Below are 427,158 nucleotides of genomic sequence, written 5' to 3'. Positions count from 1 at the left end.
ACTCTGGAAGAAAGGAGAAACAGGGGTGATATGATACAGACGTTCAAATATTTGAAAAGTATTAATCCGCAAACGAACCTTTTCCGGAGGTGCGAAGGCGGTAGAACGAGAGGACATGAAATGAGATTGAAGGGGGGCAGACTCAAGAAAAATGTCAGGAAGTATTTTTTCACGGAGAGAGTAGTGGATGCTTGGAATGCCCTCCCGCGGGAGGTGGTGGAAATGAAAACGGTAACAGAATTCAAACGCGTGGGATAAACATAAAGGAATCTTGTTCAGAAGGAATGGATCCTAAGGAGCTTAGCCGAGATTGGGTGGCAGAGCCGGTGGCAGGAGGCGGGGATATAGTGCTGGGCAGACTTATATGGTCTGTGCCAGAGCCGGTGATGGGAGGCGGGGCTGGTGGTTGGGAGGCGGGGATAGTGCTGGGCAGACTTTTACACGGTCTGTGCCCTGAAAAGGACAGGTACAAATCAAGGTAAGGTATACACAAAAAGTAGTGCATATGAGTTTATCTTGTAGGGCAGACTGGATGGACCATGTAGGTCTTTTTCTGCCGTCATTTACTATGTTACTATGTCTGCCTGACAACTTTCATTCTAAGCTACATACAACTGAGAGTAACACAGGAGCACCAATTAAGCATGCATGGTCATTCTTATTTGACACATTTTTTTTCTGGATCAGCTACTGTGCCAGCAGCTGTAAGACATGAGTGCAAGACAAACCATGCCAACTCAGAATGCTAGGCTGTACAGACCCTTGCCCATCTTCAACATTGGTTATTCCAGATCATGAGCCCCAGGGAGATCCCACAAAGTAAACCAGTTTCTGATAGCTCCTTTCCAAGAATAAACGATGGCTGCAGACTAGTCCAGAACCTGTGGATTATGTCCAGCCAGCCAGTGGAGACACAAAATAGTTCCATGTGATTCATCCCTTAAGGGCACTGTACAAATTCAGATACTCAAGCTCTCTCTGTCTCCAGTGATTGATGAAGGATGGACCATGCAGCTCCTGGATTGTTTTCTGGAACAGCTTCTGACTTAGTTGGACAACTGGATATCAGTAAAGCAGAGAGTTATCTACTTAAGAATTTGAGCTCCACACAAAAAAAAAAGTCCTTTGCAGCTGGGAATAACTTGGAGGACTCTTGTTTCCTCTTCCCCAATGTTTATCTCTAAAGGAGTGGCCTAGTGGTTAGGGTGGTGGACTTTGGTCCTGGGGAACTGAGGAACTGAGTTCAATTCCCACTTCAGGCACAGGCAGCTCCTTGTGACTCTGGGCAAGTCACTTAACCATCCATTGTCCCATGTAAGCTGCTTTGAGCCTGCCATGAGTGGGAAAGCGCGGGGTACAAATGTAAAAAAAAAAAATAATCAAAAATATACCAGCACCAGGTGAGATACTATGTGTATGCACTCTGACGACTGAAGAATATGGCTACTCCAAGTGATCTTCAGAGTTTTTAGCCGCACATCTTTGTCATTGGGGAGTATCTTCCAAAAAGTCCCATAGTACAAACAGCGGACTTAGGGGCTGATGCAGAAAGCAGCCATAGGTTGTACTGCTCTGAACAATGCAGAGAGGAATTGTGCACGGGTGTTAGCTTGCACAGGAAGACATAACCACAGGTTCTATTAAATGTATGCTAACAAGCTAATTAAGATAGTCCATGCAATGCAAAGAGTATACTGCCCACTTTTGATGCGTGCACAATACAAGAATATTTTCATCAGGTCCGGGGCTCTGTGAAGGTTTTGCAGAGAGAATTTCTTATCAATTTTTCACATTTAAGTGTTGGTCCTGGCTTGTTTTGCAAGCAGAAGTAAGCCTATGCAGGTTTTAAAGGCAGATGGCAAATAACAACCGTGCACGTTCGAACAAAAAGTGAAAACACACATCAGCACCTGTTCTTCTGCGCCTAAATATGAGCCTCACAAAAATTTCATGTGAACAGTTTTTGCAAGGTTCAATAGGTGCAGAACAAGTGCCGATCTATGCTGACTCTCAGTTTTGGTTTGGACATGCACATAAGAAGCTGTGCTTCCTTTAAAACCTTGTGCATGTGCATCTGGCATACTCCCCCCCCCCCTCCCCTCCCCTCCCCTCCCCACACACACACACACATTTGCTGTAGGTTTTCCACACATAAAATTTGTGTATAATTTACTGCATTCCACAGTATTACACTTACTGTAGAAGCCATGTTCTCCGACATCTGTGCATGGCTCTACCATGAGCCTTTCTGCATCAGGCCCTCAGTGTGTCTTGTCCTGAGAGATCTCAGGCTTCAAGCCACACATAGTTGCTGGACAAGGTTACACCAGAATATCTATCTTGAATCTTTGCTTTCAGCAATTATTCTGCTGGATGATTGTTCTTCTTAAAGGAAGCATTTGGGTGATATTAAGCATTACTGTGAATTCTGAAGAGCCCATTATACATAAATGTCTTTCTTGTTTCCCAATTGGGTAGCCATTGAAGTTGTGGAGTTTTCTGAAATATCTGAATACCCTAATCGTGTTGGCAGACTAATTTTGGTTCCTGTCCTAAATAGCTAAATATGTGTGAGCATGATACCTCTCTACCTTACCTCTTCAAGTGAAGGCTTCTTGTTATTCCTTCGTATCTTGAGAGAAGAGCAGTCTTAGGGGGCACAGTACTTCTTTCTTGCAAGTGTCTGCCTTCTAGCCTGGTCCCAAAGAAGTTCAGGTGTTCAGGCATATGCTTTAGTGGAGACAGTATCTTCAGAGGCATTAAGGCGAAAACACCAACCTCTTTTCTCTCTTCAAGGCAGTCTAAGGGCATAACAATGCCAGTATATGCCTCATGCTTTTTTTGTACTGTCTTCAGTTTTGAAAACAAGTCCCGTGTTGTTGTTATTATTAGCATTTGTATAGCGCTACCAGATGCACACAGCACTTACTGGTCTTGCATTTAAAAAAAAATAATAATAATGGATTTTTGCTTAACTTCCTCAGGGAGCCTGATCTGGCTTCTTTCTGTGGGATCTTGATTAAAGTATATGGCTTTGTACAGGTCCTTTTGAAAGATAGCTGTATGTCATCCTAAAGGTCACAGGTTGAAGTCTGGTCTGGGCAGACTGTCCTTGGGGCAAGACTATTTCTTCAGAATTTCCATTTTTCTAATGCAAATATCCTTTGGGGAAAAAAGGCAGTAAATATTCCCTGGTCTCTTGGTTACTATTTCCCTGTAAATAGTGGATGAGTGGCCTAATGGTTAGGGCAGTGGGCTTTGATCCTGGCAACCTGGGTTCAAGTCCCACTGCAGCTCCTTGTGACCTCAGGCAAGTCACTTAATCCTCCATTGCCCTAGTTACACAAATTTAGATTGAGTCCTCTAGGGACAGAAAAAGTACCTGCATATAATATGTACAGCACTGTATATGTCTAGTATAATGCTATAGAAATGATGATTAGTAGTTGTAGTAAATAATGTCATACTTTTCCATCTAATTCCTGGTGCCTGCGATGAAGTAGGGTTACCACAGGAAGTTATTTTCCTTTTCTCTTACCGATTACTCCTGCTCCTCTGTGTTCTGCCCTCGCTTTACTCTCTCTTTTCATTCTACAGTAATCTTGGATGACTTGTAGCAGCTGTGAAACCTAGTTTAGTTGCCTCTAGAGCGTTTACTGCATGTTTCCTTGGCCCATGGCTTAATGAGTTAGATTAGCATGCATGATCTCACAGAGCTATCTGCAGATGCTACTTTGGGGCACATGGATATTTCAAGTTAACATTCAGCAATAATGGATAAGAATGTCAGCCTCTTTGGAAGTAATTTGCTTCCTATTATAACCTAAGGTCTTGTCAGCATGTTTTGTTTTTTCTCCAATTTGGGTCATCTTGTATGTAAGTTCATCCCACTTGTGTGGGTTCTGCATCAGAAGCAGACCTGTTTAGTCTTCATGCATGCTTTTTTTTTAACCAGTTCTCACAGTTTGTCCCTTGTGGTCACAACCTGAGCTGAGTTAGCCAAATTAATTCCTAACCAGTGGTTGTGGAAAAAGTAGAGCTACCCTTCCATTAAGCATTAAAAAGATACAGGCTGGGAGAAAAGACAATTTTAGGGAATACTTGGAGTCCTAGTTGCTTCCTCGCTCCTCATCCGTTACCTAGTGCGATTCTGGGGTTGAGGTGCCTTAACTCATCAAATGAAAATTGTCCAAGTATTGCAGTACAAAGTCTGACCCTGAGAAATACCGAATACTGTCCCCTACAGTTCTATGAACAAATTGCTGGTGTTCTAGACAGCAAGGTTTATGGTTGTCTGCTTTTAAGTCTGCTCTTTTAACTGCTTTAAAAAAAAAAAAAAAAAAAAAAAAAGCCTATTACAAAGGCAATGGTTCCCAAACATGGTCCTGAAGGGCTCCCCAGCCAGTCAGGTTTTCAGGATATCCACAATGAATATTCATAAGAGATTTGCATACACTGCCTCCACTTCATGCAACTCTTTCATGAATATTCATGGTAGATATCCTGAAAATCTGACTGGCTGGGGAGCCTCTAGGACCAGGTTTGGGAACCACTGCACTAAGGTGTGTGTTAGAGCTGCACATTTAATATAATTTTTAATGCGATAACATAAAATTTTAACTTACATTAACCATTTTAACACAATCGCATTCTGCCTCCCCCTTCTGTCCCTCTGAAGTTGCATGTAGAGACAGCAGCGCTAAGCACATGCTGCTTCTCTCTAGTGTCCTGCCTCCTCTGGTGAAACTTCATAATTTTTGTGGGCAGGACGCTAGAGAGGTAGGTCTCCAGCAAGAGAAGCAGCATGTGCTTAGTGCTGTTCTCTGTACAGGTAATTTTTTAAGTGTTGCAGGGGGGGGAGGGGGGAGAATGAGATGTCAGCAACTGCAGGGGCAGCAGAAGGAAAAAAGATGCCAGGAGCGCACTGTAGCTTATTCACACAGAGGCCATCCTTTTGCTATACAGAGAGTGTTAAACGGAAACGGTAACAGAATTCAAGCATGCGTGGGTCGGGATAAACATAAAGGAATCCTCAGAAGGAAGGGCTTCCCAGAAGCTTAGCTGGTGGTGGGAGGCAGGGCTGGTGGTTGGGAGGTGGGGATAGTGCTGGGCAGACTTATACGGTCTGTGCCAGAGCCAGTGGTTGGGAGGTGGGGATAGTGCTGGGCAGACTTATACGGTCTGTGCCCTGAAAAAGACAGGTACAAATCAAGGTAAGGTATACACAAAAAATGGCACATGTGAGTTTATCTTGTTGGGCAGACTGGGTGGACCGTGCAGGTCTTTTTCTGCCATCATCTACTATGTTACTATGTTAAATGGTTCCATGTATTTCCAGCCTGTCACTATTTGTATAGTGGTTGAATATACACAGATAGTAGAGTTGTATGTTTTCTAGCTGCCAGGTTTTTTTTTGGGGGGGGGGGGGGGGGGGGGGGGGGGACATAAGGTCATTGGAAAATTACTTTGTCTCCCCCAATTCCCCCCCCCCCCAAAAAAAAAAAGCCTCTATCAGAATTCTCATGCTCCACTTGACATATCCAAAAAATCTGGTAATGGCTAGGACTTCAAACACCCTTTCCTATTAGAAAGAGTCATCGGAAACTAGCCAGAAAGATAGACTCTCTTTTTGAGTTGTTTTTAAATTGAATAGTAGGACAAGGTTCCAGAGTCTGTATATTGGAGCCATCGTGAAGCAAAGGATCCCGCCGTTCAAGCAAGGCAAAGAGAGACCACAGTTTCTACAGATAAGCGTACCAACAATATTGGAAAAGAAAGAAAGGACACTGACACAGTGGTGACTTACCTGATAGGGAAGACCCTGATTTGTAGAGGTCTGAAAGACAAAAATTGCACACAAAGAGTCATTTCTTAGAAGGACACATTTTCTGTTGGATTTAAAGTTAGCAGTAAAAGTTAAACCAATTGAATAATAATATTTGATATTTTGGTTCTTTATCCTGCTGTTGGTGGAAAGATCTAGTTGTTCCTGTAAAAGAATAAAGGTTAAAAAGTGTTAACTGTTGAAAGTGAAACTGTTTAAAGCAATTAACAATTAATTTAATTGTTAAATTCCCCAGGCTGGTTAATAATCACCAATTAATATTGTAACATCTGACTGGTTATTGACTTATAATCCTTTTATTTTTTTTCCTTCTTTTGGTTTAGAACTAAAAGAACGTGGTTAGTCTAAATTAAGACCAGTCTTCTTCCCCACCCCACCCCACCCCACCCCACCCCCGCAATTGTGAAGATGTTGTCAGTAGGTGGAGCTCTTCTCTTTGAAAAAAGGTTTCCTAACCAGGAAAGATTAGTTTCTCCTCTCACAGGCTGATGCTCAGAACTCTCTGACCTCATGTGCACCATTCTTTAAATTAGTCACCTTATTTTCTAACTCCTCTTACTCTCTTACCTAGACATATGTTCCATCTTTGTTTATAACCTTCACTGTCAATTAAAATGTTCTATTACACTGTAAGTAGTATATACTATGCCATACTTTGTATTGTTATTGGAATATTTTTACTGCTGTAATTGTCTATTGCTCATGTTTGATTTATTCTTACAGTACACCACCTTGAGTGAATTCCTTCAAAAAGGCAGTAAATAAATCCGAATAGAAAATAATAAATAAATAGCTTAAAGCTAAAGTGCAGAACCCTTACTGCCAGAACATTGCAGAAAACTAGGTCACCAATGCTCAAAGGAAATGGTATTCAAATTATATGTGCTGTAAAAGTAAAAGCAAGGGGGTACGTGTTTGGTGCACGCATAGATTAGTTTTGTGGTAAGCTCAGCTCTTGTGCATATGCGCCAGGCAAATCCGAAAGCAAAGCTCACATTAGTGCCTGTTTTCTGCACCTTTAAATATAAGCTTTAAAAAATTTTTTTTTTTTTTTTTTTTTTTTACTTGGAAGGCTTGTTATTTAAGTACAGGAGACAACAGGCGCCAATGTGTACTTTCACTTTTGAGTTTGCTCAAACTCGTACACATTTTATTTCTTAGTACCACTACTTACAAGGTTACCCCTCTACTGAGTAAAGCCTATTCAGGCAAGGATATATCTAAAGGTCTGTTCAGTCATATTTAAAATATCATTGCTTTGCTCCTCAGTACATGCTGTCTTTGATCATCATTCCCTGTCGGGTTACTAACATGCAATTACGGAATTCCTTGCTTCTTCATTTTCCATCTCCAAAATCGATGATGTATAAAAGAATTTTTCAATCCTTTTTCTTTTGTAGGGGCTAAATTTTGGAATGATCTCCTTACTATTAGATTATCTGATGGCCTTTTTTGCTTTAGAAAGGTGTTGAAGACTTGGTTATTTGAAAAGTTCTTGCATTGCTAATATAGATTTCTATTTCTGATAACCTAAAATTTTATTTTATGTAATTGTGATAGTTTTTCATAATTAATGCATACCTTAGAATAAGTTAGTATTGTTAGTTATAGTCTTTGACATAGGATCATTTTATTGTATCATCCTCAGGTATGCCTGTTGCTTTCTTTATGTAAACTGCATAGAACTGATATGGTCAGTGTGGTATAGAAACATAGTTTAGGCTTGCACAGGCTTTCTTCCACTTCCAAAAGAAATCACAACTGGCAGATTTTAAAGAAAGAATTGTGAAAAATCCTCTCTTTAAACACCCTAATGCCTGCTCAGAGCTGGCATTAGGTTTTCAGGCTGGCTTTGTTTTGTGTGCTGCTGTCGGAGCAGTGGGAGACAGTGGCATAGCTACGGGGGGCCAGAGGGGCCTGGGTCCCCCTAAAACTGGATCTGTGCCCCTGGTTTGGCTGGCAGGGGTCCCCAACCCCTGCCAGCTGAAGCGTTTTTTTCCAATGCTGGTCTCCTGCGCCACTGCATTTCCTGCCCTATTCTCTCTTCCCCTCACATCCAGCATGTGCGTTTTAGTGAAACTGAGCAGGTGCGCGGTGGGGGTGGTGGGAAGGGTGACCAAAATGTGCCCCCTCACTTTGGGCTTCGGTCCCCTTCCACTTCGAGGTTTGGCTACACCCTTGGTGGGAGAGAATAAGAAATGGCCTCGATAACATCTGTTTGAGTACATTTGCATGCTATTTGCGTTAATCTTTTGAGACACACTTTGTCTCTGCGCTAGAACCCTCTGAGCATTTCTGGGCTCACTAACACTGGTGCTAGGCCAGCGCTAATCGCCTCTAGTGCTGGCATTCTGTTGTGAGCATCAGCCTGACAGAGACCAGCCAGCTGCCTATTTTGCCCTCTTTTTGTTTCTTGTTTTAGTGAAGAAGGGCTGTACTTTGTGCATAATTGTGGAATCCTAAAAAAGAAGAGAGAAAAAATAAAAATGGTTGCTATCTTTGCTAAATATTTCATTGCAGCAAATATGTAAATGGATTTTAGTTAATGAACACACATCAAACAGCGACTGACTTACAGTACAGCAGTAGACACTCTGCTTTTCAAAAACTTCTGGCTTTGAGTTTGCGTCTGAGCCCAAGTGTACTTATCAGAAGAATGGATATCCCTCACCAACTTTGGCTGGCTTCTGAGATACTTGTGAATGTCTTTAAGCATATGCCATGCAAAGTTGTGCTGCAGGAGCAAATTCCTTTGACAGATGGAAACAGAGAGTAGATCATCAATGTCTTTCTCTCTCTTTAGCACCCCTGAGTGTCCAGACTGACTAATAGGCCAGAGATGGTTTCTCTCATTATATGGGTAGGTGTATTGGTCGTAGGCATAACAGCAAAAGGATATTTTCCTAAAAATTAAAAAACCTGGAAAACATATCTGAAGACGTCCGAAAGGAGGACATATGGTAAACTTACTCTGGCCTCAAGTTCGAAGATTATGCAGGCTAAGATTTTGAAGCAAGCTTTTTCTAAGCTCACTGATAGAAGGCCATGATATGGATTCCTTGATTCGTTCTACTTTGTTGGGTGCACTGTCCTATTCTCAGTATTATTGCTATTGGACAGGACTGGCTCTTCCACTAGGTGGCAGCCCAATACACATGGTTGCATTCTGATCCACCTGCCTCCTTGCTTCTCACCTCATGCTGCTCCCAGCTCACCAAAGGAGCAGCAGAAGTCAGTTTCTCCACTTCCAGTGCTCTGCCCACTGAACAGGTGGGGTGGGGAAACCAGGGCCTCCAGCCACTGTACCACTGTAACAGAGCCACAATACTAAAATAGAAAGCATTCAGGACCTCTGAACCTTGAGGGGCCTTCATGTCTTGCTGCATCCCACTACCTCATTAATAGGAAAGGGTTGAATATTGCAAGACCTTAAGTATGTGCATGATGCTTCCTATTGTAGCCACATGGTGGAGCTGAGGGAAACCCAGAGACAGCTACACACAGATCATACTTAAAAAACACTAGGGAAGGCTGGTAGACTTTTGTATTAACCCCCCCCCCCCCCAAAAAAAAAAACAAAAAAAAAAACAAACCTTTATTGGGTCATCATCAGGTGAACAAAAATGTATACGTAAGGTCAATGAAACAATAAAGCTTACAGTCCATAAAAAAGGTAAGATGATGGTAAAAAGGATCAAATTTGATATGCCCATTCTCCATCGCTGTATGCTGTCACTCCTGTTCTGTATTTCTTGGATTACACTCTCCTTTGAATGGGTTAGGAACCTTCTGATTCTCTCTCTCTTCTCTAAGAGCCTCTCAGTTGGTAAGGACTTCTAGCAGGCTCTGTCATTCTCCATCCTTTTAAAGTATAGGCTTCCCCTGCCCCTCCAAAAAATGGACATCTGCCTACATCCTTGGCATGAGATATGCCTTCACTACCCCTCTTGCCCTTTCTCCTCCTTTTTCTGTGAAGTCTGTCTACTCCAGGTGAATCCCTTCTCCCTTGGATTCATCATTCCTTTCAGTTCAGACATGCATGATCTTATTGGACTAAGGCAAACAGGATGCACCCAGGACTTGGGTCCTACATCCTCTCACACCAAGTCTCCTGCTGTCCACCAGGGAAGCAGAGAGGGGAAGGAGGAGGGTTGTAACTGGGACCTGAGTTGTTTGAAAAGTTATGGGAAGGTAAGGTCTGACAGCCTACAGAAAGAGGGAAGGAAGTGAGAAAGGGGTCAGATTGGAGGGATGAGAAAGGGTTCTGAATAGAGGACAGGAGGGTGTAACAAGAGTGTCATTGTGAAGATAAGGAAGGTTGAAGATGAATCAGATTGGAAGGAGGAAGAGAGAGGGAAGGAGGGGTGGGGTGAGGCTCAGTTTGGGGAAAGAGGGTTTGAGAAGGGCTTAGAGTGGATAGAATGTGGGATGAGCAGTAGGAAGAGAGTGAGAAGGGACTCGGACTGGAGGAAGAATATAAGAAAGGTGGTCAGGCAAGGATGAGAAGGGAGAAGAGTGGGGGGGAGGGAAAGAAGAAGAGCATCAAAGTGACAAGAGAAAAGAGTTATGAAGGGAAATAATATCTGGAGGGAGGAGGCAGTGTAAAGAAAGAGAGGACTGTGGAAGGAGTGAGAGAGAGAGCCAATAACAATGTCCCTTGGTCTCCTTCACAATGTGCTGTCACTCCTTTTCTCCTCCATCTCTTAGTTTACACTCTCCTTTGAATGAGTTTAGAACCTTCCGATTCTCTCTCTCTTCTGCAGGTGTCTCTCAGTTGGTAGGGAGTCCTCCTCATCAGATTCTCTGTACTTTCAAAGTGTAGGACATGAGATACACTGACCACCTCTTCTGCTCTTTCTCCCCTTTCTTTCTGTGCAATGTGTCCACACTAGGTGAATCCCTTCTCCCTTTTTCTGGGACTCATCTCTTTGCTCTGTTCACCACATGCACGATCTCACTGGGCTAAGGTAAGCAGGATGGACCCAGAGCTTGAATCCTATCTCCTCTCACACCAGGTCATCTACATGTGCTTGCACTCCTCCTGGATTCCAATTCTTCTCACCATGTTGGATGTGGAAATGAAGGGAAGGGGAGAGGAGAAATGCTAGAGAGAGGCGTGAGGTGGGAAGGTACTGATGGAGAGGGGGAGCAGATGAGATGCTGTTTGGGGAAAAGAGAGAGGGAAATTGCTAGATGGCAAGAGAATATAGAAAGGCTGATATTTAGTGAAAGACTAGACTATGAGGCTGGAGGAGGAGAGAAAAATGGAGAACTGGGGGTGTGAAAGGAGATGCAAAGCTAATAGCTAGGTGCAGAAACACAAAAGGGAATTGAGAACTAGATGGTGAGGAGGAGTGAAATCTGAGTGCATAGAGAATAAGAAAAATACATGAAAAAAAGCTGATCAGGAAAAGATGTTTTAGAGATAGATACAGTGGGGGAAATAAGTATTTGATCCCTTGCTGATTTTGTAAGTTTGCCCACTGACAAAGACATGAGCAGCCCATAATTGAAGGGTAGGTTATTGGTAACAGTGAGAGATAGCACATCACAAATTAAATCCGGAAAATCACATTGTGGAAAGTATATGAATTTATTTGCATTCTGCAGAGGGAAATAAGTATTTAATCCCTCTGGCAAACAAGACCTAATACTTGGTGGCAAAACCCTTGTTGGCAAGCACAGCGGTCAGACGTCTTCTGTAGTTGATGATGAGGTTTGCACACATGTCAGGAGGAATTTTGGTCCACTCCTCTTTGCAGATCATCTCTAAATCATTAAGAGTTCTGGGCTGTCGCTTGGCAACTCGCATCTTCAGCTCCCTCCATAAGTTTTCAATGGGATTAAGGTCTGGTGACTGGCTAGGCCACTCCATGACCCTAATGTGCTTCTTCCTGAGCCACTCCTTTGTTGCCTTGGCTGTATGTTTTGGGTCATTGTCGTGCTGGAAGACCCAGCCACGACCCATTTTTAAGGCCCTGGCGGAGGGAAGGAGGTTGTCACTCAGAATTGTACGGTACATGGCCCCATCCATTCTCCCATTGATGTGGTAAAGTAGTCCTGTGCCCTTAGCAGAGAAACACCCCCAAAACATAACATTTCCACCTCCATGCTTGACAGTGGGGACGGTGTTCTTTGGGTCATAGGCAGCATTTCTCTTCCTCCAAACACGGCGAGTTGAGTTCATGCCAAAGAGCTCAATTTTTGTCTCATCTGACCACATCACCTTCTCCTAATCACTCTCGGCATCATCCAGGTGTTCACTGGCAAACTTCAGACGGGCCGTCACATGTGCCTTCCGGAGCAGGGGGACCTTGCGGGCAGTGCAGGATTGCAATCCGTTATGTCGTAATGTGTTACCAATGGTTTTCGTGGTGACAGTGGTCCCAGCTGCCTTGAGATCATTGACAAGTTCCCCCCTTGTAGTTGTAGGCTGATTTCTAACCTTCCTCATGATCAAGGATACCCCACGAGGTGAGATTTTGCGTGGAGCCCCAGATCTTTGTCGATTGACAGTCATTTTGTACTTCTTCCATTTTCTTACTATGGCACCAACAGTTGTCTCCTTCTCGCCCAGCGTCTTACTGATGGTTTTGTAGCCCATTCCAGCCTTGTGCAGGTGTATGATCTTGTCCCTGACATCCTTAGACAGCTCCTTGCTCTTGGCCATTTTGTAGAGGTTAGAGTCTGACTGATTCACTGAGTCTGTGGACAGGTGTCTTTCATACAGGTGACCATTGCCGACAGCTGTCTGTCATGCAGGTAACGAGTTGATTTGGAGCATCTACCTGGTCTGTAGGGGCCAGATCTCTTACTGGTTGGTGGGGGATCAAATACTTATTTCCCTCTGCAGAATGCAAATAAATTCATATACTTTCCACAATGTGATTTTCCGGATTTAATTTGTGATGTGCTATCTCTCACTGTTACCAATAACCTACCCTTCAATTATGGGCTGCTCATGTCTTTGTCAGTGGGCAAACTTACAAAATCAGCAAGGGATCAAATACTTATTTCCCCCACTGTAGATAGGACTGTACCGAGCTGTAGTTGCAGCTTATGCACCTTGCCCAGTGGTATCCCTCACCTCAAATGCTTCACCACCAACAAAAAAAAGGAGATGGTGGGCTGGGAGAACGTTTCCATACTTGCACCCTGTGTGACAGCATTGCTCACAAAGCCCTTGGTGTGGTGCAGGATGCAGGTCAGGAAAGAAGTAAAGAAGACAGGAGGCCTAGAGCTCACTAAACTATTAACTCTTTGGTGAGGTCTAGGCCAACAAGCATGTTGACCCCCCCAATCATAATATAAATACATTCTAAAGTTCCCACAAACAGGGCCCCACATGGTTCTGACTGCAGAGGAAAACTGGCACAAGATGAAGCAACAGAAGAACTGCTTGCCAACTCCTCCTGTGATAGCAACAGAAAATCTGTTAGGAAGGTCTTGATAGTAAGAGAGGCCAAAGAGACCTCTGGAATCAGCATTTTTTTCTGTTTGTATTATGTACTAGACTGCTGGCTCCCAAGCCTGGTCCTGGAGGCACCCCAGCCAGTCAAGTTTTCAGGATATCCCCAGTGAATATTCACGAGAGAGATTTGTAGATATCCTGAAACACTGACTGGCTGGGATGCCTTCAGGACCAGGTTTGGGAACCACTGTACTAAACTCTGATTCTGGAAGAAGTAATTTTTTTTTAACTTGTTCAATTTTACATTTCACCTCAGTAAATTTTCATTGGATCAATGGAGAGTTTTATTGTCTGAACTGTTATCCTGAAGACCTGCTGAGGCTGTAGCTGCATTTACGATTAAAAGCCCTGCTATTTTTTTTAACATGAGCCTGTTAGATCACTTTAGATAATGGCCAGGGCCGTGCCTAGGGTCTCTGGCGCCCCCCTGCAGACTATCAATTGGCGCCCCCCCCCCCCCCCCGTGAAAATGATCACGCCCCCCCCCCCCCCATGAAAATGATCGCTCACCACTTGCCACACTGAAAGGAATTGTCAGCAATATTCTTAGAAACAAATTGGTATACATTGCAAAATAAGATAGCAGATGTAAATTCTCAAAGTGGACATATTCCAAATGCTAAAATGAAAATAAAATGATTTTTTTCTACCTTTGTTGTCTGGTGACTTTCTTTTTTCAATCATGCTGGTCCAGTATCTGATTCTGCTGCTATCTGTCCTCTTAACTCCATTTCCAGGGCTTCCTTTCCATTTATTTCTTTACTTTTCTCCTTTCTTCTTCATTTCTTGCTCTATATCCATTTCCAGCAATTTCTCCTCTCTCCCTGGGTCCTGCCCTCCCATCCATGTCCATTCTTGTCCCTCTCTGCCCTTCCCTCCTCCATCCATAGCCAGCAATCCTCCTCTCTCCCCTCCCCTCCATTTCCAGCAATTTGTCCTCTCCCTGGGCCCCCATGTCCATCCTTGTCCCTCTCTGCCCTTCCCTCCTCCATCCATAGCCAGCAATCCTCTCTCCCCTCCCCTTCCAGCAATTTGTCCTCTCCCTGGGCCCTGCCCTCCCATCGATGCCTCTCTGCCCTCCCATCCATGCCTCTCTGCCCTTCCCTCTGCGCCCTGGGGCCTTTAAATCTTTTACTTCTGGTCGCAGCAGCGTCAGTGAAAGCGGAGCGCTGCCGACATCTCCCTTCCCTTTGCGCTCTTGGTTCCATCAGTGTCCGCCTTCTTCTGACGTCAGAAGAAGGCGGGACACTGAGGGAACCAACGAGTGCAAGGGAAGGGAGACGTCGGCAGCAGTGGCGTAGCTAGGGTAGTTGACACCCGGGGCCGGTCATTTTTTTAACACCCCCCCCCCCCCCCCCCCAAATCCAGTACTAGGCATACCGAGAATACAAAACACGACCTATAGAGCAATTTTACCATACCATAAGCAGTCGTTTCTATGAGTCACACAAGGAAAAGGAAAGCATCTTAAGCACTACAGTGAGCACTAGAACATCAATTCACCTATTGTAAAACGAAACCAGACAGAATAGTACAGATCGTCGATCCTGCACAGTCAATGCCAACTGAAAGCCATGTCTTTTTCACAAACACAGATACACCCTAATCCACTATAGAATAAGTAATCATAAACTTTCTATTTAGACAAAAATTAAACTGAACCCCCAATGCCAGACTCTGCATACAATGCAACGCCACAGAAACAGAAAATGTCTCCTAGTACTGTGCAAAATATAAAGACAGCAGATGTAAATTTGAAAAAACTAACAAATACCAATCACCACTTTACAAATTAACAAATAGAAATAAAACAAATACAGAAAATAAAATAATACCATTTTATTGGACTAATACATTTAACTTCCAGAGGCCAAAATCTCCTTCCTCAGGTCAATACAGTATAGTGCTGTTACAGTATCCTATCCTGATCTGAGGAAGGGGGTTTTGTTCTCTGAAAGTTAAGTCAAAATGTATTAAAATTAGTCCAATAAAAAGATTACCTTATTTACATGTTCTATTTATAACATTTATTAACACAGCTAAAATACTATATCCTAAAGCAAAATAATAAAAATATATATTTACAGTTTGTTGTCTTTGGTTTCTGCTTTCCTCATCTTCTTTTCACCGTCTTCCTTCCATCCAGCATCTGTCTTCGCTCTCTCTCTGCCATCCAGTGTCTGCCCTCTCTAATGTGCCTTCCATCCACATCTGCCCTCTATTTCTGCTCCTTCCATCCACCATCTGCCCCAGTCTGCCATCTCTCTCTCCCCCTTCCATCCACCATCTGCCCTCTCTCTCTCCTTTCCCTCCAGCATTTGCCCTCTATCTCTGCCCCTTCCATCCACTGTCTGCTCTTTCACTCCCTTCTATCCACTGTCTGCCCTTTCTCTCTGCTCCTTCGATTCACCATTTGCCCTCTCTCTTTCCCCCTCCCATCCATTCAGGGTCTGCCCTCCCTCTCACTCCCCATTCCATCCAGGATCTATCCCCCCTCTCTCAATGCCCCCTCTTTTCGGCTCCCAGTTCCCACCTGCGGCTGCCCCTAGTTCCAGATCCATTGATTCTCCCATCCACCTCTGCCCCAGGCATGACCCCATTCTCCCTCCTGCTCACTTTTCAGACCCCAGTTCCAGATCCATGCCCCTTCTCCCATCTGTCTCCCACCCAGTCCCTTCTGCCCATCCAAGTCCCCCTCACCCCATCTGTCTCCCACCCAGTCCCTTCTGCCCATCCGAGTCCCCCTCACCCCATCTGTCTCCCACCCAGTCCCTTCTGCCCATCTGAGTCCCCCTCACCCCATCTGTCTCCCACCCAGTCCCTTCTGCTATCCAAGTGCCCCCACCCTCACCCCATCTGTCTCCCACCCAGTCCCTTCTGCCCATCCGAGTCCCCCTCACCCCATCTGTCTCCCACCCAGTCCCTTCTGCTATCCAAGTGCCCCCACCCTCACCCCATTTGTCTCCCACCCAGTCCCTTCTGCTATCCATGTGCCCCCCCACCCTCACCCCCACCCCATCTGTCTCCCACCCAGTCCCTTCTGCCCATCCGAGTCCCCCTCACCCCATCTGGCTCCCACCCAGTCCCTTCTGCTATCCAAGTGCCCCCCACCCTCACCCTGTCTCCCACCCAGTCCCTTCTGCCCATCCGAGTCCCCCTCACCCCATCTGGCTCCCACCCAGTCCCTTCTGCTATCCAAGTGCCCCCCACCCTCACCCCATCTGTCTCCCACCCAGTCCCTTCTGCCCATCCGAGTCCCCCTCACCCCATCTGTCTCCCACCCAGTCCCTTCTGCTATCCGAGTCCCCCCCACCTTCACCCCATCTGTCCCCCACCCTCACCCTGCCTCGTCTTCTCCCTGCCACCCGGTCTTTAAAAATAAATTGCTGACGCGATAGGGAGCGCAGCACCTCGTGTGCAAGTAAAAGAAGCGGATCCGATCATCTCATTGGGCCTTCCTTCACTGTCCCGCCCTAGAGGAAATAGGAAGTTGCGTCAGAGGAGGGCGGGACAGTGAGGGAAGGCCCAATGAGATGATCGGATCCGCTTCTTTTACTTGCACACGAGGTGCTGCGCTCGCTATTCGCGTCGGCAATTTATTTTTAAAGGGCTGGTGCGGGGGAGGGGCTGCCAGGAAGAAGAGCAGCGGGCGCGGCGGCACCCCCCTTTTTTATGACACTCGGGGCGGACCGCCCCCACCGCCCTGCCCTTGCTGGTCGGCAGCGCTTTCACTGACGCTGCTGCGACCCAGGTGAAATATTTAAAGGCCTTTGCGGCGCGGGGCGAGGGTAAGCACCGCGGCGGCGCCCTCCAGAGGTGGGCGCCCCCCTGCGGCGCTTACCTCGCTTACCGCATCGGCACGGCCCTGATAATGGCACTTGGATGCTTTACTGTTCCTTCTGGTGTCGTCAGCAGCTTGTCCGGTATAGAATCACACATGTAATTTAGAAATTCTGTCTTCTAACTGGCCTGTGAATGGTAGATGGTAAGTCAATGTGCCATTGATTATTCTATCCAGGATTTGCCTCTGGAAATGTGCTCTCCATACAGTGCCTAACACATCCCCTGGCCCTGTCTTATGCATATGTCACTGCTGTACAATCGCATAGCACCAGAGATATTCATATCTTTTTTGTTTTGTTTTTTTCACACATAAGTACACTGTAGTTGAAAGATGAACCCATTCATGTAACCAGGGTTGATGCAAAGGTACTGGGCACCCTAGGCAAACCTTCAGCCGTATACCTTCCCTCTTGAATACTTAACGGGCTCCTACATCTTCCCCACCACCACATTAGATTTTGATAATTAAACATAACAATCATAATCATCTCAACAGCCCTTCTCCCACAACACTTCTGTAAAATCGGGATAGCATACTTTAAATCAGTGCTACTCAACCCAGTCCTCAGAGCACACCCAGCCAGTCAGGCTTTCAGGATATTCATGATGAATATGCATGACATACATTTGCATGCACTATCTTCTTGGCATGGAGATCTATCTTGTGCATATTCATTATTGATATCCTGAAAATCTGACTGGCTTGCTAAGGATGTAAAAGGAATTGAAGCAGTGCAAAGAAAAGCTACGAGAATGGTATGGGATTTGCATTACAAGACGTATGAGGAGAGACTTGCTGACCTGAACATGTATACCCTGGAGGAAAGGAGAAACAGGGGTGATATGATACAGACGTTCAAATATTTGAAAGGTATTAATCTGCAAATGAACCTTTTCCGTAGATGGGAAGGCGGTAGAACTAGAGGACATGATATGAGATTGAAGGGGGACAGACTCAAGAAAAATGTCAGGAAGTATTTTTTTCATGGAGAGAGTGGTAGATACTTGGAATGCCCTCCCGCGGGAGGTGGTTGAGATGAAAACGGTAGCAGAATTCAAGCATGCATGGGATAAACATAAAGGAATCCTGTTCAGAAGGAATGGATCCTCAGAAGCTTAGCTGAGATTGGGAGGCGGGGCTAGTGCTGGACAAGATGTCTACGGTCTGTGCCCTGAAAATGCAGATACAAATCAAGGTAAGGTATACACAAGAAGTAGCACATATGAGTTTATCTTGTTGGGCAGACTAGATGGACCATGCAGGTCTTTTTCTGCCGTCATCTACTATGTTACTATGTATGTTACTTCATAAAATAAATAATTCTTAAAACCTAATTTAAACTTCTTATAATTTGGTTCCATTCTGAGATATAAGGGTAGGGATTCCATAATGCTGATGAATGTACTCAAGCCAGGGGAGGGACTAACTAACCGATGTGCCTGAGAATGTAAAGACTGGATTGGAATTTAAAAGATTTTATAAATAAGTCAACGCATACTAAAAGCTTAGGGGTCTGCAATTAGTATTTAAATTTAACGCCTTAAAGTATTGGTAACCAATGAGCCTCTTTCAACAATGGGACAATATGATCATATTTTTGGGAGTGTTTCAGAAGTTTGATAGCTGTATTTTGAACGTTGCAAATGGTGTAGTAGGGATAAGGACATCCTGTTGTACAGGGAATTATAGTAATCTATGTAACTGACCAATAAAGCAAAGATCAGAGTGAAAAGAGCTGGTTTGTCTAGAACTGGTCAAAATTCCCTCAGATTTCAAAGAACTAGGATACATCATTTCGCTACAGATAATGAAAACTTCTGGTGTGGAGCTGGCCACCAGGATGGCCACAGCTTGAAGAGCTCTGTGAAGCCTCCACTGACTTCAACTCTGGACTGGACTCCCAGCACAAAAAAAGTTCAGGTGTTCGGTCTCAAGAGGACAGGGTGAAGTGTTGGAAGCAATTCTGAGTTGACAGTGATGTGCACATGCCACCTGAACTGAAGGTGAGGGGTGGCCTGGGGCTGAGGACCACACTTCTAGTAGAATGCTAGTGGCAGCAGGTATGGGGATGAGGAGTTCCCTGCTCTTTCCTCCACCTTAATACCCTCTCCTGCCCAGACAGGCACAGTGATCCAGAGCTTGGAGATGACCAATTGCAGCTCAGGAGTCCTTATTCTGCCACATGGATTTGGCAGACATCAGCATCTGAGAGTGGTGCTGAAAAGGAAAGACAATAGTGCCTTGTTGGTGGCATGGATGGACAGGACACTGGAGTAGTTCTTACTTTAGGAGTTGGCCTGAGTGCAAGGAATGTGGTGCCAGGTATAAAGGCAGTGGTGGGGGTCACGTGATGCCTGCTACCTGAGAGGCAGCAAGAGAGAGCGGCTCCTCCAATACCCGCCAAAATCTGCTTAAAAACCAAGATTTGCTGGGACTGCAGACTCCCAGAGGATAAGATCCACACTCATCTGCCCTTAAAGTCCCCCTTGTGAAGTTTGCAGGGCTCGGGTGAGCGAGGCATGCCCACATGGGCACAAAGAAGTTTGAAGACCCCGCGTAAGTCAGGCCCTTGCAAGATGGCGGAGCCTCAGCTAAGTCAGAATCAGAACCCGAATATGTTACAGCCAGCGGAATGGGCACAAGAGATATCCAGATCAGTATCAGCAGCGCTGGAGGATCGTTTTATTAAACTTCAATCATCAGCTATGGATGAGATCAGAGAAAAATTTGATACGCACTCGTGGAGGCTTACAGAAGTGGAACAACGGGTCTCAGCCAGAGAGGATGAAGCACATGACATGGCGTCTCAGATAGCTGCGCTGCAGAAGGAGGCAGGGGAACTACACGAATGCATTGAAGAACAGGAAAATCAAAGTAGGAGATATAATTTAAGAGTGGTTGGCTGCCAGACAATCTGGGCCTTGAGGGGGGAAGGAGCATTTTCTGTTGTGATCGGGCTCACCGCATTGGGGCCAAAGGAGTGCCATTGCCCGTTTCATCAATTGGATGGCAAAAGAATGAGTTCTGAAGGCGTTTTGTGCTAAGGATGTTCTGGAATATGATGGCCACTGATTGCTCCTTTTCAACGATTACTCAGCGAGGGTCGCCGTGCAGCGAAGAGCTATGGCACCCATGTGCATGGCACTTCACAAAAAGGGAGTGTGATTTGCTTTACTATACCCTGCAAGATTGCACATTTGGCAGGGGGGAAAATCGGTGATTGTTCAAGATGCTACGGAGGCTAAAGCTTTCCTGCTGAAGTTAAAAAAGGTGTGAGCAAAATCTAAAATAAACAATAATGAACACGGGGTTCAGTTGAGTGATGCCCCATGAACTGAAATTTGTGTTGTACAGGACTTTCAATTATGCAAGGGCGACGCTTCCAAAGTGGACTTTCTGTTTGTACTTGTTATTCATATTATCTTTACTATATCTGCATCCTGTCCTGGATAAGGGACTTTGTGTTGAAGTGAGTTTGCAGTAATGGAAGGAGGTTCCGGACTCATGCAGAAGGAGATACGGGTTGCTTTGGAGAGACACTTTAACTTTCTCTTTATTATGCACGTTATGGGAGTTTCACTGATAATATTGAAGATTTTTGCATCTTTCTGTAAGCAGTACAGGAATCTTGATATTTAGGTTGGGGGGGAAGGTGGGTTTGGAGGGCAAGCTCTTGGTTGGTCTTTGGTAGGAGAAGGATTTGAAATGTTCTGGGCAGAGGGGAAGGGAGGAGAGGGTGGGGGAGGGGAGGGGGAAAAGAGTTTGTGGTGGATGGTATGTATGAAGGTGCAGTGTTTGTGGATTTGGGTGTACTTGGAGAGAGGGGTCGGGGGTTTTATAGGGGAAGGTAGAGGAATGTTAGACGATATCTGGGCCTGGGCAGGGCATCGGGGTGGAAAAAAGCTGGTGGAAGGGTGGCGATTTTTATTATCAGGCAGGTTGGTACATACGTTAACGTTGCGGGCAATGGTCCCTAACGGGTTGCGCTGGGAGACCTGGGGGGCTTCGTTCAATTATATACCCTATGTGATTTCTGTTTACACTAGTATAGATGGTTAATTTAAAAATATTGTCTCTTAATGTTGATGGTATACACTCACCCATTAAACGAACTAAACTTCTATCTCGGCTAAAGAAGGGGGGGGGGGGGGCGGATATAGCATATCTACAGGAAACTCACTTATCTCAAACGGAACATCAGAAACTGAAAAGGGGATGCGTAGGGGAGGTGGCATACTCCTCATTTAACACCAGACAGAGAGGAGTGGCTATACTACTACTACTTAACATTTCTAGAGCGCTACTAGGGTTACGCAGCGCTGTACAGTTTAACAAAGAAGGACAGTCCCTGCTCAAAGGAGCTTACAATCTAAAGGACGAAATGTCAAGTTGGGGCGACAGTGAAGAGGTGGGCTTTGAGCAAGGATTTCAAGATGGGCAGGGAGGGGGCCTGGCTTATGGGCTCAGGGAGCTTATTCCAAGCATGGGGTGAGGCGAGGCAGAAAGGGCGGAGCCTGGAGTTGGCGGTGGTGGAGAAGGGTACTGAAAGGAGGGATTTGTCTTGAGAGCGGAGGTTACGGGTAGGAACGTAGGGGGAGATGAGGGTAGAGAGGTAGGGAGGGGCTGCAGATCGAGTGCATACTAATGCACAAACTGCCATTTCATATACATAAATTTATACAAGATAAAGAAGGCAGATTTATAATTCTATTAGGAGAACTCTGGGGTCGACTCCTCCTCTTTTGTAATATTTGTGGACCGAATGTTTATTCACACAAATTCTTTTCTGAATTAGTGGCTAAAGTGGCACCCTACTCTAACTATCAGATGGTTTTGGGTGGTGACTGTAACATGCTAGCAGACCCCTTGGTGGATTGCAAACCTCCTAAACCCCGCATGGGGAATACAGATACACGGGGAGTTAGCGTCCTGTTTTCCAGGTTGGGAGTAATAGACGTATGGAGGATTTTTCACCCTCATGATAGGGAGTTTACATTTTTCTCCCACCCCCATAATGTATACACGAGACTGGACTACTTGCTATTAGCACAACCTTTAATTTCGCAGGCTACGGTAGCTAAACGTTTAGATGCTTCTTTCTCTGACCACTCTGCAGTGACGGTTACTATTTCCATTACTGAGGATACAAAAGACAGGGTGTGGAAATTTTCCCCATCCCTGTATAATGACAAGGTTTTTCACACTTTTCTGAGAGAGAAGTGGTTGGAATATCAGGCTTTTAATCACATGACAGGTGCAGGCCCTGTCACCAATTGGGAGGCATCAAAAGCAGTCATGAGAGGCCACATAATAGCATACACCACATCTCAAAGGAAGAAGAGAGAAGCAGAGCTCCTGAGCCTGTCACAGGAGTATCAGCAGATTTGTACGCAGCACATGTTGAGAATGAGTGACGAAGTTAAAAGTCATATGATGCAGCTCAGGAGGCAAATTGATACACATTTGGATCAGAGTGCAGAAAGGGACATTTATTTTCAGCGTTTTTTAAAATTGTTTAAATGGGGCAGCAAGGCAGGAAAGTTATTATCTAACTTAGTGAGACCGTCACGTAAGAAACAGGTTGTCACTTCCATAAAAGATGATAGTGGGAAGGTATATACATCAGAGTCACAAATCAGGGATCAATCTGTAAAATTCTATAGCTCCCTATACCAAGCACAGGACTTTCAGTCAGAGGACTGTGATGCCTTTTTTCAGGATATAATAGTACCGACCCTCACAGATGACCAGAGAGAGGTCTTAAACTCACCCATAACCGGACAGGAGATTAGAGCAGGCATTAAGGCTTTGAAACTAACAAAGGCCCCAGGACCAGATGGGTTTGGCCCAGAATATTACCGCATATTATCAGATTTAATTGGGGGACCTCTGGAAGTCATGTTTAATGGGATGGTGCAGGAGGGAGTGGGTTTATACCAAAATCTAGCTCACATTGTATTAATACCAAAGCCCTGATCATTTACCTACACATTCCCTGGTACTCTAGACAATGGAGCAGGACTGGTCCCCCACCCCTTTGGTAACATCCTGAATTTCAACTGATGGATCTGGTCCCCTAGTGGTAGTCTTGCAGTATTACAGCTAAGGGACAATCTGCCACATAAGGCCAATTGTTCCTTATATGACAGATTGACCTCTAGTGATTTTACTGTGAGAATACTGCTAGGGATCAGATCTGCCATTTTGAACCCAGAACCCATCTAGGGCTGGAATAGAGGGGGAATCACAACTGCCCCGTACAGTAGATTACCAGGAAATGCATGAGTAAGTGATGGGGGAGGGGGCAAGGGGTTGAGTTTGCATTTTGGCGAATCACTGCCTACAGAAAATGGGGCTTACCAATGGGTAATAGCTTGGAAAGGGAGAGGGTTTATATTGGTGAGATTGTGGGTCAGGGGAAAATCATCCTCAGAGGGAGATAGGAACTTGGAGTGGGGTTATGATTGGGGTGGGGGTGGTCAGGGGTGCCTGATCATTGTGAGGTAGTAATTGGGGGTGTTGTGATCAGAGGAGGGGTTTGACTGGGATGAAGATGCTTGGTCAGAGGGGCACTTGATTGCAGTGTGGGGGGGGGGGTGATCGGGGGAGTATCAGGAGTTATCCTTCTCAGGGATATGGCTGAGCTACTGGGCTGCCAGTAGTGTGGCTGCATTTAATGTCATCTCCTGAAGTGGTATTAAGTGCATCCATGGTATGATATTGACAGCTGTAACAGCTGGCATATGGCACTGACTCATGTACTAGCTATCACAGCTGGTCACACCCTTTCTCAGCCCATTGAATGCCCATATGACCTACCCCTACCCAGGTTAAGCAGCTAAGATGGGGATTTGTTACTGCTCTATGTGGTTTTTGTGGCTGGTAGTCATTAGTGTAAGCTCACATTAACAACTAGTTCACAGTAAAACTTGTGCTAGTTGTTTAATGCAGCTTAGTAAAAACCCAGTCTAAATGCTCTAGCAAGTCAATACTTATGGACGAGAAGTAGGGAGGTTCATGCATCTAGTCACCCCAAAATATGTTTGCATACCACCCACATTTTTTTTTTAATGTCATGCCAGAGCCAGTGTTGGCACACCCTTTTCTCTTCTGACAGTATGTGGGATCTGATGGATTACAGAGCATTTGTAGAATGGATCTTGTCATTCCTTTCATCAGCTTCACTCATCCACATCTCTCTCTCTCTCTTTCTCTCTCCGTCAAAACTATGGGGTCCTTTTACAAAGGTGCACTGAAAAATGGCTTCCAGTAGTGTAGACGCGGGTTTTGGGCGTGCCTGTAAATTGCCACGTGTCCATTTTGGGTCTGAGACCTTACCGCCAGCCATTGACCTAGCGGTAAAGACTCACGCGGTAACCAGGCGGTAATGACCTATGCGCCAAATGCCACTTGGTGCGCATCCATTACATGCGCCTGAAAATAAAAACTATTTTTCAGACACACACGTATCGGACATGCGCCAAAAATGAAATTACCGCAAAAGCCACGTGGTAGTCGGGTGGTAGCTCCATCTTGGCGTGCATTGGGTGCGCATAGACGCTTATGTGGCTTAGTAAAAGGGCCCTTGTCATCCTTCCTTTCTATCAGGTGCCAGGCAGCTGCAACCACAAGGACCTGCAGTAGGAGAAGCATTTCATTGGCTGTCATATTCTGCTACTGCACAGTCTGGCAATGCGAGCTGTTAGACTTTGCAATGCACATATGAAATTGGTCCTAGGGCAGGCAGAAGATGAGGACTGATTTAATTCTGACTTCCTTTTTTTTTTAGGGGAGGAGGGATCAGAAAAAAATCCAGGGAAACAAGACATCAGATTGAGCAGGGGTTTGGGTTACCCTGGGCCCAAACTGATACTGAAACTGAGGTGGCAAGCGCTATTTTTAGGTGGCACTTAAGTTGCACCACATAGCAGTGCCTAGGAGAAGAAGGCAAGCATTCATGCACTGAAGACCGAAAGAATTTAGGGGGTGATTCTGTACAGGTTGCCTAAACTATGTGTGCTGTGAGTTCTATAATGACAATCACACATGTAATAGTGTCATTAGACCGCTAGGATAAGTCTGCATTCATGCACAAAAGTTTAGACTCAACCACTTAGGCCATGTCAAAGGCCTGGTGCAAATGCGTGCACGTTACTGACAGTATTCTTTTAGTTTAATTTCTTTTATTGATTTTCGATACAAATATAAGCAAGAGCTCACAACTCAACAACAAGTAACATTTTACAAAGTATGGCAATACCGGAGCTCACAGGTAAGAAGTAGCTATCCATATCTAGATTTAAATTAAGTTAAGAAAAGAGAGAGGTAGAAAAGGGGAAAAAAAGAGGGAGGGGGGGCTGGAGGGTACAAATCAAAATATAAAGCATGCATAGACCATAAAATACATCTAATTTAGTGCTTATCGCTGTACAGTGCCAAAATAAAATACATGTGATAGCATTTCTCCGTATATACAGCAAAGCAAGAAGATCTCTTTGCAAGATGTGATTCGTATTTGTAGATTTGGAGCAATAAATTCCACCATTCCTGGTAGGTGGCTTGGTGTAAGGACTTCCAATGTGAGACAGTATTCTAAAAGCTTAGCATGGAATGCTTGGCACACCCCTTCCCACCCAAGCCCCTCACATATCCATGCCCTGCTTGCAGATACACCTATAGAATTTCTTGTAACTGCAAATTAGTGGTAATTAACTCCAATTATCGATAATTGATTGACAGTAGCAATTTGCAGCTTCTTAACTAATGCGCATCATTGACAGTATTCTGCACAGTGTCTGGAAAAAAAACAAGACCCCTTACATAGTTTCAAAATACTTCGCAATTGTTTAAACATTTAGCATGACCTTTGAAAATACATTCGTATGATGTTTTTTTTTCCTTAGTTAATTCATAATTTGTGTTCAAAGTGTCCTCCTTCAACCTTGACACATTCACAAAGTCTTTGATGCCACTGAGCTGTTAGGCTCAATGAATTCTGGGGCTTCATTAATTAAGAGCTCAGCTGATGTGTGAGCTTGATGCACTGGAGCTCCATCCTGTTGAAAAATAAAGTACTCAGAAATGTCTCGCATTCCAGGCAGAGGTTTCTGCTACAGTAGGACATTTTTGGGCTGCGGGTCTCTTTCTTTCTGGACACCACATAAAATCTATGCATACCAAATTTGCACGCTAACCCTTGGATTTTAAATATGGTGACTAAAGTTGCATATGCAAATCAACACGCATAGCCAGTTTGCGCACACAACTTAATTGATTAATTGGCATTCGTCAATTGTGTGCGCAAACTGGCTATGAGTGCTGATTTGCATATGCAACTTTAGTTGCCATTAATTGGCCTTAATTAGGAGTTATGTGTACATCATATTCTATAATGATTTGCACGTAACTTTTATAGCGCGCAATTTCAAGGGGACATGTTTAGGGGTGTTTTGAGGGTGTTCTTGTAAATTATGCACATTTTTATAGAATATGCCTGATCCGTGTCTAATGTAGGTATCGGCATTTACACCTGGTTTCAGCAGGTATAAAATGCAGGCACTTTAAACTAGGTGCGGATTAGGTGCTTAGGTGATATTCTATAAAATATGGATACCTTTACAGAATAGCACTCAATGCATAATTTTTGTCCATGCCAATTCTTCGGCATGATTTACTAAATCTAGTCCCCAAATTGAAAATGTGCACACAAGATTATAGTATTAGAGGGCAAATAACCTTTTTGGTTCTGTTTTGTTAAAGAAGGGGAAACTCTCAAATCATAGCTGGAAACTGACTGTCTCACTTCCCTAGAAACATTATTTAGCTATTTGTTGTGAAAAACATTACATTTGCTTTTTTCCACCAGCTATGCTGGCAAGTCCTTCTTTCTGCATCTTGTTAGTTCAGGCACTGTTCTTCTGCTAGACCCTCTTCCATGCTGTGTGAAAATCACTCAAGGGCTGATGCTCAAAGCCAGGCGCAAAAACCCATAGTGCAACAACAATGCAAAAAAAAAAAATATATAGCAAAGCGGTGCTCAAAAGAAAGCATATGCAAATGATATGTGTGATTAATTAGTGCTAACAAACTGAAAGCAAGGGGAGGAAAGCGCCTGGCAAATCTGCACAAAGGTTTCATGGCAAGCACGACTCTTGTGCGCATGTCCAGATAAAAACCAGAAGTGCAAGCACACATCAGTGCTCTTTTTTTGCACTTTTATGAGTCTTTCAAAAATTGGTGCACTTTAATTTTTGAAAGGTGCATATTTAAGTGCAGAAAAACCTTTTGGCTTTGCTCAAACTCGCACACGTATTTGTTTCTATCAGCACTTAAAATTTGTAAGGGCTTCCTTCTGCTTGCAAAAGAAGACAAACCCCACAGTTCAAGCTGCCCCTGACTTGCTGAAAAGTTTTAGGTGTTATAGGCCATCATTTCCGTCTGAGCATTGCAACGCTTCCTTCTTAACATTGTGAAGGAACGCTTACAGGACTCATTAACATCCATCAAAATATATTTCAATGCAATTTGCAAATATCTTTAGTGCACACGTTAATAACTGTGCTACAGCCCTTTGTGCATTCAGCGTACAGTAACGTGAACGCAAATCCAGCGCTAACTCTGTTCCAGAAACTCTTTGATCTGTGGGCAGCAGCACCTCTATTGGTCGTCCATAAAGAAGACCTTCTGTTGCCCAAGCAGCAGTGTAGAAATGACGATTTTCCCTCTAGCTGCAGTTTTCTCTTATACCACCAAAGGGAGCTCATTAAACTCAAACTAAAAAGACATCAGAGGATGGAAGGATTTATTTGTTTATTTTTGTAACATCTTTTTAAAAATCCCCTTGGCTTTTCTCTTTTTTTTCTTCCAGTCACTGCAGGTCAGGGAGTTAACACCCAAGCAGTGTCCTGCATTCTGCAGAAACATCTGGTTTTTATCATTCATTTATTTTATACTTTTGCCATCTTTTGCTCTGTTTTGACCTTGTGCCAATAGCTAGAAGCAAAGGCAGATATGGAATGCCTGGTTTATAAAAGGTAATATATGTGCCTTTACGAAAAAACTTCCCGAAAGCTTCTGCATGAAGGGGTGCCAGCAAGAACCAAAAACCAGGAATGATCCCCCTGATATTGAAAAGCATTTAACTGGAAAGGATCGGCACCTGGCTGGTTAAATGTCCCATAACCAGTTATCTGCGAACTTTCAGCGGGAGATGGCCGGCCATGACCCACTGAAAATTCACAATTAGTGGCTAGCCGGTTATATTCGCTAATGTTCACTCCACCACTGGCTAAGTTTGGGGGCCATATTTGGCAGCGGGAATACCAGGCCTATCTTTGGAATGTTCAAACTTAACTGGCCAGCGCTGAATATCGGTTTAACTGGTTAAGTTTGAACCAGCCAAAAGTAAACTAGATATTCAATGTCGCTCACCGGAAATGGCCTGGCATTGAATACCTGAGCTCAGTGCCGCCTGTGGGAGTCAGCCGGGCTAATCCCTGTGGTCTGAATATCGAGCCCAGTGTAATTTATACAATGTAAACATATGTGCTAATCCTTCCCCTAGGAGCACCTATGCATGAATTATATAGAACTAGGTACTATGGTGCCAATGCTCAAAGCAACCACGAGCATAAGGGTGTGGGTAACGTTTGGTGTGCACACAAGTTATTGTACGCTGAATGCTCAGAAGACTTGAGCGCGAGTCTTAACATGCATAAATTATATTGAAATGTATTAAAATGGATCTTAAAGAGGCCAGTAAATATTCCTTTGCATTGCACAGACGGAAGTGAGGGCCTACAATGCCAAAACTTTATCACCAGGTCAGGGGCAGTGTGGAAGGTTTTCAGGACAGCATTTCTTGTCAGTTTGTCACATTGAGCTACCAGTTTTGTCTTTTTTTTACAAGCGGAAGAAGGTTCCTGCAAGTTTTAAAGACACATGAATTACAAAAAAGGATAAATACTTTCATTAATCAAGTCCATGCCACTACATTTAGGGACCCTTTTACCATAATGTGGTAAAAAGTGGCTTTGCACGTGCTTTGCAGGTCATTCCCATGCGCTAAGGCCATTTTTACCACAGGGGTAAAATGGCTGAATTTCAGCTTTTTTTCTATTAACGGCCATGTGCTAATTTTCCCATTAGCGTGTGAGCCACTTATGTAGGCAGTAAGGGCTCATGCACAGCACAGAGAGGGTCCAAAGTACAGAACAAAGTCCAAGAAACAAAAAGAAGCACCCAGAGCCTTCAAAATTGGGACACAGTTCCTTTAATTATTTGACTTGAAAATCAGTCTTCCATCAATGACTCAACACGGGCCCTGTTTCGGTGCACAGCGCCTGCATCAGGGGTCTGTACAAGTACTCCGTGCAATGGGTACAGCATATATAATCCACCTCCAACCAGATAACATTTTGTGTGATAGTCCTGCTTCCAATCCCCCCTTTGCCGGGCCTTGAGCACGGCCATGGCCTAGGGAATCACAGCCTACAGTCACTTCTGTCTTTCTGATAACCCCCTCTGATAACCAATTAGCATAGAACACATCTACTTTCTGCCCCATGACCCACCCTCAGCGATAAAAAATAGAATCAAGTTTTTAGCGCATGGGAAGTATGTGCTGATACCAAAATAACCGAGGGATGGGTCCACATGGTTTTATGCCATGCTAGATGGCAGCTTACGATAGTTCCATAATTCTTTACATGAATGTATTTGTGACCCGCTGAAAGTAAAGGTAGCAAAAGTGAGGTATTTGTCTTATTTATACCACAAGATAGAGGGGACCCAATATTCAGACTGCAGGAGGCAGCCAGGCTGCCTCCTGCGGTCAGCGCTGGTCCCGGATAATCAATGGACACCAAACGAAGCAGATACGTATGTGGAAAACAATAATTGATATGGATCAATAAAAAATTAACATATCAATTAAATATTGTTTTCCACATACGTATCTGCTTCGTTTGGTGTCCATCTTGGAGTTTGCAGATCGATTACCCTGCTGTTTTCTTGGACCATCCCGGATAATCAATGCCAGGCTGTTTCCAGTGACCGGCATTGAACACCTGGTTTATCTTTGGCTGCTAAGAGCATAGCCGGCCAAGTTAAGAACATAAGTGTTGCCATACTGGGACAGACGAAGGCCCATCAAGCCCAACATCCTGCTTCCAACAGTGGCCAATCCAGGTCACAATTACCTGGCAACATCCCAAAACAGTACATTTTATGCAGCTTATCCTAGAAATATTGGCTGGCCAAAGATAGACTTGCTATTGACATAGCCAGATTTGTCTGCAAAACTTAGCCAGAGATGTGCTAAAAATTGGTGGATAGCTGGTCATATCGTGTGATATAACCAGCTATCCACTAAGCACTAACTAGGGATATTCAGCCAGGTAGGTGGCTAAGTACCATTTAACTGGCCAGGTGCCAATCCTGGCCGGTTAAATGGTTTTGAATATCGGCCGGATAGATATCAACTGCACAATCCTGCAAAGTTTCAGCCTCAGGTATGGACTAATTACATCTTCAACATATGAGAAGTGTCTATCAATTAAAAAAAGTACATTTTTTTGGAAAAACAGCAAACTTGTAAAGATCGATATTCAAAGCGTTTTAATCAGCCAGAAATGGCTCCTAGCCAGTTAAATCGCCTGTTCAAGGCTAACCACTAATTTTCAGCTGCTCTTAACTGGTTAGCACTGCTGAAAGTAGCCGGTTAGCGCCATACTGGCTGTTTTGAGGGTGTTCCAGGATGCTGATATTTAGCATCCAACCAGTCAGCTTAACCACATAAATAGGATCGCATAAAAGTCAGTCCTGTCTTTATGCAGCAACCCATAGCCACTTAGGGGTCTTTTTACCCAGCTGCAGGGGCTGTTTTTGCCGTGTGCTGAGGCCCTTCTTAACACAGCAGGTAAAAAGGCTAAAAACCCCCCGACATGTCCGTGCCGTAGGATTGCTCTTACCGCTTGGCCATGTGGGGGGGGGGGGGGCACTTACTGCCACCCATTGAGGTAGTGGTAAGGGCTCCCGTGCTAATCCGGTGGTATCTGGGTAGCCCAATTACTACCAGGTTAGCGCCACAGTAAAAAAAATACAGGCCGATTTTCCGTAGAGCAGGAAATGGCACTTGCTGGAGTTGGGCCAGCAGTAACTCCAGATTAGTGTGTGGTAATCTCGCATTGGGCTTGCCACTTTGTAAAACGGCCCCAAGTGCTGAATATTTGCCAAACTGTGGTAAAAAGTGGCCTTAGTGCGCTGCGTGCTCACATGTGCAATTCCTGTGCACTAGGGCCATTTTTCTGCATGGGTAAAATGGCCGAACTTCTGAGTTTTTCTCTTAATGGCCACACACTAATTTTTTTCAGTACCATTTGAGCTTGTACTGCCACTGATTTTGTAGGCAGTAAGGGCCAGGGGCGTAGCTAGACTTCGGTGGGAGGGGGAGGTCCAAAGCCCGAGATGAGGGGGCACATTTTAGACTCTCTAGGCGCTGCCGACCCCTCCCACCATTGCTGACCCCCCCCCCCCGCCGCCACTGCCACCACCAACAAAAACGTTGACCCCCCCCCCCCCGCAAGGCTTCATTCTGTTTCTGCGAGTCTGACATCCTGCACGTACAACGTGCAGGACATCAGACTCAGAAACAGAACGAAGGAAGAAGAGGACCTTGGCTGGTGGGGGTTGGGGTCTCCCGCCAGCAAAGGTAGGCGACGGTGGGGGAGGGTTGACGGTGGGAGGGGGGGTCGAGAGGGTCGTCAGCAGGCGGGTCCAGGGCCAAATCTACGGGGGCCCATGCCCCCATGGCCCCACATAGCTACGCCACTGGTAAGGACTCACGTGCTAGTCGATTAGCATATGGCCATGTAGCTGAGCTAACTCATTCGCACATAACATGCCTACTCAAAATTAGCTAAATGCAATATGGGGTGGTGGTGGAAGTAGCTATTTAATCACATATACTGGCATTCACAACTTCCACTGCTTCGTTAAAAGGGATGGTATGTACTTACACAGTGTAATCACACATTATATATCATTTATGACTGAAAGCCCACCTCTTTAACATTGCTTTTGATTCGTAACCACTTGTAACACTCACCTCCACCTACCCTCCTCTCCTCCTTCCTGTACACATTAAATGATTTGATTTGCTTACTTTATTTTTTGTCTATTAGATTGTAAGCTCTTTGAGCAGGGACTGTCTTTCTTCTATGTTTGTGCAGCGCTGCGTACGCCTTGTAGCACTATAGAAATGCTAAATAGTAGTAGTAGTAGGAGGAGGAGGAGGAGGAGGAGGAGGGGAAGTCTCAAGGTGCCTGGATCAAAATGATCTCACAAGCAACAGTTGATCCATCGCTTGGTCTTAAGAGGATCCGCTCCTCATCATGGGCAAAACACCCCAAACAACTGTTGCTTGTGAGATCGTTTTGATCCAGGCACCTTGAGGCTTTTCCCCCCATTAGTCATAAATGATATATAATGTGTGATTACGTGTAAGTGCATACCATCCCTTTTTACGAAGCAGGGGGAGTTGTGAATGCCAGTAAATGTCAAAATTAGCACAGGGTGCCTGAACATACTCCGCAGTAAGTCATTTTAAGCTGTGGTAAGTTCCCATTAGTGTTTACTGCAGCTTGGTAAAAGGACCCCTTAACTGGTTATCCGTTAGCTGGAAATTCAGTGCCAGTGTCTGGCCATGGCTCGGCATTGAATTTCTTGGTTCAATGCCAGTGACAGTCAGTAAAACGTCGATCACCACCCCTTGAATATTGTTGCTGCAGTTCTTGGGCTGTAGACAATGAAAAACATCAAGGCTGTGAAAAAGTTACCTAGTCCCTTTGCACAAAACTCTCAAAAATTGAAAGTTGCCCAAATTTACCCGTCCAAACATTTATAGCTTTTATCTCTGTTATTTGTGAAGTACCTTTTCGCTCATAAAATAACACATTGGAAAACGAGCCCCACTCATCTCTGTGATGTTATTCCCCGGAAACTCAAAACAGAAAGAAATCGCATCCTGAAGCATTAGCTGGCTATAAAGCAGGGATGTATTTTTCAGTGAAAGAAATAAATTATAAACAAAGTTGCAGCTGGCCTCATTGAGCAACTGAGCAAAAAAAAAAAAATTGTGTCTGCCGATGATCCACCTCTGCTGAAGAAATAAAAAGAAACTTGCTGCTCGCCTCTGTAAAATTAGGAGCCAAAGAATGTGGTTTTTTTTTTTTTACACCAGGGTCGCCCCTCACCCCCCCCCCCCAACCTATTACATTACAAGCTCTCTTCTCTGTGCCCGAGCTCTGGCTGTTGTAAGGCTGCATGCTGCCCCATAGGGAGGGGGAGGGAAAGGGAGGGTCCAGGGGCTGTGACAGCAAAGAGAGGAGAGCCCGAGAGAGGGAGAGAAACAGCCGGGCAGTAGAAGGACTTAGGAGCAGGACGGGAGGAGAGGGCAGCAGGGGATGGGGGCAAGCGGAGAGCCCTTTGCTGCAGCCGTACAGCTTGGGAAATGCTTGTGCTTTCTATGGTTGTTCAGCTTTTCCCCGCTGCCCAACGTGGGAGCCAGCGGACAAGGTAAGAGACCCCTGAGCGAAGCCGGCTTAGTTTAGCCGCGCTCCTTAGCGGCCAAGGCTTAGTTTAGCCGCGCTCTTTCACGGGAGAGCAGGTTTAGCTTAGCTGCGCCTCCCGCCGCGTTTCGGGACAGCGCCCGGACCTGGAGAGAGCTGCAACGGTTTAGCACGATGTCATTGACTGACTGCCTGATTCTTACTATAGATTACGGGTTCTGCCTTTGCTGCCTCTGTTTGCTCTGTGACTGGAGCTTATTGGTTGAGTAATAAAGTAATTTAAAAAATGTTTTTCTAGAGTTTAGATGGTCGTTTCTGAACTGTTTTGAGAAGCGAAATAAAGGTTTCTCAAGCCCACAGCCTGGGTTCTTTTAATTTTCCTTCAGTTTAAGGCTGTCTTAGTGGAAAATTAACCAAGGCATGTACAATCCAAGGGCCCTGTTTACTAAGCTGCGCTGTAGGCACGCAAACCTTTTAGCGCATGCTAATGATAGAGACACCCAGAACAATTCTTTCATGATGGCTGTATGTGGGGCCCTTTTACTAAGCCGCGTATGTGTGTCCTACATGTGTCAGTTTGAACTACTGCCTGGATACCGTGGTGGCCCGGGCGGTAATGTAATCTTTTATGCGCATCCACTAAGTGCGCTGGACATTCCTCCCAGGGCGCGGCACTAACTGGGCAGTAATCGGTATTGTATGCGCGTAGACCATTACCGCTCGGTTAACACATGAGACTTTATCGCTAGGTCAATGGGTGGTGGTAAGGTCTCAGGCCCAAAACGGACGCGCACCAATTTAAATTTTGCTGCACGTCCATTTTTGGCCAAACAAAGGCCTTTTTTTGCAGGCGCGCATCCAATACATACATCTGCGCCAGTGCAGGCCATTTTTTCAGCGCACCTTAGTAAAAGGACCTCTGTATTTCTTAAGTATCTATTCTAGAATTTCTCTAATTTGTTACTTTTCCCTATTTTTATAGTCTACTGCGATTCTTTTGATGTGGCTTATAAGACAATAAGAGAGTGAAATGTAAAATATCCCAAAAAAGGTCACCTAGGAGTGGAGGAGTGGCCTAGTGGTTAGAGCACCACTCTTGCAATCCAGAGGTGGCCGGTTGAAATCCTGCTGCTGCTCCTTGTGATCTTGGGCAAGTCACTTAACCCTCCATTGCCTCAGATACAAACTTAGATTGTGAGCCCTCCTGGGACAGAGAAATATCCAGTGTACCTGAATGTAACTCACCTTGAGCTACTACTGAAAAAGGTGTGAGCAAAATCCAAATAAATAAATACTACTATATAGTCAATGTGGAGGGGCATAATCAAACAGCACCAGCCGGCTCCACGACAGGGCGGAGCCAAGTGTATTTTTAAAATACGCTTGGTGCTGGCCAAATCGTACGCTGGGTTTAGAACAGGATCGCCGCGTTTATATGAGATGGCTGGCTTCATTTTTCAGCCATAATGGAAACCGGGCCTGGCCATCTCAAACCTGGCAAAATGCAAGGCATTTGGGCATGGGAGGAGCCAGCATTTGTAGTGCACTGGCCCCCCTCACATGCCAGGACACCAACCGGGCACCCTAGGGGGCACTTAAAAAAATAGCTTCCAGGTGCATAGCACCCTTACCTTGGGTGCTGAGCCCCCCAAATCCCCCCCAAAACCCACTCCGCACAACTCTGGTCAGTTGGGGCACTTTTTTCAGACTTGGTCCTAAAAATAAATGGACCAAGTCCGGCCGGTGAAATGCTTGTTCGAGCCAGCCATTTTTTTTTCATTATAAGGTGAAGCCGGCCATCCCGTACCCACATTCCCGCCCCGCCCTCGCTACCCTACAACACGCCCCCTTGAAGGTTGGCCGGCGCCACAACGAAAAAGCAGTTGGGGCCTTCTAAAATCGGCTTTCGATAATACCGATTTAGCCAGGATCAGGAGATCACCGGCGATCTCCCGATTTGTGTCGGAAGATCACCAGCAATCCCTTTCGAAAATGAGCCTGATAGGCACTTACAGTGGGGGAAATAAGTATTTGATCCCTTGCTGATTTTGTAAGTTTGCCCACTGACAAAGACATGAGCAGCCCATAATTGAAGGGTAGGTTATTGGTAACAGTGAGAGATAGCACATCACAAATTAAATCCGGAAAATCACATTGTGGAAAGTATATGAATTTATTTGCATTCTGCAGAGGGAAATAAGTATTTGATCCCCCACCAACCAGTAAGAGATCTGGCCCCTACAGACCAGGTAGATGCTCCAAATCAACTCGTTACCTGCATGACAGACAGCTGTCGGCAATGGTCACCTGTATGAAAGACACCTGTCCACAGACTCAGTGAATCAGTCAGACTCTAACCTCTACAAAATGGCCAAGAGCAAGGAGCTGTCTAAGGATGTCAGGGACAAGATCATACACCTGCACAAGGCTGGAATGGGCTACAAAACCATCAGTAAGACGCTGGGCGAGAAGGAGACAACTGTTGGTGCCATAGTAAGAAAATGGAAGAAGTACAAAATGACTGTCAATCGACAAAGATCTGGGGCTCCACGCAAAATCTCACCTCGTGGGGTATCCTTGATCATGAGGAAGGTTAGAAATCAGCCTACAACTACAAGGGGGGAACTTGTCAATGATCTCAAGGCAGCTGGGACCACTGTCACCACGAAAACCATTGGTAACACATTACGACATAACGGATTGCAATCCTGCAGTGCCCGCAAGGTCCCCCTGCTCCGGAAGGCACATGTGACGGCCCGTCTGAAGTTTGCCAGTGAACACCTGGATGATGCCGAGAGTGATTGGGAGAAGGTGCTGTGGTCAGATGAGACAAAAATTGAGCTCTTTGGCATGAACTCAACTCGCCGTGTTTGGAGGAAGAGAAATGCTGCCTATGACCCAAAGAACACCGTCCCCACTGTCAAGCATGGAGGTGGAAATGTTATGTTTTGGGGGTGTTTCTCTGCTAAGGGCACAGGACTACTTCACCGCATCAATGGGAGAATGGATGGGGCCATGTACCGTACAATTCTGAGTGACAACCTCCTTCCCTCCGCCAGGGCCTTAAAAATGGGTCGTGGCTAGGTCTTCCAGCACGACAATGACCCAAAACATACAGCCAAGGCAACAAAGGAGTGGCTCAGGAAGAAGCACATTAGGGTCATGGAGTGGCCTAGCCAGTCACCAGACCTTAATCCCATTGAAAACTTATGGAGGGAGCTGAAGCTGCGAGTTGCCAAGCGACAGCCCAGAACTCTTAATGATTTAGAGATGATCTGCAAAGAGGAATGGACCAAAATTCCTCCTGACATGTGTGCAAACCTCATCATCAACTACAGAAGACGTCTGACCGCTGTGCTTGCCAACAAGGGTTTTGCCACCAAGTATTAGGTCTTGTTTGCCAGAGGGATTAAATACTTATTTCCCTCTGCAGAATGCAAATAAATTCATATACTTTCCACAATGTGATTTTCCGGATTTAATTTGTGATGTGCTATCTCTCACTGTTATCAATAACCTACCCTTCAATTATGGGCTGCTCATGTCTTTGTCAGTGGGCAAACTTACAAAATCAGCAAGGGATCAAATACTTATTTCCCCCACTGTATAACCCATGCATTAGCCCTCCCGCACCTTTGTAAAAAAGCCCCATAATATTACACCTGTTTATTCTTCTCATAAAACAGATCTGAATAACAATGATTTCTTTCTGTTCTTAACAGTGGTAGAAACAGTGGCGTCGCGAGGGCAGTTGACACCCGGGGCGGGTCACCGCTGCGCACCCCCCCCCAGGTGCAGCGCGACGCACCCTCCCCCCTCCGTAGCGCAACACCCCCCCGCCCCGCCCGCGAGAACATACCTGGAAGGCGGTGAGGGGCGGGAGGGAGGGCCAATCCGCCGAGAGCACGCCGCTGGGGGGGTGTCGGCGCCTCGCTGGTTCCTTGCTCTCTCTCTGCCCCGGAACAGGAAGTAACCTGTTCTGGGGCAGAGAGAGCAAGGAACCAGCGAGGCGCCGACACCCCCCAGCGGCGTGCACCCGGGGCGGACCGCCCCACCGCCCCCCCCTTCCTACGCCACTGGGTAGAAACCTCTGCCATTCAAATGAGGCCCAGCCCCCGGTTGTCCAGGCCCTTGATATTGCTAATCTAGCAAATCTAACAGAGGAGATTTTTAATAGCACATCATTTTCCGACCGTAGGGCTCTAAAGGAGAATAAACCTGCATCCACTTACCCAGATATTTCAGGCCTTGTCCTCAAATGATTTTGGGGTCCTTTTACTAAACTGTGGTAAGCCCCAACGAATGCTTACCGCAGCAAAAAAGGGCTTACTGCGGGACATTCCCAGGTGTCTCCTGGTCATTTTTTCATGTGTGCATGCTACTCACATGCTAAAAAATAAGATATTAATTTTTTAGCGCTGGGGGTGGGTTGGGGACAGAGAACAGGCGTGTTCTGCACTAAGGTCCAGATTCTATATATGGCACTTCAAAAATCCATGCAGAAAATATTTCCGCCTAAGCGTATTCTATAAGCAGCAACTAGATTTAGACGTGGTATATAGAATACACTTAGTCGATATTCTATGCACATCCATTTACACCAACAAAACCATAGAATAAATCCTGGCATGTAGGTTTAGGCGCAGAGGGCCATAATCTATAATAACACGTGTAAATTTTGGAACACCCACAGAACGCCCATTTCTCCGCCTATAGCCATGCCCCCTTTTGCCTGCATGCATTAAAATTTAGGCGCAGTGCGTTACAGAATATTCTTAGGGAGTTGTGCATGTAAATTCTAACTATTGCCAATTACTGCTCATTAATGCTTGTTAAGTACTGTTAACAATGCTGATTGGCTTGTTAAACCAATTAAGTTACACGCGTTGTAACAGAATATGCTTGGATTTGGGCGCAAAATGGGGGTAATCAGTTAGTGTAGCTACATCACCACACACTAACTTTATCTGCCAAACTGACCAGGCACCAGTCTGAAAATCGGCCTGTGCCCAGCTAACTTCTGGCTGACTTCATGTACATGGTTATTCAGTGCTGGAAGCCTGCATATGGCCTGACATTGTAAGCAGCCGTGGGCTGAATATCTACCCTTATGCAGTAACCAGTGTGGTTTGCATAAGAAGGGGGTGGGGGGGGGGGGGCTGTCCCAGTTTTTAGCATTAAAAATGAGTTTTGATGCTATATTTTGAATTAATTGTAGTCAAGCATTCTGTTAAATTCCATAATCTCAAACAGATTAGATTGCAATAGCCTGCATAATCTGCCTTAGGCTATCCTCCAAGAGAAACTGCCCAAATTTGATGGATTAATCACAGCCTTAAAAAAGACATACCACAGAAGCTATATGACTTTCCTGTGTTAATGTTGAATCCATAATTCCTAAGCTTCTGATATTGGTTTCTAAAAGGAATAGTTTTTTTTAATCAAGGTAGGCCCCAACCCTGCTGAGTATCCTCTACCCATAATACCTTTGTTTTCTCTGGATTCTACATTGACTTTCTACCATCCAGCTCAATAGATCATAAGCTTCCTCAACTGATTCTAAAATTGGGATTATCAGTTGAATATGAGCCACGTAAGAAAAATGTAGTATTCTCAATCTATCCAGCATATGACACAATGGCTGCAAATATATGAGTAAGTTAAAAAGAATGGGTGAGATTGGGGAACTCTGTAGAATACCACATTCTGGGTTCCACTGTCTAGAAATACTCTCCCAAACGTTCACTCTACATTTTCTACCACTCAAAAAAATCTAAAAAGCTTCTTTGGAGATGCCCTGATATACCATTCTCTGCCAGTCTAAACAATAGTATTGCATGATCAACCAAATCCGACACAGTTGATAAATCCAACTGGGCAAGGAGTCCTGAGCCTTCCCCATGGGTCAGAACCAGTAACTCCTGCAGCATAGACACAAAGTACCATTTCAGTACTATAATTTGACCTGAATCCTTTTTGAGGGGGAAGTAATATGCCAAAATCATGCAGATGCTTATAATCCTTCACATGGGGTAATAACCTAAAGGCAATGCTGAATTAACAAATTGTTCAAGCCAAACTGTCACATTTTCTGGCATAGATTTCATTTTTCTTTTCTTTACTTTTTAGTTCCTATGTCTTCATTAACTTTTCCAACCATTATAAAACAGCCGACAATAAAAGAACGAAACAGTCTCTCTAGGTTATGACATCAATTATGTTCTAAATAATTTTATCTGACAATCAAAAAATATCCCAGCATCTTATAGCTCTTAAGAAATTCTTTATTTTCCAAACGCTTGAAAATGTTTACATATAAAATGCTTCATTAGCTTTATAAAATCAGTATAAGGACCGTTGGCCGACATGCGGCATGTTTTGCTATTGCTGCATCAGGGTTCAGTCCACTACGAAGTACACAAACAACATCCAATTTGAAATATCCTCGTACAAATTATTCTTTGAAAACCAAACATATCATAAAATAATCACTTATCGCGTTGAATGCCATCCACACATACGTTTTCAACATGGCGACAACGCCGGCGTATACTTGCTACGTTTATAATACGATCCCCCAATGAGAACCAGGAGTGCTCTGGCCAATCACTGGCTGATACATCACAACAGAGAACTCCAATCTAATTGGTTGTTTAAACCCCTAGGATATAGAGTATCTAAGGTAAATATCCACCGTTGTTCCTCATAGTTCAACAATTTTTGAATATCCCCCACCCTCCCTACCCATAATTACTGTATCAATAATTCTCCAGAGTATATCAGTTATATCATGAGCTTTTTCAATCCAATGTTGTACCATAGCAGCTGATATAGCCTTAGTGTTAATAAAAGATTTATGTTCTGCCAATCTATTTTTAATAGGGCGCGATGAGCGTCCAACATAAATCAAGTCACAAGGACAAATTATTACATATACAATATTACTAGTATCACAACTAGAAGTAGCATGAGAACAAATGATCTTATTTGTGCCAGGAGGCGTCCATGCTGCTCCTACAACTGTGAAAGAGCACCACTGACAATGAGTACAAGCAGTATTTTATTTATTTATTTGTTACATTTGTATCCCACATTTTCCCACCTATTTGCAGGCTCAATGTGGTTGACATGGTTCCGTAGAGGCGTTCGCCAACTCCGGCAGAGAAAACAAATACATAGAGTTATTGTGGTTGGATAAAGTTATAAAGGTTCATGTGTTATAGACACATTGGGGAATCATAGAGAGGTAGAGTTTGGGTTAAAAGGTTCATGTGTTCTAGACACATTGGGGAATCGTAGAGAGGAAGAGTTTTGCAGTGTCCGTTCCGGCTTTGTTTAGTTATGTGGCAAGGTTTAGGCATTTAGGTTGGGTCGATGGGATATGCCCTTTTGAACAGGTTGGTTTTTAGTGATTTCCGGAAGTTTAGGCCGTTGTACGTTGTTTTCATGGCTTTTGGTAGTGCGTTCCAAAGTTGTGCACTGATGTAGGAGAAGCTGGATGCATATGTTGATGTGTATTTGAGTCCTTTGTGTCACGTCTGTGGTCGTGACCCCTCTCAGGCTTACCTTATTATTTCTGGCAGTCAACTTCTAAGCTGGCTTCTGTCTGGTCTTTCTAAGTTAGCTCTGTCTGTGTGCTGGCTGCTTCCAGCATGGCTCTGATTGCTCCTCTGTGCGGCAACTGTGTATGCTGAGCCTCTCTATGCTTCAGTATGCTTTCTGCCTGCTTCTTGGTGTGTGCTCCCCTCGCCCTCTGGTGGCCAGAACCGGTGGCTGCCATAGACTGTCTTGCTATTCCTTCCCGTTCCAGACTTCAGCCCAGTCCAGTCCGGATCTTCCGGCCTGCCAGACTTGCTTGTCTTGTTTGAGCCTGCACAGCACCCATAGCTGCCTGGTGATTGCGGCAACTGAATCTCAGCTGCTGCTGGGCTTATTAGCCATTTGGAAACTCTGCTTTGCCTTTGCATCGCCTAAGGCCCTGGTATGTTGGGGTGCTGGTGCACTTCTGCCTAGTCCAGTTTCTAGTCTGTAATTCTTGCCTGATTCTAGTTTAGTCTTTGTGTAGCTTCGTGTTCTGTATTGCTTGTTTCCCATTCTTGTTTCTTGTTTGTATGTCTTTGTCTAGTTCTTGGTTGCCTGTGTTTCTTATTCAGTGGCTGCCTGGCAGCTTTCAGTTCTGTCTCTTGTCTACCAGTGTTTGTTCCCTATTTCAGTGGCTGCTTGCAGCTTTCAGTTCTGTCTCTTGTCTGTCTGAGAGTCCTAGTCTAGTATTCTGCCTAGCCTCCCTGTGCATTCTAGTCCCTGTGTGTATCCTGTTGGTATCCAGTTCCGGCCCTGCACCCAGGGGCTCAACTCCTGAGGAATGGTGGTCAATTGCAGGTGAAGTCTAGCTGGCCCTGTCAGAGTTCTGCCTTATCCCTGTGTGGGGTGGATTTGCCTGCCACTGCCGCTCCTCGGCAGTGGCCAAGTGGCTCACAATCCTAGTTCCTGCGTTTTGGAAAGCCTAACACTTTGAAGTTTGGGTAATGGAGATTTAGGTATGTTTGTGCTGATCTGGTTGTGTTTCTTGCAGGTAGTAAGTCTATGAGGTCTGTCATGTAATCCGGGTCTTCTCCGTAGATAATTTTATGGACCAGGGTGCAGATTTTGAAAGCAATAAGTTCTTTGATTGGTAGCCAGTGTAGTTTTTCCCGGAGGGGTTTGGCACTTTCGAATCATGTTTTTTTCTAAATATAAGTCTGGCTGCTCTGTTTTGAGCGGTTTGTAGTTTCTTTATGAGTTGTTCTTTGCATCCCGCATAAATTCCGTTGCAGTAGTCATCATGGCTTAGTACCATTGATTGTATCAAGTTACAAAATGTGTTTCTCGGGAAGAATGGTTTCACACGTTTGAGTTTCCACATTGAGTGGAACATTTTCTTTATTGTGGTGTTAACTTGGCCCTCAAGTTTAAGGTTACGATCGATAATGACGCCGAGGATTTTCAGGCTATCTGAGATAGGGAGGTTGAAGTAAGGGGTGTTTATTTTCATGGGTTTTAGTTGAAATGCATTTGCCCATGAGTCCATGATGTTTAGGCTGAGCTTGATTTTATTGGAGATTTCTGTCGGGTCGCGTTTGTAAGGTATGTATATCATGACGTCGTCTGCATAGATGAAAGGGTTGAGGACTTGGTTACTGTATATAAGGATTTGGCTAGTGGTGTCATCGTTATATTGAAGAGGATCGGTGATAGTGGTGATCCTTGTGGTACTCCTCATTTGGCTCTTCATACAACCCAGATGATAATTTATAATCTAATTGTCTGTAAGACAAAAGTTCTCCAATAGTCTTACCCCATCGGTATGCTATTATAGGTTGCTCCTGGAAACAAGAATGGATGGATAGCACTTTCCAATATTTATATAATAAAGAAGTGACAAAATTGGATCCAGAATTATAAGGTAAAACTGCTACCAATCTATCCTCAGTTTCTTTGGATTTATATTGAAGCAGCAAATCACGGAGTAGAGGTGTGTGGAGAAAGGTGAATGACGTGGGAGGGATGTGTTAACAGAGAAAACTCCCACAATAACTATCACTAAAATATTTGACTAATAATAGCGGCAATAAATATTAAAGTTCCAGGGTTGAACACAGTGAGAGATATGAGAACCTGAGAAGGAAATAAAATGGTCCCAATTCTTTATATCTGTAAAATGAGTAGCAAAAGAGCTTCATCTGAACATTCCCGTAGAGCTTCTTTGATCCAGATAACTTGGAGCTCGGAGGGCGACTCAAACAATTTTGTGACATTATGTAAAGTTACAGTCATCTTCGCTGGGTATTGCAAGCCGTGCGTGCTCCAAGATCATAAATCGGAATATGGACGTCCATCTCCCAGGTATGTCCAAATCAGTATAATCGAAACCCGATTTTGGACATCTCCAACTGCAGTCCGTCGCAAGGACATCCAAATTTCAAGGAGATGTGGTAAAGGCGGGACTTGGGCGTGCCTAACATTTGGGCGTCTTTGACCCATAATCGAAAAAAGCAGGGACGTCCATGACGAACACTTGGACGTTTTCACCCGGACATGTTTTTTTATGAATAAGGCACAAAAAGGTGCCTGAAATGACCAGATGACCACCAAAGGGAATCGTGGATGACCTCCCGTTACTCCCCCAGTAGTCACTAACCCCCTCCCACCCTCAAAAAACATCTTTAAAAATATTTTGTGCCAGCCTCAGATGTCATACTCAGGTCCATGACAGCGCATGCAGGTCCCTGGAGCAGTTTTAGTGGGTGCAGTGCACTTCAGACAGGTGGACCCAGGCCCATACCCCCCTACCTGTTACATTTGTGGAGGAAACAGCGAGCCCTCCAAAACCCACCACAAACCCACTGTACCCACATCTAGGTGCCCCCCGTCACCCGTAAGGGCTATGGTAGTGGTGTACAGTTGGGGGTAGTGGTTTTTTTTGGGGGGGGGGAGGTTGGGGGGGGTTGGGGGCTCAGCACACACAGAGCTATATACATGGGAGCAATTTATGAAGTCCATTGCAGTGCCCGGTTGGTGTCCTGGCATGTCCTGGCATGTCAGGGGGACCAGTGCACTAGAAATGCTGGCTCCTCCCACATCCAAATGAATCACATTTGGACGTTTTAGACATGGACATCTTTGGTTTCGAAAATCGCCGAAAGTCAAATACGTCCATGTCTAGGGACATCCAAATCCAAGGACGTCCTTGGTATTTTCGAAATGAAAGATGGACGTCCATCTTTTTTCAAAAATATGGTGTTTCCCGCCCTCGGATTTGGAAGTTTTACAAAGACGTCCAAATCCCAACTTGGACATTTCTTTCGAAAATGCCCCTCTATATGTAACTTTGTAAGTCTAAGTGCTTTGAAAATACGCCTCACAGTCTCATTCCAAAATGTGATTATTTGGTCATTAGTCATTGACTGTAAATTTTCAAATTGTGAAGCAATTGAACATGTAATCTGGCCTACATAGAATTCCTCTCTAACATGTTTCATCCTAAAATGTTATCTTTTTATGTCCTCGAATAGAAAATGTCATCAGATAATGATGGTCAGACCAGTGTAACAGAGTAACAGACCAATCAAAAATATCCAACTTTTTAAATTCTTCCCTGGTGTAAAAATTGCTACTGCTTGATGCGTTGGTCCCATACTAAGCCACTCAGGGCTAACCATACATATGGTATTCAGAAAGGAGGTGGCCTGATTTTCTGCCACATGCTCCAGATGCAGTCAGCGTATCTAAGTTTAAAAAAGGTTTGGGCAAGTTGGAAAAGTCCATAGTCTGTTATTGAGACAGACATTGGAGAAGCCACTGCTTGCTCCGGAATTGGTAGCAGGAACTTGTGACCAGGATTGGTCACTTCTGGAAACAGGATACTGGGCTAGATGGACCATTGTTTATTCTTATGTTCCAAATTTTGGTGTCCAACTTTGGGTGACCTATATAAAATCCAGGGGAATGTCCTTACAAAATTATGCCCTTTAGAACAGAACACAGTACTTGATATGAAATCTTCTCAGTGACCTATATGAGGGCAATATTACATCCTTTTCCTGCTGGCAATATCTCTTATATGCCCAGCCATACCGTAGGCTTTCCCTACTGCTTTATTATATTTACTGGAAATCTTCAGATCAGTGGGGTAGCCAAGGGTGGGCCCGGGTGGGCCCAGGCCCACTCACTTTGGGCTTAGGCCCACCTAGTAGCAGCACACCTATGATGTGGCTGGCAGGGATCCCTAAGCCCCACCAGCCGAAAACTCTCAACTATCCCTCCTGCATACCTTGTAAATAGCAGATCTTCGCCTGAACGAGCAGCAACTGATACATACTGCTCACACCGGCCCCACAGCCTTCCTTCTGATGTATTCCCACCTATGCGGAAACAGGAAGTTGCATCAGAGGGAAGGCTGTGGGGCCAACATGAGCAGTGTGTATTAGTTGCTGCTCGCTGCCGGTGAAAGTCTGCTATTTAAAAGGTTAGGGGGATGTCTGAGAGACCATATGGTATTAAGGCGAGAGAGAGAGAGAAAGACCAAAGTACTTGTGGGATAGGGCAGAGTTCTTCTGCCAGGCCCACCCAAAATTGGGTGTCTGGCTACGCCCCTGCTTCAGATCTTCTGAGATGATTCATTTGAGGCTTAGGTGCTAGCTCTATGTGTGCAGTGGCTGTTGAGCATCCCTAATATTGAGCAAGCTCCTTTATAGGGAGGTGTAATTTTTGCTGTGCTTAGTACCCCCAACCCCCCCCCCCCTCCTGTGTTTAGCACCAATTCTAAAAAGTTGGTGCCTATGATTCTAGGTCCATTTCCTTTTCAGCAATTCCCAGCTCTTGCCTTTCCAAATGACGAATTAACTGCTGAATATTTGCATCCCCAAATGCATGTTTGTACACATTTCCTGAATTCAGGCACCTTTCTAAACCTTCCACAATTGTAGGTTTTTCAGGTCGCTTTTCATTTTTTTTTACACTTTCTGGTATAGATTTTTATAAATATGCATATTTTCCCTTAAATTCCTCTGCAATATTATAAAAAAAGATGTTGAAAAAAGTTGGTCCTAATCTACCTTACTGTTCACTACCTTTCCCAGTGGACTCCATTGACAGTCACTGTCAGAGTTCTGTTATTTTATTAGTTCCTCACCAAGTTAACAACCCTGCTTATTTTCATTCTGACATATTAGGTATTTACTTGGCTGGTGTAAGGTTCAACAGGGATCAAACCCATGAGCACTGAGATACTGGAGACTTGTAGCTGATCAAAAAAGTGCCATACAAAGTGTGAAGGTACCACACAGAGTGTGGAGGTGCACTTAATCCCCATGAAACAAGTAGAGGGAAAACAAAGGGGGGTGGGGAAGATAGGTTCTTTCCAAACAATGGAGAAGATGTATGATTTTAAGTAAAGAATAATGTTTATTACAACAAGTTGACTCAACACAGCCGTGTTTCGGCGCCGTAGCACCTTCTTCAGGAGTCTATGAAAACAAATATAAAACATGAATAGTGCAAACAAAAGGTAATCAATAATAAATATTAAAAACATGTTTTTAGTATTTATTATTGATTACCTTTTGTTTGCCTCGGGAACCCTGCCAGCCAAGGTATTTCCTGTTGCGGCAGTGATGGGGAGGGGGGCGGCAGCAATCGGGTGGAGGAGGGGCAGCAGCAGCCAATGATTGGGGGGGGGGGGGGGCGGCAGCGGCCCTGCCCCGGGCCTGATTCAGTCTCTCAGTGACCCTGACAGAAAGTAGTATCTTGCTATCAAATTTTCCTGGGCAAATTTGTCTGTGGATACACTCAAATACCTCTTCGTCCACCCATAAGAACATAAGAATAGCCATACTGGGTCAGACTAATGGTCCATCTAGCCAGGTATCCTGTTTCCAACAGTGGCCAATCCAGGTAACAAGTACCTGGCAGAAACCCAATTAGTAGCAACATTCTATGCTACCAATCCCAGGGCAAGCAGTGGCTTCCCCATGTCTATCTCAAAATATTTCTTCTATTTGTTTTAAAAGTATTTCCATGTAATTTAATTGAGTGTCCCCTGGTCTTTGTACTTTTAAAAAAAGTGAAAAATCAATTCACTTTTATCCATTCTACACCACTCAGGATTTTGTAGACTTCAATCATATCCGACCTCACCCCTCAAATGAGCTCATTTCCCAACAAAACTCTGACTGTAACCTTCTTGGTGTTTCTTTGCCCTCATCGTGAGGATTTGAGGTCTTCATATTAATGGTGATGTTTCTGTACCCCTGGTCTTTATTCCAGTGTTAATGCTGGTTTGCCCTCTCCTTATGCCCTGGAATATACCTGGCAATGTTTAAGTTACTTTGGGGTTTGGATGGGTTTGGAGTCTTCTAGCCTCCTCTGGTGCCCTTTGCTCCTCTTTTGGTGCCATTAGATATTCATGTCACTCTTGAAGTCTTGTAGTGCTGTTGCCTCTCTGGTGGACGCCTGCAAGCAGAGTTTCAAGCAAGCTTCTCTGACAATGGATGGAAACCCCCACTGTTAGAATGCAAAATTGCTTAGTCCAATGACTTTAATGAAAACGATTTGGATCTGAAAAGAAACCGAATGGGTAACTGATCCAAACATGAACTGGACCAAAATGTTTTCCCATGCTCATCCCTACTTACTGAAGTTCAGATAAGCGACATGCCTGCATCTCCCCGGTGTACTTCTTGGTCACCTCCTTGCAGAATTCAACCAGGTTTGTTTCACAAGATCTCCCATGGAAACCTGACCCTATGTGAGTCTGTAGAGACCCTGAGAGAGGGGGGATGTTGGTGGTAAATATCCAAACATATGAACAGTTCCCCTAATTGTATCCTTATTTTGTCCTTCTGAGAAAAAGCAGTGCTATAGAAACACATCTATTAATAAAACACCATTTCTCAGTAGTGTTGCGATGTCCATTAGCAGAGCATTTCCTTGAAGACCTGGGACAGTTATCGTATGAGGGCGGAGCTTGGGCTTGTTGTGCAGTTGCTGTGGCACTCTCTCATCCACCCCCCACCCCTATCTGCTGAAAGGACAGGGCTGCTCGTTTCATGGATCCTCAATGCTTATTTTGAGAATGGCAGGAAATCCATAAAAATAATGTAACCCTCAGTTCCCTCTTTAGTTGTGAAATGCTCAGTATTAGTGTTCGTTTCCACAGTATATTTCTGAGATCCGCCCAGAACCAACAAAATAACAGTATGTGTAATGACAGATTTCAGTGTGTGTTATGTGCTTTCAGTGAAAAATATGAGAAGGTTACATTGAATGGTTTAAATATTATACTAGTAAAGGTCCAAAAATAAAAACCTAAATTGTAACATTTAAAGAAAAGAAATGACAAGGAACTAAGGGGTCGATATTCAGCTAGAGGTGGTGTTTTTTTTTTTTTTTATCCATTGCCGGCAGTATTCCCTGATATTCGATTCCAGGCCATGTCGGGGCATCAACATTGAATATCCAAGTTTCTGTGTCCGGCTATCTCTTACGTGGTTAAGTGTGATATTCAGCACTTAACTGTCTTCATGACACTGCATAAAGGTAGGACTGACTTTGTGTGTGGTCCGATATAGCTGCTAAACATAGGCAGTTAGACACTGAATATCGATGCTTAACCACATAAATGCCGACTCCATCACCGAAGTGCCCACAAAATAGCCGGCTTTGAGTTTAGCAGTCAGTGGTTATATTCTGTGGCATTAACCGGTTAAGTGTCTCTGAATAACAGTGGATAGCCACACACCGATTTAACCGACCAGAAGCCATTTCTGGACGGTTAAATAGCTTTGAATATCAACCCCTAAGTGCTTAACAGTGTAGAGCTCAAGGAGCAGAGTTGAAATCCTGTAAGCTGGTGGGCTTAGTTTAGGTTCAGGGGTTAAAACAAACGTAGCAGTGGAGTGGAGTGTAGACCTGGGGGACCTGGGTTCAATTTCCGCTGCTGCCTGATGGTCAGCAGTGGGTTGAGATCCTGAGGAACCAGGTTCAATTCTCTCTGCAGCTCTGTGTTACCCTGGGAAAGTCACTTAACCCTCCATTGCCCCAAGTACAATGTATTATTTAGATTGTGAACCCACTAGGGCAGACCCAGTACCTGTAAAATGAAACTGTAAACCGCTTAGGTCTAAGCGGTATATAAATACTTGAATGAATGAAAAGTGTTCCCATCATGGACCTTGTCAGATTCTACAAATCTATGACTTCTGTGGCACATCTCATCAGTGGCTTGTGACGAGCCCGCAAGGAGAGTAGACTGATTATTATGTGTAATTTATTCCGCAAGATAATGTTTAAAAGAAAACTGGAATCCCAATAAAAGAGATATCTTGTATTTCTCTTCTTTCTTGTCTGCGAGGAAAGATAGATCAGGGGCATTGGTACAAATGGCCGCCAGTGGTGGTAGGATGATACTGGTGGGCTTCCTTGCCCACTGTCATTGTATTTGGTTCTGTGTTCTGTCTGTTATCTGATCAGACTGATCTATCCATCTTTCCAAGATATTTTTTAGATCCATGTCTATCAGATGTTCAGTGGAGTACTGTAACAGTGAGCAGACCTGGAAATGTTAAAAGCATCTTTCTCTCTAATGATGTGGTGGTCAAGCAAATTAATTTCTAACCAGCCCCAAATAATTTCTTTATATTTTGTGTTTTGTTTCTATTTATTTATTTGGATTTATTTACCACCTTTTGAAGGAATTCACTCAAGGCATTTCTTATGATTATTTGCTTTGTTTTTAAAGTTTTACCGCTAGAGTTCAAGCTCTCAAACAAGACTGCTGCTAGGGGTTACCCGGTGCCATTTTGAACCCAGCACCTGACTGGGGATCACTCCAATCTACCACTAGATCCCAGGGAGACCCACAGGGAGAGAGGTTGGGGTGGGGGTGGTCATGAGAAGGTTTTGCCATTGTTGGGGGGTACATGAGGGGTTTGAGAAATGACTCTTGATGTTAGAGGTCTGCCTTTCGGAGGGGGGGGGGGGGGGTTAGGTGGATCAATACTGTCGGGAGCAGCTAATTTAAAATGCTACAGATGTAGAAATTTAGGTAGAGCAGGACACACTTTTTTTCACACATGCAGGTTTTTATAGTCACTGTCCCTGCTGGATGTATCAGCAAATACACATGTACTCTTGTATGTCCTTATGGTATTTTACAAAAAGCTCCCTGTTTGGCAAAGCCTTTTGTAAAACACTGGGAGGATTGTGAATGTCCCGATCTGGATGTCTCAATTCCCATTTCAGCAATCTATGTACAGTCAGCCTTAATGTGTATCAATATAATTGTCCCAGATGAGAGTTATCTCTTTGAATTAACAGAAATACAAAATGACTTTTGACAGGACGACAAGCAAAACATACTTTCCGTATGAGATATACTACTTATATGGCATAATAGGGTCCCACAGTTGCGATAAGCACTCCATATAACATTTATATATAATGTACTATGGAATCACTCAGTGTGTCACCACTAACACGAGCAACCATATCAGCAAAATAGAGCTCAACAAGCTACTTTTGCCATGGTGCCTGTGTTCACACATCCATTGTGAACATACATTTTTAATGAATAAAAAATGTTTTTTTTTTAAATTTTAGTAGTGATAGGAACCTCAACATAAAGTATATCTTGTGTTTCAAAAGTGCCCCAAAACATCCAAATATAACATTGGGCTCATTTTCAAAGCACTTAGGGCCCTGTTTACTAAGCAGCGTTATAAGCGCGTTAACATTTTTAACATGCGTTAACCATGTATGTATGTTAACCATGTACTTGCTTACAATATCCCTATAGGTACCTACATGGTTAGCACGCGCGCTAAATATAGGCATGCTAAAAACACTAACACGTCTGTTCACGTTTTCCAAAAATACTAGGACTAGAGAGCATGCGATGAAGCTACAATGTAGTAAATTTAAAACGAATCGGAGAAAATTCTTCTTCACTCAACGTGTAATTAAACTCTGGAATTCGTTGCCAGAGAATGTGGTAAAGGCGGTTAGCTTAGCGGGGTTTAAAAAAGGTTTGGACGGCTTCCTAAAGGAAAAGTCCATAGACCGTTATTAAATGGACTTGGGGAAAATCCACTATTTCTGGGATAAGCAGTATAAAATGTTTTGTACTTTTTTGGGATCTTGCCAGGTATTTATGACCTGGATTGGCCACTGTTGGAAACAGGATGCTGGGCCTGATGGACCTTTGGTCTTTCCCAGTATGGCAATACTTATGTACTTATATGTACTTATGCACCATAGTAAACAGGGCCCTTAGACTTACAAAGTTTCATAGGGGGCTATGAGTGGGCATGTTCAGTGCTAATCGGTTAGTGCAGCTACATTGCCATGCCCTGGGATTGGTAGCATGGAATGGTGCTACTAATTGGGTTTCTACCAGGTACTTGTGATCTGGTTTGGCCACTATTGGAAGCAGGATACTGGGCTAGATGAACCATTGGTCTGACCCAGTATGGCTATTCTTTTGTTCTAATGTATGTAAAGGGTGGCAGTAGGGGGCTCATGCACTAATGGGAAAATTAAAGCATGGCCATTAATGGGGAACATAGGAAAATCAGTCATTTTACCCTAGTGGTAAAAACGGCCTTAGTGCGCAGGGATAAATAGTGTAAAAGCACGCTAAGGCCACTTTTTACTGCAGTTTAGTGAAAGGACCCCTATATCTATTAGTTGGCAAAATATTTGTGAGACGGAATCCCCCTTCTTGTTTTGGCCTAACAACCCCCCACCAGAGAACGGGTCTTATGAATTGCTAGTTCTTGGTTGCCTTTCAGAAAGTTAAAGGGACACTCTCAAGGAAGGAAAATGGAGATTTTGAATTTCTCAAAAAGAAAGTGTTTAGTGTCATTTAGGGAGTCTTTTACTAAGGTGCACTCATAGGAGCCAACTTTTCAAAATGATTGGGGGTACTGAATTCTTTTTTTTTTTTTAACAGGTGGTGCATTCCCCCTCCCCCTGGCCCCCCCTCGACTCCCCCTTGTCCCCCTCCCCCTCTCCCCCTCCCCTGTCGCCCCATCTTATTACTTAACTTGCTGCTTCACTGGAAGCCTTTCCAGGGGAAGCCAAGTTTTGTAAAACATAGCGGTGGACAAGAGTGAAGCAGCAAATTAAGTAATATAGCGTATCTAGTAGAGAACGTTAAGAGCTAAGTTCACGTTATGAATTAATTTTGAGCACTGTTTTAGAGGCTATAGCACACAAAATAAGAGTGACCCGATGAAAGAAATGCTAGACCACTAGGCATTGAAAATATACTGCCTTTAATAGTGGTTTTTTGACTAAGGGCACTCTGAAATTGAAGCAATAACAAAGTATAAAAAAGATACAAGAAAAATATTGACATAACTAATTGTGAGTAGCCTCACTTATATTTTGACATTTCTAGTCTTGGTTTTAGTAGTTTACATAAGAATACATTGGCATCTCTAGCATTTAGCACGCACCTATTTTTAGCACCTTAGTAAACGAACCCCTTATTTAGGTACAATTGATGGCTTTTGTGTAAACCATTTGAATGAAAATTTGAATGACTCAGGGTTTCTTAGTGTCATACCACTGATGGCTTGGTCTTTGTTTATAACTGTGGTACCAGAACTGTGGACTGTGGGATCTATGAGATCTCAAAAGCTCCTGAAATAGAATATATATATGTATTTTTTCCCCAGTATATGCTCAAATATGGTATGGTGGAATTCCTCACATAACACATTTATTTGGTTTGGAACAGGGCTGGCACCGATAAATGCCAAGCGACTGTAGGCAAGTACACCACACATGCTGCACCCTTCACTCAGTCAGACCACTTCAATACTGCTGTTTCAAGCCAATGAATGTACTTAACAGTCTTTTTGGCAACTAACTGGGACAGTAACAACAGCAGAGACAGTTACTTTGGCAGAGACAGTAAATAGGCAGTACTTATAAAGTCTCTTTCTCTCTGTTCTATCCTTCACTTTTTATTGTGAGAATATTTTATTTATATTTATTTATATATGACATTTATATCCTGCATTAGCCCAAGTAGGACTCAGGTTCAATGCGGCTTACATAACAATTAGAAAAGATATCGAACATGAACAGAAAGTAAAATGCATCATATAGGGGGTCATTTACAAAAGCATGGTAGCATTTTTAATGCGCGCTAAGTTTTGGCACGTGATAAACTCTAGAGACACCCATCTATTCCTATGAGTGTCTCTAGCATTTAGCACGTGCTCATTTTTAGCGCACGCTAGAAACGCTAGCATGCCTTAGTAAAAGGACCCCATAATGTTATGACAACAATGTTATAACTTGATTTTGAACAGATTTAATTGGAAGAAGGTAGTGCTTTGAGATTTAAGCTAGGTATTTCAATTTTAGTGGGAAAATGAGGTGAAGCACTTGGATTAACTAAGATAGAATGGAATAGTGGGAAGTAGGATAAGGTAAAAATTAGTACCATGAGTAGGTTTTATTTGAGTAGAGTACTTGTTTCCTTAAAGGCTAGGCTGAAAAAATGAGTTTTCAATAGATTTTGGAATGACAAATAATCATCAGTGCATTTGATAGTTTTAGGTGAAGAGTTCCAAATTTTAGTGCCTTGATATGAAAAGTTAGTAGTATGAATTGTTTTATAGGTTACTTTCTTGCAATTTGGGAAATGTAGGATAAGATATTCTCTAGATGATATAGAGGCATTGCATGAGGATAATTCTCTGAGGTTGTTCATGTATAGTGGGGCCAAACCATACAGAATTTGGTGAATGAATATGCATAGCATGAACAATATTCTGTCTTTTATTGGCAACCAATGCAGATCGCACAGAAGAGGAGGTGATCTGGTGAAACGTGGTAATCTAAATATGAGACGTGCAGCAGTATTTTGAGCAGTTTGTAGTTTTTTTTTGAGGAGATCTCCCTTTAAGTCCTGCATAGATAGAGCTGCAGTAATCAAATTTTGTTAAGACTAGGGATTGAACTAAGATACGAAAGACCGATTTAGCGAAAAGTGTTCTTAATCTCTTCAACTTCCATAATGAATTGAAGACACTTGAGATCACTTTGGAAACTTGGTTTCCAAGAGTAAGGAACTGCTCAGTTGTAACTCCTAAGATTTTCTTAGTTGAGTCAAGGGGATAAGTGATGAAAATGCTCAGGACTACTTCTGATAGAGCAGTTTTGGGCACACCGAGCCAGTTGGGTTTTCGGGATAGTCACAATGAAGATGCATGAGAGAGATTTTCATACAATGACTCCTTGGTATATAGACATCTCATACATCTTCATTATTATTATTATTATTAGCATTTGTATAGCGCTACCAGATGCACGCAGCGCTGAACACCTGACATAAAGAGACAGTCTCTGCTCAAAAGAAATTACAATCTAAATAATACAGACAGACAAGACAGTTACTGGTGAGGGAAGTAATGGGTGAGAAGGAAGGAAGGGACAAGGGGAGGGTAATTGAGTATTGGCTAGGAGCTAAAGGCAGCAGTGAAAAGGTGGGTTTTAAGCATAGATTTGAAAACAGGTAGAGATGGAGCTAGACGTATAGGTTCAGGAAGTTTATTCCAGGCATAAGGTGCCGCGAGAGAAAAGGAGCGAAGCCTGGAGTTAGCAGTAGATATCCCAAAAACCCAACTGGCTGGGGGTGCCCCAAGGACTGGGTTGAGAAGCACTGCGGTAGAATCACCACACAAACAAAAACCCATCTACTTTAAACAAAGTATCTGGCAGTGGAAGGAGTGTGTGCTGTTCCCGTGTTGATTGGCATAATTTGAATATTTGTTAAGTGGCCAGTTGTAAGGGAGTAGCTTCATTGCTGGGGAATATGGAGCTTGTGATACAGGAACTGGAGCATCAAGGTTTATATTGAGATTCTGACCAGTCCTGCAGAGAATCCAAATTTCACGCCCACATAGAAGAATTTGTCAAATGGTGCTATCAATTATATAATGATGGTTTTACTGGGTAGTTTAAACAGGCTGGAGGGGGAAGAGTTGCTTTTGTGTATAGAAGATTGCTAATTTAAAAATGGAGGATGGAAGGGGGTTATGTATGGAATTGTCGCTTTGACGCCCCACCCCCCACCATATACCTAGCTTGCCCCCTGTTACCACCCCAAATATTTATGTCTAGAGATGCCATTAAACACAGGGTTTCATGCCCCTGGGAAGTTCTCTCCAAAACTAATCTCCTCCCCTCATTATAATCCTGACACTGTGGAAGCTCTTTCTCTCTAGCAACCAGTGATGTAGTGGAGAAGCCTAACGGTCAGTGAAGTGGTCTAGGCTGAGAGCCAGAGGAACTGGGTTTAGTTCCCACTTCAGTTCCTTGTGATTCTGGCGATTGCTGCAGGCACTAAATAAGTACCTGTGTATAATATGTGAACTGCTTTGATTGTAACCACAGAAATCCCATCAACTTTCCCTTATGTTTTCGCCTGCCTCTTTGGAATCATCTTTTTGTCCTTTGCCGCCCTGTATCCTTTTGTTGTCCTTACTTGTATCTGACTCTTCTGTCCTTTTGACAAGATAGTTCTGTTTCCTATTTGCTTGTATTATTTTTGAATTGTAAACCATTTTGTTGCGCTTGCAAAAGCTGGTATAGTAATAAACCATAAACCCTAAATGCTACTGCTATTAATCATTTCTATAGCACTACTAGATGTATGCAGCACTGTACACATTATCCCCTCGATTCTATAAAGTCACCAAAAATTGCACACACAAATTTATTCGTGTTCCCGACATACACATGCAATTTAATAGAATAATGAGCCAATTAGTGCCAATGATTGGCTTTTTAACAAGCAATTATTGGCACTAATTAGATTTCATTGGGACCTATACGTGTAAATTTAGGCATGGGATAGTAACATAGTAGATGACGGCAGAAAAAGACCTGCATGGTCCATCCAGTCTGCCCAACAAGATAAACTCACATGTGCCATTTTTTGTGTATACCTTACCTTGATTTGTACCTGTCTTTTTCAGGGCACAGACCGTATAAGTCTTCCCAGCAGTATCCCTACATTTTATACATAGCCCAAAAAAGAGGGCATGGAAATGAGAGGGTCATGAGCATTTCGGGGTGGATCAGGGGCGTGGTTTTGAGTTATATGCGTAATTATAGAGCAATGGTGCTCCCCGCATTTTCGTTGGTGCAAATAGTGGGGCCTAATTTTACACATGACCTCTCCACTTAAGCATTAATTTGGTGCGGTTTAGAGAAAATTGCTTAAGAGGAGGGGGGGTGTTGGGGTTGGCTCTAATTTTTTAGGTACCATATATAGAATCTAGCTCTATATACAGGTACTTTCTCATGTCGTGGTAAAATTAAGGGGCACTGTTTTTCCTTAGGAGAGCTAATGGGTGTCACTGTGGATATTCTTAAAGTAGGACCTCATGGTCTCCGCACTGCAGTGGCATACCAAGGAGGGGGCGGTCCGCCCCGGGTGCACGCCACTGGGGGGGGTGCTGCGTGCCTGTTGGCTCTTCGTTTTCATGCTCCCTTTGCCCTGGAACAGGTTACTTCCTGTTCCGGGGCAGAGGGAGCATGAAAACGAAGAGCCAGCAGGCGTGTGGCACCCCCCCCCCAGCGGCGTGCACCCGGGGGGTTCTTTCGCCAGGGGATCGTGGGTTCTTTCACCGGGGGGGGGGGGGCGTTGCGCTGTTCCGGGGGGGCACTGCACCCGGGGGCGGGGTGCATCGGCGATCTGCCCCGGGTGTCAGCCCCCCTAGGAATGCCACTGCCGCACTGTGTCAATACATTAATGTGCACATTGCTATTTAGTTCACATTATCAGGAAATGGGCCCCACTGAGAATAATGAGGCCTGCATTAAAGTGCTGGAACACATGTTAATGCTTTAACACAGATTGATAAATCTATCCCTGAGACAGATGCTTTGAATAGTGTTGGCTCAGTTGCCCAATCAGTGTTAGTACTGGGAGCTGGGGGCTTCCTTTGGTGGCCTCTTTGTATATAAACAGCAATCTCATTTGCAGTTGGAGCTCAGTGTGACTGAGGATACAGCTCAGTCCTGTCTCGAAAAAGTGAACAGAGGAGAGAGAGAGAGAGAGAGAGAGAGAGAGAGAGAGAGAGAGAGAGAGAGAGAGAGAGAGAGAGAGAGAGAGAGCCCTGAGTGTGTGTTCACATTTTCTGCTATCTGGACACTATTTCCTCCCATCCTGTCCCTCACCCATTTCCTTTCTCTCTTAGAGCCTATGATTATTTATTTATTTTACACATTTCTACTCTGCCTAAGAACTAAGCAGAGTACAAAATTACATACACAAATACACTAAAAATAAACCACATCTGACAAGTAGAACGAGTGCCCATCAATGTACTGTAGTATCATCGTCCCAAGAACCTGATGGTTATATCACTCCTCAGTAGAATACTGTTCCACACACACATTATGCATGGAAATCTGCTTCTTATTATTGCTACTTATCACCAATAATTCAATTATCCCTGTTTTGATGTTTTTGGAACATTTTTTGTATAGAAGTTTCCAGAAATACATTCCTTCCCTTTTTTCTTTTGGCTCCACTCTTCTTACTCTTACTCGACCCCATTTCCCTCCCATTATAGCTCCTTCCAAACCTGCAACCCACTGTCTCTTTCTTTGACATTTTTTTTTATCTCTCATTTCCCCTCTGTTTTCCCTACAGCTGTTAAACTTCAGTACTTTCTCCCTCTCAAGGTCAACCTGTCACTGTCATCTTACACAGCGTCTCTTCTCTGCATTTTGATTTACCTCCTTCTTTTCTTAGCTGTGGATATTAACCAAATCATGGACCCTCAAAAACAACATTATATATATTCACCTACCCATCAATCCTTCAACCTTATGCAAATTATTCTTTTTCCATCCTCTTCTCTGACATTTATTTATTTTGTTACATTTGTACCCCGCACTTTCCTACTCAAGGGAGGCTCAATGCAGCTTACAGGTACTTATTTGTACCTGGGGCAATGGAGGGTTAAGTGACTTGCCTAGAGTCACAAGGAGCTGCCTGTGCCTAAAGTGGGAATCGAACTCAGTTCCCCAGGACCAAAGTCCACCACCCTAACCACTAGGCCACTTTTCCACTCTCCACATTCTCATGTTCTCTATGGAATTCCTGCCCATTTGCTACGTTCATGACCTGGTTTTACCTTGACAATGTTGCCTTTCATTGCCGTCTCTGTGTACATACACCTCATTCTGTTAGTCATGATTGCAATTTTGGCCTCTTCTTCTACCCTTCCTTCAAATCACATACACAGACTCCTGAGGCAGGCACTCTAGCCAAAACACGGTGTCTTGTTGAGTCATCATTTAATTGATGAAATAAAGTGTGTATGACATCTTTCGTCTCCTTGGTATCTTTGGTGGAGTCCTGTTGATCACGCTACTTCTGCTTTTGACCTGGAAAAATGTGTTTTGCCATTTTTCTGGGTAAATTTAAAGAGTTTATTCTGGTGCACAGAGGATAATGTTTAATGGCCTATGTTTACTTTCATTCTATCTCTCTTCTGGCCACCATTTAAAAAAAAAGGTTTTCCCCCAGCCACAGTCCTCATTGCTCTCTCTCAATCTCCATTTCATCCTTTTTAGTCATTATCCCCCCGATATTCAGCCGGTGGCAAGTAGCGCAGTTAGCTACCACCAACGACACTGACCCCGGATATTCAATGCTGGGCCATTTCTGGTGACTGGCATTGAATATCTGAGTTTTTTTTTTTTTTGGCTGGCTCTAACTTAACTGGCTATCCAGCTTATTTTCGAAGGAGATCGCCGGCCATCTTCTGACACAAATCGGGAGATGGCCGGTGATCTCCTGAACCCGGCCAAATTGGTATAATGGAAAGCCGATTTTGGCTGGTGCCACCTGCTTTCCGTCGAGGAGCTGGCCAAACTTAAAGGCAGGATACAGAAGGTGGGACGGGGGTGGGATGGGGGCGTGGTTACTAGATGGCCGGCTTCACCCGATAATGGAAAAAAGATGGCTGGCTCTGACGAGCATTTTGCCGGCTTCACTTGGTCCATTTATTTTTAGGACCAAGTCTCAAAAAAGTGCCCCAATTGACCAGATGACCACCGGAGGGAATCAGGGATCACATCCCCTTACTCCCCCAGTGGTCACCAACCCCCTCCCACCCTAAAAAAATAAAAACAAAAGTTTTTTTGCCAGCCTCTATGCCATCCTCAAATGTCATACCTAGCTCCTTGACAGCAGTATGCAGGTCCCTGGAGCAGAATTTAGTGGGTGGAGTGCACTTCAGGCAGGTGGACCCAAGCCCATCCCCCCTACCTGTTACACTTGTGGTGGTAAATGTTGAGCCCTCCAAAAAACCCCAAAACCCACTGTACCCACATCTACTACTACTATTACTTAACATTTCTAGAGTGCTACTAGGGTTACGCAGCGCTGTACAGTTTAACAAAGAAGGACAGTCCCTGCTCGAAGGAGCTTACAATCTAGGTACCCCCTTCACCCCTTAGGGTTATGGTAGTGGTGTACAGTTGTGGGGAGTGGGTTTTGGGGGGGCTCAGCACACAAGGTATGGGAGGTATGCACCTGGGAGCAATTATTGAAGTCCACTGCAGTGCACCCTAGGGTGCCCGGTTGGTGTCCTGGCATGTCAGGGGGGCCAGTGCACTACAAATGCTGGCTCCTCCCATGACTAAATGCCTTGCATTTGGCAGGGTTTGAGATTGCCGGCATTAGTTTCCATTATTGCCGGAAACCGATGCCGGCCATCTCTAAAGCCGGCCCAAATGCTGACATTTGGCCGGCTCCAACCCTATTATCGAAACAAAAGATAACCGGCTATCTTTTTCGATAATACGGTTCTGCCGCTGCTTTATGGCGCCAGCCATCTATCTGGCCGCCGCCATTCGATTATGCCCCTCCACGTGAATATTCAGTTCTGGCCGGTTAAGTTATTGGCGGGCAAAGATAGGACTGCTATTTAGGCAATCTGATTTGCCTGCTAAACCTAGCTGGCTAGTGCTTGAATATTCATGGATAATTGGTTAGCCGCTGTGGGTCAGATTCTATATATGACACCTAAAAAATCCACGCGGTAAACATTTCCAGCTAGATTTAGGTGGGGTATATAGAATACGCCCAGTTGATATGCCAGCACCTAAAGCTATGCATGTCCATTTCCACCGATGAAAATGTGGTATAAATCCCAGTGCATAGATTTACGTGCACTGGGCCATATTATATAACAGGACGCATAAATTTTGGAACGCCCACAAAATGCCCATTTCCCTGCCCATAGCCACGCCTCTTTTGAACTGCGCACATTTTAATTTAGGCACAGTTCATTACAGGATATGCTTAGCGAGTTGTGCACGTAAATTCTAGTTATTGCCAATTAGTGCTCATTATTGCTTGTTAAGTGCTGTTAACAATGCTGATTAGCTTGCTAAGCCAATTTACGCATGGTGTTCTAGAATACGCCTGGAATTTGGTGCAGATCTCTAGGCACACTATATAGAATCTGGCAGTATGCACTAAGCTTTGATATTCAGCGGAGATAACCGGCTATCTCATGCTGAATATTTGCATGTAGCCGAGTAAGCGCTATTTAACCAGCCATGAGCTATTCCTGTCTGGTTAAATAATGCTGAATTTCGGGGCCTATATCCCTATCCTCTGTTCCCAAATTCAGCTGCCTGACTTATCTTCCTCCAGTGTTTCTCTACATGGGATCTCACATTTAGTACAAACTACTCAGCAGAATTCACTCTGCATTCGATGCAGAAAGCCACGTGGTAGAACCGTGCGCTGATGGCTGAGTGTGAGGTTTCTACTGTGAGATTAGCAAGAAAATATTCCACAGCAATGCAGTAAGATGCTAAAAATTCAAATCACACAGAATTTGTGCTTTAATCAGTAAAAATCTGCTGGACACGTGCACAAAGGTTCTGCGGTATGAATGGCTTCACTTTGTGCATGTCTGAAGAAAATGAAACCGACAGCACACATCTGCTCTTGAACCAGAATATTAACCTCACAAAACTTTCTTGCATATAAGCTTTTTGCGAGGCTAATATTTAAGTGCAGAACAGCATGGGCAGATGTGTGCTGGTACTTTTATGTTCGTTGGAAACGCACCTAGTGAAGCCACTGTTACCTCTGCACACAGCTGTTACTTCTGTTCTGTCTTTTAAAGTTGCAGGTACTTGCTATGGTCACAGAAAAAAAAAAAGAAAAGAAAAAACTGGCCAGAAATCCCCCAACTGGCATTAAATCCCCTCAACGAATCCTTCAGGGGCCCTTTTACTAAGCCGCAGCAAAAAGTGGCCTGTGGCAGTGTGAGTGCGTCTTTTGAGCGCACGCTGGACCAGTTTTTGCCGCATCCTGGAAAAATAGCCTTTTTTAAGGGGCCTGAAAATGGATGTGCGGCAAAATAAAAACCAACGTGCAACCATTTTCGGCCTCAGACTTACCGGTAAGGTCTCACATGCGCTACCTGGGCGGGAGACATGCAGTGCACGTCCACTGCTGTTTACTGCTGGATAAGTGCCACACAGTATCTACCGTGTGTTTTTGGTGTGCACCAAATTCAGAATTACTGCCCAGGGCACGGGGTAGTCAGGTGGTAATACTGATTTGGTGCACGCTGGACACACATAGGCCCTTACCCACCTTTGTAAAAGGGCCCTCGATGCTGCCACAGATCTTGAGCAGGTACTGTCCTTCTATGTTAAATTGTACAGTGCTGCGTAACCCTAGTAGCGCTTTAGAAATGTTAAATAGTAGTAGTAGTAGTGGTGAACAAAATCCCCTGTTTGTTCTGTGCATTGCCTTATTACCATTTATGTTAATATTCTGTGCACCATGTGTATCATGTGAGTTAACTGCTGTGGTGAACCCTGTTCTGCATTGTGTGGCCAGTAACGTGCACACAGAATGCTTTTTAACTGCACACCTCTGCCTTGGATAGCTTTCTGCATCGGCCCCTCTGTACCTCTGTGATACCTCTCCCCTTATCTCTGCCATGCCCTCCATTCAGAACTCTGCTGCACATCTTATCTTCCGCCTGGACCGATATACTCATATCACCCCTCTCCTCAAGTCACTTCACTGGCTTCCGATTAGGTACCGCATACAGTTCAAGCTTCTCCTACTAACCTACAAATGCACTCGATCTGCAGCCCCTCCCTACCTCTCTACCCTCATCTCCCCCTACGTTCCTACCCGTAACCTCCGCTCTCAAGACAAATCCCTCCTTTCAGTGCCCTTCTCCAACACCGCCAACTCCAGGCTCCGCCCTTTCTGCCTCGCCTCACCCCATGCTTGGAATAAACTCCCTGAGCCCATTCGCCAGGCCCCCTCCCTGCCCATCTTGAAATCCTTGCTCAAAGCCCACCTCTTCAATGTCACCTTCAGCACCTAACCACCTACCTCTATTCAGGAAATCTAGACTGCCCCAACTTGATATTTCGTCCTTTAGATTGTAAGCTCCTTTGAGCAGGGACTGTCCTTCATTGTTAAACTGTACAGCGCTGCGTAACCCTAGTAGAGCTCTAGAAATGTTAAGTAGTAGTAGTAGTAGTACTTATGACCTGTGTTCATTAGACAAGCTGCTGCTATCTGTGCTCATCTACACCATCGCTATCTCCAGCTTCTGCGCTTGCTGTCTTGCTGTGCCAAGATATACCTGGAATGGCCATCCTGAGTTTTGAGATTGCTTTTAAATCCAGACGCCTTTTCCTGATCCCAACCCTCTTGCTTAAGTACTTACTAGAAATTATTTGTCTCTTCTGTGCCTCATCTAGATTGCAAGCTCCATGGGAAAAGGGTTATCTCCATATAGTCCTGCATACGTTTAGAAATATTTAATACTGATGGTAGATGAAGCAGCAACCCCTCTTCTTTTGTTACCCTTTCCTAGGTTTCTCCACCTGCCCTGCTAGTTCCTAACATTGAAATCATATGTTATGGATAGACAGACAAACTGATACCACAAGTGCATTTTTTTCATAAGGAATGTTATAAATATTGCACAAGGCTGACCCTGATGCACTCTACAAATGACCTTCCTTTCCTTTGGGTAAACTACATAAGTACATAAGTATTGCCATACTGGGACAGACCAAAGGTCCATCGAGCCCAGCATCCTGTTTCCAACAGTGGCCAATCCAGGTCACAAATACCTGGCAAGATCCCCAAAAAGTACAAAACATTTTATACTGCTTATCCAAGAAATAGTGGATTTTCCCTAAGTCCATTTAATAATGGTCTATGGACTTTTCCTTTAGGAAGCCGTCCAAACCTTTTTGAAACTCCGCTAAGCTAACAGCCTTTACCACATTTTCTGGCAACGAATTCCAGAGTTTAATTACACGTTGAGTGAAGAAAAACTCTCTCCGATTCGTTTTAAATGTACTACGTTGTAGTTTCATCGCATGCCCCCTAGTCCTAGTATTTTTGGAAAGCGTAAACAGATGCGTCACATCTACCTGTCCAACTCCATTGGACTTTGCTGACTCAAGTCATTTTTTTTAAATTTTCTGATTAATATTTTATCCATCAGTTTTACAATATGGATATAGGTTGCTCATTTAACATGATACTCATGGGTGTATTTAACCAAATATATGAACAAACTTTAATGGTACAATGAAATTCAGAAAAACTGTAGTGCTATGTATTTCAACACCCTTCAGTAACAGGAAAGGCATAGGTGTAGGTAAAACCAAATAAAAAGAGACAATATGATAACAAAAAAAACTGTACCATAATCAGCATAGCTCCTATACTATTTCAGTCCCCTCTCTATTCACCTGCATAGTATTCCAGTCACTAATTTTGCTATTCACCATCATCCCATCAGACCCAAACAAACTACAGATCTTGTTAAATTCGTAGAAGCCCTGCAAGGCTCTCACCCCACATTCCACAGGATAAACATGCGTTGGTTGGTTAGGAGGTTTGCTTCCAGATGCTCAGAATAACTCCAGGAGCTGAAAATAACAGCGGTGCAGCAGAACTTCCGAGCTCTGGAGAGAGTCCAATTCTGAAAGCCCAACCCAAATAACACGAGCAGAGAGGCGAGCAACAAGGAAACCAGAGTGCACGTTCTTATTATATCCTGCACTTCAGACCAGAGCAGCTGGAGCTTAGGACATGCCCATAACTTGCGTCTTATACTTGCCTAGAACCTCTCTGGCTTATTAGGATATCTCTCCACTTCATCCTATGTGGATTCCAGGGTGGCATTAACAAAGATTTGTTTGCAATGGGTCACAAGGGCTTGAGGATACTTCTTTCCAAGGTAAACCTCACTCCCGTTCTGTGCTTAATCCACTTCTCTTCTCAGGGCAGCTAGGTCCCCATAGTCTTCAAATAAGCCCACAGCACATAGGGGTTTTATACTGAACAATAGTGAACTGGTTACAGCTTCCTCAGAGAAAATGCAGAATAAATATATACACAGGGTTTAGAAAATAGTTAGCTACAGTCTCCTTTTTTCTAGATATTAATATCTCCACTTCATATATACTGTATGAATTCCACTCCTCATCTTTTCCTACAATGGGGTTACCATTGTTCCCTACCCACCACTGTATTAGCTGCCAATGGGTCGGATGGGGTTTCAGTTCCATGCTACTGCTCTCCTCACTGAGCTTGATGAGAGGAATTTATCCCGGGGAAATCTTCCCTTCTTCCTGGTCCTTATGTTCAAGGCTCTACTTGCTCAACAAAGTCTCCTCAACATACTTCTCATCCTCTGGAGTCTGCTTGGGGTCCAGCTAGGTTCTAGCTCCTGGTTCCTTCCCTCTGCCAATGTAGCAAGGAGTAGGGCACCCTCTCCACAGTCACTGCAACTCAGGCTGCTTCTGGTGTGGAATACAGGCTTGGGCATTCTTGACTCCAAGAGGTGACTCTTCTTTCCTTTGCTGTAAGATGGGGGGGGGGGGGGGGGGGGGGGAGGGGGCAGGTATTCATGCCTCGCTGTGCATGCCTTCCTGATTGCTCAAAGCTGGTAGAAAAGAGAACCAGAAAAAACAATTTTCTCTCTAAATCTAAGGCCTTAAATAACCAAAGGAAGCCCACTTGGTTTATCCATCTTGAGTACCCAGCTAGAAAACTCTAGAGGCTTCTGTATTCCTGCTGCTTACAAAGCTGATAGTTCATTTGCTGTGATATGTATTCATGTAATGAGTCTATAGTGCATATTTTACTACCTCGTGCTGAAGAATCCCCATGACTACAGGAGAAATCAGAACTTCAAAGCCACCCACTCCTGTATCATAAAGGATTCATTTCTTTTATCTGTGTCATGTTATTGCCAGTCGGTAAATGTCAGCAAATGTTAGGGAACCCTTGTATTTCATTGTTCAGTGTTTCTGTCAGACACCTGATAATGCATGATATCCCTTCCTTTGTTAGATAATTTAAGAGTTGCCCATAAACAAAGCAGGTATTCTCTGAGTTCCCACAGTGTTCCATCATATCATTGGGGAGTTTCTGCACCCAACATGCTTACACTACAGCAGGCCTACCTCTGTTTACCTTTCCTTACATTCACAGGAGAGAACAAGGTTCTTAGGAGGGGTGGAATTGCATTCTTATCCAGCTCATCTTATTCAAGGCTTTATACCAGGCCTGTAATGCTGAGTTTATTAGTGAATGTTGTTTGTAATCAGGGTCCAAGGCAGGGGTGCAGCCAGACCTTGAGGTGGGAGAGGGCCAGAACCCAAGGTGAAGGGGGCACATTTTGGTCGCCGCCTCGCTGCCCCGCCACCCACTGCCGCCGCTGTACATCTTGGATGGCGGGGGTCCCCAACCCCACCAGCTGAAGCACTGCTGCTGCAAATACTTTGGTTGGGGGTTGGGGACCCGCCGCATTGCCTGCCCTGCTCTCTCTTCCCCTCATGTCCGGCAAGCTCCTTTTAGTGAAACTGAACATGCTCAGAGAGAGCATGAAAACGAAGAGCCGACAGGCGCGCGGCACCCCCCCAGCGGCTTGCACCCGGGGTGGACCGCCCCCACCACCCCCCCTTGGTACGCCACTGCCCCTGTCTTGGTTGGTGTTTGCGCTTTTAGTTTAACTTCTTATCCCTTCAGTTCAAGATCTTTCCACCTTGTCATTTCTCTGTGATATGTCTCCATCTTAAGAAAAGTAACAAAGAGGCTGGAGGCACTTAGACTAACCAATTTATTAAGGCATAAGCTTTCGAGGATACATTTGAGAAGTGGGCTCTAAGCCATCAGAAAAAAAACCCAGATTTGAGATAAAGAGCAGAGTTCTCAGCAGCGTCTCACCAACAACTTGACTGTACCCCCTCCCCACCTAAGGCTCTTTTGAGGAACCCAGGATCATGATTTAATTGGAGTAGGATTGTGATCACTACTACTACTACGCTACTAGGGCAATGAAATAAATCACAGATGTGCAAGTTCATGGATTCAAATCTCTATCATTTGGCTACCCTCTGGTTTTCAGTGAAAATAATTTAAAAATCTGGTTTCAGTTTTCAGCCAAAAGATATCCAGTTAAAGATAATGGGATAATTCATCCAGTTATTTTTATATGGCTATTTAAACAGATATCCCAATAAACTGGTGCCACCAAATGGAGCTTGTTAAGGATATATGGATATCAGCCCTGCCATATCAACAGCCAGCTTCAGCAGCAGTTTGCTTTCAATGGCACTGGAAAATGTAAATGCACACAAATCATTTGTATGCACGTATATCTATGAATTAATATGCAATGAAATTTCTTGCACACCTACAGGGGTAGATTCTAGAAATGGCGCCTATAATATCGGCGCTGACAGAACGCTTAAGCAGTATTCTATAAGCCACGCCTAAAGTTTGATGTGGTTTATAGAATACACGCTTAAGCAGACAGTCGTGCATAAATGTAGGTGTAGACATTCACACCAGCAAAAAAGTAGTGCAAATGGCTGTGCCTGAATTTACGTGTGGAGCACCATTACTCTGTAATTACACACATAACTTGAAGCCATGCCCCCGTTCCACCCCAAAATGCCCATGACCTCCCATGTTTGCGCCCCCTTTTTTGGACCACATGTAAATTTTAGGTATGGATTCCACGCCTAACTTTATATGCATTGGTCCCAATTAAGTCTAATTAGTGCCAATAATTGCTGGTTAAAAAAACCAATTATTGACACTAATTGGCTTGTTATTCAATTAAATTGCATGCACCAAATTGAGAAAATGCCTAAATTTGCGTGCACAAGTTTTGGTGACCTTTATGGAATCAGGGGGACAATGTATGCAAAAAACCACAAATGTGTGAACCCCCCCCCCCCCCCCCCCCCCCCATGAAACAAAACCCTACACAAAATCACAAAAACATAGTTTAAAATAAAAAACTAATCAAACCTTTATTTTTTGGACATAGACACCCCCCCCCCCCCTACCAGATAAACTGGAACTGGAAAACAGCCACAGTTTAAGTCCACTCCTGCCACTCCCCTGACTATAATTTTAAACAGATAGCTTTTGGCCAGATATTGTCTGTTTAGAAGCCCAGGAAATTTAAAAGCAAACATTTATTCAGTTAATTCTCCAAGTTGACTGGATATGTGCAATTAAATATTAAATTCATTGTTCTTCCAGAGTATTAATGTCGGTGTCTGGTGTTGGCTGTTAACAAGCTGTCTGTGCACGATCTAGATTGACCTTCACCTGCCCTTCTCTTTTCTCTCTAACCTGCCCTCCTTTCCCTGAGCTCCTAAATCTTGTCAATTGAAGACCTTATTTCTGCTACATTTTATTGCAGGAAAATTTACTGTGGGCTCTTCAGTTGGGAATATTCCCAGCTACAGTGACACAAAGATGGTGTCGTTTTGAAATGATGAGTTGGCTGTTTCCAGGCTGCTTTTTTTACCAGTGCAGTTTGATTTATTTGCTTCCCTATGTTTTAAAGCATTATATACACCTCTCTTTGCTTTTAGACAGTTTGAATGTGACCCCTGAGGCAGGCGGTTTATTCCGCCGAAACACATACCGTGTCGGATCACTGTACTGGTGCTATGAATAAAGTGTGTTTAAGCAACATTTCCTGTGGTGGATCATCCTTTGGTCAACCTCTACTTTCTCATGTTTCTGCTGCTTTGTCCTAGAGGTTCTTCCTGTTTGCTGTGCCTGCTGTAGGTATATAATGCATGCTATTGACAATTAACATGCAGTGCTTGAAACGTGTGAAGAATCTTTATTTCTCTTCCAGCATCTACTGCCCTAATGTACAGCATAAACACTGCGCTCACTGCAGCAAAACAAACTAACTGTTCCTTCCTTCCGTGAAATAGCGCATGTTACCACCGGGTGCCCTGTTTTTTCAGTCTGGGGTCCAGAACTCTGGAATGCTCTGCAAACCCACCTTCGGCTCCAGACCTTCAAGGCAACCTGAAAAACCATTTGTTCAATGATGCCTACTCCTAGGCTGGCCCCCTTTACCACGAGTCAGGATTACGCAGCTACCCTTATGAGTTTCCCTGACCCTCCCTCCACCTTTTCTTTCGGCATTGTAGCTCTCCCCCCCCCCCCCCCCCATTTTGTTTCTTTTGGTTTTGGTAGTCTTCTTCTTTCATGCGTTCTATTTTAGGGGTCCTTTTACTAAAGGGTTGCCATGCGGCAACTTGGAACATGGCCGCCGGTGGTAGTTCCACCCCCAGCACATAACATTTCCTGCGTGACTGGAAATTTTTGTTAACTTTTACCACAGGGGGTTACCCGGTGATAATCGGGCCGTGCCACCTGGTTACCACCGAGTTAGTGAGGGAACTCTTACCGCCACCTCAATGGGTGACAGTAAGGGCTCCCTCCAAAATGGTCGCATGGCAAGTGCGTACTTACCGCACAGCCATTTTATTTTTCTTCATTTTTACCCGCTGCAGTAAAAGGGGCCTCAGCGTGTGGCAAATCCAGGCACTGCCACTACCGCAGGGCTCCTTTTACCGCAACTTAGATTGCAATCTGCCCAGACATCTTTTTGATGTGCCGCATATTAACTTTTTAGCGTGGCAGAAAACAGGCGTTATTGTCATAAAGCAGCTTAGAAAATGGACCTGGAAGTTTGCACTTGAAGCTGTGAGCAAGAAGTGGCTTGCCTGTGGTCATGAGGAGTGTCATTCATTGAGGAAAGTGGTGTTCAAAGGTTGGCTGCCTGGTTCTGAACCTGCAGCTGTAGTCACCAGGTTGCTACTCCATATATACATTTTAGTTTATAGAGAACAGATGCTTTAATGAGTGCTTTTCTCTGGGAACTCATTTCCTTCACTACATTTCACTAGGGACTTTTAATTGTTTAAAGAGATCACCGTTAACTTTCCCTTCACTTGTAAAGCATGAATGGCTCCATAAATTGCAAGTAAGTGATCTGAAAATCCACTCTGTCTGGGGATAGATGATCTATCATTGCTAGCAAGAACCACCTTGTTTAGGGGTGTAAAAAAGCTGATAATGATCTGAACATTGTTTGAGGGCTTATGCTGTCCTCTGGGACATCCAGACATCCTAATTAGACAATGTAGCTGTAAGTATTTAATGCATTTTGTCACTGGGGGCAGCTAGACTGACTTAAGCTGCCAGTACTATGTCTCATCAGCCAGAAGCTTTGTCCTTGAATGCACTCGGATGCAAATTGGAAGTCTTAGTACCAGCCTGCAATCATCAGCTATTTCCTATGTTTATTTGTCTAGTCCCCTACTGTATGCAGTGTGTTCAAAAAAGAAAGGTCCCCTTTGGTAAAAGAGCAACTAGATATTTGAAGCAGGCAGTTTCTTCTTTCTCCTCCTGTTTCATTGTTAAAGAGGATAAAATCAAGTTTATTTAAATGTTTTTTTTTTTTTTTTTGCCTGGAATGCATTTGATTGTACCCCTTACAGCTTGGGCAGGATTCGTAAACTTTTAAATTATGAACTAGGAAACCTGGTGTGAAAAGGATAACCAATGGGACACTGTGATACTGGGGATCAAAGTGTATCAAAGTGACAGAGCAAATAAAAGTGATGGTGCTGGGGTACTGTCAGGGTAATTCTAAAATAGGTGCTCACATTTATGTGCCACTGGAGTGTGTAAATATACAGAATACTGTCACTATTGTGGATGAGTGCACATTTATGCACTCAAGTAGCAGTGAAACACCCAAGCACTACTGTTCCCTCTAAGCTGAGTGGGAGTCCGCCACACACAGTCTGCCAGTGGGGGTGCTGTTTCACTATCACATTTCCCATAGTGAAGAACAGACAAGCTGTGCAAGACTCCAGCGAACCTGCCTGTCTCTAGTGATTGAAAACACAATATTGAAGCAGCACTCCCCACTGGCAGCAATCAGCCAGACCTCAAGGTGGGAGATACGTTTTGTTCCCCACCACTGCATCTCCTCCGCCACCGCCTCCCCTCTGTTACCCACTGCCGCCGCTGTACATCTTGGCTGACGTGGGTCCCCAATCTCCGTCAGCTGAAGCGCCACCACCACAAATACCTTGGCTGGCGGGGGTCCCCAACCGTTGCCAGCTGAAGACTTCATCCAGCGCTGGTCTCTGGTGCCACTGCATTGCCTGCCCTACTCTCTCTTCCCCTCACGTCCAGCACGCTCCTTTTACTGAAACTGAGTATGCTCAATTTCACTAAAAGGAGTGTGCCCGGAGTGAGGGGAACAGATAGTAGGGCAGGCAATGCAGTGGTGCCCTCGCCAGCCAACCAGAGGCCCAGAGCGAATTTGGGGGGCCCAGGCCCCCATGGCCCCACCTAGCTATGCCACTGGCTGCAATGCAGGTGGAGGATCCCCCCTCAGTTAAAAGGGAACACTGCTAAGCACTAAGGGCTTGCATAAGTGACATACTCCCAGATTCTATATATGGGGCCAAAAAATGTGCACTGAAATTTGCGTGCAGAGTGAAGATGCACTGACAAATTAGCCAACAAACCATTAACTTGCAATCAATTGATGTCAACAAGTAATTATTGCAGCTAATTGGCAGTAACTGGAATTTATGCATGTATCTTCTTGCACACAATTCTATAACATTTGGCACTCAAATCCAGTAGTGTGCAACTCAAAAGAGGGTGTGGCCAGGAGTGAGGCAGAGGCAGTCTCAAAAATTGCACATGTTGATATAGAGTAATGCCAGGTTAGGACATTCTTTACTCCAACAGGATTATAGACATGGATCTGCTGACTCAGCAGCTTCCATGTGGAACCGATGGCATTAGCACATGGAAGTGACAGTTTCTCAGCTTCCATGTATAGAAATTAAGTAGTCAGGCTGCAATTTTTATTTTCCATTATTTGGAGGCGGAAATAAACAACATGGGATTAAAGATGACTCCCTTAAGGGCTCATTTTCAAAGCATTTAGACTTCCAAAGTTCCATAGGTTATTATGGGGCTCATTTTCGAGAAAGAACAACGTCCAAAAAGTGTCATAAAGCAGCATTTGGACAAATGTCTTCTCAAAACATCCAAATCGGTATTTTTGAAACTATTTTGCAGACGTTTATCTATGCAATTCATCTGCAGTGCATCCAAATCACAAGGGGGTATGTTGGGGGCATTTCAAAGTTGGGATTAGGTGTGCCTAACACTTGGACGCTTTACGCCCATAATGGAACAAAAACAAAATGTCTAGGGTAAAAACTTCAATATTTTGGTCTAGACCTGTTTTTCTAATGAATAAGACACTAAAAGGTGCCCTAAATGACCAGATGACCACTGGAGAGAATCAGGGATGACCTCCCCTTACTTCCCCAGTGGTCACTGACCCCTCCCACCCTCCAAAAAAAGTGAATAAAAATAGTACTGACCAGCCTCCAATGTTATATTCAGGTCCATTAGAGCAGTATACACGTTCCCGGAGTAGTGTAGTGGTGGGTGCAGTGCACTGTAGACAGGTAGACCCAGACATATACCTCCCCCTACCTTTTATACTTGTGGTGGAAACTGTGAGCCCTCCAAAACTCACTAAAAACCCACTGTACCCACATATAGGTGCCCCCTTTACCCATAAGGGCTATTGTAGTGGCCAGGGGCGTAGCCAGACCTCGGTGGGAGGGGGGTCCAGAGCCTGAGGTGAGGGGGCACATTTTAGCACCCCCCCCGGCGCCGCCAACCCCCCTGCCATTGCCGACCTCCCCCCACCCCCGCTGCCGCCACCACCACCACCAACAACTTTGACCTCCCCCGCCAACGACCCCCTCGACCCCCCTCCCACCGCCAACCCTCCCCCGCTGCCGCCATCGCCTACCTTTGCTGGTGGGGGACCCCAACTCCCACCAGCTGAGGTCTGCTTCTTCCATCGCAAGGCTTCGTTCGGTTTCTGAGACTGACGTCCTTCACGTTGTATGACGGGTTGGCAGTGGGAGGGGGGGTTGAGAGGGTTGGCTGCAGGGGGGTCCAGGGCCAAATCTACGGGGCCCAGGCTCCCATGGCCCCACGTAGCTACACCACTGGTAGTGGCTCTAGCATACGGTCTGCCCCGGGTGCCAGCAGCAAGGTGGTGTGTGGAGCAGGTGTGTGCTGTCAGCTCTGCCAGTCCCCTGCCCCCCCAGATGTCAAATTCCTTTTCCAAGGCAGGGGACTGACAGAGCCAAGAGCATGTGCCTGCTTCGCGCACTCCCTTGCTAGGAGGAGGTGGATGTGCGCTGCCCGTGGGAGCATGCACGCTTCACCCCAGGTGCCATATAATGCCGCAATGTAGTGGTGTACAGTTGGGAGTATTAGGTTTGGGGTGGGTTTTGGAGGCCTCAGCAGACAAGGTAAGGGAGAAACAGTGAGATGTGTACCTGGGAGCATTTATATGAAGTCCACAGCAGTGCACCCCTAGGATGCCCCATTGCTCTCCTGGGATGTCTGGGGGACCAATCAGCTAAAAATGCTGGCTCCTCCTACATCCCAAAGGCTTGATTTTGTGCATTTTTTTCAAAAATGGTCTAAAAGATAAACGCACAAAGCACAAAACTTTTTTCGAAATGGTATTTTTGAAAAAAAAGATGATGTTTTTCTTTTTTTGAAAATGGTTACATTTGCTATTCGGATTTGGGTCATTTAGTGTAAAACGTCCAAAGTCTGACTTAGACATCATATCAAAATACCCCACCACGTAAATTTGTATGTCTACGGGGCCAATGCACAAAACTTACTGGGGCAGTAACGTGCGATTTCAACCGGTTCTACCTGGTTTAGTATGTAAGGTAGAGTAATGCACAAAGTGTCACAGTCTGTCTCGGTCAACCACTTAAATATCGGACACAGACCCAGGAGGTGAGCCCTTCTGCCGATCCCAGGGCAGAGAACCAGGCCCGAAGGTGAAGAATCGGTCCTAGAACAGGCAGTCGGATAGGCCCAGTCTTTACCTGCGGTGACTGCCGTTCCCCAGAGGTTGAGCCCCTAGGTTCGGGCAGCCGGCAGGACTTTGAGGAAAAAGGGGCTGGGCCAGGAGAGATTACCCAGGAAGAACTGGGTTCAGGCTGATGTCTAGGCAGGCGGCAATCCAAAAGACAGCATCAGGTTCAGGCACAGGTCAAGGCAGGTGAAGTCAGCAGGAAGGAATGCACCAGCTCAATTCAACATGGTAGTAGCTGAGGCAAAGAGGCAGTGAAAGGTTCCTGGTTTTAAGCTGAATGCATCTGACGTCACTGTAGGCGCGTCTGCAGGTACGCCCCCAGACTGTAGGCACACTGGAATGACACATCCAGACTGTAGTCATGCTCGGCTGTAGGCGTGCCCAGACTGTAGATGCACTCAGACAGTAGGCACGCCCAGACTGTAGACGCACCAGAATGTAGGCACCCTGGAGCGTCTGGATCAACAGCGTCGTGGGCACGTCCGCATGTAACACTCCAGGTTTGTGACACAAAGGCCTTTTGTGTTTGCTGTAGCAGACAATGTGAAGCATATTCTAAAATATTACAGTGAACTAATCAGTATGTAAATGTGCATTCCGAGGGATGCACAGCCATTTCCAAGCGATGCACAGAAAGACCGGCCTACCTTTAGTGAGAAAACTTCAACAGGAGCAGCTGTAGCATGATGGGTGGCTGGATCTCACCTCTGCACTCCCTTCTGTTGGTGATTGGTGTGTGCGAGAGGTCCTGATCAGCTGTAGCATGGATGTTGTGGAACAAAAAAATAGGCTGCAGCACATTCTGGAGCACTCCAGTCAGTGGATTGGAGCCGTTTTGAACCCCCAGGAGATAGGAGCTGTAGCGAGGGTGGCTGCCGGCAGAGCAGTGTTTAGTGAAATGGAGCGTTCTCCTCAGGCCCAATGCACTGTATCAGTCAGCCAGAGTGATACCATCTCCCCCTAGGCAGAGCTGAGACTCTATGATCCAACCCAGCTCTTCAATCACCAACCCGCAGATCCTGGCCTGGAAGAGGCATGGGATGAGTTTCCATGTTCCCAGACAGCTTGTTTTCATATGATTCCTTTTTGGCTGGGGCAGGCATTTCCATAGCTTTCATACATGCACAGCATGGGGACGGGCTGTCTTTTCTCCCTACGATCAGAGCATGCGCAGAACAGCCACACTTACCAATTGGTTATTCTATGCATGCCTTGGAACTCTCCCTACCAAGCTGCACAGTAAAAGTCCATTCAGTTTATTTGCATGCAGTTTGTTTTGAAAATCGCTCACCATTTTTGCCGTGGTGGAAATAGCAAGCGGATGTTACTGGGGATTTGGTGCATCAGCCCCTAAGTGCTTTGAAATATGCCTCGAAATCTTTCATATAATGCTCTGACTAAAATGAATACTTTTAAAAAAGCATGCATGCCTCTGGGCTGGTGTAAATTCCAATGAGGAAATTGTTTTCCTAAAAAACATACTGTTTAGAGTTATTGATGCTAGCCCATAAGGTTCTCTACGATCGTGTTCCATCATGTTTGGCCTCTGTGATGGTTCCCTACATTCCTGGGAGATCCTTGTGATCTGGGAATGATCACCGTATAGCCTTTTCACCAGTTACAATGGCGCATTGGGAGATTACCCATGGGGGTACAAACTTTGGGTGTGGAACAATCTTCCAAGTTTAATCCAAAAGGAGTGCTCCCAAACTAATTTACGAAATCGTTAAATACTTATTTCTTCAACCAGGTTCTTGATGTGCCACTGCTTGAGGCTGATCTTTGACTTCATTCTGCAAGGTATTTTAAAAAGTAGGTTATTATGGCATTGGGTGATGTGTTTGTTATCTTGATTTCTATTACACTTTTTTACCCTCTTATCTCCATGCATATCTCCCTGTCCCTCATCCACCCAGCTCTCCCTGTCTCTCACCTAATCCACCCTCATCCTGTTAGACTGTCAGTGAAATGCTTTGATGTTTCACTTATATATACTGTCATCTATCAACATTTGCTTATTTCCGATCTGACGAAGAAGGGTTACCTTCGAAAGCTAATCAAAAAATGTATTAAGTTATGTCCAATAAAAAAGGTATCATCTTATTTTCTTTTCCATGTTTTATTTTGTCTTATTTCTATTGATTACCTTTAAAAGTTGACTAACATGGCTACCATATCTCTTTATTACGTTTTGGAATTCCTTTTCAATTTTATTTCATTTTTAAAAATGTGTACACTGCTGTAACCTTATATAAGTCTAGCGGTATAGATAAACAATACATGTCCTGCCCAAAACACACTGCCTTGAAATCTCTGCATGGTGTGGATATCTGTGTGTAAATACCAGCTTTCTAAAATCGCCATCTACATGTGTATGCAATCTATACATGTAAAGGCTGCTATTAACATGTGGAAATGTTTCTAAAATCAAGGACTTATCAATGTGGACTACCGTTAAGATGTGTTATCTTACTGTTAACCCCAGCCCAGTTATTAGTAGCAACGTCTCATTGCATAAAATGGGACCTGTGCTAAAATAGCACAAGTTACTGGTAAAATAAAATGTCTTATATGTAGCTCACATGGATAACTAAAATGCTTTATATTTAAATTTTTTTATTGGGGCGTAGCCAGACTTCAGTGGGAGGGGGGTCCAGAGGCCGAGGTGAGGGGGCATATTTTAGCCCCCCCCCGGCGCCGCCAACCCCCCCCCCGCCATTGCCGAACCCTCCCCCGCCACCAACTTTGACCCCCCCTGCCGATGACCCTCTCGACCCCCCTCCTGCCGCCAACCTGCTGTTGCCTACCTTTGCTGGCGGGGGACCCCAACCCCCGCCAGCCGAGCCAAGGTCCTCTTCTTCCCAATCCCGTGCAAGGCTTCATTCTAGTCTGACGTCCTGCAGGTCAGACTTGCAGAAACAGAACGAAGCCTTGCAAGGCTTCGTTCTGTTTCTGTGAGCCTGATCGTGCAGGACGTCAGACTAGAACGAAGCCTTGCACGGGATTGGGAAGAAGAGGACCTTGGCTCGGCTGGCGGGGGTTGGGGTCCCCCGCCAGCAAAGATAGGCAACGGCGGGTTGGCGACGGCGGATTGGCAGCGGGAGGGGGGTCGAGAGGGTCGACGGCAGGGGGGTCCAGGGGCAAATCTACGGGGGCCCAGGCCCCCGGTCCCCATACTGGCTATGCCCCTGATTGAAAATCAACATGTACAACATGTAAACATCACAATCCAGGTCAAGCATATAGGAACATATGGGGATCTTTTACTAAAGTGTATTAAGTGTATAGAACTAAATTCTATATATCACATCTAAAAAAATCGGTGCCAAAAATAATACATCTGGGTGTATTCTATAAAGTACGCCTAAATTTAGGTGTACTTTGTAGCATCCATCTGCACAACTAAATTCAGTCACAGGCAATTACACTAAATAAAACTTAGTGTAATTGCCAGCACTTAAATTAGGCAGACTGGGTGAATTCTATAACAAAGCACGCAGATTTTAGAAATGTCCATGGCTCACCCCTTCTATGCCTGTGGCCATGCCCCTTTTTCAACTATCCTGCTTATAATCGAAAGAGAAAAACGCCTATATTGCGACCCAAATCGGGAGATGGGCGTCTTTCTCCCGTGGGCGCCAAAATCAATATAATCGAAAGCCGATTTTGGGCGTTTCCAACTGCAATCCGTCACGGAAACGGGTAAAGTTGACGGGAGCGTGTCGGAGTTGTGGTGAAGGCTGAACTGGGGCGTGGTTATTGGCTGAGTAGAGATGGGCGTCTTTAGCTGATAATCGAAAAAAAAAAGGCGATTTTGGGTCACTTTCTTTGGACCCTTTTTTTTCACGAACAAGTCCCAAAAAAGTGCCCCAACTGACCAGATGACCACTGGAGGGAATCGGGGATGACCTCCCCGGACTCCCCCAGTGGTCACTAACCCCCTCCCACCAAAAAACCCCACTTTAAAAACTTTTTTCCCAGCCTCTATGCCAGCCTCAAATGCTGTACCCACCTCCATGACAGCAGAATGTGTTCTGTCCTCTGACAGCCTTTCCCTGGTTCTGATGTGGCTCTCGGGTGAGTGTGACACCTTTTCTGTTATGCACACTGCAGAGTCACATCAGCAATGCATTGTGGTGGGTGTAGAGTATTGGGCTCCATGTTTCCACTAGCTTGTGGCAAATGCTCACGATGTTGGTAGTGGTAGGCTCTACTCCCATGGTGCTTTTCCCCCTGCTTACTGGGTCAGAGTGTGCTCTGTTTTGTTTCCGGTAGTCCATGAGGTAGTGGCCATTTTTGTAAGCCAGTTTTAGATCCCTTTCACGTGTTAGCCAACATTACAGAACTTAGTTCTTCCCAGGGGCGTAGCTACGGGTGGGCCTGGATGGGCCCAGGCCCACCCAGTTTAGCTTCAGGCCCGCCCAGAAGCAGATCCTTACCTCTCCCGACTCCCACCCCTGCCGCAGCACTTCATTTAATTCTGTGGGCGCTGCTGTTGCACAGTCTCCCACCCCGGCGCTTACACTTTGCTATTGCGCTGACATCGACTCTACAGATGCGGAGCCAACGTCCTGCTCCGGGGCCTTCCCTGTGCCGCGCTGATGTAACTTTCTGTTTATGGAGGCGGGACGTGGAAGGCCCCGGAGCAGGACGTCGGACGTCGGTGCCGCATCTGTAGAGTTGCTCTCAGCACCGTAGCAAACTGTAAGCGCCGCCGCGGGGAGTGGGAGACTGTGCATTTACAGCAGCGCCAACAGAATTAAATGAAGCGCTGCGGCAGGGGTGGGAGAGGGTGAGGAAGTCAGTGGGGTGCTGGCCCAGTAAGGGGAGGCTGGGAAGGGAACAGAAGGGTGCTGGACTTGCCAGGGGCAGAGAGTTGGAGGGAAGGGGAGAGGTTTGGGATTTGCAGAGGGAAGGGGAGAAGTTTGGGATTTGCAGAGGGAAGGGGAGAGGTTTGGGATTTGCAGAGGGGAGGTTGGAAGGAAGGGGAGAGGTTTGGGATTTGCAGAGGGGAGGTTGGAAGGAAAGGGAGAGGTTTGGGATTTGCAGAGGGGAGGCTGGAAGGAAGGGGAGAGGGTTTGGATTTGCAGAGGGGAGGTTGGAGGGAAGGGGAGAGGTTTGGGATTTGCAGAGGGGAGGTCGGAGGGAAGGGGAGAGGTTTTGGATTTGCAGAGGGGAGGTCGGAGGGAAGGGGAGAGGTTTTGGATTTGCAGAGGGAAGGTTGGAGGGAAGGGGAGAGGTGCATGGAAAAAGAGCCAGATGCATAAGGGGAAGGAAAGAGCGGAAGAGAAGCTGGTTGGGGGGTGGGATCAGAGAGGAGAGGGACACATTGGTGTGGAGGAGGGAGAAAGGGGACATAGGTAAGTATACAGAAGGGAGATGATGGGCATTAGGTGGGAGCATGGGGACAGGGACACAAATGTGAGATGCTGTGTGGGGATGGCACATGGGCACAGAGGGGTAATGCCTGACAAGGGGGGGGGGGGAATGGGGATATGGAATAGAGATAAAATGCTGGCCACTGGAGAGGGGGGTATATGGACACAGAGGGGGGGGGGGAGAGATACCAGACAAGGGGGAGAATAGGAACACAGAAGGGATATGCTAGGCATGGGGTGCATAGGTGCACAGAGGAATGATGATGGATGAGGGGATATGAACACAGGGGAGATACTGGACAAGGAAATATAGGAAAACAGAGATGGGAGATGGATGATGGACATGGAGAAAGAAGAAATGTCAAATAGGAGACCCTGGCAAGTGAGTTAAGAGAAGAAAGAGGGAAGCAGAAACCAGAGACTGGGACCAATATGATTTAAGAAAAAATGACCAGACAACAAAAAGGTATAAAAAAATTATTTTATTTTCAATGTTGTGAATATAATATGTTGGATTTGGAATGTACATCTTGCCAAAGTTGATGATAAACATGGCTGGGGTCCAGGACAGAAATCTAGGAAAGGACCCCAAAGTCCATTACCAGGCTGCGCCTTCAGCTTCCAGCATACAGGCTTTCTCTGGCCAAGGAACCAAGCACAATTGCCCTAGTTCCATCCCCTAACACCATCCCTGGCATGCGCCATCTTTATATTTTGCACAGGAGCAAATGCCTTTCTTTCTTGTTTCTCTAGTGTTGTACTACATGCAAGGTCTAGTTTCTTGGGATTTCCGTTTCATTTATATTTCTAGAGTTTGTGGTCACTTATTCTGTATTGGCATTTGTGTCTTGTGTGTGTGACTGAGGTATTCTGTTAGCATGAAGTTTCCATGTAGCATTCTGTAGTAATTTGGCTTGTTCAGCTTTCCTGATAAATGTATTTGTATTTTTGGGCCCTACTATAATATTTAAGGCACTTCTTTTTCATAGGTAGGATCATTGTTTTTGGAAGTTAGTGTTGGCATGGTAGATTTGCTCTAGGTTCTGAGTGACTTTTGTTTTATAGATTTTTTATTTATTATTTTTATTTTTTTTTTATTCATGAGTTTCAAAATATACATTCATATAAAAATAAATGTCAGAAAATCAGGAAATACAATAAAAAGAAAAATTAACATACTCCTTCACTATCATTTACATAGTCAAGGGTAAATAGCAATGTCATTGTTACTTAGACCACAATATTGATCAAGATACAAGGAAATTGATTGTGGAAAAATAAGAGAGAAAAAAAATCTCTAAATACAATGAGAGAGTAAGTTCTGGATCTCTGCCAGTGGTTTTAGCTAACTTCGGTTGCTCTCGAGGCAGATTCGCCACCGCTTTCCTTTGCTATTATAAACTGTTTCAACTTTTCTGGGTCAAAGAATACATAATAAGCCATTCTTAAAGAAATAAGACATCTACATGCAAATTTTAACTTAAAAGTTCCACCTAATGCAAGAATCCGGGGCTTAAGTCCCAGAAATTCTCTCCTTCTTCTCTGAGTAGATTTACTGATGTCATGAAAAAACTTGTATCCTTGATCCAAAAAACTGAAGCGACATAAATCTGAAGTATAACCTAAGTATTTATTTATTTATTTATTTATTTTATTGCATTTGTATCCCACATTTTCCCACCTTTTTGCGGGCTCAGTGTGGCTTACAATATGAAATATGAATTGTTTCTATCAGTTTCGAAGGCAAAGGATGCAAGTGTTACAAGAAATGATTTATCTTGGGGGAAAGAGCTCTAGAGCACTCGCTACTGTTTATAATTTAAGAGCAGGTGCTGTATTTATAAGTTTTAGGAAATTAATTTCTCCACCAATCACCAAAGGTGATAATTGCAATAAGTTAAATAAATTAAGTATATATAAAAAATACCATATACTCAGAACACAAAGAGACTGTATTTTTAGCTTCAAAAAGGTTGATTTAATATACAATTGCACACGAGAGGTAGGTCTTTAAAAGGATCTTAGAACAGAGAATTTGTGCATAAATAGAACAAAGTAGCAGGTAGGTTAACTTACAAGTCCTTGTTACAAGCATGCTGTGGTCCAGCTGATTGATGAGCACATGGTTAGGACAGGAACAGGGCTTCTGCAGTGAGTGGATCATCTGAGTTGCTTGCAGCTGAAGAGAATCTGAATCTTGGGGAAGCAGCTTTTGCTTTTATATCTTGCAAGCTGCAGGAGGATATGCCATGTGGATCTTTGTCCTGGTTTCCTGGTTTCCACACGACCCTTGGGCATTTGCAAAGCATTGTGGTATCTTGGTCTCATGTCTGCACACGACCCCTGAGTCTTGGTCTCATGTCTTATGACATCACGAGACTTGCTGTCTGGATTTTGCTGGCAAATGGTCTTTTGATGTACAGGGCTTCCTGCTCAGTCTCTGGAGCAGATACACATTACAAGTCCTTCCTTTCTGCACATGTCTGAAAGCTGATGGGAGGGGCAGGTATACCTTTGACAAGCAAATGTCTTGTTTATGATTTCCCCTCTGAAGTCTTTGTTTTCAATGGGGTATTCACACCTTTCCCACCTGCTTGTCTCCTTGCCTCTACTGGTTAGGTCCAATCTTTGTTGTGTTGATCAGAGGAATAGAGTCAATTTAAAACTTTAAAGCAGTCTTAAGTCTTTTGTTTAAGGAATGAGAAAAGGCAAGGTGAGGTCCCTGCTATCAGAAGTTCCCAGAAAAAGGGATGGGGAGAGAGGGGCTTGAAATGAAACTATTCTCTCTGCTGCAGTGTCAAATATATAAAAGCTGCACAAATATATTGGTGTATATATATAATCCAGCAAATATGCTACATATTTCAGTAATAAACTGATACCATTACACAAGGAATTGTGTTAAGTTTGCTGGAGCCTCCACAGATGAAGTTTTGGCTCCTGCAATATAATACGCCTTTACAATTGAAGGTATAGCTTCCTTTGGAATTCCTAGTATATCAGTAAAATACTTTTTTAACATTTCCATTGGAGGTGTCAAGGGACTCTTAGGAAAGTTCAAAAATCTTAGGTTATTACGCCTAAGTTGGTTATCAAAATATTCAATTTTTCTTTGAACATTATCTCTATCAGTCACTAAATTACCAACAATTGTTTGCATTTTCTTAATCTCAAGTGAATTTGACTCACTCTTGTCTTCTTGCTCTTTAACCCTCAATTCCATGGTATGTTGTTGTTGTTTAAGATCCTTTACTTCAGAATTGAAAGAAGTTGAAGCCTGAAGCAGGGACGAATTCAATGCCTGGATAGCGTCCCAAAGGGCCTCTAAGGTAACGACTGCCGGTCTTGTAGTAGCGCCGATACCCACAGGTGGTGGAGCCATGATGGGGGAGGGCGAGGGTTCAATACCTCCCGCCCTCTTGTCTGATGTATTTCCATCTGGTGTCAAAAAAACAACAGGGCCACTTGCAGCCTCAGAGAACACCAACTCCGGCTCTCCCATCGATCTCAAACCACCACCCGGTCACGGCGGGGCCGTCTGCAGGGGCGGACTTAATGACGCCACTTCGACGCTAAGATCCCCCGGATGTTCTGGGGATCCAACCAAGGCAGAGATCGGAGCACCACGCGCCTGAAGTCCAAACGCCTCCAAGGTCGGTTGTCGGAGAGTTAAGGTGGAAGCGGGGCTAGAAGTGGCTTTAGCCCCACTTTTCCCCTTTCTTTTCCCCATTAACTGGGTCCCGGAAAGACAAACGCTCCGAAACTCGGCTTGAGGTTCAGGAGCTCTCAGGAAGCGCTTCCTCTCACGGACGCCATCTTGATCTGCTCTTGTTTTATAGATTTTTTTAAAAGTTAATTTATAATATGTCTGTAATTGAGATTACACTAGAAAGCAACATTTCTTTGTATGATGAGTTTTATGGAGAATTGTCCTTGCTGTGCTCTGTATCCATTGTTGGTGGAGGGCCAGGAGGTTCTCTTGATGCAGAATGTGTTTGGCTTCAATACCATATATGTGTTGGAGGACCATGGCTCAATGGGGCTGAATAGTGCAGTCTATTGTACTTCCCTTAGCTCTCAATTGGCCTGCAGCCACTGAAGCCTGCCCTGCAACCCTCATTGAAGTTATGGGGAGTGGGGTAGGGATAGAGCATGGGTGCATCAGGTTGCTGTTTTTTCTCTTTCAAAAAAGTTGGCAACTCTAGTGCCCACCCATCCAACCTGTTGGCCCACCCAAAAATTGCCTTCTGGCTACGCCACTGGTTCTTCCCTTGAATGTGGCTGAAAGAGGGCATTGTACAGCATTCTGCCAGCTCTGACCTATTGCTAATCTCAGTACCAGGGAGACTCGTTGCCAGTGGGGCACAACCTCTGATCTGCAGTTAACTGTGAGTAAGCGTGCTTATTCCAGTAAAGGACGTTTTCGGAGAGATTAGTCTTCAGGTGTCAACTGGTGTGCCAATGTTATATAGCAGCAACAAGTCCTAGAGGCCTGCATGTATGCAGGTCCCTGGAGCACTTTTAGTGGGTACACCAGTGCACTTCAGCCAGGTGGACCCAGGCCCATCCCCCCCACCCGTAACACTTGTGGTAAATGGGAGGCCTCCAAAACCCACTGTACCCACATGTAGGTGTCCCCTTCACCCCTAAGAGCTATGGTAGCGTTGTACATTTGTGGGTAGTGGGTTTTGGGGGAGGGAGGTTGGGTGCTCAGCACCCGTGGTAAGGGAGTTATGCATGTGGGAGCGTTGTCTGAAGTCCACCGCACTGACCTCTAGGGTGCCCAGTTGGTGTCCTGTTGGTGCCCCTCCCATGACCAAATGGCTCGGATTAGGACATTTTTAGTTTCCATTATCGCTAAAAAAACAAACGCCCAGCTGAAAAACGTCCATTTTTTCGAAAATACGGTCTGACCTGCCTCTTCACATACCCGTTTTCGGGCATAGACGTCCATGGAGATAGGCGCTCACGTTCGATTATGCCCCTCCACGTGACTTAGAGTTTACACATATCATGCTACAGAATATGTTTAGGGATAGGTAATCCACCGAGGTGGATGAACAGCAAAATCCCACAAATCGAAAAGACAAAAAAACAGGAGAGGGAAATAGACCAATGACTCCAGAGTCTGGGACAGGAAGATAAAATGAGAAAACCTTTATTACAGACTCGACACAAATCTGTGTTTCGGCCACAGGCTCTTTTACTGGGCTGCCACCATGCTGGCCCCCCCACCCCCATGCCCCCCCCACCATGCACATGCTTGATTTAGTGAAGCTGAGAATGCACCAAGGAGAACTGCCCCCCCCCTCCCCGTGCATGGCTAAAAACTGAACAGGCACAGGAGACAGGTCATTCCTGAAAGCCATATTACACCTCTGTGGTTCTTTATAAGCTATGCAGTAATTGAATCTCATGGGAATTTCCTGTATTTAATTAGATTGTAAGCTCTGTCGAGCAGGGACTGTCTCTTCTTTTTCAAGTGTACAGCGCTGCGTACGTCTAATAGCGCTTTAGAAATGATAAGTAGTAGTAGTAGTATTGTAGTCTTTGTATTGGTTTGGAGTGGGGAGGTGTGTTTAAAGGCTAATCAAAAGAAAATATAATGAATGGCTTGACCTTCCCACATTCATTCAGTGTTAAAGGTTAATTATGCATTGAATACACATATTAAACAATGGTTTATTTAAAATCCTGTTTCCTGTGAGCACACTATGGACGGAGAAAGGACCTGCAGATAAGTTGTTAACCGCTTTGGTTGTATCACAGAAAGGCGCTGTATCAAATGCATTACTTTTACCTCATTTCACACTTTTAACAACATTAATCTTTTCTGTCTAATTCTTTTCATCAATGTCTTGCACTTTCCTAAGGTGATCAGGACTGGTCTGCCTGCTCTGTGATTTTATTTTGAGCCTGCCCGAGGCAGTATCTGTAGGAACACCAGATTAGTTTTTGCAGAAAGAAAAAAAAAAATGGTTAAGGATTTGAACCCTTCTCAGTCGTTCTTTATTCCCAGGGCTGCCGAGAGACTAGGCCGGGCCCGGGGCAAGGCTGCCCCGCCTCCGCCCCCTGTCACTCCCCCCGCCGCTGCTGCCCCCCCCTTTTGCTGCAGTCCCCGTTCTCACCTGCCTGCCTCCAAGGCTCCAGGGCCCCTCCATTCAAAGCGGCAGTCACAGATCACCTCTCTTCTGGCCTTCCCTCCCTGTGTCCCGCTTTCGTCTCATGTAACCTCCGGTTTCTGTGAGGGCAGGACTCAGGGAGCGAAGGCCCGAAGGGAGGCAATCTGTGACTGCCGCTTCGAATTCAGGGGACCCGGAGCCGAGGAGGCAGGCAGGTGAGACCGGGTACTGCAGCGCCGGCGGCCTGACCCCGGCGCCAGGCCCCGCTTGGAGGCCCAGGCCCGGGAATTTTGTCCCCCCTGCCCCCCTCTCAGCGGCCCTGTTTATTCCCACCCCATTATGTAAAACTCTAGGGTCTATTTTCAGCTGTGTCAGCAGTTGATATTCAAAGTGATTAAGCAGTCAGGAGAGGCTCCTGGTCATGTAATTCGCCTGTGCAGGGCTATTCAAGCAATATCAGCACTAACCGCTAAACAAAGCTGCCTATTTTGTGGGTGGTCTGGGGGTGGTCGGCACTTAGGTGGTTAAGCGTCAATATTCAGCACTTAACCACCTTAGTGGCCAAATCGGATTACATAAAACACAGAACTATCTTTATGTGGTGCTGCTTAGGCAGTTAAGTACTGAATTTCACACTAAGCCCAGATAGTTGGCCATATAAACCTGGATAATCAATGCCACTGCCTGGACATGACCTGGAATTGAATATCCAGGGATAATGCTGGTGCTGGCCGAATATCTACCCCTATATCATTATAAATCCTGGTGACAGCATTTAAAATAATATATGTCCATCATCACTGCTAAATAGATAGAAGTGATGCTGAATATACATATACCACCTTACAACTTGGTGCCTAAATTTAAGTGCCATTTGCACACTTAAATTCATAGAATACTAACACTTAAATTTATACTGGCTGATATTTAAAACTATTTAACCCTCTAGGAACAGCTCCTGGCCAGTTAAATAGCCTAAAGCCCGGAAAAGCCACCAGTGGCGTAGCCAGACCTCGCGGTGGGAGTGGACCAGAGCCCAAGGTTGGGCGGGCACATTTTAGTCTGCCGCCTCGCCCCCCCCACCGCCTCACTGCTCCCCCACACCTCCTCGTTGCTCCCCCTCACCTCAATGCTTCCCCTCACCACCTCGTTGCTCCCCCCCCCCCAAAAAAAAACAAATACCTTTGCTGGCATGGGTCCCCAACCCCCACCAGCTGAAGCATTCTTCAGCTCCGGTCTCCGGCGCAGCCACATTCGCTGCCCTGCTCTTTCTTCTTGCTGACGTCCTGTGCACGCTCCTTTACTTGAAACTGAGCATGCTCAGTTTCACTTAAAGGAACGTGCAGGATGTCAGGAGGAAGAAAGAGCACAGGGCAGCGAACGCAGAGCGACGGAGACCGGCGCTGAAGAAGGCTTCGGCTGGTGGGGGTTGTGGACCCCCGCCAGCAAACCCAGGGGCCCGGACAAAATTTGCGGAGGCCCAGGCTCCCGTGGCCCCACCTAGCTATGTCCATGAGCCCTACCATTAGGCAGGAGCCTCAGGCAGCACTCTCCAGGGAGTGGCACTCTCCCCTTCCCTCCTCAACCCTCTTCCCCATGTTTACATTATTTTTTTGTTTTCCAAAAGGCAGCAGTGGCAGCAGCAGCAATTCCCGTAGGCTGCCCTGCCACCGGCACTGGCCTCTTCTCCACACTGCGGCCTGGCCTGCTTCTTGATGGAACTTCCTGTTTCCTCAGATGTGGGACACAGTAGACCGGCACTGTGGCAGGGCAGCTTATGGGAATCGCTGCTGCTGCTGCTGCCTTTTGGAAAAGAAAAAATAAGATAAACACAGAGGGAAGAGGGTTGAGGATGGAAAGGGGGAGATGCCAGACTGGGCGGGGGTGGGGGCAGGGACACAGGCAGCATCTCATCCCTGCCTTGGGTCACACCTGGGCTAAGAACTAATATTCAGCACTAGATAGCCGGCTATCTCAGCTGAATATTACCGCTTAGGGGGAGATTCTATTAATGACGCCTAAAAATTGACTAATTGTATTCTATATTTAGGTGCCAATTATAGCATACGCTTAGTTGATATTTCAGCACCTAAATCTATGGGCATTCATTTACACCAGTGAAAACATGGCGTATATCTCAGCACGTAGATTTAGGCGCACTGGGCCATATTCTATAACTAGGCACCTAAATTTCAGAACACCCATAAAACGCCCATTTCCCCGCCATAACCACGCCCATTTTTGTCTGTACGCATTAGAAGTTCAGTGCACATCATTACAGAATACGGTTAGCGAGTTGTGTGCCTAAATTCTAATCAGTGCCAATTAGTGCTCATTAGCTTGTTAAGCTTGTTAAATTGTGCGCTTCGTTATAGAATCTGCACTGATTTTGGTGCGGATTTCTAGGTACACTATATAGAATGCAGGGTTTAGCGGCTAGCCTGGTCACTGGCTATGTCATGTGACATACCGTGTTTCCCCGAAAATAAGACACTGTCTTATATTAATTTTTGCCCCCCAAAATGCGCTAGGTCTTATTTTCAGGGGCTGTCTTATTTTTCGTGGAAACATCGGGGTTGGCCCGCCCGCCCTCCGTCGCTCCCGGAACTAACCTTAAACGCCTCCTTTCACCTTCACAGCAAGCAGCAGCAGGGCAGGCCACTCCTTCCTTCCGTGTCCCGCCCTCGCCTGACGTAACATCCATGAGGGCGGGGCACGGAAGGAAGCAGAGGTCTGCCCTGCTGCTGCTTGCTGCAAAAGTGAAAGGAGGCATTTAAGGTTAGTTCCGGGAGCGACGGAGGGTGGGTGGAGGGGGGGCCCGGTGACCTCGGGTGGGGGGGGGCGGCCCGGGGGCGGCCTTGTCCGGCTCTCGGCGGCCCTACTTTCAAACAAAAATTTGCTAGGTCTTACTTTCGAGGGAGGCCTTATATCTACCAATTCAGGAAAACCTCTACTAGGTCTTATTTTCAGGGGCTGTCTTACTTTTGGGGAAACAGGGTAGGTGGTTAGCACCCATTTTCATTGGCTGACTGGCAAAGTTTAGCAGCCAGATAGACCTGCGCAAATATCAGGTCTATCTTTGACCGCTATTACTTAGCTCAGTGGTTCCCAAACCTGATCCTGGAGACACCTCAGCCAGTCAGGTTTCAGGATTTCCACAATGAATATTCATGAGAGAGATTTGTATGCAGTGGAGGCAGCGCATGCAAATCTCTTTCATGAATATTCATTGTGGGTATCCTGAAAACCTGACTGGCTGGGGTGTCTCCAGGATCAGGTTTGGGAACCACTGACTTAGCCGGTCAGCCAATTAATATCAGCTTAACTGATTATGTTTTAGTGTTTGTCTGCATTTACCCAGCTAAGTGCCAGCAGAATGCCTAAGCACTGTTCTGCAATGGCACATCGCCAGAAAGGAAGGGGTGGGTACACATGGGTGGAGCATGGGTGGGGGCTCCTGGTTTACACACGTAGGAGGAAATGTTATAAATGATGCCAAAACTTGGGTGCCAAAAACAAAATTCAGCACTGCTATTCTATAAAGGGTGCATGCCTTATATAGTATAGTGTTTGGCGTAGATCCTGCGCCTTATGTCTTATGGACTTACGTCTGCTAAAAGCTGGTGTAAATGCTGGCACTCAAGTTACAACAAAATAGAACCAAGACTATTAACTGCTGGTAAAACACATCTATTAATACTAGAAGCCCAAACAATGAGCTCAAAATTGTGTCTCTGTTTTCAAAATATTGTTTCTCAAGGGTTTATTTGTGATTTTTAATTTTTTGAGAGTACCCTCAGCAATAACCACTGTTTTTTAGGCAATACTGTTTTATTAACAACAAACAGTACTCCTGTTCTATATAAATTACCAAATTTTATTAGTGAAAACAAACCAGTGCATTAAAGAATTACCAAATAGTATCCCTGCAACTCACTCACACTGCCATCCACACCAGACTTATACCCTGATCACATATGTAAATCCCACGAAGAACATTAAACATAAACCCTAAATTGCAGTTTCTTCAGTCTCTGTGTATCATCAGAGCACAATCTCAATAAAGATCAATCAGTGAGCCCTAAAAAAACACACAAGGGCACACAAAACACAAGGGCACACAAAACCCAGTTGTTAATAATTGTAGGAGATATTGAACATTGCTGATCTTTGTATCCAACAAGTTCTCAAGTGAAGAAAGAAAAAAAACTCCACTGCAATATAAAGCCACTGTTCTTATCCCTGTGATAAAAACACCACAGAGAAACACTGGGAATTGCAGAGTCACACAAATCTTCTGTGATCCTCCTGCACACAGTCAAACCTTTAAATTAAAGGCAGCCAAAGAATGCTTCAGGTAAGTGGGAGGCTTCCAGGGATAGGTAAATTAAACCCACATAGTTGGTATACTCCAAAGTTCCCCAATGCGAGACCACATTTCGTAGCTCTTCCTCAGGGGGAACCACCCCTTATCACCTATAACATATCAACGGGATTAAAGTCCAGGCAGGGAATCCCAGCCCCACCTCCAAGCTTCCAGCTTTTTTTTTTTCTTTCTTCACTTGAGAACTTGTTGGATACAAAGATCAGCAATGTTCAATATCTGCTACAATTATTAAGAACTGGGTTTTGTGTGCCCTTGTGTGTTTTTTTAGGGCTCACTGACTGATCTTTATTGAGATTGTGCTCTGATGATACACAGAGACTGAAGAAACTGCAATTTAGGGTTTATGTTTAATGTTCTTTGTGGGATTTACATATGTGATCAGGGTATAAGTCTGGTGTGGATGGCAGTGTGAGTGAGTTGCAGGGATACTATTTGGTAATTCTTTTAATGCACTGGTTTGTTTTCACTAATAAAGATTTTGTAATTTATATAGAACAGGAGTACTGTTTGTTGTTAATGTTTTAGGTACCTCCTATTATATATATATATACCCTATTAGGATTAAGAATACTGTTTTATTGCCAAGTGGCATAGCACCTCTTTCATCGGGCTACTCTCATATTTTTTCAAACGTGCTATACTTGATGTGCTTAGTGCTACTACTCAATTAACTAGAATAAAAAATGCAAAACTTATCTGAAAAACATCATTGACAACTGTCTTCACACTCATTTAAACATAAATGAGACCGATTGGCCAGCTTCCCCTGGGAACACACTCAAGTTAGGCACTGTAAGGCAGTATTCTGTAATTCTGCGTGCAACTTTTCAGAACGCCCCTGACATACCCTTGACACTCGTGAGACTGCCGCTGGAAGTCTTGGCAGCCATTTTTTCAACACGGCAGCGCTGCCCGTGGCTCAGAAGAGCAAACAAGAAACGGAGTAGCAGCAGTGGGCAGGAAAGAGTGAGTTTCTTTCCTGCCCCTGCAGCCGCAGAGGCCACTACACCACCAGGGCGGACCCTGGCCTTCAAGGTAGGTCTTTGGAGGGCTGTAGTATGCGGTGGCAGTGGCCAGTAGAGCACAGCACAGCAAGTATGCCTGGCAGTTTCTGGCACCCTCCGAATGTTGGCGCCCCCCTGCCGTGCATACTCTGCTTGCCTCATTCCACCGGTCCTGTCCATATGAAGGGGAATTCTATAGCAGGGTGGCACATGGTAGGAGCTTTCTCTAAAACAAAGTAGGCATCTTGTTTCCATTATACAAGTGGAGGAGTGGCCTAGTGGTTAGAGCACTGGTCTTGCCATCCAGAGGTGGCTGGTTCAAATCCCACTGCTGCTCCTTTTGATCTTGGGCAAGTCATTTAACCCTCCATTGCCTCAGGTACAAACTTAGATTGTGAGCCCTCCTGGGACAGAGAAACACCCAGTGTACCTGAATGTAACTCACCTTGAGCTACTACTGAAAATCTAAATAAAAATACTAGTGTAATTGACTATATGCACACAAAGACACTTGAGTGTAAGCACTTATACCATCCGTGGAGCTTGTATAATGATAGCGCCTAAGTGCTTAAGATACCCATATAACCCAGGATTCTATATATAGTGCCTTAAGTTCCATGTGGAAATCAAAGTACATTCTATAACAGTGTAAGTAACTTAATTGGTTAACTAGCTAATCAGTATTGTTACTAGGATGTTAAGCAATTATCAACATTAATTGGCATTAATTAAGATTTAAATGCACAACTCTCTAAGTGTATTCTGTAATGTGGCGCATGTAAATTCTAAGTTGCATAGTAGAAAAAGAGGTGTGGCCATGGGTGGGGCATTGGCATTTCTAAAATCTATACGTGCTGTTTAGAATACACTCGCTCTGCGCCTAATTTATGCGCCGGGATTTCCGCCAAGTAAAGCATGGCATAAATGGCCGTGACTAAATTTGGTTATGTGGAGAGGCGCTCAACGTATTCTATATACCGCACAGAAATTTAAGCCTATTCTATAAAATGTAGGCGTAGTTTAGAGAATATTCCTAGGCGTATTTTTTTCCTGCGCAGAATTTTCAGGCACCATACATAGAATCCAGTGCATTACGTACATTGTACTGGAAGTTATCCCCTAGATTCTAAATAATTGTGCGCTGATATGTGGGCGCTGATTTAAGTTGTGAACCCAATTAAATAGCTAATGAGCCAATTAGTCCAAATAATTTAGTGCTAATTGGCACCAATTTGAATTTGGGAGGTGCATTGGTGAGTCAGGGGTATCCCTAAAATTTGCATGCAGTGTTATAGAATATTGGGGATGATTGTCCAAATTGTGTGCCAGGAATTACACCTGGTTTCAGCAGTCATAAATCCTGGCACCCAAATTTGGGCGCTGAAATCAGCATTTGATGCTATTCAATAATAGACGCTCATCTTTGTCTGCCCATTATAGAATAACATTGAGTGCCATTTACTGAATCTAATCTTATCTGTATTAGCCCCACCCATGTGTACTTCCCCTTGGAAATATACACTGGAAGTTAAGCAAATATTTATAGAATAACTCTTAGGCAGAACGCCATAAATGCCATCATTTTAAACAAGCATACTGGTCATGTAAATATGTTATTGTATCTCCCCTTAAATTGCTTTTAAAATCTGCATATAGAGGGCTTACACGCTTACCGACAGCCAGTAAATGGACGACTCCTTTGGAAAACTGGCCTTATGTACTTCCCCCCTAAGAAAATGTTTTAACAAAAGTGATTCTGTGCCAAATTGTGCAGGTGCACAAGTGTAGGGCAGCTAGAGGTCTTGTTTATAAACCGGTACAATAAGCACAATTATCCTGTCTCAGGAAAGAGGAACAAGAGATTTATGTTAACAACTGGCGGCAGGTGGTATATTACTTAAAGAATATTTGGAATATTAACTTCCCTGCTTGGCTCTGTTGCTTTCTTTTTGAGCCTTGTTCTTCGGTGTCTATCCTTTTTCTATTCTACTATGTTTTATTCACTCTTCTGCCATCTGGGGATGGTGCGGGGGAGAGTGGGGTCGAAGGGACTGAAGACAAAAATAGTAAAAGTAAGATAAAAATAAGGACATATGGGGTCCTGTTTGACTAAAGAATCTGGTTTTTCAGGCTGCCAGTTTTGGAAGCTGCTCCCTAACAGGTTTTTGTCTACTATTTTGTATGTAAATTGTTCTCCACTGAGAATTTTTAGATAACATGGACTATAAATAAATTTTTAAACATTAATATTATATTGGCCCAGATTCTATATATGGCGACTAAAGTTGCGTGCACAAATTTCGCAATGTGGCCGCATTATGCATGCAACTTAATTGATTAACAAACCAATTGACACCAATAATTGTCAATAACAAGCAATTATCGGCACTAATTTGCACTAATTTGAATTTACACATGCAACTTTCTAAGCGTTTTCTGTAAAGTGGTGAAGTAAATTCTATTGTGCAGATCTCAAAAGGGGCGTGGCCATGGCAGGGGCAGGGTGTGTCATGGGCAGTGCACTGTTACAGAATAAGCCCGATCCGCGCCTAAGTCAGGCATGGGCATTTTAGTCGGCACAGCTGGTCGCGCCTAAATTTTAGTCCTGGGGACAGGTGCTACGTGTATTCTATAAACCTTTCCTAAACTTAGGCGAGGTTTATAGAATAGCGCTTTCTTTGTGCCGATTTTTTCAGCGTCATATATGGAATCTGGCCTTTGTCTTCTTATTATTGTATTGATTGTTTAATGTTTCTATGTATTACATAGTAACATGCATAGTAAATGATGGCAGACAAAGACCTGTATGGTCCATCCAGTCTGCCCAACAAGATAAACCCATTTTACATGGTATGTGATACTTTAATTATATATAGTATAATTATGTATGTTTTTGTACTCTGCCTTGGATAAAAGTGGAATATAAGTACTAAACCATAAACCATAAATAAAGGGGGCATTTTTAATCACATGTATGTGTGTGACTTCAAATTTCATCCTATGTTGCTATAGTGTGCCATATAGAACTGTACCTGGACCTTTGTGGCTTACTTGAGGGAAAACCCATTTCCACTGTTTCTTATCACATTTGATTGTTATATTGGGATTTGCTTCTCTTTTGACCAGGGGTGTAACTATGGGGGGCCTGGGCCCCCACAAATTTTGTCCGGGCCCCTGGTTTGGCTGGAGGGGGTCCCCAACCCCCACCAGCTGAAGCCTTCTTCAGCGCGGTCTCTGGCACAGCCACATTCGCAGCCTGCCCCTGCTCTTCTTTCTTCTTGTTCCTCCTGTGCACGCTGATGCTGAGCGGTTTCCGGCGCAGCCACATTCGCAGCCTGCCCCCTGCTCTTCTTTCTTCTTGTTCCTCCTGTGCATGCTGATGCTGAGCGGTTTCCGGCGCAGCCGCTTTCGCTGGCTGCCCCCTGCTCTTCTTTCTTCTTGCTCCTCCTGTGCACACTGATGCTGAGCGGTTTCCGGTGCAACCACATTCGCAGCCTGCCCCCTGCTCTTCTTTCTTCTTGCTCCTCCTGTGCACGCTGATGCTGAGCGGTTTCCGGCACAGCCACATTCACAGCCTGCCCCCTGCTCTTCTTTCTTCTTGCTCCTCCAGGAGCAAGAAGAAAGAAGAGCAGGGGGCAGGCAGCGAACGTGGCTGCGCCACAGACCGCGCTGAAGAAGGCTTTGGTTGGTGGGGGTTGAGGACCCCCGCCACCAAAGGTATTTATTAGTGAGGGGGTGAGGCGAGGTTGGGGGGGGCAAGGAGGTGAGGGGATGCGAGGCGTGGTGGTGGGGGCGCAGCAGGGCAGCACTCAAAATGTGCCCCCAACTTCGGGCTCCTGCCCCCTCCCACCGTGAGGTCTGGCTACGCCCCTGCTTTTGACATACAGTAATTAGCAAGGAGGGGGCAGAAGAAAGGGTAGGAGAGCACCAGGTAATACCAGGGAAAAGAATTTTGGCCTTTTACTGCATTCTCTCATGTCTGTTTCTTCTGTTTTGGACACAGGGTCCCCGCAGGGAGAAGTCATCATTCCCCAATGGCTCCTGAGAGGACGAGGCAAGCGTGAAGTCAGCACCCTGGAAAAGGTCAGTGTGGGATACAGACCCATGCAGTGGAAACAGTCTCTCTCTCTCTTTTTTTTTTTGTCTGCCTTTATTTAGCGCATGGAAGAGTAGCGTTACCAGTTACAGAGTTAGCGATAAACCCATCCTCACTTCTGTACTCCATTCAATCCCTGCCCAGAACTCCAGAAAGGCTCCCTTTCCTTCAGGATTTGACTGCCCTTTGTAGTTCATGAAACAATGAGGTTTTGTTTTAAATGCCGATTTCTCTAACAGCTGCTGGCCGGACTCCGTATCAGCTATACGGATTGGCCCGATGCGGCGTTCAGACTTCCAGTTTCTCCAGTGTAGGGTGCCCAGGTGACATCATGGACCATAGCACATTCTCCTCTGGTCCTGTGTTTTGATGTCGTTATACATGTGTACATATATTCCCCCTCTCTTTATATTCCCCCCCCCCCCCCCCCCCCCCCCCCCCGTATATTAGCTGTTCTGTGAAATTTACAGAAGTATGAAAACGTATACCTAGCAGCATATCTCTGTGGAGCAGAAAAGAAAATCCCCCCAGCTGGTGCAGATTAACAGTGCAGCATGAGAAAAATTCCATTCGTGTGACTCAGGCCGGGCTTTTACAGACGAGGGGGCATAATAATAAGACTGGGAGTTAAAACCAAAACTAGCATCAAGGATTGAAACACCAGGCTACGGACATTAAAAGGAAAATTCTATAATGGTTTGCCTGCATTTACCTGCCCCTTTCACATGTGAATGCACAGAATACTAGTACTTACCCATGAAAATGCCAAGACAGTTTGAAAATACTCAACGTCACACTTGACCGCAACCTTACTCTCGAGAGCCAAGTAAACTCTGTAACAAAGAAAATGTTCTATTTAATGTGGAAGCTCAAACAATTAAAACCTTTCTTCCCAAGAGCAACCTTTCGATATCTAATACAATCAATGGACCTAAGCCATGCAGATTATTGCAATGGAATCTACGCGGGTTGCAAAGAACAACTCATAAAAAAAACTCCAGACCGCCCAAAATACAGCAGCCAGGCTGATATTCAGCAAAACACGCTTCGAAAGTGCCAACCCCCTTCAAGAAAAGTTGCATTGGCTCCCAATCAAAGAACGGATCACCTTCAAAATCTGCACCTTAGTCCACAAAATCATATACGGTGTAGTCCCAGGATACATAACAGCCCTTATAGATCTGCCAATAAGAAACAAAGTCAGATTGTCAAGATCCTACCTAAACCTACACTACCCAAATTGCAAAGGACTGAAATACAAAACATCTTACGCATCCGGCTTTTCCTACATAAGCGCAAAACTATGGAATGGTCTCCCAAAAGCTGTAAAAACAATCCACGACCACCTGAACTTCAGGAAATCACTAAAAACCAACCAGAATGGCCTACCCCAACGACCCCATGTAAACCTCTTCGCCCAGCAACACAGCATGACTAAAATCGTACTGGACAACACGCAATCTTCATCCCTTCTGACCCTCCACTCATACCTCATACGATCAGTATACAACCTTGTATTTGTTATCAACCGACTGGGCAAATACCTTTGACGGTACTATGTAAGCCACATTGAGCCTGCAAATAGGTGGGAAAATGTAGGGTACAAATGCAACAAATAAATAAATAAGCGGCATTTTAGAATAGCATGCGTAAGTGACATACCCCCGGATTCTATATTAGAGAGTTGCACGGGGACAGAAATCCTACCCATCCCCGCCCGACCCTGCTGGAATCTTACCCGTTCCCACCCGTCCCCACTGGAATCTTACCCATCCCCACCCATCCCCGCAAAAATTTAACCCATCCCAACCCGTCCCCACCTGTCCCCGCAAGAATTTAATCCATCCCCACCCATCCCCGTAAGAATTTAATGGTACATAAAAGAAAATTCCAGTCAGCTCCCTCAGTCTCTCTCTGGATTTGAGCCACAGCACTGTAGGCAAGGAAGGAATGGAAGTTGGAACACTCTGGTGCGCACATGTAAGACTTGTCTCCAATTCACTTGCACTGTATGCTGAGAGGTCGCCACATGCACGCGCCAGTAGGTCAGGTGACATCTGATTCTCGTGCCTGTGTCAGAACTGAGGTCTGTGCACCAGCCTGGTAGCAAAGAGGATTAATAGTAACATAGTAAGTGACAGCAAATAGACCTGAACGGTCCATCCACTCTGCCAATAGTCACACTCATGATCAAGTCATCATTAAATCAACGAGTGTGATATTATATACTTGATTATGGTGTTTCTTTCGTGTTTCTGGAACAAAGACCACAGAAGTCTATCTGGCCCTATCCTTATGTTCCAACTACTGGAGTTGCCGTTGAAGCCCACTCCAGTCTATTTGTCTTCTCATTTGTGGGACACAGACCGTAAAAGTCTGTCCAGCACTGTCCTCATGTTCCAGCCACTGAAGTTGCTGTCTAAGCCCTTTCCAGCCCATCCTACACCAGATTGCCATGTATGAGACACAGACCATACAAGTCTGCCAGGTATCAGCCCTAGTTCATCACAGCCAGAGTCGCCATCTAAGCGTCACTTGATACATCCACACACATGCAGCCATTTAAGGTTAGGTTTTATATAACTTCCATTTTCTAATTAGAGATCCTCTGTGTTCATCCCACGCCTTTTTGAATTCCGTCATCATTTGTGACTCTACCACCTCCTTAATGGAAGACTTTCCACATTTGTGCTGTTAAATCAAGGAAGAAGAAGAGGAGGAGAAGACAGCACTCAAAGAAATTGGTATTCGGTAGATGAGAGGCTGGTGCAGGTGCAGCTTACACTTCTACAAGAAGACCGCAGAACTGCTTCCATCCCCGCGGGAACCCCGCAGGAACTGCCTCCATCCCCGCGGGAACCCTGCAGAGCTGCTTCCATCCCCGCGGGAACCCCGCAGGAACTGCCCCCGTCCCTGCGGGAATCCTGCGGGTTCCGCGGGATTCCCGCGAACCCCGTTTCTGTGCAACTCTCTATTCTATATGGAACACCTAGAGATCCGAACCAATTCTATAACAATGCACATAACTTAACAAGCTTAACAATCTAATGAGAACTGATAACAGCACTTAACAGGCAATAATGAGCACTAATTGGAACTGATTAGAATTTAGGCGCACAAGTCGCTAAGCATATTCTGTAATGATGTGTACATTGTTAAGGGCAGGGAAATGAGCATTGCGTAGTATTCTAAAATTTACGTGCCTAGTTCTACGCACTGAGATTTACGCCACATTTTAATTGGTATAAATGGATACACGTAGATTTAGGTTCTGAAATATCAACTAAGCATATTCTATAATCGGCACCTAAATCTAGGCACAGATTATAGAAAACACTTAGTCGGCACTGATTCAGCGCCGATTTTTTAGGCGCCATATCTAGAATCTCCCCCATAGTGTGTAAATGCGTTGGCGGGACTCTCACGTAAGCATATAACTTACAGCAGTGTTTCCCAAGTCCAGTCCTAGAGTACTCTCTTGCCAGTCAGGTTTCCAGGATATCCACAGTGAATATGCATGAACTTGATTTGCATACACTGCCTCCATTATATGCAAATCTTTTTCATGCATATTCATTGTGGATATCCTGAAACCCTGGCTGGCAAGGGGTACTCCAGGACCGACTTGGGAAACACTGACTTACAGATACTGCCAGTTTCCCCATGTCCCTACCACATTTACATGATCACAGTTATGCCAGGTCTATGGCTGGTGTATCTGTGGTTAAATGTAAGTCACACTGATACCAGTTTGCGTTAATATTCCATAATGGAATATCGGTCCTTAGGAGCGACCTTCTTGCTCTGTTTTCTTGTTAAATGTATAGTAAAATTTGAGACACATACATATGTTTTCTGGGATCCAAAACACTTAGGGGTGAATTCTATATATGGCGCCAAAAAAATCGGCACTGAAAAAGCGCTGTTCTATAAGCCGCACTTAAAGTTAGGCGCAGTTTATAGAATAATGCTTACACTGCTGGCTGAATATCAGGCCCTATGTGCCCATTACCTGTGTAATGTTTAGAATAATGGCATATGTGTACATATATATTCACATAGGCATATAAATGCTGAATTTCCACCTAAGTGCTACTCTGTAAATATATACATAACTTACATGGGGAAAATTCTGTATATGGCTCCTTAAAAATCGGTACTGTAAAAATCACGCAGGTTTTTTGTTGTTGTTTTTGCATTGCCATACTGAGACAGACCGGAGGTCCATGAAGCCCAGCATCCTGTTTCTAACAGTGGTCAATCCAGGTTGCAAATACCTGGCAAGATCCCAGAACAGTACACTACATTTTATGCTGCTTATCCTGATGTACAACGGCTGATACAGATAAGCGATGTGTAGCCATCAGGATTGTTAAGCTCGTCCCAGAGAGTGTTAAGTCAGTGTTACAAGAGACACAAGTAGCACAGAATTGATAGTAAGGAGGAGGAAGGCGAGTCCATGATTATAAGCACATACACAAGCTAAGATTCACCATGTGGTGAAGTAATATCAGCTATGTAGACTTATGAGACTTCCCCTCCATTATTAGTTAATATAAGAACGATCACTGCAGAGGCGCGCATTACTCTAATTACTCCCTCTACTTCAGTCTATTTTGAATTGTATCCTAGAAATAAGCATTGAATTTTTCCTAAGTCCATCTTAATAATGGCTTATGGACTTTTATTTTAAGAAGTTATCCAGACTTTTAAAACCCTGCTAAGCTAACTTCTTTTACCACATTCTCTGGCAACGAATTCCAGAATTTAATTACACATTGAGTGAAGAAATATTTTCTCCCATTTGTTTTGAATTTACTACTTTGTAGCTTTATTGCGTGTCCCCTAGCCCTAGTATTTTTGGAAAGAGTAAAGAAGCAATTCACGTCTACCTCTATCATATCTCCCCTCAGCTGTCTTTTCTCCAAGCTGAAGAGCCCTAACCACTTTAGCCTTTCCTCATAGGGAAGTTGTCCCATCCCCTTTATCATTTTTGTCACCATTCTGGGTACCTTTTCTAATTCCACGCGGTTAGTGTGATTCTATAATCTACGCCTAAAGTTACACATTGTTTATAGAATACACTCACACGCTGTTTTTGCAACTAAAAATTTAGGCACACCCATTTAGAGGGGCATAATCGAACAGAACGCCTATCTCCATGGGCGTTAATTCCGAGAACGGGTCCGTGAAGGGGCGGAGTGAACGTATTTAAAAAAAAATTAGACTGCCCATGTTTTATTCGCCAAGGTGTGAGCTGGGCGTTTTTGCTTTTCAGCAATACTGGAAAATGAAATCGCCCAGCTCAAAAACGAATAAATCAAGGCATTTGTTCGTGGAGGGGCCAGGATTCATAGTGCACTGGTCCCCCTCACATGCCAGGACACCAACCGGGCCACCCTAGGGGGCACTTTTACCAAAACAAAAAAAAGGTAAAAGAGCTCCCAGGTGCATAGCACCCTTCCCTTGGGTGTTGAGCCCCCCAATCCCCCTCAAAACCCACTGCCCACAAGTCTACACCAATTACTATAGCCTAAGAGGTGAAGGGGGGCACCTACATGTGGTACAGTGGGTTGGGGGGGGTTGGACGACTAAGATTAAGCAGCACAATTGTAACAGGTAGGGGGGGGATGGGCCTGGGTCCACCTGCCTGACGTCCACTGCACCCCCTAACAACTGCTCCAGGGACAACTGCATACTGCTGCTTGGGAGGAGGGTTATGACATTTGAGGGTGAAGTAAAAAGTTGTGAAACATTATTTTTTTGTGGTGGGAGGGGGTTAGTGACCACTGGGGGAGTCAGGGGAGGTCATCCCCGACTCCCTCTGGGGGTCATCTGGTCATTTAGGGCACTTTTTGGGGCCTTATCGTGGAAAAAAACAGGGGTCCAGGAAAAGTGCCCTAAATTCTAGCTACAAACGCATCCATTATCGGCGAAAGGCGCCCATCTCTGTTCGGGTGGATAACCACGCCCCAGTTCCGCCTTCACCACGCCTCCGACACGCCCCCGTCAACCTTTGTCCGCATCCGCGACGGAGTGCAGTTGCAAAGCGTCCACGGTTCGGCTTCTCGATTATACCGCTTTATTGGTTTTTGTGAGAAAAACGCCCATCTCCCGATTTAGGTCGGAACTTGGGCGTTTTTCTCGTTCGATTATAAGCTGGGACAGTCACTTAAACCAGGTCTAAATATCTGCACCTAAGTTAGGCGCAGATCGGGTGTATTCTAAATTAGTACGCATAGTTTTTTTGAAACACCCACAGCCTGCCCATTCCACGTCCATGACCATGCCCCCTTTTTGACTTCACGCATTAGAATTGTGTGCACCACGTATAGAATACACCTAGAAAGTTGTGTGCATAAATTCTAATTAAAGCCAATTAGTGCCACTAATTGGTTAAGTACCAATTAGCAGGATTGATTGACTTGTTAATCAATTAAGTTGTGCGCATAATTTGGCTGTGCGGGCCAACTTAATGCGGCATATATAGAATTTGGGGATAGTGCATATCTGCAAGAGGTACATACATATGGGAAAGCATGGATGGGGCTTCCACTTATGCATGTAGTATACAGAATCTGTATATTATCTGCATGTCTCAGGCATTTAGGTGCCTAAGCACATATCTGCATATTTATCAGTTAGGCTTGTAGTCTACAAAGGAAAGTAGGCATCTACATTCCCTTATAGGATTGGCTGTCATACAGCTGCCCCGTGGGTGCTTAGGATTGCCATCCCTTCTTTCTGGAAGTGAACCAAAATGGACTCTAATGGCATTGTTAGAGAAAGCATGCTGGGTTTGATGGACCATTGGTCTAAATGAGTTTGGTGTCTCTTGTGTGTTTTTTTACTGCTGTTTAATTGTACTATTTTTTGCTTTGAGTGTCCTGGAAAACAGATTTATTTATGGGATTGATTGGATCTGACGTTTCTAGAATGTGTTGTTTGCTTTCTACACAATATTCTCATTGTGCATTTTATGAACTGTAATGAATATAATAGAAAAGAAAGACTTCAAAGATATTTTACCATATTATAGATTAATAAGCCATTTGTCATTAAGCCAAGTTGAAGGAAATGTGCTAAATTATTATCCCCAGGAGTGATAGAATGGAATCTGCCAGGTACTTGTGACCTGAATTGGCCACTCTTGGGAGTAGGATACTGGGCTAGACGGACCATCGCTATGACCCAGTCTGGCTATTCTTATGTTCATAGAACATTTTGCAGGATATGATGCGTGTGGAGATAATTGTCCTTTAGAGCAGACTTTGTCTGATCAATTTTAAATGTATGGGATACTGCCTCAAGTCATCTTTAAATAATGTAACTGAATTGTTTCCATGTGTGAGTATGTGGTTTATCATTGATAAGTGTTTGAAATAATTGAGTTTAAAATATTTTAGAGTGCCACCCACAATACATGGCAGCTGTTGCAGATTACTTAGAAATCCATTGTCAGGTGTAGTTGAAGGCTTTATCTGTCACTAAGAATACAAGTAGCACTTTTCAGATGTATATGCCTAGTGCCCACTCAAGTTATCGTTGTCCCCCAAAAATCCAGTTCTGACAATACCACTGGATATATCTCACGTCTTTTTTCTGTAGTAGCTCAAGGGAAGTTATATTCAGAAACAGGAGGAATTTTCATATCTTCAATCTGTTTGTACCTGAGGCAGTGAAGAATGAACTGACTCACCCAAGATTGGTGTCCCTGGCTCTCCGCCTGCTGCTCTAACCAACAGGGGCTGTGTGTGTCAGGGGCATCAGGGCAGTTTGTGGCAGAACTTTGAATCACATTGGATGACAAGTAAAAAGTTATAATGATCTTATAAGGCCAGGCTAATCTGATGTGCAAATTACTCTGATAAGCAGATCTTTCCTCCATTTGCTTCCTCTTCTCTTCCCCAGGGATTTGCTCATATGGTACAGATACCCAAGTCTAAAACTTTCTGTGAACTTGTTGAGCTACCAGAGCTGCGTTGAAGTGCCCGTCATTCTACCTCCTTCCTATCTCCCAGGGCGAACCCAAGCGTATCTGGCACCTTAGGCAAACCTTCTTCTGTGCAGCCTCCCAGGGGCAGCTCAAGGCCCCTTTCCCCTTATTTTCAGTGTCTTCCCTCTCTACCCCAAGTGTCCACTATCATTCCGTCCCTACCTCTTCATGTCCACCATCACCTCTTCCTACCTCCAGTGTCTACAATCATTCCTTCCCTTCTTCCTCCAAGTGTCCAACCTCTCTCCTTCCCCACCTGAAGCCATCAACAATTAGGGTGAACCAAGGGTCACTGCATAATGAGAGAGGATTAGTTATAATGTCTCAAGCAAATTAATTTCCTGGGTGAGTAAGAGTAAGGAAACAATTCATTAATTTATAATTTGCCTGGCAGTTTGTCTTGGCTCCTTTTGGGCTTCTATCTTAGTAAGAACTGACCCCATCTAGAGCTATGCTGAATCTTAGCATAGAGTGAATAACAATCACAATATACTGGAGGTTTTTATGCCAATGATGCGAGTGAGTACTCCGTAAAGTGTACGACAGTATAACTGCAAAGTTCGGAGTTACTTCATGACACGTGAGGCTTTCCCTCCAGATCAAAAATAAGATTATGACACGCTGTTTTTAGAAGAAAGGATTCTATTATATGATTTGCCTCTGTTACAGTAACATAGCAAATGATGACAGATAAAGACCTGAATGGTCCATCCAGTCTGCCCAACGGTCACATTCATTATCAATTCAAGATTTAAATCAACAATGAATGTGATATTATATACTTGATCATAGTCTTTCTTTGGCGTTTCTGGGACATAGACCATAGAATTCCACTCTGCTCTGTCCTATATTTCAACTACTGGAGTTGCTGTCAAAGCCCCACTCTAGCCTATCCAAATCCATCTTGTCATTTGTGGGACAAAGACCGTAAAAGTCTGTCCAGCACTGTCCTCTAGTTTTACCACTTTCCCTTCTCTGGAAAATATTTGTTTCTATATTAATATCTTTCAAGCATTTAAACATCTGCATCATATCTCCTTGTCCCTCCTCTCCTCTAGGGTATACATATTCAGGTCTTTCAGTGCAAGCCCCATATCATTCTTGTCACCTTCCTCTGGACCACTTCAAGTCTTCTTACATCTTTAGCAAGACAAGGCCTCCAAAACTGAACACTATACTCCAGGTGGGGCCTCATCAATCACTTGTACAGGGGCATCAACACCTCCTTTCTTCTGCTGGTTACACCTCTCTCTATGCAGCTTAGCATCCTTCTGGCTACAGCCACCACCTTGTCACACCAGCACCTCACTACACCCTCCCTCGCTACATCCACAGGGTCCTGAACACTACCTCCACAACATGCCCAGCCAAACTGACCCAGAGAGCAAAACCAAATCATGAACTGAACTCAAATGTACACAGGGCTAGGGTTACCATATGGCTCAACCCTACACAGGGCCATGCAGGCCCTGACACAGAAACTTACACTGAACTCCTTTTACTGGTTCCAGTTATGCTTAAAAGACAGTGAATAACATTTTTTTCTAATTTATTTTTACAATAAGTGTGTTGTGACTGCAACCTTATTTTTCTGGCCTTCTCTGGCTGTAGAGAAGGTATGATTTATACGTCTGTTTCTGTAACAAGCCCATCTGGAGCTCATTGTACAGAAGGGCTGGCAGAGGAGGAAAGGGTGTGCTAATCACAGAGACCTGCAGTAAGTAAAACAGGGAGTCTTGCTTTGTTGTTTTTCGGAGACTGCCAGGACCAGCACATGTGTATCACAGAAGGACATCAGAGGACATGTGTTAGAACAGCACTTACTGACAGGGAGAAAAAATAGCCCTGGTTTCCTGACATCTGTTCATCTGTTACTGGTTTCACTCTGTTGACCTTCTCCCCACAGTTCTTCCACTCTCACTTCTGGGTCTTGCTAAACCTATTCATGCCTCCCTCCCTCTGCCCCTCCCCCTCTTCTGCCATCTGATAGTACTTGCTTGCCAGACTGCAGCTGGGCTCCCTCTTATCGCTCTGGGAGCAAGATAAGGAGGAGCAGAGGAGATAGTCTAACAATAGAAGTCAAAAGCCAGGGCTTCTTTTCTGAGGACCTGAAAGGAGAGCATTGGTTTATTAAATGATCAGTGGACCACCATTTTGTGTAACACACTGCACTGATGGCTGGTTTCCAGAGAGCTGTGGTTAGCATGCAGTACCATTTACAGAAAAAAAGAGCTATAATTTATAAAAGCAGTATATATTCGGCAATGACTTGCCACAGAACAGGGTGGGTCTTCATTAGATCGCTGCACACCCTTCTGGGTCTTCCAGGGCAAGGCTCACCAGCCTCTATAACTTTCTGTGGGGTTCACATGTCTCTTGACCTCTTATGCTTCTCTTCCTAGTCCACACCCTGAATTAAACCAACAAGGATTTCATTCCAAAGGTACCATATACTTTCTATTTAGATGAAGAGAATTATAACAAAAAAAATAGCTCCATTATGATCAGACAGGCAAGTCACATCTATCTATGCATCTTGATAAACTGCTAGTTTTTATTGAGACTTTAGTGCTGTGTCACTGGCATGCTTCCTGAAAGAAGTAAAAAGAAACCACAAACATATAATGTTTTTCTTGTGCCCTCTTTTTAGTGACTGGCTAAAGTATTGATGGTGATGATAAATATCACTGACACTAACAAGAAACCTCATTTGTATGCTTGCAAACTGTTTATGTGCTTAGACTGACACGCCTATCTTTCAGCTGGATCCGGTGTTGTTCAAAGTACTATGTCAAAATACTTAAGTAAAAGTAAACATAAGGCTATATTTTAGTACTTAAGTAAAAAATACAGTGAAGAATTCATTAAAAATTGACAAGTGAAAGTAAAAAGGTATTGTCTAATGTAATACTTTTTGAGTAAACAGTAAAAGTACTGCAACTACAATGAATGCAACTATTGTTAACATTTTATCCCAACAACTTTATTGCTTCAACAATTCAATCCACTTTGCTTTTGGTAAAACTAACTTTTCAAAATGACTGTCCACTCATTCAAGTGCGTTTATGAGTCATTAATCCAGCAGCTTAAAAAGGTGTTCAACACTTTGAGATGGTGACATTGTGCTCTGCCCTGGATAATGGCGGATTATAAATAATAGAAACTATAGGTGTATGTTTGCTCTAAAACATAGACCTGCTGTCTGCATAATAATTAAGAGTCAGTTAAAATGAATATCAAATTAGGCCTCACAAGCCAAGGGTACCAACTAAGTGGACCACACCTAATTAGGCTATCATCATAGGCCAACCACCACCACCGGAAAACCTGCAGAGAGCAAAAAAACTCAACATATAAAGAGAAAAAAGGCAGTCTGCAGTAAAAACCAGAGGGATTGTTAATGACTAATACTTCATTTAAATACACAGACAACATCCATGTGGAGCTAGTAAGCAACTAATTGTGCTAGCGGAAGAGTAATCAAATACAGTAAGAACTAACAGGAACAACAAAATGTAAGGAATTCGGTTAGAAGTATAGAATAATTCACCACAAAAGCAGAAGTACTTAGCTTGATCCAAAAAGGAAGACCAGAACTGCTTGTTTCATAAATTGCTCAAAATGGGTGAATCATCCAAAAGAAGGAAGCAATAAAGTCAAAAAATTCAATAACTTCTCCCGATATCCAAACACAATCTTGTTTTTTTGTTGACCCTTGTAGTATAAACAAACCAATCTCTCTCTCGACAGTCAGTGAATTCCCTCTGTTTTGCTACTTCATCAGGATGAGGATATGCATAACTTCCATCTTCCTTACACATACAACTTGCAACAAAATGGCAACAGGTTATAAAGACGCTCTTGCGATTAATTCATGAATTATTCTGATGTCATTTCGTAAAGAAATCTCCATATGTCGGATAGATTCAGTAGTGCAACATCACTTCCATGTGTCTCAGTGTACCAGTAAAACGCCCTCCCATTCCATCGGACCATTCAGGCCCTTAGGACCTATCGTATGTAAATGATAAATCCATCTTTGTTCTTTCTGATGTAGAACCCTTGAGATATCACCCCTTCTTACCGTTATCTGGTAACAGTTCAATCCAATGTAGCGAAGTTGATCACATGAATGGTTGTAAATAATACAGTGCTTACTAAAGGCATGTGTACTTTTTCTTTTTGAATACAGTGTTTATGTTCAATTAAACGTGTTTTAAGCATGGGTTTAGTTTGTCCGATATATCTAAGACCGCAGGGCAAGTAATCATATAGAATCACTGCCTTGGAAGTACAATCAGTTGTATGTTTCATATATCCATTTGTTGTTGATGTCATCCCAAAATCTATTGGTTTCAACCATAATGTTGCACATAATGCACTTCCCACATTTTAAGCGTCCAGATGTATTAACTTCCTTTTTTGTCAAAACATCAGAGTGGCATAGTATACTCTGACAGATTCGCCATTCTGGAATAGGACACCATGCATTTCTATTCGGCAAAATTATGTGTTGTTAGGATATTCCAATGTTTGTAAATCATCTTGGCAATTTTGGGAGATAACGATGTGTATTGCATGATGCACGGCATGTTCTGATTCTGGGCTTAGATTTTTTCGATTCTAACAGAAACTCACGATGATTGAACAGTGTCCTCTTGTATGCATATTTAATAATTTTGTTTAGGATACCCTCTGTCCGTCAATTTCTCTTTCAATTGAATGCAGCACTTCCTTTTTGGATCAAGCTAAGTACTTCTGCTTCTTTGTTATCATCGACATGCTGTCCAATTACAGATAAGGCTTTCACAAAGTTGGAATCATTTTCTGTTGTTGTTCTAATGATTTTTCATCTGATAAACTCTGAATATCTTAAAGAACTGATGGAAGAACATCAAATGTGTGGGAACCCTTCAGTTTTAAGGCCAGACAAACAGACTTTCTCTCTAAAGACTCTATCAATCCAGTGGACAGTTTTTTGGAGACTGCCAGGACCAATGTAAAATTTGGATATCCCAATGTCAAATTTTCCATGGGATATCCAACATTCTGTTCACCAAGAATTGCAACCAGCTTCAGTTTTCATATCCATTTCATAAATGCCTAATCTCTGCAACACAACAAAACTAAAGTACGTAATGGACATAACGCACTCTTCCATTGTACGATTCCCTAATGTGGCTGTGTCACATGAACTTTATCTTACACAACATCACTTTGTATTTGTTTACACCCGGAGTCTGCAAACGCCTCTCCAGTACTATGTAAGCCACCTTGAGCCTACAAATAGGTGGGAACATGTGGGATACAAATGTAACACATAAATAATACATTTCAAAGTAACCATGGAAATGCAGTGTGCTGGGGGGTGGAAACTACCAGACACAGTGAGGAAATGGAAATGCTTGATTGGACCAGTAGTGTTTTATTCTATCAGCCTATTCTGTATAATACTGCTGACCCGACCCGGCGGTGATTCAGCAGAAAGATTGCTTCAGGGGTCTGATTAAAAGCAGCTGCTGATGTCATACAATGTTGAAATATGAACTATATTTATCAAATGAATAACCTTTCAGTGTGGAAATTACAATGGAAAGGGGAAATTCCAAACGCAACTTCAGCAATGGCCATTGTTTGTGCTTTAATTTAGTTGGCAAAAGTTTGTGGCAAAATCATTGCTGGTTGGTTGTGACTGGGAAGGCTGGTTCTGTTCTGGTTTGCAGTAGTCTGTTTACTATTTTAAATAGCTGCTTGGTTGAATTTGCAGCTTGTTCAATGTGTTGAGAGTATTGTTTTTGGCTGTTGTTAAGGGCCTGCCATGCCATTATCTTAAATTTAAACAAGAGTCACTGCTCGACAAGTCTCTGTTTGATTATATCTTCTTCAGGAGCATTCCCAAACCAGGTACATTATTAACACAGTCTAACAGAACTTGGCATCCTCCAATGGCAGTTGAGGATGGTATGCCTGGGACAGCATCATCAGTGGCGTAGCTAGGGTAGTTGACCACCCGGGGCCGGTCATTTTTTAACACCCCCTCCAAAATCTAGTACTAGGCATGCCGAGAATACAAACACCTCAGGACCTATAGAGCAATTCTACCATACCATAAGCAGTCACACAAGGAAAAGGAAAGCATCTAAACACTACAGTGAGCACTAGAACATCAATTCACCTATTGTAAAATGAAACCAGAATGCTGCCCACTCTTCCACTGATCTCCCCTCCTGACCAACTTCTGATCTCTCGCTCTCCACTCACCTCCTGAATCCTCTGGCTCCAGGTGCTGGTCCACATCACCCAGGATGTGAGGGAGTGTTCAAACCCTCCTCTATGGAGCTGTCACTGCTGTCGGACACTTGCAGGCAACCAGCTGCTTCTGCAGATGCTGCAATATTGGGTCACTTGATAGAGGCTGCAGGTCCTCTGCAGCTGCTCCCAGCACAGCACTCTATTCAGGCCTATGGGCACTGCCTTGGTGTGGGACACACTGGCTCTCGCTCCTATGTGATCTAGATGAGACATTTTTGGCATCTGGTGCCATTCTCACACCTGACATGTTTGCAGGTCATTTCACCTGGCTGATGCACGTTCCGTTGCCAGATGCTGCTGGTACTGAGGGTGGTGCGTTCTGGATTGTAGCCATCCTTGGTTCTAGTTGGAGCTCAAAGGGGCCCATTGCATGGGCAGCATAGAGATCACGGCGTCCATGGAGCTCTGCATTTCCCCCAACTTCTTCTCTCCTTATCTTCCACCTCCTGACTATCCCTGCTGCAGTGCCCACTCTCCTCTGATCTCACCTCCTGACCAACTTCTGATCTCTCTCTCTCCCCTCTCACCTCCCTCATCTAACTTCTTCTCTGCTGACTTTCACCTCTCACCTCCTTCACTCTGTTCCCTTTCACCTCCTGATCTTCTCTCCTGACCTTCCCTCTCACTCACAGAGAAGTATTGGTTCCATAGGTTAAGTACTAATTTGTTCTACACATTAAAGGGCAGAACTTTTAAATGCCCAGCTGGATATATGTGGTGGTAATAATCTCATCTTTGCTAAATGTTTGACATATTCATGTACTTGCTCCATGATATCACTGAATTCTATTGCTCTGTCTTACTGTATTTTCAAATGTAACTAAGCCACATTGACCTGAGTTTGCTTGAGATAATGTGTGACACAAAAATGTACAAAAAATATATCCTTTATCCTCCACCACCTTTTAAGACACTGCCTATCCAGATGGCACAATAAAAGCAAGTTTGGTCCAGTGAAGACTAACTCAAAATACGGCAGGGGAGAGCAGAATTGCTGGACATGGATGGGAGGGGAGGGCAGGGGAGAGAGAAGAATCGCTGGACATCATGGGAGGGGAGGGTAAGGGAGAGAGGAGAATCGCTGGAGGGGAGGGCAGGGGAGAGGAGAATCACTGGACATCATGGGAGGGGAGGGCAGGGGAGAGAGGAGAATTGCTGGACATGGAGGGTAGGGGAGAGAGGAGAATCACTGGACATGGATGGGAGGAGAGGGCAGGGGAGAGAGGAGAAGTGCTGGACATGGATGGAGGGGTGGAAAGAAAAAAGAAGATGCGCATGGATGAAGATGAGGGAAAAAGAAGAGAGGAGAAAATAGGCAAAGCTGGATCCACGTTATATTCCTCCAGTCAATTCCATAGAGGAGGACACAGCTTTTACTTATGGATGTATGGCAAGAAATGAAGAAGAAAGGAGGAAAGTAAAGAAATAAATGGAAAGGAAGCTCTGGAAACGGAGGTAAGGGAACAGATAGAGAGCCTAATACAAAATTGAAGTTCCAGTAACAATTTGCGTGCTCATTGAAAAAATGAAGAAAAAGCCCTCAGAAACCGTGGGTGAAATACCCAGGGTTTAGTGTGCGATTATATGAACTTTTATAACAGACACCACGATTCGATCATTGGGCTGAAAAACTTCATTCTATAGTAAGCTTGCAATTTTATAGCTTTTTTATACTATGATTGTTATTATTATTTTTTAATTGTTTTCTCATGCATTCTTATTCTTTCCCACGTTGGAGTAATCAATTCAAATATCCAATCACCAATATATGGCAGCAAGGCATAAAGTATTGCACTACTTAGCTTTAGGATCGGGCACTCTTCATTGTCCGTTCTACGGGAACCCGTTTCGCCTAGAAACGTGGCTTCTTCAGGAACGGAGTGCTTTAGAAGTACTTCTTTCTGGGGGTCAGCCCAATGATCGAATCGTGGTGTGTGTTATAAAAGTTCATATAACCGCACACTAAACCCTGGGTATTTCACCCACGGTTTCTGAGGGCTTTTTCTTCATTTTTTCAATGAGCACGCAAATTGTTACTGGAACTTCAATTTTGTATTAGGTTACCTTTTTGCTCCAGTGTTACTGCTACGTTCTATTGTTTGGTCTTTAAACAGATAGAGAGCAGCAGAATCAGAGACTGGGACCAATATGCATAGAAAAACAAAGTCACCAGACACCAAAGGTAAAAAAAATTATTTTAATTTTAGTGTTTGAAATATGTCCAATTTGAGAATTTACATTTGCTGTCTTATTTTTCACTGGGTATACTGGAGCTGTAACAGCTTACAGAAATTATTTCTAATGAAAGAAATCACATTATTAATCACGTTATTTTTTCTCCTATACTAGTATAATATCTATATAAATAAAATCCCCCCTCAGAGTTCTGAAGCTCACTCCATCTGTGGCAGTGAAGCCCTGAACTCCTGTCCTCCTGGTAGGCTAGGCTACTATTGGGACTACTCACCCGCAGTACTCAAGCCACGCCCATCTGCTCCCTATAAAACTCACCCTCAATGTTCTATTGGCTCTGACATCACTGAAGCCAAGGTTCGTATGTTCGAAGCTCTGAAGCCTCGACAAAACACAGTCTCTGGGCCCCCGCCCTCGCGTCAAACGTTATGACATTGAGGGCGGAGGCGGAGCAATCACCGCCCTGCGTCAAACGTTATTGACGTTGAGGGCGGAGGAAGGCGCAATTCCACCAACATCGATGACGGGTGGAGGGGCGGGGGGGGCCACAGGAAAGCCTTGCTAGCGCCCAATTTCAATTGGCTCCAGAAACGGGCCTTTTTTTACTAGTTTTCAATGATGTCTGTTATATGCGCCATAGCTGGTATAAGGGGTGTGGCTAATGTGGGTGTGGCTATCATAGGGGGGAGCCATATGTGGTGACCCCCGCTCATAATGAGTACCGGCACCGTGTTTTTTCTACAAAAAAAGCACTGGAGGAAGGAGATGAGATGGAGGAAAAGGAAGAAGAGGAGAAAAACTGCACATGGATGAAAAAAATAGGCAGAAGCTCTGAGGGACCAGAAATGAAGAAGAAAGGAGGAAAGGAAAGAAATAATAAATGGAAAGGAAGCCTGGAAACGGAGTTAAGAGGACAGGATAGCAGCAGAATCAGATACTGGGCCAGCATGATCAGAAAAACAGTCACCAGACAACAAAGGTAGAAAAAAAATCATTTTCATTTCACTATAGTGTTTGGAATTGTTCACTTTGAGAATACAGGTGCTCAACATTAAAAGTTTATATTTATTTACTTATTTATGGCATTTTATCGCACATTAAACATGAATTAGATTGGAACCTGGGATCATTTAATTTTTTTTTCCTGGAGTAATGCATTGCCCCCCCCCCCCCCCAGGCTCTTTCCCCAGCTATAGCCAGCTCTGCAATTTGGGGGGGGCGCAGAGGGGGACCGGGGAGAAAGCCTGTTGTTAAACATTTACCAGCACACCACTGATCCTGCAGCAGGGGATTTGGTGTTGTCCATTCTTATTTTCGGTGCTGTCTTTCCATTTTTGGTGTCTATGTTGGATCTGTGAGGTATGCCTTTCTGAAAAGGTGAGTCTTTAGGTTTTTTCGGAAGTTTAGAAGAGTGTTTGTGGTTTTCAAGTCTTTTGGTAGTGTGTTGCAGAGCTGTGTGCATATGTAGGAGAAACCGGACACGTATGTTGATTTGTATTTCAGTCTTTTGCATCTTCGGAAGTGATGGTTTAGGTATATCCTTGCTGATTCAGTTGTGTTTCTAGTAGGTAGATTGATCAGTTATATCATATAACCTGGAGCTAGGCCATGGATGATTTTATACACCATAGTGCAAATCTTGAAGGATATGCGTTCTTTTATAGATAGCCAGTGTAGTTTTTCACGAAGGGGTTTCGCATTTTCGAATCGTGTTTTGCCATAGATGAGCCTGGCTGCCGTGTTCTGAGCAGTTTGGAGTTTTCTTAGGATTTATTCTTTGCATCCTGCGTATATTCCATTGCAGTAATCTACATGGGATAATACCATTGTTTGAACCATGGTAAGAAATGTTTCAATTGGGAAATATTGTCTTATGCGTTTAAGTTTCCACATTGTGTGGAACATTTTCTTTGTAGTGATTGCGGCTTGAGTCTCTAGCGTTAGGTTGCTATCTATGGTAATGCCGAGGATTTTCAGATTATTTGAAACTGGGAGAGTATAGTCCCGGGTGATTATAGTTGAGGGGTGGTTTGTGCAATGTTGGGAAGATAGTATGAGGCAGTGTGTTTTTTCATTGAGTTTTAATTTAAATGCCATCACCCAGGAATCCATGGTGTTCGTGCTGTTTGTGATTTTGTTAGCAATTTTCGATGGATTCGATTTGTAAGGTATTAATATAGTGACATCGTCTGCGTATAGAAAAGTGTTTAGACCTTGATTGGATAGGGACTTAGCAAGTGGGGCCATCATTAAATTAAATAGGATGGGTGAGAGAGGTGATCCTTGTGGTACTCCGCAATCAGCTTTCCAAGGTGGTGAGATATTATCGTTCGACTTTACTTGGTATGATCTTGTTGTTAAGAATCCCTTGATCCATTTGAGTATATTCCCTCCAATTCCTATCTTGTTGAGTATCTTATGAGTATATTGTGATCTACCATATCGAAAGCGCTCGACATGTCGAATTGGAGCAGGAGGATGTTTTTTTTTTTTTTATTTGCTTTTCAAGACTTACATCTCAAGTGATAACACTTGTAAAGAAATACAGATAGGCATAAGTATTGCAGATAAATACAATCAAAAAATTTTTTTGTATATAATCTTCTTTAGACCACAATATGAAAGGGGGGCAGTTTAAAGAATATTCCGGGAGAAAGAAAATCACATAAAACAATTTAAACATGTATATAGCTTAACACGCCTATCCAGACATCAACTTAAATCAGCCCAATATCAGATACTAAGTTACTGACAATTTTTTTAAGTCTATAAATGCTTTCAAATGTTCAGGATTGAAGAAGATGTATTTAAGCCCTAAATATTTTATCACACATTTACAAGGAAAGTTCAAATAAAAGGAGGCTCCTATTTCTAGGGCCTCCTTTCTAATAGCTAAAAATGCCCTTCTTCTTTCCTGTGTTTGTTTGGCTACATCGGAGTACATCCATACTTTCGCCCCACAAAAAAGGGACTGTGTATGTCTGAAGAATAATCGTTTGATAGCTTCCAAATCTTGGTCAAATATAAAGGACACAATTAAGGTATTTCTTTCAGAATCCTCATTTAATGAGGACTCTAAAAGTTCCGTTAAGTTCAGATTTTGTCCATTTTTTTTCCTTTGTGACTCTATATCCATTCCTGGTTCACTTTTCTTCTTTTGTGGAATATAATAAATTCGATTAATTGGAGGAGTATGTTCTGGGGAATATTTCAAGACCTCTATCAGATATTTTTTAAAGGCTTCTAAAGGAGATATCCCAGTGGCTTGTGGAAAATTTAAGAATCGCAAATTTAATCTACGATTATAATTTTCTAGTTGTTCAAGCTTCCTGTGCATAACAGTATTGTCCTTTATTAACATAGTAGAAGTTCCTTGAATCTTTTCCACTTCAGTTTTAAGCTGAACCATTTGGGTTTTAGAGTCAATTTAATTGTTTCTATAGATTTAGAAAGATTGTCCACAGTACTCACAAGTGCTGCCATTCCTTCTGTTGAGTCAGTAAGTTTAGTGTCGAGTTGTTGGAGAGCATCCCATATGCTCTCTAAAGTTACCGTCTGGGGTTTAACCAGAGAAACTCTGTAAGCTTGATAGCCAGATGTCTTCAAGCCTCCGTCGGTTGTACTCCCTTCCTGATCTCTTGCTTGGGAAGCCCCTTCGACGACTTCCGTTTCAGGCGTCCCAATAGGAGAGGGAGGACCTTCGGGCACAGGCGGTATGTTGGGCTCCCGGGGCGAAAGAGTAACATCGAGCCCCAAGTCTCGTAGCTCTCCCAGCAAAGAGACAGCAGGGCGGCTCCCGGTGGATATTTCTGGAGTCCTCACGGTGAACCTTTCGATAGACGGCTGAAATGGGGAAGAGGTCCTGACCGCCGAGGCTCCGGTCTTAACCGCTCCTTTACGCTTCGTATGCGGCATATTGGTAATGTAGGAATGAATTAGTTTCACTGCCGTCGTCAAATGTCTCATCCGTGATTGCGGCGTGCCGCCATCTTGAAACGCCACTCCTTGGATCTGGGCTTTCATATCCCCGCAGGAGGATGTTTTACCCTACCAGTGGCGTACCAAGGGGGGTGGGTGGGGGCGGTCCGCCCTGGGTGCACGCCACTGGGGGGGTGCCGCGCGCCAGTCAGCTTCGTTCATTTCCATGCTCCTCTGCCCCAGAACAGGAAGTAACCTGTTTCGGGGCAGAGGGATCATGGAAACGAACGAACGAAGCTGACCAGCGCGCGGCACCCCCCAGCGGCGTGCACCCAGGGAGGTTCTTTCGTCGGGGGGTGTCCTTTCGCCGGGGGGGGGGGTCGCGCTGCACCGGGGGGGGGGGGGGCGCTGCACTGGGGGGACGGGGCGCATCGGCGATCCGCCCCGGGTGTCAGGACCCCCTAGGAACGCCGCTTTACCTACTGCTATTTCCCACTTGAATTTGGGCAAGGAGTGTTACTAGTAGAGTTTCTGTACAGTGGAGGGGTCTGAACCCAGATTGTGATTCATGTAATGTTGAGAATTTATTGATGTATTTTGTGAGATGTTTTGCTATGATGCCTTCCATTAGTTTGGTCGTCAGTGGGATGGATGCTACTGGACGATAATTGGTGATTACCTCTTTCTTTATCTTGGGGGTCTTTTGCTAATGGTGTAAGTAAGATGTTGCTTTAACCTTGGGAAATAGACCTTGATGGATCATGAAGTTTATGTGGAATGTAAGATCTGTAATGAATCGTTGAGGGGGCATGTTCATTAAGTATTGGGGCATGCGTCCAGTGAGCAGTAAGTCGAGGACAACTTTCTGGTCGCTTGTGCAACTGTTTCAAGCTGTTGATCTGGGAGAAGTTAACCAAGTGCGTCTGCTGGGTAGTCTTCTAAGTATGGGTCTAGTTCATCGATGAAAGTTTTGAGGCTAGTGTCATCCTGGGTGACACTAACCCAGGTGCTGCGTAAGTTGATTATTTTTTCTTTGAAGTATTGGCAATTTGTCTGCTGGTGGGGTGCCCATGTTTGATGATGCCACTGATCCGGTGTCAAGTAACTTGTCCAGTAGCTTGTATAGTTTCTTCATGTCTTTGAAATCAGTGCCTACCTGTTGTCTTAAAGTAGTTCCATTTGGGCTTGTTTTATCTTATGTTTGTATTTTTTATGTGATTCTTTCCACATGTTTAGGTTTTGTGTGTTTTTTATTTTTTCTCCATGCTCATTCAAGTCTTCTAGATATTGTTTTTAGTTTTTTCAGTTCATCATTGAACCCATGGGGTCTTGTGTTTGCGTGAGGTTTTTGTTTGAATGAGGGCTATTTTGTTGAGGACAAAGTTACATCTTTCTTCCCATCTGTAAGGTAGTTTGTAGAGTTAGTTGGAGCAGGACCAATTGTCATCATATATTGATTGCCAGAGGAATTTTCGCATCCACCATGGCCTCTGGTGCTGTGTGATGTGCGTTCGCTTTTTGGTGATAACCTTTCTTTAGCATTGTAGAGTCATGTTAAGTTTAAAGTGATAGACCATGATGTTTCTAACCAGTTGTGTTCTATTATTTGAAGTTTTGGTCAGTGGTGAATTTGTGTGCGATTATTGTTAAGTGTGTGACCTTTTATGTGGTGTTGCCTTTAATTGTGGCCATTTAAAATCCCATAGTTGTAGGAAATCCTTACAGTTGTGTGCAACCGCTTGAGTTCGGGTCTCAAAGTGGAAGGTTGATATTTATTTATTTATTTATTACATTTGTATCCCACATTTTCCTGCATAGCAGTAGGCTCAATGTGCTTACAGGATCCGGAGAGGAGAGTACCAACTCGGGAATATATACAGAGTGGAAAATAGAGTAACAGTAGATTGCAAGGAAGCTGATAAGGTTCTGGAAAGAGAATACAACTCTGGACGAATATATAGTAGCATATAGAGAGAAGTAATCCCAATGAGGCTGATAAGTCTCTGGGGGTGGGGACTAAAGCTTCTAGTGAGCAATACAGAATAGGAAAAGGGTAGAAGTACACTTAATTATAACTGGAGTGTAAAATTCGTACAGTTTGAAGTAATAGGATATGTGGAAGGGGTATTGTTAATTTCTTAGATCGAAAGATGTGATGCATTGTTCATGAATTAGTTGGGTCTGCTGGGTAGGCTTTCCGGAAGAGGTGAGTCTTGAGGTCTTTTCGAAATTTTAGATGGGTGTTCACAGTTCTAATGTTTCTAGGTGAAGCGTTCCAGAGCTGGGTGCAAAGGTAAGAAAAGCTGGATGCGTATGTTGATTTGTATTTTAGTCCTTTACAGTTTGGGTAATGCAGGTTTAGAAATGTTCTTGATGATTCGATGATGTTTCTAGTGGTAAGTCGATAAGTTCGGTCATGTAGGTTGGGGCCAGACCATGGATTATTTTGTGGACCAGAGTGCAAATTTTGAAGGCTATTCGTTCCTTGATTGTAGCCGTGCAGTATTTTGCATAGGGTTTAGCACTTTCGAATCTTGTCTTTCCGAAAATGAGTCTAGCTGCCGTGTTCTGCGCAGTCTGGAGTTTCCTTTGCATCCCGCATATACGGTGTTACAGTAGTTTGATGTACATGTGATTGATATGAAGTCCATTGAAGTTTGTTTGGGCTTTGTTCCAATTGCCTGGGGGTCTGTAGAATATGATGCAGTTCAAGTGGTCGAGAACGGAATTGTGTTGAATCCTGATTGAGGCAATTTCAAGTAGCGGTGTTATTGACTTGGTGATGGTTTCGGTAGTGAAGTGTGATCTGTGAATTAGGGGCGATGCCTCCACCCCTTTTACCTTTTCTGGTCTAGTGTGTGATTTTGTAACCTGGGGAGGCATAGGTCGAGTATAATGGGATCTTTTTGGTCTTGGATCCAAGTTTCATTGATGAAAAGTAGATCGAGGGCTTCAGTCATGATCCAGTCTGTTAGTGTTTTCTGTTTTATTTACTGCAGATCTGGCATTGATGTATCCCACTTGGATTGTATGATGAGGTTCTTCTATGTGTGGGGTTGTGTTGATTTTTATTAGTTTGTCATTTGTTCTTAAGTTTGGGTTTGTTTGCATTCTTTTTTGTAGTTTGTAGAATGTGTTCATATGTTTGTTTGGTTTTTCATTGAAGGTTCTGTTGATAGTTTGTTCGGAAGGTGGTATATTTGGTTGGCCGGAATGGGTTGTGTAGTATGGGTATGATGGTATTTCCATCATGAGGTATGGCACGAAATTGCCTGGATCAGGGTTATGGAGTACATTCCGAGGGAGTATTTTTATGGTGTTCATTTTGAATTCTTCTGTAATGGTCATTTCTTTGAAGGAGGTAACAAACATGATGGACAAAGGGGAGCCGGTTGATATTGTGTATCTGGATTTTCAAAAGGGTTTGACAAGGTACCTCATGAAAAGGCTACAGAGGAAATTGGAGGGTCATGGGATAGAAGGAAATGTCCTATTGTAGATTAAAAACATGGTTGAAGGATAGGAAACAGAGAGTGGGTCTAAATTGGGCAATATTCACAATGGAGAAGGGTAGTTAGTGGGGTTCCTCAGGGGTCCGTGCTAAGACCGCTGCTTTTAATATATTTATAAATGATTAGAGATGGGAGTAACTAGCGAGGTAATTAAATTTGCTGATGACACAAGTTATTCAAAGTCGTTAAATCGTGACAGGATTGTGAAAAATTACAAGAGGACCTTACGAGACAGGGCGGCTAAATGGCAGATGACGTTTAATGTGAGCAAGTGCAAGGTAATGCATGTGGGAAAAAAAGAAACCCGAATTATAGCTACGTCATGCAAGGTTCCACGTTAGGGAGTTACGGACCAAGAAAGGGATCTGGGTGTCGTCGTCGATAATACACTGAAACCTTCTGCTCAGTGTGGTGCTGCGGCTAGGAAAGCGAATGAATGTTGGGTATTTATTAGGAAAGGTATGGGAAAACCAAGGTGTGAGGATGTTATAATGCCGTTGTATCGCTCCATGGTGCGGACCGCACCTTGAGTATTGTGTTCAATTCTGGTCGCCGCATCTCAAGAAAGATACAGTAGAATTGGAAAAGGTGCAGCGAAGGGCAACTAAAATGATAGCGGGGGATGGGACGACTTCCCTATGAAGAAAGACTAAGGAGGCTAGGGCTATTCAGCTTGGAGAAGAGACGGCTGAGGGGAGACAGGATAGAGGTATATAAAATAATGAGTGGAGTGGAACAGGTGGATGTGAAGCGTCTGTTTCACGCTTTCCAAAAATACTAGGACTAGGGGGCATGCGATGAAACTACAGTGTAGTAAATTTAGAACAAATCGGAGAAAATCTTCTTCACCCAACGTGTAATTAAACTCTGGATTCGTTGCTGGAGAAAGTGGTGAAGGCGGTTAGCTTAGCAGAGTTTAAAAAGGGGTTGGACAGTTTCCTAAAGGACAAGTCCATAAACTGCTACTAAACGGACTTGGAAAAATCCACAATTCCAGGAATAACATGTTTGTAACATTTGGGAAGCTTGCCAGGTGCCCTTGGCCTGGATTGACCGCTGTCGTGGACAGGATGCTGGGCTCGATGGACCCTTGGTCTTTTCCCAGTATGGCATTACTTATGTACTTATGTAAGTGTCTTTGGCTGTGGTCTATCTTGTGAGTGTCTACGCTTGCAGTCAGAACAAAGTTGGTTGAGTGATGTTAACAGTGTACCATCCAGCGCTGTAAATTGGTTTAGGCAGTAATGCTGTAGGTATTGTTTGTTGAGCTGCTTCTCTCTATCTGGGTTTTTATTTATTTTATTGTTTATATATATATATTTTTGAGAAGAGTATATATGTGTAGGTGTTTGGGTTTGTGCTATTTGTGTGAGTTAACGGGTGTCTCTTTATCTGATTTTGTTTCGGATATTGCTTCTCTGCTTCTCCTTCTTATTGATTCCTGAATGAGGCTAGTGTTGGTGTGTAAAATGTTGTGTTATTTTTGTAGTTGAGTACTGGGTCTTAGAGGGTTCTAGAGCTGGGAGAGGAAATGTTTGTCTATCCTTCCCTGATGGTGCCTTTTCTTTTGCCAGTGGGGAGCCCTCTGCCTGGTTAGCAGTTTGTGGTCACGTCTAACCTGTGTCCTCTCTCTCCTTCTACTGAATTCCCCTCCTGCTTAGCCCATGGTAATTCAGTCCCAACAAAACTGGGGAGCCTGTGGATCCTCCTTTCAGTGTTGTGGTCCGATGTACCCTTATCTCCCGCTAACTCACCGGTCTTGAGCTGTGTTGGGGCCGCGTTAAATTTTAACGTCTGCCGTTCCCACTGCTGGTTTCTCCCCCAGTCAGTGGGGGGGGGGGGGGGCCCTCCTAACAAAAGTGGCCGTTCTCATCGGTAGTCGGGCGCTGCGTGTCTCCTCTCTTTTCGAGTGCCATGTCGGGGCCTCACCTCGAAAAATTCTGGTAGTGTGCTCGTTCCTTCGGGGCTGTGACTCCCGCCCAACGCTGGATGCAGGCTGTATCGGGTTGCGCTGACCTGTGTGCTTGCAGCCATCTCTCCTCCGGCCAGTGTTCCCTTGTCAGAAGGTAACCGTCTTTTCGTCTGGGCGTTAGGTTTGGCTGGAAACCCCAGGCACCTCTTTTTGCCTGGGTGACTGGCTGGACTGGCACTTCGGTCCATGTGACCTTCCCTCGCCCGTGTGAGTCACCCTTTGTCGGCTCTGGCGGTTCGCCGATTCCAAGTGGATGCGATCCTGAACCTCTGTTCCTGAGCCACCCACTCCAAGGGCCCCCTCCTGCTGAGGTAGGTGAGTCTTAACCTCAGGGGTCTCAGGAATTGGGTCCTTTCGGTCAGTGGTTAAGAGCTATCTGTAGGTGCGTCCGGCCAAACCGCCATCTTGCCAATGAACATGATATTATATACTTGATTATGGTCTTTCTTTGGCATTTCTGGGACATAGAGCATAGAAGTCCGCTTGGCCCTATCCTTTTTGAATTCCATCACCATTTGTGTCCCTACCACCTCTCTAATGGAGACTTTCCGCATCTGTGCTGTGAAAGCAAGGAGGAGGAGGAGGAGGAGACAGCACTCAAAGAACATGGCACTCGGTAGGTGAGAGTCTGGTAGAAGTGCAGCGTACACTTCCACAGGAACCTCCCAGGAATTGTTTCCGTCCCCACGGGATCCCTTAGGAACTGCTTCCCATCCCTGCGGGAACCCCACAGTTTCCGCAGGATTTCCGCAAACCCTGTTCTCATGGAAGTCTCTGCTCCAGATCACTGTCAGCTCTGCCCTCGCTCCACCTGAAATACCACACCAGCCGGTGATCTGTAAGGATACTCACCCACACTGGCTAAGCCATTTATCCGGATAACAGCAGCCGTTACCCAGATAATTGGCTTTAATTCTGACCTGGATATTTCCACATGTTTATTTTATTTTTATTTTTGTTACATTTGTACCCCGCGCTTTCCCACTCAAGGCAGGCTCAATGCGGCTTACACAGTAAAAAGAGAATGCCAAGCTCTTTCAAGCTGACATACTTGGACATCTTCATGGAAGTTTTGCTGTAAAACCAACATTTCATGGAAAGATGCAAATCTGGGATACATTTAAATTTTGTGAAGTTTCCCCTTCCTAATATTAAATTATCATCCCTATTTCAGATGATACAATTATGGAAATAATATATCTTAAGTTTAAGATGATAAAGATTTCTGAGATTACGAGCTGCTTGTCTCTTAAGCAACAAAAGGCAGTAATCAGATGAATTCAACACAAAGGGACCACCAGGAGCAGGGCTATATCAGTTACCATAAGCAAGTGATATAATCCATGAGAAAATCCAGTTGCTGTCCCCAAAAGGGAGCAAAACATGACATCTTAAGACCCTACTGTTATCCACCAAGTCTGGAACTTCAGAATGGCCGCATATGCTTCTGCAGGCTGAAACCCAAGGGAGTGAAAAGGGCCCTAGGAGAGGTGAGGCTTACAGTGCTGGGAACTGTCAGGCCCAGCCAAGGAACGGGGCCAAGACTAAAGTGTTTTACTGCCAAAGATTTAGACAGTAACATATCCTCCCCTACCCCTTCAGCTCCACTCTGCTAGCTCCACTGGGTCAGGCCTGCTCTGCTTGTTTCTCTTCTATGGAGCAGAGTGGGGAGGGGGAGATAAGGGAGGATGAATGGCAAAACTGTTTGGAAATCACTTCCATGTGTGCTTTGGCAGTAAAGAGAAACAGATGTGCCTTCCCTTTGTCTCTTCACTCTCCTGGTGCTCAGTATTACACAACAAAACGCACAAACAGAATGATTTCAATGTATTAATAACCAATTGGGATACAAGGAAATCCCTCATGGAGGACTGCTCCCACATCCTCTATTCACCTGAGCAATGTGTGGGGTGTAATACAGACTGAGAAGACTCTATGCTCTAACTTACCAGTAAAATTCAATAACTAAGGCAAGCTTTGCCTAGCTGTAAAAGAACATCATATCCCCGTGGACAATGAAATATTTTGTCAGCATATTTGGCAAACAGCACCACATGCACTTGTCTCCATTAAAAAAATTTACTATTAAAAGTAGCCAGGCCTCCTGTTCAGAGCACGCTTTCTCATTTCTTCTGAGGAGGAGGAGAAGGAAAGATGGAGAATCTCAGGCAGGATCATTTTTACCAACTGAAGAAAAAGCCCAGTTCTGTTAAATTAATTTGAAACCAAAATAATGTTTGGCAGCTCCATGGTCCCCCTTTTCCTAATTCTAGTTTTCATGCTCGGAACTAGACAATGACACGGGGACAGGGAACCGCAGTAACCGCGGGGATGGGGACAGAGCTCGCGGGAAACTGGATGGGGACAGATCCCACGGGGACAGGGATAAACTTTGTCCCCCTGTCATTTTCTAGTTGGAAGGGTAGAGAGTGGTGGTGGGAAGGAGGGTTATTATAGCTGCTCATTGTTATTATTGTTTTCTATTTGTAATTTATACATAACAGTTGCACAGCATATTGTTCCTTTTTATACTTTAATAAAATGATTTAAATATAAAATCATAAGTGTTCAAAGCTTCTGTAGATGAGGACTGAGCCCACTGGGACGGGGCGGGGACAGGGACAGAACCTGCGGGGACCGGGCGGGGATGGAGACAGGGCCTGTGGGGATGGGACGGAGACAGAACCTGCGGGGATGGGGGTGGAGATGGAGACAGAACCCATGGGGATGGGGCGAGGGCAGGAACAAAGTTAATTCTGTACTCAGAACCACCCACTTGGTGCTTTCTGATCTTTGGAGGCGAGCAGGGTGGTCTGACTTAAATGCAGGGGCGTAGCCACGGGTGGGCCTGGACGGCCCAGGCCCACCCACTTTCCCTCCAGGCCCACCCAACATCCATCGCATGTGTTGCGCGCTGCAACGAAAATGCTTGTCCTCCCCGCCGGCGCTGCCTCGGCCCCTGCACGCTACCCTGCCTCTGTCCCTGCCTGCATTCTTTTCGATCGTCGCGTTGCCGGCAGTGCTGCCATTCACTCAGGCAGCTCCGCTCCTCTCTGCCGCGTCCATCTGGCCCTACGTAAACAGGAAGTGCGTCAGAAAGAGCCGGATGGACGCGGCAGAGAGGAGCGGAGCTGCCTGAGTGAATGGCAGCGCTGCCGGCGACGCGACGATCGAAGAAAAGAATGCAGGCAGGGACAGAGGCAGGGTAGCGTGCAGGGACCGAGGCAGCGCCGGCGGGGAGGACAAGCATTTCCATTGTAGGCGCGGTGGGACGCAGGGGTGGAGAGAGAGGCAAAGAAGGGCACGAAAGCTGCCTTGCAGCAATTCCTCAAGGCCGCCACACTACAGCAGTGGCCAGGAGGAGAAACGTGGTTGGGCATCAGTGTCCTTGCCCTGGGCCTGCCCCGTGAGAGGGGGTGGGGTGGAGAGCGTGAGTGAGTGAGACGGTGGGGTGGAGAGATAATTGTTTGACATGGGGGAAGGGAGAGATGCAGGAGGAAAAGAGAGGGAGAATTGTTTGATATGGCTATGGTGGGGAGAGGAAGGGAAAGGGTGCAGAGGAGTGGCAAAGGACGATAGAGGAAAAAAGTGTTGGACATGACAGTGGAGGGAAGGAAGTGAGAGATGAGAGAGGGAAATATTGAACATGGCTGGAGGGGAGAGAAAAAGATGTTAGACCAGGGGCTCAAGGCAGGGAGAGAGAGAGAAAGAAAGGAAGAAAGAAAGAAAGAGATAGTGGACAATATGGGAGAGATGTTGGACATAGAGGTGGAGCAAAGGGAAGGAGAGGTTCTGCACAAGAGAGGGGAAAGAGGGAGATATTGGATCCAGGGGCAGAAGGGAGATATGCTGGACAATGGGTAAGAGAGAGAAATGCAGGACCATGGAGGGAGGGGGAGGGGGTAAAAGGGAGATGTCAGGCTATGAGAGTGAAGAGAGGATAAAGAGAGAGGGGAGATGGTAATAAAATGAATGAGAGGATAGTGATTACAGGTGGTAGAAATATGGTAATGGTGCGTAGATTGAGGATGGAAGGGAATGGAAGGCTGGGAAGGAATGAGTTTGGATATGGGTGAGCTAGTGGGTGAAAGGAGATGAAAATTTGATAGATATCTGAAAAGTAAAAAGGAGGAACGTGTTTAGAAAGAGGGTTACATTTGAGTAGACAGAGGCAGAAAAGAACAAAATACAGAAAGGAAAGAGCTAAAATGGAAAGATCAATAGTTCAGAAGCAGTTGTAGTGAGGAAATGGAACGAGAGGAGAGAAAAGACAAATGGACAACAGTTGCTTGAAGAATTAGCAGAAGACGACGGGAAAGTGGGAAGGAGAAACTGAAACAAACATGATAGAAAAATAAAATGTCCAGACAACAAAAGGTAGAAAATAATTTTATTTTGAATGTTTTAAATGGAATATGTTCAGTTTTATTGTGTTCAGTAGAAAAGGAAATGCATTTTTGTTTTTATTTCTCCAGTGTTGCACTAAATGTTGAGGTTCTCAGTTCAATTTTTGTCTACATATTTTTATTTCTAATTTGTTATCCCTTGTTCTGTATTTGGTGATGGTCTGTCAGTGTGAGACTGTAATGGCAGATGGGGAGATTAAAGAGGAGAGGGCTTCTTTATTTTCTGCCCTGGGCCTCAGCATGGCTAACAGCAGCCCTGACCCTTGCTGTAGCTGGTGGGGATCCCCAAGCCCTGCTAGCTGAGGACCTCCACTGAACGTGGCCAGAAATCCCTTCTGCTGAGCTTGGCAGATGGGGGCAGCATCCTTGAGCCACTGACAACTAAGCATGCATGGGGTGCCGCTATCGGTGGCTCAAGGAGTTGTTGCTTCCGACCAAGCTTGGTAAAAGTAAATTCTGGCCATCTTTGTTGGAAGTTTTCAGGTGACAGAGCTTGGGGATCTTCATCAGCTAAAGTATTTATCTTTTGAGTTGGGAAATGCTGGGGGAGGGGGTTAGAGAGAAAATGTTGTGCCCGCCCACTTTGGGTTCAGGCCCACCCAAAATTGGCTGTCTGGCTATGCCACTGCTTAAATGGCTAAGAATTCATCTAGGGTGATGCAATTTGGGTGTGGAACCGGCATGGCAGTCAACATAATTAAACAGAGTCAGTTCAAACCATGTGGGGCCTTCAGCGCACTGGTGGCATAGGCCTGCCGTTTTCTGCCCATGCCAAAACAGGAAGTTCTGAAGGGGCAGGACATGGCAGGAATTGAGCATGCACAGATGCAATGACTATCACACTGACTACAGCCATTATCATCACAAAAATTCTAGAATTAATCAGCTTCTGACTCCCATCTATAATACCAGACACTGAAAACCTCTCCCCTTATGAATGTGGCTTTGATCCACTTGGGAGTGCACAACTACTATTCTCAGTATGATTTTTCCTCATTGCCATTATATTCCATTTATTTGATTTAGAAATTGCCCTACTTCTACCAACACCATGAGCAAGTCAACTAACCATACCAACAACATCCCTGTTCTTAGCCACAACAATCTTAACCCTCCTAATCCTAGGTTTAACTATGAATGATCTCGGGGGGGGGGGGGGGGGGTTAGAGAATCAGGCTTGGGTGGACTTGGCAGAGTGGTACAGCAACAGAGGGGTAAGGTATACTGGCATGGGAACGGAAGAAGATGTTGGGCATGTGGGGGATGGGGAAAAGGAGATGCTGGGCACCTTAGGAAGGGTCTGACATTAAGAAGAGGAGAGACTGGACACATGAAAGGGTAGGGAAGGACAGATGTTGGACACTTGGGGAAGTAGGGGAAGGGTGATGGTGAACATTTAGCGGGTAGGGGAGAGGTGATAGTAGACACTGTTGGGGGTAGGAAAGGGCAGCTGTTGGCCATGAGGAGGAAGGGTCTTCAGCTATCCTGAGTAAAGGGGGATGCATGGCTGAAGATTCACCTAGGGCATCAGATACCCTTGGGCTGGCCCTGGTTTCCAGCTCAATTGGAATCAACTTCCGTTAGGTTATGATGCATGAGCCTTCATTTGCAACTAACTGGAGATTTTTTTCCTGTTTTGTAACCACCTCCAAACTCATTCAGACCAGTTACTTTAGTGCCAGTCCTCAGCCAGAAGCCAAGCACTAGGAACTTTGCAATCCTGGGTCCTAATTCTGGGTGTCAATGTTGAACAAAGACAGGGAATCAATGAGGATGGATGAACAAAGCTTCCAGTTAAGTAAAAGACTTCAAGTAAGTAAACTGTAGAAATGGGGAAAAGGGCACTATCTAGAAAAGTGTGTTCTGGATCTAGAGGCTGTGATTCAAGAGGCTAACTTGGATTTTAGTGGCTGTCATGGAGTCATGGTTCATGGAGAACCATGACTAAAATATATTTATACTAGGTTATAATCTATTCAGAAAGGACAGGGTAGGAAAAAAGGGAGAAGGAGTGGTGTTATATGTTAAAGGTAATATTAAAGCAACAGAATTGCAGAGCTTCTGATTAAGGAAGGTTAAATCTGGAAAGAGGGAATGGAAAATCAATTTACATTGGTGTGATATACAGGCCTCCTTCACAGGCAGAAGTGGACAGAGATTTAATTGAAGATAGTCACAATATAGCAGTTAAAGGGGAACTACTACTAACTGGTGATTTTAAACCACATATTGACTCTGTACTTTGTTCTTCCTTTTTTGCCATCCACTGTATCCATCTCTTATGTTCTTTCCTTCCTCCATTCTGCTTCTGGCAATTTGCTTACAATTCCTTCCCTCCCTTCTTTCCGTCTTTCAATATTACGAGAGACCAGATTCAGCTTCCTAGAAATTTCCCTTTGGAATTCTCTCCCATCATGCATTCATTCGGAAACCTCCTATCCAAAATTTATGGTTTTGCTCGACACATCTGTTTACTGAGTCTTTTGGCTCATCTACATAATCCTTCTACCTCTTCATGTATTTGTTCCCTAATTGATCTTATTTTGTAAACTACATAGTCGCCTTATGGACAATTTGCGGTATATCAAGCACTGGAAATAAATAAATAAATATGCTGAATGTTCATTGGGGTATCCCTATTGTGGGGTATTTTAGAAGTAGGGTGATCCTGGATTTTCTACAAGAACTGATCCAGCAGTTGGTAATGGAACCTACATGGAATGGGGCCATAATGAACTTAGTACTTATGAAAGGGGAGAGTGTTTCTGATGTTATAGTAGACAAAGCAATGGGGCTGGATGGGATACATCTGAAGGTATTGAGGATATTAGGGAAGTTCTGACATTAGCCCAGGAGCTCAAATTCATCTAGGAAACACTGGATTTTTCTCCAGTCTCAGCTTGGAAGTAGAGAGAGAAAGACCTCTTTACTGAGACCTTGTGAGCAGTTATAGTCTGTAACCTGTGAGCAGCTATATTTCCTGTACTTCCCAGGCACTATTCAGGTAGTAAACAAATGTTTAGATAGTTTTATATTTGGTCCATATTCTGACTAGAAGTCCAGAACAATCCTTTATTAAAATAGACCCGACATGGCAACATTTTGCCGTAATGACTGCATCAGGGATTTAGCAAAACACTAATAAATAAGCGCACAACTTAAAATCTCATATTATCTTTTTGAGGAACTTTGAGGTGACAACTTTTTATAAGATGTTTGAATTTATTCCTTTTTGTTTTTTAGGCTATTTTTTCTGACTAGGGGAAGCACTGTTTTTAACCCTGGTTAGGTATGTGTTTTATTAGACGGATTCTTAAGTATTGCCTTGTACACATTCACTATGATTCACATTGCATTTGATTGTACACACAAGATGCCCACATTGATTTGCACAATTTAAGCATTCTTTTATTGGTTTCATACTTTTATGTTGTTTTTATTATTTGTTTTAAAAGTCAATGGAGATTAACAGTTATTTTAATGCCTGTGAATCTGTATCTATGTACCTTTGCATGTTGCATGCATGCAATTACTTTTTGTTCAAACATAATTATGATTTGACTTTTTGTAGATTTTATTGGTTTTAATTTGTGTGCTTATTTATTAGTGTTTTCTTAAACCCCTGATGTAGCCATTACGGTGAAACATGGCCACGTCGGGTCTCTTAATAAAGGATTGTTCTGGACTTCTGTTCTGTTTTGTTTACTACTTCTTGCTGCCTTCTGCGGACCACTGAAGCCTCTTCTTTCTAGTATTGTTTATCTACTGAATCTAGGCATAAGCATTTACACCAGCTCTATGGCTCGCACAAGTGCTCACGCCTAAGCTCATATACATGGTTATGTTAGTATTCTACAAAGGAAAGTAGATGCCTACTTTCCCTTTATACAATAGGCTCAACATAGGAGTCTTCTAGGAACCTAAATCTAGGTGTCCCTTTATCAACTTGCCCTCTAAGTGATATCTATTACCTGCTATGGCAACAGATAATATGTGTGAAATACTTTGCATTAACTACGCTGTAGTCCATGCCCTTTTCCATCCCATTCCATGCTATGCACATAACTCGGGAATTAGTGCACATTAAGGGGTCAATATTCAACTGGCGGTGCTCAGTGTTTTGCCGACTGCTGATGGCATTATGTCCGGAAATTCAATGCCGGGCCATAATCGGGCTTTGGCATTGAATCTCTGGCTGGATAAAGCATAGTCGGTTAAGTACAATATTCAGCTATGGGGTAACACATAAAGATAAGACAGACTTTTATGCAGTCCTATTTATGTGGTTACCTTGGCTGGTTAAGTGCTGAATATTGTACTTAACTGGCCAAGTGCTGACTCCTCCCCAGGAACACCCCCAAAATAGCCAGTTTTGAGATAGGCGTTAACTGGACATTTTCAGTAGAACTAACCAGTTAAGTGCCACTGAATATGGCCGGTTAGCCCTGAACAAGCGATTTAACTAGCCAGGAGCCATTTCTGGCCAGTTAAATTGCTTTGAATATTGACCCGTAATTATCAACCTACCACGTTAAAGTTAGCATGCTAATTCCTAGGGTGTGCTGCCCGAAAATGTTTGTGTTGTGTCATTTCCCATATTATTCAAGGAAATGTTCATTTTCTTCAGGTTTCTTTTTTATGGTTTAACATTTTATTGATGACTCGTCAAGGAAAATACAGCCAATATTTGAGTACACTGAAAATCAAAGAGAATCATACACTCATTGCATCCAAAATAATGCCTTGCGTCATCCAAATTTTTGTTTTCAAACCCACTCCCCCCACCCCTCTATTGAAAAGTTCAGGCTGATGATGTACTCCACAACGTAATGAAACTAACAGTCATCATTTTACAACGAACAAGTCCTATTACAAACTTACAACAGTCAGGCTGGCCTCTAACAATCCTTACTTTTAACTTCCCCCCCCCCCCCCTCCTTCCCCAGGTTTCTTTTTTATAGAGTTGTACATTTGATGTGTACACTATTGATGGCACATTTTCTGTTTTCATTTGTCGTCGACATGGGAGTAGGACAGAACAATGTAAACTGGGTGAGAAACAGATTGAATAATGGAATGTAGGGAGTGGTGGTAAATTGAGTCCACTCCAGTGAAGAGAAAGTGAGGTATCTCAGGGCCTAGTAAAGGGACCAGTTACCACATATACTTATCTATAAATTGAGAAATTTTAACTTCAAAATCCCATCAATAAACCAGGGTTGTCTTATCTATGGGTCATTCTCATCAGTGACATTGCACCCTTGCTATTGCTAGCTTCATGGAGGCACGGTGAACAGACTGACTGTGCTGAAGTTGCTTGAGAAGATACAGTCAGTGCTATATAGTACATGACCCTGGTGCAGTGGCGTAGCTACGTGGGGCCTGAGGGGGCATGGGCCCCCGTAGATTTCCTCCTGGACCCCTCTCCCGACAACCCTCTCCCCCCGCAAACCCTCCCCCACCGTCGCCTACCTTCAGTTTTGCTGGCAGGGGACCCCGATCCCCGCCAGCCGACATCCTCTTCGTCCTGCAGACAGTGAAAAAAGTCTTTGTTCTTCTGTTGCATGCTGACGTCGACGTCAGACTCAGAGAACTGTTCTCTGAGTCTGACGTCCTGCACGTACAACGTGCAGGACATCAGCATGCAACAGAAGAACAAAGACTTTTTTCACTGTCTGCAGGACGAAGAGGACGTCGGCTGGCGAGGATTGGGGTCCCCCGCCAGCAAAACTGAAGGTAGGCAACGGCGGGGGAGGGTTCGCGAGGTGGGGGTGGGGGGTTGAGAGGGTGGGAGGTTGTCAAAAGTGGCAGCGGGTAGGCAATGGGGGGGGGGGGTCGGCAGCGCCGGGGGGTGGCTAAAATGTGCCCCCTCACCTCGGGCGCTGGACACCCCTCCCATCAAAGTCTGGCTATGCCCCTGCCCTGGTGCAGGAAGAACTCTTAATTCAGGGTGAGCATAAACAGTGTTCAAACTAAGTGAGACTAGGGAGTGATAAAAATAAATAGCAGTGATTGTTTAAAATCTGTAAATGTTCTGGCTGATTGTTTGTTCTGAGCATGTAGACTGTCTGAGAGGAGGGCATGCCTGGGGAGGGCATGCCTGTAAGCAGTGGCATAGCAAGGGCGGGGCAGTGGGCTTGGTCCGCCCCGGGTGCACGCCGCTGGTTCCCTGCTCCCTCTGCCCCGGAACAGGTTACTGGGGGGGGGGGTTGATGTGCAGAGGGGGGGGGAGGCTTGGGTGATGCGCCGAGGGGGGTGTCATGCTGCACCCAGGGGGGTGCAGTAGTGAACCGCCCTGGGTGGCAGCCGCCCCCGCTACGCCACTGGGACAATACACCTCATGTAGGAGAAGTGGGAGGGGGTGTGCCTCACTTCTGGCAGAACTTCATTGCACGTGTGAATGACCCCTGTTCCAGGTTGGGACAGAGAGTAACTAAAGAGACTATGTTGAGATGATAGCAGTGAGGAGATTACCACGTGCTGACTGTGAGTTTGAAAGCCCTGATATCATGTGGAGACTATGTTTCTTGCCATGCAGACCATCTGAAGAAAAACACCTTGAATTGTACAGACCAAGCTGACAAGTTTATGAACTGTTTTTTCAAGGTACTATTAGTAAAGCAAGTTGAAGTTTTTACAACTGAGACTTCTGACTGATCTTTTGAGTGAAAGTGCCCAGAGAAAGAGTACCCTCGGCCTACTGGATTTATTCCAGCCCTGGCCTGCACCCAGTTTGAGTGATCCTGCCAGTGGGAGCTGTGTGTGTGGCAAAAGTATTCTGTTTGTGTAACCCCTGTCCCGGGTGGCGTGAGGTGTGGAGCTGAGCCAGAGGTGTGCCCCGAGTTACATATAGCAGTACCTTTGACTTGTTTTTCAGTTAAAAGGTGTTTTGATGGATTGACAGCAGGAAGTGGTTTTGATCAGGGTGTGTCTCGTTAAACTTCAGCCCTTGTCAGTTTTTTTTTGTTTATAGCTTTCTGCATGTAGCTCTTTCACTATATTGGCATCATCACATACTTTGGCTTCCATCTTCTGTTCTGTTTTCAGACAAATTTTTGAACTCTTCTCCTCCACAACACAACGTAAAAACAGGGGCATAGTCAGACTACAGATTTTGGGTGGGCCTAGGCAAGAAGTGGGTGGGCACCAAGTGTTCTCTCCCCCCCCCCCAAAAAAAAAATCTCAGCAGGTGGGAAATCGCTTATTTCCACCTTTTCAGTCTGCAGCAGGCATGTGCAGAAAACAGAGCATGAGCAGGTGCCGGTATCAAGGAGAGTACTGTTTTCATTACCATCAAGGGGAAATCTTCAGCTGACTGAGCCTGGGATCCCCACCAGCTACCACCAAATGTGTGCAACTGTTGAGTGGGCCTGAGCCCTAAGTTGGTGGGCCCTGGCCTACCCATGCCCACCTGTGGCTACGCCACTGCGTAAAACAGTTCTACCCATGATACCTTCTAGTTCAGAGAACAAAATTTAACTGTAGAAGGAACTGGCAATGCTGCTGTTTCACTAGCCATTAAGTACCTTTAAAGAGTGCAGTAATTAAGTTACTGTCCTCCTCTACTGACTGGTGGATATATCATGCTATGTCCCAGCGCTACAGTCTCTCTGTTTTGAGCCAGACCTGTTGCCTGGCCTAGCAGTACCCTGAGCAGTCTACGGGCCCAGACCAGCTATGGAAGGGAGCAGAATCCATTTAAATGATATAGCTGACCAGCCAGGGTCCTGCTGTAGCGACACAGCTGAAGCTCCTGCTGCCACTGCAGAGAGTTACTGCCGCTGCTGTAGCTGCAGGGAGTACTGGTGTCCAACCCCCTAACTAGGTGTATTGGGTCCACTTCCTGAACATGAAGCTCCAGGAAGTTGCACACCTCTGCCCTTTCTGAAGCCCTATTTGAGCCCTACTATGAGCTTGCTCTTGAGGTAGTACGTCAGACTGCAGTTGGAGTTTGGTGTGTATAGCAGAATGTGTTAAAAAGCTTCAGTGAATCTACTGTAGGGAAGGTTGGAAAGAGACTTCTTATGAAGCCCTAATCTCCTGGATGAAGCAAGGATCCTTCTAACACTCATCCACCCCAAAACGCCTCTGACAGGGCTAATCGTTTCGCCATTGCACTAGCCACTGCAGCATCTATTTTATAGATTCAGGTGTTTGACCTACCCCATCTCTCCAGGGAAATTAGGTGAAAGCAAGTCCTTTATTTAAAATTGAACATACTCATCAAAAACAACAACTTCTGATGGATTCGACATGGGCCATGTTTCGGCATAGCTGCCTTCATCAGGAGTCCATGGAACATAAAGAGCTTAATCTCCAGAGAGTTGGATATGGATTAAAAAATAGACCTTTACTAGCTAGACATTATTTTTCCCAGGAGCTGATGGATGACCATCTTGTTCAGCAAGTGTCATATAAGTCTGCAATGGGGAATACCTGACTGAGCTGGAGGTTTTGCTGAGCTCTAGTAGAAGAAACCCCTCCCCCCACTCCTCCACACACACAGTCACACTCAATCATTGGCTGATTCAAGAACAATTCTGGAAGTCTGTCCCTGTTGCAAGGAATGTTGATTGACAGATGCTGGGCTGAGTAGAAACCTAGAGTTGGAGCACCCGGTGATTGTTTTCATCAAATGCAAAGAGCAAGTACAGTGGTTTTATTATCAGTTGGGTCAGGTTGGTGGGAAAACTTAATTTAAAACTTCAGTACCCCTTTGTGAGGTTGTTCCTGGGCCACCTAGGGTGAGAGAATCGCTATCCATGAATGGTTCTTGAACACATCTGGGAGGGAATGATGAGAATCAAAGCTGCTCTTTGTGAATCTTTGGCTTCAGCAAAACAAACAATGCCTAAGTTGAGAGACCATAAGAGTAGGTTGGGATTAGTGGAACAGCATTTTGAGAATTTGAGCCATCAAGTTTATGCTATACAGGTCTCTAATACAGCCTTTATTAAGGACAGTTAGGTGTTACATCATAAATAGGAAACCTTGGACAATATGAATCGGATTAAGAACTTGAGACTTTTGAATTTCCCTTACACAAACCTGCTGGCTGTAAACCGAAGATCAGTAAGCCAGAAGAAATAAAGGTCTCCAAAATATTTAATTTGCCATCACGGCAGAGGAAGGAATATCATATAGAGGGGGCCACGAACACTTAGAGAGGTCCAAGCTGTCTACCCTCTCCAGTTTTTTTGGAATCTTCTAATGGTAACACCTCTAATAGAGCCACTCTTGTTGCAAGATTTTTACTTATTTATTTTCAGCACTTGATATACCGCAAGTGATTCCTGAGGTAACCACGTGGTTTACAATTTCTGCTACAAGTACTTTGCACTGTCCCTAATTGGCTCACAGTCTAAGTTATACATTGTAACTGGGGCAATGGAGGGCTAAATGACTTGCCCAGGGTCACTTGGATCTGCATAGTGAATTGAGCCCGGTTCCCCAGGATCTCAACCCACTACCAACTGTCAGGCAACAGCGGGAATTAAACCCGGTTCCCCAGGTCCGCAACCTGCTGCACTAACCATTAGTTTGGAAGGTGATGGTGTTCTCAGATTGTGGCTAAGGTTACTTAGACTCATCAGAAGACTTTTTTTTTTTTAATACAACTGAAACCTCAAGTGATTGCTGGACGGGTATTTTTTGGTGTCTTTTGTTTGCTAATTCTCTGCAGATGTATTGTTAGATAGCAAGGAAATCCATGCTCCTTCCTTCTTTAACCCAATTCATTTGCAATCTTTTGTTGCAGATAAATGTTTTTCTTCTTAAATATATAAATATAAAGAAATGATTAGGATGATAATGTTAGTTAATATGAATTAAAGTTTCTAGAATGTTGCTATTATTTTTATCTTCTCTGTTGGGATTCCCTCCCTGCAATCCTGAATATGAACTGTAGGTAAATGACATGTTTTGTTTCTTTTTTATGTTCAACATTTTTATTGATGACAGTGCAAAACAAATATCACAAAAGCTCAATCATGAAAACATATACAGTGAGGGCATTGTACTATTACAGTCATCAAACTTTTATCATTTTATCCCCTCCCCCTCCCCACTTTTTATACTTCAACATGTTTAACGTTGTAACTTTTACTTCCCCCCAAGTTGTTTTCTGAGCACCTATCAATCTCAATTTTGTTTCTTTTTTAAAAATTTTCTTCTTTGGATTTGATTATGACCATGAATTTGCCTTTTCTTGATTTTTTATGTGAATCTGTAAGTTGAAATTGCTAATTAAAACAAAAAGTATAATAGATCTTATTTGGAGAAAAGATACTACATAAATCCATATTATTTTGAATTTGTTCCACTAGCTCAGAGACAGTTCCCATCGTTGTTAGAATAAGCTTGTTATAAATGTACTTCTTGGACTGGAAACTATAGACCCGCCCTCTTGTTAAATCCACTATATTTTTCTGTTGTAATGTCAGACCACAGAGATACACAATTGTCTGGCACATTTCCTTGAGAAAGACATCTAATCTAACCCTTCACTTATAGATCACTTTCTTCCCTGACGGGTCTAACACTCGAGAGCCACGCAAAAAGCACAACCAAGAAGATGTTCCACTCAATGTGGAAATTAAAAAGAGTAAGACCTTTCTTCCCAAGGACTGTTTGCCGTAACCTGGTACAATCAATGGTGCTCAGTCATCTAGACTATTGCAACGCACTCTACGCCGGCTGTAAAGAGCAAATAATCAAGAAACTTCAGACAGCCCAGAACACTGCAGCTAGACTCATATTTGGTAAAACAAAATATGAAAGTGCTAAATCCCTATGAGAAAAACTACACTGGCTCCCACTTAAAGAACGCATCACGTTCAAAATATGCTCCCTAGTTCACAAAATCATTCATGGAGATGCACCAGCCTAAATGGCAGATCTGATAGATTTACCACTCAGAAATGCCAAAAGATCATCCCGCACATTCCTCAATCTGCACTTCCCTAACTGCAAAGGTCTAAAATACAAACTAATGCACACGTCAAACTTTACCTACTTGAGCACACAGTTATGGAACGCATTGCCGCACAACTTAAAAATGATCCATGAACTAACGAGCTTCCGCAAACTACTGAAGACCCATCTCTTTAACAAGGCATACCACAAAGATCAACCAATGTGAATACACACAACTCCTCCACAGATATTCAGGACTGTCTTACAATATCTTCTTGTAATACTACTATCATGTTTTATCATTATCATGTTGACCAAGACCCTCTTATAACACTAAATATGTATTTTCTAATATATTATCACTATTCATGATGTTTTGAAAGCCACATTGAGCCTGCAAAGAGGTGAGAAAATGTGGGATACAAATGCAATAAATAAATAAACAAATAAATAAATAAATAAATAAATAAATAGAGCGGTTTACAATACAAAGAAAAACTGTGAATTTAACAGTTAATCAAAAACTTTTGAAACAAATAGGTAATGAGACATTTACATAAAACATAATAAGGGGATTGTGTCTTCATCAATGAAAGAAGTTGATCCAGATCTCAACAGCTTTATAAGACAACAAAGATCCTGACATCTTTTTATATCGAATGGCCGTGAAGGATGGAAAAAATTAGCAAACACGAATCTCTTGACCTAGAAGCTTTTCTAACTGATAGACTCTGCAGATTGTTTTCTGAAAATAAAAGTAAAAACCCCACCAGAAATGCCTCAACATTTTGACTTTGGGATTTTTTCTCCATTAACCCTGCAACTTCACTACTCCATCATGTTATTTTATTACCCTTTTAGCATGGATATGAGCCCAAGGTCGGTGGGTATGGAATTTGTTCCACTGTCCGCCAATCCAAAATATTAAATACCTGAGCTGGCAGGGGCCCCCAAATCTCACCAGCTGAAGATTTCCTCCTCCTCGAGCAGCCAGCGCTCTTCCAAATGGCATCTGGCAGCACTTGCCTCAAAGTGATGCTGCCGCTGTCAGGTCACACGTGCTCAGCGGTTGCACATGCACAAAAACTAAGCATGTGCAGAGGGCCCAGTGTCTGTATCAGCTTGAGGCAAATGCTACTGGCTGCCATTTGGAAGTGCGCTGGCTGCCTGAGGAGGAGGAAACCTTCAGCTGGCAGGGTTTAGGGATCCCTGCCAGCCACAGCAAGAGTGGCACAATTTTGGGTGGGCCTGAGCCTAAATTGGATGGTGGGCCCTGGCCTACCCAGGTCAATCCATGGCTATGCCACTGCCTTTTAGACACTATTTAATTATTGATGCTTGTTAGCTACGTTATAACCAATAAATAAGTAAACATACAAACTTTGTGCACTCTCTCCTTTTCAGTGAGGGGTGGGCTCATATCAAATAACTCCACAACATGCATGGATTTGAATAACTGGAACTCCAACTTTACCTTTGTACAGTACCTAATTATTTGTGAAATCTATTAAGCACTTCAGATACACAGTCTCCTTTTTCCCCTTTTTCGAGTTTCCATTCTCTCTCTCTCTCTCTCTCTCTCTCTCTCTCTCATACATTGTCTTCCTCCTTTCACTCTTGGGGAGGACTTCACTTTCTCTCTACCCACAGCCTGGTTAGCTCTACATGGGTCTCACCATTCAGACTGATTCCAGTCCCATACCCCTGTGCTCCTAATGATGTAACAGGAGGGTCTTTTGAGAAACACCTATTTTTCATCATTTTTTGAATCCCCTTGGCTCAGGCACTCTCCACAAGAGAAAACTGAGCATGTGCAGAAGGCCTGGTGTCATCGTTCATCTCAGGGCAAGTGCTGCCGGCTGCTGTTTGGAAGAGCACTGGCTGCCTGAGGAGGAGGAAATCTTCTGCTGGTGGGGTTTAGGGATTCTTGCCAACCACAGCAAGAGTGCCACAAGCCCACCCAGACCCACCTATGGCTACGCTACTGTCTTTTAGACACTATGCAATTGACCTGAAATATTATTTATTGACACTTCTTAGCTGCATTAGAAGCATTAAGTAATAAACAAACAAACTTGGGCTTTGCCATGTAAGCGGTCTGCTACGTTGAATTTTGTGTTTTAAGGTAGCGACATAATGCTACAATAATGGAAATAATGCCATAGACAGGACTTCAAGGAAATAGAAGGGTGGGTTCTATTTATGCACATGGCTTGTTTTAATGTGACTTTTTTCTTTGGCCGGTAACTTCTAGCCTTACAATTGTATGAGTTCAGTCTTTACAGCTGAAAATGATTACGTTTGCACAATAGAGTTAATGTGAAGAAATACACAGGAGACTTGTGCTGGCTCTTTCTTTGGTATTCCTTGGCCATTTTGCTTTGCTGTTCCCACAGTGTTTTAAAGGTGAATATTACACTAATAAGTCTAATAGGGAGCAGCGCTCAGTTCTGTTGTTGTAAATGGCCATCTTCCAGCCTCATAACTGGACATGTTCTTTTCTATTGTTTTTTTGTTTTATGTTTTTTTTTTTATTCAAATGGGTTATAAACCAACTAACCAAGCAAGGCCATTCTAATATCTGGACCTTTTAATTCCCTACTTTTGTGCTTTTCAATTTAAGCAGTTTACATCCTGCTTACTAAGCCACGCTAGTGGTTGCCAGTACGCTAATGACAACACAGCCCATTCACGTTGCATGGGCTGTATCGGCATTGCCATATGGCTTAGTAAACAAGGGGGCTACTGAATAGTAGATACTTATTCTAGGCTGATTTGCCTCCTCCCCAAGTTTCAGGTTTTATGAGCTTAAGTTGGAAGAGATAAAAGAACAGGCCTTTCCTATCCCTCTTCTGGGGTATTCAGACTACTGCCTGTGTCTGAGCCATGAAGGAGAGGTTTTTGGACTGAAACCCAGTTCAAACAGTCTTCTGTCAAGTCCTGCAGTAACTTCTCTTTTGTAGCAGGAGTCCCTGGAAAAGGTTTCAGGACCAAATATCTGTCTTTTCTGGATAAAATAGAATGGTTGCTGTATTAGTCCACTTTAAAGGTAATAAACAGAAACAAAAACAAGGAAAATAAGATAATACCTTTTTTTATTGAACTAGCAATACATTTTTGACTAGCTTTCAAAGGCAGAACCTTCTTCATATCTGTGGTACCTGAGCTGAAGAAGGATCTGCCTATAAAAGCATTGCCAAAAAATGTATTGCTAGTCCAATAATAAAGGAAGCACCTTATTTTCCTTTGCTTTGTTTAATTTCTATTTATTTCTTTTCTGGGACAACTTCACTTGTGTGTTTGTAAGAATATAAGAATAGCCATACTGCATACATCTAGCTCAGTATCCTGCTTCCAACAGTGGCCAATTCAGGTCACAAGTACCTGGCGAATCCCAAATAGTAGAAACATTCCATGCTCAATAGCAGACTATGGCCTTTCCTCCAGGAACAAGTCCAAACCTTTTTAAAACCAGATACGCTAACCACTGTTACCACATCCTCCAGCAATGAGTTTCAGAGCTTAACTATTCATTGAACGAAAAAATATTTCATCCTATTTGTTTTAAAAGTATTTCCATGTAACTTCATTGCTTGTCCCCAGGTCTTTGCACTTTTTGAAAGAGTAAAAATCGATTCACTTCTAATCATTCTAAAACACTCAGGATTTTGAGCTCAGTGTTGCATGCATGCTTTAGTTATCTTCCTCTATAAGATTGAATATCACTGCAGAGGCAGGGCAATCATTAAAATCATTGATCTGGGTAAAATGGCTTAGCTGAAAATGTCCCTCCTCTGCCTCAGATTGCAACAGTGTTCCACAGGGTGCATACTTTTAACCAGGCTAATAACATATGTTCTTCTGGGTGTTTAGGGGAAGAAAACAATTTGTGCATATTCAGTTTTCAAATGCACAGACTCTTTTTGCTCCTGCTTTGCTGTCTGCACTGATAGCAGGTTGAACATTTGCAGAAAATTCTTGTGTGTGTACTTGGCGAGTGTTAATTTTTATTCAAAGAGATCCTATGCACGTGGTTTCGCTTTGACAAGTGGCTGTAGTGGACATGGGCTAAACGTTTATTCATACATCACAAACTACACAGGCTATTCAAAATTATCCCCTCATTTAGTGGCAGGGGCTGCCTTTGTTAAATCAAGAAAAAGTTGGGCCTACATATTTTATTTTTTTTTCCTTCCACTGCTTTCTCTTAATTCATCTGTTATTTGATTCTCAGTTTGGGACTAATTCACCTCATGTGTGTTTGGACTGTAGAAAGTGAACATGTTGCAATTTCAGATTTCAGTGAACAGCAGTTTGTCATAAAATGAGATAATTTGGGAATATATGTGATGGTCAAAATGATGTTCATTCTGGCATCAAAATAGTTGGGGACCAAAGGAAAAGCCAGTAGAGGCACTCCAGTAGCACCCTCTGCTCAGCCCTTGGTCCGGTCTACCCATGCAATTTTGTGCCTTTTATTTGCTTCCTAGAACCCTCAGGCTCAAATATGTTTTATGTACCTTGTAATGGACTATCTCCAATGCATAGTGCTGCTATGGCCATGGAAATCTCATCACAGCCAATGGGAGCAATTCTGATATACTTCTTTTCCTGTTTTGGCTAAAATAATAGGGGTGTGCAGCTGGAAAATGTCATGTTGTGTTCTTTCGCATGCCATTTATGGGAATGTTTGTTTTATTCAAGTTTTCTTGGCCATTTTGTCATTACGGGAGCAATGTCGTTAAGAGTGTGCCCTCTTTTGGTTCACGCATGCATGCACTGTTTGGGAAAGGTTCCCCCAGTCTTGACAAGAGTGCATCCCTTTTGCAAATAATGTACATTATTGCAAAGAGTGTACACTATTACTGACCAACAAAAAAGCCATAAAATGTTTATTTCTGCTCATGTTTCAAAACTCCTGCCACTCTGCTCTTTTATATACCATCAAAAGGAGCCATGAAAACCCCTTCTATAATGTACAATCGCTGGTTCCCTTTAAACATTGTAAAGTTGTTCTTAAAGAGGGCAGTGCTATTTTCCTGTTATTGCCTCTTGAGACTGGGTTGGACCTGACCAGAACCCCTAAACAGGAGCCCCCTTAACATGCATGCAGTATCTGCAGTCCTTAATTCAGTGCTATTACCCTTCACTCTCTCTTATCCCAATATACCCATCCCTCCTCCACTTATAGTTTATCTTTTCAACCTCATCTGCTGTACAGAGTATTACACAACACAGCTCATATTTGAAACAATAACAGACATATGAACTGAACTAATGTCATCATTCTTCATTTTGAATCAAAACAAAAAAGAAAAACAAGCATCCAAACACAACCATTTTGCAATTAACTCCAAGGAAGGATCACTTGCTGACCTGAGTCTGAATCCCTCCCTTTGGCATCCTGCCTAAGTATTGCTCAGAAGGGCATGCTTTCCCTTCTCCAACTCCTGCTTCTCCTCCAGCAGTCACAGCAGGAGCTTATTTTATGGTAGAAAAAGAGACATAGAGTATTGAACTCTATCTTCAAATCCCTTCAGACATTATGATAGGCCATCGGCAGAGCAAGAGAGAAAAGTGACAGACAGTGGGAGTGGTAGAGGTTCAAACATTAACTAAAAGGAAAATTAGGCCACAGGATCCCTGGTTTGATCCCTAGACTGATTTTCCACATTCAGAATTGGCTGAGACTAGGGATGTTGTGGAGGCAGAGTTCACAGCCTGTGGAGAAGGAGGAAGGAATCGTGGTCATCACTGAAGTCAACTAAAATGTAATCTTTCTTGGCTGGAGCACTTTGGTCTTTCTTGTACATTGGTGCTCAGAATCAGCAGTGAGGATCTTTGCACAGCATTGATGATTCCTTCGCCCAGCTGGGCTGCAGAGCTCACCTGCTTTAAACAACTCACTTTCACCAAATCAACATTAGTGGCATATATTGGTGTCCATACACCCTGTACCAATCACTTTCTCTCCGCACATAACATATACACTATTAAAAAAAAATTACTCCTGTATAAGCTGTATCTCTGTTTTCCCACACAGAACTGATACTCTCATCCACTTCTATCAAATACCATGCAAAAGCACTCTCCCATTATTAATGTCATATCACACCATACCATTTAAGACCAATTTCTTTCCCCACAGTCACCAATTCAAGGCCTTAGCCTTACACACACTGAAGAATCTGACACACTTCAGAACCTCCGCTTCTTTCAACTTCCAGGGCTCTTCTGAGTCACTCACAGATAGCGTTGCTATGGAAACCCTGGCTTGGCTGTACCACCTGACCAACATTACCCAATCAGATAGCTTATAGAGCTAAAATATTTTTTAATCATTCCAGTCTCCATTTTGTTTTAAAATCTTCCCATAGGAAATAATGAGAAAATGCCATTTTTACAAAATTTTATAGCTAAATCAAAGTCAAACAAGTTCAGATTTACTGTGCCACCCAAGCACATCTTTTATTCACTGACCTATGCTTTTAGTTGTTAAAAGGACCCTTTATTTAAGGACGTCTCCCAAATTTTCTTAATAAAATTAATATAAATTTTGCAAATTCCACTGAAACCATTCAAAAAAAAATTAATAATAATTCCCTTATATGTCCTCTGTCGAAGATTTTCCAAAAAGACCCATCCTAGATCCACTTTATTCACCTAGAGGTTCTCAGGAACCCATAACTACAAATCAAATTAATAAAAGTTAAATCCTTACATGCCAGCACTCCCGACACACACACACACAAAACAAACATTTAAAAAACCCAAACAAACGCTTATTCCAAGCCACCAGACCCTTTACATGGTCCCCAGAAAGGTCCTCACTTGACCTCCACCATGTTAAAAGTTTACCTCACCTCGGGCTGAATTAAAGTTAAATCCCATACTAGAAGCTTCTGGAAAGAGCCCTGGTCCAATGCTTTCAACCTCAGGATAGTTCATAACAGGACCCAACTTGGAGTGATGGTATGTTAAAGTAGAGAAAAAATTCCAAGTCAAAATGTTCTTGTTGCTAATGCCCTTATAATTTTGGTGTTTGGATTTGGAGCACAAACGTGTTTCAGAATATATTTACGTGACACAGGGTGGTAACTGAACTGTAGCTAAGAGTTTCGACATTCAGAAGAAGTATGAATGTACGGTGTGATGGAAGAATGTAAAATAAATAGGAAAATGCGGAAGGGGAGTAATCTTGGATTAAACTAGGTGTAAAGAAACACAGGGCTCATGGGTAATGTGTGCGGAGTATGAAAGTATAATGGAGTGTGCTGTGAGAAAGGATGGATGAGACTGTGGAAAGGTTCGATGGGATGAAATAGTGTGGTAAAAGGTCTGTACCTGAATGTAACTCACCTTGAGCTGCTACTACTGAAAAATGTGTGAGCAAAATCCAAATAAGTAAATAAAACATCAGGTTTCTGAGTCCAGAACCAGATTAACTGTGCCTTTATATGTAGCCAGCCCTCCAATTCTGGGGCAGACATGCCATTGTTTAGTGTCTATAGCTACAAAATGAATTTCTATATAAACAATAATACAAAAAAAAAAAAGAAGAATAGAATACAAACAACCTAAAAACAACTTTGGCTGGCAAAGTATCAGAATCCCATCCAACAAGCCAATGGAATTCAAGCCTCAAACATCACAACAAAGCAATATTAAAATAACCTGTCTTTTAAACTTTGATTGATTTTTTTTCCCCTCTGATTTCATTGCCATTGCAATTAAATGTGCAGTGATATTTATCACCAGCCTATCTGGTTTCCTTTCTGCTTGTTGGTTCATATTCCATGCTAACCCTTCACATCCTGTTCTCTCCCTGTCATGTATAACTTATCTTCTTCCACCATATCACCACCCTTCTCCCACCCATCCTACCCTACCCAGCCCTGCTGCCTGTTTGGGCAATCCTTCATTTCCGTTGTACAGACAGAGAGCTGGCACACATTCTTCTCAAAGCTTTGACATAGTCCAGTGTCTGAAGGATGTAACGTAGCTTCAGTGGCTATCTTCTGCTACACGCAGACTCTTAACTTCTCTTCAAAAGCTCTGCTTCATTCAGCATTGCTGTTACAAATGGCCAATCGTAAACACATTCAGAGTAATGATCTGCAGAAGAAAAGCAAAATTCAAATCATGAGCAATGCATGAGCTACTGATTTAACTGTTTCACTTCTAATGGCAGGATGATTTCTAATTTAAGTGCATATTTTCCCCTCAGATATATTAATCCTGGAACTGGATATTTTGGTGGATTCAGACAGGGAGGCTGGTTCTTTCACCTCGGGTTCACTAGTTCAAATCTAGCACAGTTCGGTTGTGATGAAAGTCATTGCTACCCAAAAGCTAACTAGTAAGAACATAAGCATTGCCATAGTGGGACAGACCGAAGGTCCATCAAGCCCAGTATCCTGTTTCCGACAGTGGCCAATCCAGATCACAAGTACCTGGCAAGTTCCCAAAAGAGTGGATCTTAATCACAATGGGGTCCTTTTACTAAGCTGTACTAAAAGAGGCCCTCCACTAGCTGCGGCAGCTGTTTTTGACACACTAGGGCCCCTTGTACCGCAGTGGGTAAAAGTGGCCAAAAATTAAATAGCCGTGCGGTAAGTTTGCACTTGTCATGCAGTCATTTCGAAGGGAGCAGTTACCGCCATCCATTGAGGTGGCAGTAAGGGCTCTTGCACCAACCCAGCAGTAACAAGGTGGCATGCGGCGCTGCACAATTACCGCTGGGTAACCCCCTAAGGAAATATTTTTTAAATATTTCCACTAGTGCCAGAAATGCTGCATGCTGAGGATGGAATTACTACCCGTGCCCATGTTGGGCCAGCAGTAGTTCTGGATTGCCATGTGGCAAGCCCGCGATGGGATTACCGCTGCTTATTAAAAAGGTCCCTATAACAATTTGTGCTAATTTGCACTTTTTATCTGTTGTTTAATCCCCATAAGTTTATCACAACCTTCAGCCTTCACTCCCAATCCTTGAGGACTGCCAACAGGTCAGGTTTTCAGGATATCCCTAATGAATATGAATGAAGACAATTTGCATGCCTGCTAGCTTCATTGTACACAAATTTTTCTCACACATACTCCTTCAGGGTATCCTGAAAACCTGACCCATTGGCAGCCCTTGTGGACTGGAAGAGCAAGACATTATACTGATCCAAATTCTGTTCCTATTGTGGAGTGGGGGAGTAGCCTAGTGGTTAGTGCAGCAGGCTTTGATTTGGGGGAATTCCCACTTCAGCTCCTTGCAACTGTGCATAAGTCACTTAACTCTCCATTGCCCCAGGTATAAGTAAGTACCTGTATATGCCATGTAAACAAACCACTATGAATGTAGTTGCAAAAACCACAGAAAGGCAGTATATCAAGTCCCATTCCCTTTTCCCTTCTTGCCATTTCTGTTCTGTGCTACATAAGTTTCACAGTAAAATGGATACCTCATTTTTTCTTGGGTGTATGAGCTTTACAAATAGACTTGTTTTTTCTAATATCATATTATCCTTCTCTACATTGTTGCTTCTGTTTCCTTTGTCTATCAACCATATCTTGATTTTTATGTATATTTTCAAAGTATTATCTTCATGCAACACCCTTTGCTTGGGCACTTCTGGGTTCAGGATCCGACCTAGCTGGAGCCTCCTGAAGGCAATCTCCATCGAACCCTTCAATGTCCTGGTGCTTGGTGTAAGGAGTGCTAGTCAGAGCTGCTGAGAGGGGGGCGGGGGGGGGGGACGGGACAAAATTCCCTGGGCCTCCCAATGGGGCCTGGCGCCACAGTCCCACCCACCCACCCTCTGTTGTCGACAGTCTGCCACTGGGCCGGGCCCCCTGCATTGAAATCACAGCGCCTCTCTCCTCTGTGTGAAGGCTCTGCAGGCAGCAGCAGATCGCCTGCCTTCGGGCCTCCTTCCCTCCTCTGATGTAACTTCCGCAAGGGCGGGACACAGGGAGGGAAGGAGGCCTGAAGGGAGGCGATCTGCTGCTGCCTGCAGCACTTTCACACGGAGGTGAGAGGCACTGTGATTTCAATGCAGGGGGCCTGGCTTGGTGGCAGATGGAGGGGGCAGGTGGAGGGGGGAGCGGCAGCAGCGACCTGGGGGGGAGGCGACCTCGGGGGGTGATGGGGGGGGGCTCCGGGCCTGGCCCTGGCCCAGTCCCCTGGTGGCCCTGGTGCTAGTGGGTGGGATTACCCTCTTTTCCCCCAGGAAACTCAACTGAGGTCCAAATGCAGACTGTGGGAAGCAAGGCTGGCAGTTGAAATAGACTGACTTGAGGAGGACAGCTGTACACTTTCTAGTCCAAAATGACCACTCCGCAGTCAGCAGCTTAAAACTCAAAAACCAGTTTATTCTTCAACTGTAGACCATAAGAACATTCCAACTACATGAACTCTCCACCAACTGGTGCAATCGTTAAAGAAGACGTACTTCTGATATTCCCCAGGGGAACTCCTGTATTCTTGTCCCTCAGGTATGTTTACAAGGTGCTCTGAAGCAGGATTATTTACACTTTGTACAGGCTCCTGTCCATACCTATCCCGAAAGACAGTGTCTCAAAGGCTATGCTCCTTTCTGTATCTCAAGTCCAGACCCTCATGGCCTGACCTCCACCCACTGTGACCTTTGCTTTTGCTCACCCTGGTTACGGGATGGGCACTCCCTGTCTCTGATCCTGCGTTTCTGGGCTGGGTTTCTCCACTGCCCACTCAGACCTCTCCTTCACAGTTGCTGTTTTTCTTAGCAGCAACTCTCCTTTTCTTTAGCCAATGGATTTACCTCTTAATTCTGGGACTCCCCTTTAGCCTCCAAGTCAGTGGCAGGGTACTTGCAGGCAACCAAAGACCCCCTTAAAGAGTAAACACTCCTCTTTATCTCCTCCTAATCCCCCCCCCCCCCCATCACTCCTCAGTCTCATAGCACTTTCTCTGCATTTTATTTCCAAACTACTCCATTGGGCTGGGCTTCCTCCCACCCATGGATCTCCCAGTCTCCCCCAGTGACTCTCTAGGGACTTACTCTCCTAGTAATCCCAACCTAACAGGAGATTGCACTCATATGTTACTTTATGCTTCAGTTTTATCATTCTTAGTGTAGACATGACAAAACAGAAATATTTCAAAAGGGAATTGGCCATAAGACCTTATAGCAAGATAGGAGATGAGAGGGAGATAGCAATGAGTTTGTAGGCATGGGGGTGACATAAAAAATACATATAAAGATTTAAGAACAGAAATAGGCAGTAGAAGTGAGATATAACTGAGGGGCAAAGGGGACTTCACTTATCACCTTTCTGTGGGTTTTGCAACTACATTCAAAGCAGTTTACATAGTATATACAGGTACTTATGTGTACCTGGGGCAACGGAAGGTTAAGTAACTTGCCCAGAGTCACAAGAAGCTGCTGTGGGAATCAAACCCAGTTCCGTAGGATCAAGGTCTGTGGCACTAACCACTAGGTTACTCCTCCAAAGGAAAAACTCACTGGCAAGATGCTGTAATACTCAGCATTAATCAGAAGCAGGCCAGCACCAACAGACAGGATGAAATGATACAGCAGAAGTAGCATGATTTGATTAGGGAATGATCTGTGATTAGGAGGAAAGGAATAAAGCAAAGATTTTAGGTCAGTGAGTGAATGTCTCTGTGGAAGGGGCTGTGCAGATAATTGTGAAGAGGCTATAAATGGAGAAGAAAGGAAGATCTCAGTTTTACCCAAATTAAAAGTCAGATTGAGCTTCATCATGGCCTCTTGAGTACTTTCAAAGCTGGCTGTGGAAATATCAAGATTTGCAACATGACTGTAGAGGTCTTGGCAGGGCATAAAAACCAGATGACACAAAGCAGCACTGCATCCGAGAGAAATAGCCACAAAGATGTTAACAAATATCTTCCCTTAATCCCAGAAAACTTTGTCTGCATTTCTTTCCTCTGAATGTATTGCATGTCTGTCTTTAGAGTGTTTTCCCCTCTTTTGCTCATTTCCTCCACAGTGTGGGGCTTTTTGACCACTACTGCTAATACATTTTATCCTTTCTGTAGCACTACTAGACATACAAATCACTGTACACATGAATGCAAAAATCTGGAAATTAAAAAATAGAAACCACCAAGCAAAAAGGCTGAAAATATTTCCCCAAAAGTAGCATTCTTCATATATGTCTTCAAAAGTAATTACAATTTTTTTTTGAAAAATATAAACAATTTTTCCACCAGTATCCTCATCTCAACATTTTTTTTGAACATAGTTAAAAGTCTCTCCAAAGAATCCTCACAAACAGTTCCAACAAGAGTGAAGGAATCTCATATAAGCGTATTAAAAATTGAATACTCAATAAAGAGTCCAAAAACTACTTCAAACTGTCGTATCAACTGCTACAGCTTTGATCCGGTTTCACTCTCCATATGCTTCTTCAGGGAGTACCTTAGATGTAACAAGGCAGCACCACACACGTGTGAACCTGGGAGAGACTTTTGTCAAAACATGTTGAGATAGGGAGACTGGTGGATTAATAAAGAATTGTTTATATTTTTCTAAAAACGTTTGGGGCCCTTTTACTAAGCTGTGGTAGGAGTGAGTGGCCTAGTGGTTACAGCACCAGTCTTGTAATCCAGCGGTGGCTGGTTCAAATCCCACTGCTGCTCCTTGTGATCTTGTCCAAGTCACTTAACCCTCCATTACCTCAAGTACAAACTTAGATTGTGAGCCCTCCTGGGACAGAGAAATATCACCTTGAGCTACTACTGAAAAAGGTGTGAGCAAAATCTAAATAAATAGGAACTAGCACTTGCCTACCATGCACCAGAAAGCACTGTCACAGGATGCACTGAGGCATCCTGTGGTAATGTGACAATCAGCATGCAGAAATCCTTTGCTAAAAAGTCATTTTTATTTTTTAACATGAGAGCGTGTCAATGCACAGAGACTACCGTTGACCTGCACTAATTAGTTAGTGTGGACACATTCCCGTGCTCAGCTCGATTAGCACAGAGTTAGGGCAGGAGCCCTTAGTGTCTGCAAAATAGGTAGCAGTAAGGGCTCCTGTGGTAACAGCCACACGCTGATTGGGGAATTAGCGTGTGGCTGTTAAAGAAAAATGTACAAATGCAACCATTTTACTGCCACATTAAAAGTGGCCATGGCATGCAGGAAACCCCTGTGCCAACAACAGCGCTGGCCACTTTTTAGTGTGGCTTGGTTAAAGGGCCTCCTTGTAATTACTTTTGAAGGCACTGTACACATAAGAGACAGTCCCAGTTCTGTGGAGTTAACAATCCATTCGAGACAGACAGGTCGGCCCTAGCATTTGATGAACTAGGCAGTCACCTAGGTCAGCACATTTTTGGAGTCAACAATCTCTCCCACTCCTGGCCCAGCATCTCTCCTTCCACTCCCCTCCTGTGGTCTGGTAAATGCCCCCTTTCCCCATGGTGTACTTTCAAACTTCTATTTACTTCTAAACGTTGTCAGCAGGGGTTTATGTGCTAATTGGAAAATTAGCACGTGGCTATTAATGGAAAAATATGAAAATCGGCCATTTTATTTCTGTGGTAAAAATGGCCTTAGTGCACGGGAAAGACCCATGTATGGGCACATTAAGGCATCTTTGTGCCACAGCTCTGTATAAGGGCCCCACTGTTTCTTCTAACTTCAGAAGATTAGATCAGAAAAGAGCCCTTTTACTAAAGCTTAATATGCACTAAATGCTAGCATTAGGGGCCCTTTGGCTAAGCCATGGACTACTGCCAGGCCAGCGCGCCCCCTGGTGGTAATTTCAGATTTGGCTTGCGCCCATAAAGCCTGGATGAATTATTTATTTCCTCCCATGCACACCGTTTTCAGTGGTAATTGGCAGCTGGTGCTCGCCGACCGGTCACCGCATGTGTAGCACATGAGCCCTTACCACTAGATCAACGGGTGGCATTAAGGGCTCAGGCCAGTTTTAGACACGCACTGGTTTCAGTTTTACCACATGCCCTTTTCCCATTGCATCTAGGCACATGCTTACAGAATAGTGCTTAGCTGGAAACTGCTCATTTATGTGGTACTGGGGCTCATTTTTGAAACAGAAAAGCATCCAAAAGACGGCATAAAGTGGCAAATGGACAGTTATTTCAGAAAAACTTCCAAATCGTGATTTTTGAAACTCATATTTGAGATGTTTTTCTCTGCAGTTCATCTAAATAGCAAGGGGCATGTTGGAATCGTGTTTTGGATGGGACTAGGGTGGGCTTATGATTTGGAGGTTTTTCTGCAATAATGAAATATGGACAAAAGGTTCAGGCCAAAAAAATAAGACATTTTTATCTAGACCTGTATCAGTAATGACTAAATGCTAAAAGGTGTCCAAACTGACCAGATGACCATTGGAGGGATGAAGGTATGACCTCTCCTTAATACCCCAGTAGTCACTTACTCTCTCCCAGCCCCCTAAGATGTGAAAGTAACAGTGCATACCAAGCTCAATGACAGCTTCAGATGTTATGGACAGCCCTATCAGTGAAGCAAGCAAGCCCCTGGAGTAGACTAGTGTTCAATGCAGTAGAGCAGTGTTTCCCAAGTCCAGTCCTGGAGTGCCCCTTGCCAGTCAGGTTTTCAGTATATCCACAATGAATATGGATGAACTTGATTTGCATGCATTGCCTCCATTATTTGCAAATCTCTTTCTTGCATATTGTGAGAGTGCAGGTGAAAGGGGATCCGGGAAGGCACGAAGAAAGGGGGTACAGGGAGCCGGGGAATCCCAACGGGGCAGATTTCATGTGCACAACACCCACATTCAGAAAGCTGGGCTACCGGAGGCAGAGAGGTTGGCTGGGTTAAGGAAGAAGGGGAGGAACTACCAGTCTCAGAATCCTTCTCTTCTCCACCTGGCTGTGCAAGAGTTAGGGGAGGAGATAGAAGATTGGGAAATGGTCTCTGAGGAAGGTGATGAGGGCCAGCTGGAGAGATTGGGGACGGGGGAAGTTGAAGAGGAGGATAAAATGGAGATTACTGAAGGGCTAGGGGAGGAACAGATGGAGATTGGAGCCCTGGCTAAAACCCAAAAAGCTGCTGTAAGAGGGTGGCTAGCTGTACCTTGGAGAGACTGGTGGAAGACCGGAGGAGAGAGGCTGAGGCACTGGGGGAAATCTCTACTAAAGAGGAAACAGGTGCAGCCTATGGGAGAGAAAGAGAGCTGGGCACAATTGAAACCCCAGCCTGAACCAGGTGGGAATAAAGCTGTGTAACCGTGCTGTAAGAAGGTGCAAGAAAGACTGTGTGAACTGTTTCATACTAAAAGGTCTGGGCTGCAACCTACCAAGCTATTGGGTTTTTCCCTCTGATAATGTACTGTTCCCTAAGTGAAGTAATCTGAGCTAAAGTGAAGTGACGTTATATGGACTGTGTTGAACCTGAGTTTGAAGTTATATGGACTGTTTTGAACCTGAATTTGACTGTGTTGAACCTGAATGGTGCTCTGGGCTGCTAGCCTAAACAACCTGAAATGAAGGGTGTTGTGTTGATTTGAAGCAAGAAAATAAAAGCTCTTACTTATAAACATTGGGCTTTGAATGTGCCTCTGTGAAAGGAATGGAGGGAGGAGGAAGTCCTGGGAGTTCACAGGGCCTGGAGCCAAGGCTCAGAGGAGCCAGACTGCTGTGGAGTGAAGGCAACAGTCGTGTGGAAGAAGAGGCAGCTAAGCAGGGTTGAGCCTGGCTGGGTCCTGGATGGGGGACCCAGCTACAATATTCATTGTGGATATCTTGAAAACCTGACTGACAAGGAGCATTCTAGGACCAGACTTGGAAAACACAGCAGTAGACTGTAGAGAAGGGGATTCAGGCCCACATCCCACTCTTACACTTGTGGTGGAAAGTGTGAGCCCTCCAAAAACCACAAAATGCCTACTGTACCTACATATAGGTGATGTTGACAGGCTTATGGGCTATTGTAATGATGTACAGCACATTTGTTTGCTATTCCTGGAGGGCTACAATATAAGGGGATTGTGGTGAGATGTGTACCTGGGACTTTATATGTGATGTCCACTGTTTATGTAAAGTCTACTGCAGTTCCCCTAGGGTGCCCCACTCTTCTGCTAGGATGTCTGTGTGGCCAGTCTACTAAGAGTCCTGGCCCCCAGACTAGAGAATGACACGAGGAAAGGGACCCCTGGTAACCGTGGGGACAGGGACAGAGCCTGAGGGTATGGGGCAGGGATGGGACAGATCCCATGGGGATGGGTTGAGGATGGGGACAGAGCCCGTGGGAATGGGGGCAAACTATGTCCCGATATCATTTTCTACTTTGAAACCTGTTAATGAACTGGACTGTTATTTATGTTTGAGTGATGCAGAAGACAATATTTCGATTTTTTGGAGGAGTGTGGTAGCCGTGTTAGTCCACTCTTAAGGTTATCAATAGAAATCAAACAAAATAAAACATGGAAAAGAAAATAAGATGATACCTTTTTTATTGGACATAACTTAATACATTTCTTGATTAGCTTTCGAAGGTTGCCCTTAAACAAGGAAACATGCTGGCCACAACTAGCAAAATTTGCATGGTAGATCCTGTACATTCCTGCTCCAGCACTTCTTCTAAGAAGACATCTTCTATTCCTAAAGGACAAGTCCATAGACCGCTACTAAATGGACTTGGGAAAAATCCACAATTTCAGGAATAACATATATAGAATGTTTGTACGTTTGGGAAGCTGCCAGGTGCCCGTGACCTGGATTGGCCGCTGTCGGGGACAGGATGCTGGGCTTGATGGGCCTTTGGTCTTTTCCCAGTATGGCATTACTTATGTACTTATGTGTTGCAGGAAGGACTATAGAAGACAGGAGAGCTAGACTGAATCCTGAGATTGTTGATGACTTATTCATCCATAGATTAAGAAATCTTAGCAGTGCTTCATAGGGCATATTTCTCCCCTGCTAGGGAATACAGATTGGGCTGTATTTTGTACCCCTGGACATTTTAACAGGGTGGATTAGGATTCCTTGGGGTAGTAGAAGTCAGCTATTGTTGGGGTTGGAAGGGTAGAGGGTGGTGGTGGTGGTGTGTGTGTAGGGGGGGAAGGGTTTAATATAGTGGCTTGTTGTTATCATTGTTTTATTTTTGTGATTTATAAACAGCAGCCTCATAGCATATTATTCCTTTTTATACTTTAATAAAAAGATTTAAATATAAAATCAAAAGTGTTCAAGGCTTCTGCAGATAAGGACAGAACCCACGGGGATGGGGACAGACTTTGTCCCCATGTCATTCTGTATCTCAGACATCTCAGAAAATGGAAGAAGGAACTGACTGAAAATAATAAGAAATAGTATAAGAAATGGCAAGTCAAATGCAAAGCGCTGATAAGGAAGGCAAAGAGAGACTTTGAAAAAAAGATTGCGTTGGAGGCAAATGCACATAGTAAAAAGAATCGGTTGGACTGCTAGATGACCGAGGGGTAAAAGGGGCAAACAGTGAATTCTTTGCTTCGGTCTTCAACGAGGAAGATTTGGGAGAGATACTGGTGCCAGAAATGATATTCAAAGCTGATGAGTCAGAGAAACTGAATGAAATCTCTATAAACCTGGAGGATGTAATGGTGCAATTTTACAAATTAAAGAGTAGCAAATCTCCTGGACCAGATGGTATTCATCCCTGAGTACTGATAGAATTGAAAAATGAACTTGTGGATCTATTGTTAGTAATATGTAATTTATCTTTAAAATCAAGCGTGGTTCCAGAAGATTGGAGGGTGGCCAATGTAATGCCATTTTTTTTTAAAAAAAGGTTCTAGAGGTGATCAGGGAAATTATAGACTGGTGACGTCGGTGCTGAACAAAATGGTAGAGACTATTATAAAGAACAAAATTACTGAGCATATTCAAAAGCATGGATTAATGAGATAAAGCCAACATGGATTTAGTTAAAGGAAATATTGCCTTACCAATCTATTACATTTCTTTGAAGGGGTGAACAAACATGTAGATAAAGATGAGCTGGTCAATATTGTGTATCTGGATTTTCAAAAGGCATTTGACAAAATACCTCATGAAAGACTCCAGAGGAAATTGGAAAGTCATAGGATAGAAGGTAGTGTCTTGTTGTGATTAAAAACTGGTTAAAAGATAGAAAACAGAGAGTAGGGCTAAATGGTCAGTATTCTCAATGGAGAAGAGTAGATAGTGGGGTTCCTCAGGTGTCTTTGCTGGGACCACTGCTTTTTAACATATTTATAAATGATCTAGAGATGGGAGTAATGCAACATCTAATATGCACACATTAGAACATTCAAGTAACATAAATATATTTCTAATACTTTTCTACAATTCAGCTTACCACATAGCTGAGGGGCCAAGTGCAGATATATAGATGGGGACAAGATGTATGGTACAGAGTCAGTTGGGATAAATAGATGGGTGGTTCATTGTAATTCACCTTGAGCTACTACTGAAAAGATGTGAGCAAAATCTATATATATAAATAAATAAGTAAAGGTAAGTTCTTTGTACAGCTATCAAGAGATAAGGAACTGGTCTAAGTTATAGTAGGTGTAGAAGCCAGGGGCGTAGTTACTATGGGGCCACGGGGGCCTGGACCCCCCATAGATTTGGCCCTGGACCCCCCTGCCGCAGCCCTCTCGACCCCCCCCTTCCCGCCACCAACCCTTCCCTGCCGCCGTCGCGTACCTTTGCTGGCGGGGGACCCCAACCCCTGCCAGCCGAAACTTTCTCCTCGGCCACGTGGTGTTGCTTGCTGAATGATCTGATCAAGTTTCTGTGCATGCGTCTGACGTCCTGCACGTCAGACGCATGCACAGAAACTTGATCAGATCATTCAGCAAGCAACACCGCGCAGCCAAGGAGAGAACTTTGGCTGGCGGGGGTTGGGGTCCCCCGCCAGCAAAGGTATGCGGCGGGAGAGGGTTGGTGGCGGGAAGGGGGGTCGAGAGGGCTGCGGCAGGGGGGTCCAGGGCCAAATCTACGGGAGCCCAGTTATGGGGGTGAAAGTTGGCAGCAGTGGGGGGAGGGCTAAAATGTGCCCCCTCACCTCGGGCTCTGGACTCCCCTCCCGTCGAAGTCTGGCTACGCCCCTGTCTAGTCCATGTGCAGAGTGGGTGTATATATAGTCAGTCATCCAATGTATTAAAGGCTTGGGTTTTGGCTGCACTGCCAAATTTGTGCACAGAGCTTTATTCGCCTTCACATGTGATTGTCCAACCCAGTTTGATTGTTCACACGATAAAAGGAGATTTTACTAGAAAAGAAGCAATGAGTCAGTTTCAAAACAAAAAAAGGATCTACTGACACAGTCCAACTAAATTCTTCCAGAATGGAGTGAGACACAAGAAAAGAAACAGAGAAGATAAACAGGACAAGACATTATACTGGAGCTGCCAAGCCCTCCATCATTCTTGTGTGGGGGTGTTATATTGCATTTTCACAGGCCCTGGGTGGCAATCTCAGCTTTTGCAAGGAGTGCCAATTAGTCTAGGGCCAGCCACATGTGATGCAAAAGTTCCCATGAATATTCCTCACTATTTTCAATGGGAGAATTGCTGAGGCAACCTTGGAGCAACATTTATACTGGAGAAAACTGACACAACTGCCCCTTTGCCTTAATGCTAAATTGCTCTGAAAGCACTTTCCTTTATTCAAATGATCACATAATATCTAGGTTTTGCAGAGTTGCCGTTGTTAGTGGTCTGAATCCGTTGATTGTATGAGTTTCAGATGGTTTACATTCTCACACCACAAACTGCTACATCCATAACCCACTCATTACAGTAAATGTCACGCTGATCGCATGTGACAAATCACCAGTCTCCTATGTGCAATTAAATCCTGCTGCTACTGCTGAAGGAAGAGGAGATGCACAGGAACATCCTCTCCAGGGTTTGCCTTCCTAGTTCTTGTTTTCTCTTAATACAATAATGCATTTTTTAAAACGGGACTGTCCTGAAAAGTGCAACTGTTCTTCTACCTACCTTCTTTTCTGACCAAACTTGGCAAAAGTCAGATACCTTCTTTTTTTTTTCTAACTTAAGTACATAAGAACATAAGCGTTATAAGCATTGTAAGCGTTGCCATATTGGGACAAACCAAAGGTCCATCAAGCCCAGTATCCTGTCTCTAACAGTGGCCAATCCAGGACATAAGTACCTAGGAAGATCCCAAAAGAGTAAAGCAGATTTTATGCTGCTTATCCCTGGTATAAGCAGTGGTGTTTCCCAAGTCCATCTTCATAATGGCTTATGGACTTTCTTTTAGGAACCTGTCTAAACCTTATTTTTAAACCCTGCTAAGCTAACCGCTTTTACCACGTTCTCTGCCAATGAATTCCAGATATCATGTTGCATCTAATGTTATTATGTTGTATTACTACAGTCACAAGGGACTGCTGATTTTAGTAATTCTATAAGGAGCCACTTAGGTGGCAAGAATGTGCATAAATGCCAGTATTCTAGTTTTGTCCATATTTCATTATTGCAGAAAAACATCCAAATAATAAGTCCACCCTTGTCTCACCCAAAACACACCTCCAGCACAGAGAGAGGCATTTTTTTATATGACATCTAAGTCTGATTTAGGATGTTTTGCTGAAAACATCTAAAAATCAAGTGGCAAACATCGATTTTCAAACCCGAAAAACGTCCATCTTTTTGTTTTGAAAATCAATGTTTTCTAGACGTTTTTGTGCTCAATGTTTCTATCCTAGGACAAAATACATACAAATAAGTCATAACGTAGAACCTTGTATTATGTAGCTATAGTTCAGGTTCCTCTTTCCCACATGTATCACTTTGCACTTGTTCACATTAAAAGTCATCTGCCATTTAGACGCCCAGTCTCCCAGTCTCGTAAGGCCCTCTTGTAATTTTTCACAATCCTCTCACAATTTAACAACTTTGAATAACTTTGTGTCGTCAGAAAATTTAATTACCTCACTAATTACTTCCTTCTCTAGATCGTTTATAAATATGTCAAAAAGCAACGGTCCCAGCACAGACTCCTGGAGAGCCCCACTATCTACTCTTCTCCATTGAGAATACTGACCATTTAACCCTACTCTCTGTTTTCTATCTTTTAACCAGTTTTAAATCCACAATAGGACACATGTATTTGCTGGCACGTACATTGTGAATAGCTATGATAAATTGACTGGCACAAACCCGGCAGCTTCCACATGTAGTGTGGCTTCCACATGTAGCTGCCCCATTTTACAACCCTACCAGGGCAACTGCCACCAATTAAGTATTGAGGCCCCGACATTAATTTGGTTTCATTTTAGAGATGGGAATAAACAGCCAGGGATTATGGAGAATGACTCCCCTAATCCCTCATGTATAGCCCTGGCTACAAAAGTAGTTCCCTATGGCTCTGGAGCCCTATTGTTGCAGGGGGAGGGGTGTAAGTGGAAAACCACAGTGGATGCTGGGATAGGCAAATCTGTCCAGTGACCTATCTCATGGAGCGAGACTCTAGGCTAGTTCTGGGTTTTTGACCAATTGAAGATGACTTCCATCTCACCCATGCATTTGTGTGTCTGTAGATTTCAAACCTATGAAACAGGACTGTAATTAAATATGACGGGACTATAGAATGGATCAAAATAAAACCCAGAGCCTCAGAGAGGATGCGAGAAGGCTAGACAGGCTTGCATATTTATAAGTACATAAGTACATAAGTAGTGCCATACTGGGAAAGACCAAAGGTCCATCTAGCCCAGCATCCTGTCACCGACAGTGGCCAATCCAGGTCAAGGGCACCTGGCACGCTCCCTAAACGTAAAAACATTCCAGACAAGTTATACCTAAAAATGCGGAATTTTTCCAAGTCCATTTAATAGCGGTCTATGGACTTGTCCTTTAGGAATCTATCTAACCCCTTTTTAAACTCCGTCAAGCTAACCGCCCGTACCACGTTCTCCGGCAACGAATTCCAGAGTCTAATTACACGTTGGGTGAAGAAAAATTTTCTCCGATTCGTTTTAAATTTGCCACACTGTAGCTTCAACTCATGCCCTCTAGTCCTAGTATTTTTGGATAGCGTGAACAGTCGCTTCACATCCACCCGATCCATTCCACTCATTATTTTATACACTTCTATCATATCTCCCCTCAGCCATCTCTTCTCCAAGCTGAAAATCCCTAGCCTTCTCAGCCTCTCTTCATAGGAAAGTCGTCCCATCCCCACTATCATTTTCGTCGCCCTTCGCTGTACCTTTTCCAATTCTACTATATCTTTTTTGAGATATGGAGACCAGTACTGAACACAATTTGTATCCCACATTTTCCCACCTATTTGCAGGCTCAATGTGGCTTACAGAGTTTTGTTGTGACATAGTCATATGACATAGACATAGTCATTACAAGAAGTTGGTTACAATTCGTAATGTTTATGAAGCAACTCTTAGGTTTCAGGACCTATGAGGGTTAGGTTTTGGGATTCAGTACCACCTGCTTCACTGGGACATCTGTCCATTAGCTATTGGTAGCTAGTCAGAGCTGGAAGGAGGTGAAACACAGACCCCTTCTTTCTAACTGTGGCATGTTCCAGTTTTCCTGACCAACAATCACTGCATCTTCCAAATAAGGAAGACGAACATGGTAGAGTTCAGTCTGGCTCTGCGTTTTCTTTGCTCTGTTTTCCAGTCCTGTTTGGCCACCCAACTCTGAATGCTAAGATAATGAAATCACTGCAAGGCGTGATGGTGGGGAAAATGCTTATTTTGGAAGCAACTGTGACACAGGAAGCGGAAGAAGAGTGTCGCAATGCTGCAGATCTCTCTGTTTGTAGATGAGGGAGAGTGTTCATGTCTTCTGTCGATTGTGAATTCCAGTTTAAAAAGGAGGCAATTGGTGTTTTCTTAATGCAATACAACTTTTTTACAAAGTCAGCATGCATTTTACTTCCCTCTGAGGCCACTGCAATGTAATATCAGTTCTGACCGGCTATACTGTAGAATGAGGTATGTAAGCTTAACATGGTTTTCTTGAGGGCTGTTCCAGATACATTTTTTCTCTACACTTTTGGATGTTTATCCATACTCAACGTAATTCTAGTGTCTGTGGGAGCCAGGCTCTAGTAAAGAATGTGAACTGAGGATTTAGATTTAGACTCGTGTAGCTGGTCTTTTTTAGGTGGGCTGGGGAGAATATTTCCAACTCCCCTATCCACAGCATACTGAATAAAGGGACCCCAGTGGGATCAAAGACTAAATTCTCACTCACCCGAGGCCTGGATAGACTTGAGCAACTCTCCACTGTGGGCAAGAAAAAAACAGGGTCCAGGAATAATTTATGTAAAAATAATCCATTTATTGGGCAGTAAAACAGCAGACAAATAAGACAACATAGTAACATGGGGGCATAATCGAACAGAGCCAGCCATCTATATAGCCGGCCCTGTAAAGCGGCATACCCGACCGCATTATCGAAACAAGGTGGCTGGCCATCTTTCGTTTCGATAATACGGTCAGGGCCGGCCAAATCTCAACATTTGGGCTGGCGTTAGAGATGACCGCCATTGGTTTCCGGCGATAATGGAAACTAGTGGCGGCCATCTCAAACCTGGCTAAATCTAATGCATTTGGTTGTGGGAGGAGCCAGCATTTGTAGTGCACTGGTCCCTCTCATATGCCAGGACACCAACCGGGCACCCTAGGAGGCACTGCAGTGGACTTCAGAAAGGCTCCCAGGTACATAGCTCCCTTACCTTGTGTGCTGAGCCCCTCAACCCCCCCCCCAAAAAAAACCCACTACTCATAACTGTGCACCACTGCCATAGCCCTTATGGGTGAAGGGGGGCACCTAGATGTGGTTACAGTGGGTTTGTGGTTTTGGAGGGCTCCCATTTACCACCACAAGTGTAACAGGTGGGGGGGATGGGCCTGGGTCCGCCTGCCTGAAGTGCACTGCAGTACGCACTAAAAACAGCTCCAGGGACCTGCATAGTGCTGTCAGGGAGCTGGGTATGACATTTGAGGCTGGCATAGAGGCTGGCACAAAAATGTTAAAAAATTTTTTTTTTTTGGGTGGGAGAGAGTTGGTGATCACTGGGGGAGTAAGGAGAGGTGATCCCTGATTCTCTCCGGTGGTCATCTGGTCAATTGGGGCACTTTTTTGAGGCTTGGTCCTAAAAATAAATGGACCAAGTAAAGCCGGTCAAGTGCTCGTCAGAGCCAGCCTTCTTTTTTCCATTATCGGCCGAAGCCGGCCGTCTCGTAACCACGCCCCACCCCGCCTTCCGTACCCTGCCGACACGCCCCCTTTAACTTTGGCTGGCCATGCGACAGAAAGCAGTTGAAGCCGGTCAAAATCGGCTTTCGATTATACCGATTTGGCCAGGTTTAGGAGATGGCCGGCCATCTCCCGATTTGTGTCGGAAGATGGCAGGCCATCTCCTTCGAAAATAAGCAGGATAATAACATAGTAATTGATGGCAGATAAAGACCTGAACGGTCCATCCAGTCTGCCCAACTGTAATGTTTTCATAAGTACATGGTCCAAGAGAAAAGAGTAGATAGTGCCAAAAAGATTGCTCACTGTTCAGTTGCACTCCTCCAACAGACTGGTTGGGGTAGGGGGAGCAAATCCTTCTGTAGGCATGGCTCTGTGGACCTTAGAAACATAGAAACAGATAAGGGTCAAATGACCCATCCAGTCTGTCCATCCTTAGCAACCACTAACTCCTCCTCTTGCTCCCATGTGCTTCTCCCACACTTTCTTAAATTCAGACACAGTCTTTGTCTCCACCACCTCTACTGGGAGGCTATTCCACACGTCCACTACCTTTTCCATTAAAGAGTATTTCCTTAGATTGCTCCTGAGCCTATTATTATTATTTATGACATTTATATCCCGCCTTAGCCCAAGTTGAACTCAGGTTCAATGTGGCTTACATAACAATTAGAAAAGCGTGAACAGGTTCAAAATATATTAACAGAAAGTACTGTAAAATACATTATATAATGTTAGACCAGTAAAACTTGAGTTAGGAACAGATGTAATTAAATGCTTAGTGCCCTGTTTACTAATTTATTTATTTATTTATTTATTTAAGGTCATTTATAGCCCGCCTTTTGCCGCAGTTGTGCAGCCCCAAAGCGGCTTACAATGAACTCATAAAATAAATAGGTTACAGGGAGAATAGGAAAAGGAGAGGGGAAGGGAGGAGGGGAATATAAATGAAAATAATGTGTGCTAGCGTTTTTAGTGCATGTGGAGAAAAAAGGTAGGGGTGGATTAGCTGGGACAGACAGAAGTAGTGGGAGGTGGGATGAGGTAAAAATTAATGCCATGAGTTTATTTGAGAAGAGTGCTTATTTCCTTAAAGGCTAGACTGAAGAAGTGAGTTTTCAATAGACTTCGGAATAACAAATAATCATCGTTGCATTTGATGTTTTAGGTAAGGAGTTCCAAATTTTAGTGCCTTGATATGAAAAGCTAGCAGTATGGATTGTTTTGTAGGTTACTTTCTTACAATTTGGGAAATGTGGGATAAGATATTCTCTAGATGATTTAGAAGCATTACGTGAGGGTAATTCAATGAGGTTGTTCATGCATATTGGGGCCGAACCATACAAAAAGTTTGTTAATGAAAGTACATAGTTTGATATTCTATCTTTTATTGGCAACCAATGCAAATCATATAGAAGGGGGCTGCTTTGGCAAACCATGATAGTCTGAATATGAGATGTGTGACAGTGTTTTGAGCCTTTTGTAGATTTTTGAGGAGATCAGGATTGAACTAGGGTATGGAAGACTGATTTTGCAAAGAATGGTCTTAGTCTCCTCAGTTTCCATAATGAATTGAAGACACTCAAGACAACTTTGGGAATTTGGTTATCTGGAGTGAGGAATTGGCCAATTGCGACTCCTAAGATTTTCATTATTGAGTCAAGGGGATATGTGATGTTTTCAATGGTAAATGATTTAAGATTTATAGTGTGATGAGGATTAGTAACTATTAAGAATTTAGTTTTCTCTGTGTTGAGTTTTAATTTGAAATTGGATGCCCAAGATTCCATTAGAGAGATACCTAATCTGATGATATGAGTAATGTCATTTATTTCTTTAGTGAATGGAATATAGATGGTAACATCATCTGCTTAAATGAATGTTGGGAGACCATTTTTCTCCAGTAAATTGCTTAATGGAATCAATATGATGTTAAATAGGATGGGGGACAATGGAGAACCCTGGGGTACTCCACAACCAGCGGACCATGCTGATGAAATTGTACCTGATTGTTTCACTTGGTATGATCTACATCTTAGGGAGCCTGAGAACCATTTTAACACAGCTCCACAGATTCTGTAATGGTCAAGGATGTTTAGATGAATATTATGATCAACTGTGTCAAAGGCACTGGACATATCAGATTGGAGTATTAATATTTTATTACCAAAGCTAAGTTCTCATCTAAATTTAGCTAGGAGAGTGGTGAGAACAGTTTCAGTGCTATGAAAGGGTCTAACACTGGATTGTGAACTATGTAAAATAGAATGAAGTTAGAGATAGTCCATTAGTTGGTGTGTGAGTAACCCTTCCATTACCTTTACTAATAGGGAATTGAAGCTACTTGTGTAATTAGAGACTACACTTAGGCTAGTCTGGGTATTCTGGGAGCTATCCCAGTGCTGTCCGGGGCCATCATTGTCCACCCCCCCCCCCCCCACCTTGCATTCAAGAATACTTCCATAGGGAGATTTATGAGCATCCTCTGTAAGGTATGTTGAGGAGTTAATGCACTGCCAGCAAATAATGTGACCTTGAACACTTTGAAGGTTGTTACTTCTTTTGGTGTTTGTCTGGTCTGTACCAGAGGGTTTGTTGCTGTCAGTCTTGCCCTTATGAAACTGATTGGTTCTTCCTTATCCTAAAAAGGCTCATTTTGAGTGTACTAGACATTCAACGTTTTATTTTCTTTCCCCTAAACTGTGGAACAATCTCCTGGCCAACCTTTGTAATGAACAATCATTTCCTAAACTTAAGAACCTACTTATATTTAGGCCAGGGCCGCTGAAAGACAATGCTGGGCCCAGGGCAAACAATCTTCAGGGCCCCACTGCTGCCCCCCCCCCCCCCCGCCTCTTTCCCTGCTGCCACTACCTCCTCCCTCCCGCAGCAGCGAATGAGAGTGCTCTGCCAGCTACAGGTCCTTCTTTCTGCCGTGCCCTGCCTCTTGTGAAGTAACTTCCTGCCTCCACATAGGCAGGATGCGGCAGGACTTGTGTCTGGCAGAGCAGTCTCTTTTGATCACTGGTGCCAGGTCTAGGGGACCTTGTCCCCCCTCTCGGCGGCCCTGGTAGTGGCTAGCAGGGCTGCCGAGGGGGGGGGGGGCAGGGGAGACAAAATTCCCTGGGCCCGGGCCTCCAAGGGGGGCCCGGCGCCGCAGTCCCCTCCACCTACTCCCCTCTGTCTACCACTGGGCCGGGCCCCCCTGAATTCAAATCATAGCGCCTCACCTCGACCTCGCTCGATGTGAAAGAAGCGCAGCAGCGGCAGTCTGCAGATTGCCTCCCTTTGGGCCTTTCCTCCCTGTGTCCCGCCCTCGTCTGACGTAATTTGCGCGAGGGCGGGACACAGGGAGGGAAGGCCCGACGGGAGGCGATCTGCAGACTGCCACTGCTGCGCTTGTTTCACACGGAGAGAGATCGAGGTGAGGAGCTATGATTTGAATTCAGGGGGGCCCGGCCTGCTGGTGGACGGAGGGGGGCAGCGATGACAACAACGACCTCAGGGGGTGGGGGCCCCGGGGGCGGCCTTGCCCCCCCGGGTCCGGCCCAGTCTCTTGGTGGCCCAGGTGGCTAGGTGCTTCTGACGGAGGGGCTCCCTGAAACACTCTCTAGTGCATTATGTGTACGTGTCTTGGCTGCTTGTTGTAATGTCCTATGTAAGGTGCATAGAGCGGAGTAGGAAATAATAAGGGATGCAAGATAAGGAGGGAGGCCTCAGCTTTCTCTCTTCTCCAAGCAGAAGAGCCCTATCCTCTTTAACCTTTCCTCATAGAGAAGTCATCCCTTCCCCTTTATCATTTTCATTGCCCTTCTCTGTACCTTCCCTAATTATGCTATATCTTTTTTTGAGATGTGGCACCAGAATTGCACGCAGTATTCGAGGTGCGGTCGCACCGTGGAGCAATACAAAGGCATTATAACATTCTCATTTTTGTTTTCCATTCCTTTCCTAATAATTCCTAACATTCTATTTGCTTTCTTAGCCACCGCTGCACACTGAGCGGAGAGTTTCAATGTCTCTTATTTGTCCTGTTTGTCATGGGCGTAGTTTGACTGTTTCATTTGGGGGGGCAAAGGGTGGGGCGTGGCACATTAGCATATTCATTTGCATACATACATCTTATACATATTAATTATGGTTATTCAAAACACACACAAGCCTAAAACACTGAATATGAAGCCATCATAAATATATATATGTGGGATACAAATGCAGCAAATATATATATATATATATATATATATATATATATATATATATATATATATATATTTTTGTTACTGAAATAAGTCAGCACCATGGGAATATTATGCCTCCTCTCACATTCACATTACACCAGTACATCTACTGGAAAACTAAACAGGCCAGATTAGTACATATTGATCCTTCATAGGCATTCAGTGCCAGCAGAATACCTGGTCTCTTCCACACACACACAGAATGCAGATCAACCCTCACCAAATATAGAATATGTAACTACAGATTAAAAACAGAAATATGTGGACACAAATTAAACTGAACTCCCAAGCAGCCAGACTTTCTACTCAATACACCAGAAAAACAGTAATGTGTTCCCTCATACTGTGCAAAATATAAAGACAGCAGATGTAAATTTCAAAACCTGACATTCTATATACATTACAAATTAAGGGTTTCATTTACTTAGGTGTGCTAATGGATTTAGCACACGGATAAGATGACCATTTTATATCTATGGGCTTCTTAGCAATTAGCACATGCTAATCATTAGCGTGTGCTGAATCTATTAGCGTACCTTAGTAGAGGGACCCCTAAGCATGGTATACTGTCCGAACCAGAAGAAGGTGGTTTAGGCTTTTGAAAGCTAACTGAAAGATGTATTCATTTAGTCCAATAGAAAACTATTACCTTATTTCCACTTTGCATTGTTTGTAATATGCTAGTTTTTAAATTAAAAATATTTTTTTTCTACCTGTGTGGTCTGGTCATTTAATGTTTCTAATTGTGTTGATTCCAGTCTCTGGTTTCTGCTAACTCTCTTGCCAGTATTTCCTTTTCCATCTGTCATTTCTCTCTCTCCTGTCTTCTTCACTTTCTTCATTACATTCATATCCAGCATTCATCTTTTTCTTCCAGTTTCTTCCATTTATTTTTCTGCCTTTCTGTCCAGATTTCATTATTACTAACCAGCCTTCAATTTCCCTCTTGTTACTGCATCTACCTAAAAGTTTCCATCTCTTTCCCTCACCTCTGCCCCCTTCCACATATTCCCCTGACTTTCACTAACTGTCCTCTTCTTCTTCCATCCTCTCTCCCCCTATTCCATCCTGTTTCTTTCCATCCCCTTCCCCCTTCTATCCAGTCTCCCCCCTCTCTCCCTCTTCGCAGCATCTCCCATCTCTCTTATTCCTTTCCATCGTGTTCTCTTCCTCCTTCCATTCAGCATCTCCCCCTCTCTATCATTCCTTTCCATCCAGCATCTCCCATTCATCCCTCCATTGACCATCTCTGCCTCACCCCTCCATCGAGCATCTTCCCTTTCTCTCTCTCCCTTTTGCAGCATCTCCCATCTCTCTCATTCCTTTCCATCCAGTGTCTCCACTCCCCCTTACCTCCAGCCATCTCTCATCTCTCTCATTCCTTTTCATCCAGTATCTCCCCCTCTCTCTATCCTCCTTCCATTGCCTCCCCCTTTTATTCACTGTCTCCCCCCTCTCTATCCTTTTCACTTCACTGTCTCTCCAGGCTTTCCCCATTCCATCCAGTGTCTCTCCCTTCCATGTAGAATGTCCTCCCTCATTCCCCTTCCCTGATGCAGCCATCCAGGATCTCATCTCCCCTACCTCACCTGTCCTCTCGCTCACTCTGTCTAGCTCCCCACCCCACCCAACAAGGTTAGGGACATAGGAACCAAACTACTTCTCCTGGTTGCTGCTGTGGCAGCCTGGAGGAACCAGCTTCTGTGCTTTACCCTGCCCTTCCCTTCACTTCATCCCACACCGCGACACTGCTACAAACCAAAATAAAAACATGTGCGGGGCCGTGCTCCTGTGCTCGCCGCTGCCGGCTTCCCTCCTTTCTGTGCTTTACCCTGCCCTTCCCTGTCTCTCGCTCACTCCATCCTACACCCGACGCGACGCTGCTATAAAACAAAATGAAAACGTGCGCGGGGCCATGCTCCTGCGTGCGCCGCTGCCGGCTTCCCTCCTTTCTCCAGAAACAGAAACTTACATTAAGATGGGTGAGGGAGAAAGAAGGAGGGAAGCCAGCAGTGGCGCGCGCAGATGGAGTATGACCCTGCACACTTCTTCATTACGTTTTGCCAAGGAGGAAGGAGGGGGAGAAAGCGGGTGAGAGGCAGGGAAGTGCACGGAAGATCGCGGTTCTTACAGGCTGCTATAGCAGCGGCCGGGAGAAGAGAAGCTTCAAGCTAGTGGTGGGTTATGTGTATCCAATAAAGTTTCGGTAGGGTCATCTCGTCTCCCCCCCCCCCCAAACTACGCTCATGCTGTTTGTTTGTCCTAATTAGATTGTAAGCTCTGTCAAGCAAGGGCTGTCTCTTCATGTTCAAGTGTACAGTGCTGCGTACGTCTAGTAGCACTATAGAAATGAGAAGTAGTAGTAGTAATGTGTGTCTTTCGTGCCTTCATACATTGTAATGGAACTGTTTGTGTATAAATAAAGGGAAAGGGCATGGGATGTGATATACTGCCTTATATAATAAATTTACATATTATATAAGGGGACTCATTTTGTTCCTGGGGCAATGAAGGGTTAATTGACTTGCCCAGAGTCACAAGAAGCTGCAGTGGGAATTGAACTCATTCCCCTGGTTCTCAGGCTCCTGCACTAACCATCAGGCTACTCCTCCACTTATTTTATTAGATTCTGTCCACTGCTTGTTTCCGAGTTTGGGGGAATAAGGCAGTGCAGAAGTACAAATGAAATGAAAAAGAAAAGAGAAATAAATACAGTATAAACGTCAGAGCAGAGCAAATGCAGCTGCATCTATGAAATCAGGAATACAGGAGTACCAATAATTCTAAATGTTCTGAAATCATTAGCATTTTTTAAGAGTCTTTATATTTTTTTTTGTTACAAAAACAAAAAAAACATATAGCCAAATTATACACTACAAATTATTCATATACAGCAAACACAGGTTGATATGGCTGATGTGTATGGAGTGTACTGTAACATTGTGGATAGTTGTCCCCTTATGGAATGGGGGATTCATCACTGATAAATGGACAGAGGGCATGCTATGTGAGGGGACCAGTGGTGATTCGGTACTATTTCCTATTGAGGGACTCCGTCCAGTCTCCTCCCAGCTCTGTTATTTTTTCAGAAAATAATTTAACAAGGGGCTCTTGCAGTGAGAGCCCCCTTCCAGCAAATGATCCACAGCCTTGAGAGGCTTTTATTGGAAAGTTGTTGGTTTACCTTGGTAATAATGTGATGAGTGACACTGCATTACTGCTCTGATTAAGCAACCTCAGGCCATTACAGTGTATGCTTAAGCAATCTGTTTAAATTATACCCTTAGAAACTGTTGTGCTTTGGACCACTTACTGCTGATTTTAAAACTGCTTGGAGGTTCATGTAAACATCAATGCATAATTTATGAGGAAGGGTCACAGCTGTGTCAGGAACATGTTTAAAAAAAAGACTGTATATTCCTCTGGAAAATGGTCATTTCTCACATTTTAGCTGGGAAGGGGGGTGGGCTCCAAGTAAATTTGTGGTAAAATTTTGTGCAAAAGAATTGACCACCCCCCCCTCTTGTTTTTCACATTGTGAGATTTTTGACAAAATGAAACTGTGACTGCTCTCATATGTCCCATCCCTTTCTCTCCCATGGTGTTTAACATCAGGTTTTCACTGGCCCACCTGACTTTGGTAGTAGATGTTGAAGCAGGCATAATGAAGATATTAAAAATCTTTATTATAGAATTATAAATAAAATAGTGCCCGACAAGACTTTGTTTTGCCCACCAGGAGCAGAGATCCCCCTGGTGTTAGGAGGTCCTGTAATACCTTGGGTGACATGAATGTCTAACACCACAAGGTATGTGCATTGCCTCTGAAGCAGCCCCTGGTAGGTGAAACATGGTCTTGTGTTGGGTACTCTTTTATTTATGATTCTACAATAGCGATTTTTTTATATATCATGTCTGCTTTAATGTCTACTATCCTTTTAGGACTAGTGGACTGCTTGCCCATCTGTTTTCTGGGACCCACCAGAATGGCTGCCAAATGTCCTCTAATCTTAATATTCTAGCTAATGGGGGAGTCATAGTTTTATTTCACCACTAGTGGAACCAAGCCCGTTTCGTCAAAAATGAAATGGGCCCTAGGAAGGCTGTCGTCTAAGTGATTTTTCCTCTCTCCCCTGCCCTCCCCTCCATGTCCAGCGATTCTTCCCTCCCCTCCACGTCCCATGATTCTTGCCTTTTCCGTGCTTCCCACAGCACTGTGGCCTTGTCTAACCATGTGGTCAGTGGTTGGGGAACCGCCCACAGCAATCATGTCTTCAGTGTTGCCAAGCTCTGCTTGCCAGCACTGCTGGGAAGGACTCCACTTTGGCGGCACGCCTAGCCTGTTCCATTGGGTCTCCTCTTGTTTTCTGGGGTCTTGAGCATGGCCTGGCCATGCTGCAATCAAGAGGACAGTCGGCCTCTGGTGTTTCACCCTAGACCCGCCACGGAAGGATGCACTGCCACTCAGCGGCTTTCCCCTGGCCTTCTGTCCCCATTGAAATTCAGCAAAATCCAGGTCAGAGTGGCGGCAGGCAGGCTGGGCTCGCGTCGCCTCCAGCATTCCCTTGCCTTCCCTCTCAGTGTCCTGCCCTCCTCTGACATCATTTCATCTCTACACGAGGGCGGGACAATGAGAGGGAAGGGAACCCTGGAGGCAAGCTGACGTCAGCGAGATGTTATGAACCCAGACAGACAGACAGCCATAGAACCCTGAGGTACAAATTATTATATAGGATGAGCTGGTCTTCCTCGAAGTTCTCCTATCGTTTTCCCTTTAAATATGTTATTTTTTCTTTCTGTACCGTGCTTTACCTGAGACAGTGTACAGTAAGATTATATCGCTGAGAAGGAGAAACAGGACTGAAAAAGGATTTAGGAACTAGATTTCAGGTAAGTAAACACAAAGAGGCAGCTTTTGAATCTGAACCCAAATAGTGGTAGTGATGACTTCCTAGATGGACTATAGGAGTTTCTATACGAGACCAATACTCATCCAGTATAGGACAATTGTAAATTAAGTGGTCTAAAGTACCTACATGGTTGTTACAAGACCAGCATCTATTTGAGACTTCTTTAGATATTTTGGAAAGTTTGTAAGGTGTCCACATAGCTCTATGCAAGATGTAGAATGATGATTGGGTAAGAGCAGATGATTTTGAGGATTTATATAGTAATGTCCAGATTTTTTCCCATTTTTCTGCAGTTATTTGAGAATTGAGTTCTTTGTTCCAAATGTTTTGTAAGGCTGAAGGAGAGTGAGAAGAGTGTTCTTGGAAGATTTTGTACCATTTAGATGCCGTTTTCTTCCCATTAGACAACTGATGACATAATGTTAGACAACTTGGAGTTTCGTCCTTTAATGAGTTAATATCGAAGTTTACAGAAATGCAGTGTTTTAGTTGTAGCCATTGAAAGTAGCAGTGATTATGTAAATTATACTTTGCCTGTAGTGTAGAAAAAGGTAGCCACTTGTGATTATCCAATAGTTGATGTAGAAACCATATTTTTGCTTCAATCCATTTAGGCCAAGCAAAACACATTCCATTAATTTTTAGTTTTGGATTATTCCAAAGTTGTATCTTAGTGGTCGAATGGATAGAGATTTTAACACATGAGTCCAATGTGTTGAAAGATGATTGAACACTGCCTTCCTGCTTTACAACTTACTTCCCTAATCACTAAACTACTCCACCAGGACCTTTCCAGCTGTGGGAGGGTTCAGGAGAGGTCATATAAAAAAGGGAGGTGCTGCCCATAGTGAAGCATGGGCTTGGGGGTATAGTTAGACATGAACACATTAGACACAGTGCCTTTTATTTTCTTGCCCCTGCTACTTGGAACAGTCTTCCCTTGGATATTTGGACCAAATTGTCCTTTTCCAAATTTAAAATTGCCATTAAGACTTGTTTTTTAGGCAAGCCTTTGGTGATCAGTAGCTGAGCTTTGGGTCTTTACCCCAATCTACTTTCCCTGTCTTTTCTCTTCCTTTCCTCTTATGTACTCCTTTAATTTTCAGACATGGTTGAATGCGTCCCTCTCTGCTTTCCTATCGAAGCATTGTAAGAACATAAGAATAGCCATACTGGGTCAGACCAGTGGAACATCCATCTTAGTATCCTGCTTTTAACAGTGGCCAATCCGGTTATAAGTACCTGGTAGAAACCCAATTAGTAGCAACATTCCATATTACCAATCCCAGGGCAAACAGTGTATTCCCCATGTCCATCTCAATAACAGACTACAGATGTTTCTTCCAGGAAATTATCCAAACCTTTTGTAAACCCAGAATGTCCCCTGATCTTTGTACTTTTTGAAAGAGTGAAAAATAGATTCACTTTTACCCATTCTACACCACTCAGGATTTTATAGACCTCAATCCAGAGCTATAGCAAGGTGAGTCGCCAGGGGAGCGACCACTCTCCCAAACAGACTTCCTACAGTGCCTATTTTTCCGTTCTCCGCTCCCCAGACACCTCAACCTGGCTACGCTTCTGCTTTAATCATATCCCCCCTCAGTTGTCTCTTTTCCAAGCTGAAGAGCCCTAACCTCCTTTCCTCATATGGGAGGACTTCCATCCCCTTTATCATTTGGGTCGCTCTTCTTTGAACCTTTTCTAATTCGGCTATATATTTTTTGAGTTACAGCGGCCAGAATTGAACGCAATACTCAAGGTAGTCTTATTTTACGTCCCTTTCCTAATAATTGCTAGCATCCTGTTTGCGTTTTTGGCCACCTCCGTACACTATGCAGAAGATTGTAGTTCCTTTCTATCTTTTATTTAGTCTGTAAACCATTTAGTTCTGTCCTCAGTTATAGCAGTCTAGCAAACTTGAATAAAGAAAAGAGTTAAGAGTTCACCTTCAGAGTCCTGGGATATCTCTGATTGGCCAGAAAGCGGTGGGAGGCAGTCAAGGGAGCTGTCCACTCCAGTCGCATAGCCACGAGTGGGCTCGGTTGGGCAGGAGCCTACCTACTTTGGATTCAGGCCCGCCCAAAATTGGCACACCCTTGCTGTTGCTGGTATGGATCCCCAAGCTCCTCCAGCTGAAGACCTACTCCTCTGGCAGCCAGAACTCACTTCAAGTTTGGCAGCCAGCGGCAGTGACCCCAAGCTGCTGCTGCAAGGTCCCTTACATATGCTCAGTAATCAAAAAATAAGCATGAGTTTGGGGACTGGCAGTGGTGGCAGATCAGGAACACTGCTGCTGGCTGCTGAGATTGGAAAGAGTTCTGGCAGCCAGAAGAGGTGGTCTTCAGTTGGCAGAATTTGGGGATTCTTGCCAGATCAGGTATTTATAATTTGGGTTTAGGGGTTGCTGGGGGGAAGGCAGGTAGTGGGGGCAGAGAGAACATTTTGTAGTTACTCACTTTTGGCTCAGGCCCACCCATTGTTTCTCACAATTTTGCTACCTAAATCTAGGCAGTGCCTTATGGAATTAACTCCTATGGTGATTTCTAAAAAATATTCCTCTGGCAGTGATACATGCAACCTTGGCTGTTTTATTTGTTGTACAGCCAAAGATGTGTGTCTAGAAAAGGGGCACAGTTTGGGGGTAATGTGAAGGTAGCAAAAAAAGTTATTCACTCTGAGCCAAAATTCAGTTGCTAACAGCCTGATTTTATAACAAAACACCTATATCAGAAGTCCAAAAAGGTGCTTATTTTATAAAGGTAACATAAGCATCAATGTGCCTCGTTTTTCTCTTCCCCCCCCCCCCCCCCCATCCAGCATGGTCCTGTCTCTCTCTCTCTTCCCCCTCTTGCTTACTCTCTTGGGCCCCCTATGCTCAAAACTCCTGGGCTGCAGGAAGAAAAATGTGCTGGGAACAGAGCTCTCTATCTCCCCATTTATTTTCTTTCCCTTCTCCTCCCAGCACTAATGCATGTGTTATAGATGGACCCGGGTTGGAAGGTGCAGTTCAGTAGTGGTATGAAGAGCTCTGCCTTGAAATCACTGCTGAAAAATGCTTCTCCACTTCTTCAGACACCCGAACACCAACTCTGAGCTGGCATAAGGTTTTCCACAGTAAGAGCACCCTTGTTAACTGCGCTGTTCTCTAAGCATTGGGGGAGGGAATAGGAAATGACTTCATCTACATCACATTAGCATGCAATTAGTGCTAATCATTCCTGAGCTCCTTGTTTCCCATGGTAAGGGATTCTTGAGCACTGTGCACTGGTAAGTGCGGGTGATAGTCTGGCACTAATGGCTTCCAGCGTCCACGTTTGCTTCTGAGCATTGGGATATTGTTGCCTTCCTGGGTCAGCTACAGCAGCCAGCACAAGGTTTACTGGTCCTGCCTCCTCTCAAATTTTCTGACTTAAAAAGAAAAAAGTATTTTCTGTTCTTTGCTAAAAGGGCTGAAGTAGTGCTTCTCACCTGAATTAGGTATGAATTAAGGTACTGTTAATGCAAAGGGTGTGGATTATCAAACATTCCCCTTGGAATCAAAGATAGAGAGAAAAAGTCACAAGTAACCTTTTCTGAGGGAGTTCTGAGAGAAGAGAACATCTCTCTGGGTAAGTGAACATTATTTTGCTCTGTGCTTTGGTGACTTAAAATATAGGGACAGAAGAGAAATTGGAGGTTTACTGATAAAACAATTTGAATTTCATTAAAAAAAAAAAAGCAAGATCAGAATGGGTTTTATAGAATCCAAGATGGCCGCATAGTGAGTTACAGCTTCAGACGCGCCCAGACTCTCTCCAAGCAAATGCTGTTAAGGCTCTCTGAATCTCCTGCGATATGGGGAAAAGGAGAGGCAAAGTGCCCTCTACCCCCACTGGGTCCTACATCCGGCAGCAACCGACGTTGGAGCAGTTTGGGATGACGACTGGTCCCAGGCAAGCCTCCTCTCTTGCTATCGGCACCGACATTCCTGAGTTGGCCAGCAGTGTAAATGGGGTTTCTTTGAGCCCTGTTCAGCGTGCGGCTTCCCCACAGCCAAGAGGGATAGACGCCGAGGCATGTCCTGCAATTCGGACTCCAGACGGGGACGCGAACGAGCAGGGTGGGAACCTGCCCACGCCAATAGAAACCCCTAGGACTGGCTTGATGGAAGAGCGAATTTCCCAACAAACTATGCCTTTACGAATTGTGAGTAAGTTGAACCAGATTCTGAGCGCTCTCCTTCCTGCTTCTGTTCTGGGGACTTTGGTTAAGCCTGCCGTAGTGACAATGGAGTCACTCTGGGATTTGACCTTTACATTACATTCCTTTTTGCAACAAATAACTGCAAAAAACACTGCTGAAATAAAGGTATTGTCTGAAGCAGTCCTCTTGCAGGCATGGACAACTGCCCAACATACCTCTGAGTTAAAATAATTAGGGGGAAAATTGCAAACATTAGAAACTCTGGGGCAAATCTCAATAAGGGATAGAAATTTTACCTTTCGTCGTTTAGAATACTTGGAAAACCAATCTAGAAACCTTAATTTGAGACTAACTAATTTTCCCAGATCCCCTTTAATATCTTCAATAGATATGGTAAAGAAATACTTGGTAGAAATATTAGGGATGCCAAGTGATTCACTGTCTCCTATAGTTCGGGCACAGTATTTACAAAGTAACAGAAAATTGGATGGTGGAATTTCTCAACCGCAAACAGGAGACGACATGAACTTGACATCATTTTTAGAATCTTAATTGGAAGTTATCACTCGGAGAACTACTGTGGTGCTTTCTTTTGCTCCTGGAGATGGACCGAAATGCTGTTTTGAAACTTTCCTTTAGACATTTGGACTCACTGTTTTTAGGATCTAAAATAAGAATTTATCCCGATCTCTCCAGAGAAACTCAGAAAAGGCGCAGGGCCCTTTTGGCCATGTGTCCAAGTACTTTAGCCCTTGGGGCTAATTTTGTACTTAAATTTCCTTGCATTTGCCGTAGAGGAGTGTGGTAGCTGTGTTAGTCCACTCTTAAGGTTATCAATAGAAATCAAACAAAATAAAACATGGAAAAGAAAATAAGATGATACCTTTTTTATTGGACATAACTTAATACATTTCCGATCTGAGGAAGAAGGGCGACCTTCGAAAGCTAATCAAGAAATGTATTAAGTTATGTCCAATAAAAAAGGTATCATCTTATTTTCTTTTCCATGTTTTATTTTGTTTGATTTCTATTGATAACCTTGCATTTGCCAAATATTGTTTCAATTCAAGCAATTTCAATTTTTTGATCCTAAGCAGCTAGAGGAATTTTTGTTAACTAAAGAGGATGTTAATGTAATAGTTAACTAACAGCACACTGTATGATAGGCTTGAGGAGGTTTGGTGAGAAGTAGTAACTAATTCTTTAATTACTAATTTCTTTAAATTACTATTTGATTTTTCTTTTTTTCCTTTTCTTGGATCAAAATTGCCTTAGTATAATGGTCGAAAGTGACACATTTATTTCTGCTTAATTGTTAATATGGATAATCGATTTAAGTTGTTATTTTCAAATTTCTTAATCATCTCTTTTCGAGTTGTAAAATTTATAAATGAATAAAAATATAATTTAAAAAAAAGCAAACTTGATTGTTGCCATTTGTCTGGGTCTTGCCATGTCTGAGTAAGTGGAACCGATGTTTCAGCAATCATGCTGTGACTTTCTTCAGGGTATGCATGATGCCAGCCACAGAAGCTTCTAAAGGATAACACTTTAACATCTACTTGGAAGGTCATTAACAAAAAAAAAAAAAAAATAGCAAGTAAGCATCTATTGGAATTATTTAATTGAAAATATCAAGTTAAGACTGCTTTCCAGCAAGTATCCCTAGATGGTTTTACAATGATTTGAGTTCCAGTCAGCAGGGTCAAAATATAATACATCAAAGTAATCATAGCAAATAAACACAAAAACAAACATAAACATTTCATAATTATCATCAAACTTAAAACATGAAAACATGACACACAAGAACAAAGCATTTAAAACATCAAAGAAAACATCATGTTAAATTTTGTAAAACAAACAAAAGAAAAACCAGACCAACAAAACCCAAAAAGTAAGGGGGTCTTTTACTAAACCATGGTAGTATTTTTAGCTTGCAGCAGAAATCAGCTGGCTGTAAACTCCGAGATGCCCATAGGAATATAATGGGCGTCTTGGCGTTTACCGCCAGCTGATTTCTACCATGAACTGAAAACGCTACCGTGGCTTAGCAAAAGACCCCCTAAGCTAGTGATGGTGAACTTATGGCACGCGTGCCAGAGAGGGCACACAGAGCCCTCTCTGTTGGCACGCACCGCCGCCTCAGCCAGATCCAGCCCCCTGCCCCACCCTCCGAGCACCAGGGCCCACCTCCGAAATTTAAAAGTCATACCTGGTTGGGGTTAAGGCGGCGTCAGCAGCAGTAGTGAAAAGCGTGCTAACTCGGTGCACCTTCAGCCTTCCCTTCTGTCTCTCAAGCTCTGGTCCCGCCCTCCTTTCCTGTTTCCGTAAGGGCGGGACCACAGAGCTTGAGAGACAGAAGGGAAGGCTGAAGGCGTGCAGAGTCAGCACGCTTTTCACTGCTGCTGCTGCCGCCGACGCCGCCTTAACCCCGACCAGGTATGACTTTTACATTTCGGAGGGGGGCCCTGGTACTTGGGCGGAGGGAGGGCAAGCTGCTCAGGAAAAGCTTTTGTCTTTGACGCCATTGTAGTAGGAAAATGCTGATAGGAGAGAGTCATTGAATGAGCAGCATTCTGGTTCCTCCTACGACAACCCTGGAACTGGGTGGGAGGGAGGGAGAGGGGAGGGGGGACCCTGGCCCTGGAACTGGGAGGGCGAGGGGACCCTGTGGAACTCAGAGGGAGGGGGGATCCTGTTGAACTGGGAGGGAGGGGGACCCTGGAACTCGGGGGGAGGTGGAGGGGGGACGAGGGGGAAGGGGGAGAGGGAGGGGGACGAGGGGGAGGGGGAATGGCACTTTGCAATAAATAATTAGATTTTGGGTTGCTGTTTGGGCACTCGGTCTCTGAAAGGTTCGCCATCACTGCCTTAAGCCATTAAAATGCAAAAATATACAATATAATCATATGACAGAAACAAAAAATTCCTCCATCAATAAATCCCCCCTCAGAATAATCAACCAAATCAGACGTAAATCATGTCAAAATTCAATAAAACAAGTGAGCAATAAAACATCCTATAACAGAACATCATAAAGCAGATCCCATAACCTTCTGTCCCAACTGTCAGATTACCCAAAAGGAGCATGCCTAGATGGTCCTAAGGTTAGAGAACCTCAAACCCCATAGGCTGTTATATCAGCAGAATTATTGAAAGAAAATGGAATTACAGGTGCAGTTCTTGTGGTCTAAACACTCATAGAAGCCCTGACTGCTGCTGGCTAATGCATGGGGCAGATTTTTTTACATGCATATCATATGTTGTCATGCAGCCACAGGGCACTTGCTGTTGTGTTTTGTATAGGAAATGGGATGTTAGATACTGGCAAGCAGTTTTTCAAGTTAAACCGGTGATTGATGCTCTTTTTCAATAGAGGATGCATCCCTGCTCGTTAAAGTGCTGTTTGTACCTGCTGTTAGAAAGACAGGGGTTCACAATCTTTGTGGCCTCTTCTATGAAGCCTCTGTTTTCCAGCTGCGCTATCTGGGCAAGGGTTGAGGAAACAGGATATTGGTCATAGCCTCTCTGAATTTTAATCAGGGCTGTTCTCTGTTATCGAGTTCAAAGAGTCACCAACCAAAAAAAGTATTTATGCATCTTTGTGAAAAATACATTTAAATCTTTGGCTTAGTGTGAGGTGGTGGTCAAAAACTCAAACATAATGTTAGGAAATATTAGAAAAGGAATGGAGAATAAAACTGAGAACATTACAATGAACGTTTACTGTTTTGAAAAGCGCAAAGACTAGGGCACATTCCATGAAGTTACTAAGCAAAATGTTTAAAACAAATAGGAAAAAAATATTTTTCCACGCAACACATAATTAAGCTTTGGAACGTGTTGCCAGATGATGTGGTTAAAGCAGTGAGGGGTCCTTTTACAAAAGCGCGCTGAAAAATGGCTTGCGGTAGTGTAGGTGCAGGTTTTGGGCACGCACAGAATCATTTTTCAGCGCACCTGTAAAAAAAGCCCTCTTTTTTTGTCCGAAAATGGACATGGGGCAAAATCAAAATTGCCGTGCATCCATTTTGGGTCTGAGACCTTACCACCAGCCATAGACCTAGCGGTAAAGAATTTGGGCAGTAATGACCTACGTGTATCAGATGCCACTTGGCGCACTTCCGCTACGCGCGTCCGAAAATAAAATTTATTTTTCAGACACGCATAGCGGATGCGTGCCAAAATTGAAACTACAGCAAGGGCCACGTGGTAACTGGGTGTTAACTCTAATTTGGCATGCATAGGCATCTATGCAGCTTAGTAAAAGGAGCCCTTAGTGTAGCTAGGTTTAAAAGGTTTACATAGGTTGCTGGAGGAAAAGTCTATATACTGCTATTAAGGTAAATTTGAGGGAAAGCTACTGTTTATCCCTGGGGGTAAGTAGCGCGGAACATTGCTAATTTCTGGGACTCTACTTGTGACCTGGACTGGCCACTGTTGGAAACAGGATACTGGACTAGGTGGAACTTTGGTCTGACCAAATATGGTAGCTCTTTTGACAAAAGTCCCTGAATGATTGGGACTTGGGTCATGTGCCTCAGAATTAAAAAGTTTTGTTATCTTGATAATCCAACACTTCCATCCCACAGCCAAATTGGATATAGTGGTAAAAGAGAAAAACACCACAACAGTATTGATTATAGAGATGTCAGTCTCAAATGATTTCTCGGTGAATCTCATGGAGAGAGAGAAGGTCCTCAAGTACCGAGAAATGCAGTTTGAGACCAATAAAATGTGGCAGAAAGATATAGAAATATTTCCCATCGTTTTGGGTGCCACGTGCTTGATTAAAAAGAAGTTCCAAGTACACATGGATAAGTTGCCTATACATGTTACATCTTATGAGCTCCAGAAAGAAGCTGTCTTTAGCACAATGCAAGTACTACAGTGAGCATTAACAGTAAATATGAGAGGCTGAGATCATACTCCATATACCCTGACTTAGGAGTGAGATTCATTCCTATTATACTACTCGCAAAACTAATTAAAAAGAAGTAGAGGATGGGTAATGGACACTCCAACACAGGAACTGGTGCTTAACAGATGCTTTATTCAGTATTTGTACAATAGGACCCAACACGGTCCGTGTTTCGTCGTGATGAAACGCCTACCTCAGGGGTCACAAAAGATTTCGAACAGATGTCAAAATGTAGAACTATCTAAAGACCTCCATGCTCAAAGTGTATGAACAAAAAGAGCAGCCTGAAAGTCGCCGAAACACGGACCATGTTGTGTCGTATTGTACAAATACTGAATAAGCATCTGTTAAGCACCAGTTCCTGTGTTGGAGTGTCCATTACCCATCCTCTGCTCCTTTTTGATTGGATTTTCTATGTGGAGGCTTTTTCCTGTTTGCTTGTGGCTCTCAATGCGCAAAACTAATCCATGTAGAGAAACTGCCCAGACTGAATATGTGTATTCAAAGAAGGGCTTAATCATTTTGTCCCAGTCTGCGGACAGCAGAAGCCTAATTGCCTTGCTTGTTTCGTGGTGTTAGTGGCGTAGAACTTTCATATAGTTATGTATTAATAAATGGAGCAAAAATTAGAAAGACAGGCCTCAGTTATTTGTTAGTTCTATGTACTGACTGAATTTTTCAAGCTTGTTGCAGTGGTACTTCAGCCTTACAGAGCAGTAACTGCAGTGGGGAAATAAGTCGAGGTAGGATCATATAACTCTTGGTCTCCCTCCTAATGAAGTGCTAAGTACAATCTCTATTTTTAAATGCAGAAGATGGTATGTGAAATACTACACTGTTCATCCTGTGCCCAGTTCTATTTTGTATTTGCACAGAAGAGTTTGTTCATTCTTTTAAACACCGAGTTTGCCTTTCTTCAAAAGAGTGGTCTTCCATCCCCTGCCCTCTACCTTCTCAGGTTCCCTGTAAGATGGGTTCTTGTGTCCCCATGCATTCACATGGCCGAGGTGAACCTAAAAACTTTTCTTTGGACACAGGACCCGAGTAATTCTGAGCTGTATAGTACCAGTAATACTTGCTACTGCAACTTCTCTGGTCAATTTGAAAACAGTACAGGTAATTCAGCAGTTCAAATTTAGTAAACAAAACAACATAGCCTGTAGGACAAGCAGACCATCAAGGTGAATGATAGGAAAAATTAGTAAACATGGACCATAGGTCAGAGTGAGAGAGAAGAAAGAAGAGGTTAGAAGGAGGGACAGAAGGTGACAGAAAGTTTGAGAATTAGGAGAAGGAAAAACACCTAGGGAAGTGGAGGACAGAGATGTTCGATTGGGGATAAGGAAGAACACCAAGTAAAAAGGTGGGAGATAACAGAAATGTGGCAACTTTAGAGGAGAAACTTTAATAGTCTAGAGTTTGGCAGCTAAAATTTAATACTAAAAACATTCAGGATATTGCATTTGAGGTGCAAAAACTGAAGAGCAGTGTTGTATAGTAACTAAGTAAATGTACGTTTTTACTTATAAAGAAGTACAGGAAAAATATGTTACTTTTACTTTTACCAAAGTAATAATTTTACCAATTTTTACTATTTTTACCTAGTTACTTCTTCTGGTTATAGTTAAAAGTAAAAATGGCAGAGAGACCTAAATGATGATTCCTCAATAAATGAAAAAGCAAAACCTGGAACAGGATTTTGCAATTGCAAACCTCGTCATACAAACAGTGGACCATCTCATCTTAAATTTTAGTGTTCAGGGAATACAGCCTATGAGAACAGTAGAGTTACCTGTGCTTGTTGAACTGGTTACTAGTCTGCAGCCAAACAGAACAGTGATGAGTTTGGTCACTTTGAAACGGAGATTAAGCTGAAGCTGGAAGCAGTTCTTGGAGAACAGACATGTGTCTCTATCACAGCAGACTGCTGGACATCCCATGGAAAATTTTACATTGGCGTGATAGTCCACTGGATTGATAGTCTGCTTGTCTGACTTTAAGACTGAGGAGTTTCCATACATATGACATTCTTGCATCAGTTCTTGAAGATATTCAGAGTGTGCCATCAGATGAAAAATAGGACAACAGACAATGATTTAAACTTTGTGAAAGCCTTCTCTGTAATTGAGCAGCATGACAATGATAACAAAGATGAAGATGCAAGTGATGAATTAGCACTAGTACTAATGCAGATGATAATGACCAGGGCTTTTTTTGAGGGGGTACTTGGGGGTACTGAGTACCGGCACCTTTTTCATTGTCTGCTAAAATTGACCCATGGTCCCCAAGTTATAGTAAAAGAGCTCAGGCTCTACACACCAATTCTACCTTTTCATAGATTCTGTGACTGGTTGCAGGGGGCCTGAAGGGTGGTCTGGCATTTGAGTACCGGCACATTTTTTGCTAGAAAACACGTACTGATAATGACAATGGTCTTGATAAAGTATTCTTTGCTATAAGGAAGTCAAGTATTTCAGACAGAGATTCCTTTGATCAATACCTGCAGTCTCAGTTAAAAGGCATCAGTAATATTGTGGCCTGGCCTGATTTGAAGGAACTTTTTGATCAAACTGAACAATCCACTTCCTAATAGTGCAATTGTTGAACACCATTTTAGCTGTGGTGGATTAAAGACTCACAAGCGCACTCACATGTGACAGTCGTTTTCAAAATTTAGTTTTACTAAAAGCAAAGTGGTTTGAATTGTAGAGCAATAAAATTGTTGGGATAAAAATGTTAACAATAGTTGCATTCACTGTAGTTATGGTACTTTTATGTTTTACTCAAAAAGTATTATATTAGGCAGTAACATTTTTACTTTTACTCTGTTTACTAAGCTGCGCTAGTGACTGCTGTGTTTCAGTGCCGACATCCCATTCAAAGTGAATTGGCTGTGACTTCTTTAGCGCAGCTTAGTAAACAGGGGGGTAATATGTGTTCTTCATTGTACTTTTAGTTTTCTTAAATATTAAAACATGTATTTTAATTTCGTTTTTACTTTTACTTAAGTACTTTGACCTAGTACTTTGAACAACACTGCCGAAGGGAGTGGTATAGTAGAGGACTGAAATTCTTCTGTGTATGAAACAAGATTAGGACCTGGAGGTAATCATATTGGATGCTCTTAAGGTGGCCACACAGGTAGACAGGACGATAGAAAAAGCCAGAAGGATGCCGAAGTGCACAGAGAGAGCAATAGCCTGCAGGAAAAACCAGATGATCACGCCTCTGTATAAGTCTCTGGTAAAACTTCATTTGGAATGCGGCATACAATTCCGGAGACCACACCTTCAATAGGATATAATGAGGAAAGAGTTGGTCTAGAGAGTGACTACTAAAATACTCAGTGATATTTGCCATAAATCATGTGAGATTAGATTTTAACCACCCTGGGGTTGATATTCAATGATTTAACCATACAGAAACAGTTCCTGGCCAGTTAAATCACCTGTTCAGAGCTAATCGGTCATTTTCAGCAGCACTTAACTGGTTAATGTTGCTGAAAATAACTGGTTAGTGACAAACTCAAAACCAGCTATTTTGGGGGCATTCAGGGGGCAGAGTCAGCACTTGGCTGGTTAAATGCTGATGTTCAGAACTTAACTGGCTGGTTAACTGCATAAATAGGACCACAATATCACTTGAGGTCAGCCTCCACTGAGGAGATTTGCAAGGCTGTAATGTGGTCTTCAGTTCGCACATTCACATCTCATTATTGCCTCAAGCAGGATACCCTGCAATGGAATATATGCAATGGAATATATGTGGGATGCAAAGAACAAATCTTAAAGAAACTGCAGACTGCTCAGAACACGGCAGCTAGGCTTATCTTTGGAAAACCCCGATTTGATAGTGTGAAACCCCTTCGCGAAAAACTACACTGGCTACCAAAGAACGAATCACCTTCAAAATCTGCTCACTGGTTCATAAAATAATCCATGGTCTAGCTCCGGAATACATGTCTGACTTGATTGACCTACCAACGAGAAACACATCAAAATCAGCAAGTACATGCCTAAATCTGCACTTCCCAAGATGTAAAGGACTCAAATACAAATCAACATATGTGTCCTGGTTTTCCTACATTAGCACAAAACTGTGGAACGCTTTACCAAAAACCTTGAAAAACACGAATGGGCACCTAAACTTCCGGAAAGGCCTAAAAACTCACCTATTTAAAAAGGCATACCCCACCGATCCAACATAAATGCCCAATCTCTGCAACACAACTTAACTAATGCATGGTTCAGCCAGGACACATACCTTCTGTTGCACGATCCCCCAATGTGGTTGCACCACATTAGCTTTATCTAACTATTTAACCACAACGTCACTTACATCACTTTGTATTTGTCTACACCGGAGTCCGCAAATGTCTCTCCGGTACTATGTAAGCCACATTGAGCCTACAAATGAGTGGGAAAATGTGGGATGCAAATGTAACAAATAAATAAATAAAAGTCAGTCTTATTTTTATGGGGTAACCCTTAGCCGGTTAAGTGCTGAATATTTATAGAATAAAGCTAAGGGCCTTATTCTATAAAGGTTACACATGTTTATTTTGAACTGCACGCTTTGCAATTTAGGCGCAGTTTTCTGTATAGAATATGCTTAGCGATTTCCGTGCATAAATTGTAATTATTGCCAATTAGTGCTCTTTATTGCTTGTTAAGTGCTGTTAAAAATGCTGATGACCTTGTTCCGCCAATTAAGTTACGTGTGTATCTCCGCGCGGAATCTAATCACCATATATGGAATCCAGGGGATTATGCTCATAGGTTTAGCATACGTTTAGGAGCATAAATTTAGGAGCATAACCTTTATAGAATAAAGCCCTATGTGTTAGCTGGCTCTGTAAACCCGGAAATTCAGTGCCAGTGCCCAAATATGGTCTGACATAGAATTTTTGGGTTTAGTGCTGGTGGCGGTCAGCAAACCTCTGATCACCACCGGCTGAATATTGACCCCCTCTCCCCCCAATATTCAGCCCATGGTGGTAAGTGGTGTCTGAGCTGATGACAACTACGGGCTGCCCTGAACCTAGATATTCAGTCATGCACGGCTCCTGGAATTCAAAAATGTGTGGGATAAACACAAAGGAATCCTGATTGGTAGCTTAGGAGAGCTTAGGTAGCAACACTGCTAATTGGGAAGCAAAGCCAGTGCTGGGCAAGACTTCTACAGTCTGTGCCTTGAATGTGGCTGAATAGATTTGGATGGGTTGCAGTGGAGCTTTTCAGGGGCTTCGACAACTTCAGAAATTTAGAACAAGGACAGTGCCGGGCAGAGCTGCTCACAACTATGGTCTGTGTCCTGAAAATGGCAAGGACAAATCAAGATCAGGTATACATATGAAGTACTTATTTATTTGTTACATTTGTATCCCACATTTTCTCACCTATTTATAGGCTCAATGTGGCTTACATAGTACCGGAAAGGCGTTTGCAGACTCCGGTGTGAACAAATACATAGTTATGCTGTGGTAAGATAAAGTTCATGTGGCACAGCCACATTAGGGAATCGTACAACGGAAGAGTTGTGTTATGTCGATTACGTTCTTTAGTTTTGTTGTGTTGCAGAGATCAGGCATTTGTTGGATCAGTAGGGTATGCCTTTTTAAACAGGTTAGTTTTTAGTGTTTTCCGGAAGTTTAGGTGATCGTACATAGTTTTCAAGGCTTTGGTAATGCATTCCACAGTTGTGTGCTTATGTTGGGAAAACTGGATGCGTAGGTTGATTTGTATTTGAGTCCTTTGCAGCTTGGGTAGTGCAGGTTTAGGTACGTTCGTGTTGATTCGGATGTGTTTCTAGTTGGTAGGTCGATCTTAAACTCATTACATATGGTATCTTATTGGGCAGGCTGGATGGACCGTCCAGGTCTTTATCTGCCATCATCTACTATGTTACTGTGTTACTATGAATATCCAGGTATCAGTGGTCATCTGGAAGTTAACAGGGCACCAGCTGATATTCAGATTGGTTCTCAGTTAACTTTAGCACATAGTTAGGACAGCCTTTTTGCTGTCCCAGTTTTATGCAGTTACTTACCCTTCTTGCATTTTCCACATGTAACTGAAAATTGCCATTAACTAGCTAAGTAGGTGGTTCACCCATTCTCCGCTCCCAGCCCACCGCTAACTTAACCGGTTAGGAGATGACCAATTAGCGGTGATAGTAATACTAACTGTTAAGTGCCGCTGAATTTCCTGTGCCAGGTTGCTCAGTGGGGTTTAACAAGGCAGGAGCCTCTCCTGTCTGGTTAAACCTTTTTTGAATATCACACAATAAGAGCTCAGTATGTAATTTGGAAGGAAGATGGAAGAGGTACTCCAGGGGGAATTCTAAGCAAAAAAAAGTTGAAAATTCTGCACACTTTATTTGTAAATTGTTTGTGTAGAATTCCCCTATTATAAAGTTTGTCATCTCCCCCAGGCATGAAATACACCCCCACCCCTACCACAGATTCCCATGCACTTTCACGCAGACCTCCAACCCATTCCCATGGCACACACCCACACACCCCTCATCCACTGCTTTTTCTAGCCCCTCCCCACACTCCATCTACCTTTTTTCCAGGACCCCCTATGCACACACACCATCCATATTTTTTCCAGCCCCACTCCTTGCACCCACACTTCACCTTTTTTACAGCCTCCTGCCTCACCCACACTCCAGCCTCTCTTCCCTGTACCCACCACCCTTCATCTACATTTTTCCAGACTCTCCCACTCCTCTGCATACTCACCGGTCAGTGCAGTAGGAGAAAGAGGAAGAGGAGCTGCAGGGGTGCACATTAGACTGCTTTCTGCTCCTCTGCCATCCCGGGCCTGACTGTTCCTTTGAGCTGCGCGGGCCTCTGTACAACCACGCACCTTAAAGGAACCACCGCAACAGAGGAGGAAGCAGCCCGGCCTGTGATTGTGCAGCTTTTCCTCCTACACACTGGACCAGTCAGTATGTAGGGAGGGTGGGAGTTACTTTCCGGCTGCCAGTATCTGTGCCACTCTGCCTGCAAAGGCAGACTGCACAGAATTCTACGCAGTCTTTGGAGGTGGGGAATTCCATACAAAACAAAATGCAGAATTCCCCCAGGAGTAAAGAGGGGAGATATGATGATAGTGACATTTAAATGCTTCTATGATAAAAATTAAAAGGAAAAGGAAGCAAGCCTCTTGGGAGCTCTGGAAAGAGGGGTCATAGGGTGAGGGTGAAGAATAGACTCAGGAGTAATCTAATTTACAGAAAGGGTGGTGGCATGCATGGAACAGCCTCCCATCGGAGGTGGTGAAGATGAGGACTGAAGAAAGCATGGGACAAGCACAGAGGATCTCTGAGGGAGCAGAAGGGATTGTTGAGGTTGTAAGTTAGTATGGATAGGCAGACTGGATAAACCAAATGGTCTTTTTCTGCCATCACTTTCCTGAGCTTTTAAAGACAAAGACTGGGCAGGGGTCACAAAGAGAGGAAAGGATATAGGAAGGGTAGGATTTCAGGGTTAGGTCCACCTGAGTCAAAGGTGAGTTGTAGACAAGTACTGGTAGGTAAAAGAAGGTATGAGAGGAGAGCAAGCCCCAAAGAAGAGGAAGATAAAGGTGAAGAAACAGGTTGGGGCCTAAAGGGGAAAGGGGCAGAGGGAAACAAGAAAGGGTTTTTTTTTTTTTACTGGAGCTCTGCTGATTTTACTGGTGACTTAATAAATTAGAATAATTTTCAGCAAAATGCAAGGATTTAACAGGGGGTGGTAAGAGAGAATAAAGGAAAATGGAGAAAGAAGAAGGAACCGAAATAGAGAAATGAAACCATGAAAACTGCTAAAGCAAAAATTAACCAGATGCACCTATACACTATTTAGTTTTTTAAAAGGAAACTCTAGAGACCTTTGTAACTGAGATCCTACTAATGGTGGTGCATTGGCTTGCCAAACCCAGAAGGTTTACAAACAGTCTCTAAAAATCAATAACAAAGGTTGTTGTGGGGGAAGGGAGGTGGCAGAGGCTCCCTCAGCAATCTTCCTATGCTGGCAGCTTCTCTTCCTAGCCCTGATCTCCAGGGCCTCTTAGAGTTCCTTCCAGGTCACAGACAGGCAGCTTTTACCACAATCTGATGGTAATGGGTCCAGCTTCCATTGCATTACCTTAAGCACACAAACATTTAGAAGCCGTGCTGCTGTGGGTTACAGTATGCACATACAGGCTGTTTGTGTGGGTGAACAGTTTTGGAAAAATGCACTTTTGCAGGTAAAGTACTATTTTATCTGTGGAAATGGCTTTGAAAATAACCCTCATATTTTGTAAACAGGGTTTATACATGAAGCAATGCATGTGGAAGGAAATCGTATAATAGAGCGCCAAGTTTAAGAGGGCAGGTAGGCACCTACTTCGGTGCTATTTACAGGCAAACGAAATTATAAAATACAGAAAAATAATATATAATGCATAAAAACCAAACAACAAATTTTCAACAATTATCAAATACAAAAAGTTTTCAAAACATACACAACTTACGGTATTCTGTAAGCAGCACACACAAGTGGCAGCACCACTCATGCCCCTCCCATGTTCGACCAATGTGAACGCCACCCCCCCTTGCATTTAGATTATATGCTACTTACTTGTGCCCCTATAGAATAGCATTGACCTGCTTGCCCGTCACATATGTGCATAGGTGTACACTTACCCATCAAAGTGCAAGCATTCTTACATTCATGTGCACAACTAGCACTTAAATGTGGGTGATCAGATAGCAAGAGAGAGGGTCCAAAAGTACACAAACCAAGACAGCAAAAAAAGCACAAAAGAGCCCTCAAGACTGGAACAATGAAGAAATATTCAATGCAAAAGACCTGACACGGATATGTCCTGTACAATCTGTTGCCAATCGTGCTATTAGAAGGACCAATTTGGTATTTATTTGTTTAACAAAGAAGAGAATACTGGTTTGACCCCTGAGGCAGGTGCCACTCTGCGCTGAAACATGGCCCATGTTGGGTCTTTTGCATTGAAGATTTCTTCATTGTTCTAGTCTTCAGGGATATTTTGTGTTTGTTTTTTTTTTTTTTTGCTGACTTAAATGTGGGTGCCCAGGTTGCCGTTCATGAAACTAACAGGCAGCAGTTAGAAAACAAATTGGAGAAAGCATTTTCACTCAATGGCCTATCAAGCTGTAGAATTTGTTGCTTGAGGACATTGTCAGGGCATCTAGGGTAGCTATGGTTAAACAAGTCCCTTGAGAGAGAATCTATAAACAATGATTTCTATTTCAGACTATTTTAGCATCTTCCTTCCTAAAAGGCACCAACCACAGTTTACAAGTGAAGCAGGCCTTTCAAGTGAGGCTGGTACACAAGCAATTTCAGTAGGGTATGCAGCCCAAACTAAGCAGGGGCAGCCCGACCATTAGGCCACCTGAGGCAGGGGCCTCAGGTGGCACTCGTCATCATCAGCATCTCCATAACGTTACCGGGCAGCAGCGGCGGCATTACCCGGCAGCGGCAGTGATTCCCATACACTGTCCTGCCATCAGAACCTGCCTCTCTTCCCTTTACTGCGGCCGCCTCTCTGATGAAACTTCCTGTTTCGTCAGAGGCTCAGGCAGCCGCAGTACGGGAATGAAAGGTCGTTAAGGACCCCAGTTCCAGTGTGCATGAAGGAAATGAACCCTAGTCGTTAGAACAGAAAATAGGATACACCTTGATATCTGGGTTTTGTGTTTACCCCGCATGCAGCAGGTTGCCAGACATTTCAATGATTATCAATGATATCAGAATCTGTTCTCAAATTCTATGATTGATTTTATTTTTAAAAAATGTAAAGAGATACCATTACACATATATATTTTTTTTCTAGGACCATTTTACAAAAGAGCAGGCTGGAACTTCTCAAACTCTTCTCAAACTCTTGTCCAATAATAGATCTTAAACTATAATCACAGGACTAGCTATTTATCTATCCAGGGATACAGATGAGACAGAGATAAGTATTTTTGTCCGCAACATTAGCAGCATGTGAATTGCTCTTGATGAAGAAGAATTTCAAAATACTAATTTGTAAAACAATAAAAAACATAGACTGAGAGCTAGACCTGTGATTATAGTTTATGTATTTTGTTTCTTGTATGGTTTTTTGTTCAAGGTTTTGATTTTAATTATGGATGTTTGTGATCCGCTCAGGATTTCATTAAGTTATATGGAACATAAATTCAATAAAAAATGAAAAAGAATGCAAAAAAATATTTTCAGAACTATGGCTAGGTAAGAGTTGAGAGGTGCCAGCTTGTTCTTTTGTAGCAGATTGTGTATTCTATCTAACATATATAATGATAGTTTAGGTTGCTAGGTAGCAGTGAATTTGCATGCTACTAATTAATACATCTTTATCTTTTTTTGCATCTGGGTTATATGTGCTTTCAGCTGGAATACACTTCACTGTCACCTAGTAACTGGACCTAACAATCATATATTAGGCTGAAAGCACAATATTTCCCTTTTACTGTTTTAAGTATTGATATCTTGATAGAACATTACTCATTATTTGTTGTGCTAATTATTCAAAGGCATTGGGGCTGATATTCAGCCGCATAAGTGCCCAGTCAACGCTGATCTTGAATGTTCAATGCCAGGTCATTTCCAGTGACCAGCATTGAATAACCTGGGGGTTTCCGCATACAGTTCAAACTCCTCTTACTGACTTACAAATGCATTCGCTCTGCAACTCCTCTGTACCTCTCCACTCTTATCTCTCCTTACACTCCTCCCTAGGAGCTACCCTCATCTCATTGGGTAAATCTCTTTTATCTGTACCCTTCTCCTTCACTGCCAAAACCAGACTCCGTTACTTTTATCTTGCAGTACCATACACCTGGAATAGACTTCCTGAGCCAGTATGTCAAGCTCCATCTCTGGCTATCTTCAAATCTAGGCTAAAAGCCAACCTTTTTGAAGCTGCTTTTAACTCCTAACCCCTATTCACTTTTCAGTACCCATGTCTGTTTTATCATTTCCACCTTAAGTAATTCCCTTATCCCTTATTTGTCCTATTTGTTGAGCAGGGTCTGTCTCTTACATGTTCAAGTGTACAGCACTTCGTACGTCTAATAGTGTTATAGAAAGTAGTAGTAGTCTTTGGGATCCTGGAATCTTGCTACTCTTTGGAATTCTGCATGGAATCTTGCTACTCTTTGTCCTTATCCCTTATTTATCCTGTTTGTCTGTCCTGATTAGATTGTAAGCTCTGTCGAGCAAGGACTGTCTCTTACATGTTCAAGTGTACAGCGCTTCGTACATCTAATAGTGCTATAGAAATGATAATTAGTAGTAGTAGTAGTCTTTGGGATTCCGGAATCTTGCTACTCTTTGGGATTCTGCATGGAATCTTGCTACTCTGGGATTCCAGAATCTTGTTACTCTTGGGATTCTGCATGGAATCTTGCTACTCTTTGTCCTTATCCCTTATTTATCCTGTTTGTCTGTCCTGATTAGATTGTAAGCTATGTCGAGCAGGGAGTGTCTCTTACATATTCAGTGTACAGCGTTGCATACTTCTAGTAGTGCTATAGAAATGATTAGTAGTAGTAGTAGTAGTTTTTTGGCTGGCACTAATTTAACTGGCTAAGCGAATATTCAGCGCTGGCCAGTTAATAGCGGGCATGATAGGGCTGCTATTTATGCAGTCCAATTTGCCTGCTAAACTTAGCTAGTCAGCACTGAATATTGCCGGTTATCATGCAGTATTGCCAGTTAACTTTTTGGCGCTGACTGTAAATATACAGCAGAGATAACCAGTAATCTTGTGCTGAATATTTGCAGTTAAGTGCAGAAATGCTATTTAACTGGTCAACGGCTGTTTCTGTCTGGTTAAATAGCTTTGAGTATCTGGAGGATTGTATTTTATTTGCGTAGGGGCTTCTTTCCATGTCTATTGGAAGGGAGCAGGAAATCTTTTACAGTCCTGGTGTTGCTACTGATAGGCATATTTTGAGGGTAAGTTTCTTACAGGGTGCCACCAAACTGGAAACAGTAAGCTCGGTTTTACATAGAACTTTGAGGCGGGAATTGAGACATCCAGGTCGGAGCTGCTTATTTCTACCTTTTGTAGAATACATAAGGAAGTGTAGGAGTAGATGGGTATTTTATTGCACGTTCAGTAGGAGCAGCCATTTTAGATACTGTATATGCGCACAAGAAGAACGGTATCACCTCAGCATTTTCCTCATGTAGCTGCCAAAATGTAGACGTGGAAGTGGCAGTTTTGCAGTTTTGTAAGGGCCGAAACACATGTTGCCAGTTGCATTTTGCAGACATACATTATTTGTGGCACCAATTAAGCAGTGAGATTGTGTGGTTTTATGGGGGGGGGGGGGGGGGGGAGGGATGAGGCAGAAACAAATGGGGAATTAAGGAGAATGACTCCCTTAATCCCTCATGCAAAGCCCTGGCCAAAATGACTACTTTTTTCTTTTTCAAATCTATTTCTATTTCTGAGCTGGGGAAAAACCCAACAGGGAATTTCTTTTTACTTTCTTATGTAAAATGGGGAATATATGTGTTGATTTTTGCCCTGCCCGAGCCAAACTTAAACTGCACACAGCTCATGTGCGAATGCACCAGTGTGTGCAGTGAAGCATGAAGCTGAGTCTGGCAGGTCCTGAGATTCACACAAACTGAAAGGAACCCCCTGTACATCTATGTGCAAAACTAAAACACTTCCCATAACCTTTGGAATAGCCTAGTGGGTAAAGTGGCAGGCTGGGAACCAGGGAGACCAGGGTTAATCCTGAGAACCTCCCCCCCCCCCCCCCCCCCACTCCCCTTGTGAACTTGAGCAAGTTGCCTCACTTTCTGCTGCCTAAGGTACAAGCTTAGATCGCAAGCAAGGGGTGTTAATTGTCAGTCCTCAAGGTCCACAACCCAGTTGGGTTTTCAGGATTTCCTCAATGAATATGCATGAGATCTATTTCATGCACATCCTCCACTGCATGTAAATAGATTTCATGCACACTGATTGTAGAAATCCTGAAAACCCAACTGGGTTGTGGACCTCAAGCACCAGCATTGAGCACCCATATTGTAACCTCTCTGGGAGCTGAAACTGGCTACTCTACTTAAAATGTAACTACTCTTGTGCTGGTCTTTGAAAAGTGAGTAATTAAACACAAATCTAACCCCCACCCCACATCCCTGAAGTTTACAACACACGCTTGAGCGGTCTGTAACAAGGCCACCTGAACTACCGCAACCTCTTCAGAGCCCAAACCTTCCCTTTCCCCTGCTAGGAGGAGACAAGAGCTGCTTATCTGTTGCTGTTTTGCCCATTGTATCGGCTCAGCATTTCATACTTCAATCTACATTGGTTAAAGTGTGAGTTTCTGCTGAGTGGAGCATGATTTTGATAGTGTTAGGCAAGAGAGCAGGAGGTAAACACCTCTCCTGCCTGCCTGCAGAGGGATACAGGTGTTCAGAGGTGTACTAGGCAGCCTTGTTGGGGGCGTTGGGGAGTTTGAAGTCCGAAAACACTGGTTCCATCATGATGGTAGGCAATGGGCATCTACATGGCCTTGGGTTTGTCAGGAGGGGGTTGTGGGCTATGGTGCAAAATCAGCACACAAGACTTTTTCATTGTCCTTTCCTAGTCTGTTACCTTTCTGCCATAATTTTCTCTCAGTTATGTAACCATGAGACTAATACACTTTTGTGTGTAGTATAGGAGCTTAGAAGCTCATCACCTTTCACTCAAGCTATGGAGTATGCTTACTAAGGCACGTTAGCATTTTTAACACGCCTATAAAGTTAAGGCGCATCAAACGCTAACACGCCAATACATTCGTATAGGTGCATTAGCATTTAACACACATTAAATGCTAACACGCCTATAGGAATGTATTGGCGTGTTAGCGTTTAACACGCCTTAACTTTATAGGCATGTTAAAAATGCTAACGTGCCTATAGCGTGCCTTTGTAAACACAGGCATATGTGACAGCAGCAAATTTTCTTATGCACTACTAGCTGAGGCAGTCAGCCTACACCTATGTGTTTTGCCTATTTTGTAAAATAGTCTACTCAAAATTTCCCGCATATAATAATCATACTTACTCTGAGGCTGCAGCAGTCCTGTGCACATATCTGCTGGGAGAAATGAGTGCTTAAGCACACAGAAGTGCTGATCCCATCTTTGCTGCTCTCGGCAATGCCTACCCATATGCCACAAAAGTAGGAGATATGGGGTCAATTCCTGTCCACATATTCAGCGGCACTTATTCAGATATTGCCACTGAAAGTCTAGTCAGAGCACCATTGCACTATCCAGGCATTGTAAGGGTGGTCCAGGGGCAGAGCGCAGGTGGAGCCAAACGTTATCTAGGCAGTACTGATATTCAGCGCCAGTTCCTGGATAATGATCTGGGTAGGTTGTGCCACGGACAAGGCTGTTTTAGGCTTCCTGGAGAGCTATTTGGGTACCAGCACTGAGTACCAGTACTCAGATAACTCCGGCAGCCACCGATCAACTGGATATTCAATGCTGGTACCCAGATATGGCCAGTACTGAATATCTGGTTGGAAATCAGCCTGCAGCAGCCAGTGTTTTCAGAAACGCTGACCACTGTGGGTTAAATATTAGCCGCTCTGTTTTTTTCTGAGCACCTACTCTTTTATGGCTACAACCTTGGCCAATTTTATAAGTGTTTACTTGGGTGTTCAAAATGCTGTTCCAGCCTCTGCAGCTTTCGTGTAAAATGCTATAAAATTAAAAGCCCTTAAATTAAAAAAAACTATAAAACCCAGAGCCCTAAAAGTAATTATACACAGACCACAAGCCACAAGCCAAAATAATAAATACAATAAAACTGAGAGGCGGATCCAAGATGGCGCCTAGTGAAGGGTGTATGCGCAGAGCTCCCGAGAAACCCGAAGAGCTCAAATGCAAAGGAGTTTTCCACGTCTGTAAGATGGGGAAACGAAAAGGGAAAACCGGGGCACTTACCTCCTCAACCTCGGCAAAGACCCCTCCTATGCGCCAGGCTACTTTGGAGGACGTCGGGATGTGAGCGTTTGGGGAATAAAGGCATGCTTTGATGGGTTCCGTGCCATCTGACGTGGACCATAGCGTGGAGGGTATGTCACTGAGCCCCCCTTCGTGCACAGCTCCCCCGCGACCCGGAAGAATATTGGCGTTGAAGGAGTCACCGACAACGGAAGCGAATGAAGGGCCGAAGTTGCCTGTGGGAGGAGGTCCTCGAGACGCCTTGGCCCTGAATGACTTGATAGAGGAGAAGATACAAGGACTGGTGTCCTCCCCTTCTTCTTTTCCTCGGAGCCAGACCTTCAGTGGAAACGGTGGTTTGTCGAGACCAGCTGTGGTGACAATGGAGTCACTGTGGGATGCTGTACAAGGTTTGAACTCTACTTTCATTTGTATTTCAAACTCATTTAAAGGAGAAGTTAAAAGTTTGAAACGAAGTTAAAAGTTTGAAACAGATAACTCAAACTTGTCTGAACATATTCAAAATCAAATGGATCAAATATCAGTATTGAAGGGAGAAGTCGCTCAACTCCAGAATGTCACAACAACGCTCATAAAAGAGAAGGAAATTCAAGTTCGTAAACTTGAATTCCTGGAAAAATCAAGGTCATAGGAATAATTTAAGATTTATAAATTTTCCTAAATCTTCATTAATATCTCCTCTGAATATGTTGAAAAAATACTTTGGAGAAATTTTAGGCATACCGAATGAAGCTTTTCCACCTATACTAAGAACTCAATATACAGTGGTGGAAATAAGTATTTGATCCCTTGCTGATTTTGTAAGTTTGCCCACTGACAAAGACATGAGCAGCCCATAATTGAAGGGTAGGTTATTGGTAACAGTGAAAGATAGCACATCACAAATTAAATCCGGAAAATCACATTGTGGAAAGTATATGAATTTATTTGCATTCTGCAGAGGGAAATAAGTATTTAATCCCTCTGGCAAACAAGACCTAATACTTGGTGGCAAAACCCTTGTTAGCAAGCACAGCGGTCAGACGTCTTCTGTAGTTGATGATGAGGTTTGCACACATGTCAGGAGGAATTTTGGTCCACTCCTCTTTGCAGATCATCTCTAAATCATTAAGAGTTCTGGGCTGTCGCTTGGCAACTCGCAGCTTCAGCTCCCTCCATAAGTTTTCAATGGGATTAAGGTCTGGTGACTGGCTAGGCCACTCCATGACCCTAATGTGCTTCTTCCTGAGCCACTCCTTTGTTGCCTTGGCTGTATGTTTTGGGTCATTGTCGTGCTGGAAGACCCAGCCACAACCCATTTTTAAGGCCCTGGCGGAGGGAAGGAGGTTGTCACTCAGAATTGTACGGTACATGGCCCCATCCATTCTCCCATTGATGCGGTGAAGTAGTCCTGTGCCCTTAGCAGAGAAACACCCCCAAAACATAACATTTCCACCTCCATGCTTGACAGTGGGGACGGTGTTCTTTGGGTCATAGGCAGCATTTCTCTTCCTCCAAACACGGCGAGTTGAGTTCATGCCAAAGAGCTCAATTTTTGTCTCATCTGACCACAGCACCTTCTCCCAATCACTCTCGGCATCATCCAGGTGTTCACTGGCAAACTTCAGACGGGCCGTCACATGTGCCTTCCGGAGCAGGGGGACCTTGCGGGCACTGCAGGATTGCAATCCGTTATGTCGTAATGTGTTACCAATGGTTTTCGTGGTGACAGTGGTCCCAGCTGCCTTGAGATCATTGACAAGTTCCCCCCTTGTAGTTGTAGGCTGATTTCTAACCTTCCTCATGATCAAGGATACCCCACGAGGTGAGATTTTGCGTGGAGCCCCAGATCTTTGTCGATTGACAGTCATTTTGTACTTCTTCCATTTTCTTACTATGGCACCAACAGTTGTCTCCTTCTCGCCCAGCGTCTTACTGATGGTTTTGTAGCCCATTCCAGCCTTGTGCAGGTGTATGATCTTGTCCCTGACATCCTTAGACAGCTCCTTGCTCTTGGCCATTTTGTAGAGGTTAGAGTCTGACTGATTCACTGAGTCTGTGGACAGGTGTCTTTCATACAGGTGACCATTGCCGACAGCTGTCTGTCATGCAAGTAACGAGTTGATTTGGAGCATCTACCTGGTCTGTAGGGGCCAGATCTCTTACTGGTTGGTGGGGGATCAAATACTTATTTCCCTCTGCAGAATGCAAATAAATTCATATAATTTCCACAATGTGATTTTCCGGATTTAATTTGTGATGTGCTATCTCTCACTGTTACCAATAACCTACCCTTCAATTATGGGCTGCTCATGTCTTTGTCAGTGGGCAAACTTACAAAATCAGCAAGGGATCAAATACTTATTTCCACCACTGTATAACAGGTTCGTCAGGTTCCTCAGGACCCTCAAATGGGCAAATTCAACTTGTTCCTAAATTAAATTTGACTGAGTTTTTGGAGAGTTCATTAGAGGTGGTGACTGAAAGAACCACACTTCTAGTGGTTTTTGCTTTGGAACCGGACAGAAATAATATTTTTCATGCATATTTTCGTCATATTAATGCACTCTTTTTGGGAAGTAAAATTCAAGTTTTTCCTGACTTGGCTAGAGACATACAAAAAAGAAGAAGAGAATTTCTGGCGCTTAAACAAAGAGTCCTTAATTTAGGAGCTTTGTTTAAATTAACGTTTCCTTGTAGATGTTTAGTGTCTCTAGAAACTAATAACTATATTTTCTTTGATCACAAAAAATTGTCGCAATTTATTATTTCTAAAGAAAGTGTCAGGGAACCTTTGTATACTCCCACAGTTTAACGCTATAGGTCGCTTGTAAGTACTTGTGTTCCTCCTTGCTTTAAAGATATTATTCTTTTTGCTTACTTAATTATTTTGCCCAGTATCTGGATTCAATTTATGTTGTGGACAAAATTTTTAAAAATGAAATTGTTAAATTTATATGGCCACTGTTTGTACTAACAGAAATTTATATATATATATATATAAACTAAAAACTGAGAAACTGAGAAACTGATGTAGATGCTAGTGGTTTCCTTACGAGGTCTGGCTTTATTCCAGAGCAGACTGGCCAGTACACACAGCAAAGGAAGTTATCATTCACTGATAACGGAGCACTGCCATCTGTCTCTGATTAGCAGAGGAAGTTCCTCATTTTGGCCAAAGAAAAATCTGTCTTTTCATGATTGTTTCTTGAAATATTCCCAGTGCTATTTGATGAGAGATGAATAAGTTCCTCCATTTCTCCTGTCCCTCATCAGAATTGTCACTTGTAGGCAGCTTTGTGTCACTGTGGTCACAGTGTGCTTTAATTTTTTTTTAGTTCTCGATTTATAGGGTGAGGACACTGGAATAACACTTTAGTTTATATGCAGTTATAGCAGTGCTTGATTTCGGTTGATAGTAGGATAGCTGTCTGTCTCCCTAGCTTTGCCCATGCTTGTATCCATAATCCTGTTCTCCATCTGAAGAAAGACATGGTTTTGTAGCTGGAGCATAAACCCAGGAATGCGCATTCAGGTCCTTAAACTGCTGCTGGTCTTTCAATGACCTTGAGCGAGATAATCTGTACCTCAGTTTACCCAAATGTAATTAGGTAGTAATAAGAATAAGGGCATTGTTCCTTCTCCCCCAGATTGCTTATTTTTAGTAGCAGTGATGTTGCAGGCTAGGGAAAAGACCAGCCACTGCAGGCACAGCTGCATGACTCTTTGTAAGGGGCTGTAATTGTAGACCATAGTAGATTGGAAGGGGTGTAAAGGTACTAAATAAATCCAAATTTTCATTTCCATCTTTAATCACTATTAGTAGTAGTGTAGCAGGGCCCTCAAAATGACTGCTGAGTAATAAACCTGCTTATTTTCGAAGGAGATCACCGGCCATCTTCCAACACAAATCGGGAGATGGCCGGCTATCTCCTGAACCCGGCCAAATCGGTATAGTCGAAAGCCAATTTTGGCCGGGTCCAACTGCTTTCCGTCACAGAGCCGGCCAAAGTTAAAGGGGGCGTTTCCAGAGGGTATGGAAGGCGGGACGGGGGCGTGGTTATGAGATGGCCAGCTTCGGCCGATAATGGAAAAAAGAAGGCCGGCTCTGACAAGCACTTGGCCGGCTTCACTTGGTCCATTTATTTTTAGGACCAAGCCTCAAAAAAGTGCCCCAATTGACCAGATGACCACCAGAGGGAATCGGGGATGACCTCCCCTTACTCCCCCAGTGATCACCAACCCCCTCCCACCCAAAAATATAATTAAAAACATTTTTTTGCCAGCCTCTATGCCAGCCTGAAATGTCATACCCAGCTCCCAGACAGCAGTATGCAGGTCCCTGGAGCAGTTTTTTGTGGGTGCAGTGCACTTCAGGCAGGTGGACCCAGGCCCTGTTACTCTTGTGGTGGTAAATGGGAGCCCTCCAACCCCCCCCCCAAACCCACTGTACCCACATGTAGGTGCCCCCTTCACCCCTTAGGGCTATGGTAGTGGTGTAGAGTTGTGGAGAGGGGGTTTGGGGGGGATTTGGGGGGCTCAGCACACAAGGTAAGGGAGCTATGCACCTAGGAGCAATTTTTGAAGTCCACTGCAGTGCCCCCTAGGGTGCCCGGTTGGTGTCCTGGCATGTGAGGGGGAGCAGTGCACTACAAATGCTGGCTCCTCCCACGACCAAATACCTTGGATTTGGCCGGGATTGAGATCGCCGGCATTAGTTTCCATTATCGCTGGAAACCAATGCCAGCCATCTCTAAAGCTGGCCCAAATGCTGAGATTTGGCCGGCTCCGACCGTATTATCGAAACGAAAGATAGCCGTCTATCTTATTTCGATAATACGGTCGGGCGCTGCTTTACTGGGCCGGCCATATAGATGGATGGCGCCGTTCGATTATGCCCCTCAAAGTGATGTAGTGTAGGATGGTCTAAAGTATCTTTCTTTTAGAGAGTGGATGTTCCCTTTGTGTGTGTAAACTATAAAAAGCAGAGCCTGAAAAGATTCTGGGGGAATTTAGCCTCATTGTTTACCTTGTTTTCTTGTGGGAGATATTCCTGTGTTTTTTTCATCTGCTCCCATAATGTGGGCTTGGTTATGAATAGATTTAATACTTTTAGGAAATAACTATATATTTCACTTTGTGGGTTTTTTTGTGGAAACGTAAGTTTCATAAAAACATATTAAAAAAACAAAAAGATTCTGGAGGGATTTGCAGTGCTTGGCTATGAATGCTGAAGAGCCCTGAGGGATCAAGTATAGATGAGAAGCAGCGGAGAGCTGTGTCTTTTCATGGCTGGCTAGGCCTTGAACCAGGACAGAAGTTGCCTTAGGCTGTCGTGGCCTAAATGAATGAAGAGGAGTTTTGGGGAGTACAGAGAAGGTCTGGAGATTGTTCTTGTTCCAGCTGCAAAAATAGAAGGGTTTGTAGCTGGAGGGAGCCTGTCCAGCTACTCCTGATGATTTCAAGGTGTATGAAAAGTAGGGATGTGCACAGGGCAAATATTTTTGGTTCTTTTGGGATTTACCCTCAGTTTTGGACATTTTTTTCATCTTGTTTCACACATTCATTTTAATAAAAAAAATTGTAACACCTGTTAGAATGTTTTAATATGCAGTAGTTGAAGTGCACTTAGCATGTACTAACATTTTTAAGGAGCAGTGACCAACTGAATGCATGCTAATGAATGCACATCCCTAGATGAAAGTGTCATCCCTAAGGAGGCTGGTGGGACCAGCAAAGTAGACCCCATATAACTGTCTTGCAACACCAGACTGATCTGTGATGGATAGAAGCCCAGTGCATGTTAAGCTGACATAAGGATCTTGAGAATTTTGTGATAATTTTGATTTTGGAAAATGTGGTTTTTCTCTGCATCTTTCGGAGATTACTGAAGACCAGCCTGTTCAAAAAGGCATACCACAATGATACAGCTTAACTACCAGACAACGAAACTCAAGCCTGAATTAGAAAAATCCCTATACTCTCTATACTTGACTATCAAAGTCTACTCTACCACGAATGAACTCTAACGCAATACCACTCTATTTCTAACTCCGAATATGAACTCTTTATACTTGACTGTTTAATCTACTCTACCACGAATGAACTTTAACGCAATACCACTTTATCTCCAACTCCGAATATGAACTCTTTATACTTGGCTGTTTAATCTACTACTAGTAAACAAAGGCCCGTTTCTGAGTGCAATGAAACGGGCGCTAGCAAGGGTTTCATGGCTGCATGGCTCGTCGAGGTTTTACCTGGTTCGTGGCGTGCAGCGCTGCTGTTTCCATTGTAGCTCTGTGTGGGTGGCGGTTTTCATGCCCCGCCCTCGACATCGCGTTTAGACACGAGGACGGAGCAGAGCTACAGTGTGGAAATCCGGAGTTTGTGGCCTGAGTAGATCGTTGGAGGTGAGAATCTGCTCCGCCCTCAACGTCATAACGTTTGATGCGAGGGCGGGGCCCACAGACTGTGATTTTCGTGGCTTCAGAGCTTCGAACATACGAACTGGCTTCAGTGACATCAGCAGACAATAGAACGTTGAGGGTGAGTTTTATATATATAGATGCCAATCATGATCTCTAATGTAATACCACTTGTATCTCTCACTCCGGAAATGGCGATCGCCATGACGGAACAATGTAAGCCACATTGAGACTGCAAATAGGTGGGAAAATGTGGGATGCAAATGCAACAAATAAATAAATAAATCTTACCAGAAGGCACACAGAAAAGGAAGAGTACATTTTTGATCCTCAGGAGCTTAGTCAAGATCGGGAGGCGGGGCTGGTGGTTGGGAGGCGGGGATAGTGCTGGGCAGACTTATACGGTCTGTGCCAGAGCTGGTGGTGGGAAGCGGGACTGGTGGTTGGGAGGCGGGGATAGTGCTGGACAGACTTGTACGGTCTGTGCCAGAGCTAGTGGTTGGGAGGCAGGGCTGGTGGTTGGGAGGTGAGGATAGTGCTGGGCAGACTTATACGGCCTGTGCCAGAGCCGGTGGTTGGGAGGAGGGGCTGGTGGTTGGGAGGCGGGGATAGTGCTGGGCAGACTTATACGGTCTGTGCCCTGAAGAGCACAGGTACAAATCAAAGTAGGGTATACACAAAAAGCAGCAAATATGTGTTATCTTGTTGGGCAGACTGGCAGGTCTTTTTCTGCCGTCATCTACTATGTTACTATTTTGGGGATTTTTGAGAAGTGGTCCAGAGCACAAGCTCATTAGGGTATTTAGACTAAGTACTGTAAACAAATTAGAAAATACTGTGGAGGTGAATCTACTTTTGAGTAGTGTATCTTTTGGAGAAAGACCGAGTCGCCTTCCCAAAGACCCCAAAAGGAGAAAGGCAGCCAGGAAGGAGGAAGGGGGGAATGATAATAACTTCAAAAACCAAATGAAACTTTTAAGGACTGAGAAAAACAGTTTTCCCGGATAAGAGCCCACTGGGAAATTGGACTAGAAAGAGAAGAGGTGAGAGTATTATTGTATGTTCCAGTAGAACAAAATCTATTTCATTAGATACTGTTTGTGCAGTTATGTCCCTGGAGCATTGTCAAATTGACAAGGTATGTTTTCCAACATGAAATGTATGAAAATTAATATGTTGTTAATTATTGACTATAAATAAATGTATTTATAAAAAAAACAAACAAGCCCACAAGTCCCACTCCCTGTCTGCTATCCTCATTTTACAAAACTTCTCTAGTCGCCAGTGGGACCCAGAAACCTGACATCCCTGATGCACTGCTAGGGCTCAGGCACCAAAGGAATCACATCTATTGTCGTTCTTCAACAAACACTCAGGCGCCACCATTTTGGAAGATGGTGGCAGTAGAGGCAGGAGGGAAGGGGCATCACTCCTGCCTTCCAACGTTTAGAGGCTGGTGGGTCCAGGGAAGTCAGGGGGTCTGGAAGATCCACTTGGACCATCAGGATCTATTTTTTTTTTTTTGGGGGGGGGGGGGGTAAGGGGTATGAGGGCCACTAGGGACTATTTTTATAGAGTTGGGAATCGGGGGGATTGAGGGTCCACTTGGACCACTTGAGAATATTCTCTGGGTGTTCGGGATAGGTGTTGAGTGATGTAAGGTGAATTGCCCTGAGCTGGCATAAAGTTAAAGCACTAGAAACAGAGCAAAAAAGCATGCTAGATTTTAGTGTGATTTTGAAAACATTTATTTATTTATTTATGTAAAAAGTCTTGATATATGCAATGAGCCAATACTGACCTTGATGTGGTTTACAATGCTGAAAAAGCAGTCAAGATAGAGGAGAAAGAGCAGGGAGAAGAGGATGAGACAGCTAGATAGCCGGGGTCTAGGCAACTTTACAAATGTTTCCATTAACAGGAGAGTTTTGAGGGCAGGTTTGAATTTGGGGTAGGATGGCTCAAGGCAAAGGTGTGGGAGTAGGGAATTTCAAAGTTTGGGATCGATGTAACTGAGGGTGAAGGCACAAGTAATACTGAGACACGTTGGCATCTGTTTCCTGCACTTAAATATATGGTTTTCAGGCAATACATTTTTAAAAGCTTATATTTAAGGTGCAGAAGAACAGCACCAATGTGTGCTTTGCTTCTAGGTTTGCCTGGCTTACCGTGAAACTCTTGTGAGCATACACCAGGCATGTTCCTCCTCCTCGCTTTTGGTCAAGCCACGCATATATTGTTTGCATCTTGTTATGAATGAGCATTTGGAAGCTATTTTTCTGTGCTGCTCCTGCACAGAAAAATAGCTTCCCAACGCTCATTGGTTGGTATTGGTCAGGCACGGTTCCATATAGTGCTGGAGTTCTGAGCATTGGCCTGTCATTGCAATGAGCATCCTTCAGGCAGTCATAATGCACAATGTCTTTCCTTAAGTTTATCACCTTTTGTGAGCAATTTGCAGGTCATGATATCAGGCCTCTACCTTTATCAGGGCTTTTTTTGAGGGGGTACTTGGGGGTACTGAGTACCGGCACATTTTCCATTGTCTGCTAAAATTGACCCATGGTCCCCATGTTTTTACGAAAGAGCTGAGGCACTACACACCAATTCTGCCTTGTCATAGATTCTGTGACTGGTTGCAGGGGGTCTGGCTATTGTGGGGTGGGTCCCGCAGTGATCACTCCACCCCTGAAGGGTGGCCTGGCATTTGGGTACCGGCAACGTTTTCACTAGAAAAAACACACTGACTTTTATCATCCCATGAGCCACACCTCCATAATCTAAATGTTTCCATCTGGTCTTTGAAAATACAGTAGAGAAAAAAAAATCCAGTCAATGTGTTTTGTTGTTATAGTGACGGCATTTCATAGAAAGATGACCATGTACAGGGGGTTTGTCATCTAGGCTCGGCAGCTTTGTGTGAGCTTTGGGAAATGGAAGGGTGGACCCTCTCTTCAGTCATTTCCAGTGACAGTGCCACTGCTCCATACAGCCTCTTCCTGCCAGCTGTGACTAGATGCAGTCCCACTGCTACAGTGTTGTGGTATGTCTGAGGACCCTCATTGGCACAGAAACAAATTGACTGGCCTTATGGCAAAACTTGAAAAACCCAGACTTGGTCAGGGCAGCTCCAAGGCTGCAAACCAAAGAATTTGTAATATGGTGTCTGTTGCTTTAAAAGAGCAAAAACACACACACACAAAGCAGATCACCTCATAAATTAAAAGGTCCTGGTGGATAGGGGTAGACTAAGCTCAGGGCCTAAACTGCAGTAAAAATAGCAAGACAGGAAGCATTACATTGCTGAGGATTTGACGTTCCATTTACTGAAAATTGTTGAGATTTACGGACTTTGACATCCACAAAAAGTAGAAAGGAGAGATATTCAGTTGGCCTGGTCACCAAATTAAGTTAAATGCTTGCTCCTAAATTAAATAGGTAATTTATCTCAGCATTTCCCAACCTTTTTGCCCCCACAGGCCGGCAAATTGGCTGAGAAACTCTTTGCAGACCAGGGAGGTGGAAACATAAACTGACAGATTTTGGGTTCTTTCCCTCCCTCCCCCACTATCCATCCCCTTAACTTAAAAACAAAAACAAAAAAACCTGTGCTGACAGGGATCCCAAGCCCTGCCAGCTGAAGTGCTCCCCCTGATAGCTCCGAAAACACTGTTCTCCACCTTGGCAGTCTGCAGCAGCTCCCTGAGCTGGGATGGACTGGCTATTTGGGCAACTGGGCAGAGCCTGAGGACCCAGAGGTTCTAGAGAGCCCAGAGGCTCTGCCCGGTTGCCTGCTGCCGCCGCACACTACAGCCCTCCCCAGCGGTCCTACCTTGAAAAGGCCTAGTGGTCTAGTGGCCTCTATAGGGGTAGAAAAGAATCCCACTCTTTCCTGCCCGCTGCCACTATGCTGCCTGTGCCTGGCGCCGCTGTGCTTTAAAAATGAATGCCGAGACTTTTGCGGTAGTCTTTCGAAACTGCCGAAACCCGCAAGACTACCATGGGAAGTCTTGGCAGCCATTTTGAAACTACAGCAGTGCTAGGCAAAGGCAGAGTAGCAGCAGCAGGCAGGAAAGAAACTACTAGACCACCAGGGCCCTTCGAGGTAGAACCCACTTGCAGGAGTCTGTGGTGTATGGCAGGGCCAGCGAGAGACACATTTGGACCTGGGGCAGAACCAGACCGCCACATGCCACCCCCACCCCCACTCGCACTGCCCACCTCCTTACTTTTCTGTCTCTGCCTCCGATAGGGGGCCCGGGCCCAGCGCTGGCAAGCCTCTTCCTGCCTGCCTGTTCCTACGGTTTTTAAATGTCATGTCATTTGTTTTGTAGCCCCTGACGCAGCCCTGCTGGGTGAAACACGGCCTGTGTCGGGCTGATTCTGAATATTTTTGTTATTTAATAAATTGATATTTCTCTCTTATCGATCTGCTCTTTTGTGTTTCCATTTTGGAGTTTGCAGACCGGTTGCCCTGTTGTTTTCTTGGACCCCCACTAAAACTGCTCCAGGGACCTGCATACTGCTGTGATGGGCCTGAGTATGACATTTGAGGCTGGCACAAAATATTTTGAAAAATTTTTTTTTGAGGGTAGGAGGGGGTTAGTGACCATTGGGGGAGTAAGGAGAGGTCATCCCTGATTCTCTCCGGTGGTCATCTGGTCCGTTTGGGCACCTTTTTGTGCCTTGGTTGTAAGAAAAACATGACCAGGTAAAGTCGTCCAAGTGCTCGTCAGGGATGCCCTTTTTTTTCCATTATGGGTCGAGGACGTTCATGTGTTAGGCACACCAAGTCCCACCTTCGCTATGCCTCCAACACACCCCCGTGAACTTTGGTCGTCCCTGCGACGGAAAGCAGTTGGGGATGCCCAAAATCGGCTTTCGATTATACTGATTTGGGCGACCCTGTGAGAAGGACGCCCATCTACCGATTTGTGTCGAAAGATTGGCGTCTTTGTCTTTTGAAAATAAGCCTGTTGGTATCTCTGCACTCTGGAAATTGGACCTTGGCACTGTTGCTTTTGTCATCCAAAAATTCTGGCTGCCTATTCTGTACAAATGTACTTTCCTTCCAACTATACTGTTCAGCCATCAAGCTCTCAGACAGTTTGAGCAATCACTTTATTCTTTGACATACCTAAGGGGTTAAAATAATCTTACCTGAGCTCCTCCAAAGGAAAAAACATAAGGGTTCTATAGTGACATCACTCTGGGACAACAGCTGAGCAAGCTGAGACCTGGTTGCCTTGGGAACGGCTTGCTGGTCAGTTCAGAGATGGCAGAAGGAGGTGAAAGCAGTGAGAGTGAGAGGTTGTGTTGGTGGTGGCTTGAGAGAAAGAAAGAAAAAGTTTTAAGTTGTATTTGGGAAAGGTATGAGTGCTGAAGTGCACAGTTGAGATACAGATGGTGAGTGTCTGGTTAGAGGGAGGGAGATTGTGATTCCTGTTTGTGAGAGTATTAAATGAGAAAAATCCTAAAGGTGTTAGAAGAAAGGATGAAAAAGGTTTTGAAGTGTGATAAGGGAGAGTCTGAAGGTGGGTTTGAGAATTGAAAGAGAAAATCCTTAGGCTGGGTCTGGGTGAAAGGTGAGATGAATGATAGTGTGCTGTGATGAGTACAGGGCTTGGAATCTTAAAGAAAGTACCATGCTGCTTCTCTGTGATAGTGTAGTGTTTCCCAGATTGAACTGAAAGTTATAAAAGGTACTGTTAGGCATTTAAGCGAGGTTTGTAGGATGGAATGTTGAAACACCCTTTGAATACAGAATGTGATACTGTGTGAGGTGCATGAATGCAGTGCAAGAGTCTGCTGCAGCATCCTAGAGTAGGGACACAGCAGTGAGAAATAGGGTTTGCAGTGAGAAATCCTTTAACTTATTTTGGTTTAAGTAGAGTATGTGGCCACAGTATTGAACACTAATTAAATGCCACCAGGAAGGAGCCTGTTTCTGAATAAAGGGAGTTTAGGGTTTTGCCTCCAAGTTATGTTCTTTATGAGTGAGGTTTAGGGAGAAGAAACCTATGAAGTACCCTGCATCAAAGACTTCTACAAGGGCCCCCACGCAAGAAAGAATCTGTTCTAATTGGCTTCCGATTGATCGGTGACAGATAAGTGCCAATTTTAAGGGAAACCCTTGCCTAAGAAAGGGGAAAAATTTGGAGAAATACTTACCTGAATTGAAGTTGGTTCTTTTCCAGAAGTGAGGAGGAACTGCAAGGAAAGAGTTACACAAAGAATCACATTCTTGACAAATTCTGAGAAAAAGTGAAATAAATAAAAAGGTTAAATGTGTTGTTCTTTAAAGAGAAATTACTTATCTGATGTTTAGGTTTTCAGTCTGAAGAGTAGAATTGACCTGTTGATATATAGACAGACAAAGGTTACATGTAAAGTTACATATTAATGAAAAACAGTTTTGTTAAGGGAAGAAAAATGGTTCTAAACATAATATAGTTAAATACTTACCTTAATTGGAAAATATAAAAATAAAAAAAATAGAATTTACATTCTAAGTTTTTTCTGTGTTGTCAGATAATTATGGATGTAAGTCTCACCCCTGACCCCACCCCCTTTAGGCTTCCCAAACAGTTGGGCCACCAACTGCCTATGTTTAAAGGCATCCTAAAAACCTACCTCTTCAATCAGGTTTTCCCCACAATCATAACCCATGCTTCATTCTTCTGTAGTCCCACATTGGCTAGCTTCAGCTACACCACCATGTGTTTTTCCCTGACCAATTTACCCTTTATAGCTTATGATTACATTGTATTGAAATTGTTCTTCCCTTTGGTTTCATAATTTTTGTTTTTACTCTTATATCTTGTTGTCTTTGTGTAAGTTATTTCTTGCTCCCCCTTTTTTAAAAATTTTGTTAAGCGATTAGACATATTTTTATATGATTTGCAGTATATCAAAAATAAAGTGAACCTTGTGTGCACATGAGCAGAGCATGGGCAGGTAATGGGTGAAGCTCCCATGCACATTTATGCCAGCTGTATAGCTGGTGGTATACTAGCAGACATGTTAATGTAATGTGCGCTGGTACTGGGTTACACTTGTATTCTATAATACAATCTGAGGAATAGAATCTCACCACACATCCTCGGGGTGCATAATGGAGGTGCCCAGTTATATATCTTCCCCCACAGCAGCTCAATATTACTGCTGTTGGGAACAATTTTTGGGTTACTTGCCCCTGCCCCAACCCAGCTCATAATTATCCAGATAGTATCAGGCTATTTTGTGATTTAAATGGCCCAGTACTCCTATTATTATGTTTTGAAATTCTATGGTGGCCAAGGCATAACTCCCTTTGAAAAGCAGATTGATAAATACTTTGAGCCTTCTTCTATCCTGAAGTTCTCCATAGTGGCTCATGCTTCCTCTCCACTGACTGCCAAATGCACTGAAAAATTGGTACTACTTATATTTGTTGCTCATGATGAAATAATTGTTACTGCCAAGTTTGAATAAAATTGGATGATATTTAGAGGCCACTGAAGGTCACTCAAGCAATCTCATTACTGTTTCTATACTGCCAAATGAAAGTTTGTTAAACATTAGAATTATGTCTATGAGTGTGCCTAATGCATACAAACAATGATATAGCTTTTGTAATGTGCACAAAAGACTATTGTGAGATTTACTTATTTACTTACTTAACATATTAGTTATTAGTTCTTTGATGATGTAATTGCTGCTGTGTAGAAAGCACCTATTTTTTAAAAAATCAATTTGAAAGTTTCTAATGTTTTAACTTGGATTTGTTACAAAAATAATGGTTATAACTGCCCATAAACTGTATACTGGAATATTCAGATAAAGATGGACAGGTGAAATTCACCAATTATGTTGTCAAGGAGGAAAAAGACCTCAGATATTGTTTAGAACCTCATCCCAACAAAGTTGGAAGGTTATTCACTCGCAACAATTTAATCACTGGTCAAAGAACTTTCATATAACACACTACTACTACTACTATTACTTAACATTTCTAGAGCACTACTAGCACTGTACAGTTTAACAAAAAAGGATAGTCTCTGCTCAAAGGAGCTTACAATCTAAAGGACGAAATGTCAAGTTGGGGCAGTCTAGATTTCATGAATAGAGGTACAGTGGTTAGGTGCCAAAGGCGACATTGAAGAGGTGGGCTTTAAGCAAGGATTTGAAGATGGGCAGGGAGGGGGCCTGGCATATGGGCTCAGGGAGTTTATTCCAAGCATGGGGTGAGGCGAGGCAGAAAGGGCGGAGCCTGGAGTTGGCGGTGGTGGTGAAGGGTACTGAAAGGAGGGATTTGTCTTGAGAGCGGAGGTTACGGGTAGGAACGTAAGGGGAGATGAGGGTAGAGAGGTAAGGAGGGGCTGCAGATCGAGTGCATTTGTAGATTAGTAGGAGAAGCTTGAACTGTATGCGGTACTTGATCAGAAGATAAGACGTGCAGCAGAGTTCTGAACAGACTGAAGGGGGGATAGATGGCTAAGTGGGAGGCCAGTGAGGAGTAGGTTGCAGTAGTCAAGGCGAGAGGTAATGAGAGAGTGGATGAGAGTTCGGGTGGTGTGCTCAGAGAGGAAAGGGCGAATTTTGCTAATGTTGTAGAGGAAGAAGCGACAGGTCTTGGCTATCTGCTGGATATGCGCAGAGAAGGAGAGGGAGGAGTCGAAGATGACTCCGAGGTTGCGGGCAGATGAGACGGGAACGATGAGGGTGTTATCAACTGAGATAGAGAGTGGAGGGAGAGGACAAGTGGGTTTGGGTGGGAAGACAATAAGCTCGGTCTTGGCCATGTTCAGTTTCAGGTGGCGGTTGGACATCCAGGCAGCAATGTCGGATAAGCAGGCTGATACTTTGGCCTGGGTTTCGGCAGTGATGTCTGGTGTGGAGAGATAAAGCTGGGTGTCATCGGCATAAAGATGATATTGGAAACCATGAGATGAGATCAAAGAGCCCAGGGAAGAGGTGTAGATTGAAAAAAGAAGGGGTCCAAGGACAGATCCTTGAGGAACTCCAACAGAGAGCGGGATGGGGGTGGAGGGAGAGCCATGAGAATATACCCTGAAGGTACGATGGGAGAGATAAGAGGAGAACCAGGAGAGGACAGAGCCCTGGAACCCAAATGAGGATAGTGTGGCAAGAAGTAAATTGTGATTGACAGTGTCAAAAGCGGCGGATAGGTCGAGGAGGATGAGGATGGAGTAGTGACCTTTGGATTTGGCAAGGAACAGGTTATTGCAGACTTTAGATAGTGCCATTTCTGTCGAGTGTAGGGGGCGAAAGCCGGATTGAAGCGGATCGAGGATGGCATGAGAGGAGAGAAAATCAAGGCAACGGCTGTGAACAAGCGCGTCCAAGTATCTTGGAGAGGAAGGGTAGGAGGGAAATGGGGCGGTAGTTGGACAGGTAGGGTCAAGTGATGGTTTTTTGAGGAGAGGTAATTTTCATAATAAAACAAATCTTTAGGGAACTTCAAAGGTAAACCACTCATAACAAGTATCTTGTAATGAAGTATCATGGTATATCATTAAAAACCATTCCATGAAGTCCATATCACAGAAATTGTAAGCAAATTGAAGTTACACTTATCTTAATCAGGGTTCCCAACAGACACCCGTTTAGCATCTGCTTCATCAGGGGATTTCTGTCTCTATCATTCATAGTTCCTTGCACACTGCACTCCTGTGTGAAAACAATGTCGCTTCAACTTGCTTTCAATTCCTGTGCATAACTGGCATTAAACTTCCAGTCAATAGATAGAATCTTTCTGGGGGGTTTTTTCTGTTGACTATGCAAGCAGAGAATACTGGAGAGTTCAGGATACACAGTTTGAGCTGCATTCTGTTTGTGGAATGTGGATCATTTTCCCAAAGTGATAGAAGGAAATGCAATTGAGAAGCAGGAAAAGAAGTTTGACAGGTGGTAGAAGATTAAAAAAAGAATTGCAACAAAAACTGAGACACAGCAGCTGTAGAAAATTATAGCAAGTCTCAAAGACATGAATGACACAGCTGAGAGAGGCATTACACTAATTCAGGACTTCAGTAACAGCATAGCTAAAAGCAAGGAACAAAAGCAATTTCTCCTTCAAGTTGTATCAGAACAATGATCAAAGAAAAAAAGTTATTCCTGGCTGGACAGAATGTCACAGGCATGTGGTGATTCAGGCAGTAACAATAACTGATATATAGAATAGCACCCCGAAGTTACCGGGGTGTGCAATAACAAGGCCAAGCTAGTGCCACACCCTTTTTGTGGGTCAATTCAAGTAAGAGTTAAGTTTGTCTGAGGCACAGCCAGCGGTTGAATTGATACTTGACTGATCAGTTTGTTCAGGACCGATTGGAGTTCTGAGTCAGATACAGCCAATCAGTGGTGAACAGATAATGATGTGTTGGGCAGGAATTGTGTTGTGGGGGCACTCTTTTGTTGAGCCAAAGCGGGAGGAACATGTTTGCCCTCCCTCCCTTCCCTGTCAAGTAGATTGTTTTAGAAAAGTGGGATAGGGTTTGGGGGTAGCTTTGTCACAGAATAATTTGTCTGATGTCATCCCTATTATTTTGGCCTGAACAAAGGGCATTTGACAAATATTTCATATTGTGTGGGAAAAATCAGGCCCATGTGTGTCATGGCATAAGGGTGGAGCCAAGGCCGTGGTCTGGTGGGTTTGAAGATATTCACAAGTGGACTTTGTCTCTAAAATCAGGGTTAGTTTGTCACTGACTAGCCAAATGATTTATTATCAATAAAGATTGGGATTGAATATGTAGATTGTAAGCTCTTTGAGCAGGGACTGTCTCTCTTTGTTAAATTGTACAGCGCTGCGTAACCCTAGTAGTGCTCTAGAAATGTTAAGTAGTAGTAGTAATATGTATAGATTTATTAGTTCATGTGTGCTAAAAGATGAGAGCAGGCCAATTTTGGGATGTGTTTACCATAAAAGTGTTCAGTTGATTGTTTAAATAAAGCTGCAGCTGGTTTGTGCCACACAATGTTGTTGGACGATTTTTTCTTTGACTCTGGGAGTATTTTGAAGGTGAAGTGTGAGTTCCAATGTTATTCATTTGCCCCAATAAACATTATTGTTGTTAGCTACAATAATTATGCTGTAAACATTATTAAATTAAGCTGCTAATACTATGTTTAAATCTGCCTGAACATGAACAGTGAAGGCAGCTGCTTTTAGTTCATCATATGACACACATTAAGCAACTAGTGTACTATTGTGCATTAAAAACTGGTTAAAAGATAGAAAACAGAGAGTAGGGTTAAATGGTCAGTATTCTCAATGGAGAAGGGTAGGTAGTGGGGTTCCTCAGGGGTTTCTGCTGGAACCGCTGCTTTTTAACATATTTATAAATGATCTAGAGATGGGAGTAACTAGTGAGGAAATTAAATTTGCTGATGACATAGTTATTCAAAGTTGACAAATCACAAGAGGATGGTGAAAATTTACTAGACTGGCAGACTGGGCATCCAAATGGCAGATGATGTTTAATATGAGCAAGTGCAAAGTGATGCAAGTGGGAAAGAAGAACCCAAACTATAATTATGTGATGTAAGGTTCCACATTAGGAATCACCAACCAGGAAAGGGATCTAGGTGTCATCATTGATGATATGTTGAAACCCTCTGCTCAATGTGCAGTGGTGGCTAAGAAAGCAAAAAGAATGCTAGGTATTATTAGGAAAGGAATGGAAAACAAAAATGAGGACGTTATAATGCCTTTGTATCACTCCATGGTATGACCGCACCTCAAATACTATGTGCAATTCTGGTCACCACATCTCAAAAAAATATATAGTGGAATTAGAAAAGGTACAGAGAAGAGTGACGAAAATGATAAAGGGGATGGGATGACTTCCCTATGAGGAAAGGCTTAAGTGGCTAGGGCTCTTCAGCTTGGAGAAAAGACGGCTAAGGGGAGCTATGATAGAGGTCTATAAAACAATGAGTGGAGTGGAACGGGTGGACGTGAATCGCTTGTTTACTCTTTCCAAAAATACTAGGACTTGGGAGCATGCAATGAAGCTACAAAGTAGTAAATTTAAAACAAATCAGAGAAAATATTTCTTCACTCAATGTGTAATTAAACTCTGGAATTCGTTGTCAGAGAATGTGGTAAAAGAAGTTAGCTAAGCAGGGTTTTAAAAATGTTTGAATAGCTTCCGAAAAGAAAAGTCCATAAGCCATTATTAGATTGGACTTGGGGAAAATCCACTGCTTACTTCTAGGATAAGCAGCATAAAATGTATTGTACTGTTTTGGGATCTTGCCAGGTAATTGTAACCTACATTGTCCAAGGAAACAGGATGCTGTCCAAGTATGGCAACGCTTATGTTCTTATGCTCTTAATAACATTGTACTGCTTAAAATTGTATATGCTTTATTTTATCTGCCATCTTGATGCATGTAAAGATGTTTTATTGATTCAATTAGATCTTACATTAGATCATTCTCTTTTGCTCTTGCGTCTCCATGAAACAGGTCTTAGGGGCTCAGTATTAAATTGATTCTGGTCCTATCTTTCTAATAGAAGGTTTAAAGTTTTTTAATGCTATTTTTTCTGCTTCTCTTCCTTTCTCTTGTGGGGTGCTCCAAGGCTCCTGCTCTCTCATTAATGTGTTTCTGTCACCTTTTGCAACATCAGTATATGGTCTCTCGCTGTATATTTATGCTGATGAAATCCATCTTTTAATAGCTCATGACGCCTGGGATCAATATTTTCAAGACTCACTTGCTAATCATTTTAATGTGTACTTTCCTGGTTTTCCAATCGTAAGCCGTTCTTAAACCCTCAGAAATATGAGGCTATCTGGTTTCTCTCTCCTTCAACTCCTGCTGCTTATCAGCCTTAAGATACAGCAACACACCATTACTTTTTCCTCTCATATTTCATCAGTGGTTAAAAAGTTATACTCCATGCTTAGAAAGCTTCGATCTCTCCATTCACATTTAAATAAGAAAGCTTTGTGTACTCTTATTCATGCTTTGGTATTGAACAAACTTGACTATTCTGACTATTCTGAACCAACTGTAGTCGATTAATTTGATGTGAGGGCAAACCAATCAAGAGTACATTACAAATTAATCGACTACAGTTGGTCCAGAATACGGCTGAGAAGCTTTAATATAATGCTAAAAAATATACAGCCCTGTTTACTAAGCTGTGCTGTAGGCGTACTAGCGTTTTTAGCATGTGCTAAAAATTAGCGCCCACTAACGCTAGAGACATCCATAGGTGTCTCTAGCAATAGCATGCGCTAAGTTTTAGAAAACTAAAAATGCTAGCACACCTTAGTAAACAGGACCCATAATTTCCAGTAAGTATTTGGATTTCTTATAAGATTTTGCTGCTTACTCAACAGGTGTATTATTCCATGATCCCTCCTAGTTTGTCATCTCTTTTGGTCCTAGGTTGTCCAAGTCATTCTTTGAGATCATCTATTGCTAATCGATTGGTTATCCCTTCCATGAACCGAATGTGACATGTTACTTCTCGTGAAATAGTTTTTTTGTTGCTGTGCATCTTCACTGTGGAATAATCTTCCTTCAGATTTGCAATGTACTGTTTCTAGGCCTAAATTTAAGGTGATTCTGAAAACTTGTTTTTTCTGACAGGCTTTTGATGCCTATGTAAGATTATTGGGCTCATTTTCGAAACAGAAGGATGCCCATCTTTCGACATAAATTGGAAGATGGGTGTCCTTCTCACAGGGTTGTCCAAATTGGTATAATCGAAAGCCGATTTTGGATGTCCCCAACTGCTGTCCGTTGCAGGGGGCGTGTCAGAGGCGTAGCGAAGGCGGGACTTGGGTGTGCCTAACACTTGGACGTCCTCAACCCATAATCGAAAGAAACAAGGACGTCCTTGACGAACATTTGGATGACTTTACCTGGTCATGTTTTTCTTACAACCAAGGCACAAAAAGGTGCCCGAACTGACTAGATGACTAACGGAGAGAATCGGGGATGACCTCCCCTTACTCCCCCAGTGGTCACTAACCCCCTCCCACCCTCAAAAAATATCTTTCAAAATATTGTTTGCCAGCCTCAGATTTCATACTCAGGTCCATCACAGCAGTATGCAGGTCCCTGGAGCAGTTTTAGTGGGTGCAGTGCACTTCAGGCAGGCATACCCAGGCCCATACCCCCCCCCCCCCTACCTGTTACGTTCATAGAGGAAACAGCAAGCCCTCCAAAACCCACTGTACCCACATCTAGGTGCCCCCCTTCATCGGTAAGGGCTATGTTAATGGTGTACAGTTGTGGGTAGTGGGTTTTATGGGGGGGTTGGGGGGCTCAGCACACAAGGTAAGGGAGCTATGTATCTGAGAGCAATTTATGAAGTCCACTGCAGTGCCCCCTAGGGTGCCCGGTTGGTGTCCTGGCATGACAGGGGGACCAGTGCACTACATATGCTGACTCCTCCCATGACCAAATGGCTTGCATTTGGTCATTTCTGAGATGGACGTCCTTGGTTTTGAAAATTGATGAAAATCAGAAACAACCATGCCTAGGGACGACCATCTCTAAGGACGAGCAAATTTCAGGATTTGGATGTCCCTGACCATATTATCGAAACGAAAGATGAATGTCCATCTTGTTTGAAAATATGGGTTTCCCCACCCCTGGATCGGGACATTTTGCGAGGACATCCAAATTGAAACGAGGACATCCCTTTCGAAAATGCCCCTCCACTTGACCTTCTTATGTATTTGACTTTTTCTCTTTTTTCCCCTGCTCCTTGTGTTTCACCATTATTTGTTATCCTATATAATAATTCTCACCTCCAATGTTCTATTCGTCTTGCTGACTGAGACCGTGGCTCCTTGGTCTGCTAGGCTCCGTAGATCAGGCTGACGTCAGAGTTCGAGGAGGAGGGACGAAAGGGGCAGGGCACAGCGGTGTGGGTGGAGCTTCAACGACAACACAATACAAGGCAGGCTGGAATCAGCAGGCAAGGGAGATACAGATTGACCAGCCAGCCGGAGGAGGTGGAGCCAGGACGCAAGTGGCCAAACCGGGGCATCGGAAGCATGGCAAAAGTTCCCGGGCCCCGCGCCCGGAAGAGAAGTGCTATCCTTGGAGCGCCGGCGCTGCTAAAATGGCTGGCACTCCAAACTGCAGCAGTGGCAAGAGCACCGCACCGGTGCCGCCATGATGGCCGGCGTAGCAATCAGGGTGAGGAGTGTGGTGTCAGAGCGTCGGCCCAGCCAGCATGGCCGATGTTCCCCTTCATGGAGGCGGGGCCAAGGAGCGGGCAGGACGCGAGGAGCGGGCAAGATGCGCAGCAGGTGAGGAGCGCGACAGGTGCTCAGTTAAAAAGTTGGGGGGGGAAGGGGCCCTGAGAGAGGGGGGAAGGGGGCCCTGAGAGAGGGGGGAGGTAGGGGGGCCCTGAGAGAGGGGGGTGGGGGCACACACTCACTCTCTGTCTCTCACATACACTCTCTCTGACACACTCTCTGTCTATCACACTCTATCTCTCTGTGCACATCGGACAGAAGGGGGGCGCCTGGACCCTGAAACTGAGAGGAAGGGAGGGGGGATGGACCCTGAAACTGGAAGGGAGGGGGGGGAGAGAGGAGGAGGGCCCCTGGCACACACTCTCATTCTCACACACAGTCTCTCTCTCACAGACACACTCGCACCCAGTCTCACTCTCTCTCTGTCACACACACACACTCGCACAGTCCCTCTCTCTCTCTCTCACACTCTCTCTCTCAAACATACACACTCCGAGGAAAACCTTTCTAGCGCCCGTTTCATTTGTGTCAGAAACAGACCTTTTTTACTAGTATTTTTATATTTTACACTAGTTATAGGTAGGACACCTTTTGGCCAGTCCTGGTTTTGAACTTACATCCCAAAGCAATGTGGGATAGGTTGTGCCTGATCCTGCCCATTTAAATCAGGTCTGCAAGTCCCACAATGCACCGAGACGGGGTGGTCAGAAATCCAGGACTGTCCCAAAATCTCTCCCAAAATCACATGATAGCAGCGCATTCTCTGGTGCCCCAGCAACTTCAGCAGTCTCACTATGCCCAGTCTCAGTAGAGCTGCAAGAGAAGGTATTACATAGAGTACAACACTTTTGTAAACCAGCAAAACTGCTATAAGAAGAAATTACTGTAGTGTATAACACAAATATTTACAGCCCCACAGCTTCCAGCTTTGGTGATTTCACAGGCTGAATATGCTGCTTGGATTCGTATCTTGTTTATAAAACGTTAGTCATACTTCATGGGAAAGAAATCCTAAATAATTCAAAATACTAACTAGGTTTTCTTAGTAAAGCACTAAACTCTTCCATCTTTAATCATTTGTTAGCTGCCTTTCTTTAATGTTTCAACTAATTCTATTTTTCCTGGACTAACATGGTACCCTTTCTCGATATACTTTATATAAAGGGAGTAGCTTTTAAAAAGTGAAGAATATCTGACATGCAAATTGTAAAAAAAAACTGCCTTGTGCTAGCGTTGAGAAGTAGCTTGTGTAGCCAGAGATGCCAAGGGTGGTTCACCCCAGTGAGTGAGGCTGTAAGCCAGAGAGTAAGATTTTTCCAGTGATGTATCTGGGGTATAAACTCCACATCCACTTTCAGCAAACTTCTGCCCTCCTCTTCCCCCATCATACCTCCTTTCTCTAGCATCTGTCACTCTCGCAATCTCCCCTAGCAAACCCTCTCCCAGCATCAGTCATACTGCTCTACACCCAAACAGCTACCTCCTACCTCTTATCAACACTCCCTTCCCTTCCTCAGTAGCCTCTCACACTGGCCTCAATCAACCCCCCTCCATACTTCCCTACTCAGGTCTTAATCACCCCTCACCACACTTATCCTAGCAAATTTCACCCTTCTAGCCTCAATCATCTCCATCTCTTCATAACCATCACTTCCCCATCCCATCCCCTACCCCCTCTCACACACTATATTTCCATATCATTTATTTATTTTATTTATTTATTTAGATTTGCTCACACCTTTTTCAGTAGTAGCTCAAGGTGAGTTACATTCAGGTACACTGGATATATCATGCTTTGTCTCCTTTTCACTTCTTGGTGAGCAGGGCCTGGGGAGCACTACTAGCTGCTCAGTGCTGTAGCCTCAGTCCCAGCTGCCTTTTCTGAAGTGCAACTGGTGGTAGCTGCCCCCCCCCCCCCTCTCCCATTGGTTTCTGCTGCTTCAATTCCACCTGCCTTAATTTGTTAGGTTGGTGAAGCCTGGGGAAACTACCAGTCTACAATGCCTTCCTTTTTGGCTTCCCATGGTCTGGTTTGAATGTATATGTTTGACTGTGAGATCCCCTCCAATCTTATGTGTCTTATGCATATTAAGTTTATTTTATAAGCAGTTCAAGCATGTAGATTAGGATTGTATGTGCTCCAGTAGGCCCTTATAAAATTTCCCAGAGTTATAGGTAATCAATAGAAATCAAACAAAATAAAACATGGAAAAGAAAATAAGATGATACCTTTTTTATTGGACATAACTAGAAGGGCAACCTTCAAAAGCTAATCAAGAAATGTATTAAGTTATGTCCAATAAAAAAGGTATCATCTTATTTTCTTTTCCATGTTTTATTTTGTTTGATTTCTATTGATAACATTTAAGAGTGGACTAACACGGCTACCACACCTCTCTACCAGAGTTATAGGCAAATAAATATAGATGCACCGAAAAAAACGCAGTCCTATCTTTGTCCAGTTTCACTTATCTGGTTAAGGGCTGAATATTGGCCCTTTCCCAGATAAATGCCAGCCAGCCGCACATGCCTGGATATTCAATGCTGGTGCCCAGAATATCTCTGAATAAAGTCGGTGGCAGTGAAAAAATCAGTGACCGCTGCCAGTTACCCTATAGCCTCTACTTTTCCATGTTATATGCTTAGGCATTGCTGTGGGTAAAGAATGGGTGGAGTGGCGCATGATCAGCACTCATCCATGTGAGGTAAATATTCTATAAAGATGCGCATGTAAATTTTTACACACAGATCCGAAAAAGGGGGGAGGGGCATAGGCATTCCAAGAATTTGCACGCAGTGTTGCAGAATACGGAAGATCCGTGCCTAATTTAGGCGCAAGGATTTACCAGCTTTCCGCTGGTGTATGTCCTCATGTACAGAATTGGACCTGGATCCTGGCGCTATGCTCTATTCTATAAATGGCGCCCAACTCGGAGCGCCGTGTATAAAATATTTAATTAATTAATTTATTTGTTACATTTGTACCCCACATTTTCCCACCTATTTGCAGGCTCAATGTGGCTTACATGGTGCCAGAGAGGTGTTGGTTGACTCCGGAGTAAACAATTATAGTTACAAGATTAAGTTGTGGTAGGAAAAGGTTCATGTGGAGGAACCACTTAAGGTTCATGTGGTGGGACCACATGAAGGGAATCAAGAGCAGGTGGAGTTGCTTGGTGATCATTACAAACTGTAGTGTTATGTTGTCGCTAGGTTCAAGCATTTAAGTTGGGTCAGGAGGGTATGCCTTTTGAAACAGGTGCGTTTTTAGTTTTTTCCTGAATTGGAGGTGATCGTATGTGGTTTTCACGGCTTTTGGTAGAGCGTTCCATAGTTCCAAAATAGTGCTTAGCGCTCATTTTTTTCGGTGCCGATTTTTTTTCAGGGTCATATACAGAATCTAGCCCTGTGCCATTTACACACACCCTTACACAGTAATGCTTAGCATGCTTGCGTGCGTGACATTTTTTACTTGCTCAAGTGGCACATAGTGCTTGTTTATAGAGTTGCCCTTTATGTAAGTTGAATACTACTTAGATGGAATATTGGCAGTGAAGCGTGGAGAAGCTTGAAAGAGAAGCAACCAAAGGGTGTGATTGTTAAAAGTGCTGAACCAGCTAGAGCAGGAATGGGCAACCATGGTTCTCAAGGGCCACAACCCATTCGGAGCCTTCCCTTCCCTTATTTATTTATTTATTTACTACTACTACTTATCATTTCTATAGCATTACTAGACGTACGCAGCACTGTACACTTGAACATGAAAAGACAGTCCCTGCTCGACAGAGTTTACAATCTAATTAGGACAGTCAAACAGGACAAATAAGAGATAAGGGAATATTAAAAGTGAGGATGATAAAATAATCCTCCCCCCTTCTCCCACCCCGCACCCTTTTTCAGCCCAGTGCCTTAAAAGGTGAAGAACAAAAGCTTTTTGTTTTGTTTTTTTACTTGACAGCTTTTTAATTTATTTAAAAGCTTCCCATATGTAGATATAAATATCATGAAATAAAATTGAATATTGCTAAAACTGTTTTAAAATTATTGTAGCTGGTGGAAACAGCACTAATAAAGGCTATATGTCATATTTCAGTGAGGATATCTTGTTTACTGATGGGTTCATCTTAACTGTTGTTGTAATCTGCCTTGGGAAGTCTGGTGTTATAAAGATTGGAAGTAAAATTAAATTCTTCTTTCATTGGGGCACATGGAATCACATCGTCATCTCATCTCTTTTGTACAAATGGATTATTCTGTTGAACATATTTCAGGGACAAGTGGTTTTATTTTATTTTTATTTATTGCACTTGTATCCCACATTTTCCCACCTATTTGCAGGCTCAATGTGGCTTACAGAAATCTGTTATGGCATCGCCGTAACAGAGGAGAAATACAATTGGTGTTACAAAGGGGTAATTGAAGACAGGAGGGTCAGGTTATGCAGTTATACAGTGAGACATTCTGAATAAAGGAGTGCAAGGGTTGTGTTCTATTCATTAAGGATTTTCGCGGTAGGCTTTGTTAAAGAGTTAGGTTTTCAAGGCTTTACGGAAGCTATTTAGTTCGTTGATCGTTTTCAAGTGAATTGGTAGTGCATTCCACATCTTCGTGCTTATGTAGGAGAAGCTGGACATATGTGTTTTCATAAGTCAACATAATAAAAAAATATATTTTCTTTCATGCAGATTTCTCATATTATTTAACATAACTAAATGGGCTTTAAGCCCCTAATGCAGTCCATTGGTTTCATTATATTTTGTCCTCATGGTGACTTATACTGTGCCAAAACCTGCACCCCTCCCCAGTAATGCCACCATCCCCCTCCAGCATACTAGATTTATTAGGATTTATTTACCGCCTTTTTGAAGGAGTTCACTCAAGGCGGTGTTCAGTAAGAATAGATCAAACATGAGCAATAGGCAATTACAGCAGTAAAAATATTCGAAAACAATACAAAGTATGGCATGGTATACTAGCAATGTCAACACAATACGTAATAGAACATTATAATTGGTAGTGATGGGTAAGGCAAAGTTGTAACATATAGATGGGTAAGAAAGTAGGAAGAATTAGAAAGTAAGGTGACTGATTTGAAGAAAGTTGCACATGGAGGAGTGGATAAACATGTCCCGCTGCAGTATATATGCAGCCTGAGTACTCCTTGTGTGTGTGAGTGAGACTAGCGAGTTAGTTACTTCTTCCAGAAAAGGCCTGGTTGAAGAGCCAAGCTTTCACCTGCTTCCTGAAGTAGAGATAGTCTTGTGTTAAGCAGAGCCTTTCAGGCAGTGAATTCCAGAGTGTGGGGGCTACTCCAGAGAAGGCTCGCTTGCGGGTATCACATCGTGTAATGTCTTTTGGAGAGGGTGTAGTTAGTGAAAGTCCTTGGGAGGCCCTTAGTGTCCTTGTCGGTGTGTGGAGGATCATCCTATTCTTTAGATACTCAGGGCCATTTCCTTTTGATATACCCAGGGCTTTTTTTGAGGGGGTACTGAGTACTGGCACCTTTTCGCTTGTCTGCTAAAATTGACCGATAGTCCCCGAGTTTTAATAAAAGAGCTCAAGCTCTACACACCAATTCTGCCTTGTCATAGATTCTGTAACTGGTTGCAGGGGGCCCTGCCTGTTGTGGGGTAGATCCCTCAGTGATCACCCCACCCCTAAAGGGTGGCCTAGCATTTGAGTACTGGCACCTTTTTCGCTAGAAAAAATACACTGGATATACCGTATAGGCTACAACATGGCTTCAAAGTGGTTTACAATACAAAAGAAAGCAAACTGCTAAAGAAACAAAAGAGAAAGATATCAATGAGCAGGTGGGTAAGCAAGGGTAAAGAGGTGGGTCGAGCTGATTTGAAAGTACAATAGGAAGGTTCAGAGCAAAGTTGCATCAGAGAGGAAGTTGCATCATAGGAGGCGGGAGGAAGCCGAGAAAAGGAAAGCCCAGGTGCTGGTCAGAAGCTGTCTGCTTGAATTGTTGCAGCTGCTGAATGTGAAGGCATTGTTTCAGCACTTGGGGGGAGGAGAGGGAGAGATGCTGGATGGACCCAGGGAACTGAGGGAGAGGCAGCGGGAGAGACACTGAATGAACCCAGGGAATGGAGGAAGAGGCAGGGATGCTGGTAGTTCTGGGCCATGGCATTAGGGAGGAAAAAAAAGAGCTCTTCTATTGTTAGTTTTGAGAGTCTGCCAGCAACTGGCCTGGCTGTTGAAATACCGAGCAGGCTGGCTGTAAACCAGCCAATTGGCAACCCTAGAGGCAGAATAAATTTAGGAGAACCAGAAAAAGGATTTAGAAGACAGACAAAATGAAAACACAGAAGAGAACAGAAAGAGAGAGAGAGAGAGAGTAATACAATTAGGAGAAAATACTGGGTGACAAAGAATAGAACATTGATGGCCTCATATTCAAAGTATTTATGTAATACCGACCACAAAATTTGGGCCACTTGAATGGATAATTTTGGACATATAAACTGCTGTACAGCCAAAATGATCTGTCAAGAAAGAGGGCAGAGTTTGGGGGCCTTTCGGAGGATGACACCATTTACACATATACGATGGCTGCAATGTTTAAATACATTCATATAGTCAGCGCTGCCATTCAGACAGGCAGCTGTGGTCAATATACATATACAGTATTTAGTGCTGCTGGCTACAGATATAGCAGCAATGTTCAGCCACTGGACATATAGGGCTAGATTCAGTAAATGGCGTCTAAAGTTAGGCGCTGAGATACAGGGTGGTAAGCACAAATTCTATAATAGCAGTTCTAGGTGGAAATGCCATTGCAGAATACTAGCCTAATTTTAGGAACGAGCTCGTTAGCAACTGTGGAGGAGTTAGAGCTGGCAGTCTGAGCGAGTCACTCTCCCCCAACACTGTCAGTGTTCTGTGCACTGGCTGCGGAGCAAGGGATCCTCCTTCGCACTCCTGCTTAGGCACTCCAAATTGCCGAATCAACGACTGACCCTGCAGAGAGGGAGACGGGAAGACACTTCTCACTCTCTCTCTCCATTTAGGCATAGTTACAAGGAAAAAATGCAGGAGACAGAGAAGAACATCCTGTCATTAGACTCAGACAGTGGCCATCTTGAATCTCCCCCCGAACTGATAATTTTATGTATTTACTTATTTGCAGAACCATCAAAGCAGTATACAAAGTCATAGGGATATAATTCTCATGCCTAATTTTAGGAACATGCATTTATGCCAGGCTTTGGCACCTACTTATTGATATTTAGGTGCTTAAATGCAGGTCTTTAGGCATGTAAATGCTTAAATGCTGTATTTTTAGGGTAAATTTATCCCTCCCAATATGGTGGTCTATCCACCAATACCTAGGAAGAGATAAATCGCCCAAGGCTGCATCTCTCTAGGAATTTAATTAGATACCTTATTTCTTACCAAGTATTTGTACAATTAGCAGATCAGTGATATCTCACTGGGAGTATGGACCATTGCTGTACAAAAGTACTGCTATATCTGAGACTTCAAAGAGTATATAAGCAATCAAATACTTTGTACATATACTTGGAGAATAATAAATAAATCAGTTGCTTATGGGAGTACAGTACCACAGCTACACATAGGTGTTCCCTGTGTCTGAGTTTCTAATGTTTTATTTTAGGGTCTTCTTCACCCTCACCCTAAATTACCAGCTAAAGCCAATTTGCAGATATAAAAGACTCAAGGCTACTTATGAGAAAGCAACAGGATTACTTGCCAATGGAGATACAATTGATTGGTTTCTCATGAGAGAGCAGCCCTGCTTGCACAAAGGTACTGGCTGTGACTGTCTCTCCATTGAAGTAGGAAGTACAATCACTTATATATGTTCATTAACATAACAGGTCATACCTAGGTAATCTGAGAATAATCCATATGCTAATATAATGGTTAACACTGATTGGCTATTATAATAATGTGGTTAGTATTTACTGGAAAAACTAATAATAGACTAGCTCTTCCTGGAAGACTATCCAGCTTATTTTCGAAAGTGATCACCGGCCATCTTCTGACATAAATCGGGAGATGGCTGGTGATCTCTCAAATCGGTATAATCAAAAGCTGCTGTTTTGACACCATCGCTGCTTTCCCGTTGCTGAGCCGGCGAAAGTTCAAGGGGGCGTGTCGGTGGCATAGCGAAGGCGGGACATGGGTGGGCATGGGCGTGGCTACCAGATGACCGGCTTCACCCGATAATGGAAAAAAGAAAGCCAGCCATAATGAGAATTTGGTGCACTTTATTTGGTCCCTTTTTTTTCAGGTCCAAGTCCCAAAAAAGTGCCCGAACTGACCAGATGACCACCGGAGGGAATCAGGGATCACCTCCCGTGACTCCCCCAGTGGTCACTAACCCCCTCCCACCCTCAAAAATACAACTTTAAAAACTTTTTTTGCCAGCCTCTATGCCAGCCTCAAATGTCATACTCAGGTACATTGCATCAGTATGCAGGTCCCTGGAGCAGTTTTAGTGGGTGCAGTGGACATCAGGCAGGTGGACCCAGGCCCATCCCCCCCTACCTGTTACATTTGTGGTGGAAAATGGGAGCCCTCCAAAACCCTCCTGAAACCCACTGTACCCACATCTAGGTGCCCCCCTTCACCCCTTAGGGCTATGGTAGTGGTGTATAGTTGTGGGGAGTGGGTTTTGGGGGGCTCAGCACCCAAGGTAAGGGAGCTATGCACCTGGGAGCTATTTTAATTTCTTTTTTTTACTTTTTAGAAGTGCCCTCTAGGATGCCTGGTTGGTGTCCTGGAATGCGAGGGGGACCAGTGCACTACGAATCCTGGCCCCTCCCACAACCAAATGCCTTGGAGTTGGCCAGATTTGAGATCGCCAGCTTCGGTTTCCATTTTTGGCAAAAATCGATGCCGGCCATCGCAAACCCGGCCATCTCTGACATTTGGCCGGCCTCAACTGTATTATCGAAAGCAAAGATGGCCGGCCATCTTTTTTGAAAATACGGTTGGCTCCCGCCAGTTGCGGAGCCGGCCATGGAGATGGCCGGCGCACTGTTCAATTATGCCCCTCCACGTCATCTTCCCGAGGAGTTATCTTGTTCTGTTTTTCACTAAAATATCTGTGACCACCATGTTGCTAAACAATGTTACTCTGTTTTTCCACCTACGCCCATTCCTCATTCTGCTGCATGAAAGTATCACGACAGATCATGAGTTACTACTACTACTACTACTACTACTACTACTACTACTTAACATTTCTAGAGCGCTACTAGGGTTACGCAGCGCTGTACAAATTAATAACTAAGGACGGTCCCTGCTCAGAAGAGCTTACAATCTACAGGACGAAATGTCAAGTTGGGTAGTCTAGATTTCCTGAGTAGAGGTGTTGTGATTAGGTGCCGAAAGCAACATTGAAGAGGTGGGCTTTGAGCAATGATTTGAAGATGGGTAGAGTTCTGCAGTGCAGTCACACTAAAAATTCAGGTTAGTCATGGGCCTGTAAGGTTTTCTCTCATTTTAGATCCTGAACCAAAGTCAGGCCTTGAATCAAAGCTCTTAGCTATGATGATAATATACAATGCGCCTAAATGCTGGGCACACCCCTGAAACAAATCAGGCAGAGGAGTAGCATGATTGACAAAAGTCTTACAATAATACCAGGGAGATGGAAGATGTCATATGCCCTTTATTCTATAAATGGCGGATGTTATAAATGATGACACGGCACAGTGTTTCGGCTAAAGTGCCTGCCTCAGGAGTCTACAAAATATAAGTAAATAAATAAACATACAAATCTTTTACCTATATTCTGTAGACTCCTGAGGCAGGCACTTTAGCCGAAACACAGTGCCGTGTCATCATTTTTAACATCCGTCATATATGGAATAAAGTGAATATGACATCGTCCGTCTTCCTGCTATTATTGGAAGAGGTTTGTCGATCACGCTACTCCTCTATCTGATTTGTTATGTTCATAGTGGATCCTGTTCCTCTACCTCGGTGGTTGACCTCTACTGGGCACACCCCTGAGCCACCTATGCCCCTCCCTTGGCCACATCCCCTTAGGACATGAGCGGTATAGAAATTAGGCACTCTGTTTATAGAATAGGGGCGTAGATCAGTCATGCACCTGATTAGTATCAATTAGTGCTTGTTAAGGCCAATTATTGATAATTATCTCCAATTAAGCACCAATTAAGCCAGTTAGTTTACGCACAAACGACACTACTCTGTAATTTCATGCCCAGTGGTGCACTTATCTTTGGGCACCATTTAAAGAATCAGGTGATAGGTATGTGGTTTAATTAAGACAACATTGTTCTGGCCTACATTAAGCTATATTTGCTCAAGATAATAACGACAGAGGATTGCAAGTTTGTTGATTCTAATTAACAATGAAACCCCAACTGCCAAGGAAGCAGTTGAGGTTTAGTTTGTTAATTAGTATCAATGGGCTTGCAATCCTCTGTTGTTATTATCTTGAGCAAAAATAGATTGTGGTGGTTATACTTATAAGTTTTTGCTCTGCCACATTTTTGATTTTGATTGTTTCTAAATTAAACTGTGCAATTATACAGATAGTAGCTGAATGTCGCTATTAACAATGTAGTTGAACATTGTACTCTCATTCCACCTTGGCAATAATTGAGCTTCATTGGTTACAGAGATTTTCAGCAGATGGTGCTTTTGCTAAACATACAAGTCCCTTTGAACATCGACCTGATAATTTTATTTATTTATTTATTTACTTATTTGGTATTTGATAAACTGCCATTTGCAGAACCATCATAGGAGTGTACAAAGTCATAGGGCTATATTGTAACATAAAAACAATCAAAAAGCAAAGAGCAAACATCGGGACACCAGAACAAAAAGGAGGTAAAGCACAGAACAGTAACAAAATCCTAATAACCACAATTAACTGTACACAGAAAGGGCAGGTAGCAGACAGGATGTGTGGAGGAGTGGCCTAGTGGTTAGGGTGGTGGACTTGGGAACTGAGGAACTGAGTTCAATTCCCACTTCAGGCACAGGCAGCTCCTTGTGACTCTGGGCAAGTCACTTAACCCTCCATTGCCCCATGTAAGCTGCATTGAGCCTGCCATGAGTGGGAATGCGTGGGGTACAAATGTAACAAAAAAAAAATATATATCAGGACCCATCAGTGGATTCATGGAAAGGCCCTCAAAAAGAGTCAGATTTTCAGCAAAGCCTTAACAGCAAAAATTAAAAGTGGGAGCTACACAACAGATGGCTGTTGAGTGTGAGGTGACAAGGCGAAGCATTGCAAGCGAAGGTACCAATAGTAAGTTGGTATTTGAAGATTGGAGAGATCAAGGAGATATTAATGTGATTTAAATGGCCAGAAGAGACTCCTGGCCATTTATAGCATTTGTCCAGGGTTTATTCGGAGGCAATTAACCAAACAGTGTCCCTCTGGCCGATATTCAAAGGGAGTGTACCAGCCGGGAATGGCCACTGACCAGTTAACTCGCTTGTATGCAGGGCCACCGAGAGACTGAGTCGGGCTCATGGCAGGGCTGCCACAGTCAGGCCTGGGACAGGGCCACTCCCTCCCCCCTCCAGGATTGCTGCCACCCCCACAGGATCACTGCCTCCCCCAAGATCGCCACTGCCACACCACCCCCCTTCCCAGGATCGCAAGTACCTTGGCTGGCGGGGATCCCAAGGCACCGCCAGCAGAAAATGTCTTCCTCCAGTGCTGGTCTCTCCTCTGCCGGTTTGCCTGCCCCTGCGGCTGCTTTTCTCTCACGTCGTGCATGCTCGGTTTCAAAACTGAGCATGCAAGGCCTGAGGGCCCAGCAGCCGCTTGACATGCAATGCAAGGGGGGCCCGGTGCCAGAGTTTTCTCTCTCCTGTTCCTGTTGGGACGCAATCTCCCGGTCCCGTCAGGAGCAGGGGAGAGAGAGAGACCCCGGCGCCAGGTCCCCATTGGAGGCATGGGCCTGGGGAATTTTGCCCCCCCCCCCCCCCCCCCCCGCCCTCCCTCTCACCGGCCCTGTTTGTACACAGCTATCCAGTTATTTTCAATGGCACGTAACTGGGTAGTAAGAAACTATCTGGTTAATTGCCTCCGAATATACCCTGGACAAGTGCTTTAAATGGCCAGGAGTATCTTCTGGCCATTTAAATTACTACTACTACTACTATTTAGCATTTCTATAGCGCTACAAGGCGTACGCAGCGCTGCACAAACATAGAAGAAAGACAGTCCCTGCTCAAAGAGCTTGCAATATAATAGACAAAAAATAAAGTAAGCAAATCAAATCAATTAATGTGTACAGGAAGGAGGAGAGGAGGGTAGGTGGAGGCGAGTGGTTACAAGTGGTTACGAGTCAAAAGCAATGTTAAAGAGGTGTTTAATATCTCCTTCTTGATCTCTCCAATCTTCAGATACCAACTTCTTCACTTGCAAGGCTTTGCCTTGACACCTCAAACTCTACTACTACTACTTATCATTTCTATAGCGCTACTAGACGTATGCAGCATTGTACACTTGAACATGAAGAGACAGTCCCTGCTCGACAGAGCTTACAATCTGATTACAGTCATTTGATGTGTAGCTCCCACTTTACGCAAAATACTACTTGTGAATCTAGCACAGAAGTGGCAGCAGGCTACATCGAGGGCGTTTCGGAGACATTTCAGGAGTGGAGTCCGGTTAGTTCCCAATATTCAGAGCTAACCGGCAATGTTTAGTGCATAACTAGGACCACATAAATAGCTGCCCTATCTTCATGTGCTGGCCCATGGCCGGTTAAGTCTGAATATTGACTTAACCAGTTAGTGCCAAACTGAAAAATAGCTATTTGGGGGGCATTCCAGGGGCAGAGCTGGCATTTGGTCAAAAATAAGACCACATAGAAGTCAGTCATATCTTTGTGCAGTAACCCATAGCCAGTTAAGTGCTGAATACCAGACTTAACCGACTATGCATTAACCGGCTCCACAAAACTGAATATTCAGTGTCAAAGCCTGGACATGGCTTGACATTGAATATCCAGGTTTAACGCCGATGATGGTCAGCAAAACACTGATTGCCCCAGCTGAATCTTACTCCCTATGTATTTAGTCCAATGGAAAGGTTCTACCTACAATGTGATTCTTAACCTCTATTTCTGTCATCAAAGCAGACTAATGTGACAATAATACCTCATGATGCTTTCAAAACTTACTTAAAACTTCGTTGTTTTTTTTTTTTTGCTCACAGTAATAATTCTCCTCTCCTCACAATATCCTTTTGCTACCTCTTTATGTCTGTGCACATTGATGTTCTGGAAGGCAGGTTGGAGAAGACTGTCAGTTAATACCAGTGCTTTTTTTGTGCCGGTACGCAACGGTACGGCGTACCGGCACCTTTTTCTCCTCCTCCCCTCCCCTCCCCTCCCCTCCCCTCCCATTACTTCCAGCGATTCTCCGCCTCTCTCCTGCCCTCCCATCGACGTGCAGCGATTTTTCCGTCCCTCCCCTGCCCTCACCTCTCTCATATCCAGCGATTCTTCGTCCCCCAGGGTCCTCCTTCACTGCCTGCCAGCCAGCGTCGGACTCAGAAGCGAACGGTGCAGGCAGCGATTGGCTGGCAGCGTCGTAGCTTCCCTCTGCAAGTCCCGCCTATGCGTAAACAGGAAGTTGTAGGCGGGACATGCAAAGGGAAGCTACGACGCTGCCAGCCAATCGCTGCCTGCACCGTTCGCTTCTGAGTCCGACGCTGGCTGGCAGGCAGTGAAGGAGGACCCTGGGGGACGAAGAATCGCTGGATATGAGAGAGGTGAGGGCAGGGGAGGGACGGAAAAATCGCTGCACGTCGATGGGAGGGCAGGGGAGAGGCGGAGAATCGCTGGAAATAATGGGAGGGAAGGGCAGGGGAGAGAGAACTGCTGGAAATCAATGGGATGGGAGGGAAGAGCAGGGGAGAGAGAATTGTTGGACATAGGATGGGATGGGAGGGAAGGGCAAGGGAGAGAGAATTGCTGGACATGGGATGGGAGGGAAGAGCAGGGGAGAGAGAATTGCTGGACATGGGATGGGAGGGAAGGGCAGGGGAGAGAGAATTGCTGGAAATCAATGGGATGGGAGGGAAGGGCAGGGCAGGGGAGAGAGAATTGCTGGACATGGGATGGGAGGGAAGAGCAGGGGAGAGAGAATTGCTGGACATGGGATGGGAGGGAAGGGCAGGGGAGAGAGAATTGCTGGAAATCAATGGGATGGGAGGGAAGGGCAGGGGAGAGAGAATTGCTGGACATGGGAAGGGCAGGGGAGAGAGAATTGGACATGGGATGGGAGGGAAGGGCAGGGGAGAGAGAATTGCTGGAAATCAATGGGATGGGAGGGAAGGGCAAGGGAGAGAGAATTGCTGGACATGGGATGGGAGGGAAGAGCAGGGGAGAGAGAATTGCTGGACATGGGATGGGAGGGAAGGGCAGGGGAGAGAGAATTGCTGGAAATCAATGGGATGGGAGGGAAGGGCAGGGGAGAGAGAATTGCTGGACATGGGATGGGAGGGAAGAGCAGGGGAGAGAGAATTGCTGGACATGGGATGGGAGGGAAGGGCAGGGGAGAGAGAATTGCTGGAAATCAATGGGATGGGAGGGAAGGGCAGGGGAGAGAGAATTGCTGGACATGGGATGGGAGGGAAGGGCAGGGAGAGAGAATTGGACATGGGATGGGAGGGAAGGGCAGGGGAGAGAGAATTGCTGGAAATCAATGGGATGGGAGGGAAGGGCAGGGGAGAGAGAATTGCTGGAAATCAATGGGATGGGAGGGAAGGGCAAGGGAGAGAGAATTGCTGGACATGGGAAGGGCAGGGGAGAGAGAATTGCTGGAAATCAATGGGAGGGAAGGGCAGGGGAGAGAGAATTGCTGGACATGGGAAGGGCAGGGGAGAGAGAATTGCTGGACATTGGATGGGCTGGGAGGGAAGGGCAAGGGAGAGAGAATTGCTGGACATGTGAAGGGCAGGGGAGAGAGAATTGCTGGACATGGGAGGGAAGGGCAGGGGAGAGAGAATTGCTGGACATGGGATGGGAGGGAAGGGCAGGGGAGAGAGAATTGCTGGACATTGATGGGAGGGCAGGGATGAGATAATTGCTGATCATGGAGGGGAGGGCAGGCAAGATAGAATTGCTGGACATGGAGGGGAGAGAGGAGAATTGCTGGACGGGGAGGGGAGGACAGGGAAGAGAGAATTGCTGGACATGGAGGGGAGAGAGGAGAATCGCTGGACAGGGAAGAGAGAATTGCTGGACATGGATGAGAGGAGAGAGAGGAGAAATGCTAGAAATGGATGGAGAGGAGAGCAGGAGATAGAGGAGAATTGCTGGACATGGATGGAGGAGTTGGCTAGGAGAGAGGAGAAATGCTGACTTGGATGGAGGAGAGGGGAGAGAGAATTATTGCTTTATATGGATATAGAGGAGGGAAGAGAGATGAGAAATGCTGGACATGAATGGAGGGGAGGAAAGAAAAAAGAAGATGCACATGGATGGAGATGAGGGAAAGGGAAGAGGAGAAAAACTGCACATGGATGGAGAAAATAGGCAAAAGCTGGATCCATGTTATACCTCCTCCAGTCAATTCCATGGAGGAGGACCCAGCTTTTACTTATGGATGCAGGGCAACAAAAGAAGAAGAAAGGAGGAAAGTAAAGAAATAAATGGAAAGAAAGCCCTGGAAACGGAGTTAAGAGAACAGATAGAGAGCAGCAGAATCAGAGACTGGGACCAATATGGATAGAAAAACAAAGTCACCAGACAACAAAGGTAGAAAAAATCATTTTATTTTCATTTTAGTGTTTGGAATTTGTCTTATTTTGCACTGGGTATACCGGAGCTGTAAGAGCTTACAGAAATTATTTATAATGAAAAAAAATCACATTATTTTTTCTCCTATACTAGTATAATATTTTCAATGATGTCTGTTTATATGCGCCATGGCTGGTAAAAGGGGTGTGGCTAATGTGGGTGTGGCTATAATAGGGGCGGTGCCATGTGTGGTGACCCCGCCCACAATGAGTACCGGCACCTTTTTTTCTACAAAAAAAGCACTGGTTAATACGGAAAATAAATTCAAATAGTGATTGTCTTTCTTGCTTCCCATCCTTGTAAGGCACTTTGCCTGTCAGCCCTATGGTAAGGCATGCTGGTATATCTCACTCTCCAGCTGCCCAGGGCGGGCTCAGACTGTGGATAAACAGAGCGGTTGTTTCTAGCCTTGCAGAATTCCTGACTCCACAGACTGGGAATATTCGTTCCAGAAATAAACCTCAGTCAGCTTGGCCTTGGACCAGGCATCTTTCAAATGCTAGCACAGTGAACCCTGGCTGTGCCTGCTGGAACACATTTGTAAAGCTTATGCCAAGGAGACTAGGCAGTTGCAAATTGGGTGTCATTCACTGTGTTATGCCTTAATCAAGCAAGTCTTGGACAAGATAGCAGCAGTTGCCTCACACAGCCCTGCATAGCCTTCCAGGGTGGTACAGGAGCTGATTCTCTCTGGAGCTTGTTTCTTCATTTATGGTGTGCTTTGGGCAGCATCCTGCACGGGGCTGTCAGAGTGGCATCTGCCAATGCTCTGCTGTGCAAAATCAGTTTCAGGCTAATTCTTGGCATGCTCTTTGGTGATTGAAGACACTGTAGGACCAATAATATTCAGAAAATGCTGAGCTCACAAATTTATGTCCCTAAAGGCTTCTTTTATTTATTAATTTAAGACCACATAGAAGTCAGTCATATCTTTGTGCAGGGAATAAACTCCCTGAGCCTATACGCCAAGCCCCCTCCCTACCCATCTTCAAAGCCTTGCTCAAAGCCCACATCTTCAATGTCGCTTTCGGCACCTAACCATTGTACCTCTATCCAGGAAATCTTGATTGACTGCACTTTTTGTCCTTTAGATTGTAAGCTTCTTTGAGCAGGGACTGTCCTTCTTTGTTAATTGTACAGGGCTGCGCAACCCTGGTAGTGCTTTAGAAATATTAAATAGTAGTAGTAGTAGTAGTAGTTATTGGAATTTACCCATAGGCGTAGTTTGACTGTTTCATTTGGGGGGGGCAAATTTGGGGCATTTGGGGGGCGGAGCATATTAGCATATCATTTGCATATATAAATATGCAAATGAATATGCTAATATGGAGGAAGGAAATGAAATTTACAGGCAAAATATCACAGATGCACATTTCAAAAAGCTGACACATTTCAATTAATAAATTATGAATAAAATACTTTTATTTACCTTTGTTGTCTGATCATTTAGTTTTTCTATTCGCTTTGATCCCAGTGTCTTCTGTTTTATGCAGTGTCTTCTTTCCAGTAGGCTTCCCTCTGCTCCCCACCCTCCCAGTCCCATCCATCTCTTGCTCCTTCCTTCTGCTCCCCAACCCTCCCAGTTCCATCCATCTTCTGTTCCTTCCCTCTGCTCACCATCCCTCCGTCCCATCCATCTTCTGCTCCTTCCCTCTGCTGTGCCTGACCTCTCCCAATCCCATCCATCTCCTGGTCCATCCCTCTGCTCCCCACCCCTCGCAGTCCCATCCATCTCTTGCTCCTTCCCTCTGCTTCCCACCCCTCCCAGTCCCATTCATCTCCTGCTCCTTCCCTCTGCTTCCCACCCCTCCCAGTCCCATCCATCTCTTGCTCCTTCCCTCTGCTTCCCACCCCTCCCAGTCCCATTCATTTCCTGCTCCTTCCCTCTGCTTCCCACCCCTCCCAGTCCCATCCATCTCTTGCTCCTTCCCTCTGCTTCCCACCCCTCCCAGTCCAATTCATTTCTTGCTCCTTCCCTCTGCTTCCCACCCCTCCCAGTCCCATCCATCTCTTGCTCCTTCCCTCTGCTTCCCACCCCTCCCAGTCCCATCCATCTCTTGCTCCTTCCCTCTGCTTCCCACCCCTCCCAGTCCCATCCATCTTCCCTCTGCTCCCCCCCCCCCCCCGAGGTCCAAGATGGTGACTCCGTTTACCCCCTCTCTTCCTCCCTCCCTCCCTCCCTCCGGTGCAGGCAACAGTCTTCAGCTTTTCCAGCGTCCTGGCAGCGGTAGCGATGTACACGCTGCCTTCGGTCTGCCCCGGAAGCCTTCTCTTCAAGTTCCTGTTCCCACCTATGCGGGAACAGGAACTTGAAGAGAAGGCTTCGGGGCAGAGCCAAAGGCAGCGTGTACAACGCTACCGCTGCCAGGAACGCTGGAAGACTGCTGCCTGCGCCGGAGGGAGGGAGGAAGAGAGAGGGGTAGACGGACACGCTCCTCTCCGTCCGCTTGGCTTCCCTGCCCTCTCTGTCTGCGTCCCGCCCGAAAGGAAATGACGTCAGAGGAAGGCGGGACGCAGATAGAGAGGGCAGGGAAGCCAAGCGGACGGAGAGGAGCGCGTGCCTGCATGTTTTTTTTTTTTAAACTAATGGCGCGGCGGCGCCTCGCGTCGTTTGGGGGGGGCCCCCTCGCCCCCCCCCCCAGTCTACGCCTATGAATTTACCAATTTACCAGTTCCTATGGACTTCCTCTCATTTTCCTCACTAGCGATTCCTGTGCAGCAAAGGAGAGAAAGCCTACAGGAATTGAATGGGCTTCCTCTCATTTGCCGCACAGGAATCGCTAGTGCGGCTTTGTAAAAGAAGCCCTAAGTTAGGCTCATAAATTTCTGCCCTATTTTCAGCCAAAATCAGGAGCATAAGTTTTCAGCAGAAAATTCATCTTAATTTAGGAGCTTAAAAGTTATGCTCATAAATTTAGGCCAGCGATTTGTTTTGCCTGGAATTATGAACCTAATACTGAAAATCAGTTCTAAGTTCCTACTTCTGTTTCCCTGCCCTAAATCTACCCCTGTTGTCACTTGTCACCCACATGTTATGCTCCTAAATTTAGGAGTTTAGTGTAATTTTGAGTATAAAGTTATAAACTCAGTCCTATCAAATTTTCAAAGAGGCCAATTTATGTGCGTATCTCTCAAAGTTAGAAGCATAAGCCCTTTGAATATAGTTTGAAACCTCCTTGGCACTAATTTTATAAGTTCATTCAGTACAGCAACTGTTTACTCTTTTCAAAAATACTAGGAGTAGGGGGCATTCAATGAAGCTACAAAGTAGTACATTTAAAACAAATCGGAGAAAATTTTTCTTCACTCAGCATGTAATTAAACTCTGGAATTCGTTGCTAGAGAATGTGGTAAAGGCGGTTAGCTTAGCGGGGTTTTAAAAAACTTTGGACAGCTTCCTAATGGAAAACTCCATAGACCATTATTAAAATGGACTTGGGGAAAATCCACTGCTTATTTCTGGGATAAGCAGCATAAAATGTTTTGTACTTTTTTGGGGTCTTGCCAGGTATTTGTGACCTGGATTGGCCACTGTTGGAAACAGGATGCTAGGCTTGATGAACCTTTGGTCTGTCCCAGTATGGCAATACTTATGTACTTAAGACCTGTGTGAGTGGTCTGACTATCCAGAGGCAAATATGGTGATGCCAAAGCAAGCAGGGCAGGGAGTTGTGGGTTCATCACAGAGGGTGCAATTACAGCTTGATTTGATACCTAAAATACAGATAACTTTCATAATTAGATAAAAATCGATGACGTAGATATTCAGTAGTGCAGAGACTGAATAAAGTTAAGCAGAGAATTTATCTGTTTAACTTTACACATATTTTCAGCAATCCTCTTCATCCAAGTAGGATGATTAAAAATAACCTATTCTTTTAGGGCCTGGTTTTATAACAAAACACTTATGTGAGAACTACAAGAAGGTGTCTATTTAAACCTATTTTATACATGCAACATAGGTGCCTATGTGCTTGTATAATATAGGCTCTGGATCCAGCTCCAATTGTACACAAATATTGTGTATAATTACACCTGCTACAAGGTGGGAATAAATGTGTGTGTTTAGTCTATGTATACCTGTAACCCTACCCAAAATATACTGTGAGGAACACCTGCATACAGAATGCAAATAAGGGAAAGGGACTTGATATACCACCTTTCTGTGGTTACAATCAAAGTGGTCATGTGTACATGTAAAGTATAATATATATGGGCACATGCATGACAATATTCTGTCTAAGTGCTTATTCTGCAAATACCTGCATAACTTGTGTAACCCAGGTCTCACCGACCAGCTCAGTTCTCCCTCTGATACCGACCCAGGCCAAAACCTCTCTTTCCTCTTTTCACAATTCCCTCTGCACTCACTGTCCAGTCTTTCTCATTCGATTTTGGGCACAAGCTAGGGCTGGATAAAAATCCGAAAAGCTATAGGATATTAAGCTGGGCTTTACCTTGAGTATTTATTTGGATTTTGCTCACATCTTATGGGCAGGTAATCCAAACTCGATATTTCCAATGTATAGTCAGTATTCGGTCTATGAGGTTTTCTGTCCATTCAAGAATATTAGGTACAGTCTTATCTACTAATTAAACGGTTTCTTATAGCAATCTCAAAATATGTACACTCCTCCAGTTCCTCATCCATCCCTTTGGGCTGTATAATCCAAGGCTGTGCTGGTAGTGTTGGTTATCACCAGTGAACTCCTCCAGGATCATACCGCCTTGTCTGTCCTCTCCTCCAGAGTTGCATTTCACTGAGCTGCACCTTCTGGCCTTGAACAGGCTCTTCCATGTTCCTGCTTGTGAGTTGGACTCCCCTTGCCCACTCCTCTCAAACAGTTACTGCATTTGGCTGACAATAATTCCCATTTGACTCAGCCTTAGGTTATCTGGCCTTTCCAACAGTGATGTAACCAGGCAGTCAATTTTGGGTGGGACTCCGCTCAAAGTGGGTTGGCACAAAATTTTCTCTCTACCCCCCTCCCCAACTCAAAATATAAAGACTTTAGCTAATGAGGATCCCCAAGCTCTGTCACCTGAAAACTTCCACCAAAGATGGCCCCACCCTATCCCACCCATATCCAACAATTCTCCTTCTCTTTTCCCCCCTGCAGCTTCTCTCCCTCCCTCCCACAGTTATTCCTTCACCCCACCTAGCATTACCCCTGTCTCTCTCCCCGCCCCGCCCCCCCCCCCCCCAGCCACCTGCCGGCATACTGCAGATTTTTGTTCCCTCCCCCCCTAGCCACAATGATGTGAGCTAAGTAGCACTTTGGATATTTTAATAATAATTTTTATACATTCTGTTGTGGAGGAAAGAGATGTCCAAGCTTCTCGTTAAAGACAACTGGCCCTGATTATCAAGTTCTCATGTTTCATTCAAAAACGTATCAGGGCAGTTGAAGAACTTTTCCATTAGCACATGGAGAATCCAGTGTGGTGGTGGTGCGGGGGGGGGGGGGGGGGGGGGGAGGGGAGGAATGCTGTTATCTTGTCCTGCCCTGCTTATCTATATTTGCACAAATGAATAGCAGGGTCTGTTGTAACAGCACAAGCAGAAGCACAGCATTATAACTCATGATTTCTGATACATGGTTTTAAAACTCTGCTTTTTTCTCTCTCTCTGTTTGGACAGGAGACAACATCAGCCAGAGAAGAGATCACGGTGACAGCCGAGGGCAGAGAACTTATATTGGTACTGGAAAGAAATCAGTGAGTATCAGGGGTGCAGCCATGTTTCTAGCTCCTGGGAGAGAGTTTCAGTCATTGTGTAACTGTGACACACACCAGCCAGACTCATGGTGCATTTTAGGGAATGGCAGCCAGAAAATGTTTATTTCATGTCATTTACGGGTATTTTCATTTTATTGTTTTATTTTTTTTCTGGCCATTTGGCATTTTGTCAGTTTCTGAAAATAGTGCAAACTTTTGGAAATAGCGTGCATTATGTGGAAAGAGGGCATGCTCTTTTCGTGATAGGGCAGGTGCAGTAGTTCATTCATGCATGATGGTTCCACTGACAGGAAAGAGTATACCCTCCTTCTGAAACAGTGTGCCCTTTTTCTAAACAGTTCGCACTATTTCTGGCAAACAGCAAAACACGTCACGCCACGGTTTTTCTGCCCATTTCTGTTTTGTAACAACATGCAACAACAGAATACGTCTTTGACATTTCCTACACCGTTGCAAATGGATTGGAATTAGCAGGACTACACAGTCTGTGGGCTCCGGGCATAAGGTTTGTACTGTATTGACTGGGCTAGGTGATTGTGGTTAAAACGAAGAGAAAATCCCCAGTGGCTTTCCTAGGGGGGCTGACACCCGAGGCGGATCGTCGATGAGCCCCGCCCCCCGGGTGCAGCGCCCCCCCCGGATGCAGCGCGACCCCCCCCCCCAGTGAAAGGACATCCCCCCGCAAAAGAACCCCCCCCGGGTGCACGCCGCTGGGGGGGTGCCACTCGCGCCTGTCCTTTGTTCGTTCCAGGCTCCCTCTGCCCCGGAACAGGAAGTAACCTGTTCCGGGGCAGAGGGAGCATGGAACGAACGAAGGACAGGCGTGCGCGGCACCCCCCCAGCGGCGTGCACCCGGGGCGGACCGCCCCCACCGCCCCTCCCCCCCTTGGTACGCCACTGAAAATCCCTGACTAGCTGTGAATTCTGGAGACTGCACTTACGGAAAGATATAAACGGGATGGAGTCGGTCCAGAGGGCAGCTACAAAATTGGTCAGCGGTCTTGGTCATAAAACATATAGGGACAGGCTCATGAACCTCAACATGTATATGCTGGAAGAGAGGCAGGAGAGAACGGATATGATAGAGACATTTAAATACCTCAGAGGCATTAATATGCAAGAGATGAGCCTTTTTCAAATGAAGAAAACCTCTGGAATTCGAGGGCATAAGATGAAGTTAAGAGTAAATAGTCTTAGGACGAATCTGAGGAAATATTCTTTCACGGAAAGGGTGGTGGATGCGTGGAGACAAAAACTGCGTCAGACTTTTAACAAGGTGTGGGACAGACACATGGGATCTCTTAGGAAAAGGAGGGGTTAGTGGTTATTGAGGATGTGTAGACTGGATGGGCCATACGGCCCTTATCTGCCATCATATTTCTATATTTCTATGAATGAAGCATCATGGCACTGGAGCCCTATTAGAGACCTGTACCGGTGCAGCTGAAAACTCCAAAGAGCAGGAAGAAACTGCTGAGGCAAATAAAATTACCTAAAATATACTGAAAAACATACCATGGCCATTAAAGATGACACACCACTGAAAGATGTTGGTGCCATTTGCAAAAAAGATGCACTGGTATTGATGTGAGTTTTGAAATGCTTCTGCCAGTAACACAACTGATTAATGACGTTAATACAAAAGCAATCAGAGGCAGACTACCCTTTTGGGCATCCCACATGACATGGGCCAAGTGCTTCCAGGAGTCAGGATCTGCTGTGCTGCTGCTGCTGCTGAAGAAGAAAAAAAACCAAGCACAGGGCCTCTGAGTGCAACGTCCTGCCATGCTCCTGCCCATCTTGTTTGTTTTGTTACATTTGTACAGCATGCTTTCCCACTCATGGCAGGCTCAATGTGGCTTTCATGGGGCAATGGAGGGTTAAGTGACTTGCCCAGAGTCACAAGGAGCTGCCTGTGCCTGAAGTGGGAATCAAACTCAGTTCCTCAGGACCAAAGTCCACCACCCTAACCACTAGGCCACTCCTCCAGTCTGTATTGACTGACTTCCTGTATTAATACAGGAAGTTTGTGTTGAAGGCGGGGCCCTCTGCTTGTCTTTTAATTCATTGCAGGCCAGGCTGCGGTGAATGAGATCCTGGATGTTGAAGTGCAGAGAATGGCTGGTAGAAAATTCCCTGGGCCAGTAATGCGCCCCGGAAGTAATTTTCATCTTTTACCAGTAGTAAAGAATTGCCAAAGCATAATATAATTATTAAGCATTCCCATATTTAAATGGCAATTCAAAGGAGAAAAGTAAACTCTGTAAACTTCTTTCTTATACTCCTTTGTTCACTCTACCTGGTATTCCCATGCGCAGCAAGAGAAGTATATAAGATTTGCATGTTGTTACTTTACCTTTACTCTGAGAGTAAGGAATATGGTTTAACATATAATCCATGGAAGATCACATGGGAGGAAGCAAAAAGATCTTGGAGAGCAGGGAAAACAATTGCTCTCAGTAAACATTACTTGTTCTGCAGAGGTGAGATTTATAAATTTGCTGTTTATTGGGATGAGCATGGTACACAATGGCAGAAAAACAGAGCAATTTGCCATCAAATCTACCTATCTGCATTGCTAAGAACATATCTCAGCTGTCTTCAATAATGTTTGACTACTTAAAGAATATCTTTCCTTATTCAAGTAAAATGTTTATTTCTTATGAATATTTCTAGTTGAAAAGAGAGACCTGCTAATTTATTGACTTCCAAGTCATGTACATTTCATAATTTGTTTTGAAGGCAAAAGTCTTAGTTTTTTAAACTGAAAGCACAAGATGGGTTTCACCTAGCAAATGAGAACATCTGGAATCCATATCTGGGCAGGGAAATGAGAGTTAAGGGGTGGGGGGGGGGGGGGACGCTGATGTGAAAAGTCTTAAGATCTGTCTGTCGGGGGAGGCCTTTCTAAAGAAAGAGAGAACTGGTGAATCTGAGAGAAGCTGGGATGTTATGGTTTTTGGCTCTGCATGCTTGGTGGAAGAGAGTCTGAAAGTGTGTTTATGCTTTCCCTTCTGACCAAGAGCTCTTTGGAGAAGCTGCCAAAAGTGCAGGAGCACTTGTTTGAGTGTCAGAGGGGGGTATGGAAGGGCCCTGTTGGAATAATATGACACTTTGGATGCCTTCATGTTCTTCCAGTACTGGAATCTCAGACTGCTGGTTTCATAGGGCTTTACGCCCAGACAAATCATTTCTCCTTTTTAATGAGTTCCCTCTGAACAGTGAAAATAAAATTTCAGAGGCCTGACTGAGGTAAACCCCCCAAAATGGTGTCTTTGGATCAGGTTTTTAAGACTGTGGTGCAAGCAAAACAGTAGGACATTTCAGCAAGCTCAGCATTTTCAAAAATTGCAGCCCAATTTACTCTGGCTTAGCTTTGTGGAATTGCTGCATGTCAGCATTTGCAACGTGGGTGAAATAGTTTTTTGTTGAATGTATATAAAGAGCTGGCAAAAACCAGCAGAAGTATAATAAAAATACATGACCTAAAAAAAGATTTAGAAATGGAAGATTATTTTTGCTATTAGAAACCTGAAACATTATCCTCTTTGTTTATAACATTTTATGAAAACTATATGTTGAGATAATCATAGTGACTGACTCCTAGCATTAAAGCAGTATGCCTTTTGTGCCATTATATTGGACCAGCTCCTTTTCCTCATTATACTCATCTATAATTCTACAAAGAAAAAGTTTGTGAACTACTAGGTACTTGTGACCTGGCTTGGCCACCGTTGGAACAAGATACTGGACTAGATGGACTATTGGTCTGACCCACTATGACTATTCTTATGTTATTATATTTTTGTGATAGTTGCAAGTTAGAACATAAGAACATAAGAGTAGCCATACTGGGTCAGACCAATGGTCCATCTAGCCCAGTATCCTGTTTTCTAAACAGTGGTCAAGCCAGGTCTCAAGTACCTGACAGAAACCCAATTAGCAGCAACATTCCATGCTACCAATCCCAGGGCAAGCAGTTGCTTCCCCATGTCTGTCTCAATAGCAGATTATGGACTCTTCTTTCAGGAATTTGTCCAAACCTTTTTTAGACCCAGATATACTAACTGCTGTTGCTACATCCTCCAGCAAAGAGTTCCAGTGCTTAACTATTCGTTCAGTGAAAAAATATTTCCTCTTACTTGTTTTAAAAGTATTTCCATGTAACTTCTACTTTTTCTACACCACTCAGGATTTTATATACCTCAATCATATTTCCCCTCATCCATCTCTGTTCCAAGCTGAGGAGCCCTAACCTCTTTATCCTTTCCTCATATGAGAGGAGTTCCATCCCCTTTATCATTTGGGTCACTCTTCATTGAACCTTTTCTAATTCCGCTATATCATTTGGCGACCAGAACTGAACGCATCACCCTTGAAAACCATTTCTGGTACAGGCAGATCTCTTACAGTATATCTTCTTCCATAAAGACAGAAGTAAAGAATTCATTCAGTTTCTCCACTATGGCCTTGTTCTCCCTCAGTGCCCCTTTTGCTCCTTCATGATCTAATGGTCCCACGTATTCCTTCACAGGCTTTCTGCTTCTGATGTACCTGAAAAAGTTGTTACTTTGAGTTTTAGCCTCTGTGGCAAGTTTCTCTTCATATTCTCTTTTAGCCTTCTTTATTAATGCTTTGCATCTGACTTGCCAGTGTTTATGTTGCTTATTTTCTTCATTTGGATCCTTTTTAGATTCTTTGAAGGACACTTTTTTGGCTGTAATAGCTTCTTTTACTTCACATGCTAACCATGCTGGCTGTTATTTTTTCTTCTTTCCACCTTTATACGTGGAATGCATCTGGACTGGGCTTCCAAAATGGTATTTTTGAATAACATCCATGCATGATATGGAGGGGCATAATCAAAAGGGACCCCCAAGTTTTGCTGAGGATGTCCTCACAAAACGTCCCGGTAGAGGGGCGGGGAAACCCGTATTATCGAAACAAGATGGACGTCCATCTTTTGTTTCGATAATATGGTTGGGGACGCCCAAATCTTGACATTTAGGTTGTCCTTAGGGATGGTCATCCCTAAACTTGGTCATTTCTGATTTTCAGCGATAATGGACGCCCATCTCAGAAATGACCAAATGCAAGCCCTTTGGTTGTGGGAGGAGCCAGCATTCATAGTGCACTGGTCCCCCCTGACATGCCAGGACACCAACCAGGCACCTTAGGGGACACTGCAGTGGACTTCAGAAATTGCTCCCAGGTAGATAGCTCCCTTACCTTGTGTGCTGAGCCCTCCAAAACCCACTACCCACAACTGTACACCACTACTATAGCCCTTATGGGTGAAGGGGGGCACCTAGATGTGGGTACAGTGGGTTTGTGGTGGGTTTTGGTGGGCTCACATTTACCACCACAAGTGTAACAGGTAGGGGAGTATGGGCCTGGGTCCGCCTGCCTGAAGTGCACTGCACCCACTAAAACTGCTCCAGCGACCTGCATACTGCTGTGATGGACCTGAGTATGACATTTGAGGCTGGCATGGAGTCTAGCACAAAATATTTTTAAAGATGTTTTTTGAGGGTGGGAGGGGGTTAGTGACCACTGGGGGTGTAAGGGGAGGTCATCCCCGATTCTCTCCGGTGGTCATCTGGTTAGTTCGAGCACCTTTTTGTGGCTTGGTCGTAAGAAAAACAGGGCCAGGTAAAGTCGCCCAAGTGCTCTTCAGGGACGCCCTCTTTTTTTCCATTATGGGTCAAGTACGCCCATGTGTTAGGCATGCCCAAGTACCGCCTTCGCTACACCTCCGACAAGCCCCCGTGAACTTTGGTCGTCCCCGCGACGGAAAGCAGTTGGGGACGCCCCAAATTGGCTTTCAATTATGCTGATTTGGGCGACCCTGTGAGAAGGACGCCCATCTTCCGATTTGTGTCAAAAGATGGGTGTCCTTCTCTATCGAAAATAAGCCTGTTAGTGTTCTAACCTTAGCAGCTGATCCTTTTAGTTTCTTTTTAAACATTTAATGATTTAACCATTTAGCTTATTTCCCTTTCATTCCCACATCCGGAATTCATTTTACATGTACCATGTTGCACTTCAGCAAATTATTCACCCACAAAGGAAACAATTTCTGCAATTCATAGAAGAAAGTACCCCTTTCTCAGGTTATCCATCTGCCACTATTCTCATAACAGAGTTCACTTAGAAAAAACAAAGGTGGAAGGTTATATAAAATGAGAAATTTCAAGGAAAAGAAATGTGATTATGTATTTGTTCTAGGTTATCTCTATTAGGAAAGAAGTATAGGAAGAGTTCCTGAAAGTCGGACATAATTTCCTTATTAGACTGGATAATGAATTTAAGTGATTCATTCCTTACTGATTTCTCTGTAGATATATAGAATAGCAGCAAGTTAATTACCCCAAAAGGGAGCACTTTCTGATAGAAGAGAAAGAGAGTACCCCTTTTCAGGTGAGCAATCTGCCAACATTATCAGGACTATTGAAAAGAAAGAGGACAAAGAAGTGCTCCATAGTTCTTCTTTGTTTAATTTAAACCAGTCTTTTCTTATGCAATAAAAAGGATATAAATAAAATTCCATCATTCTGGAGATTCAGAATGAGTAGGTGAAATGGAAAAATGAACCCTTAACACAATTAATTGGCTAATTAGAATCATGAGCTTAAACAATTGAACTACAAATTAACAACCTCGTAAAGTAAATCTATACAAATGATTTTGAATATCTTCTCCCATATGAAGGTCCAAAAGGTTTTGAGTAACTTAAAAGTTGCTATGAAATTATACATTCTGTGATGAAAATAACCTGCAGTGGATCTTTGTAAGTGACAAGTTAATGCTGGTCTGTTTGGATAGGGTTATTTATTATTTACTTATTTACTTATTGCATTGTAATCTGCATCATTGTAATCTGCATCATTTTTATCCAGAATATAAATATGTACCTAACCAAAATACATGAAAACATCCTACCAGAAAAACAAAAACAAGACAGCAGGAACAACACCAAGGAAAAATTAATGTGAGCAGAAAGTAAAAACATTTTGAAAATAATTTAAAGAATAAAAAAGTGAAAGAGCCACCTCCTGTGTGTGAGCCCAAGCCTGATTAAACCTGATGCAAATCACTCTTAACAAAAAAAAGAACCTGGACATGGGTCAAGCCACTGCTTGCCCTGGGATTGGTAGCATGGAATCTTGCTACTATTTGGGTTTCTGCCAGGTACTTGTGACCTGGATTGGCCACTGTTGGAAGCAGGATTCTGGGCTAGATGGACCATTGGTCTGACCCAGTATGGCTGTTCTTATGTTAACCTTCAGTTTACTAGCCTGAATGCCTCACCAAGTAGCACTGTTCTTAAAACTGCTTTTTAAATGCTACTGTGCTGGTCAAAGTTCTCATTAGGAGGGGCAGATTTCCACTCCTCCGGCCCTTTAATGAAAGAACAGAATGCACAAGTCTCAGACACTCTGAAGTGATGGGAGCCCTCTGAGCAGAGATGCCTGGATGTTAAATAATATGGAGCACCTATCAATCAACAGTACAACTTTGAAATGGGTAAGAATATCAGTAGGTAACCAATAAAGGTCTAACCGAACAGGAGAGATGTGATCCCTGCAACGTTCTCATCAGTAGTGTGGCTGCTGCTTTCTATACCAACTGCAGTGCTTTAAGAGTGGTAACTGAGAGATTGAGATAGTGCACCCTGTAGAAATCTAGTGAATTAAGCACCAAGACCTGACTGAGCAAAATCATCAGCAGAAAGTAGAGGCCTCAGGCATCTAAGCATCCTGAGCTTGAAGAAAGATAATTATAGCAGTGACCTGGAGCTTCATAGAGCAAGAGGAATCCAGAATTATTCCCAATATTCATATTTCCCCTAAGACCCTAATACAGAAACCATTAAAGGGAAAAGATGGTGGAATATCCCCTGCAGGTGATTCTGAGAAAAAGATAACATCAGTTTTCTTGGAATTACATACCAACTGATTTACAGACATCCCTAAATATTTTGGGCAACCTTGAACAGGGCAGTGCCTAAGGACCCAGAGGCTCTGCCTGGCTGCCTGCCACCGAAGCACACTATAGCCGTCTCTGGTGGTCCTACCTTGAGGGGCCCTGGTAGTTTAGCGGCCTCTGTGGGGACAGGAAAGAATCCCACTCTTTCCTGTCCGCTACCGCTACTGTGCTTGGCACCACCGTGTTTTAAAAATGGCTGCTGAGACTTTCTGCAGCAGTCTTGCGAGACTTCCGATACCCGCAAGACTACCACGAGAAGTCTCGGCAGCCATTTTGAAAACACGGAAGCGCCATGGCACCAGCCCCAGACACAGTAGCAACAGTGGGCAGGAAAGAGTGGAATTCTTTCCTACCCCCGAAGAAGCCACTAGACCACTAGGGTCCTTCAAGGTAGGACCCACTTTGGCTCAGGTAGTGGTCTGTAGTGCATGGGAGGGGGAGTGGTAACTGTGATGGGGGGGGGGGCTCTAATTTGCAGGAGGGGGCAGCAGTGCAGGGGTGGGGCAGCAGCCCAATGACCTTTACTTCCCCGGGGCCCTGACCACTATCAGTCCACCCCTGATCTCCATCCACTGTCAGACAGAGTCTACACATGGAAAAAAGCTGGACTACAATGACCCTACCTAGTAGCAGTCATCCTGCATTGAGAGCAAACCCAAAAACCATACATGAAGTCACAAAGCACTCTCAATAATCAGCTAAGGATCTACAGGCCTCTCTTGCTACAGCTGATGTGAGGGTTCATCCGCCAACTATCAGGAAAACACTGAAAGTGAATGACATAAATGGGAGCATAGTTAGGAAAAACTACTGTTCTCTTTAAAAAAAACATTGCTGCCTATTTCAGGCTCACCAAAGACCATCTGGATGACCCACAAGACTTAAAAGTATAAGACAAACTATGCTGAGCCAGACCAAGCCCGGTGTCCTGTCTCCAAAAATGACTAGTATGGTTAGAAGTACCCAGCAGATTCCAAAAAATATATCAGAATTTCTCATAGCTCATTTCAAGGGATAAGCAATGGTTCTCCAAGTCTGCCTGGCTAATAATTTTTTCTTGACTTTTCCATCCAGGAACTTGTCCAAACCACTTTTCAACCCTTCTATCTTAGATGCTTTGACTTCGTCCTCAGGCAACAGATTCCATAACTTAATTATGAGGTCCTTGAAAAAATACTTTTCACAATTTGTGTAGGGTTGGGGGTTATGCTGCCAGTAGATACCAGGGAGGCTTCCTTTAACGTGGGGGCATGCAGATTGGGGTGGAGGAACGGAGGGGGCCCACTAGACCACCAGGAATTTTTGTATTGATGTTGGGTCGGGAGCAGGGTTTAGATTGGGGGTGGAGGGCCCACTAGACTACCAGGTATCTTTAAGCTTTACTGTGGAGAGATGGGAAGATTAGGATTAGTTGGGCTGGGGAGATGGAGAGAGGCCTGTAGACTACCAGGGTTAGGGGCCAGTGCAGGAAGCAGTCCTGTGTAGGGCGGCCAGTTTGGAGGAAGAGAAGGGGGCATTAGACACCCACTCATCTCAAGCAATCCTTCTATGCGAAAAAAACTTTTTTGTTTGTTCTGCATGGCTGCGGGATATTAATGACTGCATTAATATGCATTTAAATACATATTAATGCAGTCTGCGATAAGGGTTTTTGCATGAATTAACACGCATACTGAACCCCTTTCTGCATTGCTAACCTGCAGTAAAACCGTATTAAATCCACAGTAACTGTGCGGGAAGTTTTCTGCATGAGCCCCTCAGTCTCCTAGTCTCAAAAGGTCCTGCAAATTCTCAAAATTCTCTGACTTTTTATTGACTTTGAATAATTTTCACCTGCAAGTTTGATCACTTCACTAGTTGCTCCTTTCTCCAGATTATTTACGTTAAATAGAACAGTTTACAGTGGAAAATTGACCATTTGACTAAAAGACAGAACACAAAGAGTAAGACTTGTTTCCAGTCCACAACAGGGCATTACCTCCTATCCCATGACTTTTTAATTTCCTGAAGAGTTTCTCAGGGGGGTGGGAGGGGAGATCTGAAGGGGGGAGTAATGTTCCGGAAGTTGAAAGGGGAATTGGAAGAGGGAGCTCCAGACCTGGGCAGAAACACTAAATATCAGTCGGGACCTACATAAGCTCCGGTGGCCACACAGTTTAAATTAACCCCGGATATTCAGTGCCAGTGTTTGGAGCTAATTTTTAAAAACACTAACCACTGCGGGCTGAATTTTGGCTGTCTAATAAATTAGTAACATAAGACTTGCCTTTACTGCTCCCATGCTGACTCATTCCCATCAAGCTGTGTCTATCAGACATGGTCAGTGCCATTTTACATGACAATGACATCAGGCTGTTTCACTATCACATTTCCCATAGTGAAGGGCAGGCAAGCTCTGCAGGACTCTAGTGAACCTGCCTGTCTCTAGTAATTGAAAACGCAATATTGAAGCATCGCTCCCCTCTGGCAGCAATGCCCTTGGAGGATCCCTCTCAGCTTAGAGGGTATAGTGGAAACCACCTACCGAGTCAAGGGGCATCATGTTTCTCTTTTGAGTCAGTATGCAAGCATGCAAATCAAAAAAGAAAAGGAGGTACCATTTTATCTGGGGACTACCCGTCTCTCTGTTCTCATCCCTCAGTCTTATCTAGGTCCAAGCCCCTTCACACCTCTGATCCCCTTGGCTTTTCTCTCCACCCCACCCCACCCCAGATGACCCTGCAAGTGAGTACTAGATGGAGAACCACTACACCCTGAGTCCTGTATCCCAGCACCAGTGGCCCCATATTTAATTCAACATCCCCAACCACCACTGGTGCCTCTCTATTCATTCCTGCACAATTCAGTGAGTGTCTTTTGGAACCAGGTGGGGTTTTGTGCATCCAAAAAGATTGTTCAGTTCAAGTTGAATTTGGGAAAATCCACTGCTTACTTCTAGGATAAGCAGCATAAAATCTGTTTTACTATTTTGGGATCTTGCCAGGTACTTGTGACCTGGATTAGCCACTGCTGGAAACAGGACACGGGGCTTGATGGACCTTTCATCTCTCCCAGTATCAGACCTGCCAAGTCTCCCACATTAAGCGGGGGATTCCCACTTTGGCAGGTTATCTTCCACCAAAAGTGTGAAATTCTCTCGCTTAGCACTGAGACACTGCCACCACCCCACCACCACTGCTGCTTCTTCAGATGAGAAGCAGTGGTGACAAAACAGCAAAGAGCAAGCATGGGACTTAGTGGCGTAGCCAGACAGCCAATTTTGGGTGGGCCTGAGCACAAAGTGGGTGGGCACAAAATTTTCTCTCTTCCCCAGCACTTCCCAATTCAAAATATAAATACTTTAGCAGATGAGGATCCCCAATCTCTGTCAGCTGAAGGCCTCCAGTAAAGATGGCCAGAACTCCTCTCCACCAAGCCCAGTAGGCAGCAGCAACTCCTCGAGCCACTGATGCCAGCACCCCATACATGCTTAGTTGTCAGTGGCTCCAGGATGCTGCCCCCATCTGCCAAGCTCAGTAGAAGGCATCTCTGGCCAGCTTCAGAAGAGACCCCAGCTAGTAGGGCTTGGGAATCCCCACTAGCTACAGCAAGGGTCAGGGCTGCCATTAGCCATGCTGGTGACCAGGGCAGAAAATAAAGCCCCTCCCCCAATTCCCTCTCCTCTCCAATCTCCTTATCTGCCGTTAAAGTCACACTGACAGACCATCACAAATTAGAAATAAAAATATGTAGACAAAATTGAACTGGGAACCTCAGCATGTACTGCAACACTGGAGAAAAAAACACCAAAACAAAACAAAAGCGCATTTCCACACAACAAAAAGACATCCGCTATGCACATTTCCCAAAGTTAACGTATTCCATTTAAAATATTCAAAGTAAAATGATTTTCCTACCTTTGTTGTCTGGACATTTTATTTTTCCATCATGTTGGTTCCAATTTCTGTCTGTCTTCTGCTAATTCTTCAAGCGGTTGTCCATTTGTCTTTTTTCTCCTGTCGTTTCATTTCCTCACTACACCTACCTCTGAAATATTGATCCTTCCATTTTAGCTCTTTCCTTTCTTTTCTGCCTCTGTACACTCAAAATTTCATCCTCTTCCTAAATCTTTTCCTTCTTTTTACTTTTCAGATATCTATCACATTTCCATCTCCTTTCACCCACTAGCTCTCCCATTCCCCATCTCTCTCCTTCTCAGCCTTCCATTCCCTTCCATCTTCAATCTACATGCCATTACCATATTTCTACCCCCTGTGATCACTATTCTCTCATTTTTTTCCTTGCCATCTCCACTCCCTGGGCCTCTCCCCCATGCTTTCTACCATTCCCAGTGTCTCCCTCCCTCCACCCTTCCAGCCCAGCATCTGTTCCCTCTTTCTACGCTCTTCACCCTCGTAGCCTGATATTTCCCTATCTCTTTTACCTCCCACCACCAGCATCTTCCTGTCCCATCTCTCTCCCCTCCCCCATTGTCCAGCATTTTTCCCTTTCTCTTCCCTACCATCCATCTTCTATCTTCTCTCCCTGGATCCATCTTCCCTCTTTCTCCTCTCCCTTCCACTTCCATGTCCAACACGTTTTCTTCTCCCATGCCCTTTCTCTCCCTCTCCCCATCACACCCATATCCAACAATTTCCCCTCTCTTTCCCCTTGCAGCATCTCTCTGTCCCTCCCCCCACCTACTTCTACTCTGTCTCACAGTCACTCCCTCATCCCAACAGTGCTCCTGTCTCTCCCCGACCCACCACACACACACACACACGCACAGGTTTTTCCCTCCCTTTCCCCAGCCACAGTCTGGCACGCTGGCTGCAGGCCTTCTTTCCCCTCCCTCCCCTTCGGGCAGCGCCTCAATCTAACGCTACAGCTGAGCAGAGCTGCACGGCACCTCCGTCCTGCCGCTACTTCTGCCCTCCGGCTCCGTTGTCATCTTTGTTCGTTCTTCTGCTGCTTATCTGCAGCGGTTCCGGATCCGCACGCTGCCAAGACTATCTGTATGCCGCCTGCTGCGACTGCTTCCTCTGCGCTGGCCCCGCCCTCTGAAGAGGCGGGGCCAGAGCAGAGGAAGGGCAGGCAGCATACAGATAGCCTTGGTAGCGCGCAGAATCGCAAATCCGGAACCGCTGCAGATAAGCAGCAGAAGAACGAACAAAGATGACAACGGAGCCGGAGGGCAGAAGTAGCGGCAGGATGGAGACGGAAAGAAGGCCTGCAGTGTGCCGGTGAAGGATCAATTCTTTTTACATCTCTCTGCATTGTTGCTGGGTGGGCCTGAGCCCAAAGTGGGTGGGCCCAGGCCCACCCGTGGCTACACCCCTGATGGGACCGCAGCCTTCACGCAGCCTTCAGGCATGCGCTTTCATCTCTGCCGGTTCCCTGTCTCTGGTGAAGTCAACTTCCCATTCCGGGGCAGAGGACCAGAAGACCTGACAGCGCATACCTGAAGGCTGCGGTCCCGTGTTTGCTATTTGTTGCTATCCTGTGACTGCTGCTGCTTCTCATTGGGAGTGGAGAAGCAGCAGTGGCCAAGAAACAGAAGATGCTATGTAAGGGGAAGGGGAGCGGGTGTGGAGAGAGAGGCAGGAGATGCTGAATGGAGAAAGGGGAGGAAAAAGATAGAAGAGTGGGACCGCTGGATGGAAGAGGGGTATATATATATATATAGTGCACTCCATTTAAGTGCACATCGGATAAGTGAATGCTCTGTTTATCTGCATGCTGTACTTCGGTCCCGTTTTTGGTGCCATCAATTTCTATGGGGACAAACTTTGGTTTAGCGCACCACTGATAAGTGCAAGATTCGCTTATATGCATGGTTTAAGACCGCTCCTCTGCAGGAAAGACTCCGCATAAGCGCACGCATGGAATATGGAAGCCGATTGGCGCGTGACAAAGGGGCGGTAAATTTGAAAGAATGTTGTTGGAGTCATCATGCAACTGTAAGACTTTAACACTGGCTGAACGAATAGAAGTTCTTAAAAAATTAGAAAACAAGCAAAGTCAAGCATCTATTGCTAAAGAATATGGTGTCAATCCCAGTCAAATTTCACATATCTTGAAGGAGAAAGACCAGCTTCTGGAAGACTGGCAAAACAATACAAATCCACACCGGAAACGTAAATGGGCAGGAAAAGCTGAGGATGTAGAAGATGCTCTTCTTCAGTAGTTTTCTCAAGTCAGGAGCAGACAGTTTCCTGTCAGTGGTCCACTGCTTATGGAGAAAGCTAATCAGCTAGCTGAAAGTCTTGGACTAACTGAATTCAAAGCCACTGTTGGATAGTTGGAAAGATGGAAGGAGAGGAACAACATAAAAGTCAAGAAACAGCATGGTGAAAAACAAGACGCTGATGACTTTGGTGCTGAAAATTGGGTTGTTTCAGTTTTTCCTACCATCTTGAACGAGTTTGCACCTCGTGACATTTTCAATGCTGACGAAAAATGTCTCTACAGGCGAGCAATTCCTGATGGAACACTTGCATTCAAACAAGCCGAAACTACAGGAAGTAAAACGTTGAAGGACTGACTGACGATCCTCCTTTGCTGCAATATGGATGGGAGTGAGAAGTTGGAACCACTCATCATTGGAAAGAGCAAACAGCCCCATTGTTTCAAGAATGTTAAGCGACTTCCTGTGTCATACGAGGCTAACACAAATTCATGGATGACTGAGGAAATTTGAAAGCAGTGACTAAAGAAGTTAGACACTAGAATGCGGGCACAAAAGCATCAGATTTTGTTGCTTTGTGATAATTGTGCTGCACGCAGTGATGATGTCAGGCTGGCTCTGTGGGTGCTGCGGGTGCTTGAGCACCCCAAATATTGAGAGAATTCCTTATATATGTCCTGGGACGGGTTATTTCCACTAGGCTTAGCACCCCCAATAATTTTGAAAAGTTGGCTCCCATGCTCTAACCCACTGATTCTAGTTTAAAGGTTCCTTCAGTGGATTAGCCAGTCTGTTCTGGAAGACACGTCTCTTTTTCTTCAATAGCTGGACACCATTGAGCTATTGAAATGTTGTGGTAAGGCACCAATTCTGCCTTGTCATAGGTTCTGTGACTGGTTGCAGGGGGCCTGGCTATTGTGGGGTGGATCCCTCAGTGATCACCCCACCCTTGAAGGGTAACCTGGCATTTGAGTACCGGCACCTTTTTTGCTAGAAAAGATGCACTGGTTAAGCTTGTTAACTTACATGCATTGTTACAGAATACGCTTGATTTTCGGCATGGATCTCTAGGCATGCTATATAGAATTTGAGGGATAATGCCAATGCACACATTTACACCTGCCTCAGGTAAATGTGTACATCACAACTACATTACAAGCAGGACACATATATGTACATGCTGTCTTATCACTGTGTATACTTATATGTGCATATAATATGGGCCTTTTCTGCATGTAAAACAGACTTTACTCTTGGAAAAACCTTTATAAAATTTCCCTCATATTGTGTGGAAAATGAATACATTGAAAGTATATGGAACGGAGTGACACTAAAACTGCTGAGAGAAAGTCTTTCTCTCAGCAGCTTTAGTCATTCTTCCTGGGATGAGAATTACAATTTTCAGTTTGTCAATGGATTATCAAAACCACAAGGATGTACAGGGCAGCTAGCAACTGGAGGAAATGACTGTGGTAATTCCAGCTGTTGACTATGCAAGAGGCAGGAACAGGTGAGCACAGCAGCTGGTTGGGTTAGGCCTGGTGGTGAGTGAAGGGGTGGGGGGAGGTTGGGAAGTTTCTCTAGAGTGGGTAGCAACAGCAAAGGGATTTTTGTCAGTTAAAACAGGCCAGTAGTACTGACTTGGAAAGGATGTATCTACTTAAGGGAGCTCAATTATAATGCATGCAGAGGCATATATACAATGATATATACAATACATCATCTCATATGTTCAATCATATAATCCATTCACAGAAAAAGCTTTTGGACCTTCAGAAATAGTGTATTGTTTTCTCTTTTTCAACTGCTATCAATTTAGCAGGTAAACGCTTTCAATCGTCATCGGTCTTAGCATAAACACATTTGTATATATTTTTTTTCAAATGTTCAGCTTTCTCTTGAAATTATAAAGTGATTTAAGCAGTATAAACTTTTAACTGTCCAAATATATATATTATTTTTTCATCAAACAATGAAACCAATTATGGCACTTAGCTTTTTCCAAGAGACTCACTGCTAATGTAGAACTCCAAGGGACTCACTGCTAATATAGCACTCCATGAAGAAGCTTGCTAATTGTGTACGGACTGTTATCCTAAGGAAGGTTTCAAAATGCTTGCCATGCCAGCAGTGAGTCCATTGGAAAACATCCCCTGACCAATTCATCAACCAACTTACCTCTGACCTCAACTTCACATTCCAGGAAGGACAATTTCCAATGAAAATGGGTAACGTACTGCTTATACCTATTCCAAAGGATACCAATAAAAACATCAAAGACACCTCTAACTACAGGCCAGTGGCATCCATACCTCTATTCACCAAAGTAATGGAAGGCATAGTGGCCAACCAGCTAGTTAACTACATAAATAAATTCTCTATATTACATGACGCCCAATCAGGCTTCAGAACTCACTACAGTACAGAAACGGTTCTAACCACATTACTAGTGAAATTTAAAAAGGAAATCCTAGTTGGGAAAAACATCCTCCTACTACAGCTCGACACGTCCAGCATATTCAACATGGTTGATCGCCAAATCTTACAAAGAATACTAAATAAAATCGGAATCAGAGGAAAGGTGATCGAATGGTTCATTGGATTCCTGACTACTAGGTCTTTACCTGACTACAAATAAAGATGAATACCACAATTTCTTCACCTTGGAAATCAGACTGCGGAGTCCCACAGGGCTTACCACTCTCCCCAATATTATTCAGTTTACTGATGACAACTCTAGCCTGATCACTGTCAGAATAAGGCTTGAACCCTTTCATATATACCAATGGCAACCTTGGATTGCATAAACACCACGGAAACCATTCAAATTAAAATTGAACAGGGAAAAAAACACATTGCCTAATACTAACATCACCACACAATTCTGAACAATTCACAAACATCAACACCATGGGCACAATGGTCCCAACAGCAGACAAACTGAAAATCCTAGGAATAATCATAGACTGCAAGCTTTCCTTCGATGACCAGGTAGCAAACACTACAAAGAAAATGTTCCACACTATATGGAAACTCAAGCAGATAAAAACCATTTCCCCAGAGATGTATTTTGCACACTTGTCCAAACAATGGTCCTTGCCCATGTGGACTACTGCAATGCAATATACACAGGCTAAAAGGAACAAACATTAAAGAGACTGCAAACAGTGCAAAACACAGCAGCAAGACTTATAGTTGGGAAAAAAACACAATTTGATAGAGCAAAACCACTACTACAGCAATTACTCTGGCTACCATCAAAGCATGTGTATCATTTACGATATGCACCATGGCCAATAAAATAATCTTCAGTCTCACCCAGAATACATGGCTGACCTTATAGATCTACCACTACACAACACTAACAAAAATTCAAGAACCTACCTCACTCTCCGCTATCCCAACTGCCAAGGCCTAGACACAAATCTACACTTACAACCAATTTCACATATGTCTGTACCAAAACTTGGAACTCTCTACCAAAAGAATTAAAATCCATGAACAATTATCTTTCATTCCAAAAACATCTCAAAGCCCACCTATTTAGGAAAGTTCTTTCCAATAAAACCACATACAGAAGGAGATCTCGGCCATCACACTACAACATGATCACCGAATGAACTGAACCAGGCTTGTATCAATCTCAAACATCTAGAAACTTGTTTATCTGAGTTAATGTAAGCCACATTGAACTTACCACCAGGTTGGAAAATGTAGGGTACAAATGCAGAAATAAATAAATAAAAAGTGCACTAACAGATTTGTCATGTGCTAAATGATAAGACGCCTATAGGAATATAATGGGCATCTTATCAATAGTGCATGCTAGATCCATTAGCTTGCTTTAGTAAAAGGACCCCTGTGTGTTTTTGCTGTTACTTATCAACACAGTGATAGCTCTATTCCAATAATTTGACAGAACTTGTATACTCGCTGTTGTTATTTTTTAAAATATAGTCTGGCCTTGGCTATAGCATTCAAAATGCCAGAGGGAGTCCCAGTCAATGCTTAATGCTAGAACTAGGGTACCCGTTTATAGAGTAAATTTGAGTCTGCAGCTTCCAGCCACAGTCCATCAGGAGTAAGTCTGTTGCCTGGGTGGTTTTGGGGTTTGAGGTAATTTTCAGGGTGATGGGAGAGTTGCATAGAAATAACTTTCGGGATTCAGGCAATATGGGAGTTAGTGGGGATAGTTAAGTGGGTAGATTTTTGTGGGGTGGGCACAGTTTGTGGGTTGTGGGGTAGTTCAAGAGGTAGTTTTGAGGTTGAAGCAGTTTGAGGAGTATTGGTAGTTTGGTTTCACTGCATGTAAGTTTCTATGTCACACATGCTGGAACTGCTTCTCCCATAGAAATGCATTGGGCCTTTTGCTGGGCGGGGGGGGGGGGGGGGGGGGCTTATTTCTCTGGAACCCTGCTTTGATCTGGCCCATTTTTAAATTTAATGTGTGTTTTCACCAGTTTTCCTCATCCAAGTTTCATCTTATTCCATTTAATTTTTCTTTGAGTTATTTTGCCCCCAGACAAACGAACAGACAGACAGACAGACAGACAGTTCTCAACTCTTTTGTATAATTCTTTCCAACTTCCATTGGATTGAAAAGAAAAAAAGAGAAATATTTTTTTTAAATATAGTCTGGCCTTGGGTGTAGCATTCAAAATGCCAGAGGGAGTCCCAGCCAATGCTTAATGCTTATGTCTACTGGCTAGAACTAGGGTTAATCTGAGTCTGCAGCTCCTAGCCGTGGAGGGGCATAATCGAACGAAAACGTCTATCTCCATGGGCGTTTATCTCCGAGAACGGGTCCGTGAAGGGGCGGACTGAACCGTATTTTTGCAAAAAAATAGACGTCCATGTTTTATTCGACAATTTGTGAGCTGGGCGTTTTTGTTTTTCATCGATAATGGAAAATGAAAGCGCCCAGCTCAAAAACGAATAAATCCAAGGCATTTGTTCGTGGGAGGGGCCAGGATTCGTAGTGCACTGGTCCCCCTCACATGCCAGGGCACTTTTACAAAAACAAAAAAAAAGGTAAAAGAGCTCCCAGGTGCATAGCACCCTTCCCTTGTGTGTTGAGCCCCCCAAATCCCCCTCAAAACCCACTGCCCACAAGTCTACACCATTACTATAGCCCTAAGGGGTGAAGGGGGGCACCTACATGTGGGTACAGTGGGTTTGGGGGGGTTGGACGACTAATAAGCATTAAGCAGCACAATTGTAACAGGTAGGGGGGATGGGCCTGGGTCCACCTGCCTGAAGTCCACTGCACCCCCTAACAACTGCTCCAGGGACCTGCATACTGCTGCCAGGGAGGTGGGTATGACATTTGATGGTGAAAATAAAAAGTTGTGAAACATCATTTTTTTGTGGTGGGAGGGGGTTAGTGACCACTGGGGGAGTCAGGGGAGGTCATCCCCGATTCCCTCTGGGGGTAATCTGGTCATTTAGGGCACTTTTTGGGGCCTTATTCATGAAAAAACAGGGTCCAGGAAAAAGGCGCCCATCTCTGTTCGGGTGATAACCATGCCCCAGTCCCGCCTTCACCACGCCTCTGACACGCCCCTGTCAACTTTGTACACTTCCGCGATGGAGTGCAGTTGAAAACGTCCAAGTTCGGCTTTCGATTATACCGCGTTATTCGTTTTTGTGAGATAAACGTCCATATCCCGATTTAGGTCGGAACTTGGGCGTTTTTCTCGTTCGATTATAAGCAGGATAGTCCATCAGTGCAATGGCTGAGCTAGGTTTAGAAAGCTCTAGGGCTTTCCTAAGGTATTTATGTGTCTCTCTGTGGAAACGGGAGTTTTCTAAACAGGAGAGGTTTCTATTGTGTAAGGTAATAGTGCTGCCCATCCCTAAGAATGAGGTAACTTTGAGGCTCATTTTCAAAGCACTTAGCCTCCCAAAGTTCCATAGAAACCTATGGAACTTAGCCTCCCAAAGTGCTTTGAAAATATGCCTCATAGTAACATAGTAGATGACGGCAGAAAAAGACCTGCACGGTCCACCCAGTCTGCCCAACAAGATAAACTCACAAGTGCCATTTTTTGTGTATATCTTACCTTGATTTGTATCTGTGCTTTTCAGGGCACAGACCGTATAAGTCTGCCCAGCACTATCCCTGCCTCCCAACCACCAGCCCCGCTTCGCACCACCGACTCTGGCACAGACCGTATAAGTCTGCCCAGCACTATCCCCACCTCCCAAACACCAGCCCTGGTGAGGCTATATAGGGAACTCAATCCAGAGGAACAACGCAAGAGTGGGTTTCTCACCTTCTGTCAATTGGATTGAGCCCAAGAGGCACTTAGTAGAGCAGTGCCTAAGGAAAGAATATTCCCAGGTTTCAGGAATAGGAACGTTGTACCTGCTGCACTGTTCACCACCAAGGTATTTGCTGTTATTTCTTTCTTTCAATGTGGTAGAAGAGAACATCTGCCAATTCCAGAGGGGTTAAGGAAAGGAAAATTCTATTGGGAACACAGGGGAGTTTTCCTAGTATATTACTCAAGAAATCTGAGACATGGATTTTGAGTGAATTTGGATGTTCTCTATATTTTGATTGTTTCCTAAATCATACTGGAGTCTATTCAAATAATAATATTTTGGTATCTCTAGAACTCCATTCCAGTTTGTGTAATTGAGCAAAGAAATAACGTCTGAAATCTACAGAGTTATTTTTCTTGTAACTTTCAGTCTTTTCTACTGATGATGTTATTATAATAAAGCTATTTTTCTGGCTTCAAACAAATATTTTTCTCGGAGTAAGTGATCTCCTAGGGCCGCACAGCATATGTTGTTCTTCATCCAAGAATCTATGTTCCAGTGAGTTCTGTTTTAGCTCTCAGCAGTCTCTTAAGGTGGTGGACCTCCCCTTTACAGAGACTGGTCTGAGAAACGACTTACGTAAGGATGAAAGTAAAATAGTAAGGGAAATAATCTGAATAGTTGTGAACAAAAGCTTATGGTGCTGTTGCCCACCATATGCCAGTTTTCATTGAGCTGGAAACCCGAAGGATCAGAAGGAAAATGTCAAGCCAAAACTAGGCAAAAAAAGGAAGGTCTGGGATAAGCGTAGAGGATCTTAGTTACAAGATTAGGCTCTTGAGTATTGTACCAGGAATGGAAAACTGGCCAAGTAAAGGAGCCTTAGACTGTAAACTGTTCTCCATTTCTGTGTGTTCATTTTTATCAGCGAAATACCTTCATGTTCTGAAGTATTGAGATAGTCCAAAGAGTGGGTGGGAGTTGGAGCATTTTTATCTGTGTTGAAGGCCTAGCCGTGATACTGGGGGACCTGAAATTTTACCATAAGGATTTGGCTTGAGTAAGTCAGATGTGCACATGCAGATAAATATTATGGCCCCATTTGCAAGCAGATTATTTTTTAATTGCCAGGCATTTATAAATGTCATTGGTACCATCAGCATACCAAACTGGAAGAAGAAGCATACTCAAAATACAAATCAAAGGACTTTCCAAGGAGGTCGATTGAAAACATGTACCTACACCTTGGGGGGGGGGGGGGGGGGGGGGGTCTGTTGCATAAGGAGAACTGTTAACTACTCTGCTAAGATTGCTGGTTTCAGAGTCCCTGTAGGAAAATGGTTCCTCATACTGAAGTTGTTTAGAAATGTGAGAGTTGCCAGTGCTTCAGTCATAGGTCACTCTGTACCAAGACATTCACTGACACATTTCAAGTTATAGATCTTGTGTATTGTAACCTCACAAAAACATACTATCAATCTAGAAAAGGAGCAACTTTATGGAACTCAGAATGTTTTGAGCACAAACTGTTTGGGGATGACATTCAGAGGGATTTATTTTAAACATGATGTTAATTGGTTCAGCTTTACAATGTATTTTCATACAAGCAGTAATATAGCAACTGCCCAGGTAACCAAAAAGAAACACAAAAACAAGCTATTGCTAAGTAAATATTTCAGACCAGCAATATCTTAACCATAATGTCCAAATAAATGGAATGAAACTTAGCAAAAATCTGTGGAGAACAAATGAGTCCATTACATTGCAATGTTATTTTATAAAACCGAGTCATAATTAAAACCATAAACATTCAGTCACACATATTACACATCCTCTCTCTCTCTCTCTTTCTCTCTCTCTCACACACACACACACATACACACACACACACACACACACACACACTCACTCCTCCTGCCATCTGGGCACATCCATTGCATAAGCAAGTTCAATCATTCAGGCCAGTAATGGGGTAAGCAATCAGACAGGATAAGCAATAAGACATATTCAAATAAAGTCAAACACTGTCATAGCTCAGTTAATATGAAGTACTTTTGTAATAATCGAGCACATATGGTAGGTTGGGTTACTGATGCAGTTTTGGCATTAAGAATCTGGAACCTTTTCCACAAACGTTTGTAGTTTGTCCATTCCAAACTCGTCTTCTGGTAATGAGTATGCAATTCAGATTCAGCTGGTTCGTGCATTTTGTGTATCCAATTCTGGAATGTAGAGGTGTCTGAGGATGTCCAAAGCTGCAGCACAGTTTTCTTATCCAACAGACCAGATAGATAAAGAAATCTCTGAGATGCTTGCGGAAGACCCTGGTCCAATAAAATTTGTGTGTCTCCCAATAGGAATGCTGGTTAGTTCCACGCCAATGAATTTCATAGAGTAGCTTCCAAGCATGTCAAGATATCATTCCATAAGGCTAATTGGGGCATTCTAGAAAGATATATAACAGAGTACCCTCAGAGATACAGCACTTCACACAGTTTTCATTAGTCCAGTTCCCATTTTTGCTCCTTTGTCTTTAGATATGTATGCCTTGGAGAGTATCGCCAGTGGCCTGTGAAGCTTCACATATCCATCTAAATAGAGCAGCAACATTGTAAATTCGCAAACTGGGCAGGTTGAGACCCCCTTGATTTTTGGCCTTGGTTAATTTTTGATAGCTTATCCATGGGAAAGAGGATAATTTTGCCATCTAGCACATAAGGCTTTAATTTTGTCTATGGCAGATACAATGTTACTGTTATACAAGGTTTGACGATCACAGCTGAGAATAATCCCCAAGTATTTAAGGCATCCCTTAGCGATATCTACACCTAAGTTACCCTGCCAGGTTTCATGTTTGTCAGCGCCAAGTAGAAGGACCTCCATCTTATCATAATTAATCTTCAAATCAGTGAAGCTGCCTTGCGGCGAATTTTCTCTTATGCATGGTCTGCATGTGCCACATAGAGTAACATATCATCTGGAAACATACTGATTGGGTGTTCCCTATTGCCCACCCTCAGTCCCTCTAGGTTAGGGTGATTCTGAATCTTTGCAGCCAATGACTCTAAACATATTAGGAACAGTAAGGGTGACAACAGGCACCCCTGTCTTGTTCGTTCTCTCAATTCAAAAGGGTCTGACAAACACCCATTTACCAAGAGTTGCGCAGTCAGTTTTGTGCAAATCACCACCCAATTTACAAAGGCTCCTAATACACCAAATCTCTCCAACATCCAGATCAAGTGCCTCTGTGATACCATGCTGAATGTTTTTTTGATGTCTAGGCTAGTAATCAAAGTCTTCTCCTCAATATTACTAGCCATCTGCATGGCAGCTAGCACATTCAATAAGTTCATAGAGACATATTGGCCAGGCACAAAGCCCACATAGTCTTCATGGATGAGTAGAAGGAGAGATCTATTTAGTTGAGCTACCAGGACATTAGCTTGTAACTTGCCATCTTGATTTAGCAAGGATATCGGTCAATAAGAGCCCAACTGGACCATGGGTCTGTCAGTTTTAGGAATGATCACTGCATAGTCATGGTTGTGGGTCGAACCTGGACAAGGCCTCTGAAGCAACCCAGTATACATATCTTGCAATGGCCGAACTATGTTATCAGAAAGTATTTGATAAAACTGTAGGCTAAACTTTAATTTTTTAATAGTCCAACATATTTCTTCACAAGATATAGGTGTACTTAAGATGTTAGATTGATCACTAGTTATGGATGATAGTGATAGATTTTCAAAAAACTTATTCCTGGCCTCTTTGTCCCCATCCTGGTCATTGTACAGGATTTTATAAAAGTGTAAAAATTGTGCTGATATATCTTGATGAGAGGTGTATACCCTCCCTGCTTTATCTTTTATACTGGTGATAACATGCTTACTTTTTTTTTTTTTTTTGGGGGGGGGGGGGGTGAATAGCTTACAGCAAAGAAACAGAAGTGGGAACTGAATCAGGCTGTTCAAAAATAGACCAGGGACACTCAATATGAAGTTCTGACTTTCATTAATGACTCTTAATGATGACTCGACACAGTACCATGTTTCGGCACAGATGTGCCTGCCTCAGGAGTCTCTGATTGATATAGATTGAAAATCACAATGGTGAAAATCACACTATAAAGCCAGTCTTCAAAGGCTAGACTTCTACAATAAGGATCTTAAAAAAAAAAAAACATTTGTGGATCAGATAAAAGCCTCTGAAACTTGTGCTGCCTACCTAAGGTCCTCTCAAGGACTATCACTAACCACACCCTCTCCAAACGACATTACACGATGTGATATCCGCAAGCGAGCCTTCTTCGGAGTAGCCCCCACATTCTGGAATGCACTGTCTGAATGGTTCCACTTAACACTTCAGGAAGCTGGTGAAAGCTTGGCTATGCAATCAGGCCTTTAATGGAAGAAGTAACTTAACTTGTTAGTCTCACTCACACACACAAGGAGTGACACGGGCTGCACATACTGCAGCAGGACATGTTTATCCACTCCTACCCTAGCTGAGATAATATTTAACTATCTCTCTGACCTCATGTGCACCTTTCTTTAAATTAGTCACCTTATTTTCTAACTCCTCTTACTCTCTTACATATCTATATGTTCCATCTTTGCTTATACCCTTTACTGTCAATAAAAATGTTCTATTACATATTTTGTTGACATTGCAAGTAGTATACTATAGGGCTCATTTTCGAAAGAGAAGGATGCCTAACTTTCAACATAAATCGGAAGATGGACGTTTTTCTCACAGGGTCGTCCAAATCAGTATAATCGAAAGCCGATTTTGGACGTTCCCAACTGCTTTCTGTCACAGGGACGGCATGTCGGAGGGCATGTCGGAGGCGTAATGCAGGCGGGACTTGGGTGTGCCTAACACTTGGATGTCCTTGACCCATAATTGAAAGAAACAGGGACGTCCCTGACGAACACTTGGACGACTTTACCTAGTCATGTTTTTCTTACAACCAAGGCTCAAAAAGGTGCCTGAAATGACCAGATGACCACCGGAGAGAATCAGGGATGACCTCCCCTTACTCTCCCAGTGGTCAGTAATCCCCTCCCACCCTACTACTACTACTACTACTACTATTTAGCATTTCTATAGCGCTACAAGGCATACGCAGCGCTGCACAAACATAGAAGAAAGACAGTCCCTGCTCAAAGAGCTTACAATCTAATAGACAAAAAATAAATAAAGTAAGCAAATCAAATCAATTAATGTGAACGGGAAGGAAGAGAGGAGGGTAGGTGGAGGCGAGTGGTTACAAGTGGTTACGAGTCAAAAGCAATGTTAAAGAGGTGGGCTTTCAGTCTAGATTTAAAGGTGGCCAAGGATGGGGCAAGACGTAGGGGCTCAGGAAGTTTATTCCAGGCGTAGGGTACAGCGAGACAGAAGGCGCGAAGTCTGGAGTTGGCAGTAGTGGAGAAGGGAACAGATAAGAAGGATTTATCCATGGAGCGGAGTGCACGGGAGGGGGTGTAGGGAAGGACGAGTGTGGAGAGATACTGGGGAGCAGCAGAGTGAGTACATTTATAAGTTAGTAGAAGAAGTTTGAACAGGATGCAAAAATGGATAGGGAGCCAGTGAAGGGTCTTGAGGACAGGGGTAGTATGAGTAAAGCGACCCTGGCGGAAGATGAGACGGGCAGCAGAGTTTTGAAACGACTGGAGAGGGGAGAGGTGACTAAGTGGGAGGCCAGCAAGAAGCAGATTGCAGTAGTCTAAACGAGAGGTGACAAGGGTGTGGATGAGGGTTTTGGTAGAGTGCTCGGAAAGAAAGGGGCAGATTTTACGGATGTTGTAAAGAAAGAAACGACAGGTCTTGGCAATCTGCTGGATATGAGCAGAGAAGGAGAGAGAAGAGTCAAAGATGACCCCAAAAAATATTTTTCAAGATACTGATTGCCAGCCTCTATGCCAGCCTCAGATGTCATACTCAGGTCCATGACAGCAGTATGCAGGTCCCTGAAGCAGTTTTAGTGGGTGCAGTGCACTTCAGGCAGGCGGACCCAGACCCATACCCCCCCTACCTGTTACGTTTGTGGAGGAAACAACGAACCCTCCAAAACCCACCAGAAACCCACTGTACCCACATCTAGGTGCCCCCCTTCACCTGTAAGGGCTATGGTAGTTTGTATCCAGCATATTCTGTTTGGTGCTACGTGATCAGTGAGTTGACAACACATATACAAGTAGGACTCTTCGTTTTGCATTCATTACTTGGTGTATTTATTGACCCCTGATGCAGACGCTTTTTAGCGTCGAAACACGGCCTGTGTCGGGTCGTTATCTCTGATATAATAAAGACTGTTGGACTCACGTCTCCAGTGGTGAATCGTCTATTAGTCTCTACTTTTGCCTTCTGTGATTCGTCATCGTAGAGAACTTTTCCTGTTCTATATTTTGGACTATGGTAGTGGTATACAGTTGTGGGTAGTGGGTCTTGGGGGGGGGTTTGGGGGGCTCAGCACACAAGGTAAGGGAGCTATGTACCTGGGAGCAATTTATGAAGTCCACTGCAGTGCCCCCTAGGGTGCCCGGTTGGTGTCCTGGCATGTCAGGGGGACCAGTGCACTATAAATGCTGGCTCCTCCCACGACCAAATGGCTTACATTTGGTCATTTCTGAAATGGGCGTACTTGGTTTCGATTATCGCTGAAAATCAGAAACATCCAAGTCTAGGGACAACCAAATCTAGGAACGACCAAATTTAAGGATTTGAACGTCCCTGACGGTATTTTCGAAACGAAAGATGGACATCCATCTTGTTTCAAAAATACAGGTTTCCCCGCCCATGGATCGGGACATTTTGCAAGGACGTCCATATGAAAACATGGACGTCCCTTTCGAAAATGCCCCTCCACGCCATACTTTGTATTGTTATTTGAATATTTTTACTGCTGTAATTGCCTATTGCTCATGCTTGATTTATTCTTACTGTACACTGCCTTGAGTGAATTCCTTCAAAAAGGCGGTAAATAAAACCTAATAAATAAATAATCTTTTCATTTTCTTTTTCCTGTTACTCTATCTTATCTATCTATATGTTCCATCTTTGCTTATACCCTAGGCTGTTTATGAAAATGTTCAATTGCATGTTGTGTTGACATTATAAGTAGTATACTATACCATACTTAATATTGTTTGAATATTTTTACTACTGTAATTGTCTATTGCTTATGTTTGACTTACTTTTGCTGTACACCGCCTTGAGTGAATTCCTTCAAAATAAATCCTAATAAATAAATATCTAAAAGTTCCATTGACTGCTCATGACCTAGATATTCAATGCCAGTGTCTAGATTAGGTCCAGCATTGAATATCTGGGTCAAATTCATCTGGCAACGGTCAGCGCCTTTGAAAACAGTGACTGTCACCAGTTGAATACCTTTTTAACATTGCTTTTGACTCGTAACCACTTGTAACCATTCGCCTCCACCTACCCTCCTCTCTTCCTTCCCGTTCACATTAATTGATTTGATTTGCTTACTTTATTTCTTTTTTGTCTATTAGATTGTAAGCTCTTTGAGCAGGGACTGTCTTTCTTCTATGTTTGTGTAGTGCTGCATACGCCTTGTAGCGCTATAGAAATGCTAAATAGTAGTAGAGGTTTCTTTTTATATTCTATAATCATCCAACAGGGCCATCAGAACACAGCTGCCATCAGTGAAAGCCTTCCTGTCACACAAGACTTCAGAGGAACCCACAGCCATCAGTGTTTTCTCTAGTCTTCTTAGGACTGGGAAGTACAAAGAGAATGGAAAAGCCCTGTGCTATGGTACTGCAGAGGAGAAATCCAAGTTGTATCTTATCTTATCTTGAAAAATAAAATCTCTCATGTTTTCCATTTTCGACAGTTCTGATCCATGTCACAAGTGACTAATAGACCAATGGAAATAAGGAGAATATCAATATTTTCTTGTAAAACTACTGTCTTCTTTATGGCAGAGAAGCTAAGTGTGAACCATACCAAAGAGTGAAATTTACCATGCCAAGGAGTGAGGTTGAAGGCCAAAGAATGAGATTTTTCAGACAGTACATCCAGGGTATAAATCTAGAATAATTTAAGTTGCTCTGCAAATGAATCAAGACAGAATTAAATGATATTGGCTTTTCTTTGGAGCAGGGGCATAGCCACGGGTGGGCCCGGCTAAGCCTGCTGGACCTGGGCCAACCCAGTCTCGGCTCAGGCCCACCTGAAAATTCTGACTCACTTATGGCTGGCAGGGATCTCCAAGCCCCACCAGCTAAATATGTCCTTCAGAGCCAGAACTAGTGATTTTCCTACCTGATTCAGCTGGCAGCGCTTTTCACCGTTGCTGTAGTACCAACCTCCCCCACCCCCACCTAATGTGCATGCTTGTTTCTTGTGCATTCCTGAAAACTGAGCATGTGCAAGAGGGGAAAGGCCAGCACAGCGGCAATGGGTGGAAAGTGCCGCCAGCTGTAGCAGGTAGGAAAATCACTTGTTCTGGCCGCCAGAGGACATCTTCAACTGATGGGGCTTGGGGATCCCTCGCTAGCTCAGGCATTTATTTTATTCTTTGGGGCTGATGGTGAGGGACAGGGGCAAAAAGCACACGTGCATGGGGGGGGGGGCGGTGATTGTATGCAAGGCAGGGGCAGAAAATGCATGTGTGTGTGTGGGGGGGGGGGGGGGATTGTATGCCCACCCAATTTGGGCTCAGGCCTACCCAGAATACTATTTCTGGCTATGCTACTACTTTGAAGCCTCTGAAAGAATACAGACAAAGTGCAGAACAATTTGGGTAAAATGTTTGAGCTTAAAATTGTCTTCCACCCTGTAGTTAAAAGTATGTACATCAGTTTCCGAACACATGTACTTGCAATAAAGGGAAAAGGGACAGGGCTCTGTCCTTTCCTGGTTCTCTTCCTACCTCTCCCTCCGCACCTTTAGTGTTCACTCTGGTGGATCCTCTTCTACTTCTATCCCTCTACCTGTCGGCGTACCTCAGGGTTCTGTTCTTGGTCCCCTCCTCTTTTCTATCTACACTTCTTCCCTTGGTTCACTAATCTCATCCCATGGCTTTTCCTACCATCTCTATGCTGATGACTCCCAAATCTACCTTTCTACCCCTGATATCTCACCTTGCATCCAAACCAAAATTTCAGCGTGCTTGTCTGACATTGCTGCCTGGATGTCTCAACGCCACCTGAAATTAAATATGACCAAAACCGAGCTTCTCATTTTCCCCCCCAAACCCACCTCCCCGCTCCCCCCGTTTTCTATTTCTGTTGATGGCTCTCTCATTGTCCCTGTCTCCTCAGCTCGAAACCTTGGGGGTCATCTTTGACTCTTCTCTCTCCTTCTCTGCTCATATCCAGCAGACCGCCAAGACCTGTCGTTTCTTTCTTTACAACATCCGTAAAATCCGTCCCTTTCTTTCCGAGCACTCTACCAAAACCCTCATCCACACCCTTGTCACCTCTCGTTTAGACTACTGCAATCTGCTTCTTGCTGGCCTCCCACTTAGTCACCTCTCCCCTCTCCAGTCGGTTCAAAACTCTGCTGCCCGTCTCATCTTCCGCCAGGGTCGCTTTACTCATACTACCCCTCTCCTCAAGACCCTTCACTGGCTCCCTATCCGTTTTCGCATCCTGTTCAAACTTCTTCTACTAACCTATAAATGTATTCACTCTGCTGCTCCCCAGTATCTCTCCACACTCGTCCTTCCCTACACCCCCTCCCGTGCACTCCGCTCCATGGATAAATCCTTCTTATCTGTTCCCTTCTCCACTACTGCCAACTCCAGACTTCGCGCCTTCTGTCTCGCTGTACCCTACGCCTGGAATAAACTTCCTGAGCCCCTACGTCTTGCCCCATCCTTGGCCACCTTTAAATCTAGACTGAAAGCCCACCTCTTTAACATTGCTTTTGACTCGTAACCACTTGTAACCACTCGCCTCCACCTACCCTCCTCTCTTCCTTCCCGTTCACATTAATTGATTTGATTTGCTTACTTTATTTATTTTTTGTCTATTAGATTGTAAGCTCTTTGAGCAGGGACTGTCTTTTTTCTATGTTTGTGCAGCGCTGCGTATGCCTTGTAGCGCTATAGAAATGCTAAATAGTAGTAGTAGTAGTAGTAGTAGTGGCAAGGGGAAGCAGAAGGCAGGAAGGTGTTCTCACATTTCTTCTTACTGGTTGGACCACTTGGTTTACTTCTCTAATGCTTGCCTGTCATGAAAGCAGTGATCAGGATCAGTGCACTGGCACTAAAGCTCTGATGAGTGAGATATAGGGCTCAAAGAGTGTGAGAGTGAGAAAGCTTTCAAATGAATGTGACACACTCCTAATGAGTGAGACTTGGCATCTCTGTCATGGTTTTGTTTTTATTGCACACAGGGCCACCTTTAACCTTATACCCCACCTCAATTATCTTTCAGGCCTCTAGCTCCTCCTCTCCTCCAAAGTTTCGTAATTAAACACCAAAATTGATAATTGAATTTTAGATATTAAAATATATGTAGCCAGTCCCCCGTGGTTGGCATAGCAGATAAATGGAGCGTCAGAAGAAGTTTTGTATTTTCTATGAGTTTCAAAGATGGAGGGGGGAGGGGGACTGTTCTCCAAAGCGCTACATAACTAACCACTCAGAGATCACACTTCTACAGCATTCCACTCCTTGGTGAGAAGGTTCTTGGAAATAATTTCACTGCACATATGGCTATGCAACTGAAACACCACTCAAATTAACAAACTCAACTCAAAGGACTATCCAACAAATTTCTTCAAACAGACTCCAAGCAGTAATTCCAGTTCTTTCAAAATGGTTAAGAGTTTCCACCTTTCTCCTAGGATATCTCCATACACTTGTCTCCTCTTTCACACTCAAAGAACTCCTCTCTCCTCTGATACTTCTCTCTCATACCACAACTATCTTAGCTCCAAATGTGTCTCACCCTTTAATTTGGCACCAGCCCCGTGCCATTGGTTTCCTCACTAGGGGGGTCTTTTACAAAGCGTCAGCAAGCCCATTGCGGGGTTACCGAATGCTAAATCAGGACTACCGCTGGCCCAATGTGGGAGACGGTGATAGTTCCACCTGAGCACACACCATTTCTGAGGGAAAAGGAAACCCCCAGAAATGGCTTGCACGGTGGTAACCCAGCGGTAATCGGGCATTGCCATGCACTACCCGGTTACTGCGGGAGCCCTTATCACCACCTCAATGAGTGGCAGTAAGGGCTTCCTGACGCATGGCCACACGGTAAGAGTTCTCTTTCCACATGGCCATGTTTTTCTGGGGGATTTTTTACCCGCTGTGGTAAAAAGGGACCTGGCAAGCAGAAAAATGGCCCCCACTGCTAGCGCAGGGCCCTTTTCCCTGCAACTTGGTAAAAGGACCCCTAGTTATCAAGCAGCAGGATTTTCTTCTAGGCAACACCTCCAGATTCTCTCTTGAAACCCTTTCCTGGGAGGCTTCAGCAGAACTCCCAGTTATTCCCTTTTATCTGTCTGTGGCTTAGGCCAGCACCAAAGACCCTCCTGACTGAATGTTGAATCCCAAGTAAGCTCAGCAGAAATGGGCCTCTACAGATCAGGACTTGGCAAAGCATAGACCAGATATCAAGATCCTACATGGGTACTAGGACCCTGTGTCCAGACATGCATGGGGGGAAGACTTGGCATCCAGACCATGAGTGGAAAAGCAGAAATACTTTCCCCTCCAAAACAGGGTTACTTTATTACTGAAGGAAACCTTAACTACTGTGCTGGACACATACCTGTTGGTAACCCAGCTAGAACTATCCTAGGATTCATATTCCTGTATATCTTCCAAGACAGCTCCAGTCTCTGAAAGGACAGAAGCTACTAAATAGTAAATTTAAAATGAATTGGAGAAAAGAGTTCTTCACTCAACGAGTAATTAAATTCTGGAATTCATCGCCAGAGAATGTTGTAAAAGCAGTTAGCTTAGCAGGGTTAGAAAGATTTGGATAATTTCCTAAAAGAAATGTCCATAAGCCATTATTAAGATGGACTTGGGAAAATCCACTGCTTATTTCTAGAATAAGCAGCATAAAATGTTTTGTACTGTTTTGGGATTTTGCCTGGTACTTGTGACCTGGATTGGCCACTGTTGGAAACAGGATACTGAGCTTGATGGACCTGTCCCAGTATGGCATTGCTTATGTTCTTAAGGACATAAAAGAGCAAAATGTACCTTCAGTGACACATTGGTCACACATACTTACACAATGAGGGCAGGTTCTAGAAGTCATTTACCCAGGTAAATGTATTAGTTGAAAATTACCTTCCTCCTTGTGGGTAAAAGTATATGTTTGTGGGCTCTTGGGATCTCTTGCTTTGCTTTGATTGCAGCTGCTCTTTGCCTCCCCTCAGAAGCTGCCAGCCTAGGTGATGCCTCCTCTAGGTAGATGGCTAAGGTGACCCTGATTTCCCAGGTCTTTGCAGAACTTTAAATCCTTGAAACTGGCACTTGAATGAGATAATGATTGGATATCAAAAACAAATATTTTTCCTTCTTGTGATAAGGATTTTTAAGGATGTGTTATTTGGATATTCCCAATCCCACAGATATAAGTTTCAGCTTTAAGGTCTCAAGTGTTAGCTTAGGAGCAACATTTATTCATGTAGATGTAAAATTCAATATCTTTCTAATACTGTATATGTATCTCTGTAAGTCAGCTCAGCTGAAGGCCTTTTTACTTTCTAAGGAATGTTACTCGACCTTGGTTATTTATGTTAAATCAACTGTTGGCTGTCCTGGTAAATAATTTATTTCTTGGATCTTCTGGTAATGGTGGACTTATTATTTTTCTTAATTCTGAGTGGATTGTTATTGTTTTCTTTGGGGCCCTTTTACAAAGCTGTGGCTAGTAGTAATGCGTGCTTACTACAGGTTAAAATCTACTGTCGCGGAGCGTACTCAAGCACCCCACGGTAGATTTTGGATCTATGCACCTATGTGCTAAAAAATACTTTTTATTTTTTAGTGCTGGGAGCATGTTTGGAGGCAGAAAGTAGGCATGCCCAGAGCTAATAGGTTAGTGCAGTTACATCGCCACACACTAACTGATTAGGACATGGTTAGTGCGGGAGCCCTTACTGCCTAGAAAATAGGTGGTGGTAAGGGCTCCTGCGCTGGCCACATGCTAATTGAGAAATTAGTGCGTGGCCATTAAATAAGGAAATGGAAACGCAGCCATTTTACAGTCGCGCTAAAAGTGGCTTGGTGCACAAGAAACCAATGCGCCACTTTTTATCACAGCTTTGTAAAAGGGTCCCATTAAGTATATCATTGATAAAAGCATTGAACTAAATTTAAAATATCCTTGAAACTGCTAAGGAAATGAAGAAACTTCTGCAATGGTGATCAGCAACCTGGGTACTGCAGGGACAACTTGTGATACATGAAATTATAATCAGGCAGTACATGTTCAAGGGTAAGAAGAATGTCTCCCCTTTTCATACAAAGAGCCTGCAGGAGTTATTTGTCTCCCCCTGTTGGTATTTGGCGGAAATTATGATGAAGAATGATTTAACATACGAATAGCCTTACTGGGTCAGACCAGTGGTCCACTTAGCCCAGTATCCTGTTTCCAATAGTGACCAATTCAGGTCACAAGTACGTGGCAGAAACCCAAATAGTAGCAACATTTAAGAAGTGCCACCAGAAGAACATAGACAGCTATGACCACCACGGCCCCATTGGTCCTTGAGGCTGTCTTTACATAAGAAGATACACATGCACAGTCATGCTGTAGGATAATTCTAAGGTGCAACTTTATTAACAAACCTGTCTTATTCTCTATACTGCTTTACCTGAGCTGCAAGAACAAAATCCCAGAAGTATTTCTGACTGTCTGCTGTGAAGCTAACAAGACAGTCCTGATTGCTTCAGCTAGTGCTTGCTGTATCTGGTTGGCCGTCACATGTAAAACTGTCCAGGGCACTGCCTGTATATCCTCTCCAAGATCCAGATCCTTGAAGTGACTTGCATGGTACAAGAAGTACTAATAGTAGTAATAATACTTATCTAAAGTTCCAGTTGGCTTTCCATGTTTCAGGAAGGCTGTACCCCAGTGTGAATGTTCTCAGCACATACCGTACAAGATCCTGGGTTTTCTGACACTGCCATTCCCAGTACCTGGGTAGGTTCACAGTGCTTCTACATCCATTAGTCAACCCCCCTTGCAGCTGACAGCCCAAGAAGGGAGTCTCCACTCTCCTTGGATAGCAGCCCCTTGAGGATTGTTCTTGAATTTTTTACAGTCACCAAAATAACATTTATTTATTTATTTGTTTGTTTGTTGCATTTGTATCCCACATTTTCCCACCTATTTGCAGGCTCAAAGTGGCTTACATAGTTCTGGAGAGGTGATTACAGACTCCGGTGTGAACAAATACAGTATAGGATTACTATTACAGTGACCAGTACAGGAAAAAAGTATCGGTAAATAGGTTGGGGTGATTCAGACAAAATGTTAGGTTGTGATCACGCGTCAGGGTTGAAAACTGTCCATTTCCTGATTAGAATGCCATATTTCATTATTTGACCCCCTTCGATTGGTACCTCACCACCCAGTTGCACCAACAATCACCTAACAATTATTTATGCAAATGAACATTGATTACCTTATTTTACAGTTATTATTATTTTTGAAATAATTGTTTTTTAAATTAATGTTATATATATATATATATATATATATATATATATATATATATATGTTGATTTCTTTCTCAGGGATGGATGAGAGGAATAGTCCCTGTCTTTCCCCTTCCCCCGTCTCTGTTTCTTCCTTCTGGCTTCTCTGGGCCGATTATATCTGCTGGGGATTGTGATACTCAAATGTTGGGGGATGAAAGCCAAGAGAAAAGAGGGGTGCCAGGAGCACAGTGCCTTATTAGGTGTGGTTCCCATGCTCTGGGTCCTTAAAATAATCTGAAAAGATGAGAAAAATGCCAATATTGCACAAGATTCCTCAAAGCTGTTGTTCTTACAGCTGACAGGAATGCCTGCTTTGATCTGCCTGGGAAAAAAAGCTTATTGGGAGCAATTCTATAAATTGGCACCTCAAATTAGATGCCTTAATGCCATGTACTTAGTGCAGGAGTAGCCAGTGGTTAGTGCAGTGGACTTTGATCCTGGGGAACTGAGTTTAATTCCCACTGCAGCTCCTTGTGACTCTGGGCAAGTCACTCAACCCTCCATTGCCCCATGGTACAAAACAAGTACCTGAATATATGTAAACCGCTTTGAATGTAGTTGCAAAAACCTCAGAAAGACGGTATATATCAAGTCCCATTTCCTTTTCCCTATTTGAGATTCTACATGGAATGTTGCTGTTATTGAGATTCTGTTGCTACTATTGGAGATTCTACATGGAATGTTGCTACTATTTGAGATTCTGTTGCTATTGTTTGAGATTCTCCACGCATATCCAGAATTGTCTTATAAAATTTGCTGTTACTCTACTATCATGCTTTATCATTATCATGTTACCCAAAATTCTTCTGTAGTACTAAACGTTGACTTTCTCATATATTTCTACTATTCATGATGTATTGTAAGCCATATTGAGCCTGCAAAGAGGTGGGAAAATGTGGGATACAAATGCAATAAATAAATTAAATAAATAAATTCTACAGGGAATGTTGCTATTCCACATACGTGCAGGATGTCAGACTCACAGAAACAGAAGCCTGCGCGGCCGCATTGCTGATCTGCAAGGGCAAGTTTCTACATGGAATGTTGCTAGTGGAGGAGTAGCCTAGTGGTTAGTGCAGTGGACTGTGATCCTGGGGAACTGAGTTCAATTCCCACTGCAGCTCCTTGTGACTCTGGGCAAGTCATTTAACCTTCCGTTGCCCCTGGTACAAAATAAGTACCTGAATATATGTAAACCACTTTGAATGTACTTGCAAAACCCTCAGAAAGGCAGTATATCATGTCCCATTTCCCTTCCCAATTCTATAACAGCATCTTGGTGCCAATATTCTACTATAGAATACTAGCATAAGGTCGACATTGGTGTACCCTCTTACACCATGTCAATGGCAAGGGTAAGTTGGCATTCCTATGGTGCCAAGTGATGCACATAGTTTATTGTATTCTATAAACTATCCCCCCTGGATTCTGTATGTGGTGCATGAAGGTGTGTGTCTTAATTGATCTACGTGCCACCTAGTGTTTTTAATTGGCTGATAACGAGTAATTGGCAACACTAATAGGCCTTAATAGGAATTTAGACACACGCTTTGCCAGGCGTATTCTTCAAAATGCGTGCGTAAATTCTAACATGCACAGTCTGAATCCCAACACATGCAACCAGAATGGCACGGTCATAGGTGGACTGTGGGCATGCCAGGCCTCTCAATCACATCTACAAACGCTGTTACAGAATCTGTAGGGCAGGGACATTTACACCAGCTTTACACTGGCATAAATGGACATGCCTAGATTTAGGCTCATCTGCCCGACCCAGATGTATTCTGTATATCGCATCTGAATTTAGGCGGGTCTAATAGAATATGCCTAGGTGTCTCTATTAGACACACCTAGATTCTAGACACCATATATAGAATCTAACCCTATGCGCATAACTGGGAGACACACCCATGGCCCTCCCATACTGTGCCCATGTGTACGTCCCCTTGCAATGGCACTTAAGCGCTAACATAGAATAGTGTCTAGTGCACACAGGTGCCTGGCTGTAGGGTGATGGTGCCTTTTATGCATATCAATAGAGTGGCCGGTTCAAATCCCACTGCTGCTCCTTGTGATCTAGGGCAAGTCACTTAACCCCTCCCCCCAGGTACCATTTATTTTTAGATTTGCTTACACTTTTTTCAGTGGCAGCTCAAGGTGAGTTACATTCAGGTACACTGAGTATTTCTCTGTCCCTGGAGGGCTCACAATCTAATTTTGTACCTGCAGATCTGAGGGCTTTTGTAGTGGTGTATAGTAGGTTTTTAGATGTTCCTGGAGGGCTCACAATACAAAATAAGGGTGTTAAGGTGGGATCTGTACCTGGGTCCCATTATGTGAAGTCCAGACGTCAGACGCACAGAAGCCCTGCAGAGTACAGCGAAGATCAGCTGAGAGGAGCACGTCTGTGTGGGCCGCGCATGCCAGAATCAGAAGACAGCACTTCTGCTGGCAGGGGTTCGGGTGGAAGGGGCCCGGTGGCGGTAGCGGGTGGGACTGTGACACCGGGCCCCCCTTGGAGGCCCGGGCCCCGGGAATTTTGTCTCCCCTGCCCCCCCCTCTCGGTGGCCCAGCTCCCCCCCCCCTCATTGTCTCAGGTACAAAATTAGATTGTGAGCCCTCCAGGGACAGAGAAATACTCAATGTACCTGAATGTAAATGGTACCTAACCTACCTCTAGGTCAACAAATAAAAAACAAGTCTGTATAATCTTTGCAACTGGTGAACATAGCTTGAAACTGTAGAACAATTGGGCCTCAATGCTCCCCAGGCCTGTTAGAATCATGCAATCAGCTTATAATAGGGAATCTCAAGTACTATCATAGGCCAGCTCTGCCTAGGAACATCTCCAGAGGGAGAAAAAAAGTCCCATTCAAAAAAACAACAAACAGGCAGGCTATAACTATAAGCACAAAATTTCACACAGTCACAAAGAGAATTCAAAAAAATTACTCAAAAAGACATGTGTACACAGCTTAGAAAAAATGCCTGAGCAAAATCACTTATTTGTAGCCCCAGTGTGCATCAGCAGTGATCCCAATATATTTCTTCCATCTACTGTTTGGAATTCACTCAAAATCAATCCACATGTACTGCAAATCCTCAACAACAGCCTTGTTTCGCCTAACTACTTCATCAGATAGGAGAACTGACCTCTAGGTGCCACATCGTAGAATTGTGCCGATTGTGCTTAGTGATGACATCCAAGGAACTAAAGGAACAGTTTTCAAGAGGGCAATCCACAGCAAAATACTTTCTCTATGAAAACTTGTTTTGGTATTTTTGTTCATTTCTACAACAGGGTTTTGCGGGGGAAATAACATGCGTATATTTGAAAATTTGATACCCATGTACATTTGGTTCCTCTGACCCATGTTTGCCTTTTTAAGAGCTTCTAATGAAATTACATGGTGGGTAGTTTTCAATCTTTTAACCTGGTTAACTCCTTAATGCAGAGCTCAACAAATCCTGAGTGGTGGGTCACCACGTTACTACGTAACATGATACAATTTAAATCATGAAAAACTCAAAACAAATGCAACAGTAGGTCATCATAATAGCCGCAGTTTGTTTCCAAAACCAAAAGCAATGAAATACCTACAAGGAGTAATACCAGATCATAAAATAATTTTATTTTCAAAACACTATAAATCATTCTCATGAGACTTCTAGAGAACATAAGAATAGCCATACTGGGTCAGATCAAGGGTCCATCTAGCCCAGTATTCTGTTTCCAACAGTGGCCAATTCAGGTCACAAGTACCTGGCAGAGATTCTAGTTTAGCTTAAATATCATATTTTATTTATTTAACACTAGATATGTCAGGACTAGGGGGCACGCAATGAAGCTACAAAGTAGTAAATTTAAAACGAATCAGAGAAAATATTTCTTCACTCACCGTGTAATTAAACTCTGAAATTCATTGCCAGAGAAATTAGTAAAAGCAGTTAGCTTAGCAGGGTTTAAAAAAGATTTGGATAGCTCCCTAAAGGAAAAGTCCATAGACCATTATTAAAATGGACTTGGGGAAAATCCACTGCTTATAGGCAGCATAAAATGTTTTCTACTGTTTGGGGATTTTGCCTGGTACTTGTGACCTGGATTGGCCACTGTTGGAAACAGGATGCTTGGCTTGATGGACCTTGGGTGTGTCCCAGTATGGCAATACTTATGTACTTATGACAGGTGGTTTAAAATAAACATCTGAAAAAATAAAACGATCATTCCAGCAACTGAAGAATCATGTAGACTTGTATAAACCAAATGCTTTGCTAAATAGCCATGTATTTAAAAGCCTGTGGAAGGACAGATATTTGGATATGAGACTAATCTCTCATTAATAACCTCTTTGTCAGAACCTATTTCACTTTACTTTCCAAAAATCTTTCAAATTCTCCTATAGTACATGCCACACAATTTGCATTACCTGATGCTTTTTTATGACTTTTTTAAATCCATGATACTGAGAAATGAGCATCCAGAACTCCTGAAAGCATGGCATATAGTGAATTTGAGGGGTATGTGACTCATGTCTGGCAAAAGAACCAGTCCCAACTCCACCGAACAGCATGAATCACTAAAACTATCATTATTTATATCACATTCCCCTGTCATTCCGAAACGATTCTATAAAAAGACATTGCTTGTAATGAGGGAAGGAGGAGAGAAAGCTTAGAGAGAGTTATGAGAAAAATGTCATATTTATTTATTTATAACAGCTTCATATCCCACGATTTTCCAAACTAAAGTAGTTCAATGCGGCTAACAAATTTTAAAGTAATAACATTGTCAATAAAATCATTTGTCTTACTCAGTCGCTTTACATCTCTTAATAAGCAGTAACTGAATCAGTGATGACAGCTATCGCTTAGATCAAGCACGGCAGAGCTGGGTTTTTTGGGGGGGAGTTGTAGCCAAACTGTCTTAAATTTTAGTGAATGAGCTGGATGGAAGGTTTATTTCCATTCTCTACCTGCCTATTCATACTCCTGTCTCTGCTCTGTGATCTCATGTTAACAGTGTCTACTGAAAGCTCCTTGGGGGTCAGTTTTTTAACTGGGCACCTTCATTTAGGTGCGCCGAGAATATGTGGTGAGTGCTATTCAAAAACTGCATCTGGGCACCAAGATTTCATTCTAGAAGGCAGGTGTAAGCTGGTACTAGTGCACCTTACAATTTACGCATCCACGGTTACACCAGTCATTGAGCTGGCATTAATGCAGTCTCATAAACGCAGCAGGGATGGGCATAACTTACAGTATGCTGTAAATTTCCCAGGTAAGTGGGAACTCCGCCCATTACCCGCCCTTGCTCTGCCCATGTGTACACGCCCCCTTGCATTTATATTCTATGACGCATATGCATGCCCTTACAGAATAATGCTTAGGCAGCCTGCTAGCACTTATGGGGCTGAAATTCAAACTGCGGAGTTAGCCAAGCTGCTTCCTGCAATCAGTGGTGAACCCAGAAATTCAATCCTGGGCCGTATCCGGTGACTGGCATTCAATTTCTGTGGTTTTTGGCACATAGCCGGTTACGCCAATATTCATCAGCTGACTGGCTACACGTTACATAGTAACGTAGTAACATAGTAGATGATGGCAGAAAAAGACCTGCACGGTCCATCCAGTCTACCCAACAAGATAAACTCATATGTGCTACTTTTTGTGTATACCTGACCTTGATTTGTTTCTGCCATTTTCAGGGCACAGACTGTAGAAGTCTGCCCAGCACTAGCCCCACCTCCCAACCATTAGCCCCGCCTCCCACCACCGGCTCTGCCACCCAATCTCCACTAAGCTTCTGAGGATCCATTCCTTCTGAACAGGATTCCTTTATGTTTATCCCACGCATTTTTGAATTCCATTACCGTTTTCATCTCCACCGCCTCCCGTGGGAGGGCATTCCAAGTATCCACCACTCTCTCCGTGAAAAAGTACTTCCTGACATTTTTCTTGAGTCTGTCCCCCTTCAATCTCATTTCATGTCCTCTAGTCTACTGCCTTCCCATCTATGGAAAAGGTTCGTTTGCGGATTAATACCTTTCAAATATTTGAACGTCTGTATCATATCATCCCTGTTTCTCCTTTCCTCCAAGGTATACATGTTCAGGTCAGCAAGTCTCTCCTCATACATCTTGTAACGCAAATCCCATACCATTCTCGTAGCTTTTCTTTGCACCGCTTCAATTCTTTTTGCATCCTTAGCAAGATACGGCCTCCAAAACTGAACAAAATACTCCAGGTGGGGCCTCACCAATGACTTATGCAGGGGCATTAAAACCTCTTTTCTTCTGCTGGTCACACCCAGGGCCGTGCCTAGGGTCTCTGGCGCCCCCCTGCAGACTATCAGTAGGCGGCGGCGGCCCCCCCCCCCCCGTGAAAATGATCGCTCACCACTTGCCACACTGACAGAAATTGTCAGCAATATTCTTAGAAACAAATTGCTATACATTGCAAAATAAGATAGCAGATGTAAATTCTCAAAGTGGACATATTCCAAACACTAAAATGAAAATAAAATTATTTTTTTCTACCTTTGTTGTCTGGTGACTTTCTTTTTCTGATCATGCTGGCCCAGTATCTGATTCTACTGCTATCTGTCCTCTTAACTCCATTTCCAGGGCTTCATTTCCATTTATTTCTTTCCTTTCCTCCTTTCTTCTTCATTTCTGGTCCTCAGCTTCTGCCTATTTTCTTCATCCATGTGCATTTTCTCCTCTCTTCCTTTTCCCTCATTTCATCTCCTTCATCTCTCTTCCCTCCTCTCTATGTCCAGCAATTTCTCCTCTCTCCCTGAGCCCTGCCCTCCCATCCATGCTCCTCTGTCCCCTGCCCCCTCCATTCATCCCTATCTAGTAATTCCCCTCTCTCCCTGAGCCCTGCCCTCCCAATCCATGCCCATCCATGCTCCTCTGTCCCCTGCCCCCTCCATTCATCCTTTTCCAGTAATTCCCCTCTCTCCCTGAGCCCTGCCCTCCCAATCCATGCCCATCCATGCTCCTCTGTCCCGTGCCCCCTCCATTCATCCTTTTCCAGTAATTCCCCTCTCTCCCTGAGCCCTGCCCTCCCAATCCATGCCCATCCATGCTCCTCTGTCCCCTGCCCCCTCCATTCATCCTTTTCCAGCAATTCCTCTCTCTCCCTGAGCCCTGCCCTCCCAATCCATGCTCCTCTGTCCCCTGCCCCCTCCATTCATCCCTATCCAGCAATTCCCCTCTCTCCCTGAGCCCTGCCCTCCCAATCCATGCCCATCAATGCTCCTCTGTCCCCTGCCCCCTCCATCCCTTTCCAGCAAGTCCCCTCTCTCCCTGAGCCCTGCCCTCCCAATCCATGCCCATCCATGCTCCTCTGTCCCCTGCCCCCTCCATTCATCCTTTTCCAGCAATTCCCCTCTCTCCCTGAGCCCTGCCCTCCCATCCATGCTCCTCTGTGCCCTCCATTCATCCCTAATTCCCTATCCAGCAATTCCCCTCTCTCCCTGAGCCCTGCCCCTCCCATCCATGCTCCTCTGTCACCCTCCATTAATCCCTATCCAGCAATTCCCCTCTCTCCCTTCCATGACCCCCCCTCGCATCCATGCTCCTCTCTCTCCTCTCGCTCCCATGTCCCATCATGTCCCAGTTGGCCACTTCTCCCCTCCCCCTTCGCATCCATGCTCTCGTCTCTCCCCTGCCCTCCCACTCCCATTGTTCAACTGCCCGCCCTCTTCTCTCCCCCCAACATCCCTTTTCTTTTTTTTCTTTTTAAATGTACCTCCGTGGCGGTCCGGCAGTGCAGCGTCAGTGAAGGAGGCGGCGCTCCCGACGTCTCTAGCCTTCCCTTCGCTGTGTTCCGCCTTCTTCTGACGTCATTTCCTTGACGTCAGAAGAAGGCGGAACACAGCGAAGGGAAGGCTAGAGACGTCGGGAGCGCCGCTTCCTTCACTGACGCTGCGCTGCCGGACCGCCACGGAGGTAAATTTAAAAAGGAAAAAAAAAGAAAAGGGATGTTGGGGGGTGAGAAGAGGGCAGGAAGTTGAACAATGGGAGCGGGAGGGCGAGCGAGGTGAGCATGGTGCGGCGGCGCCACCCAGAGGGAGGCGCCCCCCTGCCATGCTTACCTCGCTTACCGTGTTGGCACGGTCCTGGTCACACCTCTCTCTATACAGCCTAGCAACCTTCTAGCTACAGCCATCGCCTTGTCATACTGTTTCGTCGCCTTCAGACCCTCAGATACTATCACCCCAAGATCCCTCTCCCCGTCCGTACATATCAGACTCTCACCACCTAACACATACATCTCCCGTGGATTTCTACACCCTAAGTGCATCACTTTGCATTTCTTCGCATTGAATTTTAATTGCCAAACCTTAGACCATTCTTCTAGCTTCCGCAGATCCTTTTTCATGTTTTCCACTCCCTCCCGGGTGTCCACTCTTTTACAAATCTTTGTATCATCCGCAAAAGGCAAAGTTTACCTTCTAACCCTTCGGCAATGTCACTCACAAATATATTGAACAGAATCGGCCCCAGCACCGATCCCTGAGGCACTCCACTACTCACCTTTCCCTCATCTGAGCGAATTCCATTAACCACCACCCTCTGGCATCTGTCCGTCAATCAGTTCCTAATCCAGTTCACCACATTGGGTCCTATTTTCAACTTGTCAAGTTTATTCAAGAGCCTCCTGTGGGGAACCGTGTCAAAAGCTTGCTGAAATCTAAGTAGATTACATCTATAGCACGTCCATGTTTCAATTCTCCAGTCACCCAGACAAAGAATTCAATGAGATTCGTTTGGCACAATTTACCTTTGGTAAAACCATGTTGTCTCTGATCTTGCAGCTTATTGACTTCTAGGAAATTCACTATCCTTTCCTTCAGCATCGCTTCCATTGCTTTTCCAATCACCGAAGTGAGGCTTACCGGCCTGTAGTTTCCAGCTTCTTCCCTTTCACCACTTCTGTGAAGAGGGACCACATCCGCTGTTCTCCAATCCCAGGGAACCTCTCCCGTCTCCAAGGATTTATTAAACAAATCTTTAAGAGGACCCGCCAGAACCTCTCTGAGCTCCCTCAATATCCTGGGGTGGATTCCGTCTGGTCCCACGGCTTTGTCCACCTTTAGATTTTCAAGTTGTTTATGCACACTCTCTTCCATGAACGGTGCTCTATCCACTCCATTCTCATTCATGCTTTTGCCAGTCAATCGCGGTCCTTCTCCATGATTTTCTTCTGTGAAAACAGAACAAAAGTATCTATTTAGCAAATTTGCTTTTTTTCATCATTATCTACATAGCGGTTCACAGCCTCTTTCAGGCTCACAATTCCCTTTTTAGTCTTCCTCCTTTCACTAATATACCTATATATATATATATATATATATATATATATATATATATATATATATATATAGCATCCAAAGATGGACCTGCTATTTATGCAGGTCTATCTGGCCATTAAACTCAGCTGGTCAGTCAATTAATATTGGTTCTAACCAGCTATGTTGTACAACATAGACAATGACCGGGCTAGCCAAGAACCGCTAATATTCAGCCAAGATAGTCAGCTGTCTGGCGCTGAATATTAGCACTTAGCTGGCTTAAGATTATTTAACCGGCCAGGAGCCGTTCCTGGCCAGTTAAATAGTGCTGAATATCAGGCAGTATGTGCATAAGTATATATTTACCCACAAAAAAGCTAGTATTCTGTAAATGTATGCATACAAGGGACACATAAATGTGGACACCCAAGTAGAGACTTGCCCTTTTTATGTTTAAGAATCATGTCCCAGATTCTTCTTCTCTGGAAGGAGGTTGAAGGTGAGAGTTGAAAATGGAAGGTCTCTACCACTTCATTCCCCCCCCCCCCCCCCCCCATCCCTTTCAAGACATATGCTTCCCACTAGAACTCTGCATATTTTTGAGGTTGATGTCATCTTACCAAGGAGTGCACAAGCTGCATAAGACAAAAGGGGAAAAGAAAACATGTATGATTAGCTGGAGCTTGGAACAGAACACAAAATTATGAATCACACAGAATATATTTTTATAAACACATGCCTTGGCAGCCCTGAAGGCAGCACACACACTACTGAGGTTTGGCTTCACATTTCATACGGGAATTGTGTATCTCTCTCGCTGTGGTCTTCTGCTCTGGCTCCTTCCTTTTAAGGCAATTCTCCAAGGGGGTTCTGTCTGTTTTCTGGCCTTTCATTCCATTTTTTAAGCAATTTAAACTGCTTCAGTTTCAAAGAAGGCCTTCCCAAGCAAAGGGACATCTTTCCCCAGGCCTGTCTGTTTGCACATAAATATTTCCCTTACATACTAACTGTGTTTCCATGTGTGAGTGTGTGTAATAAGTAAATGTGTGTGTTGTATTGGGTGGGATTTCTGGGAGTGAATAATATGAACAGTGGGGAAGGGGAAGGAAAGGGAAGGTATAGGTGACAATAGTTTAATCACTAGTAAAAAAGCCCCGTTTCTGATGCAAATGAAACGGGGGGCTAGCAAGGTTTTCTTCTGTGTGCATGTGGGAGCGTGTGTGTCCCTGCCCTCTGCCCTTTCTCACTTCCCCTCTGCTCTCTGTCCCCTCCCCCCTGGGAGTCGAGTCCTTCAGTGTTAAGTTTCCTGCTGTGCTTTGTTTGTGTTACAGAGATAGTGAGGGCTTCTGCCCTCTGTCCCCTCCCCCCTCTGAGTCCTTCACTGTTACAGAGAGAGCGATTTGATTTTGTGCTTTCCTGTGTTTTCCTTCACTGTTTGTGTTACAGAGAGAGCGAGGGCGGGGCAGACACTCTTGGGGAAACCAGATATCTCTCCCCCTTCACACTTCCGGCTGGAGGCTTCATTTAGAACGTTGGTGGTGCCTTTTATATATAGAGATTACTGGACTCCTTGGTTATTTAGGAGACCTGATTTTGCAATGGCTTCTTCTATCTCTGCTATTTCAGTTATTTCTCAATTAGTATGTCAGTTTTTCTTCTCAAAATATTCCGCCAATAAACAAGATATATTATCTACCCACTATGAAGAATCAAGAAGGGATTCCTTCGAATTTGGAGAAAGATGAGGAGTTGAAAGATATTTCAATGATTTTAGAGGATTCATTCTCTGAGGTGACTGTCAGAGCTACTCTCTTAATATCGTTTGTATTTGTGCAAGACTTTGAAGCTGTATTAAGACTATATTTTAAAAATATTCAGCAAACGTTTTGTGGTCAGAAACTGGATTTTCCCAGACATGACCAAATCTACTCAGGAGAGAAGGAAACAATTTCTGGAAATGAGAGAGGAAACTAGGTCTTTGGGGGCAACATTTTTGCTAGCCTACCCGTGCAAGTGTGTTGTAAAATATCTAGGAATAAAATATGTGTTTTTTGTGCCAACTCAATTAAGAGAATTTATAAATGTGAAAGCCATGAATCCAGTATAATGTATAGAAATGGTGGAAGTTAGGGCTATGCCTTTCCTTAAAACAATGTTTAAGTGATTCCCTGAATCATTCCATGATTCCTCCCCAATTATTGTGGTCTAAGGTAGACATGGTGAATTAATATCAGTTTCTATTTTGTTTAAGATTTATACTTGAAATATATGTTTCATCCATGCCTAATGTTTCCCATAACAAGTTTAATGCTTGTAAAATAATTCAAAGTTGTATAAAAAAAAATTAGTATGTCAGTTAACCCCATTGGATAGACTAAGTGGTTGTCTCAGGTGGAGGATTCTAGGGGATAGCAATGGGGATAATTGTATGTGTGACTCCAGATATACCTCAGCGTTTTACATGCTCAAATAAGTGTGGGTGGAGGAGGAGGGAATATATCCCCCAAAGTAGCCTAGTACAGTAGGAGCTGGACCACAAGTCTCCTATGGCAGCGGTCTAGACCTGCCAACCCAGAAGTGATGCAAGAAGGGTGAGAAGACAGTATCACTATTGCAGGATGAAGAAGCATGGAAGCAGGCAAAAAAAAAAAAAAGGTGCCATATGACATGAGAAGAGAGTTGCGAGGGCAGAAGAGAGCATGGATGCAGCAGCAGAGCCATGTCAGGCTCATGACAGGGGAGCAGAGCAAGCAGCAGCAGACAGGACCAAAAGCAATGGGAACATGGAGAGGAGCAACAGAACTGGGTCTGGCCCAGGGAAAAAGAGGTCCAGCACTGTAAAATGCCTCTACAATGAAGCAGTGAAGAGAAGAAAAGTTCCCTTCCCAAGGTGCCTATAGTTAACAGTGACTGTTCTGCCCCCATTGCATGGGGCATTTTGTACTGTCTATGTGTGACAGATTATATGTTTGTATATTTATTAAGCAGCAAATGGGGGGGGGGGGGGGGAGAGACACACCGAGCTTCCATAGTAATCAAAGAGAAGTGGAAAAGAGTGGAAGAGGTGTTCCAGGATATCAGTCTAAGCAAGAGAAGTCTAAAGCTTCTTAAAACGCTTGTGCCAAATACATGTACAGTCTTGACCCATCATATGCGTATATGATCTTGACACTACATGGGCCGTATTTCAACATAAAGCCTTCCTCAGGGGTCTGTTAATGATGCATAAGAGGAACAGACAACTGGGAGAATAATACTTCAAACATCAGGAACAGAGAAACAGACTCCTGCATTTCTGTGGTCCTCTGTGATTAGGTCTTATGAACATCGGTGTTTTGCTCTCAATTCCGTTTGGAGCTTTGTGGTTACTGCTTGTGTCAGGGCATGCTAGGAGGAGCAGAATTCCCCCTCCTTCCAGTTGCTCTCTTGAGGAGAATTAGAGAAATGGAGCTGTACCTAGGTCTTAGATCCAGTGTGTAGAGGGCATGAACCCTCCATGATAATGCAGTAAAATACTGCTTGTTTTTTCCTCTCAGGGTAGTAATACCTGTGTGGCTGCTCTGTGATTACCACTGTGTGTGGCTTTGCAGTTACCTTTGCTGTGATATGGTACTGTTAGTGCTGTGTTTCAGTATTTCAAGCACCAGTCACTGACAGTTCCCCTTATGGAGAGGGGCTGATCACAGACTTGGACTCAGTCTGCATGTACAGAATCCTAATCCATCTCAGCGCAACTGTAAGTGCTTGAGCTGTTTATCTTATGTATTTAAGCATTTGTACCCCAAATTTTCCTGTCATGATCCTACTGGGATAGGCAGGGTAGTGACTGGGTCTCGCTCCTGATTGGGCTGACGTCTGAGACAGCTGACATCAGATGTCAGACCCTATTTAAACATACCTCTGCCTGCATAGGATGCTCTAGCGTTATCTCCTTCAGCTGTGAGCTTACTTTGTTTCCGCTTAGTCTGTGCCTATGGCACAGGGTGAATTCTCTGTTGTTTGGTTGCCATTATTCCCTTTGTCTGTGTTTGTTCTGTGAGTCTGTAACAGCCAGCTTCTTCTCTGATTACTTAGCTGTTGTGCAGCTGTGCTCAGCTTCTTGGTGTCCGTTGCTTCACTGTATGCCTTGCCTTTCCCTTCCTTGCTGTGTGTGCTGGCTGAGTCTGTGTTAAGAGCTTACTTCCTTTGTTTGGAATGATTTCCCTATTAACCCTTTACCTGCTGTGTCTGTTGCTTGGTTCTTGTGAGCCCTGCTCCTTGTCTGACCTGTGTACCTTGAAACAGTCTTGCTCTGTAGTCTGCTTTAACCCTTTACCTGCTGTATCTGTCGCTTGGTTCTTGTGAGCACTGCGCCTTGTCTGAGCTGTATAACTAGAAGTAGTCTTTCTCTGTAGTCTGCTTTAACCCTTTACCTGCTGTATCTGTTGCTTGGTTCTTGTGAGCACTGCTCCTCGTCTGAGCTAAATAACTGAAAGCAGTCTCTCTCTGTAGTCTGCCTTACCCTTACCTGCTGTTTGTGGATTGCTCCTTTTCTAGCTCTGTTGCTTTCGTTGTCTTTTGTGTGGTTTCCCTTTTCCCTATTCTTGCTGTAGCTCTTGTTTGGATCCTGTGTAGGTCACTCCTTCGTTTAGCTGTGTGGTACCACTAGGGTTGCCTCTCTGCATGAGTTCCCTTATTCTGGTTATTGTCTGTATCTGTGTGTTTGGTTTGGTGACCTTTCGTTGGTGTCTGTGTGTGGTGCTGTTTGTGCGGCCCAAGTGCCAGTCCCTTCCAGGACTTCTCTCTGTTCTTTTCCCTTGCCTTGTGTGTAATTGGGTTCCAGTTCAGCCTTGTGGCCCATATGAGTGGTCTATTTCCCTTTCTGGTGGTGCTTGCTGGTCTCTCTGAGTGTGCTGGGCTTTGTAACCTGTTGTTACTGTATAGCGTGAGCTTGGTCTGCCCTAGGACTTGGCCTAGGCCCAAGGGCTCACGATCAACCTTACATTTCCAACCTGGTGGTAAGATCAATTTGGCTTACAGTAACTCAGATAAACAAGTTTCTAGATGTTAGAGATCGACACAATCCTGGTTAGGTTTGTTCAGTGATCATGTTGTGGTGTGATGGCCAAGATCTCCTTGGTTATGTGGTTTCATCGGAAAGAAATGTCCTAAATAGGTGGGCTTTGAGATGTTTTTGGAGCTTGTCATCTAATGTATTAAATAAAGAATGGAACTGAGAGGGTTGGAATCAATTCTTAGTAACAAGCAGCCACAGGTTTAAGTCTATGAATAGTGTTTAACACTGAGTTGAGGTCATAAGAGTGACAGAAGAAAAGTTCCTTCTCCCAGCAAGCAGAGAGGAGGAAGGTTCTCCTCATCCCAGGGAAAAGAGAGCTGCCCAGTGCATCAAAAGAAAGAGGAAAAACAGGAAGCATGTGGAGAAAGACAGAGCTGAGAAAAGAAAATAACAAGAACCCCTGAAGGAACAGTGTCAGAGTTGGGGGACCTGAGCTGCTGCAGCTGGGAGGTAGTAGGAAGTCCCAAGAAAGAAATGAAGCAAGCAGGAAAGGACCAGAGAAGTTGATGGAAAATGATAAAGGGGATAGAATACCTCCCTTTTGAAGAAAAGTTAGAATTCTTCAGCTTGGAGAAAACATGATTGAGAAGAGATATGATAGAAGTTTATAAATACTTGAGTGGAGTGGCACAATTAAATAGGGAATGATTATTTAACCTGTTAAACAACACTAAAAGAAGAGGACACTCGTGGAACTCATGACCAGCAGATTGAAAATACAGTGTATAATTAAGCTGTGGAATTTATTGCTCGAGGATATGATCGAGGTGACCAACAAAGTGAGATTCCAATGAGGATTTAACAAGTTCCTGGAAGTAAAGTGCATAAAAAATTGGGATAGTCATCATTAGTCCCTAGAAACAAATCATAGGTAATAGATCTACTTTGTGGGATCTTATGGGCACTTGTGACATGGATTGGCTACTGTTAGAGAGGGAATGCTGGGCTCATTTGACCTCAGTTTGACTCAGCATGTCTTTTTTATGATCTTATGTTGTTAAAGAGCTGTGACCCAAAGATATTCCTTAGAAGATGATGTGAACCTGCAGAGAGGTAAAATGGTCAGGAAGTCGGTCCTAGAAATTATCAGAGCTTACCAGGATCCTGGAGCGGCAGGCAGGATTGTAGCTAGCTATGTGTGGCTGGTGTAGGCACACAGGTTACAAGGTGTGTCCGTCGGCGATAGCCCTTGCTGGCATGACACAAGTGGGTGGGGACAGGAGCATGCTGTGAGCACTGGGGTGTGTGCCAAACAGGACGCATTTCCACCTGCGACGCCCCTGGCTGCATATCAGCCTGATAGACTTGGCTGGAGTGAGACCCAAAAGGACAGGCTGCACAAGATTCAATGAAGAGATGTTGTGAGGGAGCACAGCCATGCCAGTGTGAGAGAGATACCCTCTTGATGGAACCAGTGTATTGCTAGGGAAGTAAGTAAAAGTCTCAAGCTAGATAGAAAACTCTGGGGTCGATATTCAAAGTGATTTAACTGGCCAGAAACAGCTCCTGACTGGTTAAATCACTTGTCTGGGGTTATCCGCTGCTATTCAGGGCATTTAACAGTTAATGCCGCTGAATATCAGCACTAACTGCCAATCAGATAACCAGCTATTTTGAGGGTGGTCTGAGGGCAAAGTTAGCACTTATGCAGTTAAGTGCCGATATTTAGCACTTAACCACAGAAGGGGGGAATTCTATAAATGGCATTCGAAAATCGGCACCGGAAAAAATTGGTGCTAAGCAGTATTCTGTAAAGGGCACTCCAGGATGAGCACCTTTTATAGATTAGCACTTAGAGGTGATTGCCATGCCAAAAGTTGAGTGCTGGTATTTATGCTAGCTAAAACCTGGTGTAAATGCCAATCCTCAGCTGTCATTTATGCACCTTTTGTCTTTTACCATATACAATATAAGATTCTTATTCTCACATTTAAAGCTCTTCACCATGGGGTCAGCTCCCGTGCAGTAGAAATCCACGGGAGATGTACGTGTTAGGCGGTGAGAGCCTGATATGTACCGACGAGGAGAGGGATCTTGGGGTGATAGTAACTGAGGATCTGAAGGTGATGAAACAGTGTGACAAGGCGGTGGCCATAGCTAGAAGGTTGCTAGGCTGTATAGAGAGAGGTGTGACCAGCAGAAGAAAGGAGGTGTTGATGCCCCTGTATAAGTCGTTGGTGAGGCCCCACCTGGAGTATTGTGTTCAGTTTTGGAGGCCATATCTTGCTAAGGATGTAAAAAGAATTGAAGCGGTGCAAAGAAAAGCTACAAAAATGATATGGGATTTGCGTTACAAGACATATGAGGAGAGACTTGCTGGCCTGAACATGTATACCTTGGAGGAAAGGAGAAACAGGGGTGATATGATACAGACGTTCAAATATTTGAAAAGTATTAATCTGCAAACGAACCTTTTCCATAGATGGGAAGGCAGTAGAACATGAAATGAGATTGAAGGGGGGCAGACTCAAGAAAAATGTCAGGAAGTATTTTTTCATGGAGAGAGTGCTGTATACTTGGAATGCCCTCCTGCGGGAGGTGGTGGAGATGAAAACGGTGACGGAATTCAAAAATGCGTGGGATAATCATAAAGGAATCCTGTTCAGAAGGAATGGATCCTCAGAAGCTTAGCGGAGATTGGTGGCAGAGCCGGTGGTGGGAGGCGGGGCTAGTGGTTGGGAGGCGGGGCTACTGCTGGGCAGACTTCTACGGTCTGTGCCCTGAAAATGGCAGATATAAATCAAGGTCATGTATACACATAAAGTAACACATATGAGTTTATTTTGTGGGCAGACTGGATGGACCGTACAAGTCTTTCTCTGCCGTCATCTACTATGTTACTCATGTTACTATGTTCTTACCTTGCAGCCTTCTCCATATCTTATGCTCCACCTAGGCTTCTTTATTCCCTTAATGATCACCACCTGCAAATTCCCTCTCCCAGCAATGCTATGTTAGAATCGACAAGCAACAGTGCATTTTATTGCACTGCTCCTTCACTTTGGAATGTCCTCCCTCCCTTCCCAAGTTTGTTGAGAATTATACCTGGTCAAGGATTAGAACCTGGTCAGAACCACCCCAGTTTTCCCCAGCACACTTACCCAACTTTATCTTGGGATGAGCACCAACAACCTAGTCAGTCTGGGTCACAAAAGAAAAGTACAAATAAGAGAATCTTCTGATATTAGTAAAGTTTTATTCTTACAAAATTAGGAAAAATAAGAAGTTAGTTTTAGTAGCAAAGTAAAGCGGGGGGGGGGGGGGGGGGGGGGGGGAATACAATCAGGAAAAATAGCCAGCACTCAGAGAAGCATATCTGGTCACTGACATCCCAGTAACCTGAGATGTTCTGCCTCCATCGTGCCTTTTGCTGGGATCTTATATAGTATTTTTTTCTCAGTTCCCTCCATCCCCTTTCAGAGTTAATTAGCACATAGCTGATGGACATAGGCTTGCATCTCCTTGCTTCACATGTGACCTCTCAGATCACAGGTGTCATAAGGTGTCATAGACAGTGTGCTCTGAGTCATTGCCTCTCACAGGAAGAAATGAGGAGGTGGAGGCGGTGCCTTTTTGGTGCCTTCTGCTGAAAATTCCTTCCATTTGGCTTAATGGTACAGTAAGGTTCAATCACACAGGAAAAGAAGTGAAATAGCCAACTCCCTGCCTGTAGATAATTATACCTTTGATCTGCACTACCAGTACACAGCAACAGTTACTGAACCTGCAGCACTGACTTTGGCTCCCACAGAATTAATGTACCCTAAATTTTGTACTACCCTAAAAACGTACTTATTTCAGGGGGCATTTGGAGATGTAACACTGAATGGTAGCCAGGCACTCCATATCCATTGACCTACAAATTTCCATTAAATACTTCTCTGTTTGTTTACTTCTCTTAGTCTCCTGTGTTGTATGAATGGTTCTTTTCTATGTAAATGGCATTCCTTTAACCTCATATGATGCATAAATGCTACTTTTTATTGTAAACTGCTCTGTGATATGCACAGGAAGGGCAGTATATTAAATTTTAAATAAACCATAAATTCTAATTCTAATCCAAATGTTGATTTTATTGCAATTTATTGGAGAAGAGTAATATGAAGGTTAGTGCACTTGATAGACAAATATAATCTCAGCGGGATCAACACACACTTCCTGCTGTAACCAGTTTCCTATAACCCCTTGGTGTTCTCAGTCTTACCGTGCGCCAATCTAGAACTACTGCCCAACCAATGCAGGTGCTGGCAGTAGTTCAACCCCTAGCATGTGGCATTTCAGGTGCTAGCAAAAATATTCAAGAAATATTTCCACAGGGGGTTACCTGGAGGTAATCGGGTAGCACCGTGCACTACCTGGTTACCACCGGGTTAGCACGTGAGCCCTTACCACCACCTCAATGGGTGGTGGCAAGTGCACCCAGCCACATGGCCATGTGGTAAGAGCAATCTTATCCAAGCCAACACCTACAGAAGGTGATCTCTCCACAGGAGAAGCGAAAGCCAAAACAGACGAACAGTGGATCCAAAAAAAGTTCTCCCACAAATGGTGTTTCCTAAACAAGATCTTTATTCAAATCAATAAAAACAACCCAACACGATTCGTGTTTCAGCCATAAAGGCCTGCGTCAGGGGTCTATTGATTTTCGATATAAATATAAACTTGCAGAACAAATGACTCACAGTTATTTGTCTGCTATCTGAAATATCTCATGCAATGTGCCGCTGCACGAAAATTCACTGTCAAACGTGGTATACCAAGCAGGATAACCCAATCTTATGGCATGGCCATGTCTTTTTTCGGCCTTTTTATCCACTGTGGTAAAAAGTACCTCAGCTTGCAGCAAAAACCTGGATAACTATGCAGGCAAGTTAGGACTGCAAGTAGCTAATTATTGCATTACCTGGATAATTTTTGTTTTTTTCCACATTACTCCTGAATATTCAGCGCAGTATCTGGGTACATCATGGCACTGAACATTTGGGTATAAATTTAAACACTGTGGTCAGCACTTGATATTAATGCTAACTGGGATGTTTAAATATTGGAGAAATGATACCTTATTATGTCTGGGATGAGTGTTGTCGGCATGATTATAATTGTCAACTTTAATTATCAAAATCTCAGCAGTGCTGCCTCAGAGTCTGAAAGCAACTTTGTGTTGGGGGGGGGGAGGAAATAAGGCTGAAAATTCACATATGGTATGTAATAATCCTACATAAACCCTACACATAGTGAGAATGACGTCTACTCATTTTACAGTCCAGGATAGGTCTTAAAGTGGCAACCCAGGGGAAGGAAAAATTCTGTCACATCACAGTCACCCAATCTTTAGCAGCTGGTCTTATGAATTAACTGAGCAGAAGTAGTCAGTCGCCAATGGTAGTATGGAATACTTCCTCCCTGCATGGGGGGAGGGGGGTATGGGACAGAAGTCTTCTGAAGTAGCTAATTAATCTGTTCCAGGTTTACATCATGCTTAAAATTTTTATTGTTAGATTTGTTTTATGTAGCAAACATCCTGTATATAACACATCCAGCCAGCAATTGCAGATTGGAGAAAATGAACACAGAGCAAGAAAACAACATATAAAATAATATGTTGCAGGGGAATTCTTCAGGCTGTGAGATGTGGAAGTGTTAGATGCAGCATGAGCAAGACATAACAAACAGTATGAACAGAGCATCAGAATCCTCTGATCCTCCAGTGCACATGGGAAAAATGCTGGACATAGGGAAAGGATAGGATCACTGAGTGGGCATATGCTAAACATGGGGCAGGAGGACAGAGGCACAGAGGCTAAATGCTGAACATAGGAGGAGGATAGGGTTAGGGTCAACGGGGACACGGGGGAGATGCTGAACAGGACGGATAGGTGCACAGAGGGAAGATGGATGGTGGTAATTAAGAAAGAAGAAATATCAAATGTACCAGAGGTCCTGGAAAGTGGTTTAGTAAAAAATAGAGAAAAGCAGAAAAGAGACACTGGGACCAAAGCGAAGGGAAAAATACAATGCTCAAAGAGCAAAGGTAAAAAAGGGGAATATGTCAGTTTTTGGAAATGTGCATCTTATATCTTGCATTTCAGTTTCTATTTCTCTAGTATTTATGTGCTGTATATACAGAGTCTGACTTCTTGAGGTTTCCAGTTGAGTTTTTTGCCTTCATGTTACTGTTATTGATCTGTGGTCTTTTGTTTCATATTTGTTGAGGGTCTCTGTTTTTTATGAGATCAAGATGTGATATTCTGCTAGTATGTTGTTTCCGTGTGGAGATTTTGTAGCAGTCTTGTTTGTTCTGTTTTCTCACTAGCTGTTGCGTTGGTGTTTTAGGGTCTCTTGTACTATTTACAGTGCTGATTTTTCACAGATAAAGTTGTTGTTCTTTGAGCCCTGGGAGTTAGTGCTGTTTTGGTGTAGTAAGGTCCACCAGGTCCAGTTTTTAGCCATGTCTGCTTCTTTCTAAGCTATTAGAATAATAATAATAACTTACATTCACCAGTGCCTTCTGAGCAGCCTATTTAAATTGAGCATATTGTCTTGGTATGCAGAACTTCCATCTTGATGTCTTCCATATCTGCTGGGTCCCCTGTTTAGTGCATTCCTTCTCTGGATCCTGTTCTTTATTCTGCATTAACTGGTTTGAGATGTGGTTCATAGAACCAGTATACCACTTAACCTTGTATTTCCCCTGTCAAGGTACAGCAGTGAATTTCCTCTGTGATCTAACCTTGGACCCATTGCTGAGAGAGATTCAAAACAATACAGATATTCGAGGAGTGACAATCCGGGACAATACCTTTAAGACAGCTGCATTTGCTGATGACTTATTGGTGTTACTTACAGAGCCCAGATATTCCTTGCCTTACTTGATGGAAAGTCTAGAGGAATATGGGAACTTCGCAGGATTCAGATTGAATCTTCTGAAATCGGAGGCATTGGCAAGTTCTGCAGACCTTCAGCGTGAATGGGGAGACCGGTTCCCTCTAAGATGGGCGCAGGTGTCCTTCCGTTACTTGGGAATACAACTCCCAATGGATACCCAGCTGATATATGATCTTAACATAACCAAGCTGATCCAGGAAACGAAAGAGCAATTTTCCCGGTGGTCGATGCTCCCCCTGTCCCTAATGGGACGGATACAACTTTATCGAATGATAGTGTTCCCAAGATGGCTATACGTGTTACAGGCTTTACCATTAAGGCTGGTAAAACGAGATTTAATGACACTTAGGAGGCTGGTGGTTCAATTTTGCTGGGCCAGTAAAAAGCCTAAGATGAAATGGCAATATTTAATAGGGAACTGGAGACAGGGAGGCCTGGGAATACCGGATATGAGGCAGTATAATCAGGCATGTCTCCTGAGGCATCTGCGGGATTGGGTTCTAGACACAACCACATATACGGATACAGGACTGGAACGAGCGTTTTTCTACCCCTGGCACTTGAATTATTTATTACATGTTAAACGGAAAGGAAACCTGCCTGGAAGAGTTAGAGACAGTCTGTTGTTTGGACCACTGTGGCATTTGTGGAGGGATTTATTGCGGCGATGGGGGCAGGACCCGACGGTCAGTGCCCTGATCCCCTTAGCTGGTAATGATGATTTCACACCAGGCAGAGAAAATGTGGTGTTTCGTAGGCTTGGGGGGCAGGGGGCAGAACTGCTAGAAAGTTTTCTGCAAGAGGACGGAACCTTGACATCGGCGGCTGATTTTATGCAACGGTGCCCAGGGGGGCCGGCGATGATAATGGCATATCATCAACTAGCTCATTATGTACATAGTCTGCCGAGAGAGGGGCTGACTCTACGTTTTGGGAGACAGCTGCGAGAATTTCTGGAGGGCGACGCGTTGGGCCAAGTATCAGTGTCCTGGTTTTGTAAGGAATTAGAGAAGGGACAACTAATGTGTAACATGCTGAATAAAAAACCGTTGAAACATAAATCAATAAAAATTTAAAAAAAAAAAGTCTACTTGCCATATAGTGCTTGGTTTATCTGGCTTCCATATTCATTAAAAAAAATAGCTTGTTTCTGTTATGTAAAGTTTGTAAAATAATCATAGAACAATGTTTTTTTCTGAGATGGCTACCCCAGTGCAGACAGTTGGTTGTAGGGGTGGGGGTAGGGATGGTGACAGGGTGCAACAGTAGGTGAGGTGTGGCAAGGGACCTGGGGTAGGGGTTGAGGCAAAGCAAGGAACAAGCATGGATGGGGCATGGAGCAGGGAAGCCCTGTCAAAAAGTTGGTAATCCTATTCTGAAAAGCTCATATTTTGTAATTGTTCGTATTTGAATGGGAAGGGCATTCAATACATGTGCAGCAAGATAAACAAAGCTAGATGAAAAAGCAGTTTTTGTATGAAGGCTAGAGTGAATGCAAACTACTGTACTGCAATTCCTTTTCCTCACCGGTTTGATTTCCTATTTCCTTGCAGCCAGCTGCTTTCCCCGGAATACACAGAGACCCATTACACAGTAGATGGAAAGGAAGTGACCATTTCCTCTAATTACACGGTGAGTAGGAGGAGAAGGACTGTGGGAGACACCCCCCCCCCCACCCCGCAGCAGCTTTGTGTATTGCACCTTCTGACCCCAGACACCCTGAGGTACATTACTTTTTCTTTGAGGAACAGATGATGGCTCCATTATCACAAGTAAAAGCGTTGTTCTGAAAGAGAAGCAAATGAAAACTGAGCAAAATATCCTCAAACAGGATATGGCACCATAAAATTATCTTATATGAAATTTTACTTGTCATTTCTGACAAAAATTCTCCTTTTCACTTCACTTGCATAGAGATTTTTAGGCTTGGCAAAATTTGTGGTACACATTCACACCTGTGGCCAGTAGGAGAAACTCTGTCACTCACAGCACCAGTTTCCCCACTTTTGACATACAGGGCCAGAGTCAGTTAATGGTGCCCAAAGTTAAGCACTGGAAAGATTCACACTAAGATAGTATTGGCATTCAGCGCCGAGTGCCCTTGCTGAATACTATCAGCGCGGATTTTGTGCCTAACTTTGGGTGCCAGCATTTACGCTTGCTGAAACCTGGAGTAAATGCCCATTTATCGGCAGTTGGGCGTGCGTTTTATAGAATTCTATACAGTTGCACCCCCGCTCTAGTGTACATAGGGTAGGGCGGTGAGTGTGGTCCTCCCAGGGTGCCGGCAGCAAAGGGGAGTGCGAAGCAGGCATGCACTGTCGGCTCTGCCGGTCCCTTTCCCCCTCAAATGTCAACATCCTTGCTTGGAGGAGGGGGATGTGCACTGCCCGGTGGGGGTACATGTGTGCTGCACCCGGGGAAGTTGTGCTCTGCCCTGCACCAGGTGCCGTATAAGTTAGATATGCCTCTGGCCCCCTGATAGGTCCATGCTTCTCACATAGCCATGCCTCTTCGGATTTGCGCACCATAAAATTTAGTCACGGAAGTTACAGAATAGCGCTGAGAGCAGATGCTCACGGAGCTCCAAATTGGTGCCAAATAACATCAGTTATTGATTGTTGACACCTCATTAACTAATTACTTTACGTGTGCATCTGCCCTTGGCACCCAAATTTGGGTGCCCTATATAGAATCCAGGCGACATCTTTCTTGCACATATTCCTAAACCAGGTCTTGCACACCCCATCAGTTTGAAAAATGCTGCTCTACAAAATCGAGGAGGCTAGGGATGGAAAAATTCTGAGCACAAAGGTTCATGGGGGCCAATATTCAGACTGTGGTCGGCAGCAAACCCAGAAATTCAGTTACGGTATGTGTCCAGCGACCAGCATTGAATTTCCAGGTTAATAGCCAGTTAAGCTGATATTCATCGGCTGACCAGCTAAGTTATAGCGACCACAGATAGACCTGCTATTTAGGTGAGTCTATCTGGCTGCTAAACTTAACTGGTCAGCCAATGAATATTGGCACTAACCAGTTACGTTGCTCGATATAGCCAGTGACCGGGCTAACCACTAAGCACTAATATTCTACTACTACTACTACTATTTAACATTTCTAAAGCGCTACTAGGGTTACGCAGCGCTGTACAATTTAACATGGAAGGACAGTCCCTGCTCAAAGAGCTTACAATCTAAAAGACAGGTGTACGATCTAAGCTTACAATCTAAAAGACAGGTGTACAATCAAGAGATAATCTAAACAATCTAAAGATAAGTGTGCAGTCAACGGACAAGTGTAGAGTCCGTCTGATAGGGCATACTATATATCACGAAAGGTTAGGTGCCGAAAGCAGCCTTGAAGAGGTGAGTTTTAAGCAGAGATTTGAAGATGGGTAGGGAGGGGGCTTGGCATATGGGTTGAGGAAGATTGTTCCAAGCATAGGGTGAGGCAAGGCAGAATGAGCGGAGCCTGGAGTTGGCAGTGGTGGAGAAGGGAACTGAAAGGAGGGATTTGTCCTGTGAGCGGAGGTTACGGGCGGGAACATAGGCGGAGATGAGGGTAGAGAGGTAGTGATAGCCGGCTATCTCATGCTGATTATTAGTGCTTAGCCAGATTAAGGCTAGTTAAATAGCGCTGAATATCGGGCTGATGGATTTTGATATCTGGAAACTGTGGTCATGGCTCAGGGGTATGCAAACAGAAGCTGCTGTTACTCTTATCCCAGCCTAAGGTCACCCCTGTCATCTGACCATAAAGATCGTGTTGTGGCCTGGAGCATGCTGAGCTGAGTTGGACTAAAAAAGCAGGCAGACAGCTGGCTAAAGGGGAAAAGAGAAGGGCAGAAAGAAGGGGGAAAAGAAATCTGCTGTAAGTATGAGAAAGACATTGGCTGAAAGGAAGTGGGAAAAGAAACTGGACTAAGGCATGTAGAGGAAAAAGATTTAAAAATGGAGGGAAGAACAAAGCAAAAATAAGAGCATGTCTCATGGAATTTTTTTAAACCCCTCTGCATGTAGATGTGTGTGATGGGGGGGGGGGGGTCGGTTGAAGTTCAGTTTTATTTGATATAACACAAATCAAAGTATTATGTCTAAGCAGTGTACATTGTAAGATGATTAAGGGAGGGTACAAACAAAGCAGACAAAAAAGGATGAAACAACAAAAGGAGCACAACAAGCAAAATTAGTACAACTCAAGGGCAGCAGAACTTCTTTTTCTTTCATTGGTCCCAAGCTCCGCCCTAAACTCTACCTGAGCTCTACCCCAACTTCAGCAGCTCACCTTCCCTTCCCTAGTCCCCTCCCCTGGCATCCAGCATCTCTCTCTTTCCCTACCTCTTACCCCCTCACCCCATGCTGTCCAGTATTTCTCTCTTTCCCTACATTTGGTGTATATGTACATATTTGTGTATGTCTGTGAATGTGTGTTTGTGTGTGCTTTCTGTGTGTCTATGATTAGGAGAGGAGAGGAGAGGAGAGGAGAGGAGAAGACAGTTTGAGAGGAGGCCTATGATAGTAGCTCTATGTATAATCTTTTTTTGTAAGGCTAATTCCTCCTTCAGCTCGGGGTTGTACTGACTGTGGCATACACTGATTCTTATAAATGAGCTTGTGTGCATGGAGGACTTTTCTTGTTTGTTAAATCAACTTTTTAAAGATCTTTAAGAGGCTGATCTATATAGTTCCAAAGCTGTATGAAACTGCAGCAACTACCAGCTGATTAATAGCTTGTATCTTATTCCATGATGTTTATGCACTCTTCAATAGCGATTTTAGTCTCCTGTAATATTCTTTACTGATCTTTCTTCTCAGTAATTAATGTTTAATTGTTCACGTCCTTTATCTCAAATTCATTGGGCAGAAAGATGTTTTCAGTTTTGCTCAATTTTCCTCTCAGGAAGGCTGCCTTAGCACATTTGTCTAGGCCAAAAGTCATTCTGATGTCATCTGAGAAGCTTTTCACTACTTGGAGCTGTTCCACTAATTTTTGGTCACTAGAACTGTACAGTTTCAAGTCATTTATAAACAGTAAGCATGATGTAACTTCTGGAATGTTACCATCTTTAGGATTAAAGCTAAACTCATAGTCCAAAGAGTTAATAAGAGTATTAAGTGTTATACAAAACGAAACCTCCCCTTTGAGCAACATGCAGTGTTTCATCCATTACTGTTTTCTCTCCTCATGTTTAGCATTTTACTTTAAAGAGAACAGATGTCATTCCCATTGTTCCGGTGTGACATACAATGCTAGTGAGACTCACCCTGACAGTTTTTGAGCTCTGGTTTTTTCTTTAGTTTCCTATTCTAACCCACTCACTCAAAGTGTAAAACCTATAAAATCTGTTTTTCCCCCTCCTAAAAGCTTTGCCGTGGCCCAGAATGTAAATCCTTAACTGTATCGTTTCTGATGTCCAAAACCAACAGTCACATGCAGATATATTTTCAGAATTAATACATTCTTTCACTTTCCCACAGGACTGATTTTCAAACTCAGTTTTCTTTTGTTTATTCCATACTGTTTCTCACAGACAAAGAAACCCTGTAGGTTAAGCAAAAACTCATGTTTTCTCCAGTTAGATGATTACACATTGGCTTGGCATGAATTATTTTCAGAGACATCTGAAGGGGTTCCTCTGTGGGATTGCAGCAGGATGGCTTTTAATATAGTGATTGGGTGTTTGTGTGTAGTTCCATGAACACCTATGTAGAAGTCTTGAGAATAATCTTTTTAATTTCATGGCTATTTTCTGACAGCAAGCACGGGGTTACAGTCCAGGAAATAGGAAGCTCTGCTCCACAAGTCAGCAAAGCAACTGCAGCTGCGATATTCAGGGGAAGATCAGGGCCACTGACAGCAAACAAGGAAAAATACCTAGAAATTTACTTGCACATCTAGCCCCTGCCCCAACGTTTGGAAGCTCAGAGGCCATCAAACAACCTTATCTCTGGGTCATTTCCTGGTAGGGGGAAAAGTAGTTTTGGAGCCTGATTTTCTAACATGACTGCCAACATGAAAAGTTCAAAAGGCACCTGTTTTTTCCCCAATCTTTTTTTTATTGAATTTACTTCAGTACAAACATGACTGGTGCAAATTTGTTTCTTCCATGGTCCACCAGTTGCAGTTAGCATATCTGGGTTTAAAAAGATTTAGATAAGTTCCTGGAGGAAAAGTCTATAGTATGCTATTGAGAAGATATGGGGAAGCTACTGCTTGCCCTGGGATTGATAGAATGTAATGTTACTACTAATTGGGTTTCTGCCAGGCACTTGTGACCTGGATTAACCACTGTTGGAAGCAGGATGGGCTACGTGGACCATTGGTCTGACCTAGTATGGCTGTTATCTTCTTAGCAGTTCATCCAGTTAACTAAAATACACTTACGTACCAGCATGCAGGCCTTTCATACAAATAAAGTCATTCCCATGGGCATATCAGGAAAAGTTGAGAAATCATCAAAAAGTGTGGTTTCATCTAGGAGACATGGAGGGGCATTTTCAAAAGAAACGTCTAAGTCGGAAATTGGACGTTTTACAAAGACATCCAAATTTGGAGGCAGGGAGAAGGTCATTTTCGAAAAAAGATGGTCGTCCATCTTTTGTTTCGAAAATACCAAGGACATCCTGTAATTTGGATGTCCCTTTTCTGGTCCATCTTCGAACAAAAAACATCCAAATGCAAGATACCTAGAACAGGGGAGGAGTGGCTTAATGGTTAGTGCAGTGGGCTTTGATCCTGGCAATGTGGGTTCAATTCCCACTGCTGCTCCTTGAGACCTTGGGCAAGTCAAATACAGAAAGGGCATTTTTGGATATGACATGTAGGTCTGAATTTGGACGTTTTTTGTAAAACGTTCAAAATCAGAACAGGAAAGGTCGTTTTCTACAAAAATCTCTCTTTTCCTCTTGAAAGTGCAGTTTGGAAAAATGTTTTGTGATTTGGGGGAGTAAGGGGAGGTGAACCCCCAGTCCCTCCTGTGGTCATGTGATCATTTGGGGCACCTCTTGCGTAGAGTAGTGCAGCAGACTTTGATTCTGGGAAGTGGGTTCAATTCCCACTGTAGCTATTCATTATAAAAATAGGTCTATCTCAAAACAATTAAGTTTTAGTCTTGGACATCTTTGTTTTTTTCCATTATTGCTGAAAGACATCCATGTCTTAGGAACGCCCAAGCCCCGTCTTCAACACGCCCCCTTGAGATTTGGACATCCTTCTGACGGACTTCGGAGAAAGACGTCCAAAAAGAGGTTTTGAAAATACTGATTTGGACGTTTCTGTGAGATAAACGTCCAAATGCTGACTTATGTCACTGATTGGACATCTATCTCTTTTGAAAGTGAGCCTGATAGGGTTACTGCTAATAGGCTTTCAATGAGTTTGACTCCAACTTTTGATGCTTACATTGTTATTTCTGTGTTATTTTCTCTTGTTTATATGAGTTTTTATTGGGGGGGGGTGTAATTTTGCTTTTTGTGTTCTTTTCTGGAAATTGAATAGTAATAAGAAGAAAATTTGAGATCATTTAGATTTCATTTAAATGTGGTTCTTTGAGGGACCTTTTTGGTTGATGTATGTTGCTTGTTGGTCACACTGTATTCAAAGCAGCTCTCCATTCTTGGAAATGCTATGTATTGTTTGCTTGTACATTTAGATTAAAAAAAATAATAATAATCAATTTGTCCACTTAGTCCATCTAGGTCTTATGCAGCCTATAACTCTTAGAATCCTTCCGCAGGTTTTGTACCTCAGTTGTTCATTCAACACCTCCAGCTCCTCTGACCTGAGCTGTGGTATATGTACCTTGTTTAAATGTGCAACCTGGCTCCTCCTTAGTATATACCTTTTGATAACAGTGTCTAAATACTTTAGCAATATATTTGTCATTATTTACCAAACACCCTTCCTTTTTTTTAAATTCTTTATTTATATTTTCAAAATAAATGACAAGTATTAATATACAATGTCAAAGCAACACAGCATAAGCATTCTTAACATGTAAAATTAAGAAGAAGAAGATAATAATAATTACACATAGTTTTCAATAACGATTATAAAAAGAAAAATTGACTATTATTCCTTACTCTTATAAACTGCTTCCTTAGACCCCACTGACATAGGGAGGAGGGGTCACATGCATTAGAGAAGTTTTTCAAGTATATAGAGAACAAGAATTAATGCATCCCCCCAACTTATTATTCTTTACTCTTTGAATTTTTTGAATCCAGAAAGGATTTTAGCTGGTCTGGAGAAAAGAAAACATTGAATTAAACCAAAACGAACTATACACTTGCAGGGGTAAGCCGAAAAGAAAGTTCCACCCACTTCTAGAGTTTTTGTTTCATTTCAAGAAACATTTTTCTTCTTTGTTGGGCTAACTTAGTAACATCTTGAAACATCCATATTTTAGCCCCAGCAAAAGGAGTGGAAGCGTTTCTAAAGTATAATCTTAACATAGCATTTAAATCTTGTTCAAAAACGAATGAGATTAGTAATGTTGCTCTTTCTTGTATAGTCTCCAAAGATTGCTCTAATATAGCAGACAGATTTTCAAGATCCAAACTTTTATCCTCTAATATTTCTCCCTTCTCCTTTCTTCTGCGGCAGCTAGTAAATCTTATTCATTGGAGGAAATCCTTCAGGAGGCATTTTTAGTATCTCAGTTGTATACCTTTTCAACATATCTAGGGGTGGGATTCCGTGAGACTTAGGAAAATTCAAGATTCTTAAATTTAAGCGTCTGTTGTAATTTTCAATCTGTTCAATTTTATTATGTAGAAAATTCTTATCTTTAGCAACAGACGCTTTGAATTCCGAAAATTTGTCTACTTCTTGTTGTAGGGTTTTGACTCTAGTTGAAAGCTCATCTTTCATTCTTTCCACTGACCCCTGCAATTCTACAAATTTGGAAGTCAAAACACTTACTTCTCTGCGAGAATCTTGAATGGAGGAGTCCATTTTCTTCAGCAACAGCCATATTCGTTCCAGATTCAGCTCCGTCAATGTTCCTGAGGTCCCAAAATCTGGGAGCTCAATTTCCAGCACTTTCTGCTGCCATTCGGATTCCTGACCAGGGAACTCCCGCGACGCACTTCCGGCGGCATTTGCTTCACCTTTCCTCAGGGCAGCTACCGCAGGAGATAGAGGTATATTCAAAGCAGAGGGAGGGGATAAAGATATCTCATTTGCCCTTAAAGAGTCCTCTTCTCCGGGCATCTCTACTGCGGGTCCCATCCCTCTTTCTCCTAGTTGGGAGGTACCAGTCAGGAAATGCTCCAAGGCCGCCTGGTGCAGTGTCGAGGATGAGGTAGGCAGGATTCCCGTCCTTATCGAGCCTTTCCTTTTCGTGTGCGGCATTGTAGTTAAGGAAACAGCCAAAGAGATAACTATTAACAGTCAGCCACAGAAAGGTTCCCAGGTTCCTCGGATCGTCCTACCCTGCAACCAGATGCATCGCCATCTTGGCCCCCCCCCCCCCACCAAACACCCTTCCTGCGAACACAGAAACAATAGGAATCTCATCCTAGTCCACACTCTTACTAAGCACTAACATACTGTGTGGGAAAATTCACTACCGTGGAGTGCTCAGGTGTCCTGCAGTAGTTTTGGCATCTGCACATTATTATTATTATTAATTTAGATTTTGCTCACACCTTTTTCCTTTGTAATTGTTTCCATGCATTGAGTGTGTGTTCGTTTTTATTTTTTTTCCATGCGCGTTCCAGTTTCCTAGATTGTGTTTTTAGTTTTTTCGGTTCTTCATTGAACCACAGTATCGAGTTGTGTCTACGTGAAGTTCTTTTTTGTAAGGGTGCTATTTCGTCTAGTATGTGTCTGCATCTCTTCTCTCATTCTGAGAGGTAATATAAGGATTCCGTTTGTGCTGTCCAATCGTTGTTATATATCTGTTGCCAGAAAGTATCCGGGTCTATTTGGCCTCTCGTGGTATATGTTGTGTGTTCTCAATTGTGGAGAGAACCCCTTTTTCGCCATTTTAGCGATAGGTTTAGTTTGTAATGATCAGTCCATGGTGTTTCTGTCCATCTAGTTTGTGTTATGGTTAGGTTCTGATCAGTGGACAGTTTGTATGAGATGAGGTCGAGTGTGTGACCCTTCATGTGGGTTGTTTGCATGTGTGGCCATGTAAGGTCACATAGCTGAAGGAAGTCCTTGCAATCTCGTGCATTGGTAGAATTTGGGTCTTCAAGGTGAAGGTTAATGTCTCCTAATACTAGTGTATTGGAGTTAGATACACATATATTTGAAATGAAGTCCATGAAGTCCGCTTGGCTTTCATTCCAGTTGCATGGTGGTCTGTAGAATAGGACGCAATTTAGGCGGTTGATCAGGGTTTTATGGTGGATTCTGAATGAAGCTATTTCGAGGTGGGTTGTTATAGATTCCACAGTGGTTTCAATTGTGAGGTGAGATTGGTATATGTGTGCTAGAAATCCGGACAAACGGGCAGATTGCTAGCCTCCCCTCCCCTTACTTACTACTGCCCTGGTGGTCTAGTGACCTCTTCCGCCTTCGGGGCAGGAAAGAGCCCCCTCTTTCCTGCCCGGAGTGCTGCCCTGCATGCATCCTTCCTGTTCCTGATCTCCGCACTGATTCAAAATGGCCGCCGAGAGTTGAAGTGACCTTGTGAGACTTCAACTCTCGGCGGCCATTTTGAATCGGCGCCGAGATCAGGAACAGGAAGGATGCATGCAGGGCAGCACTCCGGGTAGGAAAGAGGGGGCTCTTTCCTGCCCCGAAGAGGTCACTAGACCACCAGGGCAGTAGTAAGGTAAGGGGAGGGGGGTGATGGGGAGGGGGAGTGACGGGGTGTGTGGCGGGGGGGAGGGGAAAATGTGTCAGGGGCGGGGCGGGGTGTGAAAGGGGGCATGGCGGGGAGTGTGGTGGGGGCAGGGCATGTGTCCTCCTTTTGGGGGGACAAAATATGGTAACCCTAGGTATAATAGATTGGAGTGGGAGTGAGCCTAACTAGTCCACTGTAAGCAAGGAAGCTATTTGCTTAGTTTCTGTTTCCACTGTCCCACGCTGCCATCATTGGCGTAGACAGGGTGTAGATAGGGTGTACCTCCTGTCTACTATGTCCAGGCTTCTACATAAATTACAAATTTCTTTTCTGTCCCTTCCCATGCTTCCAGCGCTAGATCTAGCACCATGTTAAAATCTCCTGCCATGATCAGTGGATGACTCAAGAACAATGCACAATTTTTGCAAAACAAATTTAGGGACCATTTACAGAATCTGGCCCAATATATACATTGTAATTCTACCCCCAGCTGCTCAGCACCTACCTGTATTCTGGGAATGCCTGCACACTGTGCACATGTAAGTATAGGGTGATTGGGGAGTCAAAGGGGGAGGCACAGTGAGGGGTGTTGGTGTACACATACATCTGGTGTGATCTACCATGAAAGAGCACATATTTTGCATTCAACCTATTTGCATGCTATTTGGTTACTGATTTGAGGAGCAAAATTTTGCATTACCCTTGTGTTAGGAAGTTGTGTGCTGATGTTTAATGCACAGCTCTAAAGCAAGGTTACTGCATGTGTCCCTGAATGCTATTTGTATTTGATTTTACTTTTTCTTCTGTTTTATTAGAGATCTACAGTGGTCTGTTTATTCTCTCCTTGCTAACATGCCCAACACAAAAATTTGTGGCCATAGCAATACTTCTTTGTATTTCTTCCTAGTTGCTTGTACCTCTCAGATCTCGTACACCAGACACACTTCCTTAAAATAATCATTCATTTAGTCATGTGCTTCTTAGCTAATAATATAACGTTTACAGTTTGTGTTTCCCATTTACATGCTGCTATAACCACATGATTTTGAGGATTTCATTGACTTATAACACCATGCTTAGGTTCCTTAAATCTTACTTTTGATTTATAAGGATCATCCATTGATAATGTAGACGCTCATTCTTTGCCTCCTTTTTACAGTTTAGACACTGTAGTTTCTATATCAGCCTTACACTGTTCCAGAATTTGCAGGTTAGTTATGTCCATCGACCAGCATGTGGAGACAGAGAACACAGAGGTGATTTGAAGCATATAACCCTAGCCAGGAACCTCAGCCCTTCAGTATTTTCTATCTCCAGCAGGTGGAAGGACAGAGCTTCAGCCCTGAGCTCTGGTTAGGCCGATCCTGGTCCAGTTGGTCAACTCAAGAACGACCCGACCATTAGGCCACCAGAGGGGAGGACCTCAGGCAGCACTCTTCAGGAGCAGCATCTTGAGGGATGGCTTCGCTGTGTTTTACCTCATCATGGTGACATTCCAAACCTATCAGCGGCAGCGATTCCCATACGCTCCCCTTCTGCTACCGGCACCCGCCTTTTCCCTTTATTGAAGCCACCTGAAGTAACTTCCTCTTTTGCTCAAGCGGCCGCAGTAAAGGGAAGAGGTGGGTGCTGGCGGTGGCAGCGCAGTGTATGGGAATTGCTGCCGCTGCCGAGTTTGGAACATCACCGTGACAAGGTAAGATGCCCAGGAGGGCAACATCTCGGCCTGGGGGGGGGGGGGGCACGTCATGTTAGTTCCGCCTCAGGTGGCATCTTGCCTTGGGTCAGCCCTGAGTCAACTGGCTCCCAGTTGATCAAGTCGGGCTTCTGCTGTCACATGAGGTCATCCCTGGTGGTTCCATGGCACTGCCTCCTGAAGCCCATGCTCCCCCCTCCCCGGTTGCTCTTCAGCAAGGCTGAGCAGCTACATTAAATCAGCAACAAGAAAAAAAAAAGAGACTGATTTAAGGGAAACAGCCAGCACTGGTGAGCCATTTCTGTCTTTTGGTGGGAACGGCTGTTTGTTGGTACAGTGAGGGGAGTGGGGCCAGTGGAGCACAGGAGCTGTAAGTCTCCCTTCTGATTTTTTCCTGGAGCAGCAAACAGGGTGCACCTACAAGTTTCCCTCTGAAGGAGTGCTCCTGCTGGGCTGCTGTGGAAACCCGTGTTGGAGGTGCAGCTGTACTGCTATGTGATGGCGGCACCCACTGAAGTTTAAAGAGTTTCTCCTGCTGCGGACTCTACTGGGAGTCTTCCGACCACTGCATGTCCTGTAAGACAGGAAGGCACGAGAAGGGGAATGCAGTGGTGGTGGCTTGGAGGTAACTGTGGCTATGCAATTGGGTGGCAGATGCAACCTCAGTCTTGACTGGTAAAACTCCCCTTCAGGGGCAGATGTCTCTTTGAGGTGAATCTCAGTAATCTAGTCAAAGAGCTCACTCTGCGGCGGGATTACAGTGTACGACTCCCATGGACACCGTCAGCCCGGCAGAGTTTGCACTGGTGGTTGTCAGAGTGGAATTTCTCCGGGGGGGGGGGGGGGGCAGGGGGTTCCCTTTCCAGTACTTCGCTGGGAGATTGTGACAACCGATGCCAGCCTGTTCAGATATGGAGCTCATTACCTCGGTCACCTAGCCCAGGGCATGTGGTCTTAGGTGGAGACGACCTGGCCCATCAATCTGCTGGAACTCCAGGTGATTTGCTTGTCCCTGGAGACATTTGCTCCACTTCTGAAGTCTTCCCCCATCAGAGTGTTCTTCAACAATGCCACAGAAATGGCTTATATCAACAAACAAGGGGGCACTCACAGCAAGCAATTGGCGACTGGGGCAGTTCTACCAATGCACTGGGCAGGGAACCACTTGCAATGTCTTTCAGCGTGCACATTGTGGGACTGATGAATGTACAAGCAGATTTCCTCAGCAGAAACTCTTTGGATCTGCGGGAATAGGAGTTGTCCAAGGAAGCTTTTCAGCTCATAGTGAGTCACTAGGATCTCCTGTATCTCGATTTGATGGCTTCCAGGAACAATGCCAAGGTGCCCACCTTCTTCATCCAAAGGAGGGAGTCAAGAGAATCGCGTCCCATCCCAGGCAGGTTATTCAAGTGGCTCCAGATTGGCTGAGATGTCTGTAGTACATGGATCTAATTTGTCTTCTGGATGGGTGACCCCCTTCCCCTCCCTCGTGCTTGAGGATTGCTGTGGCAGGGTACAGTCCTAATGGAGGATCCATCCCCCTTTAGTCTTACAACTTGGCTATTGAGAGGTCATGATTGATGCGTAAAGGTTACACTACTGTGATTACTATGCTTCTGCAGACTAGGAAACACTCTACTTCAGCGACCTACACAAGAGTGTGGAGAATTGTTGAGAGTTCATGTGCAGAGAGGGCTATTTCCACTTTCTTGTCCTCCCTATCTCACATTTTGGCATTTCTTCTGTCAGGGTTTGAGAAAGATTTGGCACTCAGGACATTGAAGGTACAGGGCCTTGGTTTGTTTCTGGGGCAGACTGCAGCATTCTTCCTTGGCATCTCACCCAGGCCAGATATCAGGTTTTTGAGAGGGGTGAGTTGGATTTGGCCTCCCTTCCATCCAGTCTGTCCGGATTAGAATCTCAACCTGATTCTTTGAGCCTTGCAGAAGGTTCCCTTTGAATCTCTAAAGGAAGGTTTGTTAAAGGACGTGACATTAAAGAATATTTTCCTAGTGGCTTCAAGCCTTCTTCTACCGGAATCCCTTTCTCCATTTTACAGAGGCAGGGGTTTCACTGCTGGCCGTTTCATCATTCTTGCCTAAGGAAGTCTTAGCATTCCATATTAATACGTCCATGGACCTCCCTTCTTTTCAGAAGGAGGTGTGCAGCATGCAGTTTTCGTCCATAAGATTTCTAGATGTGTGGCAGTCTCCTCTCCATTATCTGGAAGACACAAATGAGTTTAGGAGGTCTGATTGCCTTATTGTGCTCTTCAGCAAGCAGAAATGGGGTTTGGCAGAGTCTAAGCCCACAATTGCGTGGTGGGTGCAGGAAGCCATTTCTTCAGCCTACATTCTTAAGGAAAGCAACCACCAGCTGATCTGAAGGTGCACTCTATGAGGAGAGTGGCTGTTTCCTGGGCGGAAGCGTTCTTGCTGTCCCTGATTGAGATTTGCAGGGTGGAGACTTGGTTGTCTCTGCATTCATTTGTAAAATATTATATAGTAGAATTGGTGAGCAGGTCAGAAGGTGCATTTGGGGCTTCAGTTCAGCAGGCAGCAGCACCAGCCCAACCTCATTAGAGACTGCTTTGGGACATCCCGCAAGTTCTGTATGTGGAAGGAGAAATTAGGTCTCACCTGATAATTTTGTTTCCAATAGTCCTTTAAACTATTCCAGAACCCGACTGGTACATGTGACTCTGCTTCTGTGTGAAGGTCTAGGCTTTCTTCTGCTGTGCTGCTTGCCCTTGTTCTTTTTTCTGTTGTCCCACCGAGACACTGGGCTTGGCATTCTTCACAGGATGTTTGTTTACAAAGAAAATAAAATTTTTGGTTATGGGTTTTGACTTGTTATTTGAGTCTTGTTATCTGTCATTCACACTGCTTATATAGACAAATACGGAAGGGCTGAGCTTCCTAGCTAGGGTTATATGCTTCAGTTGATTTCTGTGTTCTCTATTTTCACCTGTTGGTCAATGGACATGACTAACCTGCAAGTTCTGGAATAGTGTATAGGACTAATGGAATGAAAATTATTAGGTAAAACATAATTGCTCCTTTCTTTATACCTTATGTATTTTAATAGCTTTTTTTGTAAACTAATCACTTTGTAACAGTTTAATAAACTATTGTGTCTTATAGGATCACTGCTATTACCATGGTCATGTAAGGGAACACAAGGAATCATGGGTAGTTCTCAGCACCTGCTCTGGAATCAGGTAAGAAAGACCTTTAGGGGGGGAAAGTTATCAATGTGGGCTACTTTCAAGTTGAGTTATTTTAGCATAGGTTCCCATTTTTTATGCAATGAAGACCCTGTGCTAAAATAATCCAACTTATTGTAAAGTAACTCAACTTAACAGTAGCCCATGTAGATAAATTCCTCCCTTAACCTGAAAACATTTTATTAAAGATAGAATGGAATTTTAAAATTTAGGGATTTAATTGGCTGCTGGTTACTAATAATCAGATGAACATAACAGTGTAGCCATGACATTACAAGTCTTATATTTGTATAACTGCGGTTAGCTCTATTTATCTTTGGGACTTGACATATTTCAGTGTGACCTTTTACAAGCTTCAGCTCCCAGTGCATTTCAGTGTGAATTTGTATAAAGGTATGCCACCTAGTATTTCCCAACAGGATGCAGGGTAAATCTATGAGACTTCATCTATTTCATGCTAACCAATGCTTCTCAAACATCTGTGACCAGCCTACTGCTGATTAAGCTTCACGATTTCCCAGACTGGAACATACATTGCCACATTACCATGTTGGCTTCACATCCCTTAACTCTGATGAAGCCTTGCTGCTTTGCTACAAAGCATAAAACTAATATCATCCCACAAATTAATGGTTTCCTTTTACTAACTGGTCATGCAGTCAACACCACAATGGCTAATAATAGGAAGAACATTCTATTCAAAGGGAGATTTAAGCAACATGCCCCAAAATTACAGATTCATGACTTGTCTACCTACAGTCTATTAGCTGTTCACTGCAATAGATGCTGACAAAATATACAATCATATTAACTCCAATAACATCATGGCAATAAAGCAGAAGAGGAATAAGAAGAGAGCATATGGATTCAAAGATTAACTCCTGGAGGCTGACCTGACTGCTTACAGTTTCTCACCCCAGGGAAACACTTAACTGTGGCTACTTCTCTTCCCTGGCACTTTTCTCAGGTACTATAGCCTCAGTTGCTACTCTCTTAGAGACCTCTTGACTTGGGGCTTCTTTCTGGAAACCTCTTGACTTGGGGCCTCCCTGAACTGTTCTGCTTTAGGGCATTTAACCTCCTCCCTACCTAAGCCCCGCCCTTCTGACTCAGCAGGTTAGTGCCACCTGCCATAAGGTTGTTCAACTTCAATCTCAGTGAGGGAATGATCATATAGAAACCCAGCCATGTACCACCCACTCCCTCACACACCCTCCCCTTCAGCTCAACCATACCAGGTTGAGTGCTTGCCTCCACCTGGGCCACCCCACCTAGGGGTTGAGGGCTATCACTCACCAGGGCACCCAGGGCTCCCACTGACACCCAAGGAACTCTCATCCCGGACAGGCCGTGCTCTCATCCATGTAAAATAGACAGGGCAAAGTAAGCACAGCAGCCATTGTTTACTGAATTGCTTCCTGAATCTTTCTAATTAGCATTTATCATGCCATCTTATTGACATTTTGCACCCAGAAGCTTTGAACAGTGAGAGGTGAAGATGTTATCACGGGATTTTAGATTCATTTTCTATACTGATATTTTGAAGCAACAGCAACAAGAAAATTGGTGAATAGCTCCAAAACTTGTTGGGATTACATATGCAGCTTTCTTAGTATATATGGTTTAAAAAAAAACTAGCCTTTATATTCTCTGGTCCAGAGATGGGCACCTCCAGTTCTCAAGGATTACAACCCAGTTGGGTTTTCAGGATTTCCCCATTGTATGCAAACAGATCTCATTGGGGAAATCTTGAAAACCCAACTGGGTGGTAGCGCTTGAGGACCAAGGTTGCCCACTCCTGCTTTAGCCCCTGCACATAATGCATCTTACATAACCCCCCAAAAATGAAAAATCAAGCTGGAAGGGGTCAAAAAATGTAAAAGAAAAAAAAATCCCATTTATCCATTGCTGTCAATAGGGCTTTTCTTCTTGTGCCTCATAACAGCTTCATGTGACCATCCTGTGATCTCTCTCTCCTTAGGGCAGTGTGAGCCTGGTATATACACAGTTTCTGGAAGAGGTAGTCTTTGCTTTATCACTGGTGTCCATGCTCACTGACTCACTTGACAGACATCTGATAGCTAGTGGTGGTTAATGCAGATGCCACAAATAAAGCAAAAAAATCAAAAAGGTAAAATGAAAAGAATGCCTCAAAAATGTGATAGAACCAGTTATAAATTCACTAATTTTTCATATACAGTTGTAGTCACATTCATCTAAATGAAACATTCTAAAATATTAAATATCAATTCTTTTAAAATAATTTTTGTGAAAAGATGATGTGAACACCTTGATTAAGGGGTGCTTTTTTTTTTACCACACTATGGTAAAAAGTGGCCTTAGCACATTCTTCCCCTGGTCTTTCCCGCCCACTAAGGCCATGTTTACCACAGGGCTAAAATTGCCAACTTTTCCATTTTTACTATTAATGGCTACCGTCAGAGCCCCTACCGCCTCCTAAGTAGGAAGCGATAAGGGTGCCCCCAGGAACTGGCCACATGGCACATAGCCAGTTCCTTATTTAAAAGAAAAATAAAGCTTTTTACTGGTGGCAGGAAAAGGGGGTCTAAGCATGCGGTAAACCCGTGAGTTGACGCCACCACAGGGTCCCTTATACCTCTGTTTGGAAAAAGCGACCCTTAAATAGCTATGTTGCTGGATGAATATACAATGGAGTGTGCAGGTATATGATGTGCATAAAGGAGTATCATATATGCATAAACAAGTTATAATGAAAATAAAAATGGGTCCAAACTTAAAAAACAATAAAGCGAAAACTTTTAAAATGAAGGAATTGTTAAAAAATGTACTGTGAAAAAACATGCAGACTTAAGTGCTTTAACACCAAACCCGGTGGTACTGTGGACCTCTATATAAAGTAAAAAGGTAAAAAATGTTAAATAGATGCACACCAAAACAGAATACAGATATGTAACTTCATATATGTCTAAAAAGATGAAAATGTACAATGTGTGTGGCCCAAACGAACGCAAAGAATATGTGTAGCTCAGATGGGCGCCAAAAAATGACACATATGCGTCTATGATCTTCAAAGAAGAAAAAGTGCAGCAAAAAACAACGATGTAAAAACTTAAAATTAAAAGAACATAGAAAAACTTCAAATGTATATAAAAGGAGTGAAACAATATTGGTAAATTTATCAATAACTGCATATATAGATTCACCATAAAAAGGAACTGTGTTAAAAAATGAATAATATAAATAGGTCACATCACGTACTCTGTATTCTAATGGTACTGAACTGCCATTCAAAGTGGTAAACAATGTATTTTTTCCATTTTTTTGCATTAATGACCATGTGCTAATGTTGACATTGAAAATTATTGTGTGAGCGCTTACAGCCACCCATTTTGTAGGTGTTAAGGGCTCACATGGTATCCATACGCTAACCAGTCATCGTGCAAAATTTAGCTATGCTATCTGGTTAGCACAGAATGCCCACTGTCCGCCCCAACAAGCCCCTAAAAATAAATAAAAATATTTCTTAGTCCTTAGCACAGATTTAGAAGTTACTGTAGGACGCCTGAGCTCATCCTACGGTGCTCCATTTAAGCCGAGCAACCTTGGTCCTTTTCAGGATTCCCCAATGAATATGCATGAGATCTAGTTGCATGCACTGTCTCTATTAAGGATAGAATGTCTCCCATATGAAAGAAAGTTAAAGAGGTGTAATAGTACTCTTAGATGTTACCCCTGAAGCCAGTACATAAATATAAAGGAGCATAAATGCATATTCATTCCATAAATCCTGAAAACCCAACTGGGTTGTGGCCCTCAAGGACTGAGGCTACCCACTCCTGACCTAGCATCTAAATATGACAATACCTATTTTTATTAATACATTTTTGACAACTTTCAAGGCAGAAGCTATTGCCTTTGAAAGCAAGCCAAATATATATTAAATTAGTCCAATAAAAAATGTGTCCTTATAGCACCTTCTTTTTCAAAATTTGGTTTCATTTCTATTTATTACTTTTAAAAGTGGACTATCACGGCTACCACACCATTTTACCTAATACCTGAATGCATATCTTCTTGAACTACAACTGAAAAAAAATGTAAAATAAAAATAAAATAAAATAAATTTACATTTTACTATCTGCTCCATTTTATTCTGTGAGGTTTAAACCTGTCTGAGGATTTACAGTAGCAACTTAACGCCCTGTGGAGACACAATCTGAACAGAAGAGGAATTCCTAGCAGAGCAGAATGTATATCCAGTGACAGAATGTGCATCGCTTTGACAGTTTTCAGGCTTGCAGGCGGTATATATAAAATCAAATAAATAAATAAATAAATACATTTATCTATGATCAAAAGGTTTCTACACTTGCAAACAGTGACTTGCTGAACTCCAGCCTGGCTTCTTATCCAAAAGCCAGGATCTTCAGCAGCAGGAAGAGAGCACTCCAGTTCTGGTCTTTACAGAAGAAGATGTAAGAGATTTACCTGTACCAGAAATAGCTTTCAAGGGTAACGATGTGGAGGAACTAAAAGAAATCTCAGTGAAGCTGGAAGACATACTGAGCCAAATCGACAAGTTAAAGAGTGATAAATAGTATACACCCCAGGGTACTGAAAGAACTCAAACATGAAATTGCTGATCTGCTGTTAGTGATCTGTAACCTGTCATTAAAATCATCCATAATGCCTGAAGATTGGCGGGTGGCCAATGTAACACCAATTTTTAAAAAGGGTTCCAGAGATGATTTGGGAAATTACAGACTGGTAAACCTGACGTTAGCACTGGGCAAAATAGTGGAAACTATTATAAAGAATAAAATTATGGAATACAAAAATAAACATGGTTTAATGGGACAGAGATAGCATGGGTTCAGCCAAGGGACGTCTTGATCTCACCAATTTGCTTCATTCCTTTGAAAGCGTGAATAAACATGTGGATAAAGGTGAGCCAGTTGACTCAGTGTATCTAGATTTTCAGAAAGCTTTTGACAAAGTTCCTGATAAGAGACTGTTGAGAAAATTAAAGAGTCATGGGATAGGAGCAGCTTTACCTCCCTTTCTCCTCTCCCTGAACAGGAGCATCCTTCCCTCCTCTTCTCCCCCCCCCCCCCCCCCCAAACAGTGATTCCCCCCCAGCCTACCTTACAAGCCTTGGTGGTCTAGTGGTATAATCGGGGTGGGAGCAATCCCTGGCCACTTCTGCTCATGCTGTATTCCCTATCAAAATGGCTGCAACAACCTTCAGTGGTCATGTCAGCCATTATGAGATTGAAGCTGGCATGGGCAAGAATGATCCCCAGTCGCTGAGAGTCATTTCTGCCCAAGCTGGCTCTAGTCGCAAATTAGCTGCTGCAGCCTCAAGTGCCAGTTTCACGAGACTACCCCTAGAAGTCATGGCAGCCATTTTGACAGTAGACTATGGTACTATACCATTAGGGCTTGTAAGGTAGACCTCTATCGGCATTGCTTTTCTTATGTTCCTAGGTTGTTTTTTTTCTTTTAGATTTTACTCTACAAAAGTGAGTCGCAGAGAGTGCCACTCATGGATCTTGGGAGAACCTAATTAGACTTTTAAAGAAGCATCCTCTGCCTCTTTTCTAATAGATGTATCCTTTAATAATGAACATACAGCATACAAATCAGTGTACAGATGCATACATACTTATAATGGTCCTCTCCCCTTTCACTGACAGTGGCCTGATCGTTTTGAATGGCAACAGCAGCTACTACTTGAAACCCCTGGAGAATTCTGGCCCGAACCATCACATCATCTACAGGACAGAACACTTGCCAATCACAGGCGGGACCTGTGGGCAAAGCGACCAATCAAAGAACAGCATAGCTGACATAACCAGATTTATCAGCAGTCCTGCGCATCACAGAGTAAATGTTGCTTTACTTTCATTGTGGCCTTCAGAACATCATGATGAAGGCATCCGTCAAGCCAGTCAGATAATTTCCTGATAAGAGTAGCTCACATGCTGTTATTAGAGTCAGGATCTCTCATAGCTGCCAGCTTACCCAGTTCCAGTATGGACATTTTAGGCCAGTCCTCCTAGTTTTCAGCTTACATCCTCAGTGCAGTGTGGTACCCATTGGAACTGGTGCTGCTGGTCCTATAATGCATCAGGGTAGGGTTGTTAGAAATCTAGCACTGGCCTAAACTTTCTCTACTAGAAGTGGTTAAGTTGGTAGCTGTGGGCTCTCCTGGTTTTCTTTTGTGATTCTGGTGGCAGTACTAGATCAGGCAGGAGACTGCAGCAGCTACCAGCAGAGAACCTTGTCAAACTGTATTAATGTAGGAGAAGAGCAGCCTGTGTCTGTGCAGAGGTACAAGAGGGGCCCTTGGCAGTGCAGGACCTGTATCTTAAAGCTTATGTCCAAATCCAGTCTGCATGCCTTAAATCCCTCAATAGTCTGTATTTTCTTTTAATGTAGAAGTGCCGGTATTCCATTAACAGTCCTGAGAGTTTCTTCTGCAGAATTTTAAAGCGCTTTGCATTGCTGAGGCACTGACATAGTCACTGTATGTGTTCACCATTTCTGTAGTGAACGGTTTGTTGTTTCTTTCTTAATCTAAGGGCCCTGTTTACTAAGCATTTTTAGCGTGCGCTAAACGCTAGAGACACCCATATATTCCTATGGGTGTCTCTAGTGTTAGCACGCTTTAATTTTTAGCGCACACTAAAAACGCTAGCGCGGCTTAGTAAGCAGGGCTCTTTTTATTTTTGCCTTTAAATATTACGTAAACATAGTAAATTAGTTACATAGTAGATGACAGCAGAAAAAAGACCTGCACGGTCCATCCAGTCTGCCCAAGAAGATAAATTCATATGTGCTACTTTTTTATTTATACTGTCCTCTTCAGGGCACAGACCGTATAAGTCTGGCCAGCCCTATCCCCGCCTCCCAACCACCAACCCCGCCTCCCACCACCAGCTCTGGCACAGACTGTATAACTCTGCCCAGCACTATCCTCGCCTCCCAACTACCAGTCCCGCCTCCCACCACCAGCTCTGGCACAGACCGTATAAGTCTGCCCAGCACTATCCCCGCCGCCCAACCACCAGCCCCGGCACAGACTGTATAAGTCTGCCCAGCACTAGCCCCGCCTCCCAACCACCAGCTCTGCCACCCATTCTAGGCTAAGCTCCTGAGGATCCCTTTCTTCTGCACAGGATTCCTTTATGTTTATCCCACGCATGTTTGAATTCCGTTACCATTTTCATCTCCACCACCTCCCGTGGGAGGGCATTCCAAGCATCCACCACCCTCTCCATGAAAAAATACTTCCTGACATTCTTCTTGAGTCTGCCCCCCTTCAATCTCATTTCATGCCCTCTCGTTCTACCGCCTTCCCATCTCCGGAAAAGGTTTGTTTGCGGATTAATACCTTTCAAATATTTGAACGTCTGTATCATATCACCCCTGTTTCTCCTTTCCTCCAGGGTATACATGTTCAGGTCAGCAAGTCTCTCCTCATACGTCTTGTAACGCAAATCCCATACCATTCTCGTAGCTTTTCTTTGCACCACTTCAATTATTTTTACATCCTTAGCAAGATACGGTCTCCAAAACTGAACACAATACTCCAGGTGGGGCCTCACCAACGACTTGTACAGGGGCATCAACACTTCTTTTCTTCTGCTGGTCACACCTCTCTCTATACAACCTAGTAACCTTATAGCTACGGCCACTGCCTTGTCACACTGTTTCATCGCCTTCAGAGCCTCAGATACTATCACCCCAAGATCCCTCTCCCCATCCGTACCTAGCAGACTCTCACCGCCTAACACAAACGCCTCTCTTGGATTTCTACTCCCTAAGTGCATCACTTTGCATTTCTTCGCATTGAATTTTAATTGCCAAACCTTTGACCATTCTTCTAGCTTTTTCAGATCCTTTTTCATGTTCATCTTAGTATCATCCGCAAATAGGCAAACTTTACCTTCTAACCCTTCGGCAATGTCACTCACAAATATATTGAACAGAATCGGCCCCAGCACCAATCCCTGAGGCACTCCACTACTCACCTTTCCCTCCTCTGAGCGAACTCCATTCACCACCACCCTCTGGCGCCTGTCCGTCAACCAGTTCCTAATCCAGTTCACCACTTTGGGTCCTATCTTCAGCCCAACCAGTTTATTTAAGAGCCTCCTGTGGGGAACCATGTCAAAAGCCTTGCTGAAATCTAAGTAGATTACGTCTATAGCACATCCAAGGTTCAATTCTCTGGTCACCCAATCAAAGAATTCAATGAGATTCATTTGGCACAATTTCCCTTTGGTAAAACCATGTTGTCTTGGATCTTGCAACTCATTTTCTTCCAGGAAATTCACTATCCTTTCCTTCAGCATCGCTTCCATTACTTTTCCAATAATCGAAGTGAGGCTTACCGGCCTATAGTTTCCAGCTTCTTCCCTATCACCACTTTTGTGAAGAGGGACCACCTCCGCCGTTCTCCAATCCCTCGGAACCTCTCCCATTTCTAAGGATTTATTAAACAAATCTTTAAGAGGACCCGCCAGAACCTCTTTGAGCTCCCTCAATATCCTGGGGTGGATCCCATCTGGTCCCATGGCTTTGTCCACCTTTAGTTTTTCTAGTCGTTGATACACACTCTCTTCCATGAACGGTGCTATATCTACTCCATTCTCAAATGAACTTTTGCCAGTCCATCGTGGTCCTTCTCCCGGATTTTCTTCAGTAAAAACAGAACAAAAGTATCTATTTAGCAAATTTGCCTTTTCTTCATCATTATCTACATAGCGGTTTGCAGTATCTTTTAGTCTCACAATTCCCTTTTTAGTCATTCTCCTTTCACTAATATACCTGAAGAAATTTTTGTCACCCCTCCTTACCTTTCTAGCCATTTGTTCTGATAATGTACACTGCCACACCCTGTGAAACTGTCATGCTTGTGTTAATTATTCTAGGATATAAAAAAGGGTCAGATTAGGGCCTTAAAACAACCTATTAAAAATATACAGAAAACTAGCCCTTCTTCCCTACCTTTCAGTTCTAAATCACCTAACTTCTTCAAGCATCATTTGATGATGGTTTTTACTGCTAAATATTCAGTACATCAAAGAAAATAAACACAATATTAACCCAATATTGAGCTGACTTGGATATGTATAATATTAAGCACTGCCGTTGGCATCGACTTATTTGTATATTCATCAGTGCTATCCATTCTAGCTTGTGCAATTGAATATGTCTGAACCAAACCATGCCAGTGATGACTCTTGTTAGGTCTGCTATTTTCCTGGCCTTATTTTTAGTATATGATTGGCTCCGTTTTTTTACTCCCCAATGCCGGCTCCTTCTTCTGTGCATGAAATTTGCTGTTTAGCGAGTTAAGTGGCATGACTGTAATCCATATAAGGGCTGAAAATACACCATAAGCAAGTCAGGTATTTGACACCTTTCAGCAAATACATAACTATCTTAGAAAATCAGGCCCACCCATTATTATAACTGCATTTGTCTATATTTTGTTTATTTTAATGTTCTTTTCCATCATATTCCCCTCAGGCGTTCTTCTTTTCCCTTCTCTGCCTCAAACTCATTCTCCAGTTTCTTCACCTCTTCTTAATTTCTCTCCCACCTTTCATTTGTCCCCCTCACTTCAATCTTTAGTCTTCCCTTGTCCAAGTCTTCTGTACCATGTAATTTACCTTCCATTTCTATAACTTTCACTTCTGCCAGCATTCTCCTCTCTCTCTATCTTTTTCTAACCCTTTCCGAGTCCTTTAGCACCTCCTCAGACTCTCATCCTGGCTCCCTGTCTTGCTGTTTGGCTTTTCCTCCTTCCCTCCTCTGTCTCAGCCCCTCCCAAGGACTTCCCACCTCCTTTCCCTCTGTCTCCCCATGCTCCTCCAAGACTGTCTCTTCCTTTCCTCTCCTGCTTTTATTATCCTCCATCATCTGTCTTTCTTTCTTTTCCATTCTCTTGCTTTCTTTATCTGTCATTTCCAGGGCCAACAAAAACATTAGGCAAGACTAGATTTTCACCTAGGGCAGCAGCATCTGGGTAGCAGCTACAGTCAAAGCAAAACAATAGATCCTGACAGACACACAAACTAAAAGAACCATTGGTGCCTACTTCTATTTATTTGTAATACTCTTTATTCAAAATCCAAAGCGTCAGTCACAAATACAACTTGAAACATCTCAAATATATAGGACATATAAAATATAGAATACAAAACATATTATGAACTATAAAGCCTTGACCACCCTATCGTAAAATCAGTTTTCAAATACACCATTTACCTGGATAAATAACTTTTGGAAATTGTCCTCATTGTATGTGTGGGCGTGATGCAGACACCCACACCAATACTAAACAAAGTTTGATATTTAAAAGGATGATATCTTGAGGGGAGCAGATTAGGAACCGGAAGGTTAATTGGGAGGAGGGCACATAAGGCTGAAGGTTCACCTGGAGGGGCATAATCGAACAGTGCCGGCCATCTTGGCCGGCCATCTATTTAGCCAGCGCTGCAAAGAGCAGTCCCGAACCGTATTATCGAAAAAGATGGCCGGCCATCTTTCGTTTCGATAATATGGTTGGGGCCAGCCAAATGTAAGAGATGGCCAGGTTTAAAATGGCTGGCATCGGTTTTCGCCGATAATGGAAAGTGAGGCCGGCCATCTCAAACACGGCCAAATCCAAGGCATTTGGTCGTGGGAGGGGCCAGCATTTGTAGTGCACTGGTCCCCCTCACATGCCAGGACACCAACCGGGCACCCTAGGGGGCACTGCAGTGGACTACAAAAATTGCTCCCAGATGCATACCTCCCTTACCTTGGGTGCTGAGCCCCCCCAAATCCCCCCAAAACCCACTCCCCACAATTGTACACCATTACCATAGCCCTTAGGGGTGAAGGGGGGCACCTACATGTGGGTACAGTGGGTTTGATGGGGGGTTGGAGGGCTTAACATTTACCACCACAAGTGTAACAGGTGGGGGGGGGGGATGGGCCTGGGTCCACCTGCCTGAAATGCACTGCACCCACTAAATACTGCTCCAGGGACCTGCATACTGCTGTCAGGGAGCTGGGTATGACATTTGAACCTGGCATAGAGGCTGGCAAAAAAATATTTTTTTAAATTTTTTTTTTGGGTGGGAGGGGATTGGTGACCACTGGGGGAGTAAGGGGAGGTCATCCCCGATTCCCTCCGGTGGTCATTTGGTCAGTTGGGGCACCTTTTTGAAGCTTGGTCTTGAAAAAAAGGGACCAAGTAAAGCCAGCAAAATGCTTGTCAAGGCCGGCTTTCTTTTTTCCATTATCGGGCAAAGCTGGCTATCTCAAAGCACACCCCCTTCCCGCCTTCGCTACCCTACCGAAATGCCCCCCTTGAAGTTTGGCCGGCTCCGCGACGGAAAGCAGTTGGCGCCGGCCAAAATCTGCTTTCGATTATACCGATTTGGCCGGCATTAGGAGATTGCCGGCCATCTCCCGATTTGTGTCGGAAGATGGCCGGCGATCTCCTTCGAAAATAAGCTGGCTGGGCACCTAGTGCCCTTCTACTGGTCCTATATTCTATAATAAATGAAATTCCCAAAATCTTGTATCTCTACAGTATATCAAGAAAAAAGAAAACCCACTGTACATATCAGTCCTTTATTTGTTCAAATTAGAGTACTTGTTGTCTGACTATTAACCAACCCTCCCCCCCCCCCCCCCCCAAAAAAAATGCAGAAATAAGACCACGGAAACAAAGACTTCAGCCACAAGCTTAAGGTTCTTGTCTTTACATTCCAGTCACTGGTCTTAAAAAAAAAACTCCAGTTCAGACATTATAATTTTTTTTCCATTTTTCATATGAATTTAAAATGTTCTTCACTTTAAATACTAGTCACACAAACTGGGCTGTCCCTATCACTAGATGGACAAGGCATCTATCAAGAACAGCAGAATTTAGGGATGGTAGTACAGGAGAGAGCTCCCCACTGCTGGTCCTGCTGCCACCGGTCCTTACCTCTTCCCCAGCTGGACCTGAAGCTATGAAAGTACTGAGCATTGTGTGTTCAAGCTCTGCCATGTGCTTCCCCCCTCAGATGCAATGCTCAGTACTTTCATAGCTTTCAGGCCAGGCTTGAGAGGAGGTAGTGTTTCAGAAATGATGGCACACTTGGTAGGGGAAAGAAAGAGGGGGAGATGCTGGCCACCTGGGGATAGGGAGAAGAATGTTTATGTTTATTAGATTATTGATATATTGCATTTCTATGGTACAAAGTGTTATACATAACATACTGTTAGATTCTCTGTCCCTATTAGGCTCACAATCTAAGATTTTGTACCTGGTGTAATAGAGGGTTAAGTGACTTGCCCAAGATCTCAGCGGGAATCAAACCCAGTCTCCAAGATTCTCAGCTCACTGCACTAACCATTAGGCTAATCTTCCACTCCATGGAGATGGGGAGATGCTGGTCACCGGGGAAGGGGGGGGGGGGGGTAGGAAGGGTAAGGGAAAATGCTGAAATATGGGGAGAGGAGGGTCTTGAGTCACCCTGGGGGTAGGGAGCACACAGCTGAAGGTTCACTTGAGGGGTCAGATACCCTTGGGCCAACCCTGGCCATTTCCCCAACCCTCTATCTGCCCCTCTCATCTTTCCTCCCAAGGAACATAGTAGATAATGGCAGATAGAGACTAATTGACCCACCAGTTTGCATACATTTGGTCACAGAATCAGGTTAATTTGAATATCTTCTTTTAACTGGAAACTAGACCTGTTCGGAGTTCTCATGCTGAAGATAGGCATAGTAGCAGGTATCTGCCAGCTTAGTATGAAAGTGTATTTTGTGACTGGTTAGAACTCCACCACCATATGCTGCTGTTTCCTGCGAAGGCAGTAAGTAACTTAGAACAGTAAGATATAGTGCAGTGCATTGGGAATTGAAATCTCAGTTAACCCATCCAATTCACTTCTATGAAGGACTTCAGTACGATCTATATTTAACTTTCCCCCTCAAATGAGCTTTTGTGTTTAAGGATGTTTCCAACTTACAAGAGGTATATTTCAAACTCATTTAAAAGACAGTACAATGCAGCATATCCTGTCAATGGCTATAAATACAATAGTATTTTACTGTAGGATAGGTAACTATATCAGGTGAAATGGATGGACAGAATAATAATTATTGTAGGATTGACAGGCATTCCCTGTAGAAAAGTATGCTAAATGGATGGATACAATAGATTATATTTTCAGTTGAATTTTTTCTTTTCCAGATGAAAAGAGATGTTTGGAGGACACCAAAGTACATGGAGTTATTCATTGTGGCAGATAACACACTGGTGAGCATGTACATTCTGCCCAGTAGGGGAAGGCAGTGAGTTCTGTCAAGCAGAGGTGTTGAACAGAAAGACTGGGCCACCAGTTTGATGTCTATAGGTTTGTTTTGACGACAAAAGGTGTGTGACTCACAAAAGCTTCACAGGAAACATTGTTAATCAAGTAAAAAGGTGTCTTCTTGTATGTTTTTAATTGCTATTTCTGCATATTCCAGTGGAGTAATAAGGCAACCACACTATTTTCTCTAGAGCTTGAATGAGCGAAAGTTCAGTAAGTGTTTTTAGTCCTGGAGAAAACTGGAAGCTTGGTAGCTTGTAATATCTTGTTGGGGCAACATAAAAAGATGTTGTACGTGCACTGTACCTGAGACAGACATGGGAAACAACTGCTTGTCCTGGGATTTGTAGTATGGAGTACTGCCACAATTTGGGTTTCTGCCAGGTACTTGTGACTTGGCTTGGCCACTGTATGGAAAACAGGATACTGGGCTAGATGGACCATTGATCTGACCCAGTATGGCTACTCTTATATTCTTATGTTCACTCCTCAGAAGGTGGTCTTGAAGGCAATATTCTTTTATGCCACAATGTAATAAATTCTGTGGTGTGATAGAAATTACCTTCATTTTGTTTCACTGAAAAACTGATATATCAAAGTGTTTCTCCCATTTTGGCAGTAATTTTATGAAGAATTTTCCACATGTCAAGCACATTATACACAGAAAAAGCCCTTTATAAAACTACTCCAGCAGTGCATTTTTTCTAGTGAAAAAGGTGCCGGTACTCAAATGCCAGGCCACCCTTCTGGGGTGAGGTGATCACTGAGGGACCCACCCCACAATAGCCAGGCTCCCTGCAACCAGTGACAGAATCTATGACAAGGCAGAATTGGTGTGTAGAGCCTGAGCTCTTTCATTAAAACTTGGGGACTACGAGTCAATTTTAGCAGACAATGGAAAAGGTGCCAGTACTCAGTACCCCCAAGTACCCCCTCAAAAAAAGCCCTGTGTATAAATACATGGTGACAGCACAGCATGTACTTATACCTGTGCTACTTGTAGGAATCACTGGGTGCATAGTTTGGGAGAAGCAGGAGTGGCGTTGTACATATCCTGTATATTATATAAAATACCCAAGTAAATGCATGGGGGTTATCCTCTATATCTCCCCTAAAGTTAGGTGCCAGAATGATGCATTCTAAGCACAAATTCTATACCAGCAATTTCCATTAGAAAATAGCCTAGGCACCAAAATTTAGGCATGAACACATTGTGAGCGATAAGTGGGAGTAGTACAGACCCCCGTAGGGAACCACACTAGCCACCCTCACACGCTAAAACCTACCCAACTGGGGAATACAAATATCTTACTTACCAATTAATATACCAAACTACTTACTATCTTAGTAATAAAAAACTAAAAAACACAGAATGTAATATACAAAGCTAGGATGAGCAATTACTTATTTATTATGATAGGAGCAAGAAATAAAACAGGTTAGAAACCCAAAAGCTAAGCCAGGCAAATGCAAAGAAAAAAGGTTAGACAGGGTTCACATTTTCTACCAGATGCTTTCTCCTATTATGCACTTGTACCCTTTGCACTGTTCCATCACCTCAATATCTCAACTGTGAAATGTCATGTCTCAGATATCAGAAAAACAGGTCAGCTGTCACCGGGTGCAAAAGTCTCTTTTTATTCTGACCTCTTTATCAGTGAGCCGGGTTTTTCCAGCAGCTTCACCCTTCTGTATCTTACTACCCTTTATCTGGTTCTTCTTTATCCAGTGGCAAAGAGGTCACTCCATGCAAGCACTTATGCTAGCTCAATTGGCTGGTGTAAATGCATGTGCCTGACCGCTGGCAGTCTATAACCTGTGCGTGTAAGTGCTGGGCATGACCCTGACCTGCTCGTGCCCCTCCCATGTTAAGGCAACCTCCCCCCCTTGCAGTTGTGCATTTTGGATTTTGCGTGCACAGTTTCTAAAATACTGACTTAGGACAGTTATTCGCATCCTTGAACTGTAGAGGTATAGGCCTCAATACAAAAACTGGAATAATAATAATAACTGCTAATTACAGCCAATTAACACCAATTATAGTCAATAATTAGTTGTTAGTACCAATTAGCAGCTAATTTTTAAAATAAGCTACAGCCATAACTAACATTATTCTATAGCTTGTGCAAATTTGTGTGCTCAGCATAACAATGGGTGCACAAGTATATAGAATTAGGGGAGAGTGTACACACACACATTTATGCCAATGTTGGAGCAGGTGTTAATCATTACATAGGCATTTACACATAAGAACATAAGCTTTGCCATACTGGGACAGACCATTAAGCCCAACATCTTGTTTCCAACAATGGCCAATTCAGGTCATAAATACCTGGCAAGATCCCAAAAAAGTTCAATACATTTTATGCTGCTTATCCTAGAAATAAGCAGTGGATTTTCTCCAAGTCCATCTTAATAATGGCTTATGGACTTTTCTTTTAGGAAGATATCCAAACCTTTTTTAAACCCCGCTAAACTAACTGCTTTTACTACATTCTCTGGTAAAGAATTCCAGAGTTTAATTACACGTTGAGTGAAGAAGTATTTTCTCCAATTTGTTTTAAATTTACTACTTTGTAGCTTCATTGTATGCCGCCTAGTCTTAGTATTTTAGGAAACAGTAAAGAAGCAATTCACGTCTACCCGTTCTACTCCACTCATTATTTTATAGACCTCTATCATATCTCCCCTCAGCTGTCTTTTCTCCAAGCTGAAGAACCCTAGCTGCTGTGGAGGGGCATAATCGAAAGAGACGTCCTCGTTTCGATTTGGACGTCCTCGCAGAATGTCCCGATCCAGGGGCGGGGAAACCCGTATTTTCAAAACAAGATGGACATCCACCTTTTGTTTCAATAATATGGTCAGGGACGTCCAAATCTTTAAATTTGCTCGTCCCTAGATTTGGTCGTCCCTAGACTTGGTCATTTCTGATTTTCGGTGATAATCAAAACCAAGGACGTCCATCTCAGAGACGACCAAATACAAGCCATTTGGTCATGGGAGGAGCCAGCATTTCTAGTGCACTGGTCCCCCTGACATGCCAGGACACCAACCGGGCACCCTAGGGGGCACTGCAGTGGACTTCATAAGTTGCTCCCAGGTACATAGCTCCCTTACTGTGTGTGCTGAGCCCCCCCCCAACCCCCCCAAAACCTACTACCCACAACTGTACACCACTACCATAGCCCTTACAGGTGAAGAGAGGCACCTAGATGTGGGTACAGTGGGTTTCGGGTGGGTTTTGGAGGGCTCGCTGTTTCCTCCACAAATGTAACAGGCGGGGGGGGGGGGGGGGGATGGGGATGGGTCCACCTGCCTGAAGTGTACTGCACCCACTAAAAATGCTCCAGGGACCTGCATACTGCTGTGATGGACCTAAGTATGACATCTGAGGCTGGCATAGAGGCTGGCAATCAATATTTTGAAAGATGTTTTTTTAGTTTTAACACAGCATTAATTTGCATGCTCATTATTTTGAGCATACTGTGGCAATTTTGCTGCACTAGGTTCATAGTAGAATTTGATTCTACAGCAAACCTTTGAGTACTGGCCTGTACAAGAGTAGGTCTAAATATCTGTGTCTGCCACTTAAACTAGCATTTTATAAAGACAAGTAGGCATCTACTTCTCTTTATAAAATATGCTTCACGTGGGTGCCTTAAAAAGTGCTTTAACTGGGCACCCCTTTAAAATGACCTCCAAAATGTATTAGAGAAGGGAAGGTCTCTTGCAGATCCATGCTATGTTTACAATACTTTTGTTTCTATTTGTTCTTTATTGATTTAATTTCCTTTATAGTTTACAAGCCAGAAGGGGGATTTGGGCCGCACGAAACATCGCATTCTGGAAATTGCAAACTATGTGGACAAGGTAAGGGCAGATGAACTTCAGCTGTGTTACAGAACAAGCTGAGGGTGAGGAGCTGACCTAGACATGCTGAAGGCTGCAGTGGGGTGGGGCACTTCCATAGCTTGGCTTTTGCTCCACAGGTTCAATGGGCTGAGTGTTCTGTACAGCACTTTTCTCAGCCTAGTCCTCAGGGCACATCCAGCCAATCAGGTTTTCAGGATATCCACAATGAATATGCATGAGATAGATTTGCATACCAAGGAAGCAGTGCATTCTGATCTATCTCCATGCATATTCACTGTTGACATCCTGAAAACTCAACTGGATGGGTGTACCCCAAGAACTGGGTTGAGAACCGCTGCTGTAGAGGCAGAATTCACAGTTCCATCCCCTCCCCAGTGGGGAGGGACTTAGCCATCCCAACATCACCCAGCAGCTGACAGAGTACATTTCAAGCAGGTATTGGAGGCTCTTCAGGTCTCTGCATGTCAGCCTAAAGTCTGTTCCCACAATGACAGTCCTACACAGGAGTTAAAAGTGAAAACCTACTAGGCCTGGATTTAGGCAAAGGTAACAGGCAACTGCAAATTTTCAAGACATCAAATACCCAGGCTAAAGAGGAGCCTGTTTCCGCTTACTTTAGAACCATGTGTACGTGCCATTGCAGCACCATAACCTTCCTTTGCTCCTCTTCCAGCTCTCCAGTCTTTGGGATCCCTGACCCCCACTCAGGATCTAGATATCTGATTTGTCAATAAAGGGCAAAGAGGCTTGGGCCAAATTATCAGATGTATATGCTGAGGTGATTTAATTTGTGCACGGTGGGCCAGCTGCCGATTTTCAGAGGCATTTAATCTGGGAGTGTCGCTGAATATCAACACTAACCGGCCATTTCTAAAGTGGGCAGGAGAGTGGTGTTCCAGAGGCAGAATCGGGGAGGAGTCAGCAGCTATGCAGATGAGGTGATAGACTGTCATTGGGTACAAACTTCTTCAGAATAAATTTCATTGAACAATTCAATGAACTTGGAAGAAGTTTCTCATGTTATTCAATTGATTTGATAAACTCCTTTGAAGCAAACTCTAAAGCAGATATCAAATTTGTGGATCTGCTTCAGATTGTTTGGGTTTGGGTGGGGTTTTGAAAGATTTTTGTCACATCTATTGGTAAAGACCTGATGAGCTTTGGTTAAATTGAGACAGGCTGAAACTAGTCATGCTCACGCTTAAGCTTGAACTATTCATGCATCTTTGGTTTCGTGATATATGGATGGTGGCTACAGCTGCTAGGAAGTAGCCAAGGATATTCGGGTGGGGAGCGCATTGCTATTGACTCATAGCTGCATGCTGCAGAGGCCTCCTGACTCCTGTTATTACACCCTCTGCCTCCCCCTGGGTAAAAACACAACAGCTGGCTGCTGGACAGATCAGATTCTGGCAGTTCTTGATGAATATGGCAGAATAAGATATGTATAGTCAATTTTGGGTTTTGGTGCATTTATATATTTGAGTTTTATTATTTGTATACTGTTGTGATTTCAGCTTTGTTTTATTTTTGGATTATGTATATAGCTCTGTACTTTGCTTTGGATTTGAGGCAGAATATAAGTGAATAAGGGACAAAGGCAGCCACTCCTTGAGTTAATATGAGGTGGTATTTACTCCTTACTACACCCTAGTGCACCACACTAGCAAGAGAAGACAAACTATGTAAAGACCACACAGAATGATGATGATAGGATTTTCTTTTTCATGTTATCACCTCTGTCCCACCAGACATTACTGGTAATCATTTTGCATGATCTTGTGTGCAGTTTTATAGACTATTGAACATCAAGGTGGCTCTGATTGGTCTGGAAGTGTGGACTGAGAGAGACCACTGCACAGTCAGCAGTGATGCCAGTTCCTCCCTTTGGTCCTTCTTAGAGTGGAAGAAGAAACTGAAGTTTAGAAAGAAGCATGACAACGCCCAGCTACTCACGTAAGGCGCCAGTCTCTCTCTCTCTTCATTAGGATTGTTGATTGTTGCTGAGCAGCTTGAGTGGCAAGGCTTTATTTTAAGGAAATGAGCCACAGTCTGTCCATTTTTAACAGCTGCAGTACATATGGGACTTTGACAGAAGTGGTGGTGGATTTGGGGATCAGTGTTTATTAAAAATATGTCATTTGAACCAGCCTGATGGCTTACTGGCAAATCCAAATGACAGAATGTGGATTCAGTTCTCAGACCAGAGCTTGGTTTCCCAGTTGGTTGGAGCTGGGAATGCCACAGAAGCTGAGTTTACAGCCTCAGAAGGGGGAGGGAGTCCCACTCATCACACAGCAGGGACATCTATTGGCCAGACTTAGGATTCTTCATGGCAGGGCTCTGGAGAAGTCGTGTTACATGGCCCTGTGGCTAAGCAGTATCACTATCTCTCCTTCCCCCTACTATGTGGAAGAAAGAAACTCTTATCTGTTGTCACTTCCTCCTCTTCTTCCTTTAATCTGGTCAGAAATAGTAATGGAAAGAAGAAAAAATTACAGTTGTCACCAAAATCAGGCTTATAAATGTGACCCCCCCCCCCCCCCCCAGACAAAAATGTCATTAAGACAACAGGGGCTGGGATGGCCAACCTGGTGGGTGGATATCGGAAGGGCCAGCCCTGGTGGGCAGGGCCTTGAGCCTATAAAAGAGGCTGTATTGATAAAAATTCTAGTCTTTGGTTGCACACCCGCACTGAGACCCTAAGTACCAAGGGCGAAGTCTCAGAACTAAGAGAGGGGAATTTGTAATGTGTGGTAATTGATGCCCCTGTCACAGGGCAGAGGGGCTGCGGAGTGCTTTCGGTCTGGGAACAAGAAGGTGGCCTGGGGGAAAAGACATCCCTGGTAGAAGTGGGAGTGGGAGAGCCTCACTGCTGGCAGGACTTTCATTGGATGTTCAAAGGAACCTTGATCTGAGACAGGACTGAGTTGATAGAGACTGAGATAAGTTGATCATTGGGAAAGAATGTCTGAAGCTATTCCATAATCATCTGGTGCCCTGAAACTGTACAGACCAAGTTGACTGTTTATGAAATCAAAAACTGTTTTCTATTGCTACCCCCACCCCTCACCCCTTTGCTCTACCCTAGTGAGGGACCTACTAAAAATGTACTACTACTACTACTTATCATTTCTATAGTGCTACTAGACATACACAGCGCTTGTACACATGAACATGAAGAGACAGACCTTGCTCAACACAGCTTACAATCTAATCAAGACAGAAAAACAGAACAAATAAGGGATAAGGACAAAGAGTAGCAAGATTCCATGCAGAATCCAAAGAGTAGCAAGATTCTGGAATCCCAAAGATTACTACTACTACTACTACTTATCATTTCTATAGCACTACTAGATATACGCAGCGCTGTACATTTGAACATGTAAGAGACAGTCCCTGCTCGACAGATCTTTCAATCAAAAACTGTTTTCTATTACTACCTCCCCCACCCCTATTTTCAGAAGTTACTACCATGCAATAAAAAAAAAAAGTGGCTTCTACATGTATTTATTTAGATTTAGCTCAAACCTTTTGCAGCAGTAACTCAGTGAGTTACATTCAGTTACAGTAGGTATTTTCCTGTCCCTGGAGAGCTTATAAGCTAAGGAGCCCTTTTACTAAGCTGCGCTAAAAGGTAGCTGCGCTATAACTAGCGTGTGGGTTTCCCTGTATGCTGAGGCCACTTTTAGCACAGCTATAAAATCGCCAATTTTTTTAATTTCCTCAATCAATGGCCATGCACTAATTTCCCAATTAGCTCATGGTCATTAGCACGTGAGCCCTTACTGACACCCATTTAGTAGGCGAAAAAAGCTGATTCGCTAACCATGTGCTAATCAGTAGGCGTGTGGCAATATAACTGCACTAACTGATTAGCACTGGGCTCACCTCTCTCTGCCCCCAAACACTCCCCCCAGTGCTAAAGCATAAAAAGTATTTTTTAGCGGGTGGGAAGCATGTGCAAATGCCAACACTACTGCGGGATACCTTAGCACACCCCGCGGTAGTGCATTTTCCCACACGGTAAGCACACGTTAGTGCTTACTGCCGCTTAGTATAAGAACCTCTAAGTTTATACCTAAATCAGTTGAAGGTTAAGTGACTTGCCCAAGGTCATAAGGAGCAGCAGTGGGATTTGAACTGGATTTCCCTGCCAATACTCTAACCGCTAGTCTACTCCTCCACTCTTTGTATTGTGTGCTATCTTCTCTGTACATTTATGCTGTAAATCCTTGAGGAGTGTCAGGCAGCTGCAGGTGTGGCTGGGCATAGCTGTGGGAGTTCATCTGGCACTCAGGGGTGCCCCGCTTTCTGTGTTACAAAGGATATGCACCCTTGGCAGTGTATTTCTGTAGACTTGCACAGCCCGGCCATAACACCAATGTGTATCTCAGTACTGAAACACTGCATCTAGAAGGATAATGCACCCAAATATTTTTTTTAAAAGATCAAATTAAAAAGTGGCAGGGACAGGTTAATTCAAACCTTGTTTTTCCTTCATAATAGGGGAGTGACTTTTAAAGGTACAACCATTGGAATGGCACCACTGGAGGGAATGTGCACACCAGAGAACTCCGGAGGTGTCAGCATGGTAAGGTGTCTGTTTTTTCCTCTTTACTTACCCTTTAATTTTTTTACAGACTAGACTGCCTGCCTCTTAGAAACAGTCCTGCCTAGCAGTGTAGCACTCACCTTCTGGCTGGGAGATGTACCCGACCCATCTCTCAGTCCTTCCCTAAGCAGAAGTACAGTGTGCCTAAGTGTAACATCACATAGGGGCCCTTTTACTAAGGTGCAGCAGGGCTAACGCGTGGGTAGTACGCGCCAAATTGGCACTACCGCCAGGCTAGCATATGCGCTTGGCGGTAATTCTGAGTTTGGCGTGTGCCGAACCCTGCAGTAGAAAATAATTTTCTATTTTCTACCATGGGGGGAGGTTCCCAGTGGTAATCAGCAGTTGCTGCGTGAACCCTTGCTGCTAAGTCAATGGGTGACGGTAAGGCTGTAAATAGGCATGTGCTAGTTTTAATTACAGCGCACTCCCATTTTCTGGCCCATTAAAAAAGTTCTTTTTCCCAGCCGCAGTAAAAAAAAAAAAAAAAAAGGCCCAGCACACACCCAAAACACGCGCCCACACTACCACAGGTCACTTTTTACTGCAGCTTAGTAAAAGGAGCCCTTAGTCTTTGAAGTGCTCATAACTTACTTAGTACTTATTTCGATAGCGCTACTAGACATATGCAGCACTGTACACAAAACTTGTAAGAGAGTTCCTGCTTGACAAAGCTTACAGTCTATTCAAACAGGACAAATAAGGGATTAGGAAGTTATTTAAAGTAGGAATGACTGAAACAACATGAACATTGAACAGGTGAATAAGGGATTCAGTGTTAAAAGCAGCCTTGATTTTGGTCTTTAGCCTGGATTTGAATAGGACCAGAGACAGAGCATGATTTACTCAGGAAGTCTATTGTAGGCGTACAGCACAACATCTTGCTTGATGATTGCAGATAATTTGGGACAGGATGAGTTAATCCTGGTGTGAAGGGGTATAAAGAACACTGCCCCTCACCGTTAAGAATAATCCCTCAAGTACTGCAAGCCACCTTAATACCCTTAGCACCACCAAGGGAGGACGTGAGACAGGAGGGGTGGAGCTGAAACCAGGAACTATAAAAGGCAGGGCCAGAGTGGGGTTAAGAGATCCCAGAGGGAAGGAGTGAAGACCTACTGCATATGTCCCCATCACGTACCTGTTGAAAGGAACCTCAACAATCTGGTAGGCTAAGTTTAACTTGGACCTTGTAGCTTTGTATGTTGGATCCAGCCGGAGGCAGGCTGGCTGGGTGAAGTACTAAGATCTGTACTGATAACTCTGGGAACCAGGCCAGAGTCAAGAGAAAGTATTGCCATACCAAGAGACTGTAGAGCGTGCAGTGGTCCTTCAGGACCAGACCACAGAGGACATTCTTATGTTCAAAGACTAGTTTTGCATTTGATTTCTCCTCCCCCTGTGAACTGAACAGGACCCTCCCTATCCCAACACCTTTAATAAACATTACTTGAGCTCATCCTAACCTCCTGCATGGTATCACTTTTTCTGGTTTGCAAGCCCCCCTCACAGTATCACACCTGGTTTCACACCCTTTAATCTATGGACTAGTAATTTCCATTTCTTTAAGAAAAGCAGGATGCCCAGTTCATAAATACAATCAGGAAAATCCAGGAGGTCTTCAATAGCCCTCTATTATGTATTTTATTTAAAGACTTTCCAGTTCACATCATCTTCAATTCTGAGATACAACAAAAAATTCCCTTTAAACAATGACCAAACAGATGAGTAAATAATAATAAAACCACAAACAAAGATAAACCAAAAATACATAGCATATGATGGTAACTCCTAATCAGATCATACCTCGAGTGGTATTAAAGTCAAAGTTGATAATCCAGAAATTTCTACATCCCTATTCTATCAACAAATAGACTCCAGACAATCTCATTATCATCAACCTTAACTAAATCCTGCTAACACCGTGGAAATAAAGAAAAAGAAAATAAAAATAGATAGGATATAATTGACTTGGAATGAAAATATAAATAACTTAAAATTGTTATTCTATATTTCCAGACAAAAGAGAACTTGCCACAGACAGCAGCGTGGTCACACCACCCTTTAAGTGTCTGTCTCTTGCTGTCTTAACATTTCTGCTCCATTCCTAGTCTCCCTTCCCTGCATGGCTCATACCTGCAGTTATAGATTCAGATACCACAATGAGCTCTGTAGAGAAGGTTGTAGGGATCCAGGGCTGGGGGATGGCAGTGCAGCTCAGGCATGCACAAGAGCCTCCCCCCCCCCCCCCCCTTCACCACCACCTTTCCTTCTTGCAGCTGCCATCATAGGTGCCAACATTCCAAAATGATTGGGGTGCCAAACAGAATACGAATTACTCCCTCCCTAGACACAATATATGGGATACTCAGCAATGGCTCTTATGGTTGCCATCCTCCCCCTCCTCCAGCCCCCACTCCTCCCACCCTCGGGCCAGCCTTTTCCTCCTTCCCTTCTCACTGCTAGGCCTGCTGATGCCCTCTACCTCCGCCAGGCAGTGGCGTAGCCAGACTGCCAATTTTGGATGGGCCTGAACCTAAAGTGGGTGGGCACAAAATTTTCTCTCTATGCCCCTTCCCCAGCAAAATTTAGTCACACTAATCAGATGCATTTGTCACATAGGGGTAAAGTGCTGCTTTTCAGTGCATCAGGTTTCAGAAAATGTATTTAAAAACCTAACACCCTTTTCAATGAGCTTTCAGAGGCCAAAACCTCCTGCCTTATGTCAGTATAATGCTGTTATGGTATCCTCTCCTGACCTAAGGAAGGAAGTATTGGTCTCTGCAACTTTATTAACACAGGTACCATATTACTTTATCCTAAATTAAAATAAAATTATTTTCTTTACCTTTGTTGTATGGCCATTTGCTTTTTCTCATTGTGGTGCTCCCAGTCTCTAGATTCTGCTTTCCTTCGTCTTTCTCTTGCCAGGGTTTCCTGTCCATTCACCACCTATGGCTTTTCATCTTTTCCTCACCCTTGTTCTCCACATGCCCCTTCCTCTTATTCTCCAGTCTTTCCCTACTCTGTCCTCTCCCTCTTTCCATCCAGCAGCTCCCCTCTTTCTTTTGCATCCAGCGTCTCCTTTTTCTCCCTACCCTTCCATCCAGTGTCTTCCCTCCTTCTCTCCTCATCCTTCCACCCATCTACCCTCTCTCCTGATCCTTCCATCTAGTGTCTCTATCTCTCTACCCTTTTCTGTTCAGTCTCCCCTCTCTCTCTCTCCACATCCTTCCAGTCTCTCCCCTTTCTCTCTGCATCCTTCCATCCATCTCCCCTCTTTCTCTCCCTATCTTCCCATGTCCAGCAGCTCGCCCTTCCCTCCAGTCCCTTCTTCCTCTCCCTCCTATGTCCCAGCAGCTCTCTCCCTTCCCTCCAGTCCCTTCTTCCTCTCCCTCCCATGTCCAGTAGCTCTCTCCCTTCCCTCCAGTCTCTTCTTCCTCTCCCTCCCATGTCCCAGCGGCTCTCTCCCTTCCCTCCAGTCCCTTCTTCCTCTCCCTCCCATGTCCCAGCAGCTCTCTCCCTTCCCTCCAGTCCCTTCTTCCTCTCCCTCCCATGTCCCAGCGGCTCTCTCCCTTCCCTCCAGTCCCTTCTTTCTCTCCCTCCATTCCCTTCTTCCTCTCCCTCCCATGTCCCAGCGGCTCTCTCCCTTCCCTCCAGTCCCTTCTTTCTCTCCCTCCATTCCCTTCTTCCTCTCCCTCCCATGTCCCAGCAGCTCTCTCCCTTCCCTCCAGTCCCTTCTTCCTCTCCCTCCCATATCCAGTAGCTCTCTCCCTTCCCTCCAGTCCCTTCTTCCTCTCCCTCCCATATCCAGTAGCTCTCTCCCTTCCTTCCAGTCCCTTCTTCCTCTCCCTCCCATGTCCCAGCAACTCTCTCCCTTCCCTCCAGCCCCTTCCTCCTCTCCCTCCCATGTCCCAGCAGCTCAGCCATTTTTCCTCCAGGTCTGCCCATCCGCATCCTTCGCGCGCTGTCTCTATCCCTTTTGTCCCACGGAGGCAGCGCTTCCTTCCTGCCCTGTCTTCTCCCCAAGCTCCGCTGCATTGGTCCCTCCCTGCAAGTGGAATCCTTCTTCGCCGGTCGCACTGCGCTACCATGCACACGCAGCTTCGCTCCTCCCCCTGCCGCGTTCATCCGGCCCTAAACAGGAAGTGCATCACAGAGGGCCAGATAGACGCGGCAGGGGGAGGAGCGTAGCTGCATGTGCAATTGCATGGCAGCGCAGCGTGACCGGCAAAGGAGGATTCTACTTGCAGGGAGGGACTGATGCAGCGGAGCTTGGGGAGAAGACAGGGCAGGAAGGAAGCACTGCCTCCGTGGGACAAAAGGGATAGAGACAGCAATGCGGATGGGGGGGCCTGGAGGGAAAATGGGTGGGCCTGGGCCCGTCCAGGCCCACCCGTGGCTACGCCCCTGCCGCCAGGCCAGCTGGATTAGAAGAAGCATCAGTGCTGTGTAGGCTCTGTATGAACAGACCCATACTGAAGCACTGCTCCCCCCCCCCCCCCCGCCTTTGAGGCAGACTTCCTGGTTGGGGGGGGGGACAAAATAGCACTTCAGTATGGGTCTGTGATTAAAGGGACTACACAGTGCTGATACTTCTTTAATCTTCAAGCTGGCCTGGCAGAGGTAGAGGGCAGCAAATGCCTAGAAGTGAGAAGGGAAGGAGGAAAAGGCTAGACCAAGGGTGGGGGTAGGGAATGGGAGATGAGAAGCTGGCCAATGGCAGGAGTGGGGGGAGATTACAGGGAAAAGAGAGATGCTGGCCACTGGGGGGGGGTGGAGAATAGAGAGGGGAAACGGAGATGCTGGCCACCTGTTGGGGAGGGAAAGACGAGATGCTAGATTAGACTGGGGTGGGCATAGGGGTGGCATAACTGAAGGTTCACCTAGGGCATCCAATACCCTTGGGCTGGCCCTGTAGGGAGCTGAAAGCTAACAGCTTTCAATTACATTCTTTAGGCTTTACCACAGGTAGTTCAAATTATGGTAGATACATTCACCAAGAGGGGCATTTTCAACATGACGTCTGAATCCGATTTTGGAGGTTTTTGTGGAAAACGGCCAGAAATCCAATAGCTAACATGGTCATTTTCACTCCAGGAAAAGGTCCAACTTTTTGTTTAAACTTTTTGTTTCATAAATGGCCATTTGCTAGATGTTTCTGTGCTCAGTACATCTATCTTTTTGAAGCATTTTCAAAAAAAAAAACCCAAAAAAACGTCCAATGGAAAAATGCACAAAAGCAAGACATTGGGATATATGAGAGGCCAGCATTCTTAGTAGACTGACCACACAGACATCCCAACAGAGTAGTGGGGCACCCTACAGGGCACTGCAGTGATCTTCACAATAAGAGGTCCCAGGTAGACATCTCACTATTACCCCCTTATATTGTATAGTGAGCCCTCAAACATCCACCAAAAACCTGCTATATTCAACTGTATTCCACTACAATAGCCCTTATGTTTGCAGGTGTCACCCATATGTGGGTACAATAGGTTTTTGGTGAGTTTTGGAGGGCTCACACTTTCCACCACAAGTGTACCAGTTAAAGTGGGATATGGGCCTGGGTCCCTTTCTCTACAGTTCACTGCAGTGACCACTAAGCTACTCCAGGGACCTGCTTGCTGCTCAAATAGGCCTGGCCATAACATCTGAAGCTGTCATAGAGGCTGGTATGTACCATTTCTTTCACATCTTTGGGGAGTGGGAGGGGGTCATTGACCACTGAAGGAGTAAGGGGGTCATGCCTTAATCCCTCCAGTGGCCATTTGGTTATTTAGGGCATCTTTTTGTGACTTAGTTGTGATTGATCTATTATTCAAAAATCTGAGCTCAAGAGAATACTTCACACACTATACTGTGGTTTATCACAGTCAACAGCAGACTATTAACTCTCTATTATCATACGCAACCATGGAGGGGTTTTCAGAGGATAAAGGATCCTCAACTGTGCACCCCTTACTCTTATAGCAATATGCTCTTTGCTTAGCTCTCTGTCATCTGGGGGCAACCACTTTCATCATTGGCTCCGTCCCTCCTACTCCTTTTGGTTGTTTTAAATATTTGTTATATTTTTTCAAACTTTTTCAAACAGATTTTTTTATTTTGTTTTGTACTTAACTCGGTGAGCGTAATAATGCAGACAAGAAAGCCACGGCCGACTATGGCCAGAGTTTCGATCCTTCTTCAGGGTCCGTGGCGTGTCAATCTACAAAATAAAGGATAGTCTTCACAATTTCAAACTTATCTTTAGCTGATTCTTCTACTCCAGACCACAATTACACACATCAATCTACTGGCGACACAGGTCCCGTTACTACAGTTCCCTGTATTCATCTACTTCAAATATGGCGCCCTTATTTATACTTTCCACGTCAGACTCCTACAATGAGCTGTAGCCAATCATCCTCTTCTCTACGCTAGGGATCAGATAGACAGACATGATTTTTTTTAAAGACAGACATGATTTTTTATAGAAGAACTTATGTGAAGACCAAAAATATATCAGAAAAAGTGATTCCACTCTAATCTGAGATTCAACCCTCTCGGGCTGACTGTCCTCAGTCAGAAGATCCATCTTTGCTCCAACTGTGCAAGACGCCGTTTATTGTCCCCGCCTCTACGACTTAGGGTTAGTTGCTGTAAAACAATACATATTAAACTTGCAAAGGCGTGCTGCTTTTCTCCACAGTGCATAGCCAGTGGTGTGCCTGCTTTTTTAATGTTGATGCTACTTTTATGTTCTGTCAGGCGGATGGACAATTTTTGTGAGATATGCAGCTTATTGCATGGACATTGTATACAATAAACTATATTCTGCGAGGTGCAGCAGGTCTGAGCTCTCAGAGTGTATATTTTTTCTGATTGAGGATCAAAGAATTCTCTGCTGCATGCCATCAGCCCACACATTTGGCAATTGCCACACATGGCCCAATTCTTCAGTTCTCTCTACTAGTGGAGATCGCAGTACCGACGGAGCCAATATTTCCTTCAGGTTGCTGCCTCTGCTATGCGTAAACCTTAATCTCATCTCCGCAAGAATAGGTATAGTCTGTAGCACTGGCCAGTGCTTTCTAATTGCTGATGCCAGTTTTGGTGTTGCCTGAGTAAATTTCATTACCCAGGTACAGATGTCACTATCTTCATCAACTTGTGGTCTCGGCATTAGAAGATACTCTCTATTGTTAAACCTGGCTCTTTTGAATGCTCTTTTTACTACCTTATCCGGGTACCCCCTTTCCACAAGCCTCTTTTGTAGGTCTGCTGATTTTAATTTGAAGTCATTCACATCCGAGCAGATCCTTCTGTACGTCAGGAACTGTGAAAAGGGTAAGCTGTCTTTAAGCTTACCTGGGTGGCAGCTCTTGTAATCCAGGAGAGTATTTCTGTCGGTCACTTTCCGAAACACTGTTGTACTGAAAGCATTATTTAACAACTTAACTTGTACGTCCAAATATGTTACTTCGGTACGATCATATTTCATAGTCAGTCTCAAGGTCGGATGACTTGCATTCCACTGTTTCACAAATTCCAACATGTTATCATCTGTGCCCCTCCATAGGCAAAAAATATCGTCTATAAATCTCACCCACAGTTTGACCTGTGTAAAAAATGGGGAGCGATACACAACATTTTCTTTGAAATATGCCATGAACAGGTTGGCTACTGAGGGAGCCATCGTCACTCCCATGGCAACCCCAGACTTCTGGCGGAATAGTCGTCCATTGAATTGAAAAAAATTATTCTTCAAGGCCATTGACATCAGAGAGATCAAATACATTGTCGGGACGCTTTTAGTCAGAATTTGTAGCGCTTCATCTTGAGGGATAATTGTATATAAACTCACAACATCCAGCGTCAAAATCTGTTTGAAAAATAGAACAAAAATTTAAAACAACCAAAAGGAGGAGGAGGGATGGAGCCAATGATGAAAGTGGTTGCCCCCAGATGACAGAGAGCTAAGCTAAGATCATATTGCTAAAAGAGTAAGGAGTGCATAGCTGAGGCTTCTTTATCCTCTGAAAACCCTCCATGGTTGCGTATGATAATAGAGAGTTAATAGTCTGCTGTTGACTGTGATAAACCACCATAAGCAACAAGAGGATTGTTATATTTACAGTTTAGTTGTGATTGAAACAGGTCTAGACCAAAATGTCAACTTTTAGCTCCAGATGTTTTTGCTTTGTTCCTTTATGGCAGAAAAATGTCCAAGTTTTAGACCTTTCCCCCAACATGCCCCCTTGTGATTTGGACACACTGCAGACGAACTGAATAGAAAACTGTCTTAAAAATGGGTTTCGAAAATTGCAATTTGGACGTTTTGACAAAAAAAAAAGTCCATCTGCCACTTTGTGTCGCTTTTTGGAAGTTTTTCTGTTTTGAAAATGAGCCCCTAAATGTCTCATTGTGACAGATGGATGTTTGCACACAGTTGCCCCATGCTTTCTGCAGAGGCGATAAGGAGGAGGCAGTGGTGCAAGATGAAAGTTACTTATCTAGCAATTGAAACTGATAAGCAAATTTGATTTCTCGTACTCTGCCACATTCCTATTGCTACAGCTCCTCTAATCTGAACTGCAAATGATTAAGGAGCCCTTTTGTCTTTCTTTTCTCCACTTCTAAATACCAGGACCACTCTGAGTTACCGATTGGTGCGGCCGCCACCATGGCTCATGAAATTGGACACAATTTTGGAATGAGCCACGACAGTGAAGGTTGCTGCTTGGAAGCTACCCCAGACCAAGGAGGCTGCGTCATGGCTGCAGCCACAGGGTGAGAGGAGGGGCAAGAGAGCATTACTGGAGGCTAAGTGGGTTGAACTCAGAGGGTAAACGTTACAGAAATTATGTACAGAATATACTGTAAGCAGCTGCAGCCTGTAAAGGAAGATTCTGTGTGTGGAACTAAAGGAACACTTTGACCTAAACACCCTGAAAGTCGACTCATTATTAATAGTCCACCATGTTCTACTGGAGTAGAGGTCAGTTGATTTATCTTTGATGGAGAAGACAGTGTCTTAATAAAGAATATTCCTTCACCAGAATTTTCTGGATTAACTCCAGGTGGCTGTGCAACTGCCACCTGCACCCTCACTCACTGTAAGAAACCAAATTCTGGAAGCAAATTTTCCCTGGAAGGGAAAGGAGTAGTGCCTGTGAGCAGGTCCTTTTAGCAGAGGAGCAGAGCAACACCTGGGAGAAGGCTTTCCAGCGGGGGAGGGGGGTAAGAGGGAATAGAGCAATGAATATCATAATGGTGAAGAGAACTAAAAGTGAAATATAAGCAAGCTGCTCTAATCAAAAGATATATCCCTGAAGAAGCCTGTTGTCTGGGTGAAACGGGACCCGTTGGAATTTTAAAAGATAAATGCAAGTTGATTTTTGATTCAGTGATTCACGTTATAAAAAAAAGCTATTGATGAAAAGTTTAAGAAAACAAAGAAAAATAAATAAAGTTGAAAGGGTTTTTGGACCAATGAATGAGATCTAACCACAATAAACACTGATGTATTAGCAGTTTGCATAATATCAACAGTGGTGGTTTCTGAGGTCCTTTCCCTTTAAATGTATGTGTTTACTGCTTTTCTGACAAGACCTTTTGTTTTTCATTAAGGGAATGAGTTGCAAAATAGTAAATCATCCAAAAGTATCCAGAACCCATTACACAATACAAAAGTATCCAGAACACATTAGGAAACATCAAATTGCTATTATCAGTGTTAAAATACTTATAAAAATAACAAATAAAAATCATAAAACATCCCATGTTACATTAAAAGCCTGCCTAAATCATGTTTTTACACCTATTTTCCACATGTAGGTACTTCTAAAATGAGCTCCATTATGCCTTGGGACCTGTTTACCAAAAATGCACATTAATGCATTAGACTGCACTAATACAGTAGCAAACTTTATTAAATCTAGGCTTTGCTGATCAAAGGGTCTGCACCAGTGATATTAAGAACTTATTGAGGGTAACGTATGAGAGATATAAGGCAGTTTTCTGAAGTTACTAAGGAAGATTTACTGAGTCCTTGTTGATCTGCAGTGTACTAGCCAAGTGTTTTGAGGAAGCATAAATGGAGATTGATAGTCTTCTATTTTAAAATATTATCCATAGAAGCTCAGTATAGTTAGGAAAGAATTGCCTACAGATGAGGCAACCAGTAAGATGCATTATTAGAACTGTAATACTGTCATTATGACTTTCTGTAACCCTTGTAGGGGAAAAAGAGTGTTTATTTATTTTTGCAATCTTGATATTGTGTCTACCTCAAAGACATTGTTTGAGTAGTATGAATTACAACATTAGTAGCGTAAATCTCCTGGAACTCTGTTGCATAAATCTATAACAAGTTTTATGGAGTACACAATCATTATTGTGCTTTAACATGGCTGTTTCTCTTGTTTCGTCTTCTAGTCATCCCTTCCCTCGTGTGTTCAGTTACTGCAGTCGGAACCAGCTGATGAGTTACTTCCAAAAAGGAGGGGGAATGTGTCTCTTCAACATGCCGGACACAAAGGAACTAGTGGTGGGGAAGAAATGTGGCAACGGGTTCTTGGAAGAAGGAGAAGAGTGTGACTGTGGGGAGCTGGAGGTACTCCCTGTCTCATACCATTCACCAAGAAGCTTGCAAGGGAGTTAATACTCCATTAATGTAGTTGGTCAAGCAGGGGAAGTAACTGCAGCCATAGGCGCCCGGTATAAGAGGCTTGGGGAGGCTACGCCTCCCCAGCCACAGCAGGATGGATCAGCTGTTTCTATAGAAATGCTAAATAGTAGTAGTAGTAGTTCTCCGGTGAGTCCAATCTTAAATAGCAGCAGCTGCAGTGAAAGCCGTCTGTAGCCTTTTGTAACCAGTTGTAATTTGATTACCTCCTGGGAGAGCAGAGCAGGGGGGGTTGGCTGGACTTGTCCTGGATTGCCATGGAGATATTTAACTAGGCTGAATTCCTGCACATGAGCACTTCATACTAAAGAGAGTTGCACTGACCCCTGAAATTTTAAAAGTGCTAAAAATAAGTTTTAAAAGTATTTGAAAGATCATTTTATTTTCATTATAGTGTTTGGAATATGTCCACTTTGAGAATCAGGTGCTCAACATTAAAAGTTTATATTTATTTACTTATGTATGGCATTTTATCCCACATTAAACATGAATTAGGATGTTTTGTGGCTCTACATGAGAATTGTGATATTATGATCATAAGTACATAAGTACATAAGTAGTGCCATACTGGGAAAGACCAAAGGTCCATCTAGCCCAGCATCCTGTCACCGACAGTGGCCAATCCAGGTCAAGGGCACCTGGCACGCTCCCCAAACGTAAAAACATTCCAGACAAGTTATACCTAAAAATGCGGAATTTTTCCAAGTCCATTTAATAGCGGTCTATGGACTTGTCCTTTAGGAATCTATCTAACCGCTTTTTAAACTCCGTCAAGCTAACCGCCCGTACCACGTTCTCCGGCAACGAATTCCAGAGTCTAATTACACGTTGGGTGAAGAAAAATTTTCTCCGATTCGTTTTAAATTTACCACACTGTAGCTTCAACTCATGCCCTCTAGTCCTAGTATTTTTGGATAGCGTGAACAGTCGCTTCACATCCACCCGATCCATTCCACTCATTATTTTATACACTTCTATCATATCTCCCCTCAGCCGTCTCTTCTCCAAGCTGAAAAGCCCTAGCCTTCTCAGCCTCTCTTCATAGGAAAGTCGTCCCATCCCCACTATCATTTTCGTCGCCCTTCGCTGTACCTTTTCCAATTCTACTATATCTTTTTTGAGATACGGAGACCAGTACTGAACACAATACTCCAGGTGCGGTCGCACCATGGAGCGATACAACGGCATTATAACATCCGCACACCTGGACTCCATACCCTTCCTAATAACACCCAACATTCTATTCGCTTTCCTAGCCGCAGCAGCACACTGAGCAGAAGGTTTCAGCGTATCATCGACGACGACACCCAGATCCCTTTCTTGATCCGTAACTCCTAACGCGGAACCTTGCAAGACGTAGCTATAATTCGGGTTCCTCTTACCCACATGCATCACTTTGCACTTGTCAACATTGAACTTCATCTGCCACTTGCACGCCCATTCTCCCAGTCTCGCAAGGTCCTCCTGTAATCGTTCACATTCCTCCTGCGACTTGACGACCCTGAATAATTTTGTGTCATCGGCGAATTTAATTACCTCACTAGTTATTCCCATCTCTAGGTCATTTATAAATACATTAAAAAGCAACGGACCCAGCACAGACCCCTGCGGGACCCCACTAACTACCCTCCTCCACTGAGAATACTGGCCACGCAATCCTACTCTCTGCTTCCTATCTTTCAACCAGTTCTTAATCCATAATAATACCCTACCTCCGATTCCATGACTCTGCAATTTCTTCAGGAGTCTTTCGTGCGGCACTTTGTCAAACGCCTTCTGAAAATCCAGATATACAATATCAACCGGCTCCCCATTGTCCACATGTTTGCTTACCCCCTCAAAAAAATGCATTAGATTGGTGAGGCAAGACTTCCCTTCACTAAATCCGTGCTGACTTTGTCTCATCAGTCCATGTTTTTGTATATGCTCTGCAATTTTATTCTTAATAATAGCCTCCACCATCTTGCCCGGCACCGACGTCAGACTCACCGGTCTATAATTTCCCGGATCTCCTCTGGAACCCTTCTTAAAAATCGGAGTAACATTGGCTACCCTCCAGTCTTCCGGTACTACACTCGATTTTAGGGACAGATTGCATATTTCTAACAGTAGCTCCGCAAGTTCATTTTTTAGTTCTATTAATACTCTGGGATGAATACCATCAGGTCCCGGTGATTTACTACTCTTCAGCTTGCTGAACTGACCCATTACATCCTCCAAGGTTACAGAGAATTTGTTTAGTTTCTCCAACTCCCCCGCTTCAAATATTCTTTCCGGCACCGGTGTCCCCCCCAAATCCTCCTCGGTGAAGACCGAAGCAAAGAATTCATTTAATTTCTCCGCTACGGCTTTGTCCTCCTTGATCGCCCCTTTAACACCATTTTCGTCCAGCGGCCCAACTGACTCTTTGGCCGGTTTCCTGCTTTTAATGTATCTAAAAAAATTTTTACAATGTATTTTTGCTTCCAACGCTAATTTCTTCTCAAAGTCCTTTTTTGCCCTCCTTATCTCCGCTTTGCATTTGGCTTGGCATTCCTTATGATCTATCCTGTTACTTTCAGTTGGTTCTCTTCTCCACTTTCTGAAGGATTGTTTTTTGGCTCTAATGATTTCCTTTATCTTACTGTTTAGCCACGCCGGCTGACGTTTAGTCTTTTTTCCCTTTTTTCTAATACGTGGAATATATTTGTCCTGAACCTCCAGGATGGTGTTTTTAAACAGCATCCACGCCTGATGCAAGTTTTTTACTCTGCGAGCTGCTCCTTTCAGTCTTTTTTTCACCATTTTTCTCATTTTGTCGTAATCACCTTTTCTATAGTTAAACGCTAGCGTACTTGATTTCCTAGTTTCACTTCCTTCAATGCCAATATCAAAACCGATCATATTATGATCACTGTTATCAAGCGGCCCTCGTATCGTTACCCCCTGCACTAGATCATGAGCACCACTAAGTCTAGTATTTTTCCTTCTCTTGTCGGCTCCTGAACTAGCTGTTCCATGAAGCTGTCCTTGATTTCATCAAGAAATCTTATGTCCCTTGCGTGTACAGATGTTACATTAACCCAGTCTATATGCGAGTAATTGAAATCCCCCATTATTATTGTGTTGCCCAGTTTGTTTGCGTCCCTGATTTCCTTTAACATTTCCGCATCCGTCTGTTCGTCCTGGCCAGGCGGACGGTAGTACACTCCTATCACTATCCTTTTCCCCTTTGCACATGGAATTTCAATCCACAGTGATTCCAAGGAGTGTTTTGTTTCCTGCAGAATTTTCAATCTATTTGATTCAAGGCTCTCGTTAATATACAATGCTACCCCTCCACCAATCCGATTCACCCTATCACTACGATATAATTTGTACCCCGGTATGACAGTGTCCCACTGGTTATCCTCCTTCCACCAGGTCTCAGAGATGCCTATTATATCTAATTTTTCATTTAGTGCAATATATTCCAACTCCCCCATCTTATTTCTTAGGCTCCTGGCATTCGCATATAGACATTTCAAACTATGTTTGTTGTTCCTAAGTACATCATGCTTAGTACTTGACAGTATTAATTGGCAATCTTTTGTCTGATTTTTATTGTTATTTAAAGATACCCGACCTACTACAATCTCTTTTGCAACCTCACTATCAGGATACTCTATCTTCCCTGTTATGGTGATATCTTTGAAAGATACCTTATCCCGAACCATGCTCTTTTGAGCAACTGTCGGCCTTCCCCCCATTTCTAGTTTAAAAGCTGCTCTATCTCCTTCTTAAACGCCGATGCCAGCAGCCTGGTCCCACGTCATATTGTTGACGGTCTGCATTTTCCGTATGGGTCATGGTATGTTGGTGTATTAGGTTCTGCCCAGTGTAATATTTATGGTACAGTAAGGTTCTGAGTGTGTTTTTGCACAAAGTTGTGCATAGTGTTTTGCAGTTGAGTGACCGTGGTTAGAATATGCTTTGCGCAACCACTTTTTTCTTTGACATATGATACATATCTAATATCTAAATTTAATAAAAGGTATTAATTGTGGCTTTTATTTTTATTTATTTATTTTTTCTGTGTGTTATCAGACAATTATGGATTTAAGCTCCACCCCTGGCCCTACCCCTAACCCCACCCCCTTTAGCCTCCCCAAACAGTTGGGCCACCGACCGCCTATGACTGCAGCTGACAAGAAAAAAGTTCTTCTAAGCTCTATTTGTACAGTTATTTTATTCAAATAGGAATCCTCACACCTTGAACTGTTCACAACAGGCCATTGTTCCTCACCCGCAGGAGGTATCAGATTCCCAGGATCTAAGGCAGCTCTAGGGATACTTTACCAACCTCTTTTTCCTGCAGCAACAGTAGTACCTGAAGTGCTTCAGCTTCTCCCAGGGCTTTTGCTCAGTATTTGACCTTCCCACCACTTAATAGTATTACTGAAGCTATCTAGGTTTTCTTTAGCTGTTCTACCCAAACCTTGGCTTTTTACACTAACCGCTCCCTCTCCAAGTTTCCAAGTGTATTAAGAGCTTCTATGCTGCCGGCAAATCTCTCCTAATTGCACCCTTCTCCTCCATCGCTAACTCCAGACTCCGCTCCTTCTATCTTGCCACACCTTATGCCTGGAATAGGCTTCCTGAGCCATTACGTCTAGCTCCATCCCTGGCTGCCTTCAAATCCGGGCTAAAGGCCTACCTGTTTGATGCTGCTTTCGACTCCTGACTTGTAACTTTTATCTTATCCTTATGTGTCCTTCTGTCTGTCCTTCCCTTATCCTTTTTGGTCCTGTCTGTTTGTCCTGATTTAGATTGTAAGCTCTTTTGAACAGGGACTGTCTTCTTCATGTTCAATTGTAAAGCGCTGCGTACGACTGGTAGCACTATAGAAGTGATTTATAGTAGTAGTAGTAAATGTAAACAGGGAGAGGTTGAGAAAGCAGAATGACAGAATGTGAGGGGAAGAGGGGATGAAGTGCAATATTTGATAGGAAAGCTGGGTGAGAAAGCACAAAAGGATAGGGTTGTGTGATCCAGGCCGGCAACCAGTGCCCATATAAGTGCAATGCTGGGCATTGTTAATTGTAGGCATCAGTGAAGAGGAAAGTCTTGAGGTCAGTTTTGAACTTTTGAAGGGAAGATGAGAGTTGAACATGGGATGGCAATTTGTTCCAGAGTTTGGGGCCTTGGACTAAAAAAAAATGATTTGTATGGTGTCATAAGTAATTTCCTGAAAAGTAGGAACAATGAGCTGGTTATGGTGAGATGACTTAAGTGTACGAGAAGGGCAATAAGGGGTCAAAAGACAGGATAGATATGCAGGTTTGCCAGAGGCATGAATTTTGTATACAAGGAGCAACATCTTATAGGTTATTCGATGGGTCAGTGGTAGCCAGTGTGCTGCTTTTAGCAGTGGGGTAACATGATCAAATATTTTATGTCCAGTAATTAGTTTGATAGCTGTGTTTTGTACCAATTGTAGTCGTCTGAGATCTTTCACATCTTTGTATAATGCATTGCAGTAATCAAGGTGGCTAATTATTAGAGAATATATGAGGATATTAATGGCTGAGGGATTTAAAAGTGTTTTCATGGAATGAGTGATACAAAGTTTATAGAATGAATGTTTAATTACAGCAGAAATCTGTGGGGTAAATGAGAGTGTAGACTCAAAAATGACCCCTAGAATTCTTGTATGTACATAACCGAGTTGGATAGGTATCTAAACGTTGCTTTGGGTTGACCTGTAAAGAGAAGGATCCTAGATTTGTCAGGGTTTAACACAAGCTTATTTTCATTTAGCTAATCAGTTACCTTGGATAGTCTGTGGTTGATATTTTTTATCTGCAAAGAGTCTGATGGGTCCAGTGTGCATAGTACCTGGATATCATCACGTAAACATATGGTGTAAAATCAGGGGATTGTAAAAGTGTTAGAAGGGGTGCAAGAAAAGTATTGAAGAGTGGGGGGGGGGGGGGCAAGAACTGACCCCTGTGGGACCCTGGATAGGAGTGAGAAAGGTTGTGATATAGAGCTATTGCTTTGAATTGTGTAGGGACGATCAGACAAATAGGAGGAGAACCATTGGAAAGCAGCGTCTCTTAGTCCAACTTGATGAAGCCTGTCAAGAAGGATGGCATGATCGATGACATTGAATGCTACTAATAAGCCAATGGAGAACAGAAGTACTGATTTGGATTGATCCAGATGATAGTAAATATAGGTCGTAATACCAAGTAGAGATGTTTCGGTACTGTAGTGCGTTCTGAAGCCCATTTCGTTTGGGTGTAGGGCTAAAGTTTTGTCTATGAAGTCAAGCAGTTGAGAATGAACAATGGATTGTACTATTTTAGCTATGAATGGAGGATTTGCAATTGGATGCTAGTTATTACAGTAGTGAACGGATTGCATATGATCCTTGATATCAGCATCACAGGACTCTTTGCTTGCTTATCTTAGGGGCAAAGAGTAAGGAAGTCATATCAACAGTGAAGGAGGGAGGAGGACTAAGTCAGCCTTAGCCCCAATAACATTTGGAGAGGGTAACAATAGCCCCTTCTGCCTACCCAGTTGGGAGTCAAGGAGTAGCCTAATGGTTAGAGCTGCAGACTTTGATCCTGGAGAACTGGGTTTGATTACCACTGCAGCAAATTGTGACTCTGGGTAAGTCACTTAACCCTCCATTGCCCCAGGTACAAATAAGTACCTATATATACCATGTAAACCGCTTTGAATGTAGTTGTAAAAAAAATACACACACACAGAAAGGTGGTATATCAACTCCCATTCCCATATCCTGAGTTATGCCTATGGCCCTTATCCTGACCATTACCCATTATCTCTGCAGATAACTTGTCTCCTCATCTCTAGCTCACAGACAGGAGATGTTTCTTCTGGGGCACTGAGTTACCTTACTCTTGGAGCTGTGAACCTCCCTTACTGCATGCAACAGTGCTGCCAGCAAGGACTTTAGCAGCAGGTCTCTCCATGCTACTGTAGCTTCTCTCTCTCTCTCTCTCTCTCTCTCTGTCTCTGAGGAAAAACTTAGGGTGTTTTTCAAATCCCCAGTTACAGCCTGGACTGAACCACATAGGGTCTCACTTCAGGGGTTTTCCTGGGGCATACCACTGCTTAGCAGTAGAACCATACAAATTTGGTACAGCTCAATGCAATATCATCTCTGTAAATAGCAAGAGACACCAGAGGCTGAGCAAATAATAACACATGCATAGTCCTATGGATTCAATAAAATAGTACATTTTGGGATCAACACACAAACACACACAATTATCAATATTGTATTTTGGAAGCCAAAACAATACTTAGATTGCTTAGCTCCCCAGAGAGAAGGTTTGTGTGTGTACTGTTCGTGCAAATCACACAATGTTATAAGGCCTTTTGCTGCAAATAAAGCAAGCTTTATACATGGAAAAAGTGGTATAAAATGACTTCCATTTTGTGAAAGTACAATTCTTTCAACTGAAGGACAACAAAGCCCTTGTATCAATGATTTCCTTGAAGACTATCTACAAGTGTCATTTTCTCTGAATACTTGTCACTTCTGAACTAGCAGTTTGGCATCAGAGTTAATGGGCTGGAGCCTGACTGGCTACTGCTGTCCTCCTGCACTTTTCACAGTAACCCTAGAACCTCTTATTCAATAAAGATCTCTCTTGGTTCAGACATTCTTTACTATCATGTCTACAGGCTAGAGGAATCTTTGCATTGTTTGGGCAGCTTAGTTGGAAACAGTTGTTCTGCTCTGATTCTGTGTTTTGTTCTTCCCCCTATCTTCCGGTTCTTAAGGAGACACCAAATCGAGTCTCTTCATGCTTTTGTCCTATATTGCCCTTTGTAAAGTGATCCAGCATTGCACTTGAGGGGATGCAGAATCCTGATCAAGCTGCCCTAGCATCTCTGAGAGCAGCACCTGAATGGATCAGCCTTCTGCTCACTCCTCTCCTGCCCCCCCCCCCCCCCCAGCTAGTTTTAAAATGATGAACGCCCAGCTGGGAAAACATCATCAAGTGTATATTTCTCTTGCTCAGGAATATCCTGGTATGGGGCTTGTCCTGCCAGCACAGTCAAGATAAGATAAACTAATGGGAAGGATCCAGCACAAAATAAATAGAATGACAGCCACAACATGGTTTTGTACAGATGTTTTTACTTACAACAAAAATAACTTTCTAAGGACAAGTGCTTTAAAAAGACTAAGGTTAAAGAGGGATTACAGGGTACAGGGAACACAGCATCTCCCTCTCACACATCTACTTTGATCCTCTCAGATGAATTTTCCATAAACGAACTACACCGGCAGCCCAGGGTGAGCTTGGCACCTCCTCTTATAGAGCATACACACACAGGCTGAGCAGCACTGTGTCTACCTCAAGCGTCAACACTTCTGGCTAACTACTACTACTACTACTTATCATTTCTATAGCGCTGCTAGACGTACGCAGCGCTGTACACTTGAACATGAAGAGACAGTCCCTGCTCGACAGAGCTTACAATCTAATTAGGACAGACAAACAGGACAAACAAGAGATAAGGGAATATTAAAGTGAGGATGATAAAATAAGGGTTCTGAACAAGTGAACAAGGGTTAGGAGTTAAAAGCAGCATCAAAAAGGTGGGCTTTTAGCTTAGATTTGAAGATGGCTAACCGGACTTTGAAGAAGAAAGATAGCAATAGGTCCAAGGACTGCAAACATGATAGCCCAAAACAGAGCAAAGAACAGGAAAGAATGCTACCATATATAGATTAGAGAGGGGACCAGAAACCACAGCATGAAGGCAGGTCCAAAAACCCCACTCCTGATTTCCTGCCAGCATGGGTTGGCTGAATTACCCTCCAGTTGGGATTTTGGCACTGGAATGCGGGGATGACTGCAGACAAAGCATCTCCTTGCTCTTTGGTTTCATTTTCTGTCCCATTTGCCCCTACCACTGTCTCTCAGATTTCATGTAGTTGCTGTATCACATTTGGGTTGCTTCTCTTTCCACTGAAGGTACATGATGCCACTAGGGGTGCTGACAACAGATTAATGCTGATCACATACACGGAGGTGGCATCGGTTTATTTTGAGAAGTCCTCAGAATACAGCTAGCCTGCCCACTAAAACTCAGCACTTACTACATTCTGATATTTAACAAGGGCATGATGTCAGAATGTATCCTTTCCCACCAAAATGTCAGCAAGGGTTAGGAGATTTCAGCAGTATTTTTGAGCAGTGATGAGCAGTTTCTGATCTGCCCCTGGTGGGGCAGCAGGAGGTAATGGAGAGAAAACAATACTAAGATGGAAAATACAGTAACAAATAATCCATTAAGAAACTAGATCCAGGCCTTGTCATCAAGGTTTTGCTTTGTTTTAATGTACAGTGAATACCGGTGACTAGGCAGTGGCTTTCTTTACCAGATTCTGATGGTTAAGTAAGAGTGGTAATATCATCTGAGACTGCGCTATAATGATATCTTTGCTATGTGATATAGTGGTCAGTTTTTATTTGGCTCATTCTAGTAAAAAGTGAAGCCATAGAGAAAAGAGGCATTTCAGGGAATAGAGGAGACCAGAGGAAGCAAAAGATGCAGGAGGCTTTGGAGTTTCATATCCTCCCATGCAGGAAAAGCAGATGGGAAGTCTTTAGGAACCTTTGTACTCATGGATGCTGTGGCTTAGATCCTTATAAGAAGCAATATGTGCCAGTGAATTGTTTCAGTGGTCATTTGAGTGCAATGTATGCGGGATAAGCGCTAAGAGGGGAGATGCTTGTTCTTATGATTCTAGTGAGTGTTGGAGCTATCTGTTATGTTTTATGGTTTTATAATTATACTATTCATTTATTATGCTGCTTGATAATATGCACTTGTGATCAGTCTAGAACACTTCGTTCGATCTGACAGATTCTAAGTAAATAAAATAAAATGCAAGGATAAGACAGGCATTGACTAACATGACTAGAGTTAGTAGTGCTGTGGGTACTGTAGTGTACATATCTCTAATTCTGCAGAGCACTTAGGGGTGAATTCTATATATGGCATTAATAAAATCAGCACCAAAAAAAGCACTATTCTATAAGCCATGCTTACAATTAGCTACGGTTTATAGAATACTGTTTACGCATGGGAATCATGCCTAGCTGTAGGTGTGGCCATTTGCACCAACTACACCGCGGTGCAAATAGCATGTGTAAATAATAGAAATGCTCTTGTTCTGCCCATGACCTCCCATTTCTGCGCCCGCTGTTTTTACTCATGCGTAAATTCTAATTAAATCTAATAAATGCCAATAATTGCTTGTTAACAAGCCGATTATTGGTGCTAATGAGCTCATTATTTAATTAAATTGGGTGCACAAATTGAGCAAGCGCTCCTATTTGTGCGTGCAACTTTTGGTGACCTTTATCGAATTTGGGGGGTAATTTGTAAGGATCTGTCTGGTTTTAGATGGCAAGAAGGCACATAAATGTGGTATTTTACTCATTTATGTCCTGACGTCTTATAGAGTACCAACCAGTGGAAAAGTAAGCCTCTTGATTTGATGGTATGTACTTTGCTGGTAGGCATGGGTGAAGTTTGGCTGGAGTGCAAGCAGAGCACACAGGCATGCACATAAATTCTAGAATACTGTAGCTTATGCTCATTCTAGCTCACAACTAGATGTGGGCATTTACACTAGCTATATGGCTGATGAAATGCTCACTTTCTAATACTGCTTCTTGTGATACCCCAGGCAAAGTTTGTGGAGTGGCCCTTTGAATAACACAGTCAAACAGTTATATAAATGTGAAATAAATGTATTTGTTTGTTTGTTTATTTTTACATTTATACCCCAAATTATTCTGAACATACTCAAGTTCAGTGTGGCTTGGAACATACAAAAGCATGAAACAATGTATATAATGCTGAGAAATCCAAAATACCTCTGACTGATTTTATCCTTCGAAGAGCAAAAAGAAACCCTTTTAAGAAATGCAGAAATCTGATTAGAAAATGACAAATTAGAATCAATCAAAACATCTAGATATTTGAAACAATCAACAGGAGTTATAGGTTCACCAAATAGTACTGGTGTTAAAGAGGGAACTGAGATTTGGCCCGTGAGCCAACAAACAGTAGTCTTGTTTTTAAAATTTAAAATTAGGTGGTGATCACAAAACCAGAGAGAAGCTCTATCCAGACATGATTGCAAAGAAGACAAATCAAGAGCAGTAATCGATACATAGTGGATAAGTAAGATATCATCTGCATAAAAATACATACTCATTCCCAAAGATTGAATTATATGTGCTAGAGGGCTCAAAAAGATATTGAAAAGAGCCGGTGAGAGTTTCAACCCCTGTGGGACTCCACAAGATATAAAGCAAACATTTGATTGTTCACCCTGACTGCACACCCTAAATGAGTGATCCTTTAGAAAAAAAGGAAAACCGCTTCAAAACTGTACCTCCAATCCCAATCTCTTTAAGATGGCACAATAGAAAGTCTTGGTTAACCACATTGAATACGGCTGACAAATCGAGTGAGACAGCTAATGCAATCAGACCTTTGTCAAGTGTACGATGAACTTGGCTTAAGAGAGAGGTTAGGACTGATTCTGTACTAAAACCTATCCTAAACCTTGATTGCCATGGGTGAAGAATCAGTGATGATTCCAGGTGATTCTGAATTTGTAAGAAAACTATATTCTCAATCCATTTTGCGAAAAATGGCAAATTAGAAATGGGACGTTAATTGACTAACAAGTCTTGATCAAAACCGGGATTTTTCAAAATGGGCAGAATTATTGCAGGTTTAAGAAAACTAGGGATGTAACCGTTTTCCAAAATGTTTATAATAAGATGAGCTATCAGGATAAGGTTTAACAAAGAATAAGACAATGGGTTCAGGATGCATGTAGTAGTGTTCATTCCCATAAGGGTTTTTCGCAATAAATCTTGAGATGGAAGGCTAAAAGAGGTCCACTGAGAATTAGGTGGTACCGTGAAATCTGTAATAGACACTGGCTGGGAATTAACAAAAACATACTTCAGTGAAGTTATCTTGCTAACAAAATACAGAGCAAGGGAATTAGGAGAAGTCTGTTCTAGGTCTCTAAGCCAGTCCTGCTAAAACCAATCCTCAAAAAAAGCCCATAGGTAGTCAGGTTTCAGGATACCCTTAATGAATATGCTTGTGATATACTTGCATGAGCAGCCTCTAATATATGCAAATATATTTCAGCATTTTAAAAGGGTTACCCTGAAACTCAACTGGCTAAAGGGCCCCTGAAAACCAATTTAGGCAGCAGTGCTCTAAGCCAGCACTAATGCCATATTAACACTTTTGTGCTGTCGACTGAGAACTCTTACTGAGGCATGGTTGGTTCCAACAAAATTATTTACTATTTAACTTATGCCTGAGTACGATTTGAGTGAAGAGACTTATTCACCGCCTTGAGTGAATTCCTTCAAAAAGGCAGTAAATAAATCCTAATGAATAAAAAATAAATAAATTCAATACAAAAGTTTTCCATATGCACAGGGCCTTCATTATAAGGTTGCTTCCTCATCCAGTTTTGCTTATCTCTTTGCACAAATATGGAATGCTCTTCCTATTCAAATTAGGGGCCCTGTTTACTAAGACATGCTAGCGTTTTTAGCATGAACCTAAGATTAGCACGTGCTAAATGCTGGAGACACCCATATATTCTTGTGGGTGTCTTTAGCATTTAGCGTGTGCTAAAAACGCTAGCATACCCATAGCGCTGCTTAGTTAACAGTGCCCTAAAACAGTTACAAAATATGATCTATTCAGAAAACATTTAAAGGCTTTCTTTTTAAAGAAATTTTTAGTATAGATTTATTTGGAATGCGTATGTTTTTTTGGTTTTCTCCAGTGATTGTCTGGATCTGTTACTGTGTTGTCCGCAAAGAAGTCAAATGATATTGATTTATTTGTTACATTGTATCCCACATTTTCCCACCTATTTGCAGGCTCAAAGTGGCTTACATAATACCATAGAGGCAATCGCCTTTTCCGGTACTGAAACAAATACAGAGAGTTGTAGTAGACGAATAAGGTTCATGTGTTATAGGCACATTGGGGAATCATAGAGGGGAAGAGTTGCGTAGAGTCTATTACGAGCTTTGGTTTCATTGTGTTGCGAAGTTTAGGCACTAGGTTGGGTCAGATGGGTATGCCTTTTTGAACAGGTTGGTTTTTAGTGCTCTCCAGAAGTTCAGGTGGTCGTACATGGTTTTCACGGCTTTTGGTAATGCGTTCCACATTTGTGTTCTTATGTAGGAGAAGCTGGATGCATAGGTTGATTTGTATTTGAGTCCTTTGCAGCTTGGGTAGTGGAGGTTTAGATATTTTAAGAGAATATTGGTATCAGTATTGAATAAAGTCCAGGGTCTTAATAAATGTTTCTGTGTTGCTATTCTTTAATAAACCATTCATCACCTACAGTTAATTAAGGACTTCTGATAAGAAAGAAAATACTGAAAGTCTTACCTTCTGCATTCTTTCCACAGGAGTGTACTAACCCTTGCTGCCATGCACACAACTGTACATTAAAGGAGGGCGCCCAGTGTGCCCATGGTGACTGCTGCCAGTACTGCAAGGTAATCGGGTCTACCATCTTTCATCTCAATTCATACATCTTCACCAGTCTGCCAGCAGAGTGACCCAGGTGACTGACTGGACACCACTAATACCAAATGATGTGTCCCACAAAACACCTTCATGAGACATCACACACTCTGTCATTTACTATAAAACACAAAGCCACATCTATGCTCCGAGGTTCAGGTGCTTGAGACTGGTGCCACTGTCACCAAATGGGCATCCTATCACTCGCTTTGTATGCATCTCAATGTCCCTCTTTAAAAGCCAAAATTAGCAACCTGGAAAAGCATCCCATAACCTCTCTAAATTTCCAACTGCACTGTTAGCTTGAATGGTTTAACAGATGAATGTTCGCACAGGTCCAGAGAACTGCCTTTTGGCCCCAATATATATTAATATAGCTTATATAAAATAGCTTTTTGGGACATAAATAGGCCTAATTTCCAAGGCTTGCTGTCTTCACCGTGAGTTCTGTAATTCATTTCATTCTGGCATTAAGTGATCCTTAAACTTGAGCTTGGTCTGATTATCACTTTTTCCTTTACCTTTATGTCAGCTGAAGACAGCTGGCACCATGTGCAGGGAGCCATCTGGATCATGTGACCTGCCCGAGTACTGCACAGGTGCCTCACCATATTGTCCCACCAACGTGTACCTGCTGGATGGCTCCACATGTGCATACGGGGAAGCATACTGTTACAATGGAATGTGCATGACACATCAGAGCCAGTGTGTCCATCTCTGGGGATCAGGTAATCATGTTGTTATAGACCAGAGGTGCTGGAGGGAAGCAAAGCAGCAGAATGAGGAGGTTGGGTGTGATCATGAGATTAGCACAGCCTATATTTCTAATATATGGATAAACAGCTGGTTTGTGGCTTCTTGAGCACTGGAACTGGGTTGAGGGGGAACCCTGGAACTCAGATACCAAGAAAGCAAATGTAGAATGCTTTGTTTCAGCAAATGATAAGAAATTTGTGAGCTCCAGCAAACATCTTGTATCTAATTCAGCCTGCGACTATTCACAGTTAATTAGTTCACCGAGATGTTCCTTTTTCTCTAATCACAAATTCTGTACCTTTGCATGTGACGCTGCACAACAGTATCAGTGTGCTGACATGGAGAGTTGGACATACAGTGGGGGAAATAAGTATTTGATCCCTTGCTGATTTTGTAAGTTTGCCCACTGACAAAGACATGAGCAGCCCATAATTGAAGGGTAGGTTATTGGTAACAGTGAGAGATAGCACATCACAAATTAAATCCGGAAAATCACATTGTGGAAAGTATATGAATTTATTTGCATTCTGCAGAGGGAAATAAGTATTTAATCCCTCTGGCAAACAAGACCTAATACTTGGTGGCAAAACCCTTGTTGGCAAGCACAGCGGTCAGACGTCTTCTGTAGTTGATGATGAGGTTTGCACACATGTCAGGAGGAATTTTGGTCCACTCCTCTTTGCAGATCATCTCTAAATCATTAAGAGTTCTGGGCTGTCGCTTGGCAACTCGCAGCTTCAGCTCCCTCCATAAGTTTTCAATGGGATTAAGGTCTGGTGACTGGCTAGGCCACTCCATGACCCTAATGTGCTTCTTCCTGAGCCACTCCTTTGTTGCCTTGGCTGTATGTTTTGGGTCATTGTCGTGCTGGAAGACCCAGCCACGACCCATTTTTAAGGCCCTGGCGGAGGGAAGGAGGTTGTCACTCAGAATTGTACGGTACATGGCCCCATCCATTCTCCCATTGATGCGATGAAGTAGTCCTGTGCCCTTAGCAGAGAAACACCCCCAAAACATAACATTTCCACCTCCATGCTTGACAGTGGGGACGGTGTTCTTTGGGTCATAGGCAGCATTTCTCTTCCTCCAAACACGGCGAGTTGAGTTCATGCCAAAGAGCTCAATTTTTGTCTCATCTGACCACAGCACCTTCTCCCAATCACTCTCGGCATCATCCAGGTGTTCACTGGCAAACTTCAGACGGGCCGTCACATGTGCCTTCCGGAGCAGGGGGACCTTGTGGGCACTGCAGGATTGCAATCCGTTATGTCGTAATGTGTTACCAATGGTTTTTGTGGTGACAGTGGTCCCAGCTGCCTTGAGATCATTGACAAGTTCCCCCCTTGTAGTTGTAGGCTGATTTCTAACCTTCCTCATGATCAAGGATACCCCACGAGGTGAGATTTTGCGTGGAGCCCCAGATCTTTGTCGATTGACAGTCATTTTGTACTTCTTCCATTTTCTTACTATGGCACCAACAGTTGTCTCCTTCTCGCCCAGCGTCTTACTGATGGTTTTGTAGCCCATTCCAGCCTTGTGCAGGTGTATGATCTTGTCCCTGACATCCTTAGACAGCTCCTTGCTCTTGGCCATTTTGTAGAGGTTAGAGTCTGACTGATTCACTGAGTCTGTGGACAGGTGTCTTTCATACAGGTGACCATTGCCGACAGCTGTCTGTCATGCAGGTAACGATTTGATTTGGAGCATCTACCTGGTCTGTAGGGGCCAGATCTCTTACTGGTTGGTGGGGGATCAAATACTTATTTCCCTCTGCAGAATGCAAATAAATTCATATACTTTCCACAATGTGATTTTCCGGATTTAATTTGTGATGTGCTATCTCTCACTGTTACCAATAACCTACCCTTCAATTATGGGCTGCTCATGTCTTTGTCAGTGGGCAAACTTACAAAATCAGCAAGGGATCAAATACTTATTTCCCCCACTGTACACGGCATGCTGCTGCATGGTACTTTCTAACACATTTTGTTGGATTGTATTAGCTGGAAGGCACATCACTCGCAATGAACAGCTGAATTTGTCTTTAAATCATTCGCTGCGTTTAGTAAAATGCTGTCCCAGGATGAACTGTAGTGCTACAGCAGTAGTAAATCAATACCATTTTAGAATTAAAAATCTTGTAAATTTTCAAGACAGTTTTACCCAGAGTCAGTGCTTCCAACAATATATTATATATATATATCTGATTGGTCATTTAAATTGGATGTTACCGTATTATTTTACTAGACAAAATACAAGATCACAATTGTAGGTATCTAAAAAATTGTGAAGTAACATAAATTTGCTTTGTAGTTGTTCAAAGGAAATTAGTTTATGGTTTAACAACACATCTCTTAGGCCCCGATGCTGAAAACTCCAGCGCTGTTCCGAATAACACGTAAAAATACCACCGGAACAATGCAGAAGAACAATACCCTAATGCTCAATGCTAATGAGATGCAAATATAGGCATGCTCATAGCACAGAGCATTAGGGAGTTCTGCATGAGGATTGTGCTTTGACCCAGGAGGATTGTGCTTGGCGCATGCGCAGAAGATTTCCATGGTAATCTCAGCTCCTGTGCGCAAGCACCTGGTAAAACCCGAATGTGAATTACACATTGGTGTCTGTTTTCTGCAGCCTAAATATAAGCGTTTTTAATTTTAATTTTTTTTTTTTAGCTTGGACGCTTATATTTAGACACAAGAAACAGACTCCAATGTGTGTTTTCACTTTGGGTGTTTTTAATATTATTTTTAGAATGGAAGCTTAAATTTAGATGCAGGAAACAGATGCCAACGTGTGTTGTCAGATTTTGCAAAAAGAAGCATGAGAGAAGCATGAGAATCATGAAAAAATCCTCTCTTCCAACACCCTAACGCAGTGATGGGCAACCTTTTGAGCTTGATGTGTCAAAATTCGCCAAAAAACCGAGCATAACTCAGGTGGTGTGTCACTTCGAGAAAAATCACTGCTACTAGGACCGCCCCCGGGCCCCCCCCCACCCGAGATCGCTGCCCCCTACCCGAGATCGCTGCCCACCCAAGGTCGCTGGGCCCCCCCCCTCCACCCGCTACCAGGCCCAGAACTAACCTTAAAGCCTCCTTTCACGTCGCAGCAAGCAGCAGCAGGGCAGACCTCTCCTCCTTCCTTCTGTGCTCCGCCCTCGCGGACGTTACGTCAGGCGAGGGCGGGACACGGAAGGAAGGAGTGGCCTGCCCTGCTGCTGCTTGCTGCGACGTGAAAGGAGGCTTTAAGGTTAGTTTCCGGGAGCGAGGAGGGAGGGCGGACCCAGTGCATTTTTTGTAGAAAAAAAGGTGCCGGTACTCATTATGGGTGGGGTCACCACATATGGCTCCACCCCTATGATAGCCATACCCACATTAGCCACACCCCTTATATCAGCCATGGCGCATATAAACAGACATCATTGAAAATATACTAGTATAGGAGAAAAACAATAACTTGTGATTTTTTTTCATTATAAATCATTTCTGTAAGATGTTACAGCTCCAGTATACCCAGTGCAAAATAAGACAACAGATGTAAATTCTGAAATTGGACAAATTCCAAACACTAAAATGAAAATAAAATAATTTTTTTCTACCTTTGTTGTCTGGTGATTGTTTTCTATCCATACTGGTCCAAGTGTCTGATTCTGCTGCTCTCTATCTGTTCTCTTAACTCCGTTTCCAGGGCTTTCTTTCCATTTATTTCTTTACTTTCCTCCTTTCTTCTTCCATGTCCAGCATTTCTCCTCTCTCCCCGCCAACCCCTCCATCCATCCATGTCCAGCAATTCTCCTCTATCTCCTGCTCTGCTCTCCTCTCCATCCATTTCCAGCATTTCTCCTTCCTCTCCTGCCATCCCATCCATGTGCATCTCCTTCCTATCTTCCCTCCCCTCCATCCATGTCCAGCATGTCTCCTCTCCCCTCCCCTCCCATGTCCAGTGATTCTCCTCTCTCCCCTGCCCTCCTCTCCTATCCAAGTCCAGCAATTCTCTCTTCCCTGCCTTCCCCTTCCATCCATGTCCAGCAATTCTCTATTCTCCTCTCTCCTCTGCCCTACTATCCCATCCCCTCCATGTCCAGCGATTCTCTTTTGCCCCCTATCCTCCCCCTCCCTTCAATGTCCAGTGACTCGCCCCAGCCTCCACCTACCCCTGAGATCATTCAAACCCCAGCCCCACTTGCCCAGCCCCACTTGCCCATACACACATACTCCCAGCCCTACTTGCCCACACACAAACCACCAGCCCTACTTGCCCACACACACACACACCCCAGCCCCACTTGCCCACACACACCCCCAGCTCCACTTGCCCCCACACACACACCCCCAGCCCTACTTGCCCACACACACACATCCTCAGCCCCACTTGCCCACACACACAGACCCTCAGCCCTACTTGCCCACACACACACCCCAGCCCCAATTGGCCACACACACCCCCCCAGCCTCAATTGGCCACACAACCCCCCAGCCCCACTTGCCCACACACACACACACACCCAGCCCTACTTGCCCACACACACCCCCCAGCCCCAATTGGCCACACACCCCCCAGCCCCACTTGCTCACCCTCCCCTGCTCACTCCCTGCTGTTTGCACCGACCCCTGCCTCGTAAAACTTATTTTTTCGCGAACCGGCAGACTGAAGAAATAAAACAAACAGCTGACAGGCTTGCCTCCTTCGATCGCGTCGGCCGCTTCCTTTCCCTGCATTCTGAGCGCGTCCCGCCCTCCTCTGATGTCATTTCCTTTCCTCGAGGGCGGGACACGCTGAGAATGCAGGGAAAGGAAGCGGCCGACGCGATCGAAGGAGGCAAGCCTGTCAGCTGTTTGTTTTATTTCTTCAGTCTGCCGGTTCGCGAAAAAATAAGTTTTATGAGGCAGGGATCGGTGCAAACAGCAGGGAGCGAGCAGGGGAGCACTGGGTGGACCACACTGCGGCGGCGCCACGTGTCATCGAAAATGACTACACGTGTCAGTGCTGACACGCGTGTCATAGGTTCGCCATCAGGGCCCTAACGCCTGCTCCAACCTGGCGTTATTTTTTGCAGCAGAAAGGCAATTTTGTTTCAGACGCTCTTTTCTGAGCATTGGGGAGGAATACAAAATTATCTCATTAACATGCAGGAGCAAACAAGTGCACAGATGAACAATGCAAGTAGCATGCCAATTGCATTGTTCATCTGTGCACTTGTTTGTTCCTGCATTCTGGGCCTCTGAACATTCTGCGCAGTTAAATATTGGCGCTGGTACGGCTCTAATGGCCTCTAGCGCCTGCATTTACTTTTGAGCATCGGGGCCTTAGTGTATAAATACCACACTGAATCCATTCAGACCAACATATAGGTTTGTTATTAATATAAAACATGTGATTGTTCTACCGTGAAGCATCAAGTGAAGCATTAATTGGACGAATGAGAATACTGTCAAATTTTCTTATAGATATAAAGGCACTGTGAAAAATATCACATTCAACATTAGTAGGTTTAGGAAATAAAGAGGCCCTTTTACTAAGCCACGGTAAAAAGTGGCCTGCGGTAGTGTAGGCCCGTGCCAGACCAGTTTTTACCGCATCTATAAAATATGGCTTTTTTTTAATGGGACGGGAGAAGGGCCTGTGGTAAAAATGAAACCAGCACATGCCCAAAACCAGCCTGAGCCCTTAATGCCACCCATTGAGCTAGTGGTAAAGGCTCACACGCTACACGGGTGGTAATTGGCACGTGAACGCATAACAGGAAATAAATAATTCATTCATCCACGCATTATGGGCACGTGCCAAATCTGAAATTACTGCCAGGAGGGCGCACTGGCCTGGTGGTAGTCTCATTTGGGCATGCGCTGTACACGCATAGAGCCTACCGCGACTTAGTAAAAGGGCCCCTAAGAGTCAATTCTATGTAGTAAGGATAGTGAGCCTGAAAGGGCGTGCTCCAAGGGCAACCAAATCGAAGGGGAAGGCAGTGAATGCTCAGCAGCCCACCAGGGTGCTGCAAGAAGTAGAAACACATAAATATAATTCTCAAAATTAGAAAATAACACCTCCAGATTCTCTCGTAGATCTTAATTAATTAAGAGCAATTCTTGGAAGTTTATTGTTCCATAGAAAGTATTTTATCAATGTTATGGAAAAAACTGTGAAGAAGTAAGTAGGGAAGCATAGGGATAACATAAAGTACCTGGTGGGGGGGGGGGGGGGGCAAAATCATTTTTATACTATCTAGTATTCCCCATCATGAAAGATGCACGGGGATCCAATTGGAACATGATGTTTTTAAATTTGTTTTAAGATACATGTAATGTTAATATCAATAGTCTCATTAATCGGTGCTTTAAAAGTCAAACCCTAATACTTTAAGCTATTCCTACACTAACAGAGAGGTAAAGAAGGGCAAAACACATTAAGCGGTAACACTTCCATCTTGGACCAGTTAATCGTGTAACCAGATAGTGAACCAGGTTGCTCAATTAAATGAAAACGTTTTGGGGTAGAGGTTTCAGGAGAAAAAAATATGAAATAAGCAGACAGTTTAGTAGTTTGACCAGCTATCTCTACACCTTCAGTGGACTGGTGTATAGATGTAAGTAGCTAGGTATAATTTTTGACAGCCGATCCGCTAGGATTTTGGCATATATTTTGCAGTTTTAGTTTAGAAGAGATATGTAACTGTGTTTTGTAGCAACAGAGGGTCTCAACCAGATTTTTTCCAGGACTATAATAGTGATTTCAGTAAAAACTTTCTTTCTTTTTTTTTTTTTTAGTAGAAACACAAGGAGCAGCATAGTTGTAGAAATCAGTGCTCAGGTCGTCATTCCCTGGGCTTTTGTTTCTCTTCAGATATGTAATAGCTGCACAGATTTCAGGAATTGTGAAGGGTAAATTAAGAGGTTTGGCCATATCAGCAGATAATGATGGTTTAAGTAATGAGTTAAGAAAGTTGTTTTTGCAGTGGTGCTTGGAGACCTGTCCCAGTGCTAGCTGCACTGCCACCTGGTGGAAACGTTGGCTTGGAGTAGCCTTGCTAGAGCCAGCTTCAGTTGGGATGTGAAAGCCTGAAATTGCTTGGCAGCTCAGACTATGCTTGGCTGTCAGAGAAAGTAGGGTCTGTTCATAAAGTTAGCAAAGGGTCTTTAACTATAAGCTAGAAATGCATATGGTCATCAAACATCCTCATTGACAGTGCTTTGAATTGTACCAGTAAATTTAATCAGATCTTTTTCACCCAGTCAAAGTTAGGTGCCATTTATCAGGGCTGCACACACTAAAATGTGCATAGACGGCATGGTAGCTCTTTGTCTGTATTTATCACATCGCTGCTGTACATTCAGGAAATGGTGAATCCCAACCGAAGGACAGGTGAGTCGGTCCTGATTTTTCCATGACTGCTTCTCAGCATTCTGGGATTATGTCAATGTAAAAATCTATAACCCAGGAGTTAGAAAGCCAGGACTGATTCAGGTGTTCCTCATAATCCTTTTGGTTTGGTTCTTTACCTCAAAAGGCAGTTTGATGGTTGTCCATGTTTCTCAGATTGATGTTTATATTTTGAGTGTAGGTGCCTGGCCTGCCCCAGATGCTTGTTTCCAAGATGTGAACACGGCTGGAGATGCATATGGCAACTGTGGCAAGGACAGCCAAGGTCACTATATGAAGTGTGACAGGAGGTAGGTAACCTCGGTGCATCCTAATTCTAGCCAATAGGTGTCACCATTGATCAGTGGCTGGAACCCCCTTCTCCACCCCCACCCCCCACCCCCCAGGGTCTGTGAACAATTCCTTCACAGCATCTCCAGCCCTGGCCAATTTGGGATACAAAATTTGTAATGGAAATTGAACCCCACTGTTATGCTGATACACCAAGCTAATATGCCCTCTCACAGTCATGTTTCAAAGTCATTGTTCCCTTTAGAAACAAATATCATAATCCCCATTAGTAGAAGTTGCACAGTGCCTAGGACTGAGCACTGCTCTGAGAAGCAGAGTTCAGGAATGAAACCTACACAACCCATCTTTTTTATATTATTAATAGTCACCTTTTTTTATTTAATAGACCTATATAAAACATTGGAGTGAATTTTTATCAGCTGTGTATCTGCATATACGGATAAGTTATCCATATGTGTTTAAGTAAATATTGAATGAAATATGTCCATATGACTTACCAATATCTTTATCCCTCCTATTTCTGTGGTAAAGATTTAGTAAACAGATACATTTGTTTACCATCCCCAACATCCTCTCTAATCCCACCCTACTTTATATTGATAGCCAAAAGTTATATTTTATGCATTTACACAACCAGCATCCAGCTGGTCACATAGAGTTCCTTTTGAAATTGACTCCTCTATTAACAACAACAAAAACAACTATTCTAGCCCATGTTTCTTTCTTTTAAAATTCATAATGTAACCCCAGTAGGTAGGAAATGCTTCTTCGTAATTGCATTGTCTGTTTGCCTTTTTTGTTCTTTGGGTTTATCTCACTCTGTATGCAAATAGTCACAGTTTGACTGCTTCCTGGTGGTGACTTCAGTAGCGGAAAAGATAAAAGGCATAGTTGCTTTTTGATTGGGCAAAAGCCACATAAAAAACAATCACTGAAATATAGTACTATGTAATCAGACCATATACTCTTTAAAGGCTGGAAATGTTTGACTCTGTTTTCATTATATACAGATGAAATGAAATTTTTGCCGAAAATCAAGCCTCTCTTTAGAATATCTACCTTTTCTTAGCAGACACTTTGTAGGAATATTGTGTGATCATGCTCTCCAAAGCATATTACTTTCTATATTAATCTTGAGCCTTCAGTCACCTTCATCATTATTTTTCTCTAGGGATGCCAAGTGTGGGAAGATCCAATGCCAGAGTTCAGCAAGTAAACCCAAAGGAACCAACACTGTTTCCATGGATACCACTATCCGGTTCAATGGTCGAGAGGTGAAATGCCGAGGTACTTTCACATATACCACAAAGGAGGAGGAAGGAGACCTGTCCGACCCTGGGCTAGTGTTGACAGGGACGAAGTGTGGAGATGGAATGGTAAGGAGACTTGTAGAGCTGTGGATGACTCCAAAGTCAGAATTCAAAGTGTAATGATGGGATTACCAAGATTAGTTCTGAGTCATCAGGGAGTCCTGGCTCTGCCCAATTTCTCCTATGGACTTCTGGTTCCAGTTTCACTCGAGAAACAAGACTACATATAGATGCAATAGTGCCAACCCATGAGCCTGTCCTTCAAGACCTGAAGCCATCTGGTAACACTAGAACAAAATTTGGTCATGAGCAGCACTAAAAGTATTTATGTAAAATATATTGGGGTCAATACTCAGCCCATGACAGTCAGAGGGTTTTAAGCTGCTTTTGGCCACGGGCTGCATTGATCCCAGGTATTCAATTTTGGGCAATGATTGGGCCCTGGTATTGACCATCCGGGTTACAGGGGTCACCCGGAAGCAAATTGTATACTGGCGGATATTCAGACAAGTGTCTGTTTAGCTTGGTGGATAAAGTGAGGTCAGCCTTTTTTCTGTCCAAACTTTAGACACTTACTTAACTGGTTAGCGGACTGAATAGAGCTGCTAACTGGTTAAATACTGACTCTGTACAAGTTCCGCTCATGGACTGCACCAGCACGAACCAGACAGTGCCTGGGTGATCGCAGTGCAACTACCCGCGTAAGTGCTGCTGAATATTGCCAGATGGACAGCTCCGTGGGGTTTAACCAGGCAGGAGCCTTTCTTGCCTGGTTAAATCCTTGTGAATATCAACCCATTTTTACAACCAATTTAAGCATTTGGTTAATTGCTAAGGTTCAACAATGATGGCATCGCATTGACAGAAATGCAATATGAAAACTTTTTCAGGAGCTCATTCACACCATTGAAAATGTAGCTTCCAGAAATGTATTCCCTATAGTGTAATTTCTGGCACTGGAGGAAGATAATGCAGCTGTTTGCTTAGGATAGGGTGATAATTTCCTGCATTCCAGAAAGATTTGTGGTGTGTGCACTTGCACAGGATTACCTAGTCCTGTCATAGAGAAGTACCATTCCTCATTGTCCTAGCCAGCCAAGGAACAGAGGGAGAATAATGTGTTAGTTGATATCATCCTATATAGGGGCTTATTGTGAGATCAGCTTTCTAATATTCTCTGAGGCTGATACAGAAAGCTGTGTGTTAGCACTGAAGTTCAGCACAGGGGGTTTCTAATGCCCATGTTTAAAAAATGGGCTCCCAATGAAATCAGCAGATTATGTGGCACTAAGCTATACACAAAAAATGTGTACTCATGTGCTGGACATATGCACCCAGGGGTCTGCACTAGCGACAGCTACATTTGGCACACTAGAAAACTGTGTGAGCACTCGGAGTTGCTTGCAAGTGCGTCCACATGTGTGCTGGAATGTTATTTTGCACATAGAGTTTTTGTGAGAATGTTTTTTATGGGAAGAGTGGCATTTCATCGTATGCACAGATATATGCACATGGAATTCTGGGTGCTGAAATACACAATTTTTGCAAATACCACAGTCAAGCACTATTTTGCATTAGAATACCCCCTGCCCCTGTTCTTCAACCCAGTCAGAAAAGTTATGAATCTCTTATGATTGCAATAAAGAAAAGAAACAGGCATAAAATTCTCTCTAGCACTGACAGAAGAATGAGATAACCCTTTTACTCCTCCTTAAACCTAGCATTGATATCCCAGAGTTAGAAAACCCTGTGCTCAGCCTTTGGGGTCATCTGAACACTTAGAAACATAGAAAAATTAAAACAAACATAGACACAGAAAAATGAAGGCAGATAAAGACCATATAACCTACGTATCTAGTCTGTTCATCCATGCCATCTACTTTTCTTATCACTCCCTTAGAGATCCTATATACTTGTCCAAGCTCTCTTGAGCTCAGAAACTGTTTTTATCTCCACCACTTCCACCGTGAGGACATTCCATTTGCACTGAATAACTAATACATTCAATAGCATGTGCTTTTTGTTTCAATAATTTTTTTATTAAGGGTTTCAAAGGATCAACATAACAGGTAGAACATCTTACAATCAAAAAACACAAGTATATCTCCCCCATCCATCCCTACCAAACTTCCCCCTTTCTCCCCGAATTTTACCCCTCCAGCCACACAGCCAATGAACTACCCCTCTCTCCCTTCCCCATTAACATGGGACTTAAATGAATTGTGTGCTACTGTGTATCCGAGGCTTTGCACATGGTTAGGTTGTTCGCAGATCTCATTGCTATATAAAGTTCCCACAAAGGCATGCGCAAAAGCCAAGCTAACCTGTGCACAAAGCCTAGTGCACTTTACTGCATCAGCCCCTCTGTCTCCAGCAGATGACGGGTAATTCTGTAACTGGGTGCCCATATTCACGCACACTTGCCAGCTTATTTTCAAAAGAGAAAGACGCCCATATTTTGACCCAAATCGGGAGATGGGCGTCTTTCTCCCGTTGGCGACCAAATCGGTATAATCGAAAGCCGATTTTGGTCGTCTTCAACTGCATTCCATTGCAGGAACGACCAAAGTTGATGGGGGCGGGTCGGAGGCATAGTAAAGGCGGGACTGGGGTGTGATTATCGGCTGAGGAGAGATGGCTGCCTTCGGCCGATAATCGAAAAAAGAAAGGTGTTTTTACAGCGATTTTGGGTCACTTTTTTGGACCCTTTTTTTTCACGAACAAGTCCCAAAAATGTGCCCCAACTGCCCAGATGACCACTGGAGGGAATTGGGGATGACCTCCCCGGACTCCCCCAGTAGTCACTAACCCCCTCCCACCAAAAAAAAAAGAACTTGAAAAACCTTTTTTTCCAGCCTGTATGGCAGCCTCAAATGTCATACCCAGCTCCATGAGAGCATTATGCAGGTCCCTGGAGCAGTTGTTAGTGGGTGCAGTGGACTTCAGGCAGGTGGGCCCAGGCCCATCCCCCCCCCCTACCTGTTCGACTTGTGGTGGTAAATGGGAGCCCTCCAGACCGCCCCCAAAACCCACTGTACCCACATGTAGGTACCCCCCTTCACCCCTTAGGGCTATGGTAATGGTGTAGAGTTGTGGGCAGTGGGTTTTGGGGGGGATTTGAGGGGCTCAGCACCCAAAGGAAGGGAGCTATGGACTTGGGAGGCATTTTACTTTTGTTTTTTATGTTTTACAAGTGCCCCCTAGGGTGCCCGGTTGCTGTCCTGGCATATGAGGGGGACCAGTGCACTACGAATCCTGGCCCCTCCCACAACCCAATGCCTTGGATTTGGTCGCTTTTGAGCTGGGCGCCTTCGGTTTCCATTATCGCTGAAAAACAATACTGCCCAGCTCAAATCAGCACAAATCCGATGCATTTGGCCGGCACAAACCGTATTATCGAAAAAAAAAGATGAACGTCCATTTTTTTCGAAAATACGGTCTGTCCCGCCTCTTCACGTACCCGTTTTCGGACATAGACGCCCATGGAGATGGGCGTTCACATTCGATTATGCCCCTCTTGGGCACGTAAGTGTACAGAATAGTGTCTCTTTCACGGGTAAGTGTACATTTGTGTGTGCAAGTGACAGTAAAATCCCTAAGCTTTATTCCATAAAAGCGCACATAAGTGACATAGAGGCGTATTTTCAAAGCACTTAGACTTACAAAGTTCCATAGGTTGCTATGTAACTTCCTCCCTCCCTTCCTCCCTCCCTTCCTCCCTCCCTTCTAGTTCCAGGGTCGTCCCCTCCCTCCCTCTGAGTGTCAAGGTCATTCCCTCCCTCTGAGTGTCAGGGTCGTCCCCTCCCTCCCTCCCTCCGAGTGTCAGGGTCGTAGGATCATAGCTAACAGAAAAAGGGTGTGCTCTCAGATTTAGGGGCGAGCGCAGTATCTCTCTTCCCCGGCTTGCCTGCGGGCCCGGCATCTCTCCCTCACTGGGGGGCCTAGTGTCTCTCTCTCCCTCTCGCCGCCACCTTGCAGGCACAGCATCTCATCTTCTTTCTTTCTTCTCTCCCCACCGCCCAGTTATAGAATTGCGTCCATGGTGGGAAGTCAACCTGTGCAATTGAGGATCTAGTCTGGGAACGCTACTCCTTGGGTGTTGGTCCTTCAGAATTCCTCTCCTTTCATTTGAAGAGTCTTCAGTTGGGGGGAGTTCAAGGGAGATCCTGTATCTGATTATCTCATACTTAACATTATAGAGGGGAGTTGATTCTCTCCCTCCTCCTCCTTATTCACTTGTTCACTCTTTGAGCCTGGCCCCTGTCTCCACTGGAGAAGTAGGTTACATCTTGGCTGTTATGCTCTCTCTTTAGCTGCCATTATGGGAGGTGTTGAGCCCCACTAAAATGTAATAACAAGAAAGAGGAAAGTGGAAGGAAACACAAGACCTCAAAGGGGAGCCGAGCAAGGAAGGACAGGTGGACCAGTGAGTAGAGTGGTGTGACAGCAATGGATAACAATATAGATTGCTAGAGGAGAGGAGGGTAGGCTGATCACAACAAAAAGAAAAAGAGAGAGGGCTGATGATAGCTAAAGATAGGAATTGAAGGGTTACAACATCCCAAGAGTAGGAGAGAAATGGGAGGGGAGATGATGGCAGCCAAAACAATGATAAGAGAGGGATGAAGGCTGGTGAGGAAAGAAGAGCAGATAGGAAAAGAATAGTGACAGCCAAGAAAGGAACCAGAGCTGTTTGGATCCAGGGAACTGGTGGTTGAAAAGAAGTGAGCTGCATTACTAGGTCGAGAGTGCCTGTGGCACCCATAAATGTATATTTAATTTGTGTGTTTGAGGTAGTGTGTTGCACACACATATTGTGTTTGACAGAAAGTATGTGTGTATATACATGTCAGCAGTAGTATGTACATGAGGCTGAGATAGTTTGTGTAGTAAAAATTGTTAACTTTTCCTTGAATGAAGGAGAACCAAAGCCAGTGATAAGTAATTAATTGTGGATATGGTTCCCATATTGCAACATGAACAGTTGATTGATAATTACTTTCTGCTTTCTTTTTAATATTACCAACATAAATGGATGCTTCTGTGCACTAGTAATGAAGAAAACTCAAAGTTTTTTTGCATTAATTTGCACTTTTATTTGTAAATTACATCTCACATAACAATCCATAAGCAGTGCTCACAGGTCTTAATTTGATTATGTTTAAATGTTATTAACTTGGTTCTAGGCAAGGGATTTGCTCTTCTCTGTGCTTCTCAGTTATTTTCATACATGTGTCGTTTTACTTCCCTGTAAGTCCTTTGTCAGTCTTCTGTGATTGTCATCGGGGAGCTACTTTACATGGCCTCCAGACCTCCCTATGTGGGTCAAGTAGTGCAGTCATCTCTTGTGTCCAAGAAGAAGGTTTTATTTATTTATTTATTTATTTATTTATTTATTTATATTATTTATTTACGACATTATCCTGAAAGTCTGTGTATGCTAATATGCTACCTGGTGAGGCCCAGATAAGATTCTGAGGTGCTAGAACCAGAAACCATATTGAGATTTTGCTCATGAAAGAAGTGATACATGAAAACAAATGATAAGAGATAGATTTGCATAATAAGGAGGCTGTGTAGGCAAATCAATATCATGCAAATTCATTGTGGATATCCTGATAACCCCAGGACAGGATTGGGAATCACCGGTGTCAGTGGCGTTCCTAGGGGGGCTGACACCCAGGGCGGATCGCCAATGCGCCCCGCCCCCAGGTGCAGCACCCCCCCGGATGCAGCGTGACCCCCCCCTGGTGAAAGGACACCCCCCGTGAAAGAACCCCCCGGGTGCACGCCTGTCCTTCCTTCGTTCCATGCTCCCTCTGCCCCGGAACAGGAAGTAACCTGTTCCGGGCAGAGGGAGCATGGAATGAAGGAAGGACAGGCGCGCGCGGCACCCCCCCAGCGGCGTGCACCCCGGGCGGACCGCACCCACCGCCCCCCCCCCCCCTAGGAACGCCACTGGCTAGTGTTGAAGAAAGATTTACAGTATCTCCTCCAAGTTTGTTCGTTAACACTTCTGAAATGATAGATGTTTGTGTTAAGTTTATTACAGAGCGTCTGACCCTACAGCTGGGATTCTAGAATTCTTTGTCACTAATCTTGAGTTTCTCATCTGGTAGGTGTGCATGGATCGCAAGTGTAAAAATGCTTCCTTCTTTGAACTGGAACAGTGTATTTCTCAGTGCCATAAGCATGGGGTAAGTGTTCTGCTCTCTCTACCTTTGTCTGTCTTTCCCTCAAAGTGTTCCCAAGTTATTGCCAGCATGCTGATGGGGACCAGTACCACCTGCAAAGCCCTGAGAATTTAGGAGGCTGGATGTTTAGTTAATGGCCTCACTAGTTTTGGTAGCTACGCTATTTATTTCAAGCTTGGCAGTAAGGTGGCCAGCAGATACATTTTAGTCATTTGTCAATACATGACCAAGATGTATCCGTGTATCTGAAGGAGGAGCTGGGGCATTCCAGGGAGAGGATAATGTCAATATTCAGCTACTAGCCATATAGATTAGACCACAGAAACAGGCCTAGCTTTATAGGCTTGCACACATTCTAGCACCCAACTTTGGGCGTAAGGACTTATATCAATTGAAACCTGGTGTAAATCGTGGCACACAACTTGGGTGTGCTGCCCCCAAATTCTATAGCACTGTGCATAATTCTTTGGAATGCCCCTGACCTGCCCATGTCCCTCCCATAGCCATGCCCCCTTTTGGGTTGCATGTGAGGATTTGGGCATGGATCTTTATAGAATCGCACACAACCAGATCTGCATGCAAATCCAAATTAAAGCCAGTTAACATCAATAATTGATTGTTAACAGCAATTATTGATTATTAACAGCTTGTTAACTAATTTATTTGTGTGCTGATATCAGGATCGCGTGCAATTGTGGGCACCATTTATAGAATCCAGGGGATGGTGCTTATGCATGTAAGTGCTAAGTTTTTGTGCATTTACATGCGCACATCCATGAGCACTGTGTTATAGAATTGTCTTTATAGTGTTGGGCATTCTAGTCTGGAATCACAATGGCTCCTTCCCAAAGGGATGTTATTGGACTGTAGTATGCAGGTCTCTTTAGAAGTCAATGCTATCTGAACTGACGCATATGAAGGGCTAATTGCCATTCAGAAAACATGTGTTTTTCTCACAGCTGGGGTAATAGATTTTGCTTGGATGAGATAAATTTTATTAATATTGCCCCTGACCTTGGAATTCCATGTAAACTGAATGTAAGAAGCTAAAGACTGATCAGAATATCCTTTGGAGAGGGGAAAGAAAGTGACTATATTATCCTTTGGCTTATAGATCATTCCCACAGATTGGGTTAACTTGTGTCTGTTTTAGTTGAGACAGTAATGGTCTTTCTGTGTGTTAATTTTTATCTTTAATTTCAATCATTATATATATATAAACTAACTTGTAGGTTTTTGTAACCTGCTTTTGCATAAAAGCGTTTTATAAAGAGAGAATATAAATATGGAAATAAAATCAAATTGGCATAAATGTATTGCCTGAAAGCTATATTAAGCTCTTTGCCTCTACCCTCCTAGGTGTGCAACAGTAACAAGAACTGTCACTGTGATCCAGGCTGGGCCCCCCCTTACTGCGAGAAGCCAGGTTTGGGGGGCAGTGTAGACAGCGGGCCCATCCAGCATGACAGTGAGTTGCCTGGGGAAGGTTTTATTTCACACATTGCTGCTTAACTGCACTTCCTAGATATATATTTTTTTATTTTCTCTTATTAAACATACACAAAGCCTAAAGAATATGGAAGCAGAGAAAGCAAGACTGAACCAAAGTGGTAGTACAAGGGATCAAACGGGCTAAACAGGACCTGCCATTGCCAAAGAAGATCTGTACCTTAATTCTATCTGATTTTATTTATTTATTTGTTTGTTTATTTATTTACACGGTTTCTATACCACACTATCCATAGTGCTAGGCAGTTTATGCAATTAAGATTCATAATAAAATAAGAGACTTACTACACAAAACATCCGAATAAAATTAAAACATCCAAATCCTGTACTCAGTTTAATAAACTCTTAATTAGACTTGTATTTGTTGATAGAAGACCTTTTGGAATAAGAAAGCCTTCAGTTGCTTCCAAAATTGTAAATAGTTCTTGAAATGGTGTAAGTTATTTGGAAGCACATTCCACAATCGATCCACTTCAACATAGAATACCTTAGATGTATTTTCTTCCAGTTGGATATGTTTAAATGACGGAACATCCAAGAAAAACTTTTCTGCTGACCATAGTGGGCAATAAATTCTCAAACTTGTTGCCAATGTCAAAGGAACCTCATGATTCAATGTCTTGAAAATACGAGTTAGAATTTTGAATTGTATGCACCATTTAATTGGTAACCAATGTAATTTCAATAATTAGATTGGTTTGATTTATTAATTTTATATATCACCTATTACCACAGTATCAAAGTGGTGTACAATAATAATTAAAAAATACAATTGTAACAAAAATACATTATAACATTAAATCATAACATTGCACTACTAGTCTCAACCAATTTCAACCATGTCTTCAAAAGTTTGCAAAAACCCAAATAGTAAGAGAAGAGGCATCGCAAATGTCATCAGGCATGAATTCCAAAGAGAAGGCCCAATTAACAAGAACACTCTCTTTCTAGTAATTGAGAGTTTAATCACATCCAATGCTGAAAGCTGAAGAAGGCCTTTCTGGGATGAACACAGAATTAGTTGAGGCACAAATTTCTTTAACTTACTCGAAAGATAGACAAGTAGATCCAAATGGTAGGATTTATATACCAATTACCCAAGGAGGAGTGAAATAAAACAAATACCTCCAAATACTCACATCATTAAATTTGTGTTCAGTACTTTCAAACAGCAAGAAAGAATTGTTAGTGTCTTTACATTAGGAAGGAAAAAGCTCAGAAGTATGCAGATATATAAGAATAAAAGAATAACCATACTGGGTCAGCTCAATGGTCCACCTAGTCCAGTATCCTGTTTCCAACAGTGGCCAATCCAGATCACAAGCACCTGGTAGAAACCCAAATAATAGCAACATTCCATGTTACTAATCCCAGGGCAAGCAGTGGCTTCTCCATGTCTGTCTCAATAGCAGACTATGGATTTTTCTTCTAGGAACTTATCCAAACCTTTTTTAAACCTAGATACACTAACAGCTGTTACCACATCCTGCAGCAATGAATTTACTATTTACTGAGTGAAAAAATATTTCCTTCTATATAACTGCATTGGCCACTGTTGGAAAAAGGATGCTGGGCTTGATGGACCTTTGGTCTTTCCCAGTATGGCAATATTTATGTACTTATGCATTGAGTGTCCCCTAGTCTTTGTATTTTTTGAAAGAATAAAAAATCGATTCATTTCTCGTTCTACACCACTCAGGATTTTGTAGACCTCAGTCATATCTCCCCTTATCCGTCTCTTTTCCAACCTGAAGAGCCCTTTCCTCTTTAGCCTTTTCTCGTAGCCTGTACGATTCTATGCTTGGTATATAAATCCTATATTTCCAAATACACACTTCACTAAATTCGTGTTCAGTACTTTCAAACAGCAAAAAGAAATTTGTCTTTACCTTAGGAAGGAAAAAGCCTCAGAAGTATGCAGGTATATACTTTTTAGAAACCCTGCTTTCATCAATCACTGGTTTAAAAACCTTCCTTTCTTTATATAAGCATGTCCACAAACCTTCAAAAATTATCAAAACTCTCTCGCTCATTTCATTTCAGCCTTACTGATTTTGGAAAGTACTCAGTAAGGCTGAAATGAGCGAGAGAGCACAATTTGAAGAAGGTCTACTACCCCCTGAGGTAGCAGTTTGGCATTGCAAAACGGTGGTCAACATCAGGGAGACCTCTGCATTTGTTCAAGCTAAGTAGCTGGATGTTTATAAGGTTTGAAAATTTTTGGACATGTTTATATAAAGAAAGGAAGGGGGGGTTTTTTAAGCCAGTGATTGATGAAAGCAGAGTTCTGAAAAAGTATATACCTGTATACTTCTGAGGCTTTTTTCTTCCTAAGATAAAGACTAATTCTTTCTTGCTTTCACCACATCTCAAAAAAGATATAAAGGAATTCGAAAAGGTGCAGAGAAGGACGACGAAAATGATAAAGGGAATGGAACGACTTTCCTATGAGGAAAGGCTGAGAAGGTTAGGGCTCTTCAGCTTGGAGAAAAGGTGGCTGAGGGGTGATATGATAGAAGTCTACAAGATAATGAGCGGATTAGAGCGGACAGATGTGAAGCGTTTGTTTACACTTTCAAACAACAACAAAACCAGGGGACCGAAAATGAAGCTAGAATATGGTAGATTTAAAACAAATAGGAGAAAGTTTTTTCTTTACTCAGCATGTAGTTAGACTCTGGAACTCGTTGCCGGAGAATGTAGTGACAGCAGCTGACCTTACAGAATTTAAAGGGAGTTTGGAGAGATTCCTGAGGGAAAAGTCCATTGAACATTATTAATTTTTTTTGGGGGGGGGAGGGTTGCCGGGTTCTTGAAGACTGGATTGGCCGCTGTCAGAGACAGGATGCTGGGCTTGATGGACCCTTGGTCTTTTCCCAGTATGGCAGTACTTATGTACTTATGTACTAATTTAGTGAAGTGTGTATTTGGAGATATAGGATTTATATACCAAGCATTGAATCTTAAAGGCTATATGAGCTGTCACGGGAAGCCAAAGCAACTGGTGCAGAATAGGTGTAATGGGGAGATTTGGAGGCGTATTTTCAACACACTTAGGGCATCTTTGACTAAGGCACACTCACGTTTTTAGCACGCCCTAAAATTGTGGGCGTGCTAAACGTTAGAGATGCCCACAGGAATGCATTAGCGTCTCTCACGTTTAGCGTGCCCACAATTTTAGCATGCGCTAAAAACATGAGCGCGCCTTAGCAAAAGACGCCCTTAGACTTACAAAGTTACACAGTACCCTATGGAACTTTTTAAGTGTAAGTGCTTTGAAAATGAGCCCCAAAGTCAAATGTAGTAGAGTTAGATAAAATCCGGGCTGCCATGTTCTGTGCCAATCGTAATGATTTCAACATATTATTTGGATTACCCTCAAAAAGTGAGTTGCAGTAGTCAAATAATGGCATTACAAGTTTAAAATTATCTTCAGGCAGAACCGTTGGAGCTCAGATATAGCATATTTTTAATAAACAGGACAATGAAAGCTGTTTTGTCCCATCAGATTTCAGTGCCCAAGGCAGGTGATAAATTTCTTTTTTCTTTTTCAGATTTTAAATCTTTATGGCAAATATAAACCAAATACAATGTAAAAAAAACAACTGGAAAAACAAGGTTATCATATCCCATATACAGCAATGCAACAAATATCCCACGTTCTCCTATCCCTGCCTCTCTGATGAGAGCCCTAAGGGTCTCTCTCCCGAAGGTCCCTTAAAATAATAGTTCCCCAAACCCTCTCAAGGCAAGCGCAAAAACTAGTCTAGAAAGTGCTCAGAAGTAAATCAAACAGTAGCACCAGATCTCCATTTACACCCATACCTTTGGACAGCAGGAAAGCCGTTCTGTAAATATACAGAGCTGAGCTGCTTGATAGTCAGTCTGTAAAAAGAAGAACCAACAGTTTAAACCAAGTCCTGTAATACACGGGAAGCCAATTCCATGATATCAACACTAGAGTAGTGTGATCAAACTGACTTATCCTAGCTACCAACTTTGCTGATGCATTTTGTACAATTTGCCATGTTTTACATCGTACTTGTGACAAACCCAGACATAAAGTATTGCAACAATTATTTAACTTTGTACCACTATTTGAAAATCAGTAATGGAAAGCATTAGTTTTATTTTACTTAAGACCCAAAACTGATAAAACCAGAATGGTATTACTTTAGAAACTCGTGCTCGCATGGTTAATTGAGACTTCAATACAACCCCTAAACTCAAAATTTGATCCTTCACAGGCACAGATACACCTTGAAATTCAACTAGCTTTTTATAATCATCAGCTCTGTTTATCAGTAATCCCATGCAAAATGCATTATCCACTAGAAAGAATTTTTTTTTTCTGTAGCCAGAACAAGTATCTGCAACTTTAAAAGACAGACAGGAGGTAGCTGCAATAATATGTGTAGACCTGAACGAAAAAAAAGTGCCAACATGCATCTGTGGCTGTTGTTCTGCACATAAGTATCAGCCTCAAAAAAAGAAATTTTTGTGAGCCTAATATTTATGCATAAAACAACAGCCACAGATGCAGGCTTACTGTTACGTTGTCATCAGACATGTGCACAAGATACCGCTCTTACCACTGAACCTTTGTACATGTGTCCAGCAGGCTCCCCCTGAGTAGCTTGCAAGTTCTGCATGAAAGAAATTTACATCTATTTAGCTTTCTGCACGGCACAGTTGTAAGTTCACAGTAGAAAGTGTGCACTCAGCCATCCGTGGGTGACTCTACCTCACAAAGTTTTGCATCCACCCACTAATCTGAAGAGTGAAAGATCACCAAGCCACTAGGGAGCGGAGGACCTAACCTGGAAATCAAACACACTTCCCTCAGCTTGGCAGTGCACATAAATACCACTGAGACGACCATTCTTTACATATGCATTGCTGATATTCTGAAATGCTGACCAGCTTTGGGATCAATAGAACAGGTTTGGGAACCATTGATGTAAGGGCGTCTCCAGTCTTACCCTACTGGGTTTGGTTAGGAAATAGTGGCTTTGGTACTCACCTGCTTCTTCTGCACTCTCTAAATCCTTATGAGTATGGTTAGTTCTCTCTGGCCTCCTTAATACATACTATAGCTTTTTAAAACATTCTTCCTGTTTTTATTTCAGATTCTGAAGCTATAGTGATGGCCGTATTGGTGATATTCCTGCTGCTTTTGCCAGTGGCTGCATTTGGGATTTATTATTGTTATCGAAAGGAGAATTCACTCCTGAACAAATGGTTGAAGAACAAAGCAAGATGCAGGTAAGTGTATGTCTTCTGGGGCAGTTGGGGGCGGGGGAAGGGGGAGTCCCAGTCATCATGCAACGGTGTTGTGCATTTTTGACAGGAATGGAGCCGTGAGCCAGAAAGCAAATTGCGGCCATGCAAATGCCAGCTTCATCCTCCAGATCGTGTCGCCCTCCAGTAAAGCTGTGAAGCCTAACAAAGTAAGACTCTAAACTCCTACCAGGAGGAGGCAGCCTCTGTCCCAGAAATGCTGGTGCCGCAAACCTGATTGGTCAGTGACTCTGGTCAAGGCTTCCAGTTTCCTACAGTGTCACAGCCACAGCAATTGCTGCATAGCTTTCCTTTTGCCAGGGAATTTTGGAAAATAGGCTGCAAGCCTTTTCCTCATCATTGGCTTTCTCTCAGTTACACTAAAGATTCTGCTCTCTCTGAGGCCACCAAAGTTAAGGGAGGTGAAAGCTGGTGTCTGTGAGATGGGAAGACTGGAGGAGGCTGGTATATCTATGGAGGTGGGGAGTAGAAGAATGGGGTCTCCAGATGAGGAGACTGGTGTCTGTGGGGACAGGGAGAGGAGCTCAGCAGCTGGTTCAGTGAAATGGAAAGGAGGAGACTGGAGTCTGCAGAAGAGAGAGAAGTCTGGCTATTTTACAAGGAAAAAGAATAAGTTGATGTCTGGTTGGTGGAATTGGAGAGAAAGAGAAAGATGCAGGTGGCTTGATTGGGGGAGGAAGCAAAGAAGTCAGGTAGATGGGTAGGGGTGGGTAGATGGAAGAGACTAGAGAGTTGGTGGAGATATAGTGAAAGGAAGATGATAAGACAGCTGTAGCTCATGGTGAGTTCAGTAGAAGACAAGGGAAAGAAGATACAATGAGGAAGAAATGGGGAATGACAGAATATAGGGAAGACAAAGGAAGCAAGAGTGAGGAAAGAAGAAACTGCAGTAGGACAAAAAGAGAGACTTGGAATTTGGAGAAGATAGAACAAAATGAACAACCAGTAGAAGGGGAGCAATGGAATTTACTGAGAGAGAGTGGAGTAAGAAGAGAGACACAATGAAATGGAGAACAAAGTCATGAAAACAAGAAATGTGAAAGGACAGGAAAACATGACATTGTTCTAACTCATACAACAAAGTATGAAAATTATTTAGTTACTAAGATACATTAAGGTAATAACGCATTATATTTGCTCATTAAAGTGCATTAAACATAAATAAAATGAGTTATATTACCTGAATACACATTAATGTAGGTTACTTTGGGAAACAATGAGATACAAAGCATGCAAATATATGCAAAACATCTCATTATTACGTCAATTGAATAATGCAGAAAGGGGTGAACACTGACAGCTATGGTATTTCCAGAAAAAAACAATGCTAGCATTCTGGCATTATTTTTCTTGCCTGGGAGCATCAGACCGCTAACCCACAGCCTGATACTCCCGGGTGGCATTTTAAAGGGGCCAGAGCAGAAGTTTGTTTCCTCCCTTCCCCTCCCTTATATGGGGGGGGGGGGTCTATTTGAAAAGGGGGAGTGTTCGGAGAAATCATTACAGAAAGGGAGTTCTGTGTGTTTGTGGGGTGGGGGTGTCTTCAGGGAAGGCAGGAAAGCATGCTTCAGCTCCAGCCCCTGTAAAAACACTCCCAAGGAGGATGAATAACACAGCTTGTGAGGTTGAGTGCAAGCTGAGTTATTCATGTACCACAGGAGTCACTAACCTGCAGTACTGAGTTACCTGCAGGTTACTGACTTCCGCAAAAACCTAAGGTGCCATAAAATGCGAACATTCACCACACTTTAGTAATTATCCTCTGTAGTGTTTTTAATAGAGCTGACTTTTGTACACAACGAGTAATGCATTCCTATGTAAATGTATGTAAATATATCTCGGAATTGCCCCAGAATTTGCAAGAGGGTGCTGCACAGTTTTCTGGTACTTGATGCAGAACATATATTTGAGCTGCCAGGATTACAAGAGTAGTAGGTGGGCTTTTCAGTCTGAGTCATTGTCTGAGAATAGGTGGAGTTTCACTGTCTTTGGTTAACTGTAGTCTCTGTGATTGCTGTCCATCTTCAGAGTTTTGTTCTTTGGAGATGTGTTGAGGAACTTAGGTGCCCACCCAGCTAGCTTTTGTTATCAGTAGTTTCCAGGGGGAAGGGGAAAGTAAAGTCTTTGCAGCTGTATATTTTTTTATATTTGTATCTGATCCAGCAAAATCAATAACTCTGACAATTAAACTCATATCATGCTACACTGGGATGTGGGAGGCCATGAGTGTATTTCATCAATGACTCTGTGGAGCTCTGGTGACTTAGAATGAGCATTCAGTGGTTCTGAAAATGACTGCGATCAGACTGAGCAGATACCCCTGATCCTTTTCCTGTTTTCTTATAATCCGTTTTGTGCTATTGAAAGGTGCCAGATTCAAAAAGGAAAATATTCAAATAGGGCTGGTGTAGTCTGTCTGGCTCCAGATGTCTCCTGATCGTTGTTGCCTTGTTTTAAAGAACAGATCTTGTCTGTGAAGTATACATTTTTCTACTGAAACAATATCCTAATCCTGCACTGTGTTGAGCTAATCATTCAAAACTGGACATACATGTTTCCTTTTTGTTTGGTTTCATCCCATCGTAGCCTGTGTTATGTTATTCTAACATGTACTAAAACTAAGTAACACATACTAAAGTGGTGTGAATCCAGATGAAATGGATAAAAAAAAAAATAGCAAATTTTCCCCTGCACATCCCAAGTGCTTTCCACTTTCAGCAACCACCAGAAATTGTGCAGCAAATTTATCTTTCAATGAGTAAACTTCAATCCCTAGCAGTTATGATAAAGGTATTTGAGTAGTTAATTGAAGCTCCTTGAAGGTAATTTGCATGGTGTTAATTTCAAACCCTGCAATTTTTGAGCTTCCTATTGACACTGTACCACTTGTGATGGTGGCTTCTAGTGACATGGATTCTATTCAGTAGGGGGCTAAACCAACATCACTGTGGCTACCAAATGGTTGTCAACTGGTAACAAATTAAGGTGGTTGCTTACTAAAGCTTAACTCGAGCTATCTGCAGCAGGGCCCATAGGAATAAAATGGGCCCTGCTGCAGATAACTTGAGCTAAGCTTTAGTAAACAGGGGGGGAAAGTCTTGACCTTCATATTTTTACTCATTCTTTTTTTCTTCTTCCTTTTTTTGGTCTCTCCCTTCACTTGTTCTTTTCTAGCCTGGAAGGGATAACTTTCCAGTGAAATCAGGTATTGTTCAGAATGGCTCCCAGCCAGTCAATATAGTTCGCCCTCTTCGGCCTGCACCCACTCCTGTCAGTCAACCACCAAAGGACCTGAAGCCCTGCAGACCTCCACCCCCTGCAAAAAAATCTCCAATGGTTCTGGCTAAAACAATGGACTCACAGACTAAACTACTCCCACCAAAGAAGCCTCTTCCAACCATTCCAGTACGGACTCCAAAGGTACAGAGAGATTTTTCCTGTTATCTTGATTTTAGCACCTAGAGCCTACAAACCTTTTAAGTCTACCTATAACAGGGATGCAGGAGTTCAGGCTTTGAATACTGCATGAGAAATAAAGGCTATACTTCTAAGGTTCTCTCTCTGCCACACACACAGCTCCACTGGCAGAGTCAAATGAGCTGGGCATAGGCTGGGGCCGGACTTACTTTGGTAGACTGAGGGTACTCTTTCTCTGGGCACTTTCACTCCAAATTAATAGTCAGCAGTCTCAGTTGCAAAAACTTCAACTTGCTTTACTAACAGTAAGTTGGGAAAACAGTTCTGGTCTGTACTGCTTGATTTGTACAATTCAGGGTGTTTTTCCTTCAAATGGTCTGTACAGCATAAAACAGAATAATCAATGAAATCAGGGCATTTAGGGTTCTCAGTTCAATCTGATCTCAAATTCCCTCTATTTACAAAACCAGAAACAGTACCTAGTGATTTTCCTCTTAATTTAAACTCAGTCCAGAATCGTCTCCACACACAACTGTTGCAGGTTCTCTAATATCCACTCAGTTCCTTTATACACTCCTCTGATCATGGTTGGAGAGATGGTGTGGGGTAACCATCCACATCATGTCCCCCTTGGTCCTTGATCATTCTTTCATGATTTCTTCAGTTCCTCTGACTCATCCCGGACAGGGTCCATTCACTCATACAATGCAAGTCCTGCCAGAAGTGGGGCACACCTGCTTCCACTTCACACACCTGAGGTGGGTATCCCCAGGCACTCCTCCTCTGGTCCCAAGTCAGGAACACAACTGCAGGTATCTTCTGCCTTGTGCAGAGGCTTCCAAACACCACACTTGCAAACATTCCCTGTCTTGGTACCCAGGACGTCCCCCTCTGTGCTACAGGTCTTGACGGGGTAGGCTACCAAAGACCAGAATTTTCTCCACATAATCCCGTTTATTAATTTCCGTGTCCTGCCCCCTAAGGATGGGCTCTACTGTGATTTCCTTACCAAGCTGTCAATAGCAGCTCTATCTCCTTAGAGACCACCCTGAAAATCCTTCCTCCCACTCTTCAGGTATTGACATTTTCAGTCGGGAGGGGTGGGGGGGGACACAAATTTTAATGTAGTCTACTTTGGGCATTTTTCAAAAACAGGCTGATAATGAATCTATGAAATAAATCAACCCGATGAAAATGATATGCTCTCAATGAGTCAAAGTACCTGTTGTCTGTTTGTTGATCTTTATTTTATGTCTTTGTGGAAACAGTTGGAGAGAGCTGCTAGCTCATCTAGCCCATTTTAAGGCATAAAGCTGAAAGGCTGACACTTTTCAGTGCTACAAAATGTGACTGCCACAACATCTAATCTCCAGAGGCTTCCTTCCCATGGATGTGTGGCTTTGTTTACAGTGTGAGGAAATATTCAGAAGGGGAAGTGCAGGAAGCTGTTGGTCTGTGAACTGTATAGACACCAGTGCATTTTCTCTAGCGAAAAAGTTGCCGGTACTCAAATGCCAGGCCAACCTTCAGGGGTGGGGTGATCACTGAGGGACCCACCCCACAATGGCCATGCCCCCTGCAACCAGTCACAGAATCTATGACAAGGCAGAATTGGTGTTTAGAACCTGAGCTCTTTCATTAAAACTTGGGGTCTATGGGTCAATTTTAGCAGACAGTGGAAAAGGTGCCGATACTCAGTACCCCCAAGTACCCCCTCAAAAAAAGCCCTGATAGACACTGTTCCTACATTGCAAAATGGTGTTGTCTTGGATGCACTTACATAGAATTCATTGGATTTTTCTACAGATTATTGTGAAGAACAATGTTCCTCATAGGCCGTTGACTGGAGGTCCTCTGCATTCCAAAGAACCCCTCCTGGTTGTGGTGCCTCCCTCAAACTTCAAGCCACCGCTCACTAACTCTGCCACCCAGCTAGCAAAACCACTGAGGTAAGACTAGTTTGAGGTCAGCTGTGAGAGTTGTGGTGGTTCGTGGACTCCTCTGGGCCGTGATAATGTGCATCCCACCACGTAGTAGCAGTGATTAAATGCATCCTGTGCTGCTGCCTCTTCATTTTCCTGCTGATAAAAACTTTCAGTGTGATTTTCTTCTTCTTTTTTTTTAAATTTCCCTGATCCAAAGCATCACAAGTACATCCACCCTTCTATTACATTAATGAAAAGATAAACCAGAATAGACACTACTATAGCATATAGAAGGTATTTAAAATGCAATATTAACAATCCACTATGGTAACTTTGCCCATTAAATAGTCATAAGTACATAAGTAATGCCATACTGGGAAAAGACCAAGGGTCCATCGAGCCCAGCATCCTGTCCACGACAGCGGCCAATCCAGGCCAAGGGCACCTGGCAAGCTTCCCAAACGTACAAACATTCTATACATATTATTCCTGGAATTTTGGATTTTTCCAAGTCCGTTTAGTAGCGGTTTATGGACTTGTCCTTTAGGAAACCGTCCAACCCCTTTTTAAACTCTGCTAAGCTAACCGCCTTCACCACTTTCTCCGGCAACGAATTCCAAAGTTTAATTACACGTTGGGTGAAGAAAAATTTTCTCCGATTTGTTTTAAATTTACTACACTGTAGTTTCATCGCATGCCCCCTAGTCCTAGTATTTTTGGAAAGCGTGAACAGAAGCTTCACATCCACCTGTTCCACTCCACTCATTATTTTATATACCTCTATCATGTCTCCCCTCAGCTGTCTCTTCTCCAAGCTGTATAGCCCTAGCCTCCTTAGTCATAGGGAAGTCGTCCCATCCCCGCTATCATTTTAGTCGCCCTTCGCTGCACCTTTTCCAATTCTACTATATCTTTCTTGAGATGCGGCGACCAGAATTGAACACAATACTCAAGGTGCGGTCGCACCATGGAGCGATACAACGGCATTATAACATCCTCACACCTGTTTTCCATACCTTTCCTAATAATACCCAACATTCTATTCGCTTTCTTAGCGAACATCTCATATAAACCCATTCTCAAAGTTCAACAGGTGCCAACACTTCTTGCATCAAACCCAAAATATATAGTTTCCATCCTGTCACCTACACCGGGTCATCACCTCCTTTTCCTACTGGCCATTCCTCTCCCTATGTACCCCAGCATCCAAGCTAGAAGAATGCTGGGGTACATAGTAAGAGGAATGGCAGTAGGAAAAAGGAGGTGATGATGTCCCTGTATAAGACTAAATGAGACTTCATTTAGAATAATGTGTACAATTCTGAAGTTGGCACCTTCAAAAAGATATAAACAGGATGGAGTCAATCAAGAGGATGGCTACTAAAATGTTCGGTGGTCTTCATCATAAAGAGCATGGGGACAGACTTAAAGATCTCAATATGTATACTTTGGAAGAAAGGTGGGAGAGAGGAGATATGATAGCGACATTTAAATACTTATACAGCATAAATGCACAGGAGGTGAGTCTCTTTCAATTGAAAGGAAGCTCTGGAATGAGGGGGCATAGGATGAAGGTGAAAGGGGATAGACTCAGAAGTAACCTGAGGAAATACTTCTTCATGGGAAGGGTGGTAAATTTGTGGAACAGCCTCCTGGTGGAAGTGGTGGAGATGAAAACAGTTTCTGAGTTCAAGAGAGCTTGGGACAAGTACATAGGATCTCTAAGAGAATGACAGGGAAAGTAGATGGCAAGGATGGGCAGACTGGATAGGCCATATATCTGCCTACGTTTTTCTCTGTTTTTATGTTTTCTATGTTTCTAATATAATTGTTTTTACTTTTCCTTCCACAGACCCATACCTCCCCAAAAGTGAGTATCAACCTAATTATTTATATAGTTATTGCCAGAATTACTAACACATACTGTTAATACCTGTTATTTTAACACAGGTCCTATTTTACACCAGGGGCGTAGCTAGAAGGGGCCACGGGGGGCATGGACCCCCCTCCCGCCACCGAATCCCCCACCGCCGACCCTCCCCTGTCGCCGTGCTGCCAGGTACCTTTGCAGGCGGGGCTCCCCAACCCCCGCCAGCCGAAGTCTTCTTCAGTGCCGGTCAACTCCTGCGCCTTCGCTGATGATCTGTTTCTCAGTCCTGACGTCCTGCACAGGGCTACATACAGGACGTGCATGTAGGACGTCAAGAGTTAAAAACAGATCATCAGCGAAGAAGCTGGAGTTGACTGGCGCTGAAGAAGACTTTGGCTGGCGGGGGTTGGGGACCCTCGTCAGGAAAGGTACCTTGCGGCGGTGACGGGGGAGGGTCGGCGGCGAGGGGGAGGCGGCTGGGGGAGGCGGGGTAAACTTCCCCCCCCCCCCCCCACCTCGGGCTCTGGCTCTCCTATCTTATTTTTTAGGTTTCTAGCATTAGTACACAGACACTTCAAAGTGTTGGGTTTTTTTTCCTTGCATCTACAAGCTGTTTACAAGTTGACAGGTTTGCAACCTTTGCTCTGCTCGTTCCTTGAACACTCCCAGCTTTCTTTCACCTTTATTAAAACCTCTATATTTAGTTTCCCTAAATGTCCTTTTATAATAGTATCTTTCAAGGATACTTCAACCATGTGCTCTTGAGCTACTGTGGGCTAACCCCCCACTCCTTCCCATTCTAATTTAAAAGCTGCTCTATCTCCTTTTTAAATGTTAGTTCCTGCAGCCTGGTTTCATCCTGGTTAAGGTGGAGTCCATCCTTTCAGAATAGGCTCCCACTTCACCAGAATGTTGCTCAGCTCCTAGCAAATCTAAATTCCTCCTCGTTGCACCATTGTCTCATCCACACATTGAGACTTCAGAGCTCTGCCTGCCTCTTGGGTCCTGCGCACGTGCATCACAGTTCTATTTCCAAGTTACACCCCTGGGGAGCCTGTTGGGTCCTGCGCACGTGCATCACAGTTATATCAAAGTTATGCCCCTGGGAACACCTGCCCACAGACTGCATTCACAGAGCTACAGTCTTTCAGCTTGACAGTTTTCTATGCAAAGATACTTCCCAGGAAGTGTATAAGAATCCTTTTCTGCATGGAAAAAAGTTACTCTGTCGCTCAGTCAGTGGCAAATGTGTATGCATTATGCAGCAGAGGACGAGAGGGAACCACGGACAGGACTGATTACAGGGTTCAGTGAGAAGATTTTCAGCAATGATTAGAGAACAAGCTTGGGTGTCACTGCTTTGGTGGGAAGGTGATTGTGAGAGCAGGGAAAGTTCAGTCAGGTCATTATCTTTGATCATTTCACTTTTTTTTCTATATACTGTTGTCACAGTAGTTACTGGTATTGGAAAGTGGTATGGGGGGAGGGACCTCAAAAAGGAGAAGAACTGTGGAAAATCTACAGGAGCGCTCCAAACTAGACATTTGATGGAAGGAGTAAGAGAAAACTTCATAAAGAAGCATTTGAAATTATTTATTACTGCCCTGCTGCTACATGGAGACCCAGTCTCACACTCATACAGCACATAGATCAGATTATGTGCAGTGTTGCCTTTCTTTTCATATGGGTCACAGGCTTTTCAACAAATGTTGAAAATTGACAGATAAAAAAAAGATTTAAAACATAACAATTAGGGATGCATTTTGATTATAATTTTTAATCGTGATTAATCATGCAATTAAAGTTGGACCATAGCTATTCATTGGGGTCACAAGGATGGGGAGGGGGCACATTTTCTCTCTCCACCCCCCCCCCCCCCCACTAGATATCTTACCTTTGCTGGTGGGGATGCCAAAGCCATCAAAGAAATCCATTGCCAAAGTGTCCTCTTTCCTCCTTGTGCTCCCTCAGCAGCGACGAAGCCAGTGGGGTGCCTCCAGCCGCCGATACCGGCACTCCCCGAGCATGCTCAGTTCATGCACAATCTGAGTATGCTTGGGGAGTGCAAGAGCTGGTGGCTGAAGGCACCCCGCTGATTTCCTCGCTCCTGAGTTAGTACGATGAAGAAGGGGGTGACTCAGGAAATGGATTTTGTCAGCTGGCGGGGCTTCAGCTGCTCCACCAGCCATTGAACAGCCATGGGGGGGGGGGGGCTTTCACCCATTCTCTCTCACTCACTGTGACCCCTGTGCCTTCATCCATTCTCTCTCTCTGTGCCCCCGTGCCTTCACCCAATCTCTCTCCCTCCAGGTGCCCTCTGTGACTTCACCCATTCTCTCTTTCTCTCTTTGTCTCCCTGTGCCTTCACCCATTCTCTCACTCTCTAATATGCCTCTCCTCTCACATTCTCCTTCGCTCTCCCACCCGCCATCTCTCCCAGACTGCAGCGGCAGCGGTGGCTCTCCCCTCCCAGTTTACCTAATCAATTGACTTGTAGTAAATCTTCGCCCTGCAGCAGCCACCGGCTGGCTACATATTGAAATGCTGCCTCAGCCTGTACCGGGCCTTTTCTTCTGACCCGGTGCCCCTTTCTGAAAATAGGAAGTTGCATCAGAAGGGGGGGGGGCAGGGCGGGTCAGAAAGAAAGTCCCAGTGTAGGCCAAGGCAGCATTTCAATATACTGCCATCCACTGCTGGACGAAGATTTAGTGCAAGACAACTAAGATAAATTGGGAGGGGAGGGGAGAGCCACCGGCGGTCCCAGAGGGAAGCAAGAGATGCCGGATTGGGTGGGCGGTTAATCATTAATCGCAATTAATGTTGGACTGGGCGAGTGGTTAATCGTTAATCGCGGCATTAAATCACGATTAACATGCAGCCATAATAACAATGCATTCCAAAGTACTGTGAGGAATCATTTTGAGTTATTTTGGTTATATTTGCAGGTCATGTATTTGTTATCCACAAACTGGGTAAACGCTTTTGACGGTACTATGTAAGCCACATTGAGCCTGCAAATAGGTGGGAAAATGTGGGGTACAAATTAGAGAGTTGCACGGGGACAGAAATCCAACCCGTCCCCACTGGAATCCAACCCGTCCCCATTTGTCCCCTTAGGGAATCTAACCCATCCACGTCCGTCCCCGTGGGGAATCTAACCCATCCCCGCCCGTCCCCATGGGGAATCATACCCGTCCCTGCAAGAATTTAATCTGTCCTCACCCACAAGAATTTAATGGTACATTAAAAAAATTCCTGTCAGCTCTCTCAGTCTCTGGGTTTGAGCCGCAGCACTGCAGGCAAGGAAGGAATGGAAGTTGGAACACTTTGGTGCGCACATATAAGACTTCTCTGATTCACTGGCACTATGTGCTAAGAGATCACCACATGCACACGCCAGTAGGTCAGGTGACATCTGATGCTCATGCTTATGTCAGAGCTGAAGTCTGCGCATCAGCCCGGAAGCAGAGAGGATTAATAGTGATAGTAAATGACAGCAGATAAAAACCGGATCGGTCCATCCAGTCTGCCCAATAGTCACAATCATTATCAATTCATGATTAAATCAACAATGAATGTGATATTATATACTTGATTATGATCTTTCTTTGGCGTTTCTGGGACATAGACCATAGAAGTCCGCCTGGCCCTATCCTTATGTTCCAACTGCTGGAGTTGCCCTCAAAGCCCACTCCAGCCTATTCATCTTCTCATTTGCGGGACACGGACCGTAAAAGTCTGTCCAGAACTGTCCTCATGTTCCAGCCACTAAAGTTGCTGTCTAAACCCTTTCCAGCCCATCCAAAACCAGATTGCCATATATGAGACACAGACCACACAGGTCTCCCAGTATCGGCCCTAGTTAATCACAGCCAAAGTCACCATGTAAGTGTCACGCAACACATCCACACACATGCAGCCATTTAAGTTTAGGTTTTTTATAAATTCCATTTTCTAAATAGAGATCCTCTGTGTTCATCCCATGCCTTTTTGAATTTCGTCACCATTTGAATTTCTACCACCTCCTTAATGGAGGCTTTCCACATCTGTGCTGTTAAAGCAAGGAAGAGGAGAAGACAGCACTCAAAGAACTTGGTACTCGGTAGGTGAGAGGCTGGCGCAACTGCAGCATACACTTCCACGGGAACCCCACAGGAACTGCTTCCATCCCCACGGGAACCCTACAGGAACTGCTTCCGTCCCCACGGGAACCCCACAGGAACTGCTTCCGTCCCCACGGGAACCCCACAGGAACTGCTTCCGTCCCCACAGGATCCTCGCAAAACTGCTTCTATCCCCGCGGGATTCCCGCGAACCCCATTCCCGTGCAAGTCTCTAGTACAAATGCAACAAATAAATAAATAATAAATTACCAGAAATTAATGCAATACTTTAGGGTAATTTCAAAGTCATTTGCCCACATAAATAGGTCTATTTGAAAACTGTCCCAATTCAGTCTGGCTAAAAGTAATGCATTAATAAGAATTTTAAAAGTACACACACTATTATTTATTTGCTCACGCTTTTTCCAGTAGCAACTCAAGATGAGTTAAATTCAGGTACACTAGATATTTCCCAGTTCCCAGAGGGCTCACAATCTAAAGGGCCTTCTTACTAAAGCTTAGCACAAACTAACAGACATTAACGTAGGAACATGCAGGACGTCAGGACTCACAGAAACAGAATCCAGATCAGTGAATGCGCTGGACTCGGAGACCGGTGCTGAAGGGGACTTCGGCTGGCGGGGGTTGGGGACCCCCGCCAGCAAAGGTACCTGGTGGTGGCGGAGTTGGGTTAATGGCGGCGGGAGGGGGGTCGAAAGGGAGGGAGGAGGGGCGGCGGTGCTGGGGGGAGGGGGGTCAAAAGTGGCAAGGGGGGTCAGCACTATCTAAGATCCTGTTTAGGTGATGCATGAGGTCTGCCATCTTCACACCAGAAAGGCAAGTGACCAGGCGATCCTCACGTCCATCAGTCACCCAGCTATCTTCATGCTTAATGATTGAATCACCAACTACAACAGCTGTCCAGCCCTTCCTGCCTGGCCAGAAGTTCTCACAGACATATCCTTGGTGCGAGAGGATAGTACATCCCCTGGTGGGCAGGTCCTGGCTACAGGAGTACTTCCTACTTCACCAGGGTGATGCTCTCCTTCTAGGAGCCCTCCCTCCTCCAAGGCAGCACAGGGGCTGCCAGACTGAAGGTAGGACTTCTCTACAATGACCCTGTAGGTCTAATCTATGCAGGGCCGGTCCAACCCAGTAAGCAAGGTAAGCATGGCAGGAGGGCGCCACCACACCATGTTTACCCTCGCCACTTACCTCAGCTCCCGGACCCCGACAGCAGCCCTGCCTTTGGTTTCTTGCTCTGGTACCCGCACCGCCCAGGGGCATTTAAATCTTGTATTTAAATTTACCTCCGACGTCGCAGCAGCTGCGCAACGTCAATGAAAGCGCTGCTGCCCGACATCTCTAGCCTTCCCTTCGCTCGTTTGTTCCCTCTCAGTGTCCCACCCTCACAAGGAAATGACATCAGAAGAAGGCGAGACTCTGAGGGAACGAGCGAAGGGAAGGCTGGGAGACGTCGGCAGCAGCGCTTTCACTGATGCTGCGCAGCTGCTGCGATGTCGGAGGTAAATTTAAACACAAGATTTAAACCAGAGAAGAGGGCATGAAGGTGGACATGGGAGCGGGAGGGCAGGGGAGAGAGTAGCATTAATCGATGGACATGGATGGGATGGCAGGGCCCAGGGAGAGAGGAGAAATTGCTGGACATGGAGGGGAGGGCAGGGGAGAGAGAGGAGAATTGCTGGATATGGATGGATGGAGGAGGGAAGGGGAGAGAGGAGCATCAATGGACAAGGATGGACATGGATGGGAGGACAGGGCCCAGGGAGAGAGGAGAAATTGCTGGACGTGGAGGGGAGGGCAGGGGAGAGAGAGGAGAATTGCTGGATATGGATGGATGGAGGGGGGCAGCCGGGGAGAGGAGAATTGCTGGATATGGATGAATAGATGGATGGAGGGCAGGGGATTTGCTGGACATGGGTGGGTGGATGGAGGGGAGGGCAGGGAGAGAATTGTTGGACATGGATGGAGGGAAGGGAAGACAGGTGTAATATTTTCAATGATGCCATGGCTAGTAAAAAGGGTGTGACTACTGTAGGGGCGGAGCCATAGTGATCCCGCCCATGGATGGGTAGGGGCAGCGAATAATAGGCTGCAGGAGGGCGCCAGAAACCTAGGACCGGCCCTGAATCTATGTACCTCTCTGTCTCCCTCAGCTCCTCCAAGTCTGCTATTCTAGCCTCAAGAGAACGGACCTGTTCTTTAGGAGCTAAAAGCTGTTTGCATTGGGCACACACATATAACTGCTGACCAACTGGGAGATAATCGTACATGTGGCACTCAATGCAAAAGACTTGATAGCACCCTTCTTGCTGCTGGACTGCTGTCTCCATCTTAGTATTTTTTTTGAGTTTTTCATTTTAAAACTTGCTAAGGTATTAAGAATATTAGTCTAATATTTAAAAAGTCTTTAGCTTATATAGTATAATGTGTGATTTATTTAATGTTTTCTTCTTAGAAAGTATTGAAATGTAATTAAAACTCTGTAAGAGTACTCCTCCCTTCTTATCCTAATTAGAATAGCTGACTATAAATGAAGCGCTGTTCTAGGGGTGGGCGAGATAGAAGACTAAACTAAGCCCTGCTGTGCCTGCTTGAGACTAACTGTTAATGCTGTAGTACAAAGTTCAAGTTTTAAAACTAGGGGGAAAGAGTATGGAGACTAGTTGATAAAGTTTGCTTCTTTTATATTTTTATTCTGCCTATCAATAACCTACAGTTCCTCCCTTAAACCCCAAAGCACAGAGCAAAATAATGTTCACTTATCAGAGAAAATTTAAGTGGCATCAAATCTTCAGTCAGCACACAGGGAGAGGATGAGAATCATAGAATAGTACTCTCAGAAGTGTCATCATGTGCCAAGGAAAGTCCCAGTGTATATATCAACGTTTTTTCAGTTTGTGATGTGCTGATTTGTGATATGTGATCTTTAAAAAGGCAGAAACTGCTAGATTCTATATAGCGTGCCTACAGATCCACAGTGAAATCCAGGCATATTCTATAACAATGCGTGTAACTTAATTGGCTTAACAAGTCAGTGTGTTTGACACCACTTAATAAGCAATAATGAGCACTAATTGGCAATAATTAGAATTTATGCGCAGAAGTCGCTAAGTGTGTTCTGTAATGAAATGTGCCTAAATTCTAATGCGTGCAGTTCAAAAGGGGCGTGGCTATGGGCATAAAAATGGGCACTTCATGGGCATTTCAAAATTTACGCACTTAGGGCCCCTTTTACCAAGCTGTGGCAAAATGAGGCCTGCACTGGCGTCGGGTTCGTGATTTTGACGCACGCCAAGCCCCCTTTTACCGCAGGCTCCCATGCTAACCCGGCGGTGACTGGACAGCACAAGGCACTGCCCAATTATCACCAGGTGCACACCATTGCTACAAAAATAAATATAGTTTTGTAGCACCGGATATGACAGCGCACTGGGGGTGGGAACTACTGCCAGGCTGCTGTGGTAGCCCGGCAGTAGTTCCTTTTTAGCAGGAAATAAGCCCACATTGGGGGCCGTAGTTACAGAATATGCCCCAGTGCATTTAAACCTATGCACAGGGATTTAAGCCATGTTTTTACTGGTGTAAATGGAGGCACGTAGTTTTAGGCACTGGGATATCAACTAAGCCTATTCTATATACTGTGCCTAAATCTAGGTGCCGCTTATAGAATATGCTTAGGCGGAAATGTTTACTCCATGGATTTTTTAGGCGCCTTATATAGAATCTGGCCCAAACTTTGCATCTTCACATTGGGAAGGGATACTAATCTGGTTGGGGTGGAGGTGGGGGGTTAGAAGATACTAATTGTATGTGAGTAAGGAGGTGGGAATGCTGATCAGCATGGGGAAGGGGTTTAGAAGATGCTGATCGGGATTAGAGGGGGTTTAGAAGATACTGATTTTCGTGGAGTGGGGGGGCTGGAAAGCTGATTGAATGTTGGCAGGGGGTTTGGAAGATGTTTATTGGGGTTGAGGGAGTTGGAATGCTGATTGGGGTTGGAGCAGGTTTAGAAGATGTTGATTGTAGTGGGGTGGGGGGTTGGAATGCTAATTGAGGTTGGGAGGGGGTTTGGAAGATGCAGATCAGAGTTGGAAGTTCAGGATCTGGATTTAGGGGGTATGGGATCTGAATGCTGATCAAGGGCCCAATTTTTTAAAGCACGTGGCCATGTTAATATATGCCAATAGCACAGACGCATTTTCCATGCTGTAACTACCTCCTCTATGTGGTAACTGTAAGACTGACGCTAGCCATTTCCCCAAGTTACTTCAGAGGCTTTGTGCTTATCTTGTATTAATTTATGTACCTAACGTGTGGCAGCTGCAAAACTTTAACAAACCACTTTCATTAACAGGCCCCTATATTTTCAAAGTATGTTAAAGACCCAAATGTTTGCTAACAAATGTACATCCCCACCTTTGGGCTACTGGTGTGCTGTCTGAATCAAAAGCCCTTTATATTGCATTACTGTCTGATAGCTGCTATAAAGTATAAAGAAAGATAATGATCATTGGAATAAAGAAAAATAGGAATAATAATGCATGTGTTTTGAAATTATAAGTTGATAATCCTGTAGTGTGAAGTAATGTATCATTCACTTTGTTTTAGGCCAGGTCCAGGAGTAAAATTTCAATCAACCTCCTTTCCACTGAAGAAATGACAATTGGAGTCAAGATGACCTAGGCATTATTGGAAAAAGAAAACCTAATGGTTTTGTTATTTGCACTATAAGAAAAAAAAAAAACTACCAGGACATTTTTTTTTTTTTTTTGGTATGAAAGAATGTACATGCTGTGTCTTAGGAAAATGTTGCCACTGAGGGGTTTACAATGTCTTGCTATACAGCAGGGATTTCTTTCCCACTAAACATTTTTCTGGGGCTTGCAGAGAAATCCATAGAGGAGAGTCCTGGTCTGGTGCCTTCAAAACATCCGTGAAGGATGTTTGGTTTTTTGTTTTTTGTTTTTTGGGTTTTTTTTTAGCCTTGCCAAAACACAGCATTATAGCTATGAAAAGATGTGCCTTGCTATTTCAGAAGAATATGAGTCTGCTGTCCATGAAGGAGAATCATTTCAGTCACACAGTGGTCTGGGACCTTCACTCTAAACCATGAAAGACATTTCTTTAATTTATACAAGGTTCTAGAACAGGCAGTCTACTGTTAAAGAAGTTTGTCCCTCTAAATCACACAGTGGTCGGGTTGCAATAATGTAGCACATGAAAGAATGCCATCCAGTCCTATCCAGAACAATAGTCATGGCTTACAGAGAGATGAAGAAATCACCTGTTAATTTGCAATTTGGAAACAGAATCGAAAGCAGTGGGCAAACCTTAGCCAGCCATGATGACAGAACACCACAACATGGTTTACTGCTAGACAAGGGGTGAAACAGCAGCCATCTGGACATAGTTTCTCAGAGATAAATTTCTTGGTGCTTTGAAGAAAATGTGCTGGAAGAACCTGAATTTGGCCACCAACGGTGGCATCTCATAGAAGACCTTCAGAGATATCCACCTGAATTTCCTGAAGGATTCTCCTTATATTCCCCAGCCTCTCTTTGTGTAGGAAATATAGTTGTGATACAAATGGTCTGTTGACTGTATCTCTGAACAGCATAAATTGTTCTGACGCCTGGGACAGAACATAAGTATTATCCAAATAATGGTACAACTTCAACTGTGCAAAAACACAGAACAGGTCTCCACAACTCACACAATGCAGCACAGCAGACGGTGGACATTAACAGTCCTTTATTTCTAATAGGTATGACTCGACATGGGCCATGTTTCGGCTACAGTGTCTGCATCAGGAGTCTGGGAGTCTAAAGGATGAACTCAAATTGAGACGATCAATGTATGGATCAAACTAGACAAAAAGTCTGTCTCATAAATTAAAAACGATTCTCACCAAAAGCGTATGTGCCGTTTTTCTGACTTTTGCAAAATATTCACAGCAAATCTCCAACAGCTCTCTTCTGCTAGATAGAAATAAAGGACTGTTAATATCCACCATCTGCTGTGCTGTCTTCTCCATTGTGTTGGTTTACAACTTCAACTATAGCAGCAATCTAGTTTACTTGGAAATTTAACTTAATTCACTGCGGAGTATTCTCTGACAGACTGAGTTAAGTTCAGAGGACACCATTGTACTGTGAAGAACAATACATTTTGGGTGAGCGGAACCATCTTATACCCAAAGCAATCCTGCCATCTCACGTATTACCAATGAACTCACACTTCTTCTGTATGTACAGTGCGTGACCAGTTAGGATCAGCAACCCAACACAACTAATGTCACTTTATAGCTGAAATATATTGCAGTCATTAAATAGAGGCTTTCAGATTGTGCTGCGCTATAGACAAGAGAGAAAGCGAGCACCTCTGAAATAATATTGGTACTATTTCAATATATTAAAAGCAGAAATCTTTTGGGGGGGGGGAATACATAAATGCTGTAGACACAGTAATGTATGAGTAACTGTTTTCACTGTCTTGAGCTGCTCTTGCAAAAAGTGGGGTCAATGTTTAAATGGAGTTATATGTTTATCAGTAGCCGGTAAACATATATGAGTATTCCACTACCCATGTATTTTCAGCTGCAATACAGAGAAGAAGTTATCAGTGTGGGCTAAGTTAAGAAGTGTTACATTGCTGTTAACCCCAGTTATTAGTAATTAGGTCTAATGCATAAAATGCATGAATTAGTGGTAAAATAACATGTCTTAACAGTAGTCCATATTTATAACTGTGCCCCACAGTGTTGGGCTGAAAATAGTACTAACCAGTCCAACACCATCCATGTGGATGATAATTCTATAACAGGGTACCTACTATAGGTGCTGGTTATGATGCCCATTGTAATCCATTTCTATAAAGAAATAAGACACCTACTTTTCTTTGCAGAATACTAATGCAAGTAGCATAGAAAATGCGAACATCTAGGTTCGACTGCTTATTCCAGCCTTATAGCTGAGGTAAATGGCCGCATGCACATGCTTAAATGATAATATTGTACAATGTGCAGATGTACATGAGTGCTCCACCCATGCTGTGTCCAAACTCCATCCATGTACAGGCCCACCAGCAAAGTATGTTCCATCAAAACCTGGCGTGTACTTTTCCATTAGTTGGTATTCTACATGAGGTCATTTATTTCCTAACTGGGCCACTCATGCAGCTAAAACTAGGCAGTTCCCTCTCAAATTCCTCCTATAGTGGTGGGGGGGAGGGGTGCAGAGGAAGGGTGACACAGCAACATTATCCACATAGAGGCGGTATTCAGCTGCTGTATGGATAAGTCATAGGGCTAGTTTAGGCCTGCTACAGAGCAGACCTAAACTAAATGTATAGTGGCATTCACTGAAATATATATATCCAATCTACGTTTATGACTATGCAGTAATTCTATAATTAGGCATCTCAATTTAGGTGCCTCGAAGGCGCATGGTAGGAGTCATTTCTATAATGGAACCTAGACATCAAGATTCCTTTATAGAACACTGGCATAACCTGTTATCAATGCATCTGACATTTAGTGGCCATAAATACATGCACCTCAATGTACCCTTCTTGCAAATACACACTATGCAAGATAAGCATGTATTTACAGATTGGTGGCATATACATGCACTTATGCATACATAATTTATGCGCATTTATGCTAGTATTCTAACGCATGCCTAAATGATAGAATGTAGTCTATAGAATTGTCCTTCAGGTGTTCAATGAGCTGAATATATCTATTAACTTAAACACAGCAGCCATTAATTGAATGTGGTGGCAGCCACCAATGAAAATTACCCTCATGTGATCTGTTAACTTCTAGCCTGTAACTCCACATTATTTGTACAATGACTGTAGGGCTAGAATGGAGAGCAGAGGTTTGCTTGTCCCATCTGAAATGTTGTTACTTTGCATATTTAATACTTTTCTTTTTCTTGCTTAAACTTCTTTTCCCATCATGCGATGCAAACCATTGCTGGTGGTTAAAAGATACTGGAGTTAGGACCTTTCAGTTAGTTTGAATAGTAGTTGTTTTGTCCTTTAAGTTTAATTACAGATTTGATAAACAGCCTTTCAAAAACATCAGCAAAATGGTGTACAACATAAAAATAATGCTTTAAAACAAATCATAACTAGGTAAGAGAGTGTGTTTGAAAGAAGAAAAAAATCTTTCATGCCACCCCATGACTGACATTCTCTCTTTAAACCTAATAATATTGGATACTTTGTGCCTTATTCAAAAAGGACATTCCTCCATTTTGTGCCTATAGAAAAATTATGTTATCGAATAAGGCCCTATGCCTATGAAAAAGGGCTTAGGAAGTGCATTCATTCATGAAATAATAAAACTGATCCTGTGGGGGAAAAATCCCCATAGTGTATGTTGCATCATCACCCAGTGTGAGCAAGGAGCAACAGTCAGTATGATAACACCAGTACAGGATCACCCTCAGCTATCTTACGCAGCAGGAAGTCAGCAATGCTTAGGGAAGGTCCGTGAAATGACTTTGGTTGATTTTAGTTGGAAGAGTAGCAGTTTGGCAACTCTAAACATCCTGGCGAGAGTCATATATTAGTTAGATTACGCAAGTCCACAGGTCCACGGTGTCCCACCATTTTCAAGCTGCTTAACAGCACTCTGTATATAGTAATAAGGATTTTCTTTGGATTATCTGTAGCAATGGTCTTCACATTCTTTTTCTACACCAAATACTGCAATCAGCTCAAATGTGCTGGTCTAGGACTTTTTCCTAAGAAGGCATTTTTTTCAAGCTTTATTGAAAGGAACTTTCTGTGATGCATCAAGCCAGAGTTCAATTAGGCATATTACATCTCTTCGCTCTTCAGTTAACAAATCATAAATCAAACTTAATTTATTGCATGTTAAGCAAACATTGAGGTCAGAATAAAAAGTTGCTAAAATTGAAATTATTCCCTAATAGGGATTATCAAATTAGCAAAATGAATCCCTTTTAGAGGTAGTTTAACAGTATAAAAATTGGCTGTAGATCCATTCCCCCTTATCACCTCAATAGGTGATCAGGTGTAATAATCTTTCAGAAGCTTTATTAAAATGCTGCGTATAGTACACATGATTAACTTGAGTTATTCTCCCTCATCCCGTTGCAGTAAGAATACCCCAAAGATTACCGAAAGCTGAAAACCAGGTTTGCTGTGGGGTCTCAGGACAGGTTTGGGAAGCCCCATCATTACAAATGTTTTATTTTATTTATTCTGTTACCCATCCTCATCCCCAATATGAAAGCAGTTTGTTTTTATGGATAAAAAGGTGCTATACAAATATCCAAAATAACTGTTTTCGCTGTCCTTCGTTTCGTGACAATCCATGCTGCTTGCTGTGGTATTCATACCAGTGGCAGCACGAATGGCGCTAATTCTCTTTAAGCACATCAGAAAACCTTGATGCCAACAGTACTGTCAAAGTTCCACTGAGGCTCTTCAAGGGGTTTTGGCTCTGAAAAGGACATGAAGGTTCCTGGATGTAATAATATAGGATCAGCTCTTATGTTTACCTCTTTTCTCTTTCTCCATCGGAACAGGAATCCAATGATGGAACAGTGCAGGGAGAGAAAGGCACTGATAAATTCATCTTTTTCATAGCAGGCTGTACCTGTCCTTAGGCAGATATTTAATATGATAAGAGTTGTACAGTTCATGGCAAGTTTTGATTTATTTTTCACAGTGATTGTTAGCTATAATACAAATATTGTTTTATTGGTGAAACAGGCATCTTGGATTCAAATGAGCAAAAGGTATGGGTGTGGGTGTTTGTGGGTTTATTTTTTTTCACATCTCTTGTTTTGTACGGTATACCTGCGCAGTCTCACTCGGAGTGCTCACATTCATAGTACCTCTACCAGGAATTCCCAAACCCGTCCTTGGAGAAACCCAGTCAGTCAGGTTTTCAGGATATCCACAATGAATATGCATGAGATTGATTTGCATTCACTGCCTCCTTGGTATGCAAGTCAATCTCATGAATATTCATTGTGGATATCTGAACCCCAGGACAGGTTTGGGAATCACTTCCCTCTGCAATCCAGGAAAAGGTGCTGGGCCACTGACTGTAGTGGAAACATCATTTCTGGGAGAAGCCCATGGCTACCTACAGCTCACACACACATCACTTCGCATAAATTAACATCTGTTTCACAATCAGTGACAAGGCAGGGAGTAAATGTCTGCCTCTAGTGGAATGGATCAATAGGAACAGTAAGACTGAAAACTGAAAAACCGTAACATACATGTTTACAACACTGCAATGCTTGTCTCAACTGTTTTTGTATTTTTTATAAGTGAAAATGCACTTGCATATGTATGTATTCATTTCCAGGACCTTCAAAATTTTATGTCTAACTAGCATATGAAAAAAATAAAGGTACTATGCAAATTACTATTAATGTTACATTTTTATAGCTATCATCTGTCTCTGTAATGGTGAACTTTATTTTTATTACAAAGGTTTCCTAAACCTCCTTCCCAGGGCAGCAGGATGCCAAAAGCATTGTACACTTTTTATGATATAATACAGAACAATAAAAGACAATGATGAAGAAGCCTCAGATTAACAATAAAACATACACCAAGTTTACCACAACTTGAAGAGGGCAACCTAAATAGCAAAGAACCATATATGGTTCAGTCCTCCACTCCTTAACATTTACAGGAATAGTCAGGTGTTCACCTTCTGGAGATAAGATGATGGTGGTCAAATCTAGTGCTCTACCAGGGATGATCACTGAAAACATTCTTGCCCTGGATTTGTCCCTTCTTACAGGTCAGAATAATTAGCAAGGCCACCTGCCTGGAACAAACAGGGCCAGTTCAAGGGATTGTGGCATCCTGAGACAACTTTTGCTTCAGCACCCCCTGCCGTCTCCCCTCCCCCCCCCCCCCCCACACACACATACACATCAGCTCCCTTTTAGCCAGTCAATTGGCCTGCTTAACACCAACTCATCCCAGAGATGATGGAAGCAGGATTGATCCACTCTCACTTCTGCCTCAAGGGCTTCCTTCTTCAAAATGGCGCCATTGCTCCCACTGTGATACCACTACAGCCATACGGCAAATGGAGCTGGCATGGGCAAGAGTGGTTGTGGTTCAATCCTGCCCCAACATCCCCTTAGACCACCATGGATATATAGGTAGGCCTGGGGGAGGGGGGCTTACAGGTGGTGGGTGGAATGGCCTCAAGGGGGCTCCTAGTTGGTTCCAGAATGGGTTTGCTCTTTGGAGGGGAGCTGAGGAGGGGGGGGTCAGCTTTTATGTGTGGGTTGGGGGGAGAGGGAATGCCACTGGGGGCATCAGGAGCAGATCCATGATAGGCTGCTACCCAGAAGTTATCTGGGCACCAGCCGATATTCAGTGCCACTGCCTGAGCCTGAACAGCTAATCGGCCAAAGACAGGTCAGCCATTTGCGCCCTGGTACTGAATCTCATCAGTGCCCGGATAAATGCCAGCTCCACCCAGACTCCATCCCTGGACCACCCCAGCACTACCTGGATAATAGAGTGGTGAGTGCTGGTATTCAGCAGCACTACCTGGTGAAATGCCACTGAATATCAGTAGTTAGTTGGCCACAAGCCATTTAACTGTTTTTTTAATATTGACCCTTTAATGAGTAGTAAAAATTATTATTTTTAACTTGTCTGGACATTTTATTTCATTGGTCTGGTCCCTGTTTATTTCCATTTTCTTCAGCCTTTTCCCTCCATCTGATTCCCAGCTCTTTTTCCCCACTCAGTAGGGCTCGGGGCACTCAAGCTTAAGAGCACCAAAAGCCTCTGCCTCAGTGGCTCCATCCACCACAGCGGCAGGAGCTTGCGCTTTTTACTCCTGCTGTTTCTCTACATCTTCATTGGGCTCTGCTAGCATGGAGGGAGGTTTCAGAATGCAAGAACAGGTAGAACCAGACAAAGATGCACAGAGTAATAGGAGTGAAATTCTACAGAGAAGTGAAGGGGAAGAGCTGGAAGAAGGGGGTGGGGACTAAAGCTGATGCTGGGTCTGGAAGAAGGGGGGGGTCTGAAGCTGACATTAGGGCTGGGAGGGTTGAGGACTGAAGCTGAAACTGGGAGAAAAGAGGCTGGGGTTGGAAGAAAGGGAGATTGGAGTTGGTAGAAGGGGGTCTGAAGCTGTTGTTGAGGCTAAGAGAGTGAGAAGGGAGAGGAAGACAGATACTGTGTGGGGAGGGGGAGAGAGAAGCAAGGGCATATGAAGGGGAAGGTTCGGAAGGATGGATGCTATGGTAAGAAGGAGGGAAAGCAGGTAAAAATGAATACAGTGGGTGGAGGAGTGGCCTAGTGGTTAGGGTGGTGGACTTTGGTCCTGAGGAACTGAGTTCAATTCCCACTTCAGGCACAGGCAGCTCCTTGTGACTCTGGGCAAGTCACTTAACCCTCCATTGCCCCATGTAAGCCGCATTGAGCCTGCCATGAGTGGGAAAGCACAGGGTACAAATGTAACAAAACAAAACAAAAAAGTAAGTGAGCAGATGCTGGAAAGGGGAGAAGGCAGTATGGGGGGAATGACAGGAGCAATGGATGCTGCAGAAGGGGGAGAAACAGACAAGAGGACAGATACTGAGGACATGAGGATGCAGGAGAGGCAGACTCAGGGAGAGACTCTAAGATGGATATACCATTTTGGATCGACATTCAGAGACAATTATGAAGCTACAGGCAAACTCATAATTGTCTATCCATGTACTTTCAAAAAAGCATATTGGGCTATTTCAATTGCTATAAACATTCATATAGTCGAACATATGTGGTCTGGGTTAGGGAAGAAGCGAGGATGGGCCAAAAAATTATCCAGACAGCAGCAATATTCAGCTGCCTGAATGATAGGCCTAAACTAAACAGATATACTGGCATGGTCACACTATCTGTATGTTCAGTGCCATTACATATACAGAGAGTGATACAGGATATATAGATTAACTTAAACACAGGCACCAGCGCTTAACTTAATCCAATGACACTGTTGTGCTTGAGACAAGTGTGTGTGTGTGTGCCTCATACCACAAGATTCACCCTTAGATGGGTCACAAAATTAAAAGCTGGCTCAGGGCACCTGGACGGCAAAGTATTCCAAAGAGTTGGCGCGAGAAAAAAGAAAGCTGAATGTCTAGTAGAGTCATGATTGCTGCAGTTGTCCGGGTCTTGCTGCGTCTGAGTAAGTGGAACTGGCGTTTCAGCCATCGTGCTGTGGCTTTCTTCAGGGTATCCTGTCAGATCTGAAGCATATCCTGAAGAAAGCCACAGCCTGAAGGCTGAAACGTCGGTTCCATTTACTCAGACACGGCAAGACACGGACAACTGCAACAAACATGACGCCAGCAGCGGAAGCCTATGAGAAAACATAGTAAAGCCGATATTCGGACTGTGGGAGTTAGACTGGCTAACTCCCGCAGTCGGCACTGACCCCGGATAGTCAATACCAGGCCATTTTCAGTGGACGGCCTTGAATATCTGGTTTATTTTTGGACGGTTTAAAGATTACCGGCTAACTCCATATTCAGACTTAACCGGTTATATTTAAGCCAGCCCCCATGTTTTCATGCGGCCAAATATGGCCAGTAAACTGGCTTTAAAAATCAGTGAATAGCCAGTTATATCAGGTGATATAGAGGGGCATAATCGAACGGGGCCGGCCCCGCAAAGCGGCGTCCCGGCCGTTTTATCGAAATAAGATGGCCGGCCATCTTTCATTTCAATAATACAGTCAGAGCCGGCCAAATCTCAACATTTGGGCTGGCTTTAGAGATGGCCAGCATTGGTTTTCAGCAATAATGGAAACTAATGGCGGCGATCTCAAACCCGGCCAAATCCAAGGCATTTGGTCATGGAAGGAACCAGCATTTGTAGTCCACTGATCCCCCTCACATGCCAGGACACCAACCGGGCACACTAGGGGGCACTGCAGTGTACTTCAAAAATAGCTCCCAGGTGCATACCTCCTGTACCTTGTGTGCTGAGCCCCCCAAATCCCCCCCAAAAAAACCCACTCCCACAATTGTACACCACTACCATAGCCCTTAGGGATGAAGGGGGGCACCTACATGTGGATACAGTGGGTTTTGGGGAGGGGGTTTGGAGGGCTCACATTTACCACCACAAGTGTAACAGGTGGGGGGGGATGGGCCTGGGTCCACCTGCCTGAAGTGCACTGCACCCACTAAAAACTGCTCCAGGGACCTGCATACTGCTGTCATGGAGCTGGGTATGACATTTGAGGCTGGCATAGAGGCTGGCAAAAAAATTATTTTTAATTTTTTTTTTGGGTGGGAGGGGGTTGGTGACCACTGGGGGAGTAAGGGGAGGTGATCCCCGATTCCCTCCAGTGGTCATCTGGTCAGTTGGGGCACTTTTTGGAGGCTTGGTCCTAAAAATAAATGGACCAAGTGAAGCCGGCCAAGTGCTTGTCAGAGCCAGCCTTCTTTTTTCCATTATTGGCTGAAGCTGGCTATCTCATAACCATGCCCCCGTCCCGCCTTCCGTACCCTGCCGACACGCCCCCTTTAACTTTGGCCGGCCCTGCGACAGAAAGCAGTTGAAGCCAGCCAAAATCAGCTTTTGATTATACCAATTTGGCCGGGTTTAGGAGATGGCCGGCCATCTCCCGATTTGTGTCGGAAGATGGCCGGCCATCTCCTTCGAAAATAAGCAGGACAACCAGCTATCTGCTAGCCACTAAACAGGGCCGCCAAGAGACGCTGCCGGCCTGGAGCCAAAAATGCTCCTTTCCCCACTGCTGCTGCCGCCCCCTCCACCTGCCCGCTGCTGCCACTGCCGCTCCTGCCTGCTCGCCACTGACTTCCCCGCCGCCTGCCCGCTGCTGCCACTGCACCCCCTCCTGTTTAGTATTTCTCTGCTTTCCCTCCTTCCCTCAGTAGTGTTCTGGCTGCAGGCAGCATCAACAAAGAAGCAACTTAACTCTGCTCTGCCTGGCCTCCGACGTATTTCCTCTGCTGTGTGTCCCACCTGTGCGGACACAGGAAGTTGTTTCAGAGGAGGCAGGACAAAGCAGAGGGAACATGTCCGAGGCCAGCTGGTGGCAGGTTGCTTTCTTTTTTTATGCTGCCAATAGCTTGCAGGAACACTGCCGAGGGAAGGACGCTTATGGCCCGGCCCCCCCTTGGAGGTCGGGCCCAGAGGAGTTCCTCCTCCCCCCTCAGCAGCGCTGCCACTAACTGAGGATTTTCAGCATGGGATAGCCAGTTATCCTCTGCTGAATATTGACAGAAAGCGTTTAAGCACTAAAATACAAATTAATGCACGCATCAACCTTTTCCTATATGAGCACGCAATTCTGGAATGCGTTGCCAAGCAACCTAAAAATGATCTATGAACTGACCAACTTCCGAAAACAACTGAAGACCCATCTCTTTGACAAGATATACCACAGAGATCAACACATGTGAAACTCCCCACATATATCCAGAAATGTTTTATAATGCCTTTTGTTACGTTACTATCATGTATTCTATTACCATGCAACCCAAAATCCTTCTGTATCTATTCTCTTCTTACTTCCATTATCCATGATGTATTGTAAGCCACATTGAGCCTGCAAAGAGGTGGGAAAACGTGGGATACAAATGCAATAAATAAAAATAAATAAAATAAATTTAACCTGTCAGCAGCCGTTCTGGCTAGTTAAATAGCGCTGAATATCGGGGGTGGGGGAGTAGAATCAAGTCTAGTTCTGATTAGTAGTGGGATCATGAGCTGATTTTGATCACTCATACCCCACCTACTAGTCATCTTGGAAACCCCTGATAGCTCCCAGGGAGGGGGTCTTTGTAGGCATGGTGGATCTTTGCTAAAACAGGAAGGGCTCTGTGGTATCTTCACAGGTGGGGATTCTTTGTTAGGAAGGAGGTGCCGAAAGCATCTAGAGGGTGGGGATTCAGTTATGGGGGTGGAAAATCTAGGGGTGACTTCAAAGGGATAGGGGTTCTGTTTGGTGGGCAGTGGAAAGTTTGATGATTCTACTCTATTCCCAGCATTTATATCCCACTTATATCTACTTAGAATCAAAGCGGCTTACATAATGCATGAATTACCATAAACACTTATAAAGTAGAGTCAAAATGTGCCTTTGGGGTGGTGGGGCATCTGTTTAGAGGAGTCAAATTCAGGATGGGGATTGTGACCAGGGAGAAGGTGATTATTGGAGGGGCTAAGATTGGGGTAGGTTTGGTTGGGGGGCTTTGGGGTAATTCTTAACAAAACACTAGCCAGCCCTTTTAGCAAGGCTCCTGGAAGTACTGGTGGCTTGATGCTTCTAGGGAGACAGCGTTTGAATAATGCATCATGCACTTTGTCAGGCTGATTGCATGTTGCATTATTCATTTACCACAGGTGTTAATACCCTGCAGTACTGACTTAACATAGATAAATGACTCCTACAGTAAATTAAGGTACAGTAAAATTAGATATTTTGTTATAGCTTAGCAATAAACCCCACTGGTGTTTCTCTAAAAGAGGTGTTTATGAGATGTAATTTTATTTTTCTTATTGAATGTCCAGTGGCGCTAGCACTAAAAGCACTTGTCTAAAGTGCTTTAGAAAGCTACTTTGATTTTGGGAAGTGTTTTTTCTGTGAGAATGTCTTGCAGGAGATCCTGAGGAATCTGGGGTACCCACTTTGGGACCCTGAAGGAACAGGAGCAGAAGGGGAGCCGACACTAGACTCCAGGAGGACAGAAAATAAGGGCTTACCCAGGACCACGTACCATGAAAGAGAAAGAAACCTGAGGCTCTATTTGCCTTACTTTTTTTTTTCTTTTTCCTATACTGTTTGTGCTTGATTTGGAGGGATATCACTGTAATAAAGGTGTGTTTATTAAAAGAATCCCCAGCTGTGAACTAAACATTCTTTTGGAGATTGAATAAGTGTGGTGAAGCTAACTTTTTTTCTTGCAATCAACCAGTGAGGATCTTGGCACATTTTATCTCCTTCCACATTACAACCTCTTAAATTATGTTTTCTCCTTTTTTTTTTTCCGTCCTCCATCTGGGGCAAACCTTCAGCCCAAGAAGAAAAGTAAACAAGTAAATGGTGTTTGGAAATTAACTTCATTTTATATAGATATCCATATATGTACATATAGATAGGAGAGATAGCGAGATTAAGTAAACTGTAGTATTTAAAAGTATGGAGTCAGACTATATAAATGGTGCCAAAAAATTAGGTACTGGGAAAATTCCAAACGGCACTATTCATTAAAGGTCACTCTGGGATGAGCACCAGTTACTGAATCGCACTTAGCGTGGAATTCTGTGCCCAACTTTGGGTGCAAGGACATATGCCTGCTGAAACCTAGTGCTAATTCTGGTGCGCATTGGCCATGGATTTCCATTATTCTATAAACACTACACCCGTATTTTTCGGACTATAAGACGCACTTTTTTCCCCCAAAATTTGGGAGGAAAATGGGGGGTGCGTCTTATAGTCCGAAGGTAGCGATTCCGGATCGCCCTCCCCCCCGAATCGCCCTCCCCTACTCACATCAGCGATGTTCCCTGGTGGTCTAGCGACGTCGGGGCAGGAAAGAGCCCCCTCTTTCCTGCCCAGCGCGCTGCTCTCCGTCCTCCTCCGTCCTCCTGTATCCTGCCTGACGGTCTCGGCGAGATTCAAAATGGCCGCCGAGACTCTCGGCGGCCATTTTGAATATCGCCGAGATCGTCAGGCAGCATACAGGAGGATGGAGGAGGACGGAGAGCAGCGCGCTGGGCAGGAAAGAGGGGGCTCTGTCCTGCCCCGACGTCGCTAGACCACCAGGGAACATCGCTGATGTGAGTAGGGGAGGGCGATCCTGAACTCGGACAAGACGCACCGGAGCACCTAGGTTTTAGAGGAGGGAAAAAGGAAATTTTTTTTTTCCTATTTCCCTCCTCTAAAACCTAGGTGCGTCTTATGGTCCGGTGCGTCTTATAGTCCGAAAAATACGGTAAATCTTGTGACCACTCCTGACCCACCTGTGCCCCTCCCATGGCCACGCACCCCTTTTGAGTTGCACACATTGCAATTTAGGTGCCCATTGTTACAGAATAGCAACTAGCCAGATCCACGTACAAACCATAATTAATTAGTGCAAATTAAGTGCTTGTTAATGCCAATAATTAAATCATTGGAGCTCATTATCTAATTTTGCAAGCGGATCTAGGATTCGCACCCAAGGTTGGCCGACCTTTATGGAATCTGTAGGATGATGTCCAATCAGGTGTTTTAACAGGTTTGTTCTGGGAGGGATGTTGTTAGGATGATCAAGATTTGTTGAGTTTAATTATTAAAATCTCTGGGGATCTAAGGACCTGACACAGTTCATTACAGGGATGGGGCACAATGTTGAAGGTTTGTCTAGGGCACCTAATATTCTTGTCTATGTCATTCAACCAAATGTAAAAGTGGGCAGACTGACTGGCTCTAATATTCAGTAGAAATCCACCAAAGTGGAGAACTATGAGATCCCACAGGATGCAACAATAGTAGAAAAAGTGGGAAAACGACCGTGGATTCTAGAGATGACAGATAGCCTGGATATATTGAGTCTTTTTAGCAATAAAATTTCTTAAAGTATCCAGGCTGTCCGTCTTATCGCTGGCTCTAATATTCCTCACCCACCATCATGTGCTATGTTTATAAGATGCAAATAAAGCAGATGTCCACAGGGTGGCTACAAGTTTTCAGATGTAGTGAACACATACTGAGAGAGCAAGAACAGAGCAGATCCCTTTACACTAACAAATTAAAATAAAGAAAATCTTTACAACTTCTCCTTACAGAGATGCAAAATATTGTTTCCAACAACTTGCAGCTTCAGGCTCATGTAGCCTAAAACTATTATAATTCATCTTGATATGCTGCGGCTATGCAATATTCTCACCTTTAAAGTAGGCAGCACTGGCGGAAATGAAAGTGCTTCTCAAATTCAGATAGCTCTATTAGCATTACAATTTCATATGTGTTACCAAAGTAAAGATATGTGATGCACAGTTTTATATAGATTGTCTAGGTCTGAAAAGGGACATTCATAGGGCCGGTCTTAGGCAGGGGCAACAGGGTCGATCGCACAGGGCCTCGCGCTCCCAGGGGCCCTGCAGTACAGAATGGCTGGCGGCATTGGTAGTCTGTCTTGCTTTGGAATCCACCCCCACCTCACAAATTGTTCCCCTTCGCTTTACCAGCAGTCCTCTCCTCATCACTCCTGGGAATCTCAGCCAATCGACCTAACGACCCAACTTAACCTTATAAGCCCACCCACATAACTCCTGCTCTGAAGATGATTATACCTTAAACCATGTCTCCCAAACTCCTTTACTCATCCCCAGTCTTCTCGTCTCCATCTTCCCTACAACATACCCCTCCCAATCTCTTTCCTTTTGCCTATTTTACCTTGTTTACCTTTCCATGTTCAATACACATATCCTTAAAACCTTACTATTACTATGTTTATTACAGGTTGTAATATTCTCTTTAAAATACTTTATTATTCTATTTACTATGTAAGCCGCATTGAACCTGCTGTGTGTGGGAAAGCGCGGGTTACAAATGTAATAAATAAATAAATCAATAGTGTGCTTTTAGGCACCAGATAGGCTCCCTGACCAATCAGAGACAGCTGCACTTGTAGCTCAGCCACATGAAAAAACTGTGGCTGAATCAGAGAAGTACAAGCAAGCTGTGAATGCGATTATAAATGAACCGATCGAGTGCTTCTCAGCCCAATTGCGCTTGGGTGAGTCGGGCCACTTCCTCCGTCTCTGCAATCTTAGCCCAACTGCTCTCAGGCCACTTCCTTGTCCAGTTGGTGCTCAGCTCAGTTTCGCCTGTTAGGCCACTGCCTTCAGCCTTGTGGTGGATAACCTGGCAGTGGCAGTTAAGGCTGGTCGTTTTGATGCCAGAGAAGTCTTACTTACGTTTTGATTGTAGAGTAAGAATAAAATTATTTACGTTTGTTTTTGAGTTCCCAAATGTGTTCTATTTTAGGCTTTACAGATTTGTTAAGTTCCTCTGTATCTTGAACTCTCTTATAAAGTAGTTGTTGGAATTGGCGAGTATGGGATGGAAGAACAAGGGGTGGCAGACAGTCTTCACTAAAGGTTTTGGCCTGAAATCTAATAAAACCATATTTTTGTTCTTAGTGTGCTTTACGTGCCACTCGTGGCAGCTTAGTAGAAGGACCCCAAAATAAGAGAAACTGACTCCCTTTCTGTATGTGGCTTCCCTGTCTTTGTGTTCCTCTCTTCAGAAAAGTCTTTGATATTGAATATTAAACTTAAAGAAAAAGATAAGTTAAAATTCCTTATCTGCTCTTTGTCCCTATTTTGAACTGTTACCCCTAATTCTTGAAGGGCTATGTTCTCAGAATTCAGGCTACCATTACTAAACATTTTTTTTCACAGACACCCAGAAAAAAACTCTAAGCACTCTATAACATCCAAACTTTCTCAGAGAAAATAAAAACTTTTTTTTTCCCAAACACCACCAAGCTGGCACACTCTCTACCAGTAATTTGGCTTGGTTAGAGCAAAGCCCCTTTCTTCAGCTTCAGCTGAATCACATTTTTAAAGTGACAAGAAACAGTGTAAAGCCAACACAGTCAATGCAGATAGTTTACAGCACAGTAGCAGTACTTCTGACCATGGAATTTAGCTTCAATCTTCAATCTGTACCACGCATCTTGTTCTATATATCTCAGCTATATGGTATACTGTATTGTAGAGAAGCATTGGTAACATATCTCTGTTATCTGACTATTCTAATGCGTGCTTATTAGATGTTTCATTAGTGTTATGCAACTGGAGGCACTGGGTAAAAACTCAGATTATAGCATTCGACTTTAAACGGCTAAACTATAACAGGAGGAGAGAAAACGTTTTAATATGATACAGGTCACTGCAGACTATTTAAAAAAAAAAACTGGTAGAGTGCAAATTTAAAAAATTTCACCCCTACACTTTGGATTTTTGTTATGGACATAATTCACAGGAAATAATTTATTTCAGTCATTTGATTACCACAATGAATATTCCTGAGAAAGACTTGCATGCACTGCCTCCACTGCATGCAAATTTCTCTCAGGAATATTTATTGTGGATATCCTGAAAACCTGAGTGGCTGGGGTGCCTCCAGGACCAGGTTTGGAAGCCACTGGTGTTTTCATAACACTGGTTGTTATAAATTATAATTTTTAGGCTCTATATGGGAATGTGTGCTTTGTGTGAATATCGTTATTTCATGATTATCCTGTCAAATATGGAAGAGGTTTTTTTTTTTATTATTATGTCACATTTCTTTCCCAGACTGGTTTGCTTTCACCCACCATGCAGTTTGTAACATATTTGGCCATTGGCTTAGTTCACTTTTCCATGTCGAGTCCTATTTCCAAGTTTCTACAATAAAGAGAAGTTATTGGATTATTTGCTTGTGTGCCTGGTACTTCCCACTGTATTTTGTTACTACCTGTGCTTTGTGGATTTGCTTTTGGTTTTCTCTTCTTGCTAATTTAGACCTCAAAGTGGACCCACTGACTCTTTTCTTCTCCAGAGCAGTGCACATAAGTAAAAAGATTGCCATCTTGTCAAAAGGGGGCGGGATTAGGTGGGCATGGGCCTAGGCAAGGAGCGGGGGGGGGGGGGGGGGCACTGAATTGTTCTTTATAGGGCCTCACAACTGCTAAGACTGACCCTGGACATTTAGGTTGGGATATTCAAAATCTGCACTGTATTTTTATTACATAAGTATTGCCATACTGGGACAGACCAAAGGTCCATCAAGTTCAGCATTCTGTTTCCAACAGTGGCCAATCCAGGTCACAAATACCTGGCAAGATCCCAAAAATGTAAGGCACTTACTAAACGCAGTGCCTTTCATACAATGATATGCTTTGATGTCCCCATGCATACGTCCTACCCACCCCCCTCCTCCCACCCTGTCAGACTGTCATAGTAATGCTTGAATGTTTTCACTTATATACACTGTCAGCTAGCACATTTGCTTATTTCCGATCTGAGGAAGAAGGGCAACCTTTGAAAGCTAATCAAGAAATGTATTAAGTTATGTCCAATAAAAAAGGTATCATCTTATTTTCTTTTCCATGTTTTATTTTGTTTGATTTCTATTGATAACCTTAAGAGTGGACTAACACGGCTACCACACTCCTCTACTTAAGATGTAGATCAAAAATAGCCCAATCCACAGATGCAATTTTTCCCCACAAAACAAGGAAACAAAGTAGCCCAGCTGGATGTGAAATAGCCCAATATAACAACAGGGTCCAGAGGGAAACTGAGAGATCAGCTATACAGAGCAAGATCAGTGCAGATCATCTATGCAGAGCAAGACCAGTGTTTCATCATTTGTTGCTCTTCTGTCTCTTTAGCTCCCCCGTGTGTCCAGACTAATAGGCAAGAAATGTTTCTCTCATGGTGTGGATAGGTGTGATTATCATGGGCTCATAAAAGGATTCCATCCCATGAAAAAAAGACATATGTCTAAACATTAAAAAAAAAAACGGAGGGCACATGAAAAAGCCCAAAAGGACATATCTTCTTAAAAGTGAACTGACGGTAGCCCAGAAGAACTTTCTGAGTTGCAACAAAAGGGTTTCTCACTGCCTCTAATACTGTTTACTGTGAGACCATAGGATTCATATGCAATACAAAAATTGTGATCTTCTCATCTAGCATGTCCTGTTTTCTTTAAGCTTACAGTGGGGGAAATAAGTATTTGATCCCTTGCTGATTTTGTAAGTTTGCCCACTGACAAAGACATGAGCAGCCCATAATTGAAGGGTAGGTTATTGGTAACAGTGAGAGATAGCACATCACAAATTAAATCCGGAAAATCACATTGTGGAAAGTATATGAATTTATTTGCATTCTGCAGAGGGAAATAAGTATTTAATCCCTCTGGCAAACAAGACCTAATACTTGGTGGCAAAACCCTTGTTGGCAAGCACAGCGGTCAGACGTCTTCTGTAGTTGATGATGAGGTTTGCACACATGTCAGGAGGAATTTTGGTCCACTCCTCTTTGCAGATCATCTCTAAATCATTAAGAGTTCTGGGCTGTCGCTTGGCAACTCGCAGCTTCAGCTCCCTCCATAAGTTTTCAATGGGATTAAGGTCTGGTGACTGGCTAGGCCACTCCATGACCCTAATGTGCTTCTTCCTGAGCCACTCCTTTGTTGCCTTGGCTGTATGTTTTGGGTCATTGTCGTGCTGGAAGACCCAGCCACGACCCATTTTTAAGGCCCTGGCGGAGGGAAGGAGGTTGTCACTCAGAATTGTACGGTACATGGCCCCATCCATTCTCCCATTGATGCGGTGAAGTAGTCCTGTGCCCTTAGCAGAGAAACACCCCCAAAACATAACATTTCCACCTCCATGCTTGACAGTGGGGACGGTGTTCTTTGGGTCATAGGCAGCATTTCTCTTCCTCCAAACACGGCGAGTTGAGTTCATGCCAAAGAGCTCAATTTTTGTCTCATCTGACCACAGCACCTTCTCCCAATCACTCTCGGCATCATCCAGGTGTTCACTGGCAAACTTCAGACGGGCCGTCACATGTGCCTTCCGGAGCAGGGGGACCTTGCGGGCACTGCAGGATTGCAATCCGTTATGTCGTAATGTGTTACCAATGGTTTTCGTGGTGACAGTGGTCCCAGCTGCCTTGAGATCATTGACAAGTTCCCCCCTTGTAGTTGTAGGCTGATTTCTAACCTTCCTCATGATCAAGGATACCCCACGAGGTGAGATTTTGCGTGGAGCCCCAGATCTTTGTCGATTGACAGTCATTTTGTACTTCTTCCATTTTCTTACTATGGCACCAACAGTTGTCTCCTTCTCGCCCAGCGTCTTACTGATGGTTTTGTAGCCCATTCCAGCCTTGTGCAGGTGTATGATCTTGTCCCTGACATCCTTAGACAGCTCCTTGCTCTTGGCCATTTTGTAGAGGTTAGAGTCTGACTGATTCACTGAGTCTGTGGACAGGTGTCTTTCATACAGGTGACCATTGCCGACAGCTGTCTGTCATGCAGGTAACGAGTTGATTTGGAGCATCTACCTGGTCTGTAGGGGCCAGATCTCTTACTGGTTGGTGGGGGATCAAATACTTATTTCCCTCTGCAGAATGCAAATAAATTCATATACTTTCCACAATGTGATTTTCCGGATTTAATTTGTGATGTGCTATCTCTCACTGTTACCAATAACCTACCCTTCAATTATGGGCTGCTCATGTCTTTGTCAGTGGGCAAACTTACAAAATCAGCAAGGGATCAAATACTTATTTCCCCCACTGTATGTAGCCATGACAAGCAGATGAGAGGGAAACGACAACACAATAAATCCTGAAGTAGAGAATGACATGGGGACAAAGTTTATCCCTGTCCCCACGAGCTCTGTCCCCATCCCTGCCCTGTCCCTGTGAACTCTGTCCCCGTCCCCATCCCCGCGAGCTCTATCTGATCCATTCCGCAGAAGCCTCAAACAGTTATGATTTTAAATTTAAATCATTTTATTAAAGTATAAAAAGAAACAAAATGCAAACACTTTGCGTGTCTGTAGCAAACAGGCAGAGTTTCCTGCGTTATGCAAGAAACAGAATGTTTGTATTTTGTATCCTCATTTGTTATGAAGTGAAGACTTTCAAAGGAAGACATATCTTGCTGTGATTGTTATCTGATCCCCCAGGCATTGGTGGAAACACAGGCTGTGTCAGGTCATTGAATAAAGTTGGGTCTTTTGTCTTTGTCTCTGCCTTAGTTCTCTCTGCAGCCCCATACACTTCTGCTTTATGTAGCCATGAGTCATTAGGCAGCTGCAATAGGCTGTCTACGCCTCTAGAGGTCAGGCTTCTACTATCCCTTCACTTTGGCAAGTATGATTATCCCCTAACTTTTTAAAGGTTTTTTTTTTTTTACATTTAGGGCTAGGTTTACTAAGCAGCGCTATGGGCGCCTTAGCGTTTTTAATGCGCATAAATGGTGTACGTGCATTAAACACTAACGCGCCCATAGAAATGTATAGGCGCGTTAGCATTTAATGCACCTTAACAAACTCCCTGAGCCCATACGCCAGGCCCCCTCCCTGCCCATCTTCAAATCATTGCTCAAAGCCCACCTCTTCAATGTCGCCTTTGGCACCTAACCACTACTCTACTCTAACCTCTACTCAGGAAATCTAGACTGCCCCAACTTGACATTTCGTCCTTTAGATTGTAAGCTCCTTTGAGCAGGGACCGTCCTTTGTTAATTTGTACAGCGCTGCGTAACTCTAGTAGCGCTCTAGAAATGTTAAGTAGTAGTAGGCGCGTTAGCATTTAATGCGCCTTAAATTTACAGGTGTGTTAAAAACACTAATGCACCTTAGCAAACATACTCTTTTCAGGAGAGTATACTAGGTATCTGCCAACTTTTCTGTTAAAATATATTGCTAGAGATTGGTTCTTGTTATAATTACTCCTAGTTCTACAAATTCTTTTCAAATTAAAAAGGCTTGACTTGTGCATTATTTTTACCTTTCAGGTATATAAATATCTCTATCATATTTTTACCTTCCCTCCTTCTCCACAGGTACACATATTTATGTCTTTAAATCTCATTTCATATGGCCTTTTGGTTTAGAACTTGTACAATTTGGTTGCTTTTCTCTGGACTGTCCCTTGTAGGTACAGTCTCCAGAACTGAATATAATATTCCAGGTAAGATTTCATCAGGACCAGCCCAATGATTTATTTATTTTATTTATTTGGATTTTGCTCACTCCTTTTTCAGTAGTAACTCAAGGTGAGTTACATTCAGGTACACTGGGTATTTGTTCCTGAAGCGCTCACAATCTATATCTGACACCCTAGAAGAACCTTCAAATGTGTGTCCCCACCCCACCCCACCCCACAACAACTCAATACCCTCCCCACTCCACTCTCATCTAGCATCTCCTCTTTCCTTCTGTAATTCAGCATCTCCCTTACCTTCCCCTCAACACCCAATGGTATCCCACATCTCTTCTTCTCTACTCCCCCCCCCCCTTGTGGTGTCTGGCATTTCTCCTTCCCTACCCTATCCACCCCACCCTACTCCCAATGGTGTCCAGCATCTCTCTCTCCTTTCCTATTTCCCTTCCCAGTGTCCAGCATCTCTCCATCCTCTAAGGTATTCAGCAGCTTCCCTTCCCTGCCATACCCCCTCTGCAGCAGCATCAACATATCAGTCAGATAAATTGGGGGTTCCAGAGAAATAAGCTCCCAAAAATATGGCCCAATGTCTTTTTTTTTTGTAATATAACAAGGTATTTTATTGAAACAAGTGCAGAATGAACATTACAATACTGGGAACCAGCAAACAAATAAGCAGTCATGAACATATCTCTTATGGCCTCACGGATCCAAGAAATGCAGTGCACTTATAACAGCAAACAGCATAGTCTTACAAAAACAAAGCTCAGTTTATATAAGTTTTATGTTAAATCCTTTCTCCCTCAGATAGGGTTATCATATGACCGGGTTTCCCCGGACATGTCCTCCTTTGTAGCGCACTGTCAGGCGTCCGGCCGGTTTTCTTTATTTTGATGGTTCGTCCAGTTTCCAGGCATCGAACACTATGCAGTTGCAGACACACATGTACACGCCAGTGAGGTCACGGTCACCTGATCTACTGGTGCATGCATGGTGTGGCTGAGTCGGCTCATGGTGTGCTGCTGTGCATGAAGATCCTGCACACAGCCTAGCCATGGTAAAAACCCAGGTCAGGAGGAGCCGTCTCTCTCGACATCGTCGTTGGACTCTCAACCTGCTCTGCGGCCTCACACACTCGCACTAGCCGCCAGTGCTATCCTGCTGCTGCTGGGTCTGGTGGCCTGGCTTTCACTGCCCCCTCCCCCCCACAGTGACATACACCACCAAGACCAAGACAAGGAGGCTGGCACTGGCTGAGCCTGAGAGGGAGAAGCTGAAGCAAGTGGCACCAAGCCTGACAGTGTTGTGAACTGCTGCCAGCCCTTTTGAATTTTATTTTTGTTACATTTGTACCCCGCGCTTTCCCAATCATGGCAGGCTCAATGCGGCTTACATGGGGCAATGGAGGGTTAAGTGACTTGCCCAGAGTCACAAGGAGCTGCCTGTGCCTGAAGTGGGAATTGAACTCAGTTCCTCAGTTCACCAGGACCAAAGTCCACCACCCTAACCACTAGACCACTCCTGCAGCAGACGTATTCAAGGTCAAGGAGAAGTGAAGATTGGGAATCTTTTGGGGGCTGCTGGCTGGGGCTGAGATTGGGCCTGGCCACGGTGGGGGGAGGGAAGGAGGGAATGGGAAAGGAAACCTTTCATATATTTACTTAACCTCAAGATCTGAGTTTGAGGAGGCAATCCTAAAATGTCTCCATCCCTGTAGAGAGAAGAAAAGCATCTGGAAAAAAGGACCAGGTAGAGAGTTTAAGCATGCTGCATTTTCTGAAGGAGTATGTGAAGGAGCATAATCCTTCAGAAAATGCAGCATGCTTAAATTCTCTACCTGATTCACTTTTCCAGGTGCTTTTCTTCTCTCCACACAGAATTAATTATGTGTTATCTGAACCACACTGCTCACTCAGCCCTCAGTATGTTCCCACTGCAGCTCCTTGTGACTCTGGGCAAGGGGGGGATGTACATGGGGGGTTGGGAATATGCAGCACATGGATAGAAGGGGATGGAGTGGAGAGGAGAGGGGGACACGCTGCTCATGGATGTTTACTTTTTTGGAAATATACATTTCTGTTACTTTTACCAGTATTTTCACTGCTCATAGAATCTGGCTTTCTTGGGGAGTCAAGGTGACTGAGAGGCACAGCGGGGCAGGATGGCATTTTATTTTTTGTGTCCTCTTTTTTGTCTCCACAAATATGGTAACTGTAGGTACCCCAGCATCCACCAGCGCAGCCAAACTCCAGGATGTACAAACTTCTCCCTCCACACCCCAGAATAACAAGAAAAAGTGAGAGCGTTCTCTTACAAACACAGCTGAGCTAAGGGACCCCACAACTTTTAAGCCTTCAAACACATAGTCCTAAGCTTGCCCATGGTACAGATATATTGTAAATGGCACTGCCAAGCCTGACTGGAAGGAGGTTCAGGTCGTTTCCAAGCTTGAGTTAATGTAATATGGGCTACAATCATGCACTGTTAACTTTTAAAATTTTTGCTATAGTGAGCCCCGAGCGGATTTAGTAAGCAAAAAAATGTCAGGGTGCCACAGAATTGTATAGCCCAACATAATTTCAACGTGGCACTGTACTGCCCACTAATAAGCTTGAGCCTTCCAACAGTGCCACCACATTTGACCCATACTGCCCAATTCGCCACCCTTTGTCTCCATACAGCCAGTAGACTTAAGGAAATGTGGCCAGTGCCTGTGGCAGCATAAGAGGGACTACCTCCAGGAGCTGAGACGCCAGCTGGAGGCAGAGGCAGGTAATACTGCACTGTATACCAATGCCTCCCTCTCCACTTCTCGCTCATAACAATAAAGTGAAGAATCTGGGTAACAATGATGCAGGCGAACCTGTGTAAGGTAATAACAATACAGCACCATTACCAAATGTCTTTCTATGAAAAGAGGAGTTCCAGCATCTGTAGCATAGAAGCAGAGTGAAATGTAGCAGTTAGAGAACAGGGCAAAGCAGTTTAAAAGGTGGAATTCCCTAATCTTCCAAACCCCCAAACTGCCTGACCTTCCAAACTGTCCCATTCCAAAAAACTATCCCACCACCCCACAAACTGCCCTAGCCCCCACAACTGCCCTACACTCAACTGCCCCCCACCCTGCATATTACCTCCACCCCAAAAATATTCCCTGCAAATGTCACACCACCACCAGTCTCCACTCCCTAAAACCACCCCCCACAAACTACTCCATTTCAAAAAAACCTGCTTCATAAGCATTGCCATACTGGGACACACTGAAGGTCCATCAAGCCCAGTATCCTGTTTCCAACAATGGCCAATCCAGGTCAGAAATATCTGGCAAGATCCCAAAAGAATAAAACAGATTTTATGCTGCTTATCCTAGAAATAAGCAATGGATTTTCCAGAGTCCAACTTAATAATGACTTATGGACTTTTCTTTTAGGAATAATCCAAAGCTTGTTTAAACCCTGCTAAGCTAACTGATTTTACAACATTCTGTGACAACGAATTCCAGAGTTTAATTACACATTGAGTGAAGAAATATTTTCTCCAAAATGTACTACTTAATAGCTTCATTGCATACCCCCTAGTCCTAGTATTTTTGGAAAAAGTAAACAACCTATTCACGTCTACCCATTCCACTCCACTCAGTATTTTATAGACCTCTATCATATCTCCCTTCAGATGTCTCTTCTCCAAGCTGAAGAACCCTAGCTGCTTTAGCCTTTCATAGGGAAGTTGTCCCACCCCCTTTTTTTGTCACCCTTCTCTATATCTCTATATATTCTGCTATATCTTTTTTGAGATGTGGTAACCAGAATTGCACAGTATTTGAGGTGCGGTCGTACCATGGAGCAATACAAAGACATTACAACATTCTCATTTTTGTTTTCCATTCCTTTCCTAATAACTCCTAACATTCTATTTGCTTTCTTAGCCACCGCTGCACACTGAGCAGAGGGTTTCTAGTATCATAAACAATGACACCTAGATCCTTTTCCTGGTTGGTAACTCCTAATGTGGAACCTTGCATCACTTAGCTATAGTTTGGGTTCCTCTTTCCCACATGCATCACTTTGCACTTGCTCACATTAAACATCATCTGCCATTTGGATGTCCAGTCTTCCAGTCTCATAAGATCCTGTTGCAATTATTTACAATCCTCTTGGGATTCAACAACTTTTAATAATTTTGTGTCATCAGCAAATTTAATCACCTCACTAGTTATTCCCATTTCTAGATCATTCATTGATGTGGTAAAAAAAAAAAAACAGTGGTCCCAGCACAGACCTCTGGGGAACCCCACTGTTTATCCTTCTCCATTGAGAATACTGACCATTTAACCGCTCCAATCCCATATCTTTCTAATTTCCCCAGGAGTCATTCATGAGGTACTTTGTCAAATGTGTTTTGAAAATCTAGATACACAATATCGACTGGCTCACCTTTATCCACATGTTTATTCACTAAGAAATGTAGTATTTATTTATTTATTAGGATTTATTTACTGCCTTTTTGAAAGAATTCACTCAAGGCTGTGTACAGTAAGAATAAATTAAACATAAGCAATAGACAATTACATCAGTAAAAATATTCAAATAGCAATACAAAGTATGGCATAGTATACTACTTACAATGTCAACATAGTACATAATAGAACATTTTAATAGGCAGTGTAGGGTGTAAGCAAAGAAGGAGCATGTAGATAGGTAAGATAGTAAAAGGAGTTAGAAAATAAGGTGACTAAAGAAAGTTGCACATGAGGTCAGAGAGATGACAAAATGTTAACTCAGCTAGGGTAGGAGTGAATAAACATGTCCTGCTGCAGTATGTGCAGCCTATGTCACTCCTTGTGTATGTGAGTGAGACTAACAAGTTAGTTACTTCGTCCATTAAAGGCCTGGTTGAAGAGCCAAGCTTTCACCTGCTTTGTTAAGTAGAGACAGTCTTGTGTTAAGCGGAGCCTTTCAGGAAGTGCATTCCAGATTGTGGGGGCTACTCCGGAGAAGACTCACTTGCAGGTATCACATTGTGTAATGTCTTTTGGAGAGGATGTAGTTAGAGATACCCCTGGACCTTAGTATCCTTGGAGGTGTGTAGAGAGTCATCCTGTTCTTCAAGTACTCGGGGCCATTTCCTTTAAGGGCCTTGAAGTAGTAGATTGGTGAGGCAAGATTTCCCTTGACTAAATTCATGTTGGCTTTGTCTCATTAATCCATGCCTTTCTATATGCTCTGTAATTTTGTTCACTCCCCAAAACTATCTCCTACAACTAACCCACCAGTCCGCAATCTGGCCCACCACCAAAAAACTAGCTCATGCAACTGCCTTTCATCATGCAAAATACCCCACCCCAACTGGCTTAACATCCCACAAACTGCCTCCAACCCCGAAAACTAACCCACTGCAATTGCCCAAACACCCAAATAATTGCCCTACCCTCACAACTACCCCTTTGCGGTTAGTGGGCTTAACATCCAGAGATGCCTGGTCCAAATCCCACTGCTGCTCTTTGTGACCTTGGGCAAGTCACTTAGGGCCCCTTTTAACAAGCTGTGGTAAAATCCATGTAAAAGGGGCCCTGGGTAGCATCGGTGCATGGATTTGCCACGTCCCAAGACCCCTTTTACTGCAGTGAGTAAAAGGCAAAAATAAAAAGGAAATGGCTATGTGGTAAGTAAACATTTGCTGAGTGGCCTTTTCCAGAGGAAGCACTTACTGCCAACTATTTAGGAAGTGGTAAGGGTTCCCATGGTAACCTAGCAGTAACTGGTCAGCGATTACCACCGAGTAAGCCCTAGTGCTAAAAAAATTAATATTTTGTGTAGCGCCAAAAATGGCACACGCTGGGAGCGGCACTACCATCGACTCCTGCGCTAGTGCTGGATTGAGACGTGACAACGCTGCAGGAGCTGTACCACAAATACCTAGTGTATATGAATGTAACTCACCTTGAGCTACTACTGGAAAGGTGTGAGCAAAATCCACATACAAATATTTAGGGGTGTCCTGTGAGATGTACTCATATGATTAGGATTGCCAACTGTCTGGCATGTTTCAGAAATCAGCAGAAATTTAAACTGATGTCCAGAAGTTAGGATGGGACTATGTCAGGACATTTTTCTGAGTTTAAAACCTCTACGCAGTTTTCTAGTTTGTATCTGTCCCCTTTCCCCCAACACAACCAACCAGTTCTAACTAACCGTAATTGACCAGAGGGTTATCAATCAATCAATGAATATGGCACGGTAAGGTGCCACACTCTTAGAACATTTTTTGCTTATTCTAGTATAATTAGGAAGAGTATTAAAAATTTGCCAAAGATAATTCTGGTCGCCACATCTCAAAAAAGATATAGTGGAATTAGAAAAGGTACAGAGAAGGGCGACAAAAGTGATAAAGGAGATGGGACGACTTCCCTATGAGGAAAGGCTAAAGCACTAGGGTTCTTCAGGTTGGAGAAAAGACAGCTAAGGGGAGATATGATAGAGGTCTATAAAATAATGATTGGAGTGGTAGACGTGAATTGCTTGTTTACGCTTTCCAAAAATACTAGGACTAGGGGGCATTTGATGAAGCTACAAAGTAGTAAATTTAAAATGAATCAGAGAAACTTTTTCTCCATTCAACATGTAATTAAACTCTGAAATTCGTTGCCAGAGAATGTGGTAAAGGTGGTTAGCTTAGCAGGGTTTTAAAAAGGTTTGGACAGCTTCCTAAAGGAAAAGTTCACAGACCATTATTAAAATGGACTTGGGGAAAATCCACTGCTTATTTCTGGGATAAGCAGCATAAAATGTTTTGTGATCTTGCCAGGTATTTGTGACCTGGATTGGCCACATGCTGGGCTTGATGGACCTTTGGTCTGTCCTAGTATGGCAATACTTATGTACTTATAAGCATCAATGTTGTTGCAAAAACAAAACTACAGGTCTGAAGCAAAAACTTCTAAGAGCTCCTTTTACAAAGCTGCGCTACTGATTAGCAGCATGTGCATGTGAAGAAGCCCATTCTATTCCCTTGGGCTTCTTCGCATTCAGTGCACACAGTTTTGTAAAAGGAGTCCTTAGTGTGTCCATTTTTTGTTATCTTATATACACACCTCTCCCACCCCCACCCCCTTTTAAAAGTCTGAGTACAGGCTTATTAGATACTATTTTTTCAATTTAATTTATAACTTGCCACAAGTCTTTTAGACAAAAGGAACTCTATGAGACTGGAGAAAAATGTAGGAGACATCCACAGAGTTAATGAAGGATCAGCTCACTCTGATAAGAATGAACCTTTTTTTTTTTGACAAGCTCTGAGAATATGACCCTCTGAAGTACTATTGATTTTGGCCTGTCTACCGTGTCCCTGAAGCTCTTGCAGGAGGGCTCCCTTGTTTTATTCCTTGGCCTAGGACATGTTACAGTCCTGCACCTTCTTATCTACTTCTGAAAGCCTACCTCCTATCCTTTTTCTCATTCTGCCTTCTTGTTATTTTAGGAAGCTCCAAGGCCAAGGCCATTACGCTGCTAATAATTGTTCAGCTATAGTCAAATGCTCTCTTTTCTGCTTTAGTGAGAATTATGGCTAGTAGAATCCTACTTTTTCCCTGGTAAGTACGTTACATAAGCTAAAACCAATATAAACAGCTTGGAATATAAGGACTCAGATGTGTTTTTTTGAATGACAAGCCTGTGAAAGAAATTCCCTTTTTTTTGTTAATTATCACCTTGCATGATTTTTATAAAAGACGAAAACAAGACCAAGACAATCAGCCTGTGGTATGACTAATGAAGCTCTCTGCCTCATATCTCCAGACAAGGGGAAACTGACAAAAATAAGTACCTTACAGGTTAGTTCATATCCTAAAACTGTGCAGAAAACAAGAAAATATCCAGAAAACAGCAAAAAGGTGTAAGACATGTAGTCCCACTTCCTTGTCCTCCTCATTCTGAAGGGAGGTACAGATCCAGGGGCGGCTCAAGGCTAAAGGTGTCTGAGGTGAGGAATGAGACAGCAATCCCCAAAGAGGCCAAGGGGGTTGGTTCCCTCTCTCAGAGCTCCCCCATCAGGGAGTGAAGTGAGGCAGAGTGAGAAGGAGTCCTTTTACTCAAAACGCTTGTCAGGTCCCTACATAGCAGGATTAACCCTTTTGTAGGCATTATGTAAACAAACATGTTGGATCCCCAGGCCCCTACAGAGCAGGATTAACTCTTTTGTAGGCATTATGCAAACAAGCATGTTAAAACACCCCCCCATGTTAAAATAAATGCATTTTTAACAACCACAAATAGGGCCCTGAGTGGTTTTGACTACAGAGGAAACCCAGCAGAGGAGAGTGCAGCAGGTAAACAGCACTGTTCACTGACTGCTTCTACCAGCTGGAGGCCAATGCACAGGGGTGGGTATTAATAAATAGACCTATGGAGCAGTGGTGGCCTCCCCAGACATCTGGGCCCTAGGCATATGCCTAATTTGCCTATGCTTTATTCCTGCCCTGGACTCCGACCTCCTTTCTCTTTCCCTCCCTGCCCCCGTCTCTCTCTCTTCCACTCCAAATACGAAACCAGATTACAAATGGCACCTTCATGCAATAAGAGGGGCTACCAATCCCAGGGCAAGCTGTGGCTTCCCCCATGTCTTTCTCAATAACAGACTATGGACTTTTCCTCCAGGAACTTGTCCAAACCTTTTTTTAAACCCAGATATGCTTTTTTAAATTTTACTTTTAATATCTTTTTGGGTGAAGGGCTATAAGAGCACAAGCCTTTTGCCCATTTCTGCTCTTTTCCTTTCGTTGATGGTCGCTCAGGGCCTATGGCATTTACCTGGGCAGTTGCTCTGAGTTTTTGTTTTGTTTTCTTAGTTGTTTTTAGTTTATTATTTGGTCAATTGGCTCTTTTCATACTAGTTTTCATGTGGCATGCTTCTGGGGGGGGGAGGGGGGTATGGGGTGTGGGGAAGGGGGGTCATATTGAAAAACTCTTTGATGACAGTTTCTTTCTTAATTGCTATGTCCACTCCTGTTTTGTGCAAGTATTCTATTTTATGGTTGGCTACATGTTACTATGTTGTGTCATCAATAAAACATGTTAAAAAGTAAGCCCAGATATGCTAAACTCTGTTACCACATCCTCCGGCAACGAGTTCCAGAGCTTAACTGTTCTTTGAGTGACAAAATATTTCCTCGTATTTGTTTTAAAACTAATTCCATGCAATTTCATCGAGTGGCCCCTGGCCTTTCTACTTTTTGAATGAGTGAAAAATCGATTCACCTCCACCCGCTCCACACCACTCAGGATTTTGTAGACCTCAATCATATCCCTCCTTAGCCGTCTCTTTTCCAAGCTGAAGAGCCTTTCCTGACACAGGAGCAGTTCCATCCCCTTTATCATTTTGGTTGCTCTTCTTTGAACATTTTCTAATTCCGCTACATCTTTTTTTGAGATGCGGCGACCAGAATTGAGTGCAGTACTCAAGGTGAGGTCGCACTATGGAGCAATACAGAGGTATTATAGTATTTTTGGTTTTATTTTGCATCCATTTCAGAATAATAATTCCTAACATATCTGGTTTGACTATGTCATAACAAAACTCTGTAAGCCACATTGAGCCTGCAAATAGGTGGGAAAATGTGGGATACAAATGCAATAAAATAAAAATAAATAAATACTGTTTGCTTTTTTTTTTGCCATCCCTGCACACTGGGCAGGAGATTTCAGCTTATTGACTACAATGACACCTAGATCTTTTTCTTGAGTGCTGACTCCTAAAGTGGACCCTAGCATCAGATGACTATGATTCAGATTATTCTTTCCAATGTGCATCATTTTGCATTTGTCTACATTAAATTTCACCTGCCAGTTGGATGCCCAGTCTTCCAGTTTCCTAAGGTCTTCCTGCAATTTTTCACAATCCACATGCATTTTGACAACTTTGAATAATTTCGTGTCATCTGCAAATGTAATCATCTCATTCGTTCCGATTTATAAATACGTTAAATACCACCGGTCCCACTTTTTGTTCTAGTGTTGGACCCTCTTATTTGGGACATACTAACACATCCAGAGATTCAGGGGGTGACTTTTAAAACTTTAACAATTTAAAATTTCTGCTTTTGCAGATGACTTATTACTTCACCTGACTAACCATCAGCCTTCACTTGAGGTTTTGCTTTAATTATTTCATGAATATGGGGATTCTTCCAGGTTTTTTTTATTCTTTTGTTACATTTGTACCCCGCACTTTCCCACTCATGGCAGGCTCAATGCGGCAATGGAGGGTTAAGTGACTTGCCCAGAGTCACAAGGAGCTGCCTGTGCCTGAAGTGGGAATTGAACTCAGTTCCTCAGGACCAAAGTCCACCACCCTAACCACTAGGCCACTCCTCCACGATCCTTATCTTCAGCAGTTCTTCCGATAACCCCCCCCAAAGGAAATGAAGCTTACTGGCCTGTGGATCCTGATTGTCACCATTTTTGTGGAGAGGGACCACATCCGCTCTTTTCCAATATGTCTCCAAGGATCCATTATCTAAGACCCCCCCCCCCCCCCCACACACACACACACACACATACTCTCCGAGCTCTTCAATATCCTCAGTGCATCCCATCTGGTCCCGTAGTTTTGACACCTTTCAGTTTTTCCAGTTCACATTCTTCTGTGAACAGTGCGATTATCTACTTCGCTCTCACATATGCCTTCGTCAGCTGACAAAAATCTTTCTCCAGGATCATCTTCTGTGAACACAGAAGAATTCGTTTAGTATGTTTGCCCTTTCCTCATCATTAACCATTAAAAGGAGAAGAGGACAAATCCTCCAGAGGGGCTCCAGAAGAAATTCCCCCAGATCTCTTTAACAGAAAGGCTTTGTGCATCAAAAGCACAAAATCTGGGGAAAATGGCGTTTCAGCTTCGCTTAACTCACTGTTCCCTCTGTGAATATCCTCAGAAGGTGAAAACCCCTGGAGATGTGCCACAGTGTTAGAAGTCACTTTAGCCGCAGCGTTCCCTCGCTCTGAATTCAACTTAACTATCAAAAATGTTTGGCTCTTTTGTCATTGGACCAAGTACGGCAGGATTGGGAGGGATTGTTTCCTTTGCGCTGAGCGACTCATCTGTTTCAATTTCTCAGGATTTGTCTTTCTATGCATTTCTCAGAGTTATAGTCTCTCGATGATTCCTGATTATTAGAGTCAACATCAGCCCTCCTGGCCGATTGGCAAACATTACCTTTGGGACTGCATGGACAAATTCATTTGTTTAACATGGTAGAATTCCCCAAATGGCTGTACACATTTCAGATGCTCCCACTTAAGATCTTATGGAGAGACCTTTGTATTCTCCATCCTTGCTTATCCCACTTTTGTTGGGGCGGGAGGAAGCCTAAGTTGTCACTACATTATTTAATGGGTCATTGGAAGATGGGAGGGTCAGGTTTACCAGAATAATACAAATATAATCAGGCTTGTCTTGCTAGGCACTTGGGTAACTGGCTTTTGGACCGGATTACACCCCAATTAGGATGAAGTGGGAACTATTTCACCCCTGGCACTTTAATTATCTTTTACAGGTACCCAGCAGGGAGCTGCTGTTACCAGTGTGGGGCATATTCTCTTACAACCCTTGTGGGATTTATGGAAGGCCTTCTCAAAATTGTGGGTTGTTTCTCCCCACACATTTGCCTTATTACCTATCAAAGGGAACATGCATTTTCCCAGATCTTGATAACAGCACCTTTCGAAGGTGGGAAGATTTGGGTATTTCCTATCTTAAACATGTGCTTAATCTAGATGGCTCCTTAATACCATTGAGAGAGCTGGGGGAGGGTTTTTCTACACAACTAGCTGATGGTTTTGCACATCACCAATTGAAACATTATGCTCATACTTTTGAATGGTGCTCTGTTGGCCACTGCTCATGGGGACAGGCTGCGCTCACTTTTTAATCTGGAAGATAGGGATTGCTTCTCAGTATTGACATTACATAAGGCTTTACTGTAATTCTATCCTCCTAAAATTCATTTGCAAGTGACGGCCAGATGGGTGGAGGATATACATAGATTACCTGCTTCTTTGGATCTTGATAAATTGGTTGCTGGCATCCCCCATCTAAGGAAAGCAACTGATTTGGTGAATGTCAGTTTAAAGTGCTTTATTATGCATATAATACCCAGACTTAATTGTTTCACATGGGGGAAGGGAAGGGAAATGGGACTTGATATACCACCTTTCTGAGGTTTTTTGCAACTACATTCAAAGCAGTTTACATATATTCAGGTACTTATTTTGGCCAGCATTGACACTCCATTTTGTTTGAAATGTTCTTCCCAGTACAATTCGTTTTATCATGCGTTTTGGGAATGCCCCGTATTTCATCATTTTTTGACACAGCTGGTTTCTTATTTGGAGAGTGTGCTCATTTTAGCTATTCCACTCTCAGCTGCTGTTTTTCAAATGGATAGGTATGAGGCCTTTTCATTAAATGGATATGTATGAGACCTTTCTATTGCAGTATGGAGGCTGCCGCTTGTTTCTTCACAAGGCAGCACTCCTTGGTAAGAGATCAGTTCTCAAGGTGTGGACCACATCAGATTTCCACATCTTTTTGTGGCTGGTAGAATATGCTACACTGACATATGCTAGTCTGGGATTCTTATATATTTTTTTCTCTCTCCCCTAGGG

General features: G+C 43.8%; 1 protein-coding gene across 1 annotated transcript; it reads left to right on the top strand.

Moving 5' to 3' along the window:
• Positions 1-33,569: 33,569 nt before the first annotated feature.
• On the top strand, positions 33,570-399,200 carry LOC115461247 (disintegrin and metalloproteinase domain-containing protein 33-like). The gene is made up of 24 exons (XM_030190948.1): positions 33,570-33,735; positions 94,501-94,580; positions 236,380-236,456; positions 294,402-294,480; positions 308,489-308,565; positions 314,250-314,439; positions 321,803-321,868; positions 325,722-325,793; positions 327,586-327,752; positions 330,306-330,390; positions 339,044-339,186; positions 340,834-341,011; positions 354,577-354,666; positions 355,227-355,422; positions 363,021-363,129; positions 364,302-364,506; positions 370,560-370,637; positions 371,994-372,102; positions 377,273-377,408; positions 377,494-377,593; positions 380,619-380,864; positions 382,668-382,810; positions 384,639-384,656; positions 393,392-399,200. The coding sequence occupies exons 1-24, from the start codon at positions 33,624-33,626 to the stop codon at positions 393,441-393,443; spliced, it is 2,808 nt and encodes a 935-aa protein (XP_030046808.1). The 5' UTR covers positions 33,570-33,623; the 3' UTR covers positions 393,444-399,200.
• Positions 399,201-427,158: the final 27,958 nt, after the last annotated feature.

The sequence above is a fragment of the Microcaecilia unicolor genome, chromosome 2 (assembly GCF_901765095.1).
Source record: "Microcaecilia unicolor chromosome 2, aMicUni1.1, whole genome shotgun sequence".
Lineage (NCBI taxonomy): Eukaryota > Metazoa > Chordata > Amphibia > Gymnophiona > Siphonopidae > Microcaecilia > Microcaecilia unicolor.
The sequence above is the reverse complement of the archived record's forward strand: the minus strand, read 5'-3'. Positions and strand labels throughout refer to the sequence as shown.

Excerpts from the sequence above, each read along its gene's own strand:
- LOC115461247 (XM_030190948.1), top strand. The coding sequence starts at position 33,624 with ATGGGGGCAAGCGGAGAGCCCTTTGCTGCAGCCGTACAGCTTGGGAAA. Across the intron at positions 308,566-314,249 it reads AGCACCTGCTCTGGAATCAG|TGGCCTGATCGTTTTGAATG; the intron begins GTAAGAAAGACC and ends TTTCACTGACAG. Across the intron at positions 327,753-330,305 it reads GACAACGCCCAGCTACTCAC|GGGAGTGACTTTTAAAGGTA; the intron begins GTAAGGCGCCAG and ends CCTTCATAATAG.